The 522,823-nt window shown below is 38.9% G+C and overlaps 3 protein-coding genes and 2 pseudogenes across 3 annotated transcripts; 2 read left to right on the top strand and 3 right to left on the bottom strand.

Annotated features, from left to right (window-relative positions):
• Positions 1-17,357: 17,357 nt before the first annotated feature.
• Positions 17,358-30,895, bottom strand: LOC139719840 (uncharacterized; annotated as a pseudogene).
• A 30,260-nt stretch (positions 30,896-61,155) lies between these two features.
• On the bottom strand, positions 61,156-62,364 carry LOC139719839 (uncharacterized). The gene has a single exon (XM_071631223.1). It carries the CDS (start codon positions 62,362-62,364, stop codon positions 61,156-61,158), a length of 1,209 nt encoding a protein of 402 aa, XP_071487324.1.
• A 51,440-nt stretch (positions 62,365-113,804) lies between these two features.
• On the bottom strand, positions 113,805-118,646 carry LOC139719838 (nmrA-like family domain-containing protein 1; annotated as a pseudogene).
• A 10,491-nt stretch (positions 118,647-129,137) lies between these two features.
• Positions 129,138-147,301, top strand: LOC139719812 (1-acyl-sn-glycerol-3-phosphate acyltransferase alpha-like). Its single transcript, XM_071631199.1, has 6 exons — positions 129,138-129,530; positions 133,270-133,403; positions 134,137-134,318; positions 137,972-138,067; positions 139,639-139,711; positions 145,946-147,301. The coding sequence occupies exons 1-6, from the start codon at positions 129,346-129,348 to the stop codon at positions 146,095-146,097; spliced, it is 822 nt and encodes a 273-aa protein (XP_071487300.1). The 5' UTR covers positions 129,138-129,345; the 3' UTR covers positions 146,098-147,301.
• Positions 147,302-158,873: 11,572 nt separating this feature from the next.
• Positions 158,874-500,259, top strand: LOC139719836 (uncharacterized). Its single transcript, XM_071631222.1, has 20 exons — positions 158,874-159,025; positions 207,192-207,316; positions 209,923-210,082; positions 385,391-385,491; positions 429,633-429,748; positions 442,390-442,620; positions 447,747-447,848; positions 454,939-455,037; positions 468,774-468,856; positions 469,207-469,261; positions 469,874-469,988; positions 471,880-472,042; positions 476,453-476,532; positions 477,311-477,573; positions 478,311-478,454; positions 479,344-479,434; positions 486,216-486,326; positions 486,933-488,822; positions 489,245-489,537; positions 500,073-500,259. The coding sequence occupies exons 1-20, from the start codon at positions 158,953-158,955 to the stop codon at positions 500,251-500,253; spliced, it is 4,476 nt and encodes a 1,491-aa protein (XP_071487323.1). The 5' UTR covers positions 158,874-158,952; the 3' UTR covers positions 500,254-500,259.
• The last annotated feature ends 22,564 nt before the right edge of the window (positions 500,260-522,823 follow it).

Here is a 522,823-nt window from a genome sequence, read left to right as displayed (position 1 = left end):
AGAAAAGAAAAATGTGTCACATATATCAGTGAAGAAAAAGTGATGAGAACCTGGTTGAATTGATTGAAGTTAACTTTTTCCTGATTATGTCTGTTGACAAGAGGATAAATACTTGGTTTGTATCTCACTTATCAAGCAAGAAACTGAATGATTTTTATAGAGTCCAAAAGAGTACAATTTTATGAGTTCAACAGTAAAAATTTGATTGATATCAGATGAAAAATACAGAAGTTATGAAAATTTGAAATTTTCATTATTTCTCCAAAACAATTCTTGTACAGTGGGTATGCCTATGCAAGTGAATGAGCTAACAATGTCATACCCTCATAATTTTGCAGCAATCAAGTACAAAACACACACACACACACACACACATGAAAATTCAATGTTTCGGTCATTGAAGTCTGAAACATGGCATTATTTCTGGTTGAATAACTTCAGAATAGTGATCACTTAGATATATGAGGATTTGAGCCTCGGGAATAAGTGCATTTGAATGAAAAACAGGAAATTTCAACATTTTATGTGCAGGAATGACACACTCACCTTTCCATTTGCATATTCATATTGACTGTTCAAGAACCGTTTCCCTCAAAAATTGCAAAACTTTGAAATGTTTTAACTTAGAACTCTATTTTTTTTTCATCCTAATTCGATCTAGTGTGAATGCATAAAGTTTAAATCTTTCTTGTCAGACTGACTTACATTTCGACTGGATTTCCCCTCTAAGTCTGTATTATCCACGATGGACTGTATATCTCAGAAAAACGGGTACTGTTACCTGCTTTTGGTTGATTTTTTTTTTTTTTCATTCCATTTATTCTACAATGTATTATCAAATGTAATGTGGTGAATACTGTACCACCAGACATTTAGATTTATTATTATTTTTTTTTTTGCCTGTGAAAAATAGTTTGGTACAAAGTAATGAGAATATAATAAGTATCCATTATGTTGTAGATCCCTTTCACCAAGTTATGCAAACTCTAAATTTGGAGAAAGTGTTACATTCATCCAACATTTCAACAATAAATTGGTTCATCCATTGAAAAATGAGAAACAAAATGCAAAAAGCAAGCTTGAGACATGGTATATGCGTCGAACAACTGCACATGCGTTGCAAATGTACAGTGGGCCTGCATGTGTATTATCATCTCTTAATAACCAACAGAACACATCAATTCTGCTCTTTTGTGTGTGTGTGTGTGTGTATCTTCTGTTCAAATTAGAATGAGGTAAACAAGTACTGTCTTCAAATGTTATGGAAGAAGTCTGGACACGGAACCAAATGTACATGTACTGAGTTGTACAGGTTTTGCTGGGACTAGCATATTCAGTACAGTACTTCCTAGTTACCACAAAAGACTCATTGCAAGCTGTTGGTTATCCAAAAAAAAAAAAAAAAAAGAACAACAGCAAACATTCATGTGATAATAAATGGGTTAGTCAAATACCGGTTAGTGATTGGAGGCACATTCGTTAAGTTCGCCCATTGGCGAAAATTTTTATAATGTTATCCCATGGTAAAATATTTTCACAGAACAAATGACAGAAGGCATAGGACCGCGCGCACACAGTGAATTTGGCTCTGCAACATGCGAGCGAGCGAGCGAGTGCGTTGTGCTTGTGGTTGACGATGACGTATTTGACTAACCCATATAATAGCAGATGATGACTTTTGTTGTCAGGGAACATGTACCAAGCGTTCCTACCTCAGGGTTTGAGGTGCTATTTCGAGAGGCTGTAAGTCCCTCGACTTCGGCTCGGAACTTATAACCTACCTCAATAGCATATCAAATCCTTCGGGTGGAACATTCGGTATGTTCCCTCCCCCGCCAGTCATCATCATGAAACCCATCATGGTAATATAGTATTGTTGTACACACTCAGTAAAGATTGACCACTTCTATATCTGCTGCAAAGCTCCACTCTACTCTCAATACTCGTCACAATTGGAGTTTATTTATGTAATCTAGAATACGTTGTATCTTTTCACTTCACGAGAGAGACTAGCCAATGTTCCCGTTTTTGTTTGTTTTTTTTTTACTTATTCAAGTCCTTTTAATCATTTGAATACTTGTAATAAAACTTATTTGTAGCATGATTTTTAGCGAAATTTGAAATGAGAATAATATCTTCTAAATCACAATATGCCTTTGGGAGTATTTATTCTGCCCTCTTGTACGTAAGTCTGGGTGTGCACATATACAGTGGAAACTCGGCACATCATGTATAACAACATCCATGGGACCAAGACATTCTGTTCTTTATTATCAGATACATTGTATTTTGTTATATCCGGAGTCAATTAACAATACAGAATAAAGCAAATAAATTCATTGTGACCGGAGAAATCAGCTTGGTATATTAGTTATTTTGTATGTATTTAGTTTCCATTGTATCTTTGTGTGCAGTTGCGATGTACGAGCTGACAGCATTTTCTCTGTTTCGTTTTGTTTTGTTTTTGTTTTGTTTTTTACATCGTATACGCCCGGCATGTAGTACATTTTTAGGTTATTGACAACTGCATGCAGTTGCGATTATATATATCAGTGGTGGGTCGTGAAATATGGATGTTCATTTTCTGAAGTGTTGAAAATATTCGATGAATTCTAATGCCTTCAATGTATTTCCTTTTTTTTTCTTGACAAGTACTGCAACATGTAGATTGTTCAGAAGGCCTAGTCTAAAAAGAAAAAAAAAAAAACTGTGAACCAGCTGACACATTTCCCCAAGGGGCTGATTTCCCATGAAGACACAACACAAGACACTGTTGTTATTGTGTGTGTGTGTGTTTGTGTGTGAAGTTTATGAGGGGAAAATGTGAAAAAAAAATTGAAAAAGAGCTTGTTCACACTAGCATAATATGTTACATATATATACACATGTATACACATGTATATACATGTATATATACTGTGCTCTACTGTATTTCAATCAGCATAAATAAATCTCATACAACTGAAATGAAAAGAAACTAAAGAACGTTGGTTTGAGAATGTGTATGTGTGCGTGCTTGCTGGCAAAATCTTCAGCTGAATACATTTCTTGAATTATTTCGTGGTAATGTGTTACAGTAGTATATCAGTCAAAATCTGAATAAGAATATCCAATACAAAGTGCATTCTCTTGGATGACGTATTGGCGAGATCATCTGTATCCAAAGAAGCGACTTTTCCAATTCACCCTACGAAGAAAAACAATATACAGTACATAAAATATGCTGGGGGTCGTGACATTGTCGAGGCAATATGCTGAAAAACAATGCATTGGGGATTGCGGGAGGGGGGGGGGGGGGCTATAACGGACATCGGGGGCGCCCGGTGCTAGGCCACGGCTGTGACGGATCTCCGTGAGATATAGGCCTCCGTGTAGCAAGGTGCTAGGGGCGGCATTAATGTGGTAAAATAATGTTGCATCCTATTAGCAATAAGAAAGGAAGAAAATGTTTTCGTTACTAACTGGCAAACTTTCCAACAAAAAACAAATGGCTTCACTAATCTTGTCATCAATTTTGTGGAAAAAAAGAAGAAATCGGTTACGACGCAGAGAGATCACAGAGGGGGAAAATAACAAATAGGCCTACAAAACGTGTAACAACGAAACAGAGAGAGAGAGAGAGAGAGAGAGAGAAGATCCTTTCAGAAAGGCATGCATTTATGACAATATGCTCGAATTACGCTAAAAGTCCATGCTAAAAATACAGCAGCAACAAACTATGCCCAATGGGCCTATATTTACATGCCGAAGAGTCGACAATTATGCCAAAAACGTGGCCCAGCACTGTAGACGGAATGAATTATGGCAGAAACGCGTAGAAAGATGATGATGGCTAGCTTCTCTAGACATACATTAGATCATTTAGCAGTTATAGAAGAAAGCCTGTATAAACATGGACCTAGGTCCATATGATATAAACAAGAAATTGAAATGGGCAGCTCGCCACTGCGTTACTAAGTCCCAACAGAACAAAAATGAGAAATAAAATGACCAAAAGGCCGGGCATAATTTATGTAAAAATCTCCAGAAATCACCAAAAACAACGAAAAACTTACAAAATCATTAAAACTCGCCAAATTTGGAAAAGTGTAGTTACACAGGCTTCAATTTCACGTAAAAATAATACGTATTGACTTATGACCGCTCATCAATACTAGTGTAGATCCTTTTCATTTGATTACTGAGTACTGGTAGTAAGTTGTTTGACATTGAATTCGTTTCATTCATTGTGCATGATCCCATTTGACTATGACGTCATCATTGACTAGTACGATGCGTAATGTACCATGCAATCTTGTATCCGTGCAGGGAGGTGAGATTTTTCTAAATTCATAACATAACATGACAAGGATCTACTTTATTAGGTGATTTACATTATTATGAAACACAAATATTTTTCATTCGTGCTTACTGCTAAGAACGGACTATTTCATTTGGTTCAATGAGGCACAGCCGAGTTCAGTGTATCATTATTTTATCTTTCGCCTCACTCGGACATATTCTGTCCATTGCACTCCCAAACATGAATTATTTTGTATACTTTTCAACACCGGTAATACGTCTTGTTATCAATTGCAGGATTGCATCGCACGAGTCCTGCGATCTCGGTGCAGCCAGTGTAGTGCATACCTGCACACACGCTCGAGGCAAATAAGCATACCGTGCAATGTGAATGGCTAATACCCAGTAGAAGTTTATATAGGTGTGAGTTGATTGACGAAAAACTTGTACAGGAAATAATTGCAATTGTAGGAGAACTTTGGGGAAATGAAAATTCCTTTTCATTTGTTTGTGATATCTTTCATGTTCTTGAAATCAGCAAAAAAAAAAAAATCAAAAATCAAAAATCACCAAATAACGATTTGGCTACCAGACTGAAATTTTCATTCATTTTTTTCTTTACAGATTTTTTTTTTCCACAAATTTTTGTCACCAAGGGCTTCCAAAAGTGACAAAATTTCATCCTGTTGGGTTACTGAAATCCGGGAGGTCCTTTAGTTCGCAGACAATGACACTAGTCGGTCGGGAGGGAACTGTATATGATGTTTGTACCACCGGCAGCAAGACCCATAGGCCGTGTACAAAAGAGATGCACAAGCAATGTAAGAGCGACGGTGGTCAGGGAGATGGTTTGGTTGCCTCGCTCTTACCGCACCCAGTAAACACGCGAGGTCCCTGGAAACACGTGAGAGCACTGAGGCATAAAATAGATCCAGCGAAGTGTTTCGCCCAGAGTCGTGTGTGTTCTCCTGGCCCTGCGTTCCTTCACGTTCTCTTCCTCTCCCTCTCCTTCTCTCGCATCATGTCCCCCTCCCCTACCCCTCTGCATTTGTATGAGTATTTTGGGTCAGCGTGCACGGTTGTCTGACTTGAAGAAGTACATGACGAGGGATATTACGCAAGAGGGTCTATCGGAGCAGAGTGAGATGACTTCGCTGGTCAGAGCAAGGAGGTACAATGTACGTTGTACTACGCGAGCTCGCCCAGTACCCCTTTCGTCAGAGCAGCGCGGTGGATTATCTTATGGGCATGGTACTGAGTATTACATTCAGGCAGCCATCATCTACTTACATAGGACGTCAATTTCTACTACAAGCACGACTGTATGTGCAGCGGGGTCTTGTGTAACATCACGTGTGCATGCTGTCAATGTAATGCCATAAACAACAATATTTTTCATATAGCGTGCGGCAAAGACCAGTTAGTAGGGGCTTGGCTCTATACCACTCTGGGGTATCATTGTAGAAAGTATTCGCGAGAGGAAGAAATGGATACCGTCTGCACTCCTAAAGTCCACTAAAATAATACACATTGCAGTTCTATACCTCAGATTTTTTTAGGGCCTATATGTATGGATATATACCTTTCTTTTTCGCTATCTGTATATACGACTGCCGGAATTTGCCTATAGGGCCTATATATACACTCTAAATTCGTTGATTAGAAAGTAAACTAATGGACCAGGCCGGAGGAGGGACAATTAAATCCAAATAAGATCTAATGGATTTAATTTCTAAATCAATATTTATATTAGACTAAAAATTGTAATCTTATGTGGATTTATCCCTCCTCATGGTCTTATTAGATTACTTTTTAATCCAACGAATTTAGAGTGTATAACTTGGAAAAAAAATCATGCTATCGAGGATATCGGTAATCATGAGTATCATTATAATGTATATACTGGCCGATTTATAGCGCAGGAACCTTGGCTCCAATATGTTTACATACACCCTGTTTGAGATGTGATAATGTTCCCCATGATCTTCAAGCACGTAAATTTACCTAATGTATAAAGGGCCTATATGCACGGGTATCCACGCAATCATGATGCGCAATATAATGATAGGCATGTTCCTGCACTCGTTCCACCGATTTAGATCTCCCTCCTTCAGGAGATGATTCCTGCCCCTTTCATCATAGATAGGGTCTTACTTAGTCCTCGTTTGTGATGGAAGCACGAAGCCACTTTGTTTGTAGCTCTGTGATGCAACCATCGAACTCACTTCAAAAACAAGACGAATATAGCCCCATGTATAAAGCAAACGGGGGTCTTTCGTAATGAGCAGGGAGGTGCCTCCATGGCCGGGATGGGCCACTTCCCGATAATTGGTGCAACTGCAGCTGTGGAGGCAGCGGTGGTCTTATGCTGAAGACCAATACCAGAAATTTGTTTGTCATTCTGTGGTCAGTGTCATTTCAATTCTTCTATTTTCATTAATTTTCATATATTTTTCAGATTTCTTTTGTTTTAATGTGTATACCATGTTAATAGTTATCTTATTTTTTCATGATTTATCTCAACCACTCTTAGCTATATCTGACTTCTTTGTCATCAAGAGCTGGTTGAAGACTAGAGAGTTTATTTATCCAATACGGTAGGCCTATATAGCGCGTTACCGATCTATTGTCTTTTACCAGGCGAGCTGTCGTGAGGGCAGTGCAGATGACAGTTAGCATTAGAGTCTCAAAGCCTCCAAAGTAAGTCAACGTATATACGAGACGAATCTTGATATCGAGTCGGTGAAATTAATTCAAGTGTACAACGTTCCCTCTCACTTCCGGCAAATACGAGACAAATGGAACTTTCTTACGACTCTGACGATGGGACTGATTTGGATGCTGCATATCAGCGATACTGGGGTCCAGAAGTAAGTAATAATCACTGGTGTTTGAAATAGATATAGGTACCGGAAGCTCAAATCGAAGCTGTAGAATCAGACAATAATAGTAATGATACTGTTACTAGTGTTAGTTCTCAGATGTTTTTATGTTCTGGGCGATTTGTATCAAATTGCCTTTGATATATAATAGTATTATTGTCAGGAGGTGTTAGGTGTGTACAACTGTTGCTGCTGTTTTTATCTTGATAACAATTTAGCGCAAGCTCTACAGATTATCACTCTCCTAAAAAAGTTCCGTTCATGGGCGTGTGGCAGTGTCGCGGGTTGGAAATCACATAAACCTCTAAAATCTAGATAATTCCCACGCGACGACGTGACCTGCTATGATAATATCGAGTACGTAGAGCGAGATCTCCCTTCATCATTCGTGTAATACCTATCCGGTGTATAATAACGAAATATTCAATATTCAGACCAGAGACCACCTCTGTGCCATACATCAGTATCATTGCTGGAAGACAATGCTCAAAAACTCTCGATCGTTATGATATAACTATATATATTACAACAAGGAGATAATGATTGCAGACTTGCATCATGGATCTACGACAGTACCTCTAAGCTAATATGCGGCCTATATATATATATATATATATATATATATATATATATATAATATATATATATATGCAATTACCTATAGTGCCTGTTTGTGCATATTATGGGTGTGGGTGATGCTCATGGAGCACTTTTGGATCTCTTCGCTCCGTGTACGTTATACCCTCTCTCTCGCTATATTATATAGGCCCTTTTTTTTACCATTCTTTTTGGTTACGAAGTAAATGTTATAATACCATCGTCATTGACATTGAGGCTATTGTAATTACCGCAAGAATATTGTATCATATAATATATATATATATATATATATCTAGTGTAATATACTTACATACATGTATATTTACATATACATACTATATAAATTTATATACAATCGTAGCTGCACTGTGATGGACAATCTGAAACCCCAGATACGGATGGATGAACTAGATTATAGATGCTGATATGCCTAATATAGGGACTACGTAAGGGCATATCTGTTAACAAGAGCCAGGCGACAGAGGGAGAGAGAAAGACAGAGAGGCGATGAATTTTCAGAACACCCGCTATATACCTGTATACTTTCACTATAACATAAACTGGAATTTGAAGGATAAGGTTTATTTCACATTTTGGCATAAAGTACGATTCTGAATGACATGATGGGGTCTTGAAAACGAGTGTTACTCTGTATGACCCATGAAAAGGAGATAATGAAACGGAGGCAGAAATCATCACCTCGGATACCACGAAATCTATCCAGTATCCGATTGAGATTGTACAGCAGTTCGATTAGCAGTCAATGGCTGCAGTAAATGGCCGCCGGCCTGCATTGAAAATTAGGAAATTGAATCGTTTAATTCACAGGAAATCCATCCAAATAAAACTATTACCTTCCGTGATAATATACAAAAGCAGTACAAAAGTGACAAAAATTGGAAAAAAACTGAAGAAGATATGACATTTTGAAATGCCCCCTCTTTTTTTTCACATTTCGGTCAGTCCGTACAACGAATATTCACAGCACGGAGCGAGTTGATGATAATAAATACCCTCACAATTTTTATGTTTGTTACATACGACATTCTTGAAAGATTTGCTCGTTTGTTATTTTTTTTTTTGCTAAATAGTAGAGGTAGTATACCGAGATAACCCTTCTTTTTTTTTACAAGCTTTATACTTTACACGGCTGAAGTGTTTTTTGTTTTCCGTATAGGCAATTAGTTCAAAATACTCGTAAGAAATTATGAGAACATATTATTGTTAACTTGGTCATTTTTTGGTTGAAAATTTAGATATTTATTTATAGATATATATATTTAGATATACGTGTATACTTATGTCATGTCTTACCATGTGGCAAATTATACCATATCTTCCCGTTTCTTATCCGATTGCATCATATCCCATCTGAGGCCTGTGGTGAGAAGGGATTGGCTTTATTTGGATCAGGTGAAGTACATGCACCTCGGCGATGTTAGAGTAATGCCGCACTCGCAGACAATACAAAATGATTATCTGCTTATTTGATATTTCTGTGTCGTTCTGGAGGGAACACTTTCTTTTTCGTTGATGTAATATACATTTTTAAGGCTTTAGCAACACTGACAAATAGTGGCTTTATTCGGCATGACAAACAAATTCAGGCAAAGTTGATTTGGAAATTTCCTCTGTGCTTGTGGTAATAAAACGATTTATATTGCTACCTAGTTAAAAGAGTGAAAAAGAGTTCTAGTTCTAGGCCTAAATAATACAAAACGTGTACAATAGGCCCTATATATATTTTTTTTTTTCATAAGAGCCTATGGTAATATTACGCCGTACGAATGTATAGGGCATAGGCCATGCGAACGAGCAATGGCTATCTAGAAGTCATCATGATATTACAACTGCATCTTGTTTTCTGAATCATAATCATAGGGAACAAGTCCCGATTCTCCTGACGCATCGCCGCCTGCCCTAGCTCCGGGCCCGAGCTCGGAAGGAAGCGGCCGAGACAAGAGCTTCAACTAAGAGAAAACGGAAACGTAATGCAGGAGGTCGTCCAGAATCTCCATCAGATAGCGACGCTTCAGAGAACAGGACGCCGGCGGCGTCTTCCCGCCGCGGACGAGGACTCGGGCGAGGACGCGGACGCGGCGGTAGATCTAATAGAGGACGTGGGTCGACAAGCCGCTCCACCACCCGGGTACCGAGTACTAGTAATAGGGGTCGTAAAAGGAGCAGACCAAGCGCCGGCGCATCAACAGAGGGACGGCCAGTACCAGGTAAACACCTAAAGGGGATGGAGGCAGATGGAGACCGGAGTCGCTCGTCTGAGACAAGCGAGAACTGAAAAAGTTGAAGGTGAGCTAGCTAGAGCCTACATGAAACATGAATTTAGGACTGTATTTCAGTAGATACTGTACAGGGCCGGCGGAACGTTTTTCAGAAGTGTGGGGGGCCCACTTCCGGGTTTCATGAGCTAACAAGGAAAAAAAAAAAGCCTTGGTCAGCTCATCTCATCCCTTCCATTTCCGGGTTTCTTCAGCTGAAAAGGTAAAAATATTAGCCTTACCGCGCTCACACTTCAAGATCTCTATCTATTTCTATTTAGTGTGACTTACGTACTTCTGGGTTTAAAAAAAAGTGTGGGGCCCAAAGTGATTGAACCTTATTACGTTTTTCTGTATTTGAAGCACAAAAAGCGTGGGGGGGGGGGGGGCCGAGCCCCCCACGGTCCCCATGGCTCCGCCGGCCATGCTGTAGTATATGGCACATTCAGTTTGGGATTATTACCTCCACCAAGGGAGGAGGTTATGTTTTCGTTACCGTTGGTTTGTGGTGTTTGTCCGTGCGCAAAATAACTCAAAAAGTTTTGTACGGATTTGCCTGAAACTTACAGGAGAGGTTAAGAATGAGACAAGTAAGAGATTATCAGATTTTGGTAGTGATCCGAGAAATTGGGGGCAATGTATGAAGGCTTTTTGATATTTTTGCAGATAGGGTCAATGAACTTGGGAGTTCAAGGTACGAGCACAATGGTTTGCATGCGCGCGCTACAGTGCGTGCTCTAGTTTGGTTTCTGCTAGGGCGAGGCGCGCCGGCGCAGCTGAGGGTTTATGGCGTAACAAAGGCTTCTACATTGGGAAATCTGGCGACTGTCGGCACACAATGGGTGGAAATCATTGAAGAACAAGATCAGTGGCGGAAATTAGTTGCATGCTTGGCGGAGGTCTGCGCTCTCAGACGTACTAGACTCTCAAACTTGCTTTCTAGTTCATTTTTTTTTTTTCGCTCATGATACCCTTCTGCAGCGAGAAACACGAACGTTCACCTCCAACGTAGTCGTAACGTTAGAGGGCATGTTATGTCTAGTCCGTATCATTATCGATGTATCAAAAAAAAAGAAAGAAAAAAAGGATGGGGAGAGATTGTATCAAAAACCCCTCTCTTGATGAATTTCTTGTTTGAAACCAATTGAAAGTAGAGATCATCTATGGTATTGGTTCCCATAAACATTTCCTCCTGCCACAATTGTTCTATCAAGTTACTAATAATACTGGTACTCGGTAAGAAATATCTATGGGCTAAGAGGTATGACGTTATAGACCTATCTATACGATAAGCGAAAACAGATTCTATCCTCTTATAGGCTTATAGGCTTTATCAACAGTAACGTTAGAGCCTAGCGTTAGAATTTTACTGCGAATCCTTGATTCCTAGCACCAAACTCAACCTACCTGTGAAACTCCACATTTCACAGCCCTAATGCTGACCATATAGAAATTTAACTGTTTTCTCCCATAGAAGCAAAATTCAGAAGGTATTTTCTTGAAACTTATCATATGGTAACTTTGCCATCTGGCACAATGGTATAACTTCCGCTCCATGGAATTCTTGATTTTGATTGCCTGTTGCGTATTGTTGCCATACCAGTGGATTGCCAACTTACAATGATTATGAACGGGCCACAGATAAGATTGTCAGGGAAATTTTTCGCCCGGATGTCACTAGCAAAAATCAACTGGAAATATTGTTTTCCCCCTTTTCTCCACATGGCAACTCTAACAGATTTACACATCAACCACCCTTTAGTTTTTTGGCGCACAGCTAACGCTTTAGTTTGTAAGCACTGCACCGCGCGCAGACCACATACTAGTAATGTATTGGCTTTGACTGTCGCTGAGGATGTGTGGTGACAACGGAGATTCATTGTTCATTGATGGTTTAAATCAAGGACATAATTTCGAATGAAAATTTTAACCGAATTGTAATGTAATGCCAATGCATTTTTCAAAAAAAAAAAATCATTCAACACGATGTCCAATACAACTCTGTTTGTGTGCTTTGTCATTACCAAAAAAAAAAAAGAAAGAAAAGAAAAGCGGTCTATCTAAAAAGGGAGCAGTGCATTGAAACATCGAATTGAAATGGGAACAATAATATTTGATAGTGCTGCATTTTCTCAATCACGTAGGCCAAGTTTATACGTGATTCTTATCAGGCAGATAAAATCAGGCTGTCGATGAGTAGAAGGACCAACCATACTTACCAAGTTCTGGTAATTGACTCAAAATATCATCATGGAAGCTAAAGCAATAATCCATAACATGCATGTACATACTGCTTGTTAGTGATTCTTCGTGAATTTAACAATTATGTTCAAACGGCCAATGGTGAAAGCCTTTGTGGTCAGTTTGAAATGCTCAAATTGGACATTTACCAAATGAAGTTGCCTAATACCGGTACTCAAATTACTCTTTTGACAATATCGTGGAAGTTTGTAATACTCAATGACCAAAAAATAAATAAATAAATAAAATAAATAAATTAACAAACAAAAATCATAAAACTGGGTAGCCTCCTATATAAATGCATGTCTGCATTCTGTATATAGTTCGGCCATGGTGTCAAAGTTCAAGGGAAATGTTCAAATGTCACAATTTTCCCAACATTTTGATAGTACAGTGCACTTCCATTTAGCGAACAGACTTGTCAAAATTCCTGTTACATATACAATGACGTGAGACTTATGGTCACGATATTTTCTGGTGTGTTTTTTTTTTTTTCTTCCATTGTGCTTTTTCTCAGTTATAACAAAAATTTAGTATACAAGTATAACAAAAGAAAACTGTCTTTCCTGTGGCTATGTTATAACATGTTATAACAAGAGTCCACTGTATCTCAAAGTATTGTCATGAAAATGAATGTGCTTTGTGACGAATTGTGGGCCATTGGGTCAAGGGCAGTGGTCAAAAGTGCATTGAATATGCTCAGGTTCCCAATAATTACTCTTAGCACAATTTTGCCATTCATCCAAATAAACACTCGATACATTTGTTACAAGCTTGTTACATACCAGTTTATGAAACTTGTTTCACTTTGATATGATGTGAAACTATTATTACACATTGAAATGATGTATTTTGTTTCCGGACCTCTTGGAATAACCATGAATTATTGCAAAAGCATAGGGCCTACACTGTACTATTCTCCTTAGCAACAATTACAGTTAAAATAACAACATTCAATTAGGTATACATGTATGTATTCAAGTACTGGTATGCTGTCAAGGATTTATCAGATGCACATTGCTTGTACAACTACACTGTATTACATGATGTTGACAGCAAGGATACCGATGTCATTTTTTGATTTTCAGAATGATATCAAGAACATGTCTCGGGAACAAATAGAAGACATCCTGCTCAAAACTTTGGAACGGAGACCAGGATTGATGTTTGATGTCATGCAACCGTCTTCACCACCTGGGGGAGATCCACCTTCACAGGACCTTCCATGGTGCAAATGCAGAAACTGCGTCGAAATGCCAACAGACACAGAGCGGTTGTGTTGTGGCAAGACACCCGAAGCATGCTTAACAGAGCACCCCGTAAGTAGAATGTTTGGAAGATCTTATCAAGATCACAAGTGTTTGGCATATCTTATAAAATCACAAGTGTTTTAGTGAAAAATGTGAGAGGTGTTACTGTAGTGCATATAATATGGACACTATCTATCACACCTGCAATGAATCAGTTGTAATAAACTTTAGTATCGGCTACTTACTGTACAATCTTATATTTTTGCGAATGGGGAGATCAGACTTTTTTTTTTCTTCAAGATATTGTTTTAGCAAATTGACACCAATTGTATCGTTAATGCAGTAATACCTTCAACGCAACGTGCATTTTTGCTTGAAAACGTAATTCAATTGTGATTCACGAAATTTGTGAAATGTAAACCTTACCGAAAATAACAGTTCACAAATACAGTCATGACTTAATTTTCATTTTAATTTTGAAGGTTCAAGGATATTCATAATTTTTCTGACTGGATGTTAACAGCATTCAATGCGCCACGAGTTTTTATGATTTTGTTGTGGAGGATTTGAGTTTCACTATATCATATTTGCATATCCTTCACACACACACACACACACACACACACAAACATTCTCCTTCTCCAATTTGCAATTTTTGTAGGTTTTCCAGCTCATTATGGATGAAGTGTGCTTACTTCTTCAAAGAGCAATGTGGGTCGATGCTTATAATCTTGAAGGAGAGCCGCAGGAGCCAGGGGAGGACAATCGCTGCATGCGCCATGCTGCATATCGATGTTTTGTGTTCTGGCAGCATGGAAGGTTGGGAGCCGGAAATCGAAAGGTCATTCCAAGCTGCTGTGTGACAGCAATTCGGCGGCTCTATCCTAGCCTGACAGGTCTATACACCGGCTACAGAGCAGGAAGATTTGTGTGAGATAAAATGTGCCAGAGTCTAAAAGGTTTAAAGCTCATGCTACTTGATACAGTGTATATAGGACTCCTGATTCTAGTATATTGTTTTAGCATGATTAATTCAGACTGAAAAGGTGTATACATGTACATACATAACTACTACTCCAATGGACATGTCTCCTGTCTCTGAGTTAAAGGAATATTGAGCTTGGGTGTGTTTTAGTTCACACAATGTATTTGTATTACACCACATTACTCCAGAAACTGAAAGAGGCTATCTACCATGAAATACAGTGTCAAAATAGTATTTAGATTTATTCTTCTTCTTCTTCTTTTTTTTTCTTTTGAGAATAAAACAGACATCGATTATGCTTTGTTACATTTTGTGTAGAAAAAGATAAATTAAATCTTCTTATCAATGTATACTGATGAAACAGCAGTATAATCTAAAGTATTCCAAAACATTTTTATCAAAAGTTATGACTGGACTTACGCAGAAATTCAGAAACCAATAAGCCATCTTCACTTATATACTACTGGTATTGCACATGTATTCATCGCTACAGCAAATACATTTTGGGTTAACGTAAGTACTCTTGCAAGCTTAGCTGACATTTCTTGCCACATTGTGTTTTGTCTTGTTTTATCTTACTTTCACAAAGACTTTGCAGAGAGGGTGACAGAAGTATAGTAAGTTACTCAAAGCATGAACATTTTTCTACAAGTCGATAGTGAATTTATGTTAATCTATATGTTGTTTTGACAAGTTATAACAAAAAAAGCAATAATATACTTCAATTTTGCCTACCTTTTCTTTTATGCTGTGATGTAAAATGTTGCCACAGCACCATTGCCTCCTCAAATATACTCCCTTCATTATACCTTGTAAGTACAATGCATACGTGATTTGTCAGCACATTTATGGGCATCAAGACTTAATACAAATGTACCAATAGACCTGTACTAGATAACTACATGTATTATGCAGTATAACCTATATCAATGATTTGTGTACATTGGTTATGCTTTACATTAATCAGTTCGATGCTACCAACATTTAGATTCATAGCATATGGACAAAATGCCAAGATAAAAATATTTTATGTTATGTAATACATGATCTGCATAAAATAGGTCAAGCACAATGAAGTGCAATCATTATGGCACAAACATAGCATTCCATAGTCAGAAAGACTTGGTATCAGACTTGTGTATATTACTGGGTAGGTAAAATGTCTACACTGGTAATATTTTTACATCGAGAGACCAGATATTATACAAGAATATCAATATAAATATACTTTCGGCATCTAACTTTCATATTGCGATTAACAGGTGCAGTCATTATGATACAAACTTAGTCTTCCAGAGTATTTATCTGTAAAAACAAATTACTTATGTATCTATACAACTGTATTAGTATTCTATACAGTGTATTTCTAATAAGTGTACAGTAGTTATGTTGATCGTGCTAAAAGTGGCACTCTTGATGCTTTCACGCACAATACCCTAACAAGTGTGCAAATGCTATCTTGCCTTTTCACTGCATTTGAAGAAAGCCCTTATGTAAACTGGCCACCATGTCTAGGTCAAACTGATCTACTAGTTGACCAATTTCTGGATTCCTACATACCCCATTCAAGCTATGTATTTAAACGCTCTGTAGCTATGGAGTCAAACTTTCATCAGTTTCCACACCAGAGTCAGATTTACCGTGGAAGTTATCAGACTGAGATTTTCTTGATGTTGTTACAGAGTACATGTTGATGGGAGACTTCTTATGGATTATCCCATGGGCATTGCAATGCAGACATGAAATTAAAAGACTGCTCTAACAGTACTTGTATGATTACAAAATGTTGATTCTTTGTGTCGAACAATAAACATCTACTCACACACACACACACACACACACAAAAAAAAAAAAACCCTGAAAATATGCAAATCGTCTGCTCACTCCATATTCAACAAGAGCTTATTCTATAAGGAAAACAAAGATAAAGTGATTTCTGAAATGGCACATGTTATCATGGAATTCCACACTTTGTCAATGATATCCAAAAAAGTGTATTACAAGTTTGATATTCAACTCTTAGACATTTAGATGACAACAAACCTGGGACCACTGACGAATGATGCCTCGCACTTCTGAATCTCATACAAAACTGCATACAAATGTTTCGGATTTGCTTGAAGATTTGGAAAGAAATGTAGATCCTCAAAATTTCCTTGGAATAGCCAACGCAAGCTTTTCGGAGTCCTAAATTGAAGTACGACTGTACCAAGCTTTGTCTGCATGGACCTCTAGAAGCTTTAGTGTCATATTTTCACTGATTTCTGTACCAGAGTATATCTTACTGATACAACTACACAGACTATGATCTTCTTGGTGTGATACTGTACCAAATATATCACAATGAGATTTCTCCCAGTGAGCATTGTAATGCCGACATAATTACATACAGGACTACGAACTATATTGACAAAATGTGCCTTCTTCCGTGATGACCACTGAACAGCATGGGTATAGCATGTCACATGTTTCAAGCTCCAAATATGTACACAAAAATTGTCATAAAGCGCACTGTCTGCACAAAGAAATCCTGAGATAATCAATCTACAAATAATATGCTCACAACTTTCTTCATATTCCATTAGAGCTTATTCTGAAAGGAAGCAGAGATGTGATTTCTGAAACTCATGTTGTTTCAATGGCATTCCACATCTCAGAACTGTCAGAAAAAGAAACAGTGCAAGTTTGATCTTCAATTCTTATGCATGAAGATAGGAAACACAATTAGCACCACTGACAAAATTGTGCCTTGCATATCTGCGTAACAAGACAAAACTGTCTTAATTCTCCCGTTGGCATTGTAATTACTGACACACTTCCAATCATTACAAGATATGTTTGTTCAGGGAGATTCACTCATTCGGCCTTGTCTCCTGGCAAGGATGTCTTTCACTGGAGGCGGAGAATATGGAGCCAGTCGGGGCCTCAAGTGTCGAGGGTCTTGTGGCAGAAGGACAGCCTTCTGAAATAGTGGCTCTTGGTGCCACTTCCCTGCGATGTAAGATTGTCTCAATGAGTCCTTGGATGTAGGGGTAGGTCTTAGGGGCCTTGACAGGGCGGGCAACATAATTGTTGGCATGTTTTGACCACACAGCAACATACCTGTAACAAATAAAATATAAAAGACATATTTGCACAGGATAAAAAATTACTATTTACGCTAGACATACTTTTTTGATCATGAAAATACAGTCAACAACTGTTACATTGAAATCCTTGGAGAATGGCAAATTTCTTTCATTTCATCAAAAACTAACTAAATAAAAAAAACAGAGCTAATAATGTTGGAGCTTGGATTCTTTCTTAATTTTAACCATTTCTTTTTTTTTTTACAAACACTTTTATTACAATGGGGAAGCACTATAATGAATTACTCATTCCAAATGATAATATCAAAAAAAGAAGCACCATTCCCCCCCCCCAAAAAGAAAAAATATACGTATATATTTACACACAATTTCAATTAGGCCCATCTTCATAGTTTTGAACGTATTGCAGCAATTTAGTACATTGTACATTTTTCTAAATGATGATGCAGTTTTCCAGTTTTAAAAAAAAATCTATTCTAAAAATGAAAAGGTGTACTTTAAAGAGGGCAGTATTGTTTTTATGGTATTTCATATAAAACCAGACTTTTTTTTCAACTCTGAAAGCATCAATACAAGCACATTACATAGCTCTACATACAAGAACATAATAGAATCATAATTACAGTGAGCTTTCTTTTATAATGAGGTGAATTTACAAGACGAATTTTATCACTGTACAACCTAAAATGGTTTCCCTTTAAAAAAAAAAATGCAATTAAATGACGGAAAATGTAAGCCAAAATCTAATATCCATTGAGAAAATGCAGCAATGTGTATGGAACCTCTCCGTCAAAAAACTTGACACTCCATTGACAGTAAAAGGAAATTTCACATATTGTTTTTTTTAGCATACTTTTTCACAAATGAGAAATAGTTTACCATTTGTATATCATATCAGTAATATATCTAAGAAAGTATCACTAACCACTACAAAAAAAAGAAAAAAAAAACACGAATAAAAATGAATACATTTCTCTGTCCCAAGAATGTCACCTGGTGAACTCACTTTGGGTTGCCTTGTTCATCAGTCTTCATGGGCCTGTCTTTGTGGGCCATATAGTCGATGACAGCAAGTAAGTTCCTAGCTCTGTATGCCTGGTAGCTGGGGAGAAAAAGAATTCTCTTAGCATCAAAACTATATACTATATAAACTTATGTTACAGTATTCATACACTCTTGGAATAGATCATAACAAGTGAGTGTGTGTGTCATGTGGTTATGTGTACATATAGTTATGTGTGTAGCCTCTGACACAAAATAAATGAAGGTGGGTTAAATATACACCATAGATGTTTTTTTCCTCTAAATATGACTGACAGATTGCGTACGCCAACAGATGTTTACTATAAAATGCATGTCCAAGGGTATACCTACTTTTTTTCACTTATTTTAGCGATCATGATACAAGTTTGAAATTCTAAACCACCTTTGTGAACTTGGGCCCACATGTGAGACATATACACATATTTCAGCTATCATCACAGAAACTGCGGCTTTGTAAAAGGATGTACAGAACAATGACAATCAATTTTGCATTATAGTAATTGAACTGAAATATTTATTTGAATTTTGAATTCCACAGCTCTCAACTGGAGGAGCTACTGGACTTCAACCTAACAAGAATGCTACAATATCACATAAACTGCAAATGGCTAAATTTTGTATGAGATGAATTATACACCGAAGCTCTCATCATGCTTGATCATACTATCGACATGTGTAATATTACATGTTTTAATCTGGCACTGCATCATACTACCTTCATATTCATTAGTACTACATGTGTTACATTTCAAATGTACAAGCTAGTGCTGTCTGATACCAGTATCAACAATACACTCTTGGAAAGAAAAATATTAACTTACTCAAAGGAATACCTCTTTGATGCATACATGAGGATATGGTTGTGAAAAGACTCCAATGTGCTTGTGTGCCTATATAATTAGAAAATGGGAACAATTAATACAAAACACAATTGAAAATATTTAGAAAAAGGATACTAATACTTAGAAAGATTAGAAAAAACACACAAATAAACAAAATTCAAACAATGTCTGATTCACCAGGACTGCACACTAACTTCTACTGGTCCTAACTGTCTTTCCAGAAGGTATTACCTGTTTTTCTTTCTTCAATTTATTGCTAGTAAATTCTTGAAAAGAGTTACTAGTCAAACACTGACGTTTTACTGGTCAGGGACTCTCGGACCAGTGCTAGTGTGCAGCCTTGGATTTACAGATAACCTTCAATTTAAATTAAATGTGGAGATATTTTACATATAGCATTAGCAATTTCAAATATGAGGTATAGTCTACTGCAGTATTATTCCTCTCTATAAATTAATGAGCAACACAAACACACACACACACACACACACACATATATATACATTTTTCCTATAAATCAATATTTTATATGTTATATATAATTATCTATCGACACTATTAACTTGTGCCATCATTCTTTTAGCCCATTTAAGGATTATTCATTTTATTTTCTATTTTTTTCTGAAAGATGATTAGTCACACAGTCTTTACCTGAAGTTTGAGTAGTACGACAACTTCTCAATGAACTTGCTGTCATAGGCGACTTCACGAGGGCCCTGTGGGAGTCACTGCCTGGCTGGAGCCACTCCTCCCGCTGCTCCTTCTCAGGGTCAGAGGTGCATGCTCACACTCAGCTGGGCCATACATGCCCGACACCCAAGAAGTGTTTGTTGGTCACATGATGGGTGAGACCATGCCACTTTGCCTAGAATATAACATATTTGAAGAAAAACACAGACATTTGGGTTTTTAACCAGTTTCAAAATAAAAACGTGGAGCGCTGATGACTCTGGTTGTAAATTATTTCAACCATAGACCTACATGTACCACACACATGAACATACATTGCTCATTAATTAATTCTGCACCCGTTTCTGTCAGGCTGTCAGTTCTGGCAGGTTGACTGTGCTTGTAATCTATTTTTCCCCATTTGTCGCATATTGTTTTAGAGTAAACATGGACAGTATCAGTAGACGGCATGCTTGTCTCACCATTCAGAGATGTAAACATGTACTGTCAACTTCAGTAATTACCATTCTTGTGACACAAAATTTGTCCTAGTTTCAGGCTTGCTACCCCCCACCATTGATGTTCATTCAAAGGCAGTCGAGTCTGAAAAGGCATCTCAGCCAAATAGGACCGAAATGAGGGGAAACAAATGTTTTGTCAGTGGTGATACACAATTACATAATCGTCATTGTCCAAGCATCTGGATGTCTTCATTAAAGTGCACATAATCAGGTGGCGGTGGTGACGATGGGATCAAAGTAAGACCTCCATGTCCATATGTGTAGTAGGTCCATGTTCCAACAGACCCACATGAATTACTGCATATGTGGATTTTCAATTCTCCGAGATTGTTTGTGCATGTGTTAATAATTTTGCAGATTTTTTATTTATTCATCTATTTTTCTAGCCAACTCATAGCCAAAAAAAGGTTGATTATGTCTTGTTAAAAGTTCAAATCAACATTGATGATAATTCATCATCCCTGCCACAAAAATGAACTTCAAGACTTTTCCATCCAGATTATCTTTGCTTATTTCAAGCGTCCATCCCAGCAAACTATTTCATACACAAAAGGTATCAATTTACCTTAAGCATGTTGACATTTCCAGCACATGTTCTGGCACAAAACCAGAAATGTAGGAGCACATGCCTGATCCAGAAGACAAGGCCTCGAGTGGCAGCTCTGGCAGAAACCTGTCGGGAAGAATTTGACATTAAAAAATGTAAAGTTGCTGGTATTGAACAAGCTAGGAAAATATCATGAGTAAACATTTATTGATTTAACATGGAAATGAAACTAATAAACTTGGAAGTAATTACTTATTCCAAGCGATACAGGCAAAAAGTCGCCAGCATTATTTGACAAAGACGTATCAACTAGAAAATATCCCTATAAGTATTTTTTTTTTTCAAAATGAATGAATAAATGAATAATTGCAACACAACCAACACAACTATAAACACCAAATTTCTTCTGTTACACAAACAACAGAGGCATTTCAATATTTTCAGCTTTTTTTTTTTTTTTTTTTTTAGAGCTGCATGTGTAATTCACACTTGAACACTGATACAAAAAAACAACAACTGACAATTGGCAAGAGCTTTACATGATTTTGTTGTTGTATTCTATGGGACGAGGAATGCCCCATAAGCATAGTAAACATTCATTCTGTTCATCATGAAAAATATGACTTGCACAATTCTATATCCATTTTTTAAGAGTGCAAAGTTTGTGAATTGCTGCAAAACTGGGGCAAGAGTGAGATCGTAAGGGGATCACAAAATTTTGGTTGAGACCTGCCTTTAGGTTTTAATTTCTTTGGTGAGATGAATGAGACACCTCTTATGAAATATGAAGGAGCATGTAATTAAAAGAGGGATTCAACACTTATTTAATGAGAATTGGTTTTTAAAATGGCTGAGATATCCAAAACAGGGCAATTAGGGTCACTTTGTTTGACCCTGTTTTTTGATGTTTTAGCCATTCCAACACCGATTTTTATCTAATATACTCTAAAATCTTCTTGGAATGGTATGACCTGTATCATTTCATAGGTAGTTTCTTGGTGTCTCGCAAAAAGTTAAAAGCCTAATCCTCATCTCAACCAAAACTACACAATCCCTTGAAAGTCTTTTGCATAATTAGGAGGCAATGATGTCTTGTTTCCATGGCAGTGCACTTTCCTCAACTATTGCAAATGTGTCTCACACATCATTGATTGAACAAACATCTGTGCCACATTGCATTTAGCTCAATCAGCAATCATTTCACCTGACACTATCACCATGATAATGCTGTTGCGAGACTCCACACAAAGTCAATAAAAGAGTTACATTACATTGTTCGTGATTCATTTTAGCATCTCAACTTCTACAATATACATATAATTCCAGCCATATGTAATCAACATACAAACTGAACAATCTTTTCAAAGAAAAAACATACACTGATTTGACCCACAGAGAGACCCAAAAAAGTATTGGGAAGATAAGAAATTACAATATATTGATATATTGATTAATCAATTGATGTATGTAGCATTGTCTAGTATTGTAAATGCGCATATTTTCATGCAAATAATTTTTCATGCTCGGCCTTGTAAGAAGAGTTTCAAGGTTTTTAATTATGCGGAATAAAAACATCAAATACTGGAATATATGGCAACTATATATATTTGCCTCCTTTTATTTTGTCACTAATTTCTATTTACACGAAACGCGCAAAAAAATGTAAACACTGCGAAAATTTCCACTTTTGCAGTGCATGACAGATGGCTACATTTATAGAATTATAAACCAGTTGCATTACCTTTGTCAGCTTTTTTCCTAGATTCTTGGCCCCATGCCATACATCCCAAGAGTGTTTGACGTCTGGCTCATTCACTCCTGAAAAGATACAAACACAAAATGGCAAAGAAGAGTCATAAATTGTCGGTATCATGTACAAAAATCAGAGCCAGAAAAATAGGACAAGGAATAAGGAATCAATCTGAAAACTAGAAAAGTACTGTGAGGGCACAAAACGCTATCTAGGAGTTCATTTCCATCCATAAATGCATGCTGATATTCCACTGTGGAAGCTATTTGTTTACATCATTTGCTTTCAGCTACACTGGGCCTTGCCTCAAATATGCGCATATCTAACTTTATCCTATCTACCAAAAGATTTTTTTTTTAATCTTTCAAATACCAATAAAAATTTGTGGATCACTACCAAGATTTCATTTTCTCATTTGTGTCATTATCAACTTTCCTACAAGTTTCATTTACATCTGTTCAATAATTTCATAGCTATTCTGCATAAAGACAAACAAAGAAAAAACATTTGCTGACGAAAACTTCACCATACTTCCGTGGCACAGGTAATTAGAGAATTTATAGTCATTGTAAACTTACTCATGTGCTTCGCAATTGACGAGTGGGCATCTGTGATAACTTCCGCCACCTCCAGCCCCTTTTGGCGAATGGCCACCAGACCCTGGACGAAAGCCTTCGCTTCCATTACTGGACTTTTCATGGACACCTCTCGCTTGTCCATGAACTCGATGTGGATTACGTCCAGGGTCTGGTGGTCCATAAAAGTATATGTCAGATATTGGGCGCTGTGCCCAGGGCTGTCGTTCCTCCCATCACCTGTTAAAAGAGAAAGTAAGCTGTTACACACACTTCACAGTGTCCAAAGAGAGTGATGTGACTGCAGTCTGACCTCTCCTATCCGGATAATGACGTGACCGGTGCCATTTGCATAACAGATTTGGCAAAATATGGAAGACTCAATGTCACAAAGCTCTCTCCCCAAATGGTAGCTACATGACATGTATTTAACATGTACATGCCACGTCCCCCTCAGCTGGTCTCAATGAGGGATCACCTACGTGTATACCTCACCTTGATTTACATTTGTAATTGAAAAAGTTTTTTTGTCCGTGTTCTTGCGGTAATATGGAGGAATTTGTACATGCATATTATGTAGATGAAGTTTAGATGTGAATGTATCTTGATTATTATTGGAATAATATGCAATTTATGAGTTTGTGTAGAAATTCCCAATAAACTATCCCACATAATTGTAAAGTTAAAAAAAAAGAATTAAAAAATCACGAGATTGCATCCACATAGAAAGATCCAGATAAAGGGAGGCTGGATAGGAAATGTCAGACTGTGTGTAATTCAAAGCACAATCATGCAATTATGACTTATATTCAAGTATACAGTTTGACTCATTTATCTCCACAATGCACACTAGCAAAATTTGTGAACCACCATAACAAAAGGAACTACATTTGCTGACAGCTGAACCAATAAAATCAAGTTTGGAGTTGGATCATCAAAACAGGTCAAAACGATTAGAATTCTGTTTTCGGGATAATCTGTAGTCGCTTTTCATCTGCTAAAATTTAGAAATTACATGAAGAAAAGAAAGAAAATAAATGAATATTTCTTTTTAGAATGATTTTCAAACTTTCAATGGAACAAAAAGGTGTTTGAGGATTTGGATTTAGCAAAAGCCAGACTCCTCCCCTAGCAATGCAGAAGTGACCGTATTGGTCAGTCGGTAGTATATCGAATCCCGGTTACTGATTGATCATGCATCAACCGCTGGCGCCAAGCTTGAATGAACATCATGGAAGTTGCTATGATCTGACCATCTACTGTCAAGAGGTGAAATCTATGTTGCCTCCCCCTGATCGTGATAGCGTCAGAGCAGTTTTCTCGAAATGATGTTTTCCTAAAACACTTGACATGCGCTAACAAAATCACTGATATCTCTGCAACCGAGTACTTTCAAGAGATACAGTGTTATTGTATTGAATTAGAGTGGAAAGAGTGAGGAAATAATGTTGTATCATTTTCAGAAAATTGTCCACTCATACTTTCAGATCCTTTTGTTGCTCCGATCACATTTATCCTTTGTCCCTCCCCATCCCTACCACCCCCCCCCCCTCACAAAAAAAAAAAAAGAGCCATTGAATAAAGCATGGCGAGGTTTCAGATGTAATGATACATATACATGATTTCACAGGTAACCAAACGTGAGCACATTTACAACAATGGAACTCACATGAAGTGTAACAAAGCAAATGTAATGTGTTTCATACAAAAAAAAAAAACATTGTGAAATTTGAATTAAACACAACTTTGAAATATTTGTTGCATACATGACAGACTTCTTTGTAATGAATGTGTGTCCTTACTTTTCTGAATGTTATCTGAAATAAGTCAGATCTCAATTGAGACAGTTAAATACCAGGGATAACCTCCCCCCCCCCCCCCCTGAAAAATAGATACACATAGAAACCTTTTTTGGATTAAAAAAGTAACAACTTTTGGGTTTACCCATCCTCAGTCATTTGATGGTCGAATGGACAGATTATACAACGTACCCAAATCTACATTCTGTATTTTCCATCAATAAAGGTGAATTTGTGGTCACAAAGAATTCTTGCTCCTCTCCAAACTTGCACCCTCTGTATGGGCCAAAGGAAGCTACATGCATTCTACCCACTGCCATGATCACCTTATAATCTTCACCTACAACACATCTTGACAAAACTGCTTCAGGGTGTGGGTAATAACCCCCCCCCCCCTGTTTCATCATTAGAACATCGGTTAAAATCATACTATCAATTTTGTAGAAGAAGATGAGGTATAGAGGGATTACACAAAAGATGGCAGACACCAAACAGAAGCAACTGCAATAGCTCTTCCAAGCATTTGAATCTTATGAGCTTTTTGTTTCTTGACTTACCACACAGCACCAATCCAGAGCCTTTGTGCTTCTCCACTGTCTCACGCTGAATGTCCTCCCACTTGTTTTCGATGGCCGGTGCAATATATTTTCTTTGCAAGGCAAAGAAAGTAGATGGTGAGATGAAACTGAGATCTGCAAATTGTGCCATCAGGCAAACCTTTGTGATGTTATTGCCTGATAGCACAACTGCAGATGCCAGCTTCATATCACCAACGTGACTCCCATTTTATAACCTCTTGGGAGCACCACTTTGTCTCATGGCCGAGTGGACATTCCTGCAGTGAAAATTGAATTGACAATTATTGACAACAAATGCATTTGATATTGAGAAATTATCAATGTCACTTACATACTTACATGAAGGAAATAACCTCATTAGAAACAAGTAGTATGCTTAAATACGATCATCATCACTTTTTCTCTGCAGAGGGATAATATGATCTGAAAAATATAAGCTACATTTAAAGTATGCATGTATCAAACATGCATCACACATACACTTGTATCAATCTGATAGACACGTTTCATTTTTTTTTTTTCCCCACAAACAGAGACATTTCACCAGGGGCACATGAAATATGCTTGTTTATGTCTATTAAATGAATTATGTTAAACATGATGTTAACTGCAAGTTAGATTCCACTCTTCGCCAATCCTTCTTAACCTTTATCTTGTAAAAAAAGAGCCAACCTCTGTGCTCCATTCCAACAGTTTTTCTAATGCTAAATCTAAAAACAACTTGGTGAGGCAAACACAAACAGTATGGACAATAAGACAACACATACCCATGTTACATGTGCAGCGGAACCTCTTGTAGACTTGATGTTGGCATGCACTCTGCTGCCACAGCTGTGGCATGTAGATTTGGCTTTCTGGACCAGATCTTGTAGACGGCTCTTAGTTATGACAAAGAGCTCTGCATCCTTGGCTTCCTCTGCACGGAGCTTGACATGCATACCTGATCTGGTTGTCTCCACCACAGCTTCTTCGTCCTCTTCCTCCGGCTTCTCTGCTTCGTTGTCTCCCATAACTTCTTCCTCCTCCCCATATTTCTCCATATTGGCGCAAGATGGTCTAAGAAACAACCCATAAATTTGTTGGTTAGTGAATGTTTATAATGCACTGTACAAGTGAACATTTTCCAAGGACTGATTTCTCATGCTAAGCCGCATAAGAAAACTTTACATGATTTTTGATCAAGACATCAACCACAGGAACACATGGCGAGAAGAAATACTCACATTTCTTTTAATTTTGTGTGTGCTAGCATCTGTTTGAGTGAAATGTCCCAAAAAAGATCCAGAAGTATTTTTTTTATCATCATTATTCTTCAATAACCATGGCAACAAAAACATCAATATACACCATGCTCTTATGCTCATGCTTATACACTGTATTCCCCTTTTGCTTGGTAATAATCTGAAAGAATTCTACCAGACACAACAGGGCTAGATAGGTCATTCATTTTGTGAACTTTAGGAACATGTATATTCTTATTATGACTGAGTAATTAGTCATAACTTTTTAACCACTGTCCATCACAATTTGAAAAAAAATCATAAACGTAAAATATGCTTCAAAGATTGGTAAGTATGAAAGCATTTTAAAAAGCAAGTTTCCTTTCTGTACAATCTCAATAATAGCAAGTATGGTTTGCAACATGACTTCTTCTTTTTTTTTTGTAATCACTGTTATATTGTTAAATTTCATATGAACTGAATAACTCAAGGCCATGAATATAACCAACAGGCTTAGGTTTTGTAAAATGACATTTCTCATCAGTTTTGTACGTGAACTACAAATAAAAGGAGCAATTTGTGAGCTGAATTGTATTCCATCAGGGATCAGAGTGAAAAATAATCACAACAAGAGTACACATGATTACATAAAGTGAATAATTTGCGAAAGCATATGTTGTTAAAAGCACACAGTTCATTATCATTCCGGCTCTTTTCACCCTCATAGGCGACTGCTGTTATAACAAAGTTCTGGGGACCGCCGATTTCCTTACACGATAATGAAATTCTATATCATCAAACAGGAAATATAAGTGTACAAAGTGACATAGAATAGATTTTTGGACCTGCTATTTTATGCTGGTGTAACCAGAATTTCCTTAAAACAGTATTGATATAATGGGAATTCACTATGTTATTCATAATCATTAGCATAAGCTTACCCTAGCTGAAGAAATGCCTTGGCATCTGGCACATACTCTTCCTCACTGTCATCTGCAGGCTCTTCAGGCTCCTTTGGAAAGATGAAATCCCCTTTCTCAATAAAGCTCACGCTGATACTGCAACAAAAAGTGAGAGAAATCATTAAAATATGGACTGAATAGTCTCAATGGTAATGAAACTAGAGCAAGAAATATTGATACGTTCCTATGTTGACTAATATGCCTCTGACAAACTGCATGGTTGTCCCATTAGGGCCGCAGTTGTGTTTAACAGTGTGAGATGATACTTTCATATAATTAGCAACAAAAAAAAAATGTAGAAAAAAAATATAAATGGCGTATTTGTAGCAGTGTGCTGGGTGACTACTTTCCTTGAACAAGGCTGAATTTGAAAGAATGGCTAAAAAATATAAGACAAATACAAGAATATGAGTGTTTGAACTAGTCCTTTCACCCTTGCTCTTAAGGCCTCCATGGCCCATAATTCTCCAAATAGTCACCAACTGGTAACTACAACTTCATGACAGTACTTTTAGCATCTTTTAATACATGTACATACATATATGGTAAAAAATGCGATACAATGTATTGTATGTCTACATTTCACATAAATCTTTCACCAAAGAACACACATTTTCCCTATATAATCATCACAAAGTTATGCACGTACGTGTACACCTGTTTACATCATGCATATGATAATATTCAAGTTATGGAGAAAAATAGTAATACCAGTGAAGTTTGACCCTTCAATTTTGACTTCATGACCCATGTTTTATTTATTCAATTTTTTTTTTTTTTTTAAGAAAATCATTGCAAGGTATAACTTCAGGCAATGACAAATTGTACTACATTCTATAAAGACACAGTACTTTGAGCCATTCCCAAGATATGGAGGAAAAGGAATACTAACAACAATACTATTTTGACTGACCCAAGTAAAACATTGCTGTACCTGTATGCCATACAGTGCATGTAAGGTAATAAAGGTAATACCCCTATTGTATACAGAGAGGGCATCCCTCTTCAGATAATACCATTCAACTGCACATTTTCCAAATGGTCAAGTTCAAAAGAAAGAATGTGATCCATTTGAACTTACTGTCAAATATTATGCCAAACAATAAAATTACATGTACTTACTCCAATTCTTGCAAATCTCTTCCTGAGGCTGCTTCAGTTGCTGTTGATGTATGGCCCAAGTTCCCTCCACTTCCTTGCTCTGGGGGATGCACAGAGCTGTCAATGTACAGTGTACCAGAAAATAAGCACAAAATTTAAAGGGCTCATGCACAATGGACATAACAATGATCACAGAAATCTAGCTCCAAATAAAAAAGTTCATCAAGGGAATTTCAATTGTGAAAGAACAATCTAACCCTAACTAGGCTGGGGAGGGGAGTCGAGTCCACTCCCCCATCCCCAACCATTAGGCGAAATGTGTTGCTATCGCAAAATCACAAAATCTGATTACGTGCAAACATCATGCAAATTAGCACAACAAAGCATAAAGTTTGATTCATTTGTCACATATAACTAAATAGCCTGACTTCATAAGGGTTGAAACAATGAAATGAAATATGAAATCTGAAACTTTTTGAACAGATTTTTGTGACATACGATTGTACGTTTGCACAGATGAATCGGGCTTGGAAGTCTAGATATATTTTTGTCATGCAACTTACCTTGCACTTCGTATTGAAGAAATAGATGACGGCAATGATGGAGCATCCGAATCACTGGTCACAGAGAGAGAAAGAAAAATCATATATCTGTTGCAAAAGATATATAACGAAATAGATAAAAACATGGGAATGCAAAGAGGGTCATCTGCTGGCCGAGTACATTACAGAAGCCAATAAAGAGGATGGGTGACCTCAGAAAGATGGCCCATTATAATTTTCACTCTGATCTTCAAAATGACAGAGCATAGAATGTCTACTAGATTTTATAAATCAACAAACCTTGACATCGAAATGGTTGAAGTTCAAGATGGTATCAGAGACTCCAACTCTCCCGCCAAAAACCCATTTTTGCAAAATCTCTCGTTCTCCCGCTGGAGATTTGATTTCTCCCGCCCTGGCTCTGTGTCTCCCGGTGGAAAGGATTTCTTACTTATTGCTATCGTACCTTGAAAAAATAAGCCTTATACAGCACCAGAGAACATCTAGAACCCTAGGAACTTAGCGCTTCATGCACATCAGCTTGCGAGTCTCCCGTTTGCTAGGGGTTTCGGGCGGGAGAATCTCCAGATCAGAAGGTGCTTGGGATTGGAATCTCTGTAGTATTTGATGACTTATAATTACTACAGAGTCTACAGCTGTGCAAGATTCATTATGAATAGGTTGGTGGACTGTAGCATTGCCACATTTCCCTGTTGCAACTTCATCAGTGAGGGGACGAAACAGAAACGTTACATTTCAAGTTTATGACAGAGACAGAGGCCAGCAACGTTACAATCAGAATTAGGCACTCCAGGCAACATCTACTGGAAGAGTCAATGAAGCAGTAACTTTTTTTTTTCAATCGCGGAACAGCAAAATGTGTGAGCTACACTGTATATAAATGAATAGTGTGGTAAAATTTTACATGACTGGACATGAACTAAAGGGAGTGCACTCTTTTCATGATATTCACAAATGTAGAATATTGGCAGCAAGTTGTATGAACAGTGTGGGTACCATTGTTGTTTTTTTTTACCAATATGTTAACCAGACATAACACATTCTTTTGACTTGGTGAATACCTGTGAATGTGGAAAAGTCGACCCTTTGATGAAGAGGGAGCATCTGCAGCCGATCGCATCTTTGAAGCTGGAGTAGAGCTTTGAATGCCAGAGACAGGACCTACATGGGCATTACTGCAGATTAGAAATATCAAACATAAGATACTTGTATACATTGAAGTTGGCAGAAGTCACAGAGGATCTTGTTCTACGTATACTCAATTCAAATTATTCGAAATGTAAAAATGTTAACATGAAAATTGGAACTATTAATATTTCAGTTACTAGTTAGTCAAAAAAGTAATATTATCATCATCATTGTTGTAAAACATAAATAAAATGAAATAAAGTGATTCTGTTTTTAATATTATATCTTTAGTGAAAGTAATGTCAATAATGATTTTTACAATTGACCCATACCAATTCATTTCATATAACGGGTACTCTCACATTCTCCACTTAGTACAAGGGCATAAAATATATCCACTTATTGCTAAATGTGTACCTGCTTTGGCTACTTGTACTTGACGTCTCGGTTCTCCTGCTTGTAGTTGCTTCTTCATAGCTGTTTGTAACGGGAAAGTGAGAAAAAGAAAAAAGAGTGGAGAGGGAATTATTTAGAAAACATAGCCAGAAGCTGCTTGTATAACTCATGCTTTTTGGTTATGGTATCATAGATATATTTTCATATCATGGGCAAAGTTACTAATTTGAAATGAATCAATTATGTATCAAAAAGAAAAAAAAAATAGTGAGAGGTTACAAGTAGCAACATAAGATTAAATATTATATTACTAAAATATGTATAACAGACTATCCCTACTACAAATATCACAGGACTAGTTCTTTTCGTCTTGAAAGCGTGGACATTTGAAATGTCCTCTAAACCCAATATGTGATATTACATGGGAATTTGGCCGTTTACGACCATTTTCGGTGGGGTGAATTTGCCATTGAATATTTCGGGAGCAAAATTTCTTTGGTAACCCAAGATAATATACATGTAGGTAAATGTCTATCAATATACAAAAATTGATGCTATTCCTAAGTGGGACGAATTGTGATCCGTGACCTTGAATTTGGCACATTTTTCATTTTTGTCAACTTTGAGGGCGCTCTCCGTAAAAACGGTGGGCATGAATGCACCGATTTTTTTTCAAAATTACTGAGCAAGTCAAAGCCTTCAACAGCATAATATTTTAGAACCTAAGGTGAAGAAATGTGGAAGATATTAGCTTCTAAATATGCATTAAAATTTTCAAAATTAACATTTGACACCATATTCGGTGACCTCGTGCACGTTAACGAAAAGTCAATTTCGCGTCACAGTCAGATTTTCTTGCAAAGACTATAAAGTTCTCTCAATTTCCAGATAATGAACACTTTTGCATAAATATCCACGCTAAAACATTCAATCAAAAATGCCTAATTTTCTTTTAGCTAATATTTTGGAATGCGCATTGGTTGCTATGTGAGGCTGTATCTTAGCAACCAATTGACCCTGGAGCAAAATATTTTGGGATTTTCCGTCAGACACTTTGGGAAACATTTGGTGTGATTTTAAAGAAAATCGGAGGGGGTCGGGTGACAACTTTTCTGAAAATTGGATGATTTGACGTGGATTGACCCAATTATCAATAGTCTGACTTTTTTTTTGTTGCTTTTTCGATAAAAAGAGATCATTTTTGGTATAGAGTTCAGCAGCATTTATCATTGGGGCGATTTGTTTCACAGTAGATTTATTTGAAGCTCCATACACAAGTGTATAATATACTCCTCACTAATTGATTTTCTTTACTTCCTGTCACCACGTTGTATACAATAGAACAGAAGGTATTCATTGTAGTTTCGTTTTTCTGAAGTAGGGAAAGCACTGTCGCGACTCAACGACAGTATCAACAGGCGTTTGACTTTACACAGATACTGCCAGAGGCTGAATAAAGACGTGTTGTGATAGTGGAATTTCTCATGAATAAATAATGAAGCATTCAAACCCTGGCCATTGTTCAGGACCATTGTCAGAGTGTTAACCACACATTCCCATACACACCCATTGACCCCTGTGCAAAGTGAAATTTTGTACAGAGGGTTGAAAATAGAGCAAACTCTGGAACCTTACTGTGAAATTAATCATGGAATACCTGTATGGATTTCATTATTAACTTATTCATGCTTTCATATTCAAACCACCTTCAACTAAATTGTACACCATTCAGCTATCACTCATATCAATGACAATGTTATCTGATTTATAGTTTTTGAATTATTAAGAATCAAAAGTGGGAAATGTTTTTTGAAACACCTACTGCAGTACATATACATGACATAGACTATGTATAGGCCTTACAGCGTCTATGCATAATCAATCCACATCACACCAGCAATTTCAAAAGCAATTCTAATCACCCTGGCAAAGAAGCAAAAAGAAAATAAATGGGGGTGCATCAGAGACTCCAACCCAAAGCACCTTCTGATCTGGAGATTCTCCCGCCTGAAACCCCTAGCAAACGGGAGACTCCAAGTTGATGTGTGCGAAGCACAAAATTCCCCGGGTTCTAGATGCTCTCTGGTGCTATCTAAGGCTTATTTTTTTCAACATACGATAGAAATAAGTAAGAAATCCTTTCCAACGGGAGACAAAGGGCCAGGGCGGGAGAAATCAAATCTCAAACCGGAGAACGGGAGATTTTGCAAAAATGGGTTTTCGGCGGGAGATCTCCCGTCGAAAACGTGAGAGTTGGAGTCTCTGGTGCATGCACCCTTATATTTAAAAAAAAAAAAAAAAATGCCTCCCCTTTATAAAATTCTTGGATCACCCTGCACAGCTTGTCTTTCACATATTGTTCATTGGGGTAAAAAATGGACTAACGTTAGGATTAGGAAGAACCTTACTCCTTAGTAGTAGGAGGGGGAGGGAAATTGTTTAGGTCTACTTCGAGATCTAACGTTGCTACAGTATGAATAGTGTTAGAGAGACTACATGTAGTTCTTCAATACAGTGTGTACAGATTGTACGTCTGAGAAGCCCAAATCACGATGAATGCGGAGTAAACTCTACACTACATGCCACACTGCGTGAAGGCTATACACTGCTCTAGAGAGTTTAAAAATTATATAGGATCTAACTGCTAGTCATTCACAATGTACTTATAGTAGGTAAAGGCACAGGCACAGATTACACTACCAATTCAGACATGTAATCCACCCAGGCCTACTACATGATATACCAAACAAAAGAAAGAATACATTGTATGTGGTGCATACATTTTGTATCACCATCGAACTGTGTACAAGGAGCGCCCTGGGGTTACTATACATCCCAGATGTACATGTAATCTTTTCATTTAAAAAAAAAGTATAAAGTATTTCATGAACCACATGTCACTACACCTAACGGTTAGATTCTACATGTAGCGTTAACCCTTCTTTTCTTTTTCCTTCTGGTCTAACGTTAGGTCTAACGTTAGGTCTAATCTGTTGACCCAGTAAGATTTACGAAGCATGATTACAATTGGCTTTTTTTTCTATCTTTGTTGGTCCATTGCTGAAAAAGAAAAATTACTGGTCTGAGTCTGACAGTGATTTTAACTGCTACTGCCCGTCTCAGACCAGTGCCAGTGTGAAGCATCATTGTCACATATCCAGTAGGCCTAATCTATTGCAGCAGGACTCACCTTCAAGTAGATGAAGCTACTAACGTAACAATGTTCAAATGGCCTAACGCTTGTTATAGGTCTACGTAAAATTTAAAATTGAATTTTGAATAGTCTGTCATTCGTCGTCGACTCATACAGACTCCTGATATTCAACAAGCTAGGCTAGTATTATTAGTACCAGGTATTTTAAACAAGGGTCTCCATCAGTTCTAACATTAGATCTGGTGTAACCAAACTGTTTGTAAATTATATTGTCATTGCCTTGTATGTTGTAAATCTTGAGTCTAACGGTTACTTCCTTACTGACCTTAATTAGTGCAAACATAACTCTATGATAAAACTGCCATGTCATAAACTTTATGTAAACTTACGTTCAGTCGTTTGGTATTTCAATTTGGTATTTGAACTCGAAAGTTGAATCCTCTCTCTCTCCACACATATCGTACACCTTGTCATAAACCACTCATATTTATGGAAGATGATTCTATAGTATAATTGACCACCAATCGATCGGCGAACTGGCCCAGTAACTAGACCTCCCCCTAACGTAATAGCACTAACGTAGCATCGAAGTTAGTAGAAGTAGCATACTAGTTAGATCTAGTAAAATTTACTCGGTACTAACGTCAGCTAGCCAAGATGGACTAACCTTGACAGAAGCAGTCCCACGACTTCGTTGGTAGAACGCAAGGTCAATCGGTTTTGAAGTTCCCGAATGCGTTTCACATTGTTTTCGTCGACAGATAAGCGACTTGTACTTCTATTTCGAAGTCGTAGAAGGTCCCGATTACGCTCTCGATATTCTTTGTCCCTCTCTCTTTTTCTAGCGCTGATATCCAGAACACTTCGAGGTCTTCCGCGCCCGGTTTTCTTTTTTTCCATTTCTTTTCGTGGCCTGTTCTCATCAGTAAACGTTGATACCAGTAGTAGTAGTAGTAGTACCTTTCGCTTTCTACACACAACAGCTCCACACTTTTGCACACGGCGTCTGCTAGCATTCATGCTGGTGGTGCATGCTATGGGCTGATTAGCTTCAAAGCATGCTGCTGCAGCAGCAGTGCAGCAGTGGCGATAAGCCCTTCGGTAAGCCTCATTTACGCAAATCACGAACATCGCATATTGTTCTAGCGTATTGTTATGTAAATGAATACAGCGCTGAACTGCATGTAAACACTGAAGGGCTGGATGCTGCTGTGCGCCAAATGCATACGTGCATACGTAATACCGTAATGAAGAGCACACACACAGACCTTCGTGTCGGTTTTCATACAGGGATTTGTGCACCTGTAAATGTACTGTCCGGCCGGATTCCTGCACGCACTGCTCTGCACAGTGCAATCCAGCTGCAGTGAACATCTATCCTCGTCACGATCACAAGCTGCACAAGCTGCACACAAAATGGTCGCAGAGGGAGCTAAATATACCCGAGGACAGCTCTTTTTCAAATTTGTCGGTTATTAAATGACGCTGTACAGCGTCAAAAAATCCCAAATCGTTATTGCATGATTACTAAGATATGAGAGCATTTCGGGGCGAGTAAATCTCATTGTGTTCCTTAAATGAAATGTACTTTTACCTGAAACACAAACTAAGACAAAGCAAACTCGTGAGATGATGTCAAGCTACCAAAACTCTATATTATCTTTAAGTAATTTCATTTTGTGTAAATACGATGTAACTGTCTTTTCATTTCCATGCTTCCTACCAAAATATATGACTTACAAATTTATTTCTACATGAAGATACTGCTGAAAATGTCATTATGACAGGTGACGTACAGCTTTCACCTTTGACCTTACCGAAGCAGCGCATAAATCTACATTGTACATCTCATATACCATACCTGGGCATGGTATTTAAAAAAAAAAGCACAGAATATTTCTATTTTTAATTACGATACACGAGATTGATGAAGCAAAAACATTTTGCCTCTGGTAATGGGGGGGGGGGGGGGGGTGAAGACCCTCATTCATATGACTTTGTCCATATTATCTAAAGTTATCATTCATTGTATATGAATAGTTTCATTTGGGGAGGTTTTTAAAACCTCACACAATAAAATGGCAGAAGAGAGCTGAATGAACCTTTATTTAAACTCTAAATGTACTACCAAAGAATACACATACCTTTGCATCACTCCCTATGCCTTCTATGAACTTCTCTTCTCTATCAACCTGCGCACTATCGATAGTGGTCTCTGCACTCCCCTGTCTGACATCAATATTTTTCTGCAATCAATGAAAAAAGGAAAGTAAAACTATGTCAGAGTGAATATAGCCTAGCATTCTATTTGGAAAATTTAGCTGAACACCATTGTCATCACATCTGTTATGTGATATAAAAGCAACAGAGTGAAGATGAGTTTGAGCAAGGTTTCAACAATTTCCATCATTGTTTGAATGTCATGAGTGTGTCTGAATTAATGTATAGCATCCTATCTCACAATTTTTCCTTAATTATCCTTCCAAGTGATGACATTATGAAATCTCAATCTCAGTACTAGTTGATTCAATTATGAATATGTCTTTGAATTATTTCTCCTCAAACAAAAACAACTGTATTCCATGACTTAATTAAATGTATGCCAGACTACTATCCTCACTATATGCACTACATAGGGACAGTATAGTTTTTGTTGAGATGGGGATTCAGGTTTTAACTTTTTTTGGTGATAATTACAAACCATTCACAAATTCAGAATATTAAAGAGCATACAATTCTGAGAACAACTAAAAGTTTATTTGATAAAAATTGGTTCTGAAATGGGTGAGATATTCTAGTACAAAGCGAAACAAAGTGGTCCTAATAAAAGGTGGGTGCCATCTTTTAATAGGACAACTTTGTTTTTACTGTCAAAACCAATTTTCATCAAATAAATATTCAATTGCTCTTAGAATGGTACAAGTAGTTCATAATCATCTTGATATAATATCTGAATCCTGACCTCAACCAAAACTATGTTTACTTTCTTCTCTGCAGGAGTCAATAACAATGTATCAATGCCACTTTTAGATTCTACTTTGCACTACCCTCTGAATACAAATTCATGTTTGTTTGCTTTTGTTTTATCTCTGCCAAAATGTCCCTGACCATACTTCTGAACAATTGTGCTGATTAAAAGCAGCCCTTTACAGTATTTCAACAGACCATTCACAATTTCTTGCATCCCTACAGAGAAGCTACCACTGTAACGACCTACAAGACTGAGTAATGACCTTCTTGTAGGAAGCCTTGATAGAGTGTAAAAACAATTGCTACATATATATGTGTACACTGGAAAGGTATATAATGCAATTACTTTTATTACTTGAGGTGGAAATACGTGATTCTTTTGTTATTTTGTTCAGCAGTACCAGTTGTATTGCATAAATATTATTTGAATGGTAATGAATAAAGGCAACTGAAAAAAAAGTGTATTATTTACAGGTGTGTGTGTGTGTGTGTGATGACTGATGTCGATGATGAAAAGTGTGACAAATGATCGGGACAATGCCTTCTTTAAAGCTTGGATCATACCTCAGCATGCTCCTGCGTGATTGCACGTCCACCGACCGACTCCTCCTGCTGCTTGCCATTGTTACTGCACAGGGACAGCCTGGAGGAGTTCAAAGGTGAGGGAATAAAAAAGATTGAATGAGTGAGAGATCAAGAGTGAAAGGGGAGGGGTAGAGGGGGAGGAGTAAAAGAAGGAGAGGGGAGAAATCGTCAGATGCAGAGAGGGTAGCAACATTCAAAATGAATCGAGAAAGACAGTGGAGCAATGCACTAATATAAGACTACCTTGAGGATGAAAGGTATTATACATGAGATTCATTTTCATTCATACCTTTGTTTTCCTTTCTAACAGAAACATATAAACTTTTTACAGAAGTTGAATGCATAAATTATATTACAATGTGCAAGTATAAAATTTCTAAGTTTGCAAAATACTGAAATAATACAGAAATAGACAGGAAGACAAGAATTTTTTTTAAATGGACAGTTGTGGCCGCTGAGCAATTACTCAAATCAAAGGAACTAAAGTTGTATGTTCTGGTTCTTTTGCAACCATTAAAGATGCACTCAAACCAGCACATGTCAGCATCTGCTGGTACAGTGTGACACCGCAGCACATCAATTAGGCCAAGTAAAAAAAGAAACCAGTTTCTCGTCCTCGCGCGCATCGATTTTGGTCGCCGCATCGATTTTTTTACTATTTACTATTTTCAAAATGGCGCTGAAAATACCAAGAAATTCATAATTTTCGTCCCAGCCCGCTCCCCGCCCGCATCAATTTTCAGTTGCCGCATCGACTTTTTTTGATATTTACTATTTTTTCGGCCGCCGAAAAAAAAAATCAACAATTTACCTGCCAATCGTGATGTCTTATTTCTAATTACGCCTTGCGCCCTCTACTTAGCTGTAGTACAGATGTAGCTTCTGTAGTGCGTATGTGTAATAACGCATGCATTTCACACTGCGAGCTCGGCAAGAAGGAATGACTCACAATGCAGTTAATTGTAGTTGGATGGGCGGGCCTGGGCTTTGATGTACAGCGCACTCGGTACGTCATGATGTAGACAGGACGTTGAGCACCTTCTGTACATTTCTCTCGTGCTGTTGCCCGCTTCATGTGCTGCTAGATTGATTGCGCAATGTAACCACAAACCCGTTGTAACGAGATCCGTGGGACTGGCGATATTACCTCGTTATAACCGGTACCTCGTTATAACCATACTCATTAAAAACAAAGACAAACATAAGCATGACGTCATATACCCATCAATGAAACTTAAACATATCCTTTGCGTTGTTATTACACAATTATTGAGAGTTGTTATTGAGAGAATAAAGGGAGATTATTTGTGAATTAAACGAAGAAATAGAGGCTGAAATGATAAGTTAATTCTTTATTGTAATTCTTGTTTGTTAAGCTTTTTCTAAACACCAGCGCAAATATGGGGGCAAATATATACTGTAGAGTAACATACAGGCCTTGTTTACCGTAACTTGCTAGGTATTTTTACGCTGTTGGTGCCCAGCGGGAATGCGATTATTTCATGTAATCTTGTACACATGTACAATGTATGATCGTTGCGCCCAAATGGATTAAAAATGCGTTCTTTATTTTCTTCCGAAAATCTCTTCGCGTTTTGTACGACCGTTCTTGAAAATATGTGACAGGATTGAATGTGGGAGGTTGTCATTCTGTTTACGCAAATCTGTACCAGATCTATTCAAACTAATAAACGCGTTTGTTTCCCTTTCCTGATTTAGGCTAACATGCGTCATTCAACTTTTTTACGCTACTGTCACCTGGCGAGATCGCGATGATTTCAAAGTAACATACGTGCGTTGTTTACCGCTAACTAGCGAGGTATTTTACGCTGTTGGTGCCCAGCGGGAATTCGATAATTTCATGAATCATTTGGCTGTAATCTTATACAATGTATGATCGTTGCGCTCGAAGGGATTAAAAATGCGTTCTTTATTTTGTTCCGAGAATCTCTTCGCGTTTTGTACATCCGTTCTTGAACTGTTGAATGCGTTTGTTTCTATTTCCGAGCACCGATTAAGTAGGTTAACATGCGTTATTCAACAACTTTTACGCTACTGTCACCCGGCGAGATCGCGATGATTTCATTCATTATTTCGGCTTTAATCATACACACTCATATTTAAATTATCATTCGTTAAATGATAATGAACACATCCAGATCTATTCAAACTAATACATGCGTTGTTTCTTTTTCCGAGCACCGATTAAGTAGGTTAACATGCGTTATTCAACTATATTTTTACTCTACTGTCACCTGGCAGGATCGCGATGATTTCACTATTTATTTCTGCTTTGATCATACACACTCATATTTAAATTATCATTTGTTAAATGATAATGAACAAATCCAGATCTGTTCAAACTAATAAATGCGTTTGCTTCTTTTTCTGAACACCGATTAAGTATAGGTTAACATGCGTTACTCAACTATTTTAACGCTACTGTCACCCGGCGGGATCGGGGCGATGATTTTATTATTTCGGCTTTAATTATCCAAACTCATATTTGCTCAAAACCAGCAAAAGAACTGGAAGTCGGCACTAAAATTGGAAAGGATATAATGAGTTGCACACGCATTCCAATTGTCCATTTTTGGTCAAATTTTATTGTCGCTACATGAAAAGATTTTGAATGCGTTATCTATTTTTTTCTCGTTGCGCTGTGGTCTGACCTCATATCACGCACGCGTTTCTCGCGAAAAAGAAAACCGAATGATTATGTTTAATAATTAGTAGGAATATCGGAAGGTGTTCCTGTGTCTTATCGCGTGATTAAGAAGAAAACATGGAAGGAACGGTTCTCTGCAAAACGGGAAAAGACGTGGATAGCGAGATTTCGGTTTCCAATGTTTCATTTGTCGCGTGTTTGAAAGCGGAAATTTGGTCAAGAAATGGAACCTCGTTATATCCGATGAAATTGCTTATGTTTTTCTTTATCATGATTTACCGAAATTGTCCTCGTTATAACCAGAATCTCGTTATAACCGAACACGTTATAACCGATTCGTTCTGCCATTACACGCAAAGGAAAACGGGACCGACGCGATCACCTCGTTATAAGCGGTTCCTCGTTATAACTGAACTCGTTATAACGGGGTTTCCCTGTAGTAGAGGAGACCAGCCAGCCAGCATAGCATGCGTTCTGGAGCTGGAAAAAAAAATCGTGGAGTGATGGAGAGAACCGATCTCAAGCGCACGTGTGCACAACGAACGGCTTTAAATAGTGAATATAGTATTCAACTGGTTCGTATTCTGTCTTTCAGTAAAAAGGAAATCAGGTGGTTGTTTCACAGGCAGTGGCGTATCTAGGGGGGGGGGGGCAAGGGGGGCACGTGCCCCGGGCGCCACTCCCCGGGGGCGCAAAAAAACGAAGAAGAAGAAAAAAAAAAGGAAAAAAAAACGAAGAAGAAGAAAAAAAAGAAAAAAAAAGAGAAGAAGAAGAAGAAGAAGAAGAAAAAAACTCGCCCGGAAAAGGGGGGGGGGGGGGCAGAAAACCAAATCAAACAAGACCAAAAAAAAAAATGATGCCGCCGACAAAATGACAATGTTTATTGTGTTCACACAAGAATTCCATGTTCTGTAAGTAAGCTGAAGTACAAAAATTTTCGGCTCGCTCGATGCGCTTGCTCGCCAAAATTTATATAAAAAAGAAAGTAAGAACAAACGTGATGATGACATGGACAAAATGACAATGTCTATTGTGTTCACACAACGTCATGTCACTTTATATTTAGCAGGCAAATGTTTCACGGAGCAGCGGCTGCCATTTCTTTCGTTCTGAAGCGATCGCCAATTGGATCAAAAGAAGGCGCCAACGGTTTCGAACATACGGGGGGGGGGGTGGGGCGCAAAAAACCCCCCAAACAACCCAAAACAAACAAGATAAGAACAAAACGTAATGATGACGCGGATATATACAAATTTCGGCTCACTCGCTCGTACTAATTTAGAGTATTTTTAAAGTCTTCAGTTTGGGTCGTCACTATATCTTGTAAGAATTGTAAGATTTAATAAGCAAAAAATGACAAGAATTTCATGTTTTGTAAGCTGAAATACAAAGTTTTTCGGCTCGCTCGCTGCGCTCGCTCGCCAAAATTTATCCCCAAAAAAGAGATAAGAACAAAACGTGATGATGACGCAGAAATATACAAATTTCGACTCACTCGCGCGTACTAATTTAGAGTATTTTTTAAAGTCCTCAGTTTGTTGGTATAAATCGTTATCGTCGTCACTATATCTTGATTAGAATAGTAAGATTTAATAAGCAAAAAATGACAAGAATTCCATGTTTTGTTAGCTGAAATACAAAAATTTTCGGCTCGCTCGCCAAAATTTATTTAAAAAAGAGATAAGAACAAATCGTGATGATGCCGCGGAAATATACACATTTCGGCTCACTCGCGCGTACTAATTTAGAGTAGTTTTTCTAAGTCCTCAGTTTGTTGGTATTAATCGTTATCTATAAGGCCGTCACTATATCTTTATTAGAATTGTAAAATTTGATAAGCAAAAAATGACAAGAATTCCATGTTTTGTTAGCTGAAATACAGATTTTTCGGCTCGCTCGCTGCGCTCGCTCGCCAAAATGTATAAAAAAAGAGTTAAGAACAAAATAATCGTGATGATGCCGCGGAAATATACAAATTTCAGCTCACTCGCGCTTACTAATTTAGAGTATTTTTTAAAGTCCTCAGTTTGTTGGTATAAATCGTTATCGTCGTCACTATATCTTGATTAGAATTGTAAGATTTAATAAGCAAAAAATGACAAGAATTCCATGTTTTGTTAGCTGAAATACAAAAATTTTCGGCTCGCTCGCTGCGCTCGCTCGCCAAAATTTATCAACATTCATTACATTTAAATCACCCTCAAAAAGACCCCTTTTAAGTGCTTGAAAAAGTACAGCATGATATTGTGGACTGTGTTTAAAGTCCCTACTGGGATGGGGTTGGGGTGGAACACTTTTTCAGAGATTAGGGGCGCAATTTTCGCGCTTGCCCCGGGCGCCGTTTTCCCTAGATACGCCACTGTTCACAGGGTTGACAATTGGCAGTACTGTCTGCGGCATTTTAAATCCTTGAGCGAATAAGTTTTCATATGAGAAAAGATCTAACTCAGTAAGTTTGTGTTGTGTTGAAAGGCAAAAATAATGCTATGCATTTCCAGAGATAATGGTTGGATTCATAGGTTCAACAAGTGATGCATAAATGTGTATATTTTATGTTAAAAAAACGTGTTTTTTTCATATACCCTTGATATGACTGAATGAATACAGTCACAGTGTAGTTAAATTGGTATTCTTGTCATGCATAAACAGCAATATCAGATTTGGTTTTAAATTGTGCATCACTTAAATGATAAGTGGTTTATATCACACATATAAACACATATTACTTTCATTTTGACAATCCTCGAAAAAATAGTAAGATATCAAATAGTAAGGACCTCCCTCATCGCCTTGCTCAAAAAACCCGGACGAGAAACTACTTTCTTTTTTTACTTGGCCTTATGTGTTTGGGACAGCCATGAGGAGGACTTTCTTTTTAGTGGCAGCCATCCATTAACCCCCCCCCCACCACCACCACCAAATATACATATTGACTAATGAGGATTTTCTTCAATTCTTTTCCTCCTGTTTTCTCGGGTTATTTACCTATTCCCTCATCATTTCTCTTGATTTGTATTAGGGTTCTAATATTCTAGCACATATGTATTGGGCACCCTGTTTCATGCATATCTTTTATTTTATAGTACAGTTGAACCTCTTTTATCCGGCCTCCCTTTATCCGGATCTCTCTATTATACGGACGCAATCTCGCCGTGATTTATTTATTTTTTTAACAATTACGGGAGGAATGGGGGATTCCCAACTCCTTGAGAACTCCTAAACAAACACTCATGAATTACATATTACTTCCAACATGATTAATATACATTACATCAAATTTCCTTCCAAATTGCTTACCTTCAGACATTTTAACATCCCCAAACATCCCCAAATGTAACAATGAAAAGGTTGCGTTTTACACATTACTACATGTGGTACTACAATGGGCTACATCAGTACATGTGTATGTATATGTACATGTATAAAGCATTGAGTCTCCCGTATCCGGCCAAATCCCTTATCCGGATGAGCCCCGGTCCCGACTTGTCCGGATACGAGAGGTTCAACTGTATGTATGCAAGAAAGACATTGCAATTGCATGAAGGTGGTCGATCTAAAAATAGGTGGTCGATGAGTAGTAGATTTTCTATACGGTGTATGACTACTGACTAGGTCTAGTAGTTACACTTAGTAGAAGACCTGAAGTTGTAAACCCAGATAGATCCTAGCTGCCGCCCTAGTCTAGTTCTCATTCAATTTTGCAAGCGCAAGAACACAATGAAGAAGGAGTGTTAATATACAGAACAAAGTTAGAAATCGAACACAGACTAGTAAATTTAAGATTTAAAGAAGATGACTATTTGAGACGTCCCTTATTGAATGTCAATTTATCCGAATACTACAACATGATGGCCATATGATTGATATTAGAGCCTAGGTCTTGGACTTCGGAGTCGATGTCTACAGTCCTAGCTACAATCTCAATATTCTATATTAGCATCAGCTAGCACAGCTATCAGTACAGTGCACTCCTGTTTCAACGAACACGGTTATAACGAAATTTCGTTATGACGAAGTAAAACTTCTGGTCCCAAAATTAACACTAAAGTCAGTGGTACAAAATTTGCTATAATGAACACGGTTATAGCGAAATGTTCGTTATAACGAAGTCTTTTCCGAGCGCCACTGACAAAGAAAAACAAAAGAAATGTGATCCGTTATAACGAAATGCGAATTGCTTTCGAAAATACGCAGCATAACAAGCACTAGTGTTTCTGCACGGGCGAACGCTTCACATCACTGTGTGTTTGCTCCTTGTGTCACGCACAGTCTCTGAAGGGGAACTTGCGTTAATTTATGTTTTTAATATTGTAATCTACAGTACTGTATAAAGTATAATCCCATCCCATTTCACATACTCTTTCCATTGACTGATGAGTATTCAGCAAACAGAATATGATATATATCAATGCGTGGTTTCCTTGTTTTCGTTATACATTGTATTTGTTCGGTTATAACAAAATTTCGTTATAACGACAGAAAACTGCCGGTCCCGAGCATTTCGTTGCAACGGGAGCTGGAGTGCACTGTCTACATCACCGCAATTATAACGGCAACGTACACAGACCAATGTCACATCACAGATTCTAATGTAAGGGACTACGCAACACCACCCACATACAAATCCACGCATATAAAAACGTCACGCCAATCAGCCAGATATACCACTTAATTTCTTCGCAACACTTACGAGGACACAGCAAAGAGGTAGAGAAACAGCCATGTGATAAGACAACTCAGAGCCGTCATGTTGACTTGCCTAAGTGACCATACTTCGAAGGGAAATACAAATCAGGTAATTTACGGTCACTCTTCCCGGCCCCAAATAACAGCGACGTCTCCAACGAATATACAACGCATGAAAACGGCTAGCAGACGAGCTTTCTTGATCTTCTCACACACATGTAGCTACGCATGCACAGTACAGTGCTACGTCTACAAACATTACGTCGACGGGACAACGTACGGGATCCTACGTGGGTGTAACGGCTCAGACGACAGCTGAATGGTCAAATCCAAGCAGCCTAGCAAATTCCGTGCCTCAGCAGTGACGTGGGCTTACTCAGTACAGGTCATGATGATAATTCATTCAGGAGGTGGCGCTATCATCACACTTCTCACAGAGCCTTACAAGGCTCTGAATCCTCCGCATCGGGACTGCTGGGTAACACGAGGAAAGTTTCTTAGGGCCTAGTTCATCACCGGGTGTTTCATGAAGTCGAACTTAATTTCAGATTGACTAAAAATTGTGGTATGGCACTGGGGTTCCCTGTTCAATTTTATTAGCCTAATCACCACCCACTTCATGTTTACAGAATAATTGCATTGTTATTTATTTTATCTTGTATTATCAATGGCTACATGAAAAAAAGTCTGCAAAATCTTCATTTTTATTTACTTTCATTTTTTCATTTTTATTTTTATCAAAAAGTTGAGGAACATTGAAGACACTCAGAGCATACCATGATTTTTAGTCAATCTTAAATTCTAAGTTCTACTTAAATTCTTTTGTGAAACACCTTTCTGTTCCTCGATCTATTCTCTATGACAAGCGGTTCACTCACTTCAAAATACCTGGACTCAGCAGGGTGGCCTCATAGACACAGTTTGATTTGGACGTTTTGATCAGGGAAATATAATTTGTCAGGCCACCAGTGATCTTAAACATATCATTGGAGAAATTAAGAATCAATCACTTCTTTTGGAAAGCTGTTCCAATCAGACACTGTCTTCTCGGCAGCTGAAAAGCATTTCTTTGAAAAAACAGACGAGTCCTATCCTTCAAAATCTTAATTAAAGGAATGCCCGCGACTCGAGTATGGGTGTTATTCAATGGAGTGGTTTGAGTCTCACTATTCCTTTGAGGATCTTATTTAAAAAAAAAAAGAACTGTGATGTCATCATCTCTCCTGCTATTATGTAGAGAGTGTAAGGCCCAGAATCAAACAGGATAATTTATATAATATTTATATAATAATTTCCTCTATGAATCAAAAGGTGACGTTGGTTATTCGGAAGATTCGCTACTCAGAAACATACATTCTTTTTTTAATCGATGTTCATATGAGAAAAAATGAATAGGATTCGTTAATATGAACATTTGTGGAGTTATATAAATATAGGACTATAACGAAAGTTTGCTTGATATCCGAAAGTGACATGCGGTTTGTTATTCCCAAGATTTGTTCATACGAAAATGAAATAAGCTTCACTATTCAGAAGGTTCGTCAATCCAAAACACATAGAAAAAAAAGCCACATTCAAACAAACCTGAATAACGAACTGAAAGCAAATCTGATACAGGAGGCAACGGTCCCATAGCCTGTTGATGAATATTTTGCTGAAACATGCACCGTCTGAGTCATTCTACACGAATAGTGTCAGAAATATGGGATGGTTGAAATTATCAGAAAAGCCCTGCTGTTACTGCTTGGTTTGTGGTCACTATTTATATACAAGTGCCGTATATACGGCACTGCACTATACCCGAGGGGGATGCCATCATTCATACGGGACGTACATATCTCCATCTCACAAATACAATATGTACATCCTTATGGACCTCGGGAGCGGATCCAGGAATTCCGAAAGGGGGGAGGGGGCGCCAAAAATATTTCTGGTGCCACTTCCGGGTTTCATCAGCTGATAATCAAAAAAAAAAAAAGAAAAGAAAAAGGCTTCAGGGCAATTTTCTGCTTCCACTACAATAGGCTGACAAAGATGATTTCTTCAAAAATTTAAGGGGGCGCCCACCCACCTTTCATTTTTTTCTTTTTATTTCTTTTGTCTTATAAAAAATAGGGGCGCGCTCGGGGCGTCCCCCTCTGGATCCGCTTATGGACCTGGACACAAACCAATCACTTAGTTTCCTTTGGCTGAAATGAATTTGCACTGGGGATTATACTTCGGGGATACATAGCTCTTTTCTACAATAAGTTACTAGTCACAAAAAAATAATGATTGAATTATGGGAATGATGTACGAAAGTAGTTATTTCTATTTTCATTCTTTATCATTCAACTGCATTCTGCACCCACACATGCAACAGTATATTGCATCCACTTATTGATCACTCACTTTCCCCCAACAGGGTTGTGCCACTGAATCTTTTTTTTTTAAAGAAAAAATGACGAAACCTTATATAGCGCCATTTATCTGTAAACATCTAAAGGCACGACCTGTCTCCCACAATATGTGTCACACATCATTCACAAAGTTGTTGGAAAAATGGGTCTTAAGTTCAAAACTCCTTTACATCGGCCTTCTATAAAATGTTCATATAATTGCAAAGCATCGATCACAGATGATGTCGGCACTCTTATCATTTATAGCACGAGAAATGTATATATATATATTTTTTTTATTTATTTATTTATATATATATTATGTATACATATATATATAAATGAATATATAATTATATATATATATATACAATACGTATACAATTAGGCCTATAGTATACACACATTAAATATACGATGCAGAAAAAGGTGACGTCACTATTTCTGTGATAGTTTCCGTCATAGATAATGAAGTAACTGCACAGCCATTATAGAAATCCATCTATATTGAATACAGATTTTGATATTCAAATTTGAATATTTTGACGCCCGCATCAATAAACTTCGTGTAAGAAGCAGGCGAGGCTCAATAATATAATTGATATATACACACACATTTTTATTTTATTTATTTTCATATTTTTGCTGAGCCCCTTCGAAGGCATTACCGTTGTGTCTGCTCACAGACGCCGAATAATGCATAGGCACTATCACTGTGTGAACGTTAACTTTCTAAATGTCATATTGTTGCGTATGTATCAAGTGAGTATACTTTGTGTAGGCCTATTGTTTGTCTTCTTACGTTTATGGTGGCAACTTTACACACCTTTACTTTTCCTCAGTTTTGATGAGCACATCTATTCCTGTATGTCTTGATTTTGTTTGCATCAAATATTGTATTGAGTGGGTATACATCTTTTTATGTATGTGCTTGTTTGTGTTCGTGAGTGTGTGTGTGTATGTGTGTGTGTGTGTGTGTGTGTGTGTGTGTGTGTGTGTGTGTGTATGTGTGTGTGTGACCTGGCGTGATTATGAAATGCATCTGTTCTATGGATAAAGTTTACTATACCAATGAATTTAATCTTACATGCAATATGAAACACATTATATAGGAACATTAAATCATTCAGGTGCAATTTAATTTATTCCACACAAAATGAAAGTCAACAATTTATTATAATCTTTAAAAAAATGAGCTACTACTGTAATCACTGCTATAGATATCTATAGTCACCAATACACGATGAAAAGGACTTAATGAATGTAGGTAGATATCACTATTGTTTGGTATAAACCAAATTACACTGTGAGTATTTGAAACGAAAATGTTGAATCAAAAGTAGGTTATTTTGCCCTACACAGAAAAAAAAAAGATGTTATGAATTTTTTAGTGATAGTATCTTACATTCAATTCAATTTAAAGTAGCCTATCTTAGAAGATGACATGTCTCTCAAAATACGCAAAACATTGACTGAGCCTAAAACAAAGAGAGAAAATTGAATATGTTGGCAGGCATGAACAGTATAGGTTATAAGAATGCATAGTATACCGTTGTATTGCTATTCTCATTAGAATGGCAAGGACTAGTGTGGAATATACATAAACATATATATACACATAGCTATAGTTGACACCACTTAGAATGGCGCATGTACACTTCAGAAGGTTAGGGGGAATAATATCACGCTTAACATAGTTTAACGTTAGAAGTCGAGTGGATATGTACTTGTCATATGAAGAATGAAGTTTTGTGAGATTTTCTATAATATATATTATTTTCTTTGTATCCTATTACTATCGTGACATCATTATTGTAATATCTGATTGTCGTCCTCCCACCCAGCCATGGCGACACAAGGATTTAACCAAGATTTTACAAAATCATCACTTTTGAAGGATTCGTAATCAAATTTCCTCCCACCTCAATATTGTGTTGCAGTGATTTTCAACAGCAATTAAAAGCATTTACACACAATGGTTATGTTTGGGGTGAATTTCTCTTGAAAACTATTCGACTGTCATAGCTTTGCGTTTAGACGTCAGAATAGTGAAGAAACATCATGACGATACCACATGCAGTAGACCCCCTCTCGAAAATAGGGTTATTGTACGCCTACGCCTTCCTATATGTCGTTTATTACAAGTTTTCTACGATGATTTTAAGAGTTTTCTCTAAATATAATTCAAATATTCACACCATTACACCGAGAAGAGACGATACACTTTCTGAGAACGACTGGTTAACTAACATATTTGAATTTATAGATATAACCGTCCTGACGTATAGTACTGGGTTATAGATGATAATGCAGGGTACTTTAATGCGCCAATGTATTCCACAAGGCGCAGTGAGAAAAAGTGAATTATGAAATACAAAAATCATTACACACACATGTGCATGAACGTAAATGGAACAATGATAATGAAAAATAAGAAATGATGTAATGTACAATTCTACTGGAAAGCAGGTTACATCAACTTACATCTCAAAAGTACTTGTTGATACTTCGAATCCAGTTTGAAAACGTTAGTTGTTGCTATACATAGTCAGGCAAACCTCGAGCAAGATTTCAGGTTGCCAAGAAGAACCATTGTCAGAAAGGCATGCATATGAAAAACTGAATATGTCAGTAAGTTATTGCATTTTCAGCACTACCCTATACTGCAAAATGACAATATCTAAGAGGCAGACGCGACAAAGGAGCCTTTTCCGATGAATGAGCAAAATGTACCCGTCTTTTGAAATGACAGCAGGGCAAAATTATAAGGTCCTATATTTGAGACTATATTACCCTCATAAAATGAGTGTTTTGCTCAAAACTTCCCATCTATATATAGAAGCTGCTATGTTCAATCTATACACGCATTAATAACTCAAATTTTGATGACTTGTAACGTGCTTTTATTGCCAAAGTGTATAGACTGGGTGGAATACCATTTGGGCTTGCTCCGAACTAGAATTATGAAACAATGGCGACTAGAATGTCTATTCTAATTCTTGTGTACATGTTTCCAGATAAAGCACAAGTAATGAGGGCTATAGGATGATGAATGATAGACATGAATTAGCTTTTCCATCACCAGCTTTGTTTGACAACAAATCATAATTAAAACTTCTTCTTTTTTAACAGTTGGTTGGATTTGTTTTACACGACCCATATAGGGAAGCAACCAATTTCTTTTAACCAGGGACCTGAAGACAGAGTGCGTGGTCTTATCCGCTCATCTATAACATCTCCACACCTCACTCAAGTAACATTGATTGTATAATATAGAGATATTATTTGTATTCTAAATTACTATATAGTAGCGTTAAATATAGTACCTTGCATTGCAGTGAATGGCGTTAATTCTTAGATAACAACATAACACAGGATATACACATATATTTTCCCAAAAACTTTGGGGGATTAGAATTGCTCTTATGAATGAATATTGCTGACGAAAACGAGAAAAAAAAAGTCCCGGTTCAATATACCTTTCTTTAAAATAAAAAAATAAATAAAAAAAAAAGGTATTGTCATGAGAGTTTTGGCCTAATAGGTGCCAGGTAAAAAATGTCATAGGCAAAAATGAAAAAGCTGTTATCTATCGATTTGTTTATTATTTATTTATCTATTCTTTCATTCATGTATGATTAATTACCTATATAATTATTTACGTAATATCATCTTCACCGTTGTTTCCGGTATGAAAAAATAATAAAGAAATTAGTACTGAAATACGATCCCGGAAATACGATCAAAATACGATGTAAAACAAATATATAGGAAAAGGAGGAGGTGTGTGACGGTGGGGGCTGCAGCCACCCCTTCCCCCATCCATCCCATGTGAAAATGGGGGTATTCGGAAGCCGCCGCGTCATGATAGCTATATAATAGGGGTCCGAATTTATGGATACTGGTTTGTGTACATAATATGCCGGAATATCTCATTTTTTTCCTTTTTCACACAAAAAAAGGCTCAAAGTGTTTTATTAACTCATTTCGCTCCCTTGCATGAGATAATAATGATGATGATAATGATAACAATAACAATAACATTGATAATAATGATAATAATAATAATGATAATGACAATAACCTGGAAAGTTGATAATCAGTCAGAATTTAAAGTTCCTAGCTCCTCGCAATTGTTTCTCAATTGCTCTGTCATCTCTCAATCTTTTTACATATTCCTATCATATAATGCGTATATTTATGGGGTGCACGTCACGAGACTGACAACCACGAATCGTACAGCCCACGAGTCATACAGCCCATGAGTCATACAGGCCACGAGTCATACAGCCCATGAGTTCGACACTGAGCAAACAAGGTCCACGAGACCGACACGTTAAGCCCCGTGTTGTGTCTGTCGAACTCGTGGGCTGTTTCTACCTATAGTGTCGTACTCATGGGTTGTATGACTCGTGGGCTGTATGACTCATGGACATTTTTTATAGGCCTATGTCGAACTCGTGGGCTGTATGACTCGTGGGTGTCGGTCTCGTGCGATGACCCCTATTTATTATTGTATATAGAATGACAATGAATATATTTTTAAGAAAGTGAGAGTTGATTCCACTGCAAAGTTATGCTTAATACCCAAATCATTGGCCATTAGAGCGAAAGATACCAATCATGTTCAATGCTTGTTCTTATTACTCATGGACTAACGTTTGGTGGATTAATTTCAGACCCGGACTTCTAGCTGTAAGTTTAGCCATAAAATGCCTGGCTGAATTTCCATGGGTTGAGTATACGATCAAACCTCAAACAGTATCGAGTGCGATACGCCCATCCGCCCTCTCCCGTTTTTGTCTCTTTCTTTGAAGTTCGGTTATTATGGGGCAAGCCATAAAAAAGTCATGTCAAGGAAAATCCATTCTCATATTTGTTGCATTGCACGAACATAGAAAAATCAAAGAAGTAAATCAGTAAATATTTTGGAAAAATCAAACACACAAAGAAACTACTTATGAATTGTTTACGTGTGGAGAGCAGGTTAAATCGACAACTCTGTGTGATGAAGTTGTTATGCAGTTCTCCCTCTGGTTTGTACAAAGAAATTCTCTAATTTCATTTCTCTCAAATATTTGGATATATAGACAGTACTTATTCGTTGATGAGGACATGCAAAGACGCTTTACTCCTATTTCAACAAAAGGTCTGAAGAAACATTTTAAGGGACAAAGATGAAAATTGGTGAATTTCTGTGTAAAAAAAAAAAATTAAAAAATGAACGGAGAGCTGCTTAACTACCACGTCACACAGAGCTGCCTGTTTACTTTATACACAATGTCCTCTCAACCCAGGTGTGGTACCTGGAAACGCTAGGGTAAAAAATGACAGGGCCCTCTGGTATGAATAGTGGCAACACTGAAGAGGCTACCCTGAATAAAGAAGAAGACAGAAAACTTACGAAGACCTTATGTATTAATGAAAGAAAGATATTATTCAGAGGGGTGAAGATTCAGGTGCGAGTTCTTCACGTTGTCTCCCTCTACAAATTGAAATTGTTAAGATCGCAAATGCTGATCTGTAGATTGTTTCTGTTTTTTCCGACATGTTTGTTAATTTCTCTGTACGTCTGAGTTTTTTCCACAAATCTTCACTTATCTACTTCTGTGATATTTATGTTTTCATACAAAGCAACATAATATCACCATGAGATTTTCGACGCTATCGAGTGACAAAACGCGTCGAGGAACCAGCAGCCCAACATGCTACAGATACGCAAAGGGTAACCGCACATTCCAGAGAAGTGCGTGCTTTGTAGAGGGTTCGGGTCTCTTGTAGTTTACAATATTTTTGATGCAGAACGTGATCACGTGAACGACGTCGTGATCGGTGATCACTACTGCCAAACCCCAAAGGTGATTTCCAGTTACGTATAAAAAAGAAAAAGAAAATGACATGGAAGTCATCGCATTCACTTAACAGGGGCGGATCCAGGAATTTCGTAAAGGGGAGGCGCCTTTGCAAAATTAAAGGGGGCGCTCGCACCCCCCATGTTTTCTTTTTATTTCTTTTGTTTTATCCGCCACTGCTTAATGTCGCGTGAAAATGATATTCATGACGGAGACAATCCCGTATATTTGTACGAAACCCTCTGACATTACATTTTATCTCTGACAATAATTGATTACACTTCTGACATTATACTCCTGACGTTATTACCTCTGACATTTCTTACCTCTGACATTTTCACGTCTGACAATTTTGCCCCTGACATTTTAAACTCCTAGCATTTTTACTTCTGACATTTTTACCATTGACATGTTTACCTTTGACATTATAATACCATATGCAATTTTAAGTGATGATTATTATTTGGTCTGTCTCCAAACATACCTCTATGAAAAGTTTGAGCACAGAGTGTTTTGCTAATAAATTTCAAGAGAAGTGAAACAATTAACTAGCTTGCCTAGTTACCAAAACGTGGTACAACGTACCAGAGAAATCTGAAATTTGTAATTCACTTTTTTTTTTTTCGGAGGGGGGATATTTCTTTGTCATTTTCTTTCCTAACAAGAGATTAGCATGGTAAATGTTTAATAACTTCAGTGAACACAAGGTTTACCATAGATGTGTCGCAAAGACTTTGCTGACGGTCTAGCTGGTAGATTGCGTGTGTTTCTCGTCGTCAGTCGCTGGTGCACATTGCAGCTCCTACCCAACGCAGTTTGCACCAAAATGCACGGAACTTCAGTTTGCCCTTGTTATTCACCCTCGCTGCCATGCAACCGTATTTAAAGCGCTTGTTCTTGTTCTCCCACTCTGAAACCGAAATAGTATCAGAAAATCAAATAGTAAGGGAGTCATCCCACGAGTTAGACACCCACGAGTCAAACAACCCATGAGGCAGACATTTAATAACGGTCTATGGGTCATGCATCATTGCAGCCAACGACCTAATCACCAACTGAAATATAGGCCCACGCGCTACAGACACCGAGTAAAACGAGCTCACGAGCTCGACTCTATACGAGGCAAATAAAACCCACTATCATGGGGACGAGTTCGATACTTCCATGATGTACGATGTCGGTCTCGTGGGCCTTTTTTTGTGCCACGTGTCGAGCTCCTTGCCAAGTGTCTATAGCTCGTATGTATATTTTACTTCATGTGGAGCTCGTTGCCTATAGTGTCTAGCTCGTGAACTGTATAGTTCGTGGGCCTATATTTTAGTTAAAGTCGAGCTCATGGGCTTGTTCACTTACTGTATAACGCGTGGGCAGTATGACTCGTATAGACTGTGTAACTCGTGGGCTGTATGACTCGTAGGTGTTGAGCTCGTGACGTGGAGTGTACAGGGGCATGACGGTGGGAAGGGGTTGGTACAGGGGGAAAGAGGCAGTTTTGTCGAAGTATAAGACTCAAATCCACTTTGAATTGAAAAAGAATTTTGATGAAATATATAATGAAAAAATGTATTAATTGTACTTGGACTAAACAAATAATGTAATTCCCAAAACTAGGGTAATAGAGCGAGGGAAATGTCTTGAATGACGATGGAAGATGTCATGTTCGATATAATTTCAGCTAACTTAATTTTGGAGTGGAATTGCAATTTAATGCCTCCTAATTTCGAGCAATATTTCCCATCACCATCTTACAGTACACATTCAAAAATAATAAAATGGGACGATGGGATGACAGAGGTATATCCATAGAATCAATGAAATTCATTTTAGTTTAGTCTGCAGAGTACATGTCGATATACATTTAAAGTAGATCATCATTAGCCTATCAAAGCACTAACAAAAAGAAAACAAAACACATACTATAGAAGAGTAAAACAAGAGCCCCAGGCGTTTGCCGCTATACCATCTCTTTGATTTGAATTGAGGGCGAGGAATAATCGCGACCTCTGTGGGGTGCTTATCAGCTTCCGTAAGATAGGGCCTTAAAGGGAACACAAACCCAAAGAGTAATGTGGATTGAGTAAAAGCAGTAACATTAGTAGAACACATCAGTGAAAGTTTGAGGAAAATCGGACAATCAATGCAAAAGTTACGAATTTTTAAAGTTTTGGTGTTGGAACCGCTGGATGAGGAGACTACTAGAGGTTATGACGTATGAGAGGACCACAATATAAGAAAATATAAAAGGAATTCCACAAAAATTCACTTTTCTAGCAAAAAGAAAGAGTTCTTGACTAACCGCTTTCAGAAAGCAGGGGGAATAAGTGCTACCCCTAACATATGTCAGTATCAAGTTGATGGAATGTGTAATTTTCATGAAAAATGAATTTTCATTGAATTCCCTTTTTATTTTCTTATATTGTAGTCCACTCATACGTCATAACCTCTAGTAGTCTCCTTACCCAGCAGTTGTAACACCAACACTTTAAAAATTCATAACTTTTGCATCGATTGCCCAATTTTCCTCAAATTTTCACTGATGTGTTCTACTGATATTATTGCTTTCACTCAATCCACATTGCTCTTTGGGTTTACTTTCCCTTTAAGTACAGAGTGTTGAATGCACGTACTTTTTCTATGCGCTGATTGACACACCCAGTAGTTCTTCGCACATCCCCAAACACCTTGCCGCTTTTCGAAAAGCCCGACTTTGCAGGAGCAGGACAGCCAGATAAAAAACTTCCTGGAGCTGTTCCCACACTGATCCCACAGATCCGCGGCCTCCTGGACCAGCGACTTGACATACGACTCGTTGTAAGGGACGGGTAGATGTTTGCCAGATTCCTGACAGTAGCGATGTGCTTGCCAGAATGTCTTCTTGCAGGGGTTGTGAGATAGATCTAGTTGACGAATAAGATGAACATGGCTAGAACAAGAAATGATAATTTTATTCAAAGAAATTAATACAATGCAACGAACATCCCCTCCTCACCCTCTCCTCAGAAAACTGTTAAAGGATATAATTCCATGCAGGCCAGTAAATAGTTTGTCTGGAAAGAAAGAGTAAAATATAACGAGCAAAACAATGAAATTTTGAACAAAATCGGATGAAAATTAAAGAAGTTATAAAATTATAAAGTGTCACTAACTTTTCCAAAACATTTCTTGAACAATCAATATTGATATGTTAACGGGATTGTACAGTTTCGGTTAAGACCTAACTTCAGATTTCTAACATTTTTTGGTGAGATAATGAAAAACCTCTTATGAAATATGAAAGAGCATGTAATTTTATGAGGAATTCAACGTTTATTTGATGAAAATTGGTTTTGAAAAAGCTGAGATATCCAAAAAGAGCGATTCTGATAACGTGTGGGACCCACACTTTGACACGATGTTTCCGTCATTCCAAACCCGATTTCCATCAAGTAAACTTTGAATTCCTCTTAAAATGGTATGCTCTGTACTATTTCATAAGTGTTTTCTTGGTATCTCCAGGGAGGTGACCCTCCCTGGTATCTCGCAAAAAGTTAAAAGCCCAATTCTCACCTCCACCAAAACTGTACTATCCCTTTAATGAGTGAGCTGATGATGTCGTCTCTTCACATTTTCCATACAATTTGAAAAAAAAGGGGGGGGGGGCTAAAATTCATTTTTCTGTTTCCAAAGTGTAAAATTTAATGTTATTCCTGGTCATGCTTGTTGAATAACTTCAAAAAGTAAGTCAAAGTGCGTGACTGTACTACTCCCATTGTCACTGTTGTGCCTGCTATATTTTACTCTTTCTTTCAAGACTTAATTTTTACTAGCATGAAATACCTTTTTAAAAAAGCATCCCAGCGTCCCCGACACATATGTTACACTGTGTAAACCTTGTCAATTTCTAGGTAAAGAATATAGAACTGCCTCGAACCCAAATTTCTGTTTCATAGAGTTGTTTAAACAATTGATTTGTTTAACGTGGCAACTAAGGAACAGATGAGTGTCTGTTTTCGCAAGAAACAATGGGATCGCGGCGACTTAAAAAGGACCACTGCAATGCAAATGCATGTTGACTTGTGTTGATTCATGATACCCTCAACATCACTTATGTTGCAAAATGAATATCTGAACATGTGTTATATATTTCATCACACTTTTCTGCTATTTTTCTTCTGATTATTTGGATACGCCCACAAAACTCTGCCAAAACAAGTATCTGCCAGTGGCATTATCTGTCAATTAATGCAAATGTTCTTTAATATGATAAACAAGCAATCGCTGGAGTGCTCTTTTCCCTATAAAGAGTGTGATGGACATAACTTGCATGTTTCCATGTTACTTATTATGATTAACAAACGACATTGCAAGGAAATACCAATGTTATTTTCGGCCAAAGGGAAAATGTTAAATGTTAGTCAGGACCTAGCTACTTTACCAGCTATTGACAGATGATGTCACTCTTTGTTTGGATTTTTAAAAATTATTATTTTTTTTTTTCCGGGATGCGCCCTAGACGTCACCTCATGCAAATCGTTTTTAACCAGAACCTACAGCTCTCAAGCCGGTATATTTATATAATATCAGTCAAAGAGGTATAACCAGTATGCAAACCTGGTACATCAAGATAATCTGTGTCAAACTCTTGCCATGAGTTATCTCCCGTGAAATTGAATAGGGCTGAGTCGTTGACTGGTGGAATATAGTCATAATATGAATATGACGATATATTGTGATTAGGGCTCTCGGAGCTTGACATATTAGAAGACCCTTCTGCAGCTTCTGTCGTTCTATCCACGTCTACGTCTACGGTTGTAGATGGACTGGGCAACCCTGTAGTCGCTCTATCCACGTCTACGTCTACGGTTGTAGATGGACTGGGCAACCCTGTAGTCGCTCTATCCACGTCTACGTCTATGGTTGTAGATGCAATGGGCAACCCTGTAGTCGCTCTATCCACGTCTACGTCTACGGTTGTAGATGGACTGGGCAACCCTGTAGTCGCTCTATCCACATCTACGTCTATGGTTGTAGATGCAATGGGCAACCCTGTAGCCGCTCTATCCACATCTACGTCTACGGTTGTAGATGCACTGGGCAACCCTGTATGAATACATCACAAGGTCATGTTACATCACATGAGTGAAAGACCATATTCTGTCCGGATTCACTTGGTACTTGGTACTTGGTAGTTTTCCTTCCAAAAATACTCCTGGTGGAGTTTTTACTGGAGGTCAAAACGGTCTGAAAGCCATTATTTTATAAAGAATATCAGAGGTTACGGTTGTACCTCATGTTGGTATCAATCAATCAACATACAGTTGCTCCATTTCTAATGATAAACACCTCATAAAGACTATGATAACAGTGATAACAAGATATCATAATATCAAATTACATTTTTTAAGCACTTACGTAATAAAGAGGTTTGTAGGGGCTTATAATAATGATAGGTCAACAGAACGATGTACACGTACTAGTAATCCACATGGAGGTAAGTTATGTGGGATGCAAGACTATCACGCAACCAATTGAATTCATAACGATTAGATTTGTGATACTGAACGATTAAAAATGAGAAAAGTCTCCAGACAGATAATCGTCGAAACATAATTGATCTGGCTGTAATATGAAAGCCTTGTGCAATGCATGCCCTTTGCTATAGTTATATGCAAATTTGGTTTCCCCACCGCCCCCCCAAAAAAAAACACACAAAAAAACCCCACAAAAAACACCCAAATCATTCTGTGGGGATCTAATGTGACTATCTGTGGTATACTTATGGAAGTAATCCCCTTGGACTAGTGCATGTTTATCACTCCTTTTTGAATGGATCTTTGATGTAAATCTCATCCTTCAAGCAGAGTACATATTAAGAATATTGACATTTATTACGTGAATTATAGTACCCTACATATGATTTGTTTTGTTCATTGGTTCGTCATTATTTCTTTTTATAAAGGAAATGCTCCATGTTTGTTGTTTCCTTTGATATAGCTCGTGAGAATATTATGATCATTATGATTATTTCACTTTCTTCCTACATTATACAGCCACGTCAATTTGCTTAAAAAAAATAACAATGCTTTTTCGATACCACCACCACCTGCCCCATGGCGGTTGCCGTTGGGGCGCTGCAGATGACCTAGCAACCAGTTATTTCCATCCTTCCCTGTCATTCGCATGGGTGGCCGCTTCGCCCAGCTTCAGTCCTGTCCATTCTGTGATGTTGTCTTCCCATCTCTTTTTCTGTCTTCCTCTCTTCCTTCCTCCTCTGACTGTTCCCTGGAGCACTGTCTTGACAAGCCCATCTCTTCTTGTTACGTGGCCGAACCATTTTAGTTTGCGTCTCTTGATGGTGGTGAGAAGATCTTCATACGGACCAATGGCTTGCCTTATTCTGTTTTTGACTTCCTCATTGGTTATGTGGTCTTTGTAAGAGATGCCATGCAGTCTTCTGAAGCATCTCATTTCTGAAGTCTGAATCCTCTTCTCTAATTCTGCTGTAAGAGTCCATGTTTCACAAGCATACAGAAAAACTGAGTGTACAAGGGAACGCAAGAGTCTTATCTTTGAGCTGAGCTTGATTGCCTTGTCCTTCCAAATGGTGTTCAATCTAGCTAGTGTTGCAGCTGTCATTGCTATTTTGGCTAATACTTCAGGTTTGGACTCCTCATCTGAAACTATTGCTCCAAGGTATTTGGAATTCTTCACGGTTTCAAGCTTTTCTCCGTTGACAGTGATGTCAGTCTGGATTCCACTGATATTATTTTGTCATCAGTTTTGTTTTGCTTGCATTTAATTCCATGCCGTAAGCTGTGGAGGATCTGTCTAGTTGCCTGACCAGGTTCTCCAGTTCTTGTTCCGAGCCTGCGAGTCCATCTATATCATCAGCAAAACGCAGGTTTGTGATTGTTTTGCCACCAATGCTGACTGTTCCTTGATGGTCTTCAAGTGCGTCTGCCATGATTCTTTCAAGGAAAACATTGAAGAGTGTCGGCGAGAGCAAACATCCTTGTCTCACTCCAACTGTGGTTCGGAACCAGTCTCCAATGTCCCCATTGAGGCAAACTGCACTGCTGGCCTTGTCATAGAGGTTCTGTATGACGCGGATGAGGTTTGCGTTAGTGTTGTAGTAGTTCATGGTCGCCCAGAGTGCCGCATGCCACACTCTGTCGAATGCTTTCTTGAAGTCTAGAATACGTGGTAGAGTTCTTGTTGGTGTTGAAGGTATCTCTCACACAGAATCCTGAGGTTAAAGATCTGCTCAGTTGTGCTGCGTCCAGCCCTGAATCCTGCCTGCTCTTCAGCTATGATTGCTTCAGCCTGAGGTCTTAACCTTAACCTGTTCAATATGATCCTGAGCATCACTTTGCTAGGATGGCATATCAGGCTGATGGTACGGTAGTTGTTGCACTGTTTTAGGTTGCCTTTCTTGGGTAGGGTGATCACTAGAGATTGGGTCCATTGTGTTGGCCACTCTCCTGTCTCCCAGATCTTCTGGCAGATTGCATGTAGCGCAACGATCATGGCCTCACCCCCTGCTTGCACTAGTTCTCCTGGGATGTTGTCAATGCCTTCTGATTTTCATTTCTTCAGGGACTTCACTGTTTCCTCCACTTCTTCTCTGAGGATGGGGAAGCAGTCTGTGTCTGTTGCCAGAGGGGTGTTGAGCTTCTCTGTGCCTCCTGTTGCGCGGTACGAGTATAGATCTGCGGCATACTCTGTCCACCTGTTCAAGATGTCTTTGGATTCGGTCAGACACTTCCCGTTTTTGTCAAGAATGGTGCTTGGCCGTCCTTGCTTGCTGCTGGTGAGGTCTTTCACTACTTGGTAGGCCTTCTTGGTGTTGTTTGCTTTGAGGTTCCGTTCAATGTCGTTGCACTGATCAGTAATCCAGTCTTCCTTTGCCTTGAGCATGCTCTTCTTGACCCGCTTGTCTGCTTGTCTGTACTTGTCAGCTCCCTCATCACTACCATACTTGGACTGCTTGAGGTCTCTCCTTTCGTCACACAGCTTGAGTAAGTCTGGTGTGACCCAAGGCTTCTTGGTGGTCCGCTTCTTGCCGAGAACTTCATTGGCCGTTTCAGTCACTGCGGTGTTGAATGTGTCAATGAACGTACGCGTGTCTGCATCTGTGCCATCTGCGTCAAGTAGCAGGAGTGGGGCGAATTTTCCTCCAATCTTGGCCTCAAAGACTTTTCCCACGTCTGGGTCTTTCAATTTCTCTAGATCAAACTTAATTCTGGTGTGGTCCTGTTTCTTCTTCATATTCTTGAGGTGTACGCGGAAGGACATCATGACGAGCTCATGGTCGCTGCTGATGTCCGCTCCGGGGAAGCTGCGTGTCCTGGCGATATTGACTGATGTGTAGAAGCGACGCTTCACTAGGATGTAGTCTATCTGGTGGTGGGATCCATTTGGGCTGTGCCAGGTCCACCGCCTAGATGCTTTGTGGGGGTGAAATGTGTTGGTCACTTTGAGGTCGTTAAGCGTTGCAAATTCAAGCAGTCTCAAGCCTCTGTCATTGGTCTTTGTGTTGCAGAAGGGCCCGCATGTGCCTTTCCAGTCTTTCTGTGCATCTTCTCCAATCTTTGCATTCCAGTCCCCTTGAACAACTATGATGTCTTTCTTTGGTGTTTCATCAATAACTTCTTGTACTTGAAGATGGTAAAAATCTTCTATTTCTTCATCAGAGCGTGTTGTGGTTGGCGCGTATAGGCTTGCACGATTGTGATGTTGAAGGGTGAAGCCCGTAGGCGTATGGTGATGAGCCTGCTGGAAATTGGTCTGCATCCCATCACTGCGCTGGCTGTGTATTTGTGCACAATGAATCCCACGCCCTCTTCGTGTCTGTCATCTCTTCCACTGAAGTAAAGCTTGTGGCCTTCGTGGGTTGTTGTTTCTCCCATGCCTTTCCATCTCATCTCACATATCCCTAACACATTCCAGTTGTATCTGTTCATATTACGGGTAAGTTCCTCAAGCTTGCCAGGAGTATTCAATGTCCTGACATTCCATGTGCCGATGACTATGTTACGGACACTGCGTCTAGCACTGATCTTATCTTTGGTGTTATCTATGGTAAAATCTTTGGTGAAATTTTTGGTGGCACCAGTAGCATATTTTCCACTTCCGTCCTGATACCTCAACGTTGTGGCGGTCCTTGGTGATCCGGGCGACGACCGAGCCGGCATGAAATTTGTTCTGTTTGTATTCATCATGTAGTGAAACTCAGGCAATGACGCCTGGTGGAGCCCGTCCCTCTCCAGGCCTGGCCACGGCCAACTTCCCCCAACTCGGAGGCTCGCCCTGGCCACGGGCACTTAGCCGTTGAAGTTCCTCTGAACCCCTTCCGTCCTGGCCGGTGATCTACTTCTAGGAGATCCTTCGCCCAGTGGTGCAGTGACAACACCACCCCTCACGTGGTTTAGCCCGCCAGCTGAAGCGGTGTGCCGGGGTGTGACGCTTGGAGTCAGCACGTGAGAGATTTAGGAGTTGGATGAGGACCAGCGATGCCCGTCCTCCTAACTAGGTAGGAGCAGCTGCCGAGCAGCAAAGGTACTACCTCTATCCAGAGCCCTTTTCGATACTGGGCTTACTAAGTCCTTGTAATGTCACAATAAAGTGTGACTTTATTACACGGTCTTTTTTCATTAATTGGTATGTGGTTTTATGGCTCAATGGACGGCTTGGTAAGTGATTTACATGCATATTACTGAGTATATCATTCATAAGTATTTCTAGTGTTTCTCGAATGTCGCTTTAAATAGTCACTCAATTATCATGCCAGATTTGTTCCCCTGAACTTAATAAATGCGATACACGCAACCTGCTATTACCGTACTGTTATGGAGTTAATTTCGTTTTACCATTCAAAACATTCTATCTTTATCAATCTTCATCTCAAGAATTTTGCAGTTTATTCCAGAGAAAACAGGGAAGTATCAGGGTTAATTTCATTTTACAACTTAAAACGTTCAGGTTATATCAATTTTCATCTTAGGATATGATACAGTGTGTTCCCGAGAAACCAGGAAAGTACTGGACTTAATTTCGTTTCCATCTCATAATGTACAGTTGCTATTGATTTTCATCTTACGGATTTCGCAGTTTATTCCCGAGAAACCAGGGAAGCAGTCACAGGTGTAATTCACCATATTTTCCTCGCAGGAGCCGTTCTTACAAGGATTAGAGTGACAATCTGGAATGTAGAAAAGGATTGAAACCTTAACATAAACACAAAAAGCAAAGCATATAGGAACTAACTCCGCAGATGCAGCACAGGTCAGTAAAAAGAAAGAAAAGAATAAACTTAACCCTAAGAATATATTCAGTATGCGCCTCAAATCATTACTAGTGATATGACCGCAATTTACATCACAGTCACCTAATCAAGAATTGGGATAATGTTACAAGGCATCTCCCTCTTTGTGTTTCTATTCCATACAAATATTATACAAATGAAGAGCTTGCTTCAAAAAGACGCTAAATCCATCATTTTACAATGGATTTAGCGCCTTTTGGTTGCAAGCTCTTCAAATAATGAATGTTTATGAGTGCAATGGACAGAACATTTCATGAGGTGAAAGATGAAATGATCCACTCAACGAGGCGCAGCCGAGTTGAATGGATCGAACATTTCATCTTTCACCGAATGAAATATTCTGTCCATTGCACGAATGAAAAACATTTATTATTTGTTTCATATAATGCCTTAAATAGATCCTCGTCATTTGATGTTTTATTAATCTAGAAACAGGAGAGAATCTGAGATTGCGAAAGTGCTCACTGAGCGCTTTCCGCTAGCGCACTGTCGCATACACACACTGCAAACGCAGGCTTTTACCCCGAGTAGTGTTCCGGACTCTCAGCGAGCGTACAATGGAGCAAAAATTGTATGGATCCAAAATTGCGCGGTAAATGGAGCCAGAATTGCGCGGATGATGACGTCATAATGAAATGGACCGAATGATCAATGTCAAACAACCAATCAAATGACAAGGATCTCTTCAGGCGTTATATAAAAAATGCTGTCACACTTCAGTGGGTCCAGGTCGTGAGAGAATAATGATAGATTTTTTTTTCTTCCTTCATGCTTGTCTGTTATATCAGACACAAATATGTTATTTTGGGAATTTTCAAGTGTCACAAATTTTACGTAAGAATGATATTGATCGCAACCACATAATATGGAAACTGGAAGACTCTTTAATGTCATAACCTCACAAATCATGAAAATCGTGTATGTTTTGGTCGATCCTTCTGCAACTATAGGCCTCATCTCTCAAAGTCATTGTTGATATAATATATATTCTGTCAAGACTAAAATGATTTATTGCAACGGATATGGCTTCTTTCTTATTGAGTTCATGTCAAAAGAGAGAATCTATAGTGACTATGTGATACATTCAGTTGAATAATTTACATGAATTTACATAATTTTCCGTACGTTTATACTATCCATTCTTTTAACATACTTAAACGTGTCTTGGCCTATAATGTATGTAAGTTTGAATATATCAATACGTATTATGTAAACACACACACACACACACACAAAAGTAATTAAATGATCATTATGAAGTGTACCTGGAATACGACAGATACGATATCCAGGCGGGATGTCTGAACGAGCCTTCCCGTAGCACGCGGACGACGGACCGAATCTCCGGGGAATAAGTTTGGGGATGAGTTGAATATCACTGCCGTTGACTCGCTTCACTTCACAACGCTTTTGCATGGGCAGATCGTAGTTGAGGTTGTAGTTACTCCGGCAAGAGCTGGAATGAGCTAAAGCCACGAATTGCCAAATTTTAAGTATTAATGGCATCATACACAGAGTAACATTAACAGAAACGCGAATCTTGAACAACATGCTGGTACCATTGTTCAGAGGTTTTTTTTTAATTGGTTAAAGAAGAAAAGAAGATATAACAGAATCAGGCCGTGAAATCATTCATTGTATTTCAGCAGCATCAGTGCTTCTTCAGGAGGGCATTAAAGGCAAACAGAACGGATTCCCACATCTACTACGAATCTTTACTGCATAGTGAGGCCAACACCATAAACATTTCTCTGTATTATCATAACATCATCATGGGCAAAATTACAAGCAGGCAGTCTCATCTATAATGCTTTATATCTCGATATGGATTTAAGTCAATATATCCCATATTATGGGATATATTGACTAATTTATTGTGTAATATGGTTTCAATGAGCTCATTCAAATTACTATGGGAACCGCATATACCTTAGTGTCATCTGATGTAGATCACATCCGTAACGATGGCTCGGAATGAATAACGCCGTTAATGTACATTTTAATGAAGAGCAAAGCGAAGATTAGCTTTTGCAAAGGCAGCTCGCTATGACAAGCACAGAGAGCAGTGGGCAGAGCGCGAGCGGCGAGATGCGAGCCCCGATCCGATCGCTGTGTGCATACAAGTCCAATGCTCGCTGTGTGAGAGTTCATTGCGAGCTGCCTTTGAAGGATTCTTGGCGATCTATAGTGGGCACAGCCGTCATAATATACACCGAACAAATTGGGATCTACTTATAGACATGTAACTTATAAACCAGGATGGAGTAATTCCTCTTCTATCTCATTGTCTTTCTGGTATCGAACGATCAGTGTTATCGAATGATTAATGGTGTCGAATGCTTTCGAGAAGTCCGCAAAAATTCCAGTATGTATCTTTGGTGAGCTCCACTACTCATCTTTTCATAACGACTATTACCAGTTAGGCTTATTCCCAACAGTTCGACTCATGCCCCTTCTTCTATTGCTACTATAACGAAGAAATCAAGACAACTATCACCACAAATAACGGCAATCATAAACAAGTAAAAATGCTCAAACTCTCAGGAAAAACTCATCCCTAAAATCGACGTATCGAGACACTCCGATACCGGTTCACGGGTGAACTGGAATTGGACGTAGCCCCACCATCGCTGTCCCGTGGCCGGAATGAAGGACGCCTTCGCGTCCAGGAACAATAAAGTCAGTTAAACTCAAAGATTGACCTATATATAGTCATTGACGAATTAAACTCCTTCAAATGTGACAATTTCCGTCAAACTTTTCTTCAAATTCGTCTTGATTTGTTTTGATTTCTTAGTTATTTCATTTTTCCTAAAACCATTCACTTTTTTTCACATTTAGGAGTAGCATACACACTCGTGTACCCCACCCCCACACACACACAAAGACAGACACACATACAAGTACATACAAATGCCCGCATACACACACAAACCAACGCACCCTTATCAGAATACAAACGAATATAAACATGTAATGTTTGTCGCTCAAACGATTCGGTGATCCACGATTTCCAAGCACATTATGATTAGAGACAATTTTTCATTTTTTAGGGCCCTAAAGTTTAAACCAGTTTTAATGTAAAAAATAGAGGCTTTTATGTTGTTTATTATTGTTTTTTGCTGTTTTCCATGTTGAATGATGTTTGCATCACACAAGGATGCAATAACATAAGATCAGAAAAATGAAAGCGCTCGAGTCCAAATGTTCCCACGACATGATCAAAGACTGTCTTTACTGTTTTTAATGTTCTCTGACTGCCGAATACCGGGAAAAAGTGAGAAATGTGGTCCATTCTCACAATAAAAGACCGCAATATCAACTGACTAATTTGTTTGAAAAATTCGTGAAATTGTGTGACCAAAAACGAATTTGATTCTTACATTAAATTTTCCAGTCGATTGGCGGCAGGGAAGACTTTCAATGACAATAGATGATTTTGAATGCGTTATCTTTGAAAATGGTTGACGAAAAGCGAATTAGAATAACAATACTTACTAGATAAAAGTTAGGATTTGCATTCTGTGTGATTTCCGGGATGAAATTGTATTAAAAAAATAATTGAAATTGATTTTTTAAAAACATAAACCCATGTTGCATCTGCTTCAAGAAAAGACATCGGACCTATACAAATAACTAACTTGTCCGATGATTATATTATACCCCCCACCCCTCCCCGGACAGGACACGAGGAGTCAAAATCCATGTCAACTCCCCCCCCCCCCCTCCATATTAATGTTTGATAACACTATACGGCCAATTGACAGTCTCATGGTTATAGAAAGCGCAGATGAATTATCGACATCACTTTAAGAGCAGAATTGATTAATCGGAATTAAATGGAATGAATTGATTGGACGGTCAGAATAAAATGATGCGAGGAAGTTTACCTGTAGCTGTGCCGATCAGACGACAATAAGTCACCATGGCAACGATGACAATCAGCGGAGGCATTTCGACCCTCTGTGTGGGGTGGTTTCGTGAAACACGCGGATCACATAAAAAACAACACAGAAACATGTCACGTAAACCGTCAACATAAATATTCCGCTGTAATCTTTAGGAAGAGTTCAAAATCGACGTAATCAAAATAAAGAGAATTGCAGGAGTGTCATAAAAATCGGATGTGAAATAAGAAATTAATGGTATATTGTAAAGTCTAGAAAGGTGTAAACAGTATAGATCAGTGGTTGTCACAAACACTCAGTCATCATAAATCAACCCAAATATAACAATATCCACGTGACTTTCATGCAAATCCTCATTAAATTTCCTTTTGAACGATGTCATGAAAAACAAACAAATTGACGTCCTGCGCAGTCAAATGCTTGTAAAGTTGAAATAACTTGACGATGATGACAAGGGAGGAGGGAGTATTTTTAGTTGCTTTAATCAAAGACAAATAACTGAGTTTTATACTTGAAAAAAAAAATCTGACCAAACCAATTACGATTGATTGATTGATTGATTTTATTGTTCCACATTTCAAAACATCAAACATGATACGATCGATTGAACATAAGATTGAACATAGCGTCGTAAATTACAAAAAATACAAAAGAAGACAATTTAACAAACATGAAATGTGGGGACCTACTAAAAAGCAAAGCTTGTAATGTGTAGGTCCCTGTATATATGAAAGTGTATGAAAGGAGAGAGCTGTAAAGTTACAACGTCATCGTTCCATCTAATTTGCATACTATATTATTATTGTTCAAGTTCAAATTCATTTTCATTTTCATTTTTCCCCATCTCAACATAATCAATGATAACATCATAATATACGAAGAATGAACATGAAAGTAAAGAATTATCAACACAAATGTAATCAATAAAAATGGGACACATTATACTTTTGACGGGGAATGTTAAAGTAGGCATTTTAGTGATAAATGAATAGGAGGATAGACATGGGGAGACCCACCGAAAATTGTGGCTAATAACATTGGTATGATGGAAACATACAAAATGCCATAACTTTCCCATGCAGTGTCTGTCCGATTGTAGTGGACATTTTAAAACTATATTCCTTTGATATGGATGTGTGTTATCTTGACACTGAAATCAAATGGCTTTTCACTGAAAAAGTATGTCTGCGGTTCTACGAATGCCGTGAGTGCATGGTGGATTTACAATGTGTGTGTGTTTGTGTGTGTGTGTGTGTGTGTATGCTTGATGTGCAAGCTAAAGGAAATATTGCATGTTAATGCTTATTGATAGCACGCTTTTCCTAATAAATCCTCCTTAACTTTAACACTATGGAGTACTTTTCTCTGACAACAGCGCGGTGTTCCTGATTAAATTGCACAGGCATGCATATTTCAAAATAGTATACAAAAAATCATCGTCCTTCATGGTCCGCAGAATTACTTCGCGCTGACATGCATTTTATAGGCCTACAAGGCAGAGGGCAATGTGCAGGCTACAGTACAGTTCCACACCATCTATGCCAATCGACTTTATTGAATATAAAGTATAGATTCAAGTGAACGGAATCATAGGAGTTCCATCAAAATGGGGCACTGGATAAGAAAATGATGACATTACAGAATTTCATATATTTTTTTTTACGCTGAAAGGAGACAAAGGGTTTAGCGACGATGATTCAGTTATCATCATAGTTGAGGTGCTAATGATTTCAACTCACAGCTCTATATTTAGATTGTGCATAAACACATCATTAAATCTTTTGATCGTTAACGTAGCGCTCCAACCATTTCCCCCTCAAAGTCATTATTGCCAGGGGCTATTTCAGCACAATACAATGCGAAGAGCATGTCACAGGTACACTTTCCTTTCATATTCCATGTGAAAACAAAGAAAAATAATGAAGATTAGTGTTTGTACGTCAATGGGGGACTTGTGAGAAAATGAAATTGTCAGTTCAAGAAAGATTGTATTTTGAATACGATAATGTACAACGTTAACAATAAAGGAGTGTTACGAAACTTCATCTTTTACAATACGATTATAACGAAATCAGACATGATTGTATAATTATAAATTGGCTAGTGTTGGCAAAAGAAATTGTTGTCCCATAATGAAAATGCTAATTTAAGAATGTTCGCAAGAAAAAAAAGAAATAATCTACGGGAATATAATACCGTCGCATATTCTTATGAACTGTGATATTACTACGGCTTCACGTCCTTCGCACTTTTAAAAAAAAAAATCAATTTCAGAGATTTGTTTCATCCAAATTCGTCCCGAGAAGCACACAGAATGCAAATCCTTTTATATAACTTCAATTATTTAGTCAGTGCCGTTGTGATTCGCTTTTTTTTGTCAACTATTTTCAAAGACTTTGCATTCTAAATCGGCAATTGCCCTTGAAATTCATCCTCGTTGCCAATCGACCGGAGAATGTAAGGATCAAATTAGCCCTTGTTCCCACAATTTCATGAATTTTTCAAACAAATCATAGTCAGATGGTATTGGTCTTTTTTCATTTTGGCACGATGCCTTGCACGACAGGATACTGAAGGATAAAAGGCAGTCAGAAAAACTAAAAACAATAAAGACAATCTGTAATCATGTGACAACATTCGGACTTGAGCTCTTTAATTTCCTGATTTTATGTTTTTGAATCTAATGTATGAAACAACCTTTATTCAACATGGAAAACGGCAAAACATCAAAACGTGAAAACGCCATAAACTCTTGTCGTATGCTCCTTTAGAAATTGTGGATCACCATTTTCTCCGTGTGTACCAACATGGTGTGTACTCTGCGGATTAGGATGTGTTTGTATGTGTGCGTGTGTGGATATGTCTGTATGTGTGTCTGTGATTTGTGTGTGTTATGTGTGTGTGTGTGTGTGTGTGTGTACACGTGTGTGCATGTTACTCCTAAACGCGAAAAAGTGAACGGTTGCAGGAAAAATGAAATAACCAACAAATCACAACAGAAAAGATACGATATATTTGAAGAAAAATTAGTTTGACGAAAATTATCGCTGTAAAAACGACGTATAATTGCTTTTGCTGTTATACGTGAAGCGAGTGAGAGTGACGGACGAATTTGAATTGTCATCGACGAGAATGTCTGACAAATGACTAAATTGAATAGACTTTGTTCGATAATGATCGACAAAAGACGAATTTGAAACTAGGATTGGCATATCAGATTTCTCAGGACAAAATTGAACTACAAATCTATTCAACTGAATGAAAAAAGTTTGAAAACATGATATTGTATTTAGTGTACAAGCAATTCAGATAATGAAATACTTTTGCAATTCATTCAGGGGCACGATCAATCAATCAAATGAGTATTAAATGAAATAACTATTTTAAACAAGATACAGCCAGCGGCCCTGAAAAAAAAAGAAAAAAGGTTGTTCCCAAGCGTGTGATAACACTTGAGCGCCAACTCTGCGTTGAAATTACAGAAACGTGGACAAACGCACAAAAAAGCAACACCAACATCCTCACTATATCGATCATATAGGCCTACCTTGTACGAACGATATTTACCTTGTACGAACGATATTTATCAGACTATGTCTGGACTCTGCAATGATAATGATGAAGGTGTTCATTTGTAACGTAAGTGGTTTGATGCACATGCATTTAGGTTACCGGATCAGAACTGATGTCACTTTTTCTATCCTTTGCCATCATTTTGACACAAGCCATTTTTAATTGTATCCGTCTGGTTTATAGAAACACATTGTTTTTATCAATCACGTTTCATCGATTCAGGCAGTTCAATATAATTCAACATTTGATAGGCAATACGTTCATTTATCCCCAAATCAGTGAAAGAAAATATTAAGTTTCAGATAGGGCTGATAACAACGGTAACTCAAAACCTTATATGCGATGATAAATCTTCTTTAATTGAAAATATGTACTAGGTGTTTCAAAAAACATTTTCCACTTTTGATCATTAATAGTTCAAAAACTATTCATCCGATCAAATTGTCATTGATATAAATAATAGCTGAATAGTGTACAATTTGGTTAAAGGTAATTTAAATGTGAAAACATAGATCAGTTTCATTAAACGTAAGATTGATTTTGAAGTAAGGTTTCAGATTTTGGTCAAATTTTAACCCTCTGTACAAAAATTGAACCGTGCACAGGAACCAATGATGTATATGTGAGTGTGTGCTGACAATGGCCCTGAGCAATGGACATGCCTGAACCACCTGTTAACTAGGCGTCAGTCTCGAGCTCCCAGGCACATGAATGCTTAATCAATAATTAATATGGATTGCCCTGGGCACTGCTAGTCTGGATTCATGCACGGTAAAGGATAAAATGCATGCACATGGAAAAAGGAAGCACATGTTTCCATGTGCTTGCAAACACCACATTCCATTCCAGCTGGCAATCATTTTCAATTTTTGCTTCACATATCACTAAATTTGGGATATAAATAAGCATAAATGATCTAAAGTTCCTCATTTTGATACAACTGTCTAGTAATTAGACAGTCTGACAAATTTTTCGCTTTTTGATACAAAGAAATCATATTTGGTATTGAGTTCAGCAGCATTTATCATTGGGGCGATATGTTTCACAGTAGATTTATTTAAGGCTCCATTTACACAAGTGTATACTCTAATTGATTTTCTTTGCTTCCTGTCACCATGTTTACGATAGAACAGAAGGTATTCATTGTAATTTCGTATTTCAGAAGTAGGGGGAGCACTGTCGAGACCCAACGACAGTATCGGCAGGCGTTTGACTTTCCACAGATACTGCCAGAGGCTGAATAAAGACTAGTTGTGATAGTGGAATGTCTCATGAATAGATAATGAAGCATTCAACCCCTAACCATTGTTTAGGACCATTGTCATGGTGTTAACCACACACTCCCATACACACCCATTGACCCCTGTGCAAAGTGAAATTTTGTACAGAGGGTTGAAAATAGAGCAAAATGTGGAACCTAACTGTGAAATTAATCATGGATTTCATGAGACTGATTTATGCTTTCATATTCAAACCACCTTCAACCAAATTGGAAACTATTCAGCTATTACTCATATCAATGAAAGTGTTATCTGATATATAGTTTATGAATTATTAAGAATCAAAAGTGGGAAGTGTTTTTTGAAACACCTAGTATACTGTATATTATGTAATGGTATGTCTTTGTTCGTGTACCGTATGCTAGTTATGTGAGTGACCGAGGGGCCGGGGAGAGAACTAGAACATGACTGTGCCGATGGAACTCTGCATGTACAGATTTTGTTCCTGTCTCTTTGTCTTGCATGCCAAAGTCCTCAGAAGTCTTTCGCTTTAATTATTGTTTGACTGCTTTTTTGTGTGTGTACATCAGTCTGTCTGTTAGCAGCTTTATCCAAAATGTTGCTCACGGATTTGGACGAAGCAAATAGGAAAGATCAGGGCCCTGTTGCAAGAAAGTTGCAATCAATTGCAAATAATTGCTAATTTTGAAACAACCATTCTGATTGGCTCAGGGTCTGCCCTATTAAGAAGACATGCATGCAACAATGATTTTGATTGGCCAGTGACAATCACTTGCAAGTTGCGTTTAAACGCAAAGTTTCTAACAACGGGGCCCAGAAATTGGCTCAGTGACAAAATGGTGAGTTTCTGGTGATGATCCGGATCACTCACATAACATATTTTAAAGAAGAAATCCACTTCAAAATTATGTCACTTTCATAAGAAAGAAAAAAAAATCCCTGCAGAACAGAGCAAAAATGATCGAAATCGGATAAGAAATGAGGAAGTTATGACACTTTGAAATTTCATATTTATTTTTCAGAAAACACTTCTTGACCAGTCTTTATGAATATTCAAATTAGCAAGGTGATGATGCCATGCTCTCACAATTTCTTATTCATTTAATGTACAGAAATTGCAAATATAATGATGCATTCCAAGTCCAGTATCCAATGTTTATTTTCAATGACTTTCTTGTTTTGAGTAACCGATTTTTTTTTTAAATAAAAATCTTTTTTACCATTAATACGTCTTTCATCCTATTGCATACATGAACATAATTTTGTGTAAACTGTGGGATTTTACTTCATAATGAAAAATGATATGTGGCTTTTGGTATAGCGCACAAGTCCACACTTCGTGCTCATGGCGCTTCGAAAAAAAATATATGTATACATACAAAATATGAAAAGAGGATTGCAGTTATAACTAAACTGCCCTACTTTGGCAAATGGAAGCAAGTGACATTTTCATGGATATTGACTTTTTTTATTGATTTGGCATATTTGAGGCATGCTCTATTTAACTGAAAAATCCCAAAGTTACAATATTTTGGCCCATTTCTGAGACATTCGGGTGGCAAAAGGAAGCAAGTGCACAAAATTGCATGAAAAAAAATTGGCAAAAGGAAGCAAGACACAACCTCATGATAATCATGATTGTCACCTTCTTTCCTTTGCCAAATCATTTAAATTTCCACAAAATCTAAAATTCTTTGCAAAAGGGAGCAAGTAACAAACTTATGATATGTTTGTCACTTGCTTCCTTTTGCCAATTTTTTGTTTGTTACAAATCTATAATACTTGGGCAAAAGGAAGCAAGTATAACATTCTCATGATATGATATAATTGTCACTTGCTTCCTTTTGCCAGATTGTTCATGTTTGCTAAAAATCTGAAATACTTTGGCAAAAGGAAGCAAGTTAAAACCTCATGATATGATTGTCACTTGCTTCCTTTTGCCAAATTATTTATATTTGCACACAATCTATAACTTCGGCAAAAGGAAGCAAGTGACATCCTTATGATATGATTGTCACTTGCTTCCTTTTACCATTTTTATGTTTGCTACAAATCTATAATACTTTGGCAAAAGGAAGAAAGTAACATTATTATGATTGTCACATGCTTCCTTTTGCCAGATTTTTCATATTTGCTACAAATCTATAATACTTTTGCAGAAGGAAGCGAGTTACATGATAATGAGTTTCTATGGGAATATCAAAATTTTTCGAATTGTCATAAATGCATCACCATGACTTGCACGAATACCGACATTTTTTTCTCATCACAAATTTCCATGTTGAAGGGCCTACTCAAAAACATATCTTCTTCATTTGAAGCATTTGTACTCGATGTCACTTGCTTCCTTTTGCCAAAGTAGGGTAGAGTAATCACTTTGGATTTGAATATTTCTGTTGAATAGGTAACTGATTCGACAGGTTTGGTCCCATAACTGAGAAAGCACAATTATCCATCCATGTTCAATTCTTCATACTTTGCAGAACATTAAACTTCTGAACCATGATCTCTATCGTGTTGATACATACTGGTAAAAGAACGTTTTGACTGTTGTCATTACGTATCATCAAGTATGATTATAATATGTACACATATAATATATATACACACACACACACACACACACACACACACACACACACATATATATATATATATATATATATATATATATATATATATATATATATGTAATATATTACCTTATAGGAACATGATCCTCATAATCATCATTAATATGATATCATAAGTCACGAGTTTATCACACTCTCTACGATAAACTGGATGGAAGTTCGGCAAAAGAAAAAAACACACACAATACTGGGGGGTGTTTCATCAACGAGTTCGTCGGAGGTTTTCACCGACAAATTTGCTATCAGCCAATCAGACGCAAGGATTTCAGTAGCTTTTAACAGTTGTCGGTGTAAATCACTGACAAAAAGTTTCATGAAACATTCCCCAGGTGTACCCGTGATGTCAGGTATAAATGCAAATAATGTCCAAGCTACGATTTCCCCAACAAATACTGAAAATCCATGGAAGTGATATAAATTTTGTCAATTATTGCTACTGAAAATATGCTTACTTTATAGCAGTACAATCCTCACTTCCCTACTAAGGGTTTTACATAGGACTTTTTTAATTTTCCTGAATAAATGTCCTAAATCTTGAAAACAGATTAGTATAGCTACAATATATACTTAACACCCGGCATTGACAAAATTAGCGCCTGACATAACTTTACAGAGAAATGAAAATTTGAAAATGACGATCACTTACCATGTTGGGTTTTCCCATGCTGCAGTTATTGGATTCAATCCTGCAGATCTTTATACCATCACCTTTTAAATCATTACGTCATAAGGACTAGGTCACCAAAGTTATAAAGTAAAAACAACAATAAAAATCTGAGATGGATGAAAAGTTTGTGGTTAGTAGATATCCTTGGAGAGCGCGTGAGTTACGAAAGCTAGATCAAACTTCAAGTTTTCATGCGGACGTCATTCTTTTCCTTTTCTTTCTTCACTTTTTTTTTTACTCTGAGAGTATAATGCTAAAGACCAGAGGAGGAAACGTGATTAATTTAATCGAGCAGATGAACGAATTTGAAGAGGTTGGGTGTAAATACGACGTCTTGTAAGTCGTTAAGCTAGCTGCATTCATTTCTGTTTTTCCTTCGCAGACGACGAGAAGCTCGATAACCTGTAGCTCCGATCGACCACAACGTCGCGGGAAACAGACTGATTCACACATAGGTGCGCAGATGTTTTGAGCGAGGTGAGCTGCAAGTTTACTGGCTTCACCTGTCTCAGCGTCGTTGCCCTCTTGTTTTAGCAGTGTGCTCCGCTCATCGAATCAACACACCAACACACTTACTCCAAATGACCATGTGTGTGTGCGTGACATGTGATGTGAGATATGCTGCATATGCTGTATCTTGTAATACACTTTTTTCTTGTTATTTCGATTTTACGCTTATATCGATAATGATGGTGGTAACTATAACTGCGTGGTATATTGTGTGTTTCTGCGTGCGTGTGTGTGCATGTGCGTGCGTGTGTATGCGTGGGGTGCAGAGGTTTGGGATGGATAAATTGAGGGTGTGCGCATGTACACGGAGTATGAGTGTTTGTTTGGGTGGTGGGGGTGGGGGCTAGTAGGGAATAAGGGTAGGATTAGGTACATACGAGGGATAAGAGAAATGATGTTAAGATGGGAGCGTAAGCCTACATAAAGGGTAGATTAGTCAACTGATGATATTAAAAGAAAGGTTATGTTTTGTTGTGTTATGGGGATGGGAAGTTGGGTTTTTTCTTTTATTCAAAAGACTTCACTCATATGTGTCTTGTGTACTTATTGAGTGGAGATATCGTATTTTGTGAAAAAGTGTATGTGTGTGTGTCTGTGTGTCTGTGCGTGTGTGTGCCATGCAATAAATTTCATTATCGTTCAGTCTTTATAGGGAACACTTAAAAAAATATAGTAGGCCTGCAAAGTTGTTGAGAGCGGCAAAGAATGTAATGGGAAGTTATGTCGCCCTCTACGTAATAAAACAGCTCTAGAAGTTTCATTCCATTTCATTTCATTTGTTAAGTTTCCACACAAATCATGCAGTGTTGTATTTACAGCATCCATGCATGAGAATGTAAATTATCACTTAAATCATAAGTTAAGTACAAATAACATTTACATGACACAAAAATCAACTGAAATCATTCTCAAGGATATTACATTCATGACGGACAAATGAAAGTGTGTGTGGTGGGAACCTACATAGAAGCAGATGCTTGTGGGAGTATATAGGTCCCCAGAAAGAAAGTCAAGCACGGGTTACACACACACACATACACACACACACACACACACACACACACACACACACACACACACACACACTCTGCACGCACGCGAGTGCAGCTGGACGAGCGTGTATACACACAAACTCACACCACACAGCAAAGAAAAGAGAATGAAAAAGAGGAAAAGGAGAAAACACCAACAAAACCGTCACAGGGACAGTATTAGTGACGGTGCCTTCAGCAGGAAAGAAACATGATAGAAAGAATTGAAAATGAAATCATGTGGACCTGTTCTGCAATCATGCCGAATCTATATCAGTATTTGTGATTTCAAATCATCTGCTAAATCATATTAATTCATATCATCACCAGAGTACTGCAAAAGAGGTTTATTTTTAAGATAACGTTTGAATGACTACCAACCTGGCATTCGTTGCATTTCACAATCTAAAGAATTCCCAAATTTGGGGCCATTGTAAATAAAAGTACTAGTATTCTGCAGTAGTTTCTGGTATATGGAACATATCACTCTCTATGTATTTCTACATTTTTCTTGAATAAAAGCTCCAAAACTTCAGGCAAAATGCAATTATTCAAGTTATACATCAGAATTCCTAATTAGTATAAACCATCTATTTTTAAAATTTTACTGTCTAAGAAAAGTGAAGCATAATGCGCATACAAATAACGTTCATGATTACCATCTTAAAATTCTATTTTTGGTAACCAATAACTTATCAGTGTCTATCTTGGCTGAACTTTCCCACACTAATATTCCATAACTTTAGTATGGCAGTATTATAGTTGAATATAACATCAAAAACATTTTAATTAGAGAAAAACTGCTTTAATTCATTAAAACCTGCTTTTCTTAAAATCAGTTTCTTCTAATAAACAAGGCGAATGCTCCAATTCATGTGATCATCAATAAAAAGCCCTAAGAATTTTGTTGAATGTACATGGCGTATAAGTGTTTGATTAAATACATTTTGTCAAGACCAATACTCGTAAATAATTATTACGTTTATTGCACGTTTTATAGACTTACATGATTTCAAGACTCTTTAATACAATATGTACATCCATGACACTATATAAAGAGACACTAGTCATTTTACAGCATGGCCCAATAATGAACGATATCGACTGTAATAATTGCTTTTGCGATACCGTGCAAAAACACGTTTTTAGGTATGTTTAAAGAATGCATTACCAGTTTCTTGTGATACCCTATACAGATAGGTAAAATACCATTGTTTTGAGAGCTCGTCCGAACTAAAATTACTAAATGATGGTGACTAGAATGTCTTGTAAATCCTATATAATATATGAGTAAACGTTTCCACATAAAACACATATAATGACGAGTTTATTAGAATGATATACATGAATTACAAACTTTCTATCACCAACTTTATCACACAATAAACCATCTGACAGCTTCCTTCTTTGTGTAGTAGAGATTTGATGTGTTTTTCAAAGCCCATAGGGAAACAACCTACTTGTTTTAAGTAGGGACTAGAAGACAAGAGTTCGTCGTCTTATCCGCTCATCAGTAACGACTCCATACTATGACCTCATTAAAGGTACATTGTACAATTATAATGGATGTTATTGGCACTTTAAAATAGTTAATAGCGTATAGAATTTAGTGATATATTCAATCTTAAACTGCAGTTTGAATGGTGTCAATTCTTATACAATTTAACACGAGATATGCTTATTTATTTCTTGACAATATCAAATATATTGATCGAATGATAAATCACTATAATTGTCTGCCATGGAAATTCTTTGTCCATTGGACATTGCAACGATCAAAATTCATATCAAATACATTACAAAGAAACGAGAGACATATCACAGCATGCAGCTGAGTGTTTCGGTGTTTTTTTTTTTCATAATGCATACAATTATGTAACGTTACGTGAGGATGGATATTCCGTCTGTCTCCGACCATAATAATAATAAAAAAAAACACCTATGGAGATGTAAAGGGATTTGATCAGCAGAACTTTCTTTCTCCTCGGAATCTAGTATAGTTGAAGTGAACACAAACTTATTTACTTGGACACCGAAACGTGCTAAAAAAGAAATATTTTTCCCCTGAAATTGACTCAATCATTGCTTTTAAACCTGTATTTTGTTTCTCTCAAGAAATATCTATTGATAGCTCTGGCGCGAAAAAGTTTGGTGCCCCAAGAACACACGATGCTTGCGTTGAAAAGATTTCGCCCGTGATCAATAAATGGTAACTAAGCTGCGTGTGCTCTCGAGATCGTCTCCCCATCAGTCAGTCATCACCTCGCACACTCCGAGTGCTTGAAAGCCATTGCAACTAGCCCGACGGAACTGCAGCTCGCCGTTGGAAACTCTCGCCGACATACAACCGCAGTCGATCCCGTTGTTCACCCAATCTGAAACCGAAATCGTAACCGAAACTGAAATTGTAACAGGTTATATACACATTCAGGTCCGTATGGTACACAGGGAGGGGTACGTAATGCCTGTTTATGGGGGAAATGGTATCCTCTTCTATGAGGTTGAAAGGTTATTGTAATAATCTCGACTAAAGCGAAATAATACTTCAACATTATAGTGACTGTAAACTTTCTTCAAAGTAGGAAATAATCTCAAGCTAGGAACCTTGAAACATGACTTGTCTCTGAAATTTTAAAATGGATGTTACTCGATATATATATATATATATATATATATATATATATACATATATATATATATATATATATATAATACTCATTATTGAACTCAATGTGTCGATTCTTGCAGCCAATTTTCCTTAAACTTGATTTCAATGTCTTTTTTGTTTTGTTTTGATAGGAAACTCTTGTCTACTATAACTTATTAAGAATCACATCGGATGATATTTGTCTGATTTAAAGCAAGACTCCCTATAATAAACTAAGTACGGCGAGAGTTTTGATATTTGATTTCACATAGCTTGTCCTATGGAAAAACAATAATAACAAAAAGATAGCTGGATGGGTGATGTTCAAACCATCTTCAGTTTTTTTTTCTACTCTCATTCTAACCTTTTAAATGTTTGTTTATGATGTTGAGTGTATTTCCTTTTTTTCTGGTCATTGTTTGTTTTGTACTTTCCACGAAGAGCGCAAAAATCATTAATGATCACTACTTTTAATTAGTTCATATACTTGGAATTGCATCTGAATGAAAAGTGCGAATATATAGGGCCTACACATAATATAGCAACAAATCGGTGGGTACTCCGCATGCGGGAGTAAAGTCTTTCTGATTGGTTTTGATGACATACAAGATCTTTAATAATAGCCAGTCAATTCTGACTGTTTCATACTAGGAGTGCCTGAGTAGTAGGAGGACAAAGGGCTGAATGCGACACTGTCTTCATCCGCTGAGTTCCTGCACTGCCAGCCGGGCATATGGGCTGGTACGACTCCAGGTCTCTCAGCACGCCCCGTGCACTTGTCGCGGCGAGAGCAGCCGAGCCAAATATAAGACTCAGAGCCGCTAAACTGGCACCTTTCCTCGGCTTCCCGGATCAGCGACAGAACCCAAGACTGGTTGTACGGGATGGCTAGATGCCTGCCGTGTCTAACGCAGTGATTATATGCTTCCCAGTACATCATCTTCGTGCAGTTTGTGATCTTCGCATCTATATAGACAAGTGAAAGGAAGGACACGTGCAAACGGTAATTTAGTCTATGAAGAAGAATAAAATGTTATGGATGTCCCCTTTATTCTCCTCCTCTCCTTTTCAAAAACAAACAAAAGTAAACAAACAAGTAACAACAAACAAAGAAGGCAAAAAAAAATGAAGTATACTTATTGCGGCAGCTTTATCATCTCAGCTTCCCCAAACCATTAAATGACTTGCTGTAATCACCTCGTCTTATATCTCAAGGTACAATTGCATCGTTTCGAACCTCCGATTATTTTTGCATCCTTTGCAATATAGTAACATCTAGAAAAGTTATGACGGGCTAAGAATGTACTTTGTCCCCGGTTATATAGGCAACAATGAGATAATATTTCTCGCTGTGATTTCTTTGAAGACAATAATCGTAATCTCAATAATGGAAACACAAAAGATGATTGCTCTTTTTATTTTTTATTTTTTGAAATTTAATCGCAAAGAAAGCATTTTAATCATACATAGAATTAACTCCACACGGTAACACGACATTTGCTCCAGCGACAATAGCTCCGGTCTTATATTCTCCGAGGACTTAGGATTAGGGTTATGTTTGTGGGTAGAATTTATGTTCGGCTTAGTGTGCAGATGAGCAATTATCGCAGGAGCGAATGTCATGGAACCTAACTTAACGATACCTGAATCAACTTGTGTTGACATATTTGTTGTTGTTCCCTCTGGGATCGAGTAGTCAGAAGACAGCCAATCTGTGTCGTTGTCTTGACGTAATGACGATGCATTGGGTAACGCTTATTAAAGATAATGAAGGGGAAATAAATATGTCTTCATTCAGTTCAGTGCCATGGAGAAATGCATCTGAATAATTATATTACGTTGTATACCTCTCAGGGATCATCACTTCACGTACCTATTAACCATGTCATGTAGATATCAATCGATCGATCAATCAATCAATCAATCAATCAATCAATCGATCAATCCATCGATCGATCGATCAATCAATCAATTATAGTAATAATAATGATAATATGGACTTATTTATCCATAGTAGCCTCTTCAGTGTTTCCACTGCTCTACCAGAGGGCCCTACCATTATTATTACCCCAGCGTTGCCAGGTACACATTAATACACCTGGGTCGAGAGGGACATTGTGGGTAAAAACGTCTTGTCCAAGGACGTAGTTAAGCACTGGGCGGGCATCGAACTCGGGTCCTCCGATGGGAAGTCGAGAGTCTTATCCACTGTGCCACAGCGCCCCCGCTACAATCTCAATAATATTATTAGAGTACCGGCAGATCGCCGCGCTAAGATGGTCAATTACATCTGGAAGCGAAGGTCAGTTTTTCGGGATTTATTGAAACGTTTTTGGTACAACTGATATAACGATGAATAACCAAGTGGTAATTTTGTCAAAAACGACAGGAAAAAGTATCTTGTCAACTGTCCATATTTCGTTGTATTAGGTTTACATTTGCCTAACATCATCCATAATAATTAGGCCTATGCACGATTTAAAACATGTAGTTCCCAATTTTGTATTAATTTGCATAGGGCTTAGTTCCACACATCGAAGTTACTTTTTGAGGAAGAAATCCTTATACAACATGTACTCGAGTGTAATTCTTGTTATGAGCCTACGAGATTGTTCTTTCAGAAGAAACAATGGCTGCTGCGACTCTTGACACAATTTTGTAGTATGATTTTGGAATTTGGAATTTGGATTTGGCTGTTTGGAATGTGAAATATTGGTTATTCAGAAGTTAATCGAATTTTAGGATTACCAAACCATTGGAATAACGAAACTCCGGAATAACACAACGGATGAACGTACCTATAGGTATAGGGAATTTGTGTGTTTCGGAATAACGAATCTCCGGATTAACGACCTCTATATATTTTCGGAGTAACGAACCTTCTGAATAACGAACATCACTCGAGAGTGGCATACACATGCTCACACAGTTTTGGTAGCGCTTTTCTAACGTTGCTAAAAATCGGCAATCGATTACTGTGCGCCGTTTGCTGCCCTAATCTTTATCTGCGGTGCAACTTGCTAGTTAGTAAAGAACTTGAGTTAACCTCGTTTTGCAACTCATAACGTGCAGTTTTTAATCAATCTCCATCTTACTGATTTCGCAGTTTATTCCCGAGAAACCAGGGAAGCAGTCACAGGTGTAATTCACCATGTCTTCCTCGCAGGAACCGTTCTTACAAGGTTTTGAGTGGCAATCTGGAACGTAGAAAAAAATGAAGCCTCATTTTTATTAACACAAAATGAAAAGTAAATAGGACGTAATTCGGCCCGTAGCTAATACAGCACAGTTGAGTAAAAGAAAAAATAACCACAAAAATCAAATCTAAAGCGAGATAATCGCAATTTATATCACAGTCATCTAATCAAGAATTGGGATAATGTTTCAAGACAATTCTCTCTTTCTTTTTTTGTGTGTGTGTTTCACATGCAGTGACACTTTAAAGTGGCCAGGTCTTATAAGAAGAATAATCAATGGTAGATTTTCTTTTCTTGTTTGTCTGTTATCAAACACAAAGTAAGACAGTTTGGGAATTTTTCAGTTGTCAAATGAAGTGATTGATGGCAATGACATAATACGGATGCTTTAAAGAATCTCTGATAGTATAACCTCACAATTTGATAATCAAAATCATGTTTTGGTCAATGATTCCAGGGGTGGACCCAGGAACAGTACTGCCCAGGAATTCAGAAAGGGGGGGGGGGGGGGAGAAGGGCACCAAAAGTATTTCTGGTGCCACTTCCGGGTTTCATCGGCTGACGAGCATTCCGTTTCTCCTGCCACTTACGGGTTTCATCGGCTGACAATTTTCTGCTCCCACTACAATCGGCTGACAAAGATGGTATCTTCAAAAATTAAGCGGCGCCCGCGCCCCTTTCATTTTTCTCTTTTTATTTCTTTTGTTTTAACAAAAATGGGGGGGCGCCGGCTTCCCCCCCCCCCTCCTCTGGATCCGTTTATGGATTCTGCAACTATCATAGGGTTTCTTTATCCCTCAAAGTCATTGTTGCTAACAAAAACAAAGTGGTCCTAATAAAAAATGGGACCCACCTTTTTTTTTACTAGGACTTACTTGTTTTGGAATCTCAACCAATTGACAACCAATTTTCATCATATAAACTTTGAATTCCACTTAGAATCGTGTGCTCTCTCATATTTCATAAGAGGTTTCCCATTGTCTCACCATGGACCCTACCACATTTGGTAGGGTCCATGGTCTCACAAAAAAAAAGTTGGTAAAACCTGATACTCCATCTCAATCAAAACTATATCAGCCCTTTAAGTTTGGTTCTGGTGCTCTTAGTATATAAACACACACAAATACAGACAGACAAAAAAAAAAAGTAATGAAATAATTTATCATTATGAAGTGTACCTGGAATACGACAGATATGATATCCAGGTGGGATGTCTGAACGAGCCTTCCCGTAGCACGCGGACGACGGACCGAATCTCCGGGGAATAAGTTTGGGGATGAGTTGAATATCTCTGCCGTTGACTCGCTTCACTTCGCAAAGCTTTTGCATGGGCAGATCGTAGTTGACGTTGTAGTTGCCTCGGCAAGAGCTGGAATGGGCTAAGGCCAAAAAATTAATTGATGTTAATTACATCACACATAGACTAGCATAATTTCAAATCAAAACAATCTAATGCTTCACTAATAGGGAAGAAAAATAAAAAAAGATCTTCTGCTCAGAATTAAGTCAGAATCTTAATAAATTTAATTTGTAGAGGGAGGCAAAGTGAAGAAGCTCGCACCTGAACAATGAAGTTGTTTGCATTTATAGATAGTAATGTTTCTAAATGATCACATCTTAAGTAGTGAAGCAGCACCGAAAGTATATCCCTTTCGGGATTATCAAGTATATAATATCAAGTATATCTTGAAAGACGTCATTCTATTCACGTTTTGCTGCATGATTTTAAAGATTAGTATATGTTGGTTCACATCACTGAAAAAAGACGTGTTAAACAGACATGTTCCTATTTATCACAGTGGATTTCAGTGTTATGATTAAGTAGAGATTGAAAAGATGAAATTAATTTGTCGCGCCTTACTGTCGCTATACAAGCCCCGGTCACACAGTACTCTACGTCTAAATCACTTACAAAAAGTTATGAAAATCTGGTGGACGTGGTCGTAAGTGGTAATTTTTGGTCAATTTTGGTTTGGCCGTGCTTTGTACGGGGTATGGCCGTTGGCGGCTGTTAGACTGCTGAAGCACGGCCTAACGGCTAACCCCGTCCAACCACGTGTGTGTACGGGGAAAAATCCATTTGTCAGCGATAAGCCGCTAAACACACGCTATTTTCCGTGATACCAACGCGTAACACGCGTCAGATGACCGTGCTCTGCCCGTGGCTGACGGCTAAACCTTCGCGTCTTACCGCGTCTCCCCAAGTTTTAATCACTGCCGGAACACGGATTATCACGTGTGTTTCACGTGTGCTGCACGTTTTTACCACGTGTGCCGCCCGTGGTTGTCCGCAGAATAAAATTTTGAGCAGTTCAAAACTTTTTACCGCGTCCGACGCCGTTCCGATTTTTCCCCACGTCCTGCCACGTCTATAAATCGACCGTAGGTCGTCTTAAACTCGATATAAACGCGAAAAATATTGTCTGCTTCACGGGAGACCACTTTTTGACGTGTTTTGGCCGTGATTAAGCCGTAAAGCGCTGTGTGACCGGGGTTTCAGACTATATACACCGAGCTTTGTGATCAGCGGTGGAGCATTTCCGCTTTCGCTGAACACACACACACACACACACACACACACACACACACACACACACACATACATGCAAACACAATCTTACTTTGAGTGTTATACATTCTTCGAACGTTATATCATACGGTGTATTTATAATGCTCTTCTCAGCGCCCCCTTTAATTTGTTTGTCTGTTGGTGTGTTTTTTAAGGTAAAAGAAATAAAAAATAAAAATGTAAAGGGAGAGCACCAGGCGCGCTCACGCCCCCCCCCTTTTTTTTAATGTTGTTTCTTTTGTGCTTGTCAGCTGATGAAACCCGGACGTGGAAATTCCATGTCAGCTGATGAAACCCGGAAGTACCACCTGGCTTTGCTCCCCCTCCCCCCTCCCCCTCCCTCTTTACGTAATTTCTGAATCCGCCCCTGCTTCTTTACCAAAAAATAGCCTCTTCAGCGTTACTACTGATTTTCCAAAGGCCCAGCAGCCTTTATCATTATCATTATTATCATTACCCAACGTCACCATCCCATATATAGGCCATCACACGTGCTATTATACTCAGTGTGCATGCGCTTCAAGGAAGACATCCAACGTAATTAATCATCTTGTCTGACAATGTCTGATGGTGTTATATCCACACCGGACAGAACACGAGGAGTCAGTATACCCATGTCACCCCCTCTCCTCTCCCCTTCCTCCCCACCCCTCCACATTAATATCTCATAAAACAGGTAGTTGACAATTGACAACCTCGCTATAGCGCAGATGAATTATGAACATCACTTTGTAGCTAATGGAGTTACTAAGTAATTGGACCGCCAGATTATAGAAATGATGCGTGGAAGTTTACCTGTGCCGAGCAGACAACAGGTCACCATGGCAACGATGACAATCAGCGGAGGCATTTCGACCCTCTGTGTAGGGAGGTTTTGTGAAACACGTACGGGATCACATCGAAAAGAAAGAAAGAAAAAACACAGAAACAATCCTATTCGTTTGATGTGTGTTATCTTGACGTTGGAATAACATTCCACAGAGCTAATGAAATATCGAAAAAGTATACTTTTGAGGTTCTGTAAATGCGGTGAGTGCGTCAGCAACGGCTATTATTTATAATGTGACCTGATGCGTGTATGTGTGTATAGGTATGCTTGATGTGCAAACTAAATGGAACATTGCCCATTAAAGAGATAGCATAGTTGTGGATGAGGTGTGGATGCTCTAGGTTTTAACTTTTTGCGAAATGATTTAAAGCCACTTATATGAAATATTGAAGAGCATACATCTAAGAGAAATCGAAAGTTTATCTGATGAATATTGGATTTGAAATGCCTGGGCTATCCAGAAAACATAGAAAAACAATATGGTCCTAATGAAATATGGGTCCCACCTTTTATTATGAATTCTTTGTATCTGAATATCTATGCAATTTTAAAACCAATATTCATCAAAGAAACTAAAAATTTCCTCTCAGAATTGTATGCTCTTTAATATTATTTTCATCTAGGTTGTTTCTTACCATCTTGCAAACCGTTAAAATCCTGAATCCCCATCTCAACCAAAACTATACCATCCCTTAAATGCATGAATTATGCATGCCTTTTCCTCATATTCTATAGAGGAAGGCCAGAAAATCACGTTAAAACTTCAAAGCTATGGCGGATACGTTCTATTATAACAGTGCAGTGAGCCTGATTAATTGCATAGACATGCATATTTCAAAATAGTATGCATCGTCCTTCCGTTCATGGTCTGCAGAATTACTTTGCTCTGAAGTACATCGGGCCACTGTCTTGGCGGAGAGAAAAGTACAGGCTATAGTAGTTCCACGCCATTTTATGTCATCTGAAATCATCACCAACACTGGATCACTTCAAACAAAACTTGAAAACCTACTCATTTTGATATCCCTATAATTATGTGCACTGGACTTGTACTGTCACGGCCTGGTAATTTGTATATATTTTATCTCCTATTGCGATCAGGGATGACATCTCATAGCGCTTTGCATCCAGTGGAAAAGGCGCTCTAAAAACGTCTATTATTATTATTATCATTATTATTATTATTATTATTATTATTATTATTATTATTATTATTATTATTATTATCATTATTATTATAATTATTATTATTATTATTATTATTAGCATGATCATTATTATCATTATTATTATGTAAACTGACTTTATCAAATTTATAAAGTAGATTCAACGGAATTGAATAAAAAAAGTTTCAGCAAAATAGGGCCACTGGATAGAAAATTCCGCGTTTCAAAATTTCGTATACGGAATCATTAATCAATCATGGATACTTTGTACTAAATGAAAGAAAATATGATTTTGAGTCACTGAATCACAACTAATGCATTTTCTGTTATTGTCACATCTTGAAACAAAGCCACAGTACTATGATTATCCCTTTTTTATATTGATCTTGTTTCATGGATTTACGCAGTTCAGCATAAGTCAATAATTATTGCTACTCACTTTCTTTTGTGTGTTTTTACTTTACATTGTATGCCTTAGGTTTTCTTTTACATTAATTTTGATACATAATGATGTTACGTCGATAAACGTCGATGTACTCTCTAAAAAAAAAAAAATCGAGTGAAAATATTCACTCCTAAAAGAGTGAATACAAAAAAGAGTGAATTTAGAGTGAAATTGGAGTGAATTGTGCATGGGTGAAAATGTTGATTTTCAATCGTTAGAGTGACCTCATTCAGGGATCACTCCAAAATCTTCGAGTGATCCCTGAGGTCACTCCAAAATGAGTGAAAATGAACATTTTCACTCAAAATTCACTCCAATTTCACTCTAAATTCACTCTTCTTTGTATTCACTCTTTATAAGAGAGAATATTTTTACTCGATTTTTTTTTTTAGAGAGTAGGGCAATTTGTCAATCAGTTGCAATAAAATAATCTGAGAATTCCATGGTTGAAGAGCAGTTTTTGTCATTAATGTACAGTGGATGAAACAGATTCACTATCATATAGAAAGTGGGATTTTGATTTGCTTTTGAATGAAGTGAATGACAAGATCATGCTATTAGGAAGATCATTCCAGTCTTTCAATAGGACAATGATACCTATCTTTTTTTAAAGCGAAAATGATTGTCATTGACATCTTTATCGGGTAGGGCAAATATGAAATTCGTCGTTTTTTAAACATGGTTGAAAATACACTGGAGCGATCATTTGCGGAAAATCTGTACAAAAATAATCACTTACCTTGAATACTTCAAAGAAATAGTTTATTTGTATGAACGAAAAAAAGGCTTCTTATAATGCTTTGAACATCTTTGTGAACATAATCATCATCATTTTAGGTTTATTACACTATGTACGATGACATGGATGGAAGTTTGCCGGGGAAAAAAAAGTAATTTGCAAGGCATGATTTCCAACAAATGATGGAAATTAAACTGGAACTTTTTTCCAAGTGTCGCTCAAATAAGGTGAATAATTATGTAAACCCTAACTTCTATTACTGCATTCCTTTTCCTGCATAAATATCTCTCGAATACGATAAGGAAAAAATACCTATAGGCAATGACTAAATTAGTGTTTGACATAACTTTACAGCCTAGAAATGGAGATTATTAATATGAAGATTGCACTTACCATGTTGGTTTGTCCAATCCTGCAGGTATTTGATATGGTAACATACACGCAGCAAGATTCTTCCCCGTAGACTAGTTAGTTGTTTTTTTTTTACGATTGTTTGTTTTTTATTCAATCACCTCATAAGCAGTATGTGACAAAAGTTATATCGAAACAACAAGTCGATGTGTTTTGTTGATCTCTTTGCAGAAGGCAAAAGTTACGAAAGCTAAATCAGACTTCAAGCATTCAAGCGAACTTCATTCTGCCATTTCTGTCTTTTTCATACTCTGCCTGAGAATAAATGCTGAAAACGAGAAGACGTAGTAACGCGATTACCGTACCTAAGTCGTGCTCAATAAGAACAAAGTTGAAGAGGATGCCCTACATACGGTGTCTAGTAATGTAAGTAGTTTCGTTTGATAGCTTATGGCGCGCCGTTTCACCAATAATGCCGATAGACACTGTTTATCGCCGAAAAACACTGTTTATCGGCGATAAAGAGTGTTTATCGAGCGAAAAACACTGCTTATCAAGTGATAAACAGTGTTTATCGAGAAAAACTCTGTTTATCGACCGATAAACAGAGTTTTTCGTGATAAACAGTGTTTATCGCCGATAAACAGTGTTTATCGAGAAAAACTCTGTTTATCAGTTGATAAACAGAGTTTATCGCTCGATAAACAGTGTTTATCGCGAAAAACTCTGTTTATCGGTCGATAAACTGAGTTTTTCTCGATAAACACTGTTTATCACTTGATAAACAGTGTTTTTCGCTCGATAAACACTGTTTATCGAAAAACACTGTTTATCGAAAAACACAGTTATTCGTTAGCCGTCGTAAGAGGCGCCGCGCAATGGCTCTGTTGGCTCTGGTACACGATCTGCTCGCTCGCCTGTATCAGTATACTATACATAGCACTGATCTCTATCAGTGAGCCCGCGGCCTGCCGTACACGTGTATGCTACGCACGAAATACTGTTACTGATATGATGATACTGACTGTCACAGTAGTGCAGGAGTGTCATATACCACGTGCGCAATTCAATGCAGCCGACCCCGGTCCGGACGAGACCCTGTCGAGCCGGGAAATGTGCAAACGCAGGGAATTGTGCAAACGTCTCGCCGGGAAATGTGCAAACGCCGGCAAAATGTGCAAACGTCTCGCCGGGAAATGTGCAAATTTCATCAAGGGGAAATTTGCAAACATGACGCCGGGGAATGTGCAAAAGTTCAATTTTGCCGGGAAATGTGCAAAAATTCGCAGGAAAATGTGCAAATTATATACTTCAGCGATATTGTGTATAAAGACAGTAGATAAACTCCGTATCAAAACTGCCCATGAACTTCCACCTTTTATATTTTCTTAATGAAATCCTTGACAGATTTTCAACAAAAGTGGCAGGTAGGCCTAGCACGATCATGGCAATGGGATCTCGATTTGTATAGCCACCCCCTCCCGAAAAAACTACGGTTTTATCGGAATTCTTCTTATATTCTCTAACCAAATAAGAATGAGCTAGGTTGGTTCTATGAAGACATTGATGACAGTAGTTCAAGTTTAATGGCAGATCCAGGGATGCAGGGCACCGGTCATGACGGTAGGGAGGAGGCTTCAAATTGAAGCCTCAGAGTCCCTAAACTAGTGCTATGAAGACATTAATGACTGAAATTGCATGTTTGATTATGACGGATTCAGGGGTGCCCTAATCGCGGGGGGGGGGGGGGGGGTGGCGATGGGGAGGAGAGGGATTTTCTACATTTTCAGTATCTTCTTGAAAAGTCAACGACAAATTTTCACCAAACTTGTCAGATAACCTCATTACGGTGATATGATCTTTATAAGTTGAAATTAGCCCCCAAGTAACCCCCCCCCCCCACCCCGGTCGAGGGGGGGGGGGGGGTTGAAGCCTCAGAGTCCCTTAACTCTGGATTTTTAAATCTTCTTCTGTCGAACAAAAAAGATAAAGTGCCTTAAAGTTAGTGCCTTGAAGACATTAATGACTGAAATCTCATGTTTGATTATGGCGGATCCAGGGGTGCCCCGATTTTGAGGGGATGGGGAAGTGATGGAGAGGCGGGGGATTGTCCACATTTACTGCATCTTCTTGATAAAATCTCAAGAAGGATTTTCACCAAACTTGGCAGATAGCATCTTCATGGTGGTATGATCTTTATTAAATTTTGTTAAAATGAGCCCGATCCCCTCCCTCCACCAGGGGGGGGGGGGGGGGGGAGGGGAGGAGTTGAAGCTTCAGGTCCCTATTTAAACTCTGGAATTTGTAATCTTCTGTCGAACCGAAGAATATAGAACTACAATGTATGTTCTAGTTACTAAAATTTCAGGTTTGATTATGACTGGTCCAGGAGTGCCCTGATAAGGGGTGTGAAGGGGAGGAGGGGGATTTTCCACATTTTCTGCATAGTCTTGTAAAATCTATGTCGGATTTTCACCAAACTTGGCAGATAGTATATTTATGGTGATTCGATCTTAATTTGTTAAAATGACCCCCCCCCCCCCACCGCCGCCGAAGGGGGGGGGGGGGTTGAACCCTCGGATTCCCTATACTCTTGATTTGTTTTTTAAAATTCTGTCGAACCAAAAAAGTTCGTGCGATAAAGACATATCATGTTTTATGGCGGGTCCAGGGGTGCTCTGGTCGGGGGTAGGTGGGGGTGAGGGGGAGGAGGGGGATTTTCAAAATGTTCTCCATCTTCTTGAAAACTCTATGACGAATTTTCACCAAACTTGGCAGATAGCATTCTTTATATGGTGATACGATCTTAATTTGTTAAAAAAGACCCCCCCCCCCCCCCTCCGCCGAAGATTGAGGTGGGGGAAAAGGGGGGGGGGGCGGGGGGAGTTGATGTCTCCCATTCGCTAAACTCTGGATTTTTCTGATCTGTCGAACCGAAAAAAAAAGAAGATAGAGCTAAGTTAGTGTTGTGAAAACTTTCATGCCTAATTATGCCGGATCCAGGGGTGCCCTGATGGGGGCGGCGGGGGATGAGGGGTGAGACGAAGGCTCAAACCTAAGGGATTGAGAGTAAGTATATAAATATCTCTCTCACCATATACGTAAGAGAAATATAAAGACAGTACCGCGCTTTTTTAGTAAGTACAGTTAATGCATGGAGTAGGTTCACTAAGGGATGCCCAAAAAAGGGAGGGGGTATTAAGGAGGCTTAATTTTCACATTTTCGTCTTTTTCTTGAAAACTCAAGACGCATCCATCGGGGGAAAAAAGCCTTCTATACAAAAGTGATGGAGCTAATAGAGTGTTGTTAGAGTAAATTCATTAATTTATTTCAAGGGCGGGGGAGGCGGATTTTTCACATATTCAGCTTCTTCTTAAAACCCTTATATATTAGATATTCGCCAAGTTTGGCACGTAGCGTAGCGTATTTATCTGGTGATAATATGACCTCAATTTGTTTAAATGAGATCCGCCCCAACCCATAAGAAGGGAGGAGATGGAGACCCCCCCCCCCCCCCCCCCACCATCTCCGCCCCTTGAACAAGACGAGGGGAGTGTGGTCGTTCGCGTGGAATTCAGAATTTTCTGGGAAACCCTACATGTATCAAAATAGGAATACATACTTGAAGAAATTTTCTTTACAACCAAGAGTAATTGAACACAATTTTATCGCATTTTTAGAAGGTAGACCTATACTTTGATGAAATTTCACGTCTGCTTATGACGTGGGGGGATACCTTGGTCTTATCCCCCGCTTTGGGGAAGGGTCCCAACAAATTGGACTTGTTGCCCCTTCGAACAAAGTGGGATTCTATTACCCTTTATAGAGATGCTACCTCCCACGTTTGGTGAAAATCCGTCAAAGATTTCTCAAGAGGATGCAGAATATGTGAAAATCCCCCTCCCCCTCACTCACCCCTCCCCCCCCTTATAGGAACACCCCTCTATTCGCCACAATCAAACGTGAAATAAAATTTCATGGCATTAATGTCTTCATAGCACTAACTAAGCTCTATCTTTTCCGGTTTGACAGAAGGAGATAAAAATTTCAGAGTTTAAGGACTCTGAGGCTTCAACCCTCCCCCCCCCCCCCTTCGGCGGTGTGTGTGTGTGTGTGTGTGTGTGTGTGTGTGTATGTGAGGGGGCTCATTTTAACAAATTAAAAGCATATCACCATAAAGATGCAAGTTGCCAAGTTTGGTCAAAATCCGTCGTAGATGTTTCAAGAAGATGCTGAAAATGTGGAAAATTCCTCTCCTTGCTCTTACCCCCCCCCCCTCGATCTGGAGACCCCTTGATCCGCCATAACCAAACATGAAATTGCATTCATTAACGCTGTGTCTTCATAGCACGAACTTAGCTCTATCTTTTTCGGTTTGACAGAAGAAGATTAAAGAAATATCAGAGTTTAGGGACGCTGAAGCTTCAACCCCCCCCCCTTCGGCGGTGTGTGTGTGTGGGGGGGGGGCTCATTTGAACAAATAAATTAAGATCATAACTATTGCCATAAACATGCTATCTGTAAAGTTTGGTGAAAATCCCTCGTAGCTATCTCAGGGAGATGCTAAAAATGTGGAATAGCCCCTTCACCCCTCCCCCCCCCCCCCCCCGATCTGGGCACCCCTTGGTCCGCCATGAGGAAACATGAAATCTCATTCATAAATGTATTCATTGCACTAACTTAGCTCTATCTTTTTTGGTTTGACAAAAGAATTCAGATTAAAAAAAAAAAATCAGGATTTCAGGTTTAGGGACGCTGAGGCTTTAACCTCCCCCCCCCCCCCCAACGGCCACCCCCCCCCCCCTTCGGCGATGGGGGGGGGGGGGGCTCATTCTAACAAATCAAGATCATGTCATTACCATAAATGTGATTGTATCTGCCAAGTTGGGTGAAAATCCTTCCTAGATTTTTCGAGAATCTGCTGAAAATGTGGAAAATCCCTTCCCCCTCACCCCCCGATCAGGGCACCCCTGGGTCCGCCATAATCAAACATGAAATTTCAGTCATTTATGTCTTCATAGCACTAACTTATGGGATAGTACAGTATTGGTGGAGATGAGAATTGGGCTTTTAACTTTTTGCGAGACACCAAGAAAACACTTATGATATAGTACAGAACATACCATTTTAAGAGGAATTCAAAGTTTATTTGATGAAAATCGGGTTTGGAATGACTGAAACATCTAAAAACAAAGTAAAACAAAGCGATCGTAATAAAGTGTGGGTCCCACACTTTATTAGAATTGCTCTTTTTTGGATATCTCAGCCATTTCAAAACCAATTTTCATCAAATAAACGTTGAATTCCTCATAGAATTACATGCTCTTTCATATTTCATAAGAGGTTTCTCATCATCTCACCAAAAAATGTTAGAAACCTGAAATTAGGTCTCAACCGAAACTATACGATCCCTTTAACTCTATCTTTTTTCGGTTCGACATATGAAGAAAAAAACATTTCCCGGCGTTTGCACATTTCCCGGCTCCACAGACCCTCCGATCGACGGCACGGCGGTCAGAGTTGTTAGATAATAACACTGTACCTCTATAGGGCTCACACGGGTAAACAATTCCCCATAGAGACGTGTGTTAAAATTCAAATTTCAAAAAAATCTGTAAAATAGCTGGGAGAAATGAGGTGTTTCATCTTCACTAACCTGAATAAGTGAGATATTACCTTTCATCCATCAGATTGCCAAGGTGGGTTGTTCTGCTCTAATTCTGTCCAGGGGTCCGCAAAGCAAGACTACGAGTTCTTGTCACTCAAAAAATCACCTATTTTCCGTACACGTGCCCAATGAAATATAGTCCCCTCAAATTCCATCAGAAAAGCTTTCATCTTCCAACCAAAATGCAGTTTGTAGAGGAATTCATACTCAATATCTACAGCTATTCAGTTTTTTGCCAAACTACATCATTGATTTTTAATTAATTTTTTTCTTCATTTATTTTGGTATCTTTGGTACGAATTTGTGAAGGGGTCTGGGACAGTCCATTTTATTTACAGGTGTGAGCCCTATAGTGGAGGTCATATTTCTTATTTGACTTTTAAACATCATAAATGTGTTTTTTATGATATTTGCCCCTACATCATATGAGAAATTACACTTTCAACGATTATAAAGCTTCTCAAAGGGACACTTTTAGAAAATCATGCCCTTTAGGGTTTTTTTTTAAATAAATCTTGCAGTTTTGATCAGTTCTTCATAAGATGAATACATAGATCCAGGCAGTTATCCTTGATTGTGGGTGTGTCATCATCACCTTATAATAGCCTACAAAGTACTTGATAAGCAGTGGCGTATCTAGGGGGGGGGGGGGCAAGGGGGGCACGTGCCCCGGGCGCCACTCCTTGGGGGCGCAAAAAAAACGAAAAAAACGAAAAAAAAAAAAGAAGAAGAAAAAAAAAAGAAAAAAGGAGAAGAAGAAGGAAAAAAACAAACAAAACAAAACTCGCCCCGACGGGGGAGGAGGAGGGGGGGGGGGGAGGGAGAAGGGGGCAGAAAACCAAATCAAACAAGATAAAAACAAAACATGATGATGACGCGGACAAATAACAATGTTTATTGTGTTATTGTGTTCACACAAGAATTCCGAATTCCATGTTTTGTAAGCTGAAATACAAAAATTTTCGGCTCGCTCGCTGCGCTCGCTCGCCAAAAATTAACAAAAAAAAAAGAACAAAACGTGATGATGACGCAGAAATATACAAATGTCGACTCATTACTCGTGCATACAAATTTAGAGTATTTTTCAAGTCCTCGGTTTGTTGGTATGAATCGTTATGTATAAGGCCGTCACTATATCTTGATTAGAATTGTAAGATTTAATAAGCAAAAAAGACAAGAATTCCATGTTTTGTAAGCTGAAATACACAAGTTTTCGGCTCGCTCGCTGCGCTCGCTCGCCAAAATTTATCAAAAAAAAGAAGAAGATAAGAACAAAACGTAATGATGACGCAGAAATATACAAATTTCGGCTGACTCGCGCATATATACTAATTTAGAGTATTTTTTCATGTCCTTAGTTTGTTGTATAAATCGTTATCTCTAAAGCCGTCACTATATCTTGATTAGAATTGTAAGATTTAATAAGCAAAAAACAACAAGAATTCCATGTTTTGTAAGCTGAAATACACAAGTTTTCGGCTCGCTCGCTGCGCTCGCTCGCCAAAATTTATCAAAAAAAAAAGATAAGAACAAAACGTAATGATGACGCAGAAATATACAAATTTCGGCTGACTCGCGCATATATACTAATTTAGAGTATTTTTTCAAGTCCTTAGTTTGTTGGTATAAATCGTTATCTATAAGGCCGTCACTGTATCTAGATTAGAATTGTAAGATTTAATAATAAAAAATGACATGAATTCCATGTTTTGTAAGCTGAAATACAAAAATTTTCGGCTCGCTCGCTGTGCTCGCTCGCCTAAATTTATCAAAAAAAGAAGAAGATAAGAACAAAACGTAATGATGACGCAGAAGTATAAAAATTTCGGCTGACTCACACATACTAATTTAGAGTATTTTTTCAAGTCCTTAGTTTGTTGGTATAAATCGTTATCTAAGGCCGTCACTATATCTAGATTAGAATTGTAAGATTTAATAAGAAAAAATGACATGAATTCCATGTTTTGTAAGCTGAAATACAAAAATTTTCGGCTCGCTCGCTGCGCTCGCTCGCCAAAATTTATCAAAATTTATTTCATTTAAATCACCCTCAAAAGACCCCTCTTAGGTGCTTGAAAAAGCATATCATGCGGACCTTTTTTTAAAGTCCCTACCGGGATCGGGTTGGGTTGAACACTTTTTCAGTAATTATAGGGGCGCAATTTTCGCGCTTGCCCCGGGCGCCGTTTTCCCTAGATACGCCACTGTTGATAAGACTTTGTTTTGTCAAACAGACTAACTTTATGTATTTTGAGCTGTTTCAGTGGTAGCCAAAACAAAGAAATACATTAAAATAACAGTCATTCAAAGTTGTGTGATACTGATGACTGACTGCTATGTACTAAGATCTAGTGACAAGAACATAATATTAAGAAAAGAAATAGTAGCAAGGCAAAGTTGAGGAGGGGGAGTAGAGGAGAGAGGTAGAGAGAGGGGGGTAGGGAGGGGAAGGGGAGGGAGGAAGAGATCTGACACAATACAAGATACACAATACAAGATTAACACAGTCATTCAAAGTTGTGTGATACTGATGACTGCTATTTACTAAGATCTAGTACCACAAGAACATAATATTAAGAAAAGAAATTGTAGCAAGGAAGAGTGGGGGTGGGGGGGAGTAGAGGAGAGAGGTAGAGGGAGGGGGGGTAGGGAGCAGAAGGGGGAGGGAGGAAGAGATCTGACACAATACAAGATACACAATACAAGAAGTCATTCAAAGTTGTGTGATACTGATGACTGCTATTTACTAGGATCTAGTACCACAAGAACATAATATTAAGAAAAGAAATTGTAGCAAGATAGAGTTGGGGGGGGAGTAGAGGAGAGAGGTAGAGGGAGGGGGGGGGGGGAGTAGGATGGAGAAGGGGGAGGGAGGAAGAGAGATCTGACACAATACAAGATCAACATAGACCAGCAGACCTTGTATGGGATGAATACTTCCCATAGACTTGCATGTATTGCGTGCATTCTCTATAGGGCTCACACGGGTAAATAATTCCCCATAGAGACGTATGTTAAAATTCAAATTTCAAAAAAATCTGTAAAATAGCTGGGAGAAATGAGGTGTTTCATCTTCACTAACCTGAATAAGTGAGATATTACCTTTCATCTATCAGATTGCCAGGGTGGGTTGTTCTGCTCTAATTCTGTCCAGGGGTCCGCAAAGCCAGACTACGAGTTCTTGTCACTCAAAAAATCACCTATTTTCCGTACACGTACCCAATGAAATATAGTCCCCTCAAATTCCATCAGAAAAGCTTTCATCTTCCAACCAAAATGCAGTTTGTAGAGGAATTCATACTCAATATCTACAGCTATTCAGTTTTTTGCCAAACTACATCATTGATTTTTAATTAATTTTTTTCTTCATTTATTTTGGTATCTTTGGTACGAATTTGTGAAGGGGTCTGGGACAGTCCATTTTATTTACAGGTGTGAGCCCTATACGGCTCTGCCTATACGCAGAGTCGTAGCACCACTAACGACGGCTGACAAATAACTCTGTTTTTCGATAAACAGTGTTTATCGGCGATAAACAGTGTTTATCGAGAAAAACTCTGTTTATCGAGCGAAAAACGCTGTTTATCGAGCGATAAACAGTGTTTATCGGCGATAAACTCTGTTTATCGAGCGATAAACAGAGTTTTTCTCGATAAACTCTGTTTATCAACTGATAAACAGAGTTTTTCTCGATGAACACTGTTTATTGGCGATAAACAGTGTTTATCGCGAAAAACTCTATTTATCGGTCGATAAACAGAGTTTTTCTCGATAAACACTGTTTATCACTTGATAAACAGTGTTTTTCGCTCGATAAACACTGTTTATCGCCGATAAACAGTGTTTTTCGGCATTATTGGTGAAACGGCGCGCCATAATAGCTGCACTTGTTTCTGTTTTTCTTCGCAGACGACGAGAAGCTCGATGACCTGCAGCTCCGATCGATCACAACGTCGCGGGAAACAGATCGAGTGACACAGAGGTGCGCAGATGTAGCTGCATCACAAGTGTACATGCTAGCGTTCATCCCTTTTCTCCTAGCAGTGTGCTCGGCTCATTATTCAGTGGGGAATATGTCGCCCTCTTTTGAAATGTTGGCAGAGAACTATGCTACGAAGAGGTTATACTCTTTAAAGCTGCAATTAAAGACTATTAGCGTACCATTTACCGAGTTTCAACTTCCCTCAAATTCCCACCGCAAAATAGCAACAAAACAAAAACAACAACGCAAAACACCCCCCCCCCAAAAAAAAAGAGGGAATCATCTACTACAACACAAAGTAACCAAACTAAACATGCTAAGCTCATGAAAGTGTTAGTTCCATAATACGTTAATTAAGGTCCTTTCTGAGTCACAATATACGACTGGTTGTACGTATGAATATTATGTAGGTCCTATGTAGGGATTTTATGATTAGATGTACATGACCTTTGCGTGGGCGTCTGTATGTAGGCAGGCCATCAGGTTTTTGTGTTGTTGTTTTTTTCAATACCTTTTACACTGTGACCTTATCATTTGCATGCTTTCTGTAAAGACGTCAGAATAGTGACAAAATGCATGCACAGTCGTTAAATAACAATATAATATTGATATCCCCTCTCGAATAGTACTATACACAAGGTGGGCCACAACTTCAAATTGGAGCATATTGCAATCTCTGTATGTGAGAATATTATGGAAATGCTTCTTGGGCTGAGCCCACATCCCACAATTTCGCGGCGTATTTTTGCCCTTGTGATGCTTACGTTCAATGTTTTGACACGTTTTGTGCACAATTTTTCAAAGTACCCATTGGTAGTTTCATGTTTTTCAAGTTTTGCACATGATTTTCATATGTTTGATCACATTTTATTTTCCGGGCATGTGGCCAATTCTCGAGGATGTTGCATAGCATGTTGCAGCAACATGCTCAAACCCCTTGTGGACCACCCTGCTATACAAGGACTGGATGGACCATTACGGAGGTATATAGATATAAAGAGGAAGGGGTACGAGGAAAAGAACAAGTAAGCAAACTATGAACAGTGATGAGTTGATTTCAAATTTGAGTATCTGGATCGGAAATTTCAGCATTTAATAAGGTAAAACGAGTCTGCGTAAACTAGCTGAACATGCGTGCATGAATGATTTTAATAAAAGCTCTATAATCAACGTCAACTCTGAGAGGCGCATTTCATTGCCATATAGGTCCACCCTTCATAGGCAACACATAGGCAACCACATTTCCTTGTCCAGAACGCTATACCATTTTCTATTTTTGGGGCACTGGCAGGCGCAGGTGTATGCTACTCCAGTATAGCCATCTGAATGGATAGTGAATTCCTGCACATGTAGGATACTTTTAATGGGATGGTATGGTTTCGGTTGAGACCTGGCTTCAGGTTTTTAACTTTTTTGATGTGAAAAAGAGCATATATTTCCAAGAGAAATTCAATTTTTGTGTAATGAAAATTGGGATTGGAATGGCTGAGATGTCCAAAACAAAGTGTTCCCAATAAAAGGTGGGACCCACCTTTTATCATGATTGCTTGTTTTACTTTGCTGTTTTTTCTAAATATATCAGTCATTTCAAACCAATTTTCATCAAACAAACTTTAAATTCTTTTTTTGAATGGTATACCCGTTAGCATTTCAAAAGTGTTTTTTTTTAAATCTCGCAAAAGTTAAAAGCTCAATCCCCATGTCCACCAAAATTATAGGGCCTATGGCATCCCTTAAATGTCCTTTACAAAAGTGGACAGTGCTCACATATGCTTGAAATATTTTCGAACTTTTGGCGTCATAAGATAGAAGATACCTTCAGCTAACCATAATAATATGAATGAATATTTTCCTCGAATTTAGTGAAACAAAGTGTGTAAAACACGGATGTTTTGACGGCCGTTTTAAGAGTGTATGACTTTCTTTGGACACAATGTTGTGTGATACAATACCATTTGAGAGTTCGCTCCGATCTAGAATGAATAATGATGGTGACTGGCATGTATTGTAAGTCCATGCACACCTTTCTAATAAAGTACAATTTGATGAGGGCTATACATGTGTGCTTATGGCGATGAATGATAAGCATGAATTAGCGCTCACATTACCAACTTTATGAGACAATGAAGTTATTATCTGATACCTCCTTTATTGCTCCATGACAGTTGTGTAGTTCAGATTGCATTTGTTTTACAGAACTACAGGGAAGCAATCAAACACTGTACCACAGAGATCGTGGTCTTATTCGTTGATCCACAACACCTAAACACTTATGTAGTCTAATCAAAGTATTGTGTGGATATTCGTATTCAAGATTAGTTACTAGCAGCATACACAATAGTCTCATTTCCCCGTATAAAGTGATAGTTAACCTTGAATTGCAGTTTGAATGGCATCAACACTTACATAACAATAGAGGATATACGTTGTATCCCCCTTTTGTGTGAATTCACATTTCTTTATGGTCTATGATCAATAGAGATACTACTTGTATTTTAGATCAGTTAGAATAGCAGCATTATTTACAGCATGTCTCACCTCCCCGTATAGCTACAGTGAGAATTAATCTTGAACAATTATTGTAGTTTGAATGGCATTAATCATAACATAACACAGGATATACATACATTTTCCCTAATATTACTATTTTGTGTGAATTTACATTGGTCTATGGTCTATAATCAAAGTAACATTGTATAAACTATTTTGTATTTTATCAGTAAGCAAAGTAGGATTATAATTCATACAGTATTCTCACATCCCCGTACAGATACAGTGATACCTAATCTTGAATAATTATATTGCAGTTTAAATGACATCAATTCTTATATAACAATATAATACAGGATGTACATACTCATTTCTCCTAAAATTTTTGTGAATTCAAATTGCTCTACAGCCTAATCAAAGAAATATTGTATGGATATCCCTCGTACTATGTATAGCAGCATTATTTACAGCGATCTTTCCTCCATCTACAGTGATACAATTGCAGTTTGAATGCCATTGATTCTTAGAAACATTATATACATTAGAAGTTTTCCCCCAAAGTTGTGTGAATTCACATTGCTCTATACTAAACTCTATAGCGTGTTTGGCTTTAATTAGTGATGTATGCATAAAAAAGGAATGGATTTTGCTAACAAAGAGAGGAAAATGAATACGAAGCATCCCAGTTCAATATATTATCATAGGCAATTATACACTTATTCAACTTGTGGTAACAAGGGAGAATTCCTTCAAAAGTTTTTCCCGAAGAGCTTGGCAACAAGACAGTGTTTCGGTTTAACTTCGTAGGGCACATGATGTGATTTTAAGGAAGAATTCCTTCAAAAAGTTTATCCCGAAGGGCTTGGCAACAAGACGGTGTTTCGGGCTAGCTTCGCAGGGCATATAACGTGATTTTAAAGGTCTTGTTTACCTTTGGGAACAGTGATTAAAAAATGTTCAAGATATTACATTTGATGCATAATGTGTAGGTCATAAGACATCCTACCATACACAATTTTTGCAATATAGCCTAAAATGTAAGGAGATATCAGTATTTTCTCATTAAACCATAACTGTAGACGGTTGAGTCTGAAAACATTTTTGTTATAACTAATATTGTTCACATTTTGTGTATTTAACAATACTTCACATCGATTATACAGATTTAAATTTTTACAGTGGTTGTATCTATCCCAAACGCACATTTCAGAACTATCATAAAGCACTAATGCTTGGTTTTGTTTCATCTGCAAAATGATAAATTATGCCTTTAAGTAAAGACATATTTCGTCTGTCTACAGCCATATTATTATCTCTGTGAAGAGTTTGAGTCGAAAGTCTTTTCCTCTTAAACTTTAAGACTGAAATGAATCAAACCGGTTTACCTGGATACTAAAACGTGGTAAAGTCAAACCTTTCTATAGTGGCCACCCAAGGGAGATGAAAAGGTGGCCTTTGTTGACAGGTTCTTTAACACGCTTTTTCTATCGGAGGGTATTGTTTTTGGGGTCGTACACGGCAGGTGGCGGGTATAGTCAGGTAATCACTATATAAGACAGGTTCGACTGTATATACAGCGTCCCAGAGAAATCTGAAACCTATGTACATATGCATTTCTGTCCGTGACCTTTTAAAGAAATTATTAGCCTGGGAAAGTTTCGATACTTTCAGTGATCACGATCCCACATCAGGAATGATATAGTGCGTCGTCAGTAGAGTCTGCCGATGGTGACTATAGAGTATGGCTGTGTGTGCACTTCTCATCAGTCCAACACGCAAACTACAGGTCCTACTACTATTGGTCCCATCCACTTATACCGCCACCATCTACCGCACCGAAATCCACGAAACTTCAGATCGCCGCTGACTCTCGCTGCCATGCAACCGCCGTATGATGACGCGATCCATTTGTCCTCCCAGTCTGAAGTCACAAATTGTATTCGAAAACCAAAATTGTACATGTTAGAAACAGGTCGTAGCCGAGGCTGGGGGGACAGGACAATTGGCCCCCAGAGATTGTTGAAGTATGCCTTTTGATAGCTTAAATGCCAGCTCTTTTATTAATGCGAAAGAATTGTGAATTATCAATGAAAATTTGCGAAAAACTTGGGCATTTGGGCTATGGAAATTTCTTGTACGATGTGAGCTATGTTTGATTTCAATGAAAACAACATAAAAGGCAATTCTAGACCACTTCACATTATTTTGATAAGAGGAAATAAAATCTTGTAAGCATAAGCAACAGTGAAAATATTGAAGTTTTTTTTTAGCAATTTTCAAATATTTCCAGAGTACACATGTACACATCAATGTATAACGAAATGGGGTACAAGAGTCTTGCTTCCGCTACGAAGGCGAGTAAAGAGCCCCAGGGGTTTGCCGCTGACATGGGGTTTGAGACAAAGTAGATGTAACCTCTCTGTGGTTTCCCTTTATATCTAAGTGTCTAATTAAAGGACGAGTCCACCTTCAGATAGTCATGTATAGATTGAGTGAATGCGACAATATTAGTAGAACCCATTAGTGAACGTTTGGGGGAAATCGAACAATCCGTTCACAAGTTATGACTTTTTAAGGTTTCTGCTCAGTTACTGCTGGATGAGAAGACTACTGTGTATAATGTCACATGCGCAGAACGAAAATATAAAGAGAATTTCACAAAATTGTATTTGTTTGAAAAAAAAGAGGCAAATTTCCTCGACTTCTCCCCTGCCTCCTGAAAGAGGCAAGTCAAACGTTCTTTTGTTATGCGAGAAAAGTAAAAATATGTTTAATTTTCTTTACATTTTCATCTTTTACGTTAGTTCATTGTGACCGCCCCTGCAATGTGAAACATGTCTTGAAAGTAAAATTGAAATAAATACAAAATAGAGAAATAAAAGCAAACCAAATAAGTACTACATACATTTCTGGAGGAGAGGAGAGTAGTCGTTCACTGAGAGCCATCACATATTGCAAACATTACTTGGAATTGCAATTTGCATGGGAGTAGGCCCACAGTGCGGGAAGCTCATAAGTGCCACCGAGAAGATTTTTTTTTTCCTTCTCGACTTTTTTAGACAAGAGGGCGAGAGCTCATATAGGTGTGAGATATCGTTGTTTTTTTCCTTCTCGAATGCTAGAAGTCGAGATAAGAGTTTACATCTTACATCTTGCCTTCACACTTACTCGTACCTGTGATAGGAAAGATCTTGTGCATCGCCTTTTTGATCTTGGATCAGAGAATTAGGCAAGTAGAAGAGATCTCTAATAACGCCTTGTCGAACCCGAAAAAAGTATTATAGATGGCCATGCATTATTTCCTGTTCTCTGTGGCACGCAACTCCACCATGTGCTGAATATACGTACCATCTTCAGAGCGGCAAGGCCAATAGTCCTGCGAACATTTCGAGGCACCCCATTTGCAGTAGCATGACCATGACAGCCAGATATAGGCCTCGGAGTCGTACCCGCACAAGCGCCCGGCCGCCTGGACCAGCGACACGACCTGAGACTGGTTGTAAGGGACGGGTAGATGCTTGTCGAATTTCTGGCAGTAGTAATGTGCTTGCCAGAATGTCATCTTATGGCAGGTTATACTGACAGCATTATCTATGATAGTTGGCGAATGAAATAAACATGTTAAAGTGAACAAGAAAATGGTTACTTCACGAAAAGAGTACCATATCCATGAATGTCTTCTCCTCCCCTTCTTAACCTCTTAAAAGAGAAGCGTTACTTCTAACAGCTGCTACATCATCAAAGCATCCCAAATACAACTGACAGACTGTGATGTCCAATCATGTCCATGCCAAGAATGGAACTGTTACGAACCCAGGATGAATTATATGTATAAATGTTTATCATATGTATAATTTATTTATTTCCTTTAGAAATACATGATAGAAAGCGGTAACATTATGTCAACTTGACTTTCATCCAGCTGGAATGGACGGTTCAATGAACACGACATGAAATATATGCACGAATGACATTATACAAAAAAGGAACAATGCACACTTTGTCATGGTAACAAAAAAGAAGAAGTAATCATAACAGTGGAAAAGAAAGAGTGTTCCACTAAAAAGCCAAGCATGTAGGGCGTGGAACACTGGAATGAAAACAACAGCGACGCCAATATGCTTATACCAATAAAAATGTGTTTATATCAAATTCATCCCTCTACCATTGTATATTCAATCATAGATAACAATATTATGTATGATACTATGAATATGATACAAGTATACTATCAGAGCATTTACTTTAGTAACACGATGAAAACTGGTGGTGAGCAAGAAGTACCTCTCTTCCCCAGTTTAGGCAAATAGATATATCTCTTCATGATATATTTTCTTCGCAGTCTACAAAACAATCCTAGAGCTGACCAATATGCTTGCCCACTGCATCGAGATTACCTTTGTCAAAGTGTTGCGATACATTTGCCGTGAAGTTCAGATGGGTTGAGCCGTTGATCTCAGGATACCAATATGGCGGCATAGTTGCATTAGCGTTCGGAGAGGTTGGCAACAAAGACCCAGGAGGTAGCTCGGATGTTCCTTCATCACCTTCTTCTCTTCCCGTCACCCCTTCTGCAGCTGCTGCCGTATATGTATCCACATCGACGTAAAAGGCAATATGAATTTGCAGATGAAATAAAAACCCAGATTAAGTTCCTCAAAATAGTTTTAAAATGTTAGTTAGGAAAATAAACAACCAATGTACAAAAGTTGATCAGTTAGATATAAAAAAAGTTGAATACATATAATAAAATTGTTTCTATAGTATAAATCGTCTACAGTTATGGTTTATAGAGAATAATGGTGATAATTCCTTATAGTTGTTTTAGGCCTTATTGCGATTTTTTTTTGGGGGGGGGGGTGGATTTAGAGTATTGGATTCTCTGCTCAAGGACCACAATGAATTCCACAAATCTATACATGGAAATGTCGATATATGTACTACATGATGTGGAATTATGAAAATGCCCTGTCGTACGTACTCGGCTATGAAAGATTATATTACTGCCTTCTGCAATACCCTTGATAGTTATATGCAAACTTAGTACCCTTAAGAATTATGGGGTATAATATTCCGCTATATGTGTTATACTTGAGGAAGTAATACACGTTGAACTTGTTCACGTGGGTCATTCCTGTTTTGTTATTCTTATCATCGCTCAAGCAGAGTAAATAATTTGATTATTAATGGGATCATATAGTTTTGGTTGAGACCTAATTTCAGGTTTCAAACATTTTTCAGTGAGATAATGAGAAACTTCCTATGAAATATGAAAGAACATGTAATTCCATGAGGAATTCAATGTTTATTTGAGGAAAATTGGTTTTGAAATGGCTGAGAAATCCAAACAGAGTGATTCCAATAAAATGTGGGACCCACCTTTAATTACGATCGCTTTGTTTTACTTTGTTTTTGGATGTTTCAGTCATGCCAAACCCGATTTTCATCAATAAACTTTGAATTCCTCTTAAAAGGTATGCTCTGTACTATTTCATAAGTGTTTTCTTGGTATCTCGCAAAAAGTTAAAAGCCCAATTCTCATTGCCACCAATACTGTACCATCCCTTTAAGAATTTTGACTTCACACTATTTATGTTACGTGCATTATAATACCCTGCACATTTTGGTTAGTTCATTGGTTCGGTGGTATTTTTTTAAAATAATGATAGTGTTCCCCGTCTTTTGTTTCCTTTGATGAAACTTGTGAGGATATCATGATCAGAAAAAATTATATCATTTTCACCCTTCATTAAACAATCATGTTAATTCGTTTAAGAAAAATCACACCGATTTAATGATGGGAACTTTAACCTTGTGATGTCAGAATCAGTGGTTTGTTTTGTTGGTTTGTTTCATTATGTTTTTTTTTTTAATCTGAGGAGATGGCTGGATAGCCCATATTCATCTGCGCTGGCTGGTCTTCCATGCACTATGGGGTCAAGTATGACGTGAGGAGGGACCACTTTACTGGGTTCATGCACCCTGCTCTTTTCAATGAACGAATTTGACGAGGGATGATTCTCACACACGCTTAGCATGGTTAGGTATAGTACAGGTATATCTTTTCTTGATGTGCTTTCTTTGCAGTCTATAAAACAAACTTAGAGCTGACCAATTATGCCTGCACATTACCTGTGCCAAAGTGTTCCGTGAAGTTCATAGGGGTTGAGCCGTTCATCTCATCAGGGTACCCAGAAGGTATACTAGTAGATAGCTCGGGTGTTCTTTTATCACCATCTCTTCCCGTAGTCCCTTCCATTATAGCTGCTGTCGCCGTATCCACGTCGACGTTAACGGTGATAGGTGTTCCGGGCAACGCTATATACACATATACATCACCCGAGGGGAAAAATAACAACATTGAATTATAATCTGTTTAGTTTCGTTGCCTTTGAAAAGACATTATTTTCAAAAATATTAGAGGTTGTAGCTCACATGATTAAAACAATCCACATAAAAATACAGTAATGATGATAAACACCCATTAAGACTATGATAAAACCGTGAACATAATATACATTAGGCTATAACTATATCGTAGTTTTGATTATAATGACCATAATGATATCAAATTACATCTTATCACGTGATGTGTCATTCTTTATTTCATGGATCTTCAAGCAGAGTAGAAAATGTTAAAAATTTTGACTTAACATTTATCATAGGTGCATTATAGGGCCTAGTACCCTACATATTTTGCTTTATTCATTGGTTCGGTGGTATTGCTCCCTTTTTGTTGTTTCCTTTGATAAAACTCGTGAGAATAATGATCAGCAAGACTGTTGATTTCACTTTCTTCCTTCACTAAACTATCATGTTCATTCGTTCAAGAAAAATTACGATTGTTTTCCAATAATAACCTTGTCATGTCAAAATATCAGTGACTAATTGCACAGCCTTAAAAAAAAAATCATTTTATTGATGCAATGGTTTACAGCTCACAGGAAGGCTTGACGAGTGACTTGCATGCATTATCACTCATACAGTATTCGTATATAGCGCTTCTCAGCACATTATGCTAGGTATGTTCCCCTGATCGCTATTATATGCGATGTGTTGGCTGCTACAGAAGAGGGTTATTTCGTGCTACAACTCAAAACCTTCAATTTTTATCAATCTTCATCTTATACGGATTTCACAGTTTGTTCCTGAAAAACCAAGGAGGTACAAAAGTGATGTGGTTGCACAACTCAGAACGTACAGTTGTTACCAATCTCCATCTTACGGATTTCGCAGTTTATTCCCGAGAAACCAGGGAAGCAGTCACAAGTGTAGTTCACCATATTTTCCTCGCAGGTGCCGTTCTTACAAGGATTCGAATGGCAATCTGGAATGTAGGAAGAAATTAAAACCTCATTCGTGTAAACACACACACACACACATACACACACACACGCACACACACACACACACACACACACACTCAAAGCAGATTAAATATTTTACGCGGCAGTTGAAAGCACAGTCTCGTGAAAAAAAAATGGGGGGGGGGGGAATCGGCATGTGCCTCAGAGCATCTCTTGTGAAATCTAAATGCAAATTATATAACAATCACCTATCTAGCATTGGGATAACTTCAAGACAATTCCCTTCTTTGGGTTGCTAATTTTTATTCCCGTGACATTTAGATAATATGACAAGAAGGTTAAAGAATAATGACAATTGTTGTTCTTGTTGTTTGTTTGTTTGTTTGTTCATTAGACAGCAGTAACGGTATAAGCGATATCATTAAATGTGTATAATTCTGCACTGTACGCTTAGCTGCTCAAGTTAGTTTTTAAGAAGGAGCAGAGTAAAATTAGTCAATCTGAGCTGAAAATGTACAATATCGATTCGATACAAAATAAGGCAGTTATGGAATTTCTTGAACCTTATTTGCCTATCGTCGAGCTAATGGGCCCTTCTTTCTGGTTCTTTTTTTTTTTTTTTTTTTTTTTTGCTTCTGCCTGGTTCGAGCTCGTGGGCTGCATACCCGTATGTATTCATGCTATTAGCATATTACATATATATATATATATATATATATATATATATATATATATAATATACATAACTAGAAATGTCGCTAAGGCGACTGGTATGCCTCCGCCATAATGCATGATTCTCCTAATAGGTCTATAGTACATGTAGACAATGTGTGATTACATTTTCACAAAATTGGCAAAATATTAAAATGACAAGTTTGTCACAAATATGTTGAATATTCACCTTCCTTGACCTACATTTGTAGGTTTAATTGGATGAATAGGAGAGCATGTATTTGGGGATTTAAGGACTTTAACTTGACTTTAACCCATTCAAAAGTTTATAACTCATTGAGTAATTTTCAAGGTATGGAGAAAAAGTGCAATTTCTGTATTGAAAAGTTCATCGTTACCATTTTCATCTGGCCTTTGATCCTAAGATTCATAGGATAATCACTGTCAGGCACAACATGCATAAATATGTAATAAGTTTCAAGATAACTTGAGCCACTTCTGAGATATGGAGGAAAAAGTTAGTTCAGCACTTTCCCTTGATCTTTAACCTTTTGACCTTTGAGGCAAACAAAAAAAAAAAGAAGAAAAAAGAAAGTTTCCAGAGAATCTCTATTAGGTTATACATGCATACACCAAGTGTAAAAAAAAATAATCCTGCTGGCATTGCATAAATATGAGGGAAATAGTAAAATTTCGAAGTGTTGCTCCTGACCTTTGACCCCTGACCTTTGACCCATGAACCCTAAATTCTCTAGATAATCACTGCCAGTCAGTAAATGTATATACATGTATACTATGTTCCATGAAGATACCTTGAACAATTTCCAAGATACGGAGAAAAAAGTGAAGTTTTAATATTTTTACTTGACCTTTTACCTCATGACCCCAAACTTTCACCAGAGAATCTTAATTGGGTAATACATGTATACACTAAGTTTCAAGAAAATATCTTCAAGCATTGCATAGTTATGGTGGAAATAGCGAAATTTTACGTATTTGACCTTGACCTTTTGACCTTTGACCTTGAGCACGTGCACCCAAAAGATGATAGGCACAACTTCACCCCCTAATACACATACATGCCAAGTTTCATTAGGATACCTCAAAAGGTTTTTTAGTTACGCTGTCCACAAAATTCATTACGGACGGAAGGACGGACGAACGGAAAGACGGACGGACGGACGGACGGACGGACGGACGGACGGACAACCCGAAAACATAATGCCCCCGGCACCACTTCGTGGCGGAGGCATAAAAAAGTAAGTAATGGAGTCTATACGTGGAATACGACAGAAACGATATCCAGGTGGGATGTCTGAACGAGCCTTCCCGTAGCACGCGGACGACGGACCGAATCTCCGGGGAATAAGTTTGGGGATGAGTTGAATATCACTGCCGTTGACTCGCTTCACTTCACAACGCTTTTGCATGGGCAGATCGTAGTTGACGTTGTAGTTGCCTCGGCAAGAGCTGGAATGGGCTAAAACCACGAATTGGTGGGGGTACAAAATCAGAATGCTCGATTTAAGTGTTTTAAACAAATAATTGTATTGTCTGGAATGTACAATCATTTATCTAAAACACATCATTTTTTTTTCAAATAGTAGATCGTTATGAACTTACAACTGATCTTATGCCAAACAATATGAAGATTGCAAAAGTTGTTCCTATATCTATGAGAAAGGGGAGAGGGCGATCTTGACAATATTATAGACCCATATCTTTATCAACTCTGATTTCCTAAATTATCGAGAGAATAATATATATCCGAACTGTGACATTTCTTACAATAAGTAATATAGTTTTAAATGTAAAGTTTGGATGTAGGGAAAAGCAAAAGAGAACGCATGCGCTACTTACATGACACGCGATTGTGTACCTTTGTTGAGAAAAATTGATACACATGCACGTGTTGCATATTCATGCACAAATAGGAACCTTCTTGGACTTTCCCAGGCTTATTAACTATAAAGGGCTTTTCCCATCTTTCAAGCCAAAAGCAGTCTTGATTATTTCTTCATTAAATGTAGGATTAAGAAAAATATATAGTTTCAACTTAGGTGTATCAAAAAAAGATCACTGAACTGTTTGCTTGATGGAGGGACATTTTGTGACAACCTTTTTTCTCTCCAATTGAGATTAAAAAAAAAAAAATTAGACATTAACTTTCAGCCATACCAGCGGGTGCATTGCTAGAGGTATTAACTCATCGTATTTCTGAAATCGCTGAGACACAAAGACAGACAGACAGACAGACAGACAGACAGACAGACACACACACACACACACACACACACACACACTTACACAGTCATATCCACTTCCAGTTTCACATTGAGTTTAATAGAATCTATATTGTATGATTACATCATGTTATTTGTGTTCGGTAAATACTGAGTGGTATAGCTTCTTCAGTGGTATACCACGACTTTTCCAAAAGGGCCAGCTGGCCAGCCCTTGTCATCAGCCAAACATCACCACACACAGGCCTATCCATAATGTGCACTTGCTTCAAGGGGAAAACGATATCTTGCATGAAGCATCATTTTCAATCAGGGAGGTGGGAAGGCCACCTCCCCGGTCCAATCATGCTCTACGCCCAGCGAACAGTTTAGTCGAGGAGTCCGTATCTATATGCGACTTCTCTCCCCCCCCCCCCCCCCCCCCTCCCCCCTCGCATTAATGTTCCATGACAATAAAGCCAATCGACAGTTTCAACCTCCTTGGTTTCCCCAGCGTGGGTGGACTACGCTATACATCAACTAACAGCTCAGAGGAAGTAATTGGACTGTCAGAATAGAAATGATGCGTGAAGTTTTACCTGTGCCGATCAGACAATAGGTCACCATGGCAACCATGGCAATCAGCGGAGGCAGCTCGGCCCTCTGTGTGGGGAGGTTTCGTGAAACGCGGGATCACATCGAAAAGAAAGAAAGAAACGAAACGAAACACGTCGCGTAAACCTTCAACATAATAAACACATATGCCCTGTAATTTTGCATAATGATTTCAAAATGGCGAAATCAAACGAAGAGAATTGCCGGAGTGTCATAAAAATCGGATATGAAATAAGAAATTAATGGTACATACACGTATATTCTAAAGTCTCTAATGGTTTTCAATGCCCATCAGTATAGTTGTCACAAACACAATCATCATAAATCACCCTAAATATCCAAGTGACTATCATACAAACCCCTACTAAATTTCCTTGCGATCAATGTAATGAAAAATCGAACAGATTGCATCGTGCGCAGTGATATTCTCGTTAAGTTGAAACAATAACGGCCATGGCTATTAAGGATGGAGGGGGAGGTATTCTATCATATCAATAAGCCACTTCCTAATTAGCTTATGTACACATTGGTACAAACCAATGACCTTTCTTTTTTCTCAGTTGATTTGGCACTTCACTCGTTTTGAACGCGGCAAAATGCATGAGATTGCACGAGATACGCTTCTATGAGTCTTTTTTGCTAAAAGTCATCAAGGAGATGTCTGAAATATTCAGCACTAATCAGCATGATACTCCTGCTACGTTCTCTCTCCAAGACTATATAAAGAATGCACTTTCAACAGTTGGGCAGACTAGAGGTTAACAATGGATGTTCCAACTCCGGTTCGAGTGTTGACTTTTTAAAGTCTTGACCAAGTCGGATTTCGTTTCTTTCCAAGGGGAGGAACAGATTAGTATACATGTGATATGAGTAGCATTTCTTATGCCATTTTACTTGTAGAGGACACTACTTTTACTTGAGAGGACACGAGAAGTTGTTGTGTTTGTGTTCGTTAGTTTCTTTCTTTCTTTTATTTATTTCGTTAAGACAAGAATATTCTCGTATTTCTAACAAAATGGCTTGTTTATTATTTTGATTAAAAACAAACTTTTGAATATAATTATTCTTTGTCAGTTTGCCATTTATTTTCCTTTCTTGCCGTTACAAACGCACCATCTGAAATAATTACATTACACATCACCGTAGCAGTTAATGATGTAATTATAACTTTATTCATGCTACTCATGCCTGTTTCTGAAACAAGGGCTCCTATACCACTTCGAGCACAGTGCACTCCCGTATAACAAAATTCTTGATACAACGAAATCAAAATTCAGGCTCAAAAATTATCATCTATGTCTTTATATATCATACTGTTCGACTTCAATGAAATTCATTTTACTGAATGAAATTTGCCGGTCCCGAGGACGTCGTTATAACGGGGGTACACTGTTACACTGTATTTGATTTTAAAAACCTCATATCGGGTGGGGGGGGGGGGGGGCATTACTTAAGGATTGCACGAATCTTCTCCTTGTTATCTTGTACGAACGCCATAAAATCCTTAGTCTTAGGATCCAGGCTTTTCGTCTCGCTGACACTGTACTTGGGGTGCTCCGTCTGGTAGAAGGCAAACATAGCTGCAAGGTCATCGACTCCGGGGAAGACTAGTTTTCCGAACTCTTCAGGAGACATCTGCCGTTGAATAAAGTGAATAAACGAGAAAAAAAGAATTAACTAGAAAAAGAAACGAATGCTTATTCATTTTCATTTACTGAAGAAAACGCGTTGTCATTAGATCGGCTGCTTTTACGTGATTTTGACTTCGTGAAAGTTCTCGATATAGACTTCGACAGACTTCAAAGACTTATTTTATCACTCACCAGAAATATTTCATGGGTATGGCTAATGTGGTTGGCTTGTTGTTGGTATATAGTAGTGGTGTTTAATGTTAGGTGTTGTTCAACTGTGCGCCATGATTCGTATGAGGTTGTTACTGTAGCACTGTGCTCGTTCCGAAGTGACTGATTATAAGCATCCTGTTTTTGCTTAACCCTATTTTAACTAGGGGGGGGGGGGGGGTCAAATTGACCCCCTCCCTCGACATTTCGCGCCACGATTCCGCAACGCGCAAAGATTTTTGCCGCGTCGTTTCATGACTTTTTTTCATTGAAGTCTCCTGCATATTTTGAGACCAAATTTGCGACGTCCGGGTACACCGTTCTGAAGTTAAGCGATGTTTTGCATATGCATGTCAACCCGAAAACAGCTTAAATTCATGATTTCGTGTGCAAATCCAATGCAAATTGTGGGTTTTCTTTTTTTTTAATTGATATAAATTCGATTACTTCAACTTTTAACCATTGAAATTAATCAATTAATATAGATAAGCTTGAAAAAGTGCGTGCAACAAATTTTGGCAAAAAAATAGAAAACAAAAGATCAAAAAACATTAAAATACATAATAAACAAAACAATAAAAAACAAAAGAAACTGATTTTGATTGCACTATTTTTTTACAAGAAAATTGTTCGATGTATCTTGAGGAACTCTGACACAAAAACTCCTTCAGTCTTTTTGATGGAGTTATAGGTGAAAATATGATTTTATGCGTAAATTTGCATCATTAATTTATTAAAGAATATGAAATAAAATGTTTCCAATCTATAACCATGTAATCTTGTAGTTGACATCCGGCTCTACGTTTAGGCAAAATTTTGCGGCGATCGCGCGATCGGCGGCCGAGATCTGAAAGGGGGGGGGGGGGGTCAAATTGACCCCCACCCCCAGTAAAAACTTGGTTTCAAATAGCCCAGTTAAATTATATAGGGTTAATGGGTGAGTATTCAATGTAGAACGAATCAAGCTGATCGAATTGGAATTGAATAACAGGTTCTAACATACAGGATTGGGGTTCACTTGTACTGGTGGCCCAAGAACTTTGTTGATGATGTCGCAACATTCTGCTACCGTCTTCCTGTCCCCCGACAGCGAAATCACCCTTCCTTTGAACTTCTCGACGTCACTGAAGATAGCGGCCACCGCAGCCCCCGCAGAGCCGGCGTAGATGAGGTCAAGCGGTGTCTCACGCATTGGAAAGTCTGATGGTACGTCGGAACGAAGAACATAATTAGTCCTCGTTTTTGTCATTACAAGAACTACGCCTTGTTCCCAAAATGTTCGTATATTATTATCTGCTGCACTGAAGACCTATACTGCTTCCTGGGCTTACGTTGGGAACTTTCGAACTTCGGATACCACGTCCCTTTTTTCATAACTAAATGAAGAAAGTGCATTGTGATGTTTCTGACAGCTATAGGCTGTAAACAGAAACATTTTCCCCACGTCCTTCTTTGATTGTTGACATCTATCTATCACAATGTCGAAAGATGAAACGCCCTCTCAGAGCATGTCCTTCTACGAACTTTGACGGAAATTTATTTGACCAATTGTATACAAGAATCTCATTGGTCATTTACACAGTGTAACGGGATAACAGTCTCGTATACTAATAGAAAAGAGCCAATGCTTCTGGAATCATTGCTTCAAACGTGAAATTTCATTTCTCCATAAGCCCGTTATCTGACATCTTGCCTCGTGAACTATTTCAATTTCATTTTCAATTCTTTTTTTTCATTTCATACTTCTCATGTATAATATATCAATATCACATCAAAAGTAATAGCACACGTTCTTGTACCTTGTCAATAATGTACAAAACACACAAAAACTATACACATTTGTAGTATGATACACATGCTGTAACTACAATGATAACTGGTCGAAATCTCCGTTCCGGGTTGTACAAAGAGAAGTATGACGGGACCTACATGAAAGCAAGCTTGTTTGGCTGTAAGCAAGCCACGAATAACCAATATCCAATAAGTTTACTTTGAGTGGTTATATCCATGGGAAGTTCCAGAGGTCACAGGAACTAAACTACAAATGGACAGACAAACTGACCAAACGAACACATACATACAAGCCTACATAGGTCCTATACATGCGCCGATGCAGAGTGCGTTGAAGGCTTTAGCGGCAATAATTTCTTGACATTTACGTCTGACGATCAGTGCACATTTTAAACACAGTGCAACGTTTTCTCCGAAATCGAATTTCATCTAAAAGGTACGACATTTCCCAATCTGAAACACATGGGTTGCGTATTAGCTGGTCCTGACGACAGACCTGAAATACTTACTGAAGAGGTATCCTCCCGATTCAAGCTTCGTGTAATTTGTTTCTGCCAGGAAGTTTTTCCATGTACGCTGCATATTGAACCGACGTTGCTGTCAAACCAGACTGGAACATGTATTCGTCCACCTCTGCCTTACCGTCGAAATGGGGGCATGCCTCACCGGTCAGCTTAAAAAAAAAATAAAGAAATTGAATTGAAAAAAAAAATATGTTTGTACAGATGAATTAGAATACAATGACAAAAACAAAATCAGCTGAGCAAGTGATATCCAGATGAATGAAAAACAAGCATAGCATGTATCAGGAACACTGAGAGGTTAAAGGAGAAATAAACCCAAATGGGCCTACCTGATAAGTGAATTAAAGAACGCAGCAATATTAGAGGAACAAATCATGCATGCACAACGATGTAAAGAACATATGACGAAAATCAACACATTTTCACATTTATATCATATTGAAAGAGCACTTTACTTTGCGTTGACATTATGCATTCATACCTTTTTGACCGCAGGCAAGCCACTATAGACTATGTGCTGGACGCCGACTTCCTTAGCTGCATCAACGATATTCTCGCCCTGAAGAAGAACGAAAAGTAAGATACCCACTGACAAGTTAATGAAATATTCCAAGAATATGCAGAAATTCATTACAAAAACAAAAACAAACAACCCCCCCCCCCCCCCAATCCTAAGCTTACTGGACATACTACGGTATAGAAGGAAAAAAAAATCCCTGTCTTTGGGATATTATGTCTTTAGATGGCTCGTTGCCAAGTCACTTGGAACATGGACCCTATGTGGTAGGGTCCATGCTTGGAACAACATCTTCAAAATCGGAAGAGCCGCACAAAAGAACTCTACGAGCATGCAGAAGAGGGCTGTTTACAACTTAAAATAGTCTTCACGTCACTGTTAATCAGGTACCTACTACTTCGTATGATATTGATCACCTACTGGTTGCGAAAACAGATGTGAAACGTATCAAAATTTTGGTTAGTTACGCAGTTACTCGAAGACAATCAAACCTATATCGCCTGACGGCTTCTCATGCAGACCGTGTCTATATAACCTGCTATGGATCTCCCCTTCTAATCAGCGAATTTTATTCAGTTTCCTTCGATAATGCAGGTGCTCTACATACACCTTCTAACAATTAATTATGTTATTGGAAACGTTTTCAAAAAGGGGGAAATCGAGGATATACTAATATACCATTACTATAATTTCGCAAATTTTAACAATGAAAAAAAGAAGGAGAGGGTAACATACCATTCCTGCGTAACCTGGTCTTCCAAAAATCACTGAAAGATCCTCATACATAAAAGAAGATTGTTAAACCCATTCTCACCATTTGCACTTTAAAGCATTCCCAGTAGTTTGTGACAGCAAACACACCATAGCTTCCCGCCAGGGCTCCCTCTAGAGACGCAACGTCCTCCATGGATGCCTGCACCATCTCGACACCTGTTGGTAAAAAGAGTATGCTAATTTGTGATAATTTATATTCCAGTAAAGTACATGTTGGTATATTATTGGTGTGACAGACAGACAGACAGACAGACAGACACACACACACACACACACACACACACACACTTACACAGTCATATCCACTTCCAGTTTCACATTGAGTTTAATAGAATCTATATTGTATGATTACATCATGTTATTTGTGTTCGGTAAATACTGAGTGGTATAGCTTCTTCAGTGGTATACCACGACTTTTCCAAAAGGGCCAGCTGGCCAGCCCTTGTCATCAGCCAAACATCACCACACACAGGCCTATCCATAATGTGCACTTGCTTCAAGGGGAAAACGATATCTTGCATGAAGCATCATTTTCAATCAGGGAGGTGGGAAGGCCACCTCCCCGGTCCAATCATGCTCTACGCCCAGCGAACAGTTTAGTCGAGGAGTCCGTATCTATATGCGACTTCTCTCCCCCCCCCCCCCCCCCCTCCCCCCTCGCATTAATGTTCCATGACAATAAAGCCAATCGACAGTTTCAACCTCCTTGGTTTCCCCAGCGTGGGTGGACTACGCTATACATCAACTAACAGCTCAGAGGAAGTAATTGGACTGTCAGAATAGAAATGATGCGTGAAGTTTTACCTGTGCCGATCAGACAATAGGTCACCATGGCAACCATGGCAATCAGCGGAGGCAGCTCGGCCCTCTGTGTGGGGAGGTTTCGTGAAACGCGGGATCACATCGAAAAGAAAGAAAGAAACGAAACGAAACACGTCGCGTAAACCTTCAACATAATAAACACATATGCCCTGTAATTTTGCATAATGATTTCAAAATGGCGAAATCAAACGAAGAGAATTGCCGGAGTGTCATAAAAATCGGATATGAAATAAGAAATTAATGGTACATACACGTATATTCTAAAGTCTCTAATGGTTTTCAATGCCCATCAGTATAGTTGTCACAAACACAATCATCATAAATCACCCTAAATATCCAAGTGACTATCATACAAACCCCTACTAAATTTCCTTGCGATCAATGTAATGAAAAATCGAACAGATTGCATCGTGCGCAGTGATATTCTCGTTAAGTTGAAACAATAACGGCCATGGCTATTAAGGATGGAGGGGGAGGTATTCTATCATATCAATAAGCCACTTCCTAATTAGCTTATGTACACATTGGTACAAACCAATGACCTTTCTTTTTTCTCAGTTGATTTGGCACTTCACTCGTTTTGAACGCGGCAAAATGCATGAGATTGCACGACGTAACGATGGAATTCATGTTCAAACAAAGAATGAACTTGCGTTGTTTGTCAGATATTTTGTCTGACAAACTATTAAAAGCTACTAAAATCTGTGCATCTGATTGGCTGAGAGCAAATTTGTCCGACAAAGTTATAGGACGAAATGCTTCATACATGTCATAAAATGCCCCGGGTGATCAGAATATTCCATCAGTTGACAATTTATCAGGCATCTATTTCATTGTTTTGTATTGAATGCAATAACAGCCTATTTCCTTTTATATTGCGAAATACCATTCTTGCTGTCAGGTTGATGTGCTGGCAAGCACCATTTAGGTAAGGATCACAATAATAATCATCGTATCACAGAGGCTTATCTCAGTGAATTTACAAACCAAATTGCCTGTTGGTACAAATGACCTTTTTCTGCTCATGCGCAAAGTGGAATTATGAACTGGTCTATTAAGAAGAGTGCTGTAAAGCGACGACGTATCACCCCATCTAATGTGCATTTCATTATCATTCTCATTATCATTGTGACTATAGTAACACTGAGTCATCATAAATCTAGAAATCCATATTATACACCGGAGTTATTGGATTGACAAAATTCCAAATGCTTCATCAAAAGTGTGCACAAGATTTGTCACTGCAATTCCAAATATTCAAATGTTCCCCATACTAAGGTGGATAGCCCCTTTTGATTATCCCTTCCCTCACTCAGTCATTTTGCATTGAAATTTTCAAATATTTATTCCATAAAGATGCGTAAACAAGATATTTTAATTATTTCAATTTTAGAAAATGCAAAAGCTCCCTATAGTGTGGGAAGGGTTGCGCCGGGATAGCCCTATCCCACACCTCCCACAGACGATTGTAATATAGGAGCTCATATTAATTGGATCCTATAGGTATCAATCGCAGGTTTTAATAAGAATAAAAACGCACGTTGGAGGATGATAATGCATGGACATAGTAATTACAATACATAATGTTCTTGTATCAATTTTTTTCTTTTTCTTTGTCTTTCATACTGTTCCTTCCTGCATTTGAATTGCTCCCCCCCCCCAAAAAAAAACAGTTAGGAAAATGAGGCATTTCTGCTCAAGTATCTAGAGTATACTTTAAGTTTCTAAGCCAAATCAAATTCCCCCCCCCCCCCCCCAAAAAAAAAAAAAAAATCCTGCTTGTGGCCATACTAATCGAATACATGCTTCTTCTGTTGATATTTTCCTTTTTAGAAAGGTTTCGTCTTCCGTGCCCCCGCCCTACCCCCCCCCCCCCTTGTTACATGAAATCACCACCAATGGGAACTCGTGTTCACACTTTTCCATTTATTGCAGTGTTCATGATATTCATTGGAAGAATGAATATCAGATATTCAATTAAATGATATCCTTATTGGCATTGATATTATGATCTTTATATAGGTTGCACTGCTACTTCACTTAAGAAGCTAAAGAAAACCAAAGCCCAGAGAGAAATGTGGATTGAGTTAAAGCAGCAACATAATATTAGTCAAAGTTTGAAAAAATCGGACAATCGATGCAAAAGTTATGACTTTTTAAAGTTTTGGTGATGGAACCGCTGGATGAGGAGACTGCTTGAGTTTATGACATCATGTATGGACAACAATCATAAATAAAATAATCATAAAGAAAATTCAACAAGCTTTCACTTTTCTAAGATAATAAAAGAGCATTTGGCTAACCGCTTTCAGAAAGCAGGAGGAATAATTACTACTGTTGTGTTAGTATCAAGTTTATAGAATGTGTAATTTTCATGAAAAATTCTTTTGGGAGGGGGGATGGGGGGACTTCCCTTTAGATTTTCTTTATAATATTGTTGTCCACACATGACCTCATGAACTCTAGTAATCTCTTCATCCAGCGGTTCCAACACCAAAACTCTAAAATTCATAACTTTTTCATCGATTGTCTGATTTTCCTCAAACTTTCACTGATATGTTCTTCTAATGTTGCTGCTTTCACTCAATCCACCTTTCTCTTTGGGTTTCCGTTTCCTTTAAACCAGAAGGACTGTTTCAAGTCGATAAAACGTGCCAATATAGATGCTCCTCCTCCCGCACCTCCCCTTCCCCACCCCGATTAAATCCTGACTACGCCACTGATTCATACCTTCCTCATGCAGTATCTGTACGATTATAATGAAAATTTTATAATTCTATTCGTTTGATATGGATTGGTGTTCTTGACGCTGGAATTAAATAGCTTTCCACAAAGCTAATTAATTCTAGAAAAAGTATACGCTTGCTGTTCAGTGGATACAATGAGCGCATGACGGACTTACGTTTGTGTGTCTGTCTGTTTGTGTGTGTGTGTGTGTGTGTGTGCACATGTGTTTGTATGTGTGTGTTTGACATTACAGCTAAATGAAACATTGTACATTAATCAAATCAATTAAGGCATGCTTTTCCATATATCCTGGAAGAAGGCTTGAAAAAGACTTACTGATACACAAAACTAATCACGTTGAAACTTTAACACAATGGAGTACTATACTTTTCTACTTTTCTACGACAATAGCTCAGTGTCCCTGATTAAATTGCACAGACATGCATATTTCAAAGTATACATCGTCCTTCGTCCGCAGAATTGCTTCGCAATGCCATGCATCGTATAATAGGCCTATACATACCACTGAGGGAAACGTGCAGGCTAATACAGTTCCCCGCCATGCATCTACGCAAATCAACTCTATTGAATTTATAGTATAGATTCATCTGAACCAAATCATAAAATTTCCATCAAAATGGGGAAATGGATAAGAAGATGATGACATTTCAAAATTTCATATATTTGTATACGGAAAGGAGATACGAGGTAGCTATCATGATTCCATAGTACATGTATGTATAGCTGCTTGAGGAGTTGATGCTTTCAACGCACAGCTCTCCCTTTAGATATACTGTATTGCATAAATACATCATTTACTATGTTTGGTCGTTAACATAGCACTCCAACCACCCCCACCCCACATCATTGTTAGCTCTATGCCATTTCAACACCACACTTGCGAAGGACACGGTTTTCTCTAATATTCTATATGAAAACAAACAGAAACAAACAGAAAATTTCGAAGATTATGTGTTCTTCCATAGGTCAATGGGAGATTAATAAGAACATGAAAATGTTAATCATCACATCAAGAAAGATGGTATACTAAATACCAAATGTACAACGTTTACAAGGAGTGTTGAGAAACTTCGCCTTCTCTTACGATTATTACGAATTTTTCGGCAAAGGAAATTGTTGTCACATGATCATAAAAGCTGACTTATCAATTTTCGTTTAAAAAGAAAAATAATCCTGAGGATATGCTGCAATATTCTTGAGAACTGTGATGTTACTATCAATAGTATACAAGGGGTTTAGATAATGAAATAGTTTTGCAATCCATTTACTGAGGGGAGTCATCAATTTATTATAATCAAATGAGTATCAAATCTAATGACTATTAATTTTTCGAACAAGATATAGCCAGCGGCTCTGGAAAAGTTAAGGCCGTTCTCAAGAGTGTAATAACTCTTGTGTATAGGGCCAACTCTGCGTTCACTGAAGAGCATGCATGCTCTATACCATGTATACCGCATGTCCTCCCCCTACCCCCCCCCCCCCCCCAAAAAAAAAAAATACAACGGGGCCCTCCGCAACGATAACTTTAAAAATAGAAAATCAATCCAAATAAAGTTTTAGGGTGTGAAAGTATTACTTATTACCCACATCTTACAGAAAACCCCATCCGATTGGCTTCAGTGGTCAAAGAGAAATGAGGATCCTTGCAGAGCATGTCAGGAATCCCTTTCCTCCAAGTTTTAACTTCTTTTTTTGTTCACAGTTCCAAGAGCATCCAAGTGCTGAACTTGGAAGAAACAGACCCATGCTTTACAACGATCCACATTTCTCTGTGGTCATTGATTATCAGGACCGCTAAACTAGATTGAATGGGGTGTTCTGCAAAATATAGGTATAAGAAGTTATAGTTTCATTCCCTGAAATAGCATATTCAGAATGTTTAATCATTTTGAAAGTTGCCAATGCGAAAATCCAAATGTATTATTATTATTTTTTTTTTTGGGGGGGGGAGGGAGGGGAGGGACATATTGTACATACGTTCAAGTGTACTCCAAAATGATTGCTGTACACAGACAGTGAAATTACAAGAACGTGGACAAACTTATCATAAAACATATTTTTATCTGTTCCTCTCCACACACACACACACACACACACACACACACACACACACACACACACACACACACTCAGTACACACATACAAAAGCAACAGCAACATCCTCGCTATCAATCATAAATACATGTAGGCCTATACCTTGGTACTAACGATATACTAGATTGTGTCTGGACTCTGTTTTTATTATGAAGATGTGCATGCAATGGTAAAGGTAAATTTGTTTGATACCCATGTCTTTTTGGATCACCAAATCAAAACTGATGTCATTTTTTTCTATCCTTTGCCACATTTTGACACAAGCCATGACATTACGATCAAGATTATCATTTTGCGGTATATTTACGTCCACCTGTTCATTCTAAATTTTGAACTCGGGCTTAATTCACGAGAAGAATATACAGACACATTAGGCACTATATAGGACTACAGGTGAGCATAACAGGAAAGGTTGATATTGACACCTTCTGGGAAATAAAAATCGACTACATTGAAACTGATAACATGAACATTGTACACGTTTTGTTTGTTCTTTATTGTTATCTTATTGGCTTACTTTTGCTGGACTATGTGAGATCACTGTGTGTCAGTTTGTCTTTAAATTGATGAATTGTCATTGTGTGGTTAGTGTTGTGGCGTTGTCAGCATGCGCAGTATCATCAAGGAATATGATTAGATTGTGGTTGTGTTGTTTGGTTGCACTACTGATTGGACCTTACAATTTAGAATTCTTTGAGATGAAAAAACAAAGAATACACCATAAACACAGAACAATGTAGAACCTTTATACAATCATAATTACACTATATTATATGCAAGCAAGTTCAAAATTTATAATGAACAGGTGGACATATACCGCAAAATAAATAATCTTCATCATAAATCCCAATATATTCAAAGCTAAATGACAAAGACAGACATACACGGCCCCAAACTAACTAGATTCAGGACTTCTTTTAAATTGAATAGGCCTACATTTATTTGGAATATGGTTGCCTATCCACGAATTTGAATGAGCGACGAGATTCCGTCGCCAGCTTGAGATGAATATGAATGCTCATTGCTGGAATGCGTGCTCCTCTCTTAAATTTGAATGCTCCGATAGTGAATTTGAATGCTCCGATATTGAATTTGGATACTCAGATAATGAATTCGAATGACCGGATTTTGAATTTGCTGATTCAGTGCTGCGAGCGTGGAATGCGTGAAATTGAATGCTTGGTATAGGAACTTGAATGACAAAAGTATGAAATTGGCCGGCCGAGAAAACCCGATATTGTATATGCGTGATGATGATGAATGTGTTGACTGTTGAAAGCAACAATACACATTAGGCGTTTTCACATCAGCCCGATGTTTCGAAATAGCGCGCTATTTTCTGACTTGGGAAATTAAAAAATATCTCGAGCTTGGATTTTTATCGGGCTGATGTGAAAACGCCTATTAGGCGTTTTCACATCAGCCCGATAAAAATCCAGGCTCGAGATATTTTTCGCAATCGCAAATTAGCGCGCTATGTCATTTTCTATTCACATCAGCCCGAACATTATCAAATAGCGCGCTAGTTCGCATTAATTACCCTGCTTTTTCGGAAATTTCCCGAGTTGGACTCGAGAAATTTTTTCGATCAATTAGCGCGCTAATTTGTATTAGCGCGCTATTTCGTGATCGGGTTAATTTCCCAAGTCAGAAAATAGCGCGCTATTTCGAAGCATCGGATCATCATAAAAATCCAAGCTCGAGATATTTTTCGTGATCGCAGATTAGCGCGCTATTTCACTTCCTATTCACATCAGCCCGAACATTATCAAATAGCGATCATTATCAATAGCTAGTTCGCATTAATTATCCTGCTATTTCGGAAATTTCCCGACTTGAGTTAGACTCAGTATAGGTCTACGGTTTTTTTAAAACCCTCACTTCCCTAATTACACATTTTTATTTCCCAGCATAAAATATTTTGTCTGTCAGGTACTATAAGAATATTATAAACTTTGAAAAAAAAAAAACCTCTACAATGTGTTTAAAACGTCAATCACTAAATGAGTGTCTGACATAAGTTTACAGCGCTGCAGAGAAATTGAAATATAAAACTAATGATTGCACTTACCATAATGTTCGTTCGTCCAATCCGGCAGGCAAAAGTTGTGAAAAAGAAAAAAATAAGAGAGATGGATGGCAAACTTGCGTTTTGCAGAATTCCAGCAGAGCGTAAAAGTTGTACGCGAGCTAAAAGACTTCAAGCATTCACGTGGACGTCATTCTGCTCCTTACTTTTCTTTTCTGTCTTTTTTCTTACTCTGTCTGAGAGTACAAATTGTATAATAATAAGTACGAGAGGAGGAAACGCGATTAATTAAATCGTGCGTAAGAACAAAGTTGAAGAGGTTGTGCCTAAGTATAACGGTGTCTTGTAAGTCGTTTCGTTAGCTGCATTTTTGTTTCTGTTTTTATTCGGAGACGACGAGAAGGTTCGAAAAGCGACCAACGTCGCGGGAAACAGACACAATAATGTGCGCAGATGTTATTGAACATCTCTATAGGGCAGCCTCGTTTGGAGCACAACTCCAGGAAGGTGATACGCACTTAGCGTTCATTCGTTGCCCTCTTGTTTTAGCAGTGTGCTCCCTTCATTCTTCATTGGCGAATCAACACTAACCATCGGATCTCCAGATAATTATGTGGGTGTGTGTGTGCGAATGTGTGTGTGCGTGTGTGTGTGTGTGTGTGTGTGTGTGTGTGGGTGTGCTGTGCAGAAAGTTTTACTATTGTTTGTCTTTAGAGGGCACAGTTTGATATAAATAAATAAATAAATATATATATATATATATATATATATATATATATATATATATATATATATACATGTAATACTAGAAATACAGTATATAGAGTTGTTAGAAAGCGGCAAAATCGCGTTGAAAGTAGAAGTTATGTCGCCCTCTTTTGATTTTATCGAAGAGATCGAGCTATGCTCCGAATACAAGTACGAGGTTATCACACTTAAAGGGATAATGTAGTTTTGGTTGAGACCTAATTTCAGGTTTCTAACATTTTTCGGTGAGATAATGAGAAACCTCTTATGAAATATGAAAGAGCATGTAATTCCATTAGGAATTCAACGTTTATTTGAGGAAAATTGGTTTTGAAAAGGCTGAGATATCCAAAACAGAGCGATTCTAGTGAAGTGATGGGACCCACACTTTATTACAATCGCTTTGTTTTAGTTTGTTTTTGGATGTTTCTGTACGTCATTCCAAACCCGATTTTCATCAAATAAAATTTGAATTCCTCTTAAAATGGTATGCTCTGTACTATTTCGTAAGTGTTTTCTTGGTATCTCGCAAAAAGTTAAAAGCCCAATTCTCATCTCCATCAATACTGTACTATCCCTTTAACTCAGATGAGAACTGCAAGTATTAAAACAGTTCCAGCAATTTATCAAAGACTATTTATCGTGCTTCTCAACTACCCCTGTAAAAGAGCAACGAAAACAAAACATAAACCCAAAACATCCACCCCACCCCCCCAAAAAAAGAATAATATATATATATATATATATATAGGAGGGAATCATCCACGACAAAACAAAGTAACCAAGCTAAACATGCTAATTTCATTATCATTCTCCAAGATGTATTTAACAGTATTTTCCTTTGTTAGGCAGGGTATGTTATGATAACAGGATGTATGAAGATTATGAATGTATATGATAATTATGATTAAAATAATGCACTCCTTTTCGGTGGCCGTCAATGAGTATAGGTTATCGTCAAGACCTTTTTACAAAGGTGATGAGAAATTCGAGGTCTCCGAATATTCATGAAATTTGTCATCATTAAAAAAAAGAATTTTTGTAATTAGGCCTATACTTACGATTAGAGGATCTGCTAAAAAACAATCCGTTTCAAGCTTCGAGTCATCTCGGTGTAATTTAATAATAAACCTGTTGTAAATAAGAGGGAACAACGACAAACGAATAAAAGAGGAAATCCACCCCCCCCCCCCCAAAAAAAATAGGACAAAAGAATATCCCTACAGAACGTTGTAAAATGACAAAATAACAAGAGATAAGGAATCATATGACATTTAAGATTTTTCTTATTCTTTTTCGGAAACCTTTCCTTGACTAGTCCATGTATCATTCAATAATGAGTGAGTTGATGATTTTATGCCCTCACGATTTATCATGTACCGGTATATTATAATATGATATATGAAATTCGGGGAAATTGTTATTTACAACTAATTAGGCCCTATACAGATAAAAAGAAATATTCTCATATCAAAATATATCAGAGTTACATTTGTTCTTACCTATTTTGGGTGGTTTTAAGGCAAGTTTTTATATCTATGCAGCTGAAATATGAGATTTTGTTTATGAAATGAATAAGAAATAATTGCGAGAGCATGCAATGACATTGTCAACTAGCTGATTCGATTATTCGTTACGATTGGTCAAGCCAGTGTTTTCCGAAGGAAAAAAAAAAGGATGAAATTTCAGAATGTGATAACTTCCTTATTTCTTATCCGATTTCGATAATATTTTCACTGTTCTGTGGGATTTATCTCTCTTCCGAATGAAATTGATGAAATTCTGGACTGGACTTTGGAAGTTAATGATCATTCAAAGATGCGGTTATCTTATTTCAAGTTTATGAATTTGTATGCAAACTTGTACTCCAGCTCCTACAACAAATTTGTCAATTTAATTGTCATGGTACTTACTCTCCTCCAGAGCTATACGTTTAGTGATTGAAAACATCACTGTAATCGACTCTTACTAGAAAAACAGAGTTTAAAATATGAGTACCTGTAACATAATCAGGGACTATATTCTTAAGAATTCAAACAGTAGAATTTGGTACGATACAGTCCACCAAAGCCAGTGCACGAGTAAAAACAATATAGGCGCACACTGGGCGTCAGAGGCGAGTAAACAAATATGAGCAGAATATAATGATCAAGGGAGGAGTAAATTCTGATTGTTTGTTTGTTCTTATCCGTCATAGCTAACTTATAATTTTGTATCATTAATACATGAGGATCTATGAGTCTTTTCTTTGTCTTCAGTAGAATCACCGCATTATTTTCATGATGAAATGTAAAGCATGCACGCTTAGCGTTCCATACTCCATCTTGGTGTTCGATTTCATGCGACGCGACTCACGTCTGGCCTGTGACTGCTAACACGCACGATGAAGAAGGAGCTTGGTACTGTACTCAGTACATAGAGTCGTCGCGACGTCGTACGATTGGCCGTTGATCGTGTGTACAGCTGACTAGCTAGCTGCGAGTGTATGTATGTACAGAAAGTGTATGCAGCTAGCTAGCTAGCTGGGCCGAGGTACAAGTAGGTGAGATCGAACTGGTGCACTGAACATAGCGGGGTGGATCACTCCATCTGCAAGATCTAAACTGCACAATCTTTTACGTGTTACGCTGACGCATTTCCCTGCCTGTGATTCTCTCTGGCATGCGTTTGATTCCAAGAAACGTCAAATTGTTCTTTTAACCTGTAAACAGCGGAGATGACCGGCCAAGGATAAGGTTGTGTTTGACTTTGACGGTGATAGCGCGTGATCACATGTGTGCCTGCGAGGACGGACACACACACACACCGTCACTGACGCGAACGGTATCGCGGTATCGCGGTACGGGGACCTAGATCATCACGGCCCGGCTCAAGTTCTCTGTACAGAACATTCATGTCAGGGTCTACCACAAGACACAGTAAACCGGGTGGTATGGAGTGTTAACATCGTCGTAGTACGTCTTCAGAACGATAACCCATGGGGAATCCTGACAATCAGACGATTTTATAGATTAAACCCTCATGCGGGAATACAAAAATAGTCTCTGAGTCTGAGCAGTAACTTTAGAACAAGAAGCCAGACTCTCCGTGGAAGGGACAATGGAGCTTGACTGGATTCAGATCTTTGTGATCAGTGTGCTGCTCTCACTGATTTTGCTCTATGAATTGAGCAGCACTTTCAAATACTACGCCAAAATGATTTTGTACTACACATTGGTTTCGATCTACTCTGTGATTGTCTGCATCTTGTCTCTTCCAAGGCCACGTGACCCCACAAACCTGAGGTAACTATCTGTTCGAGTCTGGGACTATGATAATCTGGAGACTGGAGTTGCACTCATTGTTTTGATCATAGATACAATTTTGTATATTGTAGTCTCTAGTTACCTGCACTATTAAACTAAACCTCCCTCAGCTTTGCCAAGGTTTGACCGTGCACAAAAGCATAATATATGCTTTTAACAAGTTACATGTAGCAGGCGGTCAAATTTTGGACATTGTTGTGGTGAAATTATGGGCGGCTTGCCTTATATTGTATGATAGTCCACCCGACCAGACGCTATGCAAAGCTAAAGCAGTGGAAATTGGTTTGATTATTGCACATTGATTAAAATAATGCTGCCCATGTCCATGTCCCAATTTGCCCATTTGTTAAGATATTTTTTCTTTGGTTTTTGTTTGTTTGCTCTGCATTATTTTCCTGCATTTAGCTTGTATTACTTTTTGTTATAACCAGTTGTTGAATAGTGCTTGCTGACTGTGGACATAAACACTTGATTTTTTTTTAATTTACATTTTTATGAGTGCACACTGTAGATTGTCTATGTGTTTTGAAAGATTGCTACCACCGCTCTGTTCACTTCTTCAGTACATTGCATCTACAATGTACGTGTTGTAGCAGTTACTTTAGGATTAAAAGAGGCAGATTAATCAGAAGAGAGAAAAGAAGTCCATTTCAGCACTGAAGAATTTGTATCCAAGCTGATATTTTCAGTGTTCAAATGGACCAATCAATTATCAATGACATTGCACATTAATAAAAATGATGCAGTCCATGTCCCATTTTGCCCATTTGTTTATGTTTGTTTGCTCTGCATTATTTTCTTGCATTTAGCTTTGCTTTATTTCTTTTGTAAACCAGTTGCATGTTGAATGTAGCTTGCTGACTGTGGATACCAACACTTGATTTTTTTTGTTTTGTTTTACATCTACCATTGCACAGTGTAATAATATGTGCTTTGAGTGATTGCTACCGCTGCTCTGTTCACTTCTTCAGTACATTGCATCTAGCAGTAACATTGGGATTAAAAAAGAGGCAGATTAAAGTCAGAAGAGGGAAAAAAAAGCTCATTTCAAACTCAAGCAATTCATATCCAAGCTGATATTTTCAATGTCAAATGGACCAAACTGAAGCAAAATTACAAAAAATATAGCCCACAGTGTCTCAAATTACTTGTGTGAGTTAAAAGTTCATTGCAGTATTTGTAGTACGTCCATTTCCACTGTGATATTTGGCATTGTTGCTCTGTACCAAAACACATTCCCATGGTTAGTGTGCTGTGTATGTTGTGCTGTGCAGTTTGAATTTGGAATATCTGCTCGGACATGAAACTGACAGCGCCCCTCCCCCCTTCATACAGGTACTGCGGGCCCAAAGTTGCCAATCTGATTATCCGATCTGACCATCACTCAAACTTATGTACAATGTTAATTTCTGCATTGTTGTACCAACTTCATTGCAAGGCAAGCAGCATGTCACTGCATTCCTTCCAGTTTGTCTTTTTTGTTTTGTTTTGTTTTGTTTTGTTTTGTTTTGTGTTGTTTTTCCATCCCTGCCTTGTACGATCCCAAATGCTATTGCTAACTACAGCCATGCCCAAGCACAAGATAATACTGCTTTGTATGGATCCCCCTTCTTGGTGGCTTGAGAGCTGGACTTACGATTTCTTGGCAGAATACCTACCTATGATACTGATTGTTTTGCCACAGAACCTGGTTAGCACATCTTTTTATTTAAGGCACAAAATACGTGTGCATACATGTATATACATGTATATATATGCACTATGAATGGACAAAGGGGTATAACAAAACAAACATAAAGGTGAAAAAAAAGTTACTTTGGTATTGAAGAGAATATTTGTACAACAATGGCAATGCATTTCAACTTGGGGTCTAGAATATCATGGGACAGTCACTACTCAGTATGATACAGTTGTAGTGCCCTTCTTTTGTTTCTGATTCAGTGTATATGGGATTACAAGTGTCTTTCAAATTCTCGTGATTGTAAAAACCAGGATGTGAATCCCAACTCGCATTGTGCATTGCAGTGAAACTTGCCCTGTAAATAGTTAAGTTTCTAAAGACCTGAGACAATGGATGATGACTTTTTATGTCAACAGATTTTTAATCATTACAATGTATATTGGGCATTTTTCATGAGCTCGCCCATTAACATGATGCATTTATATGGCTCTATCAACTGAGACTTGTATCTGACTTACAACATGCAATTTTGTATAAAGTATGGTGCCTTACATACATTCCATGAACTACAATGAAATAAAGATCTGCACATTATGTACATGTTGGATTAGAGACCAACTACACATTTGTACAGTGTATTTCAACATTACAGAGCCCACCTTTAAGGTCAGGTAATGTGTAAATTTGTATTTCAAATTTGAGCACAAAAAAAAAAAAGATATATACCGGTATATGTATAGTTCTGTTATGTATTGTAACAATTTGAATGGTGGATAGCCTGATCATTTTTTGTGTTTTTCTTGTTATGGATAAATTGTAATTAATGATATTCTAAAAATATATGGAGAGTATTATAAGCATTTATTTCCCCCTGCATTTTTAGTGTAATTCAAAATAATCTGTGATATTATCTGTGCTCACATTTAGCAATAGTTTTACTATTATTTAATGCCATCGTGCAAGTTAAACCACAAGATGGTCTGAGATTGCCATAACTTACAAGCATATTTGAGACATACACACATGAGATTTTTTTTCTTTATATTTAAAATGAGAAATGTAGTTTAGTTATCACATGTACAAGTAGCCCTTGTGTCAAATATCAAGTTGTCAAATTAAGTTTTGCTTCAGAGTATGCAATGATTGTGCATACAGTATACATTTGTATGGCAGTAAAGAGTTTCCACTCTGTTATATGTTGAGACTACTACTATCAAAGCTGTGAACTGAATCATTAAACTTTTAGCACATGTACTCTACATGTTGTACATATCAGCAAGATTGCATTGTAAATATCAGTGCTCTACTCTGACAGGTCCTGATTAAACTCAATTTGACTCAAGATAAGACACAATGTGCATGTTTGCTCAGCCGATCGTACCATCCTATTGTAGATCACAGTACCATCGTACCACTTATTCTCAAGGAGATACCTCAAATATCATCAGTGAACTTTTGGTAAGAACACTGATGCACTTTCTGTTGTATACATGTAGCAGTACTGAATATCACGTAGGTAATGTAGTTGACAAGGTGAGACATACAAGATGTACATTTATAGCACAAAGATAACTTCAAATATTGACCCCTTAGCAGTTGAAAGATAAGCCTACTCCAAAGCCTTCCCTGACTACATATGACACATGCATGCTTTCCAGGTCTATGCCCTGTCTCACTGTATTTGTGGGATATGGAAACTGTTGCCATCTATTTAAAACTGTTTGATGATTTAGGCTGGAGTGCTTGTTTGGTTTTACCAGGGAGGTGATCACCTCCCTGGTTTTACACATGTGTAAAAGGAAATGCTATACACTGTAAATGGAAATGCTATACTGCTTTTTATCTACAAATTGCTTTCCCTAACCCATCCTCTTGTCTGTAAAGTTTCTTCTCACAATATTAAGTATTCTTTAAACTGATACTGATAAATGTCCGATGACACTGTGCATGAAATTGTCCCAGAGTAAAAAATGGACCAATGATGAATACTGAAGAGTGAATGTTTGTGCCAATTTGTGTCCCCCGTGCTCTCTCCAGGTTTGCGTCATGGCTTCTGTCCAATACCAACAGCTTGTTCGGGATCCGTGCCGAGGTGCGGGGGCTACACCACCTGGACTACAACAAGCCCTGTGTTGTGGTAGCCAACCACCAGTCATCCATAGATCTATTTAGTAAGTTGTGGGGGTGAAAAGCTGATTATGATAAGGAGAATATGAAATATGTAGTGAAGCAAATGAATCACATTGCTCACTCTGACTGTTCTGTTTTGTGCAGTATTTTTTCCTTCTTCCCGAGTAGTTTTCCTCTCTCATTAGGCGTTTTCACATCAGCCCGATAAAAATCCAAGCTCGAGATATTTTTCGTGATTGCAAATTAGCGCGCTATTTCATTTCCTATTCACATCAGCCCGAACACAGCGCGCTAGTTCGCATTAATTATCCTGCTATTTCGGAAATTTCCAGAGTTGGACTCAAGAAATTTTCTCGGTCCATTAGCGCGCTAATTTGTATTCACATGATCAAATAGCGCGCTATTTCATGATCGGGTTAATTTCCCAAGTCAGAAAATAGTGCGCTATTTCATAATATCGGGCTGATGTGAAAACGCCTACTGAGGCTAAAGCCATTTGCTGTTTTAAAAAAAAAAATCAGAATGCCAACAATGTAAACTTTACATTGTACTTTAAAAGCAAAACTATTTTTGTACTTCGCGCTGTCGTGAAATTTCACTTGTATAAGATCTTGCAGATGGGAGAATGTTTGTACGTATACAAAGTATTGTATTTCAATATCTCCAAAAATGTTTCCTGTTGTTATTTTAGTACTGATAATACAGGGATGTGAAAATTTTACACAGTGCGGAATATTCCATATATTTGCTGTCTTTCCATGTTTTGCACAAAAGGTATGTTTTCCTTTGGAGTGTGGCCAAAGCGCTGCGTCCCCATTGGCAAGAAGGAGCTGCTTTTCACAGGGACGTTTGGTGCCTGCCTCTACCTGTGCGGCATCATCTTCATCGACCGCCTCAACCCGGACAAGGCCCGGAACACCCTGGAGAGAACGGCAAAGTACATGGAGGACAACAACGTAAGTATTCTTCCCTCCACCTCACGTATTTTTGCATGCCTTATACCATTTATATTCAGATTTTTGTCAAACCAACGAATGCACACTTGACTGAAAACTTATTTCAAGCATGAATACAGACGTACAATTGACAAAAATGATCAATGACATGTGATGCAAAAAATTAATATAGTTTGTATGGTGTGTATTTTGTTTTCATGATATCTGGCAAATTGGGACCTGAAAGACAACTCTATATTACCTCGATAGATTTGTGATTTTGAGTTACTGCAATGGAATGGGGAAATGGGAGCTCTTCCTTTCCAAGGAGTTGGCCGTTTCCCACTTTGGATTACAATTTGCATTGCTTGCCTGTCAGTAGAGTTTTCTTTTTTTTGGGGGGGGGGGGGGGAGTGCGGCTAATTTCAAATACAAGTATTTCAGTTGATGTGCAATAGAGATGATTTTTAAAAAAAATGTTGAGAGATGTGCAGGGTACACCCAGTATATGATGTTATAGAGGGTATGAAGCTTATCAATACTGTATGAAGAAAATGTGAACATCCTCGATACATAAGGTAGCTACAAGTGTGATAATTTGTATGCCCATGGTAGACTTGGATGCCTTTTGCACAGTAGGCGATATAAACAATGAAATTGGATGTTATTGAGATGTACCTGTGTGTGTGTATGTAGTAGTGTAAACTCTCCCAACTGCACTTGTTATGAAGCACATCTTCTAAGTGTTAACCTTTTGCCCATGTGGGCGTGTGAACTCCAGTACAATCCATTAAGATCAGAGAAGAGGCTTCCCTTTGCTGAAAACACGTGTACACAATGACAAAATAAGAAGGAATCCAATCAGATAACCTTTGGAGTGAAAACTCTTTGCTTTTGGTGAAGGAGGTCGTGTTTACTCGCAACATTTTTTTTTTTTTCAGCTCTTTTACGGTAAGGAAAAAGGGCATGATAGTATATGCTAAGTGGTCCACGGGTAATCCGATATACCCGTCTTTGCGTACAAACATTGGCATGCGCTTACATTCTGAACTGCAGTTTTGCTTCTTGATGCTCTGACTGTGGACACATATAAACTGTGGTCTTCAGCACAGAGTTATCTCTCTGTAGAGTTAACAGAGTTATAGATGTATTAGCTTTTTTTTCTTTTTCTTTTTTTTGGTCACACGCATGTGGTGTTGTTTATACTTTTTATTTTTTTTTGCTTGTTTTGTCGATCAAAATTTCTTTACAATAGTACTATTTCATCTTGTAATGTATTGTATTACCTGCTTGTGCTAATTATAGTCAAGTACTCAAGTGCTCTAGTACAGTGTCACAGTAAAACAGTAAAGGTTTGGCTCCTGACCACTCCCACTTTAAAGGCCCTGTGCATTTTATTTTTGGTATGTGTGTAGACAGTCATTAATCCCTCGACCCACAAGAAACTCATTTATGTGGCTTGGATCTGTATATTTGTATTTGTTATAATTTGTACTAATCATTCGTAGTATTTGATGAGGTGGAGTAAAATTTTCTCATTCAATGTGGATCCTTTGTTATCCTTGTTTGTTTAGGTTGTATAATGATCAAAAGTCTCTTCATTGCTCAATTTATGACCGATTCTTCTTTAGGCATCTCCACTTCCAGCAGTCTGTATGTGTACAGCTTCAGTGGCATTTTGATATGTTACAATTGTAGCTCTGAGATGGTTAATACAATAATAATTTGAATAATGATAATAATGATGATGATAATAATAGTAGTGATAGTAAGAATGATAATGGTAATGATAATAATAATAATGATACTGATAATAATGATAATAACAATAATGATAATCATAATAGTAATAATTACAATAATGATAATAACAATAATTATGATTATAATAGTAATAATTACAATAATGATAGTAATAATAATGACAATGATGATGATGGTAATGATATACATGTATAGAATTGGTACAGTACATAGTGAATCTACCCACTGGTATGATTTGCTAGGCATGAATACAAATGTACATGCACAATATAATAAATGCAGTGTACATACAATACGTCAGGTGTAGTGCATAATGTCTTGTAGTAGGATACTGTAGGATGACTGGAGTACGTTGAACAGCGTTGATTCAGCACATCAAGAAGTGAAGAAGTCACAGTCATGAATCATATCAGGATTAGTTAGTGTCTGCACTGTTGATCTCTAGGTACCTAGATGGTGGCGTGGATGAGATCAGCCCTTATGGCCGTTCCATACAAATTCTTGTTGAAAGTGCATGTACACATTTTTTATGTGTATTTTATAATCATGGCTTAATATTAGAGGTGCCCTATGTGTCTGGTGCCACAAAAATGCCAAGAAATTATGATAATTCCTCATACTTCAAAGAGCAGGCTCAATGTTTTGAAATTAATGCATCTACTTTGGAATGGGATGCAACTACAATGTTTATATCCTTATCTCCCTATACATCTATCTATCTATCTATCATCTACAGTATCTTATTTTTCAAAGCAGACATAGGATTGTAAAATCTAAATTTAGATGGTGATTATTATTTCTTATAAGCTTCTGAACATGGCAGTCAGAAAAACACAAGAAAGATGATTCAGAATATTTGATATGGGTGAATAATTTCCTAGTAATCTCTGTAGAAGATACTCAGTGATGTTATGAGACAGTTTGCAGGACTGCAACATAAAAAAGACACATTCTCTTGAAGATTGTATTAATAATAATAACATGCTTTGTTAATACTGAAATGTCTAGAGTTCAGATCATAGAATATAATGTGGTACACTATAAAGCCTTTCAACTACCAAATGTTCTACTGTCACAGAAACCTTCAAATATTTTAACACAAAATTGGCATATCAAAAAGTGAGTTTAAAATAGCTTTAACAGGCGTATGTATCTGATTTGTAAATTTACTTGCACAGTAGTAGGAAAGGAAAATCAGTTTTCTGCCTCTGTCAGTGTGACCTTTCATGTTACTTGAGAGGGGTTTTGTCTTGTGTGTTTGAGTACATACAGTGTGTTTGGCTCTGTGAGTAATGATGAATACACATTATACTGGGAGGGGGAGAAGGTGCAGGATATTTATTCAGGCTGTTGCCATGGAGATACTGTACATTGTGTGATGGAATCTCTGGTGGGTAATAGGTCTGTGCTTACTCTCAAGGTCTTGAAATGTTCAAAAGATATCAGATTTAAAGTCAGTATAAAGTAGGGGGTGGTCTGAATGAAGAAGAAGATATGAGAGGATACAAAGTATTTTTTTATTTAGATCTTATCTACAATGTACATTGTATGGAATCTCTTATCTCCTCAGTCCTCAGATATTTGCATGTTATTTTCACGATAGTTTTGTTGCACATGAAATATACACAAATTTCTACACTGCAGATGTTCCAGATTGTGTGCCTCACCTCAAATTTTCTTTTTACTTTCTCTATAACCATAGAGGCATTTCATACGAAATGATGCTATCCATTTTACAGAATGTCATAAGAAGACCCGTAATCTGATCATGACGCAGTTGCAGGACAAAGTTGGCAGTGAGTCTACTCCTTGCCCAAGCTGCTTTGATGGTGCAATGGTGTACATGTATAACAAAATCCAGATACTCTTCTGAAAGTCATTCCTTTCTTTAAACTCTCATCTCCCTGCAGCTGAAGGTGTGGATATTTCCGGAAGGCACCAGGAATCACGAAACCGGCCTCCTGCCCTTCAAGAAGGGAGCTTTCCACCTAGCCATCAATGCTCAGGTGAGAATCTTATGTGTAGGAAGAAAAAGAAAATCACCCAGAAAATGCTGATTTTGTGTTGATGTCAGCTGGAGTTGTTGAAATATTTCATGCAAAACAATAAATATCATTGGATATTGCAGATTATTAACTTTTATTTTATGTGTGTGTTCAATTCAGGTCAACTTTGAATGAATAAATTTATGATCAAAGTGCTGAGACAATGATAAAAAGGGGAGAATTATCATTTGAATGCCACTTCATGCTGTTTATGTGAACTCTAGTCTAACCATCTTTCGAGAAATATTGATTGTGGAGATTTCAAATTTCTTTCATCTTTTTCTTTGTATTTAAGCCTAAATCACTATCTATACAAACATTGTCTGAAGAAGGGTTGTCATGTTTTTGTTGTTAAAGTCACCTTTGGAAAGTGAGTTTTAAGTGAGATGTGAGCAATTGACTAAAATGTTGCAGGGTAGATTTGACCTAAGTACAGTAGGCCACATGTGCACAAAACAGACAAATATGCATACCTTTTGTGCTTCTGCAAATGAGTATTCTTGTGTGCTAGTTATGGAGTACAGGCCAAATTGTGCAGTGCATTGTGGGAAAGAGAAATAAACATGCTCTTGCAAACCCATTTGTGTGACCCAGGCATGGGTTGATAAGATACCACCTGTATTGTGTCACAAGAAATATCCATGGGACTGCACCTTGCCTATTTACCAAGAAGTCATTGATTGCAGCATGATAGATTTCTGTTATAAGATATGTGATGTCCTACAGTTCTTTGCACATAAAAAAAAAAGTGATAGTATGATGCCTACACAGATGTCCACAGGTGGGACTACAGGGTTCATTCATTTCTTGATGTGGTTACAAATCATTTTGCACTTCCTATGTTGACAGTGTGGTGACTGACAATTTGTTTCTCCTCACCACTCAAAATGTGTCGTAAAGCAAGATCTGCCAGAAATAACTGCATAATTGTGTGTGTGTGTGTGTGTGGGGGGGGGGGGGGGGAGTGGGAGGGACACTCAAGAACAGTCAATAATGCAGGTACCTCACAGGTAGAAAACTGACCTTTCCCAGCCTATTGTCCATGGATGTGTGTGAATTGTTAGGCCAACAGCATAAAGTGCTTATCACATTTTGCTCAGATCTAACATTAGCAGTAATTCTATGCCTGAAAAGAAAGTTTACCTCTGAGCAGATTTAATAGCATTATTGTCTTGAGTAAGATTCAGACAAAAGCTTTGCATCAGACAAGAAGAAAGGAAATCATGAGAGGTTAAATTAAAAAAAAAAAAAAAAGATATGTAAGACAATACAGTATGACCTTCTACAAAGATGAAATACACTCTACAATGCAGGTTGGAGCTTAAAGAGTTGCTGTATAAATAAAACACTGCAAAACTTGGGCACTTTCACACTCTTTGAAGCTTTATCTCATGGAGTGTACCTATCACATGGATCAAAGATGAGGTTTGCTCTTGAAATAGTTCTTGCTGTGCTAAGTCTGTACCAGATTGTACTTGCTGTGAATCTTGAAGCCAGATTTGTCTTTTTCCCTCCCCCCCCCCCCCTTGCAGGTTCCCATCATTCCCATCGTGTTCTCATCGTATTCCGAGTTCTACAGCAAGAGAGAAAAGCGATTTGGTACAGGTAATGTGCTACCAAAGAGTTTCTACACTGTGCCTAGAGTTCATGATATTTCAGAAGTTTGCTGTGAAAGACAGTGCAGCTACTGACATCAAACTTTGTACTGGAAGATATGGTATTGCCTCTTCTACTCTACAACCCCCCTCCCCCGAAAGTTTGTTTGTTTGTATACAAATGATGCACAGGATAGAGTGCGTTAGTGGAGATGTAGCGCACTCGAGGGTATTTACAATTGTGAAACATGCACGAGGCGAAGCCGAGTGCATATTGCACTACATTGTAAATACCCGAGAGTGAGCTGCATCTCCACTAACGCCAGGAAATAATCCTGTACATCATTTGTTTTATAAAATGGGTCGAAAACTAACAGCATTTTTCACGTACCTTTGTGGGTCAATACCAGTCAGCTACATGTAGCACTCGTCGATGTTCGTCCCAAACATTTACGCACGTCGCACTCGGAAATCCCGCACATATAAGTACTGTACGTATAAGAGTATACCTACGCCACACATGTTATGCACACAAGAAAGGCCGGCCGGCAGCCCGAACTAGAAGTTGTTTACAGGATTTTGCATTATACATATATGTCAGATAATCAGTTGTAACACCTGATTGAGTGCGCACTGCTAGTGTAAACATTGTGATGTCAGGCCGTGCATGTTAGTGAGAAATTAATTTTACGCACACGTGACTCATTTCAGCGCTTCCAGTTGGCTACATTCTTGAACCCATTTTATAAATAGAAATTATCATTAAATCCATTAGTCTTAATTATTCTATACTGCAGGGTTTGCCTGTTCAGCTTTATAAAACTGCCTTCCAAAGGCACCCTGCAATAGTAATAAACATCATTCTACATGTATAAATGAAAATATACAATACAGTTATATGTAACATTATAAACTACAAACATCAAGAGTGGATTAATGATAGATAGTAATTATATGGATATCCATGTATACTGCACTGTTACAAATCCAATTGAATCTGTGTGTATGGCTTTGCATCGTTTTTTTTTTTTTTTGGGGGGGGGGGGGGGTTATCCTTAAAGGTATGTACACAGTAACATGTTCGAACATTAACAGGGAGTGCATTAAACAAACATGCTCTGACATATAATGCAAAAGAATTTCTTTTATATTTTGTCCCTGCGAAGAGAAGATTGATTAACTGTTGCTTCAGTAAGGGCACTCAGTCATGTCTGGTTGTGCTGATACTTGAATGGACAGAACACTTCTGTTTTCTACAAGAGAGATATACATGTATGCTGTTGAACAAAGTTTACTAGCCTGTGTCTGTAATACATGCTGTGTTTAGAGTAGCCATCTACAACAGTGCTTTGTCATGACTTGAGCACAATGGTTTGTTGATAGAAATGTCTGGTCAGGATAATGCAAACATCACACAGTGATATATTATTGACATATTATCAGAGATTACCTTTGCTCAGTGTTTCTTATCTTCGAGTATAGAGTCTCCGACCTCTTGAAACAGTTAAGGTCATATTGGCAAGTGTACACTCACATACTGTACATGCTTTTCTCTCATCATTTGAAGCTTTGAACTCGGTTTCACCCGTGTGGGAAGTGCGAGGTGCAAGGAAATCAGATTAAGATTCTTTATATGGAAAGTGCTTCAAGTCATTTGTGTTAAAACAATATAGTAGTAACGATGCACCTGGGGAAATGTAGCCTTTTGTCAAGGCCCTCTTGCTGTTTGGTGAAGAGAGCCCAGCTGAGTGGGGTTGCGCGAGGGCCTTTTGAGATCTGCTTCGCATCCTTTTGTTAGCCCTTTGAATTACCGACTTTTGCTCCCCGATTTCGGGAGCAAAAGTCGACCAATCAGCATGTCTGTCTGCTCAAACCCGATTTGAATGGAGCGAATGCACGCCGCAGACCTCACAGAACTCTACACACACAGAGTGTGTAAAGTTCTGTGGCAGACTTCTGCGGGTGGTCAGTGATGCATGCGAACAGGCATGACAGCACCAAGACAGAGGATTCGGGGAGCACGCCATTCCATTGGTTGACCGGAACCTGTTAAAATGAGTATTCAGAAGGGTTCACGTGTCATGAATAATAATGTGTGAAGGAGATCTCAAAAGGCCCTCGCGCTGGCGCACTCGGCTGGGCTCGCTTCGCTCGCCCATTACAGCGAGAGGGCCTTGACAAAAGGCTAGGGGAAGTGGGGATCAATAGGGCAAAGGGTGTGCATTGTGTTAAAAGGGAAATCCAGTCCAAGTATAAGTTAGTCTGATAAAAAAGAGTAAAATCATACGAGTTCAACAATAAAAATTTTACTGAAATCGGATGAAAAATAAGGAAGTTATGACATTCTGAAGTTTTGTTAATTTCTGCAAAACAGTTCTTGTACAGTGGATATGAATATGCAAATGAGTGAGCTAACCATGTCATACCCTCTGAATTTTCTATTGATCGTGTACAACAAAAAAATGATGAAAATTCAATGTTTTTGTCATTGAAATCTGAAACATGATGCTATTCCCGGTTGAATAGCTTCAGAATAGTGAGCAGTTAGACCAGGATTTGAGCCTCGGGCATAATTGCGTTTGAATGAAAAACTAGAAATTTAGCAATTTTATGTACAAACTATATGGCAAGTTGTGAGGGAATGACATGCTCACCTTGCCATTTGCATATTCATATTGATTCATATTGTTCAAGAACTGTTTCCTGAAAAATTAGCGAAACTTTAAAATGTCATAACTTCCTTATTTTTCACCCGATTTCGATCAAAATTTTATCGTTGAACTCGTAATATTTTACTCTTTCTTATCAGACCAACTTGGATTTGGACTGGATTTCCCTTTTAATTTACTAATGACAAGACTTCGAAGGACTACAAAATCCAGGATTCTGGCACTGAAGAACATCTATTGTAGACTGAGACATTACTGTTTATGGTACTTTTTTTGTGAGCTAAATTGGATACTTTACAACCATGTGTGATTTAAACAGTAACTGCTGTAATTCTCACTATTCAGTTTTGATGTTTGTTCATGCCCAAATACAGTGTAAAAAAACAAACGAACAAAAACAAAAATTGGTTCACATTGTAGAACCCGTGTTCGTATTCTTCCATAGTCGCAAAGATTAGTGATCATTTGTGATAACCTTCAGCAAAGTTACATTTTTTGGTCTTTCTAACACGATTTTAAGTGCCTTTCTTGATCGCAGAGACATTCTGTTACAATTTGAATGTGATTGAGTTGTATTGTATTCAATACAACTTGCTTGGCAAGGTGAAGTGACTGCTTTGAAAGCACTTTGATAGTATAGTAGTAGCAGTATTGTTTTGATTACCGGTAGGTGAACAGAAGAAGAAGAAAAAAAAGCCCTCTCTTGAGGCAGGCTTGTGAATTGGCAAAGGAAATCAGGTTGAGCACACAGGATAGCACGACATCCCCTTAATGTGTATCTTGCTTTGAAAAAAGTAGGCGAAAAGTGATACTATTAGCTTCTCCTCAGAACAGATTGTGCAAATACTGTCTCTTCCACCAATGTGTGATAAAGCATATGCCATATTGTAAGTGGCTGCTGTTATCATGTGCTTGTATTGAAGAGATTAGCCATGTACATATTTATATTATCCGTGTATGATGTACACTGCCCCAAAAGAGGGGAAAACAAACACCCAAATAAACAGCAAAACAAATATTTGGTCTTTTTTTTAAGGGATGGGGGGGGGGGGGTGGGGGAGGGAGTGTGGAGGAAAAATTGATTAGACCATATCTTTCTGAGGTATGCATGTTTTGAGGTTAGCAGCAACATGTTGCTACCCAAGTGCTCACAAAACTAAGGTGACTGCAACATTGAGAGACCTTTGGGATTTGTGTTTGGTGGTGTAGTTTGTGAGTGTGGTATTGTCAGAAGAAGCTGGGAAGTATTTGGGATCGTTTTAGGGCATCCTCTATAGCAATAACAGCAGCCATTACAGTCACTTTCTTTGTTCCAAAAGTAACCTGTTTATTGTTGACATTGTACCTATGAAAGACCCTCAAGTAATGCATAGAGTTAGCTACTGTACATTGTATGGCAACTTTCATACTTCGATTAAATGACAGTTTGTAATTGGTTTTTACCCATTGAAGGTCATTTTCATATAGAGTATAATATCCTGTTCAGCTGTCTACATGTACAATGTACTAGGTGTTTCAAAAAACATTTCCCACTTTTGATTCTTAATAATTAAAAAAATATATATCAGATAACACTGTCATTGATATGAGTGATAGCTGAATAGTGTACAATTTGGTTGAAGGTGGTTTAAATATGAAAGCATAAATCACTTTCATGAAATCCCTGATTAATTTCACAGTTAGGTTCCAGACTTTGCTCTATTTTCAACCCTCTGTACAAAATTTTACTTTGCACAGGGGTCAATGGGTGTGTATGGGAGTGTGTGGTTAACACCCTGACAATGGTCCTGAACAATGGCCAGGGTTTGAATGCTTCATTATTTATTCATGAGAAATTCCATTATCACAACTAGTCTTTATTCAGCCTCTGGCCGTATCTGTGTAAAGTCAAACGCCTGCCGATACTGTCGTTGAGTCGCGAAATTACAATGAATACCTTCTGTTCTATCGTAAACGTGGTGACAGGAAGCAAAGAAAATCAATTAGAGTATATATACACTTGTGTATATGGAGCCTTAAATAAATCTAATGTGAAACAAATCGCCCCAATGATAAATGCTGCTGAACTCTTTACCAAAAATGATCTCTTTTTATCGAAAAAGCGAAAAATTTGTCAGACTATTTAATTAGTAGACAGTTGTATTAAAATGAGGAACTGAAGATCATTTATGCTTATTTATGTCCCAAATTTAGTGATATGTGAAGCAAAATTTGAAAATGAGTGCCAGCTGGAATGAAAAGTGGTGTTTGCAAGCACTTTACCGTGCATGAATTCAGACTAGCAGTGCCCAGGGCAATCCACATGAATTATTGATTAAGCATTCATGTGCCAGGGAGCGCGAGACTGACGTCTAGTCAACAGGTGGTTCAGGCATGCCCATTGTTAAGGGCCTTTGTCAGCACACACTCACATACACATCATTGGTTTCTGTGCGAAGTTAAATTTTTGTACAGAGGGTTAAAATTTGACCAAAATCTGAAACCTTACTTCAAAATCAATCTTAGATTTAATGAAACTGATTTATGTTTTCACACCCAAATTACCTTCAACCAAATTGTACACTATCCAGCTATTACTCATATCAATGTCAGTTTTATCGGATGAATAGTTTTTGAACTATTAATGATCAAAAGTGGGAAATGTTTTTTGAAACACCCAGTATGTATGTCACTACCTCATAGTATGTGATTAAAGCAAACAATTTAACAATTTACAAAGAATGAAACTGTGGACACGTAATGTGAGTTGCCTTCAACCTCACTGGAAGCAAAACTGAAGGATTGTCAGTATCACACAATTGGTCAAAGCACATTTGGCTTCAGTTCTTAATTGAGGTGTTCAAGGACAGATAACATGTGACACCTCTACCCCCCCCCCCCCACCCCCCACCCTTTCTTCTCATGAAATTTCAACATTAAATCTGATGCACAATCATAGCTGTGTAGACACAAAACAATGACAATTTGATGTATGGAATGATAAGAGTGCATGTTCCTGAGTCATGTATTCTGTAAGCCATGTAAGCTAGTGGTGGACAGTGCAATAATGAAAATGATCGGCTGGAAAAAACACCAAGCTATTGCCCCCCCCCCCCCCCCCTTGTATGTAAGTATGAAAAGCCAAAGGGGGAAAAATTATATATTGTGTATATATGACAGTTATAGTTTGCTGTTGCCAAACAGGCATGTCCTAGATACCATGCGAAAAGACTCGGCACTACGGACTGTAAGAAGCCACTTGACAGCAAGAACAGCCTTGCGATTGATCCTTAGTGCCTAGAGACCATTGTGACTTTCCTTTCCAAAATTTGAGTTTCCTGTATGCACTGTCTACTCTCGAATGTTATGATGACACAAGCAAAGTTAAATGTCACACTGCTCCTACAGGAGTTGTGCTCTGCAGCCACCCCGAGGGTGTAGGATTGTGTTCAAAGTGATAAAGATCTTGTAGCAATAACATTTGAAAGTTGGACATGCATCAGCAAAGTATATGCTGTATATAGTACAAGGTTTTAATGTTTATTCACTAATGTCTTTGCGCTCTCTCCACTTTCGCATCTCTCACCGTGTAACAGGAAAGTTTACAATCACCGTCTTGCCACCGATACCCACCGAGGGGAAGACGAGCGACGAGGTGACAGAGATCGCGGAGATGGTGCGCAAGCAGATGCTGACCACCTACAACGAGACGTCCATGCAGAGACTGGAGAGCAATGGCCTCAACTGAGGCGAAAGGTCAAAAGGTCACCGTAGCAATAAGCGTTCTTGGAGGAGGAGGAAGAGGACACAGGGGCAGATATTAACGGTTACCGGGTGTCGACGGTAAATGAGATAGCTCTCTAGAGAACCATGTAGACAGTGTTCTCATGCGTGCACCTGTGTGCCATCATAGCGTGATGGCAATTGCTGTGTAGAGTCGAACCTTTCTTAGTGACCACCTGCCCGTAGAGATCATCCTTTCCGCGTCCGTAGAGAGATCACTGCACACAGGTCGGAGTGTGTGTTGCAACATGAAGAGATTTGCGCGATGCCTAACCCAATATCATCTGGCGTCGACGTCACGGAATCGTGGACGGCAGAAATGAATTTGAATGCAGGGAAGGTGTTGTGTTAAGTGGTTTGCCAGCAAGGTGCTGGGCAGCCACAGGCATTTGGTTAGCTCTGCTTTTAAGGGTATTGGTTGCGTTCAGACTTACAGGGTAGCTATGATTCACTGTGTGAGGGCACTTAGGAAGATTTGTATATGCGAGGGTATTGCTGAAACACACATGTACATCATTATCTGTGAGATGCACGGATTGATTCCTGCCGCAAAGTTTGTACAACTCACATATTTCATGATGTTAAAAATAACGTAGATATAGATGATATGATCAAAAGAATGGCAGTTAAAAAAGATGAAAAAAATAAAGATACATAGATACAGGACATTTTGCACACCCCTCCCATGTATGAATACAGCTATAGGACCCTACATTTACAGTTATCAACATGTACAATATCCTTTGTAATAGCAGATATTGATATATTGGAAAGAGCTTTCAGGAAAATAAAAGTTTCTTAATCAACAAATAACGCTATGAAAGCAACCAAAAAAAAAAAATTACTTCCTCCAGAATTTCACCATTTTTGTCGTGCTCTCATCATCGCACAGCCAAAGAACAGTGTTGTGTGATTAGCTCTCCAAGCAGTGCAGATTGAATGATATGTGCACAGAATAATTTGTGGTTAGAAAGTTGTCTTCAATTTTACTAGTCTGAAAGTAAGAACATATTAATATTTTAGGTAATGCTGAAATACTCTCATCAGCAAAATCACTAACGAGTGACGTTTGCCAATACTGGTCCGATGCAAAACAAAAGAAATGTGTAAAAGTTCCCAACCCGTGCAGTGTCAGCCTGTGTGAATTTTTGACCCCCCGTGCAGGTGTAAAGGCGACCCAAGTTCTGAGAGTCCTCAAAGCATGAAGATGACGTGATGCAGTACATACCAAAGGTTGCACCGTCCGATATATATGTTGAGCAAAGCGACATGTAATTAGATGCTTAAATGCATTATGCGTAAATGTATTAAAATGTGATAGTTTTCGGGGAGTGGGAAAGTGAGGGTTGGGAATCAGAGCCACTGGCTTAGACAAGCTACTCTCACAAACCTGGGGAAAGTCAAGCTAACTGGTTTGTAACTGATTTTTTTTTTTTTTGCCTGTGAAACATTATGAAATCAAAGGACAGTTGCATAAGATGGGCATTGTACTCTTGTGTCGTCATGACAGTACCAGAGATCATAAACGGGTGGTAGATCAGGACATGTGTGCAGCATGAAGTATTAGCAGTATTTGGGTCCGTCTCCCGTGCGTTTTACTATACCAATGTTGGACATGGTGTAGACTCACTGGCGTTGCATTGCATACATGTAAAAAAAAAAAGCAGCACGCTTCAAGAAGCTCTCTGCATGACCTTCGTCATGTGATAACACCACTCTCAGTATACCAATATGATATCCTCTTGAGCTAGCTTTAAGGACTCACATAGCTTCCAAGGTATAAGTATTTTGGTCTGAATATATCTTATTGAGATAATTATTATTCTAAGAGCGAGCAAATACTTGAAACTGACGTATATTTTCAAGTTTGTTTGTTTGTTTGTTTTTCCCCAAGTCATATGTTTTTCTTTCTTGTACCTCCCACCAGAAAGATGCTGGGGTGAAGGTCAGTACTTGGTCAGTTGTCGAGATTAATGTTCTTCCGCAAATAGTAAGTAAATGAAGGTCCATATACTTATGGCAGATATCAATATAGACTTTACACAAAAGCAAAGGCATCCCATTTGACTTTAGCTTTAGCTGCATATTACAGGTTTTTTCTTTTTCTTTGGGGGGGGGGGGGAGGGGAGGGGCAAATTTTGTGTTAATATCAACAAGTATTTTCTCACACTTTTGAAGTAGCTTAAATTTGGAGGATGTTCAGCTCATTGTGCGTTGTTGCCCAATTAGATAGGTTTAGTTTCCCTCCACGTGTCGCTGCCCTCCACTGCCTCTGTATTCTAGTCTATCTCCTGTTTGTGTCATTTTGGAAGGTATTGAATGTCTGCCGTGATTAGCAATGCTTCACCTATGCTATAATCTTGCACAAATGGGACTATATATATATTTTTTTTTTTGGGGGGGGGGTAATATTTTTTCAGTGGTAGGGTGGAAATATCACTTGCATCTAGAAAGAGAAATCAGTCTTCTGTTTCTGTTTCTGTTTCTGTTCCATCGGTATACTCAGAATTAACTGTAGTCCACCAACGCTGTAATTAGTATGGTCGTGTATGTGCTGGACAGGAGAAGTGTTTCATATGTGGAGTCTCGTGTGTGGTAATCTTGCACAAATTGGAAGAGATTGTTCCATGAGTATTTTGGCTAGTGGGCGGTTTTATTGTCTGCATCTAGGGGGGGGGGGGGGAAGAATCCAAGAAAGAAGCATTCACCATTCACCTTTGTCATGTATTTTGTTGTTGGGGTGTTTTCACAGTCTGTAGACTGGTGACTCTAGTGCATCCGTCCTTGCGTTGCAGATACACGCACCTGAAATCCCACCTGTGCAGTGCAGGATACTGTGACAGCACCATATACTGTAAAAGTGGAATTTTTCGCGGTGTCGACATTTTGCGCATTTCGCGCAACCAGAGACTAGCACGAAAATAAAAGCATGCAAATATTTTTGCTTGCCATATGATCCTGTACTTGATGTCTTGATTCTGCGGAATTTTAAACAAGCGAAACTCTTCCTACTCGGCCGAGCGCGAAAAATTAGTCGTGCGAAAATATCCTCTTTTACAGTGTGATTATAATTCAGTTGTTACTGAGTGACAAGGAAATGAAGAATATTTACAAGTTTGGCTTATTTCCATAATCATCATGGTGACTATCATGATGAAACCTTTCAAATACAAGAAAAAGAAAGAAAAAAGATTATTAACAACTTATTTGCCTTCATCTTGCATGCCAGGACAAGGACATTAATATTTAGGGTGCTTACCACATTATTGTGGTCCATTTTGGAAGTGGAAATATGATAACAACAAGTTTAAAGACAACAGCTCTCTGAGGCAATATTTATAATAAACTCGTAAAAGTCTGTTTAGTGATTTATTAAAAAATTGTAACATCTCAGCAGGTACTGTATATGCAGTATATTTAGTGAGTCTAGTTATTCTTGAATCAGGACTTCTAGATCATTTCACGAGTGGTTAAATTCGCGATTGTGGAGTAGGTATCGACTGTAGGCGTGTATGTCATATTTATATCAGGATCAGAGATGATATTTTCACATGTATTTAAATTTGCAAATAGCACCCGACTCGCGAAATTCACAAAAATAAAAACCTCACGAAATATGCGGTGTATACAGTACCACGTGTGTGTTTGCATTATTTTAGAAATATTTTGTTAGTACAATGTAATTGAAGGCTGAATTTGAAAGAGGTAAGAAACAAATACCAGCCTTTGCAGCACTAAAATATGATCATAAGAGAGTGAAGGTTGCAACTGATTGACAAACTGCCCTTTATCAATGTTTAAATGCACAAATTATTCATTGTTTTGAAAGTAGCCATGGTAAAAGAAAAAAAAAATCATAGTAATCTCGTTATAGAAGATCATTTGGCTCAAGTCCAACCTTGTGTGCTGGTAATTTTTTTATTTTTTTTTAAATCAAGGCTACTACTAAACGCTGAAAATCTGGGGTTATGAATGTCGATAATGGGCAGTTTGTTGATTAGTTGCAATAAAAACACCTTGATCCAAGAATTCATCAATTTGAAGAGTGAAGGTCGTTTATCCATCCCATCTGGTAAAGAAAGGCAGCGTGATTCATGGATTTCAAAGGTTGTTCAGATTTGTCATCTTTAAAGTCAGATCTTGATTTTGTAAATCAGTGAATTTAACATGGTTGACATCGGGCAGGAAAACATAGTGGAAATGTTACAAATAACTACTCTGGTTGCCAGCATTGGACAGGTGCTTCTTCTTGGTCAGTTATTCAAAGTAATTCCTGACTGTCTCTAAGTGTGTTGCTCAATTGAGTGTTCCAAAAGATGCGATCTGTTGCTCGATATTGATGGAACATGTGAACGTGTTCAGTGAGGAATATACGACAGTGTGATATGCGCTCTTCTGGCTACAGATGCTGCATTATTCTAATAAGTAATTATCAATACTCTCAGCTTATTTTGTTTGTTCAAAGTTGTATTGTAACAACTATGTTGTGCATGCTTGTGTGTATGTGTGTGTGTGTGTGTGTGTGTGTGTGTTTGTTTGCTTGTGTGTGTCGACTCTTACACTCTATGTGCTTGAGTTTTGGCTAGTTGTTAAGCTAACATATGACAGCTGTCCCGCCTCTGATGTGTGATGTGAGATGCGTGGATCGATTCAGAGTTTATTTTGATATGTGCATTCCTGTGTGTGTCTGTATAATGCGTCACATTATTAAATGTATGTGATAGAGAAATGTCACCATGCCTTTCTATGTTTATGAAGCAATATGAACGAATTCACATCAAGCTTGGTGCATGTAACGTTTACATGTACATGTATTTAAGGATTTAAAAAAAAAAAAAAAACTTACTGAAATGTATGTCATAATAAGCCATAGTGGAACAAGAAAATGTGATGAATTTTACAATCTGTGATGCTGGTGTGAGTATTGTGTAACACTTCCGCGCAAATTCCATGCCGTTACAAGTAGAAGGACACGGCACATTGCTTTGTGAAGAAAGTCTTGGACCAGTCTTCATATTAAAAGTATATACGCACATGTCTACCTACAATGTCTATGCTGTCAACTTTCACTCCCTGCAAACGTATGGCAATAGAAATGTATTTAGTGGACATTGTAAGATTAATACTGTGTGATATGCCAGTCAGTAAATGTAAATACCAGTGAAGTATAGGATATGTTTGGCCAGCAACAAGTGAAAGGAAGAATAAAGAATTGAAAAACTTGCTGGAAGATTATGCTCCCTAAATACTGCTAACACAAATGAGGGTGTAAAGTTCATCAAATCAAAAGTGAGTTCTGTCTTTATTATTCTTTGACATTTTTTTAAAAAGTTTGATCTTCAAGCCAATTTGAACAAATCCTTGCCTTTATGTGTACAATGTCTGAGGTGCCAAGTAATATTTGTTATTTTCTTTTACAATAATTGATATTTTTATTCAAAATTTGATTTAGCATGGCTAGTATGCACCATTTTTAATTCTTTTTTTCTCTAGTGAACATTAGGATTTTGTATTTAAAGTAAGTGTGTTATTTTTTTTCTGTGCTTGAGTATGTTTTTGACCTACAGAGGTTTACATCCCTTCAATGTATCACTAGGATTAACATTATCCATCAAACGGACTATGTTTAGTGTGAGATACATTTTATATGCTGTATGTTTCTGTCATGGCCAGGTTATGTAATGTAAACATTTTTTAACACAGGGACAAAATTTAACAACATTGTACATGCTTCGTAACACTTGCCGCTGTGGTGTTCCCAAGACATTCCAGTCAGCCACCGAGCACACTTATCTGCAATTAGAATTCGTGGCAATTTCATCGAAACCTCTTGACTTCTATCCTGCATATGGTCAAATTTGTTTGTTTTTCATTCAGCGGATTAATATGGCGTCATTTTACTTTGTGGGTAGAGGGGTTTACTTCCCAAATTTTGTTGCTCACACCTTTGTATTTTCATAGAAAATTGCACTGTTTGTAAATCATATGAATGGAAATAGATTTTATTTATCTGTATATTATGCTTGCTTGTGCAGATTCATTGCCAGCCTTTCAGTGTTTAGTACTTTATATTTGCATGAGCCCGTAAGACATTTCATTTCTGCTCTTTTGTCAAACAAGCAAAAGTTTGTTTGCTTGATATTACGATGAAACTACAGAGTGTAATTTCTTAAACAATTTTCTTTTGTCATTTGCTGGATAGTTTTTTTTAAATAATTTTCTTTGTTGTAAATGCAAGACATTTGCAAAACATCACCACCTAAACTGTAGTAATGTCTTATGGAAATTCATCTTCAAGATATATTCGTTTCGAAGCTGGTTATTAAAGTGTAGACCATCTGTGAGTGTTTATATGCCATGGACAGAACAGCAACCAACGTGCAGAGTATATAGTTTGAAGTCCTGCCACTTTTAGAAAATATCTTGATAAAAAATTCTGGAAGCACGGGCAGAGTGTTCATCCTGGCATCATTATTGGAAGAAATTTTCGGTAAAGTTCTCAGTGAAGTTACTTGTGTTAAACTCTGTAGATTATAGAGTTTGCAAAACAAGGGGAAAAGCAAAAACAAAAACAAAAAGAAATGAAAAGTAAAGAGAAAATTGCATGCTGTGCACTCGTAAGGATTAAGTGATCACCAGTGAGGAGGAGTATTATATACATGGACCTCCAATTAAAACGATTTCCTCAGGACCAGCAGTTTTCTTTCGTTACATTGAAATTTTTCATCGCTGAACAATAAAAGTACAGGTGACTCCTTTTATAAATATGTCCGCGGGGACCGACAGTTTTCTTTCGTTATAGCGAGATTTTGTTATAACCTAACAGATAAAGTATGTATAGTATCTAGATAATCATTTTGGGACCTGAATTTTTACTCTTTTTGTAAACGAAGTTTCGTTATATCCATTTTCATTAGAACAGGAGTGCACTATACTTTTATAGCCAAATAGAGCACATGTCCTTTATAATTTTCCCATTTCAATTTCAATTTCAACTTCAAATTTCCATTTCATTTAATAGTGCATTCAAGTCTCATGCATATGTCTGTTGCTACCCAAAAGATGATTGGAGATGTACCCAATCTTGTAGCAACAATAGTAGGCTATGCAATAAATCTATAAATGTGATTTAGACAAAAAGTTCAATTTAACCCGCGGGTGAGAAAAACAGAAGAGTTGTTGACCGAGTTGTTAAAAGGATGAAACATGCATACATTTGAATACATTATGAAAGCAATGTATCTAGGTGCCAGTTGTATCTGGAGTTTACTGGCATGTGGTATTGCAAAGCTCATTCACAAACTGCATAAGAATCTTTCAGGCTTTTTGCAACAGACTTGCCATTTTTATTTCAAATAAGGCTTACTGTGGTTTCTAGGTTGGAGGCTTGCCCAACCTAGCAGCAACTAAGTGTTTAATTTACCTACAATGTGTATTCCCCTATTATGTTCTTACTCCCATTTTGAGACCAGTGCAACATTTTTTTTTTCAAGGTTTCACTTGTTCATAGTTATGGAGGAAAGTTCATCAACATAGGGACCACAAAATCACAAGCCAGCAAAATACCAGAGTGATGTTGAAAATTACTCTCTACTATCTCTACATATATATGTGCATTTCTGCGTAGATTCTGTTTGTATCTATTAACACTGTGCTTATGTTCTGTTACTCAGGAGAAGAATGACCAATGTGATAATATAATGTAATATTCTTATTACACAGAAATATGTCATGATGTGCAGTGACCCCCCCCCCCTCCACATATTATGGACATTTCTAACGTTCTTAGCTCATTAGCATAGACTGCAATGCAACATTGTAGATGGTTATAACTATCTTTGTGGGTTTTGTTCAGTTTTACAATGATTTGTGCGTGAAAAAAAGAAACAAAGATCTGTTTTAACCTTTGATAGACTTACTTGTAACATTAACATGTATGTTCCCTTGTGATTAAACATGATTAGCATGATATGAAGATGTAGTTCTTGCTCAGAAAGATTGCTGAAATTTATTCATTATTTTTTAATGGATTATATGTTTGCTTTCCTTTTGTGTATTGTGCCAATCTAAATTTACTGCAATGTAATTAGTTTTTCAACTTGAGTTTAATCTACCGAGATAACGAATTCTTTTTGAGCTTACAAAAATGTAGACCGAGTTGAGACCAAGCGGATGAGACACGTATCTTCTACCTTTGGGGAAAATAAATCACTTGATTTTCACTGGACATGAACTTTAACCCCCAGTGTACAAGATTCTGAAATCGACATAAACTTAGTGCAGGTCTGATCAGGTTTCTGTATAGGCATTGAACCATCTTTGCTGACATTGTCAAATTTCACTCTGGAAATTTTTATAGAGTATCTATGTTATTACAGTATCCAACATACAAATGTTGCAATCATGTTATCTGTGAAAATTGTGAGAGAATGAGAGCAAAGAATTTCCTTCCATTGGTTGTTAGCATAATTTATCCTTGACGGCAGTGTAAAATAAATGTGTACCATGGCTCCTGTATCTTGAAGATTGATATTTATTTGTCCAGTATGTGTTTCGACGAGCCATGAATTATAAACTTTTGTGATATATATGCGATGAGTTTTTGTCGTTGTTGTAATGAGACTCTTGCCCAATAGAATTCTTAAAAGACTGATGAATTTTAGACTTTCGATAATTGTGTTTGCCATCAAACTTGATATCCTATTGATACATAGATGCTTACATTAGATAATATGCTTCATCTCCTTATGGGCAATATATTGAATTCACTTTTTGTTTGTGACTGAATTTCTGATTCTTGTGATTTTTTTTTCTTTCAGAATATGTAGAGTTACACATGAGGTAAATGTTTGGAGAGTGGAGAATGTAACGTGACAGAAATAGTATAAGAATTGATGTTAGTACATGCGTTACCTGAAACTACAAAGATTAGGCACTGTATGTTAGATATTTAAACACATGCACACACACTCTACTGTATGCTGTGAGATGAGACTGGGGTGTATGACGGATTAAATTGGAAGCTACTATTTTGGTTTTTTTTGTTTTTGTTTTTGTTTTGTTTATATACAGAGATAAGTCAACCACAGTATGTTGAACTGTGTGAAGATAAACAGTGTGTATGAGTGGCCAAAAGTCAAATTGAAATAAATGTTTACTTTTAGTAACACTGGACTTGTCCCAGAAGCTGTGTACTTGTACGTCTTTCGAAGTCCTTCTGAAATGCTGCATGTGCGAAGTGTTTTTTTTTTTTTTTTTTAACCAACAAAATGATCAACTCATTTAATATTCGCTCATTATCCAGTCCCAAAGTGTTGAAATTAATTTTGTCTGTTGTTTTCTTTTTTCATACTTTCTTTTTTTGCTGAGTGATAATCAGAGGGGCATCCAGATGATGTTCATAATTTCACATCATGTAGTACATAAATCGACAGCTCCATGCATAGATTTGTGGAATTTATGGTGATCCTTGAGTAGAGAAACCAATACTCTGAAAAGTCTTACACAGATTACACTGAACACTGGTGATAACATAGGAGCCTCACATACAACGTATTTCAGAAATGTAGCAGTGTAATTCCATTACTATACCACTTGCTTAACAAGTTCACCTGTGTAGAATCTATGCATGCCTTCTTCTTTTGTTCTGCTTCTTTGCGTCCCAACTTATACATTCTTACGGGGAGGCTGTCATGTCATCATCCTTGTTCATTGCGATTTGTTATGAATTTTGAAAACACTCTTATTCCTCGTCCCAATCACTATAAATTCTGAAACTCTGTACTCGGGATAACTGATTTATAGTTGTTTAAATGTAAAAGTCTATTTCTCCTTCCAATCGCTATTAGTTCTGAAACTCTGTACTCGGGATAACTGACTTATAGTTGTTTAAATGTAAAAGTGAAAATCGTCTGGAGGTTTCCTTTAAGGTGATATATTAAAAACAACAACACCAGGGTACTTCAACATCGATACTTTTGTGTGGTCAAATGACTGGTCAAATGGTAAAAGTGCTCCTTTCTTATTTCATGTTTTGTGCACATTTTAAAAAAAAAAATACCATTGTTATACTTTCTACAAAGAATTGCCTCGAGGACTTTGCATTTTGTTTTAAAATCTGATGAGCGTGTGTCAAGAGTATTATTTTTATTCAAGTACATCTTTCAGGGCACAGATATTTAGATGTCATGTTTTGCATTGAAGAAAAATACCAGCTATAATTTTTTTTAAATGAATAAAGTCAGAATTGTATTTAGGCATAATATATTCAGAAAGCTTACAATATTTCAGTGGGAAAAAAACCCCAAAAACATTGTGTGCCTTGACAACAGATCGATTCTTGGCAGATATGTGTCTTTAGCAGAACCCCCCTCCGATCGCATAGTGACATAAAAACAGTTTTTCTACTCCTATAATGAAGCACAAGACACATTTGATATAATCATGTTGTATATCTTAAGAATTTTAAAAGAAGCATCTTTATGTCTATCGAACTCTATGAAACATGATGTACAGAATATTGCAGCCACTGGTCATATCTTAAATTGATATCAATGTACATACCTGTATTGATATCCTAAATTGTGTGTGTGTGTGTGTGTGTGTGTGTGTGTGTGTGTGTGTGTGTGTGTGTGTGTGTGTGTGTAGAGAGAGAGAGAGAGAGGGGGGGAGTATGTTGTAGGTCCATGGTATGGTGCAGGTTACTGCTGCAGCAGTGGTTGAGAAAGTACACTCGTAATGGAAATAAGACAGTGTAAACAGTCAACTAGAGATGGCGCTATATCAATTGCTGCTTGCAGTTATACTAGTATTCGAACCGTGATCTGTAGGACTGGACGTGTGGGAAGATGATATCTGGCAGTGAGCGGAATAGGGCCACGCAAAAACAAATCAAAACAAAGATTCTGAATTATCTGTTTCTTCTCTCCATTCCCTCCTTACTTTCTAATGCAACTGCTACTACTTCTACGGCTACTTTTCCTCTTTCTGCTCCTACTTCATAACTTTTTTTTTCTTTTGTATAAAGTCTAATATCATTGAGTGGCCCACATCCCTATCATACAAACTTGTCTTTTATATGGGCCTTTCTTTTCAAATGAGACAAAACTTTTAACAAATTAATAGTTTCATATATGTATGTATATGTTATTTTGTATGACATTTATTTGTTGTCACTGCATCTGGAAAAAAAAAAGACCCTACTGCATGATATTGGAAATAGAATTTGAATTGGAATGAAATACTGAGTAGTAAATTGAATCGAATTCCCTTTCCCCTTCTTTTCCTCCTAGAGTTGAGACCTTCTCCTGTTCATCCTGCCCCACTTTAAATATTTCTACTCCTCCCTTTCCTCCTCCTCCTCCTCTCCTCCTCCTGTCTTCACTCCTTGCATTTTCCTTTCTTCCCTTCCGACACCCTGTCCTTGGCCTTCTTTTCCAAAGCTCCTCACTTCTGTTTCGCTTCTCATCAAAATTGTTTCTCATGTTGACATCTCTTTCCTTTCATTTTTATCTGTACTTTGTATTTGTGATCATAATTATGTGCTGTAATATTATGTTAGAGATGAAGAGTTTGTTTGCAAACACCGATAAGTCCATATTTGCCAAATGGAGATATTTGCGATTAAAGGTCAAGAAAAATAAAGAGAATAATAAGAAATTTTTTGCTTCTTTTGACCATAACTTCAAAAATGTACCTTTATATGTAGTGACCAACATATCATTTAAAAGGTGTTATTTAGTACTTTATGACAGACACCGTACTTTAAAATCTTCAAAAATGGACTTATCGATTTTTGCAAACAAACTCTTCAGATGGAGAAACCCCCCCCCCCCCCCCCCCATAGACTTAAACTTGACCTTGAGTCGGGCCTCTCCTCCTCCTAAACCCTCTCCATATTTTTCCTTGTCATCATTATCCTCTACCCATGAGCCTTTTCCTTTTTTTTTTTCCTCTCTCCTTTCCCTTTTCTCTTCCTTTTCCTTGTCTTTCGTCTATCCTCCCCCCTTACGTTCTTTCTTCTTCCTCACTGCTGTAACCGTGATATAAATGCCGAACAAAAACCTTTTCCCTTTCAGTTGAAGAATGTAGGCCTACTAACCAAGATTATTAAGGATAAAATTTTGGGAAAAAAGGAAAATAATGATGGAGGACAATTCACTATAAGAGTTATGGACCGCTAGTAGGAGGAGAATGAAAAGGAAAGTCTAGAAAACGAAAGAGGAGGAGATTTAGATTTCAGAAAAAACAGGGCCAATGCCTCCCGAGTTCTTTGACCACTTTGCTTTTAATAGTTTTATCCACCCCACCCTCCAAAGTCTGCTCCCCATCGGAAAGAATTTATTGACCTTTTGGTCTCTGTCCAAACACATCAGAGTCAAGTTCATTGTGTAGGATTAATACTTCGAAGCAAGCTCTTTTGTGTATAAAACACTTGCAAAGAAAGAAGCAGTACTCGAGGGGAAAAGCAAGGCGGCGTTTTGTGTTCAGTTTTCCGCGGAAACCGTTCCCCCATCCCTGTTCACAGTTCAATTGATAGGGTCAAGCAAAGGAATTATTGTTCGCCGCGTGTTCCCGCGCCTCAGCGCCTCCGTGTAGGGTACTGCCTACCATCCAGTTGCCGCGCCGCGCCGCTGTGATGTGAACGTTGCGATCCATTGCGATCCACACACGTACTAGTGAATCAGCAGCGGAGATAACTGATGCGGCCGTTGATTCCGCGGCCGTGATTTCTTGACCGGGCCATAAAGTTAGGATACCGGTACGACAAGTGGTGTCGAACTGTTCCTCCACACTTTCTTGGGATTTTTACGCGATAACGATGGATGTCTTTGATGCAGGAGCTTCTTACAGTCCAGCTCCAGCGAGAGTTGAAGGGTGGCTTGAGGTGTTTGGTAAGTTCATCTAACAAGCTAGCTTTTTGAGCAAGTTTTAATGAATTCTCAACAAGTTGTTGTGTGCGTGGGAGTGTGTGAACGACACTCCGCTCGCAAGCCGCACGGTCGTCCTCTCGCCATACGTCCTCAAAAGGGTTGGGCATGGCACCGCCGCCCTGCTGCCCCTGGGACTTGTTAGCCTGTGACATCAACGTCTTAAATCTACGTCGTGTTTCTTGGTGTTTTTTTTTTTCACTTTTGAGGATGGATGTATCTCAACCTCATCACGTTGTCTGTGTATTTGAATTTACAAAAATCTTATTCTCACCGCGAAGTATCTCCTTATCCCTGGTATCAATAGATAAAGATGTTTAAATAGGGACTGTACAGTACTGGTTGAGCTGGGGATTCATGTTTTGAACATTCCTAAGTGAGATGATAAAAGCCTCTTATAAAATATGAAAGAGCATGTAATTTTAAGAAGGATTCAATGTTTATTTGATGAAAATTGGTTTTCAAATGGCTGAGATATCCAAAAAAGTGCTAATAATAAACGGCGACATGCCCCAACTTTATTAGTATCTCTTTGTTTCACCTTGTTTTTGGATATCTCAGCCATTTCAAAACCGATTTTCATCGAATAAACTTTTGATACCCCTTAGAATCGCATGCTCTTTGACATCTCATAGAGTGGTTTCTGAATATCTCAGAAAACTTTAAAAGCTAAATCTTCACCTCGACCAGAACTGTACACACCCTTTAAATCTTGTACACCCGCACCCTTGATCTTGAGCCGGTACCTGGGTACCAAACCACATCACCGCACTACAGTACTAGTATACTACTCCCATTACTAGTAGTACGCATGTTGTCTTGGAGCATCCAGCAAGGTTTAATCAGTACACATTCAAACATCTTGAATGTTAGAGAAATTTGAGCCCAAATAGTCTCGTCTTGATTGAAATATTATGTAATGTAAAATCAATTTCGTATGATTAAATGGGTTTAGAAAGAAAGTTTAGTAAAACAAAACTGTTCATATATTAATTTCTGAAAGATGACAGTTTAGGTATGGTTTTTGTATGAATTGTAAGATGAAAATTTCTTAAGCTATATATTCGCTGGTCTGGGAGGATGTGAAATCTGACTCTGAGGGAATAGGCCTAATCAGTGAGAGTTGATCACACTTCAGACAGAACCATTTTTTGATGCATGCATCTTCCAATAATTCACTAGCATGGCGTTGTATTCCAACCAGTAGGCCTAACTTTAGAATCTCCGTACTGTATCTATGCATGAAGTGTACAATCGGACAACTCTCATTAACTATACACAGCCCTGGCGCTGGTACAGGGAAGGCGTCTATATATTAGTCAGGCTAAACCCTCATAAGTCTTTCAAATGAATACAATAACTTCTTGGTCATATTTACGTTTCCATAATTTGTATGTCGGTATTTGTGTCTTTGTACAACATTACGTTTTGGAGGAATTAAATGTCTAAGAAACAATACAATTTTATTAGATGAAGATTGATCTTTAGTCATGTTTATGTTGTAGAGAGTCTATCTTGTTTTAATAGTTTTAGCCAGTATAACAGATTCAGTATCTTGTGCCACAGCTTTGATGCTGAGAACCCATTTAGACTATTGGCTTCTATGCAATTTTATTTTGTGATTTGTATGTACTTTTTTGTTCAGTAGTCATCAAGACTTTTGTAGAATGACAAATCAGAATTAAAGTCCCTGTCAGTCAAGAGCCTCGTACACTTTAATGTGGATGGCTGAAAACTAGAAAAGAGAAAGAAATATCAATACTTTTAAAGTTAGGGCAATAGTTCAGGTATTAGCACTCCCGGAGGCAAAGAAGAATTCAACATGTTTATAATTTCCAATGATTGTGTCTCATGAATATTCATTTTCATATTGAATAAAAGTTATGTGGAAGTTTGCTGTGTATTGTTTTTAAAGGGTCTGCACCTCCAAAACACCTAACCGGTACAGTGTTAGACCTACATTAAAAACTTTGTCAAAACTTTAAAAAAAAAAAAAATTTGATAGGTGGATAATTTAGCTTTATACTTTCAAAAGTTTTGTGTTAGATTGATAGTGTAGAAAACTATACAGTATGTTTCCCTAATGGTTCAAATAGCACTCTGTATACATGTGCACCACAGTTGCATTGGGCAAGTTTGACCCTTGTTGGAAGGATTAAAGAAATTGAATAAGAAGCCCACGCTATGGTGTGGTTCAAATCCTACAAGAGTTGCAACACTTTGGCTGCATCCAGTTGGAAGGTCCTGAGTCCAGCACATGGTATCACCGTATCGTGTGCAGTGACTTCGACCAGATTTGTTTGGGGAAAAAGAAAGAATGAAAGAAGAAGAAGGAAAAAAAAACTACACTGTACCCTTTGGCAAAAGCGAATGGAAGGGAGATATTTGCCCGTCCTGAATGGAGCACCTCCTAAATTGAGTGCGTCACATATCTAAAGGAGGCTTGCGTAGCGGAACGGAACGGGGAGAGCTGAGCTGCGGCTAATCCATCTCAGCTCTTCACTTGTTTGCCCCCCTCTTATCAAAACCAGACCGAAATCTCACTCACGACAATGGGGGCTTAGCGGTTGTACAGCGTTAATGTGTGCTGGCCGGACAAGATGAAGACTTGTGCAGTGTGTAAAGGAAGCACAGTTGCTTGTTTGACCTCAGTCTTTAAGTATGACAATAGCTTGAAAAAAAGATTTCAGCAAGGCATGTGTAACTAGACTCGTATCATGCATTTTACCCCTTTATTAATACTTTGAGTCCATTTATAAATATCAAATCCAAACAGACAGACTATAATTGAGATTTCATTTCCAGGTCCTGAGAAGCATAGTGTTGGTTGATTGAAATGAAGATAGCATAAATTCTAATTGTAGTCTGGAGTGTTGGGTTATATGTGTGGAAAGAAATCAAGGTATGTTGCCACTTTGTTATTTGTTTATTACAACTTCTGGCTCTGAGCTGTACTATTAAACATCCAAGGAAATGCTCAAGGGCCCAGAATTATAGATCTTACATTGATAAAAAAAATAATGAAGTGGTACAGAGGGAAATTATTTCTTAAAAGGTTTTTATTAATCCCCCAAAAAAGGTATGAGTTTATATTTAAACTTTACTCAAACACTGAACTTGAGAGGTGTGAGTTGGTGTTAGATTTATCTAGTGATGTGATGAGAGAGTAAAGGAAGGAGATAGACGAAAAGAGAGGGAGGAAGAGAAACGAAGGAATAGGAACATGATAAAGTGGTGTAATTCTCAAAATTTTGATCTAGTTTCATCATGTATAACAGTTTGGAAAGCAAATATCTGTATCTTTTTAATAGATTCTGCAGACCTAATTGAAATGAGTACAAATAATCTTAAAGATACTTTTTTTGTTTTTTGGATTCAGGGAAGTGGTTATGTAAAACACACATCAGGGAATAATTTTCTAACTCAAATTTGATTAGTAGTTTCCGCTGATGTACTGAATTTCGAATGGTATCGTGCACACTTCTGTATGGAAGAAAACTGCTACACAAAAGATAGTTTGTGGAGCAGTGATGTTAAAATGCATAGCAAGTTGCAATGTGATACCAGGAAAAAAATTTTTCCCTGCACGTGTACTTGTTTAGAGAGAACAAGTTGTATGAAAGGAGTTAGTGGCAATGGTTACAAAGTCTAAACTAAAGGAGATTACTGATTTTCAGACACTTACCAAAAATTATACATTCAAAGCAGTTCTTCTGGACAGCCCTCCTTTTCTTTTTCCTTTGCCCCCCCTCCCCCCCCCCCCCCCCCCCCCCCCCCCGTTACCGAGTCTCACTGTCTGCGTTGACAGTGCCACTAGGGTTTCACTGAAAATAGAGGATTAGGGAGTTAGAGTAAATACAAAAGGGGGCATCCCTATGACTGGATTCCAAAAGCTATACAGTAAATGCAATAGCAAATAGCGTGACATAGTTAGAAGTAGAAGTGCCAGAGAAAATGTGAATCAATAAAAACTCTAGCTCAGAGAAATGAAGGAGTATCAATGTGTAGTTACAAATTAAAAGGGCTATCATGCATTTGCAGGAAATACACTACATCTTTGGTGGATATTTTTTTCTGAAGATGGCAGTTTTATAGTGGAAAGACCCCAGCTCCAGTAGTGTTGGATAGAAGGAACAGTACAAACGATACAATCAAAAGTTGTTATAGCGATCACTTCAGGGCTATTCCATCAATTTATCCGGTACGGAAGATATGATAATTCACAATTATCAATAGTCATTATGTACACTGTATTCTCATTGAAGATAGTTTTTGAAGAATTCTTTACTACCAGAAGGTCAATGTTTAGATTTTTTTTTTTCTTGTTTACAGTATATACTCAATGAAAACACGTAAGATTAAGAAATAGAAAAAACAGCAAGAAGAAAAGACTTCTTATCAGTCTTGATAATGTAATTCAGATTTCATGACTATTCCTTCTGGTTTTATCACTTGTATCATTTGAATATCTGACAAATCTCTCATCACACTGTTGAAGTTTTGCTACCGTGTACAGATGGTATGATCTGAATTTTGAAATGAAAAGGTTCTCGTGAAATATTGATAAAGATGCAGATCAAACAAGGCATAATTTATGAGCATTCGATCTAATACAGATGTGAATGTTCACAGGATTTCAGCTGAGGTTTCGTTCGTGTTGTACTGTTTCTTCCATTAATCCAAAGTTTACATTTGTACTGTTAATCACCGACAGCTCAGCTAATATTGACATGTGGAGAAAAAATTGGGGCAAGAAGCAGTGCTCAACTAATCACTGTGAAACAGTATTTTAATAAAAAGAGGGAGGTCGAGGGAGACAGCAGCTTTTTGCATGCTTCAGTTTGCTGTGCAAGATTCAAATTAGACAAATCTTATATGTGGTGCAGTGTTTAAATGTCTGTATTTATCAAGTTTTATCTGCACTGGTTTGATATGCTTGTATGTGTCATAGATATTGCCATAAATTCAAGGAAACAATTTTGCCATATTTCTGAGGTGGTTTCCCACAGAGCTCATTGTTCTAGACAACAACCTGAAGTTAGCCCTAACTTTCAAGGAAATGTCTTGCACGATGTGCATGATAATCTCTGCTGTCCTTTTTTATTGTTCACAAATGAAGCAGTCAACAAAGCTGTGAAAGCGTGGAAGACTATTAGCATTAAACACACCCTGCACTGCCAACACAGTAAAAGGTAGCCAAGCAGGACATTTTGTAAGGGTCATTTGTATTGCAGCAATCTGCTACAAAATACTGTCTCAGTGCAGTGTGTTACAGTATATAACAGCCTTCTTGTTTATAGTTGGCACACAAATTTATTTCAGATACAGTCTACACTGTACATAATTTAATTGTGAAAAGGAGGCAGATTATTCAGCCTCATTGAGGATTGTTTCTTTGTACCAGAGTACAACTTTGGAAAGACGATGGAGAGGATATTTAGACGAATTCTCTTTATGCAAGTTGGAAATAGATCAGTTTCCTGTGCTGCACAATTTCAGAGATTCATTCTTTGTATTGTTGGCTCAAAGCCGAGATGTAAAGTGAAAATGGTGACATCGTCCTAAGAGAAAAAAAAAATGACAAAATATTATAAATGTAGGTGTGTGTGACAAAAGTTTTCATTTATACCCACCTTGGTTCCACTGGTCTAGAAGTAATTCAAATCAAATAGAATCCAGCCAAACTGAAGTCTGTGTGTTCATAACAAGGGGAGTGGCATTACTGTGGGGACCGTCAGGTATTTTGCAGAATACTATATTTAAAGAAGGTGCCATAATTCAGGTGGCTCTTTATCTTCCATATAACTGTACATATTTGCAAAATGGAGTGGTTGAAACTGCACATATTGCCAGTAGAATGGGCACGGTGATGTATCGTGTGGAGTTGTGAAAGAGCAATTGTGGAATCAGTTTGTCAACGCTGAATGATGGTGAAAACTTCAAACGCCCAGTTGCTGCCCGCCTGCAAGCGAAGCACAATCCACTGCGCGGTTTCACAGTAGCAAAAGAACTTGTTCATGCTTTCGATATATATTTCTGGTATGTGTGCTATTGTAAAGAGCTGTGGAGTGTTCAGACAATAGTGTTTAGAGCAAATGTTTGAGTTTGGAGTATTCAAACTTGAAAACATTACTCAATTGACATAAGTTGCATATTTCTAAACAGATGCACCAACAAACTTTATCATAAGTGTGAAAGCCCCAACTATCTCTCAGAAAAAAGCTGAAAGAGGTTAAACCCAATGCCTGAGGGCAGCAAAGACTCAATAGAATCGCATGGCAAATGTCTGAATTATCCAGATGGCTCTTTTCAAATATCGTCTGTGGTGCGATTTGCAGAGGCAGAGAAGGTGGATGAGTTTATATCAGTGGACAGGTAGAAAAAAAAGTTTTCTGTCGGTGCACCTGAAATCTGCAGGAATTCTTGTCGTAAGATTAGGTTTGATTGATGGTAATCAGGGTGCATGAACCCTTCTGAGCTTTTCTCATCCCCCAAAGTTCAACTTCAGGTGATTCTCAAAACCAAGTCAGCACGGTACATTTGTTCATCGAAGTGCTGCACGCACATGCAGTTTGTTAGTGCGGGCGTTATAAAGTAATAGCTTGCAATCACAAGGCCTTTGTGAAATACTGGCATTAGTCCATTTTTATGTGACCATTCCATGTAAGGCGCAAATGTGTGTGTGTGTGGGGGGGGGGGGGGGTGCAGAAGAGAATCTGGGGTAGACAGCCTAATACAACAAACAATCTATTTCATCTTCTTTCAGAACAGAAGCCTTGGATGCGACATTATTGACAACCATGTTTGTTGCACCATATTTCTCTCCAGTCTTTCAAGATTAAACAAGTCTTGAATATAGCCCTTTTTACACAAGTTTGTGTTTCTTAACCCCATACTTTCTCTGACCCAGGACTATCTTTAATCCCGTACCAATTTTGTCAGCTTTTTACACGTACTAAGCTCTTGTCCTGGGCTGAAGAGAAAACTGACCTTTTTACACTCGTATTTCTTAGTCCCGTACTTTCCAAACCACTTGAATATTCATGATTACGCTGTGCACTGTACAAGTACACGCACGCACCGGCAGCACTTGATTACCTCATTTCTGATTGGTCAATGGGGTTCGGACTTCGTTTCGGTCGCTTAGCCCCGGATTATTTCTTCGTTCTGTTTACACTCACTTGCTTGGCACCGTAACCCTGCAATTGCGGTGCTAACCCTGCTTTTTTGCAGGGCCAGATAGTACGGGAGTATCGGTGGGGCTAGCCCACTTTGGCAAAAACAAGTGTAAACAGAAAGTAGGCTAAGGAAAGTCCGGTACCAACGGTGAGGCTAACTCCAGATGATATATCTTGGTACATGGGAATCTGCTTTTACAAAGTTGTATTAATAGCTTAAGATAAAAACTTTTCAGAATTTCATATGATGTGTAGTTACGTGAAAAATTGTGAGGGTATGAAGTCATCACCATCGCTCATTTGAATATTCGTAGGGACTGGTCAAGAAATGTTTTCCAATACTGTAAAAGTGGAAATTTTTGCGGTGTTGAAATTCTCGCGCATTTCGCGCAATCAGAAACTAGCGCAAAAATAAAAGCACGCGAATATGTTTGCTTGCCATATGTTCCTGTAGTTGATGTCTTGATACCGCGGAATTAAAAACATGCGAAACTCTTCTTATCTGGCCAAGCGCGAAAAATTAGTTGCGCGGAAATATCCACTTTTACAGTAAGATGTGAAATTTCAAAATGTCATGTCTTCGAATATTTCTTCTATTTTTTTTTTTCATGTCCAAGTGGGTTTTAATAATAACCACAGAAAGTTGTGATACCATATGATATTAATAACTACCCAGTATTGTACTTTAAAATGGAAGACCTGAAAGATAAGATGAAGTGGCCAAGAAATGCTTCTGGACTCGAGGAGATGGACACGAGAGTCTGTGATTTAATTTCCGCCCGCTACGCCTGGCTCCTCCCCATTGCCCCCGTTCTCTGCCTTCTGAAATTAAAACTGATATCACACAGTCCATCTCAGAGCTGACGCTGCCCGGGGCAGGTATATGGGCTCATATCCCCAGATCCCACTGCAACATCTCCCCGAATCCACCCACGAGCATTGCAATGAATAAAGTTCTTCATATTTTAGTGATTGTTTTATGTGTTGATGGCATGAGTCCTGATCGCTGGTAGAGATTGCAATGTAAACATCAAGGATCAAGCTTTTGAATATCTTCAACCTCACATACTGTACTCTTGGCCAGAGGCAACCTGAACTCATTGTTTGGCAATTGAAATGTGACAGCCACGTGTCTGTCAAAGTATTAGGCACCAACCCAGTTGGCTGTTTTTGCCTGGGGTTGAACAGAAAAGAAAAATTATAAAGATTGTTTATAATCCCTTGTTTTCCTCACAAAAAGCCATAGCACTCAGTCTTCATTTTTGCAAATGAAGTTGTGGTATATATATACTTTTTATTGCCATAAGCATGACTTTAAAGGCTGCTTATAGTAAAATCTAGGTCTGTTCTCATTTTGAAATACACTATTGCATCACAACATTAAAGGTACCAGTTATTGTTTACCATTGGGGGCAATGATGAAAAAGGTGTACGAGTTATCACATTTGATGCATACATTATGTGTAGGTCAGTGGTATCACAAAATTCCTACCATATAATTTTTTTTTTTGCAATAAATCCTAAAATATAAGGAGATATCATTAAAAAATATAAGAAGATATCATTATTTTTCTCAATAGACCATAACTACAAAAATGTATAGAAAATTTATTTGTGAAACAATTTTATTGTAACTATTCCTCACACTTTGTATATTTAGCAAAATTTGACATTGATTATGTGGATTAACATTTTTGCATTGGTTGTTTTTATAACTATCTCACATTTTAGAACTATTTTAAAGCACTAAAGCTGGGTTTAAGCTGTTATTTTTTTTTTTTTGGTTCCATCTGTAAATGGTAAATAATGCCTTTAAATGTCACAGCATTGGACTTTCCAGTCCCCTGGCAACAGAAAATCCCTACTAGGTTGTGGTGCCAGAGAAAGAAAGAAAGAAAGAAAAAAGCTAAGAGTTTCTATGCATATTCAATGAGCAATTAACTGAACCATCTGCTGCAGTCAATGTTCTGTAAAATTGTAACAACACATGGCCAACCTGTACACCTTTTTACATTATAACCCAGAGGATGTGATTTGAAGGCACTCAATGAATACAGCAAGTATGTCACAATTTTTCTTTGGTGAGTGTTTTCATGGCAAATGGTCATATCTCATCTTGTGCAAAATTTTAGATAAATCACACTTATAATCTGTGATTCCTGCTGATGTCACAAAATTTTCAAATTGCAGAGTGAACTGCCTTTCTATTTTTGGGTGCCTAAAAGAGATACTGGTCCACTGATTTGTATATATTGTAATATTTGTACACAGTTTGTATGTTTTACACATGGCACAAAAAAGAACGCATTCTATTTTATGGCGAGTTGAGAGTATTATATTCATTCCAATAATTTGTGAACGTGAGAAATTAGATTTGAGCTGATTTTAAATGCCTTATGGCTGGGAGGAGAAGTCGGCCAGTTGTTGAATGATGATATTTCTTCATTTCCTGTGCCAAACACACTCCTTTGTATCAAACAAAAGTAAGAAATAGAAATTAATTTATTACATTTCATTATGTTTATACTTTAAATGAGCTCAGATTATACCAAGATGTGTGATACAACAAGATAATTTTGCAGGTTTCATACTTTTTATATTCTTATATATTTATCTCTAACATATCAAAGATATGTACATATACCTTTTATATTCTTATATATTTATCTCTAACATATCAAAGATATAATGTATAATACATTTATGTGATATAATGAGGAAATTTCAATGGTCCCAAGCAGCTCGTTGTAACGAGGTTCCCTGTCCCTGGAAACAGACAAGGATTAAAGTGAAAACTAAGTTTCGGTAAGTGCTTGAGAACCCGTCTAGCAACATTTCATTTTTGCTTGCAATATATCGAAAAAGTCCACTAAGAAACTTACCTGGCTGACGCGGTTTGCCGGAATGATGAGTCGGTTTGGAGTATTTTGAGAAAAATAATAATAGTAGGAAAACCGACTTTTATTCCAGAAGGCTCCAGACTAACTCGGTCTCGGGAAAAATTAGACCCTACTTCAGACAATTCACACGCAGTAAGTGATCGCCACATTCTACTGGCCACTGCATAATACCAAATGAGGCCTAACTGAATTGAATGGACAGGAAAGTGTGTGCTAACGTAATCCTGTACAAAACGAAACAAAAATGACAGCGCGCGGTCCTCAATTGCTGAGACGCGCGGTCTTTGGAGTTTTTGTTGTTGTTTATCAAGCGCCTTTGATTGTTTTAGAGGTGCTTGATAGGCGCACACTAATTTTGCATGCGCGCAAAAGAGGTTTTTGATACGCGCGTTGTAACAACTCGGACCATTACTGCGAGTAGCTAGAACACGAAGCGCTAGTTTATACAGGCCGCTCCCATAGGACAACATTGTACAATCAGAGGGACAACCATTACAACTCATCCCGCCGTCAAAGCGAAGGTGAGTTACCCCCGTGTCCGAGTTTAGCCTGACCCCGTTCGGGTAAGTACTGAGACTGAACCTTTTTTGGTTAATATTTCACATTTTCGTTGTTACCCATCCAATATCTTGTAATAACATCGCTATCCTGCACATTTCCTAAGCATACGTTCACATTTGGGAGCGAAATTTAACAACTTTTGCAGGCGTACCAGTGCTTTGTTTGGGCTTTAATAGCAAACGACTTCATGACAGCATGAATGGAATCTTTACTCATGTTATTTAATAGTCGGCCATACTCGATCTCCAGCTTTCATTCTTGTGGGAGATTCTGTATCCCGATTGCTCGATTGCTCGGTTTTCGTACCCACATGGTGCCTGATCAAAGAAGTTGGAGTATATAGAGTGATAGGTACCTATTTTTTTATTCTTTTGGTGCAAAGCTTTGTTGCTAGCATGGACTGAATGCCTCAATAATGCTCTGGGTTTGCTGCGGTGAGGAGGAACCTTCGTTCTAATCTCTCTGATCCCTTAGACGAAGTCAAATGTCTGAGAATGGTAAAGGCGATTGTGCAAGGCTGACTTAACACCTTGTGTCATCCTGATTGTGTTTGGTTTTTTATCTATTCTTTTTTATGTGTGACCTCTTTGATCTGGCTGTTTCATGTGTCTGTATTCAAGTGTGTGTGTGTTTGTGTGTGTGTGTGTGTAATAGCTATGATGGTGCTCCTGTGGGTGTGTGTACAGTGTGTATTTGTGACAGTGTCTTTAGTTCTTTTTTGGTGTATGATGATATGATTGGCTTTTTGTGTGTGTGTGTGTGTGTGTGTGTGTGTGTGTTTGTGAGTGTGTCTTTTTTGTGTGTATACTTTGATTTTGCTTTATTGGTATGTGCTTGTGTGTATGTGATGCGTTTTTGTGTTTTTAACCTGTTGAGGATGGGCTAATTTTGCTATAACACACATTTCCCATAGACACCTGCCTGAGTATACTTGGGACTAGTCTTCAACAGGTTAAAATTTTCTTTGGGAAGAGCACTATTAAGAATTTTCTGTTTGCAATTCAAGACTGTAGAAAGCTCTACAAGGATAATTTGGTAGATTACTGAATTCACAAATATATATAAAGCTTGTGATAAATTACATTCTTATGTTTTATAGATGTCCTTTACAGTAGCTTTGCTTGCTTGCCAAATATAAATCATTTTTTTCTGCCTTTTAAAAACAGTGATTCACTAATGATATTTAATGAGAATCCTTCTGTTGTACCATTAGATTTCATTTCTGAACATCCCACCAAGTGTACTAGAGATTGTGCCTTTCTTGCCACTTTCATCGCGTATGTCCTTTAGAAAACAGCCAAATCAAACTTTGATTACAATGCTCCTTGGATGTGCATACCACACTGTGAGGCTTGGGAAAGAAGGGGGGAGGGGGGGGGGGGGAGGAGAGAGGGGAAGGGGGATCCCCTCTCGAGATTACCCATAATCCATTGTTATTGTGTTGTGTTGGGAGTACTGTGGTAACATCATTCAGGGGGTCATAACTGTGTGCCCTGAACACCTACCTGTTTGAAGTTGGCATGGCAACCTGGAGAGAGGCTTTCATCATCCATTTTACTCCTTCACAGTCTTCTGGGCATCTATTCTTGTTGTAAGGACCCCTGGCATGTAGTGCTACATACAGTGTCAGATGTCCCAGTCCAAAGGGATGTTTACCTTTCATATCATCATTAGTCTGTAACTCATCATGCATTGACAGAAATTGGCTTTCTTAACCATGAGTTTCATTTTTATGTTGCGTAATAAATGGTAAACTAAAGACAAACAGTTTCTGTCACTGGGTAGCCATCACTGATAATAATCAGACTAAAAAAATTTAGAAAACAAAACAAAACAACAAAGAAGCAACATATCAATGTGCAGGATAACACATTAACATGAGTGATAATCAAATGTTTACATACAATGTACACTGTATGCTCAGAGCATGTAATCCAGTAATCACATTTGATTTTTTTTCCTTTTTGTCTAATTGTCACTTCACAATAGAAATACGTTTTTAGAGCATACAGTTATTATTTGTTTTCCTAAGATGTAACAGTTGCTGAGAAAATGTGCAAAACTATGGTAGTTTGGAGATAGAGATCGTGCTCGCTGCTTTTCGTGTACGACCAAATAGGGCTTGTGCTTTGCACAGGCACAGCATTGTCAATACATTATTCCGGAAATTGAATAGCACAGCTGCCATTTGAGTTTTTATATTAATATGCGATAGCAGGAATTGAATTCCCATGTAGTCTACACTCTATCAGTGGCTGTCGGTAAACATCAAACACGTATGATCGCAGCAGTTTCCTTGAGGTCTTGCTGAAAAACAACATATCATATGAAAACATTACACTCTTTCTTGCAGATGTTTGATGATCTCATGTTTGTACAGGCAACCACCTCCCCCCCCCCCCCCCAGCTTTTAAAACCATAAATTGTGAGAGGTATCATCACAGAAAAGTGAAAGTGGCAGTCACACAGACAATCTCTGGTTTGCCATCTGTCTGATTTTTTTTCCCAGGAACAGCCCAAAAGACATCATATGAAATGACCCTGTTGCGTGGAATTTTATGACTCATCCATGTCAACACATACTCAATATTGACCTTATAATAGGAATGATGTTAGACCACCATTGTGCTTGTCTTTTCATAAAATTGTGTCTGGCACTACTAGTCTGGGATAATCTCCACTAAAACAAACATGTTGAATAAAGAACAATTTAGAGGACTTATTTCTACTCTGTGGGTTTTCATCTTTCAGGTAATATAAATTCAGCTCCAGTTGAAAAAGAAAAAAAGCTACACGTACGACTTACAAAAATGAACAACAACAACAATCACAAAACAACAGCTACAACAGCAGCAACAAATGCTGTTGATGCAGCCCCCCCCCCCACCACGAAGAGCCTGCTCAAAAACAACCAAACAAAACAAATAAACGAGCAGATCAGGTTCCCCCGACATATTGATGTGATTCTGTTTTCCAGCCTTAATTTTCTTTTTAAATCCATCACTTTTTTTTTGGTTCAAATTTATAAGCATTACAACATGTGAATCGTGTTTCTTTTTCATATAAACATACACACAGCTACCCACACAGACATACACAAAGACGGTTTAGAATATTATTTTTTTCCTGGCCATTTCAAGAGAGGAACAAAACTTGGGAAGTTTATCCCTGCTTCCCAACCTTCCCATGTCAGCTCAGTTGTCTTTTTTCCCCCTTCTTTTTCTTCTTCTTGTTGTGGTGAATGCACTCCCAGGCTCCCCTGCCTTGTTCCCTGTACTGTAAAACGAGGAATGTTTGCGTGCATTTTAATTTCACAAATTTCGAGAGAGCCAAGATTCGCGAAATTAAAATGCACGCAAAAGTTCTCGTCTACACTATATGCATTGAATGTTAGAGGCAACTCGCGAAAATTTCATGCCGCGGAAAAGGCCGTTGGCTCCAATATGCAAAAATTTCTTGCAGCAAAAATATCGTGTTTTACAGCAATCGGTCGAAAGCCCATTAAAAACTCGCTTTGACAATAAAACTATTTTTTCCAATCTCCATGCTTCTCTCTTCTTGAATCAGCTTCTTTCAAACATCCGTATTACACCCTCTTTTGAAATTGACATGAAGGTAAAAACAAATTTTGCACAAATATCTGATACTTATTGAGTCTATTCTTTCTCATGCCTCTTTCTTTTTTTGTTAGTGATGTAGAAAATAACTGATATTTTAAGAACTCTGTTTGAATGAACATGTTTTTATTGTTGATAAGACAAATACATATACATATATAAGTGGACCAATAAACAGACAAAAACAACCCACAACCTTCAGAGCTCATACATGGATGCTTTAAGACACTTGTCCTGTTTACTCCTCCCCCAAAGAAATCACCTGTGGGTCACATGATCATCATGATAGTTTCGTTGTCGTTGTTGTTGTTGTTGTTGCTGTTGTTGTTAGTGTGTAGAGAGTAGCCTGTGTGTACAAGACATTGTGGGAATTTTTGAGCATCTGTAGGCTGTGATACCACTGAGCAATGACTCAACGGTGATAATACGAGACACATCACCATAATCACATTATGATTTGTGACATTTATGCCAGGAATTTATTTTTTTCTCTCTCTCTTTTGGAGGAACTGAGAGGATCTCATGGGAAAAGTTGAAAAAGAAATTGAAGGAGATACATTACATGACTCTCATATTTTTGCCTTTTACATAGTGCAATAGCCAATGGATATGCCATCTTAAAGTGCAAATGAGTGTGTTTTTGCATTGTATCAGGAAGAGAATTGTACATTCTTTCTTTTCTTCCATAATGTTGAATACTATAAAGGACACATCATCTTGCGCACCTACAAGTTAAAAAAAAGAGACAAAAATACAAGGGAATTTAAAAGAAATAGTGTTTGGAGGATCTAAATTGAATGTCTTGGCGTGCCCTGTTAATGCTTGTTGTACTACGGGCAATCATCCTATAATTACAGGTACATACCTTTCTCAAAGGTTTGTACATGATAAGAATCACATAAGTCAAAAATTTCACAAATTTTGTTTGGAGCCAAGGTTCGCAATAAATAATATGCATGCAAAATTTTTTGTCTCTGCAATGCATCAGATACCAATGGCAATATTTGTGAAAGTTTCTTGTCGCGAATGTTTCTGGTTTTACAGGAAATCACTTTTTGATGGTTATTAAATTTGTTGACTATAGCCCTTCCCCACCACAGTTATCATGAAACCATTGCAACTTTGGACTGTTTGATACGAATATAACCCTTTTCTGTTTTGAAAGGAAGAAGGAATTGTGCAATATAAGAGTGCGATGTGAAGTGTTTTGCTGCTACAAAAATCACATTGGGATTTCATACATTGGGATGTCATAGTTGAAGAGCTGCCGCATTTAAAATGACAATCTTTGCTGCAGTGATCCCTTTCAAGTCACAAATATAACAACAGTATGGACCAAAAATGTTCAAAGATAATGGGCTTGCTAGCTCTAGAGCTGTATCCATTGTGGGATTGTTTTCCCTCCAATTTTAAAGCCATCGCCCTCCGACAAAGACGGAGCGAAATCCTCCTCTGTACCCCCGGAATTCCTTCGGATTGAGTTGCAAAGACCGTGAACCGTCCGGGATGACAAAGCCACGGCAACCAAGGATGACAAGATTCAGTCCGATTCCTATCAGCGACAATCATTCGGAATTATGGCGGGAAGTGAAAAAGAAAAGAAAAAGCCTCCCAAACAGTGATTATCAAAGACTTCTCAAAGGAAAAGAACAACTGGCTGAAATGGCTTGAAATAGTTGTCAAAGTTTTGATATACTGCCCTTCTTTTTTTTTCTTTTTTTTCTTCTTTTTGAAGGGACCAGGAGTGTGATAAAACCACAGGGATGGTTTTAGGCTACCAAAGACTTTTTTTTTTAAAAGATGATGCTTCAACAGACTCTGTGAAATGACATTTTTTCAATAGATTCTGATCCTACTGACCTTTCCTTTCTTTTCATTTTCTTTTTTTTTGGGGGGGGGGGGGAGGGGGGAAGGGGAGGGGTTTATGGAAAGAAAATGAAACAAACTTTAATGCTAGAAATGCTTTTGAGTAGCTCACTGATATAAAACGGTTGATACATTAACCAGTGCTCTTGTGTTGACAAATCCTCATTGCCATTCGCATTAAAAAGTCTATTAAAAAGAAAAACCTCCACCTGTGTTGAAGGCCTCCATCCCTAGGGGAGCTGTAGGTAATGTGTATTATGTTTTGGGATGTGTGTGCTTGCACCCATCCATATCAGTGCACAAACCATGCCCCTGATTACGACGACGACGACGGCGACGGCAACAACAACAACAACAACAACAACAACAACAACAACAACAACAACAACAACAACAGCAACAACAACAGCAACAACAGCAACAACAGCAACAACAACAACAACAACATCAACAGAAGAATTCATTATGGCAGATTTTTATGATACCTAGCTCAGGTATTATAATGCAGTCTAGATGGGCTGATCAGATTATTTGTGAACTTCTATGTAGTCATCTCTGCCTGAAAATATCATGTATAATGTGTATCTCACTAGATAACTTCACATCATAGTTATTGTCCCAGTGAGAGTACTGTAAAACATGATATATTCGCGGCATGAATTTTTCGCGAATTGGAGCCGACGGCCTTTTTTGCGGCATGAAATTTTCGCGAACTGGAACTGGTATTCAACGCATATAGTGTAGACAAGAACTTTCGCGTGCATTTTAATTTTGCGAATCTTCGCACTCGCGAAATTCGCGAAATTAAAATGCACGCAAACATTTCTCGTTTTACAGTATTACTTGGTAGGAATGGTGGGAGTCCAGATAGCTAGTAGCCTACATGAAATGACATATCAAAGGTTAAAGGTCAAAGGCCAAGATCATAGATCGCTGTACCTGGACTTGAAATATGATTTACCACCCATGAATTCATCTTTGGATGTGTGATTATGACAGTGTTGTAGGAAGGATAGACATGAACAAATAATCATGGCATGAAATTACCTGGTGAGGTCATTCAAGATTTAGCTAAAATTCAGATATTTTGGTTGTAACTTTTGCCAGGGAAATCAGTAGTAGTGTTTAATAATTTGTTGAATGAAAAGTAGAGTGAGGAATATTTTCTTGGAGCAAAATGGGATTAAAGTTAATTTGTGAGATCAGAAGTCTAGATCAATGAACTTTGTCAAATGTAAGATACATGTAAGGGCCATGCACGTACACTGTGGCAGATGTTATTGGGATTGTGTAAGGCAGAGGCAATACAGGTGGCTGACACTGCAGTGATATTGCTCAAATGTTTCTTGATACTCTAATCTAGTCTAAAGTATTGTGACTTGACTCACACCCTACATTTTTTTTTAATGCAAACGGAGTGATTTTTAGAGACACAAAATCTAGTTTCACCATTTTGAAGGACTTTCCTCATTTTCTTTTTTTTTTTCCTTTTCTTATTCCTTCTGTAATTGATGAGTACCCACAGGGAAAATATTGAAATCCGGAGTTCAAATATTTTAGTAGTTCTGTGTTGCAGATGTTAGGGAGCAAGTCGCAGCTAGGATCTATACAAAGTGTATTTCTAGGACGTCTGTCAGTAAATAGACAGTGGGTATTCACTCTTTTTCTTTGGGCGAAGAAAGGTTATTGTCATAACGTGATGTGCAATAATACCGACACAATGGATAGTCTGCACAAATATATGACTCAGGGTCTCTCTGAGAGTTGGCTATGATGTTAAAATGGCTTGACTGTTAGAGTTGGTGGACATTGCTCGAAACTTGATAAGTTCCGACAAAGTGATGAGGTAGGCCATGTGCTCAATGGAAGTAATACTTTTGGAATTAACTTTTAAATCTGAGACATTAGTCAGAGTTTAGGTGAAGATTACATGCTGTAAAACGCGATATTTTCGCTAATTGGAGCCAATGACCTTCTTAGCGGCATGATATTTTCGCGAGATGCCTCTAACATTCAGTGCATATAGTGTAGACAAGAACTTCGTGCGCATTTTAATTTCGCGAATCTTGGCTCTTGCAAAATTCACCAAATTTAAATGCACGCGAACATTCCTTGTTTTGCAGTAGTGGATTATCAAAAATCATCAGTAAAATGTACCTTAGGGTCTAGCAAAAAATCATGCAGACTGTAAGTTAGGCTTACTTCTCTTCTTTTCCAGATTGCAATGCATACTTGATGTAACATTCATGTCTATCATGTATGTATGATATTCATGACCCTAGTCCTATCAATTTAGCTCTGAGCTATAATGAAAGCCTTTCAAGATGAGAGATATCAATCAAGTATTTTTATGAAGCAAACGTGCTTCCGCCGTAGTCGTCTTTCTGGCTATGTCAAAAAAAAAAATGGATCATGGTAACAGAATTTGTTATTATTTATCGTTTAGGCCTGTATACTGTGCATTCTATACAGCTTGTGAATTTGGACTTGTAGGACAGTTATGAAAGTGGTTGAAATCCCTACTGAGAATTATGTACATATATCATCTGTTTTCAGGAGATAAAAAAAATAGTAATTTCTAATCTTGAGATGTTGTTCATCACACTTTCCACTTGAATTCAATTGTATTTTATTTCCATTCAGTGAAAAGTAATACATAATAATACAAAGTATACATTTGACAAATTATATCGAATAACAATTTGTAAGAAGTAGAACTCATAAAGCATTTGACAGAACATTTACGTCAAGAGAGGTAGTGTTTTTGCAAGTTGTTAATTCAAAAAATATTAGTTATCTTGCAAAATTCTTGAATATAAAAGACTATGAAATCATGCATTGCATACAGTGTATAAGTGAAGAAATCTATGTCGGCTTAGTTTGTTCTACATGTATGTCATGTTGATTTGTTCACACAAATCACAAAAGTGGATGATATACAAACCCATGGTAGAAGTGAAGACTATATCAAAAGAAGGGGAAGAGAATAGGAAGTATGAACTTCAGCTTTACTTCCTTCTTGGCACTTCTTGGGTGAAGGAAGGAGGTTTTGGCAACTTGTGTTGGCTACTGAGGAGCAGAATTCCTGGCCTTGGTCTTGTTTACCCACTGTTCAGTGTAAACAGTGCCTCTGAGTTCCTGGCTTCATGTTTGGAGGTGTGAGCGGGTTGTTTTTATTTGCCCGGTCAGGGTGTGGGGTACGTGAGAGGGAATGTCTGGTGGACGATCCAGTACGCCTCCATATTAACCCTCTGATTAACATCCAGTCCGAACCACAATGGTCATATTGGGCATTGTAGTGTGCATGTGGCAGTGGAAGGGTTAAGTTGGGAGAAGGGAGACAAATTTAAGTGGAGGGGCAAATTGCCGGGCCAAGTGTTTACTTGTTACGCCGAAAGGAGGGCATGGGGACCTCTGGTGAGGTGGCCCGGAAAACACATCAAGTACTCTGGCATTGAGACTAGCCCCCTTCGGAATCTTTTATCAAGGATCTGTATGCAATTCTCCATATAAGATGACGTTATGACAAGAACAAAGTATGAAAGAACAGCATCTGCATTGGTTGTTTGATGCCTACCCAAAAATGTCACAGGCTCGAGATTCAATGAAATGTTGTGGGCCATTTAGTTTGCCGATATTCGAAAGTGCCCACATTGAATACAGGGAGAGTAGAGAGAGGTAATAGATAGATAGGTATATCAGGGAGATGGATATAGGTAGGTTGGTAGAGAAAGAGAGAGAGAGATGGAAGAATATGAATGCTTTGAGATACAATGTAGACAGTCGAAAGTCTCTTGGAATTACTCTACGCTATTATCCCTTTTGATATTTCAGAATATTATCTCACTTCAGATAAGATATTATGGAGTGTAAAGCAAGATATTTTCGCGGCATGAAATTTTCGGGAAATGGAGCTGACCATCGTTTTTGCGGCAAGAAATTTTCAGGAATTGCCATGACATTCAATGCCTGTAGCATAGAAGAACTTTTATGTACATTTTAATTTCACGAATCGTGGCTCTCGCGAAATTCACGACATCAAAATGCACTCGAGCATTTCTGATTTTACACTATTGAATTGTCACTATATTTTCTTTAAAGCTCATTATAGCAGCGTTTATCTAAAAATTTTCTGAGGCAGAATCACGATCCTAAACGCGTTTGAGGCATTTTCAGGGGTTAGATAAACGCAACTGTGTTTTCAAATGCGTTTAGGAATGCCGTTTTGAAACGCGTTTGAGACCATGATCGCTGTTCTGTGAGTAGATAAACGCAATGCCGTTTTGAAACGCGTTTATATCTCAAGGTCAAATCCCAGCTGTTTCCGGTTGTACTCTTTACACATTATTTGAGTGTGACTGAGGAGGCATGTTTGGTGGTTGCAGTTGACCTTTATTTCTCGGGTCAAACGGCGCAAAGCAGCTGTGCAGTGACACCACTGGAATCGCGATTGTATGATGGTTAAATAAACGCGGCTCATCGAGAATCGCGTTTCAAACCACGTTTACAAACACCGTTCCAAACGCGTTTGGAAACGTGATTCTCTCTCTCAAGTTAGATAAACGCAGCCTATGACATGTTAAAGGGTCTTTTGGTATCTTTAGTTACAACAGCAAGCAGACCTCTGGTGTCTTACTCCTATCCCTCATTGATAGGGTTACACAACTGCAATGGCAGGAGGGGTTAGGCCAGCAGTGAAGATCGGAAAAGCGTTTTTCTCTTTTTTACCTCCCAGACTCGTGGGGGTAAGTGAAGGCAGTGGTGCCCGAGGTTCGGAGTCCGGTGACCCCCACCACGGCATGACTCCTCATGGGACACGCTGCATGGGGGTCTCATTAAAGACTCATGCGCTGACATCTTCATCTTTCAGTTTCGCTCCCAGTGGGAGGGGGTTAATTAGTAGGATGATTTGTTCTGTGAGAGCAGAGGACAAGAACTACATGGGATCTATTCTGTGCACGGGTGCCATCAAAGTTTTTAACTCTCTCAAAACCACCATCCCACAGTGTCATTGATTGCGACATACTATGGGGTACTTTAATATGATCATGAACAGGTTAGATGCATCTTCAATTACTAGTTTTCCTTCTTTTTCCCTTTGTTTTTTTCCCCCCATCACTCATAGCGTTAATGCAAACTTATGTTTGAGAGATGAAGGCCACTTTACTGCAATAAGTTGGCTTTACTATTAAAGGGACAGTACAGTATTGGTGGAGATGAGAATTGGGCTTTTAACTTTTTGCAAGATACCAAGAAAACACTTATGATATAGTACAAAGCATACCATTTTAAGAGGAATTCAAAGTTTATTTGATGAAAATCGGGTGTGGAATGAATGAAACATCCAAAAACAAAGTAAAACAAAGCGATCGTAATAAAGTGTGGGTCCCACACTTTATTAGAATCGCTCTTTTTTGATATCTCAGCCATTTAAAAACCAATTTTCATCAAATAAACGTTGAATTCCTCATAGAATTACATGCTCTTTCATATTTCATAAGAGGTTTCTCATTATCTCACCAAAAAATGTTAGAAACCTGAAATTAGGTCTCAACCAAAACTGTACGATCCCTTTAACATATCAAATTTTATGCACCTTGATATTTATACACACACACTATTTTTGACAGTGAGAAAGCTTGCCCGAGACTTGACCAACATACAAATTTAGCAACTACTATCATAAATGCAATACAAGCTGGATTCCAAGAATTGGAAGGTTGTTTATTAACTTGTTGAAGACTAGTCCTGAGTTAGCCTTTTGACAAGGCCTCATGGCTGAAGATTGAGACTAAGGGTGTGTTTATGCTCAATTTGCGAAGGCAGAATCAGCGTTTTGAAACGCTGATTCAAAACGCGAGATCGAGTGGCGCAGCTGTGAGGCCTTTTGAAACCTGGGTTTTTTACCCTACCGCCTCCTGACGTAGGCGAATATGAATTATTCATATATTCATGAGTCAGATCACAGTTGGTATGCTAATGAGGACGTGTCAACGCTGCGCTGGCAATGCAGGCAGCTATGGATGAGTGAGCCGCCGACATGCATACTTATGCGTATTCATTAGATGCGACAGCGTGGTGAGCAATGCGGTCGGTGATTGGCCGCTACCCTTTTTGGTAGCAGAATCGGCGAGAAACAATGCTCAAGATAAGAAATTCATGTCAGGTTTCAAAAGGCCTCGTGGCTGCGCACTGCTCGGTCTCGCCTTCACCTGTTCTCTCGCAGTTAGTCTCTTTTTCAGCCACGAGGCCTTGCCAAAAGGCTAGTCCTGAGTAGGCCCTATACTGTGTACTCGGGACAGGTGTCTGTGGAAAGTATGTATAATAGCAAAATAAGTTTGTCTCTTCAACAGGTTGAAGTACAGCTGTAGTATAGGAAAAGTGAACAGCTGATTGCTACTAGTAGATCCTCAGCAAAAGATTACAGTGTGTAGGCCTATCCATTCGTATATATTGTTTGAATGTTTCATTGAAATGGCCTGTTCAGGGAGCTTTTATGGTCACCGCGACAACATCCAACCTGTCGCTATCATTTGTTAAATATGTAAACTTAGTTTACAGTAAACATTCTTTAACCCATTGAGGACTGGCAGATTTTGCTACAACACGCATTTCCCATAGACGCGTGCCCAAGTAATAGTATAGTCGGGACTCGTCCTCAACAGGTTAAAAGACAAGTCCACCTTCATATACATTTGGATTGAGAGAATGCAGCAATATTTAATAGTAGAACACATCAGTGAAAGTTTGAGGAAAATCGGACAATCCGTTCAAAAGTTATGAATATTTTAAGTATCTGCGCAGTCACTGCTGGATGAGAAGACTACTACAGTGTATGATGTCACATGCGTACAACTATATAAGGAAAATAAAAAGAGAATTTCACAAAACTTTACTTTTTGAATAAAGTGCACATTTCTTCGACTTGCTACTGACGTATGCTAAGGGTATTATTATTCCCCCTGCCTTCTGAAAGAGAGAAGTCAAGTGTTCTTTTGTTATGCGAGAAAAATGGAAATATGTTGAATTTTCTGTATTTTTCTTAATATCGTTGTACTCATGTGACATCACAAGCTTACTTAGTCTTTTCATCCAGCCGTGACTGAGCAGAAACTTCAAAAATTCATAACTTTTGAACGGATTGTCTGATTTTCCTCAAACTTTCACTGATGTGTTCGACTAATATTGCTGCATTCACTCAACCCACATGTCTATGAAGGTGAACTTGTCCTAGGACGACTGCCATGCAAACTGAGACAGTGTGTTAGGGGGCTTGGGTTGTACCGAAGGCGTAACAATTTAATTGTCAGAATAAACTTTTAGTGGCAAAAAGGATGTTTACTTTCAGGGAAACAATGTTGTCATGAATGGCCAAGTATTACTTTTTTTAAAATGGCAATCAAATGATACCAGGCCGGACATAAAATTGCTGGTGTGAATGAGTGGTTTCTTAGAAAACTGGAACTTCTTTAACAAGTAATTGTTTAAAAAGGACTTAGCTTATTCGTAATAGTTCTGTAGGATAGTGCAGGTGCTTTTATTGCATGTAAATGGGTGATAAAATCATGATTAAATTCTTGTTACAGGCAGGATTGAATGCGAGAAATGAGCCATTATTACCCGACATATGGTGCTCTTCCCTATTTGCAGTATGCGCTATAATCACACTGTCAAACAACCACTTTGAAATATGGTCAAGTAGTCTTTTCCACAGACCCTGGTGTTTTAGTGAACACGTTGCTCAATACTTCTGCCGAGTACATTTGTAGAACCATGTGGCACGGTGGTTATAACTGTCCATTAACCCATTGAGGAGGCAAGTAGTGCTTGTTGTAGCAAAATCAAACCGTCCTCAACGGGTTAACCCATCCACGTACGGGCCTCTGTGTAATCTGTAATATCGTGCCTGCCTAGTAAGTTGGCCATGAACTTGGGCGCGATCTTCCCTACGGCGCGATCTACACGCGAAGAGCATTCATACGTCATGGAAAAAACTGCCTGTGTCATTCCCACTAGGCAGGAGGGATGATGCGTGTACACTCATGCTAATATGCACTTAGTTGACTCAATACAGCACTAGTTTATGTGAATTTTATGAAAAGAAATAATAAATTGTGCAGGAATTATGAAAAAATATTGTTTCTGTGTATTTCATTGATAAATCCTCTTCATTTCAAGCCATCTGTAATCACATCTTACCCACTTGCGAATCGACGTGTCCATAATGTCCTCGAGCCCCACCCCCCGCCCCCGAGATAGCTCTGGAACATTCCATTCAATGACGGGGTTTTTATTTTGCAACGTTATCTAATAACTCTCATGTAAGCAAGTTCTTGCTATGGCTAATCTATTTTGTAATGTATCATAATCTATCTATGCTGAGATAGCCTAATTCAAATTTGCAGAGAAATACAAAAAGATTTGTTTTACAATCGTGATACGTTCAACTACTCATTTACCCTGTGCTGAAATCCGCATGTCTGCTCCGCACATGTTATCGCTATCGCTCAAACTTCGATCGCGATGGCTTGTGTGTGTACACAGGTACACAGTGCTAGTGTGACGTGCATGTGTGGAGAAGCATGGGGCTGAGAAAACCCGGGACTCCACGTGGTGTAGTGAAAAACAAATCGGACGTTCGAAGTCGTACATTCAAGAGCTAAAACAGACAAATAGCGAATTCAAAGTCCACTGAAAAGGTCTTGACATTGTAATGTATGTTCCAAAATCATGTCTGGCTTAGTTTTGAGAGAATTTTCTACACGCACGAGATCACGAATGAGATCGGTGAACTGGCTAACAACGTGTGTACTGTGAACATGTGACTGGCTTGTGCACATGGCCTAGCTAGGTGATCGTGAGAGTGCGGCAAGAACGCTAGGAATGCACCCGAGATGCGGTGGGTTGCAAATTCTTGGGGTGAAATTAGACTTCCTTGTTCAGCCCGTCTAGTATCTATATTTTTTTAATAATTCTAATTCTTCATAAAATCACGATAAAAAGACTTCATATATTCATTTTATATTTTAGAAGCGTAATATGAAATATTTTGGGGTTTTTTTTTAGTCCAAGAAAAAAAATAGTTTGAATAAAAAAATAATAATAAATAGTCGTTCTTGACTCAAGTCTAATTTCCTGCGCCTTCTTGCAGTTACCCCGCAGTTGCCCATGGATACGATGCATAAATAATCAGCTGTTTACTGAGTCGTACTAGTGTACCACCCTACTGCTCTTGTTCAAATTGAGAGGATTGTTATTTTATCGGCGGCACTTAGTTTTATAACCTCATCCAATAAAAAGACAAATTCAAACATCAAATGGTGTGACAGTTTTTGTCAGAATTCCCTATCAATTTCAACTTGTTGCCAGGATAGTTTTCAGATTTCACTTGCTTCATTATCGAAGCTGTTTGACATTTGAAAGAACTGCTCCATAAGAAATCACCTTTCATTTGTTATTTATTTTCACAAACAAGTATTTTGGTCACTTGAATATTTCTTATTATTACTTCAATGTCATGATATTTCATGATGGTTATGTATTCTGTCTTTACATGGCAAGATGGGATTTTTTTTTCCATCCAGGGTCAAAGAAGAAAGTGACAGGAAGGAAACCAAAAGGATAGGGAGGAAATGAAAAGGATACAATGAAACACCTGATCAGCAGGCTCTTTTTTATTACAATGGTGAATGCAGTACATCAGAATTTAAGTACAGTTCTAAATAATTTATCAGTTGAAAAATGAGCAAAGAAAATGGATTTCATCGAGTTCTAAATGAAAACTAAATTAGCATCGCCATTATGATTTAGATCTAGAACCTAGTGCTAGTACTACAGAATAGACCTGATGCAAACTTGTTGTCAAGCTTTTGGTTGAGTTTCTTCAGAGACACGAATTTTGGTAGCACAATACCCGAGTGAATAAGAAAAAGGAAAAAAAAATAAATACACAACTGTAATGCAGGTCTCTAGACCACTCCCGTGCACGAGCGAGCATCAGCCCCCGTTTCTTCAGTGTCACTCTAGCTCTCGTCATTTGCATTGGCCTAGGCTAGGTTACTCGTGTCGTAGTTTTACTCGCCATCATCAATGTCATACATGGTTACACAAAATAAATTACATCTTGCCATCACCTCAACCACAGCAAAACCCTGAATATCACTCCCATCATAGTCACTCTCAGCTCACAAAACATATCAGCAAACGATACAGACATCGCAGACCTAGCTAACTACTAGCTCTAAACATAGTTGTAACTACGCCACGTCAGACATTAGTTGTACACAAAAATGAAACGGAGGTGAAAAACTAGTAATGAATACACGAAGATCATCAACGATGGCATATTACCGTAGAAAAAAATACACAGAACATCTTGCACCCAAAAAAAAAATCGAGGTAAAAAACTACGATGAGAAAAACTAGGGTGAAAACACGATGCTTGGAAGACGAACGATGAAGACACTACGGCAAAAATGCTTACACGGAAAACAAACGAGTGGGTACCACACAAGCTACGATGTTATGCGCACATACGTAGATCAGCTACATCGTGTTCAATCAAAAAACTCAACAAACACTAGGACAAAAACTCACCTCTAAATTGTTGCAAACGAGATAATCACTTAGAAAAAATGAACAAAACACTCTCAGAAGTACGATTGTTCTCTGAGAATGAAAGATATAGAATGATACGAAAGCAAAAGAGAGAAAAGAGAGAGAGAAATGGACGGGAAACCTAGAGAAGTTACCCACACTCACTAACGTAAATGGAATTCGACACACACACCCCCGTGCCCGCCCCAGCATAAGCATAGCATAGCATGCAGTACACGTACACACACAAGGAGATATCGTCAAGCACTCATGAGGAGATCGATATCACGATACCGCGCGTAAGAAATCACTGCAGTTGCTGGGGCAACAAAGATACATGCGCGCTGTAAACATGAATATTGATTAGTTTCTCAGCAGGCTCGAACCCCTGGCAGGTGTTTTGGCCAATAAGAGACTTTCTAAAATATGTTTCTTTGCATAAATTATTTTTCTGAGTCCCAGTAAGGATCTCTGTGATTGGCTAAAATTATTCTTCAGCTCCTGGCCAAGCCTGAGGTCCTAGGACGCCCTCTTTTGGTCATAAATAATAAAAACCACGTTTTTTGTGGGAGCTGACGGGGATGGGTTAATTTTGCAGCCCCAAAATCTGTATAATTTGCAATCCAATGTCTATGATTTCTACTCACAACTGAAAAGCTGTACGTTGATGCCTTCATGTATCAGGGAAATTTACCAAGTATTGAAAGCATCCCTGGGGTTATAGATACAGCTGTTACTCTTCCCAAGTTACAGTAAAAGCATCAGCTATTATCTGTGACATAGAGGATGTATAGATACATTGTATACAGTGTTGTACATTGTTTGAATATTTCAAACAAAAATTACATGTATCCTTTTGAGATGTAGTTCGAAGTTGGCCTGTATTTAGAAGAGGGATCGAATCAAACTGAAGAAGGGGCTTTGCAATCGTAGACTACCCAGCGTTTTCTGTGCCATGACAAAGTGGTGAATTATTGCTCAGAGCTAATTGGCCTGCAAAGATTTGTGCCATTAAAACGTAAAAATGGAAGTCCATTGCATTTATGATTTGTGAGGTGTGGAACACATGGCTACCATCTGTACAGGAATGGAAGTGGAGTGGAATGCCGTAATTGGGGGGAAAATTCAATTTGTGGAGCCACAGACTTCATGGCCATGTCAGATTCTTCCTCATCCCACCGAAAGACATGGTTTGATGCCAGGCGCTGAATATCAAAATATTTATGTTGCAAGCTCTTTTATAGTATCTGCCAGAATGGTTGTATTTGCACTTCCATTTTAATGTAGGGAGGTGTTGATGTAAATATTGCGTCATTTGACATTACTGCAAAAATATGTGCATAGGAAATGTCACAGGGAGGTTTTACACTTCAAAAAAAAAAGGAACTTTTTTGTAATCACAAATTTCTTTATTTGCTTCTAAGTATTTGTTTAAGCTATGGGGTGCTCAGTCACTATATTGAAAGAAGATATCCTTTGCTGACTGCTATGGACAATTGCAAGTGATGCCCAAAATAGCTGTGACGAAAACTCTATGTCCTGCTCATTAAAAACACGTAACCCGTTCAGGATGGTTTGATTTTGCTACAACTCGCATTTCCCATAGACCCATGCCCGAGTATACTCAGGACTCGTCCTCAATGGGTTAAAGGGATGGTATAGTATTGGTTGAGGTAAGGATTGGGCTTTTAACTTTTTGTGAGATACCAAGAAACCACTTATGAAATAGTACATTCTAAGAGAAATTCAAAGTTTATTTGATGAAAACTGGTTTTGGAATGCCTGAGACATCCAAAAACAAAGTAAAAAAAAAAGCAATCATAATTAAAGGTGGATCCCACCCTTTATTAGGATCGATCGCTCTGTGTTGGATATCTCAGCCATTTCAAAACCAATTTTCATCAAATAAACGTTGAATTCCTCTTGGAATCACATGCTCTTTCACATTTCGTAAGAGGTTTTTCATTATCTCACCCCAAAATGTTAGAAACCTGAACCTTTTCGTTCAAGAGCATGTAAAAGTGTCCTCATGCACCGTTGTAGAGGGAGTGAATACAAGGTCAAACTAAGCCCTGCCTCTTTTGAATAATAATCATGTTTTTTAATAATGGAAGTCAAACAATCCTAACTTCAAATGCGTGCCCAGAATCAAACAAAATATTGGAAAACACCTGCCAAACACGACATGCCAAATGTGTTTTAAAAAAGTGGTAGGAGGAACGCATGATTCAAGTTTTCTTTCATTCTCAATAAAAATGGCCAAATTTGAATAAAATATTTTTCGAAATTTGGTGACAAAAAGTCGTCAGTTTTTTTTTTTCTGTTGTGAGAAATCAATGAGAGCAAGAGTATATTAAAGGACAAGTTCACCTTCATGGACATGTGGGTTGAGTGAATGCAGCAATATTAGTAGAACACATCAGTGAGAGTTTGAGGAAAATTGGACAATTCGTTCAAGAGTTATGAATTTCTGAAGTTTCTGCTCAGTCACAGCTGGATGAGAAGACTACTATAGCGTGTGATGTCACATGTGTACAACGATATGAAGAAAGTATAACGAAAATTCAACATTTTTTCACTTTTCTCGCAGAACAATAGAACACTCGACTTCTCTCTTTCAGAAGGCAAGGGGAATAGTACCGGTATTACCCTTTACATACGTCAGTAATAAGTCAAAGAAATAGGCACTTTACTCAAAAAGTAAAGTTTTGTGAAATTCTCTTTTTATTTTCCTTATATCGTTGTACGCATGTGACATCATACACTGTAGTAGTCTTCTCATCCAGCAGTGGGTGCGCAGATTCTTTAGAAAATTCATAAGTTTTAAACGGATTGTCCGATTTTCCCCAACTTTCACTGATGTGTTCTATAATTATTGTTGCATTCATTCAATCCATATGTTTATGAAGGTGAACTTGTCCTTTAAATAGTGCAGTCAAGGAGATGAACTACTCAATAACTAAAAGCCAATGTTTGGAATTGGAGCAAGTTGTATATTGCTTCTTACCTTTAAGTTGTATGCAAGCAAGACTTTTGAACATTTTTTTTTCCATTTCATCGGGAGGGGTACATTTTGAATATACATATGTGCATCATCTAAAGAAATATGATTTAGTAAGAAGAATTAGCATCTTAACGCTGATTTTCCTGAATTTACACTGTAATTTGTATTTTCTTCTAAAAAAGAAAGATGAAGCAAATTGACTTCCATACACGTGCAAAAAAAAAAGAAGAAAAACACAAACAGAGGAATGTCAACTAAATGCATTGTTTGATTGTACTGATTATGACGATTGATATTCACAAGTCATGAGAACCAGACTTTATTGTTTTTTATTTAATTTACCACGTGTAGTTTCACATATTTTCGCTGTTAGATGAGAGGGGGAGAGAAAAGAAAATCCCAGGGGTGATTTCCCCCTTTACTGATACTTCTCCGTCCTGCACTTTGGCATGGAACATTGGTCAACTCTGTCACCATGGCAATTATTTCGCTCTGTGTGAAGCATGGAAGTTCCAGGAATAATATAGAAGCCATGCTGTTTGATACAAAGATGGTTAGTCTCCATCCAGTACCTGTCACATTGTGTTTTGTGATATATTCTATGGCACGGAAAGATACATTGCCAACAGAAATAAAGGAATGTACATGTACATATTCCAGGATGCTATTACTTTGGAAATTGGAGTAAAGGCATCCTACATCAATTCTTGACCGTAGATGGCCGCTCTATAGAGCTGGTCATTTGATGCTGGTGTAGGCCTATTTCATTCTTTCAAACAGGAAAGGCTATATGATCTCCTTTGTTTGTTTGTTTGTTTGTTTGTTTGTTTGTTTTTTTTGGGGGGGGTGTTTATTGATATCTTTTTATTTCATCTTACCATGTATAAACGAGATGAGGCACCACACTTGTGGAACTCATTTTACATTGCATGAGTTGTCATATAAAATGATATATGTGAGCTAAAAAAAAAGGAAGATTGACTGTAGCAAGGAAGAGCCTGGAAAGGAGGCTAGCCACAATCCTAAAAGAGTCTCACAGTGGATGCACAGGTGGTGTTCTGTGACCTTCTGGTCTTGACCCATCCTGCTCATGACACCTGGTGAGCCAGAGGTCAAGGTTATCGTGGATCTCATATTCCGACAAATCCTATATCCTCAGCCCAACAAAAATTGCATTCTCTGAGGGCGGGTCGACATAGTGCTCAAGTTACACAAAATTCACTGTGGTATTTTGCAGATCATCCATGCATAGGCCAGCTTGTCAGATGTAGACTAGGAAAATGCACAGTGGACTTTTGCAAGATTAATGCTCGATTTCACTACGTGTGTCTATTATTTTGTATTGCTCTTAAAAGTTTGTTTTTATGGGAGACTTGTAGACACAAACATGTATATATATATATATATATATATTTTTTTTTTTTTTTTTTTTTTTTGGGGGGGGGGGGGGCATACCACTGTACTGTAGCTACTGGCATTTCATTCTGTATGAATAAGAACACTTTTTAGCCATAATAGCTTCAGATATGGAAATTATATTTTCCCTGAGTATAAGTTGTTGGCATTATGTGCTTCATGATATTTGCTCTGATTCAGGACAGGTGCTAGTTTCTTGAGTAAGGGGTTATTTTGTTGGGTTTTTTTTGCTTTATTGTGTTATGGCTTTCAGATCTTTGAGAAAACATGAGTAACTCTTGTCCACTCATTTGGATTGCATTACAATGTATTTTCAATTAGTGAGACACACACACAGACATACTTACTCTTGTTGAGCACTTCTTTTTATAATGGCCTTATTCCTATGACCTCTTTTGTTATGGATTATACAGTGCACGTCTGTACCTTCCAAACGGAGTCAGCTGTGAAAACAGATGTATATTCATAAGTCTTCTTTCTGTTTAATCTTAAAAATTGGAAAAAACAACAACATGGAAATCAGAAAAAATCATGTCAGAGTCAAAGCTCTTATTTCTTTGTAAGTGTAGGTTTACAATTGTATTGAGAAAGTATGATATATTTATCAACTTTATCGATTGAATGTTCACTTGTGCACCTCATTGCTGTGCTATGCAAAAGTTTGACTTCTCATGAAACACATTTGTCTAGTGCAGGTGTTGTGTATGTTTCATAGAAATAGTACAGTGTAGGCAAGACAGTAAAAGGGTTGTCTAGATAGCATAACAGTCAGTGCTGAGCTTGCAAAGATGGATGGGGGGGGGGGGGGAAGGAGTAGGGTAATTATGACTTCACATTTGTAACATTGAATCTGTGCCAAGTATTTATTTAAAAGTAAGTTTATGTCACTTTCTATTGAAAATCATTGCTTGCCTGAGTGTTTGCTACCATCTGCATCTATAGACAAAGTCCTGCAGAAATCAAGAGAACCTTTAACTTGAAGGTGGTTTCTACCTTCGAAACTCTTGAATAGTTTTGAAAAGATGTCTACAAAAACTCCCCACAAAGTTGTCTTTGTACATATGTAGCTCACAAAAAGTATCAAAGAGGAACATGATTTCATTATGTGGCAATGACTTTGTGAGATAAAACTTGCTTCAAGACCAAATAGTTGCTGAATGGGATGAATAGCAGAAGTGTTGGTGAAACGTTCTTCAGAAATAAGTTTATGTGTAATTTTGCATGCAATGTGTGGTCCCACAAGCCTTTCTCCATGTGTGTAGGTTCTAGAGTCCGTAGTCCTCAAGAACATTCAGTGGTGATACACACAAACACCCCTGGTCCACCAGTTCCCACCCAGATTCACATTACTTATGACACAGCCACTGAGTCATTCAGAACACATTTCCAGAAACTCTCTCTCTCTCTGCAGAAAATACAGATTTTGTACTATTTATTTTCTCTCCTTCCCACGCTGTACACAGGCTTTAAAAAAAGAGAAGAAAAAAGAAAGAGTCTGCTTGGTCTGTAGTCAACAAACACAGCTAGGTGTGAACCCAGACTAAACAAATCCTCTGTGACTTGTGTTTGGCACTCATGGTGAAAAGTGACTGGCATGTTGCTCAAGGTGACATCATATCATGGCCAAGTGGAAAACTAGCCCCAACAAGTTGAACCCAAAGAGCACGCCTAGGAATTTTGACATCTTCTACCTCTAGCCTTACACTTGGGCTCATCTCTCTACCAGTCGCAGCATGATTTACTCTTCCAATTACTGTACAGTCTTTCGCCAGAAGCGAAACTTCTCAACTCGCTGCGAAGTTAGGAGCTTGCAGTCTGCAAACATTATTTCTTTACCAGTGGGGACAGTGCGCGAGGGCACGTATTATCTATTGTGCAGATGTATGTTGTGATTGGATTGTGATGCTGTACGTCATGTATGGTTTGACCAGTTGAGCAGAGGAATCTCCCAAACCCGCAGTGACTTTTGGCGATTAGCTGCAGTGAATTTCAATATCATTCCAATTTTGGAGGTACACAATGTATCATCTTTATGTTTGCCCTATTTTAACGTGCCCCTCTGCAGCTCTGTTGATCCCCGCAGCCATATGCCCGCAGCATGTTCTTCCAGACTAACAGGATTTGGCATTGCAATAGATTATGAAGTCTGAATTGTAAAGTATGGGAAATCCAGAGTGAGTTAAAGAAGCTTTGCTTGAAGTGCTGGAAATGTAGGATACTCTTTGCAAAACATGAAGTTTTAGAAGACTTGTCAGCAATGATAGATTACTAGATGAGGATTTCATGTCTTGTCCAAGTTGTGTGCGATGAAAATTGTCATATTGAATAAAACAGCAAAAGTTTGTCCAAAATCATACAAATAATACTGTACATGCGTTGCCAGGTTCAGTACATGGAAAAGAAAGAAACATATCCTGAGAAGTGCGCACAATGCAATACTTGATTTTCCCTGGGCAAGGAAAGCTGTGATATTGTTTTATATCAAGCCCTAGATGTCTGCAGTCTAGTATGCTGGTCAGTAGTTCACAGATTGAAAACCCACTTCAGAACCCTGTTGACACATTAAAAAAAAAAATAGTTGTTTCCAAAAGTAGATTTTTGAAAATAAATTTGATACAAAAACTGTCAATTCTTTGGGATGGACACACACTTTAAAGGGTGTGTATAGTTCTGGTCGAGGTGAGGATTTAGCATTTAACGTTTTGCGAGATATTCAGAAACCACTCTTTGAGATGTCAAAGAGCATGCAACTCTAAATGGTATCAAAATTTTATTTGATGAAAATCGGTTTTGGAATGGCTGAGATATCCAACGACAAGGTGAAACAAAGAGATCCTAATAAAAGTTGTGGCCTGTTGCTTTTTATTATTATCATCACTTTTTTGGATATCTCAGCCATTTGAAAACCAATTTTTATCCAATAAACGTTGAATCCTTCTTAGAATTACATGCTCTTTCATATTTCATAAGAGGTTTCTCATTATCCCACATAGAAATGTTCAAAACATGAATCCCCACCTCAACCAGTACTTTACAGTCCCTTAAAAAAAAGAAAGAAAAATAACTATTGCAATCTGCATTGTATTTCTAAAGTTAGTCCACCAAGATCGAAAAAACAAAAACAAAAGAAAAATCTTGGCAATGATTTGTCTTGAACCATGCAAATGGTATGCAAATAAAATGTGATTTTTTTTTTTTGTGTGTGTGTGGGTGGGTGGGGGTGGATCTGATGATGCAGCTAGCCATGTTGGGGCCCCTGGGGTGAGGGTGCCAAGGATCATGTTCCAGTCATAGAGTTTACAGTTTTTGAGTGCTGTGCTTGTACAATAGCTATAAAGAGCAACCTTTTATCTTTTCTTTTTTTCCCCTTGTGTGAATGTTGGCAAACAATATTGATGTTTGCATCCGAAAACCATGAATTGTTATGTGTGACTAGGCCTCATGTGCAAGGTACATTGTAACTGTGATCAGTGTTGTAAAAACAGCAGTCACATTATCACTTCAACTAGACAACAAAGAAGATTTCTTTTTTTTTCTTTTTTCTTTTTTTTTTACATGGCTTTTCCATGCTCAGTGAATGCATCAGTCATGGTTGCACACACACAAAAAAAATTAGAGATGATTATTGGCCTCACAAGTGTCCTTATCACATGTATTCAAATTGTCACTGGTTTCTTTCATTGGGCATTAATACAGGAAGAATCATGCACATCAACTAGTTCTGAAGTTGCAACATTTAAGCAGTTATGACTGTTTTTAAAGAGCAAGGAGTTTAAATAGTGTGCTGAAATATCAGTTTAAAGAGAATGATATCCACCATCTTTATATGGGATCCGATTGTCTAATTGGAGGGTTTGAATCAATGCCATCATTGCCTTGTGTACTTTAATCTTTTTGAATGCATGTCACACTTCAGAATTCCTTATCTTTCATATTTTTGCCCCATTTTTATATGAATACAAATGTCAGTATCCTGTATGTTTGACTGTTGTAGTGCCATTCTCATTGCATTCAAAATAAATGTGTTTAATACATTGGATCACGGTCAGGATCGCTAACCAAAAAGTTTCTTCTTTTTTTTTTTACAGTGAGAAAGCTGAATCAAAAAGATGTGAACAGGATCGCGACCAAAATGTCGAAATCTTTGCAATGAGAGTGGCTCTATTGTTATCAGTGTGGAGTTTCCCTTTAACTGCAGCTAAAAAGATTAAGTCTCAGGATGAAGCTGCCCAAGCGGTAGACTTGACCACTCATGGATGAGAGTGACCAGTCAAAAACTTGACCTCCTGAAGTGTTGTGGCCATCTCTCTAATAGTAATATGGCCATGGTAAACAGGATCTCAAGTGCTGATGAAGCGTAATCAATGATGTGTTCAAATAAGCATGAAATTGATGGTAACCATGGGCAACCAACCATGTACCAATATTTAGTTCGATCTTTTTTTTTTCTTTTTTATTTGAATAGCTTTTCCTTTAGATTCATAATGATTCCAGAAAATTCAGTGAAGTTTCAGAAAGTTTAACTTTGTGGCCCTGATCGTTCCTGCTGTCGAGTAATCATAACAGCAAAGGATCATCCTTCAACTATCAACTAGTGAAACTCGATATCAAGTAATGATGACCCACCAGTGCGGTTTTCATTCCTTCCAGTGCTGTCTGATTAAAGCTGAGTTTTACAGTTGCCTACTCTTGTTTCCCTTTCTTTAGTTTTAATCTCATCAAATAACGAGAGGGAATAAACTACAGCTTGTTACTCCCGCACTCAGCAAGGTGAACACCATAGCATGTTCTCTACTAATTCTCTGCCAAATATCGGACGAAATCTAGAGGCTTTGCAGTCTGATGCTCTTCTGTGAGGGCTGGAATTCAATCAGATGCAAACACCATTTTGTTTGATGTATTCCAGACATTAAAAAAAAAAGATAGAGAAAAGCCTGGACAAGTGTGAATGCACAGCCCATTGCCTGAAGCAGCTTAGATCCGGTGACGATTAGAAATTCACGACTTACAAATATTTGCGCACACTCGAATCTGTTTGTCCACCGATAAGGCACATCCTAACCAAGTGGCTTATGCAGATTCATATTCTACACATATTTTGTGTGCATGTGTGTGTATGCAGGGAATAATTTTTACTTTTTAGATTTGATTAGCAGTTTTGATCAATGGAAAAATACTTTTAACAAAGTTATGGACAGTTCCATTAAAGAAACCTGCTACACACAAGAAATTTTGTTCAGCAATCATATAAAAAAAAAATGTGTAGCAGATTGCTATGTGATACCAGGAAAATTATTCCCTGATATGTGTGTGTGTGTGTGTGTGGTGTTAACTCTAGAAGTGTGGAGTCCCTGGTACTCTATTTAGTGAGTTGGATTACAATAGTTCTAGATTCTGATAATGAAGGGATGATATCATAAAAGTTTGAAGAAAATTGTGCAATCCATCCCAAAGTGGTATGAATTATTAATTTTTCATTTACTTGATTTGGGGGAAATTCATGATGTTACAGTGGTGAAACAGTTCAAAGAATACTATTAAAGGGAATTTCACAAATAAAAAAAATCATTCCTTTTGGACACATGACAAATGTTTTAGCGTTCTGCTTGTCTTCTTGCATTCTCTAGATCCATACATGTGTGGGAAATCTTTCCCTGTAAGAAGCAGAAGGACACTGATACCAGGCATGGTTTTGTTCTATCTGTTTGATTTCCACTTGGAGATGAATGGATGTTTTTACTACATTCTTCCTCATCATTTGCAGCCATACTGCATAAAATATCAATGGAATGTCAAAAAAGTACTTATGATAAATTGATGGCAAGATTGATTAAATCTTCATCAAAAACACCGCTGATCATAATTCCCAAATCCCTTTGTCCATTGAAAGCTGCTAATACAAATTTGCAACTACAGAGTTGTGCAGTAAAGTTTGAATGCAGTGAGAATATAGATACAGATGTATATTATTTTTTTCAGGGAATATCTCACATTGGTTTTCACACTACCAAATTTCAGAAATCTCTAGCACTCGAGTATAGAGACATTGACGTATTTCCCTTTATTGAAGATTTACTTTCTTAAGAGCGTTAATAGAAACAGCTTTCAAATGAATACACTTTATCAAAATGTCTCATTTGAACCACATATTCTCACTTTACCTGTCAGAATCTAATGGGTGCCTTAGTTTTGCCTGTAATGCTGCTCAGAACTGACATTGATAGAGCGCGGATAAAACTGCGGGATTTTCTCCCACAAACAAAAACATATCGGAGACACACACGACACACGCGCTGGAATGTGCAGCGGAAATCTCAGGACGACATTTTGCGAGACCCCAGAGTTAACGAGAGGGTGTGGACAGAACAGTCCACAAGTGGTTTGTAAATGTCATCCTGGACTGTGATCTACAGAAATCATATATTCATCAAAACATTTGCTTTGGAAAAAAAAAAAGAGAGAGGAAAAAAAAAATTCTCGGTATAATTTGGACAGTGAAATAGAAGCAAAGAGATGATTGAAATCTGCGAGTGAAACGGGTCGAGTAACGAGACAGTTTTGAAAGTTCTCATCTGTCTATGTCAGAATCCATCCCGTGATGATGTGGTTTCTTGCATCATATGAATCCTTGTCCTTCTCCTTCTCCTCCTCGTCTAACCAGCTAGCTGTCCATCAATGTCGGGGAATGATTAGGAGAGGTTTCATGTGGCCACCAGAAAATATATTTCTCATCTGTCATATTCATGTTTTTCTAATTCCTCATCAGTTTCAAACATTCAATATATATATACTCCAAATTGTTCTATTTTTGGTCCCTTGCCCCCCCCCCCCCATACAGTGCATGTTGTGTGTGGTCCATGCATTTGTCTGCTTATCCTATATGTTTGTCATTTTGCCTGGCTGACAAAGATTCTGCTGAAATTGAAATCTCTGGCCCCTCTTGACTCCATATATATATATATATATATATATTATATATATATATATATATATATATTATATATATATATATATATTTTTTTTTTTTTTTAAAGAATCACTTGAATGTAAAACTTCATGTCCTTTGTGTCTCTCACCATCTGTAAAGGCATTCCAAAGTTCTCCCAAAACTGTAAGGGATTATTGAGTTTGGTTATTTGTGAAGATGTGCAAAAATGTCAATTCATATGATGTACAGCGAATAATGGGCGTACAGGTAAATGTTTCTTTTGAGAAAATTTGACGTAGCAGCATTCTTACACACATGGACCACACATGCCAACCATGTCAAAATGTCACTGAGATTGTGTATTTAAAAAAAAGATTGTTTTGCCAGTGATAATGACAGCTTACAACTCATGTTACTTGGAATTGACCAATGTCCTATTTCTTTGGACACACAAACATTGAAAGCCATCTAGAGATGGAATATTTTTTGGGGGGCCATTTTGCCTGTGACGAAGATTCTGCTAGGATAGAAAGTTCAGGCCCCTCTTAAATCCAAAATATTTTTTCGAAAGGCAGATTTAAAGCTTCCCCTGTGAAATTTAGCTTCCGTATGCATCCACCACCTCTCCTTAAATTACCACTCCGGAATATTAAAGGGATGGCATAGTTTCGGTTGAGAATGGGTTTGAGGTTTCCAGCGTTTTTTTTTGTTGTTGATAATTTATATATATATATATATATATATATATATATATATATATATATATATATATATATATGATGAGAAACCTCTTAGGAAATATGAAAGAGCATTAATTGAAGGCTTCTTAACATTTCAAGAAGTGGTTTCAAAATATCTTGCAAAAAGCTAAAAGCTGAATTCTTACCTCATCCAAAACTAAACCATCCCTTTAATGTTGAAGTTTCATGAGGACTCAATGGATACAAAGTACAGTGACCGCCATGTTCAAAATATAACTGGGGCCCCCACACAGTGCTCTCAAAACACTCATTGACCCAGTGCAGGTGAGAACATGGTTCTGATGTCAAAACATGTCACTTCAATTCCAATCCACATTCAGTTTGCTCTATCAGCTTTATCAATTTAACAGCAACTGATGGAAACCTCATATATATATTTCTTTTTCCACAAATGAAAGAAAGCACCACCAATGAATATGGGAAATCTGCTGTGGAAGAGTCTCATTTATCAGTGCCAGGAGATGCAAGTGTTGTCACAAGTTTAGCAGATGCTTTTTCTAGGTGCCAATTGCCACCTGTCTCGGCGGATGTTGGGGACAGAGGAACACTGCCTTCGAGGGAGGAGGATTGTAGATATGTCCTGGGATGGAGCAGCAGCGACCTTGTTACACTGAATTATTGAAAGAGTTAGAGTAGGCGTTTTCACATCAGCCCGATAAAAATCCAAGCTCGAGATATTTTTCGCGATCGCAAATTAGCGCGCTATTTCATTTCCCATTCACATCAGCCCGAACATTATCAAATAGCACGCTAGTTCGCATTAATTATCATGCTATTTCGGAAATTTCCCGAGTTGACTCGAGAAATTTTCGCGATCAATTAGCGCGCTAATTTGTATTCACATTATCAAATAGCGCGCTATTTCGTGAGCGGGTTAATTTCCCAAGTCAGAAAATAGCGCGCTACTTCGATACATCGGGCTGATGTGAAAACGCCTAATGCGAGCAATTTAATTCTGGTGATGATTTGTCTTGTGTGTAGATCTGTACATACCAGTATAGTACATCTGTTAAAAGACAAAACAAAATAACAACATACAGACTGTAGTGTGTAGACTATAGTTAGGTTCACATGCTACTGTAAAAGTGGTTTCTTTCGCGGTGGTTTTATTTTCCATGCTTTTCGTGCTTTGAGGTTGAACCGCGAATTTAACATCACGCGAAAATGTTTGGAACTCGTCGCTTGTTACATCGCTGTCATTACCGACTGCGAATTTAAACACACGCGAAAAAGTCAGCACCGATGGAAACCGCGAAAGTTTCTGTACGCGAAAGAAACCACTTTTACAGTACCTGGTATTCCTAAACTTTAAGTTTAGGTCGAAAACTTAACTCTCGGTGATTAGCTTGTAGTTTAGCACTGAGTGGACGCACTCGAAAGTTAGCAATCCTAAAGTTTAGTCGATAATTAGAACCACAAGACGACATCTTAGGGTTTTCGCTCTCTCCACGAGCCACGGGGGAGGGGGGGTTGGGGTGGGGGTCGGGGGGGGGGGGGTCCCCACTCGTAGTTTCGCTCCATGTGGACCAAATAATCAACGAGCTTGTGAGTTAGCATGAACTTCGCTTCTCGTTAGCATCCGGGTCAACCTTCAGCAGCGCTATTTTGTATGGGTATAAGGTCATCTAGCAAAGACTCTGCACTTCCAGTGTAATATCATTGAGTGGAATTTTCTCTTGTAAGTTGTAACTTAAAGTTTAGGTGCCAGGTGAACCCGCATCATGAATTAATGAGTGGAGCTAATCATTGAGAGTTAAGTTTTCGACCTAAACTTTACAGTTTAGGAACAGCATAAGTTTCAAGTTTCAAGTTTATTTAACCAATTCATTAAACATTTGACATTTTACAAAAGGATACAGCATTAAGAATAATGAATGGTTTGGGACCCCAAAAGTAGCAGAGCTTGTAAAAAAAAGGGGTCCCGGATAAACATATAAAACAAAACATACTAAAGTTTTAAACATATTAACAAGAAGTATAATGGTAACATATTTGCATAGCACAGATGCAACACAAGCACACACACACACACACACACACACACACACATTCAATCACACAAACACGTGTCACAGAAACGCTCATGCACATACATGTAGTTCACATGAAATTGCAGAAAGATACTTTGTATTTTACTATACTTTTAAATTCAGCTTCCCTGATCAATTCTTGTTTTACAAATTTCCCTAACTTATTTCATCTTTGCAGGTCATATGAGGGAAACCATTTTTGATTTATGTTCTTTCTCACTCTCTGTCTCTTTTTCTTTGCTTGCTCTCTAGCTCCCTCATCAAATGTAGAAATATCAACAGGGCACAAATCATATCTAATGATACAATGCTTGTTTATGGTGGTCAACCTATTTCAACTGGACGAGCCAGAGGGTCGGTGTTTGACATTGGGGAGTAATTCTAAACATGACAATAAACACATCTGATTCTTCTGCTTTGCTGGCTGGTCAGCCGAGGCCAAGACTTGTACTCTTCTCTTGCAGCGTCATATCTGCAGGTATTTTTATTGCCTTTCAATGTGATGTCCTTTCCCTATAGACTCAGCTATTTTTAGAGTGATAAATTGAGAAGGTACAGCATATTATGTTTATTTCACATACATTGTACATTATGGCAACCGGAGGTCGATTTGTGCACATCTCTGCACTGAAATTGTTTTGAGATGAGCACAGTATGAAACACATTATGATGTAATACGTCACAGGTGCACTGCAAGCTACATATGTGTTCAATAGATATATCTTTATAGCAAGGCTTGACATTATTCGTGGTCCATTGGCCCGGGACCACCAATATTAGATGTTGGGCCACCACTTTGAGGAAAAGAGGTTTTAACCCATATTAATGCTGTCCACAGCAAGCGAATGATATATTGATCTGAATTTTCTGACTCTATTTACTATCAGTGCAGCCTTCTATGTGATTTGACAGGAGTAATATGTATGGATGAGATAGGAGGGTATATTACCAAGTGTCCAATGTTTTGCCTGTGTCAACATTTAGAAATTGTGAACTATGCTCTTGTTGAAATGTTTTGTTTTTAATAGACGGATAGAGAAGGAGGAGGGAGATGAGAGAAATGGTTAGCAAAACAAAGAAGAAAAAAAACTGGTAGGGTAGTGGGGGTATGGTTGGGAGAGGGGGATGGGTCTTATGAAGTCATTTGTGTACCATGAAGAGCCCAATAGAAAAATTTGCCTCATCTTTAACCCACTGAGCGTCGACGGTCTGATTTTGCTACCATGCCCATTTCCCATAGACCCCTGTTCGAGTATACTCGCGCCTCGTCCTCAACGGGTTAACAAGTCCATTTGTACCAGTACTTGGCTTCCAGTATTTCGCCATTGACGAGTCAAACACCTTACCTAGAACTATTTACAACACAAGTTACAGAAAATATCATGGGTAACCTTTCCTCTTACAAACCTTTGCTCATTTGAAGTATAGAAATGAAGACCACTTCACTCCAGTTTGGAAGTTATTACAAATAAAATCTGTTTGGATAAATAATATTTATATATTTTTTTCTGTGTTGAAAAATCTTTAATGACGTCTCAGGAGCTTGCTGTGGGGGGAAAAACACCGAAAAATATAAAATGTAGATACCGCCTTCTTGCGAAAGTCTAAGCATACAAAGTTCAAGTGCCAATAAACCAAGCTTGCTTCTCAAGTATGTAATTTCACCGTGTCCTAGACAATTTTCCCAGGATAGGGGCTCCCTTGATCTGTCATGATTTGAACAGGAGTACAAATATTTTTTCTGTTTTTTTTTTCTTCTTGGAGGGGTGAATGTGGGCTTCCGTAGAGAGCCCATCATGTCCATTCCGAAACAGACCACCTGACTTTCGGAATGTGGCTGTGTTCATACACAGACTTCTTGGGTACTACATGTATTTGTTCAGGGAATCCCATCTTGCTGTGATTTTTTTTTCTTTCCAAAAGGAAATATTATGTAAGAGATAGAGGAAAAAAAAACACAGATTCTAATGAAATGCAATTAACAGGGAACTCCCCACCCCTCCCAAAAAAAATCAACCAATCAAACAAACAAACAATCAAACAACCAAATAAACAAACACATATATTTGGAATCAGCAAATCCTGAAAGACTAGTGATACACTCAGAAAGAGATTGAAAAAAACAAACAGGACATTTCATTCAGTAGTTATGAGTATTGAAGTTTCAGATAGACATACTTTTGGTTTGCAGGCCATGGAGTCTGTCGCACAGCTGTTACTACAGTATGTGGCAGTATTGTTGGCATTTATAGCGAGACTCGTATCAAAGTTGGAACTCTCTATAACTCTGAACATGTTTAACAGTGCATTTCAGAAATGCAATTACTGTAAAACCAGAAATATTTGCGGCGTGAAATATGCGCAAATCGGAGCCGATACCCTTTTTCCCTGTATGAAAGTTCTCGAATTGCTAACTGGCATTCAGTGCATAAGTGTACAGACAAGAACGTCTGCGTACATTCTAATTTTGTGAATCTTGGCTCCTCGAGAAATTTGTGAGAATTTCATGTTTTACAGTACATGATACAAGGAAGTTATTTTGTAAGTGTGAAATTCCTCGTGGTAATCTCATACTGGCCTCATGTTGAGTACATCTTGCAAATTTGCTTCACCAAGCCATTTTCTCTGCATTTTCCCCCTTTTTTTTAATATACCCACATTTTGATCTGCATGTTTGCTTTTCTACACTGTGTGTTTGCACATATGGAAGTATAGTGAGGTCGGGTTGGTTCTCATCGTAGTGAAAATTTTAGAAAAAAAAATAAAGTGGTTTTTTTTTTTTAATATGTGGCTACCATATTGATTAGTTTTAGCTTCTGCTTATTCTAAGTCTAAGCCTTCTGGATACATAGAAATACTGTTTGCCACATTGATTTCTTTCCCTTGGGATTGCTGAAAATAGTTTAAAGGGAAAGGTCATCTGTGGGAGAGAATTGAAACTCCCGGAAATATAACAGTAAGCAGGAGCTTGGGACAATCTGGCTTCAAGCCATAGCATAGACTGTAACACAGAAACATTCATGGCGTGGAACTTTTACGAATTTGAGTCGACAGCGTTTTTTTGCAGCAGGGAACTTTCGCGAATTCTACTGGCATTCAGTGCATTGTGTGAAGAAAAAATGTGTGCATATTACTTTCGCAAAGCTTGGTTCCCTGTGCAATTCGCAAAAGTTTGATGCACTTGCAAATTTCTGGTTTTACAGTAAATTACAATTCCATACTGTATTAAAGTATAATTTTTATAACAAACAAAGTACTGAATATTATCAGATGAACAGAATGTTAGAATTCTTCTCAAAATCAAATATAGAATAGGAAAGTTTTACAGTTTTTAAGTTTAACATGTTTTCACATTATAAGTTTTCACATGTTTTCACATAATAGTGTGTGTGTGGGGGGGGGGGGGGTGGTGCTGATATCATAACTTCACAACCCTTCCCTTGATCTGTACAAAAATTTTACAGAAATCATATTTTGATCCATGATTTAATAAAGTAATTACAAAGTCAGTGTAAAGTTAGATTGAAATACAGTCATCTGATCCTGTATTTAAAAAAAAAAAAGAAGAAGTGGGAATGTATAGTGGCTGTAGTGGAGATTTCTGCTTAGGTCAGTTTAAGACATGTGGCACTATGACATCATCTCATCTAATCTGCATATTTATGTTTGCTACTGAAATCACAGTGTCTTATTTCAGGTCTGATTTTGATAAAACTGACACCTTTCCATCTGATGTTTCTCCTTTATCACAGCCAACTTGAAATATGGAGTGAAATTGGACTTTCAATTGTGAAGATTTGTTCTTTTCCCTCTTTTTAAAAAAACCCCAAGGAATTGAAGTGAGGAAAATGTGAAAAGACACTGATGTCAATGTTCATGTACACCAAAGTACAGAAACAAGTAATAGCAAATTTTAAAAAGGAGAAAAAAAATTAACAAGTTGAGCTGCCAGTAGTGTTATGCGGGTCACGCCTCTCGCCTCCATTATGTGCCAAAAAACCGAAAAGAAAAAAAAAGTTTCCAAATAAATCAGTGGTGTCGATGAAGTAACCCACCTGCCAAATTGATGTCATTATTAGGGTGACGGAGTGACACATATGCCGCAACAATTCACAATGGAATTGACGTAAATGGCACAATTTTTCACTTTTTGTGGCAGCCAAAAAGTGGGCTGCTGCCAGCTCCTCAAATTAACATTTGTCATTGGGGAATCATGACTGGGTGAATGTGATAGAAAAAGTGATAAGCCTGGGTAGTTCTATTTTCCAATATAGTTTTATATTTCTCTCTGTCTGTCTGTCTGTCTGTCTGTCTGTCTGTCTGTCTGTCTGTCTCTGTCTTTCTCTCTCTCTCTCTCTCTCTCTGTATATCTATTTCTTCTTGTTTCTTTTTAGCTGAAACTATTTCTCCGATCTGAGAATGTGTCGTGAACTTTGAGTACTTCAGAGCTTGCATGATTTTCTGTTTGTTTGTCTGTTTTTAACAAATCCCAAGCATTGTATGGTAGTGGTCCGGGCAAATATAGGCCGTGGAATGATTGTTCGGGTCTCTGTTATCTGACATTTTGTGATTGAACTGGGTATTCATTCATTCATTCATAAATGTGCTTACTGCTCGGCTAGCTTTCAGGGAGAAAGCTCCCATTTCATACTGTCTCAGAGAATGATCATCCCACTCGGTGCATCAGACATTGTATTTTGTATCTAAAAAGAAAAAAAAAAAGAAACCTAAAACAAACTTTAAAGACTTTCATGTTTTCAAGCTCACTTAATCTATTTCTTTGTCAAAAACAAAAACAAAACAAACAATCAAAAAACATTTATGCCCAAACAGATGTCTTCCCTGATTGCTTTTGTTTCAGAGTGAATGTAAAAGTTTGCACTTACTGCTCATAAGCAAATTTTGCTATGTTTCATGTTAAGAAAGATGTTTAAAATTTAGGAGATATAGTCAAGGGCACAGAAATTACTGTTGTAGTATATTGCACATCAACATACATACAGTATTTATCTACAGTTTACGTGAACAAGGTATACATGTGCATCTATGTGTCTGTTTCTATGTATGGATCAATGAATACTAGTAATGTATATACTGTACAAGCTTTTATTTTCGCAAATTAGAAGGTCACAGACATTTTCGCGAGATGTTGTTTTCGCGAATTGACACCGATGCTACAATGTATCTTGCATGCAATGTTACTCTAATGTATGGCGACATTTTGCGTGTTGTTAAATTTGCGATCCAACTGTGATTTGCGAAATTCGTGAAAATTAAACCCTCGCGAAAATTACCACTTATACAGTATATGGATTGGATAGATAAATTGATGTATGTGTGTTTGCACGTTTGTGTGTATGTGAACGTATGGGTTTGTGTAGCTTTTCTAGACATATTTTGAGATATCACACTGTGTCTCTGTACAAGCTACAGTATAGTGCACCTTGGGATCCTCCTGGACTGTTGGTATTTTGAAACCCACCTTGCCATCCACATTGTTACGAGTGCGGTGACTCACCATCCCCACACCTACGCAAACACTGGCCAGGAATTTCCCAAGTAGCCCAGAACAAGCAGTCTAGTGCTGTGTGTACAAGAAGTCTTTTGAAGTGTAAGGAAGGATTTTCTACTGACATAACCCCCCCCCCCCAAACACTTCATCTTTTTCTTTTCTGATCTACTCGATACCCAATACCCGAAGTCAAGAAGTCAGAAGGCGTGGGCCGGAGAATGGGTGCGAGGCGTGCGTCACTAAGCCCCCCCATGTCAAACTTTTGGATTTCACTCCTGGATCAACCCAAACAAAAAACACGGCCTCAGACCAGGGGTTCAGTATGGCTGCTCCAGTTTTGTTAAGTTTAGTTTAGTTTACATGTCTAGGGTTTAGTTGCAAATGCAAAATATCGTATGGTAATTCTTGTTTTCACATCACCTCCAGTTCTGTGGCATTAGCACATTTCTGAGTCATACGTTATGGCAGATTCTGACAATACTTTAAAAACAAATTTTACAAAGAAAAAGAAAGACATTATGGTGAAGAAAATGAAACACCCCTCACAAATCTCTACCAAAAATGTTTTTGCAGTTTCAGTATTTTAGTATAATCTTGCAGGAAAGACATTTTTTTTTTTGTCTTGTTGCATTTCTTATAAAACAGGGATGTTTAGTCACAACCACAAAGTTATGCCCTCATTTATCCTGCAGTCTTTAAATCATTTTGATGATTCTTCGATTCACTTTATTTTTACATTTTTCTTTCTTACAATTTCCGCATCTGATAAAATAAACATGAATGAGGAATGCAAGAACAGTGCATAAACATAGGAACAGTACAGGGGAAAAAAAAAGTACTTCAACATTATGACAAAGACTACATCCTACAAGACGAGAACAGATAATTCAGTATATGGCAGGGTCATTAGCCCAATGAGGACGGACTGATTTTGCTACAACACACATTTCCAATAAATAAACACTTGCCTGAGTATACTCGGGTCTCGTCCTCAATGGGTTAACACCATTTGTCTTTCTATATAAGTCCAGTCCTAAGATTTACTGCTAAAGATGATTAGATTAAGGGGATAGTACAGTATTGGTGGAGATGAGAATTGGGCTTTTAACTTTTTGCGAGATACCAAGAAAACACGTACAAAATAGTACAGAGCATACCATTTTAAGAGGAATTCAAAGTTTATTTGATGAAAATCGGGTTTGGAATGACTGAAACATCCAAAAACAAAGAAAAATAAAGCGATCATAATAAAGTGTGGGTCCCACACTTTACTAGAATCGCTCTGTTTTGGATATCTCAGCCATTTCAAAACCAATTTTCATCAAATAAACGTTGAAACATCCAAAAACAAAGTAAAATAAAGCGATCATAATAAAGTGTGGGTCCCACACTTTACTAGAATCGCTCTGTTTTGGATATCTCAGCCATTTCAAAACCAATTTTCATCAAATAAACGTTGGAATTCCTCATGGAATTACATGCTCTTTCATATTTCATAAGAGGTTTCTCATTATCTTACCAAAAAAATATTAGAAACCTGAAATTAGGTCTCAACCAAAACTAAACGATCCCTTTAATGCAACACAAAGCTAGAAAAACTACTGAGGACAAAAGACACATTTGAAGCAAGTGCATGTGAGGTACACATATATGATGAATGCAGCTTTATAGAATTTTTATGTCTTTATGGACAAAAAAAAGGTTGATATCAGAAGCTTTAAAATTCCATCTTACTCTTCTCAAATCTTGATTCCTTTACAGAGGAGCATGGGCTGGAGTTTACCAAACCCGCCTGCTTTGATGCCCTCCACCTCATCCGCTGGAAGATCCAGTACATCGTGCTCCAATACAAGCAGAAGCGCCTCTACCACTGTGACAATAAGCAGGTAACTTAAGGAGCGGGTGTAGCTGTTGGGCCAGGCAAAATGTTGATTACTTTTACAAGACCTGTACTAAAAGCGCTTGCCAGATTGCCTGGGGCAAGTGTTATGGAACAATGAGAAAAAAAAAATCTTGGCCGAATTGGGCAAGCAAAAAGTTTTGAAGTCACCTCTTTTTAACTTCTCCCCCTTTCAAAGCTCACGAAGTCAACCATACAAGAGCCCACAGATGAAGATTGTTAAGTTATGCAACGCACTTAAATTTCATTTCAGCAACTTTCCAACACTCGCTTGGTAAGCAAAGAAGCCCCAATGCAATGCAACACCAACGTGTGCCATTTATTCAAATGATTGTGTTTTATAAGGCCGTTGATTTTCTGTATCATTTTCGTATATTTTTGGACTTCTTTGCGGGCAAGTAAAATACATGCTCGGGCAGTTATTGTGCAGCAATTTGAACATCTGCTTACCCGACTGGCAAGTGGTAAAAAAAAAAAAAAAAAAAAAAAAAAAAAAAGTTATGTAGCACCCTGCTTGTATACTCATGCCAATCAAAAGTTTGAAGGCGGTATTTAGGAATCAACATGCCATTAGATTGATCATGAGGCTACATGTTAATGATCAAGACAGTTTTCATGTCTGATCAAACCTGGAATGACAATGCTTCCAGTGCTTCAGATTGTCTTTGGGTTGCACAAATATTTGGAGCACAAAACTCCATTGCTACAGCGTTAACATTAATATGACAGCTTTTTTAAGCAACAAGAAGTGAGTTTTGTCCTTCTTTATTTTGTATGTCTCTATGTTGATGAGTTTATTTGCATCTGCATGCTTCAGACATGATACGGTCTAAAGGCAAGTCAGGGCTACCACTGACCAATCTATAAGGAGACTTACAGCCAAATCTCCCTCTCTCAGTCTAATAATGTATGATCAGGCAGTATGGAGGCTTAGAATTCCAAAGAATGGCCTGAGAAGAGTTGTAAGCAGTTTGTGTTTCGTTTCCGAGGGGCGATATAAAAACTGGCAATTATCTCATTGTGCTTGACCCACATTTCCCCCTTCCTAGGGCCATTCATTAACAAACCAAAACAAAACTAGAACAAGAGAAAAGTTTTCTCAAAATATCCCACGCTTTCTTGCCATCATCCCGCACTGCATGGATTTTACTGTATACAAACTTTAACCCCTAGGGTGCTTTGTTGGCCAATTGGCACAGACCTCCAAAAACTATTTATGAATGAATAGAGATTATTTAATCCCCTCAATCCATATTGTGTAACCATGGCCTTCCTATAGAATGGACTGAGGCACATTGCTGAATCTAATAGGGCTTGCTAACTTTATACCAAGGTTAAGTTTGGATTTATAACTGAATGCTTAATGCCTGGGCACATAAGGATTAAAGGCATTTTATACCATTTACAGATGAAACAGAATCCCAGCTTTAGTGCTTCAAAATAAACTATTTAGTTCTAAAATGTGAGTTAGGGATAGAAACTACCAATGTAAAAATTTTAATCAGTATAATCAATGTTGAGTATTTTTAGATAAACAAAATGTAAACAATAGTTATAACAATTGTGTAAACTATTACCGTCATCAGTTATGGTTTATTGAGAAAAATAGTGATATATTTTAGGCTTTATTGTGAAGTTCCTATATGGTAGAATGTTTTCTGACACAACATGTGACCTACACATATGTGTCAAATGAGAACATTGTTAAAGGACAAGTTCACCTTCATAGACATGTGGGTTGAGTGAATGCAGCAATAGTAGTAGAACACATCATTGAGAGTTTGAGCAAAATCGGACTATCTATTAAAAAGTTATGAATTTTTGAAGTTTCTGCTCAGTCACGGCTGGATGAAAAGACTACTATAGCTTGTGATGTCACATGAGTACAACGATATAAAGAAAGAATAAAGAAAATTCAACATATATCCATTTTTCTCGCATAACAAAAGAACACTCGACTTCTCTCTTTCAGAAGGCAGGGGGAATAATATTACCCTTAACATACGTCAGTAGCAAGTCGATGAACTGTGTACTTTATTCAAAAAGTGAAGTTTTGTGAAATTCTCTTTTTACTTTCCTTATATAGTTGTACGCATGTGACATCATACACTCTAGTAGTCTTCTCTTCCAGCAGTGACTGCCCAGATACTTAAAATATTCGTAACTTTTGAACGGATTGTCCAATTTTCCTCAAACTTTCACTGATGTGTTCTACTAATATTGCTGCATTCTCTCAATCCTTATGTATATGAAGGTGGACTTGTCCTTTAAGTCACTGCTCTCAATGGTAAACAGTACCTTTAAAGATGCTACATTATATCCAGGTTTTTGTGATATATTTCTCTTCTGTCAGTCTTAACCCGTTGAGGACGAGTCCCGAGTATACTCGGGCAGGTGTCTATGGTAAATGCGTGTTGTAGCAAAATCAAACCGTCCTCAATTGGTTAATTTGTACGCCCTGTTTTTGTTACACAATACAAAATAATGTAACACTTATTAATACTGTTCATCAAAGACGATATAAATCGTCATGCAATCACATTTTGCTTTGTAAAAAATGAACCTTTTTTTTTTTCCTCATTTGCTGATTAGTCTGCTGTGGAGATCCAGCATAGGGCGCCTGGTCCCACAGTACGACTAGACAAGGAGCAATGGAACCTATACCAGCCATGGAGTGGGAGCTACAGCCTCCCCTCGGCTGCCTCGCCCAGGATCCGTCGCAGCCCCTCCCTACTGCGGAAGGCACAGAAAGGTAATGATGATCCCGTCTTTGTGTTATTCATTTATTGTATGTATTTATTTGTTTGTTTGTTTGTCGTTCGCTTGTTCGTCCATTCGTTCATTCATTCATTCATTCATTCATTTCTTCATTTGTTCATTCGTTCATTCGTTCATTCATTCATATGTTCATTTTTGCTCGTTCATTCATTTATTCATTCACTTGTCTTTTGCTCATTTATCTGTGTATTCATTAGCTTATTATATGTTGATTCATTAATACAGTTATTCATCATTTGGTCATTCATTCATTCATTCATGTTTTCATTCATTCGTTCGTTTGTTCATTCATTCATGAAGAAATTGATAAAGGCAAAATGTGCTTTGTAGTTATGTTGTTCACTGACTGTCATCACGTACATATGGGACTGCCATTTCATGTCCTACTCCAGGGCCATGGTGTTTTGCCATATAACCAGATGGCTGGATCCAACACATCTGTTCAACTGGGTTTGAATCCATATCCCACCCCTACACTCTGGGCCTATAGATTACTGAAATATCTATTATTCATAAAACCATATCTATCATTCTTAACTTAAACCCCAACTCCAACCATAATTGGCCTCTATACCTCAGGACTCATGACTGCCTGTGGGATCAATTTTGAGTGGGGGTTAAGTATGGAACTCCTGCCATAGTGCTAACTGATAGATAGTGATTGTTCTTCTCCCAGAAAAAAACAACCAAAAGCCAGTAACACACACAGAGAAAAGTGTAGGTGAGTTAAACATGGCTAGCTTTAGGTATACTGAGTGGTGCAAGTGAAGCAAATAGCATTATTATTTTGACAGCACAGTTGATAATTAACCCGTTGAGGACGGACTGATTTTGCTACAACACGCATTTCCCCAGACACCTGCCCAAGTATACTCCGGGCTCGTCTTCAACAGGTTAATTTTTTTCCCCTTCAAATTCTTGTATTCAATGTTATCTGAAAATAGAGAGACACAGTCTTCCTATGTCAAACAATTACCTCAGACAATTACCTGCACAGTTCATTGTACCTTTTTTCCAATGTTTTAGGTTAGTTTATTTTGGAAATCCAAAACACATAACATTTCTTTCTTTTCTTTTCTTTTTTTCAAAGTAGGACATAAATACCTCAGAATGTTTACCAAAGTGATCTAAATGTTTTCAACACTGAAATAGTACATTCCAGTCATGTTGATATCTTAGGAAATAGCTGCCTGACTCATGGCATCTACATGTTCAATGTACAGTTTCTTACCTCAGACTTACAAAAAAAAAGTCAATTTGACTGTGTTGTGAAAAGAGAAGATTCACTTCCTCTGCATTCCAATGCGAGCATTCCTCCAAAGTGCACTGGCGCCCTCTTCTGATCAAACTGTGACAACCATCATGCATTTGCTGCCACAGATTTAGAAGTTTTCCCTTTCTCCTGTACTGTCAAGATGGGGGGGGGGGGGGGGGGGGGCTATGATATTACTGCATCCAGCAGATTGTGCAGTCTGCCATTCTAAGCCATCATAGTTGATTATGATTGCATGGAGCAATGGCTTCCTTTGAGGGTGAACTTATCTCACAGGCAAATTTGATCAAAGAGAAGTTAGGAATATGAAAGGAACGGATGAGAGAATGTTTGAGTGGAGTGGATTAGGTGTCAAAAACTTAAATGACAGTTCTACTGTCAGGAAATTGATTAATTTTCTACGATTCATATAATGGTATGGATATCTTCTACCACAAGGATGTGCATCAGTACATTTTTGGTTATGAAGAAACTATCATTTTGAGGAAAATGAGGCAATAGGTGACATTTTTTCTGAATGGTACAAGTTGTTTCAAGTCATGCAGACAGAGTTACTCTTTTGAAGAACCCACGAAGCCTTACTGCTCTATATTTGCCAGTTAGCAAATCTGCCTGCTTTCTCTCCTTGCCAAATGGGCACAGGTGTTTTTAAACCTTAAGTGTCAGTGAACAGGGATCTCGCAATATGTCAATCCTATTTTATCTCCCTGGCCTTTGTATGGGGATGTGATATTGTCACACCTGAGAAGGTTGTCTATTACTTTAAATGCCACATTCGGTTTCTTTAGGAAGATTAAAGGTGAGATCTCACCAAATGTACAAAGGTTGTATGTGTGTGGACTTGTGCGATTAGAAAGATTTGATGAAAAACGCTATGAAAGATTGAGGAAAAGTTGACAATCCCTTAAAAAGATATCAAAACTGGAGTTTCTGGTAATTCTATTTGCGGAGTTCTCCAGATGAGAACTCTAGAACAATTTGTAATGTCATGATACAGTGTAGATTACCTTCATATATGAAGGAAAATCCCCAAATTTCAGTTGATCTAAATGAAAAGCACACATTCCATGAACCTAGTACCAAGCTGTGTTTTGGAAAATATCATTCTGCATGCCAGGTTAAATGCTCCTTTAATATCCGAGAAATGTCCTTTTTTCCTTTGCTGTCTTTAAAGAGGACTCTATTTAAGCTGTTCACAATGTGGATTCAGTTAATGCAAAAGTATGAGTAGTACATGTATATCAGTGGAGTTTGATGAAAATTGGGCAGTCCATTAAAGAGTTATAGTATTTTTGTAGTTTTGGCTAAATCCCTGTGCTGTCATAGCTGGAGAAGAAGACTACAATGATTTGTGATGTCACAGTGGGGCAACAATGTAAGAAAGTATAAAGAGAATGCAACATACAGTTGAACCTCTCTTATCCGGCCCCCCTTTATCCGGATCTCTCTATTATACGGACGCAATCTCGCCGTGCTTTTAAAAAAATCATTACGGGAGGAAAGGGGGATTCCCAACTCCTTGAGAACTCCTACACAAACACACATGAATTACATATTACTTCCAACATGATTAACATACATTACATCAAATTTCCTTCCAAATTGCTTACCTTCAGACATTTTAACATCCCCAAACATCCCCAAATGTAACAATGAAAAGGTTGCAGTATACACATTACTACATGTGGTACTACAATGGGCTACATCAGTACATGTGTATGTATATGTACATGTATAAAGTATTGAGTCTCCCGTATCCGGCCAAATCCCTTATCCGGATGAGCCCCGGTACCGACTTGTCCGGATACGAGAGGTTCAACTGTATTGTCATTTTTCCTGCATGATGAAAGAGCTCCTGACTCAACTCTATCAGAAGGCAGGGGAATGATATTGACCTTGCATTTGTGAGTAGATATGAGTCAAAGGATTGTGTACTTTTCATAAGAATTGACATCTTGTGGATGGAGAGACACATGTAGATAGATAGAGAGATAGATAGATAGACAGATAGATAGATAGATAGATAGATAGATAGATAGATAGATAGATAGATAGATAGATAGACAGACAGATAGATAGATAGATAGATAGATGGATAGATAGATAGATAGATAGATAGATAGACAGATAGATAGATAGATAGATAGATAGATAGATAGATAGATACATGTAGACACATATACAGAGAGAGAGAGAGAGAGAGAGAGAGAGAGAGAGAGAAAGAAAGAGGTACATGTAGATATATACAGTAGATAGGTAGGTAGATATATAGAAATGGAGAGTGAGAGAGAAAAGGTTGATAAAGAGATAAAGAAATAGATAAAAAGATAGAAAGGGAGCGGGGGGGGGGGGGGAAGAAGGTATACATGTATAAATAGATAAGAAGAAGAGAGAGAGAGAGAGAGAGACTCGGAAAGAGACTTGATCATGATTCACGGAAGAGGGCAATATACTGGCTGACATGTTCTGAATGAAAAATCCATTTTGAAATTCCTGCTTTGATTTCAGTCTTTTATCCAATGAAGTTATTTTCATCAATTTAATCACTGAATCCAATTATGACAATTCATCTCTCCCATCTTTGGTGGAGTCATGACCCTGTGGATCCTGAAAATAGTCAAGTTCTTGGCACCGTTTCATTTCTTTCTTTGCTCAGAAGAATGTTTCCCCTGGCAGAAGATTATAAATAAGAGTATTGATATGACTCAATATTTTTCCTTTGCTATCAGAAATAGCCTCATTCAAACAATTGTGATTACATTCCACACTGACTATTGTGTTGTTGAAATAACTGATAATTTTCTGTTGGAAGGGGGATGGAGTTGCTGTGGCAAAGGGCATAGATTGCTCGTGTGCTAAGTGCTTTGGAGTTTACATACTGTATAGGCCCTATATTTCATTGAGCTGGAAGCTACACTTTGTCTACCTGCCAAATATTAGGAACACTCTGCAGTGTTCATATGGTCCTTTTGACCCATCTTGGTTGCTCTTTTGACGTGAGTAATTCCCCATTCATGAGCAAAAACGGGGTTCTGAAGACTCTTATAGCAGCCTCAAGTAGCCTTTCAGCTCAGTATGAAGAGACAGAATTCAGAAAAGGAGATCCGATCAGGTCAGGTTCTAAAATCTCCAACAGGGGGTGGTTTCAGAGCCTCCTGTAGCAGCCTCGAAGAGCCTTGGCTGCAGTATAGATATTACAGGGTTCAAGAAGCGACTTTTTTTTTTGCCGACCCAAAAGTTATCAGTGAAGGTCATTGCCAGCTACGGTATATCGTAAACAAACCAGCCATCATCATGACCAATTGCTGCTGATAAATGCTACTGGCGCAGTCCATCACATTTCCAGTTATGTAAGAAATTCAAAAGCTCGCGCTGTGTCTCGGAGGGGAATCTGGTTATTCACGTTTTCTCAAAACCTAAAATTTTTGTGGCCTGAAAAAGATATGTGGTGGCCCAAAATGAAGCAAATATGACAAACCGCTGTGAATTCATCGCTTTTTGGTTTGAAATTTGATATAGCCTGTTTAGTGTGTGCTAGTTTTTCCATTTTTAAATCATGATATTATTTTTGCCTTCAGAAGTTTCTTCTTTTTTGTTAGTGGTCCTATTTACAGAAAATTAAAGATAAAAAGAAATGGACCCTTCTAACAACGTGTCTTTTTATGACTGTGAATGGAAGATTAAGATACTGCAAAGGGTGACACATTCAGACTGAAAAAAAGATCTATTTCTGTCCACAAATATACCTCAGCAGTGCCCCACCAATGAAGACGTGCGAACAGGGGAATCGTTGGTAGTTTAGAGCAACTGTTTTACAGCGCTCGTTTGCAAAAGATCAAGTGGGATATTACATGGCAATCAACTCAAATAAAATGTGTATGAGGCATCTTAATCACTCCACAACATGTGATATTGACCTGGTTGGTGCCGATCAAGAAATAAAGTGTGGCATGGCTTTGTATTTCATGTACTTTTTTTCAGCCAATCCAGACATTCCACTTGGAAAAATAGTAGTCTCCATTTCAGACCTTGTTGTGGAGTGAATATTGAGAATTAATTGAGCTTCACTACTGAGATTCTGTCTGAAGTGTTCACAGATAATGATTGTACAACATGTTGGTGTTCTTAAAGTCACAAGTTACCGTTTGCAGATGAAACAAAAACCCAGCATTAGTGCTTTAAAATAGTTCTAAAATGTGAGTTAGGGATAGAAACAACCACTGTAAAAATTTGAATCAGTAAAATCGATGTTCAGTATTGTTAAACATACAAAATGTGAACAATAGTTATAATAAAAATGTTTCCAGACTAAACAGTCTACAGTTACAGTTTATTGTGAAAAATACAGATATCTCCTTATATTTTAGGCTTTATTGCAAAAATCTTATATGAAAGGATATTCTATGGTACAACTGCATATGCATTAAATGTCATATCTTGAAAACATTTTTAAATCACTGTTCCCAAAGGTAAACAGGATCTTTAAAGGAAACCAAAGCCCAGAGAGATATGTGGATTGAGTGAAAGCAGTAACATTAGTAGAACACATCGGTGAACGTTTCTAGCGTAATGAAAGAGCACTTGACTAACCGCTTTCAGAAAGCAGGGGGAATTTAATCACTATCCTTAACATATGCAAATGTATCAAGTTGATGGAATGTGTAATTTTCATGAAATATGAATATTTGTGGAATTCCCTTTATATTTTCTTTATATTGTTTTCCACACATTACATCATAACCTCTAGTAGTCTCCTCATCCAGCGGTTCCAACACCAAAACTTTAAGAATTCATAACTTTTGCATCGATTGTCTGGATTTTCCTCAAACTTTCACTGATATGTTCCATGTTGCTGCTTTCACTCAATCCACATTTTTCTTTTGGTTTTGGTTTCCTTTAAGGTTTGTTTTAATCACCCATCTGTGTCATTTAAGTGTTATATCTTTTATGTAGGTTCAGATCAGTAGGTTTGTTTGCAAACTGACTGAAGATACAATTCTATCCTCTCCCCCCCCCCCCCCCCCCACCAAAATGCTTTACAGGCATTGTCTTCTTGTTGACTTGGATATTTAAAGGGGCACATCAGTGTGATTGCAGTGCCAGCAATCATTTTTTTTTAAGTGCAGAATTTGTGACATTTCATTTAACAATAATAAAAAAAAAACCCTTTCCTCTTTTTTGAAGGGACAGTGTAAGAATAGGACTTAATAGCTACTGGCAGATGTCCATTGGCTACCATGTTAATTGACCTACCATGATACAGTCATATTGCTCCGTACTGTTTCCATAATTTGCTAACTTACCGTAGAAGACCCCTGAGCTTTTTAAGGATCATGACCATCGTTTTCAAACACATTGTATTACCAAGCACTTGAATCATGCATAATAATGCAAGTGTTCATGTTTTAATAGTCAGTTCCTTGGAAGAGTTCATATCAGAGCAATTAGTAATAAAAAATCAAATTAGAAACGTAAGTTAATACCATTTGGTTTACACTCTCGCTATTTAGCATGAGTTATCTCTCCCTCCCTCATTTCTGTGTCAAAGTTTCATGCAATGCCTGTCGCAATTAATTTGATATCTGTAGGCCCTATTTATATTTTCAGTGTGTCACATTGACGTCTTGAGCGCTTTAATAAGAGGTGTTAAATTTCACTCCCCATTTCTGTGGCGTGCCTTACTTATATAATTTGCATGATTATCATCAGCATGAGCACCACCGAAGGATTGACAAATGCAGAGGTTGCCCCCTGAAATATTGGCTGAAATCCATTTTCAGCTCCCCGGGGATATACGCCCTTTCAACCCTCCATCTATAAATGAATAACTGACCTCGTACAATGTTGCCTCCGGCTGTGAATCACAATCTCTACAAAGGTGCTCAACACATTATAGGCGCAGGTTGCATTTCTTATGATGAGGATCTTTTTCTGGATCGGTGGCAAAAGCAAAAGGAATAATAATATCTCTTGATTTCACTGTGTGTTAATCAACCTTCCGGCTCTAGGCAGTTAGGATTTGCCACTGCGAGTTATTGAAACGATGCATCATTGGTGTACGTATGAATCAATTTGCAGAAACTGTGTAGGGGCAAGAATACTGCCCAAATTATGCAAATTTTCCTTTTTAGTTCACGTTTATTTCATTTCACTACTTTCTTAAAGTTTGTGTGTCCCCTTTGCATCCCTGAAAATAAGATTACTTCATGGGTTGGTATATCGCAGAGGTAAGTAACTCAGGCCTGTCCTCAGAATAATAAAACTGGAAACTTCTTTATGATGGGGGGGGGGGGGGGGGAGGGGGGGACAATACTATAGACTTCCAGTGAATTTATTTGGACCTAATAGAAAATTCCAACTATCATTCTTGGTAGAAACAGGGAGCATATTCTCCAGTAACATGGGGTTTGTTTTTAGTATCTTAAAAAGCAAAACAAAACAAAACACTCAATGTGTATTTCCAGAAGATTTCATACACCATGTTGGGAGACATTATTCTTCAACCTTGCAAAATTTTGTGATGTTTACAAAAGGTATAACCAGCCTTAAAGTTAACATCCGTATTTATTACCAGAAATACAAACAAACTATGAGTGGTATTTATAAGCTTCTCCATCAAGTGTGGCCAGTGCGTAAAAGTTAATGATGGGAATGACTAATAATACTTGTTGGGTTCATGCGTAGAATCATCTTAAAAATGTTGTTGTTTGAGCATCAAAAGCCATATTCTGCATTTAGAATCATCATAAAATTGTACTTATGCATAAAAGAGCCATGATTTGCATTGGGAATCGTCATAATATTACTTGTTTGAGTATCAAAAACCACTTTATACTCCATATAAAATCATAGTATAAAAAGATGTACTTATTTGAGCATCTGCCACATTTTGCAGGTAGAATCATCATGGAAATGTACTCGTTCAAGCATCAAAAACCACATTCTTCATTTGAAATCACCATAAAAATATGCTTGTTTGAGCATCAAAAACTGCATTTTGCATTTAGAATCATCAAGAAAATGTATTTGTTTGAGCTTCAAAAACACAACAAAAAACAAAACCGCACATTCTGGATATAGATTGCATTTAAAAGCTTTTCCAGCAAGGTGAATCTGTAAATAAAGAGAGCCATCATCGACTTCAATCAATCATTCTAGCATTTGTTCTGACAGGTGGTTGATGATTTCACGTAGGTGTGATGGCACAGAACAAGAGATGCAGTACAGATATACATCTCAGAATGTGTCTGTTTGGAAGGACACAGAACATTGTCATTACATCTCTTGGCAGGTTGGTTGGATGGGAAGTGAAAAGACAATGAAGTGATGTCACCGGCCACCCGTGTATTTTGGATGGATGACAATCTCCTTTGGCGGGCCTAATGCTTGGTACCTGGGAGTCTTAACATTTTTTGCCACCCCTGGTGGACCAATGTGTGCAAATTGATCCATGTTTTATACAGAGATTCAAAAAGGATTCTCTCTTCACCAGAGTTTTTCTCATTGAGTGACTGTCAAACAGTCAATAATGAAGTTTTGTGCTGGTGAAGAGGATGATTTGTGCTCAAATTTTCTGTCTTGTTTTGTCATTATTTCATTGAGAGTTTTTTGTTTTTGCAAGAGGTAATGGCTTGGCTTTCAGACAAGATGATTTAACTTGTGCATTCTGTTAAAAATTTCCAGTATGAAAGGGGTAAAAAAAGCTACACAATGTTGATGTGTGTCCACAAGCTAATGAGCAGACTCCACCATGTGACTGTAGCTAAATTTGGCTAGAATACTGTACAGGAAGGAAGCCAGTGGCTGACCACTTCAGATACATAAATTTAGAACAAACACCTTCTATACAGTTATACTGGACTATATCTCCAAGCCCCACTACAGTTTCTAAAAATATGACTCTGGTAACAGTTGGGCTGAACTGTCTTGAAAGTGGCTGCTTATGCAAATTCCTGTACAACCTCTTGCATTTTTTACACATAAGTGTAAAACTAAATTCAGTGAAAAAAAAAAGACCTCAGTGGAGACCATAAAAACTAAAGAGTTACAATAACTATGCAAATAAAGGTCTGCTGGACTACCGCAATTGCTAGAAATGTACATTAATGATATGCCTGTAGAAATCTTTGTCCTGATGACAATCATGTTCATCTTTTTTAAAATTAAATCATATTTCACATGCCACATGATGTCATAAGCATTTAAAGCTTAAACAGCTTAATTTTGAGGAGGAGATGGAAAGTTTTGCAACTTCTTTCCTATTGTTTCCGAAGAAAACTTTAAATTTTGATCAAGTGTGCTTTTTTTCTTTTGCAGCTCCAATTGTCCATCAATTTTCTTCATTCACAGATCATGTTTTTTTTTTTTAAATTTAAGCAGTAAAATTCCCTATGAAATCTAGAAATTAAATGATCTCACACAGGTTAGGAATGAAATAAAAAAACCTTTGATAATCATTATTTTTTTAGGTTTGCATGTTTGCCTGTGCTTTGAGGCACTTGCAAAACATCAGTTCATCAATGGGCGCAGTGGGCACAAGCGCATTTCATGCTTTGCCGCATGGTGTACGGCTACGGGGATATTGATCATTATTTTGTTATTACTGCCTTTACTGCTGTAATGAGGATACTCTTATTTTGGGGTGTTGATAAATTTGTTGTGAGCTCGTTGATAGAAAGAGTAGTAATATTTTTCAGTCTGTCAAAGCAAAACTGTTGCATCATCATATCTATTTTTAATCCAGCCACAGAGAAAAAAAAACTAACGAACAAAGAATGATATGGTTAAATGAACTTTGATAGTATAAGATATACTTGACCTCTGCTCATACGTCTAAAAGACAAAATTGTTTCACTTTAAATCATTCCAATGTTATTCCTGCCAGATTTTTAAAAGCATGACACCACTCCTGTATTGAGAAAAAGTGCAATGATGATATTGTGCCAGGGAATTGGTGAATGTCCAGTCTGCCATAGGCGTGGCCCGAATGATGTCCATAACTCCTAAAATTCTTATTTTATGATTGAAAATAGGGTTTCTGGAACTAATAGCAAGGTATGTATTCATTCCTATTTATATCAGCATTGAATGGATCACCCACTATTATTAGATGTGTTCTTTTAGATGGAGTTACACTTAAAAGCAATCTGCAGCTACAAATGTAAATCACATGCAGGGCTAAAACTGAACCAAAACACCTGTTCATATGCAGCTGAAAATGACAATTGTTCAGGATTTTTTGTTGTTTTCCTTGCAATCTGATACAAAAACCGATAATTCTTATGTGTAGACACAAGAAGAGAAATCACAAACTATTGCCATCAGCAATTGCGATGATAAAATCAGTCCATCTTCAATTGTTTTTCAAACTCATATAATGTTTGTGAAAGGCACCCCCCCCCCCCAAAAAAAAAAGGCAATTTCTTTTTCGTTCCATTGTGCAACCCACTGAACTGGGCCTAGGGACAGGATGCTTGTATTGATACTGCAGATATATTATGTGGCTGCAAGTAAAACTGATGTTTACATCATGTTCCAAAAACAGAATGTTCTTACGTGTGACCAAGCCACCCGTCAACCGAACTGAGCTGCACTGATCACCAACACGAGAGAAGGTGGCATTTATAAATGTAGAGGGTATTAATTAAGAGGGAGAACATAACTATGAATGTTTCAAATTACGTCCATTCTCTGCGGGGACTGTGGAGGCACTATAAATAACAGGTGGAGATAAACATATTTAATTCAATTAGAGCCTCAAATTGTGCCACGCCTTCTCCTCAATTAGACCCTGTCCGTTGGCAGATTGTTGAAATACGCTGTCTATTATCTGGCAGCACATGAAAGTAACAACTTCCTGGCATTAAGCCTTTCACTCCCAGCTTGAATTTTTGCCATACCAAATATCACACAATGTATCTAGTACTACTCTTAGATGGCACCTTTCGGAGATAGAGTATAAAAAAAAATGTGTACTAAGTGTTGTCAGCTGTAAAGCACGGATTGAATTGGATTTAACATGGATGACAACAGAGTTGCCTCCTTATGGTCTAGTGTCTTCGTAATTCATTGACATTTTATAAACATACACACACACTTGTACATTGTCTCATAAGGTGCTACCCAATTATGCCAGATTCAAGGTGCAACCTGCCAGGCTGTGTGAATATCAAATACTGGATTAGCCCAAGTGGATTTACGCCATTGTGCTTTTGGAGTACAGTTAGTCTTGACTAGTGATAGATAAAGCAGTCATAGCCATTTTATAATATAGTTTGAGCAAACAAGGCATTTCTATTACTAATCCATGTGCAAGAATTCATGCTTGTACAGTTGTGCACTGTAAGTGAAAAAAAAAATCAAATAGTGCAGATTCAGTGTATTAAACATCATGTCATGGATACACTGATTTTTGTCTTAATATCTACTTTCTTCAGATAATGTTCATTTCCCCTGAGCTATGACACTGAGCAAATGATATGTTTTATTTATTTTTTTCTGTGAGTTTGATATATAGATATTTAATAATGAAATATCAATCATCAAATCATTTTGAGCTTAAAAACCAAAGTCCAAATATTAATATGGATTGAGTGAATGCAGCAATGTTAGTGGAACACAGCTGTGAAAGTTTGAGGAGAATTTGACAATTGATTAAAGCAAAACAAAAGTCATAAAATACTTAATGGAACAAGGCAGATGAATTGTCCATGGAAAAGATAGATTGTTTGATGTCACTCTATATGTATATCTTTCGGTGGGGTCTAATTTTTCAGTGACGGCAGTTCGTCTCGAGGAAATTATCCTTTGCATGGACAGTTTTTCAGTCTTGAAACTTGCTGTGAGAGGTGGCTTCCTTGCACTGCATGGGCACAGTGTTTTTGTGACCGCATCAATCTCCTTTTGATCCTAGTCTGAGCCTGGCCATTTTTTTTTCCCCTTCACAATCCATCTCTGATCTAAACAGACTGACAGTGATTGGAAAAATCAGCAATTTAAACCCATCACTTCTTTAACTCTTTCAAGACCAGTGTCTAGCAAACTTCCACTGGATGTGCACGTGATCGTCATGCCTTTAGCTGTGACATGGTTAATTGTCCCAGTGATGGTTAGCCTTTGTTATTGTAGTGCTGTCTCCCACTTCACGCCCGCAAACACCATTTTAATCCCGGTTGTGGTAAGCCTTAACTATCCATGCCCCCTCTCCCTGTCCCTTTCCCTTCTTATCCTACAGGGGAGGATGTTGTGAGAATCAGTGTTGAGATATATGTAGGAATATACTGTAAAATGAGAAATGTTCGCGTGCATTTTAATTTCGCGAATTTCGCGAGCGCCAAGATTTGCGAAATTAAAATGCATGCGAAATTTCTTATCTACACTATATGCATTGAACGCAAGAGGCGATTCGCGAAAATTTCTTGCCACGAAAAAGGCCGTCGGCTCCAATTCGCAAAAATTTCGTGCCGTGAATGTATCATGTTTTACAGTAACCAGTTAAGCTAATGGTAGAATGCATCAAAATCTTGGGTTGTTTTTTTTCAGTATATCCATGAATAAACATTTCCATTTCAATCACTCACACCTTGTCTGATGACTTTTTGAGAACTTCCGAGTAAGCCACTGGCAATTTTTTTCTAACTAGCAGAAATTTTGTTGTATGAAAGCTCACGTCTTACATTTGCAGGATGTCTAACACGTTGTGTCGACTAACATAATGTACATCTTGAGGTGCACCAAATTCAAAAATAAGCACATCAGTTGATACTGAAATTATTCTACATTTTTCTTGACTTGTCCGATACTCTAATGAGAAAGCATTTTACGCCATGAATTATTCAAGAATCATGAAAATTGTTCGATGTAGTCAGCATATTTGCATGTGGTTATCCACCCCCACCACCCCACCCCCTGTAAAATTTAGCACAAATTTCATCTGCAAAAAGCCATAATTCAGCGAGGAAACTAAAAAGGAAAGGGGTGAGATTGTACCAAATTTGGAGTTCCAAACCAGCTGATTGTATTTGAAGTGGGCAAGGGGGATATAGCCAATACCTGCTGTCTCTCTCCATAGGCCAATACAGGATGTTATCAAATTTGACCCAGACCCAAACTCTTTTGGGAACTGGCACTGCTGACTGCCACTCTTGCAGAGCCCTCCTATATCCTATTAAGCGCACACAATCGAGAGATGCCTCGCCGTTCGGTCGCTGCATTTTTACAGCTGCTGATTTGCAGATTCCGGAGGAAATCCAGCGATCCAGCGATCCATTGTTCCAGCGTGCAGGCTCGTTTTAAACGTGGACCGTCGTGGAAAACAGATACAGTGTTTGAATGAAAGTTGATATCATTTGTGTTTTTATTCAAATGTATTTTTTTTGGATTTATTCAGTATCAAATTGTTTGCATACTTTAACGGACCACATAAATGCATTATATTTGCATAGTCATGCTTCATTCTTGAAGTTGTTGCGAATCTGTTTAAATGCGAGGGTATTTTTGTGCGAGATACAATCAGGACTTTCACGCCTCTGCCAAGGGACACGGGACTCGACGTTCGTTCGGCCCAGCGATTAAAATTGGAATAACCTCGATCAGGAATCCACTTGGAGAGGACGGGGGGGAAAAACATGACTGTCATTGATGTGCTGTGATTTGGACCGTCAAAGTCTTAGTCACGGACAAACGAGGGAGTTCTTGGAATGCGCCCAAGAATAATAAGGAGTGGATGGCCGTGATTTAGACTTTGAAAGCCGAGAACGTGTTAGCCGGTGTCAGAGCGATCGTTTTTCCCCCGCTGTTGAAGCAGGAAATGTACAGGATGAACTCAATTTTCTTTCCGAAACTTGTTGTACGGCGAGGCAATCAGCACTGTCTACAGGGGATTTTAGAGGATATGTGATGGAATATCATGCCGTCTCTACTGCCATGATGGCGATTTTTGGTTGAAATTGATGACCGTTGTGTGGAGAAAGTTTTACATCGGGGCTGATGCAGTGTGAAGTGCTGTTTCATACTGTGAGTTTATCTCTCTATGTGCGTTGAGTGCGGATGGACACAGAAAATCTTGCAGAATTGTACACACACGCTGTCCGAAGTTCCCGGCACAGAAAGGGTTCATCGTCACTTGGAGTAGTCTGTGAAGAGAATTGACATGACGTCTTCCTAGCAGATTTGGAATGGACACAGCTGTCATCTCATCTTTTGATTCTTTCTCTCAAAGCGTTCTTTCCAAGTGCCAATCATGGTGTTGTCATTCCTTGCTTTTAACCCCCTGTTCTGATAAGACGGCATTTTGAATGGATCAGGAGTATGGCACACTTTATGTGGATGGCGATTTGCGTCCAGATTTCACCTGTAAAGACGAATTGCAGCAACGCATGTTTGGGAATTTCAGCACAAATGGTGCATTCTTACAACAGCTTTTACAAGAGGAGTTTGCAGGAGGTTTGCAAGAGTTTTGTCAGGTAACGAGAATATGAAACTGTCAAAGTGAGGAATTTTGTACAAACTTTGACATCGATGTGAAATGATAACAATGCATCTGAAGAGAAGTGCATATTTCACATACTTTGTATTTACGTGATAAAACTAATTTCCTCAAACTACTAAAAGTTTGTGAAAGAAAGTCTTCACGACTGTTGGAGAGCGCCAAACTTTTAACGAACTGCTGGGAGCTGATTTCAGCACCTTTTATGAACTCAAAATGGAGTCACTGAAGCGACAAGTCCTCTACGTCCAGGAGAGGCGGAGCCCTGCGAGTTACCGCATGGTAGGCCTGACGACCATGGACGTCAAACTGATGCGGTGGTACATGGCTCTGATTCGGAAGAATTTTGAGCTACACCGCAGGTTCACAGTCATGCCCAATGCAGTGAAATATTTGGAATTCATAAACGGTAAGAGCATTGTTCTGCTCTTGGCCCCATTTCATAATACTTGTTATTAATAACAAGTTACGTTAGTTGTTACAAGCTACTGAAATCTGTGCGTCTGATTGTCTGAGAGCAAGTTTGTCATAGAATGTGGCAGTTGTTACTGATAACAAGTTTTGTGAAACGGGACCCTAGTCTACATCCAGAAATCATAAATGGCAACCCACAGAGCATTATATATAGTCCATAAATCATATCAATCGAATTTGTTATGTCTTTAATCTTTTTTAAAATACCTTGTTTGATTTTATTTTAAGTCATAGTGCCAAACCGACTTATTTTGGCCAGTTTATATTTCGATGTAGTGCTTGTGTTACACAAAATATCATATGTGGGCCAACTTGTACCCTCCCTAGAGTTTAATGAGGGATGCCATTTCAAGGTTGTGTACATTGGCGACTCGGCAAATGAACCATACTTCTTGAAGTACTGTACCATATGTCCCCCCCAAAATTACAACAGTATCCTCCGCAACGTTATCTTTAAAAACAGTTGATCAATCCAAATACAATTTCAGGGTGTAAAACTATAACTCATTGCCCACATCGTACAGAAAACCCCATTCGATTTGCTTCAGTGGTCAAAGAGAAATGAGGAATTTTGTAGAGCAATGTCTATCAATTCAAATCTCAATCTTTATAGAGGAATCTCTTCCCTCCAAGTTCTGTCTATTGTGTTCACACATTAACCCGTTGAGGACGAGTCCCGAGTATACTCGGGCAAGCGTCTATGGGAAATGCGTGTTGTAGCAAAATCACACCATCCTCAACGGGTTAATATGCAGTTCCAAGAGCATCCAAGTGCTAAACTTGGAAGAATCAGACTCATGACTTGCTTTACAACAAGCCACATTTCTCTGTGACTGCTTAACCAAATCAAATGGGGTTTTCTGCAAAATAGAGCTAAGGTGTTATATTTCAAGACCCTCAAGTAGCATTTAGATGGTTTAATCATATTGGGTGTTATCAATGCGAAAATCCGATTGTAATTTTTTTGGGACATACTGTAGAGCATTAATTTTTACAAGATGGAAGTCCATTCAAGCTACAGTCAGCCTCACCAAAGTTATAAATCCAGTTGGACTGGAGAAAATCCATTGACTCATATCTGAATATGACATTTGACTTACACAATAGAATTAGTTAGAAGTTAGAAGTTGTTATCAATGTTGCCAATTTCTCAAATTGTGCGAGGTAGACTTACCTGTAGATTGGGTACTGTATGAAACTGTAATTAAATTAAAATGAAATGGCACTCCATTGTGAAGTTATCTTTGAGAAGCAGAATAACGTCTAGCCAAACAATGGAAAAAATTTTCTGAAATTTAGATGCTAAATAAGGAAGTTATGGAATTTTGAAATGTCACATGTTTTCACCAAATCATGACATTCGTCACAACCACATAACGTATGCAAATTGTATGAAGTGAATATACTATGTCATCACCTCACCAGTCTGCCACTGACTCATACACAAATCTTCCCTACATTTTTATTACTATTTTTTGTTGTTGCAGTTAACCTAGCATTGGTAGCTTTTAAAAGAGGGCTAGGATTTGTATTTGCTGAATCATATCAAAACTAGCAGCACCCGTGGAAATCCACGGGTCTGAGGGGTTTAATTTTTTTTCTCATAATACGATTTTGCACATTTTTATTGAAGAAATAAAAAGAAAAGTCTTCTCATTCTTTCGTTAATTGTGCCGTCTTCTAAATGACCACCCTTCCCAGAAATTTTATAATACATTTTTGTAGTATATGCCAGGCGATCCGGTCCATTGGTAGGGATCATTCCTGCCACTACTTGCTTTTATTATAGAACTTGAGTTTCGAGGGGTTATTTGCACCCGTTGAAGTCCAACAGTTGTCTTGTTGCCCCTCACCCCTCCCCCCCCCCTCACGCACACACACATTTCCACCTCCGCAGGGCAAAAAACAAAAACATTCAGGGAAAAATTACCAAAAACGCAAATGAGATTCCCCGAAAGTTCTGCCCACAGGATGTTCCCGTCGAAACGGGAAGATATTAACACTATGACTTTGATTACCCCCTGCTCTTGCATCCACGCGGGCACCCGCGGGAATCCACGGCTGGTCTCAAGGCCTCGGTTTGTTTTGTGTTTTTTTTTTTCATGTTTCTTTTCCCTACGTTATGAGAGAAAAATAAAATATATCTTCATAATTTTGCTCCCTCCTTTTTGTTTTTAATCACCAAAACTTGGCTTGATATACCATATTAATATAGAACTACATCTGCTTCAGATTGTACATTATCATAATTAATATTAGGCCTACAGTTATTGCTCCTATTATTGTTATTATTATATCATTATTATCATTATCCTTATCATTATTATTATCATTATTATTATCATCATCATCATTGTTATTATTTGGGGAGGGGGAGATCATAGTCATCAGGTTTAATAGGCACCCGTGTGAGTAGGTTCTCACGACCTCGTATTTTTTTTCTTTAATATTTTTCCCATGTTATGGAAGAAAGAAGAATATATACATCACTGCATTCGTCTTCATTTGCTCCCTCTTTTTTTTTTTGTCACCAAAACTTGGTTTGATAGACCATAGAACCACACATTCTATTTCCACTTGCAATTTTAAAAATAGGCGGTCGGCAAAGCGAGGTTTTCCTCTACGTCCGCTCATCTTATGAATATGTATGATTACAGCAGCTCTGCAGTAAACGAATGGACACAGCTGCGCGTGTAATCTGATATGTAAGGGTACGATCGGCAAATATATTTAGCCGCGTCCTAAACAGTCTGCGTACAATGACATCGGACTTGAGAGCAAACGGCGAGCAAACTAAATGACGTACCTGAGCTGCATATAGTATTCTGCAGTTGTGCAAAATACAATTACATAACCAACGTTCGTTGTTTTCATTTGGGGACGCCAATAATGGCGAACTGTACGTAAATGCCCTTGTAGTCCATATAACGCACACACAGATTCGTGTAACCATCGTCAATACATTCAGTACACGTAACAGGCGGAGGCAAAGGTACATCACAGAACTATATACACACAGTGTAGAGTGTGTATAGAGTTCTGCGAGGTACATTGTGTGTGTGCGTGCGCGTCCGCCGGAAGATGTCAGAGATTTCGCTGCACCATCATCTTTAGTATCCCCCAGTGTCTCTGCAAGCTAAAAGATGGAAGATCGAGAAAGCAGGAGGCCAGCGCAGGTTCCGTGAATATTGAAACGCTCGGCTCTTTCGTCACGCACAAAAATGCATTATGCATGTAGCTAATTAACTTTTCTTTTTCGTCCTCGACGTCGACACGGAGGCGGAGAGGGGACGAAACCCGCGCCATTCGATGTAGGATACTCTCCTGCGGCCGACGGCACCGGTCGCAACTGCCCGGAGCCGACGGCTCGGGAGGAGATAGAGAAACCAGCAACGCCGAAATAAAACAGGAAATACATAAGGCCGCGACAACAACAACAACTTCGAGTATTATAGTATAGGATATGATTTTAATATCATCTTTGTGAATCAAATTCATGGAAGTGTTTTGAAGTATCGAGAATATCACCTCATCTAACTTTGACATGTACGCTGATAGCAGCCAGTATTACTGTTTCGTGAAGTCGTGAGATACTTAGAATTTTATCCCATAACTTGCATCATCTATGTCTAATTGTATTGCTAAGTAACAGTCTGTTGATTTGATTTTGATTTGATTTTACTTTGCCTATTGAAAGTTAATTTGGAGATGGAGTTACAGTGTCCTGTAAGATAAACTCGGCCAGGTCATATCCACACTTGAAGCCTTTTATCTTTAGCTTAAGCCCGAGTAGCGTTAAGATTACTGTAAAAGTAGATATTTTCGCGCAACTAATTTTTTGCGCTCAGCCGGGTTAGAAGAGTTTCGCGTACTTTTAATTCCGCACTATCAAGACACCAACTACTGGAACATATGGCAAGCAAAAATACTCACATACTTTTATTTTTGTGCTGGTTTCTGGTTGCGCGAAATGCACGAAAATTTTACCTCTGCGAAAATTTCCACTTTTTACAGTATGTTTCAGCGATGGCATATCTTGTATGATTACTTGTTTGTTGACACCAGTATTTCAGTTTAAAGATTACACAGATTTTGACTTACATCAAGAGCACCTGTTGAAACCTGACTCTCTTTGTATATGGCAATGTTTTTATTGACAGGAAAGGAAAATTAATATCTCTGATAATTTTCCAAAACTGCGTGGGTGTGTGTGGGGGGGGGGGGGCGGGAATTATCTGATGGTTTTTGCAATGTTGACAAAATAACCGTACATTGGATGCCAGAATACGAGTATGAGAAGATATTGCAGGTGACTCTCGTTATATGGAAGTCCTTGGGACCTGCACGTTTCTTTAGTTATAAAATTTGGACATTTCATTATGAACAAAGGGAATTTTGTGCCATTGACTTTAAAGATGATAATTTTGGGACCTGAAGTTTTTACTGTCTTGTAGCAAAATTTTGTTATTGCTGTGTTCGTTGTAGCGCGAGCACACTGTATCTCTGTCATTACCATTGGCAACCTCTATGCATATACAGTCTAGGGCATCTGTAGATTATAGGCTGAAGAGAGTCAAAGGGATACACTCGAATTAGATGAAGAGGAATCATGTCTCTTAACTCGCCAAATAACCAGAATGCCTGCGAATAAGCGAGCTACACTAGAGGCGATACACGGAGGGAGGTAGATGTATATGGCTGGGTGTATCCATGGTACCTGGCGAACTGGAGCGAGCGTCGATGCTGGAAGCGGGCACAATCATCGCCGGTCACATTGCCACGCGGAAGCAATTAGTTAGCACAACATCAATTTTAGACTTCCTCCCCAGCCGCTGCGCATTATATGCGACAGTAGAACTCAGCCTCGAAAGCAGAGGAAGGGGGTATGGAGAGTGAGAGATAGATGGAAGGAGAAAAATACAAGGGGAGGTATAGAGATGAAGACAGGGAGAGAGAGAGAGAGAGAAAGAGATTGAAAAATGAGAGCTTGAAATATATGATATATGGATTTTTAGAACTTTGACTCAAGAGCAGAGGAAGGGGTAAAGAAAAAAGAGAGAAAAAGAGATGAACAGAAGGAGAGAAATATATAGGGGATGTGAGCAGAGAAATGAAGAAAAAGACAGAAAGAGAGAGGGATAGATGGAAGGAATAAGAATATGGGGGAGGAAGAGATAGAAAGAAAGAGGGAAGAGATTGAAAAGTGAGAGCTTGAAATATATGAATTTACACACGGAAATGTGAGCACTATACTGCATATATCGAGACATTGTAATTTCTTCGTGTTCTCTATTGAAGTTAGAATTGGCAAAAGTGGTGTGAAATATTGTGGTAGGACAAGTAGAAGTGGGTAGAAATGACCACAGCGGCCTAAAATATAATGAGAATTCGTTGAAATAGCTAGAATATAGATTTCGAAGAACAACACCAATTATGCATGGTAGTTTTCCTTTATTCCTGACTAGTCTGTATGTTTTTGGCATTGTCTTTAAACCCATTGTCTTGGTAGATGGCAGGAGAAATGAGAGTCCATAACATTATATGCACGTAACAAATTGAAGAAATTGCAATTCAATTCAATTGTAATCAAATGTGCTTCCGATATCACATTGGAAGCATTACTGTACGAGCTGAAATTTTCGCGTACAGATATTTTTGCGAATTGCTTCTCGGAGGACATTTTGGCGTGTTGTTAATTTTGCAGTTGCGAGGGTCTAACTGAACTTAGTTATTCGTGCGTTGTTATTTTCACGTGTTGTTATTTTCGCGGTTCAAAGGCGATTCGCAAAATTCGCGAAAATAAAACCACCGCAAAAATTTCAGCTGGTACAGTTGTTGTTGTTGTTCATTTTCCATCTGTGAAGATGGCTGGATAGCCCATATTCAGCTATACACTAAGCTGGTCTTCCATGGGGTCCAGTTGGATGTGGGGTGGGACCACTTCACCGGGTTAGACACCCTGCTCTTTGCGATGAATGAATGAAGCGGGATCTTTTACGTGCATGAGCTGTGACTCTCTCAAACACGGGACCTCCATTTTATGTCCTATCCGAGGGACAGAGTGTTTTGCCTCTTGCTAGAGGGGACGGTATGTTTACACACAACATTGCTCAGTCCAGACTCGGGTTCGAACCCGGGCCGCGTGATCGTGAGGCAGACGCGCTACCGACTGAGCCAACTCACCGACCCTGTTTAATGTGAAAGTTTATCTCTTCATGTTGAGGACAGGCTGATTTTGCTACAACACACATTTCCCACAGACACTTGCCTGAGTACACTCTGGACTTGTCCTCAACGGGGTAAGTCACTCCCACTCCTATACCATATATTACTCATATATCATTACATATGTACAATTTACATTTACGACACCAGAGTCATTTCTTTAAATTTTATGCTTTTATTATTTTTTCTATTCATTCTATTATCTTTTATTCATTTAAAACAAGGGACAGGAGCATCAGTGCTAACTTTGATTAAGGTGACCCTGGGTGAGCTCATCTCACAAGATCTGCTGGATGTCAGACATCATCCTCTGTGTTATGCCTAATCTCCTTTTAACCTGTTTCAAGGACTTCAATTTTTTTTTCTATGTGATGTGAGTGGTTTTATTTTTGATAGACTTTGAATGCAGACCCATTTGAGTTGTTGAATCCATAGAAGACTAGTCCTAAGTATACTTGGGCAGGTGTCTGTGGGAATTGTGTATAGCAAAATCAGCTTGTCATCAATGGGTGCAAAGCTGACACATAGTTTTCAGAAGGGCTCAAAATTCATCTTCCACCATTTGGAATTTGCTAGCAATATATTGAAAGGCTCTGCCAAGAAAGTTGCCTGACTGATACAATTTGCAAAGTTAATGTGTTATTTCACAGCATTTTGAGATGACAAGTGTGAAATGATCAAAGTCGATGTACCCGATTTCTATTCTTGAAGCATCCTTCCTGTTCAGTAGTGGGTAGAAAAGGTTACTACAGTACTTTTGATAGTACGTGATGATTGAAGCGTGCCCTAGCAGTGGTGCAATTCACTCTCACACGATGGATACTGCTATGGCCCAATATGTTGTAATCAATGTAATCGATGTAATCAAATTCAAAGCATCACATAGCAACCGGTATGCTCTGAGATTGCAATACTTCTGGTGTACTTTTTTGGGGTAGTATTTCACATTTCACTTACCCAACTAAAATTGTGTTATCAAAGCAGGTTCCTCTTCCACTTTAATGTCATATATAACATGACTCGTAAAAGTACTCGGTTGCGGAGATATCGATGATTTTATCAGCGCATGTCGAGTGGTTTAAGAAATCAGCGTTTCGAGAAAATCTCCTTCAAAGTTTTCCGTCCGACGCTATCATGATCAAGGGGAAGCAAGACAGTTTTCACCATTTGACAATAGAAGGTACGCTGCTAGCAACATCTGCGATGTTCATTCAAGCTTAGCGCCAGCGGTCTACGCACGACCAATTAGTAACTAGGATGCCACGCACTGACCAATGAGATCACTCCCTCGTTGCTAGGGGCGGAGCCTAGCTGCGGCGCTAAATCCAAATTTTCGGACACGTTTCTGTTCCGTTTAAAGTTGGAAAATCATGGCCCACAAAAATGTTATTTTCATGCCTTTCCTTTTATCATTTAGCTTCGAAATTTCGGCAGATGATAGAAGATACATTAGACTACAAAATTATGTCAAAAACAGAAATCTGAACGTTTTGACAGATTTCGATGGTCTGACTTCAAACTCGATTTTCTCTGCTCACCCGTCAGTGACTTTAGGATCCTTTTGTTGTAGCGGGTCACATTTATAATGTCTTTTTGTGTGTTTGTGTGTTTGTGGGGGGGGGGGAGTATGGTTTCGTTTGATAGATTTTGAATGCAGACCCATTTGAGTTTTATCAAAATGTAAAAAGACTTGGATGATATGTATCTGGTCTTGGACAATCCAGTTTGCAAAATGGAAGGGTAGGTGGGGTAGGGAGGGTTATGACTTCATATCTTACATAGATTCTATGATGGCTATTGTCACATGGGTAGCTGTATGGTCATATACACTGATCAATGATTTACATTCTTATGAAAGCAGTATCCACTAATGGCACTTTGCAAATGAAAGTATTACTGAATATGCACTTGAATGATAATACACTGCAGTATTGTGTGCAGAGCGTGTGTGTGTTCATGTTTGTATATTCATTTTCCTGTGCTAGAACGCTGTGTCCATACGCACAGATGCATGTGTAATATATGTTTTTGTTTTGTTTTGTTCTTGCATTTTAACAAAATTGTATTAAATACCATTGAAACTGTTCTTTGACCGTCTGCAAAGTTTAAAGACACACTCAAAATTAATCTTACCCAGTAGATTGTGACAAATTTGTCGTAAGAATATCACTACCCTACATACTTATTAGAAATCCAAGAGCAGTGTCCATGTTGCAGTAAGATCAAAGTGGCTCCAACGGGCTAAGGTGCTCCAATGGGCTAAGGTGGTATTAGTCTGTGTTCAGTAGTGTGTTAGATATGGACAATCAGCACAAAACTTTGATTTTCAAATTCCTGTTACTTACATTAACAGGACCAACTGAGGTCTTACTTTGTGAGGTTTCAACATGGTACACCTTATACTTTTTTTAACAAACTTCTAATTCCAATTGGCAGTGCCACTTTCTATATGTGACAGTGTTGTTTCAAGTTTGATTTTTATGATGATATATCTTATATTCATGTTTAACATATTTCAATTTGGCTATTTGGACCTAAAATGTCCATTTGATGTGAAACTAACACTTATCACAAATTTCTAGTTGGGTGATACATTGTGCCATTACCAAATACATGGTCTTTAACTTGACACAACTGTAATCAGATGCAGAATGCCCATTCTGACCTGTGGATTCTGCATCGAAGAAGAGGATACATTACATTAAACATTCCCCCAAAATGTGACGGAAAATTCAGAAGCAGCAGTGGAAAAAGATGCCTGGGGCATATCAGATAGCTCATACATGTGCGTTGCCATGGAAATGGCGCTTGTCAGATATTTTTTTTTCTCAAGCCGGCTAAAAATACTCCCCTCGTCTCAAAGAGCCGGAGCCCCTCACACAAGGATATTAAGCAGTTCCTCCGCTGTTCGTGGAAAAATGGTTGTTTAGGACCTGCGTAGAGCCACATAATCAGGGTTCTTTCTTTGTTTTCTGTATATAGTCACTGCCTGCCACTATTACAGGGATTTGAAGTCGATGACCGACAAGGAGATGGATAGATGTGGACCAGTTTACACTGGCTCCATTACGGTGCTGAAATCTTATTGCAGTTTGCTCCTTACACAGTAATGTTCACATGACTCTTCCTGTCCAGATTAAACTGAGGTTAATTTGAAAGGTAGTGCCATTAGCTTAGGAAGACTTTGTTTGAATCGTTTTGTAATATGAGAGAAAATCCCCCCCCCCCAAAAAAAATATATATATATATATATATTTATACTGTTACGAATGCAGCCATACGAGTGAGTCATTTTGTGTATTATTTCACAGCCCTGATGAAGGTCTTCAAAAGACCGAAAGCTCGGTAATAAACCACATACGCTGATCACTAGCTACGTCCATAAATGCTCTTATCTTCTTGCACTGTATTTATTTATATATATATATCATATATATTCATTTCTCAGTACAAATATGCATTGTAGCTTTAATAAATTCTACCACACATGTTTTGCCAGTGCTATAAGTCCATACCCACCCCGTTTCCATTTAATAGGAACATTCCTATTTCTTAGGAAAGAAGAAGCTTTATTTAGCCTTGCAATCTGAATTCTATCGACACCTCCTGGTAGTAATGTATGGAAGATGGGTGAAAATTCCTATTTTTGCATCATTTTTTTCCAGTTACTGTAAGAGAGGAAATTTTCGTGCATTTCGCGCAACCCGTAACTAGCGTGAAAATAAAAGCACGTGAATATTTTTGTTTGCCATATGTTTCAGCAGTTAATGATTTTATTCCGCGGAATTAAAAACACGCGAAACTCTTCTCACCCCGCCGAGCGCGAAAAATTGGTCGCGCGAAAATATCCACTTTTACAGTATTCCTATTTCCCAAATCTTAGGTTGGCAAGCATCCTGGTATAAGTATCATTTTCAGGCATTATTTTGTTGTTGTTGAAATAACATCATTGTGCAGAATATTCATTTGCCATCAATTGAGTTTTATAAATTTTTCATGTTAACATGAATTTTTGTCTTAGTGTGTTTTCAACAAGTATATTTTTTATGCATTTAATATGTTTTTTGTTTTTAGTTCAGTGCATAATCTTTTTTTCTACCCTTCTGGTTTGTTTGCAGTCACAATCTGGAGTGTGTATACCTTTTTTTTTTTTTTTTTTTGGTGATACATCAGTTGGATTTATTTGGCTGCAAATGCAACAGTGCCCCCTACAGCCAGAACCAAGAAATTCAGCTGGTACATTGCCATTGCACATCTTGGCAAACCTCAGGAAACTGGTGTATTAAAAAATCAAATATCTAAAATAAATGTATTCTTTCGATGAGTAGAAATTGCCATTTTCACCAAATTGCCATGCTACACCTTTTCCTTGTGAAAATATTGGTCATGTCAAAATACTATTCATTGATATTTTGTTGGCTAAAACTCAAACTTAATTCCTTAAAAAATGGCAGTTCCACAAGATCAACCAAATTGTAGATTCTCATTAGCACCAACAGGATATTGTAGATATTGGGTTGTCAAATCAAATTGATTAGAGGATGATACAAAATCTGTAATCAGAGTAAAATGCAGGGCTTATTTGTAAAATGATTTCTGTTTAATTAATGACTTTAGAAAGGTTTACTTTTGAATGTCAAGTTGCAACAACCATTACGCATTTTGGCAAACCTACAAGTATGATGAACTGATGTAAAAAACTCAATGTGTAAGAATCTTTTAGACTTATATAACAAGGGCTGAATCCACTATGCCACTAAGTTTCCACCCTACAAATGTAAGCATTTGATTTGGCTAGCATCAATATGCTGTTCAAACTTTGTATATTCCAAAACAGCGTGATCTGATTTAAATGTACTTAAGATTAAACTGTTTAGGTCATGGATACGTAAAATGAAAATAAACAAATCCAAACTGGAATAGGAGAGAGGATCTAGTACGCAGTAAATACTGACAATATGAAATTTACTTTTGTCACAATTTAAATGTCTTTTAACCTGTTGAAGACTAGTCCTGAGTATACTTGGGCAGATGTCTATGGGAAATGCATGTTATAGCAAGATCAGCTCGTCCTCAACGGCTTAATAGTTTTTGTTTTGAACAGGGATGTTCAATACGCAACTTCCATATTCATCTGTCGACTGCATGACAGATTAAGAAGAATCACTGTGGACCCAGGAGTAGCTAATCCATGTTGTTGTGTATGAAAGGATGACATCTTGAAAAACAGGAGTGAAAGAGTTGTCTCCGCAACTAGGCAAGAGAGGATCAGTTGAGGCAATGCGTTAATAGGAAGTCATTGGTTAGCAGTAGGATTGGTTTAATTAATGAGGATGTACTCTGTGATTGATTTGATGTTATGTTGTGATAGCTCTGTATATAAGTCTAGTTAATTGGTGTAATGTGGAAGAAATAAATTGGGTATTGCAGAAATGTGACTGAAAAAAATAAGAAGAAAAAGTAGACATGGCTGGTTTGATTATATTAGGTCAAAGATGTCAGCCCAATTAGATGTAAGACATTTCTTTAAATTGCATTGGATTGGATGAGTTGGGAATGGAACCAGATCTGTGTCAAATTTTCTTGTCAAGGAACTTCAAAATAGCTTTTAAAAAAGATATGAAGAGATATTGGATTACCCATGCCACAACATGACAAGCATTACAGATGCAGCACGAAGTCTACACAAGCGTTCTAGATGGTAGCTTGTGGGATTTGCAGGAGAGATAGAGAAAAAAAAGAGGAGAAAAAGAGATGGGGAGATACATAACTGAACACTGTCTGGTTGCCATGGCAACTACATAGCTCGCCTGTGGTAATCCATAATGCATGCTGTGGATTGGGTGGATCAGTCAACACTGACATCACACGTGGTTGCACGCATATGTTCACAACTCAGTTTGATGCCTGATTCCTCTTTAAAAAAAAAGGGAGAAAGGGACGAGAAAAAAAGTATAAAGAAGAAAAGGTGAGAGATAGAAAGCAAAGGACAGATAATATTTAAGCATTCTACAGGTATTACTTTGCATATGTGCACATCAAATGGAAAAATTCACCTTTGTTATCGGAATGTATGTATGTCACGTAATGTGGTGGAGTGATCCCCAAGTAGTCTGTAATGGGTTGTTTTTCCGATACCTCAGATTCTGCAGGAATATTAAAAGTTTCTTTAGATCAAGATTTTTTTTTTATTGTCTTAGAATGTTTCTACATGGAACATTTTTTTTCTTCCTTTTTCTGATCAGGAAGGATGCAAGTGACCAGTTTGCCCACTACAACATTACAAAGACTGTAAAATTATTATTTCTTCCCCTATCTGTAGTCTCTTTGTTTGATTTATAAGAGATATGAATCCCTATTGCGGTAGATGAGAGAGCTTAAAAGTGGTCTCAAAACAGTCCTGATTTTAATGTTGTACCATTTCTGGTAAGACTGAACTTCCATGCCTTTTCTGTCAGAATTTGAGATATTTTGAATTATGTTTGATTATATTCTGTGCCAGCAACAACTGAGCCCTTTGATGTGCTCAGGCCACAAAGCTGAAAAGATTTCAGGCCATCTCAACGATTCCTCGGCGATATGATCGCAAGTATTGTGAAAGATTCATCGGCAGCGTTAGCTCATCAAGATCAGCATTTGAAATCATTCACTTTGAGAAATTACAGATGAGATATGATCACTATAGATTACAGAAACATGATAGATTGAGAAAGATACTGTATTTATGCAAGTCATAGGAAAAAAAACATGAGAATTTACACTAAGTTGAAATATAAGAATAGAGTCAATAAAGCAATGGAAATGATGATTCTGGGAAGGGGGGAGGGGTTGCGATTGCTTTTGTTCTGCTAAGTCTTGACATATATTCTCAGTGGGATTGATTGCAGCCTGTTGTATTGAAAACTATAAGATCTTAATCTCTGAATGATTTCTCCAACATATGTCCCCATATGACTTTAATAAGCAGCTTCACAAATGTTTGGTTGTTTTCAGAACAGTGGGAAAAGTGCAATAGATGTTATGATTGAATTATATATGAGAGAAAAAGAATCCAACTTTTTTTTTTTCAGCATGCATTGTAAAAAAGGGACACGTCCAGAGTTTAATCACCTCAGTGGCTCTTTCAACAGAAAATGGCAGTACCGGTCGTGGATACATCTTTTCATCTTGCGGAAGGCATTGTATGTAAAGGAGAGACGGTAGGGGGAAAAAAAAATAACATGACATAAGGGAGCATTACGGAGATCAAAGCCTCGTGAAAATAGCTGACGTCAAGAGCAATGAGTGGGACTGAAAGCTATGCCTCTGGGCATTCTCTCACACTCGCCATTCATTACTCTAAACTGGTGGTATATTGATTGATTCTGTACCGATCATTATTGGGTATGCGCGGCACAGTGAGTTCGTTGACAGTGGCTTCGACGTGATTCTCGTCGATAGATGCAGAGAGGTTTGTTGGAGAGAAGGAATAATTGCACAATGATGACTTCCCATGACTACAAGAGATTCGGTGAGTGAGGAAGATGCTGCATTGTGTGATTTTCTCACATAATAAGATTCTTGGGTCAAAAACTCAATAAGAAGGGAATTTGATGTACAAACCTCAATGTAAATGTAGGTCAGGAATGTTTGATTTTGAATGTCAAATGAAGCTCTGATGTCTTAGATGTCTGTTTTCTCCAGATAATCAAACTTCGTTGTTGTTTTCAATGATTTGTGGAGTGCATGATTTCCAATTTTTCATGACAATCTTTTGAAAATGTATTTGAAAAGACTTTGAAATTGATATGCTGTTGGTAGATATATCAAAATTTTCCTGACTTGAAGGCAAAATGAAACCTTTTAAAAGTTAAATGATCCCTCAATCCCCTCAAGAATTCCGACTATGTTCTTAATCAGCAATTGATTTCAGTGTAAGTATATATATTCCAGACATTAAAAAGAAAACTTGAAAAATGAAAAAAAAAACACTTGTTTCATCAGATCAGAGGTGGCCTTATAGTTGCATTGATGATACCATTCATACTGTGCTTTCATATCCACAAAGAATTCATATCTTTTCATCCATTTGTTTGTGACTGACATTATGATATATCAGGGAAATAATGTTTATCCTAATTTATGTATGTAGTTCACAAATAAGTAGAGATCTAGATCACAGGAAATACATTCTTGATAGATGCAAACTATGTAAACATGAATACCCCCTTAAATCTCAGCATTCCAATCAATGTTTAGCTATGTTCATAGCTTCTTGTCAGAAGTGGGTCATCTAGTAGGTACTTTAGAATTTGCATTTAATCAGTAGAATGTCCACATACACCAGATTGTGCTGTCAAAAAAAAGAGCCCACAAACAAACAATAAAACAAAACAAAAAAAGAAATAAAAACAAAAATCCTAACCATGTTTACTGATGTGAGCATTTGCCTACCTTATCTTCAGTATTCCCGTATTGATGGGAATGAAATGAAAACAAAATAAATGGTAGAACTGATATGACTGCTGTACTGCCAGCAGTGCTTTGCCTTGCATTGGAGCAGACAGGCGCAGGCAGCTACAAACCGAGTCGCTTGCTTGCCCTGAGCATGGAGCTATAGCTCCATGCCCTGAGCAACTATATAGAACTCATTTTAGGGGCAAGTATCATGAAATGGGTACTTGCTAGTGACGTAAAAGAAGGGGGGGGGGGGTGGCTTCTCTGGAATTCTGGAATATGAAAAATTAAGTCGTTAAACTTGATGTGAATTGTTATGTAGAGTATGAAGATATAAATAGCTGTGAAAGTACATGGACAGTGGGAGGGGGATGGGATTATGGTGAAGTGCACAATTTTTTTGTTTTTTCCTCTGTTCCAACTAAATTTTCTGCCCTATTTCACTCATGCCTCTAGCCAATGAATAATTTGATGAGCATCATTGCATTCATTTTGATTGTTTGTATGTCCCAAATTAGAAAGATAGGGAGTTGTGACCCATTTCTTTTTTAATGCGATAGCAATTGAATTATGTAAATAAGTGGGATTTTTTTTTGTTGTTGTTGTTGTTGCTTTATATCCTGCTTTTTTTGTTATCATCTTTTAAAAGGACCATGATACTTCAGGGGTAGTTCACCTCATTTTGAAATTTCTTTTCATTCCTCTAATCTAAGCTTAGAGGTTTATGTCAGTATGAGAAAAACATAAAAACTATCAAATTCCCCCAAATTTCATCCAATTTTTCATCCACTTTTAGTAAGCAGAACACAGTTTAAATACATGCTCAAACTAGCAAGACATATATCTGTGTTAGAAATAAGTGATTTGTTAACAGAAACATTCTTCCAAAATGCCTGGTTGCACAAGGTTGTTGTGTTGGCTGCATCGGAAAGAGAGGGCCGCAACTTTATCAGAGAATTTTTTTCCCAATTAACTCTGCTACTTACAACAGGCAATATGTTTCTTCAGTTAAAGGGGAAGTTTCCCCAAGTAAGCATGTGGATTGAGTGAATGAAACAATATTATTAGAATGCACCAATGAAATTTGAGGAAAATTGCACAATCTATCAAAGAAATTAAGAATTTTTAAAACTTTGCTGGATGAGATGCACATGTCCTTTTCCCTTTAACTGTGCTATTTCCGTCAGCTATATGTTTGTGCACAATGTCAGTGGCAATTTTGATTTGGCAGTCCTAGGAGGGGGTTAATGGGAAAAGACTCGTGAATCATTCTCCCCCCCCCCCCATGAGCTGTCATTTTAAGCAGCAATTAGCCTGTTTGTGTACCAAACTCAAATGACAGTGGTGTTTAGCTGAAGGGAACTATCCATCAATAGGTGCGTTCACATCGGTATTGTGGAATTTAAATGCCTCGATAATTTGTTGCATTATTTTCATTTCCAAATTACCGTGGTAATAGATACTGCAGTAATTCACTTGGTACTGCTCTTGTTCATGACATACTCTAAATGACAGTATTTTCGCATGATTAAATTTTTCACGTTGCTTGGCTCAAAGACGTGTTCGCTGATTCTTGAATTCGTGCTGTGCAATTGCCTACCCATTCAGAATGTGCAGATAAACTTATGAAGATTTTTTTTTTGCAGGTTTTAGGATTCGTAATAGCCCAAAGTAGCACGAAATGTATGAAAATCAATGTACTGTGAAAATTTCTGCGTTTACGGTATTGTACTTCTGGTAGGCATTGTGCATTTGCATATCTCCTATGACAAATGATGCAAACCTTGTCAGGTCATGTGAGTAGTACACCGCTGTATGATCAGTGGTATTTCACGACGGCATTGGCTTTTAAGTCTGGAGTGCATATTTCTTGCAAAGTTTGAATTACCACCCTAAACACCAATATTTTGTGGTGTATTAGCATTCACATTATGAAATAACCACTATATTATGTCACTGTGAATGTGAACTCACCTAATGGTGAATTCAACTCAAGAAGGATTAGTGTGTGACTGATGGGTGCAGTAAAACAAGGCTTATTAAAGTGTAGACTTTAAAAGCATTATTTACCATTTGCAGATGAAACAAAAACCCAGCTTTAAGACTTCAAAATAGTTCTAAAATGCAAGTTAGGAAGAGAAACAACCAATGTAAGAATGTTAATCAGTATATACAATCAATGTTAAGTATTGTTAGATATACAAAATGTGAACAATGGTTATAATGAAAATGTTTCTAGACATATCGTCAACAGTTATGGTTTACTGAGACAAAATAGTGATATCTCCTTACATCTTAGGCTTTATTGTGAAATTATTATATGGTAGGATGTTTTGTGATACAACTGACCTACCATATGCATCAAATGTGATAACTCGAGCTTTTTTTAATCACTGCCCCCAATGGTAAACAAAACCTTTAAAGTCTGTACTGAACTTAATTATTGTCTTTAATGTGACCATATGAATACCAATATCACGTTCTACTGTGATGCCCTGTGGATGTTGAGATATTAGCCGCCATGGTTACTTAGCTGTGATGTAACCTTCAGTCTGACCAATTAGCATACATGATTTTGGATAACCTTTCAGCAATATGTGTCTTGCAGTATCGAAAGCATTCAAGCTGTAGTGATCAAGCAATAATGTACATGAATGAAATGATCTGATATCAAAGGCCAGAGGGATATTATGCACACAAAAAAAGTTGTTCCAATGAAACATCTTAATTGATAGGAATGGCTGTGCTATACTCCTGCCTGAACATAAAAAATACAAGGATGTTTTGTGTGCCTAATTGTTCCCCAGGTTAGAAATTAGAACATTGAACAACTCTCGCGGGGTGCGATCTTTACGTAACCGGCATTTTATTGTTTAGCTCTCAGGTCCTAATTGCTTCCACTAACGATTCCTGAGATACATACACGCCATCGTGTATTGATTAGAGACTGTGGACTAATTAAGGCCCAAGTGCAATTAGTTCCTGGAGCTAACAGACAATTTCCCTTTGTCTCTGTTACCCCTTTTCGTCTTTGCTCTTTACCAGTACTGGTCTGTGTATCTATTTTTATCTGTCCATTTCATTGGTGATATATAATGTGTATCTCTCTCTCTCTCTCTCTTTCTCTTTTGTCTATCTATCTACATATTCTTCTGGCTGTTTGTCTATAACCTATCTATCCCTGTCTTTCTGTGCTTTATCTATCTATCTCTCTGTTGTCTATCTAGCTTTATCTATCTATCTATCTATCTATGTATGTATCTATCTATCTATCTATCTCTTTCTATCTATCTGTCTATCTGTCTATCCATATTTCCATCCATCTATCTGTCTGTGTGGTTAATGATCTGACAAGTTTAAAATCATCATTTGTTTTGTTTTGCTTTGTTCAGTAGATATTGTTGATTTCTTGTATTTTGTTGAAATTGTTGAAGTACTTTGATTTTATAGGAAAGGTGTTATATAAATATTGGTTATGATTATTATTATTATGATTATTATTATTATTATTATTATTATTATTATTATTATTATTATTATTATTATTATTATTATTATTATTATTATTATTATTATTATTATTATTGTTATTATCATTCCAGCCATTTATTTGTATATGTATCTATCTATCTATCTGTCTCTACATTCATCTGTCCATCTATCTATCTATCTATCTATCTATCTATCTATCTATCTATCTATCTATCTATCTCTATCTCTGTCCATCTGTATGTCTCCAGGGCCTTTTCTAAGCAAATATTGCAAACATTTAACCCACATGATATTTCCTCTGATCACACTTGATCAAAATGCAGAGCTGCTTCAAAATTCTCATGGTATTTTGGGTATGTGCTGTACCTTGCACATTCCCAACTCACTCTGCATATTTCTAGCCCATGTTACCTTGCCTTGCCTGAGAAACGTGATAGGTGGCTTACGTGCGCTTGCAAACACCTAAGCTGCTGATGGTGTAAGTCAACGAGAAGAATCGGAAGTCGCATGAACAAAACTCGCAGGATTCCATGCTTATGGGATTCACACTGAATAAATTTGAGAGTGAGAAACCTGTGCGATTTGGATAAAAGATTACAATTTCACTTTCACTCACAGCAAAATGATCTGCACTCCCATAAAGCTGCACATCATATTGATCTTTTGTTCAGTATTATCTTTTTCACTATTTTTACCATAATAATAGTTAGCTATCAGTGCAATCATTTTTACAATCTTTTAAAACTTGAATGTGGCATGCACAATGCACAAAAAGGTGTGGTGTGACGTGAAATTAATCAAGAAAGATATGAATATTATGTAAGAACAAAGAAACAGTCATGTGTTCAGGGAAACTATTTAAATTTTGAATGAGGCAGGATAACAGAGGTTCGGATATACTTTTATGTCTGATAAACTTTAATACGTTCACAGTCACATATCATCGTTAATGCCTGCATTTATGGGTGTATAGTGCACAGTCTCATTGAGATGAATGAAATGGTGCCCGTCATTATAGGTATTCAGACAAAGTGCATGACATCTGAGTGATTGAGTTCTAATTCTACTTGTGGTGCATTCCCCTCGAGCCCGGCTGAATTCGGGCGCCCTCGGGAAGTAATTCACTGAATTGTCTGGAAGGCCGATGTAATGTCTATTGCAATAATGAAAAAAAAAATCAATGAATTAGAAAGATAGATCAGAGGATAGATAGACAGAGAGATAGATAAACGAGAGAAAGAGATAGATGACTGACAAACAGAAATACATCCTGTAAAACGAGGAAAGTGTGTGTGTGTGCATTATAAATTCATGTTTTTTGAGAACCAAGATTCGTGAAATTGAAATGCTTGCAAAAGTTTTTGTGAAAAAGGCCATTGGCTCCAATTCGCGAAAATTTCATGCCGCGAATACATTGTGTTTTACAGTACTCACAGACACAATACACAGGTACATACACACATACATAGGTTATAAAAGAGATAAAGAGAGAGAGACACACAAACACATGAAGAAAAAGACTGAGCAGAAGAGAGACAGACAGACAAACAGACACATATTCACAGTAATATATATATATATATAGAGAGAGAGAGAGACATAGAGAGAGAGAGGGAGAGAGTCGGGGTAATGTAACGCTCACCATTTATTGCTAAGTGCCGATGATGAGCTTTTCATATGCCGCCCTCTCTGAATAATTTGGGGGGCTATCAATTCAATGTCTCCCTCGCCCAATTCCTCAGTGTAATAGTCCCATCAAAGCCGCGCTCAATCGTGATCCTGCATATGTGCTCCGACGAATGCACTTTCTATTCATTTTGCATGATTCTACAGATGTGCATTTCTCATCACTTTGTATTTCACTTTTTCCTTTTTATAAATAAAAGCATACATGACATTAATCATTATTTTGTGAATAAAGCAAACCTATTGCCAAATTGAAGATGATATTGTCATTCATGATAACCTTTGAAGACATTAAAGTGCGACTCATGATAACTTGCTCATTTGTGTTTGTGTAAATGTTATTCATCACTGTCAAAAGTTTTAGAGTGGTAGAAGACTAATTTTCTGATTTTTGGTACCGTCTACTTTTCCAAGCTCCAAGCTTGTTAATGATGTAGGATTTGTGTCCCACCTTATGTTCCAAAAATGTATTAGTAATTCGGTAAAAAAAACAAACAAACTAGAAGTTGGTCACCAAATAAACACTGATGTAAGAAAATTTACTCCATGAAAATAGAAAATCGTTAGCTCAATTCATGATGCCACATCAACATGTTTCATAAAAACTAAGAAGTTTTGAATTTCAGGACGTTTTTAAAAGTTTGAAATTTCAAGAGGAGTTAATCAATTCATAAAACTTCGAATTTGTAAACTTGTATATCTAATTTCTCAGTTTTAAGCAAATGACTTAGCTTTATTTGTTGAGTTTAAGATCTCTGAGTCTAGTAGAGTAGTTTGCTGACTTGAGTGATTATAATGAAGCAATTCATATGTCCAGCTCATAATCACAAATCACTGATTTTTTAATGTTTGTATTTCTTTTTATTTCTTTTTCTTTCATGGCATATTATCCTGTCTTCTTTGGTCACCATTTGTCCTTTTCACACTGGTCATCTGCCCCAACAGGTGAGTGCCTGAATTTCTCGATTCATGTTTTCTGATGATATTTTATTCCGATTGGACATCATTTGAATTTACAGTTTGTAGGAGGACGTGTTTTGACATTGAATATGAGAGTGTTTGTTATGTAGGTGTGCTGTTAAATGTGATGAGTTTTGCACTTGCCTTCTTCCAAAGTCACTCTTGGATTGATCAGGTATCAGTGAAACTTGAGTGTAGTGTTTAGATGGCATGGGACAAAGTTTGTTGAGACTAGAAGTTGAGGAATTTGTTATCCAGAAATGGCCGATTAGCTGTCAATTACAAGATGCCCTACTTAGCATCAGCATTTTTCTGTACCAACCCCCATGGCCTTCTGTCGTTCCATATTCCATGGATTTCATGGATCCATAGGCACTGTGTAAACCATTGTGTACACCGTCTCCAATATGTGCTTTGGCACTTCTTCAGCATAATATGGTGTGAGGAAAATGTAGAGAAATTTTGGGGTTTTGGGGAGGTTCTCCCCGATTGGTCGAGAGAGAGTTACACAAGATTGTGTGGTCAAATCATTCGGGTCACCTGTGCGGATTAGCTTTGAAGCCATACCCAGATATTGAGGCGGTAGTCGACAGACTTGTTGATCGGTCAATGCAAATCTTATGCCCATTACCACCACAGCGGTTACCATGGCAACCGATCAGCTCGCCGAGGACTTGCAAGACCCGCGGTAGCCAGACTGCTGCATCCAAAAGAGTTGTGTGCTGCTGTATGCAGACTTATAATGATACATTAGCAGATAAACTATGTGATTCACCTGGGGGCATTAACAATGTGGGGCAGAAATGTCTCATGAATGCAAAAACAACATGCGTTCTCCGTTATGGTGTGGCATGATGTGTTGATATCATCATCGTTGAATTCATGCATGATTTCAAGTGAAAATTGCAGTGATGACACTTTCAAGTGTAGTACCTTGTAGTGGTGATACGTTTTGTTAAGACTTGTGACATAATTTAAACAAAAGTGTCTTCTTGTTTTATTCCTCTTTCTATTCTTTCTTCTTCTTTGCTTCTTTACCATCTACCTTTTATTCTTCGTTCCCTCCTCCTTCATCTCCTTCTTTTCATTTTGCTTGTTCTTTGTCATTATCTCATTCTTTTCCTTCTTCTTCTTTTTCCAACTTCTTGTGTTTCCTCTTTATGCCTCCACCACAAAGTGCCACCAGAGGCATAATTTTTTTTTCATGTTTTGACATATTTGTGTGTGTGTGTGTGTGTGTGTGTGTGTGTGTGTGTTTCTCTCATCCTCTCTGAAGACTACATTGTATATAGTCCCTCTGTTAGATGCATAAATACACAAAGCAACTCTTGATTTCCCCAGTTAAGTGATGCAAGAATGATGCCATCAGAACAGAAATGTAGGAATGTAGAAATGTAGTTTAGTGCCCCGTCACTGTACAGGCATGCTAGCCTGGAAACATTAAACTGCACATTACTTGAATATGAGACCATTCTGAAGCAAACAATTTTCACACAACAATAGATATATAATGTACTCTTAAATGAATCCCACAACAATTGGAACAATCATCCCCCAGCATTCCCACTGATTCCCACTGATCACTTACTAGCCATCTCCTTTAAGAGTGAGGTCTGAGGACCATTTAGAATCTTTGCCTTAAAGGACAAGTCCACCTTCATATACATAAGGATTGAGAGAATGCAGCAATATTAGTAGAACACATCAGTGAAAGTTTGAGGAAAATTGGACAATCCGTTCAAAAGTTACGAATATTTTAAGTATCTGCGAAGTCACTGCTGGAAGAGAAGACTACTACAGTGTATGATGTCACATGGGTACAACTATATAAGGAAAATAAAAAGAGAATTTCACAAAACTCTACTTTTTGAATAAAGTGCACATTTCTTCAACTTGCTACTGACGTATGTTAAGGGTGATATTATTCCCCCTGCCTTCTGAAAGAGAGAAGTCCAGTGTTCTTCTGTTATGCGAGAAAAATGGAAATATGTTGAATTTTCTTTATTCTTTCTTTATATCGTTGTACTCATGTGACATCACAAGCTATAGTAGTCTTTTCATCCAGCTGTGACTGAGCAGAAACTTCGAAAATTCTTAACTTTTTAACGGATTGTCCGATTTTGCTCAAACTCTGACTGATGTGTTCTACTAATATTGCTGCATTCACTCAACCCACATGTCTATGAAGGTGAACTTGTCCTTTAAGTATAAGATCTTTTTCAGATTTTTATCTGGACATCTTACAAAGATTGCTCACATGGGATCATGCCAATGTAGTTTATATCCTCAGAGAGAATTAAGGTTCACATTTAAAACTTGAATGGATACGTATTGTAAAAGATTGATGTAATGCTGCAGGTATTATGAGGTAGTGATAGCCTTCTCATTGTCTGTAATCACTGTTATCAGAAATCAAATGTGAACTGCGTCATTCTACCCAAAGAAGACTCCTCTCTCTTCTCCGGTGCATTGAGCTCAATGCACTCTCCTTCATCTGTCATCCACAAGCAGATGCTGAAATGAATTTGCATAGATGCTTGATCTGCATGCACAGTATATACACACCTGCTCTTTTCCCTGGCATTTTTCCCCGCAATTTCCTTCGTCCTCTTAAATCCATTTTGCAGGCCCTGTCGCCTCCCCCCCCCCCCCCCCCCCGCTTTTCTTTTTTTTTCGTGGAAAGTACACTCGTGATTGGTTTTCCACAGCATCGTGTATCTTCCCTGACGGCTAGGATTGTTCCTCATAATGCGCGTCTTTCTCAATCTCCATGAGATACATCTTCTCATCCATCTACCTGGCTATTTATAGCTCGCTATCCACCTGTTTATCAGTTCATCCACTCTTTTATCCATCTCTTCATCCATCTATCTATCTATCCATCTATCTCCCAGTCTCATTTGCCTTTTTTTCCCTATCCATCCAATGATCTAATTTTCCATCTACCTCATGAATTAACCTTTGTATGTTTATATTTATGTTGCCTTTACATGTTCATGTGAGGTTCAATAGAGAGAATTACTCACTGATAATAATCCAGTTAAATGTATAGATTTTCTTTTGTGTGTGTGTCTGTGTGTCGTAAATTGCAGTTTGTCCATTGCGACTTTAACCTAATCCAATTAAATGTGAATGAGTGCAATGCTAAGCACACAATACACTGGTCTCCTGTTCCCCTCTCATTAATAAGCCAGAGGGCATCATTTATGAGGGTGACTTTGTGTAGTGCCCAATCAATAGCAATCAGAGCAAAGGAAATGTGGACAATAGAGGGGGGTGTTCGTCAGATTGAGCTGGAGTGAGGGGGGAGAGAGAGTTGGGGGGGGGGGGTTAGGGAGGGAGAGGGGATAGGAAATGGGAGAGGGGGTAGGGAGGAAAGAGAGTATATAGACAGAGGGGTTGAGAGGGAGAGATGTTTTTGAAGAATCAAAGCAACAGATTCTGCAAAGTTATGTGTTTACTCTGTTCCATTATATCATTAATTAATCAATGACTTAGTATCAAAATTATGAAAATATTTTTAGCTTTTTCAGATGTAATTTAGATAGTCAATTTGTACATTTTATATAGTCAATTTGTACATTTTAGAAGAACAATCATACATCATCTCAGATAATTGTTCTGTCTATTTTGTCAGCGCATTCAAAGTGATTTTGTAAGTTTAATATGTCCTACATGAAATCAGAAATATAGATTACTGACAGATGAAAAGAGGAAATGAAGTGAGATTAAATTTAATGTGTTACAAACCATTCTTGCTGCTAAAAAGTCAAATGCTGCCAACTTCTGAAAGAATAAGAAATGAAATGGAGATGAAAATTACTGGAATTGAGATAATAATCCTTATCATTTAAGCAAAAAAAAAAAAGTAAGAAAAAGAAATGAAAAACAAAACGAGCAAACCCAAGAATGAAAGCTAAATTTGCCTGGATTATGAAGTAAAAACCTGCAGAGGTGGATTTAGTTGATGCTCATTCATTCAGTGTGTGCGCATCTTGTGTGGTGCGTCTAACATTGTAGTGCTCATTCAACATTTGAACGCTACTATGTAAAGCTGCTTTTGCCTTCCTCCGTCCACCACACAGTCAGAGTGCTGAAAAGACAGCTGTTGTCGAATTCAAGCTCCGGTGCACAGAAAACTCCATTCATTGGTTCATTAGTCTCTTATCCATGGCTAGACATTTTATACTGCTCTCTCTCTCTCCTTTTCTGTGTGTGCGTCAACCCCCCTCTACTCTACGGTTCTTCATTGTGCAAATCTAACCAACCTTTAAAAGAGGGGACACGACCCCGGCTTTTCATTTGGAGCTCTCTAGCGAGCGAGCATCGTCCCGACCCGCTCCCGACCGTTGACAGTATCTTTATCGTTCCACCAGCCGCGGAGGGGAGGTACCTGGAGTACGTTTTCACCCCCGGGTCCCCCCCTGCTGTACCCCTCTCTGCTCCGGAGGGTTGCTGTAAATGTGATTTGCAGCGATCATCTTCCCCTCAAAACGATTCTCTCCTGTTGGAATCAAAAGTGCCGTCAGTGTCCTTCGACCCCCCCCCCCACCCCCACTCCGCTATCAAAAGAGGTAGGAAGAGATCGAAAAGGGGGCGAGGAAGATAGACAGATGTGGATCGGGCGCCAGTGACACGAACACTGCATCCTCTCTTGTCCTGTGCGGATAAAATCTCTTTGCCAGATTTTTGGTGGCCGACTGCCGGTGGTTTTTCTTCTTCTTCTTCTGTTTTTCCCCACCGCCCCTCCCCCCCCCCCCCCCCTCGCAGCCTGCCCTCCCTCGGTGTTTATTCATTTCCACCGGTCCTCCAACGGTTGAAGGATGGGATGAGGAACCACAGCTGACTTCACAAGGAGAGGTATCTTCCATCTTCGGCCGGTGCCACAGATCTCCGAGATGAATGTTTGAGACTTTATTTCATTTTGAAGGAGAGCCGAGATAGAGAGAGGGTTCATACTTGACTTATATCACATTTTATCACCCGACAATCATCATCTTCTTCTGGCCAGGAAAGGGATTTTTAGTGGAATTAAAGATGTATTCCAGTACCTACTCGTACTTCAGAGGTGAGTAACTTGAGTGTCATTATTGCATACATGTACTTTCAAATAGAGTATCAAGAACATCTACTTGCGTGATGTTTGTTTGCATTTTTCGTGTCGTGCTAGTAGAGTAGAGATGTATCTTGTCGGTGTGTTCCGTCTCATCAGTGGAAATTGATTTGTTGCAGTCTCGTAAAAGTTTTGTCAATCTATGGAAGAAGATTTTGCTATTGCAACTGAGAACATTTTACTGTAAATGTAAATGTAATGTACAAAATGGACAAAAATGTAGATTTCTTGACTTTTAAAAAAAAAATCAGTGTTTACTTTTCTGTCTTTATGATGAAGAAGAAAAAACTGTAGCTGTTTTTTTCTTGTTTATGGTTGATTATGATGATATTCACATTTTCCAACTTCTTGTCATTATGATTATATGACAATATGCATTTTATTATCACAGTTATTGATAATGCAACCACTCCTTTTGTTACCACTGCAACTATTAATGGTTGATTGCTTGTAGTTGTGATGTGTGATTACTTACATTCAGATTGTTATTGCCACTGGTGATATCACCATTTGTGTTCTTATAATCATTCTTCGTGATCATGTTGTTATCGTTGCGAGTAAACACATATGTCCCTCTGATAGGACATAAAATGAGGTCCAGTGTGTGAGAGAGTCCCAACTCATGCACGGAAAAGACCATGCCTCATTCATTCATTGCAAAGAGCAGGGTGCATAATGTGGTGAAGTGGTCCACCCCAAACACATACAGCTGGACCCCGTGGAAGACCAGCTATAGTGCTGCTGACTATGGGCTATCCAGCCATTATTTTTCGAATGGAAATGAAACAAACAAACAACATGACTGCTATTACCGTCATCATCATCATCATCATCATTATGACGTAAAAGCAAACAACATAATACACTGACTCATGACCATCCCAAAGGTATTACGTGTGAACCTCAATCCACTTTGGACAGGCCGACTCATAGACCATTAGACACGAAATGAAACTGGGTTGGCTGGATTCAGAGGTGGATAGACCCATTTTTTACGTGTGACTCAGAGAGTTGGTGAACCCCACAGAATGGGTTCGTTGGACCTTTCCAAACTCTGCCTCGGGAACATTATATCACATTAAAGTCGTAATCTCGGTGTTGGCTGGCACTGTGTGAAACATTAATGGCCATCTGCATGCTGTAATGTGGAGATGCATGACATCTCGTGGGAGAACGGGGTGGAAGTTTGATGAAAGCAGTTTCTTCATTTCTCATCTTCCCAGAGCAGAACAAACAAGTGGGGCCTTTTACACAGAGACAGCTAAATAATGAGGTGTTGCGGGGAAAGTTGGCTGAGGCTACTGTGCGAAAAAGCCATCCGAAACATTTCAACAACAAAAAATTGCAGTCTGGAGTAACAATTTTTCTAATGCAGTGTGGAGTTTTCAGGGTGAGTAGTAATGAGAATGCTTGCTGCAGAAAAAAAAAATGTGATTTTGGTCACATGATCTCCCCTTGGTGTTTGGATTCCTCCCTGTGGCCATCCCACAAACACGCAGGGAGCCTGTCAGGCTAACGTTACATCATTTCATTTTTTTGTGTGTAGCAGACTGCTGAGCTAATTTCGCATACATCTTACAAAACAGAAATAGAATTACAAACAAGCAAAACAGACTTGCAATGTTTCTGTCCAGCCAGAACTTCACCATTGTTTGATGCAGTGTGAACGGAAAGGTAAAATGTCTCATCTTTAAATGTCACAGTGTTTTCCAAAGAGAATGACTATAAAGCTGTTGAGACTATTTTTGCCCCCTTTTTTTTTAGGTTAACGAAATAGAACCTTTTTTGTCTAAAGGGGGAAATTTTTGTCAGAATAATTTCTATGTGGAATAAAGAGCTTCTTGTTTTGCCCATCAACTTCTCTGTACCTTGTAGTGGCTAAAAATATTTCTGTAGCCTTGCCAGTGTGATTTTGATGAGAAAAATAATCATACGAGCACAAACAAGAGTGATTGATGAGATTTGCGTGTAGCTTCAATTGGGTGTGGCTACCCATGGCAACTTCAAATATTGGAAGTTGGAACACGAGAGGTAACGCTACCCTAGGCAATGTTGACGATGGCATTTGATGCCATGTCTCATGTTGTGCTTTGTCGTGTCTTTGTCCCATGCACACATGTATGTGCATGTGTTTCTCCTTTCATGTAGCCTAATTCCACATTCCTCAAAAAAATGCCACGTTTGGCTGTATTGGCTGTTCTTGCTGTCACAAATTAAAACGTCGTATTGATGTTATCTCTTCAGTAGCCCTTTGTGAATCACCCATTTGCAACATTCTTCTGTATTGTTCTTGGGTCATTTTGAACGATTGTTTGTCGAGATAAGTCCCATGTTACTTGAAAAGGCCATTTTCTAGCCAAAGAGAGCACATGTTTGCCTGTGAAAAGAGAGAGAGAGAGAGAGAGAGAGAGAGAGAAGAAGAAAGGGAGTGTGTGTGGGGAGGGGGGGGGGGAAGAGAAAGAGAAAAGCAAAGTTATAGAAAATCAAGAAGTGAAAGTTTTGTTTTGTTTTGTGTTTTTTAGCCGCGATCAAACCTCCTGTCATTAAACTTTCTCTTGTCTTTGTGAAAACCTGACATGACATATGAAATCCATTGCTGTGCATATACTGGTTAATTGGATTTCGAGGAAATGTAAGCAGCAAATCACCGGGCTTTCGTACATCACTTTACATTCCACTCGTGTTGCCAATATCTTTTCTGTTTTGGAATATTCTGGAACATTTTAGTGAGCTGTTATTAGGATGTGCATGTTCTATTTCTGGTCAATAATAGATAGAGGAAGAAGTGTGGAAGATTTTTTTTTTTTCAGTTTCTTATACCGAGTCAACATACTCCTCTTTTTTTTTTTAATTTGTAGTAAGCTATGTGCCACATCTTTTTTTCAATCAGAAAGAGTATAGTATTTATCTCAGGGAGGCTTGACGCATCGTACATAATATCAGAGGAAAGTTGGTAAGAAACCAGAACAGAAATAGATACAAGATGTATGTCATCCTTTAAAAAAAGAAAAAAAAAAATGTTTGACAGCCGCATCATTCTGCCGGTGTTTCAGACAGTCGTTAATGGTGGCCCTGAGCTTCAGATATGATGGCGTGTCTTTTGTAACCCATGGGCGATGTAAAGATTGACATTTTCATCAGCCTCGGCAGGGCGCCGTTGCTAGGCAACATCTCATGGTCAGCTCATCTGCTGCCTCCTTCCTCCTGCATTGTCAGCGTCGTCATCGCCATTTTAAGTGTCACTCTCACTTTCATTTCTGTTTACGTAGCCTCCTCTCCACAGTCATCAACAACTTCATCTTTGCCATCATCATCATCATCATCATCGTCATCATCATCGCCATCATCAATATCAATTTTGATCTTTGCCGTCTATTAACCCTTTGGCTCCGTCCTCCAGCATTGTCAGCATCTTTGTCGCCCTTTTAACCCATTTCCTACGGGAACCAGGTGGCTTGTGTATTGAATCTATGGGTATTTCAGAATGCAGTTTGGAATGGGTTAAACGTCACTTTCACTTTCATTTCTGTTCGCCTCATCTCCACTGTCATCAACATCTTCATCTTCCCCATCTTCATCATCTTCATCATCTTCATCATCATTATCCAGTAAATCTTTGCCATTGTTATGATGCATGCCATCATACATGATTCAGTGTAATAGATTCAAGCTTCTTATACTGTACGAGCTGCAATTTTTCGCATACAGATATTTTTCGCGATTTGCTACTTGGAGGACATTTTCGCGTGTTGTTAAGTTCGCGGTTGCGAGGGTCTAGCTGAACTTGCTTATTCGCACGTTGTTATTTTTCGCTTGCTCTTATTTTCGCAGTTCAAAGGCGATTCGTGACATTCATGAAAATAAAACCACCGCGAAAATTTCATTTCGTACAGTATTTAGATATCTCTCTCTTTTTTTGTGTACAAACATTTGAAGTTTCATTGTGTGTGTGGGGGGGGGGGAGGTAATGAAATGTGATCCTTCATAGCCTCACCATGCAGAACCCGAAATACACATGATACAAACATGTATTGCACACAAAATGTCCAAGTTTATCAAGACTAAGAACATGACTGCAATCCAATACATACAGGACTCATACCACCCGTAGTTATGTTGACAAGCTCCCATACCTATGATAATGTACTCCAAGTAGATTGTTGATGCCAATATCTCACTAATTAAACTCATTTTGAGCTGCTCTCGTTCTTTTTTTTTTACTTTGTTTGTGTTTCTTCTGTCCTGTTTTATACATGGTACAATACTGTACTTTCTATTCAAGACAAAGCTCGCAGAATGTGTGTTGTACAAATTTTCAAGATCACTGTTTGTTGTAAAAGGTAGGCAGGAATATCATAGATGCTTCTTACAAAATATTTCCTCATCCAAGTGCAAGCAGTTTGGCCTGCACGTGGTGAACGTTGAAATACGGACGATGTTGGCCTAAGTGGGATGGAAAATCAGAGCAGTTGTACAAGGGTAGGAGAGAAATTAGAACAGAGAAAGGAATTCAATGAGGAAATGGAGGATCTTTACACTTTTTTACATTGTTTTAATGTGAAAAAGTGCATTCACTTTTAACTGGCTGCTACTTGCTACATTCCTCATGTTGGTTGATGTTAAAATCGCTGGTAACTGTGTACATAGGTGATAACGCATTGAAATGGATTGTGATCATTGTATTAGCCGACCATGGGGCCGTAAATGAAGGACTCTGTCTAAGGGACCTGTAATTGCTTTTAGATGAGATTTGTGTGACACATGCCATGACAACAGTAACAAAATTGCAGAAGGGCATAACTGCATTCAGTGTTAATACAGGCGACTCAGATATAGACCCATTAGTCATCCTTCACGGGAGAAGAGCCATATGAAATACAGTGTATACAGGCCTGTATTTTTTTCTTTTATAAACGGTGAATTAACCATTTCAACACCAGCATTTCAAAATGTTGTTGTGATTATTTGCTACTATTTTGCTAATAGAAGTGACAGAGTTAAATGACTTACAACGTGCAAATGCAAATATGATCAGCAAAAAGACATTGTATGGAAATATGCAAGTTATGCTCAGTCAGTTCAGAGGAAGGTGTATTCCAGTGTCCTTAAATTTAATTATATGAGTAATTTAGCAGTGATTTATGGATGATGTTATCCGTGGAATCTTGGTTCGGAAGCTTGTTTGTAGGCGGATCCATATAATCTGAAGAAAAAATGAAAAAATTATTATGAAACATACAACACACATAATATCTAGATATTCTTGATGATCAGGGTACCCAAAATCAACACAAGTCAATATACATTCACATTGCATCATAGGTCCTTAGAGTACAGAAGCCCATTGAGAGCCCATCCAGGTCCATATATGCGTAGTTTTACAGACTTAATTCTTGAACCCATTGAAGACGGACTGATTTCGCTATTTAGAACACGCATTTCCCACAGACACCTGCCCGAGTATGCTCTGGACTTGTCTTCTGCAGATTAATATCATTTCACCATCATGCATTTTATGGATTTTTGCTTTGTGTTATTTTCATGTGTGAAGCTTTCGACAACCATAACCCGGTTGATTGGTTTTAAAGTTTGAGATGCAGGGCTATGGTGAAACTGATCATCACAGCGCATAGCACACTGTACATGCGTCTCACTCTGGTTCTGGACAGCCCTGTAGTAAACACCTGTTTACTATTACAAATAATCACCACAACATATGAATACACAACCGATTTCGATAGTCCCCATGCAATGCAAGGCAGCACCAATCATTTGTGGGGACATGCCTTGCTGCTTGTCCTTACCTGTCTGGAATTCTTACCATAATTTGAAGTCACTGATGCTTGCCCTCACAAGTTTTGGCATGCTTTCATGCAGTTATTTATATTTAGGATTCGTCAGCGATCTTATTAAATGCTAAACTGCCAGTTGAACTATATTTTCGAGACCAAAGTGCCTGCACGTTGGTGAAGTTGATTGAGGAAATGCAAAAGATGGAGTAGCAAATTTCAACTGTAACTGCTTTTAAAGAGAATTTAGAGTGCTAGTAAAAAAAAAGGACAAATGTAACACAGATGTATGGGAAGAGAAATGGTCATTGAAATGGTTGAAAAAAAAAGTACTGTTATGTATGATGTGTACTTGCCTGTATTTCTTACTGATATTAACAAACTAATGTATATAATGTAGATATAAATTTAAATATACAAATTTATGTATGTACTCTTATTTTACATGTAACTTTTTACTTTAAAACTTGTATTTCTTGTCAAGTAGAATTCTGTGTTTATTCCAGTGACATTTTATGAAGTAAGATACAGCATGTCACATTTTAGTATGGTGGTGCATAGTTGCATTCATTTTGACAAATAGTTCTTTTGTGAAGGCCCGTAGCAAACTACGTATGGATTTTAATACTTGAAATCCAGTGTTACAACATGGGTTGTTGCTGTGTGAACAGCAAACCGTTGGAGCAAGCTTTCCGGATAATATATGCCAGGAATGACATCTTGCGTGCATATCAGTATTTAACATACAATTTTAGTGCATGTTAGCTGGTCTAATAGATATATAATTTAATAGTGGTATTGCTGCAAAGCCATTGGAATCCTTTATATGCTTTACAAACCAAGAAGTGAAGCAAGCTTTGGTTTGGAATGTCAAGTTTTTTGTGAGTTTTAAAACAGGATTGTTTGTCTCTGCACACCTGACTGGGGTCAAATAGAGTGTTCTGTCATATATAGACCTATTCATTTTCTTTTTTCTTTTTCTCTTTTTTCTTTTTTTTTACAGGCAGGTGTTTCATGAACAAAAACCTTGGCCTGCGGTACTGTGTGTTGCATGTGAACGTGGCATAGTGCAGGCATTTAAACAAAAGACATGATTTTGTGAACCGGCCGTGCAGTGATGAAGAGGGAGATAAGCAGTGTGTGCTTTCAAAAAGTCAAGGACTTTGAACAGAAATGGTAGACCTGTGGGAAATGGTATTAGCTTTGACATGTCTCCAATCATAGTATGTCTTGTTTAATCACAAGCATTATCATTATCATCATTATCATCATCATCATTATCATTATCATCATCATCATCATCATCATCATCATCATCATTATCATCATCAACATCATCATCATCATCAACATCATCATCGTCGTCATCATTAACATCATCATTAACATCATCATCATCGTCATCGTCTTCATCATCAACATCATCATCGTCATTGCTATCATCATCATCATTGTGGCCATCATTGTTATCAGATCAAGTTTGGTACATCACCTCCAACACAAGCTCACTCTGAAAACATTTCAAATGCTGCTTTACAACCATATCCAGCAGAAAAAAAAAGTTGATGGATATTGGTAAGACTTGCCCCCTAAAGTAGAGCAAGAGAGAGAGGTTTCTGCATCCTCCAGGCGATTTGTAGGTAAAAGTTATGGTGATATGCAAACTCACTGCGCAGGAGATGGGAATCCAGCAAATTAAATGTTTTATTCAAACATGTGGGTGGACATGAATAAGTAGAATCAACTCCCAGGTGATAGAGGCAGGGATTCTACTTTTTTTTTCTTCTTCTTATTTAGATTCCCTTTGCCCCTGATGCCACATCCTATAACTGTGATCATGATTGGGGAAGTAGAGTGGGACATTATGCCATTCGTAGCATAACTGATCATGCCGGCGTGTCATGATTTATAAGACAGATATCAGTAGTGACTTGTCTCTTAGCCCATCAACCCCATGGGGATTTTTCTTTTCCAGAATTTATCATCTTGCCACCAGTACCTCTGAAATTCACCAAAAATCTTTTATTTGAAAATTATGATAGAAACTAGTTGAATTTGTTAAACCTCCACAAAATCAAAAAGAAATTTTCAATATTTTTTTTTGCCAATTTGATGGAGTAATAGGAACTCTGAACTTCTAGAATGTTGCCAATTTAAGGAATAATTTAAAGTTTAGCCATTCAGAGGCTCTTGAAAGGTTCGGCAATATGAATGGCAAAATAGGCTCGAATGAAAGAGAATTTTACTCCATCCAGTATGACACACTTACATATTGGAAAGCAAAAAACCACATATTAAAGAGATAATGCCACAAACACTAAATAGTATGGTTTCTAAGCCTTTATGGGTAATGGCTCCAATTGCTTAACCCTTCTGGGACCAATGATTAGCAGTGATACTGCAGAAGGCAAGTGTTAGTTTGAGGTAAGATTGTCATGATTCATATCAGAACTTTATTATCATGAGACTAATAGCAACAGAACTGTTAATTCCTTTCAACATCCCCACCCCCAATTTTCACTAATCTTATGACGGAGTCAGAGTCAACATCAAAGTGTGGGCGTGTTGTTAAATTTGCAGCGCCTGACTAGCAAACTTTACAAAAATAAAACCCCCTCAAAATATATGCAGTATACAGTAGTTTGGACGGGGGAGTAAAGTCTCGCCTCTGGATAGCTGTTACGAACAAAATGTATCAATCATATCAGAGAGCTCAAACCAGGATCAAACTTGTTGAATGGAGTTACCTTGTGTGAATTCATGTCAAATCACCTTTATTAAGGCTGAGTGATATCTTTCCTTTTTTCCTTTTTTTTTTTTGCTACAAAGTGAAAACATTAAATTATCTGTCATGCTGATCTTCGAATATTATCACCCTGATAATAATACAAACTTGTCGTCATAAAGTCTATCCTAAAAAGGCAACGCTCCACTAGGTATTGAGGGTCTGTCCCTATTGGATAGTTATCAGTATTCTTGTCCGTGTAGGAATTTAATTTTGATCAGTGTAAAAAAATAAAATAAAAACAAAAGCAACAATACAATAAAAGAAACATGTTCAGAATTGAGCAAAAATTCAAAATATCTGGTCAGATCTTGAATAATCATGACTTTCATAGATTAATCTTTGTGAAAGCTTTTTCTGCATCAAATTTTCTGATATCTTCAATTGCTTTAGTAGACTTTTTTGTTCCAGTTATGAATACGAGCTGGTGTTGTGCAAATGCCGGACAGAAACAACAACAACAACAACAACAAATTGTGCATCTCATGAATTTGAGTGGGCGTTTTAGGAATACTGCGTACCGATGACCTTAATATTCAGGGTTTTCTAGTGCTGCTATCAGGCTGTGGAAAAAACAAAAATAATGGTGAAGAAAAAACTGAGACAGATATATGTGATGAATAAATACTCCTGACATTTAAAGGAATGAGACAAAAAAATGGTGCGTATTTTTTTTTTCATTCTCTCTCTCACTTATTTTCATCTGAGCTCGCTGAATGTCCGCTAGTAAAGAGGGCATGAAAATGGGATAATTCAAATGAACATTCTATGCCGAGAACCCCCTTTTTTTTTTGCAATTAGCAAATACCCTGCAGTTCTTTTGCGGTCGGGCTACAGACCTCAGACAGCTTTTTTTTTTTTTCTCTCTCTCACTTTTTTCGTTTTCTGGAATGCCAGGGTGCATTCGATAGTTAAAGAGCAAAGAGCGTTTTGTCCTTGCCTCCCCCTTGTCTTTGAGACGATCGAACATGACCTCATTTTACTCTACTTTCGCCCGAGGAAGAACGAGAGCCGCCGGTAAGCAGCGGTCGATGAGAGGATGACACAACTGAAGGCTTGCAGCATCCTTGTGTTTTTGTTTTTGTTTTTATTTTATTATTCCTCTCTTGGATCCGGTGAAAGTGCAACAGGCACAGCACCAGCTGTAGCGATGTCTGATATTTCCCCCCCCCCCCTCTCTCTCTCTCTCCCTTAATGCCTCTCTTTATATAAAGTATAGGGTATATATGTTAATATAACCTATATAGATAGATAGATAGATATAGTAGATATAGATATAGATATATGTGTAGGGTTTACGTATCTCTCTCTCTCTCTCTCTCTCTCTCTCTCTCTCTCTCTCTCTCTCTATATATATATATATATATATATATATATATATATATATATATATATTGTAGTTGTTCCGCGTATTGGCAGTAATATATATATATATATATATATATATATATATACATATACATATATACATACAACATGAACATAAATTGTTCATGTCGACCCTGAAGAAGAAGTGTGTATGCGTCGAAAATTTGGTTTGAATAAATAGCACTGTTGGGCTAAAATGCATTGCTACCCTACTTTGTCATCTTTTCTGTACTGGTACCAACACGCGGACCACAAACATCATTATACTTGAACATCTTCATCTTATCTTCTGTCCCTCTCTGTATATAGTATAGATAGATATATACTGTAAAAGTGGATATTTTCGCACAACTGTTTTTTCGTGCTCGGCAGTTTAGGAAGAAAATATTTGCGTGCTTTTTGTTTTCGCGCTAGTTTCTGGTTACGTGAAATGCGTGAAAATTTCCACTTTGACAGTATATCATCAATATATATTTTTGTCTCCTTACTTCCTTATTTCCTTCTCCTCCTATCTCTCTCTCTCTCTGACCCAAAGGTCATGTCCTTGTGGCATGCCTCTGCTGAAATTAGGAATTAGCTTTACACCCCAGTAGGTTCATCCATGTACCTGTGCAGTGATGTCATCATCTGGAATCCTTCCCCTGTCTCCCCGATGGAAGCCTCCAGCATCTGGAATAATTCCCCTCCCCTGTGGTTTACCCAGGGATATCTACCCACACATGGTTACTAGTACTACCTGGCCCTTTCCCTTACCCCTCTCCCTTCCCTCTCACCCCCTCCCGCTCTCCCCGCAATGAAAAGAAAAGCATGAAACCACTCTTCCCTGGCCAATTACCCCAGCACAAAAGCCCACCAGCCTGGGATGATTACATCCAGGAATAATACCCGTGAGGAAAAATTGCATTGGTTCAATTTTGAAAATGATTGATTGGGGGGGGGGGGGGGGGAGGATAAGGGTGGGGTTAGGAGAGATGTCTGGGTCATAAGTTATCATTGGGAAAGAGGATTATTGTCAACATTCAATTTTGTTTGCATGAGATCCAGTTCATTATTTGTCCCCTACTTGACTTCAAAAGAAAATTCATAGGATAGTAACTTATGAATACATTACGGCTGCATTACTATTTATAAGTAATTTACTTTCCTCAATGTCTATCAGCATCAGGAACCCCAGTCAATGTTGATGACCAAATAAGACTTTAAAAAGACCTTTGTTTATTGATGGTACTAGACATATGCACTGAAGCTAATTAGGGCAAGCTGGGTTTTAGTTTTGTTTTGTTTTATGCTCTTTCTTGTTTCGGTGCTATTGTGTGCATAAAGTGAGCTGCCAAACCTATGTTCCACCATGTACATTTTGCATGGTTTAGGTGTGTGGTGAGCTATTTTTTTCTCTCTCTCCTAGGTGCCAGTGGTTTGATATCTAAGCAAGATAACACAGCAGAAGTTGTATCCTTGCATTTCCTGTGTTCTGTGTAAATTTCTTTGCAAGTAAATATAGGGTGTGACACTTTTCAATGTTAATGCTAAAACAAGTAATTAGAGGGTGTGACACTTTTTAATGTTAATGCTAAAAATAAGTAAATACAGGGTGTGACACTTTTTAATGTTAATGCTAAAAATAAGTAAATACAGGGTGTGACTCTTTTTTAATGTTAGTGCTAAAATACGTCCATGAATATGTAAATGAAAGCAAAGGTATGTCACTTTGATTAAGATTGGTATTTTCAAACATCTTTATCATTAGTCCGAGGCTAAAATCAGTCCGCCCACACCTGTTTTTACGAGACTGCTCCAGCTCTTCGCTGGTCTTGTCTCTTGTTCTCTCCTCCTCTTCTCATGCTACCCCTCCCTCATCCCTCCACTTTTTATCATTTTGTCTCTTCCCTTATTCCATTTTTTTTTTTCGAGGAGTATGGACTTATATTCTTCACTCTTGGTATATTCCATCATTTACTCCTCCTTTTCTTGTCTGCCTTTCTGTCTATCCTTTGTGTTTTCCTTTCTCTCTAGCATCTTATCCCTTTCCCCCTTCCTTCTGTTCTTTATCTTCTTTTCCTCTTCTATTTCTTCCACCTTCTCTTCTTCTTCCTGTTCTTCATCTTCGTCTTTGATCTCTAAGTTTCAGGTGTAACTTCTGTCCATCTTTCTCTTTCGTTTTCTCTTGGGTACCTCAATTACTTTCTATTGATTCTCACATCTTTATCAATTTTTTTTTTTTTTTTTTTTTGGGGGGGGGGGGGTGTTTTGCTTGCATGTAATGTTCATACTTCCCTGTTGCCTTGCTCATTTCCTGTGTGAAGCACCCTAAAGTGTTCGTCAAACCGGTCTGTGTTTAATGTCGACTTTTAATCAAAGTTCTCTCATCTATTTTCAATTTGTCCCCTCGGGGTAGCGGTGGAACAGTTTGAAAGGCAGTCGATGATTATGAATGATTGTGTCAGGCTAGGGGGGAAAAGAGAAAAGAGGGGGGGGGGGGCGAATGAGGGGTGTATGCTCATGATTAAGGCAAATATGCATAAGTTAAACTGGGACGCATTAGCCATGTGCAGTCCAGCAACAAACAAATCAGCCACTGTTTGCCCCGTGATGATGTGTATTGTGTTTCTCCATCAGTAGTGAATAATTGTTATGGGTATTAAAGGTTAGTCTAGCCTCTCCCATTAAGTTTATTGTTATCTTTGATTTATTTTGAAGGGAACCATGTGTGTTTTGTGAGTGATTATATTGTTTTTATCAGTAAGCGACAAGCTGCTGTTGAAAGCAAAGAATTACTCTTTCTTTTTCAAGTGACCTTATCAAGAAATGCAATTATCTTAGCAGTGTAATACTTGAAACCTAGATGTGAAATTGGATTTAGACGTGAAATGGGATTTTCATTTGCAGGGAAGTGACTGATAGACTTTATTTAATCCTCAGATATGTATACAAAATCTGATTTGAGACAGTGTTGGTATGCAATGTTCTGTAGTAAGTATTCATTTGATGTAATACCCAATAGCATACTGTAAAACAAGGAATATTCATGTGCATTTTAATTTTGCAAATTTTGTGAGAGCCAAGATTCAGGAAATTAAAATGCACATGAAAGTTCTTGTTTACACTGTATGCATTGAATGCCAGCGGCAATTCGTGAACATTTCATACTGCGAAAAAGGCCGTTGGCTCCAATTCGCGAAAATTTCATGCCGCAAATATTTCATGTTTTACAGTGAATAGTAAATAGCAGAGCTGCTGAGTCTCTCTGATATTAAAGAAGGCTCCATGAAAAGTCAGATCATCTCTTCATGTCTTGTGAAGAGACTATTTGCCTCCATGGTACAATTGTTTGCCTGTTTGTTTGTTTGTTTGTTGTTTGTTGTTGTTATTTTTTTGTTGAGCATCATTCCTTGTGTGATGCACACAAGGTACTATATACATCATATAATATTAGCGAATCTAAATTTTCGCGAATCGTGACTTCCCGACAATTTTGTGAGTGGTTAAATTCGCATTTGTGGAGTACTTTACTGAATGGAAAAATGTAAATATGTGTGCGTCACAGTCATATTGGGATCAGAGTCATCATTTCATCCTGTCTTTGATTTCGCGAATAGCACCTGACTCGTGAAATTTGCGAAAATAAAAACCTTGCAAAATTCGGGAAAATAAAAACCTTGCGAAATTCACAAAAAATAAAAATCTCACGAAACATTTGGCACACACAGTATGCTGCTGAATTCTAAATCACAGCCCAGCTTCAAGTACCTCTGGGCAGCACTTCATGAAACTTGTCCGTCACTGACAACTGATTAAAGCTGCTGAAATCCTTGCATCTGATCGGCTGAGAGCAAAGCTGTCAGTGAAAATCAGTAACAGAACACTAGATTTTGAATGCAACTCTAGTTTGGGATTTGTAATGCCACTCTTGTTTGGGATTTGTAGGCAGAATGAAAGAGAATTGTAGATGTCTCTTATCATCTACTTGATGATTCAGTTGTCGCATATTGACTAGTGATACAGAAAAATCAATCAACACATCAACCACCTGTCATGTTGGTTTCATCTTTTATGACATGAAGCAGTTTGCCCCCGGGCATGTCTTGATCAAATCATTGTGATAATCTCAGTTTGGCTTTCGTGAAGATGCTCCGTCTATTTAAGAAGAGGGTTTGATGAGAGGAAATGGGGATGTCTTATTTTGATGAGATATCGCAGCACTGCCATTTTTTTTCCCCTGCACATTATAAAGAGATGATAGTACATAGACTGATGCTCATCAAAGTTTTTAAGGATGTCATAATTTTGTATGATGAAAAATATGTTAGTAAAAGTCACTCATGGTTAATTTCTTTTTTCCCCAAACTGTTATACAATATGTTTGAGGTTGTACAATTTTGAGAAATGTAGAAATCAATTCAAATCAAGTGAAATTCAAGTCAATGTCACGAAAAGCCTGGTAAATGCTCACTCTCCATTACTGTAAAAAGAGATTCTGTCTGTGGTGTGATGAAGAGCTGTGCTTTTGTGTATTTAATGTCCGAGTGCCAAACGTTCTGGCAGGATTTCAAGGCACATATATAATGTCCCACTTGTGCCTTTTCTCAAACGTGCCTCTCCATGTGCCGCCCCCCCCCCCCCCACTCGCCTGTCTAGAATCCAATAAAAGGGAACATCTGTCTCCAGACATGAAAAGTCCATCCATATAACGGATTACTAAAATGAAATACGGGACGGATCCGCTCCTTTCAGTCCTTTTAAGCTGTCAATTTTGGTTCCCCGGTTGCTGTTGTTGTTGGTTTTTTTTTTTAGCACCTTATTCGCAGAGAAATCAACTCACTTTGAGGAATGGGCGGGAATTCTCCTCAAGTGAGAGCAACAGTGCGATAGCCTTACCTCGCATTTTATTTCGTTGTCGTCGTCGTCGTGTGCGCTCAAATAACAATATCAGAAGAATTACCAGACAGTTACCAGACACTTTAGGTTTGAGTTGAAACAAAAGGAAAGAAGTTACGAATGACACATTGGATTTTTTTTTTTGTTCCTTCAAAGTTGACACACCGTCAGTGGTGGAGGAAAATTATTTGAGTGGAAAATATAGGAAAAGAAGAGACAGAATTGAAACCTCTCAGGAAGTCTACACTGCATGACTGAGCAGGAACACAAGCTTTTTCTTTTAAATAGCTGACAGTCGCATTGTACATGTACTTCTAAAGTGTTTGCTTTCCACCCTAGCATGCCTGCCAATGATTCTGAAATTTGCGTACCATGTGTGAGTTGAGCCGTGATTAGAAAAGAGACTTAAAAGAAGAAGAAGAAGAAGAAGAAGCAAATTTGTATGAAGATCAAATTTATACTTACCTAATTATATATTAATTTTGTAAGTTGTAAATACAATGTACTTGCTTTTGATTGATTAGAATTCTAGGTGTGCATTCGTTTTGCTATGGGGTTTAGGTCTGTACAAAGTAGTGTATGCATGTCTTTCTGTATGTCTGTCTTTATATTTTCTTTCCCTTTTTGAAGAGGATGAGTTCCAGTATTTCAAATTTCATTGCTAATTATACTATCAGATATAATATGAGGTCTGATAAGTGTGAAATTTTGCATAACTGTGTACAAAATGTGATTTGAATAGGCTAGTTACAGTACGTAACCTTTATCAATTGTTTGCATCAGATTTTACTTGTTTACTTGCAGTAAAGAGAATGCTGTCCACAAAGTAACATGCATGTACTGTAAAAGTGGATATTTTCACATTACCAGTACTAATTTTTCGCGCTTGGCCAAATAAGAAGAGTTTCGCGTGTTTTTAATTCCGCGGAATCAAGACATCACGCACAAGAACATATGGCATGCAAAAATATTCGCGTGCTTTTATTTTCGCGCTAGTTTCTGGTTGCGCGAAATGCGCGAAAATTTCAACACCGCGAAAATTTCCCCTTTTACAGTAAGTGAAATTTTGAAACAACAAGGGAGAGAAATTCATACTGTAAAGCTAGACATTTTCGCAGCATGAAATTTTTGCAAATTGGAGTCAATGGCCTTTTTTTTTGCGACATGAAATAATGAAATTTTCACATATTGCCACTGACATCCAATGTATATACTGTAGAGAAGAACTTTGGCGTGCATTTTGATTTCGCAAATCTTGGCACTCGTGAAATTTGCGGAATTAAAGTGCACACAGAGATTCCTGGTTTTACAGCACATTGTCATTGAGATTGTCATTGATGTGCCTCAAGATTGTAGCATTATGCACATTGAGATGGGAATATATAATAACATTGGAGCATTTTCTTTGCTGTAAGAGGTGCATGATTTTTCCGCAGAAACCATTCTTTCTGTGCATTGTTCAGCCTGTCATAGTTATGTATATCCTGAATGGACTGAGTCATCATCATATAACCACTACCACCTACCTGTACATGTCAGCTGTGCACCCTTTTGAATCCAATTTAAAGTCAACCTCCTCTCGGCACTCGCAAGTCTCCCTGAATTTTGAAGAAGGCTCTCGAAATATTTGCTTCCATCTTCATATCCCAAAAGAGTCATGGACAATGGCCTTGTTCCTAATTTGATCATTATTTTGCCTTAATAGGATGTATGGAAACTCACAAGTATCTCCACTATATAACACTTGCACGTCTCTTCGATATCCATGTGTTAATGTTGGCGGCCCCTCCTTGCCTTGCTTTTAGTGTAAGAAGATGAGTAAAATCTGAAAGAAGAGTGGAAGTTTTCACTGAATCAGGCAAGAGAATTTATACTTAAAGCTTTGAAATTGAACATGCTTTTGTAAAACAGTGACAGTGATCACAATAACATATGCAAATGAGACAAAGCAGTACTTAATTTGTCATTGCATTACAGTTTTCGTAGAGGTGTGTGTGTAAAAATTTACTCTTCCGTCAAAAAAAAAAAAAAAATAACTCTTCCGTCAAAAATCCTGCAACTGCAATTCCATGAAGTCTTCAGGTCATTGCTTAATTAAATTTGTTAAATGTTTATTTGCCTCGTTGCTTTAGTAGTTGAAAGTATCAGGCAATTTTTATGGAAATGATATGTAATTTCTCCTTCATTTTTTTCTCCTGAAAATAAGGAAATTTAGTGCAGGTTTGAAAGCGAGTGAAATGGGAGTCTTGTGGGGCTGTGATATCCTTGTCTCGTCCGTGTTTTCATGATACGTGAGTGTGACTGCAGCAGGGTGGATTTTTCCTTTTAACACGCGGTGCGTGCACCTTTCATTCTATAGAGTATCCTCCCACAGTTGACAGAGTCACTCAGTGAAAAACCATAGACAATAGAGAAGTGTGAAGGTGGAAACATTATGATAATCGCATGGGAGGGGAACATATACAATAATGTTGCCTCCTAAAAGGTTTGAAGTGCCTGTGATGGAGGCTATACAATATGTAAGCGTCTGAAGGAAGTTTGTTGTATAGGGACTCGCAACCATTGATGGTAATGCACACCTTTACCTTGAATTTTCGGTGCTAGCCATTTTTTTTTCTTTTTTTGATGTACGACATGCCTGCTGGCATGCACAGCACAGTCTTTATGCCTCAAGAATAAGACAGTAATTCGAATGTGAATGTGACTAATGTTACATGACTGACCTATAGGCCTACCTTGTAGCATATTCATAAAGTACTGTTAAAGGGCAAGTTCACCTTCATAAACATAAGGATTGAGTAAATGTAGCAATATTAGTAGAACACATCATTGAAAGTTTGAGGAAAATTGGACAATCGATTCAAAAGTTATGAATTTTTGAAGTTTTTGGGCAGTAACTGGTGGATGAGAAGACTACTGCAGTGTACGATGTCACATGCGTACAACAATATAAGGAAAATATAAAGAGAATATCACAAAATTTCATCTTTTGAAAAAAGTACACATTCCCTTGACTCGTTACCGACATATGTTATGGGTAATATTATTCCCCCTGCCTTGAGAAAGAGGCAAGTCAAATGCTCTTTTGTTGTGCGAAAAAAGTGAAAATCTGTTGAATTTTCTTTACATTTTCTTCATACTGTTGTACTCATATGACATCACAAGCTGTAGAAGTCTCCTCGTCCAGCAGTTCCAACACAAAAATTTCAAAAATTCATAACTTTTGCATCGATTGTCCAATTTTCCTCAAACTTTCACTGATGTGTTCTACTAATATTGTTGCATTCTCTCAATCCTTATGTTTATGAAGGTGAACTTGTCCTTTGAGAGTGCTCCATGGATCTTGGCTTATTCGCAATAGCTGCATTTTGAAGAGGTAGATTTGCATCTCAGCAGGATTTGAAGGCAAAGATTGATATGAGTGCAGGAGATATTGTTAAAATTGTTCTGAAGTAAGATTACTTTGTTTTTGTTCATATGCTTAATTAGTGTCATGAAATTCTAGCACATAATTTCATGTAGCATAATATGTTTCTTCTGATGAATCATATGATTTTTAGATTTCACATCGCTTCAAAACACATTGTGTTATACTTGTGTTTTTCCAATCTTACATTGTAATAGTGAATGACACACATATGAAATTTCCATCTCAATCTGCCATGGTTGGGTTTTTTATTGTTTTTTATTGTTATGATATCCTGTTGTTTTCATGGCATGACATATCATGATTATATGTCTTTCTGTTTTTCTAACAATATCAGAAATTAATATGCCAAACGCTTTCATCAGGGGACAAATTTTGTGCATCTCCATGGCAACAGTTGAGTCACAAGCAGCCATACTTTGCTACCATGCCAACCTCTTCTCTTCTCCTCCCCCCCCCCCCCCACTGTCTAATATCACCATATTGTTGTGAGAAACTATTTAAAGCATAAGACAAGAAAGGCTCAATTTGTCCATTGTGTGCGACAGACATTTTGATCATTCCTCATTTTTTTTTTACAATGCTTGATTAATGTACGGAGCTGAGGGTACTACACGTGTCACTTAATCATCAAATGTAAGTGTCAGTATTAGACATCCTGATGTCTTAACTGTCCATGAAGACCCTTTTTTCATTTCAAATGAACGGCCATGTTTTGTTCAAGGAGGCCAAATCATGTATAGAACCTATACTCTGTTTCATGAGTTGTTGCAAAGAAAAACAGTTTTGTTTGTGTGTGTGAAAAACAAACAAACAAACAAACTGCATTCTTTAATACAAGTGAAACATGCAGCCAATGGACAAAGTGCCAAATTCCATTTTTTAATTCAATTATTTTAAAGGCGATATGCATTCAGCAATATCAAAAAAATATTGACGCATATCAAAAAGACATTTCAAGTTATTGGAATTGGAAGTCCATTTGTTATTTCTTACAAATGGTGGTTTATGTGCTAGTTGATTCAGTGGTTTGAATACATTATGAAAGAAAAAGAAAATGCTATAGGTTTATCTATACCTCTATTGTGATTTTTACAGGGTTGTATACTCGGGCAGGTGTCTGTGGGAAATGCAAGTTGTAGCAAAATCAGTCCGTCCGCAACGGGTTAATGAGTATGATAATCCTTCACTTGTTTAATTTACCATAGATAGAGAGAGAGAAAAAGGAGGCATTTGTCATGGGCAAAAGGCAGAAGAGGAGTTTATTATAATCAATGACATGCCCTGTGCGTAGGACAATCTCCGTGCTTGTTTGTGGTAGTGATGCCATAGAGGTCCAGATCAATACACACAACTGGGCACTTAACTCATTAACTCCCGCGATATACAGACTCGAAGGAAGTCACTTTTGAAAGATGCATGCTCTGAGATGTATGAACACGCTGTGACTAATGCGATCTCCCTCTCCGTAATGAAATTAGATTCCTCAGCCTATCATGCCAATAATCTTTGGCGGAGAAGGGCGATGCAGTGGAGAGCTGTCGAACTTTGACCTTTAACCTTCTCAGGCTCACGGCCTTAATTCCCACTGACTTTGTCCCATGAATTGTTGCTGATGGGACTGAAAGACTTAAAAGTCAGTTCCATCATGTTTCCTCACATAGTTTCTGCGTGCTCCCAAGGAGCTTTGCTGGATTTACGAGATGAATGCACGAGAAACCTTAGCTGAGTATGGATTTTTTTCTTTTGTTTCCCATTTTTTCCCCCAGTGTTGGGCAAGTGTGGTTCCATTTAAAGCATTGCCTCTCTGTCTTTTTCCCCATGTTGTAAGCTCTGTTTATTTTGAGATGGCAAATGCGGGACTGCAGTCAGTATCAGATGGCTAAGAAATGGACCAAATCTGTCGCCACCTCAATGCCAGTATGTTTAACCCATCAACTTCCAAATACTGTATACGCCATATATCTAGCGAGTCAAAATTTTCGCAAATCGAGACTTACCGACGATTTTGGGAGTGGTTGAATTCGCGATTGTGGAGTGCTGTACTGAGCGGAGAAATGTATAATGTGTGTGTCACATTCATATCGGAATCAGAATCATTATTTTGGCATGTGTTTAATTTCTCAAATTGCCTGACTCACCGAATCCGCGAAAATAAAAACCTCACGAAATATTTGGCGTATACAGTACCACATTTATGTGATCTGGTATTGTATCTCTTATCAATGTCTTTTTCTTTTTTTTTTCTTTTTTTTTTTGCTCGTCATTGCTGGTGTTTAATAAATTAAAGTTAAGAAAATATCTTTCATTAAAGCTCCTTGTTGTGTGTTGTGCATTTATCATTTCAGTTGCAGGTTTTTTTAAAGGTCTCTAAACCCTTTGAGGACGGACTGATTTTGCTATAACGCGCATTTCCCATAGACACCAGCCCGAGAATTCTCGGGACTCGTCTTCAGCGGGTTAATCGCTTAATGTAGGCTATACAGTATAACAGTTTTCTACTTTGGCAGCACATGTCAGAGGAATGTTTTTGTTCTTTCCTCATATTGTTAATGTTGTTGTTGCTGTAAATTTCTCTATGACTGTACAGATTTAACCAATACAACCCATTTCATTTGCAGTGAAATTTAGAGTTGCCAATTTAGTGATGAAATGATAATGATTTTTGCAGAAAAAAAAATCCCCTCAAGACTCAGTAAGGTAATGACTATTTCTACATCAATCTCTGCCATGTCCTCATTCTTGCATGTGTCTGCAAAATTAGAGTGATGGAGGATTTCTGCCCATATATAAACTGCATTTGTCATTCATCATGTGTGTGTGTGTGTGTGTGTGTGTGTGTGTGTGTGTGTGTGTGTGTGTGTGTATGCAGTGCAGCCATAGAAGTGTGTCTGGTAAGTGGGTGCCCTGATAATGGGGGAATTAGGCCACCTGACATTTTTCTGATGGGGGGGGGGGGGGGGGGTGAGGGTATGTTCTTTAGCTATTTTCACAATGTACTTCAGCCCCCTGCTGGATTTTTTTTCTTTTAATTCTTTTTCATGACGTGCCCCTTAGTAATTTTGTCCATCTTGCTAATTTCCCAGAGGATTTATCATAAGCAATGTTTCTAGCATCAACCCGAGAGTGGCTAGTGTTGTTTTTTTTTTTTTCTTTTAATGTTTCAGGTGGAATTGTGGTGGGCAATTTAAGACAATATAATTGGTCCCCTCTATTCTATGCTACTTCTGTGTCCCATTTGATGATTATGTGTTTATTGATAACAGTCAATGAAAAAAACAAGTGTTTGCTGTCATTTTGCTGATTGATATAACCAAGGAGGTTTAAGTGATGGAGTTCCAATTGTCTGTAATTGTTCGCACAGCTGTCAGTTTTTTATGGATAGATAGAGAAATTCCACAGATGCATTTGTGCCTTTAATGACCAAGGCTCGATGCCGCTGACTTTCTGAGCAATCTGAATGGTATGAACAATATGAACAATATTTTTCTTGGTTATTTGTAGAATGAAATGAAATTTCATGTGATGATAAAACATATGAAACGAAAGTAGATATGTGCAAAAGTGTATTCACTGCATGTCAGCAGATCCATTTGTTTATCAAATAATGAAGAGTAGCAAGTTTTCTTCCACTGGAAAGACCCCCCCCCCCCCCCCCCCCCACAGTACTGGTTGAGGTGGGGATTCAGGTTTGTAACATTCCTAAGTGAGATAATGAGAAACCTCTTATGAAATATGAAAGAGCATGTAATTTTAAGAAGGATTCAATGTTTATTTGATGAAAATTGGTTTTCAAATGGCTTAGATATCCAAAAAAGTGATAATAATAAAAGGCGACAGGCCACGCCTTTATTAGGATCTCTTTGTTTCACATTGTTTTTGGATATCTCAGCCATTTCAAAGCCGATTTTCATCAAATAAACTTTTGATACCCCTTAGAATTGCATGCTCTTTGACATCTCATAGAGTGGTTTCTGAATATCTCGCAAAACGTTAAAAGCTAAATCCTCACCTCAACCAGAACTGTACTGTCCCTTTAAAAGCATCCCTTCCCACCCCCCCCCCCAAAAAAAAATAACCAACCAACCCAAAATGTTTCCTCTACAGCAATGTTGTCATTGAATTCAATTGTCGAGGTACAGATGACTGTATTCAGTGGTTGCGAAGCACACACATATTGGATTTACACCGTCCAGTGTGTGACAATCTTGTCAAGTCCTCTCCTGAAACAGCACCCTCTATTGGTGAAAATTATGCCAACTGTCTTCTTTCAATGCTGAATTCTTGTCTCTCGGAGACGTAGAATCATAGTGAAAAAGAGTTGGACAATACATGAATTTATATACAATGACTATTTTGATAGAGAAGCAAAAAAGAAGCCTCGCTCTTTGCTTTCCCTGTCCGAAGGGTGATATTATAAAGGAGACATTTGAAAGCTTTTATCCTGGATTTGAAGGAATTACCTGGTTCCAACGTAGAAAGTAGGTACGATCCTTGATATACTTTTCACAACCAATTTTATCAATAACAAGTGAATGGGACTTTGATTGATGTTACCTGGCTGCAAAGCTCTCGAGAAATGGCAAGAAACCTTCTCTTAGTCATCGCTCATTTTTTTTTCCTCTCTTTTTCTTTTAATATCTCCTTCTCCCCTCCATCCGTGAATATTTCCGGAAAATGTCAGCATCCTGTATTCCTCCTGGATGAAGATATGCGTCAGGGAGAATAGCGTCTTTCAGCGGCAGCCCGTGAAGCGTGCTCCCATCCTGCCCGTTAGGGTCGATTGCGGAACCGTTGAAATTTGATGTCGCTTGGGGTGTGTGACCAGAAATTGAAACAACAACAACATCAACGACTGGGGGGGGGGGGAAGAAAGATGTAGTTCAGGCATGCCTCTTGCTTTTTCGAAAATTGATGGAATCCCGCAGATGTAATGGCGATATTCAACAAAGTAAGATTCTCTAGGGTGGGGAAGGGGGGTTAGGAGAAGGGATGCGGTAGATGGAAAGATGAAGAAGAACTTATGAGCCATATTTTTATGACATGAAAGGTATTCAAGGATATCAATCTACTATGAAATGCTTGTTCTCCAGGTGAAGAAAGATTTCACATAGAGCATTACCCATCATTTTCTGCATGGTAGGAGAAAGATATTCCTGTCTAATGTGGTTGGAGCATCGACTGATCTGTTTATTCTCTTTCCAGTTTGTGCCTATCATTAACGAGTTGCAAGGTCCAAGGAGGGGGTGGGGGGAGGGAGGACACTTTGTGAAACTAAGGTCATAGAATCCCCGGGATTGCATCAGATTTCAATCGATACTTAACTATTTTTTAAAGTGCTCTTCCTTTCACTCTGTACACATATGAACCTGTGTTTGTGTTAGAATTGATGAGCATATAAAGTTGATCCCCCTTTTTGCTGTACAGATTTGATAAGGAAGAAGAAATGAACTCTGAAAAAGAGATGAGTCCTTGCAGTCATTCACTGGAAATAGGGAGAAAATATACATCAAAATCATGTTTTCTGTGGGTCTATCTAAAGCTTAGAATGTGTTAGAAAACATTACACTCAAAAAAGAAGGAAGATAAGTTGTGGATCAAAGGCTTGGGCAGTTGATGCGCCCTTACCCCGCAATTTGGCTGCCGTGAACCGTTGCCGCGGTGAGATGAGATGAGGCAGAACTGATGATGATTGCCCCAAGGCCAGGGAGCTGAAAGCCTCGTCTTGGAATTCTATTAATACACTTTTTACGCTTCATCAAGCCCCGAATGGACTCTTTTTTTTCCAGACATCTGTCTAACAATGCCCCCACCCTCCCTGCCAAAAAAGGAAGAAAGTGGTCCTAATTTGGTCCTAATTTCTGAGTGTCATTATCATCCCACAAACAGGATTAACCCTCCCTGTCCTTGTTGGCCAGTTGACACGTGTACCAGAGAGATTTCTCTGCCAGTTGACTTGGATGTATGGAAGCGGATTGTCATTGCATGAGATAATCTAATCACCCTAATCCATATTGTGTCATTGCATGAAGATAATCTGATCACCCTAATCCATATTGTGTCAATGCCTGGAGATCATCTAATCCCCCTGATTCCTATTGTGTCATTGTCATGCCTGAGTTGGCTTGCTAACTTTACAACTAGATCAAGTGTGGATGGATTCCTGAATGCTGAGGAAAAAAGCTTTGCAAATCAAGCTCATCCCAAGAGCACTTCAAGGGTTAATAGAGGGGAAAGTTCACCCCATGTTCTCTCAATATTATCAAGTAGAGAGTAAAGTCAAAACAAACTGAGCAGTGCAAAGTTCCATGACAATCTCACAAACTAGTATGAAAGTTACGTTTGTTTGGGTTTTTTTTAAATTTCACATCTTTTTGTGAAATGAATCAATATTGGTCACTGCCGCATGTGGCATTCAGATGCAGTTACGAGAGCTCAATTTGATTTTACATGGAAGATATTGTGGTACTACAATTTGTAATTGCTGTTGCATTTCCCATGCTGGTCAGTGCTGCTTGGTGCTCTTCATTGAATGATTTATAGCATGCTCCTTGCACTGCTTGTACATAAAACCAAAATGACTGGTTTATGTGAAAGTGTTTGACGTATATTGCATAGACATACGTAGCAGAAATTTAGTCTATGTTAACATGGAGGATGACTTGAATGACTATTTGTTTTGTTTTTGTTTTTTTGTTTTGTTTTTTTAATTTGGCAATCACACAGTCACATTATGTATAAATGCTGTGGTTGGCCAGTGATCGGTTACTGAAAATCTCTGGGCAGACCTTGACTTTACACCCTGTTGTGTCACGATGTGTCATGCAAATCAATGTCTATTTAAGAATCAGACAAGATAAGGAGCTACCATCTGGACATTTTTTATCAGTAATTTGCAGAGCAGCCGACCAATATGTTTTTTCTTCATCAGAATATGAGAAAGTATACTCTTGAAATAGATTTTTGTTTTTGTACATGGTTTAATTCATCATACTATTTTTTTAGACCAAAATATGATTCTTGTCTATAATATATAGGGCCTAGATATAGATTATGTATCCATTCACTGTGTATCAATATTCTTTTATTTTATTATTTCTTTTAATCTGGTGGGATTCACAGTCTTGAATTTGCATTTCCAGGGCAGATGGTATCTTCTCCCGAAGCATTTCACAGTCTTCATTGTAATCAAGTTCATGTTTTGATGATGAATCTGTACCCAATACAAAGCTGTAATTCATTCCTTCTGTCTTTTCTTTCTCTGAATACATCACATTGAAGTCATATGTAGTCCAGTGTCTGATTACTGTCCACATGCTGTAAAACATGAAATATTCGAGGCATGAAATTTTTGTGAATTGGAGCCGGCGGCCTTTTTCACAACATAAATTTTTTTTGTGAATTGGAGCTGAAGGCCTTTTTTTTTGCAGAGTGAAAGTTTTGAGAATTACCAGTGGCATCCAATGTATTATAGTGTAGACAAGAACTTTTGCATGCATTTTATGATTTTTGGTTTCGCGAACCTTGGCTCTCTCGAAATTTGCAAAATTAACATGCTCATGAACATTTCTGGTTTTACAATAGGCCGTAGAGATCTCAGTAAACATTGTCAGGGTCAAAATGGCAGTTAGACATTGTAAGGGCATTCACTTTGTGACTCCTGTCATAGGAATTGTCTCTCTCATTCCCTCTCTTTCTCTTTTTTGTATGTATGTATGTGTGTGTGTGTGTGTGTGTACAACTAATGTGCCTGCAGAATGTACAGACAGATGGTGAACCCATAGGTATCGTCCTCTGTGGTATATATAAGAGTGCATTTTATATCTATCTGCATAATCATGCATTGTCCCCTAAACTCCGATATCCTTCACGGGTCTGTGAGCTTCTATGGGAGCTAGCGGGGACGAATGATTAGAGGCAACCTATAGGGCTTCTACCCTCCCCCCCCCCCCCAACGCTTCTTACTTCTCATGGTTAGTTAGGGAGGGCGTCGAAATGCCCCGCAATTGTTATTTCCTGCCCAAGGAACGAGGATCCCTCGAGAGGTTACGGTGGTGTGATTGTTTGGTAGAAGCATCATCCTTTTTTTTTCTTTTACTCTGCCTCTGTCTGTCTGTCTGTCTGTCTGTCTGTCTGTCTGTTGCTGTTCTTCTCCACTTTGTTTGTAAAGGAGAACCAGTTCAATCAAGCCAACGTTTCCTTCTCTTCCAGTGATGTCTCTGTTTGTCTGAAGGATGTTTCCTCCTCCTCCTCTCCCCCCCCCCCCCCACCCCACTCCACCACAACACTTCTGATTCCGTGCCAAGCTACTCAGAAAGAGCATCGTTTTTCACTTTGCAACTAGGGAACCAGTGATCTTCCGAAGGATCGTTTCAATGTCACCCTATATGATCCCGGGCGCCCGACTTGAAGTCGGGGGGGTCATAGGGAGTGTTGGTGACCGTTGGGCTCAGAAGACATTGTGTTGAGCTCATTCTCAGGGATGACATGTGGCTCTGCCCTCCTGGATGTTACTTGTAAGTAGATCACACAGGGATTTCCCACATGCTTTTAGTGGAGACTCCAACCACCTTTTGACATCAGCGTCACTCTAACCCGTTGGGAATTACTATGACACTGGCTTGATGTCGTCAGTCGTGGGACACAAATGCACATGCCGGTGTGTTTGTGTGTGGACTACAGTTACACTCGTTGGTCGAACCATGATAGTGCTATGATGACTGAACCAATCCGTTTTATGGGTCAAGTGCAACCACGTGGCTCGACCCAAGCGACAGGTTTAACTAGTCTTGTAGTGCATGGACAGAACTATTCGCCTTTCATATATTTCTTCATGGGCAACTAGCTCCTGTAACAAGTTGAGGACCAATTAGAATTGTCTACCAGTGATGACAATTCATTCTTTCTTCCCCCTTTTTTTAGCTCACCTGAGCCAAAGGCTCAAGTGAGCTATTGCGATCGCCCTTCGTCCGGCGTCCGTCGTGCGTCGTGCGTAAACTTTTTACATTTTCATCTTCTTCTTGAAAACCCCATGACCGATTTTCATCAAACTTGGCAGGTAGCATCCCTAGGGGGTTAGGAACTCAATTTGTTAAAATGGGCACCATGCCCCACCCAGGGGGCCCCCAGGGGGGCCCAAACCCCCCAAAATTAAGGAATCTGTAAAAAGCTTCTTCTCTAGAACCAGAAGTGATAGAGCTAAGTTAATACTATGAGTTAGTACATTGATGACTGTAGTTTCAAGTTTGTTCATGGCAGAATCAGGGGTGCCCCCCTTGGGACCCAGGGGAGGGGGGTGGGGAAGGGTTCTAATGGGGCCTAAATTGTACATTTTCATCTTCTTCTTGAGAACTCCATAACCCATTTTCACCAAACTTGGCAGGTAGCATCCCTAGGGGGTTAGGAACTCCATTTGTTAAAATGGGCACCATGACCCACCCAGGGGGCCCCCAGGGGGCCCAAACCCCCCAAAATTAAGGAATCCGCAAAAATCTTCTTCTCTAGAACCAGAAGTGATAGAGCTAGGTTAATACTATGAGTTAGCACATTGATGACTGTAGTTTCAAGTTTGTTCATGGCAGAATCAGGGGTGCCCCCCTTGGGACCCAGGGGGGGGGGGGGGGTGAGGAGGGGTCCTAATGGGGCCTAAATTGTACATTTTTATCTTCTTCTTGAGAACCCCATGACCCATTTTCACCAAACTTGGCAGGTAGCATCCCTAGGGGGTTAGGATCTCAATTTGTTAAAATGGGCACCATGCCCCGCCCAGGGGGCCCCCAGGGGGCCCAAACCCCCCAAATGAAGGAATCTTTAAAAATCTTCTCTAGAATCAGAAGTTATAGAGCTGAGATAATACTATGAGTGAGTACATTAATGACTGTAGTTTCAAGTTTGTTCATAGGAGATCCAGGGGTGCCCCTCTTGGGGGTAGGGGGGGGGGTGGTTGGAAGGGTCCAAATGGGGGCCTGAATTGTACATTTTCATCTTCTTCCTGAAAACCTCATGATGAATTTTTGTCAAACTTGGCAGGTAGCATCCCTAGGTGGTCAGGATCTCAATTTATCAAACTGGGCACCATGCCCCACCCAGAGGGCCCCAGGGGGCCCCAATTCCCCCAAATTAAGGAATCTTGAAAAAATTGGGCCCTTATTGTACATTTTCATCTTCCACTTGAGAATGCCTCGTCAAATTTTGGTAGAGCTGTGAATAATTTAGATTAGTGACTGCGTGAAAGGTGAACTTGCGATACTCAGGTGAGCGCTAGACCCGCGGGTCTCTTGTTATTCTTTTTTTGGCATTCAGCAAATCTTTTTGTGCCTCCCACTTATCAAAACAAACAGACTGTCTGAATGGGATGAGTACGCAAGAAATGTAAGCTTTGCGGCATTCTGTATTCTACCCAACACTCCTCATTCATTGACTCAGAGAATACATCCGTCCATGTAGTGCTTGTCAGCTGTATGGCACGAGATTGAAAGCTGTGATGTTTGGAACTATCCTATCAAGTTACCACACATCGGATTTTACTCTATTTTTTTTTTTGCCAAGTCCGGACTTGACGTCAGCGATTTTATTAGCATCATACTGCATCGATACACATCTCTTCTGCCACTGGAGATACTGTTCAGGGTGTGGTAAAGTTTGATTCATTTCATAGTCACTTGGGAATGAGAGTGACCCCTTGGATTTATCCTCGGTCTTCATTGAGATGATGTCGTCGCTAGGCAACAGGATGGCATCCCACCCTGTACTGAGGAAGGTCCGATCTCTAGGTGAGTCTGGAGTTTGTCATTAGGGGCGAAGATGAAGTGGTTTGATGCATTGCTGCTGATTTTGTCATGGGTAGTGATAAAATCAGTTTTGTCTTGGGCAGTGATTTGTGCTAGCTTCTCTTAATTCGTTCTTTTTTGCCTCATGCTGAAGAATATCTTATTATGTGACAAATGGTGGCTATATTATGATAACGACGATTAGTGTGTTTTAACTTACACAGGAAAGACCACAAAACATACTTACAGTACCTGTTACTTATTCTCTTTGAAGTTCACAGAATGTTCCTCACATGGAGACCCCAAAAGCTGTTGAATAGGTCTACAGAAATTTAGCTAGTCTCTATGAAAGTCTGCTACTTCTGTTTCTTGTTCTCCATAAATTGGCATCAGGTACCCAAATGCATTAAGGTCTCCTTCTCTCCTACAAATCAATATTTACCAGAACATTTAGTGTGCATGTAATTCTTGTAGAGATTATTTATGGTGTTTTGTAGGAGCATTAGCTTCAGAGATGACTAGTTGTGATACCAGTTGTGTTGTCAAACTGAGCAGGTGGTGGTGGCTCATGATGCTAATGAGGCAGTGCAGAAAATTATCCATTATGTATGTGATATGATTATGTTCAAATACATCGGATCTCTGAAGATACAACAGTGTAGTTTTAACCTGCTGAGGATGAGTCCCGAGTATACTCAGGCAAGTGTCTATGGGAAGTGCGTGTTGTAGCAAAATCAGCTTGTCCTCACCAGTTAAAGAAAGAGGGCAGTACAAATGTAGTTGCGATATATCAACCATATTATTGACTTGTATCAAGGCTCAAGATGCTGCTTAGACAAAAAGTACAAAATTATAGTGTCAGCTTTAGAATCAAGAAAGTGAGCGAAGCTCCAAATATCGCTGCCTTGTAAAGTCATGTTAAACTTCTAAAATTGCCCTATTATGTATCCAGTTTTAGCGTACTGTCCACCAATACCATTCTATGTGATTTGACTGTGATTATGGGAGTAACAAGAGAGGATTTTCAATCTATGTACCACCAGTTTCAATCACTGAAGCAGCTGTTTTTTCACCCCTTAATGCCACTTTCGTTCCTTCATGGTTTAGTAGAGTATCCCTCGTGCCTTTGTTTGTCGGACAATAATGCTACATTTGATTAATCTTGCATTTTAAGGGAGAATTGGGCGTGTGTGTGTGTGTGTGTGTGTTTTGTCTCAAATGAGAGAGGGAGAGCATGTCTACAGTAAGATCTTGTCGTGACGTTTGTGCTTTGAGGAGTGACACAGCTATGATCTACTTGACTACACTAAACCCATCAATGGCCTGAGTGTCTCTGCTTTAAGACCTGGCAGCATACAAGAAATACCATAGAGTGGGAAGGCTGGCCCGGCTCAGGCTGAGTCCCTGTTTGAAACGGCTGTCAAAAGCCGTTTCCAAAGCCCTTTCGAAAGCCGTTTCCAAAGCCCTTTAGAAACGGCTTCCAAAATAGTTGCGTTTATCAACTCATCGCGAACACGAAAACTGGCCTTGTCGCTGCGCAGCTGCATTGCGCATTTTGACCCACATGGTTCGTAACCGCAGAACAAAACCGTTTCAAAAACAGCTATGCGTTTATCTCGCTTCAAAGGGCTTCTAGAAACAGGTTTCTGGAAACCTGTTTCGGAAACCTGTATCGGAAAGCACAAATTTGCAGTTTTCAGAAAAGCTTTCTGAACCCCATATTCAAAACAGCTTTGCGTTTATCATCTCGTAAAAATTCCCTGAAAGCCGTTTGGAAAACCTGTTTCTGCTGAGAAAAAGAGTTGATAAACGGGGTTACAGCTCGTTATTCCGAAGGTTCGTTATTCCGAAGGCTCTTTATTCCTAAGATTCGTTATTCCGAATGTTCATTGTTCTGAATTTCATTTTCGGATTAACCAATCTTCGGAATAACGAACCTTCGGATTAACGCGACAAATTTTCGGATTAACGAACCTGTAGGTATAGGGAATTTGCATGTTTCGGATTAACGACCCTTTGGAATATGATCTTTCGGAATAGCGAACCTTCAGAATAACGAACAGCACCCGATAAACGCACCCTCAGATATATTTGAGAATCCTCGTATTAAATTGTGTACAGCTTTATCACAAGTCTCTATATAAGTGCACACAGCTGAAGAATCTCAACTGGAGTTGAAGGTCCTGTTTACCATTGGGAGCAGTGATTTAACCCATAAACCGCTGAGGGTATTTTTGGCATGTTTAGTTGTATTGCCACACAGATAATATGGAAATTATTGAAAAATATTATATTTCTAGTTTTTATGTGATGTTATATGTCATTTTGAAGAGGATAGATTGAAATTTTGAGCTAAAAAAATAATTTTGCAGTAAATTTCAAGTATAATTTTCATATTCTGCATCAAAACCAATTTTCGTATTGAAAAATACTGTAATTTTTGTCAAAAATATGAAAAATCATGACATATTTCAAAATTTCCAATATCGCTTTCCAAATTTTCTACCTAATTTTGTACATTGGTATGTTATGACACTAATACAAGAAATTCAGGTGTTTATCTCTTTTTACTGCTGAGATATTTGAATAATTGCGAGTAATGTAATCAATGTCCATGTAGTCCCATATATTGATTTTACTGTGGTACTCTGTTCCAAAATGCATATTTTGACATCTTTTTTAGCTATAAAATTTCACTTTTATGATAAAACTTATTTTTTCTGCTTTGGTTTGTTACATGTAAATGTGTTTCAGTGAAATAGCATAAGTTTTCACTTAAATACTTGTTATTTATAACGAAATGACAAAAATGTAACTCAGGGCCACTAACGTGGCCCTCAGCAGTTTATGGGTTAAAAAATGTTCAAGATATCACATTTGATGCCTATGTGTAGGTCAGTTGTGTCACAAAACATCCTACCATGTACAAATTAGATTAGCAATTAAACCTCAGTTATAAGGAGATATCACTATTTTTCTCAATAAACCGTAACTGTAGACGGTTAAGTCTAGAAACATTTTATTTATAACCATTGTTCATATTTTTTATATATTCAGCAATACTTAACACTGATTATACTAAATCAACTTTTTACATTGGTTGTTTCTATCCCTAACTCACATTTTGTAACTATTTTGAAGCACTAATGCTGGGTTTTTATTTCATCTGCAAATGGTAAATTATGCCTTTGACCGTTATCGACGAGCATATGCTTCAGGGCTCATATTTGCCGGCCGATGCTATTGGTGGTTTTAAAATGTACCCTGGTGGGCAGCAAAATGAAGTTTGGTACAATCAGGCCATTCATGAGTCTCCACGCTATCGGTTCATTAATGGCTCTAAGTGCTGTCATTATCACAAGTACATGGTAGGTGATTAATGACCACAGGTAATTAAAGGTATACATCAGCCAATTTCATCATGGTATTTGGATGCACAGGTATGAATCACCATAGAAAGACACAAACAGACATGTTTGTATTCCATGCCCATGTTGTGTACAAATATGCAAAATTCCAAATATGACCTAAAAAGTTACCAGTTCTATTTTTTCCCTCTACTGATGTATTCATCGAGGATGATGCTAACATGATTTGTACATTAAGCTCCTTTCACATGGTATTTCTGGAGAAAACTTGTGATTTGCTACTAAACACTTTCTAGGTATGAACGATTGAAGTAAGAATGATGCACACACACACACACACACACACACAAAAGCACACACACACACTTGTACACAAAATGACATTTATTTTTATACACCACTACATGAAGCTCGTTAAAGTAAAAGTGAATGTTTCACACTGAATACTATCAAAAGCCTGGTTCGTGTGTGGCCACTTCCTTCCTGCTGGAACAGATAAGTGTGTTTTATTTGGATAATAAACAGGTCTGGGATTCCTCAGATATTGGATACTGGAGTATTATATTTAGACAAACAGAGTAACCAAGAGTATCATATAATGCAAAGTGAGCAGAAGAGGGAAATAACCAAAGGTCTTTCAAGTTGATAGTATCATTTAATATTTTCCATATCTCTGTCTTAAGGGGAATGTACTTTTATATATATATATGTTGTTATTATTATCATTATCATTATTATTATTATTATTATTATGAGGAGTAAAGATATGAAGTATGTTTTTTTCTTCAATTTATCTGCCCTCTGTACAAATAAAATTTGTAAGATCGCAACTGCTGTTGTACATTTTTAACAAACTTGTTGGAAAAAAAAAGAAATCTGCAAGAATTTGTTACAAATGTTGATTGGCATTTGCGATCGTACGGAGGGCAGACAAATTGAAGAAAACCCACACCTCAAAATTTTGGTTTTTCTGGCAGTGTTTTGGATTTTTCTTTTTTTGTGTGTGGTAAAGTTGCGTCGCAACTTTTGTTGTAATATGATTTTTCACATATGTGTGTGAGTTTGTGTGTAATACATTTTGTGGTAATCACCATAAGTTGCCTGTTCATATGTAATTCTAAAATTGCAATTCTTTAGCAATAAGCCACAAAAACAAGCATAGAAACAACAAAAACCCATCTAGACTTGTCATTTGAAAACTCTTCCATATTTTGTGAGAATCAAGTGTTATCTTCTTATTTTCTAGAAAGTGGAGAAAAAAAATTGTGTAGTTATACTGTGTGGACTGTCCTGTGCGTACTACATTTTGTGATGCGGGTGGATCAAATTCAGATAGATTTACTGCTAAATGTCCTCATGTGACAGATGATCAATGGTGGTGCTATGTATTTCAGGCATCAGTTTGAAAAGGGAGATGAGTAAGACTCTCCCAAGGCCTCACTTATGTTTCTGACTGCTCATATGTCAGTCTTTTTCACACCTTGGTGTAGATGCTTGCAAATATAAGGGAACAAGAGGAGATGTTAATTTGCAAAGTCTGCCTTTTTGGTATTTTTTTAGGTTTGGATGTCACATACAATTAAAGTATGGTGATGATGGTGACAATGATGATTGTATTGCTGTTGATGCTGAGGATTTTGACAATAGTTGGTGTGATGGTGATAGTGATGATGATGATGATAATGATGATAAGGTGATGAGGATATTGGTGCAGATAATAATGGCAACGATGATGGTAGTCGATGCGACGATGAAGGTGATGAAAGTGATGATGAGAATGTGATGGTAGTGGTACAGGTATTGATGGTGGCTGAGGGAATGCTGATGAGGATGATGGTGGTATAATGATAGATACCATGCTTCCTGCTGTACAGAATATGATAAAGATGACATTGTTATCAATGGTGATAGTGGTGATGACAAGATGATATAATAATGAATGATGGTGGTTTAGGTCAGCTGCTGCTGCTGCTGCTGATGATGATGATAGTTAAAGTGATGATGATAATGATGATAGTAGTTAAAGTGATAATGATGATGATGATGATAGTAGTTAAAGTGATAATGATGATTGATGGTGAGGATAATGAAAGAGATGATGACAGAAATGATGATGGCAGCAGTGAAGGTAATGATGGTGATGATGATAGTAGTAAAATGATGATGATTGATGGTGATGATGAGAATGATGATGGTAGTGGTGAAGATAAGGATGCAGATGATGATAGTGAGTAAAGAGATGATGATGATTGATGTTACTGGTGAATTATTGTTGTTACCCTGCTTCAAGCTGTATATGATTATTAAGATGATAATGTTAATGAAGATGGTGGTGATGATTACTGTCATGGTGATGATGAGGGACATGATGATGATGGTTATGGTGATGATGATGATGATGATGACAGTACTAGTAAAGTGATGATGAGGAATGAGTAAGGTGATGATGAAGGTGAGGATGATGATGGCAGTGAGGATAATTGAAGAGGACTGTAAATGAGGGTAAGGAAGTGATGATAATTGATGATGAGGATAATGAAAATGATGATGGTAGTAGTGAAGATAATGATGGTGATGATGATAGTGAGTAAGTGATGATGATGATGATTGATATTATTGGTGAATGATTGATGCTTCCAACTGTATAATGATAAAGATAATAATATTATCAGTGATGATGGTGGTGATTAGGATTGTTTTGGTGCTGATGAGATGATAATGATTATGGTAAAGGATGATGCTAAGGAGGATGATGATCATAAAAGTAATGATGAATTAGATGATCATGGGAGTGGTGCTGATACCGATGCAGTGATGGTGGTGGTGAAGATAATGATGGTGATGATAATGATAAATGATGTGATGATGATGAGGAAGAGAATGATAGAATATGATTACTTTTTTTCTAGAGATGATAATGTTATCAAATTGGCGCGAATGATGATGGTGATGATGATCATCATGATACTGTAAAACATGATATATTCGCGGCACAAAATTTTCGCGAATTGGAGCCGACAGCCTTTTTCGTGGCATGAAATTTTCGCAAATTGCCACTGGCGTTCAATGCATATAGTGTAGACAAGAAATTTCGCTTGCATTTTAATTTCGCGAATCTTGGCGCTCGCGAAATTCACAAAATTAAAATGCACGCAAACATTCCTTGTTTTACAGTAATGATGATGCTCAAAATTGTGATGATGAAGATTATTTTCAAGATGTGTTCGCTGCTTTTCCTGTCTTCCCTGGCATCAGTCTGAATCCCAGGCAAACCCTGAGAGTGTTTCTTAATGCAGCAGCTGTCATCTTTTAGCAACACGCTTCTTACAGTGTCGGCGTCCGAAAAGTGATATGTCTTTTGACGCATGTGTCTTCAGGGCGCTGCATTTGCCAAATTACCTGAGAATCGTTTCGCCCTTTTCTTGTTCCCGTAAAAGTCACCTGTCATCGCTGATTAGGTGGCCAGGGTTGTTTTCCTGGGGGGAAGCGCGGCGGGTGGGCTTGAACCAAGATGTAGAAATTTGTTTCTGATCAGCCGATTTTAATATTTCACAGTTGGCGTGATGGTATCATTTTCGTCTTTATTTCCATTTTTTGTTTGTATTTTGCTTTCTCCCTCTCTTTACATTGTGACCTGGTCTAGTTTCTTTGCCTCTCTGTGTTTGGCTTATTAAAGTGAAGATTCAAGCCAAGGTGCAGTTGAGTTGAAGATATATAAAAGTAAACACAAACAGGAAGGTGAAAGTTTCATTGAAATCAAACAAACAAGTAAAGGTGTAGAAAGTCATACTTTTTCATGTTTTCCCCAAGAGCAGTGGTATTGGTCACATATATGCAAATTAGATGAGGTGATGTTTGTCATGACCTCACAAGTACAAACTAACTCTTTATTTGTTTGAACGCAAATCTTCAACAAATTTTCATGTTTTTTTTTGCATGAATTCAAGAAAAAGAAATCATACCTTGCCCATCAAATTGTCTCAGAGTTGTTTTGTTTCTTTTCAAGGTAGATGTACATAGTTACTGAATTATTAACAAAGAATTAATAATTTCTGTGATATATCTATTATGCATACTAACAGGGGAATTGCAAAGCAACAGCATCATTACCTTGTCTAATTTGCATAAATGTAAATGCTATCAATATTGCTGTTTTGTGAAAGTGAGTGCAAGCTTCAAACTTTTATAACTTTAATGTCTCTTGTCTGATATTGATGAATTTTATGCAGGTCCATTTGTTTGACTTCATTCTTTGAAATAAATTGAATGTGGAGTATAGTGTTCCTTTAAAAAATGAACCTACCCCATGGAGAGATATTTTTGCACTTGTTAAGAAGTGATCCTCCTGTGAGAAATATTGTAGTAATCGTGACAATTTTATCTGGAGCGTTCAAGTAACATAATGTATAGCATGTGTCAAATTTCAAAAGAATTGGGCTGCCTATTCTGGCGATAGGAAATCATGTCTGTTCTTGGAGTCTTCAATTTCTTTCATTGCTTTGAGTATTACATTTTTCTCAATTACAGTTAGAAGCCCTCTGTAGCCCACAGGGTAATTTATCGTCCCACGTCTCCTTGACAACTAGTCTATCAAAGATTATGTTTAAGGTATCAAAGCAACCTGCCGATTGTTTTGACAAGTTCTGTGAAGGTTTTCATGCACACTTTCATGTGTACCTCATATCATGGAAGGAAAATGATGTTGACCAACTTGAGACAGAAAACATGGGTCTTCATGAATAGTTAGAAATACTATCAAAATAAAGTCAATTTCATCCTTCCTAATATGGAATTAAAGGCTGGGATTTCCCCCCACATATTCAAATTCAAGTGTATTCATTTCAGTGAATTCTGAAATATTAGAAAAACTCGAAGTATTGGGAGATTGGACAATCAATTCAAATGTTAAATATTTGTAAAGTTTTGGTTGAACCAGTGTGCTTTCATGGCTAGATAAGAAGACTATACAACCATTCCTGATGTCACAGAAGCAAAACAATGAGAAAATAAAAAGAGAATTACACTTCATATTTTCATATTTTTACCATAATTAGGTAACACTTGACATATTTCCTTCAACAGGCAGGGAAATAATATTACCTGTAGCTGATGTCAATAACAAGTCTAGGGAATGTTAACTTTTCATGCTAAATTAAATTGTGTATAGTTCTCTTTCATATAACTTTTTCATATCCAGCGATGATGATATAATGGGTTTATCCAATACTGTAACAATTCAAAACTTTTTAATAAATTACTTGGTTTTTCATGAGCTTAACTGACATGTTCTAATTTTGTGCTTTCACTGAATTCACTTAGGTTTATGTATGTTTTGGGTTCATTCCCCTATAAGATAAGAAACGAGGTGAGAAAAACCCAAATCACATGAGTCAATCCAAATTATTTTAGTCTTTTTTTTTCAAGCTCACTGAAAACACAATGCAGACAATGTTTTTGTAGGTTTCATGATGCAGGGTCACCAATGACGAATGAAACGCGTAAAAGTGTAGGTGTCATTCAGACTGGCCGTGTGGAATGCTCATTGGCAGTGCTCTCTGGTAGTCGTGGCGGAGTGGGTGGATGAGCGTGATTTCACGGAATGTGTTTATGTTGACATTTTCAGCCGCGGTTTTCCATGCCTGCCCGGCAACTCTGGTTGCTTGCTTTTATGTTGTGCTCTGAAGGGTATCCATACGCTGTGCAGGTTTTCTGTGGCAGCATCGTGCATGAAAGGCCAGAACAGATGATTAAAAGATAAGACTGTCGCAATGCATTCCAGTGAATCTCTTCTTTTCTTGTCTTTTTTTTTTCTTTTTTTCTTTTTTTTTTTGAGGGGGGGGGGGTCTTGAGCTTTGCTAGATGTTTCTATTCATGAAATGCGTCACTTTCAATTTGTTCAGAAACGGTATTACTTATAGTGATGTAGGTTCGGAAGGTTTGATTTAATAGCCCTTGGATTCATCTATGGATTGAATTTATGACAATTCGACATTTTTGAGCAGATACTTTGCCAAAATGAGGCCAGTACAGGGGGCTTATAATTCTGTAGTTCAAGCTGAGGGGGACAAGCCAAACTCTCAATTAAAAAAAAAAATAAAAAAATCAAATGATACCTTTCAAATCCTCTGACAGTGACAAATGTATAGAGCAATATGACTTCTTCATTGGAATCCAGTTATGGTGTCTTGAAGTGTGAAGTTGTAAGAGATGTAGATGGAATAAAAAATGAAACAATTTGTTTAGAAATGTAATTATGGCTGTCTGCTGGCACCACATATCTTGTTCTTTCTCCTAGTTCACTGGAGTTTCAATTTACAAATTCCAACTCAATACCATTTCTGTCACAGAATGAGTTATTGTTTAAAGGTTGGGAAACTCCTAAATTCCAGCTCACTAGAGTCTCAAAATTAAATTTCCAACTCAATACCATTTCTTTTGCAGAATGAGTTGACAAGTTTGGAAACTCATTAGCAGGTCACTGGAGTTTCAAAATTCAAATTCCAGTGCAATACAATTTCTGTTACAGAATGATTCTAAAGGTTAGGAAACTCTTTTCTAATTTCCAGCTCACTGGAGTCTTAAAAGTTCAACTTCTAGCTCACTGGAATTTCAAAATTCAAATTCAAATGTGATATCATTTCTGTTTAAGTATGATTTGGAAAGTCCAGAAACTCCTAAGTTCTAACTTTCAGCTCACTGGAGTTTCAAAATTAAATTTCCAATTCAGAACCACTTCTGACAAAATTGATGAGTTGACAAGTTTGGAAACTTGCATTTAATTTCCAACTCACTGAAGTCAAAACTCACTTCCACTTCTGTTCCATAATGAGTTGATAAATTTGGATATTTCCATCTTACCTCCATCATACTGTGGGTGCAACCCAATTCTGTTTCTGTTGCAGAGAGAGTGAGAGTTGGCAAATTTGAAACTTTCTTTCTGATCTCCAACTCATTGGAGTCACAATTGAATACCATTGCTGTTGTAGAAGGATGTAGGTTTGGAAATGTTGTTATGAATTCCAACCAATGTGTAGGCACAATGCAGTACCATTTCTGGTGCAGAAAGAGTAGATAAGTGTGGAAATTCATTTCTGTTTTCAATCTCAGTAGAGTCACATACCATTTTGTTGTAGAAAACAAATTTGGAAATTTCTTTCTAAATTCCAACTCACTGGAGTCATAACTGCGTACCATTTCTGTTTTAAAATAAAAGAGGTACACTGGTTTTGAAATTATCTTCAAAATTCAATTTCACATTCCAAAATTCAGATTCCGACTCGATACCATTTCTCTCACAGAAAGAGTTGACGAGAAGGCTTGTTGTCAAGGGGGTTAGCAGATCAGATTTGGCTCATGCACAATAGACCATTCAGATTTAAGGACATAATCACTTCTCACAGTGTTCACAAAGCAATAAGCCCCACTTTCACATGATACTGGAAGTGGAATTAAGAGCAGTTTCAATGAGAGAGGAAGTCTTTGAGATCTCGTCTGTGTGGTTTAGAGGGCAGGGTCTCATTTCAGAGAGGGGAGTATGGTGGGGGCGTGAAGCATGTGAACAATATTGGAGAAGAAGCGATGGAAAACTTGTGGACGGCAATGTTGTTTAGCTTTTTGGTGGGGGGGGGGGGGGGGTTGGAGATGGGGGAAGGGAGGGAAGCGTGTGAACAATGTGCCTTGGGAGATACCATCAATCGTTGGCCTATGCTGATGGGCACATATGATATGATATTGATACCCTGGTGATGAAAGATCCCCCAGCAGACCAAGTCTGCTCCCCTCCCTTTCCTTACCCCCCCCCCCCCCAACTCCCCAACATGTAATCACAACCGAATGTGAAATAATTGGGGAGACAGGATGGAAAACAAAGTGCTTTGAATATCTATCTCGACCATTTGGAAGTCGATATGGTCTACTTTGGTGTCTCATAACGTTCAGAGCAGTACAGTGTGTTTTCAGTAATGATATCATTCTGAGAACAATGTCGGGCAATAACGCTGTAGAGCTCTAAATTTTTTTCCAGGTCTGTCAATTCTTGGAGCGATATCAATCCAGGTTCCTATGGGCAACGTGTTAGCTGCTCTGGAACACAGTGAAGAGGTGTCATGTCTGTGTCGACAATTCATTGTGCACCTTTAAACCTGTCTTCACAACCGCGCTAGGAATCGTGCCAAAAAGTGCTTAACAAATTATGTCACCATGTGAGTCCCAGTCCCATGTTCAGGTTTGCCTGCAAAATGTTAAAATATTCTAAATTCCTCTCCAGTTCCTTCATGGGGTCCCCAAGGTATTATACTCTATACGAAACATGACCTCTGACCCCATGATACACACATTTCCAGCCAGGTCCTCCCTAGCTTCTGAGGGGTAAAAAAAAACAATAACAAGGATCTGACAAATTGAAGGCATAATTTACCATTTGCAGATGAAACAAAAACCCAACATTAGTGCTTTAAAATAGTTCAGAAGTATGAGTTACAGATAGAAACAACCACTGTTACAATTTGAATCAATAAATCAATGCTAAGTATTGATGAATATACAAAATGTGAACAATAGTTATAATAAAAATGTTTTCAGACTAAACTGTCTACAGTTACGGTTTATTAAGAAGAATACTGATATCTCCAGATATTTTAGGCTTTATTACAAAGATTTTATATGGTAGGATGTTTTGCGGTACAACAGACCGACGCATATGCATCAAATATGATATCTTGAACATTTTTTTTTTTTAATCACTGCTTCCAAATGTAAACAGGAGCTTTAAAGAGTATAATGTTCAAAATTTCCCATACGGTTTGGGGGCTAATTTGTGTAGGATTACAGCATGGGTTGAATTTCTGCTCTTCTCTTGGTGAGATGAAAGTGAGAGATAAAGACGTGGCTTATTTCAAAATCATGGAAACCAGGTCTATTCTGATGGCTTTATCTTCTTTTCTGTCTTTCTTACTCCTTTTCTCTCTTGTCCACCTCTCAATGTCCAATGAGAGCTAGAGGAATTCATTTTGCTCAGCATAGCTTGGTGTGGATTTCAGTCTGTGAGTAGAAATAGACCATGGAGACTACAAGCACTTCCCTGTGTTGCATGAAGTATTCTGGCGAAGAAGATATCATCTACCTCAAGCCAGTGCTGTTACATTTGTTTCTGTGTGATATGTTCACACCGAATAAATACTTTTTTTTGAGTGGGTCTAGGTGGAAGAGGTATGTGTTCCAACATTTCTGTATATGAATTGCTCGTAAAGTCCTGTTTGTCTGAGAAAAGAAATGGTGTGTGGAGATCTTTAGCCGAAGCGTTTTGTACTGCACAGAGTCCAGGACAGGAGAGTGAATTGCAGCAAAAATAAGCACATACAATGGGGATTCACCGTGAAGAAAAGATGAACTGTACTCTCTCGACTCTCTCGACTTGCCACTTTCACTTCATCGTGACTCTAGAGTAGTCGCGATGCAAGGATGTCCTTTCATTGATTCAACAAAACCGTATTTTTTACCAGGGTAGAGATACTTCCTGGATTGGTTTCTGCGTATAAACATTTCAAGCTCGCTGCCCATCTTTGAGCAGCAATTGCTGTGTCTTGCATTCTACCCGATCGAGGTCTCGACTGCAGTGTCTGTAGCATGTGTAGCGTAGAAGTGTAGGGATCATTTCTTTGGACACCATGGATACCAGACGGCCGTTCATGCGCTCTGCCTCCTGCAGCGAAGGAGAGGCCCCCTCAGCGGTCGTGGCTTTGCGCCGTAGACTGTCCCTGAGGGCTAGCACAGGTACGTGGTCTCAGCCCGCCGCAGGATGTAGTCCTGAGTACACTCGGGCAAGCGTCTATGGGAAATGCGTGTTATAGCAAAACCAACTCGTCCTCATAGAATATTTATCGTTTTTGGAAAATGTTGGTGATTGAAGATAACAAGGTTTGAGGTTTTCATGCACACGCTAGTGAAAAGATATGAAGTTCTGGCACGAGACGAGAATCACAAGGGCACACATGTACACAATACACATGTGAATTTGGCTCAGCAGTTTACATGTGTCCACGGAGTATAGTTCTAAACATCAAGGGGAAGTCACATGCAAAAGAGAAAAAAAATATTGAAAAAGAGTTTCTTGCCATTAAAGGCATAATTTACCATTTGCAGATGAAACAAAAACCCAGCTTTAGTACTTCAAAATAGTTCTAAAATGAGAGTTAGGGATAGAAACAATCAATGTAAAAAACTGAATCAGTATAATTTATGTTAAGTACTGTTAAATATGCAAAATGTGAACAATAGTTATAATAAAGATGTTTCTAGACTAAACCACCTACAGTTATGGTTTATTGAGAAAAATAGTGATATCTTCTTTTATTTTAGGCATTATTGCAAATTTTTTATATGGTAGGATGTTTTGTGATACAACTGACCTACACATAAGCATCATATGTGGTATTTCAAACATTTTTGAAATCACTAGTACCTTTAATGTATACCAAAGCTTCTCACAAAGTTGGAAAAAAAAAGTTAATCATAATCTGGTATTATTTTTCTGGCAATGTTTCAGGTGGCTTTTTGCATGGTGTAGCTGTAATTTATTTCTATCGGTGCTTTTTTTTGTTGTCGTCACCAGTATGAATGATCCTTGAGCCTTTGGTGTATGTGGCCAAACATATTTGATGTGAAAAGCTCATTGATTTCAATTGGTGGGGAATTTCTGGTATGCTGTTGGTTTCTTTTTTCGAGTGTCTTGTGGCACAATTGAGCAGCAACTTGTTTCTGCAGTTGTGATTTTTTGTTTCCATAGGCGTTTTCACATCAGCCTGATGTTTCGAAATAGCGCGCTACTTTCTGACTTGGGAAATAGCGCACTGTTTGATAATGTGAACACAAATTAGCGTGCTAATTGTATCGCTCTGATCGAGAAAATTTCTCAAGTCCAACTCGGGAAATTTCTGAAATAGCAGGATAGTAGCGCGCTATTTGATAATGTGAAATTGACTCGAGAAATTAGCGCGATGCATCCCAGCATGCCTAGCATGTGTGACTCGATCGATCGAGACAAACTGCACACATATCATGAGGAATTTTTGAGAGGGCACACACATTACTGATGCTGTTTGCACATACTCAGCTCTCGAATTAACTCGAAAAAAAATCAGGCTAATTCTCTTCGGGCTGATGTGAATAAGAAATGAAATAGCGCTCTAATTGGCAATCGTGAAAAATATCTCGAGCTTGGAGTTTTATCGGGCTGATGTGAAAACGCCTAATGGCATTGTGAATGGTCCAAAGGATTGAGCTGAAAATTGCCAACATATTTGATGGACAGCTGTTTAATTTGAATCAGTTGGTAATTTCTCGTGTGCTTTTGATTTCTTCCTTGTATCCAAGGAATTGAATGGAATGGAATGTTTACATCCTGTTCTAAAGCAAACAAGCAGAGTTTATCCTGTTACGGCATTGCTGGTTTGAAGAGTTTCGATCAAATCCGCATTAAGTGGACTTTATTTCCTGTGCAATAAATACCAATTGAGTAATAATGAGGTTTAGACTTTGGACACTGAGGAAACACTGTTGCCAGGATTTCCTTTACTTGTGAATTGCATGAAAATATGTATATTGCAATTGAAGAGAATTTAATTTTTTTCACCTTGTGCTGTGTTATGCATTATTCCATGTAAGACTTCATTAAAAAATAAAGAACAATCCACTTTCGGACCACAAATGAACTGTGATATGCAGTTCAGTTTTGAACTCACAAGGAAATATTCTTTGTGTAGTTTCCTCCATACTTATAATACTTCAAATACAGTTTGTAATTGATTCAGTGGAATTTGATATTCATTAATTAAAATTGTGTTTGCCACCATTGATTTATTCTTTTTGCCTTCATTGACAAATTGAATACTAAATGGAACTTTCAGCAAAGGTGTATCTAATTGAATTAATTACAATATTACAATGGGATTTTATAGTTAGGCTGTAAATGAAAAAAAAAAATCAAGATTCTTGGATTTAAAAAAAAAAGATGTCTTCTTTAAACCTTGGGAAATTTTGATAGCTTCTTCAGTGTGAGCACTGTTCTTCAGTGGGCTCTTCCACTAATATGACCCCAACATTGTTGGATGCGCATCTTCAATCCTTATAGTGACCTATCTTTAGGTGCATTTATCATCTCATTTCTGGTGTAGATTAAGGCTTACTAGTAACTTTCATGAGATTTTTACAGATGACAAATGCACAGCTGTTTTGATTATAGGGTTAGAAATGCTTTTGTGACAAGGGTGGAAATAATGTGATCTGAAATGTATTTGAGCCAGAAACATGTTTCTGTAGAGATGAGAAATGCAAAGTCATTTACAAATGTATTTATAGCTTGGATCTACCCATACCAACTTCTGGAATTCTGCCCATTTCCAGTTTCGTGTCACGCGCATGTATACACCCTACATGACTTCTCCTCCTCTGGTCAAACAGCGCAATGGAGCTGCCTAGTGACAAGGTATTCGTCTCGACTCACGATAGGGACAATAAATGTGACAGTGCACCTCAAAATGAACATAAAGTCGCACACACTGATTTTGCGTGAGGACTGAAAATAAGTGAAATGGGTCAACCTAGCCGAACTTGACTTTTTCATATTTTCTGAAAGAGCGGGTATTCCTTTACATTATGCTAAAATTTGGTATCATAAAACGGGCAGGAGAGTGTGTTTTTTTACCAATTTATCTCGAACATTTTTGGTAGAATAGTGTGATTAGGTGTGTCTTTAGAATCCCTTTTTCATTTCTGAAGAACCTTGTCCACACTCTTCACTTTCAACTCTAATAACTTTTGAAAGGATAGTGCTACCGCTTTGAAAGTTGGCATTAATTAAGGACAAAATGTGTTAATGAGGCATACTTAATTTCAGTTTAATCTGATAATCCCTTCATTGTTGTTACTCTGGTGGTTTACTTCCTGTTTTTTTGTCCCATACATCGCACAGCCCGCACGGTTTGGTAAAGATTAAGCGCTTGAATAGACACTGTACTTCAGAGCCTCTTTTCTCAGTTCACACTTTTCCTGAGTTTGTGCCTTCTTTCCAATATCTAAATAGGGTGGGAGAGTCCATTTGATTTGAGTTATACATCATTTTAAAGCTTAAAGCCTGCTCTTTCAGAATATGATCTTAACTACAAATTCATGTCTGGCGACTTTTTGTTTGTTTTGAGGTGCAGGGTCACAAATGCAACAACTCGAGAAACGCGATCTGAAGAGCCTTTTAATACAAGTAATGCCTTTTTGGTAGCGGGTATTGAAACATGTTTCATACATGGGAAAGATGATACAGGCAGCCCATATTGGGTTAAACATGTCTTCCTAAAGCTTGTATGCATCTGCGCATGATTTAAAAATGAGGAAGCTATGTGTTCATGAGTTCAGAGCATTCTCTTACACCACACCACAATGCCTTCACAGGTTCATGAACTCCTCACACCTGATGCCCACGGACAAAGAGCTATTCTTCTTTCGTGCCACGAAGCACACTGTGTGGATAGTCTGTATATGTACATTGTTCATTGACTCACTGCAGCGACGAAGTATGGGATGATGTTCCACTAATGTACCTCCCCCCCCAAAAAAAAAAAAGAAAAAAAAAAAAGAAGAAAAGATGATGTCATTGATCACAAAATAGAGGTTCAGTATCTGAGCTTGGAATTCAGCCATGGCCTTGATAACTAGCGGCTTATTAACCTGTTGAGGACAGGCTGATTTTGCTACAACATGCTTTTCCCGTAGACACTTACCCAAATATACTCGGGACTCATGCTCAAGGGCTTAAGGATCTACACATCTGTGTGAGAGTGGATAGAATATTGAGTCTCCTTCATGATTCTTTTTTTCAGATTGAATTAGAAGCCAAAAGTGGTAAAACCACCCTTCCAAACTATTCCTCAGTTACCAAAAACATAATCTTTTAGATGCTTTATGAATATGAAAAAAGTTTTAGAATTAATCTTATTCGCATATTCTTGTCTATTAAACTCTGCATTTTTCATGAGTGGTATCTTTGAAACAGTTCTAATGCTCTAATCGAATACTAGATTTGCATGAATGCCCTCCAATGTACATGGTTTATAGAGTGCATTGGCCCGTTCAGGCTCAGAAAGAATTGTATTGCGATTAACATATTGCAATATCAATGATCTTGTAAGAAGATATTATGGAAGGGAAATTACTGCATTTCCTTATGTGGACTAGCAATTTGCTTACAACTGCTGAACAGAACTTATTTCTGGTTCTGAGTATACAGCACTTGTGCTTTATACTCTCAGGCATATCATTCACATTCTGATCGGATGAAGTAAACCCACAGAGGTATCCCTTACATGATGGTATCAGCATAACAGTTTCCTTGTGAGTAGTTTCAGGTCTGTAAAAAAACTCCATTACACACACACTTCATGGTGATGCCTTGGAAAAGAAAAAAAACTTGAGGGACTTCCCCTAGCTGCCTGATTGCTCTGCTGCCCTCTCTTGGCAACAACATGCCAGTTGGTAGTGCTGAGACTATGCATGAAGTGTTGGAGGTGGAATGTTATCTCCTTGCTTGGACCGCCTGTTATGATCTATAGCCTCGTGCGGTTGAAAACATTTAAATTGATTTATGTAATCTCTTCCTTCCTAGACCGACTTAAAGCTCGATTGTGTCTTTGACAGAAGTCATGAGCGGTTCGACTTTGTGTACACTGCCACCTAGAGGACATAATAATGTTATAATAACGTGTCTCGTCAATGAGATCATTTTGTAGTGCCCTCAAGGAACACAGTGATTGATCATTTCATGTTTCATCAGTTGGCTGTCAAAATATGACGTTTCTCACTGTAGAGTCTGTGTGAATGATGTTTCAGAGGTACAAAAGACCTTGTTAGGTGATCCGAGTATCCTCTCGGATCACCTATTGTATCTGTACGGATTCTTTCTTCTTCTTCTTCTTCTTTCTTTATTTCTCCCCAAAAGTTGTGCAGAGGTTAGCTCAGAAAGTACTCTGCCTATCAATTTCAAACTTATACCATGTATGTATCGTGTCCCAAAGACGGCAATCGAACTAAAATCAAAGTGATCAGTCGACCGTGACGTCACTATGACGTCATTATATGAAAACACATTGTCAGTCATATCTCATTAATGGAATGAAGTTTTTCAATGAAATTTACGTCACATATATTTCAAGTTATGCGCATTCTACTCATATTCTCAAAATTCACATTTTCTCTTGGTACGTGCGCGTACGCGCGCGTTGAAATATTTGTATGCTCAAATCGAGCTCAAATTTTTTTTGCACACGTTTCAGACCATTTGGAGCATTTTTTGAAAAATTGAAAAAATCGGACGGACGCGTACGCGCGCGCGCATATACGCACGCACAGCTTATATGCAATAGAAATTTCCCGTTTTTTCACACGTATCGGCTGCCTGAAATGTCAAGGAATATTTCTACCAAGTTTCAAGTCAATCCGACTCAATATGACGTCATACGGGCCCGTCAAAGTTGAAATTCCGCGCGCGCGTCAATGGCGATATGCAGTACAACTATGCCAAAAAACTGCCAATTTTAAATCCGATTTTACTCGTCAGGATGGACGGTGACCCCCCATTTTCTATACATATTTTGAAAACTGATGAGTTGTACATGTCATTTCATGGGTTGGCAACGCTGACAAAATGATTAAAAGATATCAAATTTCTTAATAAAGTAAAAAAAGTAAATTTTCAAAATGACGTCATCAAATTTCAAGTTCATTCGAGCGTATCTCACTAGTCCTTTGTCAATTTTCACCCAGATTTCAGTATGATGTAGCTTATTTAATGTTCTTTCAAACATAAAATTACAGTGTTCTGATTGGATAACGGTATCACCTCGTAAAAATGGATTAAAAGTAATCTTGTCAAATTTGACCAGTTTACGTGTTATCTCTATGGGAGTGCAGTTTTTCTGGAAATGAAAATTGACATGACTATCTTTATCGAGCACTAGCTCACTTAAGCTTCGGTAAATTTCTCCCAGATTTTAATATGTTGTAGCTGAGACTTTACGCTACCGTAAGTGTGCCCTTTGTTTTTTCATACGATGTCAAAATCACGTCAAAAAATTGGGTTGAAATTCAGGCTTATCTTCGATGTATTGAGATATTTCTTTCTTTTTGCAACTTTCTTTGCAATAACTCAAGAAAAACGGCCTCTATCACTTCTATATTTTGCACATGTTTAGTTCATGTCACGTGAATTATTTCATAAAATAACAGCTACTTGATCGGACACCATCTTGGGTATGTAAATTAGGGTCAAAGGTCATAGGTGTTTCACCCTGTATCTTAGTGAATACATGTCTTATCTTTCCCATATTTTGCACACGCAAAGACCATGTTACAAGGATCATTTCACAAAATAATCACTTTTTACTCAGATGCCATCTTGTCTGTGCAAATTGAGGTCAAAGGTCATATGTACTTCTTTTTGTATCTTCGTTATGACGTGTTATCTCTATGGGAGGGAATTTTCTTTAATGTGAAAATTGACATGATTGTCTTTATCGAGCACTAGCTCACTTACCCTTTGGTGAATTTCTCCCAGATTTTAATATATTGTAGCTGAGACTTTGCGCTATCGTTTCATTTCCTTCGTTTTTTCATACGATGTCGGAATTACGATAAAAATTGGTTGAAATTAAAGCTTATCTTCTATGTATTGAGATATTTCTTTCTTTCTGCAACTTTCTTTGCAATAACTCAAGAAAAACACGCCCTATCACCCCCATATTTTGCACATGTTTAGTTCATGTCTCGTACATTATTTCATAAAATAACAACTACTAGATCGGACAACATCTTGGGTATGTAAATTAGGGTCAAAGGTCATAAATGTTTCATCTTGTATCTTAGTGAATACCTGTCCTATCTTTCCCATATTTTTCACACGTATAGACGATGTCGCGAGAATCATTTCACAAAATAACCACTATTTCATCAGATGCAATCTTGGGAGTGCAAAGGTGGGTCAAAGGTCATATGTATTCATTGCTGTATCTTCGTTATTCAGTGTATACAGAATTTGGTACCAAAGATGGCAGATATGACTCCCTTTTCTAAATGAGAATGCAAACATCACACGGCCAATGTCTCTAAACACAGATGAAACTTGTATGGTCATGCCTATTGCGATCAGGACTCGAATCATTGATAAAAAAAAATCGGATCACCTTAATTTGTCAGTGATGACAAATTATTTGAAATTGCATTTTTTTAAAGAGTTTCCAAGTGTATTTCTGGTTATTTTTGTACTTCCACAATTGAAAAGTAGGGGTGGGGGGGGGGGGGAAGAGTCATTCACACTATTTGGTTATTAGGAGTTACAATCTTATAAGAGAACTTCTTGCATGTGCTTTTCTAATACATGAAGTAGGTGTGAGGGGATAACATAAATAACCTCAGTACTTGCATTTTGGTTACAACCAATATCACTCTGCGGTAGAAATATAAGCAGAAACTTTGAATTCCATGGCTTTCTTATTCCAAATCTAATTTTGAAAAAAAAAAAAAAATCTCTAATTCAGTTTGTCTGATTTGTAAAGTCAACTTGAACATGATGTGGAATTTCATTTGAAGATATAAATAATGATTATATATATATATATATATATATATATATATATATATATATATATATATATATATATATATATATATTTTAACTGTTAAATGGCTTCATGCTGTCATGAATTGAGGAGAGAAACTTTGCAGAACTGCTTGGGTTGATCCCCCCCCCCCCTCGCAAATAAAAGAAGAAGACCATCTTGTGCTTTTAGACAAGGAATGGCATATAGGTACCTCTTGATCTAACCCACTGCGTGCTCATTGTGTCCAAATAACAAATGCAGTTATTGGTTATTGGTTATTGGCACTTAAGTGTCCATCTGCCCTGACCTTGCCCCCCACGACTGACACAAACACTCCAAACCCTTCACCTCTTTGTTCCTTCCTAAACCATGAAAAATCCTGCCTTTTCTTCTGAAGTACTCTCCCAAACAGTCTTCTCAGACATCTACACACCATCTGACCCTTTTTAAAACCTTTATTGTTTCTTCTTAGATTCTTTCCACCATCTTTTTTTCTTAAGAAGTGTAAAGTCAACCGGAAAAAAAAAGTAATTGCCATGTCCTTGCAGTTGTGTACATGCTGTACTTATTGTAGTGTCAAATTACCACAGATCTATTGAGAAATATGAAATTATACTATTGCTTTTCAATTTACTTAAGAAAAAAATGTATCATTGATTTGAAGGAAAAGTGGAAAAGATGATTGAAGTGGTAAGAAAGCTTTGTGCTTGTTGTGAAATAATTCACCGAATGTTTGTTTGACAGTTGGTAAATGGTCCGATGTTGAAATGCCCTTCACTAGTTTTGTTTCCTAGTTTCCCAAATGTAGAGCCTATATTGTATGATATGACCTTATGCCATCATAGGACATGATATGACTTTTGAAGGGATGGTGCAGTTTTGGTTTAGATGGGGCTGCAAGTTTCCTACGTTTTTGTGTTTGCTTGTAAGATAAGGAGAAACCTCTTACGAAATATGAAAGAACATGTAATTCTTAGAGGAATTTACAGTTAATATGAAAATTGGTCTTGAAAGGGCTGAGATATCCAAAAATGTGATCCTTACAAAATGTGATAGGTTACGACTTCTACCAGGAGCTCGTTGTTTTACCTTGTTTTTGGATATATCTCAGTCATTTTAAAACTGATTTTCATCAAATAAACTTTCAATTCCCCTTAGAATTGTATGCTCTTTAACATTTCATGCAGTGGTTTCTAAATATCTCACAAAACGTTGAAAGCTGAATCCTTACCTCAATCAATGTACCATCCCTTTAAAGGCATAATTTACCATTTGCAGATGAAACAAAAAGCTAGCATTATTGTTTCAAAATAGTTCTAAAATGTGAGTTAAGGATAGAAACAACCAATGTGAAAACTTGAACCAGTATAATCAACGTGAAGTATTGTTAGATATACAACATGTGAACAATAGTTATAATACAAATGTTTCCAGACTAGACCGTCTACAGTTATGGTGTAATGAGAAAAATAGTGATATCTCCTTATATTTTGGGCTTTATTGCAAAAGTTTTATATGGTAGGATGCTTTGTGATACAACTGACCTGTACATGTGTGCATCAAAAGTGATATTTTAAACATTTTTTAAATCACTGCTCTTAAAGGTAAACAGGACCTTTAAGCACTGGAAATCGTGACAGGAAGTGATACCACTGCAGACAGAGAGGACAATGCATTCTTCCCCCTTCCCTCCAAAAACTATTTGTGACCCTGCACCTCAAAACAAACAAAAAGTCGCCAGACATGAATTTTTAGTTAAGACCATATTCTGAAAGAGCAGACTTTAAGCTTTAAAATGATGTATAACTCAAATCAAATGGACTCTCCTAACCTATCTAAATATTGGAAAGAATGCACAAAGTCGGGAAAAGTGTGAACTGAGAAAAGAGGCTCTGAAGTACAGTGTCTATTCAAGCGCTTAATCTTTACCAAACCGTGCTGGCTGTGCCATGAATGGGACAAAAAACAGGAAGTAAACCACCAGAGTTACAACAATGAAGGGATTATCAGATTAAACTGAATTTAAAGATGCCTCATTAACACATTCTGTCCATAATTAATACCAACTTTCAAAGCAGTAGCGCTATCCTTTCAAAAGTTATCAGAGTTGAAAGTGAAGAGTGTGGACAAGGTTTTTCAGAAATGAAAAAGGGATTCTAAAGACATACCTAATCACACTATTCTACAAAAAATGTTCGAGATAAACTGCTAAAAAAACACACTTTCCTGTCCGTTTTATGATACCAAATTTTAGCATAATGGAAAAGAAGACCCGCTCTTTCAGAAAATATGAAAAAGTCAAGTTCGGCTAGGTTGACCCATTTCACTTATTTTCAGTCCTCACGCAAAATCAGTGTGTGCGACTTTATGTTCGTTTTGAGGTGCACGGTCACATTTAGTACCAAGTTTCGGTTAAGGTTTTATTGAAAGCTCTGTCTGCTCTTTTGAAACTGCGTCTGCTCTTTTAAAACCATTTGCCCTTGTAAAACTCTTTTCAGACTCCATATAACTGCCATTACTCACAACATATTTTAGCCATTATCAAGAGATAAAAAAAAAAAATCCTTGAGTTAAACAAAAAAAAATGATGCTTGATTAAATGGATGTCTTAGGATAAAATGGAGGCCTATTGTGAACAGAATGTGCAAGACATAACTTTTTGTCGAATTTGGGCAAGATCGCTGCCTGATCTATGCCCTCAAACTTTGCAGGATGGAATAACTGCATCATTTTTTCTTCTTTAGTAGTTTTGATGAAACTAAGTAGGCATAAATTGGCTGTGGGTTACAGATGTGCAAGACATGTTTAGTGAAGGGCCCGCCAACTTCAACTTTAATTTAAGTCAAACTTAAATGGGATGATTTTGGAGCTCATGAAGATTAAAAACTTTTTTTTTTTCAGGGTTAAGGACAAAAAAGAAATGGGTCCATCTTGATGTCAACTGCATGCTTCTCACCACAAGATTTCTTGTGGCTAAGTTGTGGATAGCTCCATACTCAGGGATCCCTTCCCCCCCCCCCCCCCATCCCCTGCCACCTCCCTCATCCCTTTAATATAAATATAAGCAGCCCATGTGAATATAGTTAGCTGCAAGTTTGTGGTTAATCCCACCCTGTGTGAGCACTTGACATCTCCTGGAAAAGAGAACACCATGGAAATATTGCCGTACAAGCTAGCTTTTACATACTTGTGCGCATCAGTACGTTTGTTTGTTCGGTTGTTTGTTGTAGGTTTCATTTCTGACGAAAAATGTACTTAAAAGCCTGAAGCTACAATATCTGCTTCATGATATTCAAGTTGATTTCTCCACAAAAGCACATAATTTGCAATAAGCAGTGGTCATTACGATCCATGCACTAAAGTTTGAGCATCTGGTGATGATCTCGACGATAAAAAAGTCTGAGTCTCATCATTGAAGACAAGTTTACAATGTGTGAACGAGTTTGTGGCTAACGGTGTGAACGAGCTCGTGGTTGGCAGTCTGATCTTCCCTGTCATCGACGGTAGTTGCCAATCGATGATATGGCATGGTGTGAATGTGCCTGCACTTTGAGTCTGTGAGACAAGCATTTCCATGGCAACCGTCGTGTATTGCTGAAATCCTCCTCCCACATAATGACCCGGCAGAGCTGTCAGTCGTCTTCATTATGATATTTCTGGACTAAAGGCCTCGGCACACTGAGCACGGTAACGGCGACGGTCTGGTTTGTTGCTATGGTGCGCCAAAAGGAACCATGTTTGGTTCTGTTTGAAGAAAAAAAAAAATCAATTACTCAGTACAAAATCACCATAAGTTTTATTCTTTTGTGGAAATCAAGAGCAGCAAAATTACCCGTTGAAGATTTATTTTGGAACAAAATTATCAGCGGTTACACCATAGCAAAAAAACGGACTGTTGCAGTTACCGTGCTCGGCGTGCTGAGGCCTTTATTCCTATATTCTTGAATTATCTTCCAATTTGATTGTACTCAGCTGACAACCAAATACTTCACAATGCACTGTGCAACATAAGCACAGACAGACAATGTTTGGAATAAAAAGCTCCTCAACAAGGCAAATTCTGCATTCATTAATGTTTGATTTTATCACAGAATTATCTATAAATCACTTGATTATTCATAACTGATTTTCACGTTGGAAACACATCGAGATGATATGAAGTTGATGTATCTGTCTCATGTTAATTGCTATTAATAGTATAAAATTGATTTTTTTTTTTCTGACTTTGTGCAGATTTAATAAATTCAACAGGTTCCATGTAATCTTTCTTCAATATAAGGTATGCAGCAAAACTCTGAATAGCCAATCTCATGACAAGAAGATGGTATTCTTGGAGCAAAATTCTTCGGGGACTTAAGGGTGTTAATTCCTTCGTGATATTAAAGGAGCATACCCAGCGATTCTCATGGTCAGTGTGTGACTTGGGTTCTTGAGGGGTTGACACAAAGTGTGTGAATCATGGATGAAGGAAGTGGAGGATTTTCTTAGATTTGTTCCCCCAGACACATGGAGTCCCGTTTGCCGACCGCCGAGAAACATTTCTCATTTTGCGCTTTTGTTCCTGACCCCTTTCTCTATACCCCTCCTCCCCCTCCCGTTCCATCCCTCCCACATCCCACGTTCATCTCCCGCCACCTCAATCATGCGACGTCAAAAAATCGCATTAATCCCAACTGGTTCCTTCCAGCACGCCACCACAACCTGATGTCTTTCTGCACATGTTTATTTCCCCACTCCTATGTGAGATGTCACCTCAGGTACATTAAGTGATTAATTAGCACAGTGTCACAGGCAGCCTGCTGTGTATCCCCTCCCCCCCCCCTTTACCTCAAGTGGTTGTGAATACCCCTCGATCATACACATTTTGCCATGTTCTGTACTTGAGGGAAAATAACAGAAATTGCTCCTTTTTATCAGTATAAAAGAAAGAATGAAAGAAGAAAAAGTCCCCAATTTACTGCATACCTGTCTCAAATGTGTGGATTATGATACTTATGTCAGTATAGTTAACCTTTGGTGTGCTTTCAGTGCTGGTAGGCACATAAAACCCATAGGCCCGAATTCATGAAGGTGGTACAAATGAAACCTTGGTTTAAACCATGGACAAAAACCATGGAGCGCCAAGTGTCGCATGGAATATTTCGTTACAAAATTGGTCATTTCGTTGACAAAATGACCGTTTCGTTTAGTTACAAAATATTGTCATTTCGTTACAAAATAGTCGTTTCATCGACGAAATGACTGATATTGTAACGAAATATTCCATGCGACACTTGGCGCTCCATGGTTTTTGTCCACAGTTTAAACCATGGTTTCATTTGTACCACCTTCGTGAATTGGGGCCTTTGTGTTCTTTGAGTACTAATAGGCAAATAAAACCCATAGTCTTGTACACACTGTCCAAAGCATGGGACCAAGTCCCTGGCACAGAAATCGAAAATACCATATCGAATAAAAACAAACAAACAAACAAGCAAGCAAACAAACAAACAAACAAACAAACAAAAATAGTGCAGTTCTGCATAAGTACAGTAAGCTCCTGTGTGTGCATGTGTGTGTGTGTTTGTTATGATTTGAGTTTGAAAAATTGTTCATTGTGATACAGACTGAAATGAACTAAATTGAACCAGTACTAATAAAGCAATCTGTCTCACATTTGTGTTGTGTCAAAAGTACAAGCCCAACCAGTTGATTAGCTCTTCATTTGTTTTATGAGAGTAAATGTTCAATCCAACAAAAAGCCACCTCTTTGTCATGCCAAAATGACTGTGATTGTGAGATTTCCAGATAAATTTGTCATAGAGTAATTTGAGTTTTCAATCTCTTTAAGTTAGAATTGCACAAATATGGATGATAGACAGACGTGTTATAATGATAAAAATTATGATGATGATAATCATAATGATATTACTCGTAATTATAATAATAATAATAAGAAGAAGAATTTTGATGATATACATGATGATAACAATAATGATAATAGTGATAATGAAAATAAGGTGATGATGATGATGATAATAATAGTAATTGTGATGATGGTGATAAAAGTTATAATGATAATAATATTAGTGGGGCTTGAGGGACTATTTAGATGATTTATAAATGTTAAAATGTTTGACAAATGTGAGAGGGAGATTTTTTTCATAATTTGAGGGGTTTTCTAATGAAGGTTTTTTTTTCCAGTATTGTTATTTCATCCTCCTTTTGAATTTCTCTTTTCTTTCTTTCATGATATTACCTCATCTCCTCTCGGACTGGTACCTGTCTGCCCTCATCAAATCATCAACAACTCTCGTCTGCATCCAACGTGGACGATTATAGGTAAGTCAGCACGGTAGATTTCATATGTGTATACAGCAGCGGAGGTTTGAAATACGAGTGCAAAAGTGACGATTGTTGGTGATCTCTGCTCACATCTAATTAGCTGTGTGTGTAAGAATTTGATGGTGTCACGGGAAGGTATTGAGAGGTTGAGTGATTGAGATGTGTTATGAGTGCTGGTGTCATGATTTCGCTGTCCTGCTGAGCTCATCTTTGCAACAAACTTTTTTTCCATAAAGCACTGAAAATTACTGTTACCCATTTTTAGCTCACCTGAGCCAAAGGCTCAAGTGAGCTATTGCGATCGCCCTTCGTCCGGCGTCCGTCGTGCGTCGTCCGTCGTCCGTCGTCCGTCGTCCGTCGTCCGTCGTCCGTCGTGCGTCGTGCGTAAACTTTTTACATTTTCATCTTCTTCTTGAGAACCCCATGACCGATTTTCATCAAACTTGGCAGGTAGCATCCCTAGGGGGTTAGGAACTCAATTTGTTAAAATGGGCACCATGCCCCACCCAGGGGGCCCCCAGGGGGGCCCAAACCCCCCAAAATTAAGGAATCTGTAAAAATCTTCTTCTCTAGAACCAGAAGTGATAGAGCTAAGTTAATACTATGAGTTAGTACATTGATGACTGTAGTTTCAAGTTTGTTCATGGCAGAATCAGGGGTGCCCCCCTTGGGACCCAGGGGAGGGGGGTGGGGAAGGGTTCTAATGGGGCCTAAATTGTACATTTTCATCTTCTTCTTGAGAACTCCATGACCCATTTTCACCAAACTTGGCTGGTAGCATCCCTAGGGGGTTAGGAACTCCATTTGTTAAAATGGGCACCATGACCCACCCAGGGGGCCCCCAGGGGGCCCAAACCCCCCAAAATTAAGGAATCCGCAAAAATCTTCTTCTCTAGAACCAGAAGTGATAGAGCTAGGTTAATACTATGAGTTAGCACATTGATGACTGTAGTTTCAAGTTTGTTCATGGCAGAATCAGGGGTGCCCCCCTTGGGACCCGGGGGGGGGGGGGGGGGGGGGGGTGAGGAGGGGTTCTAATGGGGCCTAAATTGTACATTTTTATCTTCTTCTTGAGAACCCCATGACCCATTTTCACCAAACTTGGCAGGTAGCATCCCTAGGGGGTTAGGATCTCAATTTGTTAAAATGGGCACCATGCCCCGCCCAGGGGGCCCCCAGGGGGCCCAAACCCCCCAAATGAAGGAATCTTTAAAAATCTTCTCTAGAATCAGAAGTTATAGAGCTGAGATAATACTATGAGTGAGTACATTAATGACTGTAGTTTCAAGTTTGTTCATAGGAGATCCAGGGGTGCCCCTCTTGGGGGTAGGGGGGGGGGGTGGTTGGAAGGGTCCAAATGGGGGCCTGAATTGTACATTTTCATCTTCTTCCTGAAAACCTCATGATGGATTTTTGTCAAACTTGGCAGGTAGCATCCCTAGGTGGTCAGGATCTCAATTTATCAAACTGGGCACCATGCCCCACCCAGAGGGCCCCAGGGGGCCCCAATTCCCCCAAATTAAGGAATCTTGAAAAAATTGGGCCCTTATTGTACATTTTCATCTTCCACTTGAGAATGCCTCGTCAAATTTTGGTAGAGCTGTGAATAATTTAGATTAGTGACTGCGTGAAAGGTGAACTTGCGATACTCAGGTGAGCGCTAGACCCGCGGGTCTCTTGTTAAACAACTGAGGGTACGCACTGAAAAAAAAAAATAGTTCAACAGTATGGCAGATTTCTATTTGGTACCAGAGGCTTCCATAAACCCCATTACGCATTTCCAGAATGATATTTCACTATACTAACTTCATTACTGTTAACTTGAATCCTTAATCCTATCTGTCATTTGAGGTATTTATCTTTAACCCGTTGAGGACGGACTGATTTTGCTTTAACACACTTTTCCCATAGACACTTGCCCGATTATACTCGGGATTCATCCTCAGCGGGCTAAAAGGGGAAAAATGTTTCTGTGTAATGCTATATCTTCCATGTTTTAGTCGTTTGATTACTACCTTTAAGTTGTTCACTACCCCCCTTTATACAAACTGCTCTGAAAATTACCTTGAACTTAATCTTTATGGATTATGTCGAAATAATAGCACCTGAATGTGTTCGTATTATTTTATGGGAAGCACTGACAGACAAACGGTCAAATTGGCAACACAGGTCAAAAAACTGCACTCTTGGAGGTCAGCTGCTGGCATGGATGTGTGTGTGTGTGTGTGTGTGTGTGTGTGTGTGTGTGTGTGTGTGTGTGTGTGTGTGTGTGTGTGTGTGATTGTATGAAATTATGCCAAAGGAAAGCTGGATAGCACATTATTGTGATTCTCCCAGTGTTTATACATACATGTCAAGGAAACATGAAGGAGAATAATGTAAACACAAGAGACTTGATTGACAAGGTAATGGATTCATAGAACATCCCAAAATACATTGGACTGTATGAACTTTAGTTTTAAATTTGATACAGTGAAATCGTGCCAAATAAAAAGTGGACAGCATGTGATTTTTTTTTACACCTGTATCTATACACACATGTCAAGGAAACAAGATTAAAGAGATGTTTATCAAAGATTTAAAAGAGACTTGTAAACACAAGAGGTGTGATGTGTCAGGCAATAGGTTCAGAAAACACACAAAGATAGTTTGACCATTGTTGATTTTAATAGGTCAGTTTGATATTCCAATCTACAGGTCTTAAACCAAGATGAGTCAACAAGTAGAATCAGCAGTCCCATCATTTTGCCATTTTCTTTGGCCCATCATCAGAAAGTTTGCATTTTGTTGAATACTTTTAAAAACAGAAACAGTGACAAAGTTCAAATTCATCCGTTGAGAGGTTTTTCATTGCAATTGATTGACAGATTGCCCTGCATCGCCGTAAATACGCACTGAATTGATCAGTGTTTTAGTAGTAGCGATGATTTAAAAAATCATGGGCGTACATACTCGTCGCTCCAGTCGATGCAGGGCAATTTGTCAATCAGTTGCAATGAATGACAAAGTTGTGGCATGCAAGCAGTGTCTCTGAGATGACTTCATGCTAGAAGTGTTTATTTTTTCTTAACTTGAAAATAGGCCATCTTGCTTACCAAATTAAATTTCATTTTTGTTTAATACACCTGAAGCGGGTCAGATATGAGCCAGTGTACATAGAATTTGATTAGTAGCAGCCACTTTCCACAATATTTTGATCTTTTTCCGTAGTGAAATCGGGATGAGACTGTGACAGACTTGGATGGAACGTTTGAATCAGTAACACGCTATTTCACTAGTGTTTAGCCTGCACAAACCTGTACTTTACTGAGTCATTTGCACTTCTGACAGTAAAAAAAAAAGAAAAAAAAAGAAAAACATAAGAGAACCGCTGATGTTATGGAAACAGTTTAGAATGGAAATTACTGTTAAAGCGACTGTGCCAAGAGCCATCTGAAACATTGCCAGGAAAGTCAGACGGGGAAGATTTTTCCGACATGTTTGTTAATCTACAGATCAGCAGTTGCAATCTTAACAAATTTAATTTGTAGAGGGAGACAAATTGAAGAAAATCACACCTGAACCTTCACCCCTCTGAATAATATCTTTTTTTTTTCAAGAATTTTTTTAGGTTTGAATTTTGGTGCGAAGGTTCTGTCACTATTTGCACCAAGAACTTCTTACCACGGGGAAATTGGTGATTCTCGTCTTGTAATTCCCTCTTCATGTTTTGATGACTCCCTCCATGATCACTTAAGAAATATGAAATGCAGCAAGCAATTTTGGTTATTGTTGTTTATACATTATTACATGCAGGGTTGCAGGCACACAGACACCTGCTGTGCGATCTTGCAGGGTCATTTACAATGGCTGAAACATACAAAATTTCTCAAGCTTAGCAATATGGCAAGTTTTATCTCTTCTTCTTTTCATTTGTTGGCCCCATGAATGAGAGCAGTCCGACAGTTTGAATTCTATCTTTCCACTATTTTACTGGTAAGAACGGGTGTAATTCATGACTGGCTACCATTCAACATTGACAATGAAATGTTGCCGTCGGTGATTTTGCAGTCATTGGAGGAAAGGGAATGGAAGGGAAGGGTGGGGCATATTGAGTTGAGACTGGAAAGAGGGGGTGGGGCCTCTACAGACTTTGGGGGCTTTACCGGCTGAATATGGGAGGATAAGAGGATTAGGTTTTTCAAAGCATTTTCACCAAGATTAGCAGGTTTTCGAGGTTGTTACTGATGTTTGGGCAGATCATAGGATTACACATGATTAGCATAGATTGCAATGAGAGAGGTCATTTGCAACTTACTGTTAACTGGTACAATGTTGTGGGATTAACCCATCAGCTGAGGTTTTGTTGATTGCTGATGAATTTGCTGATAGAAATAAATTGATTAGGTATTGCTAGCTTCACAAATTCTGCAAGCTAATGTGCATTGACGATAGAATGATATTTCATGACACTTTTTTTTTCCACTCTATCGAATATCGAATAGATGATACATTTTATCCATACAGTTATTTCTTCAAATCTTCTTTTAACATTGCGATCAAAGTGTGATGGCAAAGCCAAAAAAAGAAATGGATTTTTGTGCTGGAACATATGTGCTTAGTCTTGACAAGATGCGAGATGTATAGTCGTATTTTTGCATCAGCGACCTTCTGGTTCTCAAAACGAAGATAGTGCCGCTCATTCTGTCATGATAAAGTTATGCTTCAAAGAGCTTCATGCCTTATTGATGAGAGGTTGTTAATTGTTTGTCAAAACTGCTAAATGAAGAAGTGATTCCCACGTGCTGAGATGATGTCATTCTCTGTTACATGTGGGGGGGGGGGGGCAGCGATCAGCATCTTCAAGTACTGCAACAGACTCTATATGCTGCACTGACTTTCATGCACACCCTGCTTTGGTATGCACAAAGACTGCTGTACATACAAGCATGACTACATTAATCACAGTAGTTTCATTCAGAGGATGATCTTTAACATTGAGGGTAAGCTCATTATGAAGTATGGGTCGCCAAGTTTTGCATGGTCTCTTTCTTTTTTCGTTGACAAGTGACAACGAACAAAATGACTACAATCTCATAATGAAATGTTAATTTTGTCATGAAATTACAATTTTGTCAACAAAATAAGAATTTTTAAACCTAATTTCCATTTTTTTTGGACGAAATTGACGTTGTTACTTGTCAACGAAAAGCAATTTCGTCAATTTTGTCACGAAATCAATTTTGTGATGAAGAGACCATGCGACACTTGGCGCCCCATACTTAACTACGAGCTTATCCTCAAAGTTATCTTATCCTCAAGACCGAGGATAACCCTCTGAACGTAACTTTAGTTTTAAAGTTTTTATCACAGCTCTGCAATAATTCATAATCGCTTTCTGATCTCATACATTTTTGAAGTAACAGGAAGCAATCTTGTCACACTTGAATTTGACCACCCAATGTCTCTTCTTACTCATCTGAAGGGAGGGGGTAATAGAAGAGGGGAAAAAGCAATTGAGTGCAAATGATCATTGCTATTAATTGATAGTGATCTTAATGAATTTATCAGGAATTTCTGATGACTATAAGGACAATGAGTAGTGTTTATTGAGCCTTGTTTGAATTTAATCCGATTTTTGAAACCTAATCTTCAGCAAAAAGATTTCCTTAATGTCTACAGAACGTGACCATATATTTATATCTTTGATGGAAGAGGGTGTGGCAATGAATTGTTTCCAAGAGTGTTTTTTTTTTCAATCAATTAAAGTGATTTAGTTATATTCTTCTTTGAGGAAAGAATGTCTTCCGTGAATGGAAATAGGCAGATGCTATCGATATACTGAAACTAGCAAGATTGAAAGCAGTGTGTCATAGAATATTCATTACAGAAAAAAGATGATATCTGAGATAATGTCATAATGTCTTACCAAAAAAAAAAGGAAAAAAAAACTTTGCTGCTTGGACAAGATGCAGATTTCATCATTGAAAATAAAAATTAAGAGAGATAGAGAGAGGCATGTTTTAATCCAGCATTTTGGTTAGACATAGAAGATGGAATTTAAAAGTCCTGCAAAATAGCAGGGTTAGCACCACAATTGCGGTGCCAAGCAAGTGAGTGTAAACAGAACGAAAAAATAATCCTGGGCTAAGCGACGGAGACGAAGTCCGACCCTCACTGACCAATCAGAAACGAGGTAATCAAGTGCTGCCGGTGCGTGCGTGTACGTGTACAGTACACAGCGTAATCATGAATATTCATGTGGTTTGGAAAGTCCGGGGCTAAGAAATACAAGTGTAAAAAGGTCAGTTTTCTCCTTAGCCCCGGACAAGAGATAGTACAGGACTAATTGGCGAGTGTAAAAAGCTGAAAAAATTGGTACGGGACTAACGATAGTCCTGGGTCAGAGAAAGTCCGGGGTTAAGAAACACAAGTGTAAAAAGGGCTATAGAGAGAAAGATTTTTTATTTCTTGGTTGAGAATGAGAAGGGCGTTAAGTTGCCTTGAAGACTGTGAGTTTAGTGGCAACTTTAAATGCCCTTATCATTCTTACCCGATGAAATGACGATATGCAGGATAGAAGAAAAACCAAACAAACAAACAACCATCAAGAGATGAGAAGAGAGGGCCGAAATACGACAGGAGAGCAAGCTTTATGAGACGTTAAGAGTGCAAAACAAAACAAACAGATGCATGGGATGGAGTGCCATAAAATGAAGGGTATGACATCATTTAGGGACTTTCCCTTTCTGAAAATTAATTTTTTCCAGCATTGTACTCTGTGAATCCTCAATGTAGTTTCAGTCACACATGGAAAATGAAACCAAAAGGGTGGAAAATGTTCTGCACTTTATTATCATTATTATGATGTATATATTTTTTTCATAGCAGATGCTATCCAAGAGGAAATGTTTACAAATCATTCAGCGTCGGTAGACAAGACGTTGAACGTCGCCCTCGTTGGGTTGGCAGACTCCCAGAAGAGGGGATGCGAAGCTCCGCACAGGTGTAACGAAGGAGGTCAAATCGAGGGCCGCTGTCTAGGAAAGGGATTATTGGTGACCCACTGGCAAAGGGGGCTCTCATTTCTGACTGTGATAGAACTTAATTAAAGGCTTTGTTTCATTAAAGTTTCCCTGGTTTGAAAAGAAGAAAATTAGCTGCATGGGTCCTGAATATGACCAGAGTCTAATAGTGTGTTGAAACAAAGCCATTAAACTATTGAGGTTGAACAGTAATCACTGAAATATCAGTATAAAGAGTGAAGAATTGTGAGGTATGGGATTTTACCATGATCAAATTTTCCTGTGGTAGTGTTTATGATAAATCACTCAATTATTTGGTAGTTGTTACAGACATAAGTGATTTGTGTGAAAATCTTTCCTTATTAATCTCTTCGATTTTGACTAGTCAGTCAGAAAGCTAAAGCCTAAACATAGTTCTCATATGCCTACAGAACTGTCAATTATTGCTCCAAAATGTGTGCATCAGAAATGTGTCAAATAACGCTGTAATAACGCATTTTCAGTTGGGTAACGACAAAAATGTAAAATATTAGCCAAAAAGGTTCATGGGAAATCCGCAATCTCAGAGCTTACCTAATCGTGAATGCTACTAATTTTTTTTTTTTTGTAATCGATGATCGATTATCGACAAATTAAGCCACAGCGATATCCACTGATCTTCTACACTAGAGTGAATCCCATGCAGCTTGTTGGAAAATACCATTGCATGGGCACGATCACATAATAATCTAACTTCCCACAATGCTTCTCACAAGGGCTCTTCTGGAATAAAAGTCACTTACCAGATACCACTATCAAAATTATTCCACACCTATGATCTCAAAATACTCCCAAACAACTCAACATCTCCCCCCCCCCCAAAAAAAAAAAAAATAAAAAAATAAAAAAATAAAAAATAAAAATCGCGTCAGCCAGGTTAGTTTCAAGGTAGACTATTTCCATGTCCTGGAAGCAAATTCCAAATGGTGGAAGATTAATTTTGAGCCCTTCTGAGAACTATGTTTTGGCTTAGAATGATGAAATGGATCATGATATCATGTGTTTTTATATGTTTTCTTCCTTCCTTTTCATCTCGCTCTCCTTGGATGTTCTGATGTGGGGAGATTGTAGTCTCATATCTGCTGATCATACAGCAAACCGATCAAATTCTGAAGTTGGCTTTACCGTCTCGTCTTTTGCTATGTTGAGTATCGATAAAACTAGTATCTTTGTATCATGTATCTAATAACCCATTGAGGATGGGCTGATTTTGCTACAACACGCATTTCCCATAGACACCTGCCTGAGTATACGCGGTACTGGTCTTCAATGGGTTAAGAGGGCTCGGTAGAGAAGTTCGAGAGAGAATGCAGCCTTTAAAACGTCAGACTCTTCAGTCGGGTTCATTGACTGTGTCCCAAGTCAGGATTGAAACCACTAAGCTCCTTTCACATTTGTCATCACTTCGCCTCCAAATGCTTTGGCAGGGCACTCAGGTGGTCTTGCGCAACCGAACAGGTTCAAGAGGGAAGTGTTTCCTTTGCGTACTTTAAAGGCCTAATGCCATCTTCACACAAATCACCTAATTTTAAACTTAAAGGACCACTTAAGGCAAGGGATGATATTTTTTTTCTCCTTCCCAACCATGAGCATTGCTTCCTGAAAGTTTGCAATAAATCTATAAAGCACAAAAGTGAAAATTTTGTCAAGACTTCATGCCAGAATGCAGATATTTAAATAAGTAGATATTTAAAGAATGTTGCTTATAGGTCTTTCTTTTCTCTATTTTTTGTTCAAATTCATGGAGGTTTTGTGTTTTACCTGGCCAATGATGAGCTGTATTGCCACCTGTTTCTTTCAATGCAAATGCTGAATTTTCTGTTACCATCTGTTTATATGCGTCTCCTTTATCTTCTTTGTCTCTGTGGACTGACAGACAGACACATATTCACACACACACACACACACACACACACACACACACACACACACAGAGTATTTCCCTCTGTTGGTCTCATCTTCTCTGATACACACATACACACACATGCAATTTTCTCATGTTCGTCTCTTTTTAACCAGAGCATTTTTTGACATTTTGTTTTGTCCTGTTTTGTTTTTAAAATTTGTTGATGGGGATGTGAAGAGGAGTGATATTCCACATTAGCAAACTTGTTCTGCGAAATTAAATGACTCATGTACGTTCTGGCACGGACCTGTTACCAACGGCCTTGAGGCAAAAACTGCCAAAAGCTGTTAGCCTTTGCGGACGCTAGCGAGCGGAGCGATTGAATGTCATATTGGGGTTTTTTAATGAATCAATTCAGAGGGACAAAGGGTTGGGAAATGTCAAAAGGATTTCAGCAATGGAGTGGGGAAGATAGGACGGATGAGTGGGTAGGAGATGGCTGTCAATCTGGATGGCAGGATACTGGATAACTGAAATGGATAGCATCTCTTTTTTGGAAGTGTTGCGATTTAATCGTGCTCAAAATTTTACATATCATATCAAATCTTATATTGTGTTGCAATCCTAAAGGCCCAAATTCATGAAGGTGGTTTGAATTCAGAACATGGACTGAAATAAGCATAAATTGGCATATCTTTGACATGCGTATACACCCTGGCCCGAATTCACGAAGGTGGTACAAATGAAACCATGGTTTAAACCACGGACAGAAACCATGGAGCGCCAAGTGTCGCAAGGAATATTTCGTTACGAAATCAGTCATTTCGGCGATGAAATTATTATTTTGTAATGAAATGACAACATTTTGTAACTAAATGAACATTTCGTCCACGAAATTATAATTTCGTTAACGAAACAGTCATTTCGTCGACAAAATTACCAATTTCGCAACGAAATATTCTGTGCGACACTTGGCGTTCCATAGTTTTTGTCCATGGTTTAAACCATGGTTTCATTTGTACCACCTTTGTGAATTCGGGCCTCTGAGTTTGTTACTGGATGTCTGTTGGTGTACGCAATCAGTCAATCGCTTTCATGCAGGCGAAATTTGCATAAAATATGGTCTAAACGTAAACCACCGTCATGAATTTGGGCCAATGAGTTCAGACTTGGCTCTTGTAGTCCCTGATTTTCCTGAAGAATAGTGCTGGTGAAATTCACACAGTTACATGAAATTGTTACAATTTGTGTGCATGTGCATAATTGTGTGTATGGGTGTGTTTGTGTCTGTGTGCAAGTGTGTAGAGAGAGAGAGAAAGAAAAAGAGTATGGCACAATGATGATATCATTGGGCAATCAAATGCTTATGAAAGATTATTGGAAACATTAAAACGTATGATTCATGTCGTGTCATCTTGAAAAAAACCAAACTGATTCATACTTTTGATAGTACATCATTTGAATCTCCCTAATCTTCAGCATTTTAATTTTCATTTTAAACAATTCATTGATAGAACAGATCAGTTTAAAAATGTGTCCAAATGTCAGGAAGCAATTGTATCATCATCTAGTTCTGTAAGAATTAGAAAGGATGGTGTATATTTTGTATGATAAAAAAAGAAGTCTTATAAAAGTGATTAGGATTTGAGTGATTTGAGCATACTAACTGCAAATCAACTCATCATAAAAGATATTTATTATTTTATCTTGTAGTGCATTGCACACCATAACAATTCCCCCAGTAGTTCAGCTTTTTCAAAGGTTCATTCTGTACAAGAGGGTTCCCCCCCCCAAAAAAAAAAGTAATCCAATTTCTACTCTGTCAGCATTTATTAACAATTACATGCTCACTGCAGTTGGCAGTTCCCTTTCAGTGCTAGTCCTGCACAAGCATTCATGATAGGAATTAATTTGCCTAGTTTCCTGTGCATGTTAACAAGTCAAGTGTTTTTTGCTCTCTTTTTTTTTCCTCCAAAGCATGAAGTGAATGCAGGAGAACATTAAATTGAAATAATGTTAAAAAAATAAAAAATAAAAATCTAAAGATGTATTTGATACTTGGGTGCCTCCGTGTCCCATTTCAGGAATGTAAGTATGAGTATTCAGCTTGAGTTATGACAACTTGAGACATGGAAGTAGATTTTTATTGGTACTTTAAAGCAGTTAAGAAGTTCCATCATGCAGTACAACATTTAATGTTTGCCTATTTTTTTTTTAACCATTGACTCCATCGCCTACCTGTATCTAGAATCAATTAAATTCAAAATACTACAACCTTGTGCCCATAAAAAATTCTCTGTAATGATGTGTCCATATTATTTAATGTTTCAAACCACTGTGTATACTCTGTGATCTAGAAAACCCAGGTCTTAAAGCTCAAATTCCATGTGTGGTTTCCTGTTGTTTCGGGCGAATTAAAAAAAAAAAAATCAAGGGCACCCCTTCATTTTAGATATGATAATGATATGTATTTACAACATATCTTTTATCAAATCTATGATGTAATAAATGAGTTTGTGAAGACGGCTTTCTTCATGGTGCCAGTATGTCTGTCACCACAGTCACGTAGGGTCACATTTCAGAAGCAGAAGGACATTAAACTCAATTCAAATTGTTCATTATCAAGACTTCTTTTTTTCTTTTTGAACCGACATTATGATACTACGTAAATGATGTTTATAGTTGGCTTTGTGCCAATTCCACAAAGCGTACAGACTATGGGCCCGTTCACACACAAGGGAAAAAGTGAAATTTAAAAATCGATTTTCTTATCGTGATCAAAATTTCGAAATTTCTTCCTGTGTGGACAGAAAAATCTCACTGATTTTTGCGATCCTAATCGCGATCCAACTCGCACTATTAGTGCGATTTTTCAGAAAAATCACAATTATTTTGCCAAGCGTCGTGTGTGTGAGCGCGATCGAGATTCAGAAATCGGTATTTTTTATCCCATCGTTCGTAGCGTGTGAACTCTATAGGGACCGCGGGGTCAGTCTTCGGTCATGCAAGTTTCGCGCATGCGCAATTTGGCCACTAATCGTTCTTTCCTTGCTGCGAAGTGCGATTTTCCCTGTGTATGAACGGTCAAAACAAAAAAAAATCAAATTTGGATCGCGATTGTAATTTCGATTTTCGTTGTGTGTGAACGGGCCTAATGTTGCCACCTATGTTCGCGGCTTCTTTTGTACTACCCAAAATAACCATGAGTGCGAGAGCCATCAAATGTTGATACCCTCCATGAAAATGAGCTGACCGCAGACCTGTTTGATAAAGGAGTGCCAGAAACTAGACCCCATTGAGAGTTGCGTCGCTCGCCTGCCCAGCTGTTGATATTGTAAAGGGGGTAAACCAGGAGAAAATATATCTTCAAAAAAAAAAATAGAGAAGGATTTGATTGAATGAATAATGAGCAGATGTTTGAATAGAGGATTAATGATTTGGATAAGTATGTGAAGAGCATCCGAGGTGCACCCCTCTGTATATGCCTGTACAAGTTTTTATCTTCTTGTGTGTTAAATCCACTTCAAATGCTGTTTCCAGGATTTCAAACATTGCTTTCCTTTTTTTTTAAGATTAATTGTATCCACCATATAGCTGCTCATTATACGCATCTCACAAGAATACAAGAAGAAAAAAATACCAGCAATTGGGGATCCAGAGGGGGGCGCACCGGGCATGTGCCCCCTCTTTATTTTTTGTTAAAACAAAAGAAATAAAAAGAAAAAATGGGGGGGGGAGAGGCACATGCACCCCCACTTTAGTTTTGTAAAGGCGCCTCCCCTTTACAGAATTCCTGGATCTGCCCCTGTACCAGAATGATATCGTATTCTTGAAATGCCACTGCATGTTCAAGTTTACTTTGATATAGATAAGAGTATATAAAGCAACAAAATGAATATCTACAAGCCTCCATATTCATTCATTCATTCATTCATTCATTCATTCATTCATTCATTCATTCATTCATTCATTCATTCATTCATTCATTCATTCATTCATTCATTCATTCATTCATTCATTCATTCATTCATTCATTCATTCATTCATTCATTCATTCATTCATTCATTTCCAACAAAAACATAAATATATTACAGAAATTGAATACAAGTACATAATCTTATTGAATGTGAGATAAGAAAGCTACCAAATTGTTTGGCCTGCATTCATGTAATAGGGATATTGGTCTTGATCAAATATGCAAATTAGACGAGATAATATGTCATTGTCTCACTGGACTCCCATGGACCTTTAAAGTGGCCGTCATTGATTTTTTCCCCTTTTTAAAACAAGATAAAGGAAAAAAAATAACTTAAATCCTGGGCATCAAATCATTGCCGTTGAAACGACTTTTAGCAATGATGACTCATAAGGGAGGGAGATGGAGTATCATATTTATGTTGATATTTTAATAACACATCAAGGAGAGACTTGTAAAGCTACAACATTGGGGTCTCATCTAATAATATGCATGCATATGACATTGTGACCAACCTCACTGCCTTGTGCAAACGTGCGAAGCTTCAGGATTCAACAACTTCCATATTTCACTTTTCCCAGTCCATTGGAAGTTTGATAGTATCATTATATTTGTTGTACTTTATTCTTTTTGTCAAAATAAAGACTCAAAGGCACACATATTTAAAGACTCAAACATGAAGTGGAATTTCTCTTTCCCCACCCCCCACCCCGAAACTCAAAAGTGTGAAAAAAGGAGAGCAATTTCTTGAAGAACATCAGAATCTAGTCAATATTTAACAGCAGGACATCTTAGAAGAACATAAAACAATGTAGCAAAACTATACAAAGGAGAGGAAAAAAACAACAACATTCTCTCTATCTCAGTGAGATGAGTATTATTTCTTGGATTGATTTTTGACCATTTAATATTATGATTCTGGAATATATGGTTAAATGTACATATGCTTGTATGTATCTTCCCCCAACCTCAAAAAAAAAAGTGAAGAAAATTGTGGGAATGGTGATGACATGTCTAAGCCATAGCGCCGTAATTCACATCATACAGAAATATATCGTCGCTGGGGTGATAAGACCTTGTATCTGCAATTTTGGTGAAAATGAGTTTTTTGGATTAATGGTCAAATAATGGGTTAAGTGATGTCCTGTCCAAATCCCAACTGTCTTACTCCAAAAATGAAGCCACCACGGCACGTCAAAGGAAAGGCTATCCCATTCGCCACAGTGCTTTGGCCGCCATGTTTTTTTGGCTCTCCTGAACATTTGACATTTTGTAGATGCGATGTCTTGTCGCCCCAGCGACAATATGCTTGTATGTATCTTCCCCCAAATTAAAAAAAAAAAAGAAAGAAAATTGTGGGAATGGTGATGACATGTCTAAGCCATAGCACAGTAATTCCCATCATACAGAAATATCATATACTTTTTTCTTTTTAATAATTCAACTGTGTTTCATTGGGGTTTGCTGTTCTTGTCATCAAACTGGCATGGCTGGAATGTGAATGTTTCTCCTGAGCTTTCTGAAACATTATTTACTTGCGCAATGTTGCTTCCGAGAGGAAATGACTGTGTTGATATGTTTGTTTTTTGTTTTGTTTTTTGTTTTTTGTTTTTGATAGGCATCCAACTTGTGTATGCATTTTGTTTTGTTTTATTTTTTCTTTCAAAGGGATGTGAAACCACAGTCAGATTTTTCCCTGAAGAGATGTCGAAATTCACTCAAGGGAGTGTCAGACATTCTGTCTCGAGTAAACTATTAAGGGCAGGGCTCTGTCAGCCATCATTCAGATAAAATATAATGGGAAGAACAGTGACAAAAAGAAATATGAAACTAATCTCATAGAGACCTACAAATTTGTACAATAAGTTTGATTTGAAACCACAGTTGTTTGTGCTGCTGTGAGATTGTGCAACAGCCAAGAAAAATTCTAAAGAATAAGTATGTTAAGAAAACAATAAGGGTTGATTCCTGTGGAGAGCTATCAATAATATTCATTATGGTGATTTCCATCTACACCCCCCCCCCCCAAGAGATATTGACTCATGAGCTTGTTTCAAGTATCCAAGTACAGGAAACCACAATTTCATTGTCTATATATTGGTTTTATTTCATATTTGTGCTGTTGAGAAGATAAACAAGAAAATGCAAAGTATTCAGTCTTATCTATAGTATTGGTGGAACACCCCTGTCCGCCAGCCATCAGCCAGACTTGTGTACATATAGTAAACATCCTCTTGGTCACGGCACTTTTGTTTGGGTGTTCCACTCCTATCGATTGAACAACCACAACTGGCTGCCTGCATTCCCCCACACAATGGCCATGTTTGCTTAATAAGCTGCTGAGAGGATGCCGAGGAGTTGATGAAGTCATCATTACCACGAAGCGAAACTCCGTCCTCCCGTGAGATGAATGGATGGAAGTTTTTGGCGAGAGAGAGAGAGAGCCTTTTTCATCCTGAGGACGTGATATACTCCAACTCGTAGAAACCCCCCATCCCCAATCTCCACCCCAAACTCATTTTCCCTTTGTCATATTCAGCAATGATCTTGACCCCGGACTTTTTAAGTTTGACGCCAAGAGGATATTCTATCCACGCAGCCCACACGCTCCCCTCGTTTACTCTTGCATTCTTTGCCCACTGTCCCCGTCTCTCACCTCACCTCACGGTCTCTCTCCCAAGACACGCCCACGCTCACGCCAACGTCACTTGTCCGTCAAAACTTCCACGACCACTACAGCACTCCTGCATAGGGAGAGAGAGAGATGTTCAGCAGTTGTTTTGTCTGCCTTGGGAATATTGACAAACACCGCCGGGCTATTATGTGCTTAAATCCCTCACCCCTTTACCCCCTTAACTCAGGAATGCATTGAAGCATGAGTCCGTTATCATCCAATAGGCCTGCTGGACACGGCCTGTTGTACCTTATTAATAATTTCACAGGCTCATTGAGTGCCAGCTACAGACGTGTAGAGCAGGAGGAGGTTTAAAAAAAAGGAGAAGCAAAAATCCATAGAGGCTTAGGCTTGGTTGATGATAACACGAGCACATGGTTATGTGCCTGTGTCTGGGGAGCGTCACATGTGTGCATAGCGCCGGGTGTGTAATGTAATACAGGTATGGAGTCATGCACACACACACACACACACACACACACACACATACACACACATTATACGTAGTGCAGTTCAGCAAGTGTGCACACAGTCATGGTCACAAGCATACACACACACACAGACACACACGGATGCGCACGCATTGTATACGTTGTACCCAGCCACAACACAGATCCAGCAGGTTGTGATGCCGTCGCTGAGTGAGTTGTGTGTATGTGTGCCCTCCAATTAGCATCTCTGTGAGTGGATGACTTAGCACGGGTAGTCCGCATCGCATTGCTGTGAATGATGTTTGTGGGGGTCTTCGTCAACAAGAGAGATAAAGGGAGTGCACGATAGACTGAGGACCGTTTGAGGATTTTAAAATGGATTTTTCATCATTGTTTTCCTTGTCACGCTGTGGATTTACGACGTAAATGGATATCAAAATGCCCTTTGACGGAAGGTTATCATTTTGTGAGTAATTCCCATCACACTTGTTGCTGGGGGTTCCAGTTTTTAGTCTTGGTCCAAGACAATAATCCAACTCCAATCAGATTGATGTAAAGTGGATTTACAACAACAAACGTAAAAAAACAAAACAAAAACATAACTACCGGTAGACGCACTCGAACTACCTCTGTTGTCTGTTTTATCACAACGAAAATCTTCGTGAAGCTTTTGGTGAATGAGATGGAATGCCCTACGTCAGATCACGAGCGTTACATCTTTTGACAGAGCTGTGACCGCTCTGCCAATCATCAGCGGATCAGAAAGTCCTCCGGTATCATCTGTAGATGTTGTAGAGAGACATGGAGTTGCATTTCTTGCGGAGACCTCTGTAGGGAAAGGCTCCGCTGAAGAAGTTATTTTGTCAAATTTTCGTCATTTTTTTGTGCCCTCTCTTGTTGGAGGATTTCAAGAGAGTGGGTGATTCAACAAAAAAAAAGAAATGGGGGCTTCAAAAACGGTGAAGAAAGTCGTGTCGTGCTTTGCGGTGGACAAAGAGGCAAGCTATGAAGGTAAGTGGAAGGAGTGGTGGGTTTGGGATGGGGTTGTGTTATTCATAATGTTACCAATAACTTTCGTGTTTGTGGGGAGGGGGGGGGGGAGGAGGGAGATATTGGAGTGGAGGGGGAGGGGTGTGAGATTGGAGTATGTTGCCTCCAGAGAAGAGGTCTAGGCAACTGGGAGTCCAAGGTTACAAGACATTCCTCCGCACGCACTGTGTTGAGACAAGAATCTTGCGTAGGCGAGATTTTTGTGTGTGTTTCGTTTTCTTTTCCCTCACTCCCCTCCCCCTTTTCCTAGTTGTTGCATCAAGTGAAAGTGACTGCATTCCCAAGAGTTGTCAAGATGTTGCAAGTGTTGTTTATCATAAGAAACAGTAGTGATAATAAGGGCTTTTTACACTTGTGTTTCTTAACCCCGGACTTTCTCTGACCCAGGACTATCGTTAGTCCCGTACCAATTTTTTCAGCTTTTTACACACGCCAATGAGTCCCGTACTATCTCTTGTCCGGGGCTAAGGAGAAAACTGACCTTTTTATATACACTCCTATTTCTTAGCCCCGGACTTTCCAAACCACATGAATATTCATAATTACGCTGTGTACTGTACACGTACACGCACGCACCGGCAGCACATGATTACCTCGTTTCTGATTGGTCAGTGAGGGTCGGACTTCGTCTCCGTCGCTTAGCCCAGGATTATTTTTTCGTTCTGTTTACACTCACTTGTTTGGCACCGCAATTGCGGTGCTAACCCCTGCTATTTTGCAGGGCCAGATAGTACCGTACTATCGGTGGGGCTAGCCCACTTTTGCAAAAACGAGTGTAAACAGAAAGTGGGCTAAGGATAGTCCCGTACCAACGGTGGGGCTAAGGCCCCCCCTTAGCCCCACCGTTGGTCCGGGGCTAAGCAAAAATTTACAAGTGTAAAAAGCCCTATAGAGAATGGACAGATTGCAAGAACATGGTCATTGTGAATTGCATCCGTTTAAAAAGCTGTAATAGAAATGAGGGAACAGAAAGTGATTTGGTGGCATTCTGCACACTTGGTGGTGATGGTGAATGGGGGGGAGGGGGGTTGAGTGTCCATGGAGCAGACACTAGGATTGTTCAGCATTGAGATGCAAAGAGGCAATAGAATTGATGGCTATAAAATTTGATCATGAATTGATGATGGAATCATGATTATGAATTGATGATGACCAATCAAAAAGTGAATTTGTTCAGTTTATGACTCGTGTGGCAGACTTGATAGAGTATACCGCAGCATTTTGATTTATGACTGTGACGTAAAAACGATGATGACTCCGACCACTTGAACTTGCGTGCAGCACTTTCAAGAGAACAGGAAGACAGGGATGGGGTGTTCTTTTCAATTGACTTTTGAGTGCTCGGAGGGGGAAGTCATTTATACCTGCATCTTCACAAGTGTGCAGCGCCAAAGCAAACATGTTTTAAGCATCGGGATGGCTTGTACGTGATTGTTTAGAATGCAACTCAGGATGACCAGAATCAAATGTTCCTTTAAAGGGCAAGGACGTTCTCATGCTTACATTTCGAAAGTCGTGATGATGAATTCAATACGTCGTACTGCTTTCGTCATGAACAGAAGTAGGGGAACCCGATAACATAAAATCTTGTTGCAAGAGTCAAGTTGAACTTAAGCATTTCATTTTGTGTTGAATTAGCAATATAGATGATGGCACCTATATTTGAAACCATATCATTTAATGTCCCAAGAATAGGAGGTGTACATTATGTGCTGCGATGTAGACAAGGGAAGCAGCATGTGTGAATGTTCAGATAAAAATCTGTCGAAGCGGGAGCATGCCTACATAAAACAATCTTGGGGAGCACTTACTGTTGCCTTGAAGTGCACATGGTGAATAAATAATGGCACCACCCACACCTCTACACAAGTGTGCATAGTTCAAGGAGAGTTTAAGCCTCAATCAAAGACTTCTCATGTAGCTAGAATTCAAAGCCATGCATATCAAGTTCCAGTTATGCATGCGGGTGTTCTAATACTAAATGTTATTAAGAAGGGGGGGGGGGGAGCCGAAACATAAACAAGGTGATTTCCGGTATCTGTTTCAAAACCGTTTCGAAGATCAAGTTTTAAATTGAAAAGCCCCTTGCTTGTGATTGGCTGATAGGTATATTTTCCTCTTCATTATAGATAACCTTATCAACTGTTTAAGGGAGTCAATGGCCTTTTAATTGATGTTTTTAATCTAGTCAAGGTGATCTGGTAGGCTTATGTACAAGGAGTATGGCTGCATTCAGAGTTCAAAGTTCAGAGTTCAAAGTCTTGCTCCAAAAGAGTTGTCTGTGAGCAAGCTGAATTTGATTATAGTTGAGCTCTTACAGATGATAATAAGGAAGTATACATGGCTGTGTTTTACAGCCAAAACACATGATCCCTCTTAAGAGGCAACTGTGTTTGGAAATATAATTAGTGATTTCATAAACTGAAAGTTCTCACTCCAAGAATTGGTCTAGGTGGTGGTATTGAGTTTGGCCTATAAACTAAGGATATCTTTGGTTTATATATATATCTCATGCAAAATGATATGTCATTAAGGATAGTGACAGAGACAATATTGCTGTCATTTTTTATATAAATATATGTGATATGTGTATATTACAGCCCTATTATGCAATGTCTTGTGATATCTGGCAACTGGCATCTGTCTTGCCCGACACATCAATAATATTCTAATAGTGATAATGAGAAAGGGTTCTTCTAATCACATTCAGTACAGACACATACCTTACGCAACAGGCGCGTCAAATGGTAATGGTCTATAGCCTTCTGTGGTAAACCAGCTGTTGAGGTTTATGATACTCGAGAGGTTAATGCCATATATCTCAGATGAAGAAGAAGGAAAAAAAAAAAAGAGGCAGAACTCGCAGTGCATTCATTGGTGGAGTGTATGGGCTCTGAATTGGATCCAGATATGTGTTTCTTCAAATGGATGCTATCGAAGTATTTCATAGATTTGATGTCAGTTGTGCGAGTTTTTTCCCCGTACTTGATTGTTTCAGGCAATGTAAATGGAGAAGAAATGAAGTTGTTATTTCATGGCTATAGGATGTGAACGTAGAAATGTAGAACATTGTGTATACCTACACGAATGAGACTTCCTTGTTTGGTACATCGTTAGACAAAACAATAACAACAACAAACCGATGTTGAATGTGTGTCGACCAAAGTTTCTATTGACGTTTTCCAATTCATAATTGATGTTTCTTCTGCTCTAAATGGGTATGATGAGTCATTTATTTTCAAGTAATTGTCGGTTTCACTCATTTTACTGGTTGTACCATTCTTAGAATCTTGCAGGCATTCACCCTGCCAAGAAGGCCTTCTATTCTTGCAGTGTACGTATGTGCCCTGAAAACTTGCGCATAATATGTATTTCAGCATATCCTGGCAAGAATTATAAATACAGAAGTTTCCTCGCCCCAATTTTTTGAATCATATTTGCCTACTGAGTTTCATGAAGCACATACACACACACACACAAAAAAAAATGTCTCCCAGAGTGCTCTTTGGAATCTTCTCAGTTTTTGACGAGGGAATGTTGGCAACCCTGCTTTTAAAATCAGAAATTCTGGGCAATCCCTCTACTCAGCTGTGGATGACTGTTGTCGAGGGAGAAAGCACTCACAAGCTTGGCATGGCAAGAAAAAACTGATCCATGTCAAGTGCAAGAAATGTAGCTGCACTTTGCAGCAGAAAGGATCATCCCTTTTCTTTCTTTCTTTTTTTTTTGAGGGGGGATGTTTGTTTTCTTGAGAAACCTCACCATGTGGATTTGACTCTACATTTACAATGAAAATGAATTGTTTTTGCTTCCCTCTGGATTGTGACTGAATGCTGGAAAAACAAAACAAAACAGAAAACACACGTACATACCCTACACTATAGAATTTGAACAGGATTAAATGAAAGATGGGAACTATACTACATGGTAGCGCTTCCTTTTGTCTCCTCTGCCTGGTCTATAGGAAATGCACATCTAACCATGATCATGACATTCAAAACTAAAGCAGACAACACCCAGCCTTTTCTGTCTTCATGAAATCCATTCTAACATTTTCATTAAATAAGATTCAAGGTTATGCGTTGTAAATCTGTACACCACAGCAACCATCTAACCATGGTCTTGATGTTAAACACTAAGGCAGACAACGCCCCGCCTTTTTTTTTCATTAAATCCCTTTACATTTTCATTAGTTAGTTTCAAGGTTATGAAATGAAAAGGCTTACATCACAGGAGACATCAGAAAATGCACATCTAACCCTGATCATGACACGAGAGCGGATGACACTCAGCCTTTATATTCATTTAATCCTTATAGAGTTTCATTAGTCAGACTCAAGGTTATGAATTGAAAAGCTTTACATCATCCGAGACAAATAAAATCCTGGTGTCCCCCCTTACATTAATTACCTTTTTCTTTTCTTTTTTTCTTTTTCCACCTTTGCTTTCAGTTTCGCGTGTTCATGTGGTATCGAAGCTGGAATAGGCACGGTATTGCATTTTCTAGTAATTAGACGTTGAAGTGGATTAATTGCGATATTGCTTTCTACTCGTCCAACACTGCTGTTGGGGGAAAATCAAATTGATTGCACAAAGTGAAACAAAAAAGTACGTAAGGACGGGGGAGGGAGTGTAGTGACTATCATACTTCCGGTTTTCCGGGAACACCCATGGCGAGTGAGTTTTGAACGGAGCATTCGGGAATTGTTTGATTAGTATCTGACGTTTGCCACTCACGCGTGATGGGGACCAAGTCAGGGAAATAAAAAGGTGCATTCACATTTCAATTATTTCAATATCAAATACTGTAAAAGTGGATATTTTCGTGTGACTCCTTTTTCACACTCGGCCGGGCAAGAAGAGTTTTGCGTGTTTTTAATTAAGCGGAATCAAGACATCAACTACTGGACCATACGGGCAGCAGAAATATTCGCGTGCTTTTATTTTCCCGCTAGTTTCTGGTTGTGCGAAATGCGCGAAAATTTCAACACCGCGAAAAATTTCCACTTTCACAGTATGGTGGTAATATGTTGGTATCATTGCCTTTGGCGACACACCACGATGATATATACTGTGGTAATTCACTTGATACGGTTCTCATTTACCAAATACTTTGGTATTTCTGGTAAACAATGCGCATGCCCATATCTTCTAGGGTGAGAAGACAGGAAGGGTATCAGGTCACTTGAGAAACACACTGATGTTTTCTTCAATCGTCACTCAAATCTTGCACGTGTATCTCGTGCCAAGCTTGAATTACCACCCTATGAAGTACCACAGTACTTTGCAATGTATCTTGTGGCGCATTTTTATGCCATATCTGCTTTCACATTATGAAGTATGGCGTGAAATGCTGTGGTATTTCGCCGTAAATGTGAACGCACCTTATGTTGATCAGAAGCTTGCACTGATGTGAGAGGAGCTTTTCCAGCAGATGGATTGACAAATATTGATGCAGGGCAAATCGCATCAGTTGCTCCATTTAATCCTCACCAGTCTAGACTTTTTCTTTCTTTCTTTTTTTTTTTCTACTGGTGGGCTCCATTAGGGTCACTCTAAAGAAGAGTGGACCCACAAGCCCTAGATACTCGCTTTAATCTTATGAGGAGTAGCTTTAGGGTGTTAAAATCTGTTGTTACCATGGCAACCTGTCTATATATGATTGATTGCAATGTCATTTTGTGATGAAGGTCCAGAAAGGTTAGAAATTCTCACACACCTTCTACCCTTTTCTCTTCCATCAATCCATTGAGTGCGACATATCAATGAATTAATACTCAAATATATGCTTCCATCATTGAAGCATTGTTCTGTGAAATATGTATGTGTACCCACATTTTTGTATGTGCTCATTCATATCAAGTGTAATTTTGATGTTTCATATCTACAGGGTTTTATACATTTTATGAGGACAGTGGAAAGTATCCAACTGGCTTGCCTAAAATTTGTCTCATACTTTATTTGGGCAAAATAAGATTTAAAAGCATACAAAATACTCCAGGAATCCAGAAAGCATAAACTGTTATTTTTTTATCAGAAACACAATAATGTGAATTAGAAGTAGAAAATGATTATTAAAAATGTGAACATTGTGATGTAAGTACCGAATGACCAATCCTTTCCAATGACATTGAAACCTGGCCACAAACCTACGTGGGGATGGGGGTACCCTCCTCACTACTGAATGCGAAGTATAGGCTTGCCAACCTTCGATGGAAACATGTTCGTGGAACATCCTGCGATCTCGATACGTGATCCATTTTCGCGGAACACCTGCATGACCAGAAACGTGTTTGGCATCACGTCAAGTATGTGCTTAATTAATCTTGACCACAGAAATTTACAGTAGCATTGAATGTTTGTCATGATTTGGTTTAAAGAAATGAGAAACGTGACATGTGTGCAGAAATTATATTGACATTCCAAATGGGGGGGGGGGGGAGATGAATGAGGGGTGCTTATGCGATTAAACCTTGTAGATGAATGGATAGTAAAAATGAATTATGATCTTAAGATACAGAGCTCTCATCTAGTATGTCACACACATTTAAGTATTACATTTTTTGTATAAAGATTTATTTTTTAGTTTATCTTATTATATTCTATTTATCTAAATTATTCATTTGGAATCTGGGTTTTTCTGATTTTTGTATTGAAGGTTTTTTTTCCACCTGCAGGATATGTCTGTCTGTTAAAGTTATTATTTTTTCTTTGTCTGTTGAGGATAGCAGCTTTCTGTATGAAAATGAAAGGACATAATGTATGAAATAGGATGATTACAATGTACATTGCTGGGGAGATGATACAATTGTATGTAGTGAAGGAAACATTCATGATACATATCAGGTTTCTGGAGAGTAGACTAATGCTGTCATGAAGGGGAGGGGAGGGGAGGGGGGCAGATGACACCCACTTTTACCGGTAATTAGCCACATTAATACCTTCAGAACAGCGTGATGGGAGCAGCCACTTATTTCCAGCAAGGCCAGAGTTACAATTAGCCAGAGTAACGTGTTTGATTTGGCAGTCCACGTCTTTCGGCGAAAGATGACGAACAAAAAAATTTGCGCAGAATCATTTGTGGAGCGTTGAAACTCCGATTGAAGATACAGCGCTCTGTTGGCGGTTATCCTGGCAGAGAAGAGCTTCATACCTAGGCTCTGTGACGCATTGGTATTTCTGGTCTGAACTTAGTGGAGGTAAAATCAGACTCGGAAAGAGAGAGAGGATTGAGGAAAAAACTTGGGGTAAGCCACTTCTGGGCTTTCTGCAATCGAGGAAATCCTGAACTAGATGGATTTCCCCCGTTATCTGGCGGGCACGAAGACCGTGAATACGTGCTCTCACGACACAGTCAATCATTTAATTGTTATGACTTCTTAGCAGTCATCTTGTCAAAAAAAGGGGTGTTCTCTCTGCCTTCATTGAAGATTTGTTGACCTTTTTTTTTTCCCCCTTGGACAAGGTTATCTCAACTTCCTCAAAATTTTCGTAGACTAGGCACAGTCATAAAGCTTCGATTGACTTTCTCTGCTTACAGTGTTCTATTTTGGACCATTTGATATCTCTGAACAGAGTTTAAGACCGGCACCTGAGCCTCTGACTTTCTGATGTCATCAAGGTATCTCTGTCATGGGCTTAAACTTGACATTTGGATTCTAAAAAGTCTCTTTATCCTCTTTTGTGTATCTTTTTTTTCCCCCAGTTAATTATTTGTTTTCAATCAGTTTTTTTTCTCCTTTGGCTGTTTTCTTGTTAACCTAGCAACTACGTCTGCTTTGTATGTTACCTTTTCAAACTAGTTTCCTGTATTGTGAAATATCTTTAAAGACAAACTTATTACCTATAGTGCTCCACCTACATGTAGTGATCAGATGAAGTGAATTAGCCAAATAGCAAACTACATTGAAACTGGAACTCACTGCCAATCGTATCAACACGATACACTGTTCTTTCTCCCCCCCCCCCCCCCCCACTTATCTACACATACTCTTTATTCATATCAAATAGAAACAGGCCCAGCCCATTCCTGCATTAATAATGCTCTATGACGAGATATATTGTATTCCGTCTATATTAAAAGTGGAGTGCGTGTCAGCTGTTCCCTTCCAAAAGTCAACAGCCCAGGTGTTTATTCTGTGGTTATTACCAAATGAGAATCTGTCCCTCACACACCACTGCAGCATTTATTAATCTGCTGAATTCCTGGAAGGTGAACAATGAAAACAACAAAGAGATGTTTGATTAATTTTCTCATTTTTTTTTTCTGTTTAATATGCGTGTGATGTGCTCATATGAGTGGATACAATGTCAGGTTTAAATGATCAGGCAGTATCATCTTTAAAAGTGAATTTTCACCCTAAATCTTGTTCTGATTTTAGGCTAGATGCAAGATTTCTTTCAAAGCACAAACCTCACTGGGTAATCTTAACAATGGGATTTTCTTGAACAGCACTTACCCTCATAAGTCCCATTGACTGAAATCTTGAGTTGTCTTTTAAAATTGAGAAGACATGTAATTTCCATTATGTCATCTTCTCAACACATCTAATGATAAAACATGTTTTCTCATGGCTTTTAATCTCATGATTTTCTCCTTCCTTTTTAAAAATAATTTCATGTGTTTTTTTCCTGTTTTATTGTTCTGTACTGTAGATTTAATAATGATGATGATGATGATATTGATAATAATAATAACAATAAATACTGTTATAATAACTTCTTCTTCCTCTTATTATTATTTGCTTTTATTATTATTGCTATTATTATAATAATAATTATCATTATTATTATTATTACTATTATTGTAATCATTATTATTATTATCACTCTATTATTGTTATTATTATTATTATTAGTTGTAGTAGTAGCAGCAGCTGTAGTAGTAGTATTGTTATTATTATCATAATGACAGTTAAACATTAAAAATGATGATGATTATTGAAGTATTTGAAGAAATATCATCATTATCATTATCATCATTAGCAATGACAGCACCATTAGTGAAAATGAAAGCTAAAGTCTTACAGTATTATGCCCAGGGTAACCTCTTCAGTAGACAGAGTGGTGTCTCAGAGGGGACTGCCCAAGGTTTGCCGTGTCTGAAGGTATAAAAACTCCTGATCTTCTGGGGGAGTGAAAACGGCTTTCTCACACTAAACCAGCCCAGTATGAGCCCCCATCATGCCCTCAATCATGAATAAAATGATACTGCAATTTGGTCTTGCCAGCCCAGCATCGCGCACCTTGATGGATGGAAGATTAACTCGATGCGCCCCTATGAAACCTGACCTCCCTGCGACCCCCGCTGCACGGTCCATCGTAACTCACACACACACACACACACACACGCACGCACCCCCTGACAGAGGTGTTGATAATCTGAAGCTGTTGTTGTCGTTGCTCTTGCTGTTGTTGCTGTACAAGAGTCCGTGATGTGCCGTAGCCAACCTTTTTCTCCTTTCCCCTTTATACAAAGTGCTGATATCATGGCGGGGGCGTGGTGTTGCCACTCACTCGGGGGCGCGTGAGGAGCGGTTGTTTGATTATAAGTTTTGAAGCGACATCTTGATTACTTTCTCATTTTTCATCAATGACGACTGCACTGATGCCACCAGGGAGAAATACAGATTCACTGCAAAAATGTAAACCCCCCCCCCCAAAAAAAAAAATGGAAGGATACAGTCACATATATATGGAACAAAATGCTAAGAGGTGATGTGAACAATTTGAGTCTCAAAAGATTTCTTCATTTGACTTTTGCTGATAACATTCACAAGGATTCCAAGACCCATCTATTCATATATTTTTTTTAAATATTTCTTTTATTTGAGATTATATAGAGTGGAGTGTGATCTCTGCATGACAAATTAATAAATTTTTGTCAAATTATCAATATTTACACACAAATGAATTACAGTCAATTTAATAAGATATTATTTCATGCATGGATTTGTGGTTTTTGATCATATTTTTTTATTCAAATATTGACATGATTTTATTCCAATGTAGATCAGATGTTTCTGCATTTTTTTTTCTGTTGAATATATATTTTCTGCTTGACTCTCTTGTCTTTGGATTAATGTGTTTATCCCATGATTTTGAATGAAAAAATTATCTTTAATATGTTGAGCAACATTTATCTTTAAAGTTAACTAAGTTTAAAGGTATAAATCTTGTCATTTAGTTGTAATTTTCTCTGTCTGTGTAAGCAACAGTTCTTCTTTTCTGTCTGTATTCTATGTTAAGTCATGTTGTGCTGGAGCGGTGTAAGGCAAGGAACATACGAGTCTCATAAACTCCTTCTGCTGTTAATATACATGCTGCGTCCCCAAGTCGATGTCAGCTAATGGCTTTGACAAATGTTTGTGGAATTAGCGTGCCCGCATCAATCAGCGGCCAGTCCCTCAACTGGATGCTAAATATGTTTGAAATTAACATTCCCAAATGCCAGATGAGCTAATGAAATCAGCAGGTGTCGGTCCAATATTTTTTTCAACCCCGAATAGACCGCTTTGCAGATAAGTGAAGGTTCAAACGATTCCAAATTTTATGTTATCAAATCAAAACAGTTGTATAGCTAGATATCACCCACTAGCTCCATTGACTGTTTAGTTAAATGTTCTTTCACTGCAACGTAAAGAAACAACTGAGATGTTGTCCATTGCTCATTACAGCTCTGTCTCATTAAGTTGCTTTTCTGAAATTAACCTTGATCTGTTTGTATGTGAAATGTAACTCTTATTTGGCTAATTCCTTCCTTGTACTGGACAAACATACACACAAACAATTTGTAAGCAACAATGGATATGATATCCCTTTCATATTTATACACTAACATACCTTAAATATTACACAGGCTATACGTAATTAACATTGTATCTTTTAAGACCTTACCTGTGTATGCTTACGCACAGTATGTAGTCTCGATATCTTCTGATATCTATTCTTATACCAGTATCTCCTACAGTATCCTTTTGTTCTGGCAGAGGAAAAATCCTTTATACTCACCTAGTGTATATAAAAAGGTTTGAAGTAGCATCTTGCTGTGGTTTTTGTTGACTGTGATTCATAATATATCTATTTTAATTTCTGGCAAAGGAGGAGGCATATATAATGCCGCACATTGTATTCATTCAGTTTCACTCTCAATGTTTATCATAGGTTGCATATCAGTGTAGTTATCCCTATTCAAGTTCATACTTGGGGTTCCTGTGTTTAGTACTATGATGCTTTACTTTGACACAACCATAACACCTTAAAGGGATGTACAGTATTGGTGGAGATGAGAGTTGGGCTTTAAACTTTTTGCGAGATACCAAGAAAACACTTACGATATAGTACAGAGCATACCATTTGATGAAAATCGGGTTTGGGATGACTGAAACATCCAAAAACAAAGCAAAACAAAGCGATCGTAATAAAGTGTGGGTCCCACACTTTATCAGAATCGCTCTTTTTTGGATATGAGCCATTTCAAAACCAATTTTCATCAATTAATAAACGTTGAATTCCTCATAGAATTACATGCTCTTTCATATTTCATAAGAGGTTTCTCATTATCTCACAAAAAAAGTTAGAAACCTGAAATTAGAAAGAGATATCTTAATTTCCCAAGCCAATCTTGTTTCTCTTTATAGAGATCATTCAACAGTTATCACACATTGATCATTTTCAAGACTATGAAATATACATTGAAATATATTGTATGGAGTTTTTTTCTTCTGTTATTATTATTACTTTTTTTTTGTATCATGGTATTGCGAAAGAACAAATCATTGTTATTGTAAGCCTGCAAAAAGACCAAATCAATGTTTCTAGTCAACATCACTCATGTAGAGGAAGTACGGTCATGTGTTTTTCAGTTTGTTTTTTCAAAACTTTTCTACATTTTTTTCCCTTCAATTGCGATAGATCTTGGCCTGTTTCTCAGACAAAGGCATTTGTCGTCCAGGTGTTGGGGTAGAGGGTCACAAGTTCAAAGCCACGGGACTTCCACCGTGCTTTTTTGTCCGGGGAGAGCGAAGGTGGCTCAAAATGTGCCTGGATGTGTAACGATCATGTGATTTTTAATGATTGTCTGGGTGTACAGACCAACCCCTGAGTGCGCACATTTTTGTATGATTTTTTTTTTTTTTTAAGCCAAGTGAAAAAATTCCAAGCAGTCCCTTGTGTGGCATGTCATTTGCTCACCCAACAAACCTTTGCAAAAGCTCTAGGGTACCAGATAAAGAATGGTGTTGTACCCACAGAAATTCTTGGAGAAGGGAGGGGGGATTTTAGAAGAAAAAAAAAGCCAGTAGAATGTTCTGCAATTCCTTTTTGTTTTCCTTTTTAAGCATGCGATACTGCTTTCTACTCGAAAGCATCGCTTTTTAAACCATTTGTCTCTGATTCCTGTCCTCCTCCTTTGACTTAAATTATATACCATCTCTCTCCTTTCCTTATTCCTTCTTTCGATCCAGTCTTCGTTCCATCTCTCTGACTCTGGTTCTTTTACACATACTCACAGCATGCACATACACGATGTTTCTGAACATTATTTTATTATTTTTTTTCTGCTCTGCCTCTCAACTGATTCTGTGTTCCTCTTGTTAGGCCTGCAAAAAGTTCCATGTTATTGTTATGCAGTGTTTTTGTGTCCCATGAACTTTGCCCGTTATTGTAACCTCCAGTCCGAGGGTTTTGTGTGAGAACCAGAAGTGTGTGTCTGCTGACAGCAACATTATACTGTTAAAAAAAAAACAAACAAACAAACAAACAAACAAAAAAAAATTATACTGCTTTTTTTCCCCTTTTATGAGTTCTTTTCATTCTTGTCTCAGACCGTTTTTTATTCGAATAATCATTTTCTTTTTTTTAATTGTCTTGGCATTACTCAGTCTGCCTCAAATCAGATTACGAATGTTTATCCTGCACTTGAATTGGGGGAAAAGGAGCAATTTTGCCCACCATTTTGCTGGAAATTGGTTTCCATTAGTGAACTTTATTTGCGGAATCTACCTCATAGAAGAAAACAAAAAAAAGAACATTCAGCATATTATATTATTTCCCCCATAGACTGGAATAAACTAGCTCATTGATTCTGCTATGTGTGTCATCAATTTTATCATCAAAAAATAGCATTCTAATTGCTGTTGTCATTATTGTAATCGCGATGTCGTCATCCAAAATCAACCAAATTGTTTGTCTATCAAATGATATATTGAGTTGAAATTCAGGCCAAACAAAGCCAAGTACTATTGAGCTTAATTATTGCATTGTCATATATCTTTTAGATAAAGACAGGGAGAGAGAAAATAAATAAATAAATAAATATATATATATATATATATATTTTTTTTTTTTTTTTTTTTTTTTTCCTCCTGAGCTTCATTGCTCTGTGAGCCGGCAATTTTGTTGACGCAGTATTTGGGTAGGAGTGTCCGGGAGTCATTATTCTAAAAAGTAGAAAAGAAAGTCCGAGCAAAAAGGGTTGCTTGCTGAACAGAGTCACCAGTCAATGTCCAAATGGTTGGTTAGTTCTGGCATCAGTCACAGACTTGATAGTGTCATCATACAGTAGAGAAATACGCCAGTCCTCAGCAGCCGAGTGGATGATTGGCAACAATGTGACAAGTTTAACTCAGCCACTGCTACAGGCAACATCACTCTATGTGGTATCAGTGGGTACATCAAAGTACTGGTCCTCAAAGAGTTAAAGGGATTGTTCACTGTTGGGAGCATTGATTTTAAAAAATATTTGAGTTATCACATGTCATGCATATGTTAAGGTCAGTTGTATCACAAAACGTCCTACCATAGATTGAAACTTTGCAATAAAGCCTTAAATATATTGGGAGATATCACTATATTTCTCAAAAAACTGTAACTGTAGATGGTTTATTCTCGAAAGAATTTTGTAATAACTATTGTTCACATTTTTTTTTTTGACAACACTTAACTGTGATTATATTGGTCAACATTTTTACATTGGTTGTTTCTATCCCTAACTCATATTTTTAAAACTATTTTGATGCACAAAAGTTGGGTTTTTGTTTCATCTGCGAGTGGTAAATCTCCTCCCTGTTGGAACGGCCTTGGTTGACTGTGAGTGCACTGAATCTGTTCCAGCACACAATAAAATTTGCTGGCTGAGATGAATGTCAATGTCACTTCATAAAATCATAATCCACAATCTCATACTTAATTTGTAAGTAGCATATTGGCACGTACATCTTCGGTTTATTGTGCACATGCCAACATTCTTGAAGACCATGTTTTCCTTGAGAGTAATATTGTCTATCATTGATCCCATTTTCTACCAAATGAACAGTTAATGTTGAAACGTATCTCTCATCTCCACGTGGATTGTAAGTTACAAGTATTGCGTTATTAGATTTTGATGGCAGTTATCCCACTGATTTGCCTGTTAAGTCTAATCAGCTGAAATGTGACCACTAGACATTGCCCAAGCTACAGCCTAATTTGGCATCAAGTATCACATAATAGAGCATCCTGTGGGTAATTCAATCTTTCCATGGCTATTTTAACTACAGGGTATTGATTTCTACTGTGTTACCTGCATTTGAAGGGATATCCTCTATGTGTTCAGAAATTTGAAGCCAAAAATCTGGCAAACAACTTGGCATGTAAGAAAGTTGGTAACACTTTTGTCCAGGTATCACATTTTATTCTGAATCGAGTACTACTTAGATATGAACAAGATATAATTGATTGTAATATGAACCCACATATAATTGATTGTCTCGAAATGTGTTGTAATTTGACCGAACTTGCACGATAGCTCCAAAATGCAGGCAAGTAGAACCTGCCATATTAAAGATGAATTTATGACAAGTGTACAAAAAGTTGTGAAGAGATGCTCAGCTTCTTTTTTCCACCTGATGACTCTGATTTCAAAAGCAAGTGAAATCAGTCAGAACAATGAATAATTTTTTTTAATGAGAATCAAACAAAGCACAGGAAAGTTAGAGAATAATGATAACGCAGTGCTTATATAGCGCATTTCACTACCGTAGTATCTTTATGCGCTTTAAGGGAGAGGGATGAAAATGGAAAAAGGAAATGTATTGTACAGTGTATGTACAGATGCAAAACCAAACTCATAATAATACTTTGTAGACAGAATGGTATACGTTTGACTTGTTTTCAAGGCAAGGGTAATGGCAGTCACAATTGCTCATGCATATTACGTGGGTTGAATGTTATCGGCACCCTTTACAAGCCTTCCAGTGTCTTGCACACAAGTCTTCACACGATTTTCTATTTTGATGCGAAGCCCAAAGAAGAGACTTTTATCCTCTGCTTCAAATCATTCTAGACTTGCAATGATTTGTAAATGGTAACTTTTCTAGCAAAAATGGGGAATGTAAAGTGCCATTGATTAGGAAAAAAGAAGAAGAATAGATTACGATGTAAGATATTTTAGAAGTAAGACAACCATTCAGAGAATTTTGAAGTGGAATAAAGAGCATTAACCCTTTTTGTTTTTTGAGTGCTGATTGACACAGAAAACCCCATAGTGTTGTACACACTGTCTGAAGTCAATGGCACAAAATGGGTTAACCTTCCATTCCCTCTCAGATGCTGATGATGTGTTATACATTGAGGAAGTTTACTATTTGAAGATTAATCCCGGGGACAAGACGGGGGACATTAATCCACCGGGATTAACTCGTGGGGATTACTCTGAACAGCGGCGAGGAAGGGAGCATTGTCCTCTGGGTTGGTGAAGTCCGCAACTGTTCAGCAACTTCTCCCCCCCCCCCCCCAACACACACACACACACACACACGCCCTTGGACCATAGACCTTACCTAACCCTTCCCCGCCACCAATGACCCTTATCCCCCACCGTCAATTCAGTCACAAAAGAGCCGTTTGACTGACCTGGGACCGCGCCAGTAATTTGACATTAATTCAATCTGCTGTTTGATGTCAATACAATGTGATTTTCATGTGTTATCCCTTTTAATCCTCATGACATCTTGAAAATATGCTGTAAAATGAGGAATGCTCGCATGCATTTTAATTTCACATATTTCAAGAACAGCCAAGATTTGCATAATTGCAATGCACATGAAAGTTCTTGTCTACACTATATGCATTGAATGTTAGAGGCAACGCGCATAAATTTCCTGCCATGAAAACAGCCGTTGGCTCGAATTCACGAAAATTTCATGTCACAAAAGTAATGTGTTTTATAGTATTCAGCAAGATTCATTCATGTTATCCATCTAAGTTGTACTTTCCAGCATACTTTTGCTCTGCTTTTTCTTCCTTCTTTAATCATTCTTCTCCTTTCTGTCTTCCTTCCCATTCCCCGATCTGTCACTCTCCGACGGTTATATGTGTTTTGTTAGGAAAGGACAGAAAGTTGTTGGAAAGTAAACTACACTTAGCACCACAGTGTTTATCAAATTCTCATTTTATTGTCATTGCTGTCATGGTTATGATGGTGATTATCATCATTATTGCTACCATCATCATTTTCAGAAATTATGATACGATTAAATAATAATAATTGTCATTGATAATGATAGTATCATTATAATCACTACTTTAATTATCATTAGCATTACTATCATCATCATCATCATCAACATCATCATCATCATCATCATCATCCATAGCCTACATCAAACTGATGATTGTTACTCTAGCCGAGAATAGGGATAGGCACGATCTCGCTGTCGTTGGCACGCTGTCATTGGCACGCCGTCACATCTTCTCAGCCTCATTTACCCGCCATTCCGCCCGGCAACGGTTGGCATGACGATTTTCTGGCACCGGGAGGAGGGGATGACATAACAGTTATCACCTCCTCCTCTTCCCCTCCTCACTTTCTTCCCCCGAGTGTGCTTAGCGGAGGGACATCTTATCGCGAAGTGCATTCCTAGGGCCCTTCAAGTGAATGAATTGCTCAAACTCCGATTTCCTGTCATCGTGGAGTCGTTATGCCATCCTCCCAGATAGAGCAAGTGAGTTAGCTCTCTGGTGTGGATGGCGTAATCCAGCCGCTGTTTTGCTGCTGATTGTGAAGGCTTTCACACTTGCAAAGAGCTTGTTCATAATTGTGTCCAAATCATATTTCTTCCCGAGGGAGTGTTTTTTCTTGTTCTTTTTTAGTAAGTTTTAGTGCCAACCTGAATCATGTTTCTTCCAAGCTTATTTCTTAGATTTGTGTTTGACCAGTGGCAGTCCAAAGTTGTTTTGCAATTGTGTTCACTTTTGCCTTGATGGGCATTTCTGTGTACTTTTGCATGCGACTGTAGCGAGAGTTGCTTGTATGATTGACGGATTATGGGGTTTGTGACTCAGTGTTGTTTTGGGGTTTTTTTTTTTTTTTTGGCCAAGTTGTTTGTAATGAACCTGTTGTCAGGAAAGCTCATCTGAACACTGAGTGAGTCTGAACATTTAGAAATGTGTCCCAGAAATTTGGATCACAAACAAGTTCGTTTGGGGCATGTGAAACCCCTCAGAATTTCTCAATGGCCTGCCTCCCAGTTTGTTGGTCTACTTAACTGTCTCTTTGTACCTCAAGTGTTTAAAAAAAAAAAGGTTGAAAAAGAATAGCAACAGAAATGCAACAATTTTCGGAACTTCTGTATGGTTTGATATGGCCTTCTTGATGGCTAAAACATACATGGGCTAAATTTGGAAATTTGTAATTTTGGGGAAGGGTGGCATGTGGAGGTAAGGAATTGGCATTTAGTCTTTGCTTTGGAGGTGAGGAGTTGGCAATAGTCTTTGCTCAAGACTTGTGTTAGTACAACCAGAATGACATTTTTGTGGTCTATAATGGAGACTTGCAGCCCAGACAGTAGACAACTCACGGGCAAATAGAGGCTTGTGGCGTGGTACACGTACGTACATTGACTCTGGGGTGGTGGTGGTCGATGGTCGATGGTTGTAGACAGGGAGAAGTGTTTGCATTGCACCGACAGCACTACTTGTCCTCGTCGCGTCTCTCCAAAAGCCAAATTAATTATCGACTCAACCTTCCGGTATTCGGTTTCTTTTCCCCCTTCTGACTTGAAAAGATGAAGAAGGAGAGAGAGAGAGAGAGGGAGAGAGGTGTGACGTTGTTCTGCCGATTGATGTCGATGACGAAAGCCAGATGGGAGCAATCGAGGCGGTTTGTGGGTGAAGCGGAAATCGCTTCTCTAGAATGGTACCAGGACAGCTTAAAGCGGGCATCATTTAGATTTCCCCTCACACTGATATCACATCAAGAAGTGCTCACTTGTAGGTCTGTAGCTTTCTTCTCTGAGAAGAAAAAAAAAGAAAAGAAGAAACTGTTGCCACATTTTAATACCAGTTTATCCAAGACCTATTTTTACCCCAAGACTCATCATTTTCTTGACATATTTTGAGCCGGGAGGAAAAAAATATATATAATCAATTGTCATAATCAGTGTACCCCAGTTTGACACTATTTTCATATAGATGTAAATGAGCTGTTCATGCTTGTAGCAATGTTGGCTGCTCTGAAACATACAAATAGGAAGAAAATATAAATTGCCGTTTATATCATTTCAGTAAATTTTTTTTCCTCACTATATTCAGACCGTACTAGTTTACATATTTGAAATAAGTCCAAGCAAAAATTGTAGAAAAACATGGAAAGCGACTAGGCATGTATTTCAATAATATTGCAAAGATATCTGATAGCTTTATCTTAGGGGTGACGTGGTAGGAAAGACTACACGTGCAGGTTGCGGCGGCGGTGGCAGCAGAACTTTTGTTTGATGTTACTGTTTTAGCATAGAGTTTACATTCCTGTGTGTATTGAATCAACACATTCCTGGAAACATTTACATTCTTGCCAGTCGATCCCCTGTTTACCTTGTTGTTTACCTTGTTAAACATTAAGACATGCTGGGCAGAATGGTAGGGCCTACTTCAAAAGTACATAGATGAGATCTCAATTGCTGTCACTGTGTATCTATATGAACTTATGCATACATACACACAAACACACACACACACATACACGTGTAAGTATGTATAGGTATAAAGATATGATACAGTATGTATTTGTATAACTGGAAAATTTAGTCTAAATTTTGCTTCTAGCGAAAATGTTCCTGCATGGATTTTACTTAAAATGACTTTTAAAAAAACAAAAGTACATGTATAGGTAATATCTCAATTGCTGTCACTGTGTATCTATATGAACTTATGCATACACGCACACAAACACACACACATGTAAGTATGTATAGGTATAAAGATATAATACAGTATGTATTTGTATAACTGGAAAATTTAGTCTAAATTTTGCTTCTGGCAAAAATGTTCCTGCGTGGATTTTACTTAAAATGACTTTTAAAAAAAACCAAAAGTACATGTATAGGTAAGATCTCAATTGCTGTCACTGTGTCTCTGTATGAACTTATGCATACATACACACAAACACACACACACACGCACGCACACGTGCAAATATGTATAGATATAAAGATATGATACAGTATGTAATAGTATTTGTATAACTGGAAAATTAGTCTAAATTTTGCTTCTGGCAAAAATGTTCCTCCGTGGATTTTACTTAAAATTACGTAAAAAACAAAAACAAATGTTTCTTTGTGTCTGGAGAAACTGAAACTGTACAGGCAGTGGCACTGGAAATTGCTAGATGTTTAACGTCATCTAGAACTGTTTTAAATCAGTTTCAGCAGTGCCCAGTGAGGATACCTGTGAACAAACTACTCAAGTCTTGGTCTTCCCTTTCGAGTTGACATTTTCGTGGTTGGCATGGAAACGACATGATAAGGGACGCGTGAAATTTGATGGTGTTTGCCGAATCCGATGAACAAGTCTCAATTTCAAAGCAACAGAAAGGAAAGAGAAAAATCAGGATGATGCCCATGCTCGACTCGGGGGCCTGTGTCTTTTCCGCGAGAAGTGTGCTTGGTTGCCGTGGAAACAGCATGGAGAGTGACATGGTAAATACGAGAGAGTTGTTTGCCGAGGCGATGAATTGGTCACTCACAGATTTTGCCCTCCTTGGGACCAACACGTGACTGGAGATTGGGGCGTAAGTTTGGCAAGTGTTACATGTAATGGATTGGAGAAGTGTAATGAAATGTGTTATATTTCTTTTGGTACCGGTACTAAAGGAAGAAACAGGTGTTCAGTTGTCTCTTTCTCCACGTTTTTTCTTTTTATCTCCCTCTCAATCTCTTTCTTAAAGCCACTATTTTCCATTTACAAATGAAACCAAAAAAAAAAGACAACTACTGCTTCAAAACACTTCTAAAATGTGAGTTAGGAATAGAAGCAACTAATAATGTCAAAATGTTGATCAGTATAATCTATGTAAAGTATTGTTGAATGTATACAAAATGTTAACAATTGTTTTATTAAAGTTGTTTCTAGAATAAACCATCTATAGTTATGGTGTATTGAGAAAATTAGTCAAATCTCCTTATATTTCAGGCGTTTTGCAAAATTCTCAGTACGTGGCACGTTGTTTTGTGACAACTGAACTATGCATACATTGTGCATCAAATGTGATAACTTGATATTTTTTTTTAATCACTGCTCCCAGTGGTAAACAGTGGCTTTATAATCTCTTATAAGACCATTCATTTTTTTCGACCAGTAGCAGTCCTAGCATTTTAGCATTTGCCGAGTCTGCCGTGTATTTAGCAAGTCTAATTTTTCGCGAATCGGGGCCCCAAATTCCAATGAGATGAATAAACAACATGACAGTGCACAGTATCTTCTTTTTTTTCCTCTCTCTGTTTTTCTGAAAGGCTCCATTTCTGGTGATTCACACTTTGCAACAAGCTTCAAATAGTAAGCTTGGTACCAATGACAGCTCCTCAGATCCCCGAGATGTTCAATTAATCATCGTTACCGATAACCCACCACCACACGGCTTCCTGAAGTGTGAGGGTATGACCTACTTTCACCTCCCTCCCTCTGCCCCCCACCATCGCCCCCCCCCCCCCCTTCCTCTGTTCCCCTTTCCATGGGTTCAAACAGGAGAGACGTGTTTGATTTCTCTAGCCCCGGCGGCCTGTCCCCACTTGTGTGACTTTGGCTTTGCCTACCGAGGGCACGTTCACATCTGAATTTTCCCAGGCAGTGGTCCCCTCCAAAAGCGTCGTGAGGTGTATAGAAGGCTTCCCCGTACATGCACTCTCCTTACTGAAAGAGTAAATTTGACACACAGAAATCAATCATCTTTATTTGTACAGAGGGGCAAATAAGTTTGGTATAGCTTTAAGTCCACTTCCAAGGTATGATTGCCAAAGTATGATAAAAACATATAATTAAGTGATGATGAGTTTCAAGTTTGTTATGAAGCCGATCTTCCTTGAAACAGCTAACATGTCAACAGCTGAAAGCAAGGAGGAACTTAATATTTCAATAAAGTTAACACCTGTCTGGCTTTCAACAGATCATGAAGTGTTCTTCCATACATTTTCCACAAAAACATGAGTCCTTTTTAGTTGTTGGTCCTTTTTTTTAAACATATTTAAAGGCCAAACAGTAGTGATCTTTGATCATCTTTGTAGGCTCTTTTGTAAATTTCTTAGCTTTGATCAGAGCCCAGCTGTAAGTTTCAAAGGTTTTTTCTACCTGCATGTTCATGCCTGCAGGTTTTACATCTGCCACGGTATTAAAGAGTTTTGGCAGCAGGCTATTTAATTCCCAGCTCACCGAATGTGTGTATCCATCATTGATGTCTATTCAGCAAGGGGCCTATGCGGTAAAGTGCACACTAATGTGCATTCAAGGCTGAAAGTCTTTTATTTAATATCTAACCCTTCCATTACTGACAGCTACCACTTTGCTTGCCGTCGGAATGGTACAATAGAAATTGTGGTGTCATGAGTATTAAGTGATTATCACGTAAATGTGTCGTACCGGGAAAGATGCGGTGCGGATGTAGAGTTGCAAATCCAGAGACGCCGTGTGATGTCCGTCCCACGGGCGAGTCTCGAGATGGCGGGGATGGTAAGCCAATGCCACGGCTCTTTGCTGGCTTTTGAATTAAATAAAAAATGACTCCCAACTCACGTTTCCTTGATGCATCACGTTGCCCCCGACGACCGCTTCCTCCGGAGGCAGACAGGCGCACGGAGGCTGAACATCCGGTCTCAAATTCTGCATCTCGAAAATTCGCTCACGGAGGAACGTCCACAGTATGAAAAGTATGATGAGATATAAAGATGTATACAGAGGAGAAGAGAACCAGAGACAAGAATTTAGAGAGAAGGGGGGGGGGGGGAGGGGGGGTGGGTAGAACAGGGAAATATACACCAGGGAAGGGAGGAATAGATAAAATATGGACAGAAACAGATAAAGACAGGTAAAGAGATGGTACATGTGATAGAAAATGCAGTAAAGGTGTACCAAAAAAAAACAACAACTGTCAAATAGATTATATGAAGCATGAGTGATATGAAAGGAGACAGAGAGAGAAAGGCAGACAGACAGACAGACAGACAGACGGACAAATAGACAGACTGATGAAGGTAGAAGAGTCTGAGATTACTTCAGGTCACGCCCGGCAGGTCGATGCAGAAAAGAGAAGATGGCATCTTGACAGATAATCAAAATTGATCGGTTGCTTCTGATATTCTCAACAACAATTGCGTGGATCCTCATTAAAATGTACTGTTCGGAATATTAGTCAATGCATGTGGGTGTTTAAGTGATACAGCAAAAGAATGTATTTCTTGTATAGACTGCATGTGGAAAAGCAGGGGAAAAAATGATAACCTCTCCTCAGTTGATGATGCATTCAGTATATTTCTTCAATCAGCCTAAAGTGCATCGTTGGATACCATCTCAATCTCGTGCAAAACTCCGGATCCCATCAAAAGGAATTCCAAATGTTGTTATTCTTTGCCTGATTTCACCGCTGATTATCCGCCTAATATGATGACGTGACGAGGAGGCCGGAGCAGTCAGCACCCCCTGGTGTGAGGACGAGAGAGAGAGAGAGAAAAAAAAAAGATGAGCGTATTGATTCCCCGTCATCCTCGGAAACACGCTCTCTCAGGAAAATCATTACCAACGTCGAGTGCGTGATTATTGGTCGGGAGGAGAGGCGGGGGTAGGGGGTGGAAGTGTGACGGTGCGAATCCACTCGCAGAGCGGAGCGTGTCGGCGGAGGGTTCATTAATTTGCGAGGTTCCTATCCAACTTTGATGCGATATCTGTATTCATTTATATATTTTTTGCCCCTTATTGGGATGCACTGGAATTTTTCCCCCTTTTGATCACTGGAGGGAGAATGCGATGAAATTGTTATCATCCGCTGCATCTGTTCAGTGTACAGAACTGCAGGATTTATTTTCCTCCCGTGTAGTGATTGGATTATACCACTCCTGAAATGTTCCTTGTATGATGAATACAATGATGGCAAGAGCCAGCAATAGATAAGATGGATGGATGGATCCGTAGATGAAATTGCATGCTCTTCTAGAAGACGTACTTTAGAGGGAGGAGTTGCAAGTGCGCCATGCCTCTCGTATTTTTCTGCTTCCGAGGAGGTGAGTTTTTTGTGACATCTTTACACCTCGTTATCCTCTCCCACTCCCTCCTCCTCCTGCTTGTCCTCCTCCTCCTCTTCCTCCTCAAATTTGAGGATATATATGAGGAAGTGTGGTGTCTATTTGTCGCCCGTCTTCTGCCGATGGTGTGTGCTGAATGGCGAATCATGTTCCGTTATCAGGAGTAGATGTGAGATAAGTGTTATTCCCTGCCGAGATTGTTTTGAAGCTAGTTGCTCAAGGTACAGTATGGTATCACTGTTGTTTTTTGTTTTGTATTTCTTTTGGGGAAGGGGGGGGGGGATGGTTGGGGGAGGGGAAGGGTATTAATTTACCAAGGAAAGCCTTTTCAGTGAAAGCATTGCTTTTCCACAGGACTCTGTCATCATTATCGTTATTAGAATGCTAAAAGTTGTACTTGGTGTATATAGGTTTTCACTGGGGCATGAGGTAACTTTGGATGATTAAAGACACACTGTTTTGCAATGATAGATACTAGAGGATATCATTCCCAGGGAATGGTTTTTTCAACGTGAATTTGATTAGCTTTTCAGCTGATGAATATTATTTCGAATGGTATCCTGTACACTTCTGTGGAAGGGTACTGCTACACAAAAGTTGATTTGCGTAGCAGTGGTGTAAAATTGCATAGCAATTTGTGATGCAATCTAAATAGGGAAATTATTCCCTGCATGCCCAGAGTATAACGACTGGGAGTTAGAATTGTCTTGCAAAAATATGTTATTCTGAGCTTCTGTCTTGTCTGTTGGTATGAGTCCTTTAAAATTGTCCCCTAATAATCTCTCTGTGTGATACTTCGTCAGGGGGACATTTCATGAAGCAGTTTGTCTGACAAAGTTGTCGGACAATTTGCTCTCAGCCAATCAGGTGCAAGGATTTCAGTAGCTTTTAACAGTTTGTCGGACGAAATATCCTCCCAAAACGCTTTATGAAATGCCCCCTGATGTGAGTAGCTCAACTGCATGCCAATGTCTTCATGCATGCCTGTCCTGGATGACTGACCCTCGATCGATGGTCTTTGCCGATGGTCTTTGCCAGCGACTGGAATAAATTGTCTTCACATTGAAACATCTGTTCCATTACTACCTGCCACCCTCCGAACATTAATGCTTTGTCCACGTGGCGCTGCGTAGTTCGTATTATATCATCGGCACTTTCGGAGAAGATGGCACCATCAAGGACAGTGACTGACAGTCCACGTAGAACATGCGACCTGTCTGAAATGTTGACGACCTCCGCAGGCACATGACATGTCAGGAGGCATCTTGAACTGTGGTCAATCTGCTAGCCCGCTTGCCAGGGGGGTAACCAAAGCTATTCATTGGGCAAGTACAACATAGACTTGATGGCTGTTTAGAAGTATTTAACACTTGAAGTGTTGCAACTGATCAGGATAATATCCTGACCCATTTTATCCCATGCTCTTTTTTTGAGAAAGTTTATGGAATTTGATGAATACATTAGCAATGAATTCATAGAATAGAATTTCAAGTTTTGTTCTTGATCAGTAAGCATTCCAATCCAGATGCTTGTTCAGGAGTTGCAAAAAAAAAAAAAAGATCATCATAAAACCCATCTTCTTTTGAAGTCATAACTAAGTGTTTTATAAGTTAGCCTACTGTTGATACTGTACATTGTAGGTAGGCTGGTGTTCCACAGGACTACAGTGCAGAATGCAACCCATCCCATTGTGGTCTTATGACAGTTTTGACTTTGAACCTTTGCTAATGAGAACAATGATAGTATTTTCAAGATGGCAGTGATGATAGAAATTATAATAATAGTAAACTTAAAATGATAATGATAAATTTATCTTGGTGATAGTGATAATGTCAGCAGTGATAATGATAATTGTAATAGTTAAAGTTATAATGATGATAATAACTGATTATACTTCATAATATTTCTTTATTGTGCCCACAACTTGTTTCTAGGCATTTTGATAACACAGATTGGACTTGTAATAAACTGGTAATCCTCAAAAAGGAAGTGAGGTACACTGTAGGTATCACACTTTATAAAAGTGTATATGTTATTATCTGAACACGGGCAATACCAGACTGCACAAAAAGGCATTTTCTCTCCCCCCCCCCCCCCCCCCCCACCTGTAAAAGTGTGTGTTCACATTTGAACCATGTTCAGACTTTATTGCCTTCATAAGCTGTGGAACACAGATACTACAATAGCCGTCAAAGCAAGGACATGTGTAGAGTGACATTCTAATTGAGCTTGCTTTTCCGAGCTGTCACTGTTGTCACCATCACCTTTTGCCGCAAGGCTGATGAAATGTCGAAGTAGCCTGTCAAAGGTATTGGCTCCATTTTACAGAAACAACTCATTCGCTCAATACATCCATGAGATGATGAGCCTTCGATCCTGGTGGGGTTAATTTGGAACCTGCTAATCAACCACAATATTTTCACGCTACGTTGCACAGATCCCGGAAATCAGCAGGGATGGTGATATCCTCGAATATGGAATATTGCGAAATATGGTATGGCAATCCTATGATGGTTGACGGGTGAATTCAAGGGCATGAAAACAGGCCCAAGGTTCACACAGGGTTGATATCTAATCCCAGCCCATAGTCTGGTCAGGACTGTCCCTATCTAAACACATGAGGGGGCTGTCCCTTTTTAATAAGCAAGACAGTGAATATCCGCACCCCCCCCCCATCCCCCATGTTGGGTGTTATGCATATTATGAGTCATTATATCGCTCGTCATCCGTGACACTACTGTCTGAAGTATTAACGTGTAAAAGAGATTACTGTCGTTGTTTGGACAGGGAAATAACGGTACATGTGATGGACTTGTTTTCACTGCGTTAATGGGGCTCATGCATTCAGACAACATCATTTTTCTTTGAATGTACAATTCTCTCTCTCTACCCCCCCCCACCCCGTTTTTCTTTTTCTGTCTCTCTCTCTCTTCCACTATCTTTGCTCTTCTTGTTGTAAATGATGAATCATGCGGTTTTGCAGTCATCTAATTTTCATAAATGTCCTTTCAAATCGGTGTGTAATCACTATGTAAATACTGTCATTATATCTCTAGGCCATATGTGGTAATTCTGTACGTCCTGTGCATAGTGTTATTTATCTCTTAATCTTTGCAGATGATAGTAATCATGAAAATGGCAATGCTTGATGAGAATCTAAGATATCATTTGCCAGAAAGCATCATTGCAGTTGGCGGGGGGGGGGGGGGGGGGGGGGGGGAGGAGGGGGTATATTACATTTTAAAAAGTAATGGCTTATTAACAGATTTTTTTGGAACTTTCACAGATGTGTTTTGCTAATATCTCTGCTGTCAATTGAGTCTACGTACATGATTAGAGTAACTTTCCCTTTAACATTATTATGGGGGGGGGGGGGGTTGTCAGTCATATGCAAAATCCCCTTAGGGAATAAGGTATATAATGTGGTGTGTGGGGGGGGGGGGGGATGGGGACCCAAATCATACCAAAGTGGGCTCTTAGCAATGCAAGTAGATGACTCATGTGATAGGAAGCATCACAACATTCAGATCAGGGTGGTCATTGACATTCAGTAGGATATTCAAATATATTCCCCATCTTCAGGCAGCCGGAAGATGCCTCAGAGCATTTTGAAAGATAACAATGCAAGACTCTGATGGCTCATTCAGTGTTCCTTTTCTAATGAAAGTCTGCATGGGAACATCAATTGAGAGAGATTTGGAGGAATGGGCAAAATTTCTTGCCGGAAAAACTCCTCGTATGAGTAATTTGACAAATATTTTCACTCACAATTTATTCCAACAGGTGTCATCTTCAGGGCTTAATTTGCTTGTAATCCAAGGACAAGGGGAAAACGATTAATCTTTTCTTGAGCAGATGGCCTTAAGTTGACGTACATGTAGTTACCATCCTGCTTGGGTGGATATCAGAGCAGTGTGAATTTTTTAATAGCTAGTATTACCATCATTACTTGTCACAAAGGATCTCTGACTTTGTATCAGAAACAAAAGTTTTCCCTATTTCTGTCAAACTCTCTGATCTACCAAGAGTTGACTGAAGGTCTTTCTAGTTCACGGGCGAGGCATAAAAAGTGCGCGTTGGCACGGCAGTAAATCCACAAGACGCATATTTCTGGCATTACTCAGTGATTCCTTGCTCATGAACATTATCCAGTCGTCAAGATTATGTTCTTTCCTCCCGATGGCTCGACGGACTTTGATAGACAGACGACCAAGCCCTCCTCGGACGTCCGTTACAGTTTCTGTTACGATCGTTAGGAAGTCTGGGTATTTCCCCTCTGGCTGAACTAGCTGTCTAGATTGTGGCCCAGGCGTTCAGCCTGAGGTTGAATGTGAAGAAGAAGAAGAAATATTGATAATACATTTCTAGACCCATCTTAATCCGAGCTTCTGGAGAACTCTTGTTAGTGTAGATAACTCAAACTGTCTTGTATTTTGTTTTTCTATAGAGTTTTCAAAGGCTTTTTTTTTTCTGAAGCTAATACCTTCTTTATTTTCATTTGTGTATCTTTCTTTCATTCTTCAAAAGGATGGTGAGGAAAATTTCCATTAAGGTCTTCTTTTTCTTCTCTCTTTTTGACATCTCCTTTATCTGTCTCCTGATCCTCCTTTTCCTCCTCTCCCTTTCATCAACATCAACATCATTATTATCTCACCAGTTTTGACATCATCTCCTGCTTCCATTTGCAGAAGTATCATTTTTTTTTCTCCTGTTAGATCTTCTTCTTCCTTGTCATCTTATCTTCTTCCTATTCCTTCTCCTTATCTTCTTCTTACCTTACCTCTTGTCTTATCTTCCTATTCATTTTCTCTCTCCTTATTCCTTTGTTGATGTTCTCTTTGATAGCTCTTCAATCCAAATACATGTAGGCCTGTATCTGTGGAAGGGGCAAAATAACTTCCCAATAAATGTCCTTTCATGTCAATTATGCTCTTTTCTGAGCTTGTGGATAAAGAAATGAAGATATTGAGGCACCTAGAGATAGGGGGTGTGTGGTATCTACAAGGAAAAGCACACTATTCTACAAACCAACAACACATGAACAAGAAAGCTGGATGTATGAGTTGTACATGAAAAGAAATACCATCTTCTTTTCTCTTGTCTTTGGAGAAGGCATATTCCAGGGAAACTCACATTGGATAAATGTGAGGATGAGTGTGGAAGTGCAGTCCAGGGGTGGGGGTTGGATTTTGATTTCAGAAGAGAAGGGATATATATTGCGCTCCTCGTCAAGTCACGTTCTGTGCAGGCTCGGTTATTAAGAGTCATGTCTTGGGGAAAATTTCTCTTGCCCTTCCTTGCTATGATACCACGGGAAGATTAGTTGGTAGGCTAATGAAAGGAGGGGATGGGCGTCGGCCATGAGGATGGATGGAGGGGGGGTTAGGATGGTTGGATGATATGGGGGGGGGGTTAGCAGAGAAGACAACAGCCCTTCAAATTCTTCCTGGATAGGAAGAGTCCATCTTAAGAGATTTCCCTGCCTTCAGATTTCTGTCTGATCTCATCTACATTTGATTTGATGTGTGAAAGTAAAATGATAACATCATGTGCATGACATGTTCATTGTGGAATGCAGTCTCTTAATTCCTTTGTTTCTGAGATGTAGCGTGCACTTTACATGATTAAATTTGTTTATAGGGAAAGCCACACACACACTATTAATAGAATGTACCCATACCTCTTCTGTTGAAAGACAAATCAGGTTTTCTCTGTCAAAGGAACAATAAACATTGATTAGAATACATATATGCAAGTCAAATGAGTAACCCATTCCTGAATGAGATTCTGAAATCCTATAGACTTCCCACTGGATATACATGTACTCGTTTCATATTGCCGGCGGTCAACACATTTCTGTTCCAGGGACTTTGGAAAGAGTGTTCCATTCTTTGGGTTTTTCTGTGCCAATCAGTAGTCGCATACACAAAGGGTCGATATTAGTATTGCTAAGGTCTCGCTAGAATTCGAAACTCCTCATTGTGTATGGACAGATGTAGTGAGAGAAAACAGGAGTGTACAGTGTATGCAAATATGGACGTTCAGTCACATAATGCAAATAAGACATTGAATATATTTTCCTAGAATCGGGAATACAATCACAGTCTTTGCTGATACACGGGTCTCTCCAGCTGCTTTTCAGATCAAGTACCGGATGCTGGCGTATTCTTTCAAAGAAGGTCTACTGATTTGATTGATATTCCATTATCGATCAAATCAGTTTACATCTTGACAAAATATTCATGAAGGAAAGAGAATATAAAGTTTGAATAATGCAAAGCAATTCTTTTTGTAGCGTCTGTCATAAAGGAAAATATGAAATGGGAACTATAGTGAATATCACAAATTCTAAACCCAGGATGAGACCACAGGGCCCCATTTTATCAAAAGATATAATCGATTATAAATTTCTTTACCACACAGGCCGCCATAGACTTATAATAGAAATCAACTATATAATCATTTATAACTCTTCATAAAACATGGCCCAGAATGGGTTTAAAGTCAGTTTTAATTCAGATCTATTGCTCTTAAGATAGATATCTTTAGCGAACAGGTCTGTGGCCCTGACTGCATTGAGGGGGGAAATTGAAACAGAATATTGGTTGGATTGTAACATTTGCCACGGGCCATCAGGAAAAAAAAAAATTGAGTTGCCTTCTCGCTCCGAGGGGCTCATTTAAATCCTGGGGATTCTATCATGGTGGTGAACCCGAAACCAAACGGTAGCCCTATACTCTCCGCCCCGATCATGATCTCAACTCTATTTTACCCCCCTGGAGCCTAATCACATCTTCCGCCAACCCTCGATTATCATCCTGCTTCCTTCACTACGCTGTGATGGCATCTCATTCAGTCCAGTCTTGCCCCATCTCCCTCTCCTCCTCCTCCTCCTCCTCCTCCTTCTCCTCCTCCTTGTCCTCTTCTTCCTTGTCCTCCTCCTTCTCCTCCTTCTCCTCCTTTTCCTCCTCCTCCTACTCCTGCTCCTTATCCTCGTCCTCCTCATCCTCATCCTCGTCCTCCTCCTGCGTTCCTGCTCCTCCTGCTCCTGCTCCTCCTGCTCCTGCTCCTGCTCCTCTTCCTCCTTCTCCTCCTCCTCCTCCTCCTCCTCTTCCTCCTCCTCGTCCTCCTTTTCCTCTTCCTCCTCATCCTCTTCCTCCTCCTCCTCATCCTCCTCCTCCTCATCATCATCATCACATATCAAGTCCATGCACTTTCTTTTCTTTTCTTTTTTTCTTTGCAAATGAACATGATGGATTTCTTCAGGTGGCAGGGGGGAAACGAGTGGAAGTGGATTGATGTGTACACAAGTTCATGTCGATTGCCGCAAACGTGAAAAATCCATGATTGGCGATATATTATGACGCTTTGGATGTGAGCCATCACATTCTCACACTTGTTGGAAGCGAACCAGCAGACAACTGTTACCCACTTTGTGCGGTTGTCTTGATCCCTTGTAATATGGAACGATTACAATTTGGGGAATATTGCTTCAGTATCTCTCTGTGAGAGTAAATTCGTAGTCATATCAGTATCCATGCATCATAGCTCTTTTTTGACAGTGACTAAGGATTATTCCCAGAGCTCCAAATATGTGTAGCAAAACCGCATTCTCTGTCCATTCCCCCCCCCTTCTCTCCGTGAAACACATAATTTATGCGTATATATGCATTACATATATACTGTAAAACATGATATATTCGCGGCATTAAATTTTCGCGAATTGAAGCTGACAGCCTTTTTCGTGGCATGAAATTTTCGTGAAGTGCCACTAGTGTTCAATGCACATAGTGTAAACAAGAACTTTCGCGTGCATTTTAATTTCGCGAATCTTTGCGCTCGCGAAATTCGCGAAATTAAAGTGCACGCGAAAATTCCTCGTTTTACAGTATGTTAATGGCTTTAAAGAGGTTGTGTTTTTTTTCCCTGAATCTCTCTCTATTCATATATTATTCCTCTTGTGGTATATCATTTCAAAGTCAGAGCTCAAGGATAGACGATCCTGTGTATTTTCCACATCATTGATGCCACCTCATCGATTGCATCATCGCCCGAGAAAGTCATCTAGGCATGCACTTCTCCGAATCTTTTAGAACCATGACAGTCTTTTTTATGGCGGGAAATCCCGGAAGGATGCAGTTCAGGAAGCATTTGGCCATTGTGTAATCTGTTTACGTGTATAGATAAGATGAATCAATGTGAAGGACATCTAGAGCCATAATAGTTACGTTCAGACGGCAGGCCCTAACCTCGAGGTTAGGAAACCTCGAGGTTTAGCTCTTGCCCCCTAACTACGACGTGTGTCCACACGACGAATCTTAACCTCGAGGTTACGAAACCTCGAGGTTAAGCTTGTGCATCCCGTAACTACGAGTGGGTCCCACTCGATATTAAAACCACAAAACCGGAAGTTTCAGCCCACACTGCTAACAACGCGTCTATTTATTCTTTAGTCGAACCCTGTCGGACTCACTTACAGGTATTCTTTTTCTCTGTCATGGTATGCAGAGATAGCACTGCACTGATGACTTTATGCCTTTATGAAGATATTCGTCGAAAACATTTTTTGTTAGCATCGGAGAAGAATATAGAATACAGTAGCGAGTTCGACGTGTTCAGTTTCAGAGATCAAGCCCATGGGAAGAAAAGATGATGTTGTTGTGTCGTGCATCATAGGTTTTTCACGTGTAGCGTATTTGTGGTGTACGTTTGGGAGGTTGACCCGGAAGCAGAGGGATATTGTGGGGGCTGGAGTTTACGGCGAGGTCACTCTTAACTTCGAGTTCGTTGTTTTTTGTGTCCACACGGTGCTTAACTACGAGTGGGGACCCCCCGCGGCTCGTGGTTAGAGCGCTAACCATAAGATTTCTCGTGGCTCGAAACATCGAGCAAACCTCGAGGTTTGCTAACTACGAGTGCGTCTTCACGGTCCCTAACTACAAGCTCTAACCTCGAAGTTTCCTAACTTCGAGGTTAAGGGCTCCCGTCTGAACGTAACTAATGTCTACCCAAGGCTCTTCCTGATTATTATTAACCTAGTTAAAAGTAAACTGTGGATTTCCGTAAAAACTTCTGGTTGTGAAATATGACCCCAAATAAATCTATATACATATAAGAAGGGAAAACCAGAAGTCAGATTTTCAGTCTGTTTGGTTTCTTTCATATCATATACTGTATACGCTATATATTTCGTGGGGGTTTTATTTTCGCGAATTTCGCGAGTCGGGAGCTATTCGCGAAGTTGACAGGCCGCGAAAATATTACCTTCCAAAATGAATCCGTTGCCTTTGATGATACGAACATTTCAGTACTAGTATACCATGTCATGGCTTACCGAACAGACCATACTGGCTAAGCTTGTTTACGTACATATAGCATGTCCACGTCTACTTACGAATACTGTAGAGAGCCAATCCATTATCGCAAGGGGACCACTCGTCAGAAATCTAGCGCGATGGACTTAACAACTTAAAAAAATGTTGAATTCTAACTTACTAGTTCGCAGAGTTTGGTAAGTTTTTTTTCATGCAGTGTATAACTAGTATCATTCTTATTTGCTAGTAAGTTGAAAATTCACACTTTCTTTGCCACTTCATATTTTCTCTGGTCCCCCAGTCGCGAATTTAACCACTCGCGAAAATGTGTGACAGCGGTAATTCGCGAAAATTTATGTACGCGAAAATTATAGCATATACAGTATTTTTCAAAGATGGTTGCTTGATTCGGTAATGGGCTGATATATTTTTCAAAGATGGTGGCTTGATTCGGTCATGGGTTGGTCAGAGTAGAGGCTACATGTCTTGATGAGATATCATAGATTACTTTTAGATGCTTTAAAGCTGGTGTCAAAGTGGTGGTAAATTTCGTGTGTTTGAGTAATTGCCCTAATACAGGGTTTTGTGTACCATTTTTAAGAGCAATACACATCTCGCATACATTCAATTGACACACGCAAAAAACCAAAACATTTTGAAATCAGCAGTGGTTGCAAACTCTTTCAAATGCCCAAAACCAACTGTTGTTGTGTCTGTTTGCTGGATTTTACACTAAGACATGGACTTGGTTGCCTCCCTTGAAAACCCTCTCTTTTGACTTCTTAAAAGTCGAGGTGGTATACAGTCTGGACCCGCGGTGATCAAATGATGTTGTGGGAAAAAATATCCAGGTGAATAATGTTTAAAACTTGTTTGTATGCCCCCAAAAAATGTGCTCCCTCAGAAGGTGGTGTGTTAGTTTTGTTCCAGTGGTTAATCGTCAAACATGCCGTGAATACTTACATGTGTGTGCCGGTAATTGAATGCGCCTATAATCTGTTAAATACAATAGGAAAGAGAGAGAATAAGTGAGAGAAAAAAAAAGACTGAAAGAACAGAGGGAGAAAACCGCAGCATCATAGGAGAAAATATGTGAGGATATTGGGGCTCCTAACCACTTCACAGTGTTTTTCACAATCGCCTCCCTGTTCAGACCCTGTTATTCCTGGCCATCTTGGCTGAGAATATCTAGCAGGGGGGATTTTTCATGTCTCACATTCTCTTTCTTTTTTGTGTGTGTGTTCAACTTTCTTCCCACAAAAACCGGCTCATGTACCTGTTTAGTCTGTGTAAGAGCCGCCCTGACAACGGCAACTTGTTCGCCCATTTTCAGTCGGCACAGCAGGTTGCTGGTGGCAAGTACAAAATGGCATGAACTGCCATGGGTTTTACAGCTGTGGAATTGCAGACAATGAGTACAACTATGCCATGCTCTGCTTTGCTGACACCATTTTGGATAGCAGGGACTGATGAAGGAGAGGAGTTGGGATGTGTGATATAAAAAGACAAAAAACAAAAACAAGTGTTTCACTTCTTTTTTTTGTGTTAATTTTTCTGGTCCTGTGTTAACGCCTCCCTTTTGTTTTGCGGAGAGAGCGGGAGAGAATGTTACAGGCAGGTGGGCACAACGGTGTGAAGGGCAGGCCATTCAGAGCCAATTTGCGAAACCATCCGCTGATTTATTGCGGAGAGAACTGCCCGGCCAGCCGCGGAGAATCCTCCCCACAGCACTGATTCACTGCAGTGGAACTCCAACCCGGCGATGATGAGTGCTTACCCTTTGTGGTATTCACTGACGATTGGAGATACAGCATTTTTTCTTACAATTTTTTTGTCTGTTTTTTTTTTAAGTTTTGAAGGAGCAGGGAAGAAAATGACAAAAACCCTCAACTGCAGGGTCACTTCACCATTTGATCTACAACTGCACTATTTCATCTCCACGTTTCTCTGAGCTTGTGCCGCAATTCAGCCCCAACAGTTTGTTTCGACTAGATTGCAGATCCATATAAAGCGCAACACCCTAATAGGATGTTCTCTTTTTAAAATCCAGATGTTTTCTTTTTTCAGATCTGAGTAAGATTCTTCAACGGACAGAGATGGGACGATTGTTGCAGTGGGTCCTCTTAGAAATAAAAACGTGCAGCATCTCAAGCGCATGATATTGGAAAGGGGGAGTGGAGTTATTTGCACCGGTGTATCGGCAGTTGGAGTTCGAGTCGGAGAAGTGGTCGCTATGGCAACAGACTTGCTGCATCACCCGTCTATGAACAACGTGATCTGATGAGTCTTGTGTGTGTGTGTGTATACATTAGATGCCGATGATGAGGCTGCTTGGAAAGTCGTTTTCTCCGTGACTGGCTGGGATCAGACTTTGCTGTTCTCTTCCTATCCGTTCAAGAGCTTCTGCAACTTTCGCCACAGTTGCCTTGAAAAAAACGGTGGTGACACTTACGCACTTAATTGACTTTTGCAGCGGGTCTATTTCTGACTCAGAGGCAGCTTGTATACACGTTATCCAGCGTATTGTTTTTTTTTTTGTGTGTGTGTATGTCGTGCGCGGAATTTCGTGCCGGGAGTCCTGCGTATGGACTTCACAAGCTTTGCCGACCCGTGAATCAAGCCATCACGTGATGTTTGGTTGTGCGGATGCCTAAACCCATGAAGTGTCAAGCAGGGAGCTACCAGTATATCACATCGTCGTCTGATCTGGGTATCCAGTCGGGAAGGGCTTAAAGTGAGATTGGAGTGCTCATGTATTCTCTGTGCGCCCAACTTTCTCCTTTCTATTTCAAAACGAGGGAGGACTTCCACGGTTGGCGGGGCAGAACTAATCCATGCTAATCATTATGTCTGGAGGACATCTAGAACAGCACCTGACTGAATGCGTCGCAGTCGCTTGCGTAGGAGTATGTTACTGCCTTGAAAAGTGCCTACCCTTTTGCACACCCCCAGGATTCTCAAAGGACCACGTACAGGTGGTTTTTGCTACTTTCCTGGAGCTACGTGCGATGAGTTTGGCATAATTTTTCTTTTTTTGTGTGTGGATGGAATGCCTTACCATCCTTTTACAAAGAATACATGGTTCTTCCCCCATACCCCCCCCCCCCCTGTAAACTGCATCAGAACATTCTAATGTTTAGTGTGAACGTAGCATTGCTACTTGTGTAAACTCTCCCGCTCAGCTCATTTGGAGCCACAATTCTTGGAATGCTCTCATAGAGCATTCGGAGACGATGCGGCAAAGCGTGAAGGGAAGAAAAGCACCAGCTCCATGTGATGCAACTCAGTGATCATTGAGAATATAAATAATAATAACCTCGTGGAAAACCATTCCTACAGACAAGCTTAGCATTCATTTATGTATGCTGAGATGCTGCAGACTGTACACCGTGCCTGCATTATTATACATACATGTGTATACGCATTTAATCAGTTACATACTCACTCTATTGATTTGCACTTTTATTTCCACAGAATGTGAGTATTACCAGCTGTTTATAGTTGCTTGCATTTTTCACATTCCCAACTATTAAAAAAGAATCAGTATCACTCTTTTGTAGAACGTTGGAGGGGAAAAGATGAGAGGTGTTGTAGGGGGGGAAAAAAAATGCTAGAAGTGTCCCCTTCATGGCTGAGTGCAGTATGACTGTTCACGCTCATTGTTCTAATTCGGCTATTTCTCCCGGAGAGGTTCCAGCCGAAAAATAGAGACTTTTTTGTTGTTGTTAGAGCGTGACTATTACCGTGTGACGTGATGGCAGTGTGGTCGTTGTCAGCTATGTAGACCCATGCGGCTTCCGGTGATCCGTTTCATCTGTGAGAAATACATGGCATTTTTTTTCCTCCTCTTGTTTTTTTCTCAGTCACATCCAAAACTTTGGTGACAGGCCAAATTTTTCTCTTGATATTTTTCTCTCATTACGGTGTGAACTTGGTGTCACTCGGACCATGTCGTCAAATTTGGCTGTCACGCCATCGCTTGGAATATAATGCCTTTCTAACTCGTGTGAGTGGAGTCCCAGAAGTCATACGCCAACAGGGTCGCATCCAGAGCGGTCCCGCATCTAATGATTAGAAGCGTTACCAGCTACTGCTTTATTAACAGTCGCAGACCTGTAGATGGTGGAGCAGCTAAGTAACTTATCGATCAAATGTGGGATCAATAGCAAATCGGAGAAACGACGGACTTTTGTAGGGTGTAGCTATATTTTGTAAGCCGTCGAGAATACTTGGTATCAGAACGGGACAAGATCAGGGGCTCCCCATGTACGAGTGCTGCTGCCCGTGCCATCGCAGCCAGGGTGACCGCGGTCTGCAGACGTACCGTTCCCTCCGCAGGCAGAATACGGGTGAGTGATGGTCGCACAAATACTGTACATGCCGTATATTTAGCGAGTCTACTTTTTCGCGAACTGGGACTTGAAGAAAATTTCGCGAGTGGGTTAGATTCATGATCATGGAGTTACGTACATAATGGAGAAATGCATGCGTGCATGTCTCTATACGTCACGATTATATAAACTGTAAAATCAGGCATTTTTGCGTGCATGAAACTTTCACAAATTTCGTGAGAAGCCAAGATTCACAAAAGTAAAATGCATGCGAAAATATTTGTCTACACAATGCATTGAATGCTAGTGGCGGATTCACAAAAAGTTTCATGCTGCAGCTATTTCTGGGTTCACAGTACGTGCATGTACTACATTGGAAAGCCCAATGAAAATTGGTCACACCCCTCTTGGTATGGTTGGACCTAATTTTCTCATGGTGTACATTATGATCTTACATATCAATGATATTGTACAGTACCTACCCTAAACCAACTCCAGTGGTTGCCCTTGACTTTAAGGGCTGAATCCTGTATTGATGTCTACACTGAGCTGAAAGCGAGGACATTTGTTGAAAACTCACCATCTCATACAATGGAGAACACAACAATATTCCAGAAAATATTATTTGTAATTTGACTGCCACATACTTCATTGTGCCTTACCTCAGCTCCACCCCCCCCCCCCCCAACATGGAGGACACGATAGTTACAAAAGTTGAAAAAATAGAAAGATTGCTATTAAAGCGGTCGTGCAGCAATGCATTGTGCTACCACCTCATCATGACCAAGAGACATTTCAACCGCATTGCAACACCCTTCTGCTTTTTCCTGTCCCACCCCTCCCCCACACTTAGGAGAGACAGAAATTCAAATTCATTGTTCTTTACAGTGAAGACGGGCTTGTACTTGTCCATACAATGCCATTTGAGGGAATATAACAAACTTGTTTGCTTTGTAAAAAAACTAGAACTCAGGCCGCTTGGGTAGGGGATGAATTACCAGATTTTATTTTGGGCCTGCTGTAAACTGGTGTCATGGAATAAAGTTTTTAACCTGATTTTACCAACTTGCCATATTTTACCTGACGGACAACATTAAAGTGCTTGTTAGTGCTTGTGATATTCTTATCTTTTAAAAAAATGTCCCTTTCATTTCTTCATCTCTGCTACAGATGTATAACTCTTTATTTTATGAGTGCAATAACTCAGAACTGACGGACACAAATTGATTACCACTCATAATATCATCATCAGAAATTTTCTTTTCCTATGGTACTGACAGTTCCTTCCTTTGACAAGAAATCCCGTCTCTGTTTCCTGACTTTTTAGCAAGAATATGCGATGATCTGATGGCAGTGATTTTCTGCTCACACGTCTCTATGTAATCAAGATGAGCTGAGCGAGTCCTTTAAGAGTAGCTGTAGATTGTATGATGTGAATGTACAACTTTGCTGATGGCAGCCAAGCGTACAGTGTGCATACCATCCCATTCACACCCACACTTGCACGTTGATATGATGACTGTATTTTAGAGGGGCACATCCGATTCTTATGATTGATCACCCCAATTGAAATATTTTAAAAAAAGAGATGAGGAGAAAAAGATATTGTAAAGGGACAGACAGAACCGAAAAAAGGAAAGGTGAGGTATTTATGATGCAGGGTATATCCAATGCTGAATCACAGTGGCTTTTCCCCCAAGTACAGGTGTGCCGTGAAATTTTGTTTTCAGGCACATTTCTCACCTGTGACTGGAACAAACTTTTGTTTGTAGAGTTCAAGCCATTGAGCTGTGTGGAGAGCAGGTTGTTGTTGTTGTTTTTTTTTTATTGGGGTGTTTTGTACCACATGTGGTAAAGAATGATATGAAGGACTCTTGTTGGACCCATCTGACTGTGAAACAGGTGTGACATTTGCGGGCAGAACTTTTGCAGGAGTGTTTGGTGGAAATTTGTTCTAGTACTAGATTTAGTACAGGCTGGTCTCCTTGAGTATGCTACAATCATATGTTCTCTGTATCTCAACTCTTGGATTCACGTTTGTCTTGCACTCTACTGCATGCTACATTTCAACTTTTTAGCTCTTGTTGTTTGCTGATTTTTTTTTTCTTCATATCAATGAGTACAAGGATTCTATGAGTCACATGTGAAGTTCATAAAAGTACCTCATCAAATGTTTTATGATATTAGTGACTTGTATATATCTCAATCTCAAATCAGTTTCGATTGTAGATGATTGAGCAATATACCTAGACTTTAATATGCAATCAGTGATAATCGGCACACAGGATTTCTTCTGAAGGTGTAGGCTAATTTATGTCCTCTATTTCCTGAAGTGACTGTGTGTGATTTCAAATAACTTCAGTGTCTGTAATTCAAGCTTCGCTGTCGCTGTGAAACAACTGGAACTTTGAAACGATGAAGCAAAGTATGACATTCTCTGTGAGGAACGAACACGAAAATCAATATCTGTCTGTTATCAGCAGCTGCATCGATGCGCAGTCATGTTTTCTGTTCACCGATATTGATTCTCATCCCGTCAGTGCACGGAGCGTAACATTCGGCAATATCCCAATCAATTAGGAATAGCAGTAGCTATTAATGGTATTGTCATTTTGGCGTCAGACATATTTACTCCACCAAGCACTCAGAACGCGATCGTGATTTGACTGTATTCGTCTCCTTTTTATGATGTGTTGGAATGGTTAATTTTGCAGATAGTGAAGGGGAAGTATATGAACTGATGCTGTATTATAAAAAGATGACAATGTAGAATTCCGCTGATGATTAAAAAAAAAAAAAAAAAATTGATTGTAATTACATCAGGAGAACAAATGAAGAGTTTGTTCGCAAAAACTGGTAAGTCCATATTTGCCAAATGGAGATATTTGCGATTAAAGGTCAAGAAAAATAAAGAGAATAATCAGAAAATTTTTGCTTCTTTTGACCATAACTTCAAAAATGTATCTTTACATGTAGTGACCAATATACCATTTAAAAGGTATTATTTTGTACTTTATGACAGAGACCGTACTTTAAAATCTTCAAAAATGGACTTATCGGTTTTCGCGAACAAAATCTTCAAATATTTAATCATGTTTAGAGTTACTAGCCAATTAGAGGCTAAAACGAGTCCCATTGCAACCAGCCCATAGGACTTAATACAGCAGCTGTGTTGGAAACCTTGTGGCCTGTCAATCAGACACTCATAAAATGTGTATACATGGATGAGTATGTGCCTCACCCCCCTTTCAGATTAAAAAGTTCTCGTATTGATATGTGACATTTTTATATGTGTCTGAATGCCCATATAATGATTGATACATAGTATGAGTTTACATCCTAAGTCGAAACAATGGTTTGAGCAGTGTTTCCGTATACAATGTGTATTCATACAACATAGTGTATATTTGTGTCTGAATGCTCTCATATTCATACCTGTACATCATATGAGTAGACAGGGCTTTTTTTTTTTTTTTTTTTGCATACCGTACTATGAATCCAATGCAGTGAAAAAACACAACACGCAAAGCCCTCATAAAGTTTATACTCCGCAAGGTAGAGACTCGTACATATTCCTGAGTATCTTGTGCTTTCTTTGCAAAAGTGAAAACATGGTCACGCTACCAGCTCAGCCTCAAAAGGCAAACATTTTAAAGAGGTCAGGTACTGAAGACACTGAATATTTTGCTAGGTTTTTATTTTAGCCAATCTTGTGAGTTGGTGCTATTCGCAAATTTAAAGACATGCAAAAATATTGACTCTGATCCCGACATGAATGTGTACTCCACGATTGCAAATTTATCCACTTGCGAAATTGTCGTGAAGTCCAGATTCGCAAAAAATTAGACTCGCTAAATATGGGGCGTATACATTCTCGTTCAGATGAGAGCATGACATGCACCCCGAGTATTCCGTTTCTGTAACGTATAGGAATTCATGGATGTTTCTTTCCCTACAGCCCTGTAAAAAAAACAAAAACAAACAAAAACAAACAAAAACAAAAACAAAAAACCACTTTACTTCCCTGCTCCCTTTAATTAACCCATTGAGGACGGACTGATTTTGCTAGAGCATGCATTTCCCATGGACACCTGCCCAAGTATTACATTATATTGTAATATTATTATTATATCATTGGTAGGTAAGGCAATTTTCCAGCAAGCTTTGTGGTTTGCTAAGACAATCTTCTATGTAAATACAGCATGCATAAAATTTGAATACAAAACAGAAATGGTGCATTGGGCAAATCCTGTTGAGGGAAAAATTGTGTTACGATGTCCACACACACATCCACACACACACACACACACACACACAAGCTTGATGAGCAGTGAATCTCAGCTCTAAACATGTGTTAAATAGGAGTTCTTTGAGCCATTTGAGAAGGTTCAGTGATCGCACCAGAACTTCACCTTTCACAACAACAAAAAAAAACTTCCAGCACAATAATTTGTGAGATATTCCAGACTTGATAACCCCCTTCCTACCTCCCCTCCCCTCCCCCCCCCCATTCTCCAGTATTTGTTTAACACTCTGGGGTAATGTGAAGATAAGTCGTCCTCTGTTTGCTTAAATATAACTAATGTACAGATAGATGACTGTCTAAATGTATGAGTGATAAAGCTTTATTTACATTGTGAGCCGCAGTGTGTTTTTTTTTTCATCTGAGAATAATATTTTTCACGGTTTTCTGGAGACATCGAACAGTCTGTCGCATCGTGGTGTATATTTTATGCACAAAGAAACAAAGAGCAATACAAAAATAAAGAAACAAAAAACACCAGGCAATTTAACTGTTTGTCTAGATTAGTCAGCCCTACGGCTAAAATGCAGATAGTCTTAAAAAGGCAGTTGTGTCACATATTTTTCCATGATTATAATTTTTTTTTTTCAATATTGGTAGAGATTTGTGTTTGGAAGTCGGATGAGTTTTTGTAATGGTGTTACTTAAATCCAGCTTGTAATTGATGTGATCAAACATGTTTTGACTTCATCATCAGACTGTAAGAAATTATACATCAGTCTTTCTGTCATGGTACATGATTGGGTCGATTGTTACTTGTATTGACGCATCTGCGGTTTGCTGATATTTCATTTATTAGATTGCTGCGTTGACTCCCCTGGAAGATGGGGAGATATTTCTATTCATGGCGGGTTCTGATCGGGAAATATTTGAGATTGTATTTGGTTTGAGGTGGATGGGGGGAGGGGTAATATTTGCTGGCAGTTCATTTGGCCAGACAAGAAAGAAATTCACCGACCTTACACATACACACTTCCTTAAAGTCTGTGATTACGGCCTCATTTATCATTCCTGCGAAGAAATGAGGTGTTCTCCATCGTTTCATCAAAGAGTTTGTGCCAAGAAAACTTGGCTACACCTCCACAGGGCAATGCACCCTATCGTGTTTAACCCAAACATTCTCAATGGCATGCATTCTCATACACCAGAATCTTGATATTATAATATCATAATGACGATGATAAGGAGATGATTATGATGATGATGCTAATTGATGATGATGATGATGATGATATAATTGTTTTGTAATCATCGGCAAAACAAAATCTTGGTAGAGATTATACAGTGATAATGATGATGATGATGATGATACCAATAATAATATTGAAAACGATAGGAATGATATCATTATTTATATTTCATCATCATCATTGGCAAAAATAATCTGGATATTGGCAATATCATGATAATGATGATATGATGATGATGATAATTTGACAATAATAATAATGATGTTATTTCATCATCATCATTGTCTTCATCATCATCATTGCTTTTATGATTTATAATCAAATTCATTGATATTGTTTTCACAGTTACTTGACTGTGTTGGCATGTGATGGCGACCTTTAAAAGTTTATGTTAAGAGTAAAAGTCAAGTGACATCCTGACAAACATAGCCAGGGGAAACAGTGTGACATATATTTTGCCTCTGGAAGAAGTCCAGAGGTTTACACCCCCGGAGGAAAAGAAGTGAGGATGGTTTATGGCAGACAGTCAGCCCAGCAAGACAAGATGAATTGGTCTTCTTTATTATGTTTTTTTATTCACCCCCCCCCCTTCACCCCCTCCCCCCTCACCCCATGGATTCATCTAGTTTGATTTGTGGCTTTCTGTGCTTGGTGGTATGGGTGATGGAAGATCATATTGGTTTCTAAAAGTCAAGGCTGTATGTATATGTGTGTGCAGTTTAATTTCCACCCAGCAGAATAAAAGAGATGTAATCAGTTGAGAAGCAGAAGGTGCTAAGTCCATTGAATTATTACGAAGTGTACATCCCTCATGTGACGTTGACTGACCCTCCCTATGTCTCTTTTTCTCTCCCTCCCCCTCTCTCTCTCTCTCTCGCTCTATCTTTATTTCAGAAGATCACTTCTGTGTAACAGACTTTTACTGTAAATGCCAGAAGGACTTTGCGTAGCAACAACGAAAATTGATCAGAGAGTGTATCATTAGATCTTATTGTGATTTGTGTAAGTTTATAAGCCAAGAAAAATTGGCCACAAAGAAATGGGATGAACTGCATACAAATAATGCCTTTCCAAGGTCTCAGTTGACAATATTTGTATTCTTAATCTGTGTATTAAAGGGGCATTGCAGACGATTTTCATTATTTCACATCATGTAGTACAGCTCCATGTATAGATTTGTGGAATTTATTGTGGTCCTTGAGCAGAGAAACAATACTCTAAAAAATCTTAAACAAATCACACTGAAAAGCATTGATGACATAGGAGCCTCACATATTTCAGAAATGCAGCAGTGTAATTCCTTTACAATACTGCTTGCTTAACAAGTTCACCTGTGAAAAATCTATGCATGCCTTCTTCTTTTGTTCTGCTTCCTTGAGCCCCAACTCGTGCATTCTTATGGTGAGGCTGCCATGTCATTATCCTTGCCTGTTGCAATTTGTTATAAATTTTGAAAACATTCTTATTCCTCAACCCAATCACTATAAATTCTGAAACTCTGTAATTGATATAACTAATTTATAGTTGTTCAAATGTAAAAGTCTGAAAATCATCCGAAGTTCTCCTTTAAGGAGGCCAATTCTCTCAGGGAAAATAATCAAAACATTTAGATTGCGCAATGCGTGAATTTCAAATGCTCATAGCTGATGACAGAATAATTATTGATTACTGACTTGGTGGATTCCCATTAAATACCCATTAAAAGTGCTGTGAATCCACTTGCATATTATGTATGAGTTGTTGCTATGCTGGGCAAGCCTCTCTGATGGTTGTCAATAATGACCCGTATTAAAAGGGTACACATCAAATATGAATATGTGTTAGTATCTAAATCCAGCTTATATGCATTATAAATTACATGGTCGCTATGTCAGGTAAACCAAGGTGCAAGCCATCCGGTTGTCAGGAACAAGTTTTATTATCAGGGTATGCACAAAATGATTCCAATTTTTTTATTAAAGTAGTCTTTTAAATGGACTTTTCACCCCGGAGTCCAACTGTCTGTCCCCCCCCCCCCCCCTCCTTCTCCCATTCCTCCCAAGTTCAAAGGAAAAATGATGTTACTAATGGTACAACTGTTACAAATGTGTTTAAAAACAGGTGCATTAGATTGGCCATACCCGGGACAGGCTCTGTGTCACACTGTTGAGAATTCATCACACATGCCATGACAGAGTTTTGACTTTTTTTTTTTGAAATTTACTTATTGTTATTATTGTTTTTGTTTCTTTTTTTTTTTTAAAGGGGAGGGGGGTGAAGTAGCCTCTGTGCTTTATAGACCCAGGTGCTAGATCCCCAGGGCAGTGGTTGTACAGAAATCTGGATATTACTTGTTTGAGATGCTTTATTAGTTTAGATGATAAGACAACTGTAGTTGTGATTGAATTATTTCATTTCTCTCACCACCGTCGGTCTCAAGGGAGGGAGGACACCAAAATATAATATTCTCTGTGTAGAATTTGAGCTGTGATATATCCTTGAGTGTGTGTGTTGTACATGGATACATTGTATATATTCAAAAAAATGGGAGTCTAGCCTAGATGTGCTGTGTTGATATGGCAACACAAACTTTACTCTTTCTGTGTTGGAGAAGCAATTAAGGTAAAATCAGGACAAAATACTTCTCTGTCATAATACATCCATCAGTATGCTCTTAGATGCATCAGGGAGTAATAAGTGAAACTGATTGTGTTTTCATCGATGAAGCTTAGAGGTTTCTGAACCTGAGTAGCGTGAGTCATCATAAACATTATCATCATCGCCATCATCATCATATTGTTATTATTATTATTATTATTATTATTATTATTATTATTATTATTATTATTATTATTATTATTATTGTTATCATTATTGTTGTTATATTTGTTATTATTATTATTATTATTATTATTATTATTATTATTATTATTATTATTATTATTATTATTATTATTATTATTATTATTATTATTCATTATTATCATCATCATCATCATTATGCATGAAGTGGATAAATTGAATACCTAATTGGCCTGTTATTGCTTCTAAAGACCAAGATCAATACTCACAATTATCTGGCAGTTTTCTAAAAAAATTCTGAAGTGCCAGTGGACTAACACTTCAAAATTATGGATGAGTTTCCCCCCCCCCCCCCAAGGAGCTGGATTATCCAGTATAAAGCTTTAAAAATTAGTCGCTTTCCTATTAAATCTACTTCAATTTGTTGTTGATGTGTTAGGCAACAAACTTAGGGCAAGTTTTCTGGTTGTGAAGAACAGCCTTGTTTTCAAAAAGAGTGCGTAGAATTGGTATACAGTAGCCCTGCTTCATTCTTCATGCTGCTAGGCCATTTTCTGTTAGTTTATTTGAATAATTTCACAGATGAGAATATTTCTGCACTTGTTTTGATGCCTCCCCAAATATCGTTACGTTCTTATCATTCTGTGCTTGTCCAGCAAAGTTGCTATATTTGCGAAAATGTACACACAGTGAACATTAGTAAATCTGTCTGTCTGCCCATGGGCACGCTGAGCTGTAACTTTGAATGTGCTTTTAGCATTACATATAATCACACAATGGCATTAGTTGAAGGCTCTCTCTCTAGCAGAAATGTGTAAATCTTTCAGGAAATCCATGTATTTCTGTTCCATTTGTATGCCACATGCATCCGTCCAAATTTCTAGTGGTTACATGGGTTCGCACTCGCCCATTGTTGACCAAAAACATTAGGTTTATTTTCAATCGAAATAGCACCAAAGATGAAAGCTACCCAAGAATTCCTTTTAGGGAGAAAAACAAAATAGGTGAGGAAAAAAAAGAAGAAGAGGAGATTGGCTGTTGTCATGGTAACATGAAAGTTTTGTGTGGGACTACGTCTGTTGTCAGTGTGGTAGGTTTTGAAGCCACGCTGTCATCATTTCTTGTGTAGTTTTTTGAAGTTCCTGCGGCAGAAACTCTCGATTATTTTGCGGCGCGATCCTGCCGGTGGTGTGGGAGGAAAAGATAGACGCATTGGCTGAGGAGATACTGTTTTTCCTCTTGAGAAGATCTTCGTGAAAGGGCTGTGCTTCTGCTCCATTATTTTCTCTCTGAAAGTTTTCCCTTTTAAGCAAAAGTCGCTGCTTGATTTGATGGCAAGGAATTGAAACTAAACTCGACAGGTGGGTGTAGAGAAAAGTGTGAAATTTTGTTGGGGGGAAAATCCTCCCTTAATCACTATAAATGTTATGGTGGAGAGGATGGCTTATGCCATTTTTCTTCCCTGCTCTTTGGTGATTAGATTTGGCTGAACCTTGAGGAAAAGGAGGATGCTGTTGTAGATCTGTGGGCAAGGCCCAAAACAAGTTCAAATTAGCGTTAGGATTGAGCGAATTTGCAAGCAAAAAGCAGCTAGTTACACCAGAGTGCTTTTGTGGGCTCTTTCAGCTGGTGTGGGATCAGGAGCTGAGCTGAGTAGAATTGTGGGTTTAATGAGTCCTTTTATCAGCTTTGTCTCTCTCTCTCTCTCTCTCTTTCTTGTCTTTTTCTTTTGGGGGGAGGTGGGAGTGAGTGATTTTGATTGCTTTCTTCATTTATGGCAAACTTTGGTTTGTGCTACATCTTTTAGGGATGTGCCCCCAGCAAGTTCAAAATTATCACATTATTATTTTCACTTCATACATACTGTTTGGTAGAAATAAGTGAATGCCATTGAGCTGAACTGAATTGAATTTAAGTACAGTCGTTAACTCTTACACCCCCATGATGGGACCCAACATTTTCTCCCAAAAAAGGGATAGAAAAAGGGTAATCATTTCAGTAGATATAAAATGAATATAATGAGTATATAGAAACATTTTTAATGTCTTTTTTTCTTGATTTTTGATAGAATAAAGCAGGCATGAAGCACAGAACAGATCTGTAAAAGTTACATTAACAGCATCAGCATGGAAATGGACAGAAAAACGATGTGCATCTATCATTAAAAACAGACTAAAAAGTACATGACAAATCACCACACTTCACGCAAAAATATGAATTCATCAGAATAACAGAGACAGATAGATGTAAATGATGATACTGTCCCCTCCCCCTTCCAGCTACTTCCCGAAAAAAATTCTCTCTTCTAGTCAGGTCCCCGAGTTGAGTAGTAGGAGTAGTAGTAGTAGTAGTAGTAGTTTACAAAGCTTGTTGACATAAGAAACACTTGCAGGCGATTACTCACCAATTACGATAAGTGGGGTTTTTTTTCCACTTTGGAAAAGCAGGTCATTTTTTTTTTTTCAGGCTCTAGTGAGCATGGCATTGAAATGCTACCAAGCTTTTGCTGGTTCATCTCTCTCTCTCTCTCACTCTGTTTTGTTTTGTTGTTTTTTTTTCTCTCTCTCTTTCTTTCTTTCCTTCTGGCCCTTGTTCATCCTCCTTCCCCTTTTTTCTCACAATCCAAAGATTTTGAGATAGTGGCAAAATTACTTCAGTAATCTGAACTTGATTCCGCTCCTTTCCACCCACTCACACGCAAACACACAACACAAAAACGCACAACATATACACACAGCCAATCGCTGACTCAAAAAATAGAAAAAGAAATTAGAGGGGGTAGATAAAGGGATAATGCATACAAATAAGAAATTACGGAGGAAGACAAAAAGTCCCAGGATTTACATGTCGCATCGATCGTGTCCCGCTTTTCTTTGGCGCTGATGGGAAGGGGCTTTCTATCCAAATTCGTCCCTGTTTTTCTGCGAGAGATCGGTGGAGATAACCAAAACAGAGCTGGGAAGGGGGGTGGGGGTGTATACATGTATTTGGAGTGCTTCCCCGGGGGAAAAAACACTAGACCGCTGCTAAGCTACCAGTGAATTCATGTTTGAATGTCAATTGTGAATTCTTCGGCTGCCATGTTGTTGATTTCCTGCGTTCGCATGTAGGCCAAGTTTAGCGGAGGTTGTGTGAAGTTTAAACAGGGTGAGAGGGGAGAAAACTCAGAGAATGACATTACTTTTATTAATTGTGACTGTCTTATCACAGGCCATCTCTATGAGAAATATAAGTGTACATCAGTTCTCAAGAACACAACTGTTATTGTAAGTCATGGAAGGCTCAATAACACTTCATTGCCACATAAGATGTTTTAATTGAGATGTTTCAAGGCATAAATAAACCCTCTTTGGTTGTAGGTATGCAAAATGGGTGCGATGGTATGGCTACACCTGTAGATACAAAAACAAAACAAGCAACATATTCTGTTAGCTTGCAGGTGTTTAGAATAAATTTGTTGTGTGTTTGTTCGTGTTTTTGAGCAACAACCCTGTAAAGGAAACACAACAGATGTAAATCAGGCTGATTATCTTTTACAAAAGCCTGTATAATGACATATTGAGAGAGGGTACATGCACATCAGCGGAGAATTTGAATTGTCGCAGCACAGGGAGGAGGATACTGTGTTTTTTCCCAGCCCACAAACTTTTTGACAACAGTTCGGGGGGAAAAGAAAAGAGGAGCAACAGCATCCATTATTCCTTTTTTTTCTAGCACAATAACAACGGCCTGCAGAGCAGACAGGGGGAGCAGGTGACTCATGGGGCAGTATTGATTCCCTCTTTGCCCGTCTCGATCTCTCTGGGACAAGAACAAAAAAACGGTGAAGAGAAGGGAAGAGTATTGAGAATCGATCTGCGGCGTTCGTTTTAGCAGCCCGCGGCTCGGCCAGAGGTCAAAGCTGCCACGATGCCGTCGCGACCCGTGAGGAAAATCAGATTTTTTTTGCTCGCGACGGTTTGTGTTGGGTTGAAAGGTGCGGAGGGACGTCTAAATTTATCTCGTCAATAAGAGATCTTTTGAGAGCAGAGAACATCAAGCAGTCTTCTGTGGAGCTGTGAAAAAAAAAAGAAATGCAAAGATAGAAGTAAATGCCAAAGTATGATAATTAATGACACTCTGTGATATGAAGCTATCCTGTACTACATTCTTCTTCTTCTTCTTCTTCTTTTTCTTCTTCTTCTTCTTTTTCTTCTTCTTCTTCTTCTTCTTCTTCTTCTTCTTCTTCTTCTTCTTCTTCTTTTTCTTCTTGTGGGATAATCTGCCTCTTCCAATCCTGGAGGTCCTTGAAGATATATTACTAGTAGCCAGATTGTTTGTTTGTTCGTTTTTTTTTTGTTTTTTTTTTACTAACGTCACCTGGATTTTGCCCAGCTCTATACGAGAGAAGTGAAGTGGGTTCTTTAACGTTCATAGGGTATGACTCTCCTACACATTGGACCAACAGCTTTAAAGGACAAGTTCACCTTCATAAACATAAGGATTGAGAAAATGTAGCAATATTAGTAGAACACATCATTGAAAGTTTGAGGAAAATCGGACAATCCGTTCAAAAGTTATGAATTTTTGAAGTTTTTGTGCAGTAACCGCTGGATGAGAAGACTACTGCAGTGTGTGAAAAACTTAGATGTCACATGCGTACAACAATATAAGGAAAATATAAAGAGAATTTCACAAAATTTCATCTTATGAAAAAAGTACACATTCCCCCGACTCGTTACCGACAAATGTTATGGGTAATATTATTCCCCCTGCCTTTAGAAAGAGGCAAGTCAAGTGCTCTTTTATTATGCGAAAAAAGTGAAAATATGTTGAATTTTCTTTATATTTTCTTTATACTGTTGTACGCATATGACTCACAAGCTGTAGTAGTCTCCTCATCCAGCGGTTCCAAAACAAAAATTTTAAAAATTCATAACTTTTGCATCGATTGTCCAATTTTCCTCAAACTTTCACTGATGTGTTCTACTAATATTGTTGCATTCTCTCAATCGTTATGTTTATGAAGGTGAACTTGTCCTTTAAGTCTCCTCCCAGATAAACTTGGTGATGAGGATGTGTAGTGCAGTGATTTGAAAAGTTGCAGTCAAACAAAAAAAGTTTATTAAAATATTTTCCCACAAAATGTTTCAGTAGAAACGTGTTCAAAACCATGTCTTTAGTGTGTGTGAGTTTCCATACCCACGCCACTGACGTAGCCTTATTTGTTTGTAGAGTAGGATCAGATGATTTATATCAGAGTAATGACCTCTCTCATTACACTAGAAAAATGGAAATAAGTGGAATTCTCTTTATCATTTTCTATATGTTGAACCCCTGCTGTGACATGTAGTTTTTGTAGCCTCTTTATCCTATGATGACACAACATAGTTGAGATCAAAACTTCCAAAATTCATAGCTTCTTATTGAATTACCCAGTTTTTCTAAAACTTTGCTGATATATTTTACTAACATTTCTGCATTCACTGTCTTGCGTATGATATGTATATATATTTTGGGTAAAATCTCCTTTTTGTTATATACTCAGTAGATTAGAGGTGTGTTTGTTTGTTTGTTTGTTTTTGCGATCCCATGCTGATGTAGTAGAAGATGTTATAAGCAGTCAAAAAAAAAAATAGAATGGAAATATAAAATGAGCGAATATAGTCTTTTTCCCATTACTAGCCTCTGCAAGGTGGTTTGAACTGAATTATGTGACTTGATACATTGATAATATCTTCAGACGAGATTTGATTGGAATTTTAACGAGGGTTTTGTCAAAAGTTTGAGGGACTGCCAGCTTCCCAGATGTTGCGGGGGGGGGGGGGGGGGGGGGAGGAACTTGGGCAAAGAAGTTATGTCTTCTTTTCTTCCTCATAATGGATGCCTTCTTTGTTGGTAGCTAACTTGTGTTACCACGGGGATGTCTAAACAGAACACCACCAGACATGCCATGTATGCTTCCTCTGGGGACAGCAAAGATCAAACAGGCACAAAACATGTATGTCTCCCTCTTGTGTTGACTGTCTGCACAGGTTGGTTGTCTTGCCAGTTCCGGCCAGTTCTATAATTTTAAGCGTGAATGAAAAGCACCGTGTGGATCCTATTAGAATTTTCTTTCATCCCCATCCCCCCCCCCCCCCCCAACCTCTAAAATCTCCATAGACTTTGTATGTGTAAACATTGCTATAGGCAATTACAGAGAAAAATATATTTGGGTAAACTTAAATGAAAATATAACAGCTGCAAATCCCGTTTCATTGATGGTCAGTAAAGGATTACTTTCTGTTGTAAATGCTGCCATGTGAATGCGTAGAATACTTCATGCTCAGCAAAGCAACATTGTGCCTATTTGCTTCTTTGTATGATCACATTTGTTAATGTGACAACTGTACAACAAAGAGATCATGTTGCATTTTCAATATTCTTCATTTGAGAAATGACTGTTCATAGAGTATTCTTCAATTTTATTGTGATTAGCTTATAATGTTATTCTTTATGTGTCATTTTAGAAGATTTGATTCAGTGTTACAACATCTTATCCCTCCACATGCAACACAGAATGTACTGTTTTTTGCTAGAAGAATGGGATTTGATAAACCATTTAAATATATTTTGAGACCAAAAATTTGTAGGGTTTTTATCAAGAATTACACATTGTGTGTATCTACAGTTTTATCTCTTATCCAGATTTGATTTATTTGCATATTTTGATCTCATCTTTGTTCAGTCATGTTTTATGATATCTTTACAAATACAGTTTGACATGAGCTACTTTGTGACATAATTCTGAATGAATTTCCCCCAATTGATATTGGAATGGTAGGAGGGCATATAAGACATGCCTTCACAGCATTGCTGATCTTTGGCGCGTGTCATAGTAGATGACTAGCGCCCTCTAGTGACACTGCCGGGACATGTAATAATTGCAGAGCTGTGCACTCCCAAGTGTTAAAGTGTCAATCAATTGTGTATACCATTTGCTTGTCTCACTGACAAAATATGATACTAACTCAGTATTGTTGTGCATGGAGGAATCCAGACAAAAGTTTGGATATTATACACAGTCAGACTAAGAGCTGTCATAGCATCTTCCTGTCAGTACGGACCACCTGTCCATTGTTAAGGATAAGTTTTCGTACAAAGCATTTTATATATCAGTGAACCTGTCTGCAAAGACCACAAACCCGTGAAGACCACTTTTTCTGGTTTCCCTTGGATGGTCTTTTTAAACAGGTTTCACTGTAGGAACACATAATTGGAATGCATGTGAAAAAGAGACCAATATCTATTGTGAGAAGCCAGGATGAATATTTGTGTGCGTTGATTTCAGATATTCATGAGATACCTTTGTACTTACTTGACCACCTACAAACACACACACAACCATACACACACACACACACACACACACACACACACACACACACATACACACACACACACACACACACGCACATACACACACACACACATACACACACACACATACACACACACATACACAGACTTGCATAGCAATACAAAAGAGGACAACTTCCATACCTCAATTTTGTGCTGTCCTCAGGTGTGTTTGGAGGAAAGGACACAAATTGAATTTTTATCCATCTTTGACCGTGGCAGCATCTTCCTTGAATAATTTGGGCACTCATTTCTATTTCTTTTTTTTTATGAAATCATATTTTGCCTGTCTTGGGGAGATTTTCAGTTGTAAGGCTGAGTAAATATTTCTGGTTTCCTCTCTTCTTCTGCCTGCAGATAAAACTGAGAAGCACACATAACCGTCCAGTCTAGCAGCCCCCGCACATGGCATTATTTTCCCCTGCCAAAGATTTATGACGGTCTCCCAGTTAATTAGACCGCTTAGGGTCTGAAGAATCTGTTTGGCTTGCGCTTGACCTTTTCCCTGGTTCTCTTCCTTCCCACTTTTATCAAAGGTCATCCTAATTCCTGGCTACGGCCAGTTGGCCACAGACGCGGTTTAAAGGTCAGGCACAGCTTCTTCAAGAGATGAGTCTTTCTTGCATCTTCCAAACTTGCACCAAAGTTTTTTTTAAAGATAACTTTTGGCAGCAGAAAAGCATGTTACAAAAGTATGAGCTCACACGACTCAGGCATGCAACAGAGAAAAAAAAAATGTAGCCTGCCATTCACAGTACAATGTACAGTGTCAAATGTGAATGTCCAAAATGTTTCGGGTATGCTATGAATCATGCGACCATATACCTGGTAAACTTGTTGTGAGATAAGGTTACACCTAGCCAACTCCTACCTTCTCAGAAACCCCCCACGATTTGCGTCAAGGATCAATTATTGCTTCGCAAATGTAGAAGCATCTATGCACTACAATAATATTTCCCCTGATATCGATAGCTGTAGAGCGTCTCATGCCAGGTTGGTAGGAGATTCTTCGAATGCGATCATACCTTCCAACAACTTTAGGAAATGAAACTCTCTCGGGAATGTTTGTTCGAGGTGTTATCTTTGCATGCTCCCATGAAAATTACTGTTTTCTTTTGATAGTCTCCATAATATGGTCCATGGTTTCCTTTGTGATAGCAGCAAAATAGTTGTATGAGAAAATTTACAGAATTGTTTTCATTAGTGATTTTAATAACCAATGGTGATATATTTAGTTTCTTAATAAAAAGGTGGCCATGGTCTTTTGAAACCAAACACGGATGATCGTCCCATGAAATGTAGCCACATACAAACAGACATGCACACAGACATACACAAACACACATACACACACACACTCACACACAAGTGTGCAATACATAGGCAAGAGTCCATACCATTGGGCCTTATCGATGGGAAATTTTGATTTAGGTGCAAGGTAGAGAGGGCTCAACGGGAATATGTCGGAGATGAACAATATTGGGTATGAGGAGCTTTCATTGAATAGACTATAACCCAACGGAAAAAGAGAGAGGCGTGAGAGCGATAACTGATTTTCAAGAAAACGGTGCGGAAATGAACGTAAGGAAGCGTACGGTTTGTAAGGACGTGTATATTCCTACCAATCTTATCACGCCGAGCTCGGGAGTAATGTTCGATGTTCACCGCCGAGCTGCCAGAGAGTGCCATAAACATAATTAAAAGCCCCAGGGCCATATACTCTAACTGCCGAGCAACAGTCGAACGTAGCCTCCGGGACTTCCTGTCTACCAACTGGCTTGGGAGGAGGAGGAGAGTAGGAGAGGAAAGAGATGGAGAGAGATAGAAGAGATATATAATAGAAATGAGAGAGATATAAGAGAGAGAGAGAGAGAGAGAGAGAGAGATAGAAGAGAGAGAGATAGAAGAGAGGGAGAGATAAAAAAGAGTCTGTTGAGATTATGAGATGTATGAAGATAGAGAAAAGCAAGTGGGGATAAAGTGAAGGAAGTGAGGACAAAGACAGAGAAACTAACTCCAGATTATTAGTGAGAGAAGCAGGAGAAATGGAGGGTGAGAAAGAGATAGATTGAGAGAGAGAAAAAAAAGAAGAGATAGATAAAGAGAAAAATATAAAGACACTAAAGTGGTTATAAGAGATATATGAAGCAGGGGAAACATGAGAGGATATATTGAGGGGAAAATCGATTAATGAGGGAAAATAATCTGGATCATTAGTAAGAGAAGTAAGTAGGAGGGATAGAGGGAGAGATAAAAGAAATGATATGATGAGATAAAAGTGATTATAAAATTATCACATATCAAGCAAGAGAAAACATAAAGAGGATATCTGGAGGGGGAAAGGGACAGTGTTGGAAAAAAAAAAAACCCAACTCGATGTCAGTGAGAGAAGGTTGAGAGAGAGAGAGATGAAATAGGATAACACATTAAGAGAGTGAAGTTATATTAGGGGATAAATGAAGCAAGAGAAAAAGCATGTGGGGATAAAGTGATGGAAACGAGAAGGGGAAAAGACTGGAATGTTAGGAAGAGAAGTAGGATGAAAGGAGAAAGGGACGGCAAGAATATAGGAGAATGAGAAAAAAATGAGTTAGAGTGAAATGATTTTTTTAAGCACTTATAAAATTGTGAATCATTAGATGCCAGTGTGATCAATGTGTTTGTATATGCTGAAAATATGGGGCATTATGGCATTGAAGATTGTTCTCTGGGGTTTTCCATCACATAGTTCAAGGTGCAAAAAGAATAGTTTTGCAAAATCATGAGACTGAAGCATTATGCTTGGATGCAGAGTGCCCATTTTGATGGAGAAATTAACCCCTGAAAGTGGAACATCATTTTGAATAATGTCAAAAGAATGCATACAGATAAGATCAGACAAGCTTTGAGAAGGTCATGGTTATTGCAAAATGTCAGTAGGTGTGATGTAAAAATTTGTGTCCTAAGGGCAAGGCAGAAAAGGTAGTGCTCGCCAGGCAGTTGTGGTACGACTGTCCTCTCTTGTTATATGCATGAAATGTTGCTAATTTCATTCTTCCTTGAAAGCATGATTTTTAGTGTAGTCTTCCCGAGTATGCTCAAAATGCATCAAGGACACCATGGTCTTGCATGTCTTCTTAGATGGAGGAACCTAAGGGTTCCTTTGAAATGTAAGGAAATTACATTTTCTGTCATTTTGCATGCAAGTCACATCAGGAAGAATATGTGAAAGAGGTTGAGGTCATTTGTCCAAAACAGTGTTTTATATTGACCAATAGAATGCCACGATAGATGATGAACTGATTGTAAGCGAGATGATACCATTAAAGATAATAATAATAAAAAAATAAATGATATATTTATATATATTAGTAATATCTGCGCGCTTTGGTTCAAAACAACTTCCCATCAGCAGTAGACATAAATGTAAATCTCCAGTCTGCTTTTAATATCATCATCTCGTGGCATGGTATGTTCGTTATTCATTTGCAATATTTGACGTCCCGCTTTAAGACCTCGGGGATGGACGAAGAAGAGAGAGAGAGAGAGAGAGAGAGAGAGAGAGAGAAGGAGCAGCTGGGAAATTTACAGCCCCTGATTAATAATGCCTACATTTATTTTCACGTTGATTACGGGTACGGCTGTGCCGCCGGCCAAATCTTATTAACCGTTTTGATCGCCGCCGTCGCTGGCCACTCAGGGCTCCTGAAATGTTTATTGCCGTATTATCGGGCCGCAGATGTTATGACAATGTATTACACGTGGCAAGGGCGATGCCGTCTCGCGGAGCGCACCTTTTGTCGTCTTTTGTTACGTGGATGGCACGGAAAAGATGTATCTCATTGCCGGTGTGGCGCATGTTCAATGTTCATTTTGATTCATATTGTGTCAGTGCTGCGAATACCCATCTAAAGGGAACTAATAGAATGGTATACTTTTAAAACTTAACATAAGCTATCTCATGAAGATGATTCTTAAAGTTGTAACTTTATTCTGTGTGAGAGAGTAAGCTGGGGTCGGCTGTAACTTTACCCAGCGCAGGCAATTGTTTATAATTTGTCAGAGACAGGCATGTTTCATATCATTTGTCTTGTCATGTAGTCCATACATAGTCTTACTTCAAGACCCTCAACATCCCACATATTCTTCATGTATACCCAGCTATTCACCAATTGCCAGTATAAAATCAATTTATTCTGTAGCCTTTGTAAATGGCGGTTCCAGTTTCAGTTTTGTTTTCGGAGAGAGAAAGCTCATCAGTTGCAATAAATCGATCTGCTCTTAAAGATGGAGAACAAAACAAGGGGCTCAAGTCTAGAACCCAGGCTACTGTCAAAAATGCACACATAAACACGTACACACACACACACACACACACACACACACACACACACATAATTGTAAACATACATACTTATACATATATACATACATACGTACGTACATACATACAATCACATACGCAACACGCTCACACACATATACACATATACACATATACACTCGCAAAGACATCTCTTAGGTATCGAAGATGAATATATACAAAAGATACAGAAGTAAATAAAGATGCTCTTTGGTAGCTAGTGAAAGATAAACTGTCTTTCCAGGGTATCTCATGGTCTTTATTAGCAGCCAGTTGGTTGGTTATATGATCTCAGTGGGGGGAAAGGGTACAAAGTTTCACCCTTCCTCAAGGAGGGGGCACAGTGTGTAGCAGGAGGGGTTCACATCTTCCCTGGATCCAAGGTGGCAGTCACACCCATGCAGTCAACCCACAGACAAGGTGATTTCAACTGCAGCAGAACAAATGTTTTTGAGTTGTCTTTTGATTTCAAGGAATCTGGAAATTCTCAGGAAGTCAGTGATACAATTCATGTTCGTTTGACAAGTGTGATCATGAACAGTATCTCTGGTAACCCCAAACCTATTTCTCTCGTTAACCCCTCTCCACCTCCACTCGGCTCCTTACCCAGCTCCTGGTCTATTCTTCTCTACCCTCATATCTTCCCCACAAACACACAGTCACATACTCTATACAAAAATGTATAGTAATCGTCAGTTGAACTTTTAGGACAGTATTTGCATTCGTGTGTGTGTATAATGTATGTGGTTGTGTGTGCATTTTTATGTATACATTACAGATATAGATGCAATAAAATGCTACATATATATTGTATACACACACACTCAGACACAATCTCATAAAAGTTAATCTTCAATATCATAACAGCATGTGCAAAGTTAAAGATCAGCTGACTGTTAGCGAAGGAATGAGCTATGAGAAGTACTTCCTGATTTTCTTTGGGGTTTTTTTTTGTTTGTTTCTGTTTTTATTTTTGGTTTTGTTTTTTGGTTTTTTTGCTCATCTACAAGATTTTTTTTTTGTGTGTTTTTTTTTAACCTTATCCACAAGATCAATGCTTACAAATACATGCTCTAAGTAAGGGCTGCACTTTGACTGTGGTGTAAATGTGCTCTGGTTTTTGCCACATGTGTTGTAATGATATGAAACAGAGCATTTAATAGTCCCAGTTCTCATCACCCTTTTCTTCTGCTGCGCTAGTAAAAAGATGATTTGTAAACATCATCTTGTTATCTCTGAAGTGATATTAAAATGGAGTCCCATGAATACATATATTCCATCACCAGTTCTGTGGTTGATGGCTTCATTTCAATTAGCAACAGCATGGGCCAATTGGAATTCTGAGCCCATTGTCTACTGTCTGTCTGTTAGCATGGTGTATGAGACATCAATTGTGTGTGTGTGTGTGTGTGTGTGTGTGTGTGTGTGTGTGTGTGTGTGTGTGCAATATGTAATGTTAACATTCACAGCTTCTGAATACATGAGTGTGTGGCTGTGTGTATCTGTGTGTGTGTACGTGTATGGCTGCTGTATGTATGTGTGTATGAATGTATGTATGAACAGGAACCAAGTGCGACCCAATCCAATATTCATCCCGTGCGGGGTTGTAAAGCCTGTTATAATGGCCCTGTGTTTCAACTCGTTGCTGCGTGTGTGATGTGTGTGCACACACTTTAAAATCCCCCCCCCCCCCTGTAATTGGCAATGCTCTCTCTCTCTCCCTCTCCCTCTCTCTCTTTCTCCATCTCGTGCTGCATCTATCGCATCATCCGTGCCAACAAAAGAGCGTGGAGCAGCGAGTGATGCAGGGGTGACGCGATCCCTCAGCGATGCTGGGTCACTCTTCGTAACTCATCCTACCCTCAGAATGAGACTGAGTGTACTGTGATGAGGATGTTGTTCAGTTAGATATATTTTTTCCTCCTGATTTTGCTGCTTTTTGATATGTTAGAGTGCCTGGAAATATCTCCCCCTGCCTCATCAGTGACTTACATCCTTTGAGCTCTGAGAGTTTAAAGCGTTTCCGTGTTCAAGGTTCGTAAATGTCTCCCCGCCTGCTTTGCAGCGTGCTCGTCTAGATCGAGTGTTCGTTCCACTCTGTGTGTCATATCTAGGTCATGCCGTCGCTAGCGTTGTGGTACTATCCTATACCAGGCAAACCGATGTCGTTTGTCGTTTGGTTGCGAAGTCTCTTGACGTAGCGTTACGTTCTTCGTAATATCAACATGTTCATATTACTGTAAGATGTACGTGTATTTGTGATGCTCGTGACAATTATAGGTCGGAATATGTGTGTGATATGCACAGGTCTGTGACATAGACTAGCATTGATACATGCTGCAGCAGCTGATGTTAGTCTTAGTGCCCAGACTTGTCATTGACAATGTTCGATATTGACTGATGACACCAAGAGCTATTTGCTGCAGTGATGTATTCATAAGCATTCATTTGTCATGCCTGACATGACTAAATGTATAACATGTCAGTTTCTGATGCCAGATATTGACATTTGAATCCATTTAGGTCTCAGTTTCACCGTATCTATTTTGTTTCCTTTGTGGTTTTTTGTTTTCAGCCTGTTTATCACAGTGTCATTTCAGGTCTTATTGTTGTTCTTGTTGTTAAAAGTGGTGTGTGTGTGTGTATGTGTGTGTGCAGTGGAATAGAATAGAAAAACATTTGCTACATGCATTGCATGATATGTTTGTGACATAATTCCCATTTTGTGATGTATGGTAATGAAGATGAATGAGTTAAGTGGGATTATGGAGCATATATCTATCAAGAAATTACCACAGTCAATTTGTATTCTTATGATCAAGTAGTATGCATATAGACCCGGGACTGCCTTAGATGTCAAATGTGTTTTCATATGTTAACTCTCTATGTGACTGTTGCCTTGTCTGTACTGCTGTGTGCCTTTTGTAATATAATGAAGACAGTGAAAGCTGATACACGAGAATTCTTCCTTCATCTCTTTCCTCCACGTCAAATATGAAATTACAGACCAAGTTTATCTGTTTTTCGTGCGTGACAGGCTAGACCATTTTGACTGTTGAGGAAAAACAATATATGTATTCCGATGAGCCTGTGTAATCTAGGAAAAGATAATGGAATATGCAGTGTAGTGCCTAGCTTACAGGCATGTTGTGTATTACCTTTGGCACTTATCCTTTGTAAGATTATAAAGTCATATTTGAGGGGGTCGGTGCAATATAGTGCTAACCCACACAATAGTCATTTTGAGATAATCACTGTTGAATGTTTGGAAAATCCATACATTGTACATTAATAAAACATGAATGCATGCATTTTTTACCATCTTATTGGTTGAATTCAAATATGATATTTTCACGGAGGTTAGAGTAAAGGATAAGGATTATGAAAATGCATGTAACTCAATTTGGACAAAAGTGGGTTAGCACTATATTGCACCGACCCCCTCATTTATATACATCACTCAATTGATACAAAATGCCTTTTTTTTTTTGCGTGAAATGCTGGCACCTTCTGCTGAATCGCAAAAAAAAACTTATTGGCCATACTGACCATTCTCCTACTTTTCATTTCTTTTTCTCGTCCACATTGCAGATATCAGCCATGATGGCGGGGACAATCGCAAGCGAAGGAAGAGCGCCCCCAGTGGGCCGGTGCAGATGAGCCCTGACCCGAATCAGCCATCCAAGCTATCGGTGAGTAAAGCCCAGTGGCAGTTAACCTCGTTCTTGCGCATCCAGCATCCAGTGATAGTAATCAATGTCATCATTTTCATGTCCCATTGAAACATTGTATGAAATCCTTCAAATGTCATCACACATCCAAAAAAAAAAAAAAAAAAATGTACAGGTCCCACACACTGCATTCTGTGTTGGTTTTGTTCATGCCGTGAGTTGTGTGCTCAGTGCTACATCCCTTTCCCACAGAATGTGTTGACGTGCTCATGTGTGGACTTCTGAGTGAAAGATGCCTTGATTCCAGTTTCCATGGAGATTGTCTTTTAGAATTCATATCATGATTAGAAATTGAAAATTTACACAATAAAGTAGAGAACAATGTCTCTATGTGATAACAGAGTGCTGAAACCATGATATTTTGAGAAGTTTAAAGTTTGCTCTGTACGCCTCAACTCAAGGCTTTGGGGGCACTGTGGCATAGTGGATAAGACTCCCGACTCCCGATCGGAGGAACCGAGTTCGAATCCCGCCCAGTGCTTACGTCCTTGGACAAGATGTTTTTGCCCACTGTGTCCCTCTCGACCCAGGTGTATAAATGGGTACCTGGCAACGCTAGGGTAATAAAAATAGCAGGGCCCTCTGGTTGAGCAGTGGCAACATTGAAGAGGCTACCCTGGGTAAATAAGACCTTGTTATTGTTATTATCATTTTTATTATTATTATTATTATTATTATTGTTATTATTATTATTATTATTATTATTGTTGTTGTTATTATTATTATCATTATTATTATTGTTGTTATTATTATTATTATTATCATTATTATTGTTATTATTATTATTATTATTATTATTATTATTGTTGTTATTATTATTATCATTATTATTATTATTGTTGTTATTATTATTATTATTATTATTATTATTATTATTATTATTATTATTATTATTATTTCATTTTTCTTCTTCTGTTTTGGCTGGCTCTTTGAGTTATGCTGTGCATTGAATAATATATATAGCAAAAGTGTGTTCACACTGTGACCAAACTTATGAACAGTATTTCTTCTCAAGCAAGCTATGACCCTCCAACAACAACAACAACAACAACAACAAAAGATCGTTTGTGTTACATGTGGAAATCCGAAGCCTCCCAGCAAATACTGTCATATGATTCGTATCTTGCCAGCATGGAGTATTGTGATTTTGATAGGTTCCTTATATCTGTACACAACATGAGACTGTGCACAGTTTCAAAAAAATGGGTCGGCATCATGCCGGGAGACGGTTGTGACGCGATGACCTCGAGCTTTGGGGAATTCCCAAAAGAGATTTTCTGCTGGCTTCTGGCCTTTCCCCCAATTCTGCACCCCTTTTTTGCCAAGATGTACTGGTAGGTAGGCACTCACAGCCCCCCTCCATCCTCAGAGGGATGCGGAATGTCAGGTAGGAGGTTAAATATGATGCTGGAGATATTTGAGATGATGATAATGCATATTTCTTTTTTCTAATGCATACTTTGAAAAACGATGTCATAAGACCCAGACTGGAGTAGTATAATTTAGTGGGGTCAATACCAGTTGAGTAAACATGTACACGCAATGATACGCAAGATGCCGCTTTTTCAGTGGAATGTAGATCCCATGATTGAAGCTCCCGTTTCAAGATTGAAGACTGGCAATATTAGGGGATGAGAGCAGTCAAGATCGGGGGTGGGGGGGGGTGGGGGGAGGGGTTGGAAGGAGAGCAATATTGATGATTTAAGGTCATTATAGGCAATTTGGTAAAGTGATATATGCTGTCAATCTTCACTTCACTGATTACTTCTTAACTGTTTTGAAGCAGAGATCATTTGTGTGCAGGTTTGTTTTCGACAATGTGATCTCCTTGAATTTTAGATGTCCACAGAGTAATTAAGTACAAGGAAAGGATGGTTAGGAAATCCCCCTCCTCCCTCAAAAAGAAAATAACTTTAGGATTGGATTTGTGGTTAACCTCGGCAAACATGTATTCTTCATTCACTTTCTGTATACTGTCATTTTCCTGCAAATTAATCCATCGTCTATATTGTATGCGAGTGCTTGATCTCTGGCTTAAAGTAAACAAACTTTGATACTTTCTTTTCAAGTGAAGTTGTAGTTATCATCACCTTAGGGGTTTTTTATGTGTAGTTAATTAATTTTCAACCTAACCACCCTTGCATGAATTCTCTTTAAATTCACATGTTAGGATGCCTTGTCATTAATCACATGCCCACATGATGAATTATGTTGCAACGTTGCCTCGACAAGAAGATGAAAAAAAAAAAAAGGCCACATCCTGGTTCATACCCCCTTGGAGACGAAATAAAGTCACGCATATTCACAGTATAAAAAACTTGGGGAGTTGGTTATGATATGAAGCACGAATCATACTTCTTCCCCAGTTTCTTTTTGAAATGGCAAGTTTTGGTGCTTCTTTATGATCAGTATTTGGGGAGGGCATATTCTAACAGTAATGGTTCTCTCTTGTAAATGCTCTGTGAAATCCTGTGAGAGAAATTGTCATGGTTCAAGACTGATTATCATACGGTGACAAGTTCAGCAGTTCATGGCTCAAAACATTCAACGTATTCCTGCAGTTTGACACTATATACAGCAGTTGAGAATCGAAAGAATCATGTTTTCCAAAGATCCTTACTTTGAAAAATGTAATTAAAAGTCACTATCATGCTAAAGTACAGGTTATTGCAAGGAATCACAACCAATCCTAATATAAAATGTTTGTGGGAGTAGCATAAGGAGGGAGCTGCAGTAATCCAAACTCTACTCTGCAAAATTCTAACTTGATTGTAATGTGATATAATTCCTCATACCATTGGCACCAACAGCAGAGTTGTTGTTTTTTTTTTTCCTTCTTCATCTTCTTCAGAGAAAGAATAACTCATACTTCCATTATTCAATTACAAACCACCAGGATATGCTGTCATGAATTTTACCACACACAGTCTCTCATTTTGCTGTTCCTTGGCGATGGCTTTTGTGGCAGATCACGGACAGATATGTGGCATATAATCTCCCTACCCCGGAATGAAAGCAGGGGATGTATGTAGGTACGGGAGGAATGTGCGGTCAATTAAAATTACAAGCCGGTCGTGAGTGGCCACGCTTGCTCGCTCAAGGGGGGAAAAGGCGGGCAGTCATTACCAAATCAATCCTGCCCGTGCGTGGACCCCAATCGTAATTTAGGAGAGGAAACGAAAAATCCTTTGATCCGTGACATGAAGGCATCCAGTGTGTAGTTGCCAAACATTGGTGTCAATCTCAAACAGACGCTTTAGCTACTTGTAGCTTGAACTTGTGTCATCTCGTTTTCAGTGCAACACATCTTTCCCTGTTGTGTTCTTGCAGAAATGTGAAGTTTATGAAATTATAATGAATACTTTTGTGCTCCAGTAAAAAGAAACACTGCAGCCATTCAAAAAAAAGTTTCACGCCACGCTTTTTTTTTTTTGAGGTTGTATTCATTGTATGACCACAATAATTTAGTAGCAGTTTGGGGGAAAGATGTGCACTATGTTTACTGCACAATGTGTTTTTGGTATAGCATTTTGTGAATTTATCAACAGCTGGTTAAAATAGAGAGAGAGAATTAATGCGATCATTTATCTTTCTGAGATTGATGGCTGGGGGAGGGGAGGGGGATTTATAACTCTGTACACCAATATTTGATACAAAGATACTGGAAGAAGAAAAATTATTGTCATATCAATTCTTGTAATCATGATTTTTTTTCCTCTCTCTCGGAGGAGGAGGGAATGCAGGTAAAATAAAAATTCCTCAATCTGTAATTATGTGAGTTTAGTCAGAAGAATGCAGCAGTTGCTACAGTGGCAGACAAAAAAAGCAGATTCTCTGCACTAACAGCGAAGTGAATTGATATGTGGTGATCACAACAGTTTGTATATGTGTCAATTCAATTTGAATGGATCATTTGCGAAACATTGGTTTTCACTTGTGTGTGGATCCAGTATGAGATAGATTGTGAGATCTCAAGAAGAAGACATATTCTGAGATGTTGTTGACCATTTCCTTCTTTATCCCTCAGTCTGGGATGAGCCCCCCTCAGAAAAAAACAAAATCTCCCAATCTGTTCCTGTCCAGAACTGTTTACCAGTCCAGCTTGAGAAGGATTTCCACTACCCTTTTCACGGATTAGCATGCCAATCTTTTTTGCTAGGGGGCTTTCTTACCGCATTTTACTAGTCCTTGTTTTTTTTTCTTTTTACAGACAGTGTGTACTCGTGAATTCTGTAATTGTTGAATAGCCTCTCCAAATTGGTACCTCGGTAAATAGTCTTGGTAAATAGTTACTTGTACCAGTGCTGTAGGTCGATGGAAGGTATGTCTAAAGTAAAGAAAAATCTGGGATCTTCTTTCAACAGCATAGGATGGCATCACCTCTTGTCTACAACTTGACAGGACTGTGTTATTTCTCGTTGTATTCCTCTTTCATCTAGGTTGTAATCTGCCATAGAAAGTACATTGTCTTCGATGTGCGTGCCATGTTTGCTTGTGCTTCAGATGCAAATGGCGTGCTCTCGATACCAGATGAAAAATTTGACAGTGGAATGATGACGCAAGGCGATGGGCGAAGAATTATGGGGGGGGGGGTTGGAGAAATTGGGGACAAGCATGAAGGAAAAGAAGCAGGAAGTATAGAAGTAAACAAAGGAATTATTGACTAACGTGCGTACACAGGGGCACTGGGTTGTGACCCAACTCAGAGAAAAACCTCCCCCCAAAGCCTTGCCCGATGCAGGAAAAAAAAGGGCGCATTCAAAATAAAGTTGGCAGTATTTTAATCCAGACCATTAGTGAATCATTTCGATCAATAATGATAGAATGCAGAGATTTTCTTCTTCTTCTTTTTTTTTTAGCTGTTATACTCTCAAGCAAAACAAATTCTCTTCGTTGTGATGATGGAGTACTATCAAAATGACAGTGACGGCAGACCTCCTACAGCTTAGCGAGAGGGGAAGACGATTAGAAATGTTACTACTGAAATCTGTACTGGAAACTTCTGTTTGTTTTTGTTTTTGCTTTTTACATTTCTTTCCCTTTCTCACTCTCTCATTTTCTATCTGTATCTATCCATCTCTTTCTCTGTATCTATCTCTCTCTCCTTCTCTCTCTCTCTCTCTGTATCTGTCTATCTCTTTCTTTCTCTGTATCTATCTGTCCTTATCTCTCTATGTATCTATTTCTTTCTCTTTCTCTGTCTATATGTTTCTCTCTTTGTATATATCTATTCTTTCCCTCTGTGTATCTATTACTCTTTCTGTACGTATCTCTTTCTCTCTTTGTACCTATCCTTTTCTACCTATGTATCTATTTCTTTCTCTTTCTTTCTGTCTATTATTTCTGTGTATCTATCTATCCTTTTCCCTTTATGTATCTATTACTCTATCTGTTTCTATTCCTTTCTCATGTATCCAGCTTTTTCTTTCAATGTATATATCTCTTTCTCTTTGCATCTATCCTATTCTTTCTATGTTTATGTCTATCTCTCCCTCTCTCTGTATTTAGCTATCCTTTTATGTATCTCTGTATCTATCTTTCTCTTTTTCTCTATGTAACTTTCTATCTGTCTCTTTCTCTCCTGTCCTGTTCCAACTGAGAGAAATTCTTTGAAACAGTACAAGCAAGGGTGTTTCATGGACCAGAGAGTGCATAGGCCTTTTGTTCCGCAACACGTAGCGGGGATGGCACTCCATTGTGCGTGCTCTCATCTTTTAAAGCAGGCCTATTCATTCCCCACTAGAGGGTCAAACTCGAGAGATTTTCAGATAATTGGAGTGTAATGGGATTCCTCTTTGTGGCGTGACGTGTGGCCCAGTGCTCGGGCATTATAGTGCGGGCATTATAGTCAGTCCCCCGCTTTGCATCAAAACATTTTTTCACGTGTTGTTGTGAGCAGCGAGAGTCGGCCAACTGTTTTCAGTCTGAGCGCGGGCTACCCTGACGTAAGACCAGGTCCTCGTGCATACAGCACCGCTCAGTCCAGCAGAACAGACACTTGTTGATGGCCTTGCGGTACACACAAGCCTAGCACTTTGGGGGAATAACTCATTTGGATTTTAGCATCAGACCCAAGCGGACAAACTGAGCAATTCTTATCTCGATTGTCACAACCACCATTCTTTGCATGTCTTTGGCAACAAAAGAGGAAGAAGTGTAACATTATTTGTGTGGAGATCTTGCCTTCTGGTCAGAATCTAGTAGTTCAGTTTCAGAACTGAACAGGTTGAGACTTGGATCATAAGTGTTTTTTTGTTTTTAGGTGTATATTCTGTTTGCCAGTCAGTGCACCAGCGGAGGTAACTGTTGCCAGATCCTCACACACCAACTTCTTACAGACTCTAGTCATTCTCAGTCAACCCAAGATGCCAATCACCATGGTTACTGGGACCAGGATGCTATGAAGTCCTGGGCTCTCCGGGGCTGGGAGAAGTTGCAGACCTCTTTTCCTGTCACCTCGGTAGAGAGAAACTTGCGGGTGAAGGGAGTTTGATAAAACATGCTGTCACAAACACGTCCGATTAATGCTGGTGGGTAGGACCCCACAGTGTCAGCGTGAAAACTATATTTCCTAGTGTCATCCGAGCTGCGGCATCAGACAATTTTTTTCTTTAAAGATAATTTATTCTCGCTTATGACCTCGCGACACCAAGGTGCCAGTGGACACTCACATACAATGGTTGTAACGGACTCATCAATGGCGAAGCTCTCAGTAAGTCTACCCTTAGCATTTCTTACATCAAAATGCATTCATTTTCTTTTTAACACCATTAATTTGACAGGTATGACACATTGTTCAGTTGTCAAGTCTTATATGAATGCAATGCTCTGTGGGACAATACATGTGGTTGTTTGTAATAATGTACTCTGCCCAAGTTATTGGCATAAAATCTTCTGTCTAGCACCCATGGCACGTAACGGTGGTGGTTCAATGCTTTGCTGTGCCATAGTGGTGTTGCACATACCGAAATGTCTGTCTTTTAATGTCAACAGAGCACCCATCCGTGGCAAAAAACAGCATGACAGTATGCCGCGGGTGACATCGAATATTTGGCATGCGTGTGGGATGCGCCCCAAATCAAACCGACGCCCACAGACTCCACCACCTTTAACCCTGTCCTACTCTGTATCTTGCGGCCAATGTTTAAAGATTGCTAGCTTATTAATCTTTTGCATTACTCTTGTAATCTTAACCCACTTGAGGACAAGCTGATTTTTCTGTAACGCACTCTCCCATAGACACCTGTCCGAGTAAACTTGGTACTAGTCGTCAACGGGTTAATATGTTGATGAGGAAAGACACGGTATGTACATATGGGCCCATACTCACCATGAAACATCGTTGCGTGCAAGACTCTAAGAAGGAGTCTTAATCACATAAGTTCATCTAACATCAGTTGTCTTGATGAGAGGTATTGATTATGAAGTCAAGTGAGATAGGAAATGGCGGTCGTTAAAAAAAAGAAAAAAAAAAGATAAATTGTCCCAAGTCAAACCGACACCTGCAAACTCTAGACCACGTCCAACTCTTCATCCGCTGCTGACGCCCGTTGCAACGTTGCCAAGCCATCAATCATTTTCTCCCTCGCGATTTAGGGAAATGTGATGATAAAGTAAATGAAGGAAAGATGATCATGAAGTGACTTGGCGAGCATCCAGTTTTTAAATGGAAGCTTGAATAAAAGTATTGCTTTTGGAAAGTGCCAATTGTGATGTGTTAAGAGTGATGATTTTTTTTTTAAAGAAGTAGAGCATATCACAGCTAAAACTGTTACTGTGGAGCGTCATTCCTATGATACTGAATAATGACGACATGTTTGTTACTGTGCGTCTTCAACACAAAGGGTTTCCCCTCAACAGATTCTAGTTTCCAAATCAAATTCTGTGCCATGTTGCGTACATCTTTGAAACAGCTATGCTGTGAGAGGAAGAGGGTACTATCAAAGCTGCCAAGTCTCCCTGATTCTGCAGGAGTCTCCATGAAAATGTCAAAATCTGGTCATGTCTGAATAAGAGAATATTAAAATCTCCCTGATTTGGAAAATATTTTCACCCACTGAAATGCATGTAACACACAGATATCTCCCTGATTGCTGTGTGGAATCTCCCTGATTTGGATGTGGGAATGTTTGCAGACCTATACTATTATTCCAGCGTTATGCTCAGAATGTGCTTCTTGTGTTCGAATTTTCTCTCCATCCAACTCCCCCCCCCCCCCCCAATATCCGAACAAGTTGGCTATGGATGGTTAAAGTTGTACTGTTTTGATGATAATTGTTGGCAGAGTTGCCAAGCAGCATTTTTTTTTTCACTGCATATACTACTTTTCCGTCATCTGAAATAAGTGACTATAGTTTTTGATGTATGAAAAATATGTTTTACCAAGACTTAATTTAATAGGCTTGATTTGTGCAATATCCTCAATCTCTCTCTTTCAGTTTTTATTAATATTGAGCCTTTAGAATATGTTTTTGATTTTTTTTTTTACTGTTCATTAGTGTGCTCTTTGGTCTGCAGAAATTGGTTGGCAGGCATGCTCTTGCATCTTTTGTTTTCTCGTTTACGACGGAGCTAATTATCAGTCTGCAGGTATCTCTCGGCATACATAGCAAGAACTGACGTAGGCTCAGTCACGAAAGTTCGAGCAGAGCAAATTTGTAAGAGGAGACAAGATTGGGTCTTGCAAGCTAAGCTCAAACCAATTAATGTCTAGACTATGCGTGGAGTTGCACAGTGTCTGTCATTTACCATGGAACCTGGCCACCCCCAGCTAAAAAAGAGAGAAAAAAAAGAGAAGCATTTAAATTGCGCTGTAACAGTGGCAGCAGCAAAAGGGCAACATGTTGGACGGTTAATTAAGTCTTAGAAGAACTCTGAAGGGAAAGAAAAATACAGAAATGAGCAAATTGAATATTAAAATGATATGCATAGCAAAGAACAAAGGGATGGAATATATCAAATTTTGCAAAGTTGCTTGTTTGAGTTCAAAGCAAGGACATTTTGAAAATGATGATGACGTTGCTGTGCAAGTTCCAGAGAAATCATATCTTCTGCCTACTGGAAATGCTGTCGTTATGTAGAAATTATCGATGATCGGTGTGTTGTTTAGTTGTATAGATTTTAGCTGCTGTTTGCAAGGTTTGTGCCGAAGGGATGAGAATCAGCAAGATGGCGGTGGATGGAAATGGGGTAAGACTGAAGGAGATAGTGATGGATTGTACAAAGCATCATACCAGAGATGCAGAAACCAGACAGACTGGGGGGAGAGGGGGGTGGAGGTGGTACAGAGAAACAGAAATGGAATTGCACGCACAGGACATGATGATAATGGCAGAACAGAGAAAGAAGGAATAGGAATAAAAGGCTCAAATCAAGGCATAGAGAGAGGAGGAGGAGGAGGAGGGGTAGGGGAAGAGGAGGAGAAGAGAGATATGTAATATGGTAGATTGGGATGGCAACGTGAGAGAATGAGGCAGACATTTCAAAAAGTGGACAAAGAACAGAATATACCCCCCTGCACCCTGAAATTAGACAAGCAGGTGGAGAGGGAGATGGGAGGGGGGGGCAGAACACCCCTGGAGAGTGATGCACCGAGAGATGTAGGTGGAAGACACTCAGATGGGATAGGGAGAGAAAAGGGGGATGGAGATAGGAAGAGATGGAGAGAGATCGTGAGCCAGACAGGGTGCAAAATTGGGCCTTTGGGAGATTTTGAGGTAGAATTGTACGAAACAGAAAGTTATAAGAGGGTAGGGGTGAGAGAAAGGGAAATAGTAGATTCCAATCAATGCAGAGAGAGGGGGGAGGGAGAGAAGGGAGAAGAAGGAACAGAAGATAGGAGTAGATGAGGATAGTAACTAGGGAGAATTTGGCAGAAGGAATCAAAATGCGGTAGAAGAAGCATGCACCCTTCTGTCTCTAGACGAGATGCAGAGGAGGAGAGAGAGAGAGATAACCATGGAGAATGATGCGGAGAGACGGAGGCGGGAGACACCAAGATGAGATGAGGAGAGGGAAGCAAGAGCGGGAGAGAGAGAGAGAGGGAGGAAAGGGATACCCCTCTGTCCTAAATCGGGGTAAGGAGAGAGATTGCGTCTTCCAAAGATTTCCGTCATCACCGGCGGCATCACTTAGCCATGAGTCATCCGGACCTTAGCCACGACTGACACACACACACACACACACACACACATGCTGTACATTAGTTCCTCGTTGAGTGCTTTCGGTTCTGAGCGCATAAGATTCGGACACACACACACATGCACACAGACACAGATAGCAGAAGACGGAGAGTAGCCTGGAATGACCCTACTCCTTGTGTCTGCATAATTCATGTCTTCCCCCCCCCCCACTTTCTCTCTCACTCTCCATCCCCATCTTCCACCGGTCAGGTCATCCACTAGCCAAAACCACCCCATAATGCGACCCGCTTTTTGTGGAGCGGCAGCCGCTTGCCCGCCGCCAATATTACATACATCTCAGGTTCTCTATTCTGCAGTTGATTACAGATTGATTAGCTTGGGGGGTGGGGGTGGGGGGGGGGGGGGGGGTCGGGGTCAATTGAGTCGCGGGCAACCTGACCCTCACCAGCAGATTCAATCACTGCAAAATGATGACTTATACTGCTGCCAGAGTTTTCTTGCATTAATTAGAGTCATTTCGCACTGAGTATGGGCATCGCTACTGGTCATCCCAAATCCAATTTTCAGTCCATCTTTTGCTCCTTGTTTTTTTTTTTTTAGTGAAGATGATGATGTTTCCATGACAAAGGACATCCACCTGCCTCGCCGCCAGTGACAAAGGTTTAGTCATCGGTAGATTGTAAATAGTCTTTCTTCTCTCATGATCTCCCTGGTCAGAACAGGCCCCCCCCCCTCCCATACATCTACATTTTAGAAGATTAACCCGTAGCAAGATCAGTCCATCCTCAACGGGTTGGATAGGTGAGTGCTGAATAAGAAAATTACAAAGTACAATAACTAGTGTGAAAGGCAAGGTGTACCATATAAAAGAAACATCTTCTGTCTCAATTTGAATGAAAATGTCAGAGGATAGATTGAAATAAAAGCAGAAACAACATTGTTGTGACATTATTTCTTTCTGCAGGGATGACAGTTTGGTGGTGGTATTGTTTTTTTTTTTTAAATCCCCATCTTTATTGACTTTAAAAAGTGCTGCTGAAAAGTACCGTCAAATGTTGCTATCAATCTCTGCCTGGCGCATTTTCTAGACTCTGCTCTTCGGAGCAACTGTATCCATTCTTCGTTCAAATTTTCCTCCACAGCCATCAATTATTCAACCGAGACGATTGCGGCTGCCGTTTCCTAGCAACCGTAACTCCCCTGAAATTGATGAAGATGAATCATGCTGCACTTAGCGTAGTAGACAGGCATGTGTGGCTGAGGGATGAAGATGGCGGAGTGCCCAGTCCCACCTATTCAATGATGTGTCGTCTAAAAAAAAAAAATAAAGAGATGCCTGTGTGTGGTGGGGAATCGCTTGAATGTGCAAATGTGTGGGTGTTTTGAGTATTGCAGTGATGCAGGAAAATTGTCTAGCTCACGATCAGTGAAAGTGGCCACAGACACCATTTATTTCTGTTTTGATTATCACCTGAGCAGACAGGACCTGTAGGCATATTCGATCATCATAGGGTACAAGTGCATGACTTGTTGCGTAGATCTGTCATCATCTCAACTGACATTGTAAGCTGGCAACACGTGATGGTTTTGATTCTCTGGGCAAAAGCTAATTAAGTTTTTGACATGATCATAGGCAACCAGGTGAGATAAAGAAAACATTTCTTCATCCACAGAGGCACATCTTCCTGCCAAAGTACAGGGTTTTGACCTACTTCCGGGCTCAGTTAGATGAACAAAAGGACAGTGTTTTATGCTCCAGTGTCTTCAGTTGTCATCCCCTTGTATTGAGTTTTTCTTCTCTTTTAAAGCATTACCTCTTACCTTCAGCATTTGTTGAAGGGTTTCCATATTGCATTGCCTTGTGGAGTACTGCTCCCTTAGCTCATGTGCCATTCTGCAGGTTCACACTCCTCTGTCACAGAGATTCCTCTTTCTTGGAAAAGTCTTTCATCCCCTCCCCCCCCCCCTTTCCTCATGGGATTAACAGAAAAAGAAATAACCTCATACATTTCTCTTCAACTATCATGCAAATCTGCCCCCAGAGAGGATTACACGGTTGGAGTCAATGTCCCTCGCGTCCTTGATATTCGGTATTCTGGGAAAATTGAAAACGAAACAAAACAATGACTTCTTATCCACAAATCCATGTGTGTGTGGGAGGGGGTACTATTACAGTCGAGCTCTGGAAACTTCTGTAGTTGAGGAGGTGCTCATTTCTCAAGGCACTTTCTTGTGTGTGTTCTGCAAGGAATATGAAGGGTGATATCTTATCCTCCAAACATGAACAGAAATCTCTAGAGAAGATTGGCTTTCAAGGCCACAGGAATATCAGCACAGGGCCAGATAGGGTGATATACTTGATTTGCTTACAGTTGTATATCAAGCGTTCACTTTCATCCCAATTTTTAATGGATATTGGTGTAGCTGTCTGGGTATTCAGTGTTACAGTGTCACACATGCACACACATGCACACTGGTTGAGGATGAACAACATGTAAGAAGCCAATACCATGCATCATGTATTTTTATATTTTTATTCTTTCTTGTTTGTTTGTTTCTTGATGTTCATATTTGGCATTTGAGAGACATGTGTAGAACAATCCGAGATAGCTTATCATATTGTTGAGAGCGCATGAAAATGTGTTGAAGACAGAGATTCAGTAGTCCATATGCCCCTAGTACTCTAGTAGAGTCCATGTGTAATGGTCTGACAATGTTCACCTTTAAGGACTTATTTTGCTATTACACAAATTTCCCATAGACACCTGCCCAAGTATTCTGGGGACTCGTCTTCAACGGGTTAAAGGGATAGTACAGTATTGGTGGAGATGAGAATTGGGCTTTTAACTTTTTGCGAGATACCAAGAAAACACTTATTATATAGTACAGAGCATACCATTTTAAGAGGAATTCAAAGTTTATTTGATGAAAATCGGGTTTGGAATGACTGAAACATCCAAAAACAAAGTAAAACGAAGCGATCGTGATAAAGTGTGGGTCCCACACTTTAGTAGAATCGCTCTTTTTTTGATATCTCAGCCATTTCAAAACCAATTTTCATCAAATAAACGTTGAATTCCTCATAGAATTGCATGCTCTTTCATATTTCATAAGAGGTTTCTGATTATCTCACCAAAAAATGTTAGAAACCTGAAATTAGGTCTCAACCAAAACTATACGATCCCTTTAAAGGGATAGTACAGTTTTGGTTGAGATGAGAAATAGGCTTTCGAATTTTTGCAAGATACCAAGAAAACACTTATGATATAGCACAGAGCATACCATTTTAAGAGGAATTCAAAGTATATTTGATGAAAATCGGGTTTGGAATAACTGAAACTTCCAAAAACAAAGTAAAACAAAGCGATCGTTACAAAGTGTGGGTCCCACACTTTATTAGAATCGTTCTTTTTGGATATCTCAGGCATTTCAAAACCAATTTTTATCAAATAAACGTTGAATTCCTCATAAAATTGCATGCTCTTTCATATTTCATATGAGATTTCTCATTATCTCACCTAAAAATGTTAGAAACCTGAAATTAGGTCTCAACCAGAACTGTACGATCCCTTTAAAAACCATTCTGTCAGATATGAGTTTGAATTGGATGCTCACCATGTGTCTAGCCTCATCATCTGGCCCTTGATGCAGAGTATCAGGAGAGCTTCTGTATCAGCAGATGAGGATTGTGATGAATAGAAATTCCAATTTTTTCTTCTTTTCTTTTTTCCGGAATAGTGACTGGTGTTTGGCGTCCATTCATGTTGGCTAGCAAATGTGCAAGTGATTGGTGCCTCATCAGATAGGGCACATTGTCCCCCCCCCCCCCCCCCCACTATCCCCAACTCTCTCTCTCACACACCCCGCTCTCTCCCTCTCTCCTCTCTGCCTACCCCTCCTCTCCCCCCCCCCCCCCCCCCCATCCCCACCCCCAATCTCCATTAGAGTGGGAAGATAGTCTCAGGTTTCTAGGCGGGGACATTCATGTGTGCTGAGGTGACTCGGTCATCACCACTAGTGATCCATTCATACACAATGTCTATGACTTTTTATGATGATTTTAGCCTGAGAGGGTTAAAGTAGAAGCACTCTTGCACTGATACAAAAGTGCTCCAGATTCACATCCACCACAAGAAATCCCGGTGTAGGATTTCTGCCTCTAGGGTTCACTGCAAGCTGGACAAAGATGTTCAGACCCACCATCCCATGTCTACTTTGATGCAGAATACTGTAAAAGTGAATATTTTCATGCGCCTAAATTTTTGCGCTCGGCTGTGTAAGAATAGTTTCACATGTTTTAATTCTGTGGAATCAAGACATCAACTACTGGAACATAATATGTTCCAGTATGTACTGGAACATATTATGTTCCAGTATGTAATCATTATTACATTTCCTGCAATCATCAGCACTTTTAACGGCTTCTTTATTGTGATTTTTTTTTATCATTTACTTTGTCTTCCTCCTGGATATGTTTTTCTTTTTCATTATCTATACAGTCATATGGAATTTTGATCATTGCTTTTGTATTCTCCTAATGTTATCTTAATGATCATCACGGCTATTCTTGTTGCCATTAACCATCATCATTTCATCATCCAAGTGGTTATCTCTCTCCCTTTTTTTTTTCTCTCTCTTTTTTTATTTGAAGGGATTAGGAGGGGGGTCATTAATTCTGTCTCCTTTTTGATGTGCTCATGAGTCATGACCATTAGGGTGGCCTGGCCCGCCCGTGCGGGTAATGGAGGGTGAAAGTACTCATTACCGATGAGGGATCACTCCCACTATTGTCAGCATCTTTGATGAGGGATGAAGAAGGAGGGAGGGAGCATCCGAATGAGGGCATCATTTTTTTTTTTGCCTTTTTTGTTGTTGTTTGTTGGAAGCAATGCTCCACAGCTGGGTGGAGGCTAAAGATGTTGTCGTCAATAGGTACGCCGAAGATTACTTTGTCTGACGACACTCTTCGTCGTTGGGCGGCTACCAAGAATAAAACAAACAAACAGACAAACAAACAAGTTGTCACCCCGTTGAGAATACCGGTATGAAAAGTGATACCAGAGATTTGATCATTTCCGTCATTAGCTGATGGAGCCAGGGATGAATTATGTATCGATATCAATGCATCCCGCTATATTCAGTTCAGTGGACCATTCACGGAGCCACGTTATCCTCCTTTGTGTAGCTCACAAAAGAATGGCGAAGGGGATGATGATAATGACCACTCTGGGCGTCGGACGAAAGTGGGCGCGGCTGCCGCTGTGAGAAAACATCCAATCCATCTTGCAGACAGCATACTGTGCTGAGGTGAATGATGAAGTGTAAAAAGCAACCTGTTTCCTGTCAGTGATGCATACATGTCAAGTTTTTTTATTGATTTTTTTCCCCTCTGCACTGTAAACTTATGAAGATAAGAAGGAGGATGGAAGAGGGGAGGGAATTTGATGAAAGCTAAGAAATAATAGAGGAATTACAAATATTATGCTGTTGTCAGTGTCAGCTAGAAATATGCAAGGGTTTTGGGGAAGTTTTATTTTGTACTGTTTATTGTCGACAAGCACTTTGTTGAGCACTTGGTCATCATCTTCGATATTGAGACAAAGAATGATCACAAGAAAGCAGATGCAGGGACGTATGGGGTGGGGGGGGGGGGGTAGTGGGTGTCTCCTCTGTACCCCAACAGTCATTCACAAGGGGGGAACAAGAGGAACTGGTGAAGACATTGTACGGTTTTGAGGTACTCCCCTGGTAGCTGATGCCACGGTTTTGGGATGAGAGTTTAATGAGGAGGCTGCACAACGATGCATCTTTCATTACTCGGGGTACTTCCCATGGATGACGATTCAGGTCTTGATGAGCTCTGTAGGAACTTGGAGTACACCCGTTCCTCATCCAAAGTTGTGGGAACTCGCTTTGCTCTGAAGTCGGTTAGAATTGGTGAATACTTGATGATGAATGCGATATTATCACTCAGGGAAGTTGGGGTGGGGGGAGGGGACGGTGGAGGGAGGAAGAGGAGGTGGTGAGCGATTTTCGTGGAATCGTGATCGCATTAAAATGCGATTCTGGCAGGGCCAAAATGGTGCATTCCAGCACTCTGAGTGATGATTTGGATTATGTGCTGGATGTAGGTTGAAGGAAAGTCTCCTATTTAAAGGACAAGTTCACCTTCATAATCACAAGGATTGAGAGAATGCAGCAATATTAGTAGAACACATCAGTGAAAGTTTGAGGAAAATTGGACAATCCGTTCAAAAGGTACGAATATTTGAAGTATCTGCGCAGTCACTGCTGGAAGAGAAGACTACTACAGTGTATGATGTCACATGCGTACAACTATATAAGGAAAATAAAAAGAGAATTTCACAAAACTTTACTTTTGTAATAAAGTGCACATTTCTTCGACTTGCTACTAACGTATGTTAAGGGTAATATTATTCCCCCTGCCTTCTGAAAGAGAGAAGTCGAGTGTTCTTTTGTTATGCGAGAAAAATGGAAATATGTTGAATTTTCTTTATTCTTTCTTTATATCGTTGTACTCATGTGACATCACAAGCTATAGTAGTCTTTTCATCCAGCCGTGACTGAGCAGAAACTTCAAAAATTCATAACTTTTGAACGGATTGTCCCATTTTGCTCAAACTCTCACTGATGTTTTCTACTAGCATTGCTGCATTCACTCAACCCACATGTCTATGAAGGTGAACTTGTCCTTTAATGCTCTCAACACCATTTTCTGAAATCGCCACTGCTGCAATTAATATGATGCTATAAGCGCAGTAATTCCAGATTATGTCAAAGGAACACCGTAGGGAAATATTTCAATATTTCTCAAATTTATGCATACTCACATAACATCACCATGCAAGTCGCACGTGAGACTGCTTCATACATTTGTTGGCCTCTACCATTGTCAAATATGGGCTCTGGTCACATGATTTAATTTTTGTACGGTATCTGTACCAGTTGCACACCTCCACACCTTTAACTGCTTTGGTAGAGTGCCCTCTAGTGTTAGCTCGCAGTAAGATATTTGGCTATCCATTTTGCTGATGTCATACACTCATGATTATAAATACTTGGTTTCAGTCCTCTTGTTGAGTTTGTCATGCTAGAGCTCCATTGAAACTATGGCGTGGTCTTTATGCTTGTGGTAGAAGTTATATATCCTAAGAAATTTTTGGGCAGGCACTTGGAAGTTGTCAAATGCGTGGAATCTTGTAGGTCTATTTGTATTATGTATATATTTTTTTCACACATTTCTATATCAGAGTAAACATGAGGAAACTTACATGCCCATAGTATCATTTTGACTTGGTACCTGCCAGATTTTTAACTCCTCATCATTCACTTTACACATAACCAACCAGGTTCTAGTAAGGTGATGGGCAAGCATCGTCCTCCTGTACGAGAAGAATTTTTTAACCTATTTTGTATATGTATGTGTATGTGTGTGTATGTGTGTGTGTTTGTGTGTGTGTGTGTGTATTTGTGTATGTGTTTGTGTGTGTATGTGTATGTGTTTGTATGTGTATGTGTATGTGTATCAATTTCATTGTTAATATGGAATGAAACTCAAATAAAGAATATTATAAAACAAAACAAAAAAGTTTGTGTTGTTGTTGTTGTTGTTGTTATTGTTGTTGTTGTTGTTGTTGCTGTTGTTGTTGTTGTTGTTGTTGTTGTTGTTGTTGTTGTTGTACAGTACCAGTAGAAATGTAGCTAGGCAAAATGATCTAGAAACATGATGCACACATGTGTGTCATGTATCATATAGAGTGGTAATAAAAATAGACAAGCCAGTTATGATGACATTGGAAGATTTACTCCAGGCAGAGGCTCTAGTGAAACCAGCGATGTGAGAAATAGTGCTACAGCAGGGGTATGTGTAAGTGCTTCTCCCCGAGTATGTTGGAAATATAATTTCAGCTTAACAAAATCACAAGAACAAGATGTGATTACCTGTCTGGAACACTAGAAACATGGAAGGGATTCCCATGAACCCGCACTGCCATAGGTTGGCTTCCTATATCGCGAGCAGTTTCATCAATCATGTCTGAAGTATGTTCATTTCGAGACTAGTTACCAGTACCATCCCCTCCCTCCACTCTACCCCTCACCCTGCTCCCTAACCCTGCCCATACTCCCACACCCCATCCCAATCCCTATACACCCTGCCCCAATCCCTATATCCTACACTCTACCCCTACCCCAGAAGCCCTACCCTGGACACCCTACCCCCAACACATTACCCTTATTCCCCTACCCTACCAGAACAACCATTGTGGGGATGAATGTCCTTGGAGTTATCTGCCTAAAGAATCTGCTGTCCTGGGCATATTGTTGTCCACAAACAAAAATGAATGCAAGGAAGCTGCTTTGAGAATTTCAAAAAGAAGAATCATTGTCATATACTTTGCTTTTATGGGGTGAAAAAAACAAAAGGAATTCTACCACCGAGAATGATTTCTTGGAATGACATTTACAGAGGTCATAGACTTCTTGATGTGAGTGTAGGTCTACTTCCTGGCTCCCTCATCCCTCGTTTCGATCATTCCGGAAGGGTCGCAAAAATGTAGACTGTTGCTGACTAGTTGTCGCAATAGTTATAACCTGCAATGGAAAGAAAATATCAGGTTGTGGAATCCGTGGAAATTTTAGTGATTCAGTAGGACACAATTTTGACCTTGACAAAGCAATTGTTACTTTTCTACATGTTGCGTGTAGGCGGAGGACCGGTATTCAGAAAGAATGACTGGCGTGTACAGTTCCGACTGGGGCATGTCAGCAGCCCTTTGCCATGGAGATGTGGATTTCATGAAGTTCATTGTCTGCCTTCAGTGCCCTGTGGTATTATAAAACCAGGAGAGGAAAAAAAAAAATGGGGGGGGGGGGGTAAGGGAGAGAGGATTGAAGAGTGTATTGTCAACAATGTTAGACAGCTGTCTGACAGGAGTGTGAAATATTGTTCATAATGGAGTCTGAAAAAAAAAAAAAAATTGTCTGGAGTGAAAGTGAGAGTAAACAATCACTTGGGACACAGGGGGCGGAGTTTGGTAGGAGTACTGCAACGTTTCTTCCTCATGTCATATTGCAAATGACGCATATGCCTACCATATGATTCACAGTTCTTCCCTAGATACTGGTGTATTTATATATAGACATAAACATAAACATATGAACATATAGATAGATAAATGAATATATAAACATATTGTGTTTGATGAGAAGTGAATGCATAATGAGAAATGAATACTGTAAATCAGAATGAATATTGAAAATCAAATACACAAACAGAACAACTATCCAGCAATGTGTTTTTAATATTTTCTGCAGTTTTGTCGTCTAGCCATACCATATTTTGTTCACTTCATGATATATATTATGTAGGCCTATATGCCCCCCCCCCCCCCGAAAATGCTGGAGTTTCTTTAAATCCCATTGCAGCTTATTATATAATGCATGTATACATGTATATGTACATGTATTTTGTCCTTGAGTATGTCTGTGTTTACCAGTATATTTATTGTATGTGATATGTTTGTATATAAATTTATTCATGTGTGTGTGTGTTTTTGTGTAAATCTCTGGCCCTTGAACTTAGTGTGACGCCAAGCTCTGTTCAGATTGAACACATATCATATATATTGAGCAAGGTCAGGAGACTGCATATGGCAATAAAAGAAAAAGACATATTGACAATATTATTCTGTTCTGCATGGTGTTGACTTTCCCACGTATGCAGCCATCCGTCCATACTACATACACACAAACAACAACAGCTTTTGTCATTCTGTCATGTTTGTTTGGAGCGACTTTCACAACGTTTTGTTCTCCACACTCTTGTTCAAAATGGCTTATTCTTTCCTACAGAAGTAAAACTTTCCTCTTGGTCATAACATGCTTAAAGGTACTATCTCTCTTCATTAGTTGAATGCAATGTTCAGCTTCCACCTGTCAGCAAAGCAATCCAGAGTGTTTAGTACCGTAAAACCAACAATATTCAAGTACATGAAACTTTCATCAATTTTGTGAGGAGCAAAGATTCACGAAAGTAAAATGCACGCCAAAGGTTTTGTCTACACAGTGCAATGAATGCCAAAAGCAGTTAGTTTCATCCCACATAAAAGGCTGTCAGCTCCAATTCATGAAAGTTTCATACCATGAATGCTTCTGGTTTTACACTACTTTGTACAATTTTTTCTTTCTTTTTATAGGAGTTGTGATTGTTTCGTATAACTCACTATACATTCACAACCATTTACCCTTCCTTTTTTCTTTCCTTTCATTGTTTTCATCCGAAAAAACATCTGTTGTTACTCTTCACAATAAAGAGTAGTAGCTTACTCTTTTGACTTGGTGACACCCGTATGTTTACACTACCAGCTGCCCAACTTCATTCAAAAATTTCACTAGTATTTGAGACATATATTGAACTTGGGAGTTTGGGGGCAAAACACTAATGCTGATTGAAGCAACGACTATTTTGGGAGCCTTAGCCAGTGCAAACAGTTTATCCATGGTATGTTTTTGCCCCTGCGGTCAAATAGTTTAGAAATCACTCCGGCTAATGAGACATGATGACTGAAACTGGCCCACAAGAATTTAACCTCCCAGGGTTCAATTAAGGGCAACAATATCGACCCCTCCCATCCCCCCCCCCCCCCATGGCCTACCCCAGCGAAAAAGTGCAGTTCTGTATGCCAAGTTTGGACTGTCTTGAGTACTAGTGTTTATGAACGTCTCCATACATTTTGCTTTTTTTGGGGGGGGGGGGTGGGGGACAGTAACTTTTTGCCTTGGTCTTTTAGGGAAGCAGAGGGGGTAAAAATTTGCCCCCATCCACATGCATGGATTGTTCATGTGCATATTCCCTGATAAACAAGAGTGGTGATGCCCTTGTTTGAGAAAAAGCAAAGCAACAATTTTCGGCCATGTCTAGCCCCAAATCAAGCTTGTCTGCTTTGCATTTGTCAAAGTTGTCATTTATGATGCATGTCACTTCATCAACACAGCAGTATTTTTTTAATTATTATGTTGCCCTCCTGCTGTTTTGTAGTCCAAACAAAATCAATCCACCCACCATCAGATTGCGCTCCATATTTTGCAAGCATTGAGAGAAATGGAGAAAGAGAGATTGACAGAACTGAAGGAGGAGAAAGAATAGAGATATTTATGTTTACATACGTACTTCTCACTGTATTCTTAGCCCAATACACAATCCAATGTCCTCTTCCTTTTTCTTCCTTACCCTTCCCCCCCCCCCAAATCAGGAAGAACTTAACACACCCCACCCCACTCTCACTCTGTATCCAGCCATCTCCCAGCCCCCCCCCCCACCACCATCCAGCTAGTTTCTCCTCCCCTCCGCACTTGACCTCATCTGGGGGGTCAACTACCCATCTGAAGGTCACAGGTCACCCAGAGTAATCCTTTCCCCTGCGCTTGTCACAGGGGAACAGTCTGTTTATGCTGGTCTAGCTCTCTTGTCGGGTCGTTTTGGTTGAGATTCTCTGGATTCTTAGCCAGATATGATAAAGTCTCTAGAAATCATGGTTTTCCAGATATATTGTTGTGATGTCATGTCACGTGGCATTTTGAAAAGTTGAAAAGTCATAGAACCCTGCCAACTAGGCACAAGCAAAGGGAGTGGGGAGTGGAGGAATAGAGAGGAGAGAAAGAAAAAGAACGTGATCTCAAACTTTTATTAGCCTCTACCAAGGAAGGAGGTTATGATTTCATTTGCATTGGTTTTTTGTTTGTTTTATTTGTTTGTTTGTTTGTATGTCTGTTTGCAAAATAACTCATAAAGCTGATGATGTAAACGAAAGGCTTCTATATTGGGAAATCGGGCAATTTTCATCATGCGTGTGTGGGTGGAAATGAGCTGCTTGGCAGAGGTCTGTGCTCTCCGAGTGCTTTTCCAGTTTGAAGATGAAGAGATGTTTACCATTAATACTTTTGGAGAAAAAAACATCAACTATGTCTTATGCAGCAACCTTCAATAATTATTTTTTGGATCATGATTTTTGTGTGTTCTTCAGTAAGACCTTGCACTATCATAACATTTTTTTTTTTTTTGCTATGTTATGTTCACAATGATGAATTGTCATAGTTGTTTTCATATGTCTTACCCATGTTTGTGTCCATGATTCATCAACTCGCGTGCTTTGCATTTGATTAGTTTTCATCATTTGCCATTAACGACATCGTATCGCTTTTGACATGGATTGTTTATTGTGTCTTTGGACTGTTAAAGTATACAAAGTGATACACAGTAAGCACGCCAAGGACACATTGATGTGTGTATAAAGAAAGGAGGTTGATTATGTTTTAAAACTGATTCTTGGAATATTATGCGAGATGTCATTGCATAACAAGTGAATGAGGTCACATGTTAACACAGAAGCCAATTTTTCAGGGTCACCCTGCATGATCACATGGTAGGCAACACTCAAACTGTTTTTTTTTTTAATCTTTCCTGCGTACTTGTCCGATTCAATTTAATTTGAACATTTGCCGAACATTGTTAGACAGTTTAATATCCATGCATCAGTGCAACTCTTTCTTGGGAGAGAAAGTTTGTCACAAGCTCCCTCATGGAGTAGGAAGGGGATTGGTGAGGGAAGGGGGTTGGTGAGGGAAGGGGGAGTGCACCAGCAAATGCAAAGCCATTGTTACCATGGAAACCATTCCAATATTTTAAATAGATAGCCATCACATTGTCCTTGCAGGAAAAAAAAAATGTTATTCAACCATGGGGAGGGGGTAAGTTTCAGGTATTACTTCATGTCTTATAAAGAGGGCTTTCATATCTAACTAAGAACTCGCTTGTAAAAAAATTGAATTGACAAGCATAATTTGTGTTCATGTGTATTGTTGTTGTTTTTTTTTTTCTGAGGTCTAAATGAAAACTCAAATCCTATTTCTCCAAATCACTATCTTAATCCTTTGACTGCTTGGGGTGAGGATTAGCATAGCAAAGCCCCATGGTCTTCCACACACTGTCCAAAGTCCCTGACTCAGAAAGGGTTAAAGGGACTGTACAGTACTGGTTGAGGTAGGGATTCATGTTTTGAACATTCCTAAGTGATATAATAAAAAGCCTCTTATGAAATATGAAAGAGCATGTAATTTTAAGAAGGATTCAACGTTTATTTGATGAAAATTGGTTTTCAAATGGCTGAGATATCCCAAAAAGTGCTAATAATAAAAGGCGACATGCCCCAACTTTATTAGTATCTCTTTGTTTCACCTTGTTTTTGGATATCTCAGCCATTTCAAATCCGATTTTCATCGAATAAACTTTTGATACCCCTTAGAACTGCATGCTCTTTGACATCTCATAAAGTGGTTTCTGAATATCTCACAAAACGTTAAAAGCTAAATCTTCACCTCGACCAGAACTGTACACACCCTTTAAAGTCACATTTGGACAGGCATAGTCCAGAGATGTTTTACAATTAGGTTTTGCTCTATTTTGAGCATACATTGATAATCTAATAGGTTTGACGACTTGATTACAATTTAAGAGGTGATGTTTAGCTTGTTATCATCATATCTTTGCATGTGTGAGTGTATCTTATTTTGTGTGTTTGATTGACAGGTCATGGCATTAGTAAAATAGCTGTCATTTGGGATGTCACGTACAGCTAGTGGTCAGACTTGTGCCTATGTCCGAACACTCAATAATATCATACCTCCTGACACATTGTAGATATGAATATTGTAGAAACCATCACTACAAACAAGATCGTGGGTGAATGTGAAAGCCCTCCTTTTGAACCCAGTGTCATCACCCGTCCCTCCTTGACCCCGTTCGCAAAAATGTCTCCTGTAGTCTTTCAATGCAAACACTTTTTCCATTGATTGTTTCATAGTGCTTGTAGATATAAGTCTTGACTACTGTGCATAATATTCACCACTAGTAGTTGATTTTGTGGTCAAGATTTTTGATAATTCCTCATGATTTCAAACAAACTAGGCACATCCATGCTATAGAAGACTGAAGCAAGTAGGCATCTTACTGATGAATGTATCTTCTTAGCACTTTCAGTCATCATTTGTGTTATAACAATTTTAATATACTAGGTGTGCTGCAACTGCAAGATTGTTCCTATGGCAATGAGCTAGCACTCGCTTTTGACAAATTTCCAAAACATTCTCAACACAAAGTTGGGAGAGTATACCTTAAAGAAAATTAACCAAGGCTGCCCATCCATGTGCTTTATTTGTCGGAAGCATTGTGTTAGTTCAGTTTTTGCCTGCACTACAGGTGCAAATTGTGGCACAAAACCAAAGAAAAAGAAAAGTTTTCAACTTGTTTTGAAGTGATGAGGGCTAGAAGCTGTCCTTGAAAAGCCGGCTTTTGTAAAACATGTTTGGCAAAAAGTGTAGGCCTACCTATCTCTCCCTCTCTCTCTCCTTCTCTCCCTCCCTTTCTGTTTTTACCTTTTTCTCTAAACAAGGTGAATTCACAGTAAGACCATAAAAAGTGCAGCTACGGTATTGTAGTACATTCCTTCTACTAAACCGTCCTTTGTTAGAAAACGGACCGCCTAAACTAGAAGCAAAGGGAAAGGGGGAGGGGAGGAGTCTTCACTCGTTACCAGTCTTTCTTATGGCTAATATTTCCTGAATGTTGATCATAAAACGAAATGGTTTCAGAACAGATGGTAGGGGTGCGAGAATCGTCCCAGCGACGCTTTTAAGGATCTCTCTCTCTCTCTCTCTCGTTAGATATCTCCAGACGTATAAAGGTGCTAACTAATTACTGTTGGAGACATGGGGGGATGGTTAATTGTGACGAATTAATTAGGGCTCCTCTGCAATAGCGCTGACTTTACAGTCTAGGTTTCGTAAGGGACCAGAGAGCATAAAATATTGTCTCTCAAAGGCAATAAACCTAAAGATGGAAGAAGAGGAAGAAAAGAAGAAGAAGAAAAGAAGAGGAGAAGAAGAAGCAGTAGTGTTTGGTTCTACGTGTGCAAGATCTTGGCGTTTATCGTTCTGACAAAGGTAGCAATTAATTTGGCAGTTCCTTTAACCCTCCTGCCAATGTCTCCTGAAGTACATGCTTTCTTCAAACAGTTGCTTGTAGGTGATGTGTCCCCAAACCTGTGCTAGTGTATGTCGGTGCCAGAAAAATCCGTCCTTACCCTTTCTTGCCGGATTACCATCAACTCTCATTCTACGTGGACATGACCCGAAATTAAACCAATAATTTCTTTTGATGTCATAAGTTTGTATCTGTTTATAGAGATACAGTGTATTTTATTATTCCGTGATGCATATCTCGTTGCCATACATAATTTTCTTCTCTTTTTTTGTTTTCAAGCCGATTTTTATATTTTTACTGGTAGTTGCACTGCTGAATCACTGATCGGCTCATGATGCTGTTGCACTGTGTGCGACTGCGATCATATTTCCAAAAATCACGAGGTTATCATGTTCAAATGAATGATTTCCCTTCAATATATGATGGTATTTCTTGCAAGAGTTTCTTATCAAAATGGTATGCTGGATGAGAAACGGTCATGTGCGTTTAAAGATTGCCAAGTAGTCTGGAAAGTCAAGACTATCAGCCCCTTGGCCCAAACATTCCATCTGGTTGAATAGCTATCTACATTCCCTCGTTCCTTCTCTCTCTCCCTCCCGTTCTCTCCTTTTCTATCCTGCTCTCCTGAATATCTCCTTTCTGTCTATTCCCCGTGCTCTCTCACTGGTGATGAGGAGAGTGTGTTTCGATTGTGTGTGTGTGTGTGTATGAGTGTGTGTGTGAGTGTGTGTGTATTGTGTGTGCTGCTCAGGCCGAGCAAAAACCAAAGCAACCTCCCTGGTAGTGAAGTGGAGGTGGTGTGATGTATACAGTACAGCCTGTGTTGGTGTGTGTGTGTGTGTATGTATAATGTGTGTGTGTTCCTTCTCATTGGAAGTACAGTACATGCTGCCAGTTGGCAGAAATACAGAAGCTACCTCCAGTACATGGGATTTGCTGTTATTGTACAACCTTGGAGCTATTGTCCGCCAATTGATACAGGGAGCGCACTGGGGAGAGAACCAGAAAAGCGGGGGCTGCTGGTCCGTGGAGGAGAAAGGGAAAATAATTTGGAGAAACAGACCAAAAAGAAGAAAAAAAGCACACACACAAAAAAATCCTGATTCACAAGTGATGGTGCATGTAGCTTTGTGACGACCCAGCCAAATGTGACACGAGAAAGGTTTGGATTGTGGAGAGTTCTGTAGATTTGAGGCTGCATTTGATTGTAGGGAGCTCGATGTTTGCTGGTTTTGATCCCCTACCTTCTCATCGCGCTTAAAAAGAAAAAAAAAAAGGAGGATGTGTGCATACGCCGCTGCCAAGAAGGATATATTGAAATGGACATTGCGCAAGGAATTCATGTGTGCATGAAGCGTTTGTGTTGACCTGGCGGAGCAATAGATAAAGGGATAAACACACACCGCCCATATCCCACACCAGCCATCTAGCCATTCAGTGCACTGGTCCGGCCAGCCAGCCAGCCAGAGTAGTGGTGGTCAGTGAGCCAAGCTAGCTGGCTAGCCAGACACACTACCGGTATCTTGATATCCACACTACATGCCTGCTCTCTGCTAGAGGGAGAATTGCATTTGAGCTATGTATGGAATATACCCAGGGACTATTCTTGTGTTATCTCTGCTGATGATGCTGTGATTGTCATCTGCAAAGAATTCTGACAGGCGCGTAACGGTGCAGCAAGAGATTTGTTGATTACGCGTGTGTATCTTGTTTTTCCATTGTGTAACTCTGATTTGTTGGTCGAGCTTGTATGCTCCATTCATTCAGGGATGTGACCATATCATATGGAATATACAACAGCGGTGATTCCAGGAAATAGTAACGAAAAACGAGAGGAAAACAAATCAGAGTTTCTTCAAGTTTGCTGTCCCTCCCTCGCCCCCCAAACTCTGCCAAGCAGCCTTCAAATATTCACTCCTGCCCAGCTCAGCTCTGGCTACCCTACCCCAGCCCAGCAGGTTGACTTGAACGTGCCGATGGAAGAGGTGGCATTGATGGAATATTTTCTGTAGGAAACATCTTCTCCACCAGAGCTGCAGGAGCAGGCGGGGTGAGCTGAACCGAGCGAGGGGGATCACTTTCGGATGCTGCCGAGACCATACACTTGCAGCGGCGGCCAGTACATACATAGTGGAAACATACATAGCCTGAATATCATGCAAATAGGATGACGGACGGAGACGTCTCGCACCCAGTGTGAGTGAGTGAGTTTGATGTACCGAAATGTCAGTCAGCTGTTGACAGTTTTCACAGATGGGTTTGATGTTCCAGAGAATAAAAAAAGAAAAAAAATGTTTCTGCCAATTACCTCTCAGGAGGACACAGAGGAGGGGGGAGGGGGGTAGCTGAATAGAGTTTGAGAAAATCAACTCAGCAGGCATCAATATTGGATTATGAAAGATGGTGAAAGTGGCAAATATTATGAATATTCTGCATATTTGCTCCTTTGGAATCCAATAGAGCGGCAGCTTTCATATATTTCATGATCCTTTTCACTACAGGCCATACTACATCATTCCCCCACAGCCTGCATGCTGAATAAAACTGTGACTAATATTCATCAAAATATAATCACAGTCCCACGCTTGTTAAGGATGACAACTATAAAGCAGCTGCATTCCGTTGTGTCAAACGCATGATCAATCGAACAGTGACATGTGTAAGTTTCCAAGGTCACACCGGCTAGCTGTTGTTATGATTACACTCCTCACTTGTACTATTTGTTTGAAATGTAACAAATTACTTATTTTTTTCATAGAAATAAGTTTTATTACTTGTGTTATTAATACTATTTGCTTGAGGTTTTTGTCTGGACTTTGTTTTACACTTCATGTATGTATGTATGTCTCTTGACTGTTTTGTTGCATTCTTATGAGTAGGCCTACTGGATGTTGATGCCGGAAACAGTTCTAGAAACTTCATGAAATCTGACATTGTAGAGCTACCTGCTACTATTGTAATTGGGAGCATGGTGTGTGGATACCCCTTAAATTCATACTCTTATCATATGTTTACAACTTCTAAAGGCAGGGATGCCAGTTTTCCGGCAATAGCCGGAATTCCGGCTTTTTCATATTTTGGTGTCCAATTTCCGGCTTCGTAATATTATTTTCGTCTGTGTGGGAAAGCCGGAAAACACGAGAAAGAAACAAAGAAAGAAAGAAAGAAAAACGAAAAAATATGATCATCTAAACTTACGGGACATTCACTTTCACGATTTCCGTAGTATGTTTCATATATACTTGGGCATGAGAATATCACAAAATGACTGTCATGCAAAACTAGCGCGATGTTGCTGCTGCTGGCTGGGCCATGGGACATGCAACACGTGCGATGATAGCGATCGAACAGTGTGGTGTTTCTATGCGATGTACTATGTGCGGTCGCGGTGCATGCATCATAGTGCGCTCTCGCTGTAGCTACAGCGCTGAGACGGTGTGGTGAGTCGATTGAGTCAGCTGAACGAAGCAAAACTTCGGATTTTACGGCACTAGGACTTCTTTATTTTTGCTACAAATCCCTTTTTTCCCTAGAATACGACCACATTATTGTCTGGAAAGCGTTATACCAGCACGTACGATCGCGATCGAACAACGTGTGGTGTTTCTAGGCGATGTACTATACTGCGGTGCATGGATCATGCTGCGCTCGCGCTATAGCTACAGCGCTGAGAGAGTACAGTGAGTCGATCGAGTCAGCTGAACGAAGCAAAACTACGGAGTTTAGGGGTTAGGATTTCTTTATTTTTGCTACAAATTCATTTCTCTGGATTAGATTTGAGGGAAGAAGAGCCCTCAGAAATGCTCAGATTGCACCAGAGAGCATCTAAGAACCCCAGAGCTTCCAGGGCCCTTGAGCGGGCCCTGGACCCCGGCCGAAGGGACCTCGCGCTTCGCGCTCGTGATGTGCGCTTCGCGCACATCAGTTTCGTTCACAAAAAAATTTCCGGCCCAAGAGCGATTTGCCACTGGCATCCCTGCTAAAGGGCGCTACAAGAGTAGATATTGTCGTTGTACTCTAAGTTCATACTCTGTCCCGTCCCAACTGAAAATGAAGGAATAGTTTGAAATTGAAGGTCAGTAAGTTGTTCACCATTGCGTCAACATGTTTTGCCACCTCTGACCACATTTAAATGAACAAAGCTCTGCCATGAATAGTCGCAGTATTCAAAATTCAACCCAGATATTGGAGCATAAAGATATTGACTTCCCATCGTTGTTTACAGTGGAGCCTGGACGTACATATAATGCAGTGTCATACTTTCAGTCTTTTGTGCAGTTGCATGTTACACTGTGGAGGTCAATGCAATGGAATTGTTTAAAGTCGATTGGGGGAAAAAAAATTGAGTTATAGCCATTTATGAATGTGTTAGCATCCAAAAGTGTTGTGGCCACCATTGGTATACTGCTGGATGAAAATGCTTGTAACTCCTATAGCAGTCTTGAAGGAAGGCTAACCCATGGCACTAGCTTGGCCTGGTGTAAAATATGATTTGTGTGGACGCTTTTCAGCTGGTATCACTTTCATGATGTGTTCATCAATGAGAGCACATCTGGTAGATAACACAGACAGCCCCAGCCCGAGCTCTCCTGTCATTAATCTCTTTGGTCACCATGGCAACTAAAGAGATGTATAAAGGAGGAGGGGGAGTAGAGAGTTCTCTAGAGGTGATTTATGAGGAATGAGCAACTTTACCAGGATGAGGAAGTTGGTTCTTCTCCCCCCCCCCCCCCTTCCTTTTCAACCTCCTTCCTCTCCTACTCATGTTCATTAGTAATTTCTTACCTACTCAAGATCTCTCTTTGTGATTGATATCACATCATACATTCCTCATTTCTCCTGAATACTTATTTAAGGGTGCTTACATTAGTTCAGACATAGCATACTTTCAGTTTTTGTACAATGTATGCATAGACTCCAACCCCAAGCACCTTCTGATCTGGAGATTCTCCCGCCTGAAACCCCTAGCAAACGGGAGACTCCAACGTGATGTGCGTGAAGCGCAAAGTTCCTTGTGGCCAGGGTCCACCTCTGGGGTTCTAGATGTTATCTCATGCTATCTAAGGCTTGTTTTTTTCAACATACAATGACAATAAGTAAGATATCATTTCAAGCGGGAGAAATTAAATCTCAAGCGGGAGAACGGGAGATTTTGCAAAAATGGGCTTTCGGCGGGAGACCTCCCGTCAAAAGCGGGAGAGTTGGAGTCTCTGTGTATGGCTGTAAGGGTCGTCAGTGCAGGCACATTTTCAAAAATCCTACAATGTATGGCTATGTACAATGGTGAGTAAGTGAGCACGCCTGCGTATCCCCACCAGTTACGAAGTAGGCAGCACATTTTACAGAGCTTACACCAGAAATTATTCCTGTCCATTTTCTACAACATTATTTGTGTACAACCAGACAGACACAGAAATCATTGCGTGAATGTATGTTGTGGTACAAGTCACAGGCACTCAGACACACAAAAGTGCAGTACCACAGGGGTACATGTATTGGAGGGTCACGTACTGTAACCATGGTTGCTATCAATAGTATATCTCTCCCTAAACTGTGCATTGGCTGGGGGGTGGTGAGTTATTTGATTCACAGTTTTTACTGATTCTTGATTTCCCAATAATTCTTCGTGTTCATAGCTTGCTATAATTCAGTAATTCCCTGCCCCCCCCCCCAAGAAAAAAAAAAGAAACATATCTATCTGTGTCCTTTTGTCATCTCTCCTAAATTCTTTGTCGCCAACCAAACAGAGAGATGTCACTACAAGTAGTTGTAGCCACTCTCTGAATCAGGGTGCTATAAATAGTGGTTTACTACTGTGCTTTCAGTCTGCAGAGCTGTTTGATACTTGAAAGGTTTCTTCAAAGTATGCAGAGGTGACAATAATTCTCATTACCCTCCCTTCAACAGAACAGACAGTGATTGTTCCATGGAGATGGGGGGGGGGGGGATAGGGGAGGGACAGGTCACAATTTCAGCAATTTCAGCACAAGACCAACAAACAAATGTCATATGATCCTACCCTTGTAGGTTATTTTCTGCATCACTGAACTGAATTCAACTCTGAAGTTTTCCATGATTTTATAGAGTAAGCATAAAATCTTATTTCAGAGCTCTGTAATATTTTGTAAACCTCATACATTTGTGCCTGAATTTTGTTTCATCCTCCCTAAAAAAAAAAGAATAGGAAAGAAACTATTTATCTCAAAATCTATGAGTGTTTGCACACAATCCTCAAAACTAGAATTGGATTTGTGTGCATGGCTTGTATCCCTCCGCTGTTTTTCATGTGATATTTTACTCATGTTTAAACCACACTGCATTGTCGCAATTTGCACAAAAGGTGGAAATTCCGTCCATTGTGTTCAACCCATAACAGTATGGACTGAATGACGAGGGCAGAAGAAGTGCTTGGCTGACGGTTCCATGAAATACGATGTTATGGCGGATTCTCCTCAGTACCACTGTTCCTATCAAACCCTGGCCTATATGCAGTAGTGCAGTGCTGAACCGAAAGTGCAAATCCTCCAGTGGATTTCCCTGCGTACAGAGTCAAGAGTGTCCTTGCAACACTTCACTATGATAATTTTCAGATTGATTGAACTGTCCTCAGTGATTGATTTTGTCTGTCATGTTTTGTTTTGTTTTTCTTTCAAACAAAATAAGAGCCACTAGCCACACTGTCTGCTTAACAAGAGAAAAACACAAATATGAAATCAATACCTTTCTGGGAGATGTACAGAAATAGAATATAGGGCCTATATAATTATGTGGGGTCATATTTATGTATTGATGAAGTGTTCGTGACGTGTCAAATTAGTATCAGTTTTGTTGTTGTTGTTTTCTCTTTCTGACATTTTAAAGTAAAAATGGGGGGGGGGCACAAATTTCCCTGCGGTGCCAGTTACAGGTTGAGAAGCTAGGAGCTGGATTCACCCCTTGGATGTGAATTCTTTGAATACACACAGCTGTATGAGTTGGAGATTCGGGTTGAGTTCATTGTATCGTGGATTGACAATGTCCATTGTTTGTTGACAAGTGACAGACAGTGTTTAGGGATTTATTACTATTATTATTTTTGGAGGGTGGTTGTGGCATGAGAGAGAGATAGACTGGTGCACAGACACAAAAAACAGATGCAGGTTGCCACCTATGTCAGTATCTCTGTACTACACCACTCAAGCTTGTCTGAGCTGAAAAAGGATTACATTCTATTCCCCATCTCACCCATAACATATCTCTGCCACTCTATGCACCAGTTTTCACTTCTGATGTTGGCGTAATGGTCGACATATTTTCTCGGTTTTTGTGGTTGTATGGATTAGCAAAGTCCTCACCTAACTCTGGATTGATATGCAAGGAAATAGGGTTTCATTTTGATACAGTGCTGTGTTTTATGTTTTTGGCCTAATTCTACAGTGTAGCTCAGACTAGTGATAAATCCTACTGTCATGCGTATCAGCCTGCATTGCTGCATTAAACGATAACAGCACATCAATGTTAAAGTGACTTAGTTTTAATACCCCACTGAAAAAGCAAAAGTGGCGTCAAGAGACTGATGTTTCATTACAGTAGACTGTGCAAAGTGGGATATCAGTTGAGGAGGGTATTCCTGTTGATTGGGAGGGATTTGAATAAACAATTTCCTGTGAATGTAATAGAATTATGCACCTCCTTATCAAGTACTCTGGTTTACTGGGTATCTGCCCTCATAGAGCCAATCTGCAACTAAGTGGGAGTAGTTGTGTCTATGTCATAATGTTGTTTCTTCTTTACAAAGATGAGATGACCAAATTCTTATCTATAATTGCTCTGACATATTACTGTATTTGACACTACCAAACTGTTAACAACTGCATGATTTTCTTGTAGAAATGCTGCTCTGAAGACCAAGTAGCTTGTCTTTTCTAATAGTTTAGAGAAGAGTATGATGGAAATGTCTAGTGGCAGTAATGGATTACAATGGAAGCCAATTCTCATTTTACCTTCCCAAGGATGTCCATTAAAAGTTTTTGTTTTCTTTTGTTGTTGTTGTAAAAAGAATCCACTTCACCCACATGGCCAAATCGATGCTAATCTGAAATCCAGTACAGATGCATTGGCGAGTGCTTCTTTGCAAGTCGGGGGGGGGGGGGGGGGGGGGGGGGTCTCTTCTGTAACATTCAATCCGTTCATTGATCTGTTGTGGGGGTCAGATAAAAGGCTGTCACATTGATCCATCAGGCTAACAAACCTCCACCCTTCTTCAACCCCCCCCCCCCTTCTTTATTCACTGTATACCAGGACACAGAATAGGACGCTAACTTTGCCCTGTAAGCTCTCTGACTAAACCGAGCCCAGTTTTAGTTCTCCGTCACCTGGCCAGCTGTACGAATAAGATTCTATCGTCCTGCTTTGTCGCCCTAGTTTTTATTTTCCGTCTTGACCCGGGCCTGTGTTTGCATTGACGGTGCGGTGGCAACATCATCGTCGCTCTCTGCTGTGTTTGGGAAGCAGCTGTTGCCAATCAGGAATTCCTGTGTTTTGTTTTGCTTTGCTTTGTCACTTCGTTCGTAGTCCTTATTGTTCTATGATCAAGCACCGTGGGGTCATCATGATGGGTAAGTGAAGTAACTCACTCATTGTCCTGGGAGAAGGATTCACAAACTGACTGCCAGGGCAAGATATTTTTAGCCTGAATCGTCTACCACCGATCTTACATTTGATACACCTGCTACTTTTTGGATGCTAGTGTTAATCATAGGTGTTATATTATTATGACTGACACAAATCATGCATGATGGTTTACCACATGTGTATCGATACTACTGGTACTGGTAGTATAATGTTCAAAGAAAGTAGGACCTACTGTATATGCTATAATTTTCGCGTACATAAATTTTCGCGAATTGCCGCTGTCACACATTTTCGCGAGTGGTTAAATTCGCGATTGGGGGACCAGAGAAAATATGAAATGGCAAAGAAAGTGTGAATTTTCAACTTACTAGCAAATAAGAATGATCTTAATACTAGTTATACACTGCATGAAAAAAAACTTACCAAACTCTGCGAACTAGTAAGTTAGAATTCAACATTTTTGAAGTGGTTAAGTCCATCGCGCTAGATTTCTGAGTGGTCCCCTTGCGATAATGGATTGGCTCTCTACAGTATTCGTAAGTAGACGTGGACGTGCGTAAACAAGCTTAGCCAGTATGATCTGTTCGGTAAGCCGTGACATGGTATACTAGTACTGAAATGTTCGTATCATCAAGGCAAGGGATTCATGTTGGAAGGTAATATTTTCGCGTGTTGTTAATTTCGCGAATAGCTCCCGACTCGCGAAATTCGCGAAAATAAAACCCACGCGAAATATATAGCGTATACAGTATGTACCTCATATAGGGCCTAGGCCTGATACTTTGTCCGAAGGTTTATATTGCTGATGTGTGTCAATATATTATGCTACTTTAAATGTCACAGTCTCTCGCTGAAACCAGATATTGTAAATAAAAAAATGAAATGCATTTTGGTGTCTGATGTAAGGTTTTGCCTACAGTGTACATTGAGATCTTGGGGTGGTTGAAGACACTGCAAATCATTCTCATACAAAATCAGGAATTTAGTAGAACATAGGACCTGTCAGCTCAGTTTTGTTGTTATGGATATGTTCATTTTTAAACTGGAAGCATTTGTAAACCTTAAAAATGGAAATGAAGCTACATGTAGAAGGAATGATGATGTCAAAAACACATTCATGGTGACCATTCCCCATTGTCAGGGCTGCATCGAAGTAACCTCACCCTTCACCATTCCACCACCCCCCCCCCCCCCCCCCCCCCGTGACCTAGATTGATAGACAATCAATCATCTGTTATGAATGATTGTTATAGGCCTACCATATATGACTACTTTGTGTTATCTTATTTAATGATGGTAGAAGACAATCCCTAATGACTGTGTTAGAGGTTTTAGAGGTGTAAGAGGAAATGCATCAATATAAAAAATGAAACAGATTGTGAGTGTAGGCCTATGTACCTTCTGGAGCCCTAACGGTACACACAGTCAGTGTGTATCATCTTTGGTTCTGCTGGAGTAGAGTTGAAGAAGCTCTTCAGCAAATGGGAACTATCTTATTGAGCACTCCATAACACATGTGTTTGTGGCTCACTGCGGTAGAGAGAGAGAGAGAGAGAGAGGATGCGTCATGTGCCCCCAGTCCCACGCATGCAGTTTGGCGTGTGTCAACACGAGTGGGCCTTGAAGATTCAGCACAGGCCTGTGCTGTCATGGTTTCAGTGAACAGCTGTTTGCCTCGGTAAAATTGATGGCCCACAGATGTTTCAGGAGTGAGCTCTTTACCCTTCCAAGGGCCTGTAGACAAGCCAACAACATAACAAAACTGTCTCCACTTGAGTGGTTAGTGTACGTTTACAGTGCATTCTTTTGTGATTATGAAATTGGTAGATGTATTAAACAGGCGATTAAGTGATATATTGTTGAAAGTCATTGTCATTTATGCTGTTGATGAAATGAACATCTTTGAAATTCTCCACAGCAAAAAAAATAATTATTATTATTGTATGGACATGACAAATTAAATGAAAAATGAGCAAGGAAATTGAGGTTTCATCGACATGACAACTTGACGCAAAGGTCAGTCGTAGATCGTCATTACTCGCCTCACAGAGTGAAACAATGAAAAAGAAAACGCCATTTGAGGCAAAACAAACAAATAGTACAAATACAGGAAGTTTTGAGTTGGAAATGGATCATAGAGGACCACTTCCCCAATCAGCCGACAGACAGACCGGTAGCAGTTCGTGGGAAGGCCCTTTAGTGGTAGCGACTAGACGATCATTGGCACGAAGGTGGATTGGGAGAATAAGGACGGTGCTGCAGGTCCAGAGCCGCACAAATCCTGAAAGATTATGGTTTTGCAGAAGGCGGCTCAAGTCCTACTTGGAAACTCGCCAGTTCGCAGACTTCGAGGTTGTTGGTATCTGCTGGTGGGGGGAGGAGGGAGGGGGAGGGGGTGGGGGTGGTCGCTTCGTGGATCGAGTACCTCTGTGCTATTGGTGTTCTTGCCATTGTTGTTCTTATTGTATAAACAGTGTTGAACACACACACACACACACACACACATAACATATTTTATGTAGGCCTTCAGCTAGCCCCTGGATAGTTAATTACTTCCTTTGTCTGACAGCTGTCATTGACTGACCACACAAATTAAACTATACAAAGCAGCATGCAGTGAATCAAAAACCGAAACTTCACCAGATACTAAATAATGAAACCAGATTAAAACGTGAGCAGAGAGGGGCTAACTGGTTTTCTGTGAGAAAGGTCTTCAAACGATGAACAATGAATTCAACAATTTGTCTAAAAAGTCGTTTGATACCTTTTTGACAAATTATAGCGATGTCTTCAGTGTCTTGGGTTTCGCTTGTCCTCATGTGAATGGGACCCCACTCTGACAATGATGTGGTTTTGGATATCTCTGTAATGATGATGCGACTTGGAATTACTGTGTGAACAGGGCCATTGAAGCCCAGATGCCTCCGCTTCCTTCCGATTATACCATCCTGTAATTCGACTTGGTTCTTCATTCCTCTTTTAGCTGTCATCATTGTTGGCAATGATCCCTTTCTGACTTGTTAAAACTACCAGTGGTGTGACCCCAAAGTAGAAGGGCTGAGTATACCACCACCAGCCTTGCAGGAAATCCACAAGTCCGGTATCTTTTTTTTTTTCTCTCCCCACATCATCACAAAAACACAGGGTTGAAGCGATCGGTAGGTACTTCATCGGAAGAGAGCTGCAGATCTGTTACACTATCAGTAACGGACCAGTGCATATCAGTAATAACAGGGATCAGATGGACGGACTACTGCCAACCGCCTTGTGTGCATGCTGCAAAGCGGGCCGCCGTTAGATGCACTCATTAGGAATTCTGTCAAACTTTCGGCTGCCGACATTTGCACGCTGGCGATTTTTTAATTCGGCGTCACATCGCACAACATTCATTGCCGTGGAATATTTTCTGGAAGGAAGATACGGAGAAGAGATCCTAGCAGACTTTTATTGAGTGCAGGCTTGATGCTCGGCAGTGACAGGGATGATATCGTGTGAGATAACGTCTTAATTACATGATTACGAGAAGTCACGACGTATCGGGCCCTGTCATTATTACACCAGCTGTTGAACTTGGTACCCATATGGTCTCTCTGTGTCTGGAGTATGTGTGCAAAGTGTGCGGATCTTGTTTACCCTGCTACTACTTGTTTTTTAATCTCACATTCTGTATAGAGGACTTGGGTCTCCGTGAAGTGGGTCTGTCGTTGTCGGCAGAGCCTAATGTGTAGACAATTCAACAGTGTTCGCAGTGGCTACCCGTTATCTACAGTACAAGTGCACAGTGAATAGGCTTCTGGTGGAAGTCGACGATAGAAGCTCACTCGCTGTGGGAAAACCATAGGGTGTTGCTGGAAAGGGAAACTATCACAACATCATTGGAAAGGACATTATCGTAGGATATTTTGGAAAGGAAATTATCACAGCGTTTTAGGAAAGGAAGCTATGACAGTGCCCTGAGAAAGGAAGATATTCATCATTGCATGGAAGAAAAGTGGTATATCACAGTGGTATCTGAAAGGAGCACATCGCAGTTTCTTTTCATTGTTTGAAGGGATACTATCCATGATAGCGTTGTGGTATCCCACCATCGAACGCGGGGTAGAATCTGCCAGTTGTTGATGTGCGTGGCGATCGAATCAAGTCCCACGTCCACGGGAGCTGCCTGCCCGCTGCAATAAATAATTCATCGCATGGTGTCAGGCAAGGCAGGAGGTGGTGCATTTCCATGGTCGGACAGAGGGGTTGGCACTCACGGGGATCTCTATCTCTTTCTCTCTGGTTTCTGCCAATTTGTTGTTTGTTTGTTTGTTTTTTTCTTCATTCTTCTAAGATGACAACAAATACATGAAACGACAAGTGCGCCTAGCAGCTGGTCCGAGTGGGGCAGAATTTGGTGATGGATGTGCCATTTTCCTTGAATAGCAATCACCTCCCCTTCTCGCATGCCTGACCTGGCTGCCTGGCACACACCATAATGATTAGCAATTAGTCGGACATTTCTGTGTATGATACGAATGTACATGGTGGTTTTCATGCTTTTATGTCTTTCATGTGTGCACCCACTTAAAGTTTGACTTGGAGTGACTTTCAGTAACTTTAGACCATCAAGGGAAGGACTTTATGGTATAGCGGTATATGAACCACCATCCCACCACCCGACTGGAAACCTATTTCTGCCTCATTCGATTCTATGGTACCGCATAGGGCCAATCATTTATGTTTGCCGATACCCTGTAGTGCTAACTGGTACAAAAGATGGATCAGAATCAGCCGAGAGGGAAAGTGCGGCCTCAAAAGCGAGGCAGCAAAGACGACATGTATGTGGTAAGTCTAAAAAACAATGCACATATCATGAAACAAAGGAAATAAAGAAATACATATTGTAGCTTCCCACTTTCAAGTATCAGAAGGAGAGGTTCTACAAGTTTTTATCACAGTGATGACTTCAGATGAGTATTTTTTTTTAATCGACTTTATTCACAGCTATACTTTCTGATATTCTTTTTCTGTATGACATTGTTCCTCTAAAATTGGCTTCGTACAACATCTGGGTTTCATCACAGGGCTGGGACTATCATCTTTTCTCCATCGGAAGCTTTTGAACTCATGTCTTGTGTCATTTTTTTTTTCAGTTTTTGTTTTCTCTTTTAAAGTTGAGCTTCTCTAGCTCAAGTTGAATACAAATTTTTATTTCTTATGTCACATTCGTGTCGAAAATTCAGAATTGAATGCTAGCGTACAGTGTACGTATTTAATTTCCGTCATTGACTCTTCTAAGGACCAAATCCACACAGAGCTCCTCCTTCTCCTCCGCCTCCTCCTCCTCCTCTTCCTCCTCCTCTTCCTCCTCTTCTTCCTCTTCCCCCTTCTTTTGGGGAGGGGGTATGTATTCTACAGTGTGATTCAAATCCATTCATTTATCGCAGTATATTTGATTTCTTCCTCGTTCCTGACGGATTCGGAACAGGCTGGGAGAACTGTCAAACAATGGGGCATAACGGCACTGATTTATGGGGGCAATTTTTCGGGGGCCATGCTCTTTCCGCCGTGAATCTTCTCTCACCGTGAACGAACGCACCGAAGGAGAGCAAATTTGTCGCGGCGGCAGCGCTTTCCAGCGAGACCTCATCGACTCTTATTGGAGGGCAATAAACTATTCTAAAACTTTGAGTGCCTGTCTCGCCTTTACGCCAAATGTGCCCAAATTAGGGCATTTGTGATAGATATCCTTTTGACGTGATACACTTCAGAATGCCACGCAGGGGAACTCGGTGATACCATTAGTCCGAGCCATCAAACGAGATGACCTTGTTAACTTTATTGCTGCATCATAACAACATAATGCTATCTCCCTGCATTAGTTTTGACATTTGTCTCTGTTTTTATTTTTCAGTCAATGTCAGAAACTTTTGACTTCTCTTCTTGTTCCTTGGTTTTGGGGGGAGGGTTTTTTGGTTGTTCATTTGAAGTTTTACGTATCAAAGAATGATTTCAGCGTGATTGAAAGGGATACATGGCTATGCAGATATTTTGTATGCTGTCACTTACGAAACACAGAGAGAGTTGATATGGTGGTTGAATCATTGATAGAAGTTGATACTTAATGTTTGTGTAATGTAGTCCATTTTTTTCTTCTGCACAGTATTGCATGTTGTATGAAAAAAAAAATGAAAAGTACTTGATGATAAGTGGTATGAAAGTAAAAAGTTTCTGTTGCTGAAAGTGATACGTGTGCCGAAACACAGCTCAAATCGCTCTTGTTGCCTAGCAACGCTCATATACCTCTTGAGGTATTTTGTCTGGGCATAGGTCTGGGGCAGTTTTATGACAAGGATGCATTATATAGACATGATAGAGAACTTTACTTTTTGACGCCCAGCGCAGTTTAACCAATTGGACAGCGGAAGTAGAGCAATTAACATTGTGTGAGATGAATACTCTCTTTCTCTGCGTACTTTGTACTTTGGCGCCCAAGAATGTGGAGATTAGCCCAAGAGTGCTGTGTTTATTTTGGCTGCGTGAATGAAGATTCATATCCGGATCTTTCTGATGTTGAAGGTTTGTGAGCAAAGGACGTCTGCCTAAAAAAAAAAGAGATGATTTCTGACCGTGTAGTATTTGTTCAGATGTTTTCCTTAGTCCTTGGGAAGAGTTGGGCTGTTGTGTTTGAAGGAAAATGACCTCCGCGGATCAAGTCCTCAATGTTGCTATCTCCAGTGTCATCCGTATTGTCTTTGAGATATTTTTTTTTTTCATGGCTGAACCATGTTATCAGCTGTCCCCATGAACAAAGTTATCTTCCTCTTGGATAAAAGTCAAGAATGATACAAAATTTGCTGATTGTCCTTTTAAAGGGCTTCCTCTATTTATGGTGTGATAGATCAGTTTATACTGACTTCAAAACTTTTTGGAGCAGAATATACTCTGTATCCATTTTTGCATGCATGCATCTATTTGGGAAGATGAAAGAATCCAAGCTCACGTCGATCATACTCCTTTACCTCACTGTCCTAGAACTTTGGGGAAAACTTCTGCCCTGGGTGCATTCACTTGATCATTGGTGATAAAATACTATAACAGTATTTTGTGCATTGACTCATAATGTTTAACGCAAGTAGGCCTACACCGCAAAATAGGCCCTACAAAGCAAAATGTTGTGGTAATCTAGGGTAATAATTCAAACTTTAAACAAAATATGCTTGCAAGATTTGAGTGTGAATCATGCCACAAAGTACCAATGATCATACAGTGGTGTGTTTCTCACTGACACACTTCCTGTCTTTTTCCCGTAAGAGATGTGCACTGTATGCACAATGCTTGTACCAGAAATGCCATGTGGTATTTTATAAATGAAAGTGTTGCCAAGAAATTATGGAGATATTTATTAGCACCGCTGTATTTCAAATGTGAATGCACCTACAGTGTACGTGTTTTAGACCTGCACTGTGCTTTTTCTTACGATCGGCACAGAGGACTGGAAACTGATTGTCAGTAGATAGAGTTTATCTTATCCCTGTTGTGTCGGTATGGCCTTCCTATTTGGCCGAGGAACATTTGCTATGTACATGTACACTGTACACCCAAGTTGGCATGCTAACTTTACAACTTCGTAGATCAAGTGTGAATGGACTTCTGAGTAGTGCTGATGTAAAAGCTTTGCAAGTTAAAGGAGCATTCCGGACGATTTTCATAATTTCACATCATGTAATACATAAATCGACAGTTCCATGTATAGATTTCTGGAATTTGTTGTGGTCCTTGAGCAGAGAAACCAATAAATTAGAAATCTTAAATTACACTGAACAGTGTTGATGACATCAGAGCCTCATATATTTCAGAAATGTAGCAGTCTAATTCCATTACAATACTGCTTGTTTAACAAGTTCACCTGTGAAAAATCTATGCATGCCTTCTTCTTATGTTCTGCTTCCTTGAGCCCCAACTCATGCATTACTTTGGTGAGACTGCTTATGTCATCATCCTTGTTCATTGCAATTTGTTATAGATTTTGAAAACATTCTCATTCCTCATCCCAATCACTAAAAATTCTGAAACTCTGTACTCAGTTTAACTAATTTATAGTTGTTCACATGTAAAAGTCTGAAAATCATCCGGAGGTCCCCTTTAACCTGAAGGGCCTGGGCACATTACGGGTTAATACTGAAGTACATTGTATTCTTGCCCTGCAAAGTTCAATGCTCTCGCACATTTTTATACTTGCCCAACACAAATGTGTGGCAGACCCAAACAAGCATCAGCTCCATATAAATCAGTTGTGTCGTGGTCTCATACTTGGAGTATGAGGTATTTCTGTGCATTAATACAAAACTGTATGAAAGCAAAGTGATGTTTTCTTCCATAGTGAATGAAATATGAAAGATCAACTTGTCTTTTGTGGGAATACATTATTTTGAGAAGATTTATATATATTTTTGTACAGACAATTATTTCCACAAGTTAAGTTCTGTTTGATTTTGAGAGACAGTGTATTTGTTCTTCATGTCAACATCACACATATACTGAAAATCATTCTTAGATGAACTCATAAGATATTCCAAATACACCTTTGTGATGTAGGCCCTATTTATTTTGGTCAAAAGATGGTCTTGGGTATTGCAGTATGCAAATGTTAGAGCGGTCAGAATTTACACCACAGTATCGAATGATATCTGCACAGTCACGCGCCACAAAGAGTGTGGGCCGCTGGCCCACATATCAAATTCGTGGAAGAGACAGCAAAATAAACAAACCGTCTGCTACACCAACCAGAGACTTTGACCTTCGACCTCATTTTATGCTAGGAAAAAGAATTCCATGCTTAATTCATACATGAAATATTCAATGCAGCCCCAGAGATAAAAAGAAAGAAACACGCTCTTTTTCAAGGAATACAGTGACTCATCAAACAGTGGCATTGAGACCCGGCATTGCCCCCAAATATAATACTCTCTCTGTAGATTCGGTAGTCAATGGTAGTGACTGCCCCCGAAGCGAGGGGATTATGGAGAGCCGTGATTTGCTCGGCAAAAATGTCGGCAGCAGTGACAGGTTGGCTATGGTAACCCAGTGACATGGCTGAGTGGAGGTCAATAAACAACAAAAGAAAAGAACAGGGACACATCATGAATGACTTCTTGGTATAGACACTCGCCTCAACTCAAACCCCCATTCATGACCGGGATTTTCTCGCTTGACGCAATTTCAGGAAGTCTTACAAAAACTTTGGTATTCAGCCAGTATTGGTAGTAGTGGTAGTAGTAGTACGTCAGCTCCCCTCTTTTGAGTAAAAGAGAAATGTCTCTGTGATCATCGTCATTCATCTACAACCATTCACAGTGATCAGGAATATTGTTAATGTCGTCTGCTCTCTGCTGTACAATTGGGATGCCTCTTGTAAGAATTATTCTCTCATTTGATGTGTGTGGTTTATATTTGTTTATATTTGTTTGTAGTTTTTTTATTTCATTTGATTGTTTATGTAATTGATTCATAGCTCTCTTTCTTTCTTTTTTTCTTTCTTTTTTTTTTTGGGGGGGGGGGGAGGAGTGGTAATTTCTGTCAGGAATTATAATTTTTGGCCCCCCAAAAAGTTTTCTGTCATGACCAACAGCATTCATTGTTTTGTGATGTAATCAGTTGTGTTGGTATTTGTGAAGAAAGACATGGATTGGTCTTTAACTGTGTGGCACACATGTTGACATGCATTTATACGTTGTTTCTCCCCCCCCCCCCCTTGTTTTTTTACTTCTTCAAATGAAAGTTTGGAACTAATGCCCTTTTCCATCTAAGCACATGCATAAAAGTTTGGCATAGTCATAGTCCTTTAATGGCTATAATTATGAAGATGATGATGATGATTACTGTTATTGTTGTCATTATTATGATTGTTATCATTATTGATATTACCAGTTGATATTATTATTAATTCATTCAGGCCATGTCTTCTTCATTTCCTCACATGGAGTTTTGACTCGCATTCCCCTCTGTAAGAGTAGAAGAGATGAGCGAAGAAGATGGGTAAATTGCGATCTCTTAAGATTTTCATCCCCTCAGTCTATTCACCTGCTTCAGATCATCAGTCGGACATTATCGCTTCTTTTTGCCCCCTCCCCACCACCCCCCCCCCCCCCCAAAAAAAAAAAATTACAACCAGTAAGAAAACATAATTTGTTTGTGCATCTGTTTGCATTTTTGTTGCTCTGATGATTCTGTCTGGAACACAGTCATCTAGAAGTTTTTTTAACGAACTAACATTTATTGTGATCTTGTCTTCTTTATTACCCTTGCAGGGCATCCCACTTCGCATGAAAAAGGCGCTGAAGCGCACAAAGAGTGTGGGAAAATTTGAGCGTTCCGAGCGCCAACATTTCAGACCAACCAGAGAGGACATCGAGGAATTTGAGAGGTGAGTTTAAATTGCTTCAATTTTAGGACCGTTCGTTCTGCCTCTACAACTGAGATGCGTAATTTGATTGTTTGTTTGTTTGTGTGTATGTTTGTTTGTTTGTTTGCTTGCTTGCTCGTCAAGCATCAAAAGTGATTTAATGCGCCTACTGAACTGAAGACCAATTCATGAAGAGAATTTATTGATGTTTGATCTGCAGAAGTTAGCAGTACTCACTGAAAATTCTTTGATTTTTTTATAATGCCACTTCGAAGACTGCAAAGAATTGTTTCAAGAGTAGGGGTAGTAAAGTACTCTTTTTCTTTGATCTTTCTATTAAAAAAGTGATCGTATACTTGTCAAGATCCATCGTAAAACCTGTCCTTTCCAGCAAAGATGATGATTTCCATAAACTTTACTGTAAAGAACATATAATTTACAACACATGAGCAGTGGATGAAGACTCAAAGCCCTTGCTATAACATTGTGTGCAATCTGTATTGCCGAGTAATTAGCACATTCAGACATCTGAGAGTGTTTGTTCACTTTGTGCTAAAGTAATGATGAGATTTATATTTTCAGTGTGTCGCACTTCCCTCCGAGACTTACAAGCCTGCTTTGTTCATGAGACGTCTGATTATGAGTGTGAAAATTGCATTGTGTATAGAATGGGAGTCTCTTCTGTCAAGTGTAAGTTTTGAGTGCTTTGGGTATTGTGTAAGTGAAAGTTGATCTTGACTGTATGGCATTCATGTATACATGTATGTGATATCTGTGGGTTTGCTTAGGGTTGGGTTTTGTTTTGTTCTGGTTTGGTTTGGTGTTTTTTTTTTTCTCTCTTTATTTTAGCTGACAAGGACATTTACCTATGTACGTATGTAGTACATAAAATAGCATTTCTCTGTGTGTATGTGTGTTTGTTTGTCTTTTGTGTTTGTGTCAGTGTACGTGTAGTATATGGGCCTATGTAGCCTATATGTGTATGTTTTGTGTATTTGTGGTTGTAGTGTATACTGTGTGTGTCTTATGTATGTGTGTGTGTGAATATAGCTGTGTGTTGCGTATGGTCATGCTTAAATGTGTGAGGGTGTTGGTGTGTGTGCCTTTAAAGCCTGTAAATAATAAAAAAAAAAACTTCCTAATTGTATGATTATAGTCTTGAGTCATACAAATTGACTGAAGAATGCAGCCAATGAATAATGTGGGGCCTATCTATCACCAGGAAAAGTGAGCATGTTGAATTATTCACAGATGAAATTGTGTGAATGGATTGTTCAGCCTAGCCTTCTGTAAAGATTCCAATATTTCAATTTCAATGGGCCTCCATGTGCAACACATTTTGCCCTGCAGGGGATAAAGAGCAATGTGTGTATAACAAATTGGATTGAGATTTCATTGAGGCCTTATTTGGGACAATAATGTTGATTTCTTACACAATTACAATGCAATGTGTGGGTTTCTACTCTGCAAACCACAGTGCTCCTGGTAGCAATGCTGATGGATTGCAAAAATTCAGAGATCCATGTAGGCATATCTTGTCAAAATTTAAACAAACATCCACAATTTTTTTTTTCATTGCTGACACTGTAATCAATTAAAGGAAACCTGGATGATTTTCCGATTTTTACATATGAACAACGATAAATTACTTATACTGACCACAGTGTTTCAGAATTTATAGTGATTGGGATGAGGAATAAGAATGTTTTCAAAATTTATAGCAAATTGCAATGAACAAGGATGATAACATCACCATAAGAATGCATGAGTTGGGGCTCAAGGAAATAACAAAAGAAGAATGTACAATGTATGCATACATTCTACACCACAGGTGAACTTGTCAATCAAGTGGTAATTGTCATGGAATTACACTGCTACATTTCTGAATTATGTGAGCCTCCTTTGTCACCAAGACTGTTCAGTGTAATTTGTTTAAATTTTTTTCGGAGTATTGGTTTCTCTGCTCAAAGATCACAAGAAATTCCACAAATCTATACTCGGAGCTGTCGATTTATGTACTACCTGATGTGAAATTATGAAAGTCATTTGGAATGCCCCTTTAAAGGTCCAGTTTACCTTTGGGAGTAGTGATTTCAAAATTTTTCAAGATATCACATTTGATGCATATGTGTAGGTCTGTTAATATAAAAAAAATCCTACCATATGAAATTTTTGCAATAAAGGCTAAAATATGAGGAGATATCAGTGTTTTTCTCAATAAACCATAACTGTAGACAGTTTAATCTGGAAACATTTTTATTATAACTATTGTTCACATTTTGTGCATTTAACAACACTTAACATCGATTATACGGAGTCAAATTTTTACAGTGGTTGTTTCTAGCCCTTACTCACATTTTAGAACTATTTTGAAGCACTAATGCTGGGTTTTTGTTTTATCTGCAAATGGTAAATTATGCCTTTAATGATTGCTCGTCTCAACCAAGCTGTGCACCTAGTGAAATTCTGTGCTGGGAAGCGCAGAGTAGATTCTGTGTACAAGAGTACCAAGGTCAATTCTGATTGTTCCTGAAAGTTTATCGTGTGGGCGATAAAATAAATGCACTCTATCCGTGGGAGTGCTAGTGGGTTTGATGAGGGTCACGACTAGTTCAGACACAGGACTATTATGACACACATACAGCTGCTCGCAGAGACTCTACAAAACGTTGGGCATTTTAATCGCTAGAATTGGCAGTCGGTATAATTGCATTACAAGGTGCTGGAATGCTTTTAATGCAGTTGAAATATTGAGCAGCCAACTAGGATGGAAAGAATTTCATGGTAAAAATGGATTGGTGGCAAAATTATGAGCAGGGTTTTAAGTCGACTTTAGCCAGCAAGCCAAAGAGTCGTGGCAAAAGCATAGAGTGTGTAACATATTTGTAGGGTTATAGAAAATTATTCCTCCTCATAGTTTTAATGAAACAAAGAGTGAAAGAGGGAGAAATATAAAAATCTCCATGCAGTATGACCCGTAGAAGATACCATATCTCTTTTGGCCATCATTTTAGCACATGCTTTTCTAATTCAAGTGATGTAATATCTTAGTTTGATTCCGAACTGAATAAGCAGATAAAGCAGAAATTGTATGAGTTTGAAGGCTCAACTTAGTAAGAAAAAAATTGCTGTAAGAAAAAAAAAGAACAAAAGAATATACATTTTTTTAGTGCTGAGATCTCTATGTGCTTCTTGAAAGCCTGAAAAATAGAACATAATTTAGTCAGCTTCATTTTTGTCATTAAATCACTCCTATCAATACTGAGTTGGGGCTTTAAATATTGCACTTTTTTTCTTTTTTAACGTTTCCTCTGCAAAGGTGGAAGAGATAACTCCGAGTATGGCAAGATGGACGAGGCTGCTGCGATGCCGTGTCATTATAATTTCATTTTCTGCCTCCATTAGCTTGGCCGAGAAGCTCTGTCTGGTTCATTAGCTGGCGAGCGTCGGGACAATCTGGGGAGTGAAACATCGGGGGCAGTCGTCGTTAATATTTTACGAAGACATGGGGTTACCACAAACTCTTTCACCTCGTTCCGCGACCCCGGTCGATTCACCCCGTTTAACCCCTTCACGCACACACGGACGTTGTCGTCGCCGCCGGTGGCATTTTGCAACAACGCAGAATTGTTTGGTGTCGCAGTTTGCCGATATTGTAGCGTACAGTCAAACTTTTCCCATTTTCCGCCCGTCTGTAGCAGCCACCTGGCTTTATTCAGCTACTACTAATTTTCTTGGATTAACTTTCTCTAGTGAATGCCTTTTTTTCTGAGGGTTTACAATGTAGATGCCCAAGGCTGTTCAATTTGCTTCGGCAAGACACCACTTACAGTTTGTTATAGCAAACAGTAGATTTTGATCTGATGCTTGATGCTAGAAATGAATGAATTTGGTAACTTTTTAAGTGATATGTATGCACACATATGCACATGACTGTATAAATCATAGAAGTCAGCCTGCACATTTAAGTCCCATGTACTGTGATGTGAGGCTCCTCATGAGCAGCGGTTTATTTGGACATTATCTGGGAACTACCCCTTTATGGTAAGGCAGACAAAATACATTAATGTCAAGAAATAATGATTATGATATTAAACAATATTGTCAGCGGATAAAAGCAAGCGATTACTGTAAAACATGATATATTCGCGGCATGAATTTTTCGCGAATTGGAGCTGACGGCCTTTTTTGCGGCATGAAATTTTCGCGAACTGCCACTGGCATTCAATGCATACAGTGTAGGCAAGAACTTTCGCGTGCATTTTAATTTCGCGAATAGTAACGCTCACGAAATTCGCAAAATTAAAATGCACGCGAACATTCCTCATTTTGCAGTATCCATTACCAAACAAGACTGGAAGGAAAGAGTTGCAACTAGCATAGAACACCTCTTAGAGCAAGCGGACATGATGTACCACTTGAAACAATCTTAACCTGTTGAAGACTAGTCACTCTCCCCCCCCCCCCCCCCCAAGTATACTGGGGCAGGTGTCTATATGGGAAATGTGTGTTATAGCAAAATCAACTCGTTCTCGATGGGTTAATGGATATGAGTCTTCTAATAGGCTCTTAGCATGGCGGTGTAGATGGAATTTTACATGTTAAGCTTTGCTTAGCTAGGAAAGGTGGTAGACATGGGAATGTGCATGCGGTAGGACAATGTCAACTTCCGTCTGGCAAGGCACAGGATCGCTAACGCAGGAAGTAAGGGTTTGTTGTTGCTTCTTTTTTCTTCTTTTCTTCTGTTTTTTTTTATTGTCAAGTGTATAGCAAGCTGGCCTCTTCTTTACATTAGATAGCTACATCTTTTCCTGTTAATCAGACAGGGATTCTAGGGGTCTTGAATGTTCAAATTGAAAATAAAAATCATAATAGGCCATTGATTTGCTAATATATGCATGTAGAGCTCCAGTTTGGTTATTGCCGGCTATTAAAATTTAAAAAGAAAAGATGCCACCAAAAGGCATTCATTGATAAAACAAGACAATTATTGTCATTTGATAGAAAAGTATTTTAATAAACAACTTGGACTAAAACCAGAAGTTTTCGTGTGCATTTTAATTTCGCGAGAGCCAAGATTTTGCCAAATTTAAATCCCCGCGCAAGTTCTTGTCTTCACATTATGTATTGAATGCCAGTGACAATTCGCGAAAATGTCATGCTGTGAATATTTCTGGTCTTACAGTATTCATTTATATTCCTTTCGCTTGTAAAGTTTGTAAGTAAAAGGCAAATGGGTGAAGTAAATTCATTGAAATTAAGAAAGTAATGTTCGGGGGGGGGGGGGGGGGAATGTTTACTTTCATGTTGATCTGTCAGACTATAGATAGCGTGGAAGCATGCAGCAATTTTTTTTTTTTAAAATCCACCATTCCTTTGGCTGAGAGTGGCATCTTAATATTTGCCATGTCATTATGTTCAGCTCTGGGACCCAGTAGATGATGTATCATGATGTATGTATGTGTGTGTGTGTGTGTATTTGTTTGGAGTTTAGGTTGTTCTTGTTATGTAGTTTGATGATGTGAGGAACAGATCGTTAACAGGCCCTTGATTGATTCAGATAATTATTGGGCCTGTCATCAAGCTGAAGCCCCCTCTCTGCAAGTGCCACTGTCGATGCGAGCGGCCCATGAGTTCCAACGATATCTCCACCCGATGCCCAGTAGATCCCGAGTTATTGATCAGTTGTGACGTTGAGCGGTGAGCGTGTTGCCGAATTGTTGCGGCATGATTCACTCTGCGTCGATGAGTGGGTGATGTAGCGAGCTCGACTTTGCAGTTTGGCACGGAGTGACTGGGAGTCAGAGTCTATCAGCCAGAGTTTCCCTTTCTGACTTAATTACACCTCGTGTGTGTGTGTGTGTGCTCCGACTTTCCCTCCCGGCAGCAGTGAGCGGTAATTTGTCGATTTGTCGCGGAGCCCGGCGCACTTTCACCCCTTCCCCCCTACCAGCAGAAGTTTGCTGATATTCCCAGTCCCCTCTCCCTTCCTCCCTCTCTCTCGTCTCTCTGCTGAGTCTGTCTCACCGCCGGATCAGTTGCACCGTTTACAGCCTGCCCGACCGCACACACACACACACACATTTTCCCCCCTCCTTGTCCTCCCCGCTTCTCTTCTTCCCACCTTGGAAGAAATAACGAGGGCGCTTCCCCCAAATATGGACTTCTCCATGTGATTTCACCAGGCATGTACTCAGCATGACTTCAGTAATTCAGTCATAAAACATATCTCCCGCCCTTCTCTTTGCCCACAAGTGCAAGTGAGCAGGGACCATCTCTCGAGGACTAGCATCAGGAATCTCTCTTGAAGTGTTTTCCCCGGCAATTTGTTTGGATGGCACAGGGATCTCGGCAGCGGCGGTAGGAGCGTGTCCGATTTCGAATGCGGCCCATCATCATCATCATCACCATCATCGGACAGTAGCTGGCAGGAGAAGCCCCCTGCAGGCCGCGCGGTCCATTTGTGTCGGCTGCTCCTTTGGAATTTCCCCTGATTGTTTTGAGTTAAACTTTTCTTGCCGAGCCGCCAGTGTAAAGGGAAAGGACAATGAAAATGTTCTCCCTTATCTCAATGCACGTTAGGTAAGTTACAACTACAGAGGCAGACGGGGGGGGGGGGGGGGGGGGGGGGTGGGGGGGAGCAGAAAGGATACAGAGATGATGAATGAGTGGTTTCTGTTTTTGTGTTAATTTTGTTGTTGTCTTTGATCTGGTGAGTGATTAAATTATTCATGCTACAATTTTTTTTCTAATGGTTTGTTGTGCGGTGGGACTGTGGGGAGTCAATTTACAGTGTATGTATTGCGTGCTAATTACCACAGCTTTTAATTCACGCTTGCCAAACACTTTAATAGATTTTCTAACAGTGTCCATGAATGACCAAAAATGTTGTGGAGTGGAGTACAGAAAAAGATGCAATTGAAAGGTATTTTTCTTTCTCAATGTTACCTCACCCTTTCACTCGTGACAATTTTTGTAGCATCGCATGGTTTCTCTTTAATATTGGATTCTTGGCCTCAAATAACATTTAAAAGCAAAAGGCAGGATTACATCAGTGATACTGTATCTTATCTTGGAATATTTTCACCTTATGGGAAATTCAAATTTATCACCCTTACTGTCCTAATTCACCTTTATACTGGTAGATTACCAGTCTGTTGCAGAAATGAGTTAAAGTTCATAATTTCTTGAAAGAAATATGTGTTTCCTTGGAGGCATTTCAATGAATTGAGCATATGGGATATCAAAGTCACTTGAACTCTGTATTTAGTCTTTGTTGATAATAGATACGTTTGCAAAGTTATCATGATACGCAGTCTGTAGACGTTGCATGGATTCTTTCCAAATACTTTGTTGTACGTTAACAGAACAAATTATTTGAAGAGGAATTCTATGGGTACTTGGTAGTGGTCTCATGGGACTGATTTGCCTCTTATGTTTTCAAATATGATTTGATTTACAAAAACAAGACCATTTTCATACTGTTGGAATTAAGGTCATGAAACCAGTTTTTGTCAGCTCAAAAATTCAATATGACTATGTCTCTGTGTGGAAGCTGGGAATGCTAAATGCAGACTATGTTGTTTATGCTCCAAAGGGTAAACTTTTCCACTCTGTGATATTGAGCGTGACAGCACGCAAAATTGTGATCGATGTGATGATGATGTTGATGTTTTGTAGATGTCTGTCCCTATAACTCTGGCCCTTCAATGGCAGATGCTGAGTCCATATTGATGACAGAGATATGTCGCATGTGTTTAAATATTTTTACTGTGTATTATTTGCAGGGCGAGAGCATGGATTATGGTATAGAATAGTATTGATTGGTTCAACTACAGGGATTTGTTGTCTACCTAGCAAATAATTGCATACTCCTTTGCATACTCCTTTTGACATGTTATACTAGATCATTGTGACACAGCCTACTTGGTTTTATACGTGGCCACATGTGTCCTTGGCACGGCCAACTTAGCAAATATTTACCTCCCGTCAGACAATGCTAATTGGGTTATTAGGTGCAGTCTCCATGCAGTTGTTCTTGTATCCGAAGTCACTCTAATGGCAAGCTCTGTTGTAGCTTACCCCTTGCACAGATAACGTTTGAGTCTCGTTCCCCAATTAGCACCTGTTGAAGATGGGCCAGGAACTCTTTTTACTCCCTGGCAAAGATGGCAGTTTGTTTTAGTGACTGCTTTAGACTAATCAAGTTTATCTTGTCATCAGCGTTGCGCCGTGGGCACGGATGACTTTTGGTACCGTTTGTTGGTCGTCAGGCAACCAGAACAAAAAAAAAAGCAAAAATAGAAAAAAAAGAACCTTCAAATTGGGTTATCTATGAGATCAGCCAGTATTTGATAATGACTTCTTGGCCGCAACAGTTGGTCCATGGTGGAATGGTGCTCCTTGTCAAGTCCAACATACTTTAGAGATAATGAGAATAGAGATAATGAGAAGTGTTGTTCAGCGCTTTCTTACCGTTATACTAATAATTTCCAGTCAAATTAGTTATGACATGATATATGGTGCGGTTGAAAATGATGTTGAAGAAACGAAAAATCTCTTTTGAACCAAAACCTCTGCCAGGGAAAAGACTGACGTTTAGTTGATTGCTTTTTCTATGAGTAAAATATGATTTCTTTAATCCCCACATACACGGTTGTACCCATATCGATGTTGGTAATTGTTGTGGTTCTTGCTGTCATTTTAACGAAATTAATGTGCTGAACAATTTGTAACATATTGCAGCCAGTTACTGCTAAAATGATTGTCATTATCATAACTTTCAGACAGTGTTGTCATCAAAACATAATCGTTGTATTGTGCTAGCCCCATTTTTCAAAGGCCATCTACTTTTGTCGTGATTTGTAGGTTAGCATGCAGACGTTGCATGTGAAACCAAATTTGATCATCATTATGACTTGATTGGGCTACCACACACCTCCTCCCATACCCCCTCCCAAATAGCAGGTGCACCCTTAGGAGTTTAGCTATGTGACTGCAAAAACAGTTTAATGCCATTATCAAAGTGCGTGTGACTGTAATGCCCCCTCGTTAGTTCTTCGAGATGCTATCAACTCATGGCTTCTGTCCCTATTAGCTAGAAGGCCTTCGTCATCTTATTGTTATTCCATGATTCAGCTAAATCTCTGGTATTTCCTCCTTCTCTCCCCCCCCCCCATCCTCCTTTACACCTGTCATTCCTGTTCCTCTGAACTTGACCTATTTAAACCTTGAGGGAAACTCAGAAGTTAGGATGGGTTGGGGAGGGGGGGGGGAGAGGTGCACCCCTTGGAAATTATTGTAGGCCCCGGAGAGATTCACACGTCGTTCACAATGGCATCCTCAATTGTTATCCCGACTAATCCATTGGAAAGGTTTTGGTGGAGTCAAATCCCCCATAGGCAGCATGCATGTAGATTGTGCTTGTCGACTGGCACCGAATACCGTGTGAGAATCCAATCATGATTTGATGAGGGCAAATGCACGTAAAGGGGATGGGGTAGCATTTCACTCATGCTGGTTGGATCGTGCCGTAGTGTACAGCAGTGCTGTACTGGTAGGCTAACATATTACCAAATGCAGGCAGTCTAAGAGGCATTGCATAACCGTCTGCAAAACAGGAATTCAAGAACTTATTTGTCGCTTACCTTATCCTGACCCACATGGTTTCATGTTTTAATTTTTCTTTTCACATCTTGCGAAAAATATGGGGGGGGGGGTTAAGCAATCTCAATGAAGTTGGTAAAAATAAACACATGACAGGATTAACTAGTGACATGTCGGAAAGAAAGATGTAGGTAGGTGCTCCTGCTGTACATGATTGTTAACATTGTACATGATCAACAGCTTTGGCTGACCTAGGTTTATTCCTTCTTCTTCTTTTTGTCAGAACTTATATGCCTTCAGTGTTTGTGTCTGTGCGAGCTCATGCAGTACAACATTTTTGCGACCCCCAAAATACAGTTGTTCCTTAGCATCTTGTACGCTAATTCACAATATGCTTCGCATGATAAACTGAACAGGTTATGTTGCTTGTTTGTATGCTTGACAAAGTGCAAGTTGTTTGGCAACGGGAAGGCCAATAAACAGATTTTATTATTACTTTTTTATGAACGATGCGGGCAGTTCTCTATCACAAGGTTGGGTTACACTAAATATCATCTCCTTTTTTTTCTCAATTCTTTGTAATGTGAGAAGTGCAACTACTGCTTAAACTACGCTAGGCATCTTCTAATGGCTATAACTACGGATGAGAACAAGGTCTATTAAGTCTGAAATTAAATTCGAAGGGAAAAACTGGATGGCTTACATTACATGGCACAGTGTGCAGGAGTATGCTGGGATATTGGCGCCTGTGTAGTTGCAGTTTCAGTCAAAAACAAAGACAGAAAGGAAAAAGAAACCCAGTTCAAGTATACAAAGAAGGAGATTGAATCCAGGGCTCTGCCATAGTAATTTGCTCTTGAGCGACCATAACAGTCAGCAAAGGCATTGGATATGAAATCCGATCAGCTAATTGTAGTACAAGATAAGAAACATGTTTTTACAAGACTTGACCTATGAAAAGTACATCTGCTGTATCAGTCCTCGGTCTAAAGCAACATTTAAGGCCATATATTGTGTGTGTTACTGGTCATCAGAGAAGATTAAAAGGATGGAATGCATACAGCATTTAAGGGCATTACATAATGTACACCTGGAATCAATCTTGAATGAATGCATGAGTACTTGCCATGCCAGGTTATTGGTGTGCGATCTTGAGAAAAATACTGTCCTCTGCACACACACACACACTCACACGCACATGCATACTCACAATCATCATGATTTGAAGTGAGATGTACAGAGTCAAGGACAATTGGAGAGTTAATCGTTGGTATGATGGCTTCCCAGAATTGTCCAGTCAGCCGATGGTCTTCGCCCGAAGGGATGGTTCCGTGGTGACGATGTGACTTCTCGGCAATGTGAGACACGCCAGCTGTCACCGCCAATTCGCTCATCCCATCATGCTTTTTTTACTGGGAACTGGGAACTGCTCCGCTCTATTCTTTACGAGTATTCCATGCCCCCCCCCCCCCCCCCCCCCCCCCCCCCGACAGACCGAGTTGGACGGCATGGTCAGAAATAGGTGCTGACGAGGAATTCACTGTAAATCGTCATGTCCATTAGTGCAGGGCATTGTGTGACAATTCTTCACTCCGAGATTGGTTGGAGAGATTGGTTGCAGGCATTTTCGGGGATGCGTCGTCCAGATTAATTGCCACGTGAAAGCGTTGACTCAAGAAGACTAAGAAAAACCAATTAACAAAATTTTGCCTCGTAAACAGCAGGACACATATAAAAAAAGTATCCCTGTGTTTAGTAGTCATCAAGCCATGTACATTGTAAATTATGCAGTTTGATATTCGTCAGCGTAGGGTATTATTACATTTCTACAGCAGACCTGAATAGTGCATATTTTATTATGGCTTGTATGTGATAGCAGTATTGGTGCATCAGAAAAAGTTGTGATGATCCATTAGTAGATTATAACTTGGGAATCAATGTGCATGTTTGATATGGATTGATTTGCAACATGCGAGGGTTGTGATGGTGGTGGTGGTGGGGGGGGGGGGGGGGGGAGGGGGGGGGGACTAAGAATCGCCTCGCCTGGTGCAGCGATCAGGAATGCCAAAACCAGAGGTGGCAGCGCCACCGCTCCAGACTCTCGCGGATCGATATTTCAGGCTCAGCTGACATTTCGGAGCAGTTTTGGGTGCAAGGATTAATTGAACCTCCAATGCATCCACAGATGGCAAATGCATTACAAATGTGGATGTGATCTTTGCCCTATGATACCTACCATATATACCAAATAATCCCATGGCATGTGCGGTCTATTAATTTTGTCAGTTTTGGATTTTTTTTTCATCATAGAAACAAGTATTTTTACACTAGACGTTAAATGCCAATATGATTTCAGTAAAGAAAAAATCTCAAGTGAGCTGTTGTGCCAAAGTGACCCAGTTTATGTAAAGTTCACAACATCACCATGTAAATTTCATTTTGATGTATGTTGTGAATATTTTGAGTCATGTTCTCGCCGTATTCATGACACTCCACTTTTGTCTGTACAAGACTCGCCAATTCAGAGGAAAGTCTGCAATGTTTCCAATTCATATTAAATAGAAATGTTCTTTATGATGGTTTCGTCATGTGTATAATGCATAGAATATAGCACTGTGTGCATGTGTGTGTGTGTTTGTGGTATTTCGGTTTCATTTGTGTGTTATTGCCCAGATGTTCTCTGACTGTTTACCTTGGGAGGTTTTCAGTCTCAGTATGAGCATTTGACTTCCACTTTCAACTTCTGCATATTCTTTTATCTAAGTGCTATGATTTTAATGCATATTTTGGAGGGAGGTGGATATACTACCATCTGAATAGGGACTATAGAGATGACAGATTTCAAGTCCTTTTTAGTAATAAATCAAATCACAGATGTTATGATGTATCAGTTTATTGTACTTGTCAATCATCAGTATAGCCCATTGTTGGTTCCAAGTGTGGATGCCGATTATTCTTTGATTTCATAACTACATGTATGCCTTATTTCATGTATTGTTTCCTCCTCTCCTCACCCTGTCTCTTCATCTCTTTCTTCCTCCACCTCCCCGCTGCAGCCCCGGCATGTTCGGGTCCCACCACCTCAAACCCTCGCGGTCCCACGAGTCGCTGAACCTGGGGCCCCAGTCCACCCTGGAGGCCATCGACCTGGGGGGCAACGACCTGGTGGTGCGGCCGCTGCACTCCAGCATACTGAACCAGGAGCACTGCTTCCAGATCAAGACCTCGCTGGGGTCCAAGTACTACTCCTGCCGCTCCGCCAGCGAGAGGGACAAGTGGATCGAGAGGTGGGTGTGGCGTGTGTAAGGGGGCGTGGCACATTGGGACCAGTGGATCAAGGGGTTGGTATGGTGTGTGCGTGGTGAGGGGGCGTGGCACATTGGGACAAGTGGATCAAGAGGTTGATATGTTTATGTAGGAGAAGGGGTTGTGGCACATTGGGACATTTGATGTACTTGGTGATAACGATACTAGATAAGGGTTGCCATCCATCTTTCATTGCTTTATTTCTATAAAGAGCTGTCTTGGTTGAGCAGTTAAGACCACACGAGTATTATAAAGTCTGATCACATGGGCTTCTATGCATGCATGGTATTTCAGTCCAAGCCCTGCAGTTAGTGCCCTTTGGCGAGGCGATTCATTCTCATAGCCAAGTTTTTTTCTGAGGAGATTTCAAATCATCAGTCCCATGTGTAAGAAAGAAAGCCATACCCTATGTACGTAGAAGAACCCACTTCACTTCTTTCACAGGGATATATCCCTGTGAAGTGGTTTAACACACAAAAACCAGCTGATATGCGTAGGTGGTTGAGGCCTACAGGTTTTAGTCTCTCTGAGTTGACATTTCGCTGCCCTGGCAGGCTGGGAGATTGCCAGAAAAAATTCTAATAACAGTCCCTTTTGAAGTTCAGGACCATACTGCTATTCAGAATTATGAAGAGAGAGAGAAAAAAAGCTACTGTTGGGCATACATATGGCTCCTTCCAGAAACAGTCTTCATCTTAAATCCCCTCTGAGTTGTCGGCTTCATTTATATAAACGTGTAAGAGTTTCCTAGCTTCAGTAGACTTCTCCAAACATGACAAAACAAAGAAATTTATTCCTAGTCCTTTTCCAGCCTTTGCTGATGGCGTCCATGGATTAAAGCTGCAGCCAGGGTACTTGTGCAAAATGTCCCCAGCGAATCAACAGGCGTGAACAAATGGTGTCGGAAGAAACCAATCATATCTTTTATCAGCAATGGGGGAAACTGCCCACCGTAAATCTCTCATATGCATCTTGGACGATTGCAAGTGAGAGTACTTATAGGTTAACGAGCTCTTGTCGCAAACGTTGATGATTGGTGGGGGGGGGGGGGGGGGGGGGGGGAGGTTACATGAGGCTGAAAAAGAGCTGTCGTAGCTCCTTACAGAGGGAAGTGAAACAAGTTTTGTTACCGTGGCAGGAAAGGGAATATGAGTGAGTGAACATCAGCGTCGCAAAGCTCATTGAATTGTTGGGGGTGGGGAGCTGGAGGCAAAAAGAACTAAGGACTAGACAGAATCATCTAGGCATATGATATAGAGAGACAGTGATATTTACGTATGTATACAGTATGGGCGTGCATGCATATTCCTGTTTATATACGAACTTTGTCCTGTTGTGTGTGTGCATGTATATGGTGTGTGTATTTCACACAGAATCAAAGCGAAGGGGAGGAAATTAAGGATGTTTCCCGTTCTTTTCTTCTTCTTCTTCTTTTTTTTTGGCAATGTATGGAATGTCTCTTTAGAAAAAATATTGCTAATTTAAGAACTGATGAGTGCAAGAAAGTTTGAAGGCAGGAAGATTGACGGAGGTTTTGTTGGGTTTTTTTTCCCACATTATTTGATGCAAGTTTATGTCAGAGAAAAGAAGAAGCTCAAAAGACTGAAATATTATGCCATAGCAATTTCCTGAACCACTTCATAAAATGGTGATTCCACCAATAAAACCAGAAGAGTCCTTGAGTTAATTAAGGAAATAGATAGAGATCATCTCATTTTCACAATTAGCGTTGGTGTGTGGATGTGTGTGGTTCATTTTTTGATTGGGAATTAGTCTGTTCTCAAAAAGCAGGTGTATATAATATATTTGTGTGTGTGTGTGTGTGTGTGTGTTGTGTATGTGTGTTGGGGGTGATGAATTACAGTATAGGGAATGAGTCGAGATTATTTTCAGCAATGCGGAGGAGTGTCTAATGTGTGTGTGTGTGTGTATGTGTTTGTCGAGAGAGGGGGATGTATCTTTGCAATTTGTGAGTAGTTGTGTGCGCCGTTTTTAGCCGGAGCTTTCTTTCCCCGCATTTGTTTTAGTTTCCGATGAGGAAGCATTGTGTTTTTTTAATTCGATTATTGCGTCATGTGACGTTAGGAGTTCCGCACAGGACGTCACTCATTCCCCACCTGCTCACATCCCAGTGAGGCTTGGCAGGTGAACTCCTTATCTTTTTTCCTTTTTTCTTCCTAAATTCCAAAATGCTCCATCTTTGTCAGTTCCCCCTCACCATCGCAGAAGCCTTGGCCAGATACGAAACAAAAGACGAGATTCGTCATCGCTTTATTTTTTGCGGAGAAAATTGGGCTCTCTGCTTCGTTCTTTTTTTTTTCCGCGGAATAGACTTGATTGCTCATCTCATTTGATGCCGCGATCTCGTGGAGCATATGCACAGATAGAGGCAAGAATGACTGCGATAACATTATACTGGTTAAGGCGCATAAGGTTAGATAACACACCAATGTATGATAGAATATGAAGAAATATAAAGGGTATTTGCATCAAAAAAACGTTAATTAGCAGAGTATAGATAGATGGTTAGATAGACAGACAGACAGACAGACAGATAGATAGATATGTAGGTAGATAGGTAGGTAGGAAGGTAGGTTGATAGGTAGATAGGGAGGTAGGTAGGTGGATAGAAAGATAGATAGATAGATAGATAGATAGATAGATAGATAGATAGATAGATAGGTAGGGAAGTAGATAGATAGATGGATAGATAGATAGATAGATAGATAGATAGATAGATAGATAGATATGTAGATAGATAGGTACACATTGTAGGTAGGTAGATAGGTAGGAAGGTAGGTAGGTAGATAGATAGATACTGGTAGGTTGATTGATTGATTGATTGATCGATCGAGTGAGTGAGTGATTGATTGATTGATACATGAATGTCAGATGAATTGACAATGGGTGTTAGGGACTTGAATCAGAAGTACTTTGAAGGCATGTTTGTAATTAGATAGGAAGCACGGTAGATTCATACATAACTAGATACATAGATAGATAGGGGTATGAATGAGCAAGTTCACAGGCAGTAGTAAATCCACAAAACCTCAAGGATAAGTTTGTTATATACACGGGTATGCATATGACCTGGCATACATCCTGTCTTCACCCAGTAATGCACATGTGAATGACAGCTATAGTGCTTACGTCATAGAGTTGGTGTGTACTTTCAGGGCAGCAGAAGTACCATGGTATTTCATAGATGAGAATGGTACAGAGTGAATTACCAGTGTATCTATCGCTGTTAGAATGGTGCCAACTAATTAGCATTGCGTCAAATACCATGATAGTTTAGATTTGACTGCATCTGGAAATGATATTAACCCGTTGAGGACGGACTGATCGTGTTACAACGTGCATTTCCCATAGACCCCAGCCCGAGTATACTCGGGACTCGTCCTCAACGGGTTAAGGTGCATGTGCCACCTCCGTTGATGCCTCTTTTCAGGAACTGTAAGTGTAAGAAATGTGAAATGCTGCCTTTGTGCTTGGAAGCATGAAACAAAATCTTATTTAGCTTCTTGCGCTTTAACAGCTTCTCTCTTCTTCTTTTTCTGACAAAAGGAGGTTGGAATTGTGAAGTTGTCCTTGTGTAAATTTTCCTGGTCTTTTTACTTGTTTGGATTGAGCCTTTTTTCTTCTTTTTTTATTGGAGTGGTCTCTACCAAGGGGTTGGAACTGTCTCACAGATGAACTTGTAACTGTCCTATTTCTTTCTCCCCCCCCCCCCCCTCCACACTGGGGGCTTGCGTGTGATAGCTTGATTGGGTACCTGATTGTTTCGGCCTTGTCGGAATTCGGGGTCTGGATGGAGAAAGAGAGGGAGAGGAAGAGATGGTATAGAATGGATGAAGGCAGGAGGTAGATGCTGGAGTGAAAACACAGTTTATTTGATAATGCTGCCTTCAAATGAGATCTGTCACACTGTCCCTTTAAAATGAAAGGAAAAGTGATTTGCTTTGTTTGTTGTTGTCGTTTTTGAGTGAATATATTGCTTTCAAAGGGATACGAATGTACATGTAGGCCTGTACTGAAACAATTTTGGCCGATGCGATGTCCGTTCGTCCAGCCTGGGTCAGTATTTTATGTCAGTGCGTAATATTTTGTAGCACTAGATGAGAAATGTAATTCTGGTTAAATTGTAGCCTTTATCTGTGAACCATCAACAAATTTCTGTAGGGGAAAAAAAAAAACATACAATTTAAGGACATGTTAGGGACCCAGAGAAGGATTCGCTACATAGGAATAGTTGCATACTTGCCAACTAATAAGATTTTATCAGATTCAGTAAGATTTTTTTACATTAAAAATAGCAAAATCAGATTTTCTGTCAGAGAAATAAGATTTTATAAAAATATTTAGATATACCTTTCATGTGTATTTTCTGAAGATTTGACTGAAAGTAAGATTTTTAACTTCAGTTTGCATATAAAATAAGATTTTTGCAATCCACGAGTAAGATATTTCATCTTGAAATGTTGGCAGGTATATAGTTGGCGTGAATAAGAATGACAACATGGCAGCAACAGACGAGATGATATTTCAGCTAGATAGGCCAAGTTTTCATAAAGTTTGGATAGTTTTTAAATGTCAGTAAGTCACTTTGTGGCACCACATCCCTGGAGGAATCCCCCAAAATAGCTGTATTGGTCACATGACCCTGACAATATTTGCGCAAAATTCCTCGTTTGCTATGTTCTGCGCACTGTGTAGGTGCTAGAGCGAAGTTGTGAATGTCTCTCATGAGGACTGTTACCTGTGTAAAAATCAGCACAAGACACAATAGTGGACTACTGCCAAATGTTAGACATGTACATGTAGGTCCCCAGATAGGTAGTGAAAGAAGATTAAATAAAAAGAAAAACAAAAGACTGGGCAGATCCATGAGTATAGATCCTGATAATAATGCATTTGTGTGGTTGCCATAGTTACAGGAGAATAGATGATGCCTTGTCCCCCGCAAAAAAAATAACAGCCTTAAAGGGACCAATCATTCTGCTTGTGTTGATTGGTATTTCTAAGTGGGTATGGTATTTTGTTTAGATGATATTTTACTCACCCCATCTATTTTTTCCCTCTCATCACTGTTTCCATGACAATGCAGCATCCTGAGTGCCCACTATCCAGACAAGGATTCCAGGAAACGGACCGATTCCTCTCTCAACATCTGGGTCGTGGAGGCAAAGCACATCCCTCAAAAGAAAAAGTGAGTCGATACACAAACTTTCTCTTCTTTCCCATATCCCATATTACCCCTTCCTCTCCCCCTCCTTTTCCCTTTCTGTCCCATTTTTATCTTCTCCCTGCCCCTCCCCTCTCTTATTCCAAAATGAGATGTTGAATTTGTCAGTCTCAACGATTATATTATAGTAATTCGAAGCAAAATGCACATCTATCATTTGTTGCAATTGGTGGAAGTTTTGATTTGATGTATCAAGACATTGACCCTGAGTTGAAACTTGAGTAAGTAGTTCAGGACAAGCTGATTATGCTGTAACAAGTGTAAAAGTCTATTTTCTGTAGATCAGAAATTTATACAAGTTATGAAAACAAGTCTTGGAATAATACTCATGCACCTCCAAAACCAATGTAAACTCCCAAAATAGACATAAGATGGCTATTAAATCCAGTCAAGATAGAGTTGGTGCTTCGTAACAATGCATTGATTGATTGAAATCATAATAAGCTTTCAGTTGTTATGGATCTATACCCGTTTGGTATGCTTGTGTACAATCATTGTTCAATACTTGGAGACCTGCTCTCTATTGAAGAATATTTGTGATAATGTAGACCTGCCTGGCTATATCATAGATACTTGTACTGCCTTGGTGATGACCTTCAGGAGATAAAATCTTACCTGCACCTTTCGTTTCTTGGGATTATATGTACAGTGTACGTTAAACTTTATATGGTTATTAATGTAATGCATCTAATGTCTTTGATACCAGCAGCAAAAAAAAAAAAAAAAAAAAAAAAAAAAGAGAGAGAAAGCAAAAGAAAGAAAAGCGAGAGTTTAACTGACCCATTTGCAATTTTTTATCAAGAATACAAAGATTTTTTTTAATAGATGATCATTGATGATAGTTGATGGTAGGATCTCTTGAAAGTTGGTAGCTTTACCTTTGAGTTAGTTATGCATTATAACATGATATTGTATCATATTGGTTTGTGCTTTTGAGAAATAAAGTAGAAACACTGGCCAAAGAGAAGAGTATTGATTACTGCTACAGAATTATGTCTCTTGTGGTTCTTGACTGATTTGAAAAAGGCAGTATCTATCAAGATTAAATCAGATGTTTCCTATCCAGCCTGTCAACTATATATCCATCATGATGTCTATCGGAGCAGGCAGACAATAATTGTGTATGATTGCTATAAAAGTGCTTGCAGAATCAATTAAAAACGAGTTTCATTCTATTCCCGTTATCTCAAACTCATGTAAACAGTTGGGAAGGAAGAGAGTAAGTATATTAGTCACATGTATATGACCCACCACCACTAAACCTTGATAAAGTCACCAAATATAATATATTACATAAGCTTAAAGAAATACAAAAAAAAAGAAGATAATATATGATAACAACCTGTGATATAGGAAATATGAAATATGAACTGAAATATATTAGATTTCCTGACCCATTTGTTTTCAAATTCTCCATATTTGAAGCTTTCCAGTGCTTTGAATATGATTTTTTCCATCGCACTGTATTGTCAAATACCACCACTAGGACAGCAAGACAACTTGCATACAAGACAGTGGCTGTCTTGAGAATATGGGCTCTGAATTTTAGAGTGCAAAATATGAGGCATTTAAACACCCAAATGTGTTGATTTAAAACATTATGGCAACAGGCCTCATAAATCTTGATATAATTATAATGTCTAATTTTTGGAATGTTCTGTAAGACTGTCCACTTTGGAGATATTTAAGTTTTGATTTTCAAACACAAATCAAATTTGCTGCTTAGCCAAATTATCTTGTTCTGCATTTTGGGGGGTGTTTAATGTGAGTGACTTTATCAGGGCAACGTGTTGGGTCACCAGTGATAGTAACTCCAGCAATTACTGTCAGTGAGATATCGTCTAGCGTGCACCTAATTGATTTTTATCATATCAATCCATCTATATGTGTAGAATCTTATAAAGTTTGATATATATTTATCTATTATTGTGCCTTTCATTTCTAATGTGCAGCTCAGTTCACTGAAATCTATTCAATATTTCTACTCTCACTCCCATATCCCGTATACCTTGTCAATCTCTGTAGTTTTAGAACTCTGTAGTATGTCAACATTGAAGGATATTCATTTTAACATGATTTTCAAAGAAAGAGATCTCAGATAGATTCACCTTAGCATAGATATATGAAGGGAAAAAAGCCTTGAATTTGTTACTTAATGATGGAATAATAAAGCTTCATTAATACGATGTTTGAGCACCTAAATGGGCAGAATCTTCACATTAATCTATTGTTTTCATGGGACATATGCATATTGATATGAAGAGCTATAGGTACATATCATCCCTTGGGTGACAAGACCTCTTATCTCAATTTACATGATATATTGAAAAAAAAAGTTCTAACTCAATTTTGAATGTCAAAAATACTATTTGGAATTTCAAACCTTCCAATTCTTAACTTCATACAAAATAAAGTTTCTACATTTTTTGGCATCAAAATTGATGTTGTTTTGCAAAAAGAAAAAGTGTTAAAGTTTATTTTTTTTATTTATGTATTTATTTATTTATTTATTTATTTATTTAATTTTTCTCTATTTATTTATTTATTCAGTTAGTTAGTTAGTTAGTTATTTATTTATTTATTTTGCTCTCCTGAATGCTTAAAATTCATGACCTTTTTTTTAGATATGACGTCTGTTACCCTAGGGATGATATCATCAGCTTAGAAGCAGAAGGGCTTTATTACAGTTTTGGGGGTATTGAGTTATTGATATCATGTTGTAGGATTCAATCTCCTGTCGATTTCACATTATTAAGTAAAATGTTAAAAATCTAAAGCCACATGGGGGGGGGGGGTATTTTACCCTATATTTGCAACCGTGCTTATAAATCTACCTACTTTTGATTAAATAAATCTTAATTTCATGAAAATTGATTGTTTCGTTGTTATTTACACTCAAATCCTAGAACGTGATAGAGCCCTTCTGGCTTTCAGCTCAAGATATGTGGATGTTACTCAGTGTTACTTAGTTTGGTGGTACTGTAATTCTAGATACTCTGTGTATAAATTTGACTAAAATTTAGATGAATAAGACATGAGTATCTATACCTACCTGCTCTTCTTCTATGAATAGTAAGCGGTCAAGTTGAATATCTAATGTAAACCATTTTGTATTTGTGCGTCTATCCCAGTTGGATACCATATTAACTGTAACCACCTGATACGAACGTGTATATGTAGCTCTGTGTTCTTAGTGTTTCCCCATGCATTTTTCTGTGCATGTACAATGTCATGTGCTGTTTCTAAGTGTATGTGGTTGTGTGTAGCTTTGACACACCAGTTTCCTTCCATTTTTATGTATATTTATATGTCTTTAATGCTCGTGTTGATAAATAATCTAGCATGAAATTCTCAAATACCAGTCTAGGGTTATACAACACTTTGGTTTTGATGTTGTTGTTTTTGTTCTGTTTTGTTTTTGGTGGGGGGAGGGGATGGGCATTCTTCATGATGGTTCAAGCAAAGTAAAAAACTGTAAAGTTGAACTTTATATTGGAAGACCAGTCTTGTCATGAAATGATAGAAATAAATTGCAAATCTTATAGGAATGATTCATAGTTGCAATTTTTTTTCCTGAACAAGAAGTCGTTTGTGTGAGACATGTATTGTAATGGTTTTCTACCCATCCCTATAGTGGAAGTGGTTTAAAATGAAAAATGACTTGATGTGCTATCATAATATCATATTGTTGGATGCCCAGACATGACACATTTCATCTATTTTAATAGATGGTCTAAATGGTTGAAAGTGATGCTAAAATACACAAATAACAACTGATATTAGAACAAACTATCATGAATCATGTGGCTAGATTAAATGCCTGTCCTTAATTGCATTACACGGCTGTTCATCACGTATTTGCTATTTCGATCATCTTTGTTTGTACTGAAATGATGTAATGTTACACACATCCTTAATCAAATGTGGACACAGTTTAAATTCGTGTTTGCTCTTCTTTGTAGTGTAAAGGTGACAAATCCAAACTCTAGACCTTTTGCCAAATGTGGTTTAGACTCTCACAAAGAAAAAATGAGAGAGAAGAAATGAATAGAAAGAAATGATGTTGCCAAAGAATTGAAAAGGTTTCCTGCTCGGTGACGTAACTGTGGTCCAGTCATCTTGCGTAGGTGTGTGCGTTGGAAATGTGTGTACATGCAGCTAGCTGATTCTCGTGCCCCGTACATATATCGGCCTCTGCGATGACTCATGCCATGCATTGTCGACATTCCCCGCATTGCCCCTGGAGTAGTCGATCAAAAGCATTTGTCCTCAACCGCATAAAACAACGCGACAGTTGTAAATGAGACTGGAATGAGGGTGCAAAGTGCGGCGTCGAGCAAGGGGAAGCTAGCATCTGCGAGAAGTCTGCAAAGTGTCGATAATGAACATGTTAGCTTTCCAAAATTTCTGTGTTTATCGATAGGAACTGATGCGTGTGCCAGTGTAGACTTTGGAGGGGAAAAATCGATTTCTGTGCACAGTCTGTTCCGATGTTTGCATTTCACGCAGAGTAAACATTGCTCAAGACAATATTAATCCTTCATTGTTGACACAGCATTCTACGGGCAAACTTTATTCTGGAGATGTTTTTATTCTAAGTTCCACACAGGTCAAATAATCTACATTTATGCCTGAAGAATGAATTTCCATTTAGGATTTTGTTCTTGACTGCATTTCATGCATGAAATTTCTCAACATTCTGTGCATTAGTCTTAATAGCCTTAAACATAATATGCTAGTCTGTATTTTGGTAAACATTGATATGAAATGTCATACTACTTATGAATTCCTGTCATTACAAATTATCAATTACTAGAGGGAATTTGATGTTGTGATATAAACAGAGAAATGTGCATTCCAGTGCTGTACGTCTTTACTCGTGATCTGTTGTGAATGTGAAGACAAAAATGATCATTTAATGTGCAGTTTGTCAGCTCACATCTAGAGCGAGTAGTCCCAGTATATTCCTATTGTAGTTTTCTAATACTTATACTTTATCTCTACATTCCCATTTGCATGTTGTTGGGTTGTTGTTTTTTTTGTCATTTATGTTTGATCCAAACCCATTCATTGACATCAAAGATTACAGCCAGCCACCCCCATTATATGTAATCTTGTGTTTTTTCTTTTTAATTAATATGTGTCTGTCATGTGCACTTTGCTCCCACTATTGTATGACAACTAATATGTACATCATCAGCTGAGAAACAGAAGGGCACTATTGTGTTCTAAGATTTGAACGTAAATAAAAAAGACAAAAAATCAATTTTCAATCAATGAAATAGAAAGTTTATTTAAATGAAAAGTGTGTAGATTTGTTAGCATTTTTCTAAATATAGGATAGCGTCGTGTACTTGTGGTTTTTTATTTTGAACATGTTACCAAAAATGAACATGATTTAAAATTGACACATAATGTGAAGGAGATTGAGCTGTACAACATGATACCAGGGAGGTGAGAATCTTCTCACCTCCCTGATGATACGTATAACTCAATACCCCCCCCCCCAAAAAAAAAAAAAAAAAAGTGTGATAAAGCCCTTCTAGTTCTTCTGGTTCTCAGCTGACGATATGATAGTTTAATTGAATTTGGAAAAGTTTTCACAGAATGTAGAATACTAATTAGTCTAATATGCATGTTGCATATAATACTCTTTGTTTTGTAGTATAGGATGGGAGGGGGAATGGGAGAAAAGAGGCCATTCAACTCTACGGGAGAAAAAAAAAAGTGACCAGCGGCAGAAGTAGGGAGTGCAGCACATACTGGATGCTATTAAGACGCCAGTGCAGGCTTACCGGTAACCTTCTCTCCGGCACGTATAATCGGTTTTTCAAAGCGGTATTTTTAGCTCGCTCCATTCCAGACAAACACGCTCCAACGCTCCTCGGTGCATACACTGTGATTCCAGCAGAATCAAAAACACGAGAGGTCCAGTTGGTATTCAGAGAAAAAACAAACAAGGCCTATTAGTTATAAATTGTCAAGACAAGGAGAGATTTGAATTTAGCAATTTAAATCATTAATTTAGGACAATAAATGTCTGAGAGGTCATCGTGTACTCTATATTTGACTCTGATTAAAGTTAACTTTTTGTCCTCAAGTATCAAAGTGCAATGTATATGAATGTTAGCCAGTGTGCCTGTATGTATATTTGTAAAGAATATATTCTCTTTTCGTTGAGTGATGTACATGACGTTCCACTTTTTGCAGCATGTTGGTTTTTCTGTGTCCTGACAGCATTACTACCCCAAATTGTTCTTAGGCATACTCTTACACCAAAGACTCCTCATCATTTTCCCTTTCTGTCAGTTGCTGAACAAGTGAGAACAATATTTGATGTATCCATGGTAGTTTATACCACATTTATATGCATACTGTATACGCTATATATTTCGCGTGGGTTTTATTTTCGAGAATTTCGCGAGTCGGAAGCTATTCGCGAAATTAACAACACGCGAAAATATTACCTTCCAAAATGAATCCCTTGCCTTGATGATACGAACATTTCAGTACTAGTATACCATGTCACGGCTTACCGAACAGACCATACTGGCTAAGCTTGTTTACGCACGTCCATGTCTACTTACGAATACTGTAGAGAGCTAATCCATTATATATCGCAAGGGGACCACTCGTCAGAAATCTAGCGCGATGGACTTAACCACTTCAAAAAATGTTGAATTCTAACTTACTAGTTCGCAGAGTTTGGTTTTTAAGTTTTTTTTCATGCAGTGTATAACTAGTATCATTCTTATTTGCTAGTAAGTTGAAAATTCACACTTTCTTTGCCACTTCATTTCTCTGGTCCCCCAATCGCAAATTTAACCACTCGCAAAAATGTGTGACAGCGGCAATTCGCGAAAATTTATGTACGCGAAAATTATAGCGTATACAGTATATGGTATGTCTGTGTATGTCTTTACTTATGTGAATGTAAGAGAGGGAGAGACAGAAAAGATGATAATACCTAGAGGATGGTATTTTCTTCAAGACATGTGATGTACATATGTGTTCTTCTAACTTTTTATGTCCAAATGTATTTTTATCAATGCAGGTACTTCTGCGAAATCTGCCTGGATGAGAGTCTGTACGCCAGGACGACCCCCAAGCAGAGGGGAGACATGGTCTTCTGGGGGGAGCAGTTCACCTTCAAGTAAGTCTTGCCGCTGCTGCGAGGATGGAAGGGGGGCAGGTAGTTATTCTTGTTACCGCGGCAGTTTAATACCGTGGCACTTGTCAAATGTCACCCTCTCATCCAGTAGCCAGTAATTCTTTGCTCGGATCGAGACAAGCGTTTGTTACGAGGGGGATTACACGAGTGTTCATTAATTCCGCAATATTCCTTTCACTCTGTTCATTTCTGGTCCTTATTCATGTTCTGTTCTTCTTTTTATATTTATTTGTTTTTAAGCACCTTAGTTCTACAATAGGTATCATGTGTAAACAGGTGCACATTTTGACAGTATTTGAAGAAGGTGTCTATTATAATGGACCATACTCTAGTAGGATTTCAAGAGCTTGAGCAGAGTACAAGTGTCGTATCACTTCCCAATGTTGAGTGCAGTATCATGTGGCAGATGAACCTCATGTGGGTTATCAACTTGATTGTAATATTGAACAGTCATGTTTGCTAAATGCTTCTTCGGATACAATCATGCAGCAAGTTGAAACTTTAAGAACATCTCTTTCTTTTTAAAGCTGTTATGTAAATAGGATAAGACAATACACCATGTAATCAACCTGAGGAACCACCTGCACCTCAGACTGAACCTGAATCGGCACCAAGCCTTCGCAGATTCCCAGTCCGGAATCGACGGCCTCCGGATAGATTGGATTATAAATAATCGCAAAGGAAAAGGAGAGCATGCATTGTTTGTTATGTTTTCCCAGGAGGATCTTTGAGTTATGCATGCAAATCACTTACTTTTAGTTGGGAAATGATTGTTTATTTTGGATGATCAACAAACAATCTGATGAAGGAGGAGTGTTATGTAAATAGGATAGCTCAGTGCCCTAATGAATAGGAGCCCTGCCTGGCAGTGCAGCATAACTGAATAATAGATGCCCAGGCCTGAATGAACATTGGAATGCCAGTGATATACCCACAGTCCTGCAGTTAAGACAGCATGCTTTATACTTCACTTCACTACCAGCAGCCAGACTACAGAGACACACCCAAAAGGTAACTCCAATCCAGCATAGTATATAACAAAAGCTACTAGCCCCCTTCACGAATCACTTGTAAATGGCATGTGCTGTCAGAAAAGTTAGTGCCAATGTCCGCCCAAATTGTTCTCTGATCGCTAGGAGAGGAAGAGAAGCCGTCCTCATATTTCATGTTACTTTCTTGCCCGGAGGCATCTTCGAGTTGTCTCGGAATAAATGCGCGTTCGCTTGACGAGATGATCACTTCAAGCCGGTCAATAGTGTTCACGACCCCCGCAGAGCATGTTATAAATGAGATATGCTCCATGTAAAGACGCCATTTAAAAGCTGGCGAGACATACGCTGGATGTTCGTTGAACCCGCCCAGGTCCCTTCTGTCGGGTCTCGTGTCCCACGTCCCCGGGGGTAGCATCCTCAGACGGGGTCCAGATGTCAGCACCACATCGAGGAAGGGTTTCATGTCGCGCAACATTCAGCTGAGGCTGTTCGTTTTAATTGGTCTAATCCTTCCCCCTACCCTGGTGCAAAGGGTCTTTTTATCTTTTTCTTCTTTGTCTCCTTCTTAATCTTCTTCTTCTTCTTCATCTCCTCCTCCTGCTCCTCCTCCTTTTTCTCCTTCCTCTTGTTTTCCCATGGGCTGTGGCTTTCCGACAAACTACATCAGCATGTATCGGATAGTCGTACCGTTCCCCGTGCAGCAGTAGCAATCTTACCGTGTCTTCTTGTAGTAGACACCTTGAATTAAATGTGGTTGTGCAGATTTGCACCCCTTCACAGATTTTGCAACTTATATGTGCACAGTCGTACCGTTGTTGCTAGCAACCGCTTCCTGATTTGTCCTCTTGTTGCCGACCCATTTCGGTGCATTTGGCGTTGAGTTCGGCATAGTGACTCTCTGTCAAAGCTTGGTATAAACAATGCATTTTGTTGATGTGTCGTATGATACGATGGAAAAACTAATTGAGCCAAAGCCTTTCAAGTACATTCGATTTGGATTGTTCTCATATCTTCTTTTTCTTTTGTTCTTCTTTTTTTTTTGCCTTATGTAATTTCAAAAAGAGGAAAGCACTTCATGTCTTGTTTTTGTTTAGTTTTTTTTTCCTTCCTTTCCTTCCTTCCTTAGTTTTTCTCCCCATTCCAATTTCTCCTTTAATATACATCATATGTGCTGGAAGTTTTAGTTTCAGTATGATTTCGCACTTCCTTTTCATGGCATGAAGTGATCTGGGCTTACAGCAAATAAACTGTGGTTTTATGTGGGTGATGTACTTCCCTTGTTAATAACATGTAGCATATTGCACAACTGTCACAAGCTTCGTTGTTTGTGTTTTTTCTTTTGTGGTCGTAGTCCTCTTCCTCCCCTCCCCCACACACAAATACAATACCCAACTGTTGGTTGCTGTCATCATTTTCATTGGAATAAAGGTTTGTTTGGTCGAGAGAATTCAAAGCATTCTGTCAATATCATTTTTATGATTTTGTTTCTTCTTTTTTTTACTACGAAAGACATCCTCCTGTCAACATCAACAACAACAAAATCTAATTGTGTTTGTACATTGTGACAGGATAATGAAGAACGGAATGTTTTGATGCACTCACCGCAGGATGCATCTTGTCGGGCTGCAATGGCGATGGGTTGATTTATGTTTGCGGCATCCCAAAGCATTGTCAACGAGGGCGCCGGGGACCCCGCAATGACATCGCCTATTGTTAGTGTGATGTGCGACACACATCCTCTCATTGTTCGCCCATTGTGGGTATTCCTGTAACCAGGAAGGCGTGTTTCCAGATTTCGGTCCCACGAACTTGGGGGGGGGGGGGTGAAAGAATCATGCACCGCTATGATGAGGAACTGATTAGGCATCACCAAAGAATCTTGACACGTTTCATGAAATGTGTCGCTCCGATGTTTAAAAAAGAGAGAGAGAGAGAGAGAGAAACCACAGAGATGGCTTAGGACAAACTCTGCGGTGAACTTGGGACTAGGAAGAATTAGGGAGACTCCAGGATTTCTTTTTTTTTATGCCAGTGTTCAAGTGCTGGCATCATATGTCTGGATTTTAGGATTTTCTCCTTTTTTTTGGGGGGGGGGGGGTGAGGGGTAGGAGTTGGGGATGGGAGAAGGGGAGGGTGAGAAGCAAGGATATGGAAGGAGGACGGGGAGGAAAGAGCTATCAAGATACCAGGATAAGTCGGCCGAAGATCTGGCTCAAATGTCAGCCATGCTTTGCTGGGGAGGAAGCCGACTTGGAATTGATTGTTTCCTACGAGCTAACGAGAGTTGTTTTGGTTTGTTGGGTTTTTTTGTTGTTTTTTTTCTTTCCCCTGCCCAGTATTTTTCATGGGGCATCTAAAGTACCTAGTTTGATGCAATCAAGATTAACATGATTAGGTGCTACATACTAGTACCGCTTGATCTAGATTAAAATTCTTTCAGCCTGCTGTCTAGGGTCTTACTGGAAGGGAAACGAAACTGTACTGTAAGGCAACCAACATCTACAACCATAACATGCATACACACACACCAACACTAACACTGACATTAACACCAACACTAACACTGCCCCACCCCCTCCCTCTTGAGCACAGCATGTTGCTGGAGCCAGAGAGGAAAGAGATATCGTTCAAAATTTAAATATACCACTTCATCGAGTGCAGAAATAAATACTATTTTTACATAAGTAGGATTTACCCAGCAAGAACTTCAATATGATATAGTGAGCATGCTGCCTCTTTGAGTATTGCAGCAATAACTCCAGAGTTCGCTGCACTATTTTAAATGTGTTTTCCCCGGAGTTCTCAAATTGTGTTGTGGCAGCATGAATCATCATGTGAAGATAAGAAATAGAATATTAAAAAAAGATACCAAGAGAAAGAATAGATAGAATGAAGATGAATTAGTATTGTCCAACCTTGAAAGACCAAAAATAAGCTCAAAAGGAGGAAAACGAGACTGTAAAGGAGTGCTTAAAAGGATGTGTGTTTGATGAGTGCTGACTAATAATAATAGTAATACAGATATTAGATGTTGTTCATTTTAGCATTATGATAATATGATACTCCTTTGATGTAGCCTATGTAGTAATACCCTGACTTGTGTGTTTGTATTGGGTGAGCAAGTGAAACAAATTTGCCCAATCAGTCAAAAAAAGAGAGAAGAAAACGTGGATATGAATACATGGGACAGGGGAAGCACACGTGCGTGCGTGTGGGGGCCCATGCTTCCGTTTGTTTTGAGCGGTGTCACAAAAAGTGAGCCCAGAGTCCACACAGCTTGACACAGCAGCGACTAAAACAAACATATCCTGTCAAAACATGGACGCCGATGTCGGAGGTTTGGGTGGACGCTGCGTTTGGTAGAAGCCAGTCACTTGTGACGCATCAGTCTCATGCAGAGCTGAAAATATTGTCATGACCACTGAAGACATTCCTCCTGCTCTATAATTTGTGGAGCTTAACAAAATTATTGTACAACTAGTTTTGCCATCCCATAATTGCCTTACAACTGAGTTATAACCTGAAGTGCAATGTTATTAAGAACGGTTGTATAGAGGCATTAGACAGTAGCTAGATTGTGGCCCTTTATAAGTACAAACACATAATTAAGTTTGCAGCAGTAGTTAAATGATTGTCTGTGTATGAAATAGATAAAATGAGAAATATTGTCTTCATCAAATTTTGGTCTTATCTTAGCCATAATGCTTTAAGTTCTGCATGATATCATTTTTTTTCCAAAAATGTGATTATAAAACATACTTCTGTATTTTTTTTCTAGGGATGCCATGTGTAACAAAACATGGCCTTTAAAAGGTAAAAGGCTTTTACCTTTCACATCTTTTCTAGTATTACAAGATCGCGGGAGAGACAATACATCAAACAAAGACATATATGTGACCGTGCCCCTCAAAACGAACATAAAGTCGCACACACTGATTTTGCATGAGGACTGAAAATAAGTGAAATGGGTCAACCAAGCCGAACTTGACTTTTTCATATTTTCTGAAAGAGCGGGTCTTCTTTTACAATATGCTAAAATTTGGTATCATAAAACGGGCAGGAAAGTGTGTTTTTTTAGCAGTTTATCTCGAACATTTTTGGTAGAATAGTGTGATTTGGTGTGTCTTTAGAATCCATTTTTCATTTCTGAAAAACCTTGTCCACACTCTTCACTTTCAACTCTAATAACTTTTGAAAGGACAGTGCTACTGCTTTGAAAGTTGGCATTAATTATGGACAGAATGTGTTAATGAGGCATGCTCAATTTCACTTTAATCTGATAATTCCTTTATTGTTGTTACTCTGGTGGTTTACTTCCTGTTTTTTGTCCCATTCATCGCACAGCCAGCACGGTTTGGTAAAGATTAAGCACTTGAATAGACACTGTACTTCAGAGCCTCTTTTCTCCGTTCACACGTTTCCTGAGTTTGTGCTTTCTTTCCAATATTTAGATAGGTTAGGAGAGTCCATTTGATTTGAGTTATACATCATTATAAAGCTTAAAGTCTGCTCTTTCAGAATATGGTCTTAACTGAAAATTCATGTCTGGCGACTTTATGTTTGTTTTGAGGTGCAGGGTCACATATAGCCAAGAGAAGGGAGCAAAGACAAAACCAGGCTTTCTGCATACTGTGTTCACTCACAGACAGACGCACTCCCAATGTCACGCTGACCACAACGCGATGACTGTGAGAATGGGCGCCCAGTTCGGCCTCCTCATTCTCTTCTATTTTTAGTCAGACAGTAAGCAGGAAAGATTAACTCCGAGCCCGTGAAGATAATTGCAGGAGATGAGAAAATGACCCCAAAGAGTGTTGAGCAGCGCATACTTTCTTTGGCCAGTTACCGTCTTCGTCCTGCCATTTTTCGTTTGTTTGTCTTTCTCATTCAGGTTTGGCTAATCGCGAGAGTCATAAATTAGTTTAACTCAGTACGGGCCATGGGATGGCGGTAGTATAGTTGGTGATGAACACATGAGCACGGTGAAGCGCTCTCGCGACAAAACAATGTGGCAGTGATTACGGGTCGGTTTAATGAGTTTTGGCTGTGCGAGGCTGGTATCCGCCCCACAGTCGGGTCCACGCCCCCCTTCCCCGGATAGTGGACCAATTTCCTACCCCTCTAGGGAGGGTTATGTCTCCGTGCCTGGAAGCCTTTCCCCCCTCTTATGCCTAATTGCCTCGGTAGCAGGGCTTTGTTAGCCGCATAATTACTCCCAGTCCAAAGAGCGTGAATTTGCATCCTTTGACAATTTGTCTGCCTCTTTACGTATAATTCTTTAAAAACATGAGATAGAGTGAATTGTGAAGCACTCTGCTAGTCCCGCCTGAGACAAAGACACTTATCCAAATAGAAATGGCTTCATTAAGGCAGTTTTCATTTGTAGATCCATGTCATAATGGTGCAGTAGATGCGGATTCCCAGTGAGGTATGTTATTTGTCGAGCAGCATGCTGGCAGTGGTTGTGTCATGATTTGCCGGTAAGCCCCCCACCCCCACTCCTATCGCTTTGTTGAATGCAGGTGTTTTTTTTTTGTTTTTTTTTTTTTTGGGGGGGGGGGGGGGTATCCACAATCCTTATTTTTTGTTTGTTTTCTTACTTCTTTTCTACAGACATTTATGGTAATGTCACACCAATGTTTGCATCATGCAACCCGAGGCTTCACAGTGCAGGGTAATGGAAGGAGGGCTAGAGTTATTGCATGCGATGTTGGAAGTTTGAGACGCACATGCAGATTCTATCAATCTGATTACAGATGGTGCATTTCTGAAAAAAAAAAGAAAGGGATGCAGAATATGATATACCATGCCAGCAGCTTGGATGATAAGATTCACACCTCTTCATATTCTTGCCCGTCGATTCTCGTGGATGTTGTGGATCTTGAAGATGATTGTGGCAATCTCATGGAATTCTCATTTTGTTTCAAACTCATCAATGGAAGGGAGACAAATTTCTGAATGCATTCTCTAAGTCCTCCTCCTCCTCCTAAAAAAAGAAAAAGAAAAAACAGGAAAATGTATCATACCCAGTGCTCTGAGATATAGCTGCCTTTCTGCTTCCATGATGTAGAATGATTACTGGCTAGTGAAAATGAAACTAGGTTAGCATTTCACATTGTTCAAATAGCACAGGAGAACCTTTCCTAGAAAATGAAATCAGTTTGCAGGATTGTTTTCTCTAGCTATCTCTCTGTCTGTCTTTCTACCTATCTATCTATCTATCTATCTATCTATCTATCTATCTATCTATCTACAAATGTATCTATTTATGTCTATCTGTCAGTTTGTCTATGTATGCATCTATCTATACTTCTATCTTTCTTTTTCTGTATGCTTATCGTGTAGGCCCTATATGTGAACACAGCCGCTATGACCACTTCTGCAGTCTCCATGGCAACGAGATGGTATTGAAGCCATTCCTGTCGAAAAGACGAACGTGATAGATTCATACCTTTCAGTCATCAGTTCCTGCATGAAAAAGAATAAAAAGAATAGAAAGAGGGGACAATGATCCACTCATTTGTGCTTCAATCAAATGGAGATGCGTGAAACCGATCAAATATGAAATCAAGTAAATACTAGTAGTGCATCGGACGTGAAGATGCACAAAACGTTCAATGATTGGTGTTTGACTGCTCTTAAGTTGAGGCATACTTCGATGAGTAATTATGATGATAATTGAAGGAGACCCTGTATAATTTCTTCCTGGTCACCTGAGATGAGAGTGATCCTGGTCTTTTTTTCTTTTTTTTTTTTTTGGGGGGGGGGAGGGGATAGGGGGGCACACGGCTACCTTGTATGGGTGCAGAACTTACGACCTTTACCTGTGGAACTAGTGCATCACTGCTCTATTCTATTCCAGGGAGTGGGGGGGGGGGGATTGATGATGTGCTGACTGGGATTCACATGACAACCGGGATTGGCGGGCAGATGAAAAATTATGTCTGCTAATAGCGTCTCATTGGGCATGTCAGCAAGGGGAGATTGAAGATGGGAAGGAAAATGAGAAGGTAAGGCCCGAAGGGGGTGGTGGGGATGGGGTAGAGAGGGAGAGAAAGGTGAGAGAGAATCAGGGCGAGTTAGAGAGGGAAATACTTGGAGAAATAGATGCCCATTAGGAGACTGATGTTAAGGAAGTGTATGAGAGTAGTTGAGATGAGCAAGGGTATGAGGAGGTAGAAATCTTATAGGCCCTAGATGGATAGATAGATAGATAGATAGATAGATAGATAGATAGATAGATAGATTGATTGATTGATTGATTGATTGATTGATTGATTGATTGATTGATTGATTGATTGATTGATTGATTGATTGATTGATTGATTGATTGATTGATTGATTGATTGATTGATTGATTGATTGATTGATTGATTGATTGATTGACTGATTGATTGATTGATTGATTGATTGATTGATTGATTGATTGATTGATTGAGATTTTAGTGAGATGTTCGTACATGGAGTGACTACAGAGAGCGAGATTCTGGGAAATTTGATATCAAATCCCAGGATGCAGCCGCTAATGCAAAAGTAAGCTGTGTAAGATTCTTTTATATATATATCATATAGCCATTGAGAGTCAGAGGAGTGAATTAGAAAAAAGTGATACAGAAAAAAGAAGTCTTTCAAAGATTGAATCACAGTCACGGCTCAATCTTGCAGGAATGGCTGTACCAAAATGAACGCCAATAATGTGGCTTGCCCATGGTGACTGTCATGTCAAAAAACCAACCAGGCTCTTCCTCTCCTTCTCTCCCCGCCCCACCCCACCCCTTCTCCTCCTCCCCCTTCCCCCCCCCCCCCCCACTCCACCCCCTTTTTTGCTATCACATCAACCTGCATAATCAACTACCTGTCTTGCTGGATGTCTTTAATATTGGTTTTGAGAGGAAGCCCAAAACTCCATCATGGGGCATATCATCTCCTTTGGCAAGGGGGTGCTGCTCTGGATTTTTTGGCAGGGGGTGAGGATGTCACCTGGTAATGAGGGTGCAGAGCCAGAAGGTCGTTCTGTCTGGCTGGAGACAGGTAGGGAGGGATGAGTAGGCATCGCTATGGCGCCCAGCTCCGCCCTCTTAGTCACTCATCTCCTGCGGGTTCAGTTCAGGGGAGGCATCCAAAACTCTCTTGGGGTAACATCTCTTTTAAAACATTATTTCCCTTCCAACACCGCCACCAGCCCCCCCCCCCCCCCCATCCCCAGCCAGCCATTCTTTCCAACAATGTATGCCAAATATATTGTTGCTCAAGTTTAAAGGTGGTATATCCCTTTTGCGAACGTCAGCAAATGTTACGTGGTTCAAGAATAATGTCGTCCAATATCATGTATGAAATCCAGGATATTACACCTCAGAATATTGAGGAAAAGAAAAGAAAAAACATGTTTTGGGGGTCCAAATAAATTCGCTTGAAATATATAGGATTTGTTCCCTCTGTTATCATAAAGAAGTTTCCAGTTTGATTATTCTGAGGAAAGGTCTAATTAGCCTACCATAACAACATAGCAGCCTATGAAAGGAATCTAATTTTCGGAGTTAGCTAAAAGGGCACAAAAACTTTGAATGCCATTTCATTAAGTTGTGGGTCACACAATCAAAAGATATGTAAAATATTATTTTCCAAATTTGTTTTAGGTTTTAGTACATAAAATGTTTTTAATTTTTTTTTTTTCAAAGAAAGAGAAACAGTCCAGAGTGAAAAGGTTTATACCATATTCCCAGCATTGCTATGTCAAGACATTGTCAGAAACATTCGCTTAAAGAAAAAAAGAACGTGTGATGCTAGTAAGGCACATAATATAACTGTGTCCATTGTTTAGCTCAATTGTTACAGGAGAATGATGTCAAAGCTGGAATATGAATAAAGATGATCTGGAGGATTTTTTTGGAGGTGAGGCTTAACAGGGTGCAGAAAAAAAAAGATAGAAGAATGTCAAAAGATATATGATACATATTTTCATGTCAAAGTATTTGATGATGTGGTTCATGTGTACAGACCAAAAGGCATCAATAGAGGTCAACATACATTTGGATTGCAGAGATCCTTTAAAGATTCGGAAGATTGCCAAGATTTTTTGTTTCCGAGAATGTTGAGAGCACTTGTGGTCTTTCTCAGCTTGCCAAAGCTGGCTCAGAGAAGAGAGAGAGAAAAAAAAGGAAAGAAAAGAAAATGAAAGGTAACATTATGAATGCAACCTTAGAGGTAGTTGCTGGGGGATCTGAACAAGGTTGCCGTGATACAGATACAAGTAGAATTCTTGGATCAAGGAAGGAGTCTCTCTCCTCAATTTTACCATTCATATTTGTAGGAAAGAGCTGGATAGTATTTCTTTAGTTTTTATGAATATTATTGTGTGAGGGGATCAGTCGTTAGAGGTGGCACTTCGAATAGCATTCTCTCTTTTCCAGTTTAAATGTTGATGAGAATTTACGGTAGTCTGCTATTCAAGCTGTTTACCTTTTCTTTCCTGGTTCTTGAGTCTTAGTCTTAGATAAGACAACCAATTCACTTGACAAAGATTTACTCTGTGAGACATAGCTCTCTAAACATCATCAGAGTTTCTTTAGATGTAAAAGAATTCTATATCTTACAAATTGCCATGCAATTTGCAAGATATCAAAACACAGAGTATGACTGAATCCTGATAATAGACTACCCCTAGCATGTTACTGTGTGTCAACAAGTAAGGGCATTTGATAGTTGCAAACACTGATTATGAAAATAAAAAAAAACCCATCGTAAACAAAAGTATGAGTGCGTGCAGACATTACCTGACATGCTCGTAGCATGTTTCCGCTGACTTGAATTCTCATGTTACACGGTCATGCACGTAAAAAAAAAAAAAGCCTCAATGTCTAGGAGAGGAGTTGGGGTCAGATATGTATGTATGGTGATCAATCCGATATATAAAGCAGAGGGTAAGCATTGGAATGGGGGAGGGGCAGAAAATGTCCTCCTCCCCAATCCACATATCCCAAAAGTTTGTGGTTGTGTTGAATACCATTCCCTTTCCTTACCGTCATCCCCCCTTCAAACACATATCCGTAAAAGTCTGTCATTCCATAACCATTAACCTTCTTCCCCCTCCATCAGAGCCTTACCCCTCCCCCTTCCTGCCCTCTGCCAGAGCTTCTCATTCTCCCCTCCCATACTCTTCCCCATTTCCAGGGGACCAAAACAGCCCAGGGTGGCGGCTGTACCAGCATGTTCACTAGGTACCCTCAGAGTATTGCAAAGCGGAGAGGAGAGCATGTATATACTGACCTTGTTACTCTCAGGTCACTTGTAAAAGTTTTTACATTTACCGCCCTCTTTTCTCGTTTTCATTATCACAGTCATATCCTTCGTAATAATCGATTAGAGGGAGGGGGAATGGGAAGGAGAAGGGGTGAGTTGATGTGGCGGAACTGTAGAATTGGGATTAGGGTTTATCCAGAGAAAGTAGGCCTGGAAAATGAATAATTCCAAATTATGTTTGCCTATGGATTAAAGATTAAAAGTATTGTACAGTTTCTGGTGTTTTGACCAGCCATTGTTTACATGTTGGTTTCTAATGCAGCAGCACACAAAGTACCGTAGAAATAATACCATATGAAAAAAAGGTCCTGAGACACGAGATAGAGGTATTTGAAAAATAAGGACTGAAGATGTAGGTCCTACAGGTTGTAAGGCAGAAGTGAAGATATCTTCACTACTGTGTAATATTAACCATGATCATGATGAGAGACTGAGTCTCGAAAGCTTTTTGCGTGCATGACATATGTACTCTTGTTTTGCTGCCGGAGTTATTGCTGTAACAAGTGACAAATTGGTGTCCAGTCACTGATTAAAACTATGGATCTCTCGCTCAATTGCTTGAGACAGAGTTGGATCCTGCGGAAGCAGACAACCGGTTTTGTTCGTTCAATTGTAAGTTCCGTAGAGCTGGACTGTTTACACTGCCCTTTTGGAGATTTTGTATTTTCTTTTGAAGCTCAAGCTGAGGAAATCTGGCATTGTTGAGAGATTATTCCCTCAGACTTCATGCTGCTGATCAGATTTTCGGCTCAGGCTTTTGATGTAGGAGGGTCTTTTTGGCAGGGCAAAGAAGATTACGATGTTTTTCCTCCCAGTTGCCGTAATGCCTCTCCATTTTTGTAGAGGCAATGTATCGTAAGTTTTTGCTGACAGGCAGAGAATTCTTGAGGCTACCACGCTGCAAAATCTGAGCCCGGTTACAATTTGCGATTACCTCCTAAATTCTAAAAACCATGTGTACCACCGTTTGATTTATGTGTAATGTTTCTCTACTGTAGGGCAAATTTCAGGCACTTACACTTACATTCATTTTTGGTTGCAGTAGCTGTGCTTGTGCTGGCAAGCACAAACAACAATTCTGTATTGCTGATGCAATGAAACAGGATTTTCTTCTTTTTCCCCCTACTCGCAATATATCCAATCGTGAGCTGCATGATATACTTGTTATTTGAGACATGTCAGTGCTGATAGTTTTTCATCGTGGCTAAGCTGTTATCGCTGAGTACGATGAAATGCTCTCTCGTTTGAAGCATCCGCATTGTTTCGCTGGATCATGTGGCTGAGAACAGAGCTCACAAACTTACCCAAGAAAAATGTGTAATGTAGACAGACCGTCTACTAGCATGTCAGAAAGAGCTAACATAAATGTTGGTTTGTGGGACAGAACATTGATGTAATAGATATTCAATTCATCTAGTTACGGAATTAGGCCGAGGGAATATGGTACCTTTACACTGTATGTCTTGCTTGTCAGACAGTTTCCTTGTTAACAGAAAGAAGGAACATATTTTGCAATCAAATGATTCAAATTGATATGACTGAGTACTGATAATTTTGTCTCTGTGGTTATTTGTAGATGCTTAATCATTGACCCCGATATGTTTCTGTAATCTTTGCCTTTTTGTATGACTCAATTTGATGGTTGCGAAGTGATGTTGTCGTCACCTTAGAGTCATCTGATTAAATAAGTATGATCAGTACCAATATTTCTGTTTTCTGCAACGTGGAATTGTAAAATTCATGACCCTCTTAACTCATAACATGTGATTTTAATCACTCTTCGTCTGTTCTGTTTGTTTAACCCATTGAGGATGAGTCCCGAGTATACTCGGGGCAAGTGTCTGGGGAAATGCATGTTGTAGCAAAATCAGCCTGTCCTCAACGAGTTAACCACACTCTCCTCTTGCAAGTCAACTTGACCTTTGATTGGAACATACAATGCAGGGTGGTCCACAACTTGAAATTTTAGCATGTTGCAAGCTCAGAATCTGAGAATATTGCAGAAATTGAATATGCGCGGAGCGCACACGATGAGTACATAGTAGTATAGTACGCAATATTTTGCTGCTTATCTCTCTTTGTGCTGCTTACATTCAATGTTCTCTCTCATGTTTTGCACACAAAAATCTAAAGTACCTGGTAGTTTGATGTTTCTTATGTTATGCACATGTTTTGCACATTTTTGAATACTTTTACTTTGAGCTTGTTGCAAATTCTTGAGGATGTTGCATAGCATGTTGCTGGCTTCTTAGGATGTTGCACAAGAATTTTAGCATGTTGCAGCGACATGCTAAAACCCCTCGTGGACCACCCTGCAATGTACCTTTTAGGGTTCTCTTTTTTTTTTATTTCCTTTAAATTTGAAAGTAGTATGAAAACTTCACTAAGTTTTTCTATCTTCATTTTTGTTTTCATTTCCTTGTACAGATGCTTGCCACCGGTGGAAGCCATCAATGTACATGTATATAAGGAAATCGAGAAGAAGAAGAGGAGAGACAAGAATTATATAGGTGAGTCTCGCGAAAGCTGGGGAGGAAAATGTCGCGGAAAGAAAGTGAAACTTCTCGTTTGGCGTGACAATTTATTCGTATCTCACCCCACGGGGACTTAGAGTGGCATTCAGTCTTAAAATCAGTTCCTGCTTTGTTTTCCTGCTTTGTTTTGATGATGCTTTTGTGTGTGAATGGTGCGGTGTTTCAGAAAGACAGTGCAGAACACGATGGAGTTATATGAGTGATAATTGAAAGTAATTGCCTTTATAGTCATTGTATGGAGATTGTCTTAGAGGGATGAGGGATTTTATTGTTATTGAATATATTTTGTAGATTTCAGTTTCATCTTCTTTTTGATTGTTTCACAGGTGTCGTGGCAATCCCAGTCAACAAAGTCAACAGTAAAACAACTGTTGAGAGTTGGTGAGTAATTTTCTTTTATTTTCCAATGCCCCCACCCCCCCCCCCCTTTTTACATTTCTCGTCAGTTAATCGAGTACACTTTTCCCACGTCACAATTGAAGCGAGGACTGTTTTGCAATCTTGGTGAACAACCATTGATGAGATTCTTGTGGCTGTCGTATACATGAATGTTTCGAGCTGATATCTCTATAACTGAGTGTGCATGTAGCTTTCTCTGCTCAGCTGTTACAAGCTGCCAAAGTTTTCATTTAATTTTCTCATTCTTTCTTTCTCTGTCGTCCATTTTTTTTTCCCATTTATAAGATTTGTCACTACGTTACGTTGAGGCTTTCAATCTTTACCTTTAAAAAAGAAAAAATGTTTATAAGAATGCCGAAACTGTGCAATACATAGCAATTATGCTTAGCAAAAAACAAACCCTAAGAGTGTGTGATTCACTGAAAACCTTTACTTAGCTCAGTATTGTTTTGATGTATTTTATTATTGGTATATTATTAATTTGTCGGTGTCCTCATTCACTTTGTGCCCCTCGTTAATTCCCACTGGAGTTCTCTCTTCTTCTTTTTTTTAATGTCACGCTTTCTCGCTCTCCCCTCTTCTCGACAAACCCAGGTACCCGATTTCCAGTGCCATCAACTTCAGGGGAGACACGCCTTCCGTTCGGATCAAAGCTCGATACCAAAACGTCACCATTCTACCTATCAGCCAGTACTCAGAGTTAGCACAGGTGAGGAGTGCTGCCCCCTGCACACTGTAGCAATGAGCTGTCTCATCTCACCCAATTTCCTTCCATGACATAATTTGTAATGTGTCGGACTAGTCTGGCAGACCTGCCAGGAAGTAGCAAGTCATTAGTGACAGTAATTGTCCCCAAAACTATTACCTCCTGACTAATTTAGAAGTGAGCACTATTAACCACAGGACAATTATCTCCATTAATAATTGCCACTGAGATAGTCAGTGTGACAGCTTTTCCCTCCAGGGGCCCGTTGCATAAAAGTTACTATTATGGTAACTTTGCCATCCAGTGGTAGCTTCCATGGAATTCTTGATTTTGATTGGCTGTTGAGTATTGTTGCCATGGTAGTTACCATTGGATGGCAAAGTTACCATAATAGTAACTTTTATGCAACGGGCCCCAGGACAGTTATAACCAGAGCTAAAACTGCAGGACAGAAATTACCAGGACTACCACCTGGTAGATCGTCTGGAAAAAGCTGTCTGGGACATAGTCTTCATAAAATCATTATTAACTGTTTTGACTTGGCATTGTACTGCTCATTAATGTAAGGAAAGTAGTGAAAACCAATCACTCATTGTATGTCTACACATACGCAAATACGTGTGACTGGGGAAAATGTATTCTTCCCCTTGAAGGAATGGGCAAATGCATCACAAAGGTTGGACTCGCCATAACCTACGAGCCATGACATATAGGAATATGAAAATGGTTTCCCATGATGGTGCGGCATCGATGTTAATTTGAATAAACCCTCCACAGGCATTATTTCCACTTGAAATATCAGTAATTTCCTCTCTAAGAGGGTACACTAAGAGTGAAATCATACCACTCTAAACAAAGAGATAGCCTACTCTCTGGAATTGTTTTGGGGGCAAATTGGAAAAATACATCCAGTCTGTCTGCTATTATTGTTATTATTATGGGGGGGGGGGGGGACACCACTGGATATGTGTTTGGCCTATAGACTTTGAAAAGTCAGTCGATAAGGTCATATTATGAAAGGCTTGGCGCGTTTTACAGCATGACTTTAATTTGATATGAGCACACTTCCCCCCATGCGCATTGTTCTACGTGTTTGGCTGTACAATCGAATGATCAAATTCCGTGGGGAGAGCGTCTAAGGATTTACCCTGGACCTGTATGGAAGTTTAGCCGGGCTTCCTCCTTTCTTCTCCAGTGTCACCCTGAACTCCCCAGGAAGAATTCAGGCTTTAGGCGCAGACATACACTTCCTCCACTGTACGCTCACATCTCTCATCTCTCCTTCTCTATCTCTCTCTCTTCTCTCTCTCTCTCCCTCTCTCTCCTCCCCCTCTCTCTCTGTCTATGTATTTCTTTTCATATCTGTTCCCTTCTCTCTCTCTATGTCTTCCTTTCTTGCCCTTCTCTCTTAATTTTCTTTTTCTTTTCTTTTTTTATCTCATCATTGCTTTTCTCACTTTCCTTTTATTATTTGTTTCACCTTCACTGTTTCCACCATGGCTATATACATGTTTCTTTCTCTCCCAACCCCCCATATCTCCCTATCATATGTTTCAGATCTTGAAGACAGGGTTGTAGAAGTAATGAAAAAGCCTATTTGACTTAGCTTATGAAGGCTCAGATATGCCCCTTGCACAAGTCAAAAACTTAGTCAAGTTGAAGAAAAATTCAACCCCAGATTGTTTCTGTGTTGAGCATACCATCTGCCAGACACCTGTTTTATACTTCATTTCATTGTCATCTTCTGATCTCATGTATTCTTTCTTATCCACCAGTCATCTAGGCATCCTCGCCTCCCCCCCCCCTCTCCCCCTCCCCCCCCCCATCCACCTATGAGAGTATCACATTTATGTCTAAATTTCCGCTTCATCCACTCTTCAACCCTCCTCTGCAGTACTTGAAGGAAAACTCAGTGACGCTCTGCCATCGGCTGGAGCAAGACATCGGTGTGAAGACCAAAGAGGAGGTCGCGACCTCGCTGATGAAGGTCCTACACTGCCTCGGGACGGCCCACGACTTCCTGACCGAGATGGTGATGAAGGAGACAGAGAGTATAAGTGAGTGTTGCCGTGCCGATGCATCCCTGGAAGAGAGAGAGGAGAGGGAGGGAGGGGTGCAAATTTTAAGGCGTGGTCAAGTGACTTGGTAGCATGATAATTCTGGAGAAGAGAGAGCATCAGGGAGTTGGATAGTATCACACTGTCAAGAAGTTAGAGAGGGAGTGAAGAGCAAGGAACAAAATTCTAGGGCGTGGTCAAATGACCCAGTAGCATGATGATTCTGGAGTGGGGAGAGCATTAGGGAGTAGGATTGGTATCGCATTGTCAAGAAGATAGAGAGGGAGTGAAGAAAAAGGAGCACAATTTTTGGGCGTGGTCAAATGACCTGGTAGTATGATGATTCTGGTGGAGGGAGAGCATCAGGGAGTATGATAGTATCGCATCCTCGAGAGGATAGAGAGGGAGTGAAGAGCAAGGAGCAAGGTTTCGGTCAGACTGGTGTGAGGGACGTGATGCTCAAAGAGATGTGGAACCGTAATGCAGTGTTCTGTGAGCGGCATCAGTGGGAGAGATTAGGGCAGTGTTTTTTCGGGTGTGGTCACATACTTGCTATGCTACCGGCAAGATGGGGATGAAATGAGGGAGGAGGGTGGATGAAATTCATCAGCAAGTACGTGGAGGAATTCATCCCCGGGAGCTGTTTGAAAAGAAAATATTTTGGCACATTTTTTTTTTACAGGGAAAGCATGTCAACATTTTTTTGGGGTTTTTTTTTGGCAGGCCTGATGCTGTTTTGAGAGTTTGAGGGGAGGAGGGGAGGGGGAGGTGTACCAATTCCTGGGTGAATGGACAGAATGTGGACTCCTCAGATTTAGATGATAGGATTCTTCAGTGTGTAGATGTGCTTTTTCATGAAGATGAACTACAGCCCCTGCCTGAATGCAAAGACATTACCCCACCCCACACCCAAAGTATCATCCTCTGTTTGTACCTTGGTCGATGATTGCCGTCTTTTTGCCTCTATCAGCTTTTTGCAGAAGAAGGCGTGGTTGAGATGCTGAACGCGAACCTAGAGTTGAACTCTGAGTGTAGATCTTAACCAACTTGTAGAAGAACAATGAGAAAAATAAAGTGGAGATGAGAACAGGGTGATACAGAGACAGACAGACAGACAGATAGACAAAGGGAGAGATGGACGGACGGAAAGTAGTGAGACCAATCGGAGATAATTCACTTCGAGATTGAGTCAGCGCCGTTCAGCCGGCTCAATTTACCCCTCCGAAAAAATTTGTCGGATTGATACTGTCACATCCGATAGCTTCGAGCCTCAATCTTTCTTACTCCTTAAATGTCAAGGTTTGGTGGGGGGGGGGGGGATGTTCAGACCCTTCCAAGAAAGGAAAACAGAGACTTACGTATTTTGATATTTTGCTGTAGGGAGACATAAGAGGAAGAAACACACTGACATATATGCATCAATAATCCCATCTTCCCAAACCCGCTTTCTGTCTATATCCTTTTGGTAAGGCCGGAAGCAAGGAAAGAGGGGGGATATCAGGAATTACGTCTAATTTTCATGCCGAGTGCATGAATGTTGTTTTTTTTTTCAAACTGGCAAAGATGGCAAAACATGACACTGATGAAAGTTAGCTGGTAGGTTGGTGAAGGGGAATTTTTCATCAGACCAGATTAGATCAGCGCATATCGCATTACGTTTCGCACAAATAGAGTCGGGAGTAAGTGGCAAACATTGAAGGTAAGCGCGTGTTCATCTTGAATGACTACCAGCAAATATGCCATATGTGCTATAATACCGTGTTATGTGCCTCTGTGTTATAAAGAGGAAATTTTGCAGAACAGCATAAAGAGGATTGAAAACAAGGAAAATCTTTAGATAGATTAAATCATGTCAACTTTTTGTGAGGAAGTTCGCAAAGGTCAGTCTGGGTCATCAGTCTTCACCCTTTGAAAATGTCGAGTCTGCTGGCTGAAAGTCATTCCATAATCCATGACGCATTAGCTTTCTCGAAGGGATATCCCAACAAGCATTAACTCTGGCTTCCACAGAGGGAGTGAACTTCTGCAAAGATCATTGCACACTGTGATGTGAATCGGGTCTACTGACTGCTGGGCTACCTCTATGCACATGTTTGGGCCATTTCACGTGGCCAGGGTATCCTTGTACTTCGTGTGAGTTACCACAACGAATATAAGAGCACCTGAACTTGAGCTGGGATGTAGAGAAGCAGGACCCTGTTTGGGTTCGTTCATATCCTGTGTACCAGTCAAAAAGGGGAGATACAATGCTCTCAAGGCCTTTACTAGTTAACCAACTCGAACATCCTGGTGTTTTATACTCTGATGTGCATGATTTAAAGGGATAGTTCATGTAGGATTTGATGCTTTCATCATTATGTGAAATACAATGATTTTCTCTTTAGGTATGTTGATTGATTATTTTGACAAAAAATGTCAAGGATGTTTACAGGTGTTCATTTCAAAACTACAGAAGTAGTGATCCCTGATCAGATAATGCTATCGAAACCAAAAGCATAGTTAATCATTTATTAAGAATCAACTGCCAGGTAAATTAACATTGGAAAATGATTGAGCATTACGAGAAGCCTCTCACAAACCAGTCAGCCATTATTTTCTAAAACCGATACTTCAAGAGCAATGACACAGGGAAATGGTAGAATGTCTTTTGTAGTGAAGTAGGGTGGCATGTCTCGCCAACTCAAACTCTGTATTTACCACCACAATGTCAGTGGTATTTTTAGATGTTGTGGGTGTCTGAGGGTTAATCTATGGGGACAGTCTCATTTGTGGGGGGGGGGAGCGGTGGGGGATGTATGGTTTGTCTCCTAGGTTGGTTTGTTTACATCTCAGTGATCCGTGAGGTGTCGGAAGACTCGGCTGCAGAGTGAGTGGAGAGGAAATTGTCTTTCGACTCGGATAGACAGCAAGGTGCCTGGTACATATGCCTGGCTGATCCCGCATTGCATGTTTCTATCCCACGGGTAACATACTTGTATACAATGTCAATGGGATATCAGGATCATGATAATGAGTGGGTTAAATGCATCCAAGCATCAAAGAGTGGACAGAGATGTAATTTTGATGACAGGGATTTTTTTTTTAATTTCCTGCTACTGCAGTTCAATCTCCTCAGATAACCTCACGAAACATTGTCTTGTGTTCCGGTGCTGTGTTTTGTTATTGTTTTTCCTCTTATTGGTTTGATTCAGCATGTTCACATTTCTGTGCCCTTCTCAGAATGCAAATTGTCATTCCTGTCGCTTCAGTCTGTGATACCTACGTCACTCTGCTTCTCCCCTTTTACTCTCCCTCTCCCCATTTTCATATTTGTCTGTCCGTCTGCGTGTGTGTCTGTCTGTCTCTTTCAATATCTCATTTCTACAGCTTCTTGAAGAACACATGAAGTCTTCCTTCACATCAATTTGTATCAATGTCTGTATCCATTTTCTCTCTCATCATTTCCCCACCCCTAAATCATTTATGTATATCTGCCTATGTCTGTATGTCTGTCTGTCTGTCCGTCCATCTGTGTGTCTACCTTTCCCTCTTCTTGCATCATTCTTTTCTGTCTGTCTGTATCAGCTGGTTTGAAAGCCAAACATACTTCCATGCAACTTCTAGTGCAACATGAAAGGTGTGTGTGTGTGTGTGTGTGTGTGTGTTTGTGTGTATGTATGTGTGTGTTTATGTATGTGTGAGTGACATGCTGCAGCGTGTCTGTGCAGATGACAGGGAGAGCTAATAAAGTGCAATTTGTGCCGGCCATGGACTGCTTATTGGGTGGCGTTATTGGAGATGGAAGGTCGCGTTAGTTATGTCCCAGCTCTGGTGTGGGGAGCCGGCTAGTCTCCCCTGGACAGATGTTTGCATGGAAAATTTGGTTATTAACTTCATCAGCAGAGTCAGAGATTGGAGCCAGTGTGGAATTAGTCCTAACATTTGTACTTGTGTTTATTAGGCAGTGGAAGAAGTTGAAATGCCCATGCCTTGGCGTGGTGAGTTTCTCTGGAATGTGTTACATGAAGATGAGAAGAAGGGTATTGTAACTTTAATTCTTAGAAGACCTTAATGCTAGGTTTGAATGTATAAAGCTGTACAAGTAAGCTCATTTACCATGGATGGTGTTTAAAGGAAAGATTTGATTGTCTCGTGACATTGCTTTGCAAATAATTATTGTACATCTGTAAGACATCTCTGTGTGAACAAGTCATGACCAATTATGTAGTAGAAAGCCACCAAGACAACAGAACATAGAAAAACCAGAATAACTTGAGGTACCCATAGTCTGTTTTATCCATTTAAGAGGTGACATTCTTATACCTCAGCGTGGTACTGTGGGATTCAGAACAAAGAAGTTCTTTTGCCATAGTGTGTTCTCATGAGTCTTGAATATTTATTTCTATTGTTTGTATCTACCACCACCCACAGAGGATGAGAGTCTGGTCTTCAGAGCAAACACCATGGCGACCAAGTCCATGGAGGCATATATGAAGCTCATCGGTGGAAAGGTAAGCCATGATTTTTTTTTTTTTTTTTTGGGGGGGGGGTTTTGGGGGGAAGGGGTGGGGGGCTTGGGTAACAGAGTCCTACAAGTGGTTCACAACCAAACAAAGATGCTCGCACTATCTATTTTCTTTTGTAGAATGCCATCACTTTTGTAGGGCCAATTAGTGAACAGTTTCTTTGGCTCAAAGTACTTGGTAGAGAATGATTGCTGCTTGATGATGATGATGTTGCTGCTGATGAGGTGATGGTGATAATGATGGAGATGAAGATGAATGTAGTAATGATGATAGTTAATGATGTCACTAAAGATATGATGATTAATTACATCACTTAGTTGTACCAATGATATTTGACATGGAATATGTAAAGCAAGCATGCAGTGCAAAATAGTGTGTAAAATCCGAAGCCGTATTCTGCTCTTCTTCTTCTTCTTCTTCTTCTTCTTCTTCTTCTTCTTCTTCTTCTTCTTCTTCTTCTTCTTCTTCTTCTTCTTCGTCTTCTTCTTCTCCTTCACCTCTTCCTCCTCCTCCTCCTCCTCCACTTCTTCTTCCTCTTTTTCTTCTTTTACTTCTTTGTCCTCTTCCTCCTCCTTCTCCTCCTCCTCTTCCTCCTCCCCCTCCTCTTCTTTTTCTTCTTCCTCTTTTTCTTCTCCTCTTTCTTCTTTGTCCTCTTCCTCCTCCTTCTCCTCCTCTTCCTCCTCTTCCTTGTCTTTCTCTCTCTCTTATCTCTCTCTCTCTCCCGCTGCCTCTGCATCAATCTCTCCTCTTTTTCGTCCGTCAGTACCTCCAAGACACGCTGGGCGACTTCATCCAGTACCTCTACATGACCAATGAGGATTGCGAGGTGGACCCGGAGCGGATCCAGGGCGGTGGGACGCTGGCCGAGCACCAGGCGTCCCTCATGGTCATGTGCGAGATGGCCAGCTGCAAGATCCTCAACTCCTCCGCCTCCTTCCCGTCCGACCTGCGCGCCATCTTCCACCGGCTGCGCCAGCTCTTCGCCGAGCGCATCAACGGCGAGGAGATCTGCACCAAGCTGATCAGGTGAGAGAGAGAAAAAAAAATTCAGTCATTCATTCATTTTCCTCCAATCATTCATTCATTCATTTTTTTCTTAGATCCAACAGAAACGTACAAATGTGGAGGTGTATTAGCGAAACCAGTATGCATGGCTAGAAACAATGGATTAACTTGAAGACTGAGGCTATCAGTACATTTATACAAGACATTCAAAAGTTTGAAGAGTTATGACAGAACATGTTTTGGAATTTTGCTTTGTACTAGCCAACTCTTTAGAGGCACTGTCAGTTCAAATGTCATGCATGTCTGTGTATGCCAGTCACCCTAACAGACTTAACTTTTAGAAAAATTTATTTGAATGGAATAAATTGGTGTAGTCTGCCTGCCAAGCAGATGACTGACTGCCTCAAGGTAGGTTAGATAGCGCCTTCAAAATTTGCTCCAAAGCAACAAAGTTTCATGGGTATTTTTTTCATTCTTCTTGGCTATCATTTGAACACTCTGGCTAACCTATAGACTGGTGACCCTTTCTCTCTCCTCCCAGTGCCTGCATTTTGACTATGATTTGAACATTCTGGCTGATCTGTAGACTGGTGACCCTTTCTGTCCTCTCAGTGGTTGCATCTTGCCTATAATATGAACAGTCTAGCTAATTCATAGACTGGTGACCCTTTCTCTCTCCTTCCAATGGATGCATCATTAACATGATTTGAACATTCTGGCTAACCCGTAGACTGGTGACCCTTTTTCTCTCCTCCCAGTGGCTGCATCTTCCTGAGGTTCCTGTGTCCAGCCATCATGTCGCCCAGTCTCTTTGAGCTGATCCAGGAGTACCCCGACGAGAAGACGTCGCGGTGTCTGACGCTCATCGCCAAGACAGTCCAGGCTCTTGCCAACTTCACCAAGTGAGTTTAGCCACATTGCAGTTGCCGTGGTAACAGCTGGAAGAAAGCAATCAGTTCCTGGTATTTCTGATGGGGCGTAATGTTAACTACAGTCAATTTGCAACATGGCAATGGCTGCACACCTCTTTATGAAATATGTCAAAGAATTTTCCAGTAGGTTATGTCCCCCATATCTTCATTTCGTATCGACTAAACTGCCAATCAATCAACCAACCGCCCATGAGCATTACAAGTCTACTTCAGAACAACCACCTTCTCCGATTTGACGCAAAATTTGCTATAACAAATGGTGAAAAGTCGTATTGTATAAAGTTTGATATGGAAAGTAATGCATGCTGCTATAAAGGATACCATCCTGCTCAATTTTGGAAGTACCTGCATTGGGTATTATCAATATTTCCTGAGCTTCTGTGGTAACAGCGCCCTCCTGTGTTCAGATATGCACATTTCAGAGAGTTATCCTTCAAAGTCAAAGTGTTTGTGTATCTCTTGCTAAATCTGTTTTTCCTATTTCTCTTCTCTGCCTTTTTTAAAACCATTTTCTTTCCATTCTCCTGTCTTAAACACTTTTAGTCTCTCTCCCATGTTACCGTTTATATGAGATAGAAACATTTGGTTATCTATTCTCAGTCTGTTCTTGTAAATATGTATTGTAGATCACATTGCTTCTTCACCCGTTGAAGACGAGTCCCGCAAATACTCGGGCAGGTGTCTATGGGAAATACATGTTATAGCAAAATCAGTCTGTCCTCAAAGGGTTTTAAATAATTAAAGCGATTTTTGAAGCAATGTCTGAACTACACGTGTATGGCTCTTTGCTGTATGTTCAGAGGATGATGGTCATTGAGTGTCCACACTTCTCTCTTTCAAAAAAAAAAAAATGCTGCAGATTCGGTACCAAGGAGAGTTACATGCTGAACATGAACGAATTCCTGGAAAGAGAGTGGGGCAACATGAAGGTCTTTCTACAGGAGATATCGGTGAGATAAGCCAGATGTTTGTATGTTTGTCTGTCTGTCTGTCTGTCTCTGTGTGTGTGTGTGTGTGTGTGTGTGTGTGTGTGTTTGTTTGTTTGTATATTGATTTTGCTTTGCTTTCTTTTCTTTTCTTTTTGAAATCTTCTTGGACCAGCATGCATCTGGCATCTGTGATGCTGTAAAACCAGAAACATTCGTGAAATGAAACTTTCGGGAGCTGGAGCCATCAGCCTTTTTTTCGCGGCATGAAACTTTCAAAAATTGCCTTTGGCATCAAATGCATTGTGTAGACAAAAAACGCGTTCACATGCATTATACTTTGGCGGATCTTGGCTCCTCTCAGAATTTGCAAAAAGTTTGATGCACCCGAAAATTTCTGATTTTACAGTATACTATTTGGAAATTCAACGGAAGCAAGTGTTTGAATTTCAGCCAAGCCTAAGCATCTGTACCAAGCTGGATGTGCACTGAGTTCTAGTGATAAAGTACATATTGAATTGAAACACTCATCACCATGTCCCTGTGCATCTATTATGCCATTATGACCAGAATTTGGCTGAAATTGATTCAATCCAACTCTTCAGGATTATCTTTTTGGTGGATATGGGGGGATGGGCATAATCTAGTTTCCTTGTCATATAAATCTCTCACTCTTCTTGGTGGAACGGCAGCTGGGGGAAATCAGTTTTAATCTAACGATGAATCTTCAAACATTGTTATCGCTAATTGAGCGTTCCCCGTATTGTTCATGCCGCGGTCTCTGTCAGCAATGCCCATCGTCAGGTCGTTTTTATCGAATACTCTGTCTCCCTCATCCGTCGATGACAAAGACTTTGGCACGCTTCCGCTTGTAAAAGGTCTCATTGTTAGCATATATTTCGCAAATTTTTTATCTGCCTGACGAAAGATGCCCTCAGAGTGATGCTAGTATTGCAGTAAATCCGACCGTTGTCTACTCCAATGCCTGTGTGAACAGTGTGACATCTATCAAAGTGCCAGTGTTGCACATTATCTCGAGCCTCATCGCAAAATCTTGTCACACAGACAAAACTGTCGCGGCTACCTCCCACAAATTTCCAATGGAACATTCCCAAATTTCTTTGTGTAAAAATCTTGGCAATGCTCGAATGTTTTGAAGCATTTTTTTTTTTTTGGTGTCTTTTTAAATTGGCGGGGAGGGGGGTTCTTATCAAAAAAGAAATTTGCAATGTAACTGTTGCATGACACATCTGTGGCCAGTCGTCAGACATTGTACACCTGATGTAGTTGCGTACGTGACGAGGGATCCCCCACGCAAATGCTCTTTTCCCCTGGCTCTCAGGGTTGCCCTCATTCGACAACAGTTGTGATTCATTCCCACGGTGGTCCTCCGAGCCTCGCCAGCACCCTGACAGATTATATCTCCTGCGTCAGAAACTAACGTCTCCATTGAATCACACCATTCCGGGCATCAATGTGTGTGTGTTGGGGGGGGGGGGATGATGGAGAGGGGAAGGGGGAGGATGAGGGATGTGAAACCAAAGCTTTTTGTGCTGCATTTTGGGAAAGAGGGGGGGGGGAAGGGGGAAGGGGAGGTGAAGGGGGAGGGGCAAGGAAGGGGAGGGGAGGGCTCAACGAGGTAACGAGGATTCTCCCTGGAATATGTCATGTGAAAATGAAGCAGATGTTGTGTAGGTCCTTTTTTGTGTGTGTTCTTAACCTACTTTTACGACTGTGACGTGTGATGAAATTCACCCATCAAAATGCTGTCTTTCAGCTCACCAAGGGACAAGAGATATACACAGAAGTCATCAGCCCAGCCGGTAAAAAGAAAAAATTGATGGCTGAATTTGAAGTCACATGGGGCTTAATGTGATATGTGACAACGGTATACAAGGGGGAAAAGACCTTTCTGTTCAATTCTGTATAATTATTTAAATGAGTGAAGACATCAAAAAGTCAAATGATATCTTCATTATTCTCATGCATTATGAAGAAAATAATATGTGATGGAATAACGATTTCACCATTTATTTTTTGTCATCTGTGTGAAGGCCATTAATAAAAAATTATCTTTAAAAAAACTGTATCATTTAAGTGCTTCCTCTGGTTCCTGACGTCAGCAGTAAACATAGATGTTTATGCTCGAATTTTTCTGAGAAAATAGTCGGCCTTTTGTTGTTGATTGAAATTAGCAAACAGCTTTTTTAGAATGTTTTCAATAAAAAAAGTATCGGGAAGTCCTTTCACATTTCCTGAATTAAGAGGCAAGGATAACAGGGATTGCAAAATGATGAAAGAGAAAGTTTCGGACTGTGTGTTCATTTCCTATAGCATGATATGACTCTACTCATCTGTCAGCATAATGTTAAGTGGAGTCGTTTGGATGATGTTTTTTTTAATGTGATCTAACTTCTTTGAGTCTTTGAGATGGCAATGAAGGAGAAGAAAGGAGGGGGGGGAAAAACAGCTCCTCTTGTGTCATTGAAGATGAGGGGATATCAGATTCATGTTGTGCCATAGTCCGGCAGTTCCTGTTACTCTCCAGATAATGATCGGATATGTCAGACAACAACTTTGCTGTTTTAATTGGCTGATCAGTGATTGCAGACATTTCTGAGTGGTGATGTCGCCACCCCTCCCCCCCCCCCCCCCCAAACACACCATTGCTTTTCTTGGGAATATGATTTACAGACAGGAATTATCGGTTTCTGGAATTCAAAGAGGAAATCTTAATTAGATTACGCCCCAAGACGTAGCATTAGTCAAAGAAGAAAAATGTCTGAAGGTTTCTGTGAGTCAAGGGAATTGATGCAGTCATGTTGCTACTTTTTTCTTCATGGTGGTTGGCAAGCCATCCATAAAGCTTTGAACGAGGTGATTTAAATAAAGAACAGTGCAGTTATTTAACACAAAATGTCCCTCTCCCCTCTGCTGCGCCCACTTGAGAGTTGTTGCTTTGCCGAGAATAAACTTCTCCAACTGCACAAGTAAGAAGTACATAGCCAGTAACGCAGGGCCGATTTCTTCAAACCAGAAGTGCCCTTCCATGCCAGGCTTCATTTAAAGAGCTGAAAAGCAACATCACTGCGATTCGATCAGAGGTAGAGCTCTTTGGAGGAAAAAGCTGCGAGGATCATGCCGGCCAATTACAGACAAGCGGGTCGATTTGGCGGGGATTCTGCCCTGAAATGGAGGGTGAGTAGTTCGTGTCTCGGCATCGTCGGTGCGTCAGGAGGAATGTTTTTGTTAGATGGGGCAGGATTAGCCGATCTGTCAGTGAGCCAGTTTTAATGTGGACGTGTGTCTGAGAGTCTCTTTGACCGATCAGAGCTGGCAAAGCGGCAAGGTAGATGTACTTTTCGAAAGGATGTGCCAGTAAGTTTTTGTTTGTTCATGGCTGTTTCTCTGTGTGTGTGTGTATTGTCAGTGGTGATTCACATTTCATAGCTTGGCAAGTTTAAGAGATTGCAAACTGGCATTGCGATTTTGAAGTTTAATCGAATTTTGAGCAGAGGTAGTTTTCATTTTGAAAAGAGTTAATGACATTATAATGGTGCTGGATGTCGGTGATCCCACGGGGAGGCTGCCATCGAGCTCAAATTTATGTCAAAGCTCAGGTGAGATTCAAGCACCCTTGGACCCTTTGTGATTATCATCAGACATTTTCCTGTTTGCAGAAACAGGTTATTACACACATTGTGTGTATGTCCCACATCTTTGTTTTCTCGCCTCGAGCGGGACGATGCGACAAGTGCTGCGAGCAGGATGATATTGGCGTGTCTGCTTGTTTATCCATTCTCCTCCCCGGGATCATGTCTGTCCCTGGATTGGCAAATATCATCAGAGTTTTCACTCCTTCTGTGAACTTTTCACACCAGGGAGGAAAAGCATGTGTTAACTTGCACTGCAAATGTGCAGGGGGGCACGAGGGGCACTTCTGTTGAAAATGTTCGCCTGTTTTGTGAATCACCCTCCTGACCTATTAAAGCTGTTGTTTTGTCGTAGTCAGAATATCAAATGTATGCTGCCCTGGATTCAACACTGGTCAGGATTCCTCCCCCACTCCCTTTCTCCCCTTCCTCCCCCCCCCCCCCTCTTTCCGTCCCCCCTTCCCCCCTTTCCCTCCCCCCTTTCCCTCCCTCCCTCCCGCTCTTTCTCAGCTCTTTCCCTCGTTCTCTCTTTCTCTCATGTACCGTGACTTCTTCTTACCTTTTACACAGACAGAAAAATTATCAGACCCTCTTTCACCAACCTGTGTTTTTTCAATTTTCATGAAATTGGGCCAACACCACTTGTCAAATGCATCTGAGAGGAGTGTGGATTAAAGCATATTATATTTTTGCACAGATAAGTGCTGCTTTGTTACAAGGTTTTGCTTATTTTTTACAACAAACAAACAATGACTAGACACAAGTTTTATGTTGGATGAACTTAACTTCAAAAACACCCTTTCCTTAAGGAGGAAAACAACTTGTTTTTGTTTGTTTGTCTTTTCCCAAAATGAACCCTTCTCAGAAATTGATATCTGGTCTAAGCCACCACTTCCTTAATATGTCCTGAGTAGGTGGTATGAAAAATTGCACCAGATAGCCTAATCTTTCTGATGTCTCTTTGGTGGTTTGGTCCACCATCTCCTCCCCCCCCCACCCCCTCCTTCCAATCCTACTATAGACTGCAAGACAGGTTCATCAGGCATTGTGGCAGTCACGTCACCGCTGCCGCAAGTCAGGTGGTAGGCTACGCAATTGGGCAACGCAGATCATACCCCTTGACGTCTCCTTTAATTTGTTTACACTCACAATTTTGAACTCTGCGTCAGATTTTGTTGTTGTTGTTTCTGTCGTCTTCTGCGTAGCAAGACAAAACGGCGACTCGCGGCGACCCACTCCAAATTGGACTCTGTCCAGAGACCGGCGCCCATCCTAGCTAGAAAAATTGATTGCTTGAGTCACGGCTTGTCTTTCATCACGTAGATTGTAACTGGATTCCAAAGGGGTGGGTGGGGAAGGGGAGAAGGATCGTAGGGAGGGTCAAGGAAGAAGAGCTGAGCTAGTCAATCGCGAGCGGGATAAAATGATGATGAACAGGGACAGAGTGACAGTCACCTCGTCATGTGGTGCTCGGGAACGTGGGTTGACGTTACCTTTTGTGAGGGGCATTTCTTTTGTATCTGTCACTTTGCGCAGAGAGCTGGTTAGAAGTTCAGCGGGATAGGGAAGAAGAGCTCGAGAGAAATGTTCGCAAGCATTTCTCGCTCGTCTTGCTGAAGGCCCGCGTGACAATCCTCCTTGCCTCGTAGAGTAACTTGACCTTTTCTGACCTCATCAGATTGTGTGAACGTTCTTTTTGCATTTGGCGGAGTGACAACCGAGAGAGGGAAAGCATGAGGAAGTACTTGGAAGCAGCAATCCTGGTAGCATTCGGGGATGGATTTAGAGCGACTTCTCTCATCTTTGAACGCTGATCCTTTAGTCCGTGGATTCTGCAAAAGATTCTGATTTTATCACTTCAGTGTTCTCTACGGATGCAGATTATGTGGTGAGGCAGATCTAGATCTGGGAGATTTGTTAGCCTAATGAGCAGGATCAATGTACATGAAAACCCTTTTCTCCACTCTCCCAAAAGTGAAGTGCCTGCTTTGGACTTTTTGACACATGAGAGAGTTATGTGCCAACTTGACCCTCATAGGCGTCAGTTTTTTGCCATTTTGGCTCAGTGTTTCGGAAGACCTACCCACAGGCAGCTTGAAGCTTTTGGAAGCTACAATAGCATTAGCTTTATTCTCGATTGTTGTGCCAGCTGTGATTGGACCATGGAAAGCTTGTCATCTGAAGATTTATTTTGATTTGGTTGCTCACATGTTTTTCGTAAGGAATTGTGCTGCATGACGACTCCTTGACAGTTTGAATTCAATTCTGCTCTGACCTATGCAGCATTATTACCTCTTTACAACCTACTTTGTATCATCTGTTGCGGGACTGAGCGATTATTGGAACCGCATTGTGAAATTCTGAGGAAAAACTTGCATCTGATCCACTTGTACCTACACAGCACAGCATCATACGAGTACAACGTGGGTCATATAGTTGCATTTGCGGAGCTTGGATGTTTTGTCTAATTGTCACGACACAAGTCCCGCAGCAAAGGACCTGTTTTTGCCGCGTTCAAGCTTCATTGTGGTTGGACAAGTTTTGCTATTCCCCCAGTCATCATGATGACATCATATACAGGCTTGGCCTACTGGAATCCCATCTACAGTATACATGTATGTTAATAGTCACCCAGTAGGGTGTTGTGATTCTTTCTCCCTTTAGAAAATGGGGCATTGAGCATGGATAACATTTTTATTGTCCACTCCTTTCTAGCGTAGCTGCAAATCTGCAAAACATTTGCAGAACTGATGCGGTAGCAGGATTTAGCATGAAATGCCAACATGTCTTGTGAAGAAGGCCCCAGAGACAATAATCATCATCACAAAAGTCCACTTACCTGATAGATCATTTATGTAAAAGTGGCCGAAAGATACAATCGCTGTTGCAAAAACAGAACTGAATGCATAAATTGAAAAAGGGAAATGTATGGAGTGCATTTTCTCTTTGCTGCTTGAGCCTGGTTTATTTGAGGCTTGTAAATTCACCTACCAATAATCTTAATGAGTGTGAAAATTTGATAGAGGCAATATTTCCCAAAGAGAGCTCTGTGTTGTTACTCTTTCTGGGATTTCAAAACTTGATGTAATATTTGTCGGGGAAGAATATGTGGATAAAGTGTGATTCCTCATTTGTTCTCCTGTGTCGTGCAGAGTGGATCGGACAAGAGCCATGCAGTCAAGTTCAGCGGGTACATCGACCTTGGCCGAGAGCTGGCCCTCACTCACTCTCTGCTCTCAGAGGCCATGGAGAAGTTTGACAAGGTTGGTAGAGTTTGGGACATCTCGTGATACATCCTTGGGAGATGTGGGAGATGTGGGGAATGGGGACAACAATGAGAAGGAATTGGGTGATGATGATGATGATGATGATTGCAACTGATTGACAAATTGCCCTACACCAATGTTGATGTAGGGCAATCAGTTGCAATAAAAACAACTTCATGGAAGAATTTAATCAATTCGATGATGATGATATTAATGATAACAATAATGGCTCTGAAATAATGTGAATTATCCCTTAGAAGGTGAAAAGAAGTGATGGTGATGTTGGATGCATTTGAAAACCACAAACAGTGCCCATTAGCCGATATGTTCATCAAAGCATATGATCATCGGGACCGATCAATTCTTCAGCTGTGTGCGTACTTAACATAGAGATCAGTGGTAAAGATGTATGTACACAGTTGGTTTGGGGGATTCTCAAATGCATGTGAGCCAGGCCAGCTTTCCCACTCCAGACTACTGCGTCTTTCAGGGTTAGGGATACGCTTTGCTGATGCTACTCTGTAACAATAATGACACCAAATGTGGATTCTTGGTTTTGTTTCATTTTTTTTTTTTTTGCTTGTACTATGGTTTTGTGCGCAGACTACGAAGGAGAAGTTGGACCGTCTGCCAACCATCTTGGCCAAGATCACGGAGAAGCTCAACGAGCCAGAAAAGCTCATCCCTTACCAGTCCGGGGAGGTCCACATCAGCAGCACGATAGGCTCGGCAACGCCCAGCAACTCGTCGACGACCTCGACAGCCGCCTCCCAGGCCAAAAAGAACTTGAGCAAGATATTTGAGGAGGGCGAGGGCTCCAGCACCAGCGATGTGGAGATGCTGCCGCTCTACGCCGTCGCCATGGACAAGACCATCACGAAGTCCTCCACGATCAACAGCCTGGTGGACTTCATACAGCAGGACAACGACCCGTCGGTGCAGGTCAGGCAGCTGGACGGGGATACCATGAACACCAGGAATAATGCAGACATCACCGTGGAGCCGAGTCACTCGGTTGTCAGCAAGTCCGAGATCCAGGTCAACGTGGGAATGGGCCACTTTGGCCAGGATCCCGTGGGCAGCAGTGGTAAGGACACCCTGGTGACCCTCGAGGAGAGTCCTTGCAAGAGAAACAGGGCGGGGTCGGAGAGGAGCGTGGAGGGCAAGGAGAAGAAGAAAGTGTACACGATACACGTGGACACGGTGTGCAGCAAACCGGGTACATCCATCAGTACTAGCAATACAAGCAAACCAAAGAACGGCGACAGTGGGCAGAAGGTCACGCAGCCGCTGTCTTTCTCCAACCCCGCCTTCCAGTTCTCGCGGAGTCTGCGGCAGAGGGATGCTGGGACAGACAGCATGAGCTCCATTAACAGTACTCCCAGCAACGGGGCGGACTCTGACGCGTCGAATCTCGACGGGGACGTGTCGCACAGTTCGTCGAGTAGCGTGGCGTCGCCTCCGCGGAACAGGAGAGAGAAGGGGCCACGAGGTCAGACTTATGACTATGACACCGTGCCAGACAGGCCGGCTCCGCCCGGCCACAAGGGCCACATGGTGCACACGCTCCCAAAGGCATCGGCCCGATCAACTAAAGAGATGATCGGGGATCTCTTCCAGACTACAGAGACTCCAAAACTGGACAGCCAGAGCAGCAGTTCCATCCACTTCACACCGACTTTACCAATTGGTAGCACGGCCGTGGGAACTGTGGATAGTGTACAGCGAAGGATGCCATCTGCTGCCCTGCAGCAACCACTGTTCTCAACCCTCTTGCCGGATGCCAATAGCAATAATCAGTGGACACAAACGTCCGAAGCCACGTTCCAGATAAGCAGCGGGGGCCAAACAGGGCTGCCGGAATTTTCGCTCAGCATGCCCAACCCCAAGCAAGCGCTCTCCGAGAGCTACGGACTTGAATCGGCCCCTACCCTCCCTATGGGCAGCAGTGGACAGAACGTGGTGAAAGATGCCAACATGTCACATGTGGAAATGATGCTGACCACGCCGGACGATCACAAATCGAGCACAAACAAGAGCAAGATGGCGCACATCCGGATAACCCCGACGCATCCCGTCAAGAAGTCGCCGGAGTCCCTCATCACCCACTCGTCCACAGCCGTTGTCAGACCCTCAGTACTAGAAACCGCCTTCCCAGCCAACAACAATCGGACAGCCAACAATAGCAAGGGCCAGTCGCACCAGCACAGCCCCCCAATGGGCCAGCTGCAGCGGCGCAACATCATCACTCAGTTCTCCTCCAAGCCCAAGCAGGTGCCGGAGTCCGCCCCGGACCACTCTGCCGCCGGCACCGTCACCACGGAGGCAATCATCCAGCAGGTTCCGCGCCACCACCACCGCGTCCAGTCGAGCCAGGTGGTGCACCGCATCCAGCCAGTGGACCAGCTGGGTCAGCTGCCAATCTGGACCAAGCGGACGGCGGACTCGCCGAGAGACAAGGACGCCCAGACGGATTTCGGCACGCAGGTAGAGGTAAGCTCTCAAACACATGGAGGCTTTTTTCTTCCTCTTTCAGAACACCTGAATTTGTTGCTGAAGAGACATTGTAACCCTGGAAAGGCAGTGCTAATACTGAGCATTTTTTCCTAAGTTAATTATGGTGGCAGTAGGAGTAGTAGTAGTAGCAGCAGCAGCAGCAGCAATGGTGGTAGTAGTAGAAACAGTAGTGAAGGAAATAATAATAGTAGCAATTGTAGTAGTAGTCGTACCAGTTGTAGTAGGTGAAGTAGTAGAAGAAGTAGTTATGGTTGCAGTTGTAGCAGTTGTAGTGGTTGTGATTGTTGTTGTTAGTGTTAGTACTTGTAGTAATATTGTAGTAGGTAGTTCTTGTTGTAGTTATGTTCTTGCATCATTTGAGTTATTCTTATTCATTATGATATCCACATGTGCAACATTATCCTTTGATTTCTTCTCCATCCTTTCCCCTCCTCCTCCCAATACACAATCACACACACATCATCCCTCCCCCCTTCTCCTTCCGACAGTATGAGGCGGAGATCTCCACCCTGAAGGAGGAGCTGGACCGGATGGCGTCCCAGCTGGCAGAGACCAAGCGCAAGCTGGACGAGGAGGAGGCGGAGGCGGAGGCCGCCCTCGCCGAGATGCGCCTCAAGGTGGAGAAGACGGAGGTGGAGCTCAAGGTGCAGAAGGAGGAGAAGGACCAGCAGATCAGGGACGTCATCCACAGGTGAGGGGTCGTGTCGGGGGTCGTGTCAGGGGTCATGTTGGGGTCAGATGGGATGGGGGCGGGAGGGGTTGCAGTTGGTTAAGGTCCACCGGTTATGTGTGCACTAGAAGTCGTTGAGGTATGTTTGAGTATGTCACCACGCACAGCGTATATCGGCATGCTCGAGAACACCCTTTCTGTGAGGTGTAGAATGAGATTGCCTGAAGACGAAGGATACGTACGATTACAATCGCCCACTTTCCCCTTGTAATAATCAGTAAACCTTTAGGGCACTGACGTGTGCTGATGCTACTGAAGCAAAGCAAAGTGCATATTCCTCTCGCAAGCGAAACGGCGGAGATAACGTCTTAATATTATCTCACAGTCTGCCATGTTTTAATACACTACCACCCCTTTTTACGCTAAACCAGACTCCAAAGCAATATTTTCCTTGTCTTTCACTGACGTCAATAACTGTTCTCGTCCTGGATTTCTTGCCTTCTGCCCTGCCCAAGTTTAACTGTGGTTTCTGGTGATCTCTTTTGTCTATGTGGGTTAACTCCTATAATACTGGTTACTAAGCGTATCCCTATTGCATACTAATTTTGTGGTAGATATCTAAACTAAGCAGGCGGAGAGCCCATTCTTCATCCACTTTTTTTTCCAGTTTATTATTCCGCACAATGCACTGATTTTGTGATTAGTACACAGAAGTGTTAATGTTCGGACATTTGACAAAAGCAATTCCTACCCTGTGCTAATCGATATATCAAGTTTGTGTTGTATACCTTATCTTGATGTGTCAGTAAAAGTTCTGTTGTCCTATTTTGCCAGTCACCGAAAAAGAAAATGAATTATTTTGTTTTTGAATAGGCTGAACTAAACCGTATGTCATTGAAATAATCTCACATACTCTTTCCCTATCACAATTTCTGTGACAATATGAGGAGGAATAATGATTGATGTGAAATGAAAAAGCAAACAAACAATTTACTGTGACTCAGTGGCTTTGTGTATGAGGAGATAGTAATATTCCTATGTTAACCTGCCATTTCGTGGTAGAATCGTTTTTTTAGCATCGAGTTTTGTAGCGATCATGGTGTAAGATGAAAATATATACAACGTACATTGTACCTTGTGTTGTCTTGTTCTCTTTTTTTTTTATGTACCCGTATATTTTCAATTATCAATGTTGCATGCCGTTGTTCATTTCAATCGAGATAGTGGAATGAAATGCAGGAGACAGAGCAAGACATCTATTCAAAGTAGTGTTGCCATAGCAACCCCTGCTACCAACCTCCCCGGGGATGTCACCCATGGTCTTGTGTCCAATTTGACAACAGGAAAATTAAAAAAAAGAAAAAATAATGATATCTGTGTATCACCAGCTAGCTGGGAGATCTTAAAAATTTAATGTGATGAAGTCATGTGACTCAGATAAATTGGACTTTGCTGAAATTTGGATGACAGAGACAGCTAGTACTAACTCCCCCCCAAAAAAATCTTCATGTTTACGAGACGGTGATGGACGTCTGGTGGTTGTATTGGTTGAAAGATGCCCGCAGGTTTAGCTGCCTTCTGTAGATTTTTAGAGACAGGGTAGTAATATGCAACAAATAGTGTTGGTTACTGTAAAAGAGTCCCTTGGGGCTTCCACATGGGTTCAGTCATGAAACTGGAATATGACTGGCCCAGAAGGAAAGAGATTTGAGGCTTTTTAGACAGACTTTTTAAATACAGTGTAGGATGGGAAAGGAGTTGAAGGAATGGTGAGTTTGCAAAGTTTGTACTGATTTGATTCTCACTTCAATATTCTCAATATTGTTAGGTCAATTGCTAGAGGCCGAATAAATTGTGAAGGGGGAAAATCCTGCTTTATCACAAATGCATTTGAGCAACGGAGTTTTCTTTCCATTTTGAACTGGTACTTTGAGTGCTGCCATGTTCAGCTGTAAGGACCTCGGCAGAAGTCTGTCCGCAAGATTCTTTTTTTTTTTTTTAGTGGATTGGATGGGTTGGGAGTTTGTGGGCGTGTTCTTTTTAGTACGGATCAATGCACGCAAAAATTCCCTGCAGTCAAGAAAAATCGGCTTCGCTCCCAAACCAAGAAAGAGCATGAAGAGGGAGGGGAACTGTACATTGCCCCAGGGCAACTACACACAAAAAATTGTTCTTTTTTTTTTTCTTGTGGTGGCATCGAAGGACAATTTCGCCCCCAGACGTCCGTCATCGTCCCGTGTAGCACTGTTAGGGCATCACTCGCATTTCTTGTTACTTGGCCGGTGACTGCAATCATCTTGTCTCTTCCCCACCTTCCATTCTGCCTCCCGTTGTCGCATTCTTATTTTTTTATTCTTCTTTCCCTGATTAATAGCTAATCGTCAGCTAGAAATATTGCCTCCCTTTTTTTGGTATGTATGCATCAAGATTCCTCTCTCACTTTCTCTTTATCTCTTTTGTTTTTTCACTACTCACTCTCATTGTAATTTCTTTTATTCAGCTCTCTTGTCATGAAGTATGTGTATGAAGAAAACTTTTGTCACACTGCCCTCACGTTTAAGTTTGTGATTATCCATGCAATATTATATTTGATGACTTTCAGTTGAGTTCATTGGTTCATAGATGATTTTGTTTACTTAAACCACATATTGTTTGGAAAAACAAAAAAACTCAGCGCTAAAGGCCTGTTAATGCTACTTAAGCCACATGCAGCATATTATTTGTTTCATTTAATTCTCTCACCAAGTAATCTCTTAATGGCTAAACATCATTCAGTGAGTTTTCTTTCTCAACTTTAATAGTGAGTTTGCTAATATCATTGTAGCTTATATATCTCTTATCTTAATCTATCAGAACCTGCTCTTACTGATATCATGATCAGTCTTATCGAAGCAACATCCCTTAATTCACCAAATCATTTTTTATATAGTCTGATGTCCTTGCTAATGTGTACCCAAGGAGCTTTCTACTGCACTTGTGAAAAAAAAAAAGTCTGTAGAGGCCAGATATTTAAGATAATTTCAGCTGCTTCTGGGTTGCCTGTGTTTGGAACATCATTGCCCACATGTAGGATTAGTATGGGCTGTAGCGATGAAATACATCCCCCGATGTACCTTCAAAGAAGGCAATGGGAACAGCAGTGCTAAAATCTTACCCTCTCCAAGAAAAATGTGGAGAGATGGAAAATGTGAAGCCGGGCAACATTTAGAGGGTGGATGGGTAGGGTAGAATGTTAATCTTACTGCATCCTGGCACAATTGAAACCAAAAGCAAAAGATCTGCAGCTAGTTTAGAGGGTATACCCAATTCTCGGGGAAAGAACTGGTCACAAAGTGTCCCAGGTTGCACCCCAAATAGGGGAAGGGGGTACCTCTTCCAAAGGGCGTGGCTATTCTCCTCATCACCTCTTCTCATTTCCTCTTCTCACAAGCTTTCTCTCACCACCTCAAGACCATCAGTCTCACATTTTTTGTTTGTTTCTCATACACCTTTTTGATTTCTGTTTTTCGCTGAATGAACTTTTTTTTTTTCCCACCCCCTTTTCATTTTGCAGAGAATTTTGAGTTCAACGTTTTTAGAGTGTGCCATGATTTCAAGAGCTTTTCCTCTTTTAGTTGTGAATACCTTATCATGGTATTGAGGAGTCCTGGAGAGAGGAAGGAATTTTCTCCAACGCCTTGACAATATATTTTCCCCATTTTTTTGTTTTTGTTTTTATCACATCTGAGTGGTTGCAAATTGTATGATACTTTGCTAGACCAGTAAAGTACACCCTAATGCACATGCATCAAAGACATTACAAGGGCGTGACAAAAATCCTCACCTTCATCAGTTGGTCAGTGAGTGGTTATGAATAAGTGTTATAGTATTCCACACCAATGATGCATGAACTAGCCCTCAATGGGAATATTTTTTTTCTATTATTACATATGAGTTAAAGGTCATAATAACATAACCTTTTTTTTATTTTCTGCACCACACAAAAAGTTTGGTTTAACCCAGATCCTGGATTTTATTGATGCAAAGTAATTTAAAAGATTTTGCTGCAACATTTTGACATCTGCTTTGCTTATATTTTTTTTTTCATGTTCAAATTGTTCCAAAATATCATATCATATATTGGTATTATGGTAGTTTTATTATGGTTCGTGATGATATGGTAACATTTCTATCATTTCAATGAGCAGCGAATGTACATCTCACTGCATTATACTTCACTGATGTACTCGTTCGGTTCGACTCCCCTTGTCTCCACTAATGAAAACGTTTTTCTTCCCTTATTCTGGTAATCCATTTCATAACCATTCCTTCACTGTCTCGTCAATTTTTGTCTTTATTGACTCTTCAAACTTTCTGCCGGACATTTTTGCTTCCCTCAATCAACCAGTTAAGGTATTACAGTGCCTCCATCACACCTCCTTTTTAGGGCGAAGCTTTCCGTGCATACTGGTATTCTCCCCCCCCCCCCCCCCCAATTCAGGAGGAAATTGTACCTTCCTTGTACTTTTTCCTCTTGTTTCTAGAGGAAAATGGAATGACTGTACTGTCAGCAAAAGTTTGTAGTCATGCTTCTTCCACCCCTTACCAAGCAAATAAAAAAAATGAATTTAAATCTGTGATATCTGTCTTATTTTTATTTTGATTTATCTGCTCTTACATAACCTTTCCCATGTTGCATTTCATTTTCTGCCAAAACTTGCATTCTTGCCTCTGCCCCCCCCCCCCCCCCAATCCCCTCTTCCTCATCGCTTCTGGAAGACTCTTGGATCATTGTTGTTGTTGTTGTTGTTGTGTATTTGTTTATTATTTTTATCATCTTGGCTTTCTCTTATGATTTTTTTTTTTTTGTTATTTCATTTCGCTGCTGTGTTTGTATCATTCACTCGTCCCACAGGGGTGGTATCGGATGCGCAGAGAATGAGGGTTATGATGGTGCACATGGGGAGAACTGGTTGGTAACGCGATTGCATCTTGAATGGGGGCGCTGTCACAGTCAATGCCAGCATATTTATCATACATGCCCTATATACACATAATATATCTATATATCTCCCTCTATAAATCTAACACCCTACGGACTGCCATGTATTATGTCATCTCAATATTGCATATGATGTCCATGGCCATTTGGTTCTATGATTTTTAAAAAAAGAAAAACAAAATGAGCCATGTGATCTTGTCCTCCTAGTGCTTTGTGGGTAGCACCGAGTCTTGCATCCAAACTAATCCATCTTGAGTTCAGTACCGCCCCAGAAATTTGTCTAATTCAGGTCAGGTGTGAAAGGTCCTTGATTAAAAATGTGCATGCTCTCTATTTCTTTTCTCTCTTTTTTTTTTTTTGTACATAAAATAAAGTACTGAAATAGTAATTCCAAATTCAGGCCTCTAATTCAATGTTCTTGGTAGCAGAGTTCAACAACATAATCGTCCCTTCCGTTTCCAAAATTGTCTTCATCTCATCATATTATTCTCCGTAAAAGGAGATGAGATATGCCTCAGTTGAAAATGAACCTGCACTTAGACTGGATATGTAATGTGATGTCATTTTGTAGAGAAAACTTTGTTTGAGAAAAATATAAGAATCTTGTGGTTCTCATAATTTTGTGATCCCATCAGAACTGTTTTACCTCTAAATCAAATTCTGAGAGGAGTAGATACAATAACACTGACAAAATTTGTCTCAAAACTTTATTTCTCATTTATTAACATTTATTTCTCAACTCTTGATTGAATTGTCGTATCCCTCTTTATATTCTACCCATTCCCTCCCTCCCTCCCCCCCCCCCCCCCCCCCGCCCCCCGGATTATAACCCCATCTTACAAAATTGCAAGTTTAGTACATTGCCAAGTGAGTTTGCATGATGTCAACTTTATTTGCTGTGAGAGTCTAATCCTTAACCTCCCAACATGAAACTTCTCCTTTTCTTAAAATCATTGATATTTGGTACAAACACCCAGACCAAGTACAAATTGTTTATTGGGTATGGGACTGTTCTGTCAGTTCTTATTGAAATGACAAGTACTAGTAAAATGACATTGAAAACAAAGAACAAAAAGAATTAGGAAGGAAAGGATTTGCAAAATATCCTGTTCTCTGTCCAGCTGGTGCTACTCCGGAACATCTCTGGATCAGTTAAATGACATGTCCTGGTGACAACTTTCTCCTCTAGCCCTCCGCTTCCCAAGTTTTTGCTGCTCCTTCCAAACTATTTCTTTCCCACAATCTGTCTTTTCCATCTCTTATTCATCCTCTTCCATTCATTCATTAAACTCTAGTTCTCACTCACTGTGTCATCAGCTTTTTCTGTTTTGTCTTCCAGCAATGAAACTTGCTTTGCTTGCTCGTTCTGACATTGCAAATGTAGATTCATTAATTTCTGTGGGCTTGTGCTGATGGTGGTGAAAAGCTTGACCGCGTCGCCCAGTCCGTTCTCATATCAACCTGTCCTCTCTCGTTCACTCGTTCATTCTATCCTCCCATCCCGTCGTCTTCTCCCGCCACTGCACGTTCAGCGCAACGTTCTCGGGCGAAGCGTTGCTAGTCGGACAGTGTCGTCACGCTGTAAGGGCCATCTGTGTTTCTCCATTCCTTCCACCCACGCTTTGTTTGGCATGCCCCCCTTGCTTGCATGAGGGGAATTGGAGGGGCGAGAGAGGGGTGTGGGAGGGGTGTGTAATGGGGGCATGGGGTGTTGTGGGGGATGTGGTTGGAGTTGTCGGATATGTATGTGTGTATGTGTATGTGTGTCAGTGTGTTTTTTATAGCTTCTGCATAGCCACCTTCACCCACTAATATGTGCAGCCTCTTTTCACATAGCCCATGTGAGCAGTGGTCATCCAACTAACATCTACTTTGTCTCCCATTTTCTGCTTCAAGTGTGCCTCATATCATCGCTGCATTCCTAGTGCATGTTAACCCCAGGAAATAATCTAGATTTTTCAAATGGTCTTTTGCATCTTTTGCTTTGATGTGTAATAGACAAGTAGAAAGAGTTGATGTAGGACAACCAGAGTGTTCAACTAGCTGGAAGTTAGACATCAAAGAAATGATTCTGTGCACACTTTCACCACAAAGCACATTGAAGTTAGAATATCTCAAGGTTTAATTTGTAACACTTTTTGCTCCTGTTTTGCAAAATAGGTGCATATTCACATTGCAGAAAGCTTCTTAGTACATTTGAAATCAATGTTAAAGGGCACTTTATTCCTATTTTCCATATTATTTTGTCACTGCATATTATTATCTTATTATGCTGATTTCGTTCCTTTGATTATCTTTTTTGACAGTAACAACTTTTTATGTGTAATTATGCCTTTGAAAATTGTTTCTGCAGCAAGAAGTAAAGTTAGGAAATGTAGAATAAAATGGTATCTCCTATCATCATATTTTCATGCTGATATTTGATTTGGTGCCATTTGGTTTGAGTGTGAAAATATTCCTCGTGAGTTTCTATCTCAAATCACAAATAATGATGAATATCAGCATCCAAGTCTGTTTTGTTTGCATTCATTTGGTCATGCCAGTGAAAACCTGCCATACATTAATATCTTTAAATGGTTATTTTGATTTGAGCTTCATTTCTGAGATATATCAAAGCTTTCTCACCCTCAAATTTATCATTTTTGACATGCATTGTCAACATCTGTCAATCAGGTGTGGTTAACATCACCCACCAAGTCATGGTGTGAATATACTGTGCGCCGTCCCCGTGAGGGCAGCGCATATTTCGCCATCTCGGCATCAGCCATTGATTTTCTGTTGGAGCATTTCTCACTTCCCACTTAACCTCTGTTAATATATGCTTGCCAAGATTTCCTTTTCCTTTGCTCAATGTAAGACATTTTGAAATTTATGACATGTTTGGGGTATTCATGAGGAAAAAGATTTGCCTGAAAGTTTTCAGTGTTTGATCGTGAAAATGACGAATACGAATGAGACAACAACAGCAACAACAACAACAAATTGCAAATGTTTTGAACATCATGGGTGCTATGATTTTATGACCATGCAGATGTAGAGTGGAATTTGTTCGCAATATGTAATGTCTTCTTCAGGGGGTTTTATAGATGATGTTTGATCATATCAAAATCATGGTCTCATGAGCAGTCATTATGTCTAATCACTACATACCTACATTTTATATGCCACATCTTCCTTCCATCAGTTCAAACTGTAGAATTGCAGTGTGTTTTGGGGTTTGTTTGTTCTTTCCCCTTTGCGGGTTTTCTCCAAACTGTTGGTGAGCTTTTCTCCTTTTTAAAATGCAAAAGTGTGAACTGTGGCAGCTGTATTTTTATAAAGTCAACGTCATCGACACCTCCCAGAAAGAAATGATAAGCCATTTTGTACCAACGCAAGACATCACATGGCTCTAATACCTGAAACCCTTAGGGGGAGGGAGTGTGATCCACCACCTTAAGGACTGTTAAGAATACAAATATCAGACGATACAGTTCTGGCAAGAAGTGATATTTCTTACAGAAAAAGAGAGCGGGAGAATCATCCCCTCTTTTAAATTCAGAGGAAGCTCCAAGAAAGCATCATAAAATTTTATTCAATCATCTTTAAAAACACCTGCTGGCCATTTCTTTCAAAGTCCTTGTAAAATTCCTGTTTTATTGGCCATCAGAAGTAAAGGAAATTACTTCAATAAATATATTGATGGTTCTCCGAGAGGTGTTCCCCGCCGCAAGGGGTTAAACTCAATGTTTGGATTATTTTCCCGCACAAATTCTCATCTTCCTAAAAGGACGGTTTGGCTTCATATACAAGTGTATGACTACATACTAGTGTTTGCTAGTTGACGGTAGAAGATTTAATGATTGGGTCAGTTTTATTTCAGTTCGTTTAGTGTCATATCTTGAAAATATAGTCTTGTTGATATGTGTGCAGCAAAATTGTAGCCACAAAGCCAAAGGTTAACATAACTTTTAAACAATAGTCTACTTGTGCAATTGCAGAAATTAGTATTGAAATAATAGAAGGTAGAATTTTAAAAAAAAAAATTCCTCTGAAAATTGCTTTATCCAATAGTAGCAAGCCAGTGGAGTAAACTTTATTCTCAAGGGAAGCTCAGGCCCCTTTTGACTCCGAAATGATAGAAGTTTACAGCAACTTTTCATACATTCTGGGCAGGATGTATTGATAATTTCTCTTGCTCAAATTTTCTTTGAAATCATTAAAGACGATGATTGGAGTGATGCAAGTTATATTTCAAAGTGTGTCCATTACATCTGATTGCTAGTTGAGCATGGACTATAACAGTGTGTGTGTTTGCATGGCTTCTAAGTGTGGAAAACTAGCTCATTTTGTAACAGCTCCCCCATCGCTTTTTCTTCATGTGTCGGACTACTAGACTGCTGCGATGATCGTTTCGGGTCAGTCAAATTTGCGTGTCTCTGTATCTCTCGGGCAGGCATGTCAGATCTCGCAATTACGAGATGGATCAAAACGAGCAAAAAGAGATGCTATTCGGCAAGGGTATTCATGTCGATCAAATTCATATCAATTTTCTTAGCAACAAAGCAATATCAATCACATTCAGTGACTGTTCACATCAGAAGATTAAAAAAATATATATTTACCATGCTGCTGTGAGTTTTACACAGTGCATCATATGATTTCTGTGTAAAGATTGAGATAAGAATTATCCAACTTATAAATCATAGTGTGAAATGATATCATAATAATATTCAAATCAATTCATCGTCATGACGAGTTGTGATGATCTTGCCTCGAGAGATTCTGCACGCACATTTGACTAACTTCGTTTGAAGCTTCCACACGAGCACGTCATTACGTAGGACTGCATGGCTTTGAGCGTGATACCTGTATATACAGTTATGCTGTCTCCTTTTTTTTTAGCCAGTCGTAGATTTATTGCATCCTCTTGACGTGGTGCCACCTCGTGGTGACTCTCAGTGATTTGTGTAGAGTAATATAGTGAATGGAGGCTAGAGTTGCTGTGTGGCAGTTTTTAAAAAAATCATGTGTGCTGGATTTATAGCCCTCCCGTTCACTGTGTGCTTTGTCATGTACTTAATACAAAATGATAGTGATATAATAAGAATACTGATTTCAAAAAAAAATAATCAAGATATTCCTACAAACATGTCAGAATTTGTAACTGCTAATGTAGAAAGGATTTTCAGTTATATTATGCATTTTTGGTGTCTTCTGATCATTTAAGATAAAATGAGTTCATATTTGTCCTTCTGTTTAATGTGTTTTCCTTAGATTTCATGAACCCCTTAACATCCTGAAAAGTGCTCATGCCTTACTAGTTGATAAGCATTGTTAAACTCATTTCAATGTGGCAGATGGTTACTTTGAAATACTGTACAGCCAGAGAACCTATTGATGTGATGAAATGATGTTAATATATATTTTTTCCTCATCTCTTTTCCCCTCTTAATCCCATCTGCTTATCCCTATTCTATCACTCTGTGTCTTACTTCATCCTCTTTCTTCTCTCTTTCTTTCTCTCTCGTTCATTTTTCACCTTTACCCTGGCCTCCACTTCCATCCCCTTTCACGTGTCTGCCGCCCTCTACAGGTTGATGTGCGTGGAGGAGGAGCTGCGGGCCGAGCAGGAGGAGATGCGGGGCGTGATCAAGGCCAAGGAGAAGATCATCGACGCCCAGGAGATCCGCATCCGGTCCCTAGACCAGGCCAACCAGAGACTGATGACAGCGCTGCAGGTCCTCAAGCAGCGCTACGTAGCCAACCAGCACTGAGGAGGGGGCGGGGGCGGGGCCAGGGTGGGGCAAAGTTCCCCCTCGGAATCGGCATTGGCATCGACGACAACATCGACGATGGGTGACACCCTCAACGTCGAGACAAGACGATGACAACTCATTGCTGAAATCTTTAGGGGACACTGACAGTGAAATGTAGAGTCTGGGAGTGTCAGCATCGCCAGTCGAGAGCCGTCGTCATGGCGATAGTTGATAGATTAAAGTGGATCTAGTGAAAAGTAGCCGTACAGAGAAGGAAGAGATTAGAGAGAGGGAGCTATATCAGCAATCATACTCACAAGATTCCAAGTGATTTGATTGTCATCTGCACAGCTTTCTAAGGGGCCAGCCAGCGTGGCTGTGACAAAGCCACCAACTGTTCAACACACTCACCACTTGTCTTTGACCAGTCTGCCAGTTGGTAGACACAGCTGCTACCATATGGCAAGCCCACTCAGGTTGTTGCACGTGGCAGACCTGGTCCAACTCACAAGCTACTTGGCGCTACGTACTTGTATCGTTGCCAATTTAAAGATGCTCCTGTGGAGTTACTGATGATAGAGATGGTCCTCTTCAAAACAACCAAAATCATTTGATATAAAAGAGCATCAATTACAATCTCCTGCATCGGCTCAGCTTTCCTCTTTAACCCTACCTGTGCCAGGGACTTTAGAGAATGTGTACTTTGCTACGGGGGTTTTCTGTGCCAATCAGCACTCATACAAAGGATGAACAGTCACAGACTGTAACATCTCATCTGAGCCGACCATTCCTTGCTTTTCTGACAAAAATTAGACAAACAAGCGAAGGAAACGTAATTTTTTTAAAGTGGTGCTGGCACAACTTGTCGCGTCACCTCAGTACCCGGTTGTTTTGGGCTTAGATTGAATGTCCAGTTCCATTGTAGTACCCTACATCAGATATGACAGAATTGTGCAATTGGCCAAAGGTTGTTACAAAAAAAGAAAAAAAAGAAAAAGGCTTGTCACTTCAGGCTAAATGTCTAGTCTTTGGGGCCCACTTGCTTTTGTACTCCTTCCCGTAGGAAACCTCTATCAGATTAATCTGCGTGATTCCATTTTGCTACAATCCTTTCTGGATATGCATACCTCTCAGATTCCATGTTAGGGCAGAATGGAGGTATAGTCAGCAGAGTGTGAATTTTGAAGGGGAAAAAAAAAGGATAATTTTAGTCGATCACAGAATGGGGTTCAGTGAATTTGATTATTTAAAGATACTGTTAATGTGAGTTAGGAAGTTGATCAGTACTAGTCTTTCCCTTGAGGTCTCACCATGTTGGAACTACAGATGACAAAGCCAGTGTTATTTGTGTGCGTTTTTTTTTTTGTGAAAGCGTTCTTTATTCTTTTTTTTTAAGCCTTTGCTGCAGCAGCAAGAAGAATCACATCAGTCAAGCAAAAGCGCAGATGGAGATTATATAGAGGCAAGCAGTTTGTAGTGGAGTGAAATTACCCCTAGACATTGTCATTTGCCAGCAAAATCAATCAAATATTTACGTAAGATATTTGGGTAATGATTTAATGGCAGCAGCTGTCATTTGTACAGTGTAATACGGAGATCAAATTCACTGTTTCCCATCACGTGCCCACATACTCTAGTTCTCTTACATTATACTGTGTATGCCATATATTTTGCGAGGTTCTTATTTTCGCACAATTTTGCGAGCGGGGTGCCTTTTGCAAATGTGATAACATGCAAAATCATTATCTCTGATCCAGACGTAAATGCGACGTGCACGGCTATATTTTTCCATCCATTGCTGTACCCAATGATCGCAAATTGAACTACTTTCTTAAATGTTAGGAAGGCTCGATTCGCAAAATTTAGACTAGCTAAATATATGGCATATACGTACAGTAACATGCTCAAAATACCCTGCATGTGATAGGTTATAACATCATATCGTTCAGTAATAGTGTTAGAGTGGTGATGTGTTTGCACACAGACACGTAAAGGGGATTGTAATGTGGTGTCCTCAATTATGGCAGTGTCTGTGCTACGTATGTATCAATGACCTGTGAAGATGTCTCTCAAATTCGCGTGACAAGAATCCATCCCAATGTTACTCGAATACCAACAAAAGTCGTGTTTGCTGATTTTCCAGAATATATGGATATCTTTTTCCCCCAGGGACTTCATGTCACAAGCTATTGATTGAGTCCGTTAAATACACTTCAGCAACTGGAATGGAGTTTGAAGGCCTAGATTGATGCTATGTTGGGCAAGCCTCAGTCTGCTGTGCAGGTATCACTAGCGAGCGACCATTGTGTCTAAAAGTGTGCATAACATTTTGAATGTCTCAGTAAAACCAGTCATTTGTATTTCTTTAGAGAGAATGCACATGCCTCTTTTTGACTGTTGCTATTTTTAGGCAAGGCTCAGGGACAGTATGCAGATGTTATGAGAATGTTCTTGGATTTCACTGTGTTGGGAATGTGTGCTTCAAAAAATTTGAATACCCGAGGGATAAAAGGACCTGTTTGCTTCTGGTAATAGTATACATAATGTTAACCCTTCTATCGCAAGAACCTAGCCGGTCATGTAGGAGAGTCTTTTTGGAGTTCAAAGTCGAGAAGGGAAAGGGTTAGATAAACTGTGCAGGATGATCACAGTACTCCCTCAATGGATTACCCAAGTATGTAAGGTATTGATCTATACATTTCAGTCATATATAAAGTTGGGCCGTGGACCGTTGTAAGACCATGCCTTACAACCGTGGCACATCAATAATTTCTGCATTGAAAAACCCATTACTTCCACAGGAGATGGGTGCGAAATTTACGATGTTCCAAGGGCAACACTATATTCTCCATTTTCAGGGATGGTGCGAATGAGTAGTAGTCAGGCTCGGGTCCAGACAACGCTATTTTTCACAGAAGACATGCGTTCACCACGTGTGATTGGATATTTTTTGGCTCCTGATTTTACAAAAGATTGCTGTATTCTGCGATGATTAGTGCACTCTTCATTCGGTGATTCATGAGTGGTTGTGTTGTTTGAACGCCATGTGGAAATTTGGTACAACAATCCCTCTCTCTCTCTCTCGCTGTTTCAGTTTCCATGAAAATTTACAAGCATTTTGTTTCTTAGAGTTGGTTCAAAAAAGTGTTCCGAGGCTATATGATATATAGAGTGCAGTGAGCATGTGCATAATTATGTTGTCAAAATGGTGATTTTACTCTGAAGTCTGGAGAAATTTTGGCTACTGTACGAAGCTATGGAGGTTTTAGAACTTGGCAATGAGCAGGTTAACTTAATCACCATGGCAATGTGAGGTTTCCTTAACTGCATTTCTCACTGAAGTGGAAATTGAGATTTTAAAGCCATCATTTGGCTACTCCAGTCGTTACAGCAGGTGATATTTATCCCTCCCTCGGCGCTGTGTTTTGTACCCTTTAATCTTAACTATGTGCAGTCGACGAGTGTTCTACTCTAGTGTCAACCAGCACTGCATACGTCTGTGGGCCACTTTTTCCCGTCCAGGTAGAATAATCACCATTTTGTCAATATTGAGATGAGTGCTCAGAAACAGAAGCAAACAAATCTAAAGAGCGTTAGTGGAGGAAAAAGATCAGAGCTTAGCTTGCCAAAATTATGCCTCTTGTGTAGTGTGAAATTCCAGGAGTTTTGTGAGATATTAGTGCGTATATGATATTATATATATTTATTGATTTCATATTTATATGAAACAAAAGTCAAAGTGGTTAGTGTAATTTAAAAAAACATTTCCTACTCACTTTGTCTGACCTGTACCTTCTTGTCAAAAAAACAAAATGACGTGTATGCCTATTTAAATCATGAGAAAAAAAAGTATAATTTAAACCTGTATGTAATTGCATTTGTATCTTGAATGAAAAAATATAAATAAAGTCATAATATCTAAGAAACTCTACTTTCTATGTTACATTGTGCTTATTTGCTGCATGTGTAAACAAGGTGGTGTTTATATATATATATATATATATATATATATATATACTGTAAAATGTGATATATTTGCGGCATGAAATTTTCGCGAATTGCCACTGGCATTCAATGCATATAGTGTAGGTAAGAAATTTCGCGAATCTTGGCTGACGCGAAATTCACGAAATTAAAATGCACGCGAACTTTCCTCATTTTACAGTATATATATATATATATGACTAATATAAACACTTTTTCCCCATATAAATGTGAATACAGTCATTCCAAGAATAGAATCATTTCAGAGTAGTGAGTCCATTCCTTGGAGTTTATATCAATACCCCATGAAACCAAATCCTGTTCATGTTGTTTCCTTCTTTCTTTCTTTTCTCTGTGGGATTTTTTTCCTCTTCAGGTTTTCTGGATAATGGCACATTCATCCCCCCACTGTTCTCTGTCAAAAAACCACAAGGATGCCCCCGAAAAAAAGGGGGGAGGGAATGTTTAGGGGGTGATTACCTTACCTTTTGTAGTACCTCAAATGCATTCCATAAAATCCTCTCTTTCAGATATCTTTCAATCTCCTCGGCCAAATGGTAAGAAGAAATCAAACATAATTGGATTAAATGGCCACAATTTACATTGTACGGTAGTGGATCCAGCTGCCTGTGCGGTGTATGCGTTGTATGTTATACAGTACGTGTAGTTACATCAGCATGCTGAACAACATGTTTGCTGTTCTGTAGAGCATACATTCAGGAATGGTATCTTTCTTATTGCATTGTGATGTACACACTATTTTGTATATCTAGAATAAGAAGTGGAGTGTGGTGATATATATACATATATACATATATATATATATATATATATATATATATATATATATATATATATATATACACATATACATATATATATATATATATATATATATATATATATATATATATATATATTCATATATATATATACGTATATATATATATATATATATATATATGTATATATGTGATTCGCTGAGAACAATCAAGTGGCCATTGCAACTGATTGACATCGACATAAATAAACACTGAATTGAACAGTGTTTTTTGTAATGCACTGATCAATTCAGTGCTTGATATACGTCGGTGTTGGGCAATTTGTCAATCAGTTGCAATGAAAAAAAAAATCTCGACGAAAGGAATTTGAATCAGGTGGCCAGTATTTCATTTACAAATGACTGGTACTAAAGACCTCTCGGAGATGTCATTGCTCAAATATGTGACTGCCGCAATCTATGAAAGCCTCGATATTACATTGTGTGCATTTTTGCAGTCGAATCATTACTCGCATGGATACGATTAAGTTGCATTATCAAATAACAAGGATCCATGTCACCATTTTATAAAACAAATAATGAATATTACTTAGTCAGGCGTTAGTACAAATAATCCACCCTCTGTAACTTTGAAACAGTCCAAACATACTCGGCTTTGCCTCACACATTTCAGACAATTCCAAAGTTAGTATTAGGACGATGATTCTGACTAATGCTCTCTATAATGTGCATTATTTGTAATGATAATAATAATAATAATAATAATAATAATAATGATAATAATAATAATAACAATTATTATTATTATTATCATTATTATTATTATTATTATTATTATTATTATTATTATCATTATTATTATTATTATTATTATTATTATTATTATTATATTTATTACTATTATTATTATTATTATAACACATGTACCATAGAGACAGTATCATCACTTCATTGAATTTACACAACAATGGAAAACATTGAAAGATGTATACATTGTGAATGTGTATGTGTGTTTGTGTCTGTGTGCTTGTGTGTGTATCATATAAAATATGCATTTGTATGTATATTTATCATAGATAGATAGATGAATAAATAAATAGATGGATAGATAGATAGATAAATAGATAAATAGATAGATAGATAGATAGATAGATAGATAGATAGATATAGAGATGGAGGGAGGGGGATAGAGAGAGAAAGATGAATATGTAGATAGATCAGATGGATTGACGGATAGTTGTGCCGACAGATACATTACTTGTATCCACCCAATACATTGTACCAGCAATATTGAACAATATTGAAAATGAGAGACTCCTGTATAGCTTTACAATCACTGAGTGCGGAGCTACGTGCAGAGGACTGGTATGTGAGGACTGGTTTGTCAAAAATCACCACTCAGAGGGGACATGGCTGATGTAATAGTGATAGACTGTAAAAGCAACTTACTCGCATGAGCACACGCAAATTCACCGACGTGAATGGAAGGGCGTTGATGACACCTCTCTCAAAGCAGGAACGAATGATAAATGTTTGAGGAGTAATATGGTGATGATGGTGATTTTTGGTGTAAATGGTTTTTACACGGGCTAATGATCACTGAGGAGTAATGAGGCACATGTTATGTGAATGGGATATTGTGCATTCATTCACATCGGGTGATAAAGTTAGGGCCCCTCGCTCGTAAAACTAAAAGGGGCATTTTAAGCAGTGGACTCTTAAGACACAATTCACGGAGTAAACAGCACCGATATTTAAAGTGACGTTCCATCCCATGAACAGTAGAGTACGCCTTATAATTCAAATGGGAATTCCAGGCAGTGTAAATTGTAATTAAATGACAAGTGTGCGTGAAGCAAATCAAATGGTCAATGCAGTTCATCGATTACATACCATAACACTTGAATCATAGCCGTAACGAGATTTAATTTTTTTTCCTGATGTTTTGGTTTCAATAACAGCATTTACATGAAAAAAAAACAGCACTTTTTGTGATTTTTCTGACTGGATAGGATGAGAATTGTTACAGGATGTTCTCACTTGTGCTATGTATGCACATTTAAAGAGATCCAATTGGGAAAAGTGTTTTGGAGTCGGAAATGTAACTATTATGATATGTAATCAAAATTCTAAAAAATGAAGTAATTCTACTCAATATAATTCCTAAGCAGCAAATAAGTTTAATACCAGATTTACCTTGCTGTAAATCATCCACACACAGCACAACACAGACACATACACATACACTTCACGCACACACAGTCCTGTACGAACAAACAAGCAAAAAGAAAAAAAAACACCCGCATACATCGAATATCACAGTTCATATTTGAACCGTAGACAGAATGAATGTGCTTGTGATATGAAGAACCAATTTTTCTAGAGGTTTTTGCAATGTTTAAGCTTCAATGATCGACGTTTACCATGGCAATATCTTGATAGCTTTCAGCTGATTGGCTTTTTGCCGTGCTGCCGCCATGGTAACTACATTCATCTTTAATAACTTTAAATACCAGTTACAACCGTTTTTAGTGAAACTGGCCTCTAGAAATGTTATGCACGATTCCACGATAAAGGAACTTTAAGGTATACACTCCAGAGTGGAATTCTTTTCGTTGCTTCGACGATTGTGTCGGTCGTTGACGTCTTCTTTACGTACCCCTAGAGTACCTCCTTATGGCCCACTTAGGGACACTTGTTACCCCTGCCTTAGCCCACCAGCCATTCATTCCAGGGGGTCTAGCTCTTCTCAAAACTTTTTTTTCGCGTCGTGTACTCCTCCCACTTACGTGTGAATAGGACGGTGCACACTCCCGCGAAGTTCTTACTTACCAGCTTAAAGGAAAAGCGGCAACAATGTGTCAATATTGGTTCAAGAATTTGACTCGAACTTCTTCGCGTCGTTTCTTTGGCCTAGCTTTCAGTAATCGTTGTTGTTATGAATGTGAAGTGCACCCCCGCGGCCAGTGCTCTCTAACATCCAATCAGATTGACTGCCGGTTATCCCTGGTTACCATCCATGAACATCTGCGAGTCCTTCAAATACATGAAGGTCTTGTCGCCCAAGCTTTTCTACATAACACATGAATACAATATGTATCCTCAGTCCAGACGATTAAACTTCACGCTGTCGGAATACCGATATGAACTGATCAATTTGAAATTTAAAATGTATCGCTTCAAAAATATAATGTATTTACCACAGACAATTAAAGTCAACGGAGTCAATAGAACTTGGGAGTATCGTAACCTTGAAATGAGGTTAGAAGACCTCGCTCCTTGTGATGTATGTCTGTCTTTCTATCTGACTGTTTAAAGGACAAATTCACCTTCATATGCATGTGGATTGAGTGAATGCAACGATATTAGCAAAATACATCAGTGAAAGTTTGGGGAAAATCGGACAATCCGTTCAAAAGTTATGAATTTTTAAAGTATCTGCGCATTGTCACTGCTGGATGAGAAGACTACCACAGTGTATGACGTCGCATGAGTACAACGATATAAGGAAAATAAAAAGGGAATTTCACAAAACTTTACGTTTTGAATAAAGTGCACATTTCTCCGACTTGTTACTGTGACTATTATTGTTATTATGACTATGTTAAGGGTAATATTATTGTGCCCGCTTTCTGAAAGAGAGAAGTCAAGTGTTTTTTTAATATGCGAGAAAAGTGAAAATGTGTTGAATTTTCTTTATTCTTTCTTTATATCGTTGTACACATTATGACATCACAAGCTATAGTAGTCTTCTCATCCAGCCGTGACCGAGCACAAACTTCAAAAATTCATAACTTTTGAACGGATTGTCCGATTTTCCTCAAACTTTCACTGATGTGTTTTACTAAATATTGCTGCATTCACAAAACCCACATGTCTATGAAGGTGAACTCGTCCTTTAACCATCTCTCCATACAACAAGCATGTATCCATCCATCTATCTATTTGTCTACTATAGTAGACAGATAGATGGATTGATAGTAGACAAATAAATGGATGGATAGATATATCTATCCATCCGTCTGTATATACAAATGTATATCTATCTATCTACCGCTTACTTTGAGTGTCCTATTTGTCATGCTATTACGGATCAGTCATTCAGGCTCCCAGATAGGCATGTAGATATTGGATCTTCTCGTGATTTAACAGCTGTATACGGGTATTCCAAAGTGGTGACGTCAGGAACGAGATGGAGTAGATGAGTTTGTATTTACTAACCTTTTTTTTTTCTGAATCGAAGTCACTAAGATTGATGTTTGAATCTAGAACTTCAAAGTGTGGTAGTATAGTCTCATTTTTGTAGAGAGAAAAAAAAAAGAAGAAAGAAAGAAAAGGATAAAGCCGTAAAGTCGAGCTATTTTGACGCTGATACCAATTCGAGTCCTGTAAGGAATTTCTTCCCGGCAAAACGGACGTTTGCGGGGATTGTAACTGGTGGTTATACGTCACAGGAATTCGGCCTGAATAGATCACGTAGATAATAATAAGGGATAAGTCTTAAGCGTGGATCTGTGTCCAATGCCGCCGAGTCCGGACTCTGCAGTCGCTTTGAATATCTAGGCCAAGTGGACCGAAGACCAGAGGATTATTGTACAATGGTGAAGGAGAAATCTAGGACCAGTTTCAGCTTCTTTTGTTCTCCATTGTCAGTGGAATGCCCAAATCACCTGCTGAGTTTTATCACTTTAATGAGTCAGAAGTTTGACTGCAGGGCGATTATAAGGGGCTAATTACGGGAGGGAAGGGGATACCTATAGCGAAACGCCATCATTTTGTGTTGAAAAGCTTGTCTTACACTCTTGGTATTGTACTTTGCTGGTCTTTTTTTTCAAGACTCAGTGCGTCACAATATGATGATAACGCAGACTTGAACATGCACCAGTGATGATCCCAGTGACGTCAGTTGGGCCCTGCTTCACAAAGATGGTTGCAGTGGATTGTTAGTAATAGTGAAAGGGATGGTTAGTAGTTTTTAGTCGAGATGGGTATACAGGTTCTAACTTTTGTGAGATAACTAGAAACTACTTACATATGAAATACTATAAAGAGCATACAATTCTGAGATGAATTTAAAGTTTATTTGAAGAAAATCGGTTTTGAAATGGCTGAGAATTCCAAAAACAAAGCAAAACAAAGTACGTGGTCCTACATGATAAAAGGTGGGTCCCACCTTTTATTAGGCCCTTTTGTTTTTGTTTTTGGATATCTCCAGCCATTTTAAAACCGCTCCTCTTCAAATAAACTTTTAATTCCTCTTAGAACTGTTATATGCTCGTTAATATTTCATATAAGTAGTTTCTCATTATCTCACAAAAAGTTAAAATCTGAATCCCCATCTCAACCAAAACTATATACTATCCCTTTAAGATACGACGATTGTTAATACCACATCAGCAATTTAAATGATCACAACCGATTGGGCGCTTTCTGGCTCCTCCTGTGACAATTGCAATCATGGCAGCATGTGAATGAATGAATGAATAAATGAATGAATGAACGAATGAATGAATGAATGAATGAATGAATGAATGAATGAATGAATGAATGAATGAATGAATGAATGAATGAATGAATGAATGAATGAATGAATGAATGAATGAATGAATGAATGAATGAATGAATGAATGAATGAATGAATGAATGAATAGATAAATAAAAAATACACAAATAAATAAATAAATAAATAAAAATATATATGTGTATAAATATACAAATAAATAAATACATACATACATACATACATACATACATACATACATATAAACGAACAAACAAACAACAAAACTAAGCATCATACAAGCCCCTGTTAAGTAGTAGGGAAACTTAAGGAATATCACACAAGATAACGCAAAAAATTCAGTGTACTAGCACTTGATGTGTGCAGCGTACAATAATGTTCGGATTAACAGACTAATGATGCATGTGTCCCGCCTGCTAAATTTTAAATCTCTCTCTCTCTCTCTCTCTCTGCTAGAGCGATGGTCCTAAATGTCTACATGTTGCTCTTTTTTGTGATTTCTCGTCAGGTTAGAAATAAGTCTGTACTCTGTTTCTGTCCAAACATTATGGCACCTTAAACCAAAGCACGCACAAATTTTAAACCCATATAGGACCACCATCTCAAATTAATCGTACGCTGGGTATGACGAATTTAGAAACATTTATTTCACTGTGCAATTCGATTTTGTTTGTTGTTGCTTTTTTTTTAATCTCGGCACCTTTGTGAAATGGCGTCACGCGTGCAGATGGAATGGCGTTCGCCATTCACCTTGTCAATGCGTCGCATCGTCGTATTACAAAACTCCGCTTTGAGGGGAATTGGAGGCTTCATCGCATATGGTGTATATTAGTGTGCGTGTCGCGCTAGATTAACTTGTTAGAGCCCTCGATATGTTGAGCGTGAACACCAAGTTCAGACGAAGAAAACAAAAAATGCCAAAAAATGCCACTCAACTTGCCGCAAAAAGCCCCTCAATTTCACCACGATAATGACCGCTGTCGGCAACGCCTTTGTAATTCACGGAAGCAAGTATTTTCCGGACAGTTAAGTATGGAATGGTACAAATTGTGTCCTGATGGGGAGGAGAAAACGTGTTTATCAACGTGGCTTTTGCTTACTATTATATAGTTCAAGTAGTACAGGGGGTAAACATAAAACGGATCATTAACTTTTACTGCGCATTCCTATACTTTCTCGCTTGGCTGACCTATCGTCATGGTTGCATTTTGTTTACTTGAGCACAATATTTAGTCTTTAGTCTTCGGAGCGTCAAGAATTGTCTGATTGTTGTCACCAACCACCAAGATTAAAGTTCTACTCCCCATCTGATATACGAAAACCTACTTAGCCGGAGGTATAGCTATTATGTCGCACGCAATGATGTTAGCAAACGGACACCATACACCTATTATAGACACACGTGTACGTGTAATACACATGCACACATAAGTTTACACAATCAAAGCGTGAATAAAAAGCATCAAGACACACTCTAGATGTAATACAATAACAGTAGGTTTAAGCAGGGTTATCACCTCCCTGGTCTAAGCACATGCGTTTGTGGTACAAACATACCAGGTACAATATCAGTTACTATTTGAAAAAAAAAAACAACAACACATTTTTCACACTGCAGTATTTAGTAAACGATACTATATTTTTTCATAAAATAAAAGAATAGATCTCTGCTTGACATTCGATTAAACCGTCGCACATGATGCACCCTATAGCTCTGCACCGTTTGCTTGGATGACTGATCAAGCAATAAAATCATCATTTAAGAAAGATTAGATACCGTAACCAGGATCCTTACAGAAAATATTGACCTCTGGCCCCGCGTGTAATAACTATAGCTTGAATAAGCTTAAATGAATAACCAATGTTGTGTGTGGTTTCCATGGTACGGAGCGATATTAATAGAGAAATACTTGAAAAATTAAGAAGAAGAAGAAAACAAAGGTGACTCAGCTCGTTTGAGCGGAGCCTGTCACTTTTTAACTTTTCTCTGCTTGGTTACACACACATAGACGCAAGGCGCCAGTCATGAAGCAAGTTATAAGACACCTTCTCGTTCCCAATTCTCTCTGTTATATAAATTCATGTGAATGTATTATGAATGTATAAGTGATTGAAATAACTATTGCGTGGGTGCGTTGTGTGCATCGGAGGGTGACTTGATTTTTCATTTTGTCTGCACATCGAGAAAAACAAATAAGCCAGAGATTTCGAAGTCCCTCTGGAAATAGAACTGGGACATCGACTCAACGACAACTTGACCACGGAGATCCCAAAAACGTCGGTGTGTTTGCGGCATTAGTCTTCTTTCGCTTTTGTTGTTTTGTTCTAACAGACTCTCGATCATCAAGTTATGCATGTTTTGTTTTTGTTTTTGTTTTTTGTTTTGGGTTGTTTTTGGTTTTGTTTTTGTTCTGTTTTGTTATTTTGGTCATTTTTTTTTACCTTCGATGTTGAATAAGAAAAGTACATGTTACATTGCGAAAATAGCATTATTGTTGCTGAAGATTATCTTCTCAGTTCACAATTACATCGTGATTGTTTCTTTGCTAGAGGAGTTGGAGATTTGAGGTTTGATATGGCGTTGTGTCGCATGCAGCACATTCTTGGGCGACGTGATGACACGCTTACCTTCGTATAGTGTAAACATTATCATGACTGCCGTTACTGAGCAGGTCTTTTTTGTCTTTTGTTGTTGTTGTTGTTTGTTTGTTTTTTGCTCTCAAATGGAGTTTGTGAGTGACGTCATTTATTTTCATGCTCTGCATGGTCATGAAAGTGATTACTGATGATTTATGGCGGTATGATGACAAGTTTGCATCATGTCGCCATGGCAACAAAAGAGATGGATAATTTCGCGACAATCGCTGGCAGTTCTCATTCGTTCGCTGTCATTTCCTGTCACGGTGGTATCAAGAGTCGCACATTGCAACATGCGAAATTGCAATTAGATATCAATACCTCCACATAATATTTATTCTCAGTTGAAGGATTTGACGACGTTGATTCATGAGGTATGGCGTAGGATTGGCATAGATTAATCTTTGGATATAGGAACTCGAGTGCCGCTGTGCATGAATTGATTGTTGATACGGAGAAGGTCGTAATATAATAAAACCACACGCTATTTGTGTTCAATCAAAGAATGTGATGATGTCCCCGAATGACCAGCACTGTTTCACATGGATCAAAATGACATGCAACGTGGCATTGATATTTAGTCTTGGATTCCTAATTCTTAATTTCTCTCCTGTCCTTTTCACTTGTTTAATGTAGTTTTCTATTCGTCATATAAATGACTATATCATTACATTTTTTCAACTTTGACTGTTATCTTCAACTATTCTCTAAATGTCTCACCTTTCCCATATCCTCTCACATATTTTCTCATTAATTCAATTTTGACCAGGTTCATACGTATCTCGCGTTCTCTCAATGTCATCAAACTATACAGAATATCGCGACAAATGCATTCAATAACTGAAATATTATAATCGCTTCCACAATGTCGATTACAAACATCTCCCCCAACCTCCACCCCCCCCCCTCTTTCTTGACTGAAGCTTCTGTTTCAGGTCGTTTGACTTTTCTGCCCTTAAATGTAATCATGATTCACAACAAGGCACAAAGAATTGTAGATTGTAATGAATCACTTACCGGATGATAACCATACATTTGAAAAAATATTCATACACTAGCACTAAACAAACAAAAATATACTCCGATTTTATATGCATATATACGTCATCATCATTAAATTTTGTCCTGGTGGCCCGTTCTGGCCGCTAGCATCTTATAATTTGAAATGTTGGTTGCCCGAAAAAGAAAGAAATGTATTGGCCCAAAATAAAAGGAAACATAGCGATCTATTTTGAATCTTAATTGTCCGATCGGGCCGCCAAAAGATAAACTTTTGGAAAACAATCGGTGGCCCGACATCAATATTTAGTGGCCCGGGGCCACCGGGCCACCGCAAATGTCGATCCATGTGGACCTGCATACGTCTATACAATATGTCCCCCCAAAAATACAATCGGATTTTTGCATTGATAACTTCCAATATGATTAAAATGTCTAAATGCTGTTTCAGGGTCTTAAAATACAGCATCTTAGCTCTATTTTGATGAAAACCACATTCAATTTGGTCAAGTGATCACAGAGAAATGTGGATTATTGTAAAGCACGTTATGAGTCTGATACTTCCAAGTTTATCACTTGGATGCTCTTGGAACTGCATTAATGGGTGAACACAATGGGCAGAACTTGGAGGGAAGGGATTCCTGACATGCTCTACAAAAATCTACAAAAAAATCCCCATTTCTCTTTGACCACTGAAGCAAATCGGATGGGGTCTTCTGTAAGATGTGGGCAATGACTTACAGTTTCACACCCTGAAATTGATTTGGATTGATTCACTATTTTGAAAGTTATCATTGCGGAGGGTCCCGTTGTAATTTTTTTGGGGGGACATGATATTATATGGTATATAGGATGTGTAAAGAAATACGAGATTACTGTCATAGAGATACGTTGTCGTGAGGATCTCACTGTTCTCTGGTAGATTTAAGGAAGATGAGCTGTGGGTGGTACGTATCCTCCATTGTGCGGATTTGACAAAACTTTGGCAGGGTTTTTCACGCTTCAGCATTGTGTAACGTATACGACCATTGGCTCCGGAATGTGCTATAGTTATAGCCAGAGTAAAGAACGGTGGAGAAAATAGCACACTTTACCACGGGCTATTGACTGTGGCGTAAAGCAATAGACACAATCTGCACTGCAGACGGCATAATTTCCCGCTCGTAGTAAAAATTGTTTGTTGTTGTTGTTGTTTTTTTTTCTCTCTCTCTCTCTCATAGCAGACTTGTGAGATAGGAGCGAGAAAACGTGGGCATTTACTAATAGCGCCAGTGTGGATAAGGTTTCTCCAACTTCTTTCTTGTTCCCATTATTTATTAGCTCATCTTCCTCATCCCTTTTCTTGTATTCAATCCATTAATATTTGCCCCGGGCACTTTACACGTGTTTGCACACGATTTTAGCTGGATTGGTAGCAGAAGAGAGTACAGTATATAAGGATTGTGTGTTCACTCTGGTTTTAATGTGTTTAAACGATCCGCCCTATGGCAGTGTTTGTCTGGGCAGTCTGCGTTCTTCTTTATCGCCATTGTACTGTTTCTTGTCAAGCTAATTAGCTTTCTTTTCCTGCTCTTCTTTTTTTTCAGCGCATCATACTATTTGTCTCTCTTCTTTTGTGTCACTTTTCTTCGACTCCTGTTCTCAAGCTTCATCCTTTCTTTTTATTTTTCCATCTTAGTGTGTTTCTGAATCGTCATTTTCTTCTGTATATGCGGCAGTACTTCTCCTCCGTTGGCGAACACTGTTATTTTCGAAGAGTTTATTCCTGTTATATCATATTTCATTTTGCTTCTTCTTTTACCGTGTCTTTTTATGCTCGTCCCTGTCTTCGATTCCAGCACATTTTCCCGAAGTTGGTTACTTGATCCTTTTATGTGCTAATATATATATACACAGTATACTCAAGCCATTAACGTGGGCATGTCAAAAGAAATATTCTGCTGTCGTTTGTAACATTATGCCAATGTTAGTTTTATATCATCACATGAATCACTCACTATTATTATCATAATAATAGCAACAACAACAACAACAATAAAGATAATGATAATAATGATGATGATAATAATAATAATAACAATGATAATGATAATGAATTATCATCCTTACTACTGTTATTGTTATTATCATTTTATAATTATCATTATTATTATTGTTGTTGTTATTGTTATAATTATTATCATCGGTATTTTCATCTATATCATATCTATTTTTAGTCTTATCATTGACATTGCCACCATGAGCAATGATAAGTCATACAGCTATTGTTCTTATAATGTCTCGTTATTTTTCTCTCTCTTCCTCTCTCCCCCTCTTTCACTCTCTGTCTCTCGTTTTATGTTTAAAACATTTCAGTGACGTAATCCACTTTCGGATTTAAAGCGCGCTCATTCTTTTTTTTTAATCCCCCAATTCTATTGCGGGGTAATGGATGAAGTCAACATACCGACTCTAATGAAAGGAAAAGAGGAAGAGTCAATTCAGTGTAAGGAGCACGGGAGAGAGAAACCCGCGCCTATAAGTGAAAATGATGCAGGAGGATCACTTCATAGTTTTCTTCTCGTTGACTGAATTGGCCTTTTGACCTCTCTCAGAGCGGATGGGCGGAGTGAGCATCAAAAATGATAATTTATCGCGATGGATAATGCTTCGTCTGTACGCTGCGGGGATTCCTTCACAATTCATGTTTACAGTTGCTTGTATTCGTTTGATTGGTCGGTTCTTTTTTCTTTCTTTCTGTTTTTTTAACGCATACGCGTAAAGTGCAACTTGGAAGGGTTAATATAGATTAGATCTCGGGGCAAGACTTCTGATCGTTTCGTTCCTCTAACGAAACCTTGACTGGTTCTTTAGAACGGTACTAATTAGGGGCCTGTTGATGTTTGTTTAACTCCAAGGGATTCTGTAACTAAGAATTACAGACTGAAATGAGAAAGGGTTGTAGAATATTGTATGTTCCTTTACATTCAAGAGTCTTCTTGTTCCTTTTTAAAGTACAGTTCACCTTCTGACACATCACGAAAGTGTGACGTACTGGTTTAAACATCTTGTTGTAACGTTAACGCAGACAACGTTTCACTGCATAAGAAGCAATCCCTAGTCCCACCAAATGAGTCAACTTATAACGTGTTTCTTGTATAATCTCTAAGTGTATTATCGCGTCGTTTTGCATGTTCGTTCCCGAAGAAGAGACGGGCTTTACATAAAGAGACCACAACCGCGTGTAAATTTAGCAACTATACGTTGATACGTTCGACCTGTCTTTGCTCGGACTAGCCATGGTAAATGTTTGATTTGCCATTTTAAGCTTAGGAATGGATGGACAAAATAAGCGAAAATAGTGGGCCTATAGTTTCCCCCTGCTGCTCGTTGTCTGATGTTTGATGTTTGATTTCTCTTCGCTTGATTGACACGAGTCAACTGGGGAGAGTGAAGTTAGGTCAATATTTGGGTCGATTTGCTAAGGGTATAATGTCAACATCTGATGAAGGTAAAACAGACAGTCGCACGCCAGGGACTAAGGTATATATATATATATATATATATATATATAGCGTCCATGCGTTTCACAGGTAGAACGTGCCATCTTTATAGGCAGGCCTACTTTCTTATCCACGAGGGCAAATTAGCAAAGAACATGTTTCTTTTGTATCTTTTCCACTATCGTTTGGTTGTCCCTCTTTCATCTGTTGTGTAACATTCTGGGGTAGTTCATCTACTTTTTTATCCTTGTGATTTTATATACGAATGTATATGTATATATATATATATATATATATATATATATATATATGTATATCATATATGTATATGTGTGTATATATATATATATATATATTCATATACTATATATATATGTGTATACATATTATAATAGACATATATATTATATATATATATACACTTAGTGTCCTTCTTTTGTTTACTAATGTAGGAGTAAATTGCATATGTGTAAGATAAAACATGCATCACCGACCAATAGGAGACGAAGGAAGACTTATTGATCTTTTGCATACTATACATTTTCGAACCCATCTTTTATGCAAAATCTGATATAATATATAGTGTGCATGTATGTGTTTATGTATGTGTCAAATATGAATCCGACTCCAGTATAACTTTTGGCAGCATTTCTTGCATTGCATTAAATAAATATTTGAGGAGGGAGTGGGTGGAAATAGTTGCGTTGATATTGACACGGCTGTGAGTGTGTCCTCACCTAAGCGTGGGCTAATATTAGTTCAGAGAATATCGATTGTAAAAACCCAGAGTGAAAGGGAAGGGTTTAAAATGTATAGCAAAAGGCAGCCATTTCAGCGTCGTACTTCTCGTCTTTGAGTTAAAACTTACTGTATACAAGTACATCATCTGAAATCAGCCCTCTCGTTGGTCCGAGAGGAGCTATTTAAACGCTGTGATGATTTTAAGCTGTAACGAATGTCAGCATTATCTTACATGGAAAACCAGTGTCTTGCCAATATTAGCCGAATGGCGCCATCCTATAATACCGAAAAAGCATGCATCAAAGGTGAACATCGTTTTAACTAAACTTTTGGATAATTAATTTCTTTTGTCGAAAACTGACGTATTCTCTCCGCTCCTGCTCCTCTTGACCTTTCGTTTCTTCTTTTTCTTCTTCATTCATTCATTCTTTCATTCTGCTAAATCGCCTAAAAGTACATCCTCATGTGTGTTTTCTTTTCTTTCTTTCTTTCTTTCTTTCTGGCGACATGTTCGCCATCCGAACAAAAGTGTGTCGTGCCGCTGGAACCAGGCAGTATAATGTATGTATACTATAGTGTATGTATTCTTCTTCTTCGTCTTATTCTTTTTTATCTTCTTCTCTCCCTTTTCATTCGTTCCCTTTGCCTTCATCATTATCATTTAGGGCGGTGAGTTGGCTCAGTCGGTAGTGCGTCTGCCTCACGATCCCAAGGGCCCGGGTTCGATTCCCGAGTCTGGACTGAGCAATGTTGTGTGTAATCATACCTTCCCTCTAGCAAGGGGCAAAACACTCTGTCCCTCGGATAGGATATAAAATGGAGGTCCCGTGTGTGAGAGAGTCACAACTCATGCACGTAAAAGATCCCGCTTCATTCATTCATCGCAAAGAGCAGGGTGTTTAACCCGGTGAAGTGGTTCCGCCTCATATCCAACTGGACCCCATGGAAGACCAGCTTAGTGTAGCTGAATATGGACTATCCAGCCATCTTCTCAGATGGAAATGAACAAACAAACAAACAAACAACAATTATCTTCATAATTGTCCTCCTCATTATCATCCCCTTCACCATTTCTCCTTCTTCTACTCCTTTTTCTTCCTCTTCTCCCTCTTCTTCTTCGACTCCCTCATCATCATCATCGTCGTCGTCATTTTAGTTCACTCTACAAACCGGAAAACATGAAAAAAAGCGTATTTCTCTTTGTGTTTCCCTTAAATGATATTATATGAAGCGATCGAGGCGCAGACGGTCCGGACACGACAAAGCAAGGAATCGAATGCACGCCGGCTTTTAAATGGCTTTGGTACTAACCGCTGGTTCCTCCACGTCTGTTCACTGAGTGCTAGGAATCGATATTCGCTCTTATCCTAATTTCCGTTAAACATTCCAATTACCGGGTCGCCGCCGACGCGTCTTTCTTTTTCCTTTCTTTTCTTTCTTTTTTGTCAGAATAAAAGGGAAAACAGACTAACGACAAAAAGTGATGTTGCAAACAAGAAACGTGTGCTGCGAATATTGAAAAGAGAAGTCCTGTCAGTTTTTGAACTGGATTGTTGAGATAACTGTCGGTTGGGTATTGGTGCATTTGTTGATGTAGAAGACGCGGATTTCATATATGAATTCGGCACAACTTTGAATTTTACTTTACCAAGATGTCACACAATATAAATCTCCCTAAACAGGTTTATAAGATGTGGAAATAAAGTTGCTCGCTGATGAGTAGCATTTCCCTTATTTGACTCAAACGCACACATAATATATGTAATTTACTCCTCGTTAATAGGAATCAGCTACCGGGACCACCTCCACCACGAGGTAATAAGCCCTGCAGTAAACCCCGATGCCAAGTCAGCCCACATATCATCACGGATACTTCCGGACACTGTCCTCTGTCTACACAATTCACCCACCAAACCACAATGGGTTGACTCTAGCAACATTTGCTATTGCACTGCATGTGCCAGATGCCGTAAATGTCTTCGATATGCATCGGCGAAATTGGCACAAAATTTAGGTTCCCATTTAAGGGGGTATCTCACCGGGCTTGAAACTAGTTCGCGACTCCAGATTTTGTTAGTTGCAGAGACGTCTCCGCGACGTCTCCGAGACGTCTCCTGAAAATTACAGTGTCTCCGAGAAGTCACAAGAACTTTAAACATGTTTGATTTTTCGCGAAGTCTCCGCGACGTCTCCGAGACGTCTCCATCAATTGCGGAGACGTCGCGGAGACTAGACTGCTGAGACGTCTCCGCGATGTCTCCGCGATGTCTCAGAGACGTCTCCGAGACGTCGCCGAGCCCTGCTGGAGACCAGAAAAAGTGGTGAGAGGTCGCGGAGACGTCTCCGCGACTCTATTTGACGCTGTTTGACCTACTTTAAAAACCACGTGACCACCTGCGTGCTGACATCCTGCCTTGATCAAGTCAGGTGATCCTGCAACGGCTCCATCATATTTGAAATTTTTTGACACCTGCCATAACTCGTCTCAGAGACGTCTCCTTAGTGAGACCGCAAACCATTTTTGTAATGGAGATGTCTCCGCGACTGCTGCGACTGATAAGTTGGAGACGTCGCGGAGACGTCTCCGTTGCTGAGTTATACTAGCTTTAACAATCACGAGTGTTCAATCAGACAAACCCGCACGTGGGCTTCCCATCAGTACCTGGACATTCAACTCAGCAAACCACTCTCTGAGTGACCTAAAGGTCTGCTTTTTCGGCGGAGGGTACAAAAAGGCAGACGAAACAAACATATAGCATGAATATAATAATAACTCATTAGTTAGAGTACCTAATACAAATTACGAGTAAATGGTAATCGAGAAAGCCCGCATAAGAAACATCAAAACCAGGTCTGAATGTTTCTTGTTTTAACTCATGAAAGACCAATGATGTAATGTTAGACATCATTCACCGCATGTTTATGGGTTTTTTTTCCAGGGGTCGAGATAAGCTATGTTAAATTTTTTCCTTGGGTCAAATCTTGGAATTCCCGGGTCATTCGGAACGAGCTGCCGATCAATATAGGTACATATTGTATGGTTCCAGCGGCACGACTTTTGTTCACGCCTAGCAAAATGCCCGGCCGATGGCGAACATGTCGCTAGAAAGAAAGAAAGAAAAGAAAACACACATGAGGATGTACCTTCCGGCGATTTAGCAGAATGGCGGCTGATTAAAAATTCATAACCTTTACCTTTTCACGGTGGGAGAAAAGAAACATCGTCAAACACTAACACCACCGATTAAGGGCCAAACTTTCTGATTGATTTCTCAAACGATCGGGGGCTATTAGACGGGTAAGGATAATGATGTTTTTGTAAAAGTTTGGACCGCCGTGAGGCAATAGGGTTGTCTCTCTCTTTATTCCATTGCTTCTATACTCAGTCTTCCTTTTCCCCGTCTTTGTTGAGTCATACGAATGATCGATTCTACCGAGGTCTCTGAGTGAAATGCAGAGTTTCTCTGAAGATGGAAAGTCTCAATGACTGCGGTCTTTCTGACTCTGATTTAGCATTGCTTGGGGCAATGCTTGTGATAAGAAACAAAATCTTTCCAAGAGAATGTATGACTATAAATTTATTTATCAATACACATTCTTGAAGAGGAACACTTCTCTCCATGATGAAATTGACTTCATCAAAATATTATATTATGAGTTTTGTGCACAGCAGAAATTCCAGAAAAGTACATACATGTAAGAAAGAGGAAAGTTACAGAATTTCAGTTCCTCCATCTTTTTGCTGAAAACATTTCATGCGCATTGCAGTGATGATGTCTAGAAAACTACCTCTAAAACTTGTTAGAGTCAGTTATTCAGCAAGTTGTATCATCCTTTTGAAAAAAAAAATCATCGTTGGCCCTGCAATAAAGCTTCAGCATAATTGGATGCGAAAGTTACAATCTTTTTATTGTTGCTACATGAATTCATTAGAAAACGTCTAGCAAAACGTTTTGAGCTCGCCAGCGAAAGATTTGTCGTGCGAAGATTTCATAACATCACAACATTTGCTCTGGATACTTGACCACGACTATAAATACTAGATTTTTGTAAAAAACAATTTTAATGCTGACAATTTCTCCCTTTGTCAGCTTTTGATCATACCTTCACTAGTCTGACTGTGTGGTTATATCGCTTTAAAAATGTTAAGTCAACTCGATCATAGACAGTTGTTTCTCTTTAACAATAACCTATTAGTGCAGTATTGGAACAACACTGAACATGGCTGTTCAAAATGACTTTAATAAAGGAGTATTTCAGCCTTTTCAGTTGAAGTTCCATCAAAGTCTGTAAAAAACAGGGAAGTCGTGGAATTTCAGTTCCTCTTACTTCCACATGGAAGATAATATGTTGAGAAGACAGATATATCACAGTTACAAATTTCTACTTAAACATGAAATGGAAAGAGTCCCTCAGCTATATTTTCTAGTCATTCTTACGGCT

This window comes from Diadema antillarum, unplaced genomic scaffold (genome assembly GCF_040938485.1).
Source record: "Diadema antillarum isolate AM-2024a unplaced genomic scaffold, OU_Dant_1.0 scf00000115, whole genome shotgun sequence".
Lineage (NCBI taxonomy): Eukaryota > Metazoa > Echinodermata > Echinoidea > Diadematoida > Diadematidae > Diadema > Diadema antillarum.
Note: the sequence above shows the minus strand (reverse complement) of the source record. Positions and strands in the feature narration are given on the sequence as shown.

Coding starts and splice junctions, on each gene's coding strand:
- LOC139719812 (XM_071631199.1), top strand. CDS start 129,346: ATGGAGCTTGACTGGATTCAGATCTTTGTGATCAGTGTGCTGCTCTCA. Junction 133,404..134,136: donor GTCATCCATAGATCTATTTA/GTAAGTTGTGGG, acceptor TTTGCACAAAAG/GTATGTTTTCCTTTGGAGTG. Junction 138,068..139,638: donor ACCTAGCCATCAATGCTCAG/GTGAGAATCTTA, acceptor CCCCCCTTGCAG/GTTCCCATCATTCCCATCGT.
- LOC139719839 (XM_071631223.1), bottom strand. CDS start 62,364: ATGCAGACCAATTTCCAGCAGGCTCATCACCATACGCCTACGGGCTTC.
- LOC139719836 (XM_071631222.1), top strand. CDS start 158,953: ATGGATGTCTTTGATGCAGGAGCTTCTTACAGTCCAGCTCCAGCGAGA. Junction 385,492..429,632: donor ATCAGCCATCCAAGCTATCG/GTGAGTAAAGCC, acceptor TTACCCTTGCAG/GGCATCCCACTTCGCATGAA. Junction 489,538..500,072: donor ATCAGGGACGTCATCCACAG/GTGAGGGGTCGT, acceptor CGCCCTCTACAG/GTTGATGTGCGTGGAGGAGG.